The sequence below is a fragment of the Manis javanica genome, chromosome 2 (genome assembly GCF_040802235.1).
Source record: "Manis javanica isolate MJ-LG chromosome 2, MJ_LKY, whole genome shotgun sequence".
Lineage (NCBI taxonomy): Eukaryota > Metazoa > Chordata > Mammalia > Pholidota > Manidae > Manis > Manis javanica.
The window spans coordinates 73,761,402-74,240,484 of NC_133157.1; the positions used below are offsets into that span (position 1 = coordinate 73,761,402).

Below are 479,083 nucleotides of genomic sequence, written 5' to 3' on the forward strand. Positions count from 1 at the left end.
CTGTAAGAGCAAAAAAAAAGGCAACTTGAAAAGGAAAAAAGGAAAATCCTGTCTTTGATGCCCAAGAACTTACCTATGTAATTGAACCTATGTCAAAAGTGAGCTTGTCTATTTGCTCACTTCAACTATATCAGTGTTATAAAGTAATATTTGTGATGCCAAAAAAGAAAGCTGACATTTAAATACTAAGAATATGACAGTTTAACAAAACCCTAAACCATCTAAATGAGATAATGAAAAGGCAAAACACATGAAATTTCTTAGCGATACCAAGTTTAAACTGTAGTTTAAGAAAATTTCCCTGTGGTACATGACAAACCAAGAGTTTTTTTAAATACCCCCAAAATTCTGTTACATGACTGAGAGAGAAAATAAGTTTTGAAGAAAAGGAGGGGCCAGTGATTAGTTTACTTGAGTGAAAACCTCTGCATTTGATTTGTTTCATAGGATATACTACTTAGCTGCTCTCAATAAGTGGGTTTTCAAGAAGGTTGATACCATTTATGACCATTATCTGTCTTAATAGGACTCTCTTGAATCTAACTAATGTAAAGCTATTGTGATAAAATGAAAAATGATATTGTATTTATCAACCAGATGATGGACATGGTAAAATAGTTTTTTTCCAATGCCCAGAAACAAGGAAACTTAAAAAAAAAATCTGATGACAAGAACTGCTAAAAATGTCTAGAAGGAATGGGCAAAGCAAGCATTAAACTCACAAAGAAGCTAGTGGGGGCAATACAGGGAATTATCCTTTGCTGACTAATTCACCTAAGATATGTGAGATTCAGAGGACTCATGAATACGCCCTAATCAGGACTATGCAGACCCATTCTGATCAACGTGTGCTGGTCCCAACATCTAAAGGTAAAGAATATAAAAAAGGCCAAGGTGAATGGAAAGTTTATAAACAAAACAGTACTTAAAAATAAATCTAGCTCATATCATGTATAAGGAATTATTTAGTGATCCAATGATAATATAATTTGCAATTAAAACTACATGAAACATCCATCTTTCTATGAAGGCAATGCTTTGGACTAAAATGTGTTCAAGATGGGAGTGGGAGGAAGGAATCCTTGTGGACACAGTAAAGACATTTAAATGGGCTCCGGTGGCCCCAAGATCTTCTGATCTTCAGCAAGAGAATAAGGTCTGCAGAGGTGACAGTGCATGTCCAGAATGGAATGTCTTGCTCTATGTATAATAACAAGGGATTGCAATTTCCTAGCATTAGATCATCATATTAAAAACCAAGGGAGCTTTTCAGCACCACCTCAATTTGATCAGATTAGGATCCTTAGTGTTGTACAAAACACTGCTCGTTAGCCACCCAAAGTCTGAAAGCATCTCTAAGTGGCATAGAAATGCTAAGTAGTTTCAGACACCTGGACAATGCCTGATGTCTGAGTAAGAACCAAAAACCTCCTCAATTATCAGGATATTTGTTACTGAGAAAAATCTAGATAATAAACTGCTGACTCTGTGGTTGGGAAACATATAAATAAATGCCTGAAACTTTTAACCACATCTTTGGCGTAGTTTTATCGGGGCCTCCCAAAGCACATTAAGTACTATGAAAGCAAATATGACTTTTGTCCTTTGCTCTCTGAGATAAAAGAATAACAGAACAACAAAACTAGAAAAGTATATACTGTCTCAAAATTATTTTCTGCATTATTAAACATCCCAAATCTGAAGCTGCTTCTTTAAACTATTAGAATTCAATTATGTGTAAGTAACATTTGTTCTTGAATAGTGGATCGAATTTTGCATTGCTTTACATGTATGTTCTCTTTCTTAGGCAGTCAGTCTCACAATTCAATGGATTTCATACCCATCATTGCCAACCTTTGGTACTCAGTCAGTCCAAAATGGAAGGTTTAGTATGAGCCACTATTAATGCACCCAGAGTAGGTTTGTGAAAATAGCTCCAAAGTTTCATTTTGGTTTTAAGTTCACTATTGCTGGAATAAAGTCTCAGATTTCTAGTCTCAGAGAAAAGATAAATAATTAGTTAATATATTTTTTTGGTTTATTTCCATATTGTCTGCCAACCAAGGCAACTTACAAAACAAAAAGAAAGAAACAGACTTTCCCAAGTATGCCATTTTTATCTAAAATCTCTTTTTAAAAGCTTCCAATGTAAGCAGAGGTCTGCTAATCAATTATATGTAATTAGGGAGAAAAGAAGGCAGTAGGTCGACTCACCATTTGAGTATAAACAAAGCAGAGGATGTTAACCTAAACTTTCAGTTTTACAGGTTTACAAATTGCTCTGTGCTCTTCATTATTCACTCTCTTTAAGACGGTACCCTGGCCTCAGAGTAACTGGAAGCATCGGTTACAGTATTCCTTAGATCACAGCCATTTCTGCTTCACTTTGACTTCTAGATCAGTCCAAGAGAAGCAAAGTGCTGTTTTGGAGGGGCTGTTGGGGTGAGGGAGGTCCTGAGGGAGTTCATGCTTCCCTTTATCTGTTAACATTGGCCAGATAGTTTTCTGTGTGTGGAGCAAACTGTTGATGAAAACAGGCATCACTAGGTGTAGAACAAAGCTCAGAGATTCTGGCATGAAACACTAGCTAGGGACCCTGTAAGTACAATTCAGTTCCTGTTCATGTAGGTGGCTCACCCATGAGACATCACTGTTTTTTAGAAGGGATCCAGGCACACATACGGAGCATCTACCACGTATTATATCTGAGACCAGCCAGGGATGGCCGGTGAGCCAAATCCAGCAGGCCACCTGTGAATTGAACAACCTACAAGCTAAGAATGATGTTTATAGTCTTAAATAGTTGAAAAGGATCAAAAGAAAAATAATATTCTTGAAACATAAAATGATATGAAATTCTAACTTCTGTGTCCATAAATAAAGTTTTATTGGGACACACTCAATCTTAATCACTTACATATTGTCTATGGCTGCTACTGTGCAATGCCAGAGTAGAGTAGTTGCTATGGACACCATCTGGCCTACAAAGCTTAAAATATTTACTCTCTACCTCTTTACAGAAAGAGGGGCTGAATTCTATGCAGGTGGTGATGTGTATATTATTCCATCTAAACAACTATAGTTCCACAGCATTTTCAAAATTGAATCCATTACTCACCATTGTTTAATCATTTGTATATTTTCATTTCATTAAAGGATGTTTCTTTCTCTCAAGAGAGTATATTGCCAACCTCAAAAATTTTTTTAAATTTGTCATTGCTGTAAGAGCAGTGTGAAGATTTGTGCTTTTATTTTCCCTATTTCTCATCTTTTAAACAGTTTCTCTCTTCTTTCTTTCTATTGCTCTATCTATGTTATAAAATTGACCTCTATAATAGCTGGAAAATTCCACAATCCTCAGAAATGAATAAAAAATACTAGCTTCTTCTCAGGCAGTGCCAAGAGTCCTATAATATATGTACTTTCCCAAACAAGGCCGGCAAACTTGGCCACTGAAGCAGCTGTAAAAATGGAAATGCAATCACAGAAGGAGTTATCAGCCTTATGAATTGAGGCGTCTTGACACTACTTGACATTCATTCTCAATTACCAAGTTCAGGCTTCTTGCCTTCATTGAGCAGCACTACAGACTACCTCACATAAATGAGTGGATTCTGGGCAACCATGATGGTGTAAGTAGCATGCTTCACTTCTTCAAAGGACTTGGGTCAGCCAACAAAGCACGAAGCATTAAATTATTTCTGACAGCAGCCACAGGCTATTAGAATGTAACCCTCCTCTCTGTTTCAGATGTTTATCTTTGAAGAAACCACTCATGTCTCTATTGCAGTCATAAAGTCTGTTGTAATGATAAGAATAAAAAAGACATTTAACCTGTACCTACACACTGGAGCAGAGCTCTGGATGTATTAATTGCCCTCTCTCACACTTTCTTCACTTCTAAGTTATAAGGTAAGGCTTAAGGAGAGTTCAAAGTGAGAAAAGTTGCTATGAGAGTCAGCAGGACAGGAGTCCAGGATGTAGCATATACCTTGTCTTCCCAAGAATATGGATGGAAATTAATAGAGTGTTGTCCAGACATACATGTTTTTATTGCAAACTGTTAATAGTAACTTCATGAATTATAAGAAAGAAATATCTATGGCTTCTTTGAAATTTGACATTTCATAAAGTTGTACAATGTTAGAATCCAAAGGAATTTACATTTGTATATTTAACTCCTTATTGAGTGTCTAATCTGTATAGACATTGTGCTAAAACAAATACACATACAACTACCAATTGTCTTCAATGTAATTAAGGGAAGGAACCTAGTACTTTGAAGGTCTCTCTAATGGGAATGGTCTACGTCAGGCTGGTAGATGGGTGTCAGTCAAGCTTTCTCTGAGAAAAGACCATTTAAACTGGGATGTGAAGGGAGAGAAGATGTCAGGCAGGGAAAACATTCCATGACCAATGGCCAAGTATGGGAAGGCATGTGGTCCTTTCAACTAAGGAAACAGGTCACCAAGGGTGAAAGATGTACTTTGTAAATTTTGATCCCACCAACATGAATGATGATTCCACTTTGTAGGCAGATTTACTGACTGAAATTGAGGTTTTAAGTTTTAGGAAAGAAATGTGTTATGACCTAAATTATTTAATTTAAAATTATGCACAAGTTTACTAAGTCGTATGGTTAGTAGAAAGATGCTTGACATGGAATCAGCAAAATGTGTTCAATATATGAATTTTTTCTGCTTTTTGGCATTATCCTACTCATAACAGGAGATTATAAGATATGGGAATGGAAATCTGCTTCCTTTCTATGTCCTCATTACCATGACGAAGATGCTTAGGCTCTAAAAGCCATTTGCCCAGGAAGGTGCTCAAGAAGACCCAAGAGTTGCAATGTTGCAACCTTGTCCTTATAAAAGCACATGTGACAAGAGATTCATTCCCTTCTTTTATGTTCAGCTCTGACAAATAAATCACTAAGGTAAAGGCCAGCAGTCCAATGGGAAAAAGTGATAAAGGATTTAAACAGGCAGTTTACAAGAAATACAAACAGCCTTGAACATAAAGAGATGTTCAATCCCCATTCTCAATGAAAGGAGGTCAACTTAAAACCACATCAGCTACAGCCAACATTATACTGAACAGCGAAAAGCTGAAAGCTTTTCCTCTGAGATCGGGAACTAGACAGGGATGCCCACTCTCCCCACTGCTATTTAACATAGTACTGGAGGTCCTAGCCACGGCAATCAGACAAAACAAAGAAATACAAGGAATCCAGATTGGTAAAGAAGAAGTTAAACTGTCACTATTTGCAGATGACATGATATTGTACATAAAAAACCCTAACGACTCCACCCAAAAACTACTAGAACTGATATCAGAATACAGCAAAGTTGCAGGATACAAAATTAACACACAGAAATCTGTAGCTTTCCTATACACTAACAATGAACCAATAGAAAGAGAAATCAGGAAAACAATTCCATTCACCATTGCATCAAAAAGAATAAAATACCTAGGAATAAATCTAACCAAAGAAGTGAATGACCTATACTCTGAAAACTACAAGTCACTCTTAAGAGAAATTAAAGGGGACACTAACAAATGGAAACACATCCCATGTTCGTGGCTAGGAAGAATCAATATCATCAAAATGGCCATCCTGCCCAAAGCAATATACAGATTTGATGCACTCCCTATCAAATTACCAGCAACATTCTTCAATGAACTAGAACAAATAATTCAAAAATTCATATGGAAACACCAAAGACCCTGAATAGCCAAAGCAATCCTGAGAAAGAAGAATAAAGTAGGGGGAATCTCACTCCCCAACTTTAAGCTCTACTATAAAGCCATAGTAATCAAGACAATTTGGTACTGGCACAAGAACAGAGCCACAGACCAGTGGAACAGACTAGAGACTCCAGACATTAACCCAAACATATATGGTCAATTAATATTTGATAAAGGAGCCATGGACATACAACAGGGAAATGACATTCTCTTCAACAGATGGTGCTGGCAAAACTGGACAGCTACATGTATGAGAATGAAACTGGACCATTGTCTAACCCCATATACAAAAGTATATTCAAAATGGATCAAAGACCTGAATGTAAGTCAGGAAACCATTAAACTCATGGAAAAAAACCTAGGCAAAAACCTCTTAGACATACCATGAGTGACCTCTTCTTGAACATATCTCCCCGGGCAAGGAAAACAACAGCAAAAATGAACAAGTGGGACTATATTAAGCTGAAAAGCTTCTGTACAGCAAAAGACACCATCAATAGAACAAAAAGGAACCCTACAGTATGGGAGAATATATTTGTAAATGACAGATCTGATAAAGGCTTGACATCCAAAATATATAAGAGCTCACAAGCCTCAACAAACAAAAATCAAATAATCCAATTAAAAAATGGCCAGAGGAACTGAACAGACAGTTCTCCAAAAAAGAAATACAGATGGCCAACAGACACATTAAAAGATGCTCCACATCACTAATTATCAGAGAAAGCAAATTAAAACTACACTGAGGTATCACCTCACAGCAGTAAGGATGGCTGCCATCCAAAAGACAAACAACAACAAATGTTGGCAAGGCTGTGGAGAAAGGGGAACCCTCCTACACTACTGGTGGGAATGTAAATTAGTTCAACCATTGTGGAAAGCAGTATGGAGGTTCATCAAAATGCTTAAAACAGACTTACCATTTGACCCAGGAATTCCACTCCTAGGAATTTACCCTAAGAACGCAGCACTCCAGTTTGAGAAAGACAGATGCACCCCTATGTTTATCGCAGCACTATTTACAATAGCCAAGAATCGGAAGCAACCTAAATGCACATTGGTAGATGAAGGATAAAGAAGATGTGGTACATATACAGAATGGACTACTACTCAGCCATAAGAAGAGGGCAAATCTTACCATTTGCAGCAACATGGATGGACCTGGAGGGTATTATGCGCAGTGAAACAAGCCAAGTGGAGAAAGAGAAATACCAAATGATTTCACTCATCTGTGGAGTATAAGAACAAAGGAAAAACTGAAGAAACAAAACAGCAGCGGAATCACAGAACCCAAGAATGGACTAACAGCAGTTCCTGTGTGGTGACCTCCAATGAGTTCTACACAATGGTATAAAGGGCATATCAAAGTGAGGGCAAAGGGTCTGTTTGTGTTTATACAGAGGATCAAAGCCTAATTTGGCTACCCAGAAAATGAACTAAGGTACAATATGAAGAAGAACTTCCAATATCAGCACTCTCTGGAAGAGTCATACCAGAAGATGATCATCAAAAAACCTCAACAAAGATCCAGGCGATGCTGCAGTTGTAGCTGCATTCATCCCACCAGTTCCTGGACTTGCCATTGGAATGAAGAAGGAGATATCTAAGCTGGCCTGTGCATAGAGTAAAACAACAAATTTGACTGGATCTATACTGTTGGAACTCAACCAAGAATTAGGAGAAGTGCAAGTTGTAGCGCTCCAAAATCTTACAACTACAGACTATCTACTGTTAAAAGAACATATGGGATGTGAACAGTTCCCAGGAATGGGTTGTTTTAATTTGTCTGATTTCTCTCAGACTGTTCAAGTACAGTTGGACAATATCCATTATATCATAGACAAATTTTCACAAATGCCTTGGGTGCCTAACTGGTTTTCTTGGCTTCACTGGAGATGGCTGGTAATTATAGATCTGCTTTGGTTATGTTACTGTATTCCTATTATGTTAATGTGTGTGTGCAATTTAATTAGTAGTTTAAAACCTATACATGCTTAAGTTACTCTACAAGAAGATATGTCAAAGAACTAATCAATCTTCCCATGTTTTCTTCCATCTGCTACCTCTATAGCTTTTCTTCTTCCTTCCTAATTATAACCCTTAAATAGAAGTCGTGCCTCATATCGAATTCACCGAGTATCATAATTCCTCCAAGTGGTAAAGATACCTCAAGATAAAGGCTGGGCATAGAAGCCACAGGGCATAAATCTCCAAAGAAGTAAAAAGCTAACCTCTTCAAACAATATAGCTTCTCTCTCACTTACCAACTTTACATTTCCCTGTATGGCCCTAGAAGATGACTGGTTAGCCAGAGACGGGTAAGATTCCTCAAGGGAGGAACAACCTAAGACAGGCACAGTTGCAGGGGGGGGCATCAGGTGAGAAATTGGGGATCAACAGAGGTGAGGCTTAGAACCTCACCCCCCCTGTTTTGAGAGAAATCTTCTGTATCTGTGGATGTTTTATTGCCCTTGTCTAGCTTGGATTAACACCTAGTCTACAGGCACACACCTGATCATCTACATTTTCTCTCTTACAACACTAAACTATGTTTTCTACCTTTATCTTGCATCTACCTACCACTTCAGCATTTTATTTAAAAAAATAATAACAATAATAATAAAGGGAGAAATGTGGGATTCACATATAAATCAAGTATAAAAATCAAACGAATATTCATATTTGACCTGATTGTTTATAGTTCATAATGAGTGATCAAAACTGAAAGTTTTTGTGATGACTGCCCTTGTACTGTTCACCATGTAAGAACTTATTCACTATGTAAGAATTTGTTCATGTAAGAACTTGTTCGTTATGCTTCAGAAGATTGGAGACTGACGAGAATTAGGCTGGAGGTGGATTAATGATTGTGCATTGAGCATTGACTCCCCTATACAGAATTTTATTGTTGTTAACAACCATTTGATCAATAAATATGAGAGATGCCTTCCCAAAAAAAAAACCAAAACTACATCAGGATATCATGTCCAAAGACTTAATTCACAAAAATGAAAACATATGATAATGTAAAATTATGGCAAGGGGTTGAGGAACTCTCCCATATACTGTTGATCACTGTGGAGCAAATACATATTCAAGTGAAAATTTGCATACCTTTTGAGCAGTCTCCATTCTAAAAATTTACATTACAGCTGTATCTCCACTTGTAAAAGAAAGCTAGTTATGAAGATATTATGGTGGCATTGTTTGTAAAAGAAACAAAAAGTGGAAACACCAAATTTTTCAATAATTGGGTTTGAGATAAGTAAGATACATTGTTTAGCTGGACAATGAAATACTATGCAGTCACCAAAAGAATGAGGTAGACTTAGCCATGTTTGTTGATATGAAAAGGCCATCAACATATAGTTATTAAAAAAGCAAATGACAGTATGCATGGTAAGATTCATTAATGTTTTTCTAGAGGTAAATACACCTTTGTAAAGGTAACATATGTGCTGTGAGCTGAATTGTGTCCCCCAAAACTCATATGAAAGCCCTAAAGTCCATTACCCCCAAATATGACTGTATTTGGAGATGAGGCCTTTAAAGACATAATCATGCTAACATGAGGCCTTTAGGATGGGCCCTAATCCTATCTAACTTTCTTCCTTATAAGAAAAGGAGATCAGAACACCCAAAGACACTGGGGATGCGCAGACACAGAGGGAAAGGCCATGTGACAGCAAGAAAGCAGCCATCTGCAAGGCAAGCAGAGGCTTCAGGAGAGACCAAACCTGCTGAAACATTAATCTTGGGCTTTTAGTCTCCAGAACTGTGAGGAAATAAATCTCTGTGTTTAAGCCCCCCAATCTGTGGTACTTGGTTACAGCATCCCTAGCCGACTACATATAGGCACACAGCCCATTACTGGATGGATACCCAAGCATGAGTTCATACTATTATGTCTTTGGAGAGGGTGACTAGAGGTCTGAGGTGGAAAGGAGACCAACTGTTGTACTACCTTAACTTTAAACATATACATCTGCAATGAGTTTGAGTATTTCAGGGCTGATGGAGAAAAAGCCAGGCCCACAGGATGGTAGTGTTGCATAATATGTATTACTGGGCACTGCTGGGACAGCCTTGCAGGTGTCTGTCCTTCACAGCAGGAGACCCTCTAGAGAGTGGCTCCACTACCCAGAAGGTGTGGCTACTAAACACAAGGGAAAGAGGGCCAGGAAACTCTCTGGGGAGAGGGGAATGGGAAAGGGATTCACTTGTCTAGGCACTGTTGCCCAGCAGGAAGGTGGGAAGTCTCTGGGTCAGAGACTCCAAAAGGTAGCAGTGGTTGGAGGTCTTTCTAACTACCGTGCTTGTGTTATGCATGGCTAGCAGATGTTGGATGCAGTTGCATGGAGTGTGCAAAGCAACATTTGGCTCTAATGGGTTATATAGGGTATGTTTGAAGCAATTAGGTATATAAAAGTTTGAGACTAGCATCAATAGCCTTTGAGCTAATAGTCAGTCCTAGCCTGCTGCAGAAAAAGAAAACTATAGGGGCTGGTATATCGGAGCTATCTTTAACCACATATGTATCATCATCATCATCAACTATTTAGTAGGAAAAAAGAGATCTGTCCGTGTAGAAGTTTCACTCTTTGAAGAGTAAGCTACCAGGAGTTTTCACCTCTACTCTCCTCCACGGGGAGACCTCAAAACAAAGATTCTCAATTCCCAGGAGCCATCCATGAAACATGTTGCCTTCTCCCTTATTCTGAATCCTCTATGCTGTGTCCTTTACCTAAAGGTGACAAGCTGGTGTGTTCTGAATAACAGGGTTTTTATCTCTCCTGGGAATTCATTTTACATTTACTTAAAATGAGTTGATACACATTCATTGGTAATACCCAGGAGCTGATATGTTCAGAGAAGAAAATAATATCTGAGATATTTGAGTTATTTGTGCAAGCGGAATGACTGTTTTCCTAAGTAGCAGAATTCCCCCAACTGAGGCTTGATGAGAATATGGGAAAATGGAATATTACATGGTATAATTTGACTAAATGACCTCTAAGATTACTCAAAAACATGTGGTTTTTTTTTTTCTATAACCTAGTACCAGATGGAACACAGGTGGGTATTATAAGAGTCCAAAATGAGAAAGATCAATGATAGCCGATACAGTAAAGAGAGGGAATTTTTATAGAATCATTAGGACTTGAGCTGAGCCTTCAAGGATAGACAGCATTTCCATAAGAAACAGAAAAACATGTGGACAAGAGAAATACGGAATCATAATGCTAAGTTCGCCCTTCCAGCAGAGTAAACCGGGCAAGGGCATCAGCTTCAAATGCTTCTGCCAAAGGTCCAAGGTCCAAGATGAGTGGCCAAGACTAGGCTCTTCCTCACAGAGGCCACAGCAAAGGACGAGGGTGGGTGAATGATCCCTGGAGGGAAATCAGAGTGAGAGTTGGAGGAGCAGATAAACATTTCAGGTCTGAGAGATGAGGTAAAGCCATAAAAAAAACAAACCCCAAAGTCAGTAGGCAAAGGACTTAACATTAGCATTTGGTAAATGGAATGCAAGTCAGTTTAAGATAAAAAGTACAATGGAAGCTTTGAAAACCTGAGGGGGCAGTAACCCTGTTTTTATATAATGCTCTGAGATAGGCTTCCTAGGGTAAGGGGCTTGTTTGGGTAAAACATAGCTATTCACAGTCAGATGAGGTCTTTTAACAACTGTTTTATAGAAGAGAAGCTGATGTCTGGAGAGTTAGCCCAATATCATATAACTTGTAGCTGACAAGAATATAGAGCAAAAATAAAGAAGATGAAGTGATTTGGCTTTGTGTTTGTTTTGATTTTTGTCTTGAACATTATGGATATTGGTTGAACTACAACTAAGAGTATGTGTAGGAAAATAGTAAGAAATAAAGTGGTTCCTGATTTGGGAACCATGAAAGATGGCAGGGAGCAGCAAAACTGTTATAAGAAAGTATCAATTACTTCAAGCCTAGAAGATGAAAAGATCCATAAGAACAGAGAGGAAGATGTATATATGATGTTGTATTGTATATGTTTATGTGTACATAATTATTTTTGATGTAGGGAGTGTTGATATATTCTGTGACAGAGATCAATGCCTGAAGAAGAAAGGTGGGGAGAGTAGAAAATCATCCCATTTTGTCCATGCAAGCATTTCAATTATTTCTTTGAAAAGATAAATCATTTAAGATTATGTTATATGATTACAATCATATTTCTGTGTTGTATGTGAATGTAAATAAAACGAGTTGGTACTTTTTAAAGAACACATGAAAATATGACCAATATGACCTGGATGAGTAAGATAGGTGGTAGAACAGGAGTCTGTCTGTGATGTCACATTGCTTCAGTGCTCGAAAATGAAATAATTCTTATGAGAAGAGCCCCTGGAGGATATAAAACATTCATTTGTCCTAAATAATAAGTGAGTCTTGGAATTGATTTAAATAATACTCAAGCTGTGGATTTTTTAGTACAATACTGTTTTTTGGTGATAAAATACCTAGGGCAAGATTTGATTTAGCCATTTGGGATTAATAAACACTATCTTGGTCTTTGTCTCTATAGGGTATTCAAAATTGTCTTTACTATTACAACTACAACTACTTCTTCTACACCCAGTATTATTACTAGAAATACATATATAATTTTATCAGTCTAGCCAGATATGACTATCAAGTTGTATAAATGCTGACACTGATAGGTGGTCCATAGAATGAGATGAGAATTATATGAGTTTCTGAGCATTTGCTAAATAAGCTTTCTAAAACTAAGCTCAGCATTTTTATAACATGCAAAGTTTCACAGAATACAAAAAAATCTTTGTGAAGACTGTGCCTGAATTTCTGACGATTTGCTTAAAAAACATAACTTTATGGTGCTTTTTGAGCATTTGCAAAGTAAATCAAAATCTTAAAAGTTTTAGAGGTGTAAAACTGCATTATTTGTGAATACACCCCCTGGGAATCTATAGTTGACATGCCAAAGAAATGTCATAGGTGAGGTCAAATGCACTCAGATGCCAGCCAAAATCCTACTACGACATAATGGGGCAGAGAACACTGAAAAGAGAAAAATGAATGGAAATGAGAAAAAAAGAGCAAAACTCCATAGGATTAATGAAATATCAGCATTATGTTCAGCAAATTATAACCAACCCTGGAAGAGTTTAACCCAAGGAATATGTGTCTTAACTCTGAGCCTTGTGACCATATATGGCACATCTCATTTCACTGAACACAAATATGGCTTTGTAATTAAAAGAAGAGAACTTACTGCACGTCTGTCAGATTCAATCATGTATAATTCACAGGAACAGATTTTTTATTGAATCAGTGTGTATCATCTGAAATCTGCACTATTTAGTTAGAGGTCAGTTACTGGACTCATTAAGTGGTATAAGTAAGAAAAAGAAGATTGCCAATTGTGTCTATAATAAATAAATAAAATATGTTAATAGTCCATTAATCACAGATAAGATCTCCTGGATTCTGTTGTGCTGTAAAATGTATTTTCCTAGATTTATTATCTCATGTTTTCAATAGTTAATTTTTGTACATATAGAAAATAAGACTCAAAGGAGATTTTTGACAAAGTTGGAACTATAACCTGTGCCTTCTCTTTGCAAACCAAATGTGTTCCCTCAAACTATGTTGATTCCAAAAACTCGGGGTCCCCTCTGACCTGTTTCTAGAAGCACACTTTCAGTTCTATACAGCATGGATATTCAGCTCCTACACTCAGATGGCTGTGTCTGTTCTGCTTGTTGACTGTTCTGACTGATATTTTAGTATTTTAAATATTACACTGGTTTCTATCCAAACCTATTCAGGATAAAGTTTCCAAGATTATTAAAAGTGCAGTGCATAAATGCATTCTGAAGATTAATTGCCTAATAGAAACATTAGTCAAGTGTCTATCACTGATTTTTGTTTAATGAAAGATATAACTGCTGAATTGCAATAGACATTGGGCCTTAGCACTGTTTAGATTTATTACACAGGAATTTTTTTATTGAGAAAACAGTAATAGCTGGATGACGAATATTTCATTCCCAAATAGAAGCTAGCTATTTTCATTGGATTCTACATGTAGGCCTATAATTCATATTGTAATATTATGCTTTATCCACTTCACATAGTTATAAATATTTCCTTGTCCCTTCATAGCTTTTTAAATCATGTTTCAGTGGCTGCTTATTATGTTGATGTACATACTTTTGATTTTAAATGTGATGTTATCACTTTAATATTAAATGTAATGGTAATATTTTTGGCAAACCTCATATGTTTGGCCTTATGTAATACAGGCCACTAAAAAATATTTATTTTTGTTTTCAGTTAATTTTCCTTTAATGATTTAGGCTCTTGAAAACATAAACTAACTTAATTCAGCTTAGTAAATGTGAAAATGTACCCTGAAGAAACAAATTACTTTCACAATAAACATGAAGTCCTGTTTAACATAAAGTTTCATTCAGTAGGTTATGTGCTTGTTTGGGAGATATTTCTTATACATTATTTTTGTGGGAAATAAGGAAAAGATATCAACTTTGGTAAAATTAGAATACAGTGAATTCAAAATAAAAAACCAGAACCCTATTCATGGCCATTATGTTATTATAAAATGCCATTTGGATATTTATGCTATCCTGGTTTCTTAAAACTTGGTTGCCATCCATGCTTCGGTCCATACAAGAGCATGATTTCATTGGAAGTCAAATCCCACCCAAGCACAATTCACTGAAGCACATTTTCATTTCTCCAAAGCAGAATACATTTTGCCCAGCCTGTTCAGGCCAGCTTAGATCACTTAGGCTATAACTGGCTGCCACAGGCACCTGCACGAGCTGTGACATTCCCCTTTCAGCCATAGGGTAGTATCTGGAAAGCCAAAGAAACAATTCCATGCTGCAGAAGATAACTTGACCTGAGGAGGAACAGAGAATGGAACAAGCCTGTTCTTTCTTACTTCAAACAGGTAAAGAGGAAACCACAATACTGACCTCCTCTCCTCTCCTCCAAAATGGTAGGTGACAAGTAAAGAGCAAACACTGACTTGAATAATATGGGATGAAATCATTTGGAAACTTCTGTTCAGAGAATGTAAATAAACAGAATATTAATTCTCTTTAGGACTTAGAGACCATCTAATATTAAAGGAGGATATATAATGACATTGCTTCATAAAATATGCAAATGACAGATCAAGGAGAGAGAGAAAACCTCAGAAGGTGAATGGAAGGGAAAGGAATGAAAGGAATGAGGTAAGAGAGGGGAAAAGTCCTTAAAAAGGAAAATAGACCAGGGGCATCTGGGAAAATACAAAGCTAAAAAAAGCTGCGTCATAAACATATTATTTTAAATGCTTTGTTTCTCTAATAAGTAAATAAATACAAATAACAGAGCAATGATGTATCATTTGGCCATTAGCAAAAATTTAAAAGAATATTCATATCCAGTTTGAGTGAGAATGTGGGAAATGTCTCCTACGCTATTGGTCAATTTATTGTATTATTTATTTATAAGCCATATGGAGCTAATTGGTAAAACTTCATTAAAATGTTCATACTCATTGACCCACCAATTCTCTTTATTGGAAGAGACACCTACACAAATATTAAAAGATGTATGTATGTACAAGGAGATTCCCTGCAGGATTGAACATGAAAAGTTAGGGGGAAAAGAACTGTGTGTCATTTGGGAACTGGTTAAATAAAGTATTATACATCCATAGAGTGAAATACTATATATAAATGTAAAAGAATTAGAAAAAATCTTACATTAATAGAATATTCAATGTAAGGTGAAAATGCCTACAGTATTACCAGCTTTAGTAGTAGCAATAATAATAATAATAACCATAATAAAAAGTAAATATTTATTGAGAACTTATTTTTCGTGTTTACTAAGCCTTTTACATTGCCTCATAATTCTCACAAGAACCTTATGATGTGGGAAGCATTTTTACCTGCATTTAATGGAAAAGGACCTGAGCCTCAGAGAGATTAAGTAATTTGCCCAAGGATGCTGGTAAGGGCCAAATAAGCCTGGCTCCCAAGTGCAGGCTTTTAGTATACTCCCAAAGTATAGTATGATCCATTTTTTAAGGAAAAAAGCAACCTAGGAAATGCATAGGAAAAAAACATGGAATATTCACTAAACTATTCATATCCTTTATCTACTGAGGAGGACATTATTATTATTTACTGAGGAGGTTACATGACATTCCCTTTTATTTCTACAATGTTTTCATACTTTTTATAACATTTATTGTTCTATAATAAGGAAAACAGTGCTATTGATAAATTGCTTTCTGAAACTTAGTTGTAAAATAGCACTATAAAATCACTGAAATGTCTTTACTCAATGTTCTCCAAACTTCCTAATCAGGGATTCCCAAATGCCAGTCCCTGAAGTGAACACATCACAATCACCTAAGGAATATTTTATTACACATACCTGTTCCTTGGCCCCAAATGCCCCATCCTACCCAGTTCAGTACATCTGGGATGGGGCTCTGGAATTTACATTCTTTAAAAGCTCCCCAGGTGACTCTGGTACCCAGCCAGGTTTGGGAATCACTGTCTAAGAGAATGTGATTTATGTAGATGAAAAGAGGAAAGAGAGAAAGTGCACCATATGGTATGTTAACTCTTTAATTTCATTTCAGAAGTGGCTTCACAGAAAATGGGTTTCTAAATAATCAGTATACATAATTCATCAGATACCTATACTAAAAATACACCACCAGCTTTGTCCTTCTGAACTAACACAATAACTCATAGTTACCACGGAATGGAGGAAGGGAAGATATTTGGAAGGTTTTATAATTGAGCAATTAAATGGTATGGTGTTAGTGCAGAGATGGACATCTAAATGAACAGAGTATAATACAGAGCACAGAAGCATAGGTGGGGGTGGCTTATGGTAGGGGTGGCCATAGATCAATGGGTTAGGATGCATTGGGCAATGAGCTATCTATATGAGGGAAAATTAAGATTAACAATTAGCAGAATACTTAGAATTTACTGAGCACTCAGATTTTCTTTTGAAAGAGTAATAATTTTTTTTTTAATCCCCCAAATTCTCCTACTTCCCTAACTGCCTACTGCCAACTGCCTTATTAGATCCTCCTTCTCTTCCCACCCTCAGCTTCCTGTAAATGCTAGTTTCCCTGAGATTGCTCCTTGGTTGCCTTTTCTTCATACTCCATGTGCCCTCCTGGACCATCTCATCCATTCTCATGATTGGACTACCAAGGACAAAATCTGTTATTTCCAGTGGGGGCTTCTGTCCCAAATTTCAGAACTTCAGTTCTGTCCCAAATTCCAGTGCTTCAACGATCCCTTGCACTTGACACGCCCACTCACTATCATCCCTCACTGCTCTTTCTATCCTTTCCATCTAAGTTAATGGAATTACCCCCCTACCAGTCTCCAAAGGTAGAAATCTGTGAGTCCTACTTAACCTTGCCTGCTGCCTGTCAACTGGCCACCAAGTCCTATAATTTATGTCTCAAAGATATCTTTTGACAACTCTCCATTCCTATGACCCCTTCCTCATTCAAGTCCTCACCATTCCCACCTCTAAATTGGAAGTCTACTATCTAGTCTCCTTTCCTTCCTCTCTGCCTGGCCCAGCTTACTCATCACCTTCACAGGTAGAGTGTTTTGCCTTAAAATAAAAGTGATCAAATATAAAATAAACTCACGTCTACTACTCTCCTTCTTAAAGGACTGGTAGCTTACAGAAGTCTACACAACTAAGTCCAGATTCCTTATCTGACAAGAGACAATAATAACAGCAATACCATATATTGAGTGCATATTTTATATATGAGCAGAATAAGGCCCCAAGAGGTTAAATATCTTTCCCACAAGTGGCACAGCAGGGGTTTTAATCTAGGCTGAATCTAACTCTACAGCCCATCCTCCATTAGTATGTCACTTCTTGACCTAACCTGTTTATAGATAAATACTAAAATAGGTAAATAAATAAAAAAGTCCCCAAATAAGAAGGTGTGAACTCCCCAAGGACAAAGACACAATACTGTGTCTGGCACAGAGTAGGTGCTTAGTGTATGCTTGTTTAAAAAAAATGTGGATGAACAGACAGAGAGAGGGAGAAAGACAGGTCAGAAGGAACTGAAAAAAATTGGTGAGGTTGTTTTGAAAAGAACATGATGCTGTTTTAAAAGGTCTGAAGAACTGTCATGTAGAAAAGGCTTTAACATCCCTGTAGGAAGGATGCTTTAACTTGAACTCCCTGAGTGAGCTTAGGAATGCGTTCTTCTAGGTGAGGGTCCCTAACTTTCATAAATCTCAGGAAGCTATCTGTGACCCAAAATAAAAATGTTCAGGACTGTTCCTCCAGAGGAGGAGAACCAGGGAGCAGATGTCTCAGGGAGACCAGTTTCAGATCTCTGTAAAAAGGAAATCTATAATCAAAAGCGGGTTTGAAAATAAAATCTTTACAGCAAAATGTCAAAAGCTGTGGATCAGTGGAAACAATTAACAAGAAGCCAGATAAACAGTCCAAAGACTTAGAGAAAGGAATCCATAGAACTTTGGTGGGCTGGAAGTTACACTAGGAAAATTTCCACGCTTTCAACTTCTGTGATTCTGTAATTCTGCAATACAACCTATAACAAATGTGTCTTTTGTTTTCTTTTCTTCTCTCTTCTTCCTTTTTTTTTCTTCACAAATATTTTGATTATTTTAGAATTATCACAGCGTCTTTCTCAGTTTCTCCCCTTTCCACATACTTGCCTTTAAGAATCATCTTTAGGTTTCTTTGCATTTGTTAACAAACTCAAATACCTTATACTTAATTCTGTTGATATCTGCAAGTGCTGGTAATTCCTACTTCTCACTTTGGATCTTCCTCTTGTTATGTTGCCTGATAGCTCATAGATCATATTTCTTGCTTCATAGGTTATTGAGATTTTAGTTTACATTGCATAAAGCTTTGAAGCATTAAGTACAAAAATAATTGCTCTGCAACCTAACCTCTTCTAATGCCTGAACTACTTTACTGAGTGTGGTCTTTTCTCCTCAAAGACATTTATTTAATCCAAAATCACTTTTGCTGACATGAGAAAAACTATTAGAAATATCTACATTGCTACTTTCCAAAAGGTGATATGATAAAAGTTTAATGACATATAGATTTTCCAAGTAACTTTTCCAGACATCTATCTCATTACTTGTATCTCCATGTGATAAAAAGGGTGCAATACATTTTTAAAGGGATGGATATAGGCAAACGTGGGAGTTATTCATGAAACAATAAGAGTAAATTTACCATTTTGTTCATGTCCTGAAGTCATATTCTACTTAGAAATATAAAATATATTTACAGTCCTTTATTAGGAGGAGCCCTCATAGTCAAGATTAAATAACTAATCCTTGTTTGGTGATATACGTTAAATTTTATAACTTTCTGTTATCAAGGAGTCAATTAAGACCTTTGCTTTGCTGTTACATATAGCCAGTCTTTCATGATGCACCCTTCTAAAGAATAAACCAGGTGTAAAATGGATTACCCTCTTGCTTCTCAGTGTGAGAAATAATGAGTGAAGCAAATGTAAATGACTCATTGTTTTTATTGACACAGCTCAAAGAAAATGCATCAAAAAGAACATCAACTCTGAAGGTTAAATTAGTGCCCAAGTGTAGCCAATATTTGCTGCCATCTGCTGTTCAAAACATAAAGCTGCAAAGAACAGACAAATGCAAAGGGGGGATTTGATCAGGTTGGTCACAGAACACCTACATAGGGTACAGAGGAGTTAATTATCCAAAATTGTGCTAGTAAAAATACTGTACACCCTCGCTTCAAAGTCAGCCCCTCCTGGCTGATAGAGGGGACATGAAGGTCAGGTGGCTGATGGGCTGCCTGCCTGAGGGGGTATATTTGTCTGGGTTGGTAATCAAAAAACTACCCAAGAACAAAACTCCTGGACCAGATGGTTTCACTGCTGAATTTTATCAAACGTTTAGCGAAGACCTAATACCCATCCTCCTTAAAGTTTTCCAAAAAGTAGAAGAGGAGGGAATACTCCCAAACTCGTTCTACGAGGCCAATATCACTCTAATACCAAAACCAGGCAAAGACACCACAAAAAAAGAAAATTACAGACCAATATCCCTGGAATTTACCCTAAGAATGCAGCAGCCCAGTTTGAAAAAGACATATACACCCATATGTTTATTGCAGCACTATTTACAATAGCCAAGAAATGGAAACAACCTAAGTGTCCAACAGTAGATGAATGGATAAAGAAGATGTGGTACATATACACAATGGAATATTATTCAGCCATAAGAAGAAAAAAATCCTACCATTTGCAACAACATGGATGGAGCTAGAGGGTATTATGCTCAGGGAAATAAGCCAAGCGGAGAAAGACAAGTACCAAATGATTTCACTCATCTGTAGAATATAAGAACAAAGAAATAAGAATAACAAAGAAAGAATAAGAAAAAAACTGAAGGAACAAAACAGCAGCAGACTCACAGAACCCAAGAATAGACTAACAGTTACCAAGGGGAAAGGGACTGGGGAGGATGGGTGGGAAGGGAGGGATAAGGGGGAAAAAGGGGCATCACAATTAGTATGTATAATGTGCAGGGGGGACACAGGGAAGGCAGTATAACACAGAGAAGACAAGTAGTGATTCTATAGCATCTCACTACACTGATGGGCAGTGACTGCAGTGGGGTATGTGGTGGGGACTTGATAATAGGGAGAGTTTAGTAACCATAATGTTGTTCATGTAATTGTACATTAATGATAGCAAAATGAAAAAAAAATGGTATTTTTCTGGGTCCATGGATCTGGCTACCTGTACCTTCATTTTAAGCTCCTCTTATCTCATTACTACAATACAATGAAGTCCACTTCTTATTGCATGTCACAACCTTTCCTAAAATGTTGCTCCCAAGGAAAACTGGCTTTTGCTGACCAGAGATAGCAAACTGGACATTATATACAGATTACAAAATTTAGACATATAATTTTTTTAATGTGGGTGCTGATTTTAAAATAAGAGAAGTTCATATAAAAATCTGGACTGCCAGTTTCTCTTGGAAAACTGGAACATCAGCCCACACTGGATTCCATTCCCACATGGCAGGGGCAGTCTCTGGGTGTGCCTATTAGAGGAGACCTGTCTTGCTCATCACAGTCCTACTGCTTCCTGTGACCTCCCCACATGGAGCCCATGGGTCAGCTGTCACTCATTATTCTTGCCCTATACAGTAGATATTTTTTAAAGTAGAGATTTTTCCTTTAACCCATATGAGGCAGAGCCTGCTAGTTGCCTGCTCTTGCATTTGCCCCTTTTTTCATTTAGTAACTGATATCTGTATTAGCAGGATGCCATGGACCCAACTAAAAACTATGTTTCCCCTCTTCCCTTGCAAATAGTAGTCACCAATATACATGAAAGTTTATGGGCAGGGCTTCTGGGAACATTCCTTAAAGGTGGCTGACTTGACAAGGAAATCACTCTTTTTGCCTTCCCGCCTTCCTGTTTCAGGATGCACTCAGGATGGCAGGAGCTTCAGCAGCTATCTTGGATCCTGAGCTGACATGAGGATGGATGTCAAGGACTCAACATGGTGAAGAAAAAAGATAAAACAAATTTAAATCTCTGATAACCACAGCTCCCATCCCAGCTCTGGGCTGTCTCCAGTAGCCTTCTTTTACTTGAGAGAGAAATCAAATTTTATCTTGTGAAAGCCACTTATCTGGGTTTTCTGTTAAAAACAGGAAAACCTGATATACCATATCTTTAATAGAACTGGGACAATGAGTGATAGACTTGAGAAGGCTGTGTGTTTCAAGGAAAAAAGGAAATTTCATCAACCAGTGGTATTAAGTCTTTTACCACTTGGTAGCTTAGCTTTCTGATCAGTAGTTTTTCCTATACAATTAACAGAAGGGGTCTGAAAATCAGTTCAATATAATTCTCCTCAACAACTGCTTTGTGCTCCTTTTGGACAGGTGCTGTCTTCAGGCAGTCCTCCAGGAAAACAAGAGTTTGAGGTGGAGATTTGTATGCAGGAAGTTTACAGGGAGCTCTTTTGGGAACAATCCCTGCAAGGGAAGGAAGGAAACGGGATTGGGCCAAGGGAAGCTGGGCCACCAAACAGTGCCAGCAAAGAGCTAGGTAGATCCTGTGACAACTTCTGGAGCTACAAGAGCTTTTCAGACATTGTCCTAATGAAGACTGGGGGCTAAGTCTTCATACCTCTGCATTAACTGGTCACTGGATGTGAGCTGCCCCTGGAGAGGAGGCGTAAGCTTGCAGGAGAGAATGATCTCAGAGCAATCCTCAGAGAGGAACCCAGCTGTGAGCCATCTGCATCTATCGGAAGTGCCAGGAATAAGTCTTGGTCCTGAAGGGAAGAAGGAAGGTGTCCTACAGCACCTTCCTAGTTATATACTTATCAGGGTGCAATTCATGTATTTCAAGTTTTACACAGTACTCATCATAGTTATTTTCATTTCTCAATGAGTCAGGGCTAAAAATATTCCTGGCTTTTTGTTGCATGCTCTTGGGTCAAAGATGGGGCAGGTTTACCCCATTATGGGGATTAGTAGCTGTGAACAGCCAAACTGAGTAATAATTCAGTGTATTCTGCCCTTTTGGGTGAAAAGGATAATGACTATGGAAGTGAATAAGCAAAGATTCTCAGTACTGTATTTGGAGAGCCAGGGGTTCAGGGCAGACAGATGCCAGTGATATAAAGCAACCAGGGACAAAGGAGCAGTTCTTTTCCCAAGGCAGGTGCCTCCCTGCAGTTTTCGTAAGACATTCCTAATCCTTGACACATTCGTCCCTCGCCTCCCATCAGTGGTGACCGCATGACGCCCCTCTGGCTTTCCTTGCATTGCTCTCAGTTGCTCTGTGCTAATGGTTCTGGTATGAAGATAAAAATCACTGTTGACTTTCATTAGTTTTGAGATCAGCACTAACAGAAGTAGCTTGTTTTTTAAGCAAGGTGAGTCTGTGTACCATATGGGTGTTAATTACAGATCTATGTTAGCTCATCGATTTAAAACGAAGGCAACTGAATACATTCATGCTTTCCTCTGATCCCACAGCAGTGCTCTTTAATTGTTTGTGTAGACTCCTTTAATGGTTTCTGGAATGCTGAAAATAAATCGCTAAAGTAGGTCATTTGGGAAAATAGGAATTTAAAGATTGAGGAGGAAATTATGGTTGAGTTCACAGAAATTAAGTACTCAGTTTCTTAAATAGTATTGAAAAGGAACAATTCAAAATTAAAATTATTCATATATTAAAATATGTTTGTACAAACACACTGTACATATGATTTATCATTTTCAAAGATTGGGCTCTAGAGAGACTGAAAAATAAACTTAGTTAAATAGAGTTCCTTTATACCAACTAGTGCAAACCCTTTCTCGAATTCACATGGCGCTGAGTGAAATTCTTGAGGAAGAAAATATCTAGATCGGTTAAGGTGTATTAAGGTCATCATAATTCTGACATGGTGAAGGATGTTCTGACTGCATGTTTTGTCTTTATTTGTTCTTTATAGGTACACATACAGCAATGTATGAAAGTTAAATGTGCAAGGACTATTGATTTCATACTACGTCACTTGCTTGTCCCCTCTGACTAAGCCAAGACAGGATAACACACCTCATAGAACTGAGTGAAAATTCCGAGAACAGGGACTTTGATTTGTATGCTCAGCACCAAGAACAGTTTCTCACACATAGTTGTAGGTAACAATAAATATCTGTTAAGTGAGTAATGGATGGATGGTGAAGTCAGCTACCCAGGGACTGAGGCACTTTGATATGGCTCCCAGGGCTTGAGTCACAGGAGTGTCTGAGAGAGCCTGAGGCCGGATGGCTAATGGGATGGCAGGTTAAAAGCCAGAGAACAAGGGACTGGAGCGAATACCAGGAAGGTGCAAGGCATAGGCAAAGTTTTACTTTTTCAAGGAGGGAAAGCACTGGGCCCAAAGGACAGTCCCTTGAGTATTTCTGAGAGAGAGAGACATCCACCAAGCAAGACTGAAATGTCATTTAACCTAGAGGTACCTGAGCTGGCTTAAATCATCTCAGCCCCTAGATAGAGTTTGCTTTTATTTTTTTTAAAGGCCTGACCTCCAAAATGATTTCTTAACATTGATGGCAGGTTTCTCTGCTGTCTGGGCAGGGCCTTTCACTGCTGGAATCCCAGTGTCATCCTTTCATGCTTCCTTTGGTAGGGATTAAGTCCTTTCCTGCTCTTCTGCCCATTCATGATACATTTTCAGTAACATGGGCTATATATGATCCCTGAAATGTTGAACAATGCCTGACTCTGGCCAACCACCTCATGATAAATGCCATGGCAGACATCCTTATTCATTTCCGTCTTTCCACAATCCGAGGCAGCTCTGCTTCACTTCTTCGGAGCTTCCCTGACTCCCCCAGGTAGTCCTGGATGCTCCTTCTTCCAGGCTTCTGTTCACATTGAACATGAGTCCATCATGGCAGGGGATATACTGTGACACAGTTGTTTGCCTTCCTGCCTATAGAGTCAGTGGTTCTTGAAGGAAGAATGTTACCTTATTATCAATATACAACTTATTGCACTTGGTTTTTGGCAAATGTTGATTAAAGTAGAGATTAGTCTGCTTTACTGGCTCTCTGAAAGATTTAAGGACCTCAATATACCTGCCTGGAGTATGAGAGAAGATTGGACATGTCTAACCTACGCTCAAGGGGATATGTTAACTCACACTGCAATAGAAGACAATAAAACTATTTTCCACTGAAACACTTCACTATTCTTTTCCCGGTCATCTTCCCTCAATATGCCATATAAACCATATTTTATTACTTTAAATTGAACCATATAAAATCACTGATAATCAACTATTTTTTAACCTAGGAAGTCCCACAATATTACATGGCCCAACCTAATAGCCTCAGGATAGGTAAGAAGTGTAAACCTGTCATTGCATCTAATGTCTCCAGAAGTACTATCTAATCTTCTTGTGATCTTCTGGTATCTTCTGACAGATAGGACCTTCCCCTGTGAACTGCAAAGTTGCCATATGACTCCAAGGTCCTCCACATCATCACACAAGAAGATTCTTCATGTCAAGAATATAACTTTGATTTCCTCCTATATGGAAAATATCAGTAGATTTCCAAGATTACAAAGGGGAAAGATGAAGGTAAAATATTCTAAAACAAAGAAAAATGTAGATTATCTCTTGATCGGTTTGTTTGATACCAAAATTGATGATGTTAGAGGGCTATGCCCACTCCTAATCTGGTGAACATAGGTGGGAGAAATACTAATTAATATTGTGACATATTAAAGTAAGAAAACAGAAAGAGTGGGAAAATGTGTGTGTGTATATATGAGTGTGCATATGTTTTAATTTTCCACTTTATAACTTTTGACAATTATAATTTGTTTTACAATGAAGTTTACTGACAAATAAAGAATGAAGGAAGAAAAAGAAGAAAGAATCTCTTTATTTAAACACATTTTTTTCAACCCTATATTGAGGCTTAATGGAATAGCAGCTGCTCGGATCCCTTGAAAGGAAACTGTCAACAGTTCCACTGACCTTCCTGAAGTGAGCAAGTTGACAGTGGGGAAGTAAAGCATGGTAATATCAAGTCCCTGGCTCAGTTATGAACCTCAAAGACACATTCCTGTCACCAGAAACTACTTCCTGCAGACAACAGCAGGCAAGGCAAGGGGCGGAGACAAAAGCTTGATGCCTGGGACTTAGGCAAACAAATTCTTGAGGAGAGATGTTGAGCCCCCCAGAATCCTGCCAGGGGTGGGGAGACACTGACAAACTGGGATATAAGGATTTGGCAGGAAAAGGCTCAAAAGAGACTATTGTCATTTCAGCCCTCATCCTTTGTGCTGTATTTATATTTTACAGAAGAAGAAAATGAAGACCCATGAGATACCTGTGTAAATCTATTAGGGAAATCAGAAACTTCTTGTTTGACTGCTTTCTTGATTTGTAGTCTTCTGAAATATTTTAAACATTTTGAAAACTAAATCATAACTACAAAGAGTTTATTAAAGAGCCTACAAGAAGATCTGATGATCGTCTTCAAAACAGCAGTACTGTATTTAAAAAGATAAGATTTAGGAAGATGGGAGCATAGCACACTCTCCTGGCTCATGTGTGTATCAAAACAACACAAATAAATTCCACTCACTTGTTTCTTAATGCACAAGATTTCTTCACTCTCTCTTTGCTTTTAAGGTATTTTTCTGATTACAAAATAAACACATGCCAACTGAAATAATTCGGTCATTTTGAAAAACTAAACAGAGATGCAAAAATGATCCCTAATTCTACCACCTGGGGACAACCACTGTTACATTCCTGTGTAAATGTTTCCAGACTATTGTCCTTGAAAATGTTTACAGAGTTGAACAAATGTCTGTGGAGTGCCTGTCACATAGCAAGTGTTCCCCAGAAAGTCAGCTAGTATTATGAACACTGTTTTTCTACCAGTTGTTTTAACTTAACAATATATTCAAAATACTTTTCCTTTAAAATGTATATAATCATTTGAATGGATGCAATTTGTACAAAAATTCCCCTATTAATGGATAATGAATGATATTCCCTTCTTTTCTCTGGTATAAACTTGGCAGTAAATACCCTTCTTCTTACAGATGTGCACATATGGCCATTTTTTCTAAACATTTTATGGACTTGTATGTAAGCTCCTATTCCAGCTATTTGACTTCTGGTTTGTCACTAAAACTTTCTGTGCTCTAGTTTGTTTGTCTGTAAATGTTTGTAATAACATCTGCTTACAAAGTTGTTATAAGGATTACATACTTATTTTCATAAAATGCATACTACAGTGCCTGGTTCAGAGGTAGAATTCAATAAATGGTATATTTCATTTAGAATAATTTACTGAGAGTAGACTCTATGGGTCCAAAGTTAAGCACATATTAAAGGTTTTTGAAATGGATGTTCAGAAAGATTACAGCAACTTGCACTATCCCAGAGAAATGAAAATTTATGTTAACAGAAAAAAATGTACATGAATGTTTATAGCAACTTTTACTCATAATAGCCAAAAGTGGGAAACAACCTAGATATACTTCAATGCATGCATGGTTAGCAAACTGTGGAATATCCATACATGGAACACTATTCAGTAATAAAGAGGAATAAAGTATTGATACATGCAACAACATGGATGAATTTCTGGGGAATTATGCTGAGTGAAAAAAGCCAACACCAAAGTTACATCCTGTATTATTCCATTTTTGTATCATTCTTAAAAATGAAAGAATTATAGAAATGGAAGACAAATTAGGGCTCTAAGAAAGTGTGAAGGAGAGAAAGTGGGTGTGGCTATAAAAGGACAACATGAATGATCCCTGTGGGATGGAAATGCTCTGGACCTTGATAGTATCAAGGCCAATATCCTGTGATATTGTACTGTAGGTTGCAAGAAGAAGTTACTATTGAGGAAGTTCCATGAATTATTTCAGGATTCTCTGCATTATATCTTATAACTGCATGTGAACTACAATTACCTAAAAATAAAATGGTTTTTAAAATCATTTAAAAACAAAACATCTTTTGTGGTCATTATTTCACCAACATTTACCAGAGAAGTGCTTCTCAACTGAGAGTGATCTTGCTCCTTGTGGAACACTTAGTAAAGTCTTGAGTCACTGGGCAGAGGCCCGACATGCTGGCAAACATCCTACAATGACAGGAAGTCACTGATAACAAAGAATTTTCCAGTCCAAATGTTAATATTAATGTTAGATTCAAGTCGAAAATACCCTAGCTTAGAGCTAATAATTTTACAACATAAGGCAATACATTTATTTAACTTGGATTAAGGGGTAATAATTCTTAAAATTAGACATTTGATTGGTATTTTATTACATTGTTTAAAAACAGCTTGGGTGACAGTTTGGTAGTACCTGTTTAAAAAAAAACATTTCAGGCTAAAATCATGCTGATATGGGACTTTGTTATATTGCTCACCCCTTCATTTTCACCTTCCAGCCAGCTCAAAATGATCCTTTGGTTGTAAGGTGTACCTTGAGCCACCTCTGTGTGGAGGTGGGATGGCTTTCGCACCTTTGTTGGGCTACATCAACAAGGAAGCCACTTGTAACTCTACTTCTTTAGAGCTGATTATTACAGCGTTTTATTGTGCACTTAAAATAGACTTAAAATAGTTGGTAAAACATACCTTGAACTCACCATTCCTTAATACTTAGGAAAAGCTTGATTGAGAGAAAAAGATAATTTTTGAGAATTGCTTGTTGGATAAATGGTCTACCCACTTCTTTCCAGGTTATCCAGATATAAAGATAGACCATCAGAAAAGTTACTAATTAAGTTGAAACATGCAGCTTGACTATCTCCACTCGGCTCAGTTATTCAGCAAATACTTGCTGGGCACAGTGCCAGGTGCTAGGGATGTAGCAATGAGCAAACCCTATGTTCCCTGCACTTACATTCTGGGAGAAGGTGGTCCGATTAATTATTACTATACAACAAAGTGCCCCAAATGCAGTGGCTTAAAAAACATTCATTATTATTAGAGTTTTCAAAACATAAAGCTGAGAGGCACCTTAAGTAGGCCAGTCAGGCACCTGGGGTGCCTCTGATGACTTGGCACCGCTCCAGGTATTGCTTGTCCCCTAGGATCCCAGTCTGTGTTCTCATTGTATTGGCCACGAGGGAGGGAGCAAACCCAATTGTGCAAGTGCTTTTTGAGCCCTGTGTGGATCACAACTGCTAATATCTCACTGGCCTAAGCAAGTCATACAATTGGAGGTGGAGTCAGTGGGAGAGTCCTGCAGAGTTAAGTGCCAAGCTACAGAGAAGGGTAAAAGAATGCAGCCAATGTTGACTTTATTACCGAAGGAGACAGAAAAGAAACAAATACATGTTATGAAACAAATATATATTATGAGAGGTAGTGATAATCCTATTAAGAAAAAATAAAGGAAAGAGGATATGGGAACAATGTCAAAGAAGGGAGGTGTGGATGGACACTGCTATTTTTGATAGGATGATTAAGGAAAACCTCTTTGATTAGGAGAGATTTGAAAAGAGACCTTAATATGAGATGGCATCATTTAGGGAATATGAAGAGTAGAGACTAAAAGGAACAAAATAGAAATAGAATGAAATATGTGAATAAACAAAAGTGAAAAAGAGAAACTCGGCTGGAAACTATTAATTTATATCCCCATTAATCCATGTGGTTGCATGACCACTTTTGAGCATTTATTTAATGCCTTTCCAGGATTGAAAAGTCACACAAACTTCACTTGCTGCTCACATTATTCACAAGACTTCTAGTCCAATGATGAAATCAGTATTTTAAGCTGAGCAAGTCCCCATGTTTGCCTTTTCATACCAAATTTATTGATTTGAATTTTATGCAACTAGGGAAAAAGTCTAATAGTATTGGGTATAGCCACTAAAAGATAAATTGACATTCTATCCCTAAATTTTTTAAATGTCCTCAAAGACTAGCTCAAATGCTTGACATGGACAGTGAGTAGAATTCAGTCTTCTTTGTTTAGGAACTGATCCACTAACCATCAGTGTTGAGGAAAAACCAAAGCTAAATTTGTATTCAATAACATAAAACTACAATCAATTAAGTCTTTTTTAAAAATGAACTGTATGAAAAGTGGGAACGTCCTTAGTATGTCATAACTGACACTTCAATGGGAGAAAAACCAATTGAGTAGTTAAAATATGTAGTTAAAAATACCATAAATAAATTATTGAGTTTGATTATATAATCTGAAGTTAGTTGAAAATGTTTAGTATTTATTTTAGAAAATATGTAAGAATGGATTTATAATCACTATCATTTAAAAGAAAATTTGTTTGAAAATGAATTACTTCAATTTGAAGAAGAATATGCAGGACTTTATGTCAAAAATTCCACTAGATGGTGCTCCTTTAACTTCCTCTAAGGAAATCAAGTTGAATCAGTAACTGATGCCTGACTCAGCTAATTTCACATTAAGGAAACCAAATTGGTGTTTCTGACTCAGAATTTCCTTGGATATTAAAAGCACAGTACATAATCTAAGAACAGTATAAATGTGACAACTAACTGATGGAGACTACTTTCATTAGCAGTGGAAAAATACCATGATTATTTTCAAGGAAGAGATTCTGAGAATATTATGTTGTGCTCTTTGGGAAATAAGGTATTATAAAATGTGAACATTGGAAAATTTGAGACATAATCAGGTTTTACTCAGTAAGTAACTGTTGAGTTAAATGAAATGTTTTAAATAAAAATACACTGCTGGTATATGTGAGGCTCAAATGTGCCATAGTTTTTTGTTATTAAAAAAATCTATCCTCCATCTGTGACACTGCATGTGAACTATACATACATACATATGTATATACACACACATATATATGTAAATTATGTAATATGCATATATGTGAATTACATATACAATATGTGAACTATATACATAGAAGTGTATATGCTATTTCTACATGACATGGACAATATTATTTATTAAAACGTTGGAGCATATTACAACTTTCCCATCACATTTGTGTGTATGTACTTGCATGCTGACTGAGGAACAAAGGATTTATTTTTCTCATAACCCCTCACACCTGCTTATGGTATTAACAATGGTATACTTGTCAAGATCTACAGAAGTACATAAACTTAGAAAACAGTGTTATATACAGCTTGTCAAATACTTATTTGTAGATTAGCATATTTCCAGGCAAGCAGTTGTTAGGTAAAGAATATGCAGAGACAATCTGTGGTAAGCAACCAGGAATAGGATATGTGGAAGTGACTGTTTGGTTTATTTATGGATCAGTTAAGATTCTTACTGTTAACAGATGTTACATTGTGATGATGAAAGCATACACCAGAACAAGAAGGGTTAAAATACTGCAAAAATACAAAAAATAATGTGATGTTTATTGAGTTAACCTTCACTGATAATGAATCCCTATTATAATATTGAAGGAGCTGTGTACATTCAAGTGCTTGATAAGTGTTGACATGAACTTAATTTTCTAAAAAAAAAAAAAATACTACTGGTAAACTGTAAGTCACACTGGCCAGTAATCTTTTTGTTATTAAAATCTACTCTAATGACTTCGGTTAGACACCTTTTAGGTGAGTCAGAAGATCTTGCAAGTACTCATTAATAGCTAAATTTGGCTGAATTTTCTGTTTTTAATCTTTAACATCTCTAATTTTAACATTGTTGACTATCCCTTCCTCCTGTAAATCCCTCTTGGGCCGCTCTGCCATCCCGCTTCACACTGGCTCGTGTCCTAGGCCTTCTCTCTCATGTCCATTTGACTCTTCCCTGAACGAGAATGTTTCTCCACTGTTCAGTCCTTGGTCTGCTTTTCTTTACATTTTTTTACTCCTAAACATCCTCCCCACTTAGCTGAGTGTGGATATTTGTGTCTGTGTAGGGTGCTCTCAAGGGTTTCTCTGTTGTCCTGACTCCCATTTGGACCTCCTTCCTTAATTTCTAACTATCACTAGGCAAATTATAGCACCCTGGATATTTTCCCCTAGATTTCAAGTCTCTCAGAACCAACCAAAACCTGAACTCTTCATCATCTATAAAACCAATTCCACTTATTATGAATGGCACAGTCTTATAATTATTTTGTTTACATAATCCACTGTAAGTAATCAGTTTCCAAAGTCTACAAATTCTACCTTTCTGACCTTCATTTCGTCTCTGCCTTTTTATTTGTTTAAGTGCCATGACCTAGTTAAGATCCTAATTACCTCCTGCCTGAATCTCAACAATGCCCTAGCTGAGCTCTAACTTGGGACTTAACCCACCCCATTCCTTGCTGGTGAGCGGCTCCTATCTGCGTTTCAGATCACTGGCATTGCCAGAGAGTTTGGGGATGGTAGGCAAGGCAGAGTGACAGGGGTTGGCTTTAGAACAGCACATTGAGTGGTCCATCCTCTGGGGAAAGGCTTCACACCCAGGACCGTGCAGCCTCCGGTTCAGCCAATGGTCACGAAGGAAGGAAAGAGAATAGAAGTAGGAAATTGAGATGGTAGTCAATATTCCAAAATCTGGATATTCGGGAGGTCTTTCAAATCCTGTCTAAATCAAGATTGGCCCAGGAATCGGGAGACTGCCCTGACCAAATGAGGCAGGGCATGCTTACAGAGTATTTAGCTTGTAGCGAGCCCCCTGACCCCACTGCCCCTGTGCCACAGGACAGAGATGAACAGCCCCCCAGCGATTCAATTCCTTTAAGTAGCCTAACTTCTTCACCCTCCATCTTGACCCACTCATAATCACTACCTGACCTGTTCTTAATTATCCAAGCCCTTGCTCCTTGGACTTGTTACCTATTTATAGACTGGCAGTTATCACCAGTCCTGACACTTAATCCTATCTCCGGCCTTGAGTCTGGCTTCTCTCCTCACCCACAACCTGCAGTACCCCTTTGATATGGCTTTCCTCCCTCAACCAATCATCTTCTCTGGCACAGACTGAGCTACAGGTCCCAACTCTGCTCCCCAAAGAAAGAGATGCATACAGACGTGTTAGAAAGGTATAAAATTGTTGAGCAGTGAAAGAGCTTTAAGGTATCATGGAGGTAGTTATTACAGAAGTGGATATAACCCCAAGGGTTGAGTGAGCAAAGGGACAGACTCAGGAACTTGGAAGAGTTGCCCTCCAGCTGAAACCCAGGCTGAGTGCTTGGAGAGAGAGCTGCTTGTCTGGCTGCAAGTTCCGAGAAGCAAACGCAGACGGGGAAACGATGAGGTTGGTTCTATGTCTCTGAGGGGGTAGACAGTGCTGATTCTGCAAGCTGCGGGAATGCAGCTCAGATCCACGTGCTGCTAAGGAAGTGCTGCCTTTGGGGTGGAGAGTTTTGCTGCACGGTGACGCCCACAAGAAAGCAAGTAGACAGGAAGCCCCACTGGGAACAAGCAGAAGGGAGCAAGTCTTCCTCTCCCACCCTACCTAGTGCCCCCTTGACAGAGCCTAAGTGGCCAGCTGGGAGGAGGCAGCTCATAGAGCTGAATGTGGTTTGCAGAGGTGTGTGCCCAGCACCATGGAGCAGAAAACAGAAGAGTGGGTTTGGAGCTGATTGGCAAGCATTCAATACTTGGCAGGTATGCCTTGTCCTGACTTTGCAAATATGTGAGTACCTCTGTGCCTACCCTGTTCCAGGCACAGAGGAGAGAACAGTGAGCAGAACAGTGGAAACAGTTTTTCCTTGGGGAGCTTACATTTTATTATATACAGTACAGTGGGGAGAGGTAGATGGACAAGAAATTAGTAAGTGAAAAACAGCATGTCAGGTGGCAAGTGCTCTGAGGACAGAGTAAGGCAGGGAGGTGATAGGAGTGCCGAGGATTGGGGAGGGCAAGTATCAGTGTTACCCAGGCTGTTCAGGGAAAGGCTGAGAATATGACAAGAGAGCAAAGACAAGAGAGTCATGCAAATATATAGGGAAGAGCATTCTAGATAAGCGTAGGGTGAAGCGGAAGGCCGATTGTGTAGGGCCTTATCTGGCGTTGCAGGGCTGTGGCCGTTGCCATGGTGAATCATTCGAGGCTTTGGAGCAGGAAGTGACATGATCAGACTAATGTCCTCTAAGGATCCTCTGGGTGTGCTTTTGAGCTTAGACCATCCTCCCTGGATTCACCTCAGCCCTGCCAATGGGAACCTAAGTATGGGTCCAGAGTCTTGCCTTCTATGTGCATCATTTTCCTCTCTGCATTCCTGCCTTTCATGGCTCTGCAGTGGGGGTCCAGCCAAGGTTCCTTTGCCTTTTCTCCTGGGGCTGCAACTTCACAATCACAGCCTCTGTTGTTTTCTACCTTATGAATAGTCTTCCTCCCACAGAGTCCATCTGGAATATTCCTTTTCTTCACTGGTGGCATATTCAGGCTTGAGAGTTGGGGGTGGCTTCATTCTATTTGTTCATTCTTTCAACAAATACGTACTAAAAACCTATTATGTGTCAGGCATTCAGGTAGGTACTGGTAATAAAACAGTAAGCTAGACACATTAGCTCCCTGTTCTCGAAGTGGTGGTGAGGTGAGACAGAAATTGTAGAAACCTGTAAGGAAGATGATTTCAGAGAGTGTAACTAACGTGAAGACCACAGGGTGCCTGTGACAGTGTGGCTACTGGCTTCTTGAGGCTGAGAGGTCAGGGAAGACCTCTCTGATGAGGCAATGTGTGTATAGAAAATGTTTGTAGGAAACAATGTTTATAGGAAACCTCTATGACAAGCATCCGCCATATGAAAATCTGGGATCAGCAAACTCTGATGGACATCAGCATTTGGAACCCCTCTTTATCTGGGAAGTGGCCAGTAGTTTTAGACATTACAAGCCAGAGGAAGGCTCTAGAAAGTCCCTTATAATACATTTATCTGTCTATTATTTTACTGGGGACCACAGAGTAATTGACATTTTAATACATTCTGATAAGGCATCACATTTAGATACTTTTCCTTCTTGAATATTTTATCAAGCACCCTGCACAGGATATTAAAGCATAATATAAGAGTCTTTTAACTCTCAGTTCATCTCACAGTCAAGGGCACCTCCTGCTAGACCCCCTAACTAGCAGGCCCTTTTAAAAATTCTTTCAAAATTATTTCACAGAAAATTGCAAAAACATCTACAGGGAGGTCCTGTATACTTTTTGCCCAGTTCCCCCAATGGTAACATCTTGCATAACTGTAGTACAGTATCACAACCAGAAAATAAGGACATGGGTACCATCCATGGAGTTTATTCAGACTTCACCAGTTTTATATGCATTCATTTGTGTGTATGTGTGTATGTGCACACATGCAGTCTTATACAATTTTATGTAACCACTACCATAGTAAAGATCTATGTAGATGTGTTCCATAACACAGGGTTCTTTCCTGCTATCCATTTGTAGCCACACCTATCCCTGCTCCCCATACCTAACCTTTGACAAGTGCTAATCTGTTGTCTGTCTTTATAACTTTATTATTTGAAGAATGTTTTATAAATAGACTCATACAGTTTTCACTTAGCATAATGCCCTGAGATCTCTCCAAGTTGCTGTATGTATGGACAGTTCAGTCTTTTTTATTGCTGAATAGTATACCTTAGTATGGAGGTAGTACATCCAATTTGTTTAACCATTCATCTGTTGAACATCATCTGGGGTGTCTCCAGTTTCTGACTATTATGAATAAACCTGCTATGAGCACTCGTGTACAAGTTTTTTTTGTGAACACAGGTTTTCATTTCTCTGGGATAATTGTCCAGAAGTAACAATTGCTGGTTTGGATGGTAGGTACAGGCTTAGTTTTTTTTTTTAGAACCTGCCAAACTGTTTTCCAGAGTGGTTGTACAATTTTACATTTTCACAAGCAATGCATGAATGACCACATTTCTTTGAATCCTCACCAGCATTTGGTGTTACCACTTTTTAAAAATTTTTAGCCATTCTGATAGGCATGTAGTCACATTTGTGGTTTTACTTTTCATTTCCCCAATGACTAATGACACTGAAAATATTTTTGTGTGCTTATTTGCCATCTGTATATCCTTGCCTCTTCAGGAAATGTCTGTTCATGTCTTTTGGCAGACTTTTGAGAGTTCACATGCAATTCTATATCAATTTCCACCAAGGTTGGGACATTGCTTACAAACTTCAGTTGGCTCTAATTCTAGGGAGAGCAATTCATCCATTTGCACACAGAGTTTCTCCAAAACATCATAAAAGAATATACCATAACATTTCTGATACATCCCTCTTCACTGTTTAGAGGAATAAAGTTTACATATACTTTTTTAATGTTTCAAGTATACTACATATAGTTGAATGTAATAAAACTCAGTTTCATGGTTCCACATTTCCAAAGGTGATTTGCTTTTGACTAAAAGTATTTCAATTAGTATGAATAAGAGGAGTTTTACTATACTTGGTTCATAGTAATATTCTCATTTTATTAAACAGTTTTCTTGTTTGAGGGCAAGAACACATGTTCACTGTAAAAACAAATTAAACTTGAAAGAATAGAGAAAATGCATATTACCAAAAAAATCTCACTGTGTGATCCCACGTCTGATTACATGCCCAAGTGAGTGAGTTGTGATGGGAAAGCCATCGGAAGACCCGAAGGAAAGAACTGGAGACACCATATGAGACATGAAAGTTTACTGGGACTTACGTACAGGAGTGGCCAGCTGGACAAGGTTGTGCACCACTATCATGGATAGGGAAGGAACTGCTTATACTGGGTGAAAGACAAAGACTACATGTGTGTGCCAGGGGTGAGGGGACAGACTACATGCTTTGCAAGAAAAGATCATTCTTGTGTGACCAGGGATCCAAGGAACGAAACCATGGTGAGAGAAGTCTGCCTCCCAACAAGATGCTTTCATAAATAAGGCAGGCCTAGATTTGGCCAGCCCCAGGCCATCACATACTGTACACTTAGCATAGTGCCTGAAGGAGGGGGGCCATGTGGACACATGGTTATTCTGAGACAAAAGGTTACAAGGGGGCAGTGTTTGTCCCAGCACTCACCATCTAGAGATAACCACTGTTAATATTTGGTGAGCACACTTTTACATATTCTCTGGGCACATATATATATTCTCTGCACACTTAAAGCATGTTCACAATTTATATGCTTGATGCACTTTTCTGTACCTTGTATCTCACAAGCATATATTATTGACTTTCTTGCACATTAGTATAGATCTTCAGTATCATTTTTAAAGCCAGCATAATTAACTCATTGTTTGTGTGTTTACTTAACCAATTACCCTGTTATATAGATATTTAGGTTGTTCCCAATTTTTTGCTATTATAAACAATGCTGTAATGAATATTCTTGTGGGGATAGCTTTTTGTATTTTTAGGATTATTTTCTTAGGGTAAAACTCTAGAAGTGTGCTTGCTGACTCAAAAGTCAAACAAATATTTACATATATATCTATGTATCCATATATATACATTTTTGTATATGAGCTTGTAAATGTTTACAAACTCCCTTTGAGAGAGATTGTGCCTATTTAAATTTTTAGCAACATTACTTGAGTAAGGTTCTTGTAAATTTCTCAACCTCTTACTTACATCTACCTTTAACAAATTTCTATTCTTTCTTAAAGAATTGGAACACATAAATTCAGATAATTTTTAATTGCTTATAATTTTTAAATTATTAACTAAGATAGAAGCACAGGGTTTTGTGAGACTAGGTCAGTAAAAGATGTGAAATGGTTATCTTCTAGCACTGTTCATTCAGAGATAGAATGTGTTTGGGAATGTGGTCTGCTTCAGTGGCTCTGTTATCTGGCCATCTAGCCTGTTACCACATGGTGACTTTGCATGAGGAATGTAAAGACAGGCAGCAGCCCATGACTGACATTTACTTGTAGACAGAGGAGTTAAGATCAGGAGAAAAAAGATGTCCAAGATTACTGCCAGCATGCCAGAAATTCAAAGATGGAAAACTGTGGCATATAAACTAAGCTTAAGATAGCAAATGCGGCTCACAAAGTTAGGGATTTATTGTGAAGTTGGATGATACTGCAATTTGTGGGCACTAGAATGCCTTTTTTTTTGATGAAACATTAACATACATCATTTTAATTATGATCTGGAGAAAAAAAAAACACCTTATACTGACATATTCCCAAATTTGAAACTTGAACATTTTTTTGGTGGTCCTTGGGCTTATTTTCAAGGTCCAACAAAAATTTGTTTCAATAGTTTAATGGGTGTACCTTTTACATGATGACACTAAAATATTCTTGTTTGTAAACTTCCTCAGATGGATTATGCAACAGAAAGACTGATGCAAAGTTGGACATTTTAGTAGCTAGGAAACAGGTTTTCATGATACAGCACCTAACATTAGTTAAGAATTCAATTACAACATGCATCTTACGTATTTCTAACCCTTTCTCAGCAGAATTTTTTTTCATTGCTCTCTTTAGCAATGAAATGTTTATACTTCTAAGTTTTCAGCAGCACACTCTTCTTTCACCCAATTTCATAGGATTTTCTTGGATTGTAGGAAGCTAGTATGAAGGGTTTCCAAGATACTTAAGATGTATTTTTGGAGTTCTGGAAGATCTTGTACTTTAAATTTATCTAGACATAACAGTGGAATTTGTAGCTGCTGTCTATCTGGCTTACAATAATAATACCCTTCATGATGGATTTTTGCTTTTCTGGGCATTTTAGTCTCTATCAGTTTCTATGTACAGGTATTCAGAGGCAGATTTCCAAAGTCCTTAGTCAAATGCAAGAAGATCAGGTGCTGCGGTGGAGTGGAGTCAGTCAGGTTCAGGCTGTTTCTGCAAAACATTAGTTGTGTGACCTTGGACAATCCCTAACATCTCACCCTTATTATATTAAAGACTAAGAGATTGAACTGGTGACCTAGTAAAGGTCTTTCAAAATATAAAATTAAATGAAAACAGTTTGTAAACTCATATAAAATAAGATTTAACACAGTTTTTGCAAGGCATTCTACTTGCAAAGGTAAACCTTAGACTTTAAAATTTTAAATTGGATGACTATGCACATAATGCATTAAAACGATACATGAATCAAAAAATCATCAGGACAGAAACGTTTAAAGTACACCCTATATCTTAAATCCTCAAGAGAGTAATTAAATTCTTCCAATTTCACATCCAACGTCTCTGTGACGCTGGGTCTTTGGCCCTATGTCTAGTTAAGGCCAAACGGGATTGGGAGTGGGGCTGAAAGAGCTCTACGTTGTACGTACTTTATAATTTTATTTATTTATTTCAAGGGTTGAGAGTCTAGGTCTTTATTTCTTCGAGGGCGCTGGCAAATTTCTGGACTGGCTGACTCTAATCCCGAATCTGAAGGAACTCTGTGCGATGAAACGCAGCTCCGTGTAAATAACGTGATCACAGAGGAGTGCCACCTCAGATGCAGGGAAAGGGCGGCGGAATTGCAGCCCCGCGTTTACTCTCCGCGTCCCCTCCACGGTTTGCAGGGGGGAAAGTCACCACTCAGTGTTCAGGCGCTGGGAGGGCGGGGCAGTTACACGCGTCCACTGAGTCCTGACGGACCCAGGAAGGTGTAGTAATGCGGGGTGCTCCCTGGGACACCCCTCGTGACGCCTCGCGTCTGACAACGAAGCGGCTGGAATCCGCCCACACCTAATTCTGGGGCAGGAGGTCCCCGCCCGCATGGGGGCGAATCGTCGCCTCCGCAGGGGGAAGGCGTTCCTTACTAGGAGGAACGGCCGCGCCCCCAAGGCTTCGCTCCGCCCCCAGCCAGCAAGTAAGTCAGTCGGTGGGGGCGGGGCCGGAAAAAAATGGATGCTCGGGACACTCGACCCGTGGCCAGGCGATGCGGGAGGGCGGGGCCGAGGAGGAGAAAGCCGGACTCTGCGCGCCGGGGACGCGCGACAGAGCGGCGGCCGCGCAGCCGCCCTGCCTCCCTCGTGGGTTGGCACGCCCAGGTCGGCACCACGCTCCTCCCCCACCATCAAGGCCGAGCTGCGCACGCGTTACACGACTGCCGCCTCTGCCGCCTCTCCCCCTTGCAGGGCTCTAAGGCGGGGCGGCGAGTCCGGCCGGCTTGGCGCCGCAGTCACAGCCTTCTGGGACCCGTTGAACCGAACTGTCTCGAGGGCTGGTCCAGGAGGCAGACGCAGGAAGAAGGAGCTCAGGGGAGTGCCGCCGTTCCACCGCGGCTGAGGAAAATGGTGTTCGAGTCGGTGGTCGTGGATGTCTTGAACCGGTTCTTGGGAGACTATGTGGTGAACGTGGATACGTCCCAGCTCACTCTGGGCATCTGGGGAGGTAACAAGATCGCTTTCGTCCCCAATCTCTTCCCTTCCGACCCCTCGTTGCCGGAGCCTGACCCTGCCTTCTTGGGGCCTCGGGCGCGTCCACCTGTCGCCGCCACCTGCCGCCGCCCTCGTGGGGTCAAATTACGTAAAGCGGCAGTTCCGGGGCGACTGCCCGCCAGTTGTTTATATTTTGGCAGCAGCTGGGTGGGTTCGTGGGTGCGGGAGGAAAAGGCCCCCTTTTCAGAGCCGAGCACCTGAGGCGACCCGCAGTGGACTCCAGCAGTCTGGAGTTCAAATTCCGCAGACGCGCCGCTTTCTGCCCCGGCGGTCGGGCTTCTCTGAGCCGCGCGTGCAGAGGCGGCGACAGGCTCCTGGGCCGGGCCTCCTCCCCGTCCTGTTCTCCCGTGGGTTGTGACGGAGGCCCGGGAGAGTCCGTGGAGTGGCGCACGTTCCCTCGCACGTGAAGGCGACGCGCTGGGACCAAGGACGCTGTCCTTCCCTGCCTGCCCAGCGTCCCCAGCCTCCCCATGTGGCTAAACCGTGCATTTCTCGGCCCCTCCTCCAGACCAGCCCCCTGGACTCCGGGCTCCACGCCTGGGTTGGGCTGATAGCAGAAAGCGAAACTCCTGTGCCATAATTCAAGTGGTTGGTGGTGTGTTTTCAGTTCATACTCTGACCCGCGAGTGTGTCTCGTTTGTAAGGCTTTGGGGTTTTGTGGGTCAGAGAGAAAAATTTTTTTGAGAAACTCGGTTCGCTGTGCAACATTTCAGACCTTCAAACGGCTGGGATGAACATGCTATTATTTTGCTTAGCTTACTTGCCTTAGATGGTGAAAGACCAAAGTTTTACTTTAAATAATACAATAAAACTTGTCAGTTTACTCTGGTGCTCTCCCTTACTTGGAGCCTCATTTTTAGAGCTTCCATTTGTTTTTTGTATTATAGCTTTATTTTAAACACCCTCTAGAAATTAGATCCCTTTTCTTTATTAAATGAGTCTCCTGGAACAAAGTTAGGGTTAATTTTTGTGTCTGACTCTCATCTACAGCTGACCCTTGAACAACAAAATTTGAATTATGCGAGTCCACTTGTACCTGGATTTTTTTCCAGTAAATATAGTGAAAATGTTTTGGCGATTTGCAACAATTTGAAAAACATTTTTTCTGTAACTTTATTGTAAGAATGAAGTATATAATGCATATACAAAATACTTTGCTAACAGCTGTGTAACCTTATTTGCCTTTGAAGTACTTTGTTGTCATTCTAGTTAAATAGATAAGTATTGCTTCATAGCAACCTATAATCCTATTTAAGCAAGTGCCAAAGAAACTTTCCTCTGACAGCTTCCAAAAATCAAATTCAAAAAGGTACTTTTACCTCTAGTTAACTCTGATATTTTCCAGAGGGCCCCTAGAACATGTCAGAGGAACATTTTCTCATTGGAGAAAATATTTAACTAATTTGGCTTATTTATCTGATAAATATTTACCTAAAAAGCACTGTCAAAAAGAATGATGCTAAACTTTGTTACTGAATGTTTGGTATTACAGAAGTATTCAAATTTCCTTATGACAACAACTGTCTTACAGTAAGCTCTCATCAGAACTTTAATCTTTGTCATTTGTAAATCTTTTTTCATCTATACTCACTGTTTATTACTCCTAAACTAGTAAGAAACTAGATTTCAGCAGAACAGGTATTAGTTACGTAAGATTAAGTAAAAACTAAAGAAGATGATTTTGTAACTTTTTGTTTCAAATGTTGATAAAGTGTTTTAAGCTTTTTCTTTTAAGCTGACAACAGTTTAGTGAATGACTGCCTTTATAAGCAGAATTGAAACTTTATCTTTCTCTCTACCTGATCCCTCCAGAATTTAAAAACTCTCAGTGACTATTTTTATATTTCATGGCAATATGTTTATTTGCACAAGTTCAATAAGAATCTCCTTTCCTTGTAAGAAGACTAATTAAAAACACAAGCTATACTACCAAAGCTTTGACTGAAATGTCATACCTGAGAGACATGTGTGTAAACTCAGATATGAACAGACAGCTTTAAGGAACTAAGATTGACTTTATAAAGCCAACAAAGCCCCTTAGAAGAACTGTCCTAGTACCTTGCTTACAGAGTTCCCAGCAGCCTTACCAGGTGAGTAAAGAAGGTCACTTCCTGGCAAGTGCAAGAACCTCAGGAATGTCTTGGGAACCTCAAGAAGAGAGGAATTCACCCAAATGTACAGGTACTGCAGGCACAACCTGATGGCAAGTCTGGCTTGGCTTTCTGGCCTCAAGAAGCCTTTAAAAGTCCAATCTGAAATTCCTTATAAAAAGTTCCAGCAAAGCATATTTAAAAGAGCCTATGTAATCAATTGCTCTTCTTGCTGCACTTATGCAAATAATCAACCGTTAATTATTTTCTTAATCTGGCTGCTTCTAATAAAAATAAGGGTGATTTTAGAGAAAAGTATTGTTTCAATAATGCAGTCTTATCTATACTAAATCCTAATACTAGTCATTGAGATGTAAACTTGATCTAGAATTCCAGTCCCCCATAATGGCCTGGCTAATGCCCCTACTGGGCCCCTTAATAACAGTTTGTAGTTTACTCTTAGTTGACCCTTGTGTCCTCAGGTTCCTCCAACAGCGGCTAACCCAGATGACCCGGGTCGCCACCAACCAGATGTTACTTCACCGTTATGTACCTCTTCCCACTGAACCCCTTTCTTCAGCCCAATACCAGCCTTAAATCCCCACAACACCCCTTGTCAGCCAGAAGTAGCCAGATCGAGTCGTTGCCCATTATGACCAAAAGGCTGGAATGTTAGGCTGGAGGAAGGAAAAACAAGGACATGCACAAAGAACAGAGAGATACCATAAAAGGAGAGCAGACCAGACCCCAAAGTCCATGCCTTATTTGGAAAGGGGACAGCTCTTCCTGAATGCCATCCTTCTGATGTGCCAACTAAGACCCGATGTCAGCCTCCTCCTTTTTGGAAGGAAAAAAGTTTCTAGTCTATTATGTCACCTTTAGCCAATCATACCTCTCCATGCCCCCTAGGATAGCTTGCCCACTCCTCCCCCTCCTAACCCCTTATAAGTCCCCACCTCCCTAACTGGGTGTGACTTCCCCAGCCTGTGATAGCCAGACTGCGGAACATCACCGGGGAGTTGCACTCAAATAAACTACCTGGCTCTTTGTTGCCTCTCTTTGCCTGCTTATTTTGGTTAGAATTTATTGGAATTTATCTTACACATATTCTTTGCTGTTTGTATAATTTGAAGTGTCTGTTGGGATCTTTTGCTTATTTAAAACTCTTTTCTTTCTTTCTATTGAGATTTAATTCACAAACCACTGAATTCACCCTTTTAAAATATACAATTTGGTGTTTTTTAGTATAGTCACAAAATTATGCAAGTATTTTCACTGTCTAATTCCAGAACATTTTCAATACCCCATAAGTAAACCTCATACTAATTAGCAGTCCCTCAAAATTCCCTCCTGTTCTCCCCACCCCACCTCTGGCAACCACTCATCTACTTTCTGCCTGTATTGATCTATCAATTCTTCGACATTTCATTTAAATAGAATCATACAATATAAGTGGCTTTTTGTTTCTTTCTTCCTTCAATTAGAATTACATTTTCAAGATTCATCCATGTTGTGTCAGTATTTTATTCCTTTGACTGTATAATATTTCATTGTATGGATACATCACATTGTCTATCCATTTATTAGTTGATAACTGTGTAAGTTATACTTTCTGGCTTTTATGAGTAATGCTGCTATGAACATTTCCTGTACAGGTTTTTGTGGATACATATTTTAGATTCTCTTGAGTTGTGTGTTACCTAAGGGTGGATTGCTGAGTCATAAGGTAACTAAATCTGACCTTTTTTAAGAACTGCCAAACTTGCAAAGTGTCTGTTTTCTCACTGTTGAGTGTTGAGAATTCTTTAACTATTATGGATCAAGCCCTTTGTTAGATGTGTGATTGAAAATATTTTTTCCCAGTCTTTTTCAAGTCTTTCTCTCACAAAACAAAATTTTAAGTATTGATGAAGTCCAAGTCCAGTGAGTCAATTTTTTTTTTATGGTCGTGGGGAAAATTGGAGTTCCTTTGGCCAGGATCCTCACCTGACCCTAAACTACTTGATGATTTAATTGGCCTACTGCTAGGCTACTGCTTCCACACCCATAGGCAATAAGCTAGTATTGACTGAGTCACTGTATAAAGAGCTCTGCCAAGTGCTCTGGGCAGAGGGAGACCCAAGGATGATTACAACCTGCAGATTGTTGGATGCAGATGTATTTCTAGTGCTTGACCTGTATAAACTCTTTTACTACAAGAATGTTCCATTGTCATTCCGTGGTCTCCCTGAATCAATAGTGCACTTGCTGGGAGCCAAAAACCTCAGACAAGATAATGGGCTATACTTTTTGTTTTATCTATGAAATCTTTGCTTAACTTTAAGTCACAAAGATTTTTCTCCTATATTTTCTTCCAGAAGTTTTATAATTTCATATTTTACATTTAGATTTTTGGTCCATTTTTGTGTAAGGTGCTGTATAGGTTGAAGGTTGAGGTTCGTTTGCATGTGGATGCAAATGTCAATTGCTCCAGCACCATTTGATGAAAAGAATATTCTTTCTCCATTGGATTATTTTTGCACTTTTGTAAAAAATTCAGTAGATTACATTTTTAGGTTAATTTTTGAATTATAATCTGTTTCAGTGATCTGTGTGTCCATCTTTTCACCAACACCACACTTTTCTGTATAACTGTAGCTTTATATAAGTCTTGAAATCAGGTAATAATGATCCTTCTAACTTTAGTGTTTATCATATTTTTAAAATAATGTATCAGTGTTTTGTAGAGTTTGGTTATATCTTGATAAATGAAGTTTAAATTATAGCTGAAACTGTTAAAAAATCTAGAATTTAAAACAGTAATTTTGATAAATTTAGAGGATTAAAACTGAAAATTTCAATAATAGAAACTGGATGCTGCATAGGAAAAATACTAAGATTATAGACTTAATATTTAATGGTCAGATGCCAGAAGGACCTGTTTTTATTGTAAGCTTTTACTAGACTTCTTTGTAATAATATGGCTAATTTCATTATTAGCATATCAGTAGTATTAATTATTATTCAGGAGTTACATGAATGATTTCAAACCTAATAGTGGGTATAGTGCTCTGAAAATTCATTTCCCAGATGGTTTTTAGAAATTAGAATCCATTTTTTCCTTAGACACATTGTTATATATGAATGGAGAGTTTCCAAAACCTAATTACAGTGTAGCACAGTAGTGCTACTATGTTGGGTCCTGTATAGTAAGTGGTCCTAACACCACTTGAGTGCAGAAAGCATCTATTTAGTGGGAGAGGAAAGTGGTGTTGAGCTTCGTTTTAAACTCTTGGCAAATTTTGATGTTGGTAAAATACTTTTTATACACTGCTATTTCCAATTTTCCACCCTTCCTGTATTTCACCTTCTTAGGGAGGTGGTGTTAGTATTCATAGACTCATATGAAATTCATCTCCTAACTTTCCCAGGCAATCTCCATTTTACATTATCTTCAAGAGCTAGGCTGCATCAGAATCAGCCATATGTGTTTGTTATAAACACAGATTTTTGGACTACTACCCAAAGGTTATAATTTATGTGGAGTAGGTCACCAAAATCTTCCTTTTTTTAAGATGATATGGGTTTGTGATATACAACTAGGTGTAATTAAGAGCACTTTGCAGGGCAAAAATATTAGAAATTCTGAGGCTGAAGCAGTAGTAAGGGTGGCTTGTTGAGAGAATTATCATTTATAACACAGGGAGTACTTGTACCTCTCCTTTTTTACATAGTTTTTTTCCTTTTTCTCTCATTTTCTCCAACAATACTTGGACAAATCTGAAATTGTTTTTTTTTATACCTGACATGTTTATGTTACATAGGATGCTCAGATTTCTTGTTATTTTAACTAACTTGCATATTTTGTTTTTGAAATGTTAATCTCCTACTGATCTCTTTATAATGGAGTCTTATGTTCAGTGCCCACTACTGCAAATCCCCAGTATACCAGTGGCTCTGTAGGAAGATGAAGATTCAGTGAGGGCATAGTTCTTAATTGTAAATTCCTCTGTGATAGGAATATACTGGGGAATCAAACAAATGATTGTTATAGTTTAGTGATTACTAAATTTAATTTCTCAAGTATTATTTTTACTTTTATGTTCTGAGATACTTTCATAGGACTTTAAGGTTGAAAGGGAACATTTTATTACGAAAAGTGTTCAGACATACATCAGTGTTATAAAATTTTACAGTCCATATCCATATATTCACTATCTAGAGTCTATCATTAACTATATTTTAACAGCTTTATTGAGTTATAGTTGACATAGTAAAATGCACATATTTAAAGTCTACAATTTGATAAATTTTGACCTATGTATACACCTGGAAGACTGTCATTACAGTCAAGTTAACAAACATATCCTTTGCACCCAAAAGTTTCTTTCCTCCTCACCCAGAGCCATGCAGTATTCTGATTTTTTTCTATCATGCATACCTCTATTTGTGGTTTACTGAGGTTTTTTTTTTTTTCAGAAATGTGTGTTGGGTTTCATAAAATGATTTTTCTCCATCTGTTGATACGGTAGTATTTTTTTCAATCTTTTGATGTAATTGATTACATTAATTGGTTTTTAAATATTAAACCATGCGTTCATAACTGAAATAAATCCCACTTCATCATAGTATGTAATTATTTTTATGCATTGTTGGATTCAATTGCTGATATTTTACTGAGGATTGTTGTTTCTGTGTTCAGGAGAGATATTGCTATTTCTTGTCATTTCTTTACCTAGTTTTAGTAATAGGCTAATGCCGACCTCATGGATGTATTCCCTCTCTTCTTGTTTTCTGGAAGAGTTTATAAGGGATTAATGTCATTTTTGCCTTAAATGTTTGGTAGAACATTAGTAAAACTGGACATTATGCTTTCAGTTTTGAAAGATGATTATTGATTCAGTTTCTAAAATAAATACAGGTCTATTCAGATTATTTTGTCTTGTGAGTTTTGGTAGAATGTATCTTTCAAGGAATTTGTACAATTTGTCTATAAATTTGTGAGCATGTTCATAATTTTCCTTTATTATCCTTTTACTCTCCATGGGTTTGGTAGTGATGGCCCTTCCTTTGATTTCTGATACTATTAATTTGTGTCTTTTCTCATTCTTCCTTAGTTATCCTGGCTAGGGAGTTTTCGATTTTGTCAATCTTTTCAAAGAGCCAACTTTTTTTGGTTTCATTGATTTTTTTCCTCCCGCTCTCTTGGTTTTCTGTATTAAATTTCTTTGATTTCTGCTCTAATTCTTATTATTTCTTTTGTTCTGCTTATTTAGGATTTAATTTGCTTTTCTTTCTCTAGATTCTTGAAGTGGAGGCTTACTTAGATTATTGATTTTAGATCTTCTTTTCTGATATATGCATTTGGTGGTATACACTTTCCTCCAAACCCTATTTTTACTTCATGTCACAGATCTTGATAAGTTGTATTTTCATTTGATTAAAAATATTAAAAAATATATTTTGTGACTTCTTTGACCTATGTGTTATTTAAAATTAATGTTTATTTCATCTTCATATATTTTGATATTTTCTAGCTTTTTCTGTTACCAGTTTCTAGTTTAATTCCATTTGTGGTCTGAAAGCAAACTTTGTATGACTTCTGTTCCTTTGCATTTGTTAAGGTATATTTTTTGGCCCAGAGTGTGATTTATGTTGGTGAATGTTTCATGTGAGCTTCAGAAGAATGTGTACTCTGCTGCTGTTGATGAAATGTGTAAATTTCCAGTTACATGCCTTTAGTTTTAAGTTGTCTGTCTCTTTATATTTAAGGTGGGTTTCTCAGAGATACTTTATAGTTGGGTTTTGTTTTTTTATCTGCTCCATCAAGTTCTGTCTTTTAAATGGTATAATCAGACCATTCACATTTAATTTAAAGTGATTGTTGATGTAGACGGGTTAATGAATTTATATCATATTTCTTCCTCTTTTCTATTTGTTACATATCTTTCTCACTTTTAAAAATCTCCCTCTTTTTCTGCCTTCTCTTCTTTTACTTGAGCATTTTATATGGTTTTCCTAGCATATCAATTTTACTTACTAAAAAAAATTTTTTTAGCCTTAGAATTTCAGTATACATTGAAAACTAATCTAAGTTACTTTCAAATAGCACTGTACTGCTTCAGTGGATAATGGAGGTATCTTACAACAGTATTGCATTCCATCCCTCTGCCCCTATAATATTGCTGTCATTTATTTCACTTATCCATAAGCTGTACTCAACCAGAGCACTGTTGCTATTATTATTATTTGAACAGTTTTCCATTAGATCATTAAGAATAAGGGAAATAAAAGGCTTAATTTTACTTTGACTTATTCCTTATCAAATGCTCTTGGAAAACTGAGTTACTAACCTATATCATTTTCCTTCTCTTTGAAAACTTTTATATTCCTTGCAAGGGAGGTCTGCTGGCAACAAGTTACATCGGTTTTTGTTTGAGGGTTTTTATTTCTCCTCCACCCCACCATCTTCCCCATTTAAAAAAATTGTGGTAAAATATACAGAACTTGAAACATATCATTTAACCCATTTTTAAGTGTATATACTGTTCAGTGGCATTAAGTATATTCACATTGTTGTGAATCCATCTCCAGAATTCTTTTCATCTTGCAAAACTGGAATACTGTACCCTAAGCAATAACTACCCATTCCACTCCCCTCATCCCATGGCACCGTCATTCCTTTTTCTGTCTCTGAATTTTAGATTATTCTGGTACCTCATATAAGTGTTATCATGCAATATTTGTCCTTTTGTGGATGAGTTATTTCACTTAGCATGTTTTCCAGGTTCATCTTTGTTGTCACATAAGTCAGAATTGCATTCATTTTGGGGGCTGAATAATATTCCACTGTTTGCAGTACCATGTTTTATTTCCCCATCTGCCGATAGACATGTGGGTTCCTTGCATCTTTTGGCTATTGTGAATAATGTTGCTACAAATGAGTGTACAATTATGTCCAAGCCCCTGCTTTCATATATTTTGTGTATATACCCACAAGTGCAGTTGCTGGGTCATGTGATTCTGTTTTTGATTTTTGAGGAACTATAATACTACTTTCCAAGGATGCACCTTAATACATTTCTACCAACAGTGCCCAAGGATCCGTTTTTCCACATCCTCATAAAAATGTGTTGTTTTTTGTTTTGTTGTCATAGCCATCCTACTACTGTGTGTTTTCCTTGTTAATTTTCTGGTTCTATCCATTATTGAAGTCATGTATTGAAGTCTCCTGTTATAGAACTATTTCTCTCTTCAGTTCTGTCAATATTTGCTTCATATGCTTTTGAACTCTGATGTTTGATTATAATTGTTACATCTTTTTAGTGAATTGACCTGTTTATCATTATAGAATGTCCTCTTTTTGTCTCTTGTGACAGCTTTTGACTTAGTCCATTTTGTCTAATATATAGCCATCTTTGCTCCCTTTTGGTTATTTGCATTGAAAATCTTTCTATTCTTTTACCTTGAACCTATGTGTATCCATAGAGCTAACATGAGCCTCTTATAGACAGCATATAGTGGGATCCTGGGTTTTGTTTTTAATCCATTCTGACCCCCTCGTGTTTTGACTGGAGATTTTAAACTATTTACATTTAAAGTAATTACTGATAGGGAAGGACTTACTATTGTCATTTTCTGTTAATTTTCTGTTTGTCTTACAACTTTTTGTCTTTATCTTTCTTCATTGCTTTCATTTGTATTGAGTCAATTTTTTTGTGCTGACACATTTTGATTCCTTTTTTTCCTTTTGTGTATATTCTACTAATATTTTCTTTGTGGTTCCACAGGGATTACATATATCTCAATGCTGTAATATATTTCAAACTGATACCAACTTAACTTCAGTCACATACAGTAACTTTACTCCTTTACAGCTCACCTCCCCAACTTTACTATTGCTGTAGCAAATGACATCTTTATATTTATTTATTTATTTATTTGTTTGTTTGTTAGTTTTTTTATGAAGGTATGATTGATATACACTCTTATGAAGGTTGCACATTAAAAAACAATGTGGTTATTACATTTACGCATATTATCAAGTCCCCACCCGTACCCAAATGCAGTCACTGTGTATCCGTGCAGCAAGATGCCACAGATCCACTATGTGCCTTCTCTATGCTACACTGTTCTCCCCGTGATTCCCCACACCATGTGTACTAAACATAATACCCCTCAATCCCCTTCTCTCTCCCTCCCCACCTGCCCTCCCACACCCCTCCCCTTTGGTAACCACTAGTTCATTCTTGGAGTCTCTGAGTCTGCTGCTATTTTGTTCCTTCAGTTTTACTACATTGTTATACTCCACAAATGAGGGAAATCATTTGGCATTTGTCTTTCCCTGCCTCACTTATTTCACTGAGCATAATGCCCTCCAGCTCCATCCATGTTGTTGCAAATGGTAGAAATACTTTCTTTCTTATGGCCAAATACTATTTCATTGTGTCTATGTGCCACATCTTCTTTATCCATTCATTTACTGACGGACACTTAGGTTGCTTCCATATCTTGGCTATTGGAAAAAGTGCTGCGGTATGTCTTTTTGAATCTGAGAACTTGTATTCTTTGGGTAAATTCCAATGAGTGGGATTCCGGGTCAAATGGTATTTCTATTTTTGTTTTTTGAGGAACCTCCATATTGCTTTCCACAATGGTTGAACTAGCTTACATTCCCACCAGCACTGTAGGAGGGTGCCCCTTCCTCTGCATCTTCCCCAGCATTTGTTGTTCTTAGTCTTTTCGATGCTGGCCATCCTTACTGGTGTGAGGTGATATGTCATTGTGGTTTTTATTTGCATTTCCCTGATGATTAGTGATGTGGAGCATCTTTTCATGTGTCTGTTGGCCATCTGAATTTCTTCTTTGAATAACTGTCTCTTCGTATCCTCTGCCCATTTGTTAATCAGGTTATTTGCTTTTTGGGTGTTGAGGTGTGTAAGTTCTTTATATATTTTGAGTGTTAACCCCTTGTCAGATATGTCATTTACAAATATATTCTCCCATACTGTAGGATGCCTTTTAGTTTTGTTGATGGTGTCCTTTGATGTACAGAAACTTTTTAGTTTGATGTAGTCCCATGAGTTCATTTTTGCTTTTGTTTCCCTTGCTCGAGGAGATGCGTTCAGGAAGAAGTTGCTCATGCTTATATTCAAGAGATGTTTGCCTATGTTGTCTTCTAAGAGTTTTATGGTTTCATGACTTACATTCAAGTCTTTAATCCATTTTGAGTTTACTTTTGTGTAGGGTTAAACAATAATCCAGTTTCATTCTCTTGCATGTAGCTGTCCAGTTTTGCCAACAGCAGCTGTTGAAGAGGCTGTCATTTCCCCATTGTATATCCATTGCTCCTTTAATGTATATTAATTGACTATATATGGTTGGGCTTATATCACGACTCTCTAGCCTGTTCCATTGGTCTATGGGTCTGTTTTTGTCCCAGTACCAAATTGTCTTGATTACTGTGGCTTTGTAGCAGAGCTTGAAGTTGGGGAGTGTAATGCCCCCAGCTTTATTCTTCCTTCTCAGAATTGCTTTGGCTATTTGAGGTCTTTTGTGGTTCCATATGAATTTTAGAATGATTTTCTCTTGTTCTTAGTACTGTTGAAGGATGCAGTTGGTATTTTGATAGGAATTGCATTGAATCTATAGAGTGCTTTAGGCAGGATGGCCATTTTGGCAATATTAATTCTTCCTATCCATGAGCACAGGATGTGTTTCCATTTATTGGTATCTTCTTTAATTTCTCTTAAGAGTTTCTTGTAGTTTTCATGGTATAGGTCTTTCACTTCCTTGGTTAGGTTTATTCCTAGGTATTTTATTCTCTTTGATGCAATTGTGAATGGAATTGTTTTCCTGATTTCTCTCTCTGCTAGTTCATCGTTAGTGTATAGGAATGCCACAGGTTTCTGTGTATTAATTTTGTGTCCTGCAACTTTGCTGAATTCAGATATTAGTTCTAATAGTTTTGGAGTGGATTCTTGAGGGTTTTTTTATGTACAATATCATGTCATCTGCAAACAGGGACAGTTTAACTTCTTCCTTGCCAATCTGGATGCCTTTTATTTCTTTGTGTTGTCTGATTGCCATGGCTAGGACCTCCAGTACTATGTGGAATAAAAATGGGGAAAGTGGGCATCCTTGTCTTGTTCTCAATCTTAAAGGAAAAGCTTTCAGCTTCTCACTGTTAAGTATAATGTTGGCCATGGGATTGTCATATATGGCCTTTATTATGTTGAGGTATTACCCTCTCTACCCATTTTGTTGAGAGTTTTTATCATGAATGGATGTTGAATTTTGTCAAATGCTTTTTCAGCATCTATACAGATGATCATGTGGTTTTTGCCCTTCTTTTTGTTGATGTGGTGGATGATGTTGATGTATTTTCGAATGTTGTACCATTCTTGCATCCCTGGAATAAATCCTACTTGATCATGATGGATGATCTTTTTGATGTATTTTTTAATTTGGTTTGCTAATATTTTGTTGAGTATTTTTACATCCATGTTCATCAGGGATATTGGTCTGTAATATTCTTTTTTTGTGGTGTCTTTGCCTGGTTTTGGTATTAGAGTGATGCTGGCCTCATGGAATGAGTTTGGAAGTACTCCCTCTTCTTCTACTTGTTGGAAAACTATAAGGAAGATGGGTATTAGGTCTTCCCTAAATGTTTGATAAAATTCAGCGGTGAAGTGATCTGGTCCAGGGGTTTTGTTCTTGGGTAGTTTTTTGGTTACCTGTTCAATTTCATTGCTGGTAATTGGTCTGTTCAGATTTTCTGTTTCTTCCTTGGTCAGCCTCGGAAGGTTGTATTTTTCTAGAAAGTTGTCCATTTCTTCTAGGTTATCCAGTTTGTTAGCATATAATTTTTCATAGTATTCTCTAATAATTCTTTGTATTTTTGTGGTGTCTGTAGTGATTTTTCCTTTTTCATTTCTGATTCTGTTTATGTGTGTGGACTCTTTTTTTCTTGATAAGTCTGGCTAGGGGTTTATCTGTTTTATTCATTTTCTTGAAGAACCAGCTCTTGCTTTCATTGATTCTTTCCATTGTTTTATTGTTCTTGATTTTATTTATTTCTGCTCTAATCTTTATTACGTCCCTCCTTCTACTGACTTTGGGCCTCATTTGCTGTTCTTTTTCTAGTTTCATTAAGTGTGAGTTTAGACTGCTTATATGGGGTTCTTATTTTCTGAGGTAGGCCTGTATTGCGATATACTTTCCTCTTAGCATGGCCTTTGCTGCGTCCCACAGATTTTTGTGGTGTTGAATTATTGTTGTCATTTGTCTCCATTTATTGCTTGATCTCTTTTTTTATTTGGCCATTGAGACATCTTTGTATATTATGTACCTATTGCAATGGGCTTGTAATTTTTCATTCTTTTGTCTTTTAAATCTATAAAAGAACAATAAGTGGACTTACTAAGGAAAATTACAATAATACTAGTTTTATATTTGCACATGTATTTGCCTTTACTGGAGAAATTTTTATTTTTATATGGCTTTGTTACTTCTAGTGTAATTATTTCCAACTTGAGGGACTCCCTCTAAAATATCTTGTAAGGTAGATCTTCTGATAATGAACTCCCTCAGCTTTTCTTTATCTGAGAATAACCTAATTGTTCCCTTATTTTTGGAGTAGGTATATTTTACTAGGTAAAATGTCCTAGCTTTACTGTTTTTTTTTTTCTTTAAATATTTTAAATATACTTTTCTCTGTTTCTGGTTTGTAAGTTTTCTGCTGAGAAATCTACTGATGATCTTACTGAGGATCCAGTATATATGTCAGGTTGCTTTTCTCTTGCTGCCTTTAATATTCTCTCTCTTTGCTTATCATGCTTCTTGGTTGAGATTCTTGGATTCATATATCCATGTCTTTCCTCAAATTTGAGAACTTTTTGGCCATTATTTCTCAAGATAAACTCTCTGCCCCTTTATCTTTACTCCTTTTGGGATCCCCATCTATGCATATATTGATCCACTTAATGATGTCCTATAAGTCCTTTAGGCTGTGTTCAGTTTTCTTTCCTTTTTCTTTTTGACCCTCACTGTGTGTGTGTGTGTGTGTGTGTGTGTGTGTGTGTGTGTGTGTGTGTGTGTGTGTGTGTGTGTGTGTATGTAGGAGAGCAAGGTACAGGCTTTTATTTAGAAATAAAGTGAGAGGAGAGAGCTCCTGGCTCATGCCAGGAGGGGACAAGAGAGCCCCCCCCTCACTCTGTATTTTTAAGTAACCTGTTGTGGATAAAGTGAAGGTTCCAATGGCCAGGATTTCACCTGTCCCTGGTTGGCTAGCTCACCACATACATGTGGGCAATATGTTCTTACTTACTCTATATAAGGAGCTCTGCCCAGTGCTCTGGGCAACAGGGGGGCGACAGGCTGCAAGGCTGCAGGAGAGGAGAGACTGGAGTGGTGGCAGCGCCGAGGACAGACTGAGATGGCTGTGGCGGTAGAGAGGCCCAGAGGCAGAGGCCAGCCTGCTGCATATAGACTCATTCTGAGTGAACAGGATTCTAGTGATTGACCTGCTACTGTGGAAATAAAGTTGGGTATAAACCCTTTCACCCCAAGAACATTCCACTGTCATTTCTTTGATCTTATTGAATCCATAGTGAACTTGTCCAGAGCTGAAACCCATTGGCGAGACACCTGTCTTCAAGTTTACTGATTTTTTTTTTTTTGCCTGTTTCAGCCTGCTCTTGCTTTTCTCTAGTAAATTTTTCAATTCATTTATTCCTTGTGCTTGTGTTGGTGTATGTTTTTCTCTGCTTTTTTTCAAGAGTTTTTTCTTTGTTGTTGATTTAACTTATGCATAACACTGTATAATTTTAAGGTGTGTAACATGTTGAAATTTGATACATTTATATATTGCAGTATGATTGCCACTTTAGCTTAAATTAACACCTTTATTTAATCACCTAACTAGCTTTCCTTTTTTGTGGTGAGAACATTTAGGCTCTAGTTTCTTAGCAGTTTTGAAGTATACAGTAGAGTATTGTTGACTCTAATCACAGTGTTGGGTGTTAGATCTCTAGAACTTATTCATCTCCTAATTGCAAGTTTGTACCCTTTACCAGTTCCCCAGTTCCCCCACATTCCAGTCCCTTGTAGCCACCATTCTATTCTCTGTTTCCATGAGTTTGGCTTTTTAAAATTCTACATATAAGTGATACCTACATTATTTTTCTTTCTCTCCGGCTGATCTCAGTAAGCATAATGCCCTCAAAGTTGTCCGTGTTGTTGCAAGTAGCAGGATTTCTTTCTTATGGCTGAATAATATTCTAATGTATATGGAGCACATCTTTATCCATTCTTCTGTTCTGGACACTTTCATTTCCATATCTCAGCTATTGGGAATTACATTGCAGTAAACATGGGAGTGCATGTATCTTTTTAGCATTTGTTTTCCTTATCTTTGGATATATACGTAGAAGTGGGATTTTTGTAAGATTTATACAAGATTTCATCTTTGATTTTCTGCAGTTTGGTTATATGTGTAGGTGTAGATTTTTTTGGTACTTTCCTATTTCTTGTTCTCTGAACTTTCTGGATCTGTTTGTTACTTTTATCATTAATTTTGGACATTTGCTGCTATTATTTTTCAAAATCTTTGTTTTTCTTGCTTCTTGATCCTCTTTTCCTTTTAGTATTCTTATTACACATTACAGCTTTTACAGTTGTCCTACAGTTCTTGGACATTCTGTTCCATTATTTTCTTCTTGAAATTTTCTCTCTGCATTTCAGTTTGGGAAATTTATATTTACATATCTTTAAGCTTTCAAGTTTGAGGTTTAAAAATATCCAGTTGTTCTGAAATTGATATGGAACCACAAAAGAGCCCGAATAGCCAAAGCAATTGTGAGAAGGAGAATAAAGCTGGGGACATTATGCTCCCCAACTTCAAGCTCTACTACAAAGCCATAGTAATCAAGACAATATGGTACTGGCACAAGAACAGACCCATAGACCAATGGAACACAATATAGAGAGTCCAGATATAAACCCAAACATATATGGCCACTTAATATATGATAAAGGAGCCATGGATGTACAGTGGAGAAATGACAGCCTCTCAACAATTGGTGTTGTCAAAACTGGACAGCTCAATCTAAGAGAATGAAACTGGATTATTGTCTAACTCCATACACAAAAGTAAACTCGAAATGAATCAAAGACTGAATGTAAGTCATGAAACCATAAAACTTTTAGAAGAAAACATAGGCAAAAATGTCTTGAATACAAACACAAGCAACTTTTTCCTGAACACATCTCCTTGGGCCAGGGAAACAAAGCAAAAATGAACAAGTGGGGACTTCATCAAAGTAAAAAGCTTCTCTGTACAGCAAAGGACACCATCAACAGAACAAAAAGGCATCCTACAGTATGGGAGAATATATTCGTAAATGACATATCTAAAGTGGTTATCATCCAAAATATATAAATAATTCACATGTCTCAACACCCAAAAAGCAAATAACCTGATAAAAAATGGGCAGAGGATCTGAACAGACACTTCTCTAAAGAAGAAATTGAGATGGCCAACAGGCACATGCAAAGATGCTCCACATTGCTAATTATCAGGGAAATGCAAATTAAAACCACAATGAGATATCACCTCACACCAGTTAGGATAGGCAACATCAAAAAGACAAGGAACAGCAAATGCTGGTAAGGATGCAGAGAAAGGGGAACCTCCTACACTGCTGGTGGGAATGTAAATTAGTTCAACCATTGTGGAAAGCAATATGGAGGTTCCCAAAATACTAAAAGTAGAAATGCCCTTTGACCCAGTAATTCCACTCCTAGGAATTTACCTGAAGAAAACAAGATCCCAAATTCAAAAAGACATGTGCACTCCTATGTTTACTGCAGCACTATTTACAATAGCCAAGATATGGAGGCAACCTAAGTGTACATCAGTAGATGAGTGGATAAAGAGGTGGTACATATACACAATGGAATATTATTCAGCCATAAGAAGAAAACAAATCCTACCATTTGCAACAACACGGATGGAGCTAGAGGGTATTATGCTCAGTGAAATAAGCCAGGTGAAGAAAGACAAGTACCAGATGATTTCCCTCATTTGTGGAGTACAAAAACAAAGCAAAACTGAAGGAACAAAACAGTAGTAGACTCACAGACTCCAAGAAGAGACTAGCAGTTACCAATAGGAAGGGTGTGGGAATGGTGGGTGGAGAGGAAGGAAGAAGGGGATTAAATAGCATTTTGATTAATATACATAATGTAGGTGGGTTCATGGGTAAGGCAGTAAAGAACAGAGAAGACAAGTAGTGACTCTATAGCATCTTACTACACTGATGGACAGTGACTGCAGTGGGGTGTGTGTGGGGGACTTGATAATTTGGGTGAATGTAGTAACTTCAGTGTTGTTCATGTGAAGCCTTTGTAAGATTATATATCAATGATACCTTAATAAAAAAATTTCCAGTTAATTGCAAGTATACTTAAATACAATTCATTTTTTTGCATATTCTTTTATCATGCTACCTTTCTAGATTTATATTATGTGTATATTTCTGATTAAAATGTTTGCATATGCTAACATTGAGCTACAGCTGCAGAACTTACAGTAAATGATGTTTTAGTCAAACATACAACTGTAGACTAAGTTGAAGAATGAAGGTGAGCTAATTAGATCATAGTTGGTTTTCTGTTGTGTACATTATAACTCTTTTTCCTTAATATGTTGCTTAGGAATGAGGAATACCTAACTTTTTAAAATCAAAATATTTATTTCAATTTCTTTTTAAAATTATCTTTTTTAGGAGCTGTGACCCTGAAGAATCTTGAAATTAAAGAAAATGCCTTGGTAGGTTTTGACCTGTGTAAAACTAGTAATGTTAGTAAATTTAGATATATGGACTTACTCCTGATTTACTTTGTTACCTTAAATGGTTCAAGTTTGAAGAATGTTGTGAAATTTTTATAAAATGTGAATTTTGAAAAATAGACTTTTAAATCTCTTTAAAAGCACAAACTGACAGTGTAATTTTTCTCCATTTAAAAATATTTTTGATATTTATTGTATGGTTTTATTTTAAGTGGTTAACTTATATCTTTAATCGTCAAGTTTTTTGTTTATACTGTTTTAACCATTTTTTATTGTAGAATTCAGTGGCATTAGTTACATTCACAATACTGTGCAACCATCAGCCAGTACCTATTTTTAAAACTTTTCATTATGCCAGAGGGAATCCTGGAATAATTAAGAAATAACTCCATATTCCCTTTCCCTGTAGGCCCTGCTAACCTCAAATCTACTTTCTATCTTTAAATTTGCCTATTCACATAGTTCATAAAAGTGGAATCCTGCTATGATTGTCATTTTGTGTCTGGCTTACTTAGCATAATTCCTTCAGGGTTCATCCATGTAGCATGTATCAGAACACCATGCCTTTTTATGACTAAATAATACTCCCCTGTATGTGTATGCCACATTTTGTTTATCCATTTATCTGTTGATGGATGGTTGGGTTGTTTGTCTCTTGACTCTTATGAATAATGCTCCTGTGAACATTGGCATACACATGCCTGAGTCCCTGCTTTCAGTTCCTGTGGGTAAATAGCTAGGATTAGAATCGCTAGCATTCATGGTAAATTTTGTCTTTAGCCTTTTCAGGAATTGCCCCACTGTTTTCCATAACAATTGAGCCATTTTATATTCCTGTCAGTAGTGTATGAAGATTCCAATTTCTCCACATACATGCTAACATTTATGTTATTTTAAATAATAGCCATTCTAATGAATATAAAGTAATATCTCATTTTGTTTTTTCTTAGCATTTTTCGAATGACTGAGGAGATTGAACCTCTTCATGTGCTTATTGGCCATTTGTGTATCTTTGGAGAATGTTTATTTGAAAACCATTGCTGATTTTTTATTGAGTTTTTTTTTTGGTTGAGTTGTCATATCTGACATCAAATGAGATGGTATATTTTTTTCCTACATATTGGTATAACAGTAACTATATTATACACAGCAGTAATAGTAGTATAACTTCATTTGGGTACCCAGACCCGATTCCAATGTGTGTAAATATGTGGGAGGGGATCTTCCCATACATATTTATACCAAGCAATTCTAGAACACCAACAGGGTGTTGGAGAACTCAGTTCAATTCTGATGCTATCTGCCTGGAGACAGCACCAGATTCCCAGGTTAAGGGCTGTATCCTACAGGACTGCCCTCCAGCCCCTACTCCAGACACTTGTTCCAAACCCCAGGCAGTTACCTGTGTTTCAGACCTACCGGCTACAGATTGGAAGTTCCTATGACTTCCCCCTTAAGTTCGATTAATTTGCTAGAGTGGCTCACAGAATTCAGGAAAACTTATTGTTTACTAGTTTAATAAAGGTTACCATAAAGGATATGAGTTAACAGCCAGATGAAGAGAGACAAAGGGTAAGGTCCCAAATAAAGAGCTTTTATCCTTGCAGAGGTTGGGGCCTTGACTCCATGGCATGTGGACGCATTCTGATTCTCCAAGCATAGAAGCTCTCTCCAACCAATAACCAAGATCCAACCAAGCAGAGCAGGCAGAGCAGACAGCAAGAGACAAAGAGCAAAAGGCTCTTCTCAGGGGATTTTTTGAGGGCTTCGTTGCATAGTCATGATTGCCTAAATTATTGGCCATTGACTGAGGTGGGCTGAGGGTCCAAAAGTCTTCATTAACATGACAAAACACCTATTTCACCTTTAAGACTCTGCGGTGTTTTCAGTAACTATAGATGAAGACCAAATACACCTGGGAAATATGTATTTCTTATAATTCAGTGTATCACAGTTATGGTTCTTAATATACTCCCAATATTTCCCCTTATCCAGATCTATGATTTGCAAATACTTCCTCCCATAAAGGGTTATCTTATGCTTCTGTTAGTAGTGTCCTTTGATATATAAAAGTTTTTAATTTTGATAAAATTGAATTCATCTTTTTTTTTTCTTTTGTTGCCTGTGCCTTTGATGTGGTATGCAAGACATCACTGCTAAATCTAATATCAAGAAGATTTTACCTTATGTTTTCTTCTAAGGGCTTTCTAGTTTTAGTTCTTAGGTTTAGTTCTTTGATCCGGTTTGAGTTAACTTTTGTATATGATAAAAGTTAAGGGTACAACTTCATTCTTTTGCATGAGGATATCCAGTTTCACAAGCACCATTTATTGGAAAGGTGGTCCTTTCCCCCACTGAATGGGGAGGAATTTTTATGAGGATATTTTTAAAAAATGGCATTTTAATCTCCTTACAAGCACAAATTGACAGTGGAATTTCCCACATTATTACCCCCAAGCAATATAAAAGTAGTCCTGGTATAGGTAACTTACATGGTCAGTATTACTATTAAACCATTTTCTTATTTATTTTAAATCAGTCTCTCAGAATTTTATGAATTAGAGAATACTATTGCAATTGTATATCTATAATTTAAATGAATGTTGAGGAAAAGAGAAGGTATATGTTAACTTAAACCCCTTAAGTAATTTTGGGAAGAACAACGTTGTTATTCTTTTGTTGAACTATGTATGTACTAATATTTTACATATATATTTTTTTAGAGTCAGCTGGATGTCCCATTTAAAATTAAAGTTGGTCATATAGGTAAGCTATTTTTATTTGAATGTCCTTTTTGCTGGACCTGCATAATATGCCTAGTATCTCTTTAATATGGTAACATTTCTGAACATTAATTGAAAATAATCATGTGTTTTCATCTAGTTGGGGCTCTGTTGTATAACTTAAAAATACTGTGTGGTTCATATATTCCTTGTCCAATACCTATGAAGTTATACATCTTATTAGGTGTTAAAAATGAGAGCCAGAGTGTCAAATCTAATAAACAGCATAATCATGTCAGTTTCCTAGGATTCTGACTAGTTGTCATTGCTGTACTCTGATTGCATGGGTATGTGTGGTGTGAAGTGTAGGGTCTGAATCATCTAGTCAGTGTAGCTAGGGATGAACCAGAAACCTAGTTTCTGAGGCTACTTGCCTACTTCTATCATAGTACCTGTCATTCTTTAATATCATCATTATTTATTTATTTCCTCTATTAGGCAATAAGTGTCTTGAGAAGATTTAATTTTAATTGTATCTTCACCACTTAGCACAGTACCTGGCAAATAGTAGGAACAGTCTGTTGAATGAAAGAAGTACACAGCTCCAAATGAGTGGTACAGTAGTATGACCAGTTTTATAGGATCATACTGTCCCCTTGCTGTTACCTGGGTGTTCTTAATCTAATTGATCTTTCAAAGTTTTTCTTATTTAGCATATGGAATTACATATATATAAAATATAAATACATATATTTTAAAAGTAGTTGTCTTCATATGGAAGATTTTTAGAATTACCTTTTTACATTTTTCTGAATTTTCCAAATCTTCTATAAAAAGGCTGCACTTTAATCTTACTACACTGATGGACAGTGACTGCAATGGGGTATGGGGGGAGTCCATAATAAGGGTGAATATAGTAACCACATTGTTTTTCTTGTGAAACCTTCATAAGAGTATATATCAATGATACCTTAATAAAAAAATATGCTGCACTTTATAATGAGAGGAAAAAACTAATTTCTGTGAAGAAAAAAAAGATTTAATGGTGAAAATGCTTCATTTTTATATGTTTATAAAACATATAAATTTTTTTTTATACTAATTTTTATATGTTTATTTGATTACTTAAAGCTATTGTCACAGTTCTGTCCTGTTCATTTACTTTTTTGTCTTACATGTGTAGGCAGTATGCCTAATATATTTCTAAATAAACTGTCAAATTTATCAGTTATTTTTCCCAACCTCATTTCATTTTCATTATATTTTTACTGTACAGAAGTTTGAAATGTAACTATCTACTCTGATTTCAAAACTTAGAAAGTTATCCTTCTTTTAGAAATTGGGTAGTTTGTTTTTCTCTGGATTGACATTGTATGATGAAATCTCTCAATCTGAGGTTTTTAAAATATGGATTTTTGGGGTTATGTAATGGTATGAATCTATGTAGTTTTTTCCCTTCACAAATTACTGTGCAGTTAATGCAACAGTAGTGTATTTAATTACCTTTTCCTTCCCTAGTCACGGCAATTTTTTCTAAACCTAGAGACTCATACTTTCTAAAAATTAAAAAAAATACTTTAAAACTCTTTATTATTGAAATTTCCTGAATACACAAAACTAGAATCAATAGAATAATGAACCCCTTACATAGTATTTTTTAATTCAATAAATCTAATGCTTTTTAAAATACTTTGCTGTTGGATTGTTGTAAAACATTTTTATTACTTTTAGGAATTTTCTTACATTATACATTATTCTTGATTATTACACAGAAATTTGTGTATGCATACACTCTTACATAACATTTACATATGAAAAATACATACTTGCATGAAGTATATAATCTTTTTAAAGTATAAGAAAAATACTTCTTTTAGAGGTTTATAGTAAGAATTGAGGAAATTCAAAATTATAATCTCAAGGATTATGAATAATGGAAGGAGAATGTGGTGCAGATCACCATACATAAAAACTTGTAAATTTTTAGAATATCTTTTTTAGTAGATTTTCCATCAACACTAATTCAAATAGTTTCAAATCATCACAAGAAAGGCTTGCTTTGGGTTGTAAAATATATTTCTATAAAGTGAGCCTGTAAGGTCAAAGGCGACTTTGTCATCTTTTCTAATGTGTGACATTAGAAAATAGGCTTACCTAAATGTAGGCTGAATGAATATTTTTTGTCTTTTTTTTTTAATGTAGGTAATCTCAGTCTTAAGATTCCATGGAAAAACCTTTATACTCAACCAGTCGAAGCTGTCTTAGAAGACATTTATTTACTCATAGTGCCTTCTTCTAGTAAGTCAAATTTTAAACATTATAATTTGATTTATTCTTTTTGTGAATGGAAAAGTCTTTTTATTTGATAATTGTTTAAAATACTTTAGGGGTTTTTCATGATATTTTTATATTTTAATTTGGTACTTGGGAGTAAAAACTTACATTAGTTTTTACTCTAAATTTTTCCAGACTGAATTGGTGATTATTTTCAAGGATATTTTTTGCAATGAGTATATTTAAGTTTGAGGTAATTAAGGTTCTTCCTTTTTATGCTTTCTTTAGTAATAAAATATGATTGTTTAAAAGAAGAAAAACAACTCTTGGAAGCAAAGCAACAGGAACTAAAACGAATAGAAGAAGCAAAACAAAAAGTAGCTAATCAAGGTAAAGAAAACATAAATAAGAATGGTAATAAAAAATGGAAAAGAACTAAATGTTATTTACATTTGAATATTATTTTTCTCTGGAGGCACTGCAATTACTTAACAAATATGAGAGAATCTTATTATATGGGGAATTGTAATATGATTTGTATGTTTCATCATGTTTATAGAAATTTTACCTCACAGAAATTTACCTCAGGGCAAATAGTATATCTAGTTTATAAAGGCAATGTTAGTTTTTTAACTGTAGTAATTAATTTATTCAAGTATATTTTTATTCCCCTTATAGCAATTCATCACATTTTTCAAATACTTAGTCCCTTGATATATTTGTATTTTTCCAAATCTGCTTACTCACCCTCTGGCTTCATAAACTTTCCTCTGTGACTTAGACCAAATGGTCCATTGCTTCAACCCCCTCTTTTCTAAGTGGAAGAGATGTCTTGCAGAAATCCTCTTTGACTTGTGCTGTGGTCACGTCACTATTACTAGCTACTGTTTGTACTCCTAATTCTCTCTCTAGTGAATCTTTCTCCTTAGCATGTAAATATGCTATAGCGTCTCTTCTCTTCAAACATAAAATCTTCTTCCTAACCTACTTACTTGTTCATCTTCTGCTCCTCTGTACTCATTTAATAGTTAAATATCTTAAAAGAAAAATATATGTATACTGCTTCACTATCTTTTCCATGCATAGATTTTTTAAAATAAAAAATACAATAAAAAATAAGCTTTAGATCTATCGACAAACAGGTAAAAAACATTAAAGGAGATTTAACACAATTTCTGACAACCCTTCTTATAATTATTTTTTCTTTTCTGTCACAGTTCTTTCAGACCCTCTATAGTCATTCATCCCTACCCTAATCCTTTTTAAAATATATTTTTATTGTGGTATACATATAACAAATTTATCACCCTCACCACTCTTAGATGTATAGCTCAGTATTATTAAACACATGTATAATGTTGTGCAACCATTACCACCATCTTCTTGTAAAATTGAAACTTTATGCTCATTAAGTAATAACTCACCCATTCCTCTCCTCACCCCACCCCCTGGAAACCTCATTTCTACGTTCTATGTCTATGATTTTGAGTACTTGTGATAAGTGGAATCATATCATATTTGTCTTTTTCTGACTGGCTTATTTAGCATCATGTCTTCAAGGTTCATCCATGTTAACATTTATCAGAATTTTCTTTTTAAGACTTAATAATATTCCATTTTATGTATTTACCACATTTTGCTTAACTATTCTTCAATCAATGGATACTTGGGTTGCTTCTGGGTTTTTGCTGTTTCAAATGTGCTGCTGTGTACATCGGAGTACAAATATCCTTTTGGGACACTACTTTTAATTCTGGAATTGCTGGATCCTCTGATACTTTTACTATGTTTTTAAATTTTTGAAGAATTGCCTTATTGTTCTGCACAAGGACTTGTACCATTTTACATTGAACAAGGATTCCAGTTCCTTCACAGTCTTACAAACAGGTTCTTTTTGGAAAGTAGTATCCTATATGCAGATAAAGTGGTATTTCATATAGTATTGATTTGAATTTCCCTAAAGATTAGTACTTCAGCATCTTTTCAGGTGCTTACTGACTATATCTTCTGTGGAGTAATGTCTGTTCAAGTCTTTCTTCCATCTTTTAACTGGATTGTTTTTCTGTTGTTGAGTGGTACAAGTTCTTTATGTAATCTGGATGTTAATCTGTTACTAGGTATAGGCAAATTTTTTCTCGTTCTCTAGGTAGTTTCTGTACTCTTGAGAGTGTTCTGTGATGCACAGAATTTTAAAATTTTCATGAAGTACAGTTTGTCTACTTTTTTTTTTTCTGTGCCTTTGGTGTCTCATGCAAGAAATTTTTGCCAAATCCATTGTCACACAGCATCTGTCCTACATTTTCTATGAGTGTTATAGTGTTAGGTCTTACACTTAAATCTTTGATCCATTTTTAGTTAATTTTTGTAAATGTTTTTAGATGATGTTGTCCAGCTTCATTCTCTTGCATGTGAATATCCAGATATCCATTTCCCCAGAACCATTTGTTAAAAATACTGTCCTTTCTCCATTGAATAGTCTTGGAACCCATATAAAAATTATTTGGACATATATGCAAGGGTTTATTTCTGGGCTCTCTATTCAGTGTGCCTGACTTTAACCCAATGCCACACTGTTTTGATTACTGTTGTTTCATCATAAATTTTGAAAACAGCAAATATGAGTCTTCCAGCTTTGTTTCTACTTTGCAAGATTGTTTTGGCTATTTGGGAGTCCTTGAGATTCCATGAGTTTGAGGATAGATTTTTCTATTTCTGAAAAATATGTAACTGTGATTTTTGATAGAGATTGCTTTGAATTTGATTGCTTTGGACAGAATTGACATGTTAACAATAAGTCTTCCAATCCATGAACATGACATGTGTTATCATTTACTTATGTCTTTTTAAATATCTTTCAGCAGGGTTTTGTAGTTCAGTTGTTCATTGTACAAGTCTTTTACCTCGTTGGTTATGTTAATTTCTGGGTGTTTTGTCTTTTTGATGCGATTTTGAAGGGCATTGTTTTTTGTAATTTTCTTTTCAGATTGTTCATTGTTAGGGAATAGATTTGCAGCTGTTTTTTTGTGTGTGTGTGTGTGGATTTTGTACCCTGCTACTTTGCTGAGTTGGTTTATTCTAATAGGTATTTTTGTGGAATACTTTGGTCCTATTGTCTGCAAAAGACATAATTTTACTTTTTCCTTTCCAGTTTGGATACCTTTTATTTATTTATTTTTTCTTGCCTAAATACTCTGGCTAGAATTTCCAGTACTGTGTTGAATAAAAGTAGTGAAAGTGGACATCTTTGCCATCTTCCTGATCTTGGAGGAAAAGCTTTCAGACTTTCACTTTTGAATATGTTATTTGATGTAGGTTTTTCATATATGACCTTTACTATGTTAAGGCAGCTTCCTTTACTCCTAGTTTGCTGAGTGTTTTTATTATGAAAGTGTGTTGAATTTTATCAAATGCTTTTTCACCAATTAAGATGATAGTGTTTTATTTCCTTCATTCTGTTATGTGTATTACATTGATTAATTTTCATATAGTGAACCATCCTTCCATTCCAGGAATAAATTGTATTGAGTCATGCTGTATAATCTGTGCTATTGAATTTTGCTTGTATTTTGTTGAGGACTTTTCAGCAATATTGATTGGGGATATTTACCTTTTATTTTCTTGTGGTATCTTTGTCTGGCTTTGGCATCAGATTTAATGCTAATCTCATAGATTGAGTTTAGAAGTATTCTGTTCAATTTGGGGGGCAGTTTGAAGAAAAATCGTGTTTTCTTTTAAGTGTTTGGTAGAATTCACAGTTAAACTATCAGTTCCATGGTTTTTATTTGGAGATTTTTTATTACTGATTCAGTCTCTACTAGTTGCATGTTTATTCAGATTTTCTTTGTGAGTTTTGTTGCGGCAGGTTTTGTGTTTCTGGGAATTTGTCCATTTCTTGTGGTTAATACAATTTGTTGTCATATAATTGTTCATAGTACTCTTTATAGTCCTTTTTATTTCTGTAGTATTGGTAGTAGTGTTCGACTCTCATTTGTGATTTTAGTAATTTGAGTCTTTTTTTTAGTCCATCTAGCTATTTTTTAATTTTGTTGATCTTTTCAAAAAACCAACTTTTGGTTTCATTGATTTTCTTTTGGTTTAGTTTGCCCTTTTTCTAGTTGTTTAAGTTGTAAAGTGATCTTATTTTTTATAGCTGTAAATTTTCACACTAATACTTTTTTGCTGGGTCCTGTAAGTTTTGGTGTGTTATGTTTTAATTCTCATTCATCTCTATATATTTTCTAATTTCCTTTGTGAATTATTGGCTCCAGCAAATTGTGTGCAAGCTGGTTCAGGAATAAGTGCCCAGCTGCCTACCATGGACCTGAGGATGGGGGATGAATAGCTGCTACTGTCCTAAGAGCTGAAATTGATGTAAAGTAGCTGCAATTTACTGTCCAAGTCTTCCTTCAGAAATTGCAAGCCTTCAGTAGACTCCAGAGTTCTAAAATATTTATGTAAGGTAGATTCTATCTGTTTAGTTGTTGTCCAGATGGGAAGACAGATTCCTGGTATTTTCTGCTCTGCTGCTTTCCCCAGCATCCTCCTCTCCTCCAGTTGTCTTTTTCCTTTTAAAAATTATTTTTATTTTACCAAGGGAATTCAAATACATAATTTTAAAAGTTAGACAGTGATATAAGACCCATACTTAAAAAAAATGCATAACCCCATTTTTCCATCTTCCCACTACAGTTCTATCACATTTTGGTTAGATTAACATTCATTGTTTATGTTATCATGGTTACATATAAATGCTTACTAGTAACCCAAAAAGTATACTTTGATTACATGTATTTTCTGGCACAACATTGTTATTTCTTTGGCAATAGTATGTGGATGTGGGTGTGATTGTTTATTATATAGAACTTCTTTACTTAATGTGTCTCTTTTTGGTATGATGAATCTCCCCATACCTTTAGGTACATGGTTTCAGAGTCTGCAGCATGTCAAATTCCTTTTCTCCAGAATAACTGCTTAACTTCTCAGTAGGGTGGGAAAGGAATAGTTGCTTGGCTCTGTGGGCTAGAGGAGGGAAGGTACCTAGAAGTCTAACTGCTCATTATACAGACTTATACAAAATTTATATTATCACCCTTTCCCTCCACCATGTTCCGTCTTTGCCAATTATGTTTTCTGAGGACTCCAGTTTTTTAATCTTTCCAAGACTGTTTTTTGGCTCATCTTTTTTATTGGCATCACCATCTGTGAGTGCTGAGGATTGAAATTCCTCTCTGCTAAATTGGCTAAGGCCATCTGTTTTCCAGCTTCTAAGTTTTTGAAGGTAGGTATCTCTTATCTGTTCTCTTACCTATACTCTTTCTTTTGGCCTTGGGGATTTATCCATTTTTTTTCCTATTTACTTTTTCATTAGTGGAGTTTTACTGAGGAATAGAGAAATAGATGCAGTCCACCATGTTAGTCCTTCCTATTTATACTTAGGTCTAAAACAGAAGTGTTTAATCATGCTTAAAATTTCTCAGTGATACCTTACTATTACTAGGTAGAAGTATAAAGTCTTCAGCAAGATACATAAAAGCTCTTATGATTTAAATCCTGTCTGCCTTTCCAGCCTCATTACTGGCCCCACTTTCTCTTATCTCCCCTATTATTTGTTCCAGCCATACTGACCTATATGTAGTTTACAGAAATATACCAACCTCTGTGACTGTATCTCGCTTTCTGCTTTATCCAACATACATCTAAGAGTTATTAGCATTAGGATGATGGTTGAGGCTATAAGTAGATGAGGTTCCTGCAGCAGCAGTATAGAATGAGAAGAGAAACAATCCTAGGACTAAGCCCTCAGGAAATCCAACATTTATGATGTATGGAGGAGGAAAAGAGAAAAAGAAGATCAAGAAGGAGTGGTCAGATAGGTAGAAGGAAGTTGGGAGAGTATGATTCCATGGGAACAAAGGGTTTTTAGGAAGGAAAGTATATATCAGATCCTGTTGAGGTAGCAGGTAAATTGAGGATTAAGAAATAACCATTTTGTGTATGTTGGGAGGTCATCAGTCACCTTAGAAAAAGCTATTCTGGTTGGTTGATGATTGAAGAGAATATGCTTCTATTTCTTCCAAAAGCATTTGAATTGTTGATGAAATAATACATTATAGAATCTGAGCTGGATAAGGGAGTCAGAAGGCAACTGGTGAATAGGGAAAGGAAGATTTAGCATTTAGTTGAATGATTGAAAAATTTATAGAGTGAAGGACTTTATTAGGTAGTGGTGGGTTCCAAATATTAAAATCAAAAGCTCTGTCTTCAAAAAGCTTATATTCTGTGTACTCAATTTCACAGTCCTTTTATATTCAAGTATATTCACTTAACCTGTCATTCACTAACACTTACATTTGATGTACATATGATATCTCCATCATCTTTCCTTTATCTAAGGCCTCTTGGGTTCCTGTATTAGGAGCCAGTAGGTCATTAGAGGAAAAGATAGATAATGGGTATATAAGGTACAACAGGACTAGAAATAAGAAAGGAGATTGTTTTATTGGCATTTTCAAGTAGGTTTAAAAGAGATAGTAACTAGTGCCTATCAAAAGCATATTAAAAAAATTTAGGAGCCTCAACTCTCTATTCTTTCTGTTCCTCTGAAAAGTATTGAAACATGAAACAAATGATGAACTTCCTTCATCCTTGGTTCAAAAGAAAGAGGGAAAGGATCTTTTATCTTCTAATTTTGTTCTTATCAGGGGGAGGAGCATAATTCAATTATTTCATACATCTTAACCACACACAGCTTATGATGGTATCACCAATTTTAAGTGAGATTCCATTGCTACTGTTTCTGCATTTTCTAATTTAAGCCTGTTATAATTATGACCTAATAATCTTTGTTGTTTTCCGTATCTGTATGTACTCTTAGATACAGTTAAGAGAGAGAAGTTATAAAGTTTAATGCCAGTAATTCTGCATGGTTGACTTTAGTTTCATGGGGCAAGAAACTAACTTTTGAAAACTATACATTTAGTCACCGTTGGAAGTCTTTTGGTGTGAAAGACTTTTGGAAAGCAGTCTTTTAGTATTCTGTTTACAAAGATTTGTTTCCTTAGCAAGATAATGTTTACATTATCTTGATATGTAGGTATTTATAGAGTATATTGAATATTTGCAATTGTAGAAAAACCTCAAGTGGAGAAACAGGACACTTTTACAGAAAAATTGATTACTCAGATCATAAAAAATCTTCAAGTGAAAATTTCTAACATCCATGTTCGTTATGAAGATGATGTAAGTATTGTTAATAAGTTACATTTGTTTTTATATTTATATATGTTTTACTGTTTATTGATACCTGCTCTGTAGTGGCCAGCCTGTTGGATGCTGGGAAGTGGAGGGATACTGAACTGAAGATGACATACTCTTTTTTATCTATAATTGTGGTTGTAATTTGTAGTGTTTCGTGCTTTCATTAAGCTTTCCTAAAATGTTCAAACATCAGATTAGAAGGAAAAGCCTTCCTTATTTTATAATTATATTTGGTGAGAGTTATGGATTTAGCAGTTATGTGTTTTTAAATACTTTAGCTGATACTCTGTTCACCTCCTGGAAAGAGTGCTGGTCTAGGAATCAGTAGAGCTAGACTTAACTTATTGTTTGATCTCAAGTTATCATCTATTCTCTCTAAAACACATAATTATTGGCTGCTCATATTGTTGTAAGGATCAATTGCTTTTTAATAAGCTTTTTTTTTGTAAACTGAAAAACATGTAGATGTATTATTATATAACACTAATACCTTGATACTTAATATTTTAACTAGTATAGGAATAACAGTGGTTCTGCAAAGTATTAAAATGATTTTGAATGTTTGAAATAGCATACTTCCCAGGAAAGTAAACTTTTTCTATAAATTGCATTTTGCCCAGGTACTAAAAATCTGAGTGAAGTTTCCTTTCTCTCCTCTTTAGATCACAAATCGAGACAATCCACTATCATTTGGTATTTCCCTTCAAAATCTCAGCATGCAGGTACTTTGTTTAAAAAGAGCTTTAATCATGCATAATTGTGCAGTATAGTTAAACTGATCACCATTTATGTATGCCAATATCAGAAATAGATGTCTATCTAGAAGGTGCAGAAACTGCATAGACTGGGTTGGAATTGAGGGTAGGTAGTTTCACATTTTAAAAAATGACTGATAATCAAATTTAATTTAAAATATGAGAGCCTATTACTTGCTAGTTATAATATTTGATACTTTTTTCTTAGAAAATCCATTTCTGACTTTTAATAAGTAATAAATGTTCAACCCAGAAATGTTGATAAGTTATGAAAAGCATAAAGAAGCAAATCACCCATTTCCTCACCACCATAATTAATATTGTGGCAAATTTTCTTCCTGTCTAACTTTTCAGATTGAGGAATTTTAAGAGATAGGAGCACATAAGGATTATGAAACATTTACTTGTGTCCAGAATGATCAGTAGTTGAATTTGTCATTTGGTTGAAGTTTTAAATACTTTTAAAGAATAAACTGGTAATGAATAAAATTTAAATCCATATTGTTTTCTACTCTCATTCTTCCCTCCTACCCCATAGATAAACATCCTAAGTTTTTAAACTCTTATATAATATATCCATTAAAATATATATTTGGCAGGTTTTAAAGATTCTTCTATAATTCCCCTTTTCTCTTCCCAGAGTTTTTGATATTTATTTGTGTTGCTGCATGTAATTCAGTTAACTTGGTTTAATTGCTGTATGTGCTTTTATTTGTAAACTGAGAAACATGTAGATGTATTATTGTATAACAGTAATGCCTTGATACTTAATATTTGAACTAGTATAGAAATAACAGTGGAAAGTAATCAGATGTTTTTGGGTGTTTAAAATAGAGTACTTCCCAGAAAAGTAAACTTTTCTATAAAGTGAATTTTGCCCAGCTACTAAAAATCTGAGTAAAGTTTCCTTTATCTCCTCTTTAGATAATTGTGCATTTAGAGCACTGTGCATTTATCCTCTGCAGTGGCACTTACCTGTTTGTAATTACTTACTTGCTTGTTTGCTTCTTCAACCAGCAGTGAGCTTCTTGAAAGCAGCGTCTTTCTTGTGGTTAGTTAATATTCTTTGAATTTCATGTTTCCAAGGACATTTCCATGGGAAACTGGTCTAGAGCATGATGATACAATTTAACACTCTGCCATGTCACATCTAATTAACATTTTCACTGCCTTTTTTTTTCTTTTTAGACAACTGATCAATTCTGGGTTCCATGTTTACATGATGAAACTGAGAAACTATTTCGTAAGGTAAAATGAACAAATACTATATTTTGTCAACCCATGAACTAGACAAAAGAGACTTTTAGAAAGGCAAATGGTAATATATATATAAGGATTTATGTGAATTATGTTTACTTGCTTAACTCTGCTCTATGACTTATTTGCTACTTTTGAGAATAGCATATATGAAAGATCTTCAAAGAAAATCAGACATATAATAAACTTGATTTATTTTCAGTTAATCCGATTGGATAACCTTTTTGCCTATTGGAATGTGAAGTCTCAGATGTTTTATCTTAATAATTATGATGAATCATTGGTAAGTAAATTTTATATCAGTATATGCACATATGTTGGCATCATATTTTGCATAAGGTTTTATTTTAATTTCTATAGCATTCTGTAGTCAATGGTCTTTTTTTTTCCTCCAGAAAAATTTACACAAATAGGTTATATATGTGCCTTTACACAAACATGTATAAACACAAACATACCTTTTTTTCTATAATTAACATACAGCATTATGTTAGTTTCCAGTGTACAACATATAATGATCTGATATTTGTATATGTTGTGAAATGATCACCACAGTGAGCCTAACTAGATCTGTCACCATACATAGTTAACAGATTTTTTTTTTCTTGTGATGAGAACTTTTAAGATTTACACTTAGTAACTTTCAAATATGCAATACAGTCATCATGTCATCTGTAAATAGTGACAGTTTTACTTCTTTCTTTCCAATTGGATGCCTGTTTCTTTATTTTCTTGCCTAATTACTCTGGAGAGGGCTTCACAAACTTGGTGAATAAAAGTGGTCAGAGTGGATATCTTTGTCTTATTTCTGATCTTAGAGGAAAAGTTATCAGCTTATCACCATTTAGTATGTTAGCTGTGGGCTTGTCATATATGGCCTTTATTATCTTGAGGTATGTTACCTCTCTCCCTACCTTGTTGAGAGTTTTTATTGTGAGTGGTTGTTGAATTTTGACAATTTTTATGTATGTGCCCATATACAGATATGTATCAGCACACACGTATATCTTAATAGTTCCTAGAGCATTCTTTTATAATGGTTTAATGAGATATTGTCTGATCACTCTAATATTTTCCATAGATGAGTCCTCCTAAGTTTAATTTTTAAAAAATTGCTTTTAAACATTTTTCTTTTGCATATAATAGGATTTTTCATGATAAAGGTATATTGGCATGAATATAAATAAAAGCAATTCATCTTTTAATAGGACAGCTTGAAGAAGGGCATTGTTGATGAAAATATTGTTCCAGAAAGTTATGATTTTGGTAAGTAAGTACATTTCATAAAATAACAAGTGCAATTAATCAGTATAAATTTTAAGTGAACATTGTTGATATCACTGATTTTTCATGTTAATTTTATAATATTGAATATATATATTTTTAAATGTGTAATATATAAGCAAAAATAAAACTTCTATAGAATCAATTTTAGATGAACTTTAGGCTATTATCAAAATGAAAGGAAATAATGTCAATGAGAGGATATTAAATTGTGATAAATCTCTAGGAATTGTCCAATAACAATTAAGATACTGTTTTAAAGACATTTTGACATGGCAAATACAATTTAATAAGGGTACCTGCTACAGTCTGTAGTGTGATGTTACTGTTTTAAATATGTGTTTTTAAAAATTTTCTGCTTTGTACTTGTTTTTGGTTCTGAATTTTCTAAAATGAACATAAAGTACTTCTATAATCAGAAATGAGTTACTAAAATATACAGAAAAAAGAGTGCTGTTTCTTTTACCACAAAGACACTGAATAAATATTAATAGGTGATGGATAACCTAGTTCTTAGATTTGGCTGCCTGATGTCATTAATCATGATACTTTTCTGTATTTTTCTACCTTCATGATTATTCTTTATTAATTTCCTCTTGTGCTCACTTTTTTTTTTAACCAAGAATAGTTTTGTTTAATAGCACCAATGCTGTTAATCAGAGGGTAATCAAAAGCAGATCAGTTGGTGAATTGTGCTCACTCTTAAAATATTATATTCAGTTTTGAATTGGTTTAATTTCTTGATTTCTCTCCTCAAAGGAAACATTAAGAACAGATGAGATTATCCATCATGTTTGTTGATAGTTCTCAGATCTGTCACTTTAGGTTTAACTTACTTCTCCTTTGCATTACTGTCATTTCTTGCTGTACTCATCAGGTTATAAGTGGAAAGAGAAACAGTAATTTGAGCAGGGAAAATTTAATGTGAAAAATTACCAACTATAACAGGGGATTATAGTAACAAGAGATTGGCTAATAAAAAGTAGAGAGACCCCTAAAGAATATAGGAATAGTAGATAGATAGAACATCCCACTTCTAGAACTATGATGGAGTGCTCAAAGAAGAGGGTCTGTCTCTCTCAGCCCTGAGATCTAGTCTTGTTGGAAAGCACGTGGCCATGGCTTAGTAATTGGCAGGAAAGTCTCTGTGGTGCCATGCCAGCAAAACTTGTCAGAAGGAAATTCACCCTTAGGAACTGTCTGGAAACCACCCTTTAGGGATCATTATCGATAGTTGTCTCGTGGGAGGCACTCCATTATAAACCTGCCTTAGCTGGGTGCTGGGAGAATTTGCTGGCTGTTGCCAGCTGTTGTGCACTGCAGGATGCTGGTGCTGAAGAACTCTGTCATGCTGCAGGAGCTGGGCCCTGCAGAGTTCACCTTCTGTAGGAACCAGTATGTAGGTGCTGGGTGTGGGGAAGCCATGGCCCTGTAGGAGTCTATTGATTGAGCACATAGAACCAGGAAGCATATCTTCTACTTCCTGCATTATCTCACCAGTGTCCTCTATTGATAAAGATTAACATGCTAGCTGGTAAAGAAAAGAATGTTTAAAGGGCCCAAATCTAGTTTCTAGAGAAGACAATGAAGGGTGAATTTGGAGTGCACAGGCAATAAATTGATAAACTGGCACACCTGCTGGAGGGGGAAGGAGGAATGAAGGATTTCTTTCTGGTATTTGGTTTTTTTATTTAAAGGGGTAGAGAATAACTTGTTCATAGGCTAAGATAGAGTGATCCATAGAACACGAAAAAAAGCAAAAAAGGAGGAATAATTTATATGAGTGAAAGGGGATAGAATCTATTGTACAAGCACAGTGCTTTGCTACAGACAGGATGGTAAATCCATTAAGATAGATTTCATTAATGAGAGAGAAGTCATAATATTGGATGGACAGTAGTTATGGTAATAGGAGTTCATGGAATTACTCTTCTGAGCTCTTGTATATTTTTAAAAAAATATCTGAGATGTTGGAGGTTTTTGGAGGAGAGATATGCATAGTTGTTTAGGGAAATGAGTGAATTGAGTACTGCAGTGTTATGAAAGTGTGGTTCAGACTAGCATCATTGGTATCACTTGGAAACTAGTTAGAATATAAATTCTAGGGTCCCCTGAATCAAAACCTCTGAGAGTGAAGCTCAGCAATTTATGTTTTAACAAGCTTTGCTGGTGATTCTGATGAATGCTTAAGTTTTAGGACCACTGGGCTAGAGTAGGGGTTTGCCAATTTTTTTGTAAAGGGTCACATAATAAATTAAATGTTTTACATTTTGAAGGCCATATGCAGTCTCTGTCACATACTTTTCTTTGTTTTTTATAAACTACCTGTTTAATTATAAAAATCATTCCTAGCTTACTGGCTGTATTAGAAACAGGCTGTGGAATGGATTTGGCCTATCCCTGGACTAAAGGAATGTTGTGTGATTGCTCAGCAACATTAAGGACCTGCTTGATGCTTGAGATTTATGACATTGAAGTGAGACCAATCATGTGATTGTTTGTTTTTCTTTTTCTCAACCACCTTCAGCTCCTTAGGTACAGGTGTGAACTAAGTGGAGAGTGTCTTTATCCAGAATTATGGTTTTGCCTAGTTAAATACTGACAAAATGTGTAGGGCAAAGGAGTTGAGAGTGAATGAATGCAAAGGAATAATTAAAATAACTGATAATGGATTTTCAACAGGGTAAGGACAGATCTGAGGACATGAAGCAGAAAGGACAGAGGAAAAGTAGAGGATTAATGGATGGTAGATCCTGTAGGACTTGAGGTTAGGTGTTGGAATAGGTGGTGGTGGTAGGAGAGTTGGATTCCTGAGACCAAATTTATGGAGAGGTCAAGGATCTCAGTACCATGAGTTCTAGTGGTTGAGGTAAGAGTGGAAGAGACCAAGGGACTGAGAGGCCATGATTTCGGAAAGACCACTCTGTATTGAAGACGTTCAGGAATTAGAGTTCCCAGGAGCTAAAATCTGAGAGAGGTTGGAGAGATGATTACAGACAGGAGAGAGGGTAGTGCATAATGTAGTCTTGTGTGTAACAAAAGAATTAAAGCTTTTGTTTTGCATATAGTGATGTTACTGCTGTATGCATATACTTTTAAAACTTTACCTTATTATATTCTTCCATTTATGCATGTATAAATTTTTGCATTTCTTGATGGTATTAGATATACCATAATGTATTTAACTGGCCTGTTGTTGAATATCTTTTTGTTCTATTCAAATTTTTTAATGCTTAATGTGTAAAAAGTTAAGTGCTGTGCCTTGGGGATGAATAAAATAAGAGGAATATATTATCTGTTGTATATAAAAAAGCTTATAATTTAATAGATCTCTGCCTAGATTCTGCTGTTACTGGCCTCCCTCTATATTTATGCTTAGTCTTTTTGTCACTAAATACCTAAAGGGTTGAGCATAATTGTTTCAGATTATAGGTTGAGCCAAGGAGATTATCCTCGGCAAACTCACTTCACTTTCTCTCTTCTTTTACAAGTTAAAAGGGGGAACAAATGGATAAGGAGAAACTGATGAAAAAATTTCAGAAATCATAATTATATAATAAAAGTTAGTGGTTACATATTTTTGCCATTGTGTTCCCAATGTATATGCATTCCTTAAAACTGTATACATTTACTAACTATTTTATTGGACTATTTTGCCTTCTAAAGAGTTTTCATGCTTCTGAGGGTTTATTGGTATTTTGAGGAGGTGTTCAGTTAGCTTTTATTGTACTTGGAGAAGACAATATGAATTATAGGTAGGAAAAAGATAAAAGAATCTTCTCTAATTAAATGACAGTTCCCCTGACCAAATCATTATGATGGGAAATTTGGGAACTGTAGAAAGGGTGTATAAGAAATGAAAATCAGTATTTCCAACTTGATCCCTTTAGTACTTTAAAACTCTTGAACCATAATCTAATTAATTTTTTAAAACTTGTATTATTTTCCAGTATTTCGCCCCATATCTGCTAATGCCAAACTTCAGATGAATCGCCGATCAGATTTTGACTTTTCTGACCCCAAGATAAACCTGGATGTTGAGTTACATGACATAGCAATTGAATTTAATAAACCACAGGTGATTTTTTAAAATACAATTTTAAATTGAGTTATAGTTTAATAAAAGAAAAACTAAGATTCTAAATGTTTTATCAAAAACTCAATGTTATATGGTAACATTTCCTTTAAAAAGTCAATAATTTAAATTTTATCTCTAACAATTGAACAAAAAATCTGAGACATTTAATTTTTTCATCCTTCAGTATTTTAGTGTTATGGAGCTTCTTCAATCAGTTGATATGATGACACAGAATCTGCCATATAGGAAATTCAAACCTGATGTACCACTTCACTACCATGCCAGAGAATGGTAAAATGCCTTAAAATTTTTTTAATTGATGTATAATTGACACATAACATTGTTAGTTTTGGATATACAATATAATGATTTGATATTTGTAAATATTGTGAAATGATTACCACAGTAAGTGTAGAACTACATGTGTCACCATACATAATTACAAAATTTTTTTTCTTGTTGATGAGAATATTTAAGATGTACTCAGTTTGCAGTTTTCAGATATGCAATACAGTATTATTAAGTACAGTCACTATGCTGTACAATATATCCCCATGACTGATTTATTTTATAACTGCCAGTTTGTACCTTTTAACCCCCTTCATGCCTTTAACCCCATCCCCCTGCCACTTCCATCAACTGCCAGTCTGTTCTATACATCTATGAACTTGGGTTTTTGATTTTGTTCTTAAGATTCCGAATATAAGTGAGATCACACAGTATTTATCTTTCTCTCTCTGACTTCATGTAGCATCATTTCTTAAGGTCAATCCAGGTTGTCACAAATGACAAGATTTCTTTCCTTTATAAGGCTGAATAATATTCCTGTGTGTGTGTGTGTGGGAGGTGTGTGTGTATCGGGTGTGTACCACATTTTCTCTGGGCTCTTAAGGTTCTTTCCATATCTTGGCTATTATAAGTAATGCTGCATTATATGTGGGGGTGCATATATATTTTTCAGTTAATGTTCTCATTTTTTTAAGATTAATACACAGAAGTGGAAATGCTTGATCTAATTTTAAGATTTAAAAAATACAGTATAAAAGTGAATTTCTTGGCTTTAAGAAAAATTTTTTAAAATACTCTAATGGGTGATACAAACAATAGTTTGATTTGTGCGTAGAAACATGTAGGTGCTTTTGCTTATTGTGTTAATAAAATAGTTGTAAGGGATTCTTTATAATGGAATTTAAAAGTAGAGATATAAAAATAGTATTCTTAACTATATTTTTGGAATTATTAAAAAACTATATCAGAGTCTGCTGTTTACCAGTGTCTTTTTTGTAAATTTTCAAACTTCCATAGCAGACACATCAAACCTATACCATTAAATGTTATAGGAGTCTGTAAAGTACAACCCTTTTTTAAAATTCAGAAGTCTTGCTATTCCAGTTATTTAATCTCTTGGCTAATTTCTACAAGTTGGAATTACTATTTTGGTTGACTATTTTAAATACCATTCAGGTGACTAAAGTGCCTTTTGCCAATTAATACTTTTGGTAGTATTTCTGTTAGAGCTGAATATTTATTGTAATAAAATTTAATGATTTTTCTTATTTTCACTTAGGAAAGAGATAATAAGGTTCATAATTTATTATTAATACAAACAGGGTTGGAAAAAAGCAAGGACTCAGATAATGTTCCATTTCCATAGTTTCTGTTACAGTTATGTATGTTTTTAGAGTAGAAGTAATATCAATTATATTTTATACTGTTGATTTGAGGGTGTTAAGCATAGAGTTTTTGTTTCTGTTTTTTAACTAGGTGGGCTTATGCTATATATGGTATTCTTGAAGTAAATGTTTGCCCCCGCTTACGGATGTGGTCATGGAAGCATATTAGAGAACATAGGCAAAAAATGAAGCAATATAAAGAACTGTATAAAAAAAAGCTAACAAATAAGAAGCCATCTCCTGAACTTACCATCTCTTTGGAGGTTAGCATTTTTAAAAATTGTTGAATATTTTGTATTGTATAACTCTTCAGTCTTTAATGACTAACACTTCCTGCTTATTCTAATTTTGACTGACCATTCTGTCTCTTTTACTTGGACACTTGGTACTTCTGCTCTTAACTTTAGTCAGGTGATATGAGCTCTAGTGTTATTTTCCTGTGAGCTTTTGGCATTTGAGATAATTTTCAATAGAGATTTGGATTCATTCAAATAATTTCAAGCCTCACATTATTATGACATTTTTAACCTCAAAGACTAAAAACTGTTTGCTACATTGATTCCAATCTTCTGTGTCGATTTTAAAGCCTTATATTAACTGTCACCAATCCATTTCCCTTCTGTCACCATCTACGTGTGTGTTAATCAAATAAATGTCCTGTTTTCTGTGTTATGCATATACTTAAAGCCACTTCTGTGCACGTGTATTCCATCTGCCTTTCCTCATCTGTACCTTTCCCAATTTTACTCATCCCTCAAGTTCTAGTTAAGTCTCATCTCTTGTATGAACTTTCCTGAATTTTCTGCCTATACAGAGTTATTTCTCTCTTAATTCTTGTGGTATGCCTAGTCTTTACCAGCAACTTTACATTTAATTATTTCTCATAAGAGTTCTGTAAAAATTAGTCTTATTTATCATTCCAGTATATTCTAGAAGGGACTATTCTACAGATGGATGCAGTATAGCCTAGGAAGACTTAAGGGGAGTTACCTTTTTGAAATTAATGTAACTATTTTAAATCAAGGCTAATTTCCCACTAGGGGTTCCTTAAAGATTGAGTCTTATTTTTATTTTTTAGGTAGGAAACTTTCTGAAGATCTATACTATAAGGAATGCTCGGGTTTAGAGGCCTTTTGGGGTTGTTACAGATTTCCTTATTTAGTTGTGGATCTTAACATGAAACCTCTAAGTCTACCAGACAGTAGAACTCTGAGTTAATTTTTTCTAGATAAAGTATTACTGTTATACCTGGAAGGTCATGATTGCTGCTCTTTAGGGGGAAAAGTGATTTGAGCATGAAACTCTGAAAAGCAGTCACAGAAATAATGTGAAGATATAAAAGTTTTAGTTTATCTCAGCATGTTTCTCTAAGCCATAAAAACTTTGAAAAGTGCAAAATTTAAAAGTAAGTTTTACGTGTATCTTGATGACACATGAAATATGTATATGATATCAGGGATTTATAGTTGTATTTTTGGCTTGAAGTGACACTAATGTGCCCACCTTTAGTTGAAGTTAAAACCAAAATGAAAACCATTTTAAGCAATGCATATATGGTGTCTTTTAGTATGTGCCTGTAAATCTTGGAGTTGTAACTCTTATGTGCATGACATGTATATTTTCTTTGTTCAGGAAGTTATGAACTAACATAACTAATTTCCCATCATGACTATAATTTCCAAGCTGATAATATATACAAGCATTGCTTCTCAGAATTTAACTAGGAGTATTATGTTGGATGATCTGTTTTCTGCTTCTTGTCATGTCTTTCCTTTAGTGCAGCAATTTGATAGATTATATACTAAAGTTATTTTTAAAGTCATTTATATAAACATTTTCATTTATATTTTTAGGAGTTGGAAAAGAAGTTGGATGTATTTAATATAACTATAGCAAGACAACAGGCAGAAGTTGAGGTAATTCCAGATAATCTTTCAGTTACTAAAAATAAATCTATATTCCTTATAGATTTTACAGATATTGTGGTGTTATTAGTACTGTGCTGTAAATACACTGTTTCCTAAAAGGGGTTCAAATTTGCTTCCTTGCATTATAAGAAAAATTGATATGTTTTGCACCATCAATTTAAATTAGGTTCTGTGGGAAAATATTCTTTCTAAATAATTGCAGTTATCAAACACTCACAGTTCATATGAAGGTGGAAATCTTTTCGGTTTTTTTGGTGATTACCATTGTTTTTAAGACAGTGGGGCTAACTACCTTATGATCCTAATTAAGTTCTTATGTTTGGCTGATACGGTTACTGTGCTCTAATGTCAGTTTGCATATGGTTTACATTTATTCACTCAAGTAGGTAAGTTTTGGAAATATCATGCGTCTATTTCTTTAGATTGCTAAATAAAGGATAATTTGTCATTTATTTGAAAATTTATTCATTTTAGGTAAAGAAATCTGGACTCAAGATCTACAGAGAAGGAGCAAAAGATTCAGAGGATAATAAAGGATGGTTTAGCTGGCTATGGACTTGGTCAGAGCCAAACGTTAAAGAGCAACCAGATGTTAAACCTGGAAGTATGTCCATTTCATTTTATAGTAGTGCAGTTAGTCATCAGGTGTGAGATTCATCTAGAAAGTTTTTCTTTAATTGAAATAGACATTGCAAGTATGTGTGTGTGTGTATATATGTATATACTTTACCCTTACTATTACCAGTAAATTACTATTAGAACATCATAAATTTATGTCAAATAAAAATTAAGTAGTTTTTATCTGTTTATAAAAGAGCTTTATGCCCAGAGGATTTAGTAAATGCATATAGCACAGTAATACATAAATAAAAGTTCCAAAAGAATATACACCATTGTACATGTTTGTCGAAATTGTTTCTTAGAAAAATTTTTGTTTTCTAACCAAATGCTTAAGATCATAGCTTTGGAGGCTTAGGGGCTTACATTTATGTCCTGGATCCAGCACTTATTAGCAGTATGGCACATGAAATTCTGTAAGCTCTCTGAACTTGAATTTTATCATCTGTAAAATGGGGGAAATATAAATATTACCTACTTTATATCCTAAGTATGTTGCCTAAAGCATTGCTATTTAGTGCCTGACACAGTTTTCCATTTTGTGAACTCTTGTTTAATACAAATTTAGAAATTTATATTGCTAAATTTATGTATTTAGCAATTTATATCTTTGAAAAATAATCCTTTAGTGGTTATAATTTCTTAAAAGCATTATAAGAAGGGAGCTAAATTTGTATTTAATTTATTAAAGGAAGATAAATTATGGATTAGTTTTGTCTTGTTACTAGTTATGAACACACAATGCTTATTTATGATTTGTAGGTCTTGAAGAAATGTTGACACCCGAAGAAAAAACTTCACTCTATGAAGCAATTGGCTATAGTGAAACAGCAGTTGATCCAACCTTGCCAAAAACAGTAAGATGTTTTTTGCCTTATACCTCAGAGTTTAATGATAGATAGGCCTATTTTTAATCCTGTTAGAAATATGTTATACTGACTTGTTTTGTGATCTTTCTCTGGGTCTGTCAATATTATATTTATTTTAATTTCCAAGATAGGTATATTTTATCCCCTACTTTTTAGTGATATGTGGTGATTATTTAATACATAAAGAGTTGTTTTTAAAGTATTTTCTGGCTTTTGGAAAGAATAAACTATATGAATAAGAGTATTTACTGTGTTGATATATATGTGTCTGTGTGTGTATGTATGCATATAAATATACATTTACTTCATTTTATTCCCCTGAATATACACTAGTTCGAAGCCATGAAGTTTTTTGTTCACTTGAAAAGTATGTCTATTGTTCTAAGAGAAAAACAACAAAAGCCTGAGCTATTAGATATTGTAGTAGAAGAATTTAGCACTTTGATTGTACGAAGACCAGGAGCACAAGCAATTAAGTGAGTATTAATTTTATTTTACCTATAAGAAAAAATTTCACTGTGAGATTGGAAATTACAGTATTTTGTAGAGTACTATGGTTAAATCTATCCTTCTGTATTTTTAGGAACTTAGATTTTTTTTCAGTAATATGTTTTGGAGTTACTAAAATAATACAAGTTCACTAGAAAACTGCATGCTGAGAAAACATAAAAGGACGCTAAAGAATAATGCAAAAATGTTAGCGATCACATCATATGAAAAGAAATGGCATTAACAATTTGATATTTAACTGGGACTGTATTTTACCTATGTTTTAAAAAATAGCTTTTTAAAGATATAATTCACACAACATACAATTTAAAGTGTATGATTCATTTGTCATACTGTATTGCTTAGCAAATTCACATTGGTGAATTTACAAAGTTATATAACAATTACCACTATCTAATTTCAGAATATTTTAACACTCCAAAAGAAGAAAACCTATGCCCATTAGCAGTCACTCCTCTCTTACCAGTGTCTGGAAACAACTAATTTACTCTCTATTTCTAAGAATTTGTCTCTTGGGCAATTCATGTGATAGGAATTACACAATATATGACTTGCTGGCATCTTTTACTTAGCATAATATTTACAGGGTTCATCATAGCATGAATAAGTGCTTTGTTCTTTTTTATGGCCTAATAATATTCTGTTGTTATGGATATGTCCCATTTTGTGTGCCTGTTCATCAGATGATGGATATTTCATTTGTTTCCACTTTTTGGCTAGTATGAATAATGTTGCTCTGAATATTCACAGACAAAATTTTGTGGGGACAATAAGTTTTAAATATTTTTAGGAATATCCCTAGAAGTGGAATTGTTGCCCCATATAATAACTCTGTATTTAACTTTTTGAGGAATTGCCAAACTGTTTTCCAAAGCAGCTGCACCATTTTACATTCCCACAGACAGTGTATGGAAGTTTCCAGTTTTATCTACATGCTTGTCAACACTTGTCTTTTTTATTACAGCCATCCTGATTGGTATAAAATACTATCTCACTGTGGTACTGATTAGCATTTCTGTGATGGCTAATGATGTCGAGCATCTTTTCGTGTGTTTAATGGCCATTATAGTATATTTTTGGGGAAATGTCTATTAAGTTATTTTGCCCATTTTTGATTTGAGTTGTCTTTCATTATAAGAATTCCTTCCAAATTATTTACATACGTCTCTTATCAGATAAAGTATTTTCATTTATTTCCTTCGACTCATGATGTTTTCATTTTTTTGTTGGTATCCTTTGAGGCAAAAATGTTTTTAATTTGGTGAAGTCCAATTTATTTTTTATTTTGTTACATTGAAGACTCAAGAAATCATTGTCTAACTCAAGACACAAAAATATATTCCTGTATATTCTCATGAGAATTTTATACTTTGACCTCTTAAATTTAGGTTTTAAGATCCATTTTGAGTTAATGCTTGTGCATGGTGTGAGATGGGGTCTAGCTTCATTCTCTTTTTTTATTAACGTATCATTGATATACAACCTTATGAAGGTTTCATATGAGCAACCTTGAGGTTATTACATTCATCCATATTATCAAGTCCCCATCCCACCCCACCCCAATGCAGTCACTGTCCATCAGCATAATAAGATAATAAGAGTCACTACTTGTCTTCTTGTGCTATACTGCCTTCCCTGTGATCTTTCTACATTATGTGTGTGAGTCATAATGCCCCTTAATTCCCTTCACCCTCCTTCCCCAACCCCCCTCACCAACCCTTCCCTTTGGTAAGTGCTAATCTCTTCTTGGAGTCTGTGAGTTTGCTGCTGTTTTGTTCTTTCAGCTTTGCTTTGTTGTTCTACTCCACAAATATGTGGAATCATTTGGTACTTGTCTTTCTCCACCTGGCATATTTCACTGAGCATAATACCCTCTAGCTTCATCCATGTTGTTGCAAATGGTATGATTTTTCTTCTTATGGCTGAATAATATTCCATTGTATATATGCATTACCTCTTCTTTATCCATTCATCTACTGATGGACACTTAGGTTGCTTCCATATCTTGGCTATTGTAAATAGTGCTGCAATAAACATAGGGGTGTACAGGTCTTTTTGAATGTGGGATCTTGTTTTCTTCAGGTAAATTACTAGGAGTGGAATTACTGGGTCAAATAATATTTCTACATTTAGTTTTTTGAGGAACCTCCATATTGCTTTCCACAATGTTTGAACTAATTTACATTCCCACGAACAGTGTAGGAGGGTTCCCCTTTCTCCATATCCTTGCCAGCATTTGTTGTTTCTTGTCGTTTGGAGGTTGGCCATCCTAACTGGTGTGAGGTGATATCTCATTGAGGTATTGTTTTGCATTTCCCTGATAATTAGCAATGTGGAGCATCTTTTCATGTGCCAGTTGGCCATCTCAATTTCTTTGGAGAAGTGTCTGTTCAAATCTTCGGACCATTTTTTAATCTGGTTATTTGCTTTTTGGACGTTGAGGCATGTGAGTTATTTATATATTTTGGATTTTAACCCCTTACCAGGTATGTTGTTTATGAATATTTTTTCTCATACTGTAGGATGCCTTTTTGTTCTACTGATGGTGTCCTTTGCTATATGGAAACTTTTTACTTTGATGTAGTCCTACTTGTTCATTTTTTGCTTGTATTGTCCTTGCCTGAGGATATATGTTTAGGAAAGAGTTACTCATGTTCATATTAAAGAGATATTTGCCTATGTTTTCTTCTAAGAGTTTTATGGTTTCCATGACTTACATTCAGGTCTTTGATCCATTTCTAGTTTACTTTTGTATATGAAGTTAGACAATAATCCAGTTTCATTCTCTTACATGGAGCTGTCCAGTTTGCCAACACCAGTTATTGAAAGGCTGTCATTTTCTCATTATATATCCATGGCTCCTTTATCATATATTAATTGGCCATATATGTTTGGGTTTATGTCAGGGTTCTCTATTCTGTTCCATTAATCTACAGGTCTGTTCTTGTGCCTGTACCAAATTGTCTTGATTACTGTGGCTTTATAGTAGAGCTTGAAGTTGGGGACCATAATCTCTCCAGATTTATTCTTTCTTCTCAGGATTGCTTTGACTATTCGGGGTCTTTTGTGGTTCCATATGAATTTTAAAACTATTTGTTCTAGTTTGTTGAATAATGCTGTTGGCATTTTGATGGAGATTGCATTGAATCTATAGATTGCTTTAGGCAGGATGGCCATTTTGGCAATATTAATTCTTCCTGTCCATGAGCATGGGATAGAGGTCCATTTATTGGTGTTTCTTTAATTTCTTTCATGAGTATCTTGTAGTTTTCAGGGTATAGTCTTTCACCTCCTTGTAAGGTTTATTCCTAGGTATTTTATTCTTTTTGATGTAATTGTAAATGGAATTCTTTTCCTGATTTCTCTTTCTTCTAAGTCACCATTAGTATATAGGAATGCCACAGATTTCTGTGTATTAATTTTGTATCCTGCAACTTTGCTGAATTCAATGATTAGTTCTAGTAGTTTTGGGTGGATTCTTTAGGGTTTTTTATGTACAATAATCACGTCATCTGCAAACAGTGACAGTTTACCTTCTTCCTAACCAATTTGGATACCTTTTATTTCTTTGTGTTTTATAATTGCTGTGACTAGGACCTCTAGTACTATGCTGAATAAAAGTGAGGAGAGTGAGCATCCTTGTCTTGTTCCCAATCTTAGAGGAAATGCTTTCAGCCTTTTGCTGTTAAGTATGATGTTGGCTGTGGGTTTGTCATATATGGCATTTATTATGTTGAGGTACTTGCCCTGTGTACCCATTTTGTTGAGAGTTTTCATCATGAACAGATGTTGAATTTTGTTATATGCTTTTTCAGCATCTATGGAGATAATCATTTGGTTTTTGTCCTTTTTTTTGTTGATGTGGTGTAGGATGTTGATGGGTTTTTGAATATTGTAACATCCTTGAATCCCTGGAATAAATCCCACTTGATCATGATGTATGATCTTTTTCATGTATTTTGAATTCGGTTTGCTAATATTGAGTATTTTTGCATCTATGTTCATCAGGGATATTGGTCTGTAATTTTCTTTTTTTGTGGTGTTTATGCCTGGTTTTGGTATTAGAGTGATGCTGCCCTCACAATGGGTTTGGAAGTATTCCCTCCTCTTCTACTTTTTGGAAAACTTTAAGGAGGATGGGTATTATGTCTTCACTAAATGTTTGATAAAATTCAGCGGTAAAGCCATCTGATCCAGGAATTTGTTCTTAGGTAGTTTTATGATTACCAATTCAATATCATTGCTGGTAATTGGTCTGTCAGATATTCTCTTTCTTTCTGGGTTTGTCTTGGAAGGTTATATTTTTTTAGAAACTTGTCCAATTCTTCTAGGGTATCCAATTTGTTAGATTATAATTTTCCATAGTATTCTCTAGTAATTCTTTGTATTTCTGTGGTGTCTGTAGTGATTTTTCCTTTTTCACTTCTGATTCTGTTTATGTATGTACACTCTTTTTCTTGATAAGTCTGGCTAGGGGTTTATCTATTTTGTTTATTTTCTTGAAGAACCAGCTCCTGGTTTCATTGATTCTGTTTGTTTATTTCTGCTCTAATCTTTATTGTGTTCGTCCTTCTACTTACTTTGGGCCTCATTTGTTCTTCTTCTTCTAGTTTCATTGTTAGTTTAGACTGTTCATTTGGGATTTTCTTCTTTCTTGAGATATGTCTGTATGGGTATCTACTTTCCTCTTAGAATGGCCTTTGCTGCATCCATGTATTGACTGATGTCTGCTTTTATTTGGTCATTGATTCATTGATTATTTAGGAGCATGTTGTTAAACCTCCATGTGTTTGTGGGCCTTTTTGTTTTCTTTGCATAATTTATTTCTAACTTCATACCTTTGTGGTCTGAGAAGCTGGTTGGCAGAATTTCAATCCTTCTGAATTTAGTGAGGCTCTATTTGTGGCCTAGTATATGATCTATTCTTGAAAATGTTCCTTGTATACCTGAGGAGAATGTGTATCCTGCTGCTTTTGGGTGGAGGGTTTGTAGATGTCTGTTAGATCCATCTGTTCTAATGTGTTGTTCAATGCCTCTGTCTCCTTACTTATTTTCTGTCTGGTTGATCTGTCCTTTGAAGTGATTAGTGTGTTGGAGTCTCCTAAAATGAATGCATTGCATTCTATTTTCTCCTCTAATTCTGTTAATATTTGTTTCACATATGTAGGTGCTCCTGAGTTGGGTTCATAGATCTTTATAATGGTTATGTCCTCTTATTGGACTGACCCCTTTATCGTTATGCAATGTCCTTCTTTGTCTCGTTACTTTCTTTGTTTTGAAGTCTATTTTGTCTGATACAAGTACTGCGATTCCTGCTATTTTCTTCCTATTATTTGCATGATCTTTTGCCATCTCTTCACTTTTAGCCTGTGTATGTCTTTTGAGTTTGAAGTGAATCTCTTGTAGGTAGAATATAGATGGTTCTTGTTTTTTTTTAAAATTTATTCTGTAACTCTGTGTCTCTTGATTGATGCGTTCAGTGTATTTACATTAATGGTGATTATTGATAGATATGTACTTATTGCCATTGCAGACTTTAGAGTTATAGTTACCAAAAGTTCAAGGGCAGTTTCTTCATCTTACAAGCTAAGTTAAATAGTCACTTATTACTCTATTTCAAACACAGCCTGAAGGTTCTTTTTTCCCCCCTTCTTTTTATTCCTCCTCCACTCTTTATATATTAGGTATCATATTCTGTACTCTTTGTGTATCCCTTGACTGACTTTGTGGGTACTTGATTTAATTTTTCATTTGCTTAGTAATTAATTAGTATATTTCCTTTACTGTGGTTTTATTTTCTCTGGTGACAGCTGTTTAACCTTAGGAGCACTTCAATCTATAGCAGTCTTTTTAAAATATACTGTACAGATGGTTTGTCAGAAATAAATTCCCTCAACTTTTGCTTATCTGGAAATTGTTTAATCCTGGCTTCCAATTTAAATGATCATCTTGCCAGGTATAGTGTTCTTGGTTCAAGGTCCTTCTGCTTCATTGCATTGAATATATCATGCCACTCCCTCTGGCCTGTAGTATTTTTGCTGAGAAGTCTGATGATAGCCTGATGGGTTTTCCTTTGTATGTAATCTTTTTTCTCTCCGTGGCTTCTTTTAATACTCTGTCCTTGTCCTTAATCTTTGCCATTTTAATTATTGTTTTGGTGTTGTCTTCCTTGGGTCCCTTGTGTTGGGAGATCTGTGCACCTCCATGGCCTGAGAGAGTGTTTCTTTCCCCAGATTGGGGATGTTCTCAGAAATTATTTCCTTAAAGACACTTTCTATCCCTTTTTCTATCTCTTTTTCTTCTGGTACCCCTATAATGCACATATTGTATTGTTTGGATTGGTCACAGAGTTCTCTTAATTTTCTTTCATTCCTAGAGATCCTTTTTTCTCTCTGCCTCTATTTGTATTCCTCTTCTCTAATTTCAGTTTCCTTTACCATCTCCTCTACCTCATCTAATCTGCTTTTAAATCCCTCCATTGCATATTCCATTTCAGATACTTTACTTTTCAAAGTTTCTGTCACTTTCTTGAAGTCCTCCATGAGGTCTTAAATATTTTTCTGTAGCTCTCTGAACATGTTTATTATTTTTATTTTGACATCCTTATCAAGAGGATTGATGATTTTAGTTTTACTTAATCTTCTTTCTGGTGTTTAAGGGCTTTTGGTTTTACCAGATTCTTTTGCCATTTTATATTACTAATGATTACTATGAAATAATAACTTTGTGTAGGTGGCGCTCTGTAGTGCCCAGAAGCTGTACTGTTTGGAGCTGCCCAGCCGCTGGAGTGATGACGGGTATTGCAGGTGTTCAGCACCAGTGCCTGCCAGGAGGAAAGAGCTCTTTCCTACTTCCTGGCTGTAGTGCCTGCCTCCACTTCCAGGGCCAGTGGGCTAAGCATGCAGGGAGGGATCTCTGTGCTATGCCCCTGTAGCTGCCATAGTCAGGGCTTCCCTCCTGCTGGCCTGGTGTGATGCCAGGGCAGCAGTTTTATTAACCATTGCCTGCCAGGAGCAAGGAGCGGTATTCTGCATATTGCAGTGGGTGGCCTTGGTGTTGCATTGCCAACCAGGGGGATGGAGCACATGAAGCTCCTGAAATATCCTTATCTGCTGGGCTGAGTGTTCTGGGAAAATTCCACCTGTTCTCTCTCCTGAGCAGCAAGCTCTGTGTAATCCTTGCTCCTTTAGCATCCCTCTTGCTGTTGGGAAGTCTTTGAACTTGCCCACCTTTCTTTTATCCCAGAGCATCTGGTTGTGGGTACCTGTTCTCCACAAACAGCTGGAATCCCAATCTCCACAAGTATTCTGCCTCTCTTTGCTTTTCAACCCCTCTAATCTTCAGAGCACCATGTGATGTGGGTTCATGCTCCCAGTGCATATCTCCAGGGAGGGGTGGGTGTTTAGCAGTCCTGGGCTTCTACTTCCTCCCTACCCTGTTTCTCTTCTGCCGGTTAGCTGGGTTTGGGAGAGGGCATGGGTCTTGCTGGATTGCGGCTTTGCTACTTTACCCTTTTCCCCAGATGTAGGCTGTCTGTTGCAGTCATCTTTCTGGTCGCTCTTTCAGGATTAGTTGTACTTGTTGTATTTTATGTTATGTGTAGTTTTTGGAGGAGGTTTCTGCCTTACTTCTCATGCTGCCATCTTATTTAATCCAGCTTCCTTCTTTTGCATGACATTTTTCAGTTGTCACAGCACTTGTTTGTTGAGAACTTACTCTGCCATTTTCAGTGATAACATTCCTCCATTAACTTTTTTTTAAGGCTTTATTTATTTATTTTTAGAGCAATTTTAGGTTTACAACAAAATTGAGAGGGAGGTACAGACATTGCCCATATACTTCCTACCCCCACACATGCATAGCCTCCTCTATTATCAACATCATTCATCAGAAGCAGTACAATTTTTAAAAAGAATGGAACCCACATTGACACATCATAATCAGAGTCCGTAGTTTACATTGCAATTCACGCTTGCTTTTGTATATTCTGTGGGTTTGGATATATATGTAATGCTATGTTTGTTATGTGGTATCATACAGACTATTTTCCCTGTTCTAAAGATGCTCTGATTTCCCTATTCATTCTCCTCTGCCCCACCCTGAACTTTTTACTGTATCCATAGTTTTCTGTTTTCTAGAATATCATATAGTTGGAGCCATATAATATGTATCCTTCTCAGATTGGCTTCTTTCACTTAGGAGTACTCACTTTTAAACTTCTTTCTGTTTTTTCATGGCTTTTGAACTCATCTGGTTTTAGTACTAAATAACATTCTGTTGTCTGGATATAACACAGCTTGTTTATCCATTCACCTCCTGAAGGACATCTTGGTTACTTGAAGTTTTAGTTGTTGTGTACAAACCTTCATGTACAAGTTTTTGTGAACATACATTTTTCAGTTTCTTTGGGTAAATACCAAGGAGTATGATTGCTGAATCATATGGTAAGACTATGGTTCAGTTTTATAAGAAACCACCAAAGTGTCTTCCAAACTGACCATACCACTTTACATTCCCATCAGTGATGTAAAACAATTCCTGTTGTTTCACATCTGTGCTATTATTTGGTGGTGTCAGTATTCCTGACTTGGGCCATAATAGGTATATATTGTTATCTTCACTGTTTTAATTAGCATTTCCCTGGTGATGTATGATGTAGAGTATCTTTTTGTATGCTTATTTTACATCTGTATGTCGTCTTTGGTGAGGTGTCTGTTAAGGTCTTTTAGCCCATTTTTTAATTGTGTTGTTGAGTTTTAAGAATTCCTTGTGTATTTTGGATAATAGTCCTTTACAGATGTGTCTTTTGCAGATATTTTCCTGTGGCTTGTCTTCTCATTGTCTTAACATTAATATTGCTGTTTTCTATTTGTTGCGCTTTGTTTTGCCTTCCATGTCTTTTTTGCCTTTTGTGGTAATTGAACATTTTATATGAGTTCATTTTCTCTTCTTTCTTAGCATATGATATAGCTTTTTTTCCCTTACTCTTTTTTTTAGTGATTACCTAGAGCTTTCAGTATACATTTACAACTAACTGATTCAAGGTCACTTTCAAATGACACTATATCACTTTGTAGTTAGTATAAGTATCTTATAATGGCAAAAATATTCTAATTCTTCCTCTAATCCCTTCTGTCATTGCTGTTACTCATTTCACTTATATAGGCATACATAAGCACATATGTGTGTGTGTGTGTGTGTATATATATATATATACACACACACAAATTTTAAGCACACAGTCCAATACATTGTTACTATTATTTTGAACATATCAGCTTAATTAAAAAAAAGCAGAATGAAAATTTTCATTTTACTTTGACTTTTCCTTCTTCAGAGCTTCCTTTCTTTATATAAAATCTGAATTTCTAACTTATGTATTCTCTAAGTAAGTTTTTTTAATATTTCTCAAAAGGCAGGTCAGGTGCAACAATCTCCCTCAATTTTTGTTTGTCCGAGCAAGTCTTTATTTCTCATTCACTTTTGAAGAAAAATTCCACAGGTATGGAATTTTATGTTGGTTGTTTTTTTCTCTTATGCTTTAAAATTTTCACTACACTTTATTCTTGCTTGTATAGTTTCTGAGAAGGCAAATATAACTCTTGTCCTAGCTCCTATATAGGTAATGCATTTTCTCCTCTGGTGTCTCAGGATTTTTCCTTTGTAGATGACTCTCTCCATAGATTGAAGATACACTGAGGTGTAATTTTTTTGGAATTTATTCTGCCTGGTGTTCTCTGAACTTAATGGATATGTGGTTTAGTGTCTGACATTATTAATTTGGGGAAATTACCAGTCGTTCTTTCAGATATTTCTTGTTTTCCTTTCTCTTTCTTCTCCTGGTGTTCTGATTATTCATATGGTAAACCTTGCATAGTTGTCACACTTGTCTTAGGTATTCTCTTCTGTTTTTCTTTTTTGTCTATTCTCTGCTTTCTGTATTTTTATGATTCAACTGTCATATTCTCTAGCTCAGAGATTATTTTCCTCAGTTGTGTCCAGTCTCTTAGCATGCTGCAAAGTCATTTTTGTTACAGTGTTTTTGATCTTTAGCATTTATTTTTTATTCTTACTAGGATTTCTATCCCTCTGCCTACATTGTTCATCTGTTCTTGTGTGCTGCCTAATGGTAGATCCTTTAGCATATTAACTGTTTTAAATTTCTGGCTATAGAATTCTAGCATCCCTGCCATGTCTGATTTTGATGCTTGCTCTGTCCCTTCAAATTGTGTTTTTTGCCTTTTGATATCTCTTGTTATTTTTTTCTTGATTGCCAAACATGATGTACAGAATAAAAGGAACTGCTGTAAATAGGTCTTCAGTAATATGGTTGTAAGATGTGGGGAAAAGAGGAATAGTTCTGTATCCTGTGATTATCTCTCTGTCTTTTAATGAGCCTGTGCTTCTGGACCATGAACTTAAGAATTTCTCAGTTTTTTTCTTCCCCCTCTTAGGTGGGACAGGATGACTAGACTGGGCTGGAGTTGGCTATTTCTCTTGTTCCATATGAAATAGTAGACATACTAAAGTTAGGTGATTCCCTTATCTAGATCATTTTGGCTCTGATAATACTCCATCAGTTTAGGCTATAATTGACTAGTTTCTCCATAAGGCAGACCTCTGGAATATTTTTAAAGGATCCCTTTTCCCCTCTCCATGCCTGAAAAATGAGAAAATTTTTCTCCACTATTTGCTAGAATTGGAAACTGGTCCAGTTCCAGAGGTATAAAATTCAGGGGGCTCCCCTATAACTACGTCTCTCTAGAGTCTTTAACTCAGAGTTGTCCACTGAGTCTCCAGCAGTTCATCATAGTTCAAGTTTTCCAACTTCAGCACTAGTATCCATGGTAGTTTCCTTTTATGAATCTTTGCTATGTTAAGCTGTGATTTGCTCTGGTCACCTGTGTCTGTCCAATATGTGGGCAGCAATTTGCCCTGTGTCTTCCCTTTCTTACATATTCAAGAAGAGTTGTTGGTTTTTCAGTTTGTTCAGCTTTTTCATGTTAATACAGAATGGTAACTTCCAAACTCCTTTCACTAGGAAACAGGATCCCCTAACCATACAGCTTTTTAATATAGAAATCAGTGTGTGAATAAGGTTCTTTGCGAATTAATGTATGTCAATTCAGATTGAATAGTTGTATATTTTCTTTAAGTATAATGGAGCAACAGGAAATGCAAGGTGAAATTGCTTTCATTAATTTTTTTTATTTTCATTTTTTAAAAATACTTTAAAATTGTTTTGATTGCTGATTTTTGTCCTATCTTTCTTCATGCAGATTTGAAACCAAAATAGATTCATTTCATGTTACCGGCTTACCAGATAATTCAACAAAACCCCGCCTCCTGTCTTCACTGGATGATGCTACATCACTCTTCCAAATTGTTTTTGAGATAAATCCATTAGATGAAACTGTTGCTCAAAGGTGTATCATAGAAGCTGAACCTTTAGAAATGATATATGATGCAGTAAGCATTTTTTTTATTCCTAAGTTTTAATATACTTCAAATTGCTTTGAGTTTGTGCCTCATGTTAAATTTATTTTAACAGAAAACAGTGAATAATATAGTGGAATTCTTCAGACCTCCAAAAGAGGTAAATCTAGCACAGCTCACTTCAGTAACTTTGACAAAACTTGAAGAATTTCGTGATAAGACAGCAACAGGTAAATGCCAATATTACCATTGATGTATTAAGTACTACATCTTGTACTAAACTTTTAGTAATGTTAAACTAATTTTAGTAAGTTTGCTTTAAATTTAATTTCTAGATAAGCTACAATTTAATTGAAGCTAATTTGGTAGTTTTATATTTAAATTCAAATATAATGCTAATCATGTCTTACATTCAGGTCAAACCAATTAACCACATTCAAGTTAATTGCAAAATTTTGTTAAGCTATTTAGAATTCTGATCATGACAGAAACTGTTCTGTCATTTTCCTTTCTTGTAATAAGTTCCATATTTTAATATATTGGATTCAAAAAATAAAAATTTGACCCTTTTTTATTCTTTTGGAGAGTTTGTATAAAATTGGGTGTTATTTCTTCCTTCAATATTTGACATAGTTTAACAGTAGAACTATTTGGGCTTAGAGATTTCTTTGTGGTACAATTCACATTACAGATTATGTATTTTTTAAATATATAAAAGACTATAGAGTTGATCTCTGATTTTAAATCTTTGTGATTTCTTGACACTTGCTCCCTGGCTCAATATGGGATAATTTAAAAAATGTTCCACATATGTTTGAAAGGCATATATTTTTCATATCTATACTTATCCTTTAGGTCACATTTGTTTATCTTGCATTTCAGATCTGGTACATCCTTGCTGGATTTTTTTCCCTTCTTATGTCACCAGGTTCTAACAGCTATTTAGAGAAATAAATGAAAAGTACCTAACTGTGAATATAGATTTGTCTATTTCTTGTAGATCTGACATTATACACATACAGCAATAAATTTTTTTCTACTATGAACTAAATCTTTTATCTGAAGTCGACTGTATTTTTAGTAATACTTGTTTCTCTTTATGGTCTTTTCATTTTTTTTCTGATATTAGTGTGGATATTCTAGGTGTCTTTTGGTTAGAATTTACCTGCTATATGTTTTTTCATTCTTTACCCTGTATCTTTATTTTTAGAAATGCCATGTCATCAATATAATAGTGTGATGTTTTTCAATCTATATTTACTGTCTTTTTTTCCTTTCTTGCTTTCCTTTGGGTAAATTTTAGTATTACTTTTCTTCTCCCAATGTAAACATTCTCTCTCTCTTCCTTTACTCTGGTAATTACAATAAACATTTTTCTCAAGATAGAAATTTAATAAAATAATTTTTACCATTTCCCAGTCATTACAAGGATTTTAGAACACTTGAACTCTTTATCATCATCATGAGTAGAATGCTAGTTATTTTTTTGTTCTACTTGTCTTTTGTTTAACTTCATAATTTTTTTTGAATAGTTATGTTAATTTATAATTACCTACATATTAACTATTTTCTTTGCTTTTCATTCCTACTTGCACCTCACAACTTTTATGGAATTATTTCCATTCTGTTGGAAGTTCATGTATAAATTTTTCTTGAGTGAGAGTCTGGCAAACTTTGTTTTTGTTTTTCATTTTGTTTTGGTCTTTGTTTTGTCCTTAGTTTTGACTCTATCTTTATTGGATATAGAATTCAAGGCTGGCAGTTACTTTTCCCTCAACACATTGAAATGACTGTTCTTCTGTCTTTTTAGGTGCCAATGTGTTTGCTGCTTCTTTGTAGATTATCTGTTCTTTTCTTTTAATTTCAAGGACTTTTTATCCTTTTTATTCTAGTTTCAGTGTGATATATCCACCTGTGGACCAATTGGAAAATTAGTAGGTTTAAGGAGTTTTAGAAAGTGCATCTGGAAAATTTGCCATTAACTCTTGATATATCTTTTTCTCTTCTAGAACTCTGGCTAAATATATTTTAACTTTTCAAATTCTGTCAGTCATTCTTCTGTATCCTGCTTTCTTTCCATCTGTTCTTTTTTTTCTGTATTACATGCTGGCTAATTTTTTTTCTTTCTTTTTTAACTGTCAAATTTATTTATTGTATTTTTATTTTTTATTGAAGTATCATTGATATACAATCTTATATTGGTTTCAAATGTACAACACAGTGGTTCAACAGTTACCCATATTATTAAATCTTCACCCCCACTAGTGCAGTCAGTATCTATCAACATAGAAAGATGTTACGGAGACATTGACTATATTCTTTATGCTGTACTACTGTCCCTATGACTAACTTATATTGTGATTACAAATTATTGTGCCTCTTTATCCCCTTCACCCTCTCTCACCCAGCCACCCCGACCTCTCCCCCTTGGTAACTACTAGTCCCTTCTCAGTGTCTGTGAGTCTACTGCTGTTTTGTTCATTACGTTTTGCTTTATTTTTATATTCTAAAATAAATGGAAATCCTATGGTATTTGTCTTTCTCTGCCTGGCTTTTTTTTACAACACCCTCTAGACCCATCCTTTTTGTTGCAAATGGCAAGATTTCTTTTCTTTTTCTTTTTATGGCTGAGTAATATTCCATTGTATAATATGTACCACATCTTTATCCATTCATCTATTGATGGACACTGAGGTTGCTTCCATAACTTAGCTATTACAAACATAGTGTGGTGATAAACGTAGAGGTTCCTATATTTTTTTGAATCAGGGATTCTGTTTTCTTTGGGTAAATTCCTAGAAGTGGAATTACTGAGTTGAATGGTATTTCTATTTTTAGTTTTTTTAAGGAACCTACATACTGCTTTCTACAGCAGTTATAGCAATTTACATTCCCACCACAGTGTAGGAGAGTTCCCGTTCCTCCACATCCTCACCAACATTTATCATTTCTTATGGATAGTGGCCATTCTAACTCGTGTGAGGTAAAAGCTCCTTGTGGTTTTGATTTCCATTTCCCTGATGATTAGCAATGTGGAGTATCTTTTCATGTGCCTGTTGGCCATCTCAATTTCTTCTTTGGAGATGTGTCTGTTCAGATCCTCCACCTATTTTTTAATCCAGTTATTTGCTTTTTGGGTGTTAAGGCATATTTGTTATTTATATATTTTGGACGTTAACCCGTTATCATGTGAGTCATTTACGAATGTATTCTCCCATACTGTAGGATGCCTTTTTATTTTGCTGATGATGTTATTTGCTGTACAGAAGCTTTTTAGTTTGATGTAGGCCCATTTGTTCATTTTTCACTGTGTCTCCCTTGCCCGAGGAGAGGTATCCAGGAAAAAAATGCTAATACTTATGATGCAAGAGATTTTTGCATATGTTTTCTGCTAAGAGTTTTATGGTTTCATGACTTTACATTCAAGACTTTGATCCATTTTGACTCTATTTTTGTGTATGGAGTTAGACAATAATCCAGTTTCATTCTCTTCCATGTAGCTGTCCAGTTTTGCCATCAGTTATTGAAGAGGCTGTCTTTTCCCCACTGCATATTCATGGCTCCTTTATCATGTATTAATTGACCCTATATGCCTGGGTTTATTCTGTTCCATTGATCTTTGGATCTCTTCCTGTGCCAGTACCATACTGTTTCGATTACTGAGGCTTTTGAAGTAAGTCTTGAAGTCAGGATGCATAATCCCACCGGTTTGTACTTTCTCAGGGTTGCTTTGGCTAAACGGGATCTTCTGTGGTTCCATATGAATTTTAGAACTATTTATTCTAATTCATTGAAGAATGCTGTTGGTATTTTGATAGGACTTGCATTCAATCTGTAAATGGCTCTGGGTAGGATGGCCATTTTGACAATATTGATTCTTCCTATCCATGAGCATGGGATAGGTTTCCATTTATTGGTGTCTTCTTTCATTTCATTAGTGTCTTAGAGTTTGTAGAGTACAGGTCTTTTCACTTTTTCTTGGGCTGACACGTTTATCATTATGTAGTATCCTTCTTTGTCTCTTGTTACTTTCTTTGTTTTGAAATCTATTTTGTCTGATAAAAGTACTACTACTTCTGCTTTTTCTCCCTATTGTTTGCATGAAAAATCTTTTTCTATCCCTTCACTTTCAGTCTTTGTATGTCTTTGGGTCTGAAATGAGTCTCTTTTAGGCAGCATATAGATGTGTCTTGTTTCTTTATTCTGCCAGTCTGTCTTGATTGGTGCATTCAGTCAATTTACATTTAGGGTGATTATCAACAGATGTATACTTATTGCCATTTTATCAATTGTTTTCTGGTTGTTTTTATAGCTCCTTTCCGTTTCTTTCTTTCTCTCTTATACTCTTGTTATATGATGGTTTTCTTTAGTGTTGTGATTGGATTTTTCTTTTTAAATTTTTTGCTGTATTTATTATAGGCCTTAGTTTTGTGGTACCAAAGGTTCAAGAATAGCTTCCTTACTATATAACAGCAACTATATCAAGTTGCTGATTGCTCTCTTTCAAATGCAATCTAAAAGTACTTTTTTTCTTCTTCTTCCTTCTCCACACTTTATTAGATGTCATAATTTGCAGTATTTGTGTATCTCTTGACTGATTAGTGTATAGTTGATTTTGCTTCTTTTGTTTTGTTTTAATTTCATACTTGCTTGATAATTAATTGCTTTACTACCTTTACTGTGGGCTTATTTTCATTGGTGAAAGCTGTTTAGCCTTCAGAACATTTCCATCTACAGCAGTCACTTTTACACATCCTGCAAGGCTGGTTTAGTTGTTACAAATTCTTTGAGCCTTTGTTGATCTGTAAATTGTTTAATCCCTGATTTAAATGTAAATGGTAATCTGACTGGGTAGAGGATTCTTTTGAAGGTCCTTCTGTTTCAGTATTTCATGCCACTAGTGCCCTTCTGGCCTATTAAGTTTCTGCTGAGAAATCTACTGATAGCCTGATGGGGTTTCCTTTATAATTCATCTTTTTTCTCTCTCTGACTACATTCAGTACTCTCTCATTAACCTTGATCTTTGAAATTTTAATTATTGTATGTGTTAGTGTTGTCTTCCTGGGGTTCTCTGTACTTCCATGACCTGAATGTCTAATTCCTACCCCATATTGGTTAAGTTTTCAACAATTATTTCCTCAAAGAGACTTTCTATCCCTTTGTTCTCACTTCTCCTTCTGGTACCCCTGTTAGGCAAATATTGTTTCATTTGGATTGGTCACACAGTGTTCTTATCATTTTTTTGTTCCTAGAGATCCTTTTTTCTCTCTGTTCCTTAGCTTTGTGTTGTGTTCCTGTTTTCTAATTTCCGTATCATGAGTGTCTCCTCTACTTGCAGCAATCTGCTATTCTTTTGCTCCTTTGTGAATTTCATTTCAGTTACTGTTTTCTTTAGCTCTGAGTGGCTCTTTTCAGGTCTTCTCTCTCTTTGTTGAAGTCCTTCCTGAGATCTGGAATACTTTTCTGTAAAGCAGTGAGCATGTTATGATTTTTACTTTGAAATCTTTATCAAGAAGATTGGTGATCTCTGTTTCAATTAGCCCTCTTTCTGGTATCTTGTCCTGCAATTTGGTTTGGAACAATTTTTTCACCTCCTCATTTTGTCAGGTTTCTGTGTTTCTTCCTTTGTATTAGATGTTATGCTGTTATGCTTCCTGGCCTAGAGAGTAATAGCTTTTTAAGAGATGTCCTGTGGTACCCAGAAGCTCAAAACTCTTTACTCTTCAGTGCCTGGTTCTACTTTGTCGGAGCCCCAGTTGCTGTTGTTTTTCAATGAGCAGGGCTGCCTTTCTGTGTACCAGTAGTGGTCTGAGTCTATAGTGCCAGTGTGTTGTCTCAGCTGCATTTGTGATCAGAGCAGAGGCCTCTTTTGGGATCTCTGAGGGCAGTGGTGCCCTCTACCTGCACTGCAAAGATGCTGAAGCTTCATGGTTAAATTTGTGGGTGGGGCTGTTGTGCAGCTCTGGGGCTGGACAGTATGTGCACCACTGGGTTTGGACACCCACAGGGAGGAAGGAGCTCTCTGAGCTGACTGCTGCAGGCACCTCCCAAGTTGGGCCAAAACTTGGAGAGTCTCCCTCTGCCTGCCATGTAGTAAAGTCTGATGCTGCTGCTGAGCCAAATGGGTTGGTCTGCTAGTAGTGCATGCATGGAGGTGCCTCTGAACTGAGTTGCCAGCGAGTGGGATGGAGCATCGGGCTCCTGAGAGTTCCTGACCTATTGGGCCAAGGGAGGGCTGGAGAGGTATCTCCCACTTGCCCTTCTAATGAGAGAGCTCCATCCAACCCTCAGCCTGCTGGTACTTCCTCCCCCCAACTGCTGGTAAACTTTCAAAGTTCCACCTCTGCTTTGAATCTCAGGACTGGTGGAGCATACCAATCCTCCATATGCAGCTACAGGTTCAGCCTCCCAGTGTTACTCCTGTCCCTGGTGTCCAGCTCTGCTATTCACCGGGACCCAGTGTAATGTGGACTCGTGCTCCCAGAGCATATTTCCAGGGCCAGGTGTGCAGTGTGCAGAGTTCCTGGGCTCCTATCACCTTCCCACTCTGATCCTCTTACTTGTGGGCTGGGATGGGGGGAAGGGTTTGGGTCCTGCTTGATTGTGGCTCTGCCACTTTACCTTTTTCTGTGTGGCCTTCTCTTCTTCCCCAGATGTAGGTAGCTCTGTCTGCAGTCTTCAGCTTATTTTCAGGTTTAATTGTATCTGCTGTAATTTCTTCCTTTATGTGTTTTTGGGAGGAGGTTTCCGCCTTTCCTTCCTACTCTGTGCTGGCTAATGTCTTTTAATTTATCTTCTGATTTACTGAGTCTCTTTTCAGCTGTGTCTAATATGTTATTAAATCTTTCCTTTGAGTTTAATTTCAGTGATTGTATTTCTCATTTTAGGGATTCTGTAGTTTTATATTAAAATCTGTTTTGTCATTCGTTGTGTTTCTGTTTTTCCCATGGATATCATCTAACCTGTCTTGTATCTTTAAATATCGTAAGTATAGTTATTTCTATATTCTGTCTGACCAGATAATTCTCTCTTCAAGTAGTTCCATTGTGTGAATATAAAACTTTTGTGCTTTTCTCTCACCAATTCTGCTTTTATTGGGACTTGCTTTTTGTACTTGGTGATTTTTTATTGTGAGCTGCTCATTTTTCTGGGAAAATTATTTGGTAGAATTCTCTGGAATGTAGAATAAATGGACTTTCATCCAAGAAAGTTTTATTTTCTTTTGCCAGGTTTTTGGGCATATTGGTGGGACCATTTTAACTAAAATCATTACTTGAGATATTTTAGAATGCCAAGAAAATGCTGGCTGTATATACATTTTTGGATTGTACTGTGGTTATAATTCATAGGGATACAACCCCCTTCTTCCAGGTTTTATCACAGCCTTTCTTTGCATTCCACTGTGGGTAGGTTTTAAGAAGAGGTAGATTTTTTAACTTCCTCATTATTCTTACCTTGAATGTGTACCTATTGAGATCCCACATTTGTGAGAACCCCTGCTAGACTAGTAGTTTTTCTATTTCTTATGCTCTAAGGCTATGAAAAGGAGTTCCCAAGTGCAGTTACCAGGTGCATAAAATGGTCTCAGGATAAAATTTTAGGGGCCCCATTTAAATCTGTTAGCTTACTCCTTCAATTTAATTTTTGACTTGATAAATCCTTACTCAGTGTTTATTAGTAGTTTTCTGTTGATGTTTGTTTTGTTTTATATTCAACATGTTTTGTTGCTTTTAGTAGAAGAGTAAGTCTGTCTACCTACTCATTCATAGTACCAGGGATGGAAATCTAGTTAAATGTTTTAGTTTAAGTTCAAGACTTCATGTTAAAATTCATCTTGCTAGATTGGCCCATTTTCCATCTTTTGTTGTGTGTTTAGTCTTGTCTTTGAAGATTTAGATAAATGGATGTCATTTTCTGGGTATCAGATACCATTCAGTATCAGTGACTGTGCATTGAGAAATCATTCCAATTTTGTTCTCAGTTATATTTAATTAGGAGTGTACATGCAGTGTAACAAGTATTTTTATTTTTTATTGATAATATTTTGCTTAAGGCCACTTAAATACTATTACTAATTTCATATTTTAAGATTGTGCTAACAGTTCATATGTTTAATTATTCTCTCTGAGTAATGTGTGAAAACTATTCATTGTGAAGATTTGAATTTTCTGCAGGTCTGCTGTATATTATCGAGACACAGAAAGTTCTTGACCTCAAAATTAATTTGAAGGCTTCATATGTTATTATTCCACAAAATGGAATTCTTAGCCCTACATCAAATCTACTTCTTTTGGATCTTGGTCACCTAAAGGTATATACTAATAAAATTTGTTTTACAAAATGGCAGGGTGTTTCTTTGTTTAAAATCTATTTTGTTTCTTAGACAGTTTGATTTGGTATATTGATTTTTAGCTTTATGGTAGATTATAGAACTTTAAAAAATCTTCCTTTTTAGTAAATAAAGTGCACTTTCACTTAAATAAGTAGTTTTCCTACATTTCTACTAGCAAAAGGAGCAATTGAATTTTGCACATCGGAGTAAACCTAAGAATTATATTATAGACTTTGAAAGTAATGCTTGAGGAGTTTATTTCTTTTTCAATTTAAGTGGATTACTTGATGAATTAAAATATATTGAATGGGAATACATTTTGGAAATAATCAAATATGTCTTCATGCTTCTGAAATTTTTTGTGTATGTAACTTTACATACTGACATTTTAATATTTCTATTAAACAATCCTAAATTGAGAGTTGGTCTTGCATTTACCTAAGTCATATCCCTTTCAATCTAATTATGTACATTGTTCTTCTTCAGTTTTAAGTAGATAATAGATTTTTTCTATCTTTCTAATCTGCCCTGTTCAATATGGTACCTGTCAGTCACATGTTGTTGAAATTGATTAAAAAAGAAATTCAGTTCCTTAGTCATATTAGCCACATTCAGTTGTTTAATAGTCACGACTCTTCAATTGGTAATTGTGTAGACACCTGTTGGATTTATATTTGTAATAAAATTTATACAGCTAATTATTCCTATTTCATTTTTGTTATAGAAATGGTTCAAGAGGGTAGGGAATCGAGTTCTGTGACCTTGGGCAATTTGCTTAACCTTCTGCCTAAAATTCATTAGCTTTCAAACAGTGTCAAATTTTGACTCACATGAGCTGTATAAAATAGAGGGAAGAATGTTAAAATACTTTAAAATAGACATACACACATGTAAATGTCTATGTATGTGTGTGTGTGTATATATATATATGAATGAATACAACCTTTATATACTGCTGTATTTTGATCTGCAGATTCTTTAAGTGAAAAAGTACTATGCATAATACACCAAGAGAGGGGAGATACGAATATAACTTGCTTGTATCACATAAGTGGAAGAGTTGGTACTAAAATTAAGCTATCTTAATATTTAATTCTGGGTTCTTCTTATTATAAAGCTATCTAAATGTCCTCATGTCATAGAAACTTTGTAAGCTCTATGTCTCTTAATTTTGTTTTTAATAAAAAGACTTATTAGATTTAAGAAAGTATTAGAAGTATTATTCTGGACTGGCTTGGTTCCCTATTTTTAATATAGATAACTGAGAAATATAACTTAATATATATAAGTTCATTTTATACCTGTCTTTCTCATTGTACATTTCAGAAATAAAGACATTTCTAATAGTCCTATAATCCGTATCAGCTTGTGAGTTTATCCTGTCCTATTACACTTTTAAATTATAGTCTGAAAGATAAAAACTTTATATTTTCATTTTGAGGTATTTTGCATAATCTAAACTATTAAAATTAACCTAAAGGTGACGAGCAAAAGTCGTTCAGAACTACCAGATATGAAACAAGGTTGGTCCAAACTTGAAGAGATAATGCATAGAGCGTATGATTCTTTTGATATTCAGCTTACAAGCATACAGCTGCTTTACAGCAGAGTTGGTAAGTACACAGTGAAGTATTTATTGATTTGTTTTGCTGAAGTAATTAACTAGATTTTTAGACAGGTTTTTTTTGAAGACCGTCATCCTAAATATGTTAGAAATTAAAAATTTTTGAATTCGAAGTAATAGATATTTCCTAGGGACAGTTATCTCAACTAGGAGTAATTGTACCCCTCAAGAGACATTGTCAGTGTCTGGAGACATGTCTGATTGTCACAAGTGGGGAGTGGGGGCACTACTAGCATCTAGTGGGTGGAGGCCAGGGATGCTACTGATCGTCATATAATATAGAGGAAAGCTGTTCCACAACCATGTCAATAGTGCTAAGATTGAGAAATCTTGCTCTAGATCAGTGTTTTCCAACCTTCTTCAAAGGCTGGAAAACATTGGCATACACTGAAAATGATATTTGTATTACACAGTGGGATAATCAGAAGAGGTTATCAATGCCAGAGGCAGCCAGCCTAGGAACTCTTGACAGCCAGGGCCATAATCAGCCACATAGGGATGGAGGAAGGTCACTATTTTAGACATACCTTTACCCCATTCACTTTGGTATACTAATCCAAAGTCTCTGGTCCAGATCTAGTTTTTTTAGATTAAGTCAGCAGAGCCAGAAATTCACTTACCAAGAGCTACTAAAGGTAAACAGAGATCCCAGGCTTAGTCAAGCCCTCATTATTTACCCTGTGTCATATTGCTTCTGAATTCCTGGAGTGTTAGTGAACATTCAAACAATTCAACAGAGTTGGATTGGTCGCTCTTTAAGAGCTCCATATGTATGTATATGGTTAAAATTTAATTACCTGAGTTATATAATAAAAGGAGAAATAATGAGAACCCAACATAGTGGTTATTAAAAATGTTAGTTTATATAGGACTGGGATTTTTTTTTCTTTAACTAAATTTGCTTTAGGATATTGAACTTGCCTTCTGTTTTATCATATTCTGGTTAATAGAGAAGAAGCCCAGAAGTGAAGTAGATATACATTTTTATAGAAAATTCTTAGATATTTTTCAGGAAATAAATACTATGTTTGGTATGTTTAATGTATTTTGGTTCACTAGCTTGCCATAAGCCATACTTAATATTTTTTGTGGAAAAAAATGTAAATATTTCATTATCATTGTCTGAAAATTCTTGGAATTTATTGGAATTATTTTTGGTAAGTATTAACTATTAAATATTTAAACTTTTTGATCAGGGTGTTTTTTTGACATTGGGTGTGCTTTATGTAATTGTCATAGACTGTTGATAAATACTGAAACAAATACTTTAAATATCTCATTTTTTTAATCTAAACTGAGAAGTGAAGGAAATATTTCATTTAACTTAGTACTGTTGGAATTTTAAAAATTGTAATAGAGTCCATTTTACTTTTTACTACCTATCTCCACATGTCTAATTTTTCACTAGTTTGGTTTTGTTTGAGGGTTTTATGTGACTCATGGACTTGTTAGGTTCAAATGCAGTAATGTATATGAAAATGCATTATATTATACAGATCCCATTAATCTTGTTAAAAATTTTAAAACTTCTAATTATAAACATGTCTTGTAGAAAGTCTTGACAATACAGAAAAAGAAAAAGATCATCCTTTATCTTACTGCTTGAACATTGTTGGTATTTCAGTATATATCCTTTTGGTGTGTTTTTCAATGTATGAGCCTACGAGTATATAAGATGTGCTTGTGTAGTATTGATGAATGGCAGTATTTGCAAATGCATTTTTTACATAATCTTTGTAGTTTCATATCCTGATTTTCCTTTCATTTACCAGTACTATTTTGGGCACTTGAATTCATGATTTTCATTGGCTCTCTAATGTTCTAAGGCTTGCTGATCATTTCCCTTATTGAACCTGTAGGTTTGTAACACACTACAATAAATGTTGCCAAAGGGTCACATGTTAGCAGACCTGGATATAAATCTCAGCTTTATCATTTACTAGCCTTTGACCATACACAAGTATAAGTTCTTCTGAGTCTTAGTTTTCTAAAATGAGATGATCATACATCTTTGTGAATTAAATGAAAATTCAAACATTGTCTAGAACAGTGCCAGTTATAAATTATGGATAAATGGTAGCTTTTATAAGTTAATATGACAGAACTGTGCTTTTCCCTACCTTTTCATTATTGCCTTAGAGCCATGTTGTTTTTTTGGGTAAGGTATCTTTTTCTTTAGTGATTGTCAATGGATACACAGTAGATTTGATTAAAACAGTGTTTTTGTTTCTTAATAAGCTTTTTCCCTATTAAGACAGAGTTTTGAAGCAGTAGAGTGAAAATAATGAAAAGGAAAATAATTTACTTACTAATTGTTTGTACCTGGGATTGTGGCATTTAGATTTACCTAGATGTGGGAAGATTCCCCCCTTATTATGAAGTGTTTAACAATGAAGTAGTATTAATATTAGCCTTTGGTTTAGTGTTTTTCAAATTTATATGTGTCAAACATACTGTTTTCTATAATTAGGTGATAATTGGAAAGAAGCACGAAAACTCAATGTGTCTACACAGCATATTTTGGTACCTATGCACTTCAACATGGAACTCTCTAAGGCTATGGTTTTCATGGATACAAGGATGCCCAAGTATGTATTGTCTGTTTCATGTGATTGTAGATTTTCTCAGTAATTCTGTATCTAATGAAATACCATATTTCATTGATTCTTTTTTTCCTGTAGTAAAATGTGTATAACGAAATTTGCCATGTACAATTCATTGGCTTTAAGTACATTCATATTATTGTGCTCCTATCACTACCATCCATCTCCAGAACTTTATTTTCCCAAAGTGAAACCCTATACCCATTAAAACTACAATGCCTCACCACTCCCTACTTCCAGCCCATGGAAGTCACCATTTTCTGTTACGTCCAAAGAAATTTGACCATTCTAGGTACCTCATATAAGTGGAATTATATAATATTGCCCTTTTGTGCCTGGATTATTTCACATGTCATAATATCTTTAAGGTTGATCCATGTTGTACAGTATGTCAGAATTTCATTTGTTTTTAAGGCTCAGAAACATTCCAATGTGTGTTTGTTTATTCACCTGCTGATAGACATTTGGGTTATTATAATAATGTTTGCCAGTTATAATAATGCCTTTGTGAACATTGGTATGCAACTGTCTACTTGAGTCTCTGCTTTAAGATTTTTGTTTTGTTTTTGGCATATACCTAGAAGTGGAATTGCTGTGTTGTATTATAAGTCTGTTCTAATTGTTTGAGGAATTACTATTTTCCATAGTAACTGCCCCACTTTATATCCCCACCAGCAATGCCCAAGGGTTCTTATTTCTCTACCTCTTCATGAACACCTGTTATTCTCTTCTATCTTTCTTTAAAATAATAGTTATCCTAATAGATGTGAAGTAGCATCAAATTATAGGTTTGAATTGCATTTCCTTGGTGATTAGTGATGTTGAGCATATTTTCATGTATGTACGGCAGTTTATCTCTTTCTTCAGACAAAAGTCCTTGCAGGTCCTGTGCCAATATTTTAATCAGGTTAGTTTTGTGTTGTTGAGTTGCAAGAGTTTGTTTTGACATATATTCTGGATTTCAGCTACCTCAGATATATGATTTGCAAATATTTTCTCTAATGTTTTGGATTGCCTTATTTATCTTTGGATAGTGTGTTTGCACAAAAGTTTTAAATTTTCATTAAGTCCTGTTGTTGCTTGTGCTTCTGGTGTCATATCAGAGAAATTATTATCAAGTCTAATGGTGTGAAACTTTTCCTCGTATTTTTTTTTTCAGTGTTGTACTTTTAGCTTTTGTGTTTTGCCTTCAATCCATTTTGAGTTAATTTTTAGTTTCAGTGCAAGGAAAGAATCCAGTTCATAATTTTGCATATGGTATCTCATTTTCCCAGAACCATTTGTTGAGAAGACTGTCATTTCCCTATTAAATAAATAGTCTTGGCACCCTTGTCGAAAATCATTTGACTGTATGTATACGGTTTATTTCTGGGTTTTCTGTTATGTTCCGTGGTCTCTGTGTACCATATTGTATTGATTACTATAGCTTTCTAGTAAGTTGCGCAGTTAGGAAGTGTGTCATCAACTTTGTTCTATCTCTAGATTGTTTTGGCTATTTGAGGTCCTTTGAAATGCCACATGAATTTTTCTATTTTTACAGAAGATGTCATTGAGATTTTGATAAGGATTCCATTAAATCTGTAAATGCTTTATATAGTGACATCTTAATATTAAATCTTCTAGTCCATAAACAAGAGAAGCCTTTCCATTTATGTGTGTTTTTTCTAATTTCTTTTAGTAGCATTTTGTAGTATTCAGTGTATGTCTTTTACTTCCTTGGTTAAGTTTATTCTTTTTGAAGAACTGACATCTTGACAATACTGAGTCTTCATATCTATGGATATGGAATAGCTCTTCATTTCTTTAGTTCTTATTTGATTTCACAATCAGAGTTTTGCAGTTTTCCTCATATAGATCTTGTATATATTTTGTTAGATTTATACCTTGGTATTACTTTTTTGAGGTGTTAATATAACTGGTATTGTGTTTCTTATTTCAAATTCCATTTGTCCATTGGTGGTATATAGGAAAGTAATTGAATATTACATATTAACTTCTATAATGCTTTATTAGTTCTTGGAGTCCTTTTTGTTCTTTTGGGTTTTCTGTATATATCAAGTCCTTGGTGAACAAAGACAGTTTTATGTCTTTACCCATCTGTATACCTTTTATTTCCTTCTCTTGCCTTGGTGCATTGGCAAGGACTTCTAATACAATGTTGAAAATAAGTGGTGAGAGGGACATCTTTGCTTTGTACCTAATCTTAGTGGGAATACTGAGTTTCTTACCAGTAAGTATGATGTTAGCTGCAGGTTTTTCACAGATATTCTTCATCAAGTTGAGGAATTTCTCTTTTATTCCAGTTTACTGAGAGTTCTTACCAAGAATGGGTGTTGATTTGTCATTTGCATCTATTTATATAATCCTATAATTTTTATTTTTCATTCAGATCTGATTTTCAAACATGGTTTTAGATATATCATCTCTTGGACAGGTTATTTGAACTTGCTAAGCCTTGGTTTCTGATAGGACTCTTGTATATGTGAGAACTTTTTTTTATTAAGGTATCATTGATATACAGTCTTGTCATGTGGGAACTTTAAAGAAACAGAGAGCAGAAATAGGTTGTCTACTTCATAGGTTGTGAAAACTTAAGCTTATCAAGTGCTTTCCTTAATGACTATCATGTAATAAACAATCAATAAATAGTAATTGTCAACTGTTGTTGGCAAATAGTAGAGGGGTGATAAACTTAATAATGGTAGAAAACAAGCCTTTGTAAAATAATGAGGTTGGTTCATCTAATGAGACTATTTCATAGGATAAAGTGGAAATTTGAGTGGAGACTGGGGGATAAGTTGTCCCATGGACTGTATGGATAATTTTTAATGCTTACAGTCATATTTTTGGATAAGTTAAGGGAAATAGTTGTCTTTGTAATTATGTACTTAAATTAGAATGAAATTTGCTTTATATTGATTCTTACCTTTTGAAACAGATTCAGAATTTTTGGGAAGTTACCACTGGTTTCTTTACGAATATCAGATAAAAAACTGCAAGGGATTTTGGAATTGGTTGAAAGCATTCCAAAACCAAAACCTGCAACTGAAGTATATCCCCCTGCCAAACCATTTCAGGTAATGTTTTTCCAAAATTAATAGAAGTAAAAATTTAAATAGAAACTCCACAAATATTGTTTGTAACAACCACAGAAATTTTGTGTAAAACACTTTAATTCATTTTGAATAAAAAGAGAAAATGATGAATTACTAAAAGGTGCAAATAGTAAAGAAAGGTATAAAGTGATAAGCTTACCTTTCTTCACTCCTCCAGCCTCCAGTTCCTTTCCTCAGTGGTAACACTGTTAACCAGTTTCTGCAGTTTTCTGAAAATGTTCATGGTGTATACTCATACACGCACACGCACACACACAACCATGTGCACCTCTGTGTGTGTGTGTGTGCACAAATATGCTTATGTTCTTAAAATTTACATACATGGGATCATTAAACTTACTATTTTGAATCTGTATTCTTTTCATGATTATCTTATGTTATATACCTTAGTTTTGTGTCTTACCAAGTTTGGGGACATTTCCAGCTATTTTTCCTGAATATTCTTTCTATCCCTTTTTCTGGGACTCTCATAGTATGCATGTTTACTCATTTGATCATGTTCCACGGGTCCCTCAGATTGTGTTCACTTTTCTTTATTCTTTTCTCATGATAAATTTGATGAATCTATCTTCATGTTCACTGATTGTTCTGCTAACTCAAATCTGCTGTTTAAATTCACTAATGAATTTTTCTCAGTTTTTGTACTTTAGGTCTAGAATTGGACTTCTTTTTGTAATTGATATTTTCTATTTGATGTGATATCATTTTTCTGATTTCCTTTAGTTTCTCTGTGGGTTTTTTCTTTAGCTCTCGACCATATTTAAATAGTTTGTTTATTTATTATTAAATAGCTTGTTTAAAGGTTTTTTGCAGTAAGTCCAATGCCTATGCTCCTCTCTGTTTCTGCCAGTTTTGTCTGTGCATGAGCCATACTTTCTCATTTCTTGGCATGCATTATCCTGTTACTATGAGAAGACAAAGGAGTTATAAGAAAACAAAACTACATATGTATATATTCATGAACACAGATGGCAAAAATCCTTAACAAATATTACAACCAAATAATTTATTTAAAAACTGTAATACACTATGATCAAATGCATTTACCCTAGAAAAGCAAAAATGGTTCACTAATCAATGAACCATTTTAAACACATTCATGGAGTAAAGGAGAAAAAGTATATAATCATCACAATAAAAAGGGTAAGAGCATTGTGAAAATCTAACTACTATTCATGACAAAAGCTCTTAAACTTGTAATAAAAAGGAGCCTCTTCAACCTGATGAAAGATAGCTAGGAGAAACCTGAAGCTTATGATACTTAATTTTAAAAATGCTGAATGCTTTCTCCTTAAGATTAAGAATAGTATAAGAATGCCTTTTGTCACCACATCTATTCAAGTTCATATTGAAGGTTCTCGCTTCTGTAATAAACTGAGAAAAATGAAAACGATATAAAAGAAAAAGGAAAACTGTAAAACTATCTTTATTTGCAAATAACATGATCATTGTAGAGAAAGTCCTAAGGGATATAGAAAAATTATGATATGGTTACTACTAGTAATACTAAGTAAATTTAGCAAGACTGCGGGATACCTTATCAGTGTAAATGATTAGTTGTTTCTAAAAATGAAATTAAAAATATACCATTCATAATAGTATTTAAAAGGGTTAAATATTTAAGAAAAATTTAACAGAAGTTTAAGACCTACATATCTAAAACTATGAAACATTTCTGAAAAAATTTAAGGCCTAAATAAGTAGAATAATATACATGGCCAAGGATTGGAGGACGGACTTTATTAAGATGATAGTTCTCTCTAACCTCCATTGATTTCTCAGAGTCCCAATTAAAATACCAGATTTTTTTCCTGAAAATTAATAAGCTTATTATTAAGTATATATGGAAATGCAAAGGACACATATTAGTCAAAGCCGTTTTGATGAGGATAACTTTGGGGGATTTCTAATACTTGATTTCAAGGTTTATTTTGCAGCTACTTTAGTCAAGAAAGTCTTTTATTGGTGTAAGAACATACATAAAAATCAATAAACTAGAATAGAGTCCAGAAGTAAATCCACAATGTAATATATGTTTAATACATATTTGATTTCTTACAAAGGTGGCAACCTAAATAAGTGTATGTGGACAGTATCATAGTCCTTTCAGCAAGTGGTTCTGAAATAAGCATTTGGGGGAATGGTTTTTTCCATGTGGGGGAAAAATTAACATCAACCCTTACCTTATTCCATACATGGAATTTAAATTGAAATGAATTATAGAACTAAATCTAAATTCCCAAAGGTATAAAATTTGCTTCACAAAAATCGTAAGAAAATCTTTGCATCTGTGGCAGGTAAAGATATCTTGGGATAATAAAGCACAAATTTAAAAAAGTGAATTGTGCTTTATGAAAATCAGAATTTTCTGCTTTTTGCAAGACACTGTTAAAAATGAAAAAGGCAAGTTATGCAATTGGGAAAAATATTTGCAACACATATTATTTACAAAAGACTTTATCCAAAATACGTAAGGAAATCAATAGCCCAGTAGGAAATGAGCAAACCAGATACATGAAAAAGTCTTCGATTAATATTTACTCATCAATAATAATCAAAAACAAATAAATAAATATTACTCATCAAAATACTACAAAACAAAACCATTCTACCATGAATGTAGCATTCCAGAACATTAAAAATTGAACTTTGGCTAACATATTTATTACTTTGTGGGGTATGCATAAGGATGTAAGGAGCTTGAGGGGGGTTTCTGAATTGCTGATAATGTTCTATTTAGGGTGCATGGGTATATATTGTTTTTGGAAATGTATTGAACTTAAGAGTTATGTACTCCTATGTAATAGGTTATGTTTTAATAAACATGTTTTTCCAACGTGAACAGGATTCAAAGGACAAACACAACCCATGAACCTATGATATGATTGATGTGTGACTATTGTAGATTTGTAAAATTCTAATTAAAACTAGAGTGACATTTCTAGGGAGATAACAAAATTTAGAATGCCTGAAACACTAAGCGTTTGTGAGAACAGATAGCAATACAAACTTGAGTCTATTGCTGATGTTAGTATGATACATTGCTATCCCTTGTGCAAACAGTTTTATAGTAATCCGTAAGGTGAACATAGGCAATTTCACTCATTTTATACAATTGACCCTTAAATAACACAGAAGTTAGGGGAACTGACTCCTCCACAGTCGAAAATCTGCATATAACTTTTGACTCTCCCAAAACACTTAATAGCCTCCTGTTGACCAGAAGCCTTACTGATAGCATAAACAGTTGATTAACACATAATAGTTTAAATGTTATGTATATTATATAGTATATTCTTGCAATAAAGCTAGAGAAATTTCTTTTCAGTTTTTATCCCAAATCTCCAAAATATTTTCCAATAGATTTATTGAAAAAGATCCACATATAAGTGGACCTGCACAGTTCAAAGCCATATCAGGGGTCATCTATATATACCATGGAAAAACTTGCATATGAGCACTTGGAGGAATGTTTATGGATACTTACAATGGCACTGTGAGTAAAAGCAAAAATCTGGAAAAAAAAACACATGTTTACCAACAGTGTAGTGGACATACAATGTTTCATTCATCAAGGCAATATAGTATAACAATGAGAATGAATAAACTGTCGATACGGATAAAACTTCAAGATTGTTTTGTAGTTTTATGTGATATTATTAACTACAATTAGAAAGAAGCAGAGGTAAACAGTGTTACATTTAGAAAATTACCCATAAGAAGTTTAAGCAAGTAAATAAACACAAGATCACGATCAGTTGTAGGGAATACAACCAAGGAGAAGCACTTAAACTGCTTCTAGGTAGGGATCTGGTACTGTTTTGTTTCTTGGCCTACATGGAATATTCAGGGGTGTCTCTTATTTTTCAAAACTGCATTATATGTTTTGTGTGTGCTGTATTTCCCAGTATAGAAATACAGATTTACTAAAATACCTTTGAAAAATGAAAAATAAAATCACAAGCTCTCCAACTCCAGAGGCTAAAAGTATTGATACTTTTGGCTATTTCTCATGGATGTCCTGGAGGTGGCTTCCTTGTTAAGATATATCTAAGATCTCTTCCTATTTCAAAGCCTGTCAAAGTAGAAGCTATTAACAGTTTTACAGTGTATATTTAGCTTTGAAATTACAAAACCACTTCTTTATGCCTGCATTTTACAATTTACTTTTCTAATACAGACTGAATTTTTTTCTCAGTTAATTCGAATTGACTTTTTTTTCCTTCAAAATTGTCTTATAATTTTGAATAAAAGTCTTTGTGCTGACAGTGAATTACTTTTCTTCCAGATTCAAAGGTCCACTTCCTTGGGAACAGCACAGATTTCACAGAAAATGTTTCCTCTCTTGGAACTTTCATGTATTGAGGATGGTAAAATGAAACTCCTTTAGGGATCTTTCCTTATTACAAGTATATCAGAAAAATAGTTTTCATTTTGAGACTGTGTAAAAGATTTCAGGCAATAGCAGATATTTGTATATTTTTCAGAAATGTTCGCTAAAACTCCTTTAAAACAATGTAATTAGATGTTCCTTAAAGTTTTACAGTGGGACTTTTTGCTGTATAAATGTAGAACACATAGTGGCAAGGACCACTAGTAAATTAATAATCTTTTTCCTCTTATGAGCCGAGAGACCCCATGAAACTTTGTAGATGTCTATAACATGTTACTTAGTTATTTGGAGACTTTTGTTATAGTAAAATTTTTTTTCAATTTTTATACTTTCATTTTTTCCTATTAAAGGAAAAAATTAAACAGCAATACCTACATTTACACATGAAAGCTGGTAAATATTTTTATATCAAGTATCTGCTTTATTTGGCTGCATTAGAAGGAAAAATAAATGTGTTTTTAAGACATTTAAAATTGCTAAATGTTAAATAACGGAAATTTCCATGTTGATCCATGGTTTTCTAGAGAATGTTCTCCTTTGTATATGGTGCTGGGAGGAAGGGAAAGGAGTGGAAGGTGGTGGTTGTGCAATCATCTACCCTTGGTTCAGTCTTAGGGTGATTATGGGTATAACTCAGGATGGTTTTAGTTTCCTTTAAACTTTCTTTTAATGGTTTTAATACTTTTTATATCCTTCTTAATAGCAAATTTATTCAAACTTAAGCTTTTAATATTGCAGAGTTTGTAACAGAGTCCTGTTTTGCTAATCCAAGTAGAATGAGCACATTAGTGGGTTCTTTTTATATTCATGATGTATGTAATCATTGGCATTTGGTATAACTTTTCTGTACCACTTTTTAGATGGACTAATGTTTTTAAGAGGTGTTGCTCATTAAGCTAAAGGTGCGTTTTAAAATTCTCCATACTTTTGTATCAAGAATGTAATTTTTTAGACAAAATCTCTATATTTTTTTCTATTTAGCTTCTCGTCTTTACATTCAGTTTTTGAAATTCAGTATTTGAAGTGTATTAGTGTTCATATTTATAGCAGAAAAGTTACACAAATGTTAAACTAAATCATTTTGATTATTGACTTAAATGATATTCTACAATATATAGATTCAGAGGAAGAATATTACGATGCACCGTGTAGTCCCTTGGACGAGACCTTTCAACCTCCAACTGTATATAAAAGTTATCAACAGAAAAAGCTCCAAAGTCCTGACTGTGCAAAAAATATGACTGAATGTAAAATAAGATTTGAAGTGCCAGAGGTATGTACCATGGTAAAATTAATATTGTTTAAATTGTCACTTCCACTATTCACAGCTTATTTATGTGATCTCATTACCAATAGGCCTTGTTTTCATCCTTTTTAAGCTGAATCTACACATTTCTGTGTGTTTCTCCCTCCCCTTTCTTAGAAGATTAATTTCCTTAACCAAGAATTACATATTTAGATGATATACTATGGTTATTCAACACATATTTATTGAGAATAATAAAATAATTTTTCAAGAACAACTTGCACAACAAAAGTGTGTACTGTGTGTATAAATCCTAAATTTTAAATTCATATTGTTTACATATTACATATATACATATAAGGGTATATATACATAGCTATGTATATCACCACCATACACAATTATCATCCATGAAGAAAGTTTGTTATAGGTAGTAGTAGTTTCTTTTTTCTTTGTTTTCCAGGTTCTGATTCAATTTTATCACCTTGTTGGAGATTGTGAACTACCTGTGGTAGGAATTGATGTCTTAGGATTAGGCACTGAAGTTGAGTTTAGAACATTTGATTTGAAGGCAAATGCTTTTTTGAAAGAATTTTGCTTAAAGTGTCCAGAATACTGTGGTAAGAATCTTTTATTTTTTTAGATAAATATATTTTATTGTTTGGTTACCTACTATAGAGGATTAAATTCTCTAGGCTTTAAATCAGTAATTTGCTAAAACATTCTCAGAGAAATATTAAGAGTTAGTATTCAACCTTTATCTTATACTTGGGAATGTAGGGGAAGTAGACCAGAGAGAAAAATGAAGTTAATTCCACCCTTTTATTTCTTTTTCTTCCCTAATGGCTCTGGCAAGGACTTCCAATACTATATTGAATAAAAGTGGCAAGAGTAGGCATCCTTGTCTTGTTACTGATCTTGAGGAAAAGCTTTCAACTTTCCACCATTGAATATGATCTTAGCTGTGGGCTTGTCGTATATGGACCTTTTTGTGTTGTATTAAGTTCACTCTATACCCACTTTGTTGAGAGTTCTTATCATAATGGATGTTGAATTTTATCAAATACTTTTTCTGCATCTATTGAGATGATCATATGATTTTTATCCTTTTTGTTAATAAGATATATCATGTTGATTGATTACAGATGTTGAACCATCCTTGCTTCCTTGGAATGAATACGACTTGCTCATGGTGTGTGATCCTTCTAATGTATTGTTGAATTAGGTTTGCTTATATTCTGTTGAGGGTTTTTGCATTATGTTCCTCAAGGATATTGCCCTGTAATTTTCTTGTAGCTTCCTTGTCTGGTTTTGGTATCAAGGTAATGCTGGCCTTATAAAATGAGTTTGGAGGCATTTCCTCCTCTTTGATTTTTTAGAAGACTTTCAGGATTGGTATTAATTCTTCACTGAATGAATATTTGGTACTGTTCATCAGTGAAGCTATTTGGTTCTGGATTTTTGTTTGTTTAGAGGTTTTGATTGCTGATTCAGTCTCCTTTCAATTAATTGGTGTATTCATATTTTCTACTTGGTGATTATTAATTCTGGGGAGGTTGTATGTTTCTAGCATATCCATTTCTTCTAGGTTTTCCTATTTGCTAGTATTTAAGGGTTCATAGTAGTCTTTATGATCCTTTGTATTTCTGTTATACCAGTTATAATGTCTCCTCTTTTATTTCTAATTTTATTTATTGGAGCCTTCTATTTTTTCTAGGTCTTGATAATCTAGTTTATCAATTTTATTTGTCTTTTAAGAGAACTATCCCTTGGTTTGAGTGATCTTTTCTAATGTCTTTTAGTCTCTATTTCATTAATTTCTGCTATGGCAATATTTCTTTCCTTCTGCTAACTTTGGGCTACATTTGCTTTTCTGGTTCCTTGAGGTATAATGTTAAGTTGTTTATTTGAGATCTTTCTTATTTTTTTTATATTGGTATCATCAATATACAATTACATGAGCAACATTGTGGTTACTAGATTCCCCCCATTATCAAGTCCCCACCACATACCCAATTACAGTCACTGTCCATCAACTAGTAAGATGCTATAGAATCAATATTTGTCTTCTCTGTGCTATACTGCCTTCCCCTAGCCCCCACCCCCTATATTATGTGTGCCAATTGTAATGCTCCTTTTTTCCATTATCCCTCCCTTCCCACCTATTCAACCAGTCCCTTTCCCTTTGGTAACTGTTAGTCCATTCTTGGGTTCTGTGATTCTGCTGCTGTTTTGTTCCTTCAGTTTTTTCTTTGTTCTTATACTCCACAGATGAGTGAAATCATTTGGTTCTTGTCTTTCTCTGCCTGGCTTATTTCACTGAGCATAATACCCTCTAGCTCCCTCTACGCTGTTGCAAATGGTAGGATTTGTTTTCTTCTTATGGCTGAATAGTATACCATTGTGTATATGTCCCACATCTTCTTTATCTATTCATCTACTGATGGACACTTAGGCTGCTTCCATTTCTTGGCTATTGTAAATAGTGCTGCGATAAACATGGGGTTGCATATGTCTTTTTCAAACTGGGCTCCGGCATTCTTAGGGTAAATTCGTAGGAGTGGAACTCATGGCTCAAATGGTATTTCTATTTTTAGTTTTTTGAGGGACATCCATATTGCTTTCCACAATGGTTGAACTAATTTACATTCCCACCAGCAGTGTAGAGGGTTCCCCTTTCTCCACATCCTCACCAGCATTTGTTGTTGTTTGTCTTTTGGATGGTGGTCATCCTAACTGGTGTGAGATGATATCTCATTGTGGTTTTAATTTGCATTTCTCTGATGATTAGCAATGTGGAGGATCTTTTCATGTGCCTGTTAGCCATCTGAATTTCTTCTTTGGAGAAGTGTCTGTTAAGATCCTGTGCCCATTTTTTAATTGGATTATTTGCTTTTTGTTTGTTGAGGTGCATGAGCTCTTTGTATATTTGGATGTCAACCCCTTATTGGATATGTCATTTATGAATATATTCTCCCATACTGTAGAATGCCTTTTTGTTCTGCTGATGGTGTCCTGTTCTGTACAGAAGCTTTTTAGTTTGATATAGTCCCACTTGTTCATTTTTGCTTTTGTTTCCCTTGCCTGTGGAGATATGTTCATGAAGAAGTTGTTCATGTTTATATTCAAGAGAGTTTTGCCTAAGTTTTTTTTCTAAGAGTTTTATGGTTTCATAACTTATATTCAGGTCTTTGATCCATTTCGAGTTTACTTTTGTGTATGGAGTTAGACAATAATCCAGTTTCATTCTCTTACATGTAGCTCTCCAGTTTTGCCAACACCAGCTGTTGAAGAGACTGTCATTTCCCCATTGTGTATCCATGGCTCCTTTATCATCTATTAATTAACCATATATGCTTGGGTTAATATCTGGACTCTCTGTTCTGTTCCACTGGTATGTGGGTCTGTTCTTGTGCCAATACCAAATTGTATTGATTACTGTCACTTTGTAGTACAGCGTGAAGTTGGGAATTGAGGTCCCCCCTGCTTAATTCTTCCTTCTCAGGATTGCTTTGGCTATTCGGGGTCTTTTGTGGTTCTATATAAAATTTAGAACTATTTGTTCCAGTTCGTTGAAGAATGCTCTCAGTATTTGATAGGGATTGCACTGAATCTGTAGATTGCTTTAGGCAGGTTGGCCATTTTGACAATATTAATTCTTCCTCCCCAAGAGCAATTTCCATTTATTAGTGTCCTCTTTAATTTCTCTTATGAGTGTCTTGTAGTTTTCAGGGTACAGGTCTTTCACTTCCTTTGTTAGGTTTATTCCTAGGTATTTTATTCTTTTTGATGCAATTGTGAATGGAATTGTTTTCCTGATCTCTCTTTCTGCTAGTTCATCATTAGTGTATAGGAATGCAATCGATTTCTGTGTATTAATTTTGTATCCTGCAACTTTGCTGAATTCAGATATTAGTTCTAGTAGATTTGGAGTGTATTCTTTAGGGTTTGTTATGTACAAAATCATGTCACCTGCAAGCAGTTAGAGTTTATGTTCTTCCTTACCAGTCTGGATGCCTTTTAGTTCTTTGTGTTGTCTGATTGCCATGGCTAGAACATCCAGTGTATGTTGAATAAAAGCGGGGAGAGTGGGCATCCTTGTCTTGTTCCTGATCTTAGGGGAAAGGCTTTCAGCTTCTTGCTGTTAAATATGATGTTGGCTGTGGGTTTGTCTCATATGGCCTTTATTTTGTTGAGGTACTTGCCCTCTATACCCATTTTGTTAAGAGTTTCATCATGAATGGATGTTGAATTTTGTCGAATGCTTTTTCAGCATCTATGGGATGGTCATGTGGTTTTTGTCCTTCATTTTGTTGATGTGGTGGATGATGTTTATGGATTTTCAAATGTTGTACCATCCTTGCATCCCTGGGATGAATCCCACTTGATCATGGTGTATGATCCTCTTGATGTATTTCTGAATTAAGTTTGCTAATACTTTGTTGAGTATTTTTGTTTCTATGTTCATCAGGGATATTAGTCTGTAGTTTTCTTTTTTTGTGGTGTCTTTGCCTGGTTTTGGTATTAGAGTGATGCTGGCTTCATAGAATGAGTTTGGAAGTATTCCCTCCTCTTCTGTTTTTTGCAAAACTTTAAGGATAATGGGTATTATGTCTTCTCTAAATGTGTGATAAAATTCAGCCATGAATCCATCTGGTCTGGAAGTTTTGTTCTTGGGTAGTTATTTGGTCACTGATTCAATTTTGTTGCTGTTAATTGTTCTGTTTAGATTTTCTGTTTCTTCCTGGGTCAGTCTTGAAAGGTTGTATTTTTCTAGAAAGTTGTCCATTTCTTCTAGATTATCCAGTTTGTTAGCATATAGATTTTCATAGTATTCTTTAATAATTCTTTGTATTTCTGTGGTGTCCATCGTGATTTTTTCTTTCTCATTTCTGGTTCTGTTAATGTGTGTAGATTCTTTTTTTTTTTAGTAAGTCTGGCCAGGGGTTTATCTATTTTGTTTATTTTCTCAAAGAACCAGCTCTTGGTTTCATTAATTTTTTCTATTGTTTCATTCTTCTCAATTTTATTTATTCTTTGATCATTATTATGACCCTTCTGCTGACTTTGGGCCTCATTTGTTCTTCTTTTTCCAGTTTCAATAATTGTGAATTTAGACTATTCATTTGGGATTGTTCTTCCTCCTTTAAATAGGCCTTTATTGCTATATACTTTCCTTTTAGAACTGCCTTTGTTGCATCCCACAGAATTTGGGGCATTGTGCTGTTGTTTTCATTTGTCTCCATATGTTGCTTGATCTCTATTTTAATTTGGTCTTTGATTCATTGATTATTTAGGAGCATGTTGTTAAGCCTGCATGTGTTTGTCTGCCTTTTTGTTTTCTTTGTACAATTTGTTTCTTGTTTCAGACCTTTGTGATCTGAGAAGTTGGTCAGTACAATTTCAATGTTTTTGAATTTACTGAGGTTCCTTTTGTGGCCTAGTATGTGGTCTATTCTGGAAAATGTTCCATGTGCACTTGAGAAGAATGTGTATCCTGCTGCTTTTAGGTGTAGAGTTCTGTAGATGTCTGTTAGGTCCATCTGTTCTGATTGTTTCAGTGCCTCTGTCTCCTTACTTATTTCCTGTCTGGTTGATATGTCCTTTGGAGTGAGTGGTGTGTTGAAGTTTCCTATAATGAATGTATTGCATTCTGAGAGGTTTCTTACTTCTTGAAATAGGCATTTATTGCTATGTTCATCCTTCTTAGAACTACTTTTGCTCCACTCCCTAAGCTTTGGTATGTTGTATTTCCATTTTTATTTATTTCAGTGAATTTTTTTATTCCCTTTGATTTCTTTGTTGATCCAGTTGTACAACTGTCACTATTTATGGTAATTCTTTGTTGACTCAAAGAGTAAAACTATCACTGTTTGAGGATGGCATTATTATACATAGGAAACCCTAAAGACTCCACCAAAAAACTGTTAGAACTAATCAATGGATTTAGTAATGTAAATTCTATTACTTTTCCATACACTGATAATGTACTATGAGCAAGGGAAAACAATCTCATTTTACTTTCATCAAAAAGAATAAAATACCTATGTATAAATTTAACCTACGAGGTCAAAGACATGTACACTGAAAACTATAGGACACTGATGAAATAAATTGAAGAAGATACAAATAAAGATAGTCTGTGCTTGTGATTTGTAATAATTAATATTGTTAAAATGTCCACAATATCCAAAGCAATCCAAGGATTCAATGCAATCTCTACCAAATTTCCAATTGCATTTTCACAGAAATAGAAAAAACAACCCTAAAATTTGTATGCAACCACACACAGAATTAAAAACCCATAGCCAAAACAATCTTGAGAAAGAAAAAAGCTAGAGGCCTCATGCTCCCTGATTTCAAAGCTATGGTAATCAAAATTGTATGGTGCTGGCATAAAACTAGACCACCATCAGTGGAACAGAATAGGGTCCAGAAATAAATCCATGCATATATGGTCAATTAATTTATGAAAAAGGAGCCAAGAGTATCCAATAAAAAAAGATAGTTTCTTCAATAAATGGTGCTAGGAAGATTGAACAGCCATATGCACAAGAATGTAACTGGGCTACAATCTTACACCACAAACAAAAATTAAAATGGTTTAAAGACTTGAATGGAAAATGACAATATACACATATACTGAATTCTTACTATGTTGTACAGCTGAAATTAATGTTATATGTGAATTCTTTAATTCACATATAACTTAAAAATAGAAAACAGACTATTCAGCAATTTACTTTAATCTACTTTGTAGCATGAAAACATTACATATAAATAGAGATGACATTTTTTAGCAGTTTTTGATTCACAGCACAACTGAACAGATGATATATAGAGATTTCCTGTATAACCCCTGCACCTACACATGCATAGCCTCTCCCATTATGAATATTCCTCACCAAAGTGGTACATTTGTTGCACTTGATGAACCCATGTTGATATATACTCAAAGTCCATACATTAGGGTTCAACTTAGGTGTTGTGCATTCTCTAGATTTTTGGCAAATGTATAATGACATGTATCTAGCATTACAGTGCCAAACACAGTAGTTTTACTGCTCTAAAAATCCTCTGTCCTCTGCTTATCCATCCTTTTCTGTCCTCTGCCAGTCTCTGACAACCCCTGATCTTTTTACTGTGTCCGCAGTTTTGTTAATTCTGGAATGTCATATAATTGGAATCACACAGTACATAGCCTTTTCAGACTGGCTTCTTTCAATTAGTAATATGTATTTAAGTTATTTCCGTATCTTTTCATTATTTGATAGCTCATTTCATTTAAATGCTAGATAATATTCCATTGTGTTCTTGTACCACATTTTATTTGTCCATTCATCTGAAGGACATCTTGGTTGCTTCAAAGTTTTCCCAGTTCTGAACATCTGTGTGCACATTTTTGTGTAGACATAGGTTTTCATTTGCTTTCATAAATAACAAGGAACATGATGTTAGGTCATATGTTAAGACTATGTTTAGTTTTGTAAGAAATCATCAAGCTGTCTTCCAGGATGGCTATACATTTAGCATTTTCATTAGCGATGAATAAGAGTTCCTGATACTCCACAACCTCCCTAATATTTGGTGTTAGTGTCCTGGACTTTGAGTATTCTAATAAGGTGCGTAATGGTATCTTACTGTTTTAATTTGCCTTTCCCTGATGAGATGATGTAGTGCATCTTTTCATGGTTGTTTCTGTGTATCTTCTTTGGTGAAATATTGTTAAGGTCTTTGGCCTCTTTTTAAAATCTTGTTTTTTCTTGTTGAATTTTAAGATTTTTTGTATATTTTGTTAACAGTTCTTTATCAGATGTGTCTTTTGCAAATGTTTCTCCTAGTTTCTGGCTTGTCTTCTCATTCTCTTGACTGTACCCTTTGCAGAGCAGAATTTTTAATTTTAATGAAGTGAAGTTTAGCATTTCTTTATCTCAGGGATCATGCCTTTGGTCTTGTATCTAAAAAGTCATTGCCAAACCACAGGCATCTAGATAATCTGTTATCTTCTTTAAGTTTTTTAGCTTATATTTTACATTTAGATTTGTGGGGTACATTTTGAGTTGATTTTTGTGAGGGCTGTAAGGTCTGTGTGTACATTCTTTTCCTCTTTTCCTTTTTTTTTTTTTTTGCACATGTGGATATCCCTTTTGTTTCATCAACATTTGTTGAAAGACCTGTTTGCTGTATTGTACTGTCTTTGTTTCTTTGTCCAAGATCAGTGTACTGCACTTTTGGAGGTCTGTTCCCGGATTCTCTGTTCTGTTCCATTGATCTATTTATTTATTCTCTTGCCAGTACCAGTGTCTTGCTTACTATGACTTTATAGTAAATCTTGAAGTCAGGTAGTGTCAATCCTTCAATTTATTCTTTAATATTGTGTTAGTTTTTCTGGGTCTTTTGCCTCTGCCTATAGAGTATAGAATCAATTTGTCAATATCCATGAATTAGTTCCTGGTATTTTGATTAGGTTTGCATTGAATCTAAAAATTAGGTTGGGGAGAACTGACATCTTGACAATGTGGAGTATTCCTATTCATGAACATGGAAATCTCTCCATTTATCTAGTTCCTTGATTTCATTCATCAGAGTTTTGTGTTTTTCCTTATATAGGCCTTGTATATATACTATTAAATTTATACCTAAGTATTATATGTATTTTTTGATGCTAATGTAAATGGCTTTATGTTTTTAATTTCAGTTTCCACTTGTCCATATCTGTTAATATAGGAAAGTAGTTGCCTTGTACATTAACCTTGTATCCTGCAACCTTAATGTAATGACTTATGTTCCAGGAGTTCTTTTGTATTTTCTGCATAGATGATCATGTCATCTGTAAACAAAGACCGTTTTGTGTGTTCTTTCCCAATCTGTATCTTCTTTTTTCTTGCTAAGAAATTTAGTTATCTATCTGTCTATCTGAGAATATTTGCTAAGACATATAGTAGAATGTTGGAAATCTGTGTTGAGAGGGGAGGGACATCCTTCACCTTGTTCTTTAGTGTGAAAGCTTCACTTTTCTTGCCATTAAGTATGGATATTATGTAATGGATGTTAGCTATAGGATTTTTGAAGATATTCTTGATCAAGTTGATGTTTTCTTTTATTCCTAGTTTTACTGAGTGAGAACTTTTATCATGAATGGGTATTGATATTGTAAAATACTTTTTCTGCACCTAATTTAATTGATCATGTGATATTTCTTCTGTAGTCTGTACCTGTGAGAGATTATATCATTTGATTTTCATATGTTGAAACAGCCATGCATCCTGGAACAAATCCTACTAGGTTGTGATATATAATTTTTTACCCATGTTGGATTCAGTTTGCTAATATTATGTTAAGGATCTTTGCATCTATATTAATGAGATTACTTGCCTGTAATTTTCCCTTTTTTTTTGTAATACCTTTGTGTGGTTTCAGTATTAGGGTAATTTTGGCTTCATAGAATTAATTAGGAAATGTTCCATCTATTTGTATCCTCTGAAAAGGATTGTAAAAAATTGGTGTATTTTCTTCCTCAGATGTTTGTTAGAATTCACCAGGGAACCTATCTGGGCATGGCACTTTTCTGTTTTTGAAGGTTATTAATTATTAACTTAATTACTTTAATAGATGTAGGCCTACTCAGGTTTAATTATTCTTGCGTGAGTTCGGCAAATTATGCCTTTAAAGGAATTGGTCCATTTCATTCAATTATCACATGTGTGGGCAGAGTTGTTCATAGTATTCTTTTTTTTTATCCTTGTAATTTTCATGATACCTCTCGTTATATCCACTCTTGCATTTCTTTTAGTAGCCATTTGTGTCTTCTTTTTTCTTAGTTACCCTGGCTAGGGGCATACCAATTTTATTGATCTTTTCAAAGAACCACTTGTAGTTTCTTTGATTTTTTTCTAGGGGTTTCTTGCTTTCAATTTCATTTATTTCTTGGATTTATTTTGCTCTTCTTTTTCTAGTTCCTAAGGTGGAAGCTTAGATATTGATTTTATATCTCCTTTTCCAATAATGTATACATTCAGTGTTATATTTCTCTCTAAGTGCTGCTTTCACTGTAGTCTACAAATGTTGATTAGGTGTGCTGTTATTTTCATTTAGTTCTAAATGTTTTTAATCTCTTGAGATTTTTTTTCTTTGACCCATATGTTATGTAGAACTATGTTCATACTCTGAGTATTTTGGAATTTTCCAACTATTTTTATGATGTTACTGATATCTAGTTTAATTCCACTGTGGTCTGAGCACAAACATTTTATGATTTCTGTTTTTAAAATTTTGTTAAGGTGTGTTTTATGGCCCAGAATGTCTTTTGGTATATATTCCCGGTAAGCTTCAGAGAAAGTATATTCATTCTGCTATTGTTGGATGAAGTAGCTATCCATTACATCCAGTTGATTGTTGGCATTGAGTCTATTCCTTACTGATTTTTTGTTGGCTAGCTCTGTCCATTTCTAATAGAGGGATTTTGAAGTCTTCAGCTATAATAGTAGGCTCACCTATTTTGCCCTGCAGTATTTTCAGTTTTGCCTCACATGTTTTATGCTCTGTTGTTAGATGAATACACCTTAAGGATTGTTATGTCTTCGTGGAGATTTGACCCTTTTATTTTTACCTAATGCCTTTCTTTATCCATGTAATAATATTCCATGTTTTGAATTCCACACTGTCTGAAAATTTATTTAGCTGTCCCTGCTTTTTTTTATTAATGTTAGTATATTTTTCTCTATCCATTTACTTTTAATCTATATGTGTGTTTATATTTAAATTGTATTTCATGGGGGCAATGTATAGTTGGATCTTGATTTTTTGATTCACTCTGGCAATCTCTGTCATTTAATTGGTGCATTTAGACCATAGATGTTCAAAGTGATTATTGATGTAATTGGCTTAAAATTTTTTTTAATTTAAAGTTGCTTTACTTTTATTTTTGAGGTCATATAAATGTGTTCTGCTTACGTGTATATAAAAGCATTTTTTGGGGTGTTGCAGAATTTATTTTTCTTTTGGTGGTTGATATTTTCATGTTTATAAGTTATTCAAATTTTAAATTGAAGCTGTCTTGTGAAATACTTTGAACTCATTTAGGAATTTTTTTCCCCAGTAAATTGAGATACTGAAAATAAGGGAGTTACAGAACTAAACTACAAGTGAACATCTAAATCCTAGTTGATGTGGGAATTAAGAAAGGTAGAGAATATGCTTTTATAAATATCAAGGATTTAAGAGGGCCACCTTCTCTGGGAACTCATTCCCAGGTAAAGATATCTGTTAACAAGTATCACAAAAACTTCTTTGTTTATTTTAAACCCCTGGATTAAATGTAATTTCTGTATTTTGGGAAGCAAATTATGTGTTGCAGCCTGGAAACTGAGTCATTGGATATAATTTATACATTTCAGTTCCACAGTCTACATGTGTTCTGTAGCCCTTGAGAACTTGAGTAGGGTGAACTGTGTTATGATTATCTCTTGCTGAGAAAACCATCATACATATCAGATACAGGGTTTTGCTTTATTACGCTTTCTACCTCAGGAAACAGTTTGCTCTGGTAATTGGAAAGAAAAGCGAACCAACTTGATAGTGTTCTTCAGTAATCCAGAGGTATTATAACAAGTTAATTTTTATGTTTATGTTTATGTTTATTTTTTGTTTTCTAAAGAGCAAAGGAAAAGAAAACCCTTGCACACGTATACAATTATTACTATACTTCTTTCTGTATATTTTTGCTTTTGTTTTCTTCGAGGTTGTGGGGAGGAAGTGAATAGCACAGTGTCTTACTATCAGTGTATAGTTGTTCAATGAATGAATAAATATGAACAAAATGGGGACCTTGTTAATGGTTGAAATGTGATGAGCAACTGCAATAGAAGGGTGGCTTATGTGCTGATAAGCATTTAAATCTTGATGATTCCGTGAATATGTTGCATTTTTTCCTCAAGAGTAGTATGGTTGGTTTGTAGTTCTTTCTTCCAGTATCTAGGTAATGGATTTCCAGCAGCCAAAAGTAATCTGGTGATGGTAGGTTTAAGGCTTATCTGCAAAATACTGTTTTACAGTATTTTTTCACTTGTTTTCTTTATTTTTGAGTAGAAAAAGTAACACAAGTGTAAAGACAGATTATATGGTAATAGACCAGTTAATATAATAAACAAATATACAGAGATCTAAACTAATATACAGAAAAACTTAGTTTCCCATTACATACTTGATCTGTCTTCTAAACCGTTGGGTATGTGCGGAGTCAGACAATTTTCTTTGTAGCTATTTCTGTGGCTCAAGGTTAGAATTCTTTTCATGTCCTTTTATTGTTCTTAATACCATTCTGTTCTTTCTTTAAAACTGATTGCTATTTTTTCTCACTCCTATCTGGGTTTAGAAGGGTAAGAGTCTTTAACATTGTGGCATAAGAGAATCGAGGGGGATTGTGAGGACAAATTATGTATTTAGAGTTTAAAATAAAGGGGGAAGGACCTGACTTGGGTAAGACAGAATCTAAGGCTCTGAACTAATACAGGAAATCCTTCTTTTCCAATTCTGTAATTACTAATATGACTTGCACTTGTTTTCCTATGAAAGAGTATTTTTTAAAAATTACTTTTAGATGAAAACAAGAAACCAGTTTATTTGATTACAACACTGGATAACACAATGGAAGATCTCTTAACACTGGAATATGTGAAGGTAAGCAATTCCGTTTATTTGCTTGCTGTGGTAAGGGTACTGCTGAATGTTACAATCACATTTTGTAAGTTAAATAATATTCAGTTTAATCTTTATTCAAATGTCATTTCTTTAACTCCAAAAACTTTAAGATATTTTTGTTTTGTCATCCTCTATTAAATAGTTATTATTTATAAGCATTTCATAGAGAAAAATAATAAGCCTAAGTTTTAAGTAGAAATAACTTGGAGTGTGATATTTTCCCCCATTAAGATATCAAGGAAAACAATATGAGATGAGGCTTTCACTTGATTTCCAACCATTGTTTGCAGTTCCCTGATTTTTCTAGTGTTAATGACTCTATTCCTTTCCTATTGATTTATGGAATCTGTTCCATCATTTATTAAGTTTTTATAGGTACTGTGGTCTACTTATGATATATTCCATGTTTTAATCGACCTGTTTTATGTGACACACTATTTTAATAATTACTTTATAGTAAAAACCATGCTGAAAGAGCATTTTACCCCTTTTAAGACCGTATTTACAATTATTGACATAATACACCTGTTTTATTGATATTGATAAGATACAGATATTTTAGGATTTTTGTTGTCTGTGCATTGAATAGCTCTTATATTACAAAAGTGTTATATATCTTTTAGGAAGGACCATACTGAATTGATAACTGAATGTTTCCCACACTTGATAATATCTAAATTTCCACTCTTGGTAGTAAGAGAGAGAAAGTATATAACAATTATTGTATATTTGCTATATATCAGGTTATCCTCTACTTACTGAATTTCCTTTGTTCTGGGGAAGCAATTGTTTGTTTAGGTAATTATATGTATAAAATTGCTGAAAAAAATGATACAAATGTATATTAGAACCATTATGTCATTATGTGTATGTGTGTATATGTATGTTTTCCTAAGACACTCAGACAAATTTGTTTTTTCTCATTGGATAGGCTGAAAAGAGTATACCCAGCTTGCAAAGTACCTATAACAATGTTGTACAAATGCTGAAGGTATGAGTGAACAATAAATTATTTTTTAATTAGATATTGTAGTTCTAAGTAAATATATTATGAAAAATATTTTATAACTAGAACTGTAAGATCTTGAGGATAAAAATAAATTATGAAAGTTGTATCCTTTTTACCACAATTACCACAAAGCATAGTGCTTTGTACAGAGAAGGCAAACATTTATTGACCTGTTACTAAAATCAGCTTTGTTCTTTAGGTGAATTTTTCCTCTTTGGATATTCATTTACATACTGAAGCACTTCTGAATACAATAAGTTATTTTAATAATATCTTTCCAAAATTGGAGGAAAAATCAGCCCCAGTGTATGTTGCGGAGACTGAAGACAAAGGAGAGGTTATTAAAAAAATATGTATGTTTATTTAAAGTTTACCCTCAAGTTTTTTTATCAAGTACATCAATAAATTTCAGCTCTCACTTTATTATTGACTTACAATATTGGCATCAGAATTCTACTGCCTAGATGAATATCTAGAGAGATTAATTATATACCAGGTTAATTTTAGAAAATAATAGTAAAAAGAAATGATTATTGCTGAAGAAAATATGGCTTTTATCATAACATTCTTCCTGAAGATTAGGTAGTAAAAGCATTTGATTTAGATTAAAATTTCTACATTTAATATCATTAGATTAGAAAAATACTAACAATTTGAATAATATCAGAGGATATTTTTTAATCAATGAAAAGTTACAAGTATGATAATGACAAGGTTTTCCAGTAATCATTGACTCTCAAGAGATTTATGATTTTAGAACTACAATATCTTAGTTTTAAATGTTAGTCTCATCTAGAAACTATTTTTTGTTTTGTCTGTTTGCTTTTGTTTTCACTAGATTTTATTGTTCTTCAGAATTCCTGATTGAGTAGGGAATATCTTGCTGGCTTTCAGCTGAGTTGCAAATCAGATTTTCTGCTAGCATTGTAATTACTGTGATAGTTCAGTTACTTTATAAGAGTAGTGAGATAACTAAAAAGTTCTTATTATGTTGTACAGTATGATTTTTCTTTCAGCTTTAAAACTACCCAGGAATGAAGATATCATTACCTTGCAGATTTTAGCAGAATTAGCATGTTTACGGATTTTTATTCAAGATCAGAAACGTAAAATTTCTGAGATTAAGATTGAAGGTAAGAAAATTTCAAAAAAATAAATTCAAAAGTATTAAATGAAAAAAGTCATTTATTTAATCATCTTTTTATTCCCTTAGGCCTTGATTCTGAGATGATTATGAGGCCTTCAGTAACTGAAATAAATGCAAAGCTAAGGAATATAACTGTTTTGGATTCTGATACAACAGCAGTATACAAAAAGGTATGAATTGTTTCTGTTATCTAATAATACATCATTAAATATGATTGTCCTTTAAGATTGGTCATAGTAAAAATTAGCTGTCAGATTTTAGAAATGTGATTTACTATGTGGGTTTTGTAGTTAGGCATAATTGGGTTCTTATTTTAATTCTGCTCCTTAGTAGTTGTGTGGCTTAATCTCAGATTCTATTTAAGTAAAATGAAGATTCAGTATCTTCTAAATGAGATAGTTTTAAGTAACACTCCTGGATATATTTGTGTCAGGGGTGGGGCTGGAAGTGTTAACTGGTAAATGCCTTTTTCACTGTTTTTATTTTTGCTCTTTAAATCCTGTGAACCTTATATAAGGCACTGTTATATTTCAATAGTAGAGGATATGAAGTAGAAGATTGAATAAATGAGATATTTTTTAAAGTTTATTTTCATGGATTGTTACTATAGCTGTTAAAATGATGAACTGGATTCTACAAGAGTCTCTTGACTTGATGGCTAGAGGTGAAGGTTAGGCATTTTGTTACTGGTTGTAAGGCAGTAATGTTCTGGGATTTAGATACTGTTATAGAGTTGGACAGGTATTTTTTGAACAGTAGAGCATCTAGATAAGATAGTATATTTAATAGAGTAAGGAGAGTATCAAAGAGTAGGATCAGAAAAGTCTGAAATAGTCCCTGAGTCAGGAAGTCAGAGTTTGGAGTGTGACTGGAAAAGAGGAAATAGAAGGATAGGATTAGTCAATAATACTGATAAAATATAGTGATGACCTAATTTTTATGTTAAATAAAAATCCTTATTCCCTATATGTATATTATTTTATTTTTTTTTCTGTTTTATTAAGGGATCATTGATATACAGTCCTATGAAGGTTTCACATGAGCAAAATTGTGGTTAATACATTCACCCATATTATCAAGTTCCCCTACTCCATACCCCATTGCGGTCACTGTCCTTCAGTGTAAAAAGATGCTATAGAATCACTACTTGTCTTCTCTGTGCTATACTGCCTTTCCTGTGACCCCCCCTACATTATGTATGTTAATCATAATGTCCCTTAATCCCCTTCTTCCTCCCTCCCCTCACACCCTCCCCCACCCTCTGCCCTTTAGTATAGTCCTTTCTTAGAGTCCATGAGTCTGCTGCTGTTTTGTTCTTTCAGTTTTGCTTTGCTGTTACACTCCACAAATGAGTGAAATCATTTGCTATTTGTCTTTCTCCATCTGGCTTATTTCACTGAGCATAATACCCTCTAGCTCCATCCATGTTGTTGCAAATGGTAGGATTTGTTTTTTTCTTATGGCTGAATAATATTCTATTCTGTGTATGTACCACATCTTCTTTACCCATTCATCTGCTGATGGACACTTAGGTTGCTTTCATATCTTGGCTATTGTAAATAATGCTGTGATAAACATAGGGGTGCAAATGTCTTTTTGAATCTGGGATCTTTTTTTCTTTAGGTAAATTCCTAGGAGTGGAATTCTTGGGTGGAATGGTATTTCTGTTTTTGTTTTTTTGAGGAGCCTCCATATTGATTTTCACAATGTTTGAACTAATTTACATTACCACCAACAGTGCAGGAGGGTTCCTCTTTCTCTGCATCCTGGCCAGCACTTACTGTTCCTTCTCTTTTTGATGTTGGCCATCCTAACTGGTGTGAGGTGGTACCTCATTGTGATTTTAATTTACATTTCCCTGTTAATTAGTGATGTGGAGCATCTTTTCATGTGCCTGTTAGTCATATGAATTTCTTCTTTGGAGAAGTATCTGTTCAGATGCTCCATCCATTTTTTAATCCAGTTATTTGCTTTTTGGGTGTTATGGCATATGAGTCATTTATAAATTTTGGATGTTAACCCGTTATCAGATGAGTCATTTACAAATATATTCTTCCATACTATAGGATGCCTTTTTGTTTTACTGATGATATTCTTGGCTGTACAGAAGCTTTTTAGTTTGATCTGGTCCCATTTATTCATTTTTGCTTTTGTTCCCCTTGCCCAAGGAGATGTGTTCAGGAAAAAGTTGCTCATGATTATGTTCAAGAGATTTTTGCCTCTGTTTTCTTCTGAGTTTTATGGTTTCATGACTTACATTCAGGTCTTTGATCTATTTTGATGTTTTTTTCTAAGAGTTTTATGGTTTCATGACTTACATTCAGGTCTTTGATTCATTATGAGTTTACTTTTGTGTATGGAGTTAGACAGTAATCCAGTTTCATTCTCTTACATGTAGCTGTCCAGTTTTGCCAACACCAGTTGTTGAAGACACTGTCATTTCCTCATTGTATATCCATGGCTTCTTTATCATGTATTAATTGGCCATATATGTTTGGGTTTATATCAGGGCTCTCTCTCTTCTGTTCCCTTAATCTATGGGTCTATTCTTGTGCCAGTACCAAATTGTTTTGATTACTGTGGCTTTGTAGTAGAGCTTGAAGTTGGAAAGTGTAATCCTCTCCACTTTATTCTCCCTTCTCAGGATTGCTCTGGCTATTCGGAGTCTTTTGTCATTCCATATGAAGTTTAGAGCTATTTGTTCTCGTTTATTGAAGAGTCCTGTTGGTATTTTGATAGGCACTGTACTGAATCTGTAGATTGCTTTAGGCAGGATGGCCATTTTGACAATATTAATTCTTCCTATCCGTGAGCTTGGGATAGAGTTCCATTTTTTGGTTTTTCTTTAATTTCTCTCATGAGTGTCTTATATTTTTTAGAGTATAGGTCTTTCACCTCCTTGGTTAGGTTTATTCCTAGGTATTTTATTCTTTTTGATACAATTGTAAATGGAATTGCTTTTCTGATTTCTCTTTCTCTTAGCTCTTTGTTAGTATATAGGAATGCCGTAGATTTCTGTGTATTAATTTTGTATCCTGCAACTTTGCTGAATTCAGTTATTAGTTTTAGTAGTTTTAGGGTGAATTCTTTAGGGTTTTTTACATTCACCCTTATTATCGAGTCCTCCCCCATACCCCATTCCAGTCAGTGTCCATTGGTGTAGTAAGATCCCACAGAGTCCCTATTTGACTTCTCTAAGCTACACTCTCTTCCCCTGACACCACACATACCATGTACACCAGTCTTGATACGCCACAATCCCCTTCTCCTTCCCTCCCCAACCACTCTCCCCCACCCTTCCCCTTTAGTAACCACTATTCCTTCTTGGTATCTGTCAGTCTGCTGCTATTTTGTTCCTTCAGTTTTGCTTCATTGTAATACTCCACAAATGAGGAAAATCATTTAGTATTTGTCTTTCTCTGCCTGACTTATATCACTGAGCATAATACCCTCTAGCTCCATCCATGTTGTTGCAAATGGTAGGATTTGTTTCTTTCTTATGGCTGAATAGTATTGCATTGTGTATGTGTACCACATCTTCTTTATGCATTCATCTACTGATGGACACTTAGGTTGCTTCCATATCTTGTCTATTGTAAATAATGCTGTGATAAACATAGGGATGCATATGTCTTTTTGAATCTGAGAAGTTGTTTTCTTTGGGTAAATTCCTAGGAGGTGAATTTGCAGGTCAAATGGTATTTCAATTTTTAGTTTTTTGAGAAACCTCCATATTTGCTTTCCATAATGGTTGAACTAGTTTACATTCCCCCCAGCAGTGTAGGAGGGTTCCCCTTTCTCCGCATCCTTGCCAGCATTTGTTGTTCCTAGTCTTTCTATGTTGGCCGTCATAACTGGTGTGAGGTGATATCTCATTGTGGTTTTGATTTACATTTCTTTGATGATTAGTGATGTGGACCATCTTTTCATGTGCCTGTTGGCCATCTGAATTTCTTCTTTGAAGAAGTGTCTGTTCATATCCTCCACCCATTTTTTAATAGTGTCACTTGTTTTTTGGGTGTTGAGACGTGAGTTCTTTCTATATTTTGGATGTTAACCCTCTTTAGGGTGTTTTATGTAAAACATCATGTCATCTTCAAGCAGTGACAGTTTACCGTCTTCCTTACCAATCTGATGCCTTTTATTTCTTTGTGTTTTCTGATTGCCGTCACTAGGACCTTCAGTACTGTTAAATAAAAGTGGGGAGAGTGGACATCCTTGTCTTGTATCTGATCTTAGAGGAGAAGCTTTCGGTTTTTTGCTGTTAAGTATGATGTTGTCTGTGGGTTTGTCATATATGGCCTTTGTTATGTTAAGCTACTTGTCCTCTATACCCATTTTGTTGAGAGTTTTTATCATGAGTGGAAGTTGAATTTTGTCAAATGCTTTTTCTGCATCTATTGAGATGATCATGTCATTTTTGTTCTTTTTGTTGATGTGGTGTTAGATGTTGATGGATTTTGAGATATTGTACTATCTTTCATCCGTGGAATAAATCCCACTTGATCATGACGGATGATCTTTTTGATGTATTTTTGAATAAAGTTTGCTAATACTTTGTTGAGTATTTTTGTTTCTATGTTCATCAGGGATATTGGTCTGTAATTTTCTTTTTTTGTGGTATCTTTGCATGGTTTTCGTATTAGTGTGATGCTAGTCTCATAGAATGAGTTTGGAAGTATTCTCTCCTCTTCTACTTGTTGGGAAACTTTAAGGGGGATGGATTTTTGGTCTTCTATAAATGTTTGATAAAATTCAGCAGTGAAGCCATTTGGTCCAGGGATTTTGTTCTTCAGTATTTTTTTATTAACAGTTCAATTTTATTGCTGGTAATTGTTCACATTTTTCTGTTTCTTTGTGGGTCTGTCTTGGAAAGTTGTATTTTTCTAGAAAGTTGTCCATTTATTTTAGGTTATCCAATTTGTTAGCTTATAATTTTCCATAGTATTCTCTAATAATTCTTTGTATTTCTGTGTTGTCTGTAGTGATTTTTCCTTTCTCATTTCTGATTCTGTTTATGTGTGTACACTCTCTTTTTTTCTTGATAAGCATGGCTGGGGTTCATCTATTTTGTTTATTCTCTTTAAGAACCAACTCCTTGTTTCATTGATACTTTCTATTTATTTATTTATTTTTCTCAACTGTATTTATTTCTGCTCTGATCTTTATTGTGTTCCTCCTACTGACTTTGAGCCTCATTTGTTTTTCTTTTTCTAGTTTCGCTGATTGTGAGTTTAGACTGTTCATTTGGGATTGTTGTTCTTTCTTGATGCAAGTCTGTATTGCAATATACAGCCCTCTTACAACAGCGTTTGCTGCATCCCACAGATTTTGGGGTGTCGAGTTTGTTTTTTTCATTTGTCTCCACATGTTGTTTGATCTTGTTTTTATTTGGCCATTAATCCATTGATTATTTAGGAGCATGTTCTTAATCATCCATGTATTCGTGGGCTCTTTTGTTTTCTTTGCCTAATTTATTCCTAGTTTCATACTTTGTGTTCTGAGAAGCAGTTTGTCAGAATTTCAATCCTTCTGAATTTATTGAGGCTCTATTTTTGGCCTAGTGTATGAGCTATTCTTGAAAATGTTCCATGTGCACTTGAGAAGAATGTGTATCCTGCTGCTTTTGGGTGTAATGTGCTGTAGATGTCTGTTAGGTCCATCTGTTCTAATGTGTCGTTCAGTGCCTCTGTCTCCTTACTTATTTTCTGTTTGGTTGACCTCTCCTTTGGAGTGAGTGGTATGTTTTGAAGTCTACTGAAATGAATGCATTGTGTTCTATTTCCCCATTTAATTTTGTTAGTATTTGTTTCACATATGTAGGTGCTCCTGTGTTAGGTGCATAAATATTTATAATGGTTATATCCTGTTGTTGGACTGACCCCTTTATCATTATGTTATGGCCTTCTCTGTCTCCTTACTTTCTTTATTTTGAAATCTAATTAGTCTGAAACAAATATCACAACTCCTGGTTTTTTCTCCCTAATATTTGCATGAACTATCTTTTTCCATCCCTTTGCTTTTAGTCTGTGTATATCTTTGAGTTTGAAGTGAGTGTATCGTAGGCAGCATATAGATGGGTCTTGTTTTTTAATCTATTCTGTAGCTCTGTGTCTTTTGATTGGTGTATTCAGTCCATTACATTTAGGGTGATTATCAATAGATATGTACTTATTGCCACTGCAGGCTTTAGATTTATGGTTACCAAATATTCAAGGGAAGCTTCTTTACTATCTATCAGTCTAACTTAACTCACTTATTATGCTATTGGGTCCCGCCAGATTGTGGCTTTGCTACTTTACCCTTTTCTGTGAGGTCTTTTCTTCTCTCCAGATGTAAGCAGTCTGTTGCAGTCATCTTTTGGGTTGCTCTTTCAGGATTAGTTGTATTTGCTCTACTTTGGTGTTATGTGTGATTTGGGGAGGAGGTTTCTGCCTCACTTCTCACACTGCCATCTTTCTCTACCTCTTCCTTATATTTTCTTATAACTTGTATTGTGCTACGATAACAAGAGCCCCAAAACATCAGAGGTGCATGGCCCACAGGAATAAGGAATAAGAAACTTTTCAGAAACCATGGTTTGATTTGCTTCTGTGGCTTTTATTTTAAAAAATCATAGTATTACAGCATTTAAATAGCAGATTATTCATTTTATTTGCCCTATCTAAAAAATAAAGCTCACATAAATAAATACATTTATTCAAAGTTCTGCCAAGCAGTTAGTAATGGAGCTTATTTCATATTATATATGATATCATAACCCAATCCATTTACTTTTTTTTCTCTGTAATTTTATTTTTAATACATCTATTAGGTAAAAAACCATTTACAAACGGCTGCAAAATGAAAAGATTCTCACTTCTGGCCTCTAGTTCCACCCCATTTGTCTTCCCTTATTCCCTGAATTTGATTCCAATACACATGATTCTTAAAGTGCCTTGTTCATTAACTTTCTACATGTCAAGGAAACAGAGACACATAGCATTTTGGTCTAGATCAGGTCTTCTTAATTATTTTGCCATAACACACTCTTTTGCCCTGAATGGGTTTTAGGTATAGTATGTTTAGCACCCGCTAGTTTTCTGGCATTGGGGTAAAGGATATCTAGAGTCCTCAGATTAACTCTGTAGTGGAGCATCTTCCTGCATTTACCCTAGTTATGTGTTACACATTATATATATAACTTATTTATGTGCCCCATAAGCTGAAAGGGATTCTAGCTGATGTGACATTCTTATAAAATATAGTATGATTGTAAGTTAGTTTCTTTTATCTTCTTCATAGAAAAGTGTTTTAAAAGTGAATGTTTGAAAAAATTACCTGGTTATTAATACTTGTTAATTCTGGGTGGCAATTCCATATGTCAGGATAATAATGCTGACTTCATAACTGAGTTTGAGAATGTTCTCTTCTCCTCTATTTTATGAAAATTTTATATAGGATTGGTATTATGTCTTCCTTAAGTGTTTGATGGAATTCACCAGTGAAGCTGTTTAGCCTTGGATGTTTTCCCAGGGGAAAGACCTTAGTGATTATTCCATTTCTTTACTTGATACAGGCCTAATCAGATTTTCTAGTTGTTCTTAAACCAACTGCCAATGTGGGTCTTTTTGGAAGTTGTTGCGTATATGTGGTTTCATTTCTATTATTCTTCACATTTGTTACCAAGAATGGAGATAATACAAAATACATAAATATAATATCCTTGTCTATTTTCCTCAACTGTCATTGAAGTTTTTTAAATGCTTACATATCCAACCTTAATATATTGCCCAGTTTTGTGGTGTTTAGAAATATGTTTTATTTTGAAATAGCATATACACAAAAGCATGTAATGTAATTTAAAGAACAACAGTAAAATAGGCACCTTTATATCCAACTTTCAAAGCAGTTGATAGAACATACCTCAGAAGTCACCAGTATGTGTTAACCTGGCATTTTTAATAAATTTTAACAACCATGTGTGAATCCTTTAATAAATTATTTCAGTTCCCCCCATACTCCTTTAAAGAACATCATATTTTGTGTATTTTTGTCAGCCTTGCTTTTTTCATTCCGTGTTATATTTTTGAGATTTATCTATGTTTATGTGTGTATATAGTTCATGCATTTCTATTACTTTGTAGAATTCCATTGTGTGAATATACCATTGGTTATTTGTTCATTATTCTGTTGATGGATATTTGGGTTGTTTCTAATTTTTTGTTTCTACAAACATTGTTGCTCTTACTAATCTTGTACTTATCTTCTGAGTATAGTCTTTTACATATTTCAGGCAGTTCTTTCCAGGGAATCTATTTCTAATGGCATATGTACACCCAGTAGCAGTGGCAGAGAGATTTGGTGTTTGACTTTAATGCTAATGCGTGAAATTGTCAGACATTAAATTTTTTAAAGATCTGGAGTATATAATATGGGTTTCAATTTGTATTTTTTAACCACTAATGAAATTGAGGATCTTTTAATACATTTATGGGCTTGCTATTCTGTGAAAAACCTATTAGTTTAGTTCAGGTGTCAGCAAACTTTTACTGTAAATACCAGATTGTGTAAAAGTTTTAGGTTTGTGGGTGAGGCAGTTTTAATTGAGACAATTCAACTCTGCTGTTGTAGTGTGAAAGCAGCCATAGATAATAAAGAAATGGGTGATTGGGCTGTGTTACAGTAAAATTTTATTTATGGATAATAAATGTAAATTTCTAATAATTTTATTATTGAAATTTTTATGTGCAATTTTATAATTGCATAGGTCACAGAATATTACTCTTTTGATACTTTTCAACTACTTAAAAGTATGAAAACACTTTGACCTATCCTACTCATTACAGTTTGTGACCCCTGGTTTAATTTATCAGTTTTAGGGGAAGGCATGTTTATTTTTTTCTTACTGATTTAATAGGTAATATTTATTTAATATTCTATACATTTGGTCCCTGCTTAGTATATATATGTTTTTTTAATTTTGTTATCATTAATCTACAATTACATGAAGAACATAGTGTTTACTAAGGTCCCCCCTTCACCAAGTCCCCCCAACAAACCCCATTACAGTCACTGTCCATCAGCATAGTAAGATGTTATAGAATCGCTACTTGTCTTCTCTGTATTGCACAGCCCTCCCCATCCACCCCCCACATTATACCTACTAATCATAGTACCCCCTTTCTTCTTCCCTGCCCTTATCCCTCTTTTCCCTCCCATTCCCCCCAGTCCCTTTCCCTTTGGTAACTGTTAGTCCATTCTTGGGTTCTGTGATTCTGCTGCTGTTTTGTTCCTTCAGTTTTTCTTTATTCTTATATTCCACATATGAGTGAAATCATTTGGTATTTGTCTTTCTCTGCTTGGCTTATTTCACTGAGCATAATCATACCCTCTAGCTCCATCCATGTTGTTGCAAATGGTAGGATTTTTTTTCTTCTTATGGCTGAATCATATTCCATTGTGTATATGTCCCACATCTTCTTTATCCATTCATCTGCTGATGGACACTTAGGTTGCTTCCATGTCTTGGCTATTGTAAATAGTGCTGTGATAAACAGAGGGGTACATATGTCTTTTTCAAACTGGGCTGCTGCATTCTTAGGGTAAATTCCTAGAGGTGGAATTCCTGGGCCAAATGGTATGTCTATTTTGAGCATTTTGAGGAACCTCCATATTGCTTTCCACAATGGTTGAACTAATTTACATTCCCACCAGCAGTGTAGGAGGGTTCCCCTTTCTCCACAACCTCGCCAACATTTGTTGTTGTTTGTCTTTTGGATGGTACACCATCATTTGCCGTACTAATGAAGTGATATCTCATTGTGGTTTTGATTTGCATTTCTCTGATAACTAGTGATGTGGAGCATCTTTTCATGTGCCTGTTGGCCATCTGAATTTCTTCTTTGGAGAACTGTCTGTTCAGCTCCTCTGCCCATTTTTTAATTGGATTATTTGCTTTTTGTTTGTTGAGGTGCATGAGCTCTTTATGTATTTTGGATGCCAACCCTTTATCAGACCTGTCATTTATGAATATATTCTCCCATACTGTAGGATGCGGGTATGCTCCTTTTTTTGCTAGACTATTACCATGGGATTTGAGTCACTTTAGTGAAGAGCTGATCTGAGTTTGATTATTTTTTCCTCCGTATTACTGCCTACAACACACCACGGCTTCAGATTCCATTAGTTATACATTCGGTCAGGCAGGGGGTGGTGTTGCTAGAAGTCAGCTATCTGTTCAGCTTCTGATCTTCCCTTGTTCAGCTTCTGATCTTCCCTCTATGCCCGTATCTCAGAAAGTTCTCCTTCTACGCTATTGGCTCTCTCTTTGATGTTAGAGTCCACTGCTGCTTTTTCTCAGTGCTTGCCAGCTTGATGGTGGAAATAGAGGAGGTGTTCTGGGTAGGCTTGTCGGTTGTCTTCGTCCAGCTTCAGTACTAACAAGGTCTGTTTCTCAAGATCTCATAAATGAGGTCCCATCTCTCTTTCCAGTGGTGTCTGATTCATGTCTTTGGTAGCTCCTGTGTGGGAGGGAGAGAGCATTTTTCCCTGCCCCAGCAGACAGTGCCTATAATGGACTGGTCCCAGTAAGGTTTCTTCCCAGAGGTGTAAAAGGAGTTTTATTTTTGCCCCTGAGTTATAGTATTTTAACCTGTGTCCTGAGGGAAAAAGTACTGCCTTTCTCTGAGTTTCTTAAAGCTTTTGTTCTGAGAAGAGAATAATCCTGGTGGACCTTGAGCCTTTTCTGCAGGGGTAGGCTTCTCCTCACTGTACCAAGGAAAGATTTTTCTGGTCTTCCACTCTTTCTCATATGAGCTCCCAGCTGCCAGAGAGCTCCCAGTGAAATACTTGCAACAGAGCATGAACTCCTCTTGTGTCTGTGGCTCTTATGGATTCTGTATCTCACCTTAGTTCATAGTCAGTCTTTACCATTTTAGCTGAGTTCTTCTTACCTGGCTGGCATCTCTTTTTCCTGCCCTTTACCATGGTGAGCTCATGCTTATGGTCTGTCTTTTTTGAAGGTATCTTTTTTCCCTTCAATTTTTGGCTGGTTGGTTGGCTTGTGACCTCAATTTCTAATGGTTTTAAGAAAAGTTACGATTTTGTAGTTTATCTGGTTTTTATTGTTAAAGTTTGGAGTGAGCCCCTCTCCGGCATTGTATATCCTAGGCAGAACCAGAACTCCTATTCTTTTCATCTTGTAACTTAGCTTTCAGAGATCCTTCCTGTCTTTGGTTCCTGAGGGGATTTTTTGTTCCATGTTGGAGTTTGCTTGCCAATGGCTCTTCAGCCCTCTGGTTTGCTTCTAGGATTCAGGAGGGTCAAGAAAGTTGTAAACTAAGTTATTTAGTGCTCTATCTTCCAAAATATTTTTGATGTTTCACGCCTGCTCTATCATTTTTACCTGGTATTGCAGAACCTTAATTTTTAAATAGTAGGTAATTCTTGTTTGGCAGTTTAGATGACTCTTCACAAACTAATAAGGAACAGGAGAATAGTGATGAGAGAATCCTCTGAGGAGCCTGGAAAATCTAGTCACCTACCTCAAAACAAGAGAAGTAGATTTCACTAAGTTTTGGAGGTACAGTCTTTTTCAGACTTTTGACAGTGACCAAAAAATACTTTTATATGGCAACTGCAAGTACAGAAGTATAAACAGTAAATGAAAATGTATGTTCTCTTAATCTTAATAAAATAGTTATTTTACCAGCAAAAAATGGGTTTACTTGGGAACAGCAGAGAATTGCCACCTGGGACATTCAAGCTATAGCAAAAGCATAGGCAAGTCCAAAGAACAAAGGAGGGCACCTCTGTTTTATAGGGGAAGGGGCCAAGTTGAGAGAACCACTCTAAGCCAAAAGCCCATTGGCATAAAACTTGGAGTCCTACGTGTCATGGCTTCTCATTGGCTGAATTGTGACAGTCTCTCATTGGCTGGGCTTTTGCAGTCGGGAGGAAGATGGAAACCTTCCTTCTTACTGCTGGTCTGTAAAGTATCTAAAATAGTCTGAAGACCATCTCTTCTGTCAGGGCCTGTGATTCAGGAAAAGTGGTAGGAAGGAAAGCTTCCCTTAAGGCTTCCCAGTGCTTCTGTCAGTGAGGTTTCTTTTATTAATTTTCACAATTCTGATGATTTTACTTATGTTTGCCCTGATTACAAAAAAATTGGGGCCAGACCCGTTAGATTGATTTCATGGCCTACAAATGGAGCTACCACCACCAATTTGAAAAACCTTGCAGTGTAGGTTCTAATAAAGGAGTTAGAATTGTTACCCTGTTTATACTTGGCTTGAATACTTGGAAGATTTTTCCAAATATGTGTGTATGTTGTTATTTTTTGCTTTATTTTTGTACTGAAGACATACCATTTCAAATTTGGAACTTGACAGTTGAATTTTCTCACATTAAGGCTGTTTATATCACTGGGAAAGAAGTTTTCAGCTTCAAAATTGTATCTTATGTGGATGCAACTGCTGGTTCTGCATACACAGATATGGATGTGGTTGACATTCAAGTTAATTTAACTGTTGGTTGCATCGAAGTAGTTTTTGTCACAAAATTTCTATATTCTATAATGGTAAGTATGTTAACCAATTATTTCCTACTAGTTGGAATTTGTGTCAAACATAGATGAAGAATAATAACTCCTTGCTTGTTTTTTCCTGATTTTTCATTATTTTCTGGGTATTATTTTTCATGACTGAAATGTATAGTACATTATTTATATGGCATCATTTTCATATGGGAAAATTCTAGTTAATTGATATATATGTTAACATATTAAATGTGTACATTATATTTCATATGTAATATGTTTTAAATATTAATTGAATTATTTTATACTTATACATCATGGTTTAAGTCTGTTTTACCTGCCTTCCAACTCTAATATACTGTTTATATAATTGAAGTTATTTTGGTCTTAGGTAATCATTAAGAAAATTTTATTTTTTATTGCATTATAATTCTGTGACTGTCTGGGGCTTTTTACAGGGCTTAGATTTAACCCCTACATGACACTGCCCAAGGTGTTTGAGTTCTGTTCCTGCTTTCGTAGTTTTTTTTTCCTGTGTTTTTCCTGTGTCATACCTGTTTCTGTGACTTCACTTAATTCTTTTAAAATGCTCTAAATTTTGGTGAATAAACTAAATGATCAGTTGGTTCTAAATAAAACTTGTTGCTATTTTTGTGATATTTTTCATTGAGGTTACCATGCAAGTTTTCCTGTAGCCATAAACAAATTGTTTGTACATAAAAAATAGGAATAAACAAATATTCCTTGTCTAGTTTATTTTTTCTAATCTTTTTGTTTTTATAATTCAAATCTGAAAAACTTTTTTCCCTAGATATGAAAATTAAGTATATTTCTAGGTATATTTTATGTCACTGAACTATTTTTTCCAGAATTTTGAAGTTGGAAAGTTTAGAGTTCTTGACAAATATATTTTTTTATGTTTTCATCTTACAAACATAAATAAGCTCTCAGTCCACTGAGGTTGTAGGGACATAAAAATGTGACTGTTTAGCCATTAGGGAAAAATGAGGTGATATGGGAAATAGTTATCAGTTAACTATTGGAATATTCACATGTTGTTTTGTTCTAGGGACTAGATTTTTATTTTATTATGTTCCTGTATCTTTGTGTTTCTCAATTTTTATTGATGAAAATTAAGATTTAATATAGACCACCAGACTGAATAATAAATAATGCTTGGTCGTACCAAGAAAAAACTTATTATTATGGAGGTAAAATCACAAATACCAAAATACATTTAATAATTTTATTCCTTAATGGTGACCTTAAGAATATCATTCTGTTATCTTCATAGGCTTTTATAGATAATTTTCAAGCAGCCAAACAAGCCTTGGCAGAGGCAACAGTTCAAGCAGCAGGAATGGCTGCTACTGGTGTAAAAGAATTGGCACAAAGGAGTTCTAGAATGGCATTGGATGTTAACATCAAAGCCCCAGTTGTGGTCATCCCACAGTCTCCAGTGTCTGAAAATGTTTTTGTTGCTGATTTTGGTCTAATCACAATGACGAATACATTCCATATGATAACAGAGAGCCAGAGCAATCCCCCTCCCATTATTGATTTGATAACGATAAAGCTGAGTGAAATGAGACTATACAGGTAAGCTTTTCACAGGTACATATGTGTAGAATGCAGTCCTTTTCTAACTTTGTATTAAAGGCTTTGTTATTCTGAGTTTATGTTTACAGTAAAATTTTATAATAACTATACTTAATTTTATGATTCTGTCTTCCCCAAGTATTTTTTGGCAAGATCAGTTATAGTCTTCTAGTCTTTAAAAACCTAAAACATATTTGAAAATGACTCGTCATTAGGAATGTTGTAAAATTTATTGTCTGAGGATGTGTATTTGTGTTTCTTTATAAATTATAAGGTTATGGAAATGAGAGAATTTCTAATATGTTTATTCACTTTGCAAATACAGCATTACCCTAACTCCTCTATCAGCCTTATGCTGTAGATCTGATAGTCTAATTAAAGCGTGCACACCCACACAGAGTAGAGTTGTTGATAGATTACAGCAAGAGTAGGTGGTGGTAAAACTGGATGGTATTCTTCATAAAGGAATAAAAGTGAGTTAAGGAGCATCATTGCAAATTAAGAAAAATGATTTGTATTTTTAACCTTGAGATAGGTAGAGTGTTGGAAGAAAAATCAGCTTCTATTTAATAGAAATCCATGGAAAGTTAAGTTTCAGTTAAGGTAAGAAATGACTGATACATTTAGGAGGATATGGAAAATGTAGAATGATTTGTTCAACTCCAGGGGTTTCAGAAATTACAGAGAAATAAATATTGAGGTAAGATACTTCTATTTTGGTAATAGACTGTACATGTAGAGTAATAACTTTAAGCTTTAGGTGGTTCATCAACTTGGAGTTTAAACTGTATAAAAGTCTGAATTTATGAAAAATATAATATTTACATATCTATATTTAATCACATTTTAATTTCACGAAAACAGTAGGTGTACATTAGGTGTGTGTCTATACCACCAAGAGGTTGCTTTTAAGAGTGCACTAAATACGTCTAGAGCACTAAAAATATTGTTATTTTTATGTCCAAAAAAGAATTTATATTTTATTGAAGAAATACATCAAATAGTATTAGGATGAACATAAAAGATTGTTGACAATATAACCACCCAAAGAAAACTACTATTAATAATTTGGTATGTTTCTTCTAGGTCATTGTATCTGCACATATATTTAAATTCAGTAAAATAAGAATTATTTTGTATTTTTGGGTTGTAAATTCCTTTTTTCCCTTAACAATATACTTTAAGTATTTTTCCATGTTATTTTGAATGCATAGTTTTTTCAAATACTTCATTTTATTCTGTAGATTTTAAAAATCCATTTGCTTGTTGTTAGAAACTTTAGTTGATTTTTTTTGCCATTATATATCAACACTGTAATAATGACTCATATCTTTGTTCATCAATACTTACATGATTTTCTACTCATTTCTTTAGTATAACTCATTTCCTTTGGAGGAATTCCTAGAAATAGAATTACTGTTTCAGAATATAACCAATTTTGCATAAAATACTTTAAAAATAATTGGTATTTGAAAATTTAGTTACACCTTCATAGAAAGCACATAAACACAAACAAATACCTCATATCTGTGACTGCCTGTATTTGAAATCATTTTGTTGGCAAAACTGTTAATGAAAATATAAACATTTAAAACATATTTATAATACTTTCTAAAGAAAATTTGTAAAACTTATACAAGGGCGAGAAAGAAACATTGACTAAATGTAGGGAGAAATTTTTCCCATATCTAACATTACAAAGATGTCAATTTCTGTGCAACATGCGTAAAAGCAACCAGAAGTCCAGTAGCTGTGTCGTATATAATAAATATTGAGGATACAAAGACATGCATGCATGGTCAGCTGCTGGGCTTTCTATTCTGCTTCATTATTTTAATTATTTTAGTTTTATAATACATTTTAGTTCTACTTATTGAAATGTATATTGGTAGTACCGCTCTAATATGGAACACTTCATCTCAGAGAAAGTCATCTACATTTCTAGTGGGATGGAACATCTCAGTTTGATGTGAAAAGCCTGATAGATTTAACTTTTCATGCAAAAAAATTTTTATTTCTACTATGTGTATATAAAATTTTTTTCCACTATTTGAGTTTATATGAAATAATTCAAAACAATTTTATTTCTACCTATAGGACTCAATTTATTAATGGTATATACCAAGAAGTACTGGATCTACTACTGCCATTAAATCTTGAGGTGATTGTTGAGCGAAATTTATCCTGGGAGTGGTACCAAGAAGTTCCTTGTTTTAATGTAAATGCTCAGCTAAAGCCCATGGAGGTAACTTTTGGTTCCTTATTGATTTGTTTTGTTACTTAAAAAATATTGCTTGAGAACATAAGACATTTGGGTACAGAAGTTATATATTAATGTCATTGTCAGAATTGAATAGTGATATTAACCTAAACTTCATTGAATATTCTTCATTTCTTCACTCACTCAATAAATAATTGAGTGCCTAGTGTGTGTTAGGCCTTGTGCTAAATTTGGAGATACAGTGGCAAAGAAGCTATGACCTTGTCTCTGGCTTCATGGAACTTACTAGTCTAAAATGCAGGAGTTGGTGCATTAATGTTCAGAGGCATGATTATTTGGCAGTAAAAAGTACACAGGCTCATAATTAAAATACTTACAAAATGTGGTAAATTCTATGAAGGAAACAAATATTAGACATGGTAAGTAGCCAGTTGATTATATTAATACAGAACTTAATGGAAAGGTCTAGACTAGAAATGACAATTTGGAAGTCATCAACATAGGAGATATATGAAATAACCTAGTGAGGGCCCTAGAAAAATGGAGAGTTTGAAGATGAAAATGGCAAATAGGTCAGTACCTTAGGCATAACTTACCTTCCTGTTGGTTGATAATTGCTCCAAACATAACTACCCAGTTTGTATTTTTCCCTCTTGACTGGATGGAAGTCAAAACTATATCACATGCTTTGCTGATGTGACAGCAACATATACTGTGTCTGGAAAATGGGTGTAGTGTATCTGTAACTAAATCTCCTTAGAAAGGATTTTATATGAACATTTGGTCACATGTTAAACAGTTTTTCCCAACTTTTAGAATCTTTTATTTGTGTTGGTCTGGGGAATTGGGGTTGTTTTATTTTGTTTGCCCTGCCAGCCATAGCCCTGGTAGGTTCAACTGGCAATTGAGGAAAAGTTGGCGAGAGGTTTTTTTCCCTAAACTAGGCCTATGGAGAGAAATAAGCCATATTAAACCATCTGCCTTACTGGGTTCCCCAGGGAAGGAAAAAAATAATCCTCCATTCTTATTTCCAAGTGTTTATCTTTAGTTTTGGTTTTGGAAAAATGTTAATTGAAGTAAAAATAAAAACTAATTTCATACTGCAAAAAATTGAAATAAAATTACTAGGTTATTGGTGCATTCAGAACAAAAAGTTGATCACACATAGCTTTTTTGGTATTGGTATCTAATTTACTTCTGTGTTTTCAAGGTACATGGACATTTAGACAACTGAATATTTAGTAGAAATATTTGATCAGTAACAAATTGGTTTTATAGAGGATTGAAATGGGATTATTTTTCTTAATGAGAATTTTTAACTACATGAAGTAGTAATGTTAAAACAAGCAAACTGTTTTTTTAACAGTTCATTCTTAGTCAAGAAGATCTAACAACTATTTTTAAAACATTGTATGGCAATTTATGGTATGAAGAAAGTGACAGTGCTTCACCTTCAGGAATTAAAGACCAGTGTAGTGTTACTAGTGGAGTTACTAATGCTTCACACCACTCAGGAGGTATGTTGTTAACCTTAAATTAGTTCCTTCTCCCATGCCTACTCCCTTCTTTTATCCTTCCTTCCATTTTCTAGTTGTAGATTTGGGTAAAATAAATTTATAAATATTTTCTAACTAGCTAATCCCATTCAGCTGTATCTAAATTGTCTGTTAGTCATTCTGTTAATTTTTTTTCTTTGAATCAAAAATTCTCATCTTGTGACAAAATTACTTAGTATTTATTCATTGCCCCAACTACCTATAGAACCTTATTTTCAGTTTTTATCCTTGTACACCCTCTTCTCCCTTATTTCTAATGCAGCATGTATATCAGGTGGGATATTTTATATTAATATTAGAAGTATCAAAATTAAGGATGTATCAAAAGAGTGATCATTAGAAAATAATGGATTTCAATAAATATGTGGAAGATAGATGGATGGAACAGAATAGAGGGAACCATAACTCAGAAAGAGGATGCATCCAATATTGGATTTAATGTGCTTTGTGGAATTTGATTGGGTTCATAATTTATCACCAGCACATATAGAGAATTTGATCAATTAGGGCTCCTGGGATGATTTTGCTTCATAAGAATAAAGTTCTCCTCATTTTGGCATTTTGGAAGCTCTCCAAACCTACCTACCTCAAAGTGAAACTGACTAGCCTTCAAAACCCACTCTTGCAAAGCCCTGAAACACAACACAGCTTTTTCAGTCAGAGAGAATTCTATCACAGAAACAATCATACTTTTATAACATTACAGGAAACCCCATCCTTAATAACTAGAATAACTGAGTCCTATATTGTTAAATGGTCAGCTATAAAGAAAATCACAAGAACCTAAGCACAAAAGAAACCAAGATAGACATTATTTTTTGAATGAAAGAGAAATAATTGAGGGAACAGAAGAAAATGTAAACAAACCAAACTCTAATTCATAATCAGAAGATTTAAAAAATGTAAGAACTGAATCTTACCATCATTACCCTCTACCCTCCCAAGATAAGAAAAGAGTTCTTGGAAGCCAAAAATATGATTGCTGAAATTTTGAAACAGAACAAGTGCTCTAAGCATGGGGTTAGAATGAAAGTACTGAGTTGGAATATATAGTTGAAGTAATCTCCCGTAACATAGAGAAAAAGCAGCACAGAGATGGAAAATGAGATAAAACTTAAGAGTGACAAAACTTCAGTTCAAAAGGTCCAATTCCAAAATAAGTATTTTAGTAGAAAGAGCTGAGAAAATGGAAGAGAAGAATCTTTGAAAGAAATAATAGAAAACTCACCAGAACTAAGTGAATATCAAAAAAAGCTCTTGAATATAAAGAATCTTGGAAAACCAAGTTTCAAGCAAATTGAATAAAGACACCCATGCAAACCCATTTTCATGAAATGTCAGAGTAACAAAGGTAAGATTTTAGTTTCTGAAAAAAAGAAACAGGCTGCTGATGAAGGTTTGCAAAAAAAGCTAATTGGAATCCGATTTATCATCAACAAAACTGGGTGGGATGGAATGAGATGTATGGATCATAAATGACAATGGTGGAATATAGTCAAAGTTGTAAGAAAAATGATTTTGAAGATAGGATTCAATATATGGCCAAACCATCATCCAAATGTGAAAACACAATAATTCTCATATTTCTAATGGCTCAAAGTTTACTTCCTTCATACCCATTGCTGAAGAAACTATATTCTAGCAAAACAAACAAGGGTTTCAGGAGAGGAAAACATGAGGTGCAGAAACAATGGACCTACCCAGGAGTGCATTGAAGAGGAATCCCCAAATTATCTAGGTTAGATTAAGTTTACTAGACAAGTAAGTTTACTAGGTAAGTAAGCTAGGTAACTTTTACTAGGCCAGAAAGTACTTAGTTTTCATTAAAGAGGAATTCAGAATGCCTTAAAATAAAAAGAATTGAAAGAATGTCTAAAGAAAAATAGCGTAAATTGTATTTGGTATGTAAAATGATGCATTAATTAACTGCATAAATGATATGGAGAGGAAAGCATGTTTTCTGGTCCTGAGAAGGGAGAAATCAGCCATTTATTCTGGTGCAGAAGAGAAGTGGACTAAGTTTTGCATTATTTTGAGCCAGTGTTTGAATGTGAGAAGGGATTCTTTTTTGAAAGAGGTACCAGTTGTGATGTTGAAGCAGCAGAGAAAATATTATAATAAACTCTTAGTCTCTTTATTGAAAATTATTACATAGCCATAGTTAAAAAAAAACACATGAAAAACATAGTTAAGAAACACAGAAAAACTTACTATGTAAATAAGAAAGCAAATGTTATTAACCATGTTAACACAGAAGCAAAGATATAACTGACCAAAACTGGAAAAGAGGAAGGTAGAGAAAATGGACTTAAATAGTGGGAAGTATAAAGATAATTTTAACAATTAGTATCATGTGAATGCTTTTATTACTGCTTTAACTCCTCCTTCTTCCCCCCTATTCCCACTCCACTAGATTATTTTAAAGCAAATCTCAGATGTTATACCTAATTGAAACTTACGTATAAGCAGGACGAATTTTACCTTTTAAATATAGTAACATATAACCCATAAATAATGAGCAATACTTCCATTAAACCATGAAAATAGTCTATTAGCCTTCATATAGCTATCTGATTATCTCATAAATGTCTCTTTATGAGTTTTTTTTTAAATGGTCATAAAGAGATCAATCTATAAAGAAGATAAAATAAATTTCAATGTGTATAACAACAGAGCTTCAAAATATATGCAGCAAAAACAGAACTAAAGGAGGAAATACACCTAATCGAGAATCATAGTTGGGGATTTACCACATCGCTCTTGGTAGAATATAGACAAAAAAATCAAAGATATAGAACATTTGAACACTATGCTGTTAACAAACTTGACATACACTAAACATTTGCAGTGTATACTTTTTCTTAATAGGGCTCCTGGAATATTCACAAAATTAGACCATTTTGGGGGCCGTAAAGTTTCTTGACCACATAGAATTAAATTAGAAATTAATAGCAATAGGGTGGCAAAAAAGCTTGAAATACTTGAACATTAAACAATAAAAATAACCCATGGGCCAAAAAAGAAAAGACAAGGGATATTAGAAAATTGCTTAAACTGAACTATAATGAACATAGTACAGAGTAAAATTTATGGGATGCAACTAAAGTAGTGCTGAAAAGTTTTGTTAGCTGTGAAGGATACTAGGAAACAAGAGTTTAAAATCAAAAATAGTTTCCACCTTAAAAAACTAGAAAAAGAAGAGCACACTAAACCTAAATAAAAGGATCTATAATACATATAAGAGTAGAAATCAATGAATGAGAAACAGATAAACAATAGAGAAAATAAGCAAAATCAAAATTGTGTTCATTGGAAATACTAATGAAATTGCTGACCTCTTAGCCAGACTGATGGGAAAAGAGAAAATAAATTACCAATATCAGAATTAAATAGATGATTACAGATCACTACCAAGATAAAAAGGAATGTTAAAAATAATTTTGTGACAATGAGTTCTACAACTTGTATGGAATGTACAAATTTGGAAAGCACAAGTTGCCAAAATTGACATAAGATGAAATAGGAAATCTGAGTAGTGCAGTATCTATTAAAGGAATTGAATGTTACTAGTGAATTCTATTAAATATTTAAGATCACAGCAGCATGTTACACAAACTTTTTTAAAATGGAGGAGGAACACGTAATTTTTTTTCTAAGTAAAAAAAATAATCATAAAAGAAAAACATTATAAGTAGACTTCAACAGAAATTTTAACTTCTGCTCATCAAAAGATAATATTAGGATTGTGAGAAGTAAGGCCTCAATTTGGGAGACATATTTATGATACACATATCTGACCATATTTTTATATCTAGAGTACATGAGAACACCTTGAAATTAACTTTAAAAAAGCAATGACTAAAAGTTTGGATAGTTGGGAAAGGATAGTATGTTAAATGGACAGTAAGCACAAGAAAAGTATTAATACAGTTGCTTATCAGGGAAACTTCAATTTATCTCTTACTGGTAAAATTTTACAATACTGACAACACCAAATGTTGGAGAGAATTTGAAATAACTGAAACTCTCACATAATGCTGTTAGCAATGTGAAATACTATACTGTGAACAGAAAGTTTGGCAGTTAACATAACTACGCAATGATAAGCAATTCCAGGCCTAAGTATTTCCCCCTTTACCACTCCAAAGGAAGTACATATATATATATATACAAAATGACTTATTTAGGAACATTTATGGTAGATTTATTCAGAAGAGCCCAAATATGGGAAAAGTACCATATATGTGACTCTCTCTATATGGAATTTAGAAGTACAATATGTATTACTCCATTTATATGGAATTTAAGAACATACAAAACTAATCTAAGGTGATGGAAATTCTAATGGGAGGGATGGAGATTGGCTGGAAGGAGTAAAAGGGAACTTTCTGGAGCTATGTAAACTGTCAGTATATTAATTGGAGTGTTGGTGACATGGATGTATACATTTGCCAAATCCCATTGTTTTAGATAAGATTGTATTTTTTGCTGATGTAAATTTTACCTCAATTAAAAATAAATTACCTGGCCTGGTGGTACTTATCCTGAGCTGGGTAGAACAAGAAATAAGAATTGCTGTTATTAGAGCTCATTTAATAGATCCCATATACATATACTTTGCCTCAAAATGTAAAATATAGAGAAGAATGAATTTTGGATTCTTCTGTTTAGTGGAACAGTTTTTTAAATGAAACCTAAAATACCTTGCTTGGTTTTAGTTTTTTTTAAAGTAAAATTTGAATGCTAAACTGTGCCAGGTCCTTTAGTATGCATTTACACAGGGTATTTTACTTAATTCCCGAAACAAATCCAGTGATTAGTTCTGTTACTCCCATTTTGCATTAATATTAATATTCCCAAGTTATAATAGAATCCTAAGCTGGAAGTTACTGAGTTCGGCATCTAAATTTTCTTATCTTTTTTATTTTCTTGAATAACATTTTACTATACCCTTTTGATTAATAATTCCATTAAATCTGTTTAAATGTTCTAATGAGCTCTACTTCCTTTTTCTTTTATCCAATAACTTTAATTTTTCTAAGGGACAACTGTAGTGACAGCTGCTGTGGTTGAAGTATATTCACGTGCCTCACAAGTTAAGACAACACTAAATATGAGTTTCAGAACTGATTATCTCACTATGATACTGTATAGTCCAGATCCTGAACAGGTAAGTTAAGGAAAAAAAGAAAATATATTTTCCATTTGATGAAAACTATAGGTGAATGTTGATTAAAATAACAATTGTTAATATTTTGTGTATTTTTGAAATGCTTGTTCCTTTAAGAAAAGTTCATCGGTCTTTTCACTTTAATAATAAAATAATTTTAACCATTTACCTTCTAAAATTAGTTATTTCAGTAGCCAGTGATGTGAGATATAAATTTTTAAAGATAATATTTTTTGACCTTTCATTAGCAAGCCCATTGGAAATAATGTGATAGTTCATATCTTAAAATATGCTTTAGATTTATGTTTTTGTGTAAAATTTGTATTGATTTCCTCTTCCACAGACTTCTTTTACAGATGTTCGTGATCCTTCTCTGAAACTTGCTGAATTTAAATTGGAGAATATCATAAGTACTTTGAAAATGTATACAGATGACTCAACTACTTCTTCCTTCTCGTTAAAAAACTGTATTTTAGATGACAAAAGGCCTCATGTCGAGAAGGCAACTCCTAGGTAATAATGTTCTCAGTTTTCACTTGAGAAACGGTTGACCTCTTTTATAAAACTTATTTCCAAAGTTGCACGTTCGTTTTATGGGTACACCCTGTGATCTTCAGAGCTTCAATTCAGTGAGTCCTGGTTCTCAGTCTGCATTTAAAATGTCTGGGTTCAGTCATGTGCTATTTTTGCTGGAGGGTTGGTTGATTGGTTAAATAGGAATAATCAGTGCAATTAACTGTTTTTAAAATTAATCTGTATTATCTAAATTATTATTAATCCATGCAAATTGTAATGGGAAATAAATGAAAAATTTGTGAAGAAAAAGTTTGCTGAGATTCCAAATTCTGATAATTTCTTAAAGATACACTTCCTAATTTATGAAACAGTTGAGCTTGAGAAGGTTTGTAAGTATGTTATTTGGAGTACTTTATGATCTTCCCAGGAGAAATGACTTCAGAATGCTGGCTTGTCAGTGAAAGGGATAAAAAGTGTTTGGGTTTTATTGATATACTTGGTTATTTGTAAAATACTTATAAGAATTGTTGTTATTGTGTTTTTTTAGAATGATAGGACTGACAGTTGGGTTTGACAAAAAGGACATGATGGATATAAAGTATAGGAGAGTCAGAGAAGGATGGGTGTCTGATTTAGTCCTTCAAGAAATGTATATTTGTGCAAGTGTGGAATTTCTGCTGACAGTCGCAAATGTCTTTCTTGAGGCTTACACCACAAGCACTGTTGTAGAAACCAGTGTTCAGACATGGACTGCTAAAGAAGAAGGTTAGTTATGGGCTAAAATATTTAATATCTGTAAGATTGAAGTACTACAGTAGCACTTACCTTGATTATTAGCCTTCTAGATGATAAGGTTAAATGAACTAAGCAGTTTAAATCTTTGTTTTTCAGAAGAAATGTGTTTTCTGGTAGGATGTACAGTTTGCATATTTTTCAAGGTGTGAATACGTAGTGTCAAAAATTATGAGACCTCTCTTAGAGTAAGTTGTACTTCTCTCTGCAAGCAGTAATTGAAAGAATTTATTCGAAGGAAAGCAGGGGGAAGAATGAACTGACCACTCCTTTTCATAATTAAAGATAGTATTTTAACTTAAAGTATTTTTTTTTTGTTATTTTTATAGTTTTCTATTGCTTTCACATACTCATTTTGGGATAATAGAAACAGTGTCGAGAGTTGGATTGGTTTCCAGCTCTGCCATTAAATAGTGAAGATTGCTTCTAATATTTTTTAAATTCTTATGGCTATATCTTCTTCAAATCTCATACCAACACAGTTGGAGTAGATTACTGTGGGAGTTAAGATTCTTTAATTTTACTTTTTACTTAGAATGAAAATAACCTTTTCCCATAGATAAATTGTTCATAAATAATATATATATGTATATATATGTTTAAATATAAATATTTAAAACATTTTTATTTCTATTTAGTACCTGTACAGGAATCAGAGAAATGGGAAATTAATATTATTATTAAAAATCCTGAAATTGTGTTTGTGGCTGATATGACAAGAAATGATGCTCCTGCCTTAGTCATGACAACACAATGTGAAATTTGCTGGAAAGGTGACCTTGAAAACAATACAATGACCGCTGCCATTAAAGATCTCCAAGTGAAAGCATGCCCATTTCTTCCAGTCAAGAGAAAAGGCAAAATCACTACTGTGAGTTTACTATGTAATTATCTACTTAAATGTAAAGTGTTTTAGATTTAGTATATAGCCTTTTAGGAAACTACCGGCATGCTTTTTCCAGCCTTTCTCTGTAAAATATCTTTCTTTCTGCTTGGAGAGCCAAATCTAGATGATTATTACACACCAGCTTTGAAACTTTTTCATTTTTTCAGTTGCTTCTCGTATTTGTGGAAATAGTTGTACTAAGTTGCTTTCATCTTCATGCTTCTCAATTAAGACCTTACTGTGGCTTTCTAACCATATCAATTCCACACTGCTCTTAGGCCTTTAAGACTTTTGCTCTGTTTTGGTGTTATTATTTTTAAAATTTTTTTCTCCCATCTGTACTTTTTTGCTGAGGTAAGCACTTTTGCTTTTCTCCATGTGACTGACTTGAGCCTTCAGCCATTTGCTTTAACATACTTGCCATTTGTATTTTACTCTCTAGTAGCCCATTGGCCTTCCTCTTCTTCATAACTGATTAAAGTTAATTTCTTCAAAGATAGTTTTTCTTTCTGACTTCCAGTATTTTATAAGACACTTATAAAAATGTTTAGGTTCCCAGAGGAGTAATTAAAGCATAAATGTTCTAAGTATTATTAACATAGAAATGTAAGCTATAATTGTTTTATAAGTAAATGCATATATGTTAGGATATGAGATAGTCTGTTCTAGTTGGTAAGGCTTGATGGCTCACCACTAAGTAAAAAGAGGAAATAGAAAATTGAGGGTATACTGATTCTCTTTCAGGTTATGATTTAGAAATTTTATATATATTTCTCAAATCCTTTTGGCTTAAATATACTATATGACCACACTGATCTTCAGAAAATGCTGGAGAATGTGTCTTTTTTTCTGAGCTACCTTGTGCCCAGTTAAACCTTTTATTACTGTAGAAGAGAAGAAGATAACCACATGATAGGTAGAGGTCCTTTCCACAGTCCCCTCAAAGATTTCTTCCTTTGTTCATGCAAATAATCCATGCTTGTCTATTCTCACCCATAGACATACCTTCTCCTCAAGGGAAACAATCTCAGCCAAAACCCAGGATCTTTAGGTGATAGTTTTCTTTCTTGGATCTGTGTGTGGCTTCTCTTGGTCTGGAAATCTGTTAACTAATAGACAAACTACTACCTTTCAACAGACACACTCTGCCACCACACACAACCACTATATAATGGTGGTGTAAGGATAGGGTAATTGTGATTTAAAAACCCATTCAGAAAAGAAGGAATGGAAAACACTTGATAGTCACTTATCCATAACAGTTGTCGTGTCTTTAAAAGTGGAATTGGAAAACTTTAAGTTCTGGCAGTAGAGTAAATTCCTTGGGTAGCTCATGTTGGATCTTCCATTTTTGCTCTCCTGACAGGAGCTAACACACAGCAACATTGTAAATATTTTTTCCAAACCTGTCTGGCTAATGTTTTAGGCTTTCTTTTTTTTTTTAATTACATGGTCTGCCTTCCAAGGGTCACCAGATTTACCAGGTATTTTGCTATAGCATCGTTTGCTCATTAGCTTTGTATTTGGAAGTACCCCTTGTCCATTCAATTGCTAAATCAATCACAAATATTTTTTACTTTGTTGCAGTAGTGCCAACTTCTAGGTATGAAATTTTGTATTAGTTAGGATATTAATTAGGCTGCTGTAACAAGAGGTACCTCTCACAATATGTTTGTTCAAAGGTAGTTTACAATATGTCCACCTAACAGTTTGCTGAGGGTGAGTGGTGGTGGTAAGGAGAAAACATGAAGGATTAAAGGAATACCTCTCCTAAGAGCACTACTCAGAAGTTGCACATACCACTTCTGCTAACATCTTTTTGGACAGAATTTACTAATATGTCAGTACCCAATTTTAAGGGAGCCCAACAAAGGCAATATTTCCAAAGAACCAAAATGTCATTTGCTTGATTCTCTTCATATACATTTGTTTTCTGTTTCATTATTACTGTGGTTGTGCTGTTCTTTATATTTTCTTTGGGTTAGATGGCTATTATTTTTCTGACTTCTTGATGGATGCTTAGATAATTGATATTCTTCTTTTTTTTCTGGTGTATAAGGCTATAATTTTTCCTCCAAACATAGCCTTAGCTGCATCTGCTACTACTTGATTATGTTGTATTATTATTCTGTTAAAAGTATTTTCTTATTTTTATTCTTTATGCATGGGTTCTGGCTAATTCCCAAATATTCAGGGATTTTCTGGCTCTCTATTTATTACTGATATATACTTTATTATCATTGTGTTCTTTTAACATACTCTGATCTTAATTCTTTCAGATTTGTTGAGACTTATATTATGGCCCATGATATGGTTAATTTTGTTTTTATGAATATCTAATATGCCCTGGAAGAAAAGTGTGTTTGTTGTTTGAGGAGTAGCATTCTGTTTAGATAGATTTTGTTCATCATATTGTTTAGATCTTCAGTATTAAGAGAGACTTTTTTCTTTTTTAGTCTGTTTTATCAATTATTGTAAGAGGTCTATTAAAATTTATTTTGAATATGAATTTAACTAATTTTACCTTTAGTTCTGTCAATATATTTGCTTTATATATCTTAAAGCTATGTCATTTAGGTGTGTACACATTCTATATTAAATCTTGCTGGTAGATTTGACCCTTTTATTATTATGAATGCTTTCTCTATTTCTGGAAATTATTCTCTTAAAGTCTACTTGGCTGCTATTACATAACTATTTCAGCTTTTTTGTGATACTTGTATATCTTTTCTATACTTTTACTTTCAACCTTTTAGGTTCCTTATTTTTAATCTGTGTTCTTTTGTAAACAGCATAAACTGTTTATGTAATTGACAGTTTTTGTCTTTTAATTGAGGTATTTAGTGCATTTACATTCTGTAGTTAAGAATATGTTTGGATTTAACTACTCTTCATACTATTCTGTGTGCTTTATGTTCTGTTTTTTTCCTCTGTGTTATTGCTTTTTGGGGATTAGTTAGGACTGCTTTATTTTTCTGTTTTTCCCTTTATTAGCTTATTAGTTATGTTTTGTTACTGTTCTTATATTCATTACCCTAGATATTATGACATTCATCCTAGATTTTAGAGTCTAATGGATTTTTTTTACCATAAAGCTTTTTGTAATTAAAGCTTTAAATACTCTTTTAACCTTTTGTAATAACATTGTCATACATTTAAAGCTACATATGTTTAGAATATATAGGATATTTTTGTTTTTGTTGTAGCCAATATTAATTTATATTTACCCACATATCTCTTTCTATTATTTTTCATTTCTTCCTGCATTTCCATGTTTCCATCTGGGATCATTTTCTTTCTGCCTGAAAATCTCCTTTTAGTGTTTGTTCTAATGTGGCCTCTTAGTGACGGATAGTCTCAATTTTGTTTTGTGTGAAAATATCTTTATTTTGCTTTCCCTTTTGAAGGATAATTTTTTGGATTTAGAGTTTTAAATTGGTAGCTATTTACATTCAAGACATGATATATCTGGACATGTTTTATGTTTATTCTTTCTGAGTTTTTAGTACTTCTTAAATCTATAAGCTTAATGTATTTCATAGGTTTAGAAAACTCTTGGTCATTATTGGGTATTGCTTCTGTGCCACATGCTCTCTCTTCTTCCTTCACTGACTTTGTTTCTCATTAGACATTTAAGTAATATTCCATATATCTCTTCAAATCATTTCTTTATTTTCCATCCATATTTTTCCATGCTTCACCCTGGATATTTTCTCCTTAGCTATCTTTGAGTTCACTAATTCTGTCATCTGCTTTGTGTAACTTGCTATTAATCATTTTTATCAAGTTCTTACTTTGTTACTGCATTTATAAGTTTTATAATTTCCCCTTTTTATAGATTTATTCTGTCATCCATTTTCTTTACAAATTTATCATAGTTGTTTTAAAAGCGATTTTAGATAACACCAATAATTGAGTCATCTTTGAGTTTGTTTTGTTTTATTTTTTGTTTTTGTTTCTTCCTGAATCAGATACTTTATTGACTGACAGACAGTATAATAAAATGTTATAGAGGCTTCAATGATACTTCTTCCTCCAAAGAGAATTTCACTTGTTCTTTGGTCAGCAGATAGAATGGGGACAAGTCAACTTAATCCAGTAGGATTGAAAGTAGTGGAAGTTGGGTTGCAGTTTTTGTAAAGCCTGGTTTACTCCTGGCTCATATCCACTAGTAAATAGTATATTTCTGGGGTTCCCATCTGAGAGCCAAGGGTGCTCATGAGGGCCTCTATTTATGGATTCTGAAATGGTATTATCTTCTCAGGTCCATTCTGCTGACCATTCTGAAATTGCTGACCATTCCATTCTATTTATCAATAGGCTTCTCCTTAGTATATAGCTAATAATCTGACAAATAACTAGAGAGTAAATTACTGCTAAGTTTTGAGATAACTTCTCTGCTCTTTTCTTTTTCTTGGGAACTTTGCAAGGTTGCCTTGGCAGCTTGCTTATACTTCCAAGCAGACTGTTTTAACCTGACTTTTCAACTTGCAGGTGATTTATTACTGTGCCACAAATTGCTCTCTTCACGCTCTAGAAAAGGAGATTTTTAGATGACAACCATATGCCAAGGCAAACTTCTGTGATCACAAGGAATTTTGAGAAGGATATTTATGGCCCACTAGCAGTTTAGGCTACATACATTTTGATAAGTTGTAATAAGTGGGACTTTAATTGGTATTGTATTCATTTTATATTAAAAAAAGGTTTCTTAATCTAATATTCATCCAGGAGTCTATGGATATTTTAGAGATTCATGAACTTTTCGAAAATATAAAAAGTATTCTGTATGTACATTTCTTCTATGAGAATTTATTTAATTTTCAAAGGATACATGACCCCAAATTTTCAGAAGTATTAACATACAGTATGTTTTCATCTTTACCACCTATAGAGTATAAACTTATTTATGTCTGACTTTATTTCACTCATTAGGATTTTAAATTTTTAACAAATTTCTAAATCAAGCTAAATCATAATCCAGATAATTTATTTTGTATCTGTTGTAAATAGTTGTCAGCTTTTTTCATGAATTTATCTTCTTCCAAAACATCTATAAACTTTTACCTGTATTAATATTTTTATTGGTGTTAAAGTTTCTAAAAATCACTTGGAATAGTCACATTCTTGTTTCTTCCTTGAATGTCAATAAGGATTCATCTCCATGGTATTCCCATTGTAAAGTGAGGAGATACTACTATAATTGTATTATTTAACTCTGAATTTTTATATAAAACCTTCAGCATGTTGAGAAATCTTTCCATATCTAACTTTGAAAGAATCTTAATCAGGAATAAGTGTGGAATTTTATTGAGTGCTTACTACCATCTTTTGAAAGAACTACAATTGTTTTTACTATTCTAATGATAAATTACATTGATAGTTTTTCCTATGGCATACCAGCCTTACACTTAATACCCAAAATCTGAGGGTATTCTAATTTGTTCTTGTATTCTGTTTGCTAAGAATATCTTAATAGAAGATATTCTTAATATCATTCTATAATAGAAGACTATAGTTTTTCTAGAGGAGGAGGGTGGGGGAGACTTTTCAGTATAAATAACAATAAGGCTGATGCCTGAAGAATGAGTCGGTATTAGCTAGTAAATTGGGACAGGAGAGTCATGGGGTGCGGGGGTGTTTCAGGACAAAGGAATAATGTATGTAGAGAACCTGGGTTTCAGAGAGCACAAGTTTCTATCCCACATCTACTCATGTACCAATATCTATATTCATATTTCTGCCTTTTTTCTTGTTATTCAGTGGTCCTCAACTCAGGGCAGTCCTTCCCACCACCAAGATAGTGTTTGTAAAGTAGGGAATTTATACTAAGCTCTTGAAGGATTCTGTAGATGTTACATAACCTGAGATTCCTCCTTTTAAGGGAAAGCAGTTAGCCATAGGAAAGGAATGCATCATACTGAAAACCGTTAAGACTGGGAGCAGTATTCTGAGAATTGGAGTAGGAAGGAGAAAAAAATAGCACTGAAACCACAATGGATGTAGTTGGAGACAATACAATCATACTAGGAAAACAATTCCATATTAAGAAATATTCTACACATTAAATTGATAATATATGGACTATATTATGGGACAACTTGACTGTAATGTAGTTTTGGCGTGAACATGTTCAGTATTAAGGACCAGCCACATTTTTAATCCTGGATAACTAGACTTGAAGATAAAGGACTTGGGCAAGAATCAAAGCGTACCTTCGTATTTCTTTTGGGGAAGAGCTACAAAAAAGAAAGCCAATTTCCAGGTTATAGGGAAACTTTTATATGCATTTGTAATAGTACTTTTTGTTTTTTGCCTCGCCTGCATGAAGGGAGAACACAGATTTTAATCTATGTTGAAAATCTTGGGTTATGTATTGCTGTAATGTAGTTACAATTTCCTATTCTCGAAGTTCAAAGAAAGTATCACTGACTACTTACGTCATGTACCAGTTGCTGTTACTGGTTCATTAGAAAAATAGTGATATTAATGCAGTTTCTTTGGGTAATGAGTTAGATGTCATATTTTTTTTCTGATTGCTTTTCATTGTGAGTGTAAGCAGAATTCTAAGATGGCCCCCATGATTTCTACCTACTGTTTTATGTGCCCAGTATAGTCTCCTCCCCTTAAGTGTGGACAGGACCAAGGACTACAGTTAGGCCACCAATCATTAACTCACGTTAATCAAGATTCTGGGTGGGCTTAACCTAATTTAAAAACCTAAAACATCAGAGAGATGCTTTCCTGCTGGTCTTAAAGTTGCAAGTTGCCATGTTGTGGAGAAGGCCACATGGCAAGAACCTGTGACCAACTAATAGGAGTAGAAAGTGGTCCCTGGCGAACAGCTGTCAGGCAAATGGGATCTCAGTCTTGGGCCACAAAGAAATGAATTCTTCTAATAACCTGAAGGAGCTTGGGAGATATTTCCTTAGTCAAGCTTCTAGCTGAGGATACAACTCGCTGACACCTGATTTCAGCAAAGTTCCTGAATCATGAAAATGGGGAAGTAATAAGTTTGTATTGTTTTAAGCCACTGTGTTTGTAATGATTTGTTACAGCAATAGAAATGGGTTTTTGTACCAGAAGTAAAAATGCAGAAATTTCAGTTATTCAAAATGCAGGAGCAGCTTTGGAGCTAGGTCTTTTACAGAGGTATACAGAAGCTGGAAGAATTTTGAGGAGAATGATAGAGAAAGCCTAAATGGTGTTGAAAAGACTATTGGTAGAAATATGGTTATCGAGAGTGCTGCCAATGAGGGTTCAGAAGGAAGGTAAATGACATGTTTTTGCAAACTAGGGGGATGGCTTGAGACATAGTGACAGAAAGCTTTGCAGAACTTGCAAGTGACAAACATGGATATGTAGCTAAGGAGATTTCCAAGCTGCCTGATTTAAAGATGCTATCTGGTTTCTTACTGTTTATACTAAAACGCTAGAGCAAAATGAATGAATCAATGAATATATACATACATACATACATACATACATACAAACAATACAATGCTAGAGCAGAGACATAGACTGTGGGAAGAAGGGTTAAATAAAAAGAACCAGGACTTAATGATTTTGATAATTCTCAGCCTTCTGAATGGCATAAGATGCTAAAAGTCAGAAATGAGTGACAAAAGTGTAGTATAGAAAAAAACATGTATAACTGTGTGACTTGTTAAAGCTCAGATCAAAACAAATCATAGTGTGTTCAATCACATAAAAAGCCCTTTCAGGAGATTAGTGTGTGTGTCTTGCATTCTTTGCAATCAAACCAGAGGGCTTCTAGAAATCATAAGGGTATCACCTCTTAACCATCTCAGCAAGGGGCCATGATTATTTCAAAAAGAACTGTGAATCTGGCTTTTGTCTAATGGAGTAAAACTGTGTGAAATCTGCAGAGGCCTTTAAGGTTCTTGAGAAGATTATTTTAGCAGAAACACTACCAACATGGACTAAGAGGGACAGGAAGTACAAAATGAAGAGAAAGACTCTTGGACTCCCAAACTTCTGCTGGCAGGAAGCAGGATGATAATATTATTCATTTGCAATCTTGTGCTACCTTTTATACAAGAGGAAGGATGACTCAGCGTGGAGCTGAGAGCCACAGAGAATTGTTCCTAGGCTTTGAAACCTAATCAAGAAATTAATTTACCCAGATGGATTTCAGAACAGCTTTGGACTAGTGATTCCTTTTTGTCTTCCATTATTTCCATTTAACTGAATATCTGTAGTTGTTACACTGTGTCTGTCCCACTATTCTGTGTTGGTGGGGATGGGATCAGATAATTCATCTTAGTTTTGCATTCCCACAAAGGGAGAGAGGTTGTGCCTCAGCAGCTGTACTTAATAGATTACACCCAGGAACTTCATCAGCACTTGGACTTTGAGCTGATAAGTGTAGGTGAGATATTTGGATTTTTTAATCTATGAAAGATATAGGTGAAATAGATACATGATGAGATACAGATTTAGATGATGAGATTTTGGACTTTGGGCTGTGAAAGGATGAGACTGTTAGAAATCTTAGGAGGAAATGAATAAATTTTGCATTTGAGAGGGATATGAGTCACTGGGTGGCAGAGGGCAGAATTCTAGTTACCACAGTTAGAGAAAACTCAAGTTAATTTATATTAAGAATTACTTAGTCAAATGTATAATTTTTTCCTTTCATCTTCTGTAGCTTTTATTATCGAATTAATTTCAATTTTATCATGGAAAAAATACCATGATAAAGTTTTATGTTAATACATAAAATATCTAATACATATTTTATGGGTTTTCCACATAGGCATGTTAAAGAAATCTTCTGCTTATTGTTATGTTATTATTATTTATACTTTCAATTTATTTTAAAGAATAAGTATAGAGAATAAGTCAATTATTCAGTCACTTGTTTTTTGAAGTTATCTTGACTAACTTGTTTATTATAGTTAGCTATTAACTAGAAAGTCTTTAAATAAAAATATTTTAAGAACAATGTTAACTTGGTAGTATTGATTTTTCTCTCATAGGTTTTACAGCCTTGTGACTTGTTCTATCAAGCCACTCAGATAGGTACAGAACCACAAGTGATTGATATATCAGTAAAATCCCTTACACTAAAGGTAAGTTAAAATGTAGTGTCATTCAGATCTTCAGTGAACTTTTTAAAAATTAATGAAACCTAGCAATAGGCAATTACTATAGCAAGTCTTTTAACTGATGACACAAAATGATGTTTAATATACATTTTATAATGAATGTTACATATTTTATCCTTGGCATTTGACTGCTTTTGTAGTTAACATCTAACATTCATATATATAATTAAATTACACTTCATCAGTTTAGTATCTGTTTACAAGATTGATGTAGATATTTTAACTATTGAAATTAGTTATAATAATCAAAAAACTTTGTAGGCAGTAAATTATATCTATTTCATGGTAGTAATATTAGTTTAATATTAATATTTCATGATCCTTCCCAAATATATTTAATGTTTTTTGAGTATATATTTTTGAAAGTGGTATGTGTAGATTTTTTTTATTAATTAAATTTTTTCCCACTAGGTTTCACCAGTTATCATAAATACTGTAATAATCATAACTTCAGCACTTTATACAACTAAGGAAACCATTCCACAAGAAACTGCTTCTTCCATAGCACATTTATGGGAAAAGAAGGATACAAAGAATTTAAAAATGTGGTTTCTTGAAGAACCAAATGTTGAAAACAAAACTCCCACACCTGAATTGGTACCCAAAGGAGAAATAATGAAAATGAACATTGATTCAATTTTTATAGTTCTTGAGGCTGGAATTGGTCATAGAACAGTACCTATGCTCTTGGCAAAATCACATTTTTCAGGGGAAGGCAAAAACTGGAGTTCCCTAATAAACCTGCATTGTCAGCTTAAGCTAGAGGTAAGCATATGTAGTATTTTCCCAGTTTTATAACAAATATTGCTATACATTAACTTTTTGGGGAATCTTGTTTAAATGTTTAGATTAAACTTATATATAATATTGACTTTAAAAACTTTTGGAAGAAAGTTTACAAATTTATGCCCTTGATAGAGTTTTTTTAATGTATAAATTACTTTTAGAGTATATATCCACATTGTTTGTATTTCAATTGATTTTATCAACGTAAAGGTGATATATAGTTAATGATTAGATTCAAAATTCTTATTTTTAAGATTTAAATTCAATACATTTTTTAAAAAAGAATAATAGATGATTTATGAGTCTTCAAAAGAGTAAATAGAAGAATATGCCTTATATTTTTATGTAATTCAGAATTTTTATACGCTAGTGAGAATCCACTAAGAGCTTTCAGATTTTTGTGACTCCTTTAATTATAAGGGAGATATTTGCTTTGAGCCAAAATGTATTTTGCTTTACAATTTATCTATATAGAATTATGCCCAGAGATATTTTTGTTTAAATTACTGAGTTTGTATCTAGTGGAAATCAATCTGATGTTCTACCTCATATCAATAAATAGGAAAATTTTAAAGCTGCTGTATTATTTATGTTGGTAGAGTTTATACTAATAGAGGTAGAACTGACTAACTAGATTTCAGTTTTTTTAATCCTGGCTAGAATTCTGTATACTTTGCAAAGGATTTGATCTAAGCAATCCAAGAAGTTCAGAGGATTCAAAAAAATAAATTGAATCATATGCTCCTTGCCTTTAAAGGCTTTTGAAAAGTCAGTAGAGATAGACAAACATGTTAAAAAATATCAGTATACATGATAAATGAATACAGTTTTTTATTATGCCAGCCTAGAAGTCAAGGAAAGATGCTTAAAAGGGAGTCTTACCTGGGTATAATTGTGAAAATTAGGCTATGAAGTTAGCCAGGTGAGGAAAGCGCTGAGCTAGTGTGTGTAGAAGACCAATGAATGGCACATAAAATAGTTTTCATATAGAAGAAATAACATAGCCAAAAGGAATAGTAGTGGAAAACAGGATTGAAGATCACTTTAGAAAAAGAATGCCTTACTTAATAACTTAAAAATTCTCCCTATAGGTACATTATTACAATGAAATGTTTGGTGTATGGGAGCCTTTGCTTGAACCCTTAGAAATTGATCAGACTGAGGATTTCAGACCATGGAATCTTGGAATCAAGGTATACTTGAAGTCTGAAAAAAATTTCCAAAAATTGAAGATGTCTATACTGCACAAAACACTTGAATTTTAATCACAAGAGTTCAGGTTTTCTCATTGTGAGCCTTGCCATGCTTGTTTTATATTATACTTTATGCTTCTAATATAACTAATTTTGTAGCATTATGTACTAGACACTGTTCTAAATAATGTACTTTTGCTTTAACCCTTAAAACAACGCTCTAAAGAAGGTAGTTTTTAACCTCATTTTAATGTGTTAGGGGACTGAGACCAGAGAGGTTAAAGGACTTCCCTAACATAATAACTTCAAAGTGGAACTGGTGGGATGCAGTGCTAGCTGTCAGCCCCCCTCATAACCGCCATGTTATATATATATATATATATATATTAGAGTGTATTATTATTATTTGTTTGAAATATATTGTGAATTTACGTAGTCATAAGAATCAGGACCTTTAGATGGATGAAATTGTGCTTCAAAGCAGGAGACTGAAGAATTATTAACATATCTCCTCTTTAATAATGATTCTCAGTCAACCGGTAGACAAATTTTTTTTGGTTAAAGCCAGTTAAAGTAACAACAATGGTGACTCAGTTTGCATGTCCAGCTTTTTGTATTAGATCACTGCATTCAATTTTCCATATATTTCAGGTAAAGGATGAGGATAAAGGAGCTTCTTGGGTGGTTTTGAGGTCAGAATATACATGGGTAGTGGATCTATGAATCCTAAAAAGAGATAAATGGTATTCATTCTCATAAGTCCTAAATTCTAGTGGCATGGGTTCCTAGGTTTCTGTTGTTTACAGCATAACCAATAGACTAAATGACTTCTCTAGCTCTGTATTTCCATATGCTGTGAAGTATGTGCTTTAAATTTTCATTCAAATGCCATACACATTTGGTAATTTTAGAGATTTTTTTTCCTTCTCAATTATGCCTGCCATTTTAATATTTTTGAGGATGAGAAGAATTTTCCTCTAATACTGCCCCTTTTCTATGTGACCTTAGTTGGCTGATACCCAAGTAATCCCAGTAAGGGAGTAGAACTGATAAAATTCATTGCTTTTGCTAGAGCTTTTAGGATTTGTCTAAAGTTTGTTTTTCCTTTACAAAACTAGTTGTTCTCCTAGGAATAAATTTCCCATATATTTCTGTGATTCATATGTCATTTTAGATGAAAAAGAAAGCAAAAAAGGCCATTGTTGAGTCAGATACTGAAGATGAAAATTACAAAGTTCCAGAATATAAAACTGTCATCAGTTTCCATTCAAAAGACCAACTAAACATTACATTATCCAAATGTGGCCTTGTCATGTTAAATAATTTAGTTAAGGTAAGAAAAATAAATTTGAAACTTTAAATGTTGGTGTGTTAGTCTGAGTTAACCCTTTTCTTTTAATGAATATGTTTTTTATTTACTTGTCTTATGTCCTTTAGTGTTATGCTTGTCATGTAGCTTTCCACATTTCATTTTATTTTATTTATAATAACTCTTACTAGGCATTTACAGAAGCTGCCACTGGATCTTCAGCTGTCATCATAAGGGATCTAGCACCATTTATGATTTTAAATTCTCTTGGACTTACCATCTCTGTTTCACCAAGTGATGCTTTCAGCGTACTCAGCATTCCTCTGGCAAAGTCATATGTATTGAAAAATGAAGAGAGTTTCAGTATGGATTATGTCCTAACTAAAGACAATGATCATTTCAATGCAATGACCAGCCTAAGCAGCAAACACTTCTTCATACTTCTTAGTAAGTGATAAATCACCTTCCTTGAACTTTAGTTTCTTTTAAGTTACATTTTATATCCCATTTTACTCATTTATGATATCTTACAGGCTTTTTGTCTCCTTCCTAATAGGTTGGGAATTTTGTTTTTCCCTTTGCTGAGCTGTGATAACTGTATTTTTATATTCCAAATTCCCACTTTCCTTATAATAGTGCTTTATTTAGAGCATCATAACTTATTGCTTTCTGCTTTAGGGAGAAAAATATTAGATCTTGTCTTTAGCTTTTACAAATTATACCTACTGGTGCTTGTTTTAACCACATTTGGTGTAATTCAGTAGTATTCTACCAGTTTTACAGTTGAATGAATTAAAAATAACGTTTGAATTCAAGAAAATGGCACATTATAATGGTTGTTGGGTTTGTAAATGGTTTTTATGTTCTGCCTATTTAGGTGAAAGCTTTTTCCTTTATCCTTTCTACTTCCCAGCTTTTCATTTTCATTAAGGTGAATGTAAATAAATTCTTAAATTAACATAGTATCTGCTCATTGTAAAGTTTATCAGTAAACTTTCCCACACTACTTTCTGATACTCTGACATTTAAATAGTTATGGGTGAGAGCATTTGAAAGATTAATTAGACATGGAGGTAGTTTACTAAAACTGATAGCTAGTGCTTTCTTAGTCAGGAAATGATGTGTTACAATGTCTGTGTTTCAAGTATTGACCCAGCATTGTCAGTGAATTGTTCTCATCAATTTTAGCTCTATTTGTTTTTGAAATAACATTATATATAATTACATATGTATGTATAAGGTAAATGTGTATAAAAATTTTGTATGATCAGGTCCTAGATATCACAAAAATTCACAGGTTGTTGGAAAAATTAAAAACTGAAAAATTGCAGCTACCTTGGTAATTGCCTAAGACCAGTGACTGCCTAAGAATTTATGGTTCTGGTTATTATGACAGGAAGCCAGGGATCAGTGTTCTTATATTTTCTCTGTTATTTTTAAAAGGTTTATATTTTTGTCTTAGGTTGAGCTATTGAATGAGATTTTTTTCATTAAAATTTTTTCTTGGCAAAATGCCTTAAAGGTTTTAGATGAATGCTGTGAAAATGCATTTGGTGTCTTAAAAATATCCCTTTGTATAGATTTTATCTCTACAAAGAAATATCCCTTTGTGTAGTCTTATATCCAAAGACTTCAGTGACTGTTACTCATAATTTTAAGAAATCATCAGATGTTTCTGGTGTTTAACATCTACTTAAAATTAATAAATGATGATTTGTAACAAAAACTTTCAAACATGTATATTCAATTTAGCCCCTGCTAATCACTCTACTACTGATAAAATTCCTTTAACAAAAGTGGGACGACGACTATACACTGTAAGACACAGAGAGTCTGGTGTTGAAAGATCTGTTGTTTGTCAAATTGATGCAGTGGAAGGAAATAAGAAGATAACAGTTCGCTCCCCAGTGCAGGTATGAAATGATCCATTTTTTTTGTGGGATCATATTTTTCATATTTGTGTGCTAAGAAAAAAAATTAAGCAAATTACTACCAAAAGAATACAAACTGTAATAAAAACAGAGCTAATATCAAAAAAGCAGAATCATTCCCAGTAATTGTACTGTTTCAGTATAAACAGTGGTAGGATTTTGAATATATTCTTGTCATTTTTGAAGAACTGTTTTGTAAAACCTTTTAGAAATATTATGTTAAAAAAAACACTCATCACAGTTTCGTTTTAAGGCTTTGTAGTATGTATCCTTTCATTTTAATTAGAGGACATAGTGGGAGACAGTATTTTCAGCTTTATGAGATAAAATTGATATATAATAAACTGCATTTATTTAAAATTGATGAGTTTTGACACAAAAATATTATCAATCAAGGTAATGAACATATTTATCACCCCAAATAGTTTTCTCTCTTCCTACTTCCCCATCCTAAGGTATGTACTGATATTTTCTTTACTGTACATTAGTTACACAATATATAGAATTTAATATAAATGGAATGGAGTACAAAATGTAATCTAGCTTCTTCCAATTGGCATAACTTTATATGTATCAACTTTCATGTTTAATGTTATATACCTGTACATGTTATTGTTGAGTAGTAATCTGTTACATGGATAAACCAAATACCATTTGGAGTGAATCTTTATATATGACATGAGGTAAGGGTTGAGGTTCATTTTTTCCATACAGCTGTTCAGTTCCAACAATATTATCCTTTTTCCATCAAATTGCCTTGACACTTTTGCCAAAAGTAAATTAACTGTATCTGTGGGCGTTTATTTCTGAACTCTCTATTCTGTTTCATTGGCCTGCTTATCTACTTTATCCCAGTACCACACTATCTTGATTAATAATTTATCCTGAGTCTTAATATCAGATAGTACAAATTATCCCACTTTGTTCATGTTCAAAGTTGTTTTGGTTATTCTAAGTCATTTCCATTTAAATTTTAGCCTCAGGTTTTCAACTTTTTATTCAAATATTTAGATAAATTGGCACTTTTTAGATTTCTAATTTTTTATTGCTAGTAGAAATACAGTTTATTCTTATATCAACCTGTATTACATAGCCTTACTAGACACACTTATTAGTTCTAGTCATTTTCTTATACATAGTTATGATATCTACAGATAAAGACATTTTTACTTCTTTTCCAGTCTGGGTTTTATTTTATTTTATTTTTTTCTTACCTGTTGCACTGGCTAGAAATCACAATACAACATGAATAGGAATTTTGAAAGCAGATGTTTTTGCCTTGTTCTCAGTCTTAGGGAGAAAGTATTCAACTCTCACCATTAAGTATGTTTCTAGTTGTAGTTTTTATAGATATCCTTTCTCAGGTTGAAAATGATCCTTCTAGTCCTTCTTTGCTGAGAGTTTTTATCAGAAATGGATTATGGACTTTCTTCAGATGATTTTCTGTTTAGTGACAAGATCATTTTAAAGAAATTTGTTACTGTGAATTACATTGATTTTTAATTATTACATTGAGTAATGACTGATAGGTTTTTAAGTGTTAAATTTGCATTCCTGAGAAAAATCTCATTTGGTCATTAAGTATTATTAACCTTTTAATGTATTGTTGCATTGATTTGGTAAAATAATGTTTAGAATTTTGCTTCTGTGTTCATGAGGGATTTTGGTCTAATTTTCTTGTAATGTTTTTCTTATGTGAAGGTTTTTCATTACAATTTCACTTTATTTAAGAGATAAGGGCTATTCAGGTTACCAGGTACTTCTTGAGTGAGCTTTTCTAATAATTTGCTGTTTTTCATGAAACTTGTCTGTGAATTATTTCTGTTTTTATTTCACTCATAGTTTATTTTCATTGGGTATAAAAATCTAGATTGACAGGTTATGTTTTCCATACTTCTAAGATGTTCCACTGTTGACTGGATTACATTGTTTCTGACTAGAATCTGCTATTACTCTTACCTTTGCTCTTTAAGGAAATGTGTCAGTTTTTTCTTTATATGCTTTTACTTTTATCACTCGATTTAAGCAATTTGGCTGTGATGAATCTTAGTTTACTTCATGTTTCTTGTATTTGGGTTTATTAAGCTTGAATCTGTGGATTTACAGTTTTCATCAACTTTTTGCCATTATTTCTTCAAAATATTTTCCTGTCTTCCCCCTTTCTTCTCTTCTTCATGGACCATAAATTAGGTACATAGGAGTGTAAACTTGCCCCCCAGCTCACTAATTCTCTGTTCATTTTTTCTTTCAGCTTTTTCATTCTGTTTCTATTTTTATAATTTCAATTGTTATATCTTTATGTTCACTATTATTTTTTAGTGTCTAATCTGCTTTTTAATCCCATCCAATGTATTTTTATCTCTAGAAGTTTGCATTTTTATTTATTTTTTCCATGTCTTTTAAAATATACTTAATCTTTCTCATCTCTTTTGGATGTTTTAATATCCTTGTTACATGTTTTAATATCCATGTTATGGTAGAATACTAATACTACCATGTGTATCATTTCTGATTTGTTTGAGTTTTTTAAAAAAAATTCTCATTATGGGTCATGTTTTAATTCTTTTTGTGTGTCAAATAATTATTAGATGCCTAAAATAGTGAATTTTATCTTATTGGGTATTTATATCTATTTGTATTCCGTTATGTATTCTTGAAACTTATTCTCCAACACAATGAAAGTTGGAAAATAATTTTTTTCAGTACTAATTTTTAAATTTTCATGTGTTACTAAAGCATTCTTTAGAGCTAATATTGCCCCACTGTTAAGGCATTGTAACCAATGCCCTTTGTACTAAATACAGTATTACCATTTTTGGCTGATGAGAAAAAGGAACTGTGTGTCAGTACCAGAGATTTTTCTTCTTGTCCCTTTTGGGTGGAACTTTACTGAACTGTAGCTAGTTTTACTTATGTGCCTGTGCCATTCAGTATTAAACTGAAGTTTTGTGAATAGGGAACTCTCTAAAGTCTCAGATTTCCTTTTTCCAACAGTTGCCTCTACATGTAGCTTTCTCCTCTCTAATACAATGTGCTGTGAGTTTAAGCCACATTGGCCTCCCAAATTCTCATATCAATCTCTTCAACTCAGGCAGACTGGACTGTTTGACTTCTCCTTCCCACACAGTAGCCTAGAAACTCTTGAGCAGCAAGCTGGAGCAATATACAAGCAGCAATAAGCAATAACTTATCTTGTTGGGACTGCTTTCTTCCTTTCGTTCTTTTTTTTCTATACAACATGTTGCCCAATATCTGAAAACCATTGTTTAATGTGTATTTTTCTCTCCTGTGTTTTAGTTGTTTAAGTTGGGAAGGCATACCTGGTCCCTATTCCATCATGGTTGAATATAGAATTCTTTCTCTTTTGTTTTTGATTTATAATTAATGGTTTTAAAGGTGACTATTGCACTGTTCTCATTTTGTAAATTTCACTAAACAGTTTAACATTAATTTTTTATAGATACTACTTATAGAAATCAAAATGTATTTCTATTGTTTCAAATAGGCAGAGCAGTTTATCTAGAAATAAAATATGGTGTAAAGATTATCTATTTATCATTTAATTCTCAGCATGTTTTATATTTTGGTATGATTTTTTAAAAATAGATTTAGTAAGTATAGAAAGATTATACAAGAAAGTGTTTTACTAACCACTTTGTTTTTATTTATCCCAAAGGTAAATATAAATGTGTGGAGATTTCTCTGATAATATATTTTAATCAAAATAATGTTAACTTTTACATCACTGTTATATGCTACTCATTGGATGACATAATCTGTGTATACTCTCTCAATGATGAGATATGAGAGAATATATGGAGAGTATCTCACCTAATAAGTATCATAAAACAGTGAGGTAAAAAGGTAAGATGTTTCCAAGCCGGTGGCTAGTTTTTATTTTGTCATAAGACATTTAAAATTCTAATGTAATATTTTTTCCAATAATTTTTCCTAGGTCAAGAAAATAACATCTTATTTCCTTCTAGGATTTTTAAAGTTTCATTTTGAGATTCCTTTTCTATACAACTGTAGAAACTTTCCTTTTATTTTTTAGTATAAATGCATGTTTGTTTCTTTTCTAATTTCTATGAACAAGGTAAATATTGCCTGGTAGTTCCTTTTTATGGATATTTAGATAGAATTTTTGTTAATGTTCTTAGGAATGATACTAAATATTATTTGTTTTTCTTTCTCAGATTAGAAATCATTTTTCAATCCCACTTTCTGTTTATGAAGGGGACACTTTATTGGGAACGGCTTCACCTGGAAATGAATTCAACATACCATTAGCATCTTACCGGTGATTTTTTTTCTTTATTTTTTATTTGCTCTAAAGTTTCTTCTAGAAATTTTAGTTTCTGATTTGGTAGGGATATCTATCTTTAAATTATCAAGCTTTGATCAAATCTATACTGTTAATGGCTCATCTAGTTATAGGGCTCATAGTAGGTTTTCTTGTTAGAAGCATCATTTAGTGTATTTACTATATGCCATGTAAATTATTTATGCTTTTACTAGTAAAAATAATAATTACATGCTTGCAATATAGCCATAATAATTTTTTAAATGTCATACTGAGCATGATTGGTGGCTTCTGGGTTTGCATATGCTATTATTTAGTGATTCTTACTTTTCAAAGGTTTTACAGTAGAATTTTTTGAAATTCCTTTAGAAACCGTAAAGTATTTAATCATTTTATCTACATATTTATTATTTGCTCAATGATAGAATTGTAAATGGAGATAAATATTATATCAATCTTATTTAAAGTAATTAGTTTATATGAAATAAAATCTTATATGTATTAAGAAAGGGTTATTAAAATTATAACAAAATATGAATGATAGGTTAGTCTTATAACTATAGGATTAATGTAATTATCCTAAAAAGCAATTATTGTTCAGGGTATTTAATCTGGAATTGGAAATAATCTCTGTTAGATTGAACTCTAGGACAGATTAAAATTTTCCTCAGAATAAGCATCATAGTTTTTCTAAGTGTCGTTTCAGAGCCCACACTAGACATGGACACTTAGACCTCTAGTGCAGAAGAATATAGGCAAAACTATATGTAGAGCTTAAATACTCCCTGCCTGTATTTGTTCTGACCCCAATGTTTAGAAAACAATCTAGCAGTTTTAGGCATATATTTTCAGGTAGTAGACCCAGCTCACTCTAGTGAATGTTTTATTACTTAGTTCAAACTTACTGAGAGAAAGAATTATATTGTTGTTACTATATTATATTGGTTTCAGATATACAATATAGTGATTGAACAAATTGTTACAAAATGCTCATACAACTGTAGTTACCAACTGTCACCATACAAAGATATTAACAAAATTATTAACAAAAAAATAACTATTCCCTATGCTGTACTTTTCATCCCTGTGACTTTTTATTTTATAATTGGAAGTTTCTATTCTCTTTACACTCATACTCTGTGTTGTTCATCTAACCTCCCACCTCCCTTGTGGCAAACACCAGTTTGTTCATCAGGTTTATGAGTCTATTTCTGTTTTGTTTGTTTTACATTTTAGGTTCCATATACAGCTGAAAACATATGGTATTTGTCTTTCTCCACCTGGTGTATTTCACTTAGCATCATATCCTCTAGGTCCATCCATGTTGTCTCACATGGCAATATTTCACTCTTTTATATGGCTGAATAAATAGTCCATTGTATATATATATACCACATCTTCTTTATCCATTCATCTGTTGATGGACACTTAGATTCCTTCCATATTGTGGCTATTGTAGATAATGCTGCAATAAACAGGAGTACATTTATTTTTTCCAGTTAGTGGTTTCATTTTAAATACCTTGAAGAGGAATTGCTGAATCATATGGTAATTGTATTTTTTAATTTTTGAGGACTCCCATACTTCCTTCCATACCTGTTGCACCAATTTAAACATTCCTATCAACACTGAACAAGGGGTTCCCTTTTCTCCACATCATCACCAGTGCTTGTTGTTTCTTACCTTTTTTTTACTAGCCATTCTCACTGGTGTGAGGTGATAACTTACTGGGGTTTTGATTTGCATTTCTCTGATGATTAGTGACATTGAGCATCTGATGTGTCTGTTGGTCATCTGTATGTTTCTTTGGAAAAATAAGTAGTCAGGTTGTTTGCCATTTTTTAATCAAACTGTTTTTCTGGTGTTGAGCTGCGTAAGTTCTTTATCTGTTTTGGATGTTAGCCTTTTTTCAGATATATAACTTGCAAATATATTCCTTTTTCATTTTGTTGATGATACCTTTGCTGTGCAGAAGCTTTCTAGTTTGATAGAGTCCGACTTGTTTATTTTTGCTCTTCTATCTCTTCCTTACTAATGCCAGTGTTGACGAGTTTACTGAAGTTTTACTTTAGTTTTATGGTTTCAGGTCTTATGTTTAGGTCTTTAAAAAATTCACATTTATTGGTAAAAGACAGTGGTCCAGTGTCATTCTTTTGCATGTAGCTGCCCATTTTTCCCACACTATTTATTGAAGAGACTGCCTTTTGCCTCCTTTATCATATATTAACTGTCTATATAAATGTGGGTTTTTTTTGGACTCTCAATTTTGTTCCATTGATCACTGTGTTTCTTTTTGTGCCAGTAACATACTGCTTTTGATGACTATAGCTTTCTAGTATAGTTTGAAATCAGAGACCGTGATACCCCCAGCTTTGTTTTTCCTTCTCAAATTTGCTTTGGTTATTTTGTATGGAACAAAATATTTGCTCTAATTCTGTGAAAAATGCCGTTAGTATTTCCATATGGATTGCATTGAGTCGGTAGATTGCTTTAGGTAGTATGGACATTTTAATAATATTAATTCTTCCTGTTCGTGAGTGTGGAATACCTTTTCATTTATTTGTTCTTTAGTTTATTTCATCAATGTCTTACAATTTTCAGTGTACAGGTCTTTGTCCTCCTTGGTTAAATTTATTCCTAGGTATTTTATTCGTTTTGTTGAACTTGTAAGTGGGATTGTTTTTTTTTATTTCTCTTTATGATAGTTTGTTATTAGTATATTAAAGTACAGTTTTCTTTATATTGATTTGTATCATGACCTATTGAATTCATTTAATTCTAATAGTCTTTTGGTGGAAAATGAGGGTTTTCCCTGTATAATATCATGTCAACTGCAAATAGTAACAATTTAAATTCTTCCTTACTAATTTGGATGCCTTTTATTTCTTTGTCTTTTTTTCTAATCGTTTTGGGTAGGACTTCTAATACTATGTTGAATAAAAGTGATGAGTGAGCTTGATTATATTGTTCCTGATCTTACCAGAAAAGCTTCAGATTTTCACCACTGAGTATATTAGCTGTGGGTTTGTCATATATGGCTTTCATTATGCTGAGGTAGGTTCTCTCTATACTCACATTGTTGAGAGTTTTTATCATGAATAGATGCTGAATTTTGTCAAATGCTTTTTCTGCATCTGTTGAGTATATGGCTTTCATCCTTCCTTTGGTTAAAGTAGTGTGTCACGTGGAATGATTTGTGGCTATTCAACCATCCTTGCTTCCCTGGAACAAATCCCACTCGGTTATGTTGAATGTTTGTTTTAATGTATTTTTGAATTCTGTATGCTGATATTTTATTGAATATTCTTACATCTGTGTTAATCAGGGAAATTATGTGTAGTTTTCTTCTTTTTATAGTCTTTTTATCTTTTGGTATTAGAGTGATGCTGGCCTTAAAGGATGAATTTGGAAGTTTTCCCTCTTCAGTGTTTCTGAGTAGTTTCAGAAAGATAGGTATTAACTCTTCTTTCATTATTTGGTAGAATTCACCTGTGAATCCATCTTTCTTCAGCATTTGCTTTCTGGGAGTTTTTTCCTTACCTATTCAATTTCTTCTTCATTCAGTCTTGGGAGATTGCATGTTTCTAGGAATTTATCTATTCTGGGTTGTCCAATTTGTTAGCATATAATTTTTCATAGGAATCTCTTATAATCGTTTGTATTGCCATGGTGTCAGTTGTCACTTCTCTTTAATTTCTGATTTTATTTATTTGAGCCCTCTTTTTTTCTTGGTATGTCTAGCTTAAGTTTTTCAACTTTATCTTTTCGAATAACCAGGTATTTGATTGATCTTTGTATTGCTTTTTTAGTCTCTATTTCATTTATTTCCCTGTTTTTATTATTCCTTCCTTCTATTAATTTGGGCTATGTTTGTTCTTCTTTTTCTAGTTCCTTTAAATGTAAAGTTAGGTTGTTTGAGTGTTTCTTATTTCTTGAGATAGGCCTCTATTGCTGTAAACTTCCCTCTGAGAATTACTTTTGCTGCTTCCCAAAGATTTGAGACATTGTGTTTCTGTTTTCATTAGTCTCCAAGTATTTTTTTATTTACTCTTTTATTTCTTCATTGACACTTTGATTGTTTAGTAGCATGCTGTTTAGCCTCCACCTCTTTGTGTTTTTGTTTTTTCCTGTAACTGATGTCCACTCATACAATTGTAGTCAGAAAAGATGCTAAATATGATAACATCTTTTTAAATTTATTAAGAGTTCTGTTTGGCCTAACATGATCTATCATGGAGAATATTCCATGTGCCCTTGAAAAAAAATGTGTTACTATGCTGCTTTTGGAAGGAATACTCTGTATATGTGTTAATTCCATCTGGTCTAATATGTTGTTGAAAGCCACTGTTTCCTTATTGGTACTCGCATGATCTATCCACTAATGTAAGTGGAGTGTTAAAAGTACCCTGCTATTTATTATGTGCAATTTCTGCTTTATGTCTGTTAATATTTGCTTGATATATTTAGATGCTCATGTTTGAGTGCAGATGTTTACAATTATTATATCTTCTTGCTGGATTGAACCCTTTCTTAATATGTAATGCCCTTATTTGTCTCTTACAATATTTGCCTTTTAGTCTAATTACCTATTCATTTTCTAATTACCTATACATTTTCCTGTTACTAGTAATTTGTTCAGATTTTCTATTTCTTGATTTAACATTGCTATGACAGTTTTTTTTTTCATGTCCATTTGCATGAAATTTTTTTCCAACCCTTCACTTCCTGTTTGTGTGTATTTAGGTCTGAAATGAGTCTCTTATAGGCAAGCATATACATGGGCCTTGTTTTTTATCCATTTAATCACCCTGTGTCTTTTGATTGGAACATCTAGTCCTTTTACATTTAGAATATTAACAGGTGTGTACTTACTGCCATTTTGTTAAATGTTTTCTGTCTGTTTTTGTAGTTCCCCTCTGATCCTTTCTTCTTGCTGTCTGTGTAATAACTATCTATTATGTTATGCTGATATTCCTTTCTCTTTATTTTTTGGGTATCATACATTTTTTGTTTGTAGTTACCATGAGTTTCATATATGACCTCTCATATATATAGCAGTCTGTGTTAAGTTGATGGTCACTGAAGTTCATATACATTCTAACAGCACTATATTTTTCACTCCATCTCCTCCATGTTTTAGAATATGATGTCTTATTTTACTCCTTTTAATTTAGTGATTGCCTTAACTTTTACACATGATTAGCAACTTTTGTCTTTTAATCGTCATGCTAACTGAAAGTGACTGATATTACCTTTACTATAAGTTTGCTTTTACCAGTATAGTTTTTTCTCCTTCATAAGTTTCTTGCTTGAAGTTAGGACCTTTTTATCTGAAAGAAGTCCCTTTTAATGTTTAGGGCTGATTTAGCACTGGTGAAGTCCTTTATGTTTATCTGTGAAACTGTCTCTCCTTCAGTTCAGAATGGTAATCTTGCCAGGTGGCGTATTCTTGGTTACAGGTTTTTCTCTTTCAGCACTTTGGATATATCATGCCACTCACTCCATTCTGACCTGTGGAGTTTTTGCTGAATAATCAGCTGAAAGCCTTGCCTGTGACTTGTTGCTTTTGCTACTTTTAAGATTCTCCCTTTATCTTTGATCTTTAACATTTTAACTACTGTGTGTTTTGGTGTCAGTTTCCTTGGGTTCATCTAGTTTGGGTCTCTCTGTCATTCCTCAATCTGCACGTTTTTTCCTTGCCCAGGTTAGGGAAGTCTTCTGCTATTGTTTCATCAGATAAGTTTTTCCATTCCTTTTTCCTTTTTCTTTTTGGACTCCTATAATGCCAATGTTAGTATGTTTGATGTTTTTCCAAATGGTCCTTAACCTTCCTTCATTTCTTTTCATTCTCTTTTCTTCCTGCTAGTCAGCTTAAGTGCTTTCTAGTATTCTGTCTTCTAGATTGCTGCTCTGTTTTTTTCTGCATCCTCTAATCTGTATTGATTACATCTAGCTTATTTTTCATTTCATTTATTGTATTATTCATGTCTGATTGGTTCTCTTTTTCATATATATATTTTCTTTTTCTTTGTTGAAGTCCTCTGTGAGTTCATTCACTCTTCTCCCAAGTCTGTTGAGCACCTTTATAAGCATTACTTTGAAGCTCTTATTGGGTAGATTGTTTAATCTATTTCATTTAGTTCCTTTTTGAAGTTTGTCTTGTTCTTTTGTTTGGAGCATATTCTTTAGTCTACTCATTTTGTTTGATTTTCTGTGTTCATTTCTGTGAATTAGGTGAAGGTACTACCTCTCCTAGTCTTGAAGGAGTGCCCATATGTAGGAACATCCCCTAGGTAGATTGTGAGTGCCTGTTGGCTGGGGGCATGCCAAAGGGGATTTTAGGTAAATGTTGCATGGTGTTCCCTTGGTGGGATTGCTGGATCTTTGGTGGATTCTTTTGTGTGGTGGTGGGAGCAGGTTGGCCACGTCAAAGTGCACCAGGAACTGTTCTGTGCCTCCGGACCTTGCTTTCATCAGCACTGTCAACATGTGGGGGGAGTGTGAACAACAGGACTCCCTACCACCTCCAGCCCTCATTGTTCTGGCAGTTGTCCCACCATTTGGTGAATGCTTTTGCTCTAAAAATTAGCTTCCTTCACTCCTACTCTAGTTGCCCTTTAAACCACTTGTGTGTGTGTGTGTGTGTGTGTGTGTGTACACGTACGTACACACCCTGGGGCAGGAGAATCTACCCACAGGTCCCTCAGTAGTGTCCCTCCCTATTGCAGGTCATAGCATTGAGATGAGATCTATTCTGCCATTACAGTACCTCCCTCTCTCTTATCATTTTTTGTGTGGTCTTTCTATCCCTTGTGCAAAAGCTGTTCATTTAGCCTTCTGTTCTACCTCAGGAGAAATGGCTCTGTATGTAAGTATAAATACATTGTGTTCATGGGAGGAGGTGAGCTCAGGCATTTTATACTCTGCCATCTTGGACCTTCCTTGTAAGATATATTTAGAAATTTCTGTGAAGAACTTTAAAATCCATTTTGTTCTTGGATAATAAAAGTTAATGCCATTCTGCTTATTAATTTTATAATAAATTATTACTATGTATTTTGTGACTGTTCATAGGAGAGAAAACTTAAGTCATTAGAGTATCTTCACACCATTTTGTTCAAGGCTAAATTTTAATTTGTTACATGGAAGTTAATCAGTCTTAATTAGAATTTTCAGTGACTAGTTTTAATCCAATGCTTAGATGTTGGTATACTTAAATTTAAGTTGTGATACCTTGAACTAGCAAATGGCTATCTTTCCCTAAAAAATTTTAAATAAAATGGCTCTTTAACTCATTTAGTAAATATTTATCAAGTGCTTTGTTGTATATAGGCACTACTGAAGGATAACAAGATGGACTGTTCTCCTTGGGAGATAATATTATGTAAATATGGAAGAAGACACTGGGTTATGGAGAGTTACAGAAAGAGTTATAGTTGCAGTAAACTATGGAAACCAAAGAAGGGATTAACAATTGATTCATTGGAGAGGTATAAGAATTACAGGTAAAATATAATGTGTAGTTTAGCAGGTAAGGGCAATCTTCAGTTGAAGGAATTTCATGAACAAAGATAAGGAGGCAAGGGAACACAGCGTTTATATATGTCTGCAAAGAATAGTTGAGGCTCGATTGTGGTGTATGTTGGAAGATGCTTGTTTAAGTTCATGTTGAAATAGTTATTCTCTCACTTTTTTGCCCCCATTATATAAATTTGATCTCCATCTTAAAAATCAGCTGTTTCTTTCTTCCTCCCTCAAGACATTTGGTGTTCTTTTGTTACAAGACCATTCACCCCATCAGTTCTTTTCTTCCAGAACTCTCACCATTGATCTTCTTTCTCTCATGTTTTCTCCTCGTTCATTTCTTAAACTTTCTTTAATCTTGCCTTTTTCCCTAGTACAGGTCTTCTCTTCAGAATGAAGCTTTTGGAGAAAATTGTCACCTCTGCAAAACACTACATCCAGTCTAGAAAGAGTTTACCACACTCTAATGCCCTCAATCTACTGTGTACATGTGTTTTTTTGTATGTATCACAGCTCACTAGTTACTTTCAGCATTACATTTCCCACATGATTGGGATCTCTCTAAGAATGTAAATGACTTACTTGTTCATTTCCAGTTTTACCTTCTTATTAGTAAAAGATGCAACAAATGTTTTGAGTGTATTACATTAGTTTAATTTGGAGAAAATTAAGTTTTTATAATAAGAATGGAAAATAATGAAAATTACAGAGAAAGTATAGAAGCAGAATAGGTTAAATCTGACAGCTGATTTGACAAATAATGTATCTGTGTCATAGGAGAATAAAGAGTCTAATATTTCATAGTTCAGAGTGTCAGTAGCTGGAAGTTCCTGAAAAAGGACACAGAGAAGTGGGTAAGGAGGGTTCAGAGTTCAGTATAGCAAATTCAGGTACTGTCAGACATGATTACTTAAAATGTAGTAAATAATTAAAATTTCCTGACTAGAGTTTAGGAAAATAATCAGGGCTGGAGCGAGTATCAATAGTGTCAATATTGTTGCAATCATATGTGATTGGTTTTACAAGTATAAAAATATTTATAGTTGGACATAGCTTCAGTTTAAGAAACTACAGTTGAAATGTGAACAGAGAATTAGATATTTAAATACAAGAATTAATTATATGTAACTCGTAATAATTTTGTCACTATCTTCTTTCAACCATTTCTGCAACTATGTTCAGTGTTTTAGTAAAGTATTGAAAGCTTTCATTTGATTAACCTTGTAAAGCTTATGATTAATTTGTTTCTATAGAATTTTTTAAATTTCATGCATTCATTTGTGTGATATGTACCTCCTATTAGGACAGCGTATCTAGGAAAGCCAACATCTTTAAGTTAAATATTTAAGTCACAGATAGTTGTATGTGTTTGTTTGCTTTGTATGTATGACCTATATGATTATGAATTTTCTGTAGGGAACCAGTTACTATCTTGTTAACTTATTTTTAAGACAGTAAGTTTGTAAGAAAAGTATTTTCTTCTTAAAAGCCAAATAACTTTATTAATTTCCAAAAAGTTAAGATGAAAACATTTTTCTATCTTACCTATCTCTAAGAAAAATGTGGAAGTATAAAAATGTATTACAGTAGTATAAAGGGGGGTAATTTCATTGTTCCAAATCTATAATCATGTAATTTGATATCTTCTTTTAAAGTGTATTGTTTAATCTTTTATGCAGATCACTACTTTCTCTAAAGCCAGAAGATGAGGACTATGAAATGTGTGAAGGAATTGACTTTGAAGAAATTATAAAAAATGATGGCACTTTTCTAAAGAAAACATGTAGATCTATAAACCCTTCCAAGAAACCATTTATCATTAATGTTGTTCCTGAAAAAGATAATTTGACATCTCTGTCAGTGTATTCAGAAGACAGTTGGGACTTACCATACATAATGCATTTGTGGCCACCTATCCTACTCCGAAATCTTCTTCCTTATAAAATTGCTTATTATATAGAGGTATTCTGAAAAATTTTTAATGCCTTTTAATTTTGTAGCTTTATTTATTTTAAATTATGAACAATAAAACAATGTTTTAAAATTCTAACAAAAAGTATAGGTGGTACAGATATTCTTTAGATGGAAAAGAAATGTTTCAATCATGTATAGAGTATATAAATATATATATATATATATTTTTTCTGCTGACTTATCTTAGAAATCTGGCTAATAAATGGAGTATAATTGTATGCACAAATGTGATATGCCATTTTAAAAATTTTTTATGAAAGTAATACGTATTTCTATTAAAAAATTTAGAAAATAGAAATAATTGTATATAATCACATCACTATAAGGTAGCACTTGAGATGAACATACTGTTTCAGATTTAGAATAGTATATATTTTTTAATCTTTTTCATGCTTGCATATTTCATACATATTTAAAAGATGGATACTAACTTTGAAACAAATATGAGAATGAGTATTAAAATAATATTAGTATTATATAATAGCACATGTTATTATATAGTACTAATTATATAATAATAATAATAATATTAAAATAATAGTCAAGTAGTTAAATGGAAAAAAGTTGCTATATTATTCTCTCGCTAGTTCTCTAAAGTGATTCTATGCCCTATAAAGTTGCTTTTCTTCTTTTAAATACTCTTTATTTTAATAGATTACATGTGATTCCTTCCTGTTATTATAACAGGAATCTCTCTTCTTTAAGATTTTACATGTGTATTCCATTTGCCATGCTTATCAAATATAAGAAATGAGTTTTTCATTGTAGTATATTACTAATTTTATTTTAGTGTATTAAATATTAATTATTTGGATTTACTATATGTTTACATTCATTTTTGGTTGGGGGGAAGTTAGTATATCTATGGTTTACAAATATCTGTTGCTCCCTATGGTTGGCCGATACAGTAGTCAAGGATTTGTGCTTTGCTGTCAGATAGATTTGATATTGAATCTAACTCTATCACTGCTAGCTGCTGTATGACTTTAGGCAAGTCATATTTCTAAATCATTTATACTCCTAGACTATAAAATGGGGACAATAACTAAACCTGCATTACTGGAATATGGGAAAATCAAATTAGAGTATGTATGTAAAAGGACTTCTTAGCATAGTGCCTGACATGATTGCCATTTATTTACCTCTAGTACCACCACCAACCACTACTATTCTGTTTGTGGAATATTAATTAATATGTCAACTATCAATAACTTACATTATTTTTGCTTTAAATAATTTAAAGTCTTAAGATGAAGAGATTCCTATGTTATAACAACAGGAAGGAACCAGGTTAGAGATGCTGGAAAAACTGGTGAGATATCCAGATGTACTGTACTATCTATGTTCCATTCTCATAGAACTTTTCATTTGATGCTTTTAGGATTCACATTCTTTTCACTAGGTTCCAAAGGATATGATATATTTTTCAAAAGACAGTTCAGCTATGGTATGAAAAAAAGAGGATTGTAAGGGACAAGAGGAGTTAGGAGACTCTTAAAGTGAGAGGTCACACTTTATAATGAAAGTGTGGGTGGAGAGAAACAGTTTTGAGACATACATAAGATGCAGTATAAACAATGATTAGAAATGGGTGAAGAGGAACTGTTAAAAATCAAGAAAGAGAGTAGTAGGGATTCCTTATTTTGGATTACCATCAGTTTTCTCAAATTTTGTTCATGATTTTGTGGTTTTTCAAAACTAAAATCAATTAAGATACAAAGGTTTTTTATGTTTTACTTATTATAGTGTTTTATAATGTTTATTAGTTCCAGCAAGTTTCACATTATTTTGTCCTCACAATAGTTCTTTGACCATTTTATAAATATGATAGCAAATTTCAAAAAACTTATGACTTTTACATAGCAGAATTAGAGCTTGAATATAAGTCTTCTAACTTGTTCTGAAAGAGGTATTTCAAAAACAATATGTAAAGCATTTGGAATCACTAAATAGACTTTTTTGGCACATTCTGAAACATTTAAAAATTTACTCTTTTTTTTATTGCAGGGGATTGAACATACAGTTTTTACTCTAAATGAAGGATGTACAGCCCAGATTTGTACTGTACAGTTGGATAAAGCCAGGCTACATTTAAAATTACTTGATTATCTTAATCATGATTGGAAAAGTGAATATCATATAAAACCTAATCAACAAGATATTAGTTTCATCAATTTTACCTGTGATACAGAAATAGAAAAGACTGATTTAGATATTGCTATCCATATGACTTACAATACTGGCCAGACAGTTGTGGCATTTCATAGTCCTTATTGGATGGTCAATAAAACTGGTCGAATGTTACAGTATAAAGCAGATGGAATTCATCGAAAGCATCCACCTAATTATAAAAAGCCAGTTCTCTTCTCTTTTCAGCCAAAGAACTTTTTTAATAATAATAAGGTATGTAAGGATTTTTTTAACTTTCAGTCTTCTTTATTTATCATTCCCTTTTAGTTTTTAGAGCTTTGAAGAATAAAATATTATGAAACAGGTAGAAATAACATTTTGTAAATATTTGAGATTTAAAAGATTAGAATTTCATATTGGGAAAGGTTTAATGCATAACAATATATTTATGAATTAGAAAAATTTTATCTATTTAGGTAGGAATTTTTAAATGTAACTAAATTTTAATATACTTGAAATCTTTTCCCTAGGTTCAGCTTATGGTAACTGATAGTGAATTGTCAGATCAGTTTTCAATTGATACTGTTGGTAGTCATGGAGCTGTTAAATGTAAAGGCCTGCAAATGGAGTATCAAGTGAGTTCCTGCCATGCTTATCAACAGACTTTTGTTTAAACAGTGTCTATGGACTATGTAATTTTTATAAGGGTGTTACAACAATGTAGCACTTTTTTGAAATGTTAATCTGCTTTCCTTAGGTTGGTGTCACTATAGACCTCAGCAGTTTCAACATTACCAGAATTGTGACATTTACCCCCTTTTATATGATTGAAAACAAAAGCAAGTATCATGTATCAGTGGCTGAAGAAGGAAATGATAAATGGCTCTCTCTTGATTTGGAGCAGGTATGTAGATGAATTTCAAAAACATACCTCTTTGGATTTTCATTTTCCTTGAAGTTAGGTACCTGACATCACTATGTAATACTTTAACTCTCCCACCCCAACTTCATTTTATTTCAGTTCCAGGAACATCTAACGAGCATTTATTTGTACGAGGTTCTAGATATTATTAAAAACTGAGCCTTGCCGTCTAGGAATGCATTGCTTGATACGGGAGATAGGCGTTTTAACAGTTATTAACCAAACAGGGTTAAATACAGCAGTAGAAGACTAGATAAGATACACATGCAGCAGAGAGAAGGAAATGTTCCAGGAAGCTGTTAGGAATCCTGTTAACAGAGTAGGTTAAAGCAGTAATTTTAAGATCATACTGATTTAGGAATGAAATCTTGATTTTACTCCATCTTTAGCTATTAGACCTCTGGATAAGAGCTTTGTGAAAGACTGCCTGAGGCTGATAGAATATTTTACTTTTAAAGAAATTTTATTCTTAATATGTTAGGATTATAAGAGAAGCATTTGCTGTTTTTATTCAGTATTCCTTCTTTTAAACCATCCTGCTGGACTCATTCTTCTTGAAGTATATCCTTTAGAATTTTCCTTTGAGCTTATTTTGGAGGTAAATACCATCAATTTGTGTTTATCCATAAAGGTTCTTATCATCATCTAACTTACAATAATATTTCTTGACAGTTCTATTTTTTCTCAACATGTTGTAGATTCTATCCTCTATTTTCTGGCTTCTGTTTTTGTTGAAAATTCTGTGATTCTGTCATCTCTTTGGATGTGTTCTTTCATCTTAGCTACCTTCATGGATTTTCTTCTTTGATGTTCTTTACTCATACTATTTGTCTAAATGTGGGTTCCTTTTATATATCCTGCTTGAGATGCTTTACTCTTCTAGATCTGTGGATTAATGCATTTTATACTTTCTGTAAAGTTTGCAATTCTTGTCTCTTTAAATATTGCCTTTCCTCCATTCTTCATTTCCTCCTGGGCCTTTAATCAGACATACTCTTGACCTTCATATTCTGTCTTTAATGTCTCTTAGTATTTTTTTCATATTTTCCATCTTTAGTGTAATTTTCTTTGCTATATTCAGGATAAATTCTGTGTGTGTGTGTGTGTGTGTATCTTCAGAAATTTCCACTTTTACTTTGTCTAAACTATTTAAGATTTCAGCTGAGTTTTTTAATTTGAATAATTATTTCATTTCTAGAAATTCCACCTTTTTTCAAGTCTGTTCATTCAATCTTTCAACAAGTACTTATTGTGTACTCTTTATGTGCCTTGTGATACATCTGTTAAAACCACAAGTCCCTGTCCTCATATTGTTTACTTTCCAACAGAGGTGTGAGGAAACATTAAATTAATAATACCATAATCAATTAGTAAATATATAGTGTGTTTAAAGGTGACAAGTCTAATGGGAAAGGAAATAAGATAGGCTAAGTAGTGTTAAGAGTCCTAATAAGCAAGAGATAGGTCAAGGATAGGACTCACTGAAGTCTCATTTTGAAGAAACTTGAAGGTAATGTGAGAGAGAGAGCAGTTGTCAAGAGCTCATCTGAACTAGAGCTGAGATGCCAGATGTTTTTAACCTGAAGCTGGACTCCTCAGCAATGCAAATATCTGGAGAAAGACCATTAGAGACAGAAGGATCAGCTAGAGAGTATGTGCCATAAAGTGGGAGAGTATTTGACATGTTTGAGGAATAGCAGAAGATGGCCAGTATTACTGGAAAGGGAAAAGTAAAGAAATCATTACAGCACTGAAGGTTATATTTTGCAGAACTTTTTGTGAACCACTGCAAGGATTTTAGCTTTTGCTCTGAGTGAAATGGAGAGCTGTTGGTGGGTTTCGAATAGTGATTATATATAATAGGCTTTCAATAAATATTTGTTGAATGAATATGTGATTTGTTTTTACAAATGTTCCATGCATACTCATTAAGTCTATGGGTTCTTGGTGTGTTGGATGGAGCTCTCTGTATAGATTTAGATGCTAACGTTACAGTTCCAGCTATGTTTTGCTTTATGTATTTTCCAGGTTTTTCTTTTTCCATACTTTTATTTGCAACATAAAGTCTTGATTTATGTGTCTATTGCAGATAACATTGTTGGGTCTTATCTTTAAAAACCTAATCTGTAGCTTCTCTGAATAGTTTATATTTACTTTAATTGCAAATATACCTGCATAACTTACTCTTTATTTTACTTTCTCTGTTTCTTTTTGTTTTCAGTTTCAGCTTTTCTTAAGATAAATTTTTTTTTGCTAGTTTAAAATTTTTGCATTTTGATTTCAGCTTCCAGTGATCAACCTTGATTAACTAAGATGCATACTCATGATTATTACCTATGTTGATTTGTTAAACTTATCTGTATCTCTATTTCCCTAATTCAAAAGACAAATACTTCAACACTTTCTCTAGTCTAAAGAGATGGAGCACTTAACTCCTTAAACTTATACAGTATATATCCCTAAATATAAAACATACATTTTAAGCCAAGACTACCAGGAAATAGTCTTCGGGAAGTTTAGAAAGCATATCATTTTTAGTATTCTCAGTTCCCTGTCTCTCAGGTAGGTGCCTGCTAGATTGCAAGAAGCCCGGAGTTGGGAACATTCTAAGTTTCTTATAGCCTTAGCCATGGCTCATCTCTAGTTCTATTAATTACCTTTTATGGTTGAATAAAACTGACTTTAATAAGCTAAGGTACATGACTCTAACAACCAGGTTCTGCTGTAATGATGCAGGTCATAAGGTGACCCATATCACCACACATGAACAGCCTCATTGAAATATGTAAAGTCACCGATCTGGTCTGGATCTCTCACTAAGCCAGAGTTTATGTAATAGTTTGCAGACAAGACTGGCCCTCTGTTTCTGTCCTGGAAAGTCTTGTTTCTTTGTTTTCAGCTCCTGTTGGGTCTTCTTTCTGGTGCACTGGCCATCTTCTATTCTTTTAGTTTGATTTCCTGATCACTGATGTCCATGTTAAGATTTTGAGCCTATTTCCTAGTTAAAACTTTAGATATTTCTTTTAATTTTTTACCCTTATTTGACTTCCAGGACTCTATATTTAATACATATCCTGATTCAACATTTGTGCCTACTTTCACTACTGTTTAATTACCAAATATGCCCACGACTTGATTATAATTTTTAGTAATTGAATGTACCCTTGTTTTAAACTGATCACTTGCTTCTCAACTCAGTTCACCTTATTTGGCTATTCTTCAACCCTCTCTAGATCTGGACCACATTAAAGTCTCTTTGCTAGCACTCTGCCTATCATAGTTCTTCAAATGACTTCACATTACTGCTAATATGCACAGTGCCCACAAGTGGCAACCTATCTCAAAGGTGACTAAAGCTGTGGAGCTAGGCAACCCAGTAACCAGAGCAGTGTTAAAAGAGATTAATTTTAAATGTACTCTGATGGACTTACTAAATGATGAAGGTCTTTATAATGAAATCTTACATGTTTTAGTGTATCCCCTTTTGGCCTGAGGATGCTTCTAATAAACTTCTTATTCAAGTTGAAAGAAGTGAAGACCCTCCCAAAAAGATACATTTTAACAAGCAAGAAAATTGTATTTTATTGCGTCTGGATAATGAGGTAAGTGGTGTGTGTGTGTGTGTGTGTGTGTGTGTGTGTAGAAGCTAAAACATACTTACTAGTATTTTATTTTTTTGCACCAAATAATTATCCCTGATGATTTTTTTCTTATCAAAAATGAACAAACATTTCTTTTTCTAAAGGGAAAAAATGCTAAAAGGAAACAGATGTAAAACAATTATTATACAGAAAGTTAGTTGGAGTGCATAGAATTCAAATTCCATATCTGGAGTTTGACTCACCTGTATACAGTGATTGGGATTCACGGTTTCCCAGATATGCAGTAGAAAATACTGAGTTGATTTCTGAATCATCAAAAAATGTATTAAGTTATGAATCATTATTAAATGTTATTCATTAAGACTTGGAAAATTATCACATTAGAGAATATTTTCTTTTCCTTTTTTCTAGCTTGGAGGTATTATAGCAGAGGTTAATTTGGCTGAGCATTCTACAGTTATCACATTTTCAGATTATCATGATGGAGCAGCTACATTCCTGTTAATTAATCACACCAAGAATGACATTGTTCAATATAAACAAAGGTAAGAAGATTATCACAATTACAGTATCACCTGATTTTAGCAGTCTTGGTGATGAGACACTGATTTTATAACTTCTTAAGAATATAAACAGTGGTAATGGCATTGTAGTTATGTAAAACAATGTCCTCATTTTTTTAAAAGGTGTACTGAAGTATGTAGGGTTAAAACTGACTTGATATCTATAATTTATGTTATATATGCAATATAATAGATATAATATGTTATATATATAGATATCTATAATATATGTTATACATATAATATATGTTATATATATGTTATATATGCAATATAATTGACATATATAACATATATTAGTTTCAGGTGTACAACAGTTTTTTATTTGTATTGCGAAATGAGTAAGTCATTAATATACATCACTATACATAGTTACAAATTTTATTGTGATAAGAATGTTTACCCTCTTAGCTACTTTCAAATATACAATTCAGTATTGCTAACTCTATAGTCACCATGCTGTGGATTACATCCCTGTGACTGATTTATTTTATAAGTGGAAATTTGTACCTTTTGACCACCTTCCCCATTTTGTCCACATCCAGTCACTGTCTTTGGCAACCATCAGTCCTTCCTCTATCTATCTACGTGTTTAGGTTTTTTTCTCTTTTGTGTTTCTGCTTTTTTTTTTTAGATGCCACATATAAGTGATGTCATATGGTATTTGTGTTTCTCTTATTTCACTTATAATAGTGCACTTAAGACCCATCCATGTTGTTGCAGATGGCAAGATTACCTTTTTTTTATGGCTGAATGATACACCTTTGTGTGTGTGTGTGTATCACATTTTTTTTATCCATCCATCCATCCATCCATCCATTAGTGGACACTTAGGTTGTTCCCATATCTTGATTATTGTAAGTAATAATGCAGTAAACATGCATCTTTCTTTTTGAGTTAGTGTTTTCATTTCCTTTGGGTAAATATCCAGAAGTTGAATTGCTGGATCATATGGTAGTTGTATTTTTAATTTTACGAGGAACCTTCATATTGTTTTTTGTAGTGGCTGCACCAATTTACATTCCCACCAACAGTGCCACCTATGTTCCCTTTTCTCCACATCCTCATCTACAAGTTATTCTTGTCTTTCTGAAGAGCCATTCTAACAGGTGTGAGGTGATACCTCATTGTGGTTTTAATTTGCATTTCCCTGGTGATTAGTGATATAATTTAGCTTTAAGTGCTTCAAAAAAAGAATAATGGAAGAACTGAAGCAAGTATGGCAAAAGCTTGATGATTGTGGAATCTGATAAGGAAAATATCAGGGTTTATCATAACTCCATTGAAATCTTTCATATTTTTAATGACCATAGTGTAAATAAATATTGAAACTTCAGATTTTTTTCAAACAATTGATGCCTTCTGTTGAGGTATGGGAAAAGGGCTGCTACATTTTTAAGCTTCCCTAAAGACCATCTTTAAACCCTGGTATTTTAAAACTACTCTTAACATCATGTGTTTCAATTTGCTGTGATTCTAATACGTAGCATCCTCCTAGTACCACTACAGCTTATGTAACTTTCTGTTCTTCTTATAGTCCCTAGCTATCTTGAATTTATTTTGTCTTCTTTTTTTGTTTGTTTGAAAGCTTACAGGTATATCCTGTGTGTCACGAGTTTTAAAAATAATTGAGTTCTATTGTTTTTGCTAGAATGAGCAATACTTAGAAAAGGGTGACCAATTTGATTCTTAAATTTAGTATAGATAAGATAATTAGAATAATTTTCTTCCATAATTTGTATTAAAACAAAAGTTGACAAAGTAGTTTCAAAGACCTGAAGATCTTTATTTCCTAAAATAAATAATTCCCTTGAAATATTTTCATTATCTTCTTAGAAAACCTCTTTTTCATTGTATAAAGAAAAAGTTTCAGCCTACTCTTATCAGAACTATCACAAATCTCAGTTAATGGACTCAGAGTTAACAGAGTGTTATTTTGGATTCTTTGTATACTCATTTACTTGCACTTAATTTAATGCATATTTTTACTTTTTCTGTCAGTTCTATGAATGAAATAGAAGATTCCCTCCCTCCTGGAAAAGCAGTATTTTATACATGGGCTGATCCAGTGGGCTCTAGAAAGCTGACGTGGAAATGTGGAAAATGTCATGGTGAAGTAACACAAAAGGATGTATGTATTGGGTGTACTGGGTATTCTCAGCAGCCTTTCTTTTTTTTTAAGGTATTCTCTTTCAGCCTTGCTAGTTTTAAGGCCTGTTTTGTGTTTACACTTCTAAAAAACATTGCCAAAGATTTTAAAAACAGTATTCAAACTTCAGCTTAGCCAAAAATGCTTAAAACCAGAAGTAGTCTTATTTTGTCTACATCATTATTGGCTTCTATTATGTTGTATAGTGTATAGTGTAAATTGTGGTTAGACAGGTGCCTTTAGCATTCATCTCATAAACAAATATATTCTCTGCATTGCCAGTCATCTTAGGTCAATTTAGCTTCTGTGAGGAATATTTAGGGGTCTGCTAATTAAAAAATTCATTTCTGGATTGCAAGCTGCTATTGATTTTTTTTTACAATGATTAAGCTAAATGTAAGCATTTTCCAGTAACATTTTAAATGCCTTTCAGAAATTATTTTATTGAAGTTTTACTAGTCTTTCACAATACATCTTAATTTGAGCCCTATTCCAATGTATTTTATTCTTACCACTAATTATTATTTCTTCCTATCAATAGGCCAGTAGTTCTCACTCCCATTTTGGAGGAGAAACTGAACATGAGTCTTGCATCTGTCTTCATCAAGAATATTGGTCTGTAATTTTCCCTTTTTTGCAGTGTAATTGTCTAGGTTGTTATCAGGGTGATGCTGGCCTCCAGAACGAACTTGGAAGCTTTCCTTCTTCAGTGTTTTGAAATAGTTGGACAAGGATAGATATTAACTCCTCTTTCAGTATTTGGTAGAGTTCTCCATCTCTCCATATGAAACCATCTGGTCCTGGACTTTTCTTTTCTGGGAGTTTTTTTTATGACCTATTCATTTTGTTCTAGTAATTTTTTCAGATTTTCTACTTCTTCCTGGTTCAGTCTCAGCAGATTGCATATTTCTAGGAATTTATCCATTTCTTCTAGGTTGTCCAGTTTGTTAGCATGTAATTTTTCATGGTAATCTCATAATTATTTGTATTTCTGTGGTGTCATTGTCACCTCTCTTTCATTTCTGATTGTATTTGAGTCCTCTCTTTCTTAATGAGTCTAGTTCATGGTTTATCAATTTTATCTTCTCAAAGAACCAGTTCTTAGTTTCATTGATCTTTTGTATTGTTTTTTGAGTCTCTATTTCAATTATTTCCACTCTAATCTTTATTATTTTCTCCCTTCTGCTAACTTGGGCTTTGTTCCTCTTTTCCTAATCCTTTAGGTGTAATGTAATGTTAGATTGAGCTTTTTCTTGTGTCTTGAGGTAGGTCTGTATCACTGTAAACTACCCTCTTACAAGTGCTTTTGCTGCATAACTCAGGTTTTGAACCTGTGTGTTTCTATTTTCATTAGTTTCCAAGTTTTTTTTACTCTTTATTGATACTTTAGTTGTTTTTAGTAGCATGTTGTTTAGCCTCCACTTGTGTGTTTTTCTCCCACTTTTTTCTTGTAATTGATTCCCAATTTCATACTGTTGTGGTCAGAAAAGATTCTCAGTATGATTTCAGTCTTCTTAAATTTATTGAGATTTGTTTTGTGGCCTAAAATGTGATCTATTCTGGAGAATGTTCCTTGTACACTTGAAAAGAATGTGTATTCTGCTGTTTTTGGATGGAATGTTCTGTATGTATGTATCTAAGTCCATCTTGTCTAATGTATTGTTCAGAGCCACTATTGCTGCCGTATTGATTTTTTCTGTTTTGGATAATTTATCCATTGTAACTGGTGCATGAAAGTTCCTTGCTATTATTATTGTCACTTTCTCCCTGTATATCTGTTAATATTGATGTATATATTTGGGGCTCCTCTGTTGAGTGCATAGATATTTGCAATTGTTATTAGCTTCTTGCTAGGTTGAACTCATAATCATTGTGTGATGTCCTTCTTTGTGTTATCTATTTTGTTTGATACAAGTATTAACTTACTCACTTTTTTTTTTTCTTTTCCATTTGCAAGGACTATGTTTCCATCACTTCAGTTTCACTGTTTGTCTTTTGGTCTGAAAGGAGTCTTCTGTAGGCAGCATATAGCTGGTTCTTTTTTTTTTTTTTAATCCATTTGGTCACCCTATGGCTTCTGATTGTTGCTTTTAGTTCTTTAACATTTAGAGTAATTAGGATAGGTATGTACTTATTGCCATTTTTCTGAGTGTTTCCTTGTTTTTGTAATTGTCCTCTGACCTTTCTTCCTTTGCTCTTTTTCCTTAGGTGTGATGCCTTTAGTGTTATGCTGAGATTCCTTTCTCTTTATTTTTTGTGTATCTATTATAGATTTTTGGTTTGTGGTTCCCATGACTCATATATGACATTCTGTGTATTGGTCTATGTCAAATTGATGGTCACTACAGGTTTGAACACATTCTAACAGCACTATATTTTTAACTCCCTCTCCTCCATGTTTTGAGTATGATGTTTTATTATATCTTTTTTACAATAGACATTTTTGACTTAATAAAACCTGCAGTAAATTAGTGCTTGTACTACTCCCAGAAATGTAAGGACTTTAGAACTCTAACTCCATTTACACCCAGTTTATATCACTGTTGTATATTTTATTAATGAATATATCTTAAATCTCATAAGAAATATTATTACTATTTTCTAAAATTAATATTCCACATAAATTTACCAACATATTTCTGCTTTTGCCATTTTTCATTCCTGCCTACACTCCATGTTTCTATTTGGGTTTACTTTTCTTCTCTGTTGTATATTCTAACATGAGTCTACAGCTGATGAGTTCTCTGTCAGTTTTATTTGTCCAGAAATGTCTTTATTTTGCCCTTTTTTTGTGGGGTACTTCCTCTGGATGTTGTTTCAGGTTGGCACTCTTTTTTCTCTTCACCATAGGATGCCACCATTATGTAAATGTTAGATGTTTTCATCATGTCCCTTATGACTTTTATGCAGCCTCATTTTTTTATGAGAGTTCTATATTACTCAATCCTTTTCTTTCCATCCGTCAGTAATCTTATCCCTGTCTTTCATTATGCTTATCTTGCTGTGTCTAATCTGCTCTTAAAATCATCTGTTTAATTCTTAATTTTAGTTATTGAAATTATCAGTTCTAGAATTTCTATTATGGAAATTTTTTATCTAAAACTCTTCATCTTGTCATGTAATTCCTTGAATATATTAGTCATAAGTTAAAAGGTTTAAAACTTCTTGATAATTCCAATAAGAGAAAAAGCTGGATAAAATATAAAAAGGGTATTTCAGGGTAGATATTTTTATATTTTCTCTTCTATAGTTTTCACTCAAATCTATTCTCTGTGCATGTTGATTTTTGACTGTGTGCTGGATATAGTATATAAAAATGTCAAGAGATAATATGAGGCCCTGTATAATGTTTCTTTTCTTTGGAGAAGATACGGTTTTTACCTTTGTCAGGCAGCTGGTTTATTTAGGGAGCATCTACTTTAATCCCAAGTGAGATTGAAATGATTTGAAACCTGGTCTTCAGTCCTTGTGAGGACCAGTAAACTTCCAGTTCACCCTGGTACCTGCAACTTTGGGGACTCAACTAAAAGTCTAAGCTGTTGACGACTCCTTTTTTTGTATGCCCTGTGTTCCAGTTTTGGTCCTTCCATTTCCATGATGCTACTCAATATTTTTATGATTCCCTTAACCTTTCATTATTTGCTTCTACTTTTAGAGTTGGCAGTTGACTTTTGGAGAAAACAACTCTAAACATGAAATTTGCTCTTATCAGCTTTCCTTCTCTGTCAGATCTTGACCCCATTAATTCTCACTGCCTTAGTAGCTTTACTGTCTTTTCAAACTTGTGTTTTCCTTTTTATATTTTGTCCAGCTTTTGTTCTTAGCAAGAGAATTAATTGGTCTGAGACCACCTCGTCATCAACTCCCAGAGCAGAAACTCCTGATATCTTTTTAAAATTAAACTTTTTAGCATATGGGAGTGTAATGTAATGTCATTTTGTGTATTGATTTTGTGTCCAGAAAACTCAGTGAATTATCTTATTAATATTATTTGCTTTTTATTTTTCTGTATGGACAGTCATGGCACTTACAAATAATGAGAGTTTCACTCCTTCTTTTTCAGTCCTTAACATCTTTCATTTATTTTTGCCTCACTGGACTGACTACAATCTCTATATACTTCTGGATAAACATGATGTTTGCAGATGATCTTTGCCTATGTCTGATCTTAAATTATATACCTTCAACATTTCACCTTTAAATGTCATCTTTGCTGAATTTTTTTTTTAATTTTAGAGAGTTTGATAAAAGGCTAAAAAACTTCTCATCTACTCATTGTTTGCCAAAAATTTTGATTATGACTGGATATTGAATTTTACAAAGTGTTTTCTCTCACAGAGGTGCTATTTTATTTGTGTAACATTCCTTTCTTGCTTCAGGAATCCATTTTGGATCACTTTTTACCAGTGGTTTATTTCCTCCTGTAGAATTTCCTTGAGTTAGTCTCTCTTGATGGAGAAATTTAGTAGTTTTTATTTGTCTTAGGGCATCTTTAGTTTTATACTTTTCTTCAATGAAGGATCATTTTTTTTGCTGAGTCATGAATTCTGGATTGAGTTATTTTCTTTTAGCATATTAGTGGTACTTTTTCATTGTCTTCCAGTGTTACTTGTGATGTTCAGTATAGGTTGTTTTTTTTTTAAATGTATTTGATAGGGCTGCCTGTAATTGACCTAACAACTTTCATATTTTTCATTCTTACTAGATTTATCTAGGAAAACAGATTTTATTTTAATATGAAAATCATCTTATTTGGTCTGTTAATTAGTACTTTTGCATATATATATATCATAATGACAGTTGAATTTATAAAGATAAATCTGAAGTCCACTGCAAAGGATTAGGAAAACTTCAGAATTATTTGGAAATTAGTTTCCTTGTTTCTCAATTCTATGTATTTTATTTTAGAAAGTATTATAAGTAGCATGATTATTCCTAGATACTGATTTTATGGTAACAACTCCCAGTTTTTAATTTCAGTGGTTTATATAAATTCTGTGGTTTAATGGCTAATATCCATGCTTTGTAGAAATGCAACTGAGGTATTAGATATTTTTAGCCTATTAAAAAAACTCAGCTCTGTAAGAAAATGAAAATTTCTCAACAACTTTTAACTTACATCACATTGTTTAATATTAGAATAAAACAGAAAAAATACTACTTTCTGTTATTGATTAGCCTACAAAGGAAGACTATTTAATTAGGTTTTATTATGATGATAAAATAAAAGAACAATTGACCTGTCTTCTTTGACTGATAGCTTTATAATAATAGTGGCAGAAGCTAACATCAAATGATTTTAATTACTCAAATTTCCAAATGTTAGACAAATATTAATTCATTTAGTTTTTTTTCACCCTATGAAGGGGCATGCCATTACTATTCTCTCATTTTTCAAATATGGAATCTAGGTTTATGTTGTTTCGGATCAAGCCCTAATTTCTTATTTTTTGGTGTTTTTTTTTTTTAAGGACATGATGACACCTATAAATTTGGGGAAAGAGACCATTTATTTAGTTTCATTCTTTGAAGGCTTACAACGCATTATTTTATTCACGGAAGATCCAAGGGTATTTAAAGTGACATATGAAAGTGAGAAAGTGGAGTTAGCAGAGCAAGAAATTGTGTTGGCATTACAAGATGTTGGAATTTCTCTCGTCAACAATTACACAAAGCAAGAAGTAGCCTATATTGGCATTACAAGGTTAGATGCATTAAAATCTGAGTAAATTTGAATGATCAGTTCTTAATCATTAAGAATGGTGATTGTAAAATCTAAAATACTATAGTCTAAATTTGTCTTGGCTATTCATTGATACTAATGTAATGCTAATTTAAAAGAGTATTTGAGGGTTTTTTTTTGCCTTTTGCAATAAAGATAAAAATAAAATTTATAAATCTCATTATGTTCTTGGTTGCCTAGCTCTCTAAAAATTAGATTTACTCACCTTATCAAAAGTATACTTTATTTATTTAACATCTCATAAGGAAATGTTTAATTGTTCATTACCACTTACCACAGCACAGGACACACTGTAGATTCTCCGTAAATAGTTGTTGGAGGAACAAAAACAACCACTTACTAATTTGACCCTGGAACTTTAAGATCTAATAAGGTAGCACTGTATTTATCATTCCTTATATAAGTCATCATCAGTAAAATTATTTTCTTTCCCTTTTGCTTTTAATATTTCTATTCATAAATACTTAAATTAATTTATATATATTAGTGCCTAATTTGAGAACATTTCTAGTTTCCAGTCCATATAACCAGGATAATGTAGTTTTAATCTTCATACTTAAGTTAAACTCTCAAATAAATAGTATGTTAAAGATATATGATACAGATTTAATTTGTTTTCCTATGTAAATTCATCTAGAAATGCCTTGCCTTCTCGTTGGGAATCCATGCCATTTAAAAAGGAATATTAAGAAGTATTTTCTTTGATATTTTTATTGTTCTCAAAAAATGTGTTAATTATTTAAACAAAAAGGTTAAATGGACCACAGATTTTAAGCCTGCTAAACCTATTATTATTATATGCTATCTCCTATACTAAGTGATGTGATTGCAAAGGGGTACATAGTTCGTACCTTTCTGTTTATTAAGTGAATATAAATGTTAGAAGGAATAAACAAATAGAAGACTTAACTCATATTTTTATTTACTACAGTGAAGTAATTTTAGGATATGGATAGATTTTTTTTATTCTGTATATGTCTTTCAGCAATTTTTCAGCAAATTAGATTTGTTCCGTTCTCTCTCTCTCTCTGTCTCCCAGATTACTGCTTGTCTCTTTAAACCCCCATTCTCTCTCCAGCTCACTGCCTTCCATCCATTTAAGTGAGAAATTTGAAACAAGCAAAAGAACACTACCAGAAACCTACTCCTCAGTAGCAAACCTGGCTACACACCCACATCTCTTATCTACATACTATGCAGACATACTTTCCCAGAGTTATTACAGATATATGTGTTCCTACTTAAACATATTTTTCTACTTTTTCACTAATTCCATTTCCTCTTACTTTCTTGAGATCCAGCAATTTTCTTCTTTTCTCGCCTACGTCAACAATTTTAGCTCTGTTGGATTGTTCCCATCAGTGTTATCTCTTAAATCTCTTAAATCTTAAAAAAATTTCTCTGGAGTCCTTCCCTGCTGCCAATTTCTTTGCTTCCCTTTATAGCCAAACTCCCCAAAAGTAATGTCTATTACAAAATAGTTTAATATATTCACTATCTCCAATTTTTTTTACCCATTTTTTTTCTTTAACCACTCCAAGATGATAAAATAAAAGAACAATTGACCTGTCTTCTTTGACTGACAGGATTTTGCAGTCTACATACCATGAAACTGGTCTTGTCAAGCTCACCAGAGACCTAAGTACCAGGTCCAGTGTACAGTGACCAGTGCTCATGTTTCTTAAGTTGGTAAGATTAAGATCCCTCCTTGACTTGACTTCTAGGATACCTCACCATCTTGCTTTTTCTTTCTGTCCCAACATTTTCAGTCTCATTTTTTGGCTCCTTATCTTCTCATCTCCTTAGTATTGGGTGCCCTGAGGCTCTTAGACCATAGTCCTCTTCTCTTCTCTTTCAGTGTTATGATTTCAAATACCACATGTATGCCAAAAGTCTCTAGAAAAATATCTTTAGGAAGACAACTACTTATACAAAATCTCTACTCAGATATCTAAGAGACTTTTTAAACTTCATATGTGTGAAACCAAACTCCTGATCACCTCCTACCAAACTTGCTTTGCCTTTGGAGTTAATGACAGTACATCCTTCTGGTTGTTCCGGCCAAAAATTTTGGAATTATCTTCATTCTTTTTATCTCACACCCCACATCTAATCCATCTACAAGTTCTATGCTGGCTCTACTTTCAAAATAAGCTAGAACTTGACCACTTTTCACTGCCCTCTTGTTACCAACCTAGGCAGAGACATTACCATTTCTTTCTTGACCTACTGCATTAAACTCCTGAAGTGTTTGCCTGTTTCTAGCCTTCATCCCCTTTTGTCTTTCCCTCATCCCAACACACAGTGTATTCTTAACAAAGCTTAATAAGTTAGATCATGTAGCTAATCTTCTCATAATCTTTCAGTGGTTCCTCACCTCAGAATAAAACTCAAAGTCCTTACAGTATCCTACAAGGCTTTACATTATTTGGCCTACTATTATCTGTCTTTCTTCTTCTTCTACTCTTAATGTGTTCCAGGCATGGCAGCCTGTTCGCACTTCTTCATACACTCCAGGTGTGCTCTGCTTTTGAAGTCTTTGCTCTAGCTGGTCCCACTCCCTGAAACGTTCTTCTGTTGTCTGCTGGATAACCATCACCTCCTTTAAGGTGGCTCAAAATCACCCTTGCAGTGAGGCCCCTGTTGACCACTCTATTTTAATATTGCAACTCCTATCATTTTGCATATCCCAATACTCTAGATCCACTTTACCCTTTCTACTTTTTCTTCTTTTAAAAGCATTTTCACCCCCTATTATATTAAAATATACCAATTTATTATTTATTGTCTGTTACTCAGCTAAAATAAAACTCCAGGATGACAGATGTTCATTAATTTTTCCTACCACCTGAATAGTGCTATTATAAAAGTTTTACATGTTTTGGCTAATTGAATTCATGTTTTAAAACTTGTAATTTGCTTGCTTATAACTGAGATATTCCAGAATTTTACTGGTTTCATAATTTGTGTAATAAACCAGTTACAATGAAAATGTTTGTAAATTAGTACCATGATTTTTGCTTTCATGTGTAAGTTCTGATGTGGTTTGGGAGACAAAACCTAAGAAGAAGGCAAGATGGAAACCCATGAGTGTAAAGCACACTGAGAAGTTAGAGAAAGAATTTAAGGAATATACTGAATCTTCACCTTCAGATGATAAGGTTATTGAGTTGGACCCTGATGTTCCGGTAATACTTTTAAGTATTAATGTGAAGTTTTAATTTTTATCTGTTGTAATTAAATGAATCACCTGTGAATTTTTAAGGAAAGTCTGGTTTCCTTACAAAACAATAAATCCTATTATACATGCTTTATAAGCTATTTTAAAGGGATAGTTATATTAAGAACATAAGACTTTCTCATAAGGTGCTAATGCTGTGTTCCCTTCTTTAACAAGAAGGCAATAAGTTATTTTATTTATATCTTGTTTATTTTTCAAATGATTTTTATCTCTAGTTTTTTAGTGAATTAATGTAAAAAGTGATAAAACCAAGCTATAAGGATTATATGAATATTTTGTGAATTGCACAGATATGGGCTAATAAAGATCTCAAGCTACACCTAATCAAATATTTAGCTCACTTTTTAAATTAATATTTAAAGTTTTTTGGTACAGATTTATCATTTTAATCAATTAGGAATAACGAGTAATTCCATGTTTTTTTTTTTGTTGGGGGGGCACATATTTTTCAGGTTCGCTTCACACCTAATGGTAGTAATATGAAAATTCTGCAACCACATATAATAGCTATTCGGAGAAATTATATTTCAGCATTAAAAGTGGAATATAGTACATCTGCACATCAATCATCATTTAGAATTCAAATTTACAGAATACAGGTGAGTCTGAAAAGATAATCAAATTAAGTTCCAAAGGAAGGTAGTAATAAACCAAACTTATTCCCATGGTCTGTTTAATGTAGTCCTTCAGTTTTAGAGTTGGAATAGACTTTTTGATTCCTTCTACTTCTTAAATCCTGTTCTAGTCAGGTTTGTAAAATTATAATATGCTTACCTGTTTTTTATTTTCTTAGATCCAAAACCAAATACATGGTGCTATATTTCCATTTGTGTTTTATCCCGTTAAACCTCCCAAGTCAGTCACCCTGGATTCAGGTTTGTTTGTATTTTTGGATATCATAAAAATGGTTATATTAGCTATTTTACTTTTTAGGTTTATTTTACTTTAAAAATATGAAATGAAGCCATTCTCAAGTTTAGTTTCTGTAGGATCATTGGCAAATTTAACAGCTTGAAAAAGGACTAACAGATGTTCAACTACAACAAAACCCAGAGTGAATATTTGAAGAATTAACTAAAAACATGTATTTAAAATTTAAGAATATTAATTTAAAAGAATAGATTACTAATTTGTGACCCTTGATATAAAAGCTACTAAGATCTTTGAATGAACTGTGAGGAAGTTCCAATTTAGAGTGTTTTCTAACCACGGAAATTGTTCTGTATTCTCCAGATGAGAATAACTTTTAAGTCCTTTCTTCCATCCTCTTTCTCCCTCTCAGTTTTCTTCTTTCTTTGCTATCTCTTCCCCCTCACTTTCTCTTCCCTCCCCTCTCCTCTTGCTTTCCACCCCCCATCTCCATGCCATTGGTCTGAACTCTAGATCTAAGGGAGTATTCACAATCTTCATGGAAGCTTTTTGATCAGTATACATGCCAAAGCCCCTCCACCTAGAAGTCCAGGGCAAGGCCCTGAAATCTGTTTTTACAAAGTTTCCCTGGTGATTACAAAACATACTTCTAGCTTAAAATCATTAACTTAAAAGGATTAGTTATCCTTAAAGTGAATATAGGTAAAATAAAAAACAATCCTGGAGTATGAAATTAAGATTGTAATGGATCTTGCAAATAGTAATTTTAATTGATACTCATGATTTACTAAATAGTTTGGTTGGCCATTATCATGTATATTAAATTGCAAGAAAATGCTTATCTTTGGCTTAAAACATGGAATTAATCACATTTATTAATTTTTATAGCACCAAAGCCCTTTACAGATGTTAGTATTGTCATGAGATCTGCAGGGCATTCGCAGATATCACGTATTAAGTAAGTGTCTTAGTACTGTTTTGATTTATATGTGTTAATTGTGCTCTAAAAAAGTTAATTTCAGACATTTATATATTAGTAATATGAATAAACTCCAGCTACATACAACAAAATTAATTAATTTTAATTTTTAAGTTTAAATTATTAACTAATTAAAGTCATAGGAAAAATCTGTTAATCATTTTATAGTCTTGGAGAGTCAGAATGCTCTGAATGAAATACACCTTTGTATAAACAATAGTTGTTTCTGAATCATGTGTATGTTATTATTTAATTTTTTCTTTTCTCTCAGGTTGTCTATAATTACTGCATATTGTTTTAGAAACAAGAAAAAAAATATTTTCAAATTGTCACCATCCAGTCTGAGAAATGTAACATTGATAGAAACATCCATCTAGATGTTATTCTCCCTATTTCTTGTTTTCTTTCCCCTCTTGCCAAGATAAACACTGTCCTCATTTCCTTGCTTGTTTAAATATAGTCTTAATTGTACATGTGTGCCTAAACATTATGCTTCCTTAGTTTTCCTTTTTTTCCCCTCTAATTAAAAAATTTTTCTTCAGATTGTACCTATACTCCCAGAACTTGCTCTTTTCATTCAACTTTTTACTAAAATTTATTAGTTTTGTTGTATGTAGCTGGAGTTTATTCATGTTACTAATATATAATATTCTGCTATATGTCTGTATACCACAGTGTACTCAACACTGTCCTCTCTATAGGCATTTCCATATTTTGAGTTTGTTGCTATTATGAACGATGTCACCATGACATTTTTTGTTCATTTCATTTAGAAAATCCTAAGTTTCAACATTCTAATTTATCTAATACTTTTTTCTCATCTAATTTTGTCAGTACAGTTAATTGATGATTTTTAAATGTTTTCTACTTTGTAATTCAGATACTTTAAAGTATTGATCCAAGAGATGGATCTCAGGCTAGATCTTGGGTTTATCTATGCTTTGGCAGAACTTATGACAGAAGCTGAAGTGACTGAAAAAACAGAGGTAAGACTTAAAATAATGGCATTGATGGGAAGGATTAGGGAAAGAGGAGGACTTTAAAAATGATATTACAAATTCTTAAAGGTATTACTGTTTTTCTTTAATAGATGTTTCATTTGCTCATACCCTTAAGACCATTCATGGAGACCAAATGTTTTTTTTAAAATAAATTCAACCAGTTTCCCTGGGTAGCTGGTCTACAGAGTTCCTCACACTGTCATTCCAAAAGTCAATTTTCAAATATATACTTTTAATAAAACTATCCTTTTGATGCTTTTGTTCATAGGTTAAAATATGAACGTTGGGCTATTTCTCAACACACAGAAGTAACTTACATTTTGAGTGGAAGAGTAGTGTTGATAATCAAGAATGAAAGCAATAATCACCTCATGCAAAATTATTTTCAGTGCCTTCCCTTTTTTTGATTGTATTACTGATTTCTGTAGATGTCAATAAGGTATTAAGCTAAAAGCTACAAGTAGACTATGATGTAAAACATTTTTCTAAAAAAGTGCTAATGGATTGGATTAGTGGCTTTTTGAAATAAATTCTGTAGTCACATGAAGAAAAGCTTAGTGTTTTGTAATGGATTGGGTGGAAGCACAGAAGATATATTTATCAACTGGTGAGTGATGGACAGAACTTTCCTAACAGTAAAGATGTTAGACTCACTTATGAAGTCATAACTTTCTAAACATGAGAAATGTTGAGTCTGGATGTTGGAGGAGAGTGTTCTGCGGTGTTTGAGCTGTTGGCTTAAGTATTCATGCATATAGGTGCCTTAAAGTTTTTAACATTTTAACATTCCTTAATAGGTTGAACATTTTCAAAGAGATATAGAAGCTTTCCAAGAAGAATTTAAAACAGTTTCATTAGTAGATTCATCACCAGTCAGTCTCTATGAATACTTTCATATATCTCCTATCAAGGTAAGGGAAAGATAAGTCCTTTTTATTCCCCTTCATAATCTAGGTAATAGTAAATTGACTTGATCTGTTTGGGAAGATGTAGCATTTGTTCTTTAATAGTGCATAAATTCTGTAACTTTACAATTACAAATATAAATGTGATTAAATTAAATTATATAATTAAATATAAATTATAAAAACAAGAGAATAGTCCTTTAAAATTTTTATTTATACTTAAAATAATTTTTCATCACGTGGAAATATTAGTGAAGCCACCTATACCATGTGTTCATATGTTTGTATCTTTGATCTAACAATGTTTCCTCAGTTTTCTGTTACAGTGTTTAATGACAATTTTCAAAATTTTGTGTATGATGTGTGTATTTTTTATTGAGGTACAGTGGACACATAACATTATATTAGTTTCAGGTATACAACACAAGGATTTGATATTTCTTAACCTGAATGAAATGATCACCACATTAAATCTAGTTACCATCTGTCACCACAGAGTGTAACAAATCTTTTTTCCCTATGATGAGAACATTAAAGATCTACTCTCAGTAACTTTCAAATATGCAGTACAGTATTATTAACTATTGTGTTAGCTTTAAACTAATTTATAAAGTGACCTTGATTTAAGAATTAAAGATTGAATAGAACTAAATAAAGTTCTTAGTACAAAGTTTCTATGAATCACTTATTTAATACTTGAAGAAAATTATTGTACAACTATATACATAGTATGTAATATGTATACAATACAAAAGTGCTTTTTAAACTGGCTTCACCATGCTAACTTAATTCTAATAGTTAAAACATTTACTTTGGGGGATATTTGGGTTATTTGCAACAACTTCAACCTTGGATTGTTAATGTTATTAAAAAATACATGGGTTTACCAAAATAATTGGATTGAATTAAATATATCATCTCATATTGCTGCATTAAAATTTTTTGAAAACTGTATTAATTTCTTTTGACTTTACACTCATTAATTTTGGCATGATCCAGATAATTTTGAAATTTATGGTGTGGTGTATTTAAAGTGAGATTAAATTGTAAGAGTTCAAACTGTCATTATGAAAATGGTCCTTTAAATTATCTCTTTATTTCTTTAGCTGCATTTAAGTGTTTCACTGAGTTCGGGTAGAGAAGAAGCTAAAGATTCAGAACAACATGGAGGACAGATAGCAGTTCATTCTTTAAATCTTCTGCTGAAGAGTATTGGTGCCACTCTTACAGATGTACAAGATGTAGTTTTTAAGTATGTTTAATACTCAAATCCAGAAAAGTCTGTTTTATGTTTACCTAAAAATTTTATAAGTGAAAAAGTTGGTAAATCATAGGCAAAATATGGTTTTTGCTGTTTAATACAGTATAACTTAAGTAACTTATTACCTGCTTAACCCTTAACTATTAAGTAACAGAATAATTATTAAATAATTTCCTTAAGAAAGAGGGACAGAGGCCATACAAGTTTGTACATTATAAAATGCCTTTCTGGCCCAGGGAAGGACTTGTAAGAAGCTGTGTATGCTCCAAAGGTGTGGTACTTGAAGGATGTAATTCTTTAAAGTTGTAGCTTTAAGGGCTGTAGCATCAGGATTCTTCAAAAACATATGTGACTAGAACAAAGTGAATGTCATGACATGGGAAATGAAGGCATCAATTTAGATGTTACAGTCAAGAATTTTTATTTTAATGTGAGTCAGAATGGAAGCTATTAGAGTGTCTGACAAGAGGGATTCAAAGAGTCTGAGTGGAGACTTCAGATGAGAATGACCTTTTCAGTTAGGACCTAGAACTGCTACCAAAAACAGTAGTAAGAATCAGTGAATCCAGTACAAAGTAACTCTAAACCTAGTTAACCTTAGATGCAACTGTCAGGTGGAGGAGTTTAGGTTTGAAGATATCTGGGTTAAGATGAGATTTGTAATCTTGCTGTTGGATCTTGTAGCCTGGGACTTCCCAGTCAGTGGGCTGGGTATATGCGTACATAGTTTATAAGTAAACTGATCTTGATTCCTCAGCTGTCAGCTGACCAGGCAGGACCTGCAGCAGTTGAACCCTGGCTCTTTTTAGAAGCCACTACTTCCATTTTTCTCAGTGTGTAAAACATTTCCTGTGTAGGCCATGATAGGACACAGTTGAGAAATACAGTTCATGTGAATGGGACCCAAGAGGCCTCTGAATCCCCTAAATTATGTGGAAAAGAGTGTATGTTGGTGGCCTTTCTGAGTATAAGATCCATAGATTTTATCAGATTGTTAGAGATTTCTTTGACCAGGATGTACAGATGTATGTAAAAGAATAGATTTTCCAGATTGGCATGTATAAATGTACTAAAGGGAAAAAGTTAGAGAAAAATTCTAAAGAAAATGAAACTATTGACTAATATTAAAGCATACTCTCCCTCCCCTCCCTCTCTTCCTTCTCACTCTCTTCCTGTCTTCTATCCATACACATACACACACATTAATACATGTATATGTGTTTTTCAGGCTTGCGTTTTTTGAACTCAACTATCGTTTCCACACAACATCCGAATTACAGTCTGAAGTAATACGACACTATTCAAAACAGGTTTGTCTGAGATTACTTTATAAGGGACAGAGTAATATAAAACAGTGAAACTATTTGTGTCTGTATGTATATAATGTAGATTTGGCAAGGAAGAAAATAGCCATTTTCAAAATTTTAAAACATGGTTTTTTTCCTCATAGTTATAAAAAGAAATTGAGCCCAGCCACTATGTCAACTTTTGTGCTTCTATTTTTTAGCCACTGATAGAAATCTTTTCTGGATCATTGTGGCCTAGACATAAATCTTTACATAATATATTAAATAATTAACCACACTTAAAAAATGGTTCAAGGGAAACTTTATTAGTAACTAACTCTTGAACGCAGAATATTTTTAATGTAATTGAATTGTTGAGTCGGATATATATATTGTTTTAGTGGATTTTTTTCCACTTCTAAAAAGACTCCTGTATATTATGACCTACAGATCATCTGTGACAGCTGTTTTTTACTAGACAGATCTCTGAACAACTCAAGAGGTCTGGGTTTGGATACCAGTTTTGCTATTTACACATAATGTGACCCTGGGCATCATTTGACCTGTATGTTTCTCTATAAAATGACGGTGGTCATAACAACTATCACACACAGTTGTACAAGTGAAAGCACTTTGAATATTCTAAAGCTTTATGTAAATATCACATTATTTCTAACACTCTTAACTCCAGATTGGCTTTTTAGAAAGTAAGGCTAGTGATGAGTAAAGTGGTATGGTTTAGGTGTTGAAATTGGTGGTAAGAGTGCTAGCCTAAAAAAAGAAAAAACTGGATGTATATACTGAATATAAGAAAAAAAAACTGTCTGACTATTTTAATTGATTAATGTTCATATTTTATTTTTAGGCCATTAAACAGATGTATGTACTCATTCTTGGACTTGAAGTTTTGGGAAATCCCTTTGGCTTGATTAGAGAATTTTCTGAAGGTGTAGAAGCATTTTTTTATGAACCTTATCAGGTAAAATAGTTACCCTTGCTTTCTGCAATATATGACACTAGTACTTTTGAATAAGTAATGAATTCTAGTTGTTAACTTGAGTTGTAGGTGTAAGTAGGTTTCGGGAAATGCAACAAAAAGACATTTTGCATCAAACAATGGTAAGAGGTTTTGAGAAATTTGGGGGGAAATTTTTACCTTTTCTCTCAAAATTTAAACTTAAGATTCATTAAGATATACTAAATTTTAAGTGTTCTGTTGCAATATTAAAGGTGGGTAGACTTCACACTATAGGAGAAAGAAGATCACCATTGATAGGCAGGCTTCCTTTGCACAGTAGTGTGGAACAGTAAAAGTAACTATAAGCTGACTCTATACGAAGCAATCTTAATAATAGCAAAAATTATCATTGTTCTATGTCCCTAAAAAATTTGTCAAAACATTCAAAATTCTCCTCTGTTCACTTATGAATATTGAAGGAAATGAAAAATAAAGTAAAATGAACTCATTTTGTACACTGTAATTTAAAACATTAGAAATATTAAGAATTGAAGTTTTAATTTTTTTAAAAACATTATCAAAAGTAGTTTGTGCTTATTTTCTCATCATATAACAACAGTAGAGAGCAAGCATCTTTTTTATTTTTATTTTTATTTTTATTTTTTTTATTTTTATTTTATTTTTTTTTATTTTGGTATCATTAATCTACAATTACATGAAGAACATTATGTTTACTAGGCTCCCTCCTTCACCAAGTCTCCCCCACATACCCCTTCACAGTCACTGTCCATCTGCATAGTAAAATGCTGTAAAATCACTACTGGTCTTCTCTGTGTTGCACAGCCCTCCCTGTGCCCCCACATGCACTATTCATGTTAATCGTAATGCCCTCTTTCTTTTTCCCCGTGCTTATCCCTCCCTTCCCACCCATCCTCCCCAGTCCCTTTCCCTTTGGTAACTGTTAGTCTATTCTTGGGTTCTATGATTCTGCTGCTGTTTTGTTCCTTCAGTTTTCCTTTGTTCTTATACTCCACATATGAGTGAAATCATTTGGTACTTGTCTTTCTCCGCCTGGCTTATTTCACTGAACATAATACCCTCTAGCTCCATCCATGTTGTAAATGGTAGGATCTGTTTTTTTCTTATGGCTGAGTAATATTCCATTGTGTATATGTACCACATCTTCTTTATCCATTCATCTACTGATGGACATTTAGGTTGCTTCCATATCTTGGCTATTGTAAATAGTGCAGCGATAAACATAGGGGTGCATCTGTCTTTTTCAAACTGGAGTGCTGCATTCTTAGGCTAAACTCCTAAAAGTGGAATTCCTGGGTCAAATGGTATTTCTATTTTGAGCATGCTGAGGAACCTCCATACTGCTTTCCACAATGGTTGAACTAATTTACATTCCCACCAGCAGTGTAGGAGGGTTCCCCTTTCTCCACAACCTCGCCAACATTTGTTGTTTGTCTTTTTGATGATGGCGATCCTTACTGGTGTGAGGTGATATCTCATTGTGGTTTTAATTTGCATTTCTCTGATGATTAGCGATGTGGAGCATCTTTTCATGTGCCTGTTGGCCATCTGGATTTCTTCTTTAGAGAACTGTCTATTCAGCTCCTCTGCCCATTTTTTAATTAGATTATTTGCTTTTTGTTTGTTGAGATGTATGAGCTCTTTCTATATTTTGGATGTCAATCCTTTATCGAATCTGTCATTTATGAATATATTCTCCCATACTGTAGTATACCTTTTGTTTTATTGATGGTGTCCTTTGCTGTACAGAAGCTTTTTAGCTTGACATAGTCCCACTTGTTCATTTTTGCCTTTGTTTTCCTTGCCCAGGGAGATATGTTCATGAAGAAGTCACTCACGTTTATGTTCATGAGATTTTTCCCTATGCTTTTTTCTACGAGTTTTATGGTTTCATGACTTAACATTCAGGTCTTTGATCCATTTTGAATTTACTTTTGTGTATGGGGTTAGACAGTGATCCAGTTTCATTCTCTTGCATGTAGCTGTCCAGTTTTGCCAGCACCATCTGTTGAAGAGACTGTCAGTTCCCCATTGTATGTCCATGGCTCCTTTATCATATATTAATTGGCCATATATGTTTGGGTTAATGTCTGGAGTCTCTATTCTGTTCCACTGGTCTGTGGCTCTGTTCTTGTGCCAGTACCAAATTGTCTTGATTGCTGTGGCTTTCTAGTAGAGCTTGAAGTTGGGGAGTGAGATCCCCCCCACTTTATTCTTCCTTCTCAAGATTGCTTTGGCTATTCAGGGTCTTTGGCGGTTCCATATGAATTTTTAAACTATTTGTTCCAGTTCATTGAAGAATGCTGTTGGTAATTTGATAGGGATTGCATCGAATCTTGGCAGGATGGCCATTTTGACGATATTAATTCTTTCTAGCCAGGAGCATGGGATGAGTTTCCATTTGTTAGTGACCTCTTTAATTTCTCTTAAGAGTGTCTTGTAGTTTTCAGGGTATAGGTCTTTTACTTCCTTGGTTAGGTTTATTCCTAGGTATTTTATTCTTTTTGATGCAATTGTGAATGGAATTGTTTTCCTGATTTCTCTTTCTATTAGTTCATTGTTAGTGTATAGGAAAGCTACAGATTTCTGTGTGTTAATTTTGTGTCCTGCAACTTTGCTGAATTCTGATATTAGTTCTCATAGTTTTGTGGTGGAGTCTTTAGGGTTTTTTATGTACAATATCATGTCATCTGTAAATAGTGACAGTTTGACGACTTCTTTACCAATCTGGATTCCTTGTATTTCTTTGTTTTGTCTGATTGCCGTGGCTAGGACCTCCAGTACTATGTTGAATAACAGTGGGGAGAGTGGGCATCCCTGCCTTGTTCCCAATCTCAGAGGAAAAGCTTTCAGCCTCTCGCTGTTCAGTATGATGTTAGCTGTGGGTTTATTGTATATGGCCTTTATTATGTTGAGTTACTTGCCCTCTATGCCCATTTTGTTGAGAGTTTTTATTGTGAATGGATGTTGAATTTTGTCGAATGCTTTTTCAGCATCTATGGAGATGATCATATGGTATTTGTCCTCCTTTTTGTTGATGTGGTGGATGATGTTGATGGATTTTCGAATGTTGTACCATCCTTGCATCCCTGGGATGAATTCCACTTGGTCATGGTGTATGATCCTCTTGATGTATTTTTGAATTCGGTTTGCTAATATTTTGTTGAGTATTTTTGCATCTACGTTCATCAGGGATATTGGTCTGTAGTTTTCTTTTTTGGTGGGGTCTTTGCCTGGTTTTGGTATTAGGAAGATGTTGGCTTCATAGGATGAGTTTAGGAGTATTCCCTCCTCTTCTATTTTTTGGAAAACTATAAGGAGAATGGGTATTACGTCTTCTCTGTATGTCTGATAAAAATCCGAAGTAAATCTATCTGGTCCGGGGGTTTTGTTCTTGGGTAGTTTTTTGATTACCGCTTCAATTTTGTTGCCGGTAATTTGTCTGTTTAGATTTTCTGTTTCTTTCTGGGTCAGTCTTGGAAGGTTACATTTTTCTAGGAAGTTGTCCATTTCTCCAGGAAGTTGTCCATTTCTCCTAAGTTTCCCAGCTTGTTAGCATATAGGTTTTCATAGTATTCTCTAATAATTCTTTGTATTTCTGTGGGGTCCTTCGTGATGTTTCCTTTCTTGTTTCTTATTCTCTTGTTGTGTGTTGACTCTCTTTTTCTCTTATTATCTATTTTGTTTATTTTCTTGAAGAACTTGTTCTTGGTTTCATTGATTTTTTCTATTGTTTTATTCTTCTCAATTTTATTTATTTCTTCTCTGATCTTTATTATGTCCCTCCATCTGCTGACCTTAGGCCTAATTTGTTCTTCTTTTTCCAATTTCGATAATTGTGACATTAGACTATTCATTTGGGATTGTTCTTCCTTCTTTAAATATGCCTGGATTGCTATATACTTTCCTCTTAAGACTGCTTTTGCTGCGTCCCACAGAAGTTGGGGCTTTGTGTTGTTGTTGTCATTTGTTTCCATATATTGCTGAATCTCCATTTTAATTTGGTTGTTGATCCATTGATTATTTAGGAGCATGTTGTTAAGCCTCATGTGTTTGTGGGCCTTTTTGCTTTCTTTGTACAATTTATTTCTAGTTTTATACCTCTGTGGTCTGAAAAGTTGGTTCGTAGGATTTCAATCTTTTGGAATTTACTGAGGCTCTTTTTGTGGCCTAGTATGTGGTCTATTCTGGAGAATGTTCCATGTGCACTTGAGAAGAATGTGTATCCTGTTGCTTTTGGATGTAGAGTTCTGTAGATGTCTATCAGGTCCATCTTTTCTAGTGTGTTGTTCAGTGCCTCTGTGTCCTTACTTATTTTCTGTCTGATGGATCTTTCCTTTGGAGTGAGTGGTGTGTTGAAGTCTCCCAAAATGAATGCATTACATTCTATTTCCTCCTTTAATTCTGTTAGTATTTGTTTCACATGTATTGGTGCTCCTGTATTGGGTGCATATATGTTTATAATGGTTATATCCTCTTGTTGGACTGAGCCCTTTATCATTATGTAATGTCCTTTATCTCTTGTTACTTTCTTTTGAAGTCTATTTTGTCTGATACTAGTATTGCAACACCTGCTTTTTTCTCTCTGTTCTTTGCATGAAATATCTTTTTCCATCTCTTGACTTTTAATCTGCGTATCTTTGGGTTTGAGGTGAGTCTCTTGTAAGCAGCATATAGATGGGTCTTGTTTTTTTATCCATTCTATTACTCTGCATCTTTTGATTGGTGCATTCAGTCCATTTACATTTAGGGTGATTATTGAAAGATATGTACTTATTTCCATTGCAGGCTTTAGATTCATGGTTACCAAAAGTTCAAGGTTAGCTTGTTTAGTACCTTACTGTCTAACTTAACTCGCTTATTGAGCTATTATAAACACTGTCTGATTATTTTTTCTCTCCCTGCTTATTCCCCCTCCTCCATTCTTCATATGTTGGGTGTTTTGTTCTGTGTTTTTTTTAGGAGTGCTCCTGTCTAGAGCAGTCCCTCTAAGATACCCTGTAGAGTTGGTCTGTGGGAGGCAAATTCCCTCAACTTTTGCTTGTCTGGGAATTGTTTAATCCCTCCTTCATATTTAAATGATAATCATGCTGGATACAGTATCCTTGGTTCAAGGCCCTTCTGTTTCATTGCATTAAATATATCATGCCATTCTCTTCTGGCCTGTAAGGTTTCTGTTGAGAAGTCTGATGATAGCCTGATGGGTTTTCCTTTGTAGGTGACCTTTTTTCTCTCTCTGGCTGCCTTTAATACTCTGTCCTTGTCTTTGATCTTTGCCATTTTAATTACTATGTGTCTTGGTGTTGTCCTCTTTGGGTCTCATCTCTCAGGCGTCCTGTGTGCCTCCGTAGTCTAAGCAACTATTTCCTCCCCATTTTGGATAAGTTCTCAGCAATTATTTCTTCAAAGACACTTTCTATCCCTTTTCTCTCTTCTTATGGTATCCCTATAATGCAGATATTGTTCCTTTTGGATTGGTCACAAAATTCTCTTAATATTGTTTCATTCCTGGAGATCCTTTTATCTCTCTCTGAATCAGCTTCTATGCATTCCTGTTCTCTGGTTTCTATTCCATCAATGGCCTCTTGCATCTTATCAGTTCTGCTTATAAATCCTTCCAGAGTTTGTTTCACTTCTGTAATCTCCCTCCAGATATCTGTAATCTCCCTCTGGACCTCATCCCTTAGCTCTTGCATATTTCTCTGCAGCTCTGTCAGCATGTTTATGATTTTTATTTTGAATTCTTTTTCAGGGAGACTGGTTAAGTCTGTCTCTGCAGCTCCTCTCTCAGGTGTTGTCTGAACTATCTTGGACTGGACTAAATTTTTTTGCCTTTTCATGTTGATAGCGGTGGCTGTCAGCTGGGAGAAGAAAGTCCTTTCCTGCTTTCTGGATGCCTTGCCCTTCTCCGCTGCCTGTGTCGGTTACCCGCACTCCTGGAGCAGCCACCGGGTTATTCCCCTAAGCTGCTGTGTGCAGGGCCTCCGTCAGAGCAGCGTGGAGCCCTGCGGGGAGTGGCAGGCATGCCAGGTGCACTCCTCCATGATATCAGCGCCCCTGCCGGGCAGCTGTGTGCCAGCAGCAGCCTTTGGGTCTGGCCCAGGCAGCTGTGCATTGGGCTGGATTCTGGTCGGCTGCTGGGAGTGCACCTGCTTCCTCTGGCTCCACTGCAGGTGTGCGCGGGGCTCTCCCACGTGGGCCTCTACTGGGCTTCTCTGGCTCCACTGCCGCTGGTGCACACGAGCTGCACCCGGGCTGTTTGGTTGCCGCCGCTGCAGGCTCACACAAGCCTCTCCTGGTCCCCTCTGGTGCCGTTGGCACATGCGATCTGCTCCTGGTCCCTTCCAATGCCGCTGCCCCGGCACGCGCCTCCACTCTTCCGCTACTGGGCTGCTGTGTCGGGGTCCACACCAGTTGGAGGAGCAACTGGCAGGCTGCTTAGTGCTGTGAGCAGCTTCAGAGCTGCGCTGCCTCCCTGGGGTTTAGGGCACCTAAGGTTCCCTGGGATTCCCAGCTGCTGGCTAAGTGTGCCAGGATGACTTCATCCAGCTATGGGGTCCCTGTCTCTTTAAGACTTGCAGAAAGCACTCGCTTTTCTTTTGTCTCTGGGGCACCAGTTGTGGGGACCTGCCCACAGGTTTTGCTTTTCCCTTTCTCTAATTTCCAGCACCCTGTGCACCTTGTGTCTGCACTCCGAGTGTGGATTTCTAGAGCTGGTTGTTTAGCAGTCCGGGGCTTTCACTCCCTCCCCATTCCAACTCCTTTCTTCCCACCGGGTTCTGGAGTGGGGGAGCATTTGGGTCCCGCCTGGCCGTGGCTTGTATCTTACCCCCTTTGTGTGATGTTGAGTTCTCACAGATGTAGATGTATCCTGGCTGTTGTACTGCATCCACTGGTGTCTCTTTTAGGAATAGTGATATTTATTTTATTTTCATAAATATATATGTTTTGGGGAGGAGATTTCCTCTGAACTACTCATGCCGCTATCTTCCCGTGATCCCCCGAGAGCAAGCATCTTTTGTATACTTTTTCATACTTCTAAGTATGGATCAGTTTTCAATGTTTTACTCTTTGCACTTTCAATGTCATAAAATATCTCCAAGAATTCTGCTAATGTGAAGGTTTTCACTAGCATTACTTCCTCTGGAAAATCTTTATTCTTTTTGTCACCACTTCTTTCCTTATTTATATCAATAAGTTCAACTCTAAAAGTAAATACAATCTTGTTATTATTCTTTTACCCTTTAGGGAGCCATTCAGGGTCCTGAAGAGTTTGTGGAGGGAATGGCACTGGGACTGAAGGCCCTCGTTGGTGGAGCTGTTGGTAAGAAATGGAGTGCCCACCATGTATGAATAAGCTAGAGAGGAAGGACATGGTTGCCCTTACTAAAGATACTGTATTTCACTAGGTGGATTAGCTGGCGCAGCCTCCAAAATCACCAGTGCTATGGCTAAAGGGGTAGCAGCTATTACTATGGATGAAGACTACCAACAGAAGAGAAGAGAAGCCATGAATAAGCAACCAGCTGGTCTCAGGGAAGGCATCACTCGTGGAGGAAAAGGCTTAGTTTCTGTAAGGAATTTCATAGGATTGTGAACATTTTAGGGAGTTTCTTTTTAAAGCCACATTTTGTGAATGAGGAAAAAGACATATAACTTTTTACTCCTTCAAGTTTTATTTAGATAATGGAGGAGCAGTTGTTTCCTATATAAAATATTTTAGTAACCTCCAAAATCATTCTGCTTAAATAAAATTCTTAGGAAATATGTCAATTCTTAGGATATCGCTCAGAAAGCAGAACTCTTTCCAAACCAGACTTGGTTCTTCAAAATATCATGTGAAAGTATTGTAAATTTCCAATTGTGCTTTCCCTCTAGGGTTTTGTAAGTGGCATAACAGGAATTGTTACAAAACCAATCAAAGGCAAGTATAATAATTCCTTTGGATAATACATATTACTAAGATTTTTGCAAGTTGATTCTCTCTTCATGTTTGATCCAACTGTCTAAAACTTTTTCTTTTTAGGAGCTCAGAAAGAAGGAGCAGCTGGTTTCTTTAAAGGTGTTGGGAAAGGTTTAGTTGGAGCAGTGGCCAGGCCAACTGGAGGCATCATAGACATGGCCAGCAGTACATTTCAGGGAATAAAAAGGTAAATACTCTTTGATATAGGATATGAGTAAAATGCTTAAACCATGAAAAATTAAATCTGCTGCTTGGCTTGAGGCACTTAGTTATAAAGCCTATAATAGGCAAGTTGCATATGATCTTCCTAATTCCTTTTGATATTTTTAAAGTTGTTGCCATTGCATCATTTCAACTTTATAGAGTTCTTCTTTATCTGTTGTTCATTCCTGGCAGCAGTGGCAGGAAGGGTTTGGCAACTTAAGCTTTTCAAGGTAACTAAAAAGCTTGCTTAAGTTAGCAAATACCATTTTCTCTCTTCTTTTTTGTGATCTTATCCTGGTTTTTTTTCTTATTTTTGTCTTTTTATTTTTATCTTATTTTGCTTATTGTTTCCCTCTATTTTTCTTCATTTGTGCAAATTATTTTAAAATGTTCTATTCCTCCAAATTAAATTTGGCATAAGACTAAACTTCAGTATTAATAGTTGTTTTATTATTACCTCTTTTGTAGAATTTGCAACATATCCAAAAATTTATTAAATTTGTACTAATGAGACCTAACGTAGAAATCCCCCTAATCTGTTGCGTTTTGTATTTCCTCTTGCTTCCTGTTCTGTGGGGATACCTGTTGTCATCAGAGGAGCTGCTCCTAAGCTAGTATTTCCTACTGCTCTCCATGATTGGATGTTTCTAGTTCTGTAATTTAGAATTAAGACAGGAAAGAAGGGTTCATTCTCTTCTACCTATAACTTCAGTTTCAGGAATACAATCTATTGAGTCGTTGTCATTGGAAAAGCTCAAAAGTCAATGAAACATAAGGAATTCAAATACACAGAGAGCTCTGCAGGTGTCTGCTTAGAGCTGCTAGCGTAACTTTCTATTCATCTAAAACACTATAATCTGTACCTAGCTACATTACCTTTAAGGACTAAGGGCAAATAAAACATTTTTAGAAAAAATAAAGACTAAGGAATATGAAAGGATGTACTTGTGAAGAAGGCCATTAAAACAAGAAGAGATCGGGTTGCTAGAATCAAAGACAAGAATATAAATATATGGGTAAATCTAATTGAACTGTATATAAACATTGGAACCAAAATATACTAATATTTATAGTGAGTTGAAATTTGACAAGGAAATGATTAGCATTAAGAATTTCAATGTCATATTATTTCTGAATAGGATATACTGTTTATATCCTACATATATACACACACACACACACACACACACACTATATATATAGTGTGTGTGTGTGTGTGTGTGTGTATGCACATATGTACACTATGTTATGTATACAGAAGAAGATAATTATATATTAGATTAACAGACTTTAAGGCAAAAAAAAAAGTACTTCTCATTTTCCCCATTGAATGGTTTTGCCATCCTTTTCCAAAATCAATTGACTGTAAATCTGAGACTTTTCTAGACTTAAGTTTTATTCCATTTATCTATATGTCTATCCTTATGGCAATAACACATTGTTTTGATAATTGTGGCTTTGTGGTAAGTTTTGAAATCAGGAAATGATTTTGTTCTTTCTTTTAAAACATTTTTTAGGTATTCTCTGAGTCATTTGAATTTTCATAGGAATTTTCAGTTTGTCACTTTCTGCAAAAAAAAAAAAAACAGGATTTTTATAGAGATTGTATTGAATCTATATCAATTTGGGGGTTATTACCACCTTAACAATATAAAGTCTCCCAATCTATGAACATGGATGTCTTTCCATTTATTTAGGTCTTTAATTTCTTGAAATGATATTTCATAGTTTTCAGTATGCATGCTTTTCTCAAATTTATTCCCAAGTATTTTATTATTTTTGATGTAATTGTTTTATTTCATTTTTGGGCTATGTGGTGTCAGTGTATAGAAATACAATCATATTTTGTATATTGACCTTGTATTCTGCAATCTAACTATACTCATTTATTATCTCTAATGTTGTTTTATGGATTCTGTGGAGTTTCCTATATATAAGATCAAGTCATCTGAAAATAAAAGTAGTTTTACTTCTTTTTTACTGATCTAGATGCCTCGTTTTCTTTTCTTGCCTAACTGCCTTGGCAAAAAGGTCTGCTATAATATGAATTAGAAGTGCCAAGAGCACTCATGCCTGTCTTGCTCCTGATTTTATGGGGAATGCTTTCAGTCTTAAGTGTGATATAAGCTATGGGTTTTTTTGTAGATGTCCTTTGTTGGGTTGGAGAAGTTCTCCTCTGTTCTGAGTTCGTTGAGTGCCTTTGTTGTGAAAGGATTTTAGATTTTGTCAGATGCTTTCTCTTCATCAATTAAGTTGATAATTTTTTTCCTTTGATTAATATGGTGTACTTACTACATTAATTGATTTCATATGTTGAAGCCACATTGCACACCTAGGATAAATCACACTTGGTCACGATGTATAATCTTTTTTATGTGCTGCTGGATTTATTTTGCTGATATTTTATTAAGGATTGTTGCATATGTGTTCATAAGGGATATTGATCTGTAGTTTTCTTATGTCTTTGCCTGGTTTTGGTATGAGGTAATACTGTTCTCAAAGAGTGAATTAATTCCCTCCTTTTTGTTTCTGGAGAAGAATTTGTAGAGATATTGCATTTATTTTTCTTTAAATATTTGGTAAAATTCACCAGTGAAGCCATCTGGATTTGACTTTTGTTTCAGGTACATGTTTTGATACTAATTCAGTCTCTTTATTTGATACAGATCTGATCAGATTGTTGATTTCTTAAGTCAAGTAAAATCTTCTCTCTTTTTTCTTTGTCGAACTTAACTAGCATTTTTGTTGACTTCTTATCAAAGAACCAGTTTTTGGTTTCATTGATTCCCTCACTGTTTTTCTATTTTATATTTAATTTATCTCTGCTTCTTCTAGGAAACTAGTAGAAATTTCATTTCCTTCCTTCTACTAGCTTTGTTTTGGGTTTAGTTTTCTTTTTCTAGTGTCTCAAGGTATAATGTTACATTATTGATTTGCAGTCTTTCTTTTTTTAATGTTAGATGTTTATAGCTACAAATTTCCCTTTGAGCACTTTCATATATTTTATTTTTGTTTTCATTCTCTCAAAAGTAGTTACTTCATGATTTCTTTTTTCTTAGACCCTTAGATCTAAGATTATTTAGGATTCTGTGGTTTGATTTCCATAAATTTGTAAATTTCCTAAATTTCCTTCTCTTACAGGTTTCTAGTTTTATTCTGTGGGTTCAGATAACATAATTCAGTTCTTTTATATTTATTGAGGCATGTGTTACTGCCTACTGCCTAACATCTATCATAAAGGATAGACCCTGTGTGCATGAGAAGAATATGTAGTTACTGTTGCTGAATTGAATGCTCTGTAGGTGTCTGTGGGGTCTACTTGAATTACAGTGTTGTTCAAGGCTTCTATTTCATTACTGATCTTCTGTCTGCTTGGTACCCACTACCAAAAGTAGGGTGCTAAAATAACCATTATTGGTGAATCTTTCTCTCTTTTCAGTTCTGTCAGTTATCGCTTCATGTATTTGGGGGCTTTGTTGTGAAGTACTTACATGTTGATAGTTTTTATATCTTCTTGATGTACTGGCCCTTTTCTCATTGTAAATGTCTTCCTTTGTATCTAATAAGAATTTTTTGTTTGAAGTCTAATTTTTCTGATCTCAGTATACCTATTCCATCTCTCTTTGGTTACTGTTTATATGGTGTATCTTTTTCATCCTTTTATTTTCAGCTTATTTGTGTCTTTGACTCTAAAGTGAGTCTCTTTGGACAGTGTATAGTTGGATCATACTTTTTTATTCATTATGCCAACCTCTGCTTTTAATTCAAGCATTTATCCATATGTATGTGTCATTACATGTGGATATGCTATGTGTAAGCTCTTAATTAGTATTTATTGAATGTGTGAATATTTGTTGAATGAACAGATATGTTGACTATTCTCATGTATGTCTATATAATCAAAAATATTAAGCAAAATATTACAGTACCAAATTCAGCAATAAATGTATGTTTCAAGCAACATATATCAAACCCAATTAGGAATGTGAGAGTATTTGAATATTAGAAAACCATGTAATCTGGTTGATAGCATTAATAGATGAAAGAAGATAAATGGTATTGTCACAGCAGTGACCAGTAAAAAGAATCCTTATTTAAAATTCATTGCCCATTCAAGGTTTACAGAAACAGTAACAATAATGAAAAAAAGAACCATAAGCAAACCAAGAGTGTAAATGAACTTCCTTAAGTTGACAAAAGATGCTTTTAAAAAACAAAACAAAAATACTAATATCTGTACTTCATGGAGAACTCTTAGAAGCTTTCCCTTTAAAGAATGAGACAAGGATACCTTCAGTTCCCTCTTGCAGTTAGCATTGTGTTGGAGGAACTGGACAGTCTAATAGGAATAGAAAAAAAATTACAGGTCTCAAATCAGAAAAGAAAAAGCAATATTCATCCTTTACTGATTCTCTGAATACTGTTTACAAAGAAAATGTAAGAGATTCTATAAACAAACTTCTTTACATTTCTATATTTTTTTAGAAAACTTTCATAATTTCTTCATGACACAAAAGACAGTTAATGTTACTAGTTAATGAAACTAAACTTTATAAAATAGAGAAGTAATGTAATAGTCTTATTTTATCCCAAAGAAGACTCTTTTTACTAGTTGCATTGTAAAGTGTGTTAATGAGTTTTTGAATAATTTAAAAATAGAGTTACATTTTTTTCCTTCTAGAGCTACAGAGACTTCTGATGAAATTGAGAGTCTGCGACCCCCTCGATTCTTTAATGAAGATGGAGTTATCAGACCTTACAGGTTGAGGGATGGTACTGGAAATCAAATGTTACAGGTGGGTGTAGAAATATCTTATAAATTGAGATTCAGTCAAGTTAGCCTTTTTAACAAGTAGCTATATAATGCTTTAATATGTATTAGATTATTTGGACTTTTATATGTTTTACCTAGTTCCATTTTATAAGTTTCTTGTATTTACTCAGGATTAATGTACATTTATTTACTATAAGATTTTTTTTTCTTTTTTACAGGCCTCAAAAAGTTTGATATGAAAACAGTTAATGCATGACTTTGCAAGTGAAAGCCAACTGTAGATTTTAATCTTAAAATTTACAAATTATGTACAGCTGTATCAGTATTTTGAATACAAAAAAAGCTTTTGTATTGGTAACATTTTTTATAGAACTTCTAGTGAATCTGATTTTTTTATAGGATATTCTTAGTTCTGTACTGGATCTGCTAGATTTATTGAAAGCCACTATGCCTTATGTACACTCATAGTTGGTGGTACTTATTTAGCCAATCACACCATCTCTGTTCAGGGTACTTCTTTCTGTCTATTAAACCACTAATAGCTTTTATACCAAATATAATCCTCATGTCCAATTAGGCATGGATAAGGAGAAAAAAAGTCATACCACTGATATTGCAAATTCTTAGGTTCTTATACTTTTCTTTTGAGTATGCTGAAATGGCCATGACCCTGTTCCTGCTTTACACTGTGTAGTCTGTTTAAAACCTTGTGGAATTTGATAAGCAGTTCACATGAAAGCATCTTTTAGTAAGGAAAATTAAGTTAGCTTTTGGAACCATGAACAGTTTGAAAGTAGAACATCTTCTCTGTTTACACGACTTACTTTGAAAATTGGATCTTTTAAAATCTGGATTGTGATAACATATACTGTAACAGATTATGTCTATGTGAAATCATTTTTGTGGTTTCAATGTAGAATACTAAATTAAACATTTGTTTGAAATTGAAAACAAACAAGGGGTCATTATGTTGTATAAACTGGAAATATGTTCATTCCTTTATGGCCTTGATATTTTAAATATTGTCATATTTAAAGTGATCAGGGTAAAGATTTAAAACTTCAATATTTTACCCACAAGATGCAGAGTATATAATTTTGGATAAAATGTACTTCCATTTAATATAGTAAAACATGTCCATTGAGTTAATATACTATATTTAGTACAGTGATTTTACATTATGTCTAAAGTATTTTTAAAGCATCAAAATAACTGCATATATTGGAATAGAATTGGCAACCTAATGAAAGGTTTTGCCATAAAGGACATTCAGTGTAAGGACATTCAGTGCAGTCTCTACAATGACAGAATATCATTCTTTAGAAGATGGAAGTGTTGCAGAAGTCACCTATGATTAATAGAATTAAAAAGTATGTTTTTACTCAGTTCTTGCCTTCCCTTGTTCGAATACAATTAACATGTTATTAACATTTTATTAGACTGAATAGTTACCAAATCACCTTTTAAAAAACTAAAAATATTTCTTGAGAAAACTGTTCAATAAACTCAGTAGGAAATTAGGATGAGTAGTGAGGTTTAGAAACACATCCCCATTACTAGGGAACAGATTATAATACATAAGAAAGCCATGAGTTACCAAAACTTACTCACAGTTGAAAAATTTGATTTCAGTGACAAATTTATTCTACACCTTCATTAATTGTTAAGTTTTAAACTTTGTGATTTAAAGGTCCTGACTTTTAAGTGTATTTTTAAAGATGCCTGTTATTTTTAGTAGGCTAGTCAGGATTAATTGCTAAAAAAGCTATTAAAATGACTAAAAATTCAAGTCCTTGTCAGTCATTACTTGTTTTTTGATAAGAGCATTAAGCACACACAGTGTTAGCTGGAATATCTGTAGGAATTCACCAGAAGATGCCTTAGGGTGGTTGTGGTTAACTTTTTTTTTGCAATAAGAAGTGGATTGTTTCTTTGGTGTCAGTGGTGCTTCTTTTAATCAAAACTCTATTACTAGCAAACACTGTAAAATATACGAATTATCAGTACTGTGGAAAAGAAGTAGGTGACATAGAAAAAGGATTTAAAATCTCATCTGCCTGAATTTAATCTAAGTGATTTAACAGTGGTGCCCTGAGAAAATGTTTGCTAGTTTGAAATGTTTCTCCTTTTATTTTCTAGCTTTCTAAAAGCGGTGCTCTGTGTTCACTAATTATGTATGCCTATGTGTAATAATTAAACATAAAACACATTGTTCTGTTGTCTAAAAAGGGGCATTTCCTAGTAGTTAGTTAAAGTTGCCTGCTAGAGAAATAACAATTCTATTATATTCACAAAACACCTTGTTGGTATCATCAAACTATTTTATACATTGAGTGTACCAACCAATGAGTTTAGTCAAGTCTTTTAAGTTTTGGAACAGTATGTCCATAATTACTGCCCTATTCAGAGCTGAAAAGTCTGCTTCAAAATTATTCCTACTCCTTGAACATTTTATAATTTTAGATGTTTTACAAGCAGTCTGCCATACTTAACTAACCTTTGTGCTTCTTTTTTCCTTTACCATGCTTGCAGAAAATTCAGGTCTGCAGGGAGTGGATTGTGACTCACAGTAGCAGTAGTGATGATGATGATGATGATGATGATGATAATTAGATCTGAAATGTTAAACTTCATGTGTTCTTTGTCATTTTATTTGGAATGTTTCAATAACATGTTTTGTAACACTGCTACCATAATGCCCATCTGTCCATTTTTAGGGAGTTAAAATACTTTTTCCTTTTAAAATGTTTTTCTACACATTTTCAAAAAGCAAAGTAATACATTACTTAAGCACAGAAAAATGTGTTTTGCATCCAAAGTAGGGCATACTTGAAATAACAAGTGGAATAAAATATTAACCTGTGGTTAATATCTACATGCTATAGCATTTGCCTCTATATATTTTGTAGCTTTGTAATACACAGTTTGTCTTTCAGATTTAGACTTAAATATTATTTTTAATGTTCACCGGTTTTATCTTACATAAATTATCTGCTTATTCGGTAGCTAAATGCCGTTTTTAATGCTCTCTGTAAATGTTCTGGACTGTAATGTAATGTCATTGTAAAAAAAATTATAGTAATACTTAGTCAGTATTTTATATTATTTAGCACTTTCAAAGTGTTTTTGTTGTTTCTTTTAATAATAATAAACTTACAAAACTTGAAGCAGTAAGAATTTGTTGTTCCATTCCAAAATCATATAGGTTGAACTACTACTATAAGGAACATTTGTCATGGATGGTTAGACAGTGAAATAATTTATAGTCTGAAATGATTTCTTTGGTTTATTTTTAATTTCATTAAACACACACACACAAACACACACATGTTGTTTTGTGAAACAATGACCAAAGTTGGTTTTACAATCATTTTATTCACTTACTAACTTAATGTCTATATACAATATCCCTATTATAAAACATTATGAATTAATTCAGGATATTAGAAGAATTTTTATAGTGATCATTATTATGTACATTTTTTCTGGGTAATAATGGAAAAATGTTATCTATATTTATGAAAGATCTATGAGCAAATCTGTTTCATATTTTGTATATTGAAGGGTTTTTTTTTCAACTTAGATGAAACTGTCCTATTTCCCTAGTATATCAGCTGTACTGGAGAAAAAAAACCCTCAAGAAAGTTGAATGACTATTAGTAATAATGATGTTTAATTTAACCCCTATGACTACTGTGCTTTTGGATCAACAAAGGAACATTTAACTTTTCTCATGTTAAACATTTTTCTTATATTGAGCTTAGATTGTAGTAAATAATTGCCTTCATTGTTAACTTCTGATTTAGTTGATTCAGCCCATGATTTCTGAGTCTCTTCAAATTCTTAATTTTATCAAGATTTTATTTCTATAAATCATTTATTTCTTAGAAAATGACTATTTAAAATTTTAAATATTGAGCTTTCAAAAAAAACTAAAAATTATAAGTTCTTTTGAAATTTCTACCTGCCTACCATTCATTTAAATAAAAATCAGAGTTGTGTGTAGTAGGATTAAGAAATATGTGAATGTCAAAGAATTTAATTACTGTTTTCAGAAAATAGTATTCGTATCTTTGCAGAGTAAGCAAACAAATAAAAACATAGACCATTAAAGTAGTCCCTACTGGAATCAGAGACAATTTGTATTTGTCAGTGTACCATCTGCTGTCTTATTCTTGGCCAAAATGACACAAAGCCTGCTGCTTCTACTAGTAGCTAGAAAGAACACTGCCTATTGTTACGTATTGTGTGTGTGTGAGGAAGGGAAGGGTCTGGAAATGTCTTCATTGGCTTCTTGCATTTCAGCTTTGCTAGGCACAAGGCCTTTATAAAAGGGAAAATGCTAAACTGTTTTCTTGCAAGACATTTACTGAGTTTCCTGTATTGCTCTGTGACATTTCTATGGTATAGGTTTCGTAAAGATCCTTAAGAATTTATCTGGAAAAAGTTCTGGATATTTCAGCAGAGACTTACCATTTTAATGAAAAGAAAATTGGGGGTAGGATTACATTTATTTCAGAATCTCTCCAACAGTAAATATTTTAAAACCATATTCTAGTAACTAGTAAACTTAGTTCATGTATTAAGTGTCAACTTTAAGGATTCATCATTTTTAGTTTTTTAGCCTTTACAAGTGAAATATGTTTTTCATGGTATAACTGCCCTTATTCTTTCTGTTTCAATTTTCCTGCCACACTGAAATCATACTCTCAAGCTTCTTTGATACCAGATACTATTTTTCCAGTTAAAAAAAAGTATGTGCTTTTATTATAGAAAAATTTAAGACTGAGGTTTGCTCTAATGTGTTACACCAGTGTATTCTTGTTGGAGGTATAGAGCCTGGACAAAAATACCTTCTTCTTCATTAGATGTATAGAAAATGAGTTCAATTTTCAGACTTCAATGACATGAACAGTTATTTGTTTATTAGAGGCTCTTGATAATTAATTGTATCTTTAAAAATGGAAGTATTCTAATAAGAGAGTCTAGTGAGAAAGCTATGTTTGAAAGATTATGTAATAACACATCTTTTCATATCCATTAACTTGATATTCCATATTTCTACATGGTTATTTACTTATGCATAGGAAAAGGGAAGGAGAGTTTTCTCTTCTCTAAGGAAATAACCCCACATTCTTATTTTCCACTACTTGACACTTGATTGAATAAAATATTGAAAACTGGCAGCAAGAAAAATGTATAAAAATTCTGAAACTGTAGATATCCATCACCATGAATAAATGAAATTAATTACTGCCTACATTGGCTATAAATATAACAAAGATAAATCTAGAATAATATTGCTAACTTTCAATATTCCTTACAGAAAAGGAAAGTCAGACTAAATTTCAATTTGTTTCTATATTTAAAATTAGGAGAATTTTATAAATTTTACCTTTTGACACTGTTCAAAACACCTCTTGTTGATGTAATGGTAAGTTGTGTTAATAAAATGTACAGATGGAACCATTGTAGATCTGTGACTGGGACATCAAAGCTCAATATGAAATATGTGTTGCTGTATTTACCTACTACTAAAGTCACATACACTACAGAATGATGACTGCTTCAGTAGCTACAGTAGTAGCTGATTTAAGCCTTATGGTGAAATGTGGCATTATACTTTCCTATAGTGATGGGTAGAGGACCAAAAATGACCATCTCTACTGTTACTGAGTTCTTTTCTACTGTACTTTCTGTTTTTTTGTTTTATAGATTTCTTTACATATTTATAATTTATTATAATAGTCTAAAAAAGTATTAAAAATCCTATGAGCTCTAAATAAGATACACAGATTATACAGATTACTTGAATCAAGTAATAATTATGATGGTATGTAAAAGAATGTCATTGTTATTTATTATTCTGTCCCTGCACCTTTGGGATAAATGGTGATCAATTAAAAATGTTTAGATCATTAATCTTTAAGGGGATGAATGTTTGAATTTATGAAGTGCAGAGAGTACAATCAGTGCTATACAAAACATTACAGAAAAGTCCTGAATCAATAATAAAACACAGGATTTCAAATAGGCCTGTGTTGGGGAGCTAATTTTCCTCTGTAAGGCGTTATGGTTTGGTTTGCTTTAATATAGTAGGCTGTGTACATGTCCATAATTATCTTTGTCAGTGTTATAAATTTATTAACAGTTATTCTATATTGACCAATATATAGCAACAGTATACCTTCAAAAAAACAACTTGAAAATAAATGTTCTATAATTTTTATAATTCTTTTTTTGATGTGACCTTTTTCATTGCATATACATAGGCTAAGCAGTGAAATTGGTAACTAAGATACCTACTAAATTGCATTATGCTATTCCTCTGGATCTTATAGATGCTCAAGTATTTGAGCACTCAAAATATACTATTGTCATTTTGTGATGTTTAAAAAATCAGGATAGTCAGAGATTTAGCTAAGTATAATTTCTATCAATCTGTTAACTACATGTTAACAAAGGTTTTCTGAATGAATTCAATAAAACCTGGAATTTTTATGAATTAAAAAATTCAGAGCCCCACACTTCTATGGAAAAAAGCTAAATTCCTGTTGTCAGTTAACACTGATTCTCAGTCTACAATTTTACAGGAGATAGGAAATTTTTCAAAAATTAGATTATTTTCTGCATTTTTAAAGTAATATATACTCAGTAAAGAAAAGTAGGGAACTATAGAAAGGAAAACAATTATCCTGTCTCCCCACCACTTAATGGTATATTTCCCTTTAAAAATTTTTATTCATGAGATTATGATCCAAATATATATATTCTGTTACATGTTTTTTATTTCATTGTAAATTTTTATAAACATAATTACCAAGTTCTAAAGATTTAAAAAGTGACCCATTCATAGAATATTCTCCAATGTGGGAAACCCCCTTCATTTCTGGAATACATAAATAACCAGCAGTACCTTGTCTTTATTTTTAAAGCTGATGTAGCTTTTTCTTTTTCATCGAATGTATTTGACATTTATCTTTTTAAAAAAATTTCTACCTCTTAAATAAATTTGCTCTTAAAATGTGCACAGGGGTGTGTGAGAGAGATCCTGTGTCTTTCATTATGTATGAATATTGACAGGTGGATTGTCACAGGGGTAGAACATTCTTAACTATTTCATATATTTAAAAACTTTATGTTGTCTTTGACTCTCTTATATCTCTTAAAAAGATATCACAGTTGCCATTATGTGAGTTGTTGTAGAAGGGAGGCTGCTTTCTTTGTTGTGTACTTCTTTTCTTTCAGAAATTACAGGCTTATAATTAGCTTCAAACACTGCCTAATTGGAAGATAACTGCCTTCAGCCAACATGGTCTTTCCTTTTACTTCGGGAGGATAATTACAACTGATCTGGAAGAAAGGTCTTAACCATAGGCAGTCAGATCACCAGAATAGTGCTGAACACCCATCCTGGCTTCATCTGAAATTTTGAGTAAGTGGACAAGAACTAGGTGATGAAGACTTATTGGATTTCACTCTTCATTTTGTAACTCTTCCTCTCCAGAAGCATACTTCTGAATGGGATGAGAAAACTGAAGAGCCAAATTCTGTTATCCAGGCAAATTAGACTTCTTAGCATCTCAGACAAAGCAGATCCTACCAAAGAGATTACTTATCCAACTTCGATACAATGCTCATACCTCAGTTAATTTAGCAGAAATCTCTTGGGAAGTCTTTGGCACATTTTCAAAGGCCTAAACTTTTAGTATGTAATGTGTAGAAGTCAGTTCCACTGTCTTTGGACCAATACAGTAATTCTTCACCACATTTAGAACTTTCTAGTATTACCTAAAAATACTTTTGAATCAGACTTTTTTTGGAAGTGATGGTTCCACTTAGGGGAACACTTTGTCTCAAGTGTAAAAAGAATTTTTCTTTATTGATCAGTAATTTGAATAAGACTAATTTGATTTCTAAATCTTTTTCAAAAGTTTGTCATCATTACGTTCCTTAAATTTGTAATTATGTTAACAAAGGATAAATACTATTAAAATAGAAAATTTAGTACACTTAACTTTAAAAGAAATCCTCAAATGTTAAGCTCAGGTAGGTGCAACTAAAGTCTTCCTCTCATTCTTACCAAGGATGTGCAAATAGAACTAACACTCTACAGTAGGCATTAGTTTAGAAGATATTTAGCCTTTATTTAGGAAGAGGTGTTAAGTTGCAATCTGAGATTCAACCTATGACTGCTCTACTGGATGTTAGAGTTCTACCTTATAACTTCCCTTATTACTTTGGACAGCACAGAGATTCTCAGCTTAAGTTGAGCTTAGTAAAGCTCATTAAAAAATTTTTTTACTGCGTACTCTTAATGTAATGTCGTTAGAAGACTAGTGTAAATTACAAAAAGTCATTTTTTTTAAACTGGGCAAATGTATTTTGAAAGAAAGGATGTTCTCTTTCCAAACGAAACAATTTGTTTTCATACCAAATTAAAATGGAGACCGCTTTCATTCATCTAAAAAAACAAAATTTATCGTCATCTATCAAAAGAAGCACCATGTATAAGTGTCTATAGTTATAAATTTGAATTAGATTAATATCTTAGTTACTTTGATGATGACTAATGAACTGAACTGTAATGCCAATTTTTCAGTGCAAATTTGGCCCTCTAAAGAACCTATAGGAAGCAATGTGGAGAAATGTGCATTTAGACATTTTGTGGCACCTTGAGCCTACAGTAGTTCTAGTTAGAGATCTCATGAAGTTTGGTGTTGGAATACAAGTATGGGAGACTGCATATTTCATGTAAAGTAACCCTTTCTGGAATAAATTGCCAGGCTATGTTGACTTTTTAAATTGCCAAGAGAGTAAATGTATAATTGTATCAGTATAACTGAATTTTTGCTGGGTGATTTGGTAGTATAGTTTATATTGATACAAAGCAAAAATGTAATGCCCATGCACTTATTCTATATGCAAGTATTTGTTAAAAGTTCTACTAGTTATATATTAGACACTCTTTTAGATCTTAAAGTTACAGCCCTGAAGAGAGTAATCAAGATTCCTGCTCCTCTCTCAAGAGATTATGACTGTAGTGAGCTTGATTATTCTAGTGATTTGGAATAAAACGTATGCCATGTTAGAGGCTAACACTGTAATGTCAGATCTCCACAATCTCTTTCCTGTTTGTTGATCAGCTGTTACATGCAAAGTGCTAAGGAACTGTACAAATCGAAAGACATATAAGATAAACCCAATCTTCAAAAGAGATAATGATCCCTAGGTATTACATGAAATTGAAGTATTATAAGAGACATGATACAGCTTGTGAGATATCCTTATCCATATGCCAGTGAACTGTTAAAATGAAATCCCACTGCATCTACTGGAATATATATAGTTCTTGCTGTGCTAATACATTTTCACAGTAAAAATTACCTGAGTTGTGGCAATACCTATGGCTCAGGGCTTAGATTCTGGAACCAAGTAAATTTGAATTCAGTCTTTTCCTTTTACTAGCTGTATAATCTTTTATTACGTTTGTTTGGCCTCGGTTGCCAGACTGTAAATGGAGATAATTGTGGTACTTAACAGTACTTTAATGTTGTTACTGACATTTAAATAAGTAAGGTAATGTACATGGTTATGAGTCCAATGTTTAACAAGAGCTCAATGTTATATTTTCCTTCCAATAAATACCATTGATTCTAGCTCTTGGTCATGTAAATTCTTTATTCCTTATTTGCTTTTTTTTTTTTTACCAAGATAAAACCATCATTAAATCTCACCCTTTTTTTTCTTTCCAAGGATAATAGAATACTTAGAACACCATGACAATCTCCATTTCCACACACTTAATTGGTAAGCAATAGAAACATAAAACCTCAGTGATTTGGACTACTCCAAATTACACACTATTTTAAAAGAAATGTTATTGTTGCTTTCAAGTATATGTAATATCGAGGGTAAATAAACTTTACTCATTAGAGTTTCTGTTGGATATGCAGATGCTGGGAATTATCCGCTTATATTATTTCTGACCCACCTCTCTGGCCGTTTTTCTGGAGTGTATTTGGTAGATTAATTAATGGTCTACTGTTGCCAATTTACATAATTATGAGCATAATTCTGTCCTTTCTCCAGATTTTTAGTTGAACCAGTTGATGACAATTCAAATTTCTTAAGGTAATCATTTCTTTCATTAGATTTTATGTCACAGGGTTATGCTCAGCTTCCCTGCCCTGAACTGTCAACATAGTTTCTACTTTGGTTAAGAGTCAGAATAGCTCATTAGCATGGGAGGAAGGCAAAGGTATAGAGGATTAAAAATTAGGGGTAATTCCTCTTCAGATTTGCTGACGGTTAAGGAGATTTGATTTTTTAACTAACTTGCCTCATAGAATAAGCTAAATATTATTTCTTTACTCCTGTCTAAATTTATTATGTGTATGAAATCATAGAGTTTGAGGCAGTGAATTTCTGTATTTGATCATGAAGCTTGTTGAATGCTTTGTTTTTCCTGGCTATGGCCCTCAAATCTTTCATCATTGGAGTGAATTAGTGAAACATTTTTTATCCCTAGCCTTTAATCAGGTAACTCTGAGGAAGTTATACTTATTAACTATGTTTTTCTTTAAAAATAAGATTGTTTTAATCAAGTTTTCTATTCATTTGCATCTTAAATAATAGAGAAACAGTAGCATTTGCCATTTTAATTTATGACTACCTGCCTGAATTTCATTGTTTTTATAAGTAAACTTATAATGCATAATCTTTTCATAAGTCTTTCCTTTTTCACCACCATCTCGTGACTACTCCAGTTAACCAGTCCATAAAACCATTTATTTGTTGTCCAGTAGACTTTCTTACTTGATAGCATTCTTACTCTCTAGCCTTCATCTAGCTGAATTTCATTTTCCTTTTATCACCCAAGTTGTCTTCTTGAAAAAAAAAAAAATGATTTCGAGCTCTGTGAGACTGCTCCAAAGGAGTCTGATACTGGTCAGATTGTGTTTTTGTTTTCTTGACGAAGTAAGCTCTTAATCCTTTACTCAAATTTATTAAAGTGTTTCCCATGAATATTGGCACTTTATATTGTTTGGGATTTAAAACTTTTCCTTGTTAGTGATTTTTTTCTAATATGTATCTTCCTATTCTACTGTTTCAGAAATAGTTTTGTTATAGAACTATTCATAGTATTTGAATGATTTGAGAATGTTAGCGATGTCTTTTGCATTTCTGTAGCCTCTAGTTTGTGTTCTTTTTCTAAAGTGTTGGGACTCAGCTGACAGGAAATACGGGTATTAGTATAGGCTAATCCTGATATCACTGTGTTTCAAGTTCCTACTTTCTGTATGTTTCCCAGTTTTAACAAATTTTAACTAAGGCTTACATACTCATCTTTTGTAATGCAAAAGGGGACCCTGTTAGACATACCAAATGCAGTTTCCTTTTGCTAAGAAAGTTCTCAAACAACCGTAGGTATTTCATATATATACTTTTAACAAATAAGGCAAAAATTGTTATCCTTTAACACTAAATGTAGCATGTTAAATGGCACTAACATGTGAAAACTATGACTGTTATACTTGATAATTCAGCCAAATCAAAAGCTCTACATAGTAATTCCTAGCCATGATTTTGCTAGTTCTTAATTTTTTTAAAGGGTATTATTTTAGTAGATTCACTCATACCTAACTTCTCTTTGGAGGAGGATAGGATATTAACACTAAACTATTTGGACCCTGTTAACCAAAAAAACCCAGCCAGCCTGAGCTACTTTAGCAACATCCAGCATTCGGGGCTATTGGGAGACTTTTTTGAGGTAGCATGGGAAGCATGTGACTGACACTTTAAAAAGATTTACCACGGTATAGTGAAAAGTGCTGGAGTTGAAAGTGAAGAAAGCACATTTCTGAGCCCAGTTTTGAAACTAACAGTATGACCCCCAGCAAGTCACTTAACTGTAATCTTACCTAATTATACAGGCTGTTGTCAAGATTAGACAAATAAGATTGACCCTCAGTTTCTTGTGTAGAAGGAAGAGATTGGTTTGGATAAACAATAACATTCCCTCAGGTTTAAAATTCTGTTGTGTTTTTCTAAAATAATATATCATGACATTTTGAAAGATATAAATCCTCATATATGGGGAATTTATAAAGTCAAGTAATTAGGCAGGAAATTGTGACCAAAGGCTTGATATTTGTAAACTCACTACAGCACGATGGAAGATGATGGCTGATAAGCAATCACATTATCTCCTATGCTTCTATGAAATATAGTTTCAAAGTTTTAGCTTTTGCTTGTAGTGGTGTTCTTATTTCATAGTCAGTTTGTAATGGAGACTGACCAGCAAGATTTTGCTGTATAAGGAGTTATCTTTGATGTTTATTTAAATATATATATTATAATAACAAAGAACACAGTTCATTTTATGTTTCAAAGTGAACTGCTATGGTCGTAATATCCATCCATCTTTCACGTGTTACATTTAAGGTTTTTGATGAACTCCAAAAAACATTGCATGAATGACTTTTTTTTAGCGTTTTTTGTATCAGATACTATTGCAACTATTGAAATTGGTTTAATTACTTATGTGTCAGGTTACAATTAAGTTCAGTCTGAGAAGTAGAAAGTGATGAGAGGCATGCTCAACTGCAACGCCCAAACTTAATATTGAAATAGAAAGCTAGGTATACTTCAGAGTTGAACTGTAGCTTTGAAGTAACTTGAAGGTTGTGATGTATAAATGGAGTATGTAGACTCTTCACTAGTAATAGTGATGTTTGCCAGAAGACCAACATATTCTTGATTTTAAAATTTGGATGTAGAGAACAAAAGAAAATAGTTTTAAGCTAATTTCTTTACAAATACCAAAAAACTTAAAAGGATGTTAAAAATGAAACTTCATTTCTAACCCTACTATTACCCTTCCCAGAGATAAGTACCATGAACAGTTTGGTATATTGATGTGTTACCACCAACCCTTCCAGAAATTTCCTGTATGTATATAAATACATATACATGTATGTGTTTCTGCTGCTCCACCCTACTTTCCCCCAGCCATGCATTCCCGGTAATTTAATTTATTATCACTTAATATCTTTCACATCTTTCTGTACCAGGACATGTTACACCTTTTTCATGACCATATAATGTCCCATTGTATAGTTACACTATAATTTGTTTAAACAGTCCCCTGTTAATGAATATTTAGAACTCTTTTAACACAATATTACCATGAAGATTACTATATGTATATGTTGGCATACTTTTGCATAAGATAAGTCTCAGCAATAGAATTGCTGACTCAAAGAATGCATTTAATTTATTTGCCTTTTCTTGATTTTGAATTAAGTTGAACATTTTCTCATACATTTATTGGTCAGATTTTCTTTGTGTTTTGCCAAACTACATATTTTCCTATTGGTTTACTCATTTTTCTTATATTCAGTTATTCATATGCCTAGAATTATCAGTGTTTGAAATTAGTTCCATATCTCTGTATTGATAATTTTTTCCCAATTTATTATTTGATTTTTGTGTTATTTTACTTTATTTCTCTTTATTTGCTTATTGGATTGCTATTCAGTAGTATTTAATTTCCATGTACTTACCAGTTTTTTTACAATAAGTTTTACAGACTTTGTGTTTTATATTTAAGCCTTTCCCACTTTAAAATTATTTAAATGTTACTTTTTCTGGTACTTACAGAGTTTCATTTTGTATATTTAAGTCATTGATCCATGGGGTATTAATTTGGTATAAAGAGACAAGTAGAGATGCAACTTTAGCCAACTAGTTGCCTGAAACACCACTTATTTGACAATACATGCTTTTTCCCAGAATTTTGAAATGCTGTCTTGATTGGGTATATAAGATTTTATAAAGTCCTGCTTGCATTTTGGTGACTTTCTAGGATCTGTATCCTTTCTATTGATACTTCTGTGTAAAACTTCCACCAGCACCAACTGTTTCACTACTGCAGCTTATAAATTAATGTCTGCCAGGGGCATTCTCATTTTCCTTTCATAATTTTTTGGATATTCACTCTTTTCCCTAGATAAAATTTGTATAATTTTGTCAAATCACTTGTCCTGCTCCCCAAAACAAAGTAACAGTACCATCTTGGGATCAGAGAGAGAGAGAATATGTGTATATGTGTGTACATGTGTGTATAAAAGTTGAGGATTGGGATGGGGGGACATCATTAATTTTTTCTGTCCAAGAGTAAGGCTTTACTAGAAAATGGAAAATGGATTTCCATTTTCAAATTTCCTGTCATTCCCCTCAGTAGAGTGTTATAGTTTCTCTCACATAAATGCTGCATGTTATTTGTTAAACTTATGCATGTATTTATTTTTTATCACTTGTAAATAGGATTTTTGTCTTTACATTTTACAAGTTGATAATTGCGTTTATGAAGTGAAGTTACTGGGTTTTATGTACTTAGGTTTTCTAGATATATTGTCAACTGCAAATTAATTTCTACTCTTCCTCTCCAATGTTTGATGCTTCTTTCTCTTAATAATGTATTTTTCTTAAAAAATGAACAGTTTTATCTAGTTTTTCCAAATTTACTTGCATTAATTTGTTATCTAATAATTCTTTCTTCTGAATCCGTGTTTATGTCCCTTTTTCATTTGTAATTCAAGGAATTTGTGTTTACTTGCCCTACCCACTACTTAAATAGTAAAGATACTCTTCCTTGTTATTATCTTTGAAGTTCAAAAATTCTTCCATGCAGTTAATCTTCCATCTTACTGGTTAGTTGTTTTTAACTTCTCTCTGTAATAAAGATGAAGACTATCCTTATCAGCCTTTTCTACCAAAGTTCTTATGCAGTCACTTGTCAGCTTCTAAGCTAATTTTAGTTTTTTGAGATAGCCTCGTGGTACACAATTTTCTAAAATCTTTATATCCTCTTTTGGAATTTCTTCAAGAGATCTAACATTTTTGTTAAACTCTTAACATACCTCTCCTTGATGGATCTTAGTCATAATTACATTGCTTACCTTTAAAAAAATAGCAACATAGCATATATATGTTAAGTAACCCAAGTAACTTCATCCTCAAAGCAAATGGCATTTAGAATGGAATTAAAAAATAAATCTACTTAATTTTTATAATTATCTTAATATTTTATTGGACAAAGAATTATTGACAATATTGTGGATAGACAATGTTTCAACAATCTGAAAAATGAAAGTTAAAGGCTGTCACGTAGACTAAGTAGGTCCTGAGGTTCCCTGTTTGTCTGGAGATACTCTGCCTTTTTTTCTTTTTTTGATGAGTTGTGATATTGGCAAAGAAAAACCTGTCTGTAAGGCAGATTGGGAAATTCCAGGGAAGAGGCAAGGTGGGAACTAATAGTAATTTACATGATATATATGTCTAACTATGTGTTAGCATTTACGTGTGCTTTTGTATAGATGTAATCGAATACTAATATACTTTCTAAGATCAAATGAATATGATAATTTAATAGTAACCTTAATAGGTTTAATTTAAACTTTATAAGATAATATCTTTTAAAAATCAAGCATAAAGATTGGTGTAGCTGCAGTTGAGTAATCTTGAATGAAGCAATTCAAATAGGTGCAATGCTTTTATGAATATTTAGTTTTACAATGATATAATAACTGTATAAGTATGTTAATAATTTTACCCCATTGAGAAATGGTCTTTAGATGATCATGAGGCATTACTGTGTTAGAATAGTAATATTATCTATTTTCTCACTCTCTCTTTTTTAGGTCATGGAAAATGGAAGATTTGCAAAATACAAATATTTTACCCACGTCATGATCAATAAATCAGATATGTTTATGATAACCAAAAGGTAAATTTCTCTAATGTAATTTGATAAGAGGTTAACTGACAGCCACTCATGAAGTGAAGCAGTTGTTATTCACCATTTATTCCAGATAGTTACCCTGATTCCTGCTAACCCTGGTCTTCTTGCTCCACAAGCCTTGTACCTAAAACTTTACATAAATTCATGTTTAGCTTTGTGCATACATACATGTATACATTAACTTTGTAAATGCATAGTCATGCACAAACAAATAAATTAGTACATGTTTCAACCAGTTCAGTCAGATACCAAAATTCCCATAAAACTGCCCTCTCAGGTCCTGGTGAGACCAAAATCAACAATCTTCCTGAAAAAGAATTCAAAATAAAAGTCATAAGCGTGCTTATGGAGCTACAGAGAAATACGCAAGAGCTAAAGGATGAATTCCAGAGGGAAATAACAGAAATGAAACAAACAATGGAAGGACTTAAGAGCAGACTAGATGAGGTGCAAGAAACTGTTAATGAAATAGAAATCAGAGAACAGGAATACAGAGAAGCTGAGGCAGAGAGAGAGAGAAAGGATCACTAGGAATGAAAGAATATCAAGAGAACTGCGTGACCAATCTGAACAGAACAATATTTGCATTATAGGAGTACCAGAAGAAGAGAGAGAAAAAGGGATAGAAAGAGTCTTTGAAGAAATAATTGCTGAAAACTTCCCAAGCTGGGGAAGGAAATAGTCTCTCAGACCATGGAAGTCCACAGACCTCCCTACACAAGGGACCCAAGGAGGACAACACCAAGACATACAATAATTAAAATGGCAAAGATCAAAAACAAGGACACAGTATTAAAAGCAGCCAGAGAGAGAAAAAAGATCATCTACAAAGGAAAAACCCATTAGACTATCATCAGACTTCCCAACAGAAACCTTAGAGACCAGAGGAGAATGGCGTGATATATTCAATGCAATGAAACAGAAGGGCCTTGAACCAAGAATACTGTATCCAGAAAGATTATCATTTAAATTTGAAGGAGGGATTAAACAATTCCCAGATAAGCAAAAGGTGAGGGGATTTACCTCCCACAAACCATCTCTACAGTGAATTTTAAAGGGACTGCTCTAGATGGAAGTACTCCTAATGCTAAACAGATGTCACCAGAGAAAATAAAAGCACAGCAAAGAAAGTAGACCAACCAAATACTAACTAAATGCAAAATAAAATCAGCTACCCACAAAATCAGTCACGGGAAACACAAAAGACTACAGAATAAAAGACCTAACATATAAAGAGTGGAGGAGGAATAAAAAGAAGGGAGAGAAAGAATCATCAGTGAGTTAAATTGTAAAAATTAATCAAAGTGAAGGGATGGAAAAAGACATTTCATGCAAACAACAGGGAGAAAAAAAGCAGGTGTTGCAGTACTTGTATCAGACAAAATAGACTTCCAAACAAAGAAAGTAACAAGAGACAAAGAAGGATATTACATAATAATAAAGGGGTCAGTCCCACAAGAGGATATAACCATTATAAATATCTGTGGACCCAACACAGGAGCACCTACATATGTGAAACAAATACTAACAGAATTAAAGGAGGAAATAGAATGCAATGCATTCATTTTAGGAGACTCCAATACACTAATCACTCCAGAGGACAGATCAACCAGACAGAAAATGAGTAAGGACACAGAGGCACTGAACATCTTAGAACAGATGGATCTAACAGACATCCACAGAACTCTACACCCAAAAGCAGCAGGATACACATTCTTCTCAAGTGCACATGAAACATTTTCCAGAATTGACCACATACTAGGCCACAAAAAGAGCCTCAGTAAATTCAAAAAGATTGAAATTCTACCAACCAACTTCTCAGATTACAAAGGTATAAAACTAGAAATAAATTATACAAAGAAAAAGGCCCACAAACACATGGAGGCTTAACAACACACTCCTAATCAATGGATCAATGACCAAATTAAAACAGATCAAGCAATATATGGAGACAAATGGAAACAGCACCACCTCCCAACTTCTGTGGGATGCAGCAAAGGCAGTTCTAAGAAGAAAGTATATAGCAATCCAGGCATATTTAAAGAAGGAAGAACAATTCCAATTGAATAGTCTAAATTCACAATTATTGAAACTGGAAAAAGAAGAACAAATGAGGCCCAAAGTCAGCAGAAGGAGGGACATAATAAAGACCAGAGAAGAAATCAATAAAATTGAGAAGAATAAAACAACAGAAAAAATGAAACCAAGAGTTGGTTCTTTGAGAAAATAAACAAAACAGATAAACCCTTAGCCAGACTTATTAAGAGAAATAGAGAATCTACACACATAAACAGAATCAGAAATGAGAAAGGAAAAATCACGATGGACACCACAGAAATACAAAGAATTTTTAAAGAATACTATGAAAATCTATATACTGACAAACTGGATAACCTAGAACAAATAGACAACTTTCTAGAAAACTACAACATTCCAAGACTGACCAAGGAAGAAACAGAAAATCTAAACAAACCAATTACCAGCAACGAAATTGAATTGGTAATAAAAAAACACCCAAGAACAAAACCCCCAGACCGATGGATTCACCGCTGAATTTTATCAGACATTTAGAGAAGACATAATACCCATACTCCTTAAAGTTTTTCAAAAAATAGAAGAGGAGGGAATACTCCCAAACTCATTCAATGAAGCCAGCATCACTCTAGTACCAAAATCAGACAAAGACACCACAAAAAAAGAAAATTACAGACCAATATCCCTGATGAACAAAGATGCAAAAATGCTCTATAAAATATTAGCAAACTGAATTCAAAAATACATCAAGAGGATAATACACCATGACCAAGTGGGATTCATCTCAGGAATGCAAGGATGGTACAACATTCGAAAATCCATCAACATCATCCATCACATCAACATAAAGAAGGACAAAAACCATATGATCATCTCCATAGATGCAGAAAAAAGCATTCGACAAAATTCAACATCCATTCATGATAAAAACTCTCAACAAAGTGGGTATAAAGGGCAAGTACCTCAACATAATAATGAAAAACCCACAGCCAACATTATACTTAACAGCAAGAAGCTGAAAGCTTTTCCCCTATGATCGGGAACAAGACAAGGATGCCCACTTTCCCCGCTTTTATTGAACATAGTACTGGAGGTCCTAGCCATGCAGTCAGACAACACAAAGAAATAAAAGGCATCCGGATTGGTAAGGAAGAAGTCAAACTGTCACTGTGTGCAGCAGATATGATATTGTACATAACAAACCCTAAAGAATCCACTCCAAAACTACTAGAACTAATATCTGAATTCAGCAAAGTTGCAGGATACAAAATTAATACACAGAAATCTGTTGCATTCCTATACACTAGTGATGAACTAGCAGAAAGAGAAATCAGGAAAACAATTCCATTCACAATTACATCAAAAAGAATAATATACCTAGGTATAAACCTACCCAAGGAAGTGAAAGACCTGTACCCTAAAATCTACAAGGCACTCTTAAGATAAATTAAAGAGGACACTAATAAATGGCAAGTCATCCCATGCTCTTGGGTAGGAAGAATTAATATTGTCAAAATGGCCATCCTGCCTAAAGCAATCTGCAGATTCAGTGCAATCCCTATGAAAATACCAACAGCATTCTTCAATGAACTGGAAAAAATAGTTCTAAAATTCATATGGCACCACAAAAGACCCTGAATAGCCAAAACAATCCTGAGATGGAAGAGTAAAGCAGGGGCGATCTCGCTTCCCAACTTCAGGCTCTACTACAAAGCCACAGTAATCAATACAAGTTGGTATTGGCACAAGAACAGACCCATAGACCAGTGGAACAGAATAGAGAGTCCAGATATTAACCCAAGCATATATGGTCAATTAATATATGATAAAGGAGTACTGGATATACAATGGGGAAATGACAGCTTCTTCAACAGCTGGTGTTGGCAAAAACAGACAGCTACATGTAAGAGAATGAAACTGGATTATTGTCTAACCCCATATACAAAAGTAAACTCAAAATTGATTAAAGGCCTGAATGTAAGACATGAAACCATAAAACTCTTAGAAAAAAACATACGCAAAAATCTCTCGGACTTAAACATGAACAACTTCTTCATGAATGTATCTCCCTGGGCAAGGGAAACAAAAGCAAAAATGAACAAGTGGGACTATATCAAACTAAAAAGCTTCTGTACAGCAGAGGACACCATCAGTAGAAAACAAAGACATCCTACAGTATGAGAGAATATAGTCATAAATGACATATCTGATAAGGGGTTGACATCCAAAATATATAAAGAGCTTCACGCACCTCAACAAACAAAAAGTAAATAATCCAAATAAAAAATGGGCCGAAGAGTTGAACAGAACTTCTCCAAAGAGGAAATTCAGATGGTGAACAGGCACATGGTAAGATGCTCCACATCATTAATCATCAGAGAAATGCAAATTAAAACTACAATGAGATATCACCTCATACCAGTTAGGATGGCCAACATTGAAAAGACTAGGAACAACAAAAGCTGGTGAGGATGCAGAGAAAGGGGAACCCTCCTACCTGCTGGGGGAAATGCAGTATGGAGGTTCCTCAAAAAACCCAAAATAGAAATACCATCTGTCTCAGGAATTCCACTCCTAGGAATTTACCCTAAGAATGCCGGAGCCCAGTTTCAAAAAGACAGATGCAACCCTATGTTTATCACAGCACTATTTACAATAGCCAAGAAATGGAATCAACCTAAGTGTCCATCAGTAGATGAATGGATAAAGAAGATGTGGGACATATACACAATGGTGTACTATTCAGCCATAAGAAGAAAACAAATCCTACCATTTGCAACAGCATGAATGGAGCTAGAGTGTATTATGCTCAGTGAAATAAGCGAGGTGGAGAAAGACAAGAACCAAATGATTTCACTCATCTGTGGAGTATAAGAACAAAGCAAAAACTTAAGGAACCAAACAGCAGCAGACTCACAGAACCCAAGAATGGACTAACAGATACCAAAGGGAAAAGAACTGGGGAGGATGGGTGGGAAGGGAGGGATAAGAGGGAAAAGGGGCATTATGATTAGCACACATAATGTAGGTGGAGGGGCAAGGGGGAGGGCAGTATAGCACAAAGAAGACAAGTAGTGATTCTATAGCATTTTGCTACACTGATTGACAGTAACTGTAATGGGATATGTTCTGGGGACTTGATAATGAGGGGAGTCTAGTAACCATAATGTTGCTCATGTAATTGTACATTAATGATACAAAAAAAAACTGTCCTCTCAAGGGTAAGTCATTGCCATTCCTTCCCCTCCTATGACAAAGTACACAATTTCAGGTTACCCCAGAAGTCAACAGTCTTCTGGTGGTATGTGTTCATTATAATACATAGAGATTCACTCACATAAGTAGGTATTTCATTGGAGACAGATCAGATTTTATGTAAACGCACCCAGCTACAGCCAAATCCTCAAACAGACATACAGACAGTAGAAGAGTAAATGCAAAAATATGCAGTGGCAAAGCCTCACAGGCAAGTTTTGCAGGTGTCATTATTGTTAAAATGAAGAAAAGAATGAGTAAATACAGTATTAACATGGGGACTTCAGGAGGCAGAGAGTGAATATGTGCCTGAAGGAAAGAGTTTATGGATAAATAGAAAGGAGTGATGTGTCAGTCTTCATTCCGTCCAGATACCAACCAGTCCCTCTGTTCCCCTTCCCACAGGTAACCACCTTGTTTCCTTTGTATCCTTGAAATATTTTATTCCTCTGCAAGCATGCACACATACGTATTTTAAAGGAAATGGGAATCTATTATGCATACCATTCTGTGTTTTGTTTAATTTTTTACATAAGGTCCTTATCTGAAAGATTATTCCATGTCAGGATATGGAGATCTTTATTAATTTGTAAATGACTGCCTAGTATTTATTTAGAGGTATGTACTACATCTAAGTTGTTTCTATACTTTTATAATTACAGGCAATGTTTCAACAGCCATTTTTGTTCACAGCAATTTTCAATCTTTTTTTCCTAACCCTGTTCCCCATTGACTAAAGGAAGGGAGACTCATCAAAGTTAAATAAGAGTCAGTTGCAAAATTTATTAGTTTATGAAACATTTTAAAATTCACCTTCTTGTAGGCATTGTTGACCTCTTTAAATCAAGTCACATAAACCCTGATACAAGGAAAGTGGGTTAGTTTTAGTTGATTGAAAGGTTTATACATAGGATTTCTTTTCTTTCCAAGTTGCAAATTTGAGGATAAAAGATCTTTGAATCAGGAGAGGAGGAAGTACTAGGTACCTGCTTCAAGATTAGCCTGTCTTTGATTTTTCACATGGTTGAAGATGTATTGGAGGATCAGTAGGTTTGTTCCAACAGCCCCTATAAATCGAGGGTTTTTGAAAAGGAATCAGAGACCGAAGATTGTTGTGAGAGATGTAAATCCTGATTAGCTTTCTTTTCCATTCCAGCCAGGATCCATATAGCTCTTTCTTTAACTCAATCCCTTTAATTAAAGGATAGGTTACTGGAAAGAACAAACAAACAAAAAATCTCTGATGTTTCAACTAAAGGGAAGAATTGGGGAAGAAAATCCTTTGAAGGAAGGACTATAATAGAATTCTTAGAGACAAAATGCATTTTCATTTCTTGATTTCTTCCCTCAAAATGGGAGAAAAACAAGAATTAATAATAAAAGCTTCTTTCTGTTATAGGTTGGTAAATACATTACTTGGAGCCTTAGTAATAAAAGCATTTATTCTAAAATGCTAATGACAGCTTCACTTAAGGGCAGGGCTTGTTGAGAACAGAGTGCTCTGGTATGTTTCAAAATGGTTATCTTCCCTTCCTCCTAATGGAAGCGTGAAAGGACTGTTCTCCAATATTTACTGTAGTACCTGGTCGAGCTTGTGAAGGTAAAAACCATGAAAGTGTGCCCCCACCCATCACTTGGATCTCCTGGAGTTTCAACTCTCAGAGTTATCCATACCAAGCCTCCAGTCTCATTTTCAAACTTGCTTTTATGGTTTGTCACACAAAGGACAAGGCAGGGGAAGGACACAGACCTGCCGAGGCACAGAATGTGTGAACAGGCCAGTTGCCTTGCATCAGCTGCCAGGGTTACCCACTGACCATGGAGAAGCAATGCACCCTTGGAGCTTTTCATGCTTTTTATCTTCTCTATAGGATCTTTCCAGCTTTCATAAAGGATATCATTTCCATTTCTCTAATATTTCCATTTCAAAAATCCTGGTTTTACACTGACCTGTATTGTCATTTAATCTAGGTAATGCTCCAAATTTTCCTGCACTCTTTAAGTGTGTCCCAATAAAATCACATAAATTCAGCAAAAAAAAGAAATGCTAATTACATGAAAGCTCCACAAAATATTGGTAGATAAATAGTTCTGTAAATTTTTCCTTTCTTATAAAGTACGTTATATATTTGACTTTATAAGTAATTCACTTTTTCTAATATAAGTGTGTTGTGCTATAAATTTCTCCCTAAGCATCGCCTTGTTTTGCATTCCACAAATTTTTTGTTGTATTTTTATTCTCATTCATCTCTAAATATTTTCTAATTACCTTTGAGATTCTTAGACCCATGGATTACTCAGAAGAATGCGAAATTCCAAGCGCTTAGAAATATTCCTGTTTTCTTTCTGTTACTGGTTTTTGGTTTATAATTTCCTTTGATCTGAGAATATTGCTGATTTTGGTTATTTTAAGTTCACTAAGATTTTTTATGACCCAGAATATAGCCTGTCTTGGTGAATGATCCATATGTGCTTAGAAAGAATGTGTATCCTGCTATTATTATATTATTGGATATAAGTGCCTCAGTTTTTAAAGTGGATTCTTTTTTTCAGTGGTGTATTGTTTGTAACAAAAGGAACATTTGGACAGCTTACATGTGAGTGGCAGTATAGTTTTGATGAATTTACCAAAGCGCCATTCATTGTTCATGGGAGAAGATTGCGCATTGAAGCAAAGGTAAGTTGGATAGGTTTATTTTAAAACTTGGAACTGAAAATAGTGCATTGAAACAGTCCTCTCCTTCTGTAACATTTCCATCTCTTTTACAGATGTTGCTTTGTCTTCATTTGATTTTCCTCTACACCTGCTGTCTTATTCAGTCTTAAGAACAGAAAGCTAGGCCAAGAAAAAACATGCTACTTTATGTGCTATTAAATCAACAACATTTCTGGGCCCTTATATTCAACTACAGAACCCCACCTTTCTACTGCTGCCTTGGACAGTAAAATGAGAGAATCATTTGTATACCTTGAAATCCCTAGCAGTCCCCTACAGAATGTTTTTTTCCTGAAAATCTCACAAATGGACACTTGAAAAGCCCTAATAGCCAGTTGTTGCTAGTTCTTCCTCTCTTTATAGATATTATCTTACCTTCCCAGTTCAATTGTAACCTTCTTGAAGGCAGAGACCATTTTCTCACTCTGCTTTGATTACTAGCAGCTAGCATAGTGCCTGGTACTTGAATGTTGATATGAAATACAGTGAATTGCTATTCATTTGGCAAATCAAGAGAGACTCAATATCCATTGTAAGCTATAATGATTGCTTGTATTATACATGATATGATGTAGGTGAATTACAAATGATAAAAAGAAATATAAGGTAATGTATTTGGCATCAAGGTATTTGACCACATAACCTATGTGTAGTGTCACTTTGGCACTGGCTGTGTTAGTAGGACCTATTTTAAATGACTGAGCCCAAGTAAATTTTGTTTTTGTTGTTTTTGTTTTGATTTGGAGGAATTAGTTGGCTCATGTAACGGTAAAGTCTAAGTCTCTATCTTGTAGTTTAAATGAGCTGAAGTGATATCATTAGCAATTATTCTCCCTCCCTGCCTTTCCTCCTATATTCTCTCCATCTTTGCTGCCCCTTTAAGGTTCTACTTTTCTTCAGTACTGGCTTTGTTCTCAAGCAGACTATCCTTTGATGATACAGTGGCCAGCAGAAGTTCCGGGCTTATATACTATGAGCTCCCCAGAATGAAAGCTTCTCACTGGTTTCTGGGCCAGCTTTGGTTACTTGCATATTCCTGAACTAATCACTTTGGTCAGGGAGCTGGACTGGGCCAATTGGCCAGGTGAGGGTCATAGGATCACATGGTGCTACTAAGAAGGGAGGGTATTTGGAGAAAGTGAGAAATAGTTACCCAAAGGAGATTGAGAAAGTTGTTATTGAAAGAAGGGGTGTTGGACCCAGGCAGGCAGAAACTGTCTTCTGACCCAGCCTCTAGAACAGACTGCCCCTAGCCTCGTGCTTACCCAGTGAAGACCATTTCTCCAATCTTACCACTTATTCTAAAGACATAAAGCAGCTCTGGAATAGACTGGATATTTTAAGGGTCTTAGACTAGCTTACCCATTGGGAATTTCTTTGATTCACTCAGAAAATGAAAGACCCTGTGGCCACTATGAAATAATAGGTAGGAGTCACGAACTTCTGCTCCAGCCCCTGCTCTTCTGGCTGGTCATAGCTTTTCCTCTCTCCAGGATAAACTTCTTATCTCCTTGATTTCTCCCAGTTACCACTTTTCTTGAGACCTTGTATGAGCAATCATCCTTTCTTTAAAATAAAAGAACCTGATTTATTCCAGAATCTATATTTACATGAATATTTGAATTACTTACGGGAATTGTTAGACTAGGAAAACCTCCACATCTCTTCATCTGTGACCCTGTTATAGTCGATAGAGGTAAACTGTAGCTTCTGCCTCAATAATCCCATTCTTTTTATTTGGCCCTCTAATGCCTAACATATACCACTGGACAGTTCTTGCCCACTAACACTGAACAGGATACCAATGGTTTGTCAAAAGTGGAGGACAATGATACGGGATCGGGGAACCATCCTGATTTGACTCTTAAGCTACATTCTTACTGCATGACTGGTTTAGAATGTCAGAAGTTACATATATACACAGTTGTACACACCCCTATATAACATACGTATGTATGTATGTATACACACACATTTGTGTATATTATTTTTAACTGAGCTCATCATGATTGCTAGGCTGATATCAGGAACTATCTCAGAAACTATTTGAAGGAGGAAAAAAATAGTACTGCTCTCAGGCTTATATTCCTTCCATCCTCTGTGTAAGCCCTTTACAGCTTTAGCAATTGAAATATCAACTAAAGTTTTTTAACTTAGATATAGTGATAATGGATGTTTTACAATTTCATCTTTTTTTTTCCCATTTGTGTTTTGATTCTTCTTGGTTCCCCATGCTAGACTTTTTTCAAGTGTGTGATTTATGTAAGATGGATGTTGGATGCTTTAAGCACAGATTTATAAAACTGCAATGGCATTTCTTTATCATATTTCTACAACTAGATTTTCATTTTAATGAAGTTACTCTGTTTATAGGAACGGGTGAAGTCTGTATTCCATGCCAAAGAGTTTGGAAAAATAATTAACTTCAAGACCCCAGAAGATGCAAGGGTAAATATAATGGCTCTCTTTTACTTAAACAGAGAATAGCAGTTCATTTCAATGCCCTATAAGTTACACTGATTTTTAAGGCTGAAAAGTTTTGTTTGGTTTTGATTTTGTTCTTGTGTTTTTATAGTTTTAGTGTATGTAAGTAGATGTTTCCCCAAAATTATTCTTCATTAGGTTGAGTTCAATACACCTACTTGTTTTCCATGTCAAATTGCACTATCTTGTTTTAAATCCTAACTATAATATTTTGTAAAAAAAGGTCAACAAACAGAAGAAATTATTTCATTCTGAAGCTTATCTACAACTCCAGAAGAGAAAGTATAGCACTACATTGTAGATTTCCCTACCATATAGCTATGGTGAATTTTTTCTAATTACCATAGCATGATCCAGGACAAAAGGAGCCAAGCCTATAGTCAGAAAATCTGGGCTCGACTCTTGTTTCTGTTCCTTCTTGACTGTAAGACATTGGGAAAGTCAGTAAACCCTGGTTTCCTCACAATGTGAATGAAGTGCGCTGAAAAACACTGTGCATACTGTAGGGATTATGGCAATTACGGGATGTACACTGTCAAGAAAAGGAAGACTAGACTGATTATCTACCTTAGTAATCAAAGCTAGAACACTGTTCCTAATAGTGAATGGTACTCCCTGTGTCATGACACTTGTGGTAAGAACACATGGCTCCTTTCCTGAATCTCTGGGCCTCCTGCTCTCATACTACTCTCTGCATTGGTCCAGGCTGGGTACAGCCTTTTAACGGTTCACTTGTCACATCTGGACCCCAAACCAGGAACCTTGGACCACTTAGCACGTACTGTGCAATTTTGTATATCCATACTATGCTACAAGGCAACACTGGCATACTAACTGTCAATGGAAAACTGAAAGAGGTGCAAGTCACGAAGGAAGAGGATAAAGTGACCAGAGCCTCAGCACGGATGTTACCTGGAACAGGGAGAGAGAGGAGAGCATAATAGCATCGCTTTTAGGCCATCGTCTTTCATGCTGCTGAAGGACATTACCACTTACTTCAGTTTCTCCTTAATAATTTTTCCACATAATCTCTGTCACCATGTTATTTTATCCCAGTAGGTTTGTTTTTAATCCTCCTGTTCTACCAGAAACATCCAGAGAAGGCTACTGATCTCAGTTCTCTTTCTCTAAGAACTGTTCCCACTAGATTCTTCTTAAGTTAAAAGAAGCACAGATACCTCTGCCAAAGTTTCTCTAATGGGATAACCCCGCTGTCCTCTCCAAGGCTTTATCTGTAATACAGGCCCAATGATAATAAACAGTACTGGTAGAAAGGTTTGCATTACATTTGCATTTTATTTTCATGATTTCAAATTCTTTCAAAATAGAAAATATATCATGAGATCATGTAAAATGCTCAAGAATGTTGCTATGCTACTACCCACTGTAGAATTACATGTGATTATTCCTAGATTACAATCAGTAGAAACTTACATATGGAATCATGAAGGTTTGTGATAAGGAATTGGCATAGATAATTTTTGGAATTAATTGTAAGGAATTTTGCATAGATAAATTTTATACTTTGGCACAGTTACTCAGTCCAGTTGTCAAATTGCCCTTTTGTCTCTGGGTGGTTCATTTTGTTTTTCTTATTCTGAAAATGAACATCCAAGTCCAGAGACCTTATAAAAACATTCTTCCTACTAAATCAAATCCAGTACCATTGTCTCTGAGCCATCTGGTCCATATACGTGAGTCCATCTCTTATGCAAGATGAATTTAATTACTGGCTATAAGTATACAGTTAATTAAACTGGAAGCCAAGCATCTAGATATCCATTCATTATGTTTTGAATTTCATTGCAAGTTCATTGAAGTAAGCAACTCATGGTTTATTTCCCCACAACAGTGGATCCTCACAAAGCTAGAAGAAGCAAGAGAACCTTCCCCAAGCCTCTGATGAAGAACACTGCCTGAGGACACGCAACAATAAATCATTACAGTTTCCACCTTGTACCTTCCAAAACTTGTTGGGGAAGTATGTAGTACAGAAGGAAACCAAGTACTGAAAAAAAAAAAAAAACATCAGTCAGACTCTGGTAAAACAGCTATGTGATTAAAATATTTTTGGCTCTTTGGGAATCCATTTGGTTTTCTAACTTGAATCATGCATCTGGTTAAAATTCTGATTCCTTTATGAAATAGACATTTATGAATCTTAAATATTTGCTCCAGGTGATTCTCTGCACTAGCAGAGAAGTTGCTTATATTTAGCCTCCATGTGGAGCTAAGTTTTATGTTCCTAGTTCACATTTTAAACTTCTGTCATGCTTACTTCACACTCCCTGAAAGAGTGATGGGTAAGTGACCAAATCAAACATTGCCTCAGTGGTATCAAGAGAATTTTAGTGGTGGCTTCTTCAGAAACATGAGGTTCTTTTTACAGATAAATATTTTGGTATTATTTTCCTTATTTTTTTAATAAAGGATAGATTTGCACATCAAATGCATAGCATGACTATGAAAAACAACCTTTTTTATATAACAGATTGAATAATACCCCTTCAAGCCTGATCTTAGGAAAGGCTTGAAGAAATGAGCATCATACCCAAAAAAGGGAAAGCCCCTCTCAGAACTTTTAAGCCTTAGAATATATTTGCTCAAGCCAACTCCATGGGAACTACTTGGTTTACTTTGGTCCTGTATTTTAATAGATTGCTGACTTGAAAGGAAAATTCCTAAAGCCTTAACAATACCAACTTTCCTACTGGTAATATGTAGTAAACAATATCCCCACCCTCTTAGATATGAGTTATGCCTCGGAAGAGACAGCCCCTCTTACAAGTAATGTATAGACCCTCGAGTCTTACCCAGTAACCTGGCCTGTTGGCAATAGGTTGAGAATTTCTAGTTTGCTCTCTCTACAGTTATTCAAGTGAGAATCACTAATCACTCTTTTAAATGGTATAGTTCATCAGAACAGAAATCATGGGCTGCACATTAGTGAAAATAAGATCATGGGTTTTTTTCCTTGGTTTTTGTCCAAGAACCTTGTAACTTAACATAATGGACTTTTTGAAGTGAAAGGGGATGAAACCTTGTAACTTAACATAATGGACTTTTTGAAGTGAAAGGGGATGAATATATAATTGTGAACCATGATGAGAATGATGTAGTGTTTTACTTAGTTATTGAATAATACAGAGTATTTGATGCATGTTTTACGTGCCACGAAACTGTAAACTGTTTTTGAATTGGAGACTGTATAGTTAATGGTCGTGAAATTCTCCTCAGGCTCCTCAAACCCTTGCTTTGTTGTAAAAGCTAAAATAAACAGCATGCCATACTGTATTTGTATTTCTTCCTGACCAAATCCTGCTACTAAATATTATTGATATTCTCTGATTATAAATACACATTGTTTATTTTCAATAGCTTGCCCGAGAATGTTGTTTTCTTGGCTGTACTAAGTTGAATGAAAAGGTGGCAAATTTCAAAACCCATGATAGTACGTGCTTCCATGATGACTTTTGTTCAAAATAACATACGTATTTTCTCTGTTGCTGAGCTCCTCCAATTTTACATACATTAGAACTAAACCTAAGGGTAGAGGTAGTTAAAAAGCTTTCATCAGATTGTCCTCATCCAAAATGTTGCTTTATAGGAGTTCCAGTCAATGCCATCAGCCAAGTACCTCATTACTTACTCCAGTTTGATTATTTCATTCTCAGAAAAAATAAGACTCCCATAATTTCTTTTCCCCATATAAAGGGGAAAAGCCTAAAAGAGTAGGCATAAAAATTCTAGTATCCTCTGGAGGTCAGCAGGAGTGGGTCTTGTTACTAGTACACATGTAAAGCCAATGTACTGTCCACCTCTTGTTCCCTTACCAGTAAGAACCTAGAAATATATATTTTTATTCTTTCTGCACCAGTCATCTACCCATCAACATCTCCTATCACTTTCTATTTCTAAAGTAGAAAGACCCACCATTTCAAGAGCAGTAATTTATCAATTATCTTAGAAGATTGCTTTCATCTAAACAAAAAACATCAGTAGATCACTAGAGAATGGGTCAGTCTTTTTAGCATAACGTTTTATAATTTACAATTATGTGTTTGAGTCTATATTCCTTCTTTCTAGAATATTAGAGAGTCCATAATCTTCCCTGGATTGAATTTAACATTTAATGGCTCTCTACTTGAGAACTTTAAGCTTGTCTTAGTTGTATGGTAGTTGCTCTGGAACGAGGTCCTGAGTATTGTGTCCTTTCTTTGTATTATTTGTGTGTTAGCTATAGCCCAAGGCCCTTAATTTTAGGGCAGCATATATTCTAGTCCTTGATAATTGTGTGAAGCCCAAGGCAAAAGTGTCTGCTCCCAACCAGCTCTTCTTTAGAACACTATGATCATTAGAAATAGCATCTTTGATTTCTGGTACAAAAACTTGTGGTTTCTTCAAATTAACAAAATCCTTTCTGACCCCAAGAGCATGTACTCCTCTTCAGTGGCTTCACTATCTAATGTATGTATTGGCTGCTGATTCCTTCGTTGTAGCAAGACCCTGGGATTTCTCCCAGACTTACTTTCATACAGCTGAGTCATTTTCTGGTCCCTAAATAGTCATTACCAGTTGTAGGCAGCCCTTCCCTGGCCCTTTCCTCACCATAATCCAACCCATTCCAAAACTGTCCTATGGTATCTAAATAAATAAGAAAGTTTTCTTAAATGTATATTATCTTCTATTATAATTATTTCATTTTTTATGATTATAAGAGCAGTAATATTTTCCCAGTGAACATAAATACCTAAATCTTAGATATTCTAAGATTATTTCTTAGAAATATCCTGTAAAATAGTATTCATTTCCTGTCTGATAAGAAATGAAAATTCTACTTGGTGCTGAATTTTCTGCACTTTAGTTATTTAGTCATCAATTGTCAGTATTAGTTGATCCTTCAGGCCAAGCCAAGGCCCTGTATTAAAAAGATTGAGAGAAAGGTACTGGGTTAGTTTGGCCACAGGAGCTGAAAGTGTATACTGAATATACTAAAGGTGGAAATAGCCATTTGGACTGGGTGATAATTTTTGTTTTAATTGAAGTACTTTATATGCAATATTGTATTGGCTTCAGATGAACAACTTAGCAATTCAACAGTTATATACATTACTAAATGCTCACCGTGATAAGTATGGTTACCATTTGTCACCATACAAAGATATTGCAGTATTATGAGTTATATTCCCTACTTCTATCCCTGTGATGAAGTTATTTTATAATTTGAAATTTATACCTCTTTATGCCCTTCGCTTGTTTCACCCATCCTCCCACCCCCTGGTAACCAACCATCAGTTCTCTGTGTTTATGAGTCTTTTCCTGTTTTGTTTGTTCATTTATTTTGTTTTTCACATTCCACATATAAGTGAGACCATGTGGTATTCATCTTTCTCTGGTTTGTTTCATTTAGCATAATACCCTCTAGGTCTATCCATGTCTTTGCAAGATTGCATTGTGTATGTGTACCACATCTTTATTTATTCATCTATTGATGGACACTTTGGCTGTTTCCATATCTTGGCTTGTAAATAATGCTGCAGTAAACCTAGGATTGCATATATCTTTTCGTATTAATGACTTTGTTTTCTTCAGGTAGATTCCCAGAAGTGGAATTGCTGGGTCATACAGTATTTCTATTTTTAGTTACTTGAGAAACCTACATTTTGCTTTCCTCAGTGGCTGCACCAGTTTGCAAACACACCAGCAGTGTATGAGGGTTCCCTTTATTCCACATCCTTGCCAACATTTGTTATTTATTGTCTTGCTGATAGTAGCCATTCTGACTTATGTGAAGTTTTACTGTAGTTTTGATTTGCACTTCCCTGATGGTTAGTGATTTTGAGCATCTTTTCAAGTGTTACCTGTATGTCTTTTTTGTAAAAATTTCTGTTGAAGTCCTCTGCCCATGTTTAAATCTGATACTTATTTTTTTGGTGTTGAGGTGTATGAGTTCTTTATATGTTTCGGATACTAGCACTCTGTCAGCTATATTGTTTGCAGATATATTCTCCAGTACAGTAGGTTGCTTTTTCATTTTGTTGATGGTTTCCTTTGCTTTACAGAAGCTTTTAAGTTTGATGTACTCCCACTTGTTTATTTTTGCTTTTGTTTCCCTTGTCTGGAAGACATATCCAGAAAAAAATTTCTAATGATGATGTCCAAGAGTTCACTGCCTATGTTTTCCTCCAGTAGTTTTATGGTCTCAGGTCTTATATTTAGGTCTTTAATCCATTTGAGTTTGCTTTTGTATATGGTGTAAGACAGTGACTCAGTTTCATTCTTGCTTGTAGCTGTCCAGTTTTCCCACAACCATTTATTAAAGAGACTGTCTTTTCCCCATTGTATATATACTTGCCTCCTTTGTCAGATATTAATTGACCATATAGGCATGGGTTTATTTCTGGGCTCTCTGTTCTGTTCCCTTTGTCTGTGTATATGTTCTTGTGTCAGTACCATACTATTTTAATTACTATAACTTTTTTGTAAAGTTTGAAATCAGGGAATATGATACCCCCAGGTTTGTTCGTCTTTCTCAAGATTGCTTTGGTTATTCAGGACCAGAACTGGGTGTTTACATGTGCCACCTAGACAATGCAGGAAATTTGTTTGGATGCCAAGACATTACTTTTTACCTTTTTTCAAGATAAACCAGTATCTCTGTGGGCAGTGTTTTTCAAAATGTAGGTCTTAACCCATTAGTGGGCCATGGAATCCAGCTCAAGACCATCATGTTTTTAAAGTGGAATAAAAAAAGAAGAGCATTGCACATAATGAGGTTAAATATTGTTTTAGTTGAATATTCTACACACTGTGTGTTCTGGGTCAAAATATAAAATGTTATTTCCTGTTGTGATTTGCAGTTTAAAAAAAAAATCAAAAACTTGCAAAGCCACTGCTGTAGAAGGCATGGGCCAACCAGTGATGGAACAGTCTGGGTGGTGTAGAGCCTGAACTTAGATACAGAGTAGCAGTTCTACAAGTCAGGGAGTCTTCAGATTGTGAGCAGTATCTTTTACTTTAGAGTGAGAAGATTGGATAACTCATTTTGGTTTATAGAATGCTTTCCTTTGGGACCAGAGAAAGCATAGAAAGGTTAGATCCACAAACAGCAACCCAAAAAGGGTATAAGCTGTCATTTAACTAGATGTATTTCATCCTCTCTCCCACTAAGCATTTTGCTAGGATTGGGGATAGAAGTTCTCCTTTAAGTAAATAGAATTTGCTTCATTTACCTTCTGTTTGATTCACTGTATAGGTGACAAAGAACCTAAACACTAAAAATGGGGAGTTTATATCGGGCTTATATACATTCTTGTAGGGCCAAAATACTCATTCTCTGGAGAGTGTGATAATTGGATGTCCTCATTTCTGTAGTATTCAAGTAGAAATGTAGGTAACCTGCATTCCTTAAGTAAGATTGAATACAAAGATTATTCAATCTGGTTTTCTTTGGTGCTACCAAGTATCACAGCCCTACTCTAGAAAGTGACCATTCACCCTCCTGCTCAACTCTTTGAAACATACTTTGGAAATCACACTTTACTGCTGATGCTGACTTAATCAAGTTAGCATTCATCAGCTGAAATTTTTATGGTTCTTGTAATCTATATTTGCAATCATTTGCCAATACAGCTGCAGGTACAGACTTCTTCTCCTGCTTTTCTTTCTGCCACAACTGGTATAAAGTAGTTCTCTCAGGGCCACCCTAAAAGCAGGCCAGCAGAAGGACTGAGGGGATGCCGGATCCTACTCTGTTACAAAATACCTCCTTCATATTTCTTTTAACTGAAACCTTTTTTTCCTTTATTTCCTCTTTTGTAAAATAGTTTCATGTCACCACAAAAAAAAGAGTTCTGTAGAGTTATAGGTTCTTTTTAAAAAGCATTTTGGCATTTTCAAAAAAGAAAAAAGAAAACCCCCGGTAATTTTGGTTACCCAAAGAGCTGCATAAGAAATATAACATCAGATTTTGTAGGTTGGTATGAGTGCATTTTTAAAGTTTTTTATTACTTCGTCCAAATACAAATGAATTTGTATTAGAGTTTAACATGTGCTGTGATAGATAGTTGTCAACCGGCAAATCCCTGTCACTGAAGAGCATTCATTTAGTATTGCTCAGGTACCTTAATAGGTTCCTTCTAATGTAGCATGTATAAGTCTAATCATCAGAAGTGCTCTTAAAATAAAACATGTTGGAAAACCCCAGCATGCCATCATACCACCAGTATTCCATGTTGCTACCCAAAAGTTGCCGATTTGGAGGCTGAAAAACATGCAAGCAGAAGTAGATAACATTGAAATGTTACCAATGTCAACAGTTTTATGTCCAAATTCACAGCTGTAGCTGGAGCTTGTTGCAGGTCAGATAGACTGTTAAAGACTTTTTTGATCATCTCTATATGTGAATGTGTATTACAGAGAAAAATGAAATTTTTAGGGAATGTGCATTTCAAAAATACTTCCTTATTAACTTTTTTATGGACCAGATAGTCTGTGCTTCTTTGGAATGCTTATTCTTTGGTAAAAATATGGTCATTGATAATGTTAATTGTTAAAATACCAATTTCTGCATCAATGCACTACTGCCTTCACTCGCGTTCCTTATACATCTTAAAGTGGGCCCCTCGTCCACTTGTATGTTATAATCTCTGCCTTAGTTTTGTGTATTCTGATGAGATAACGTATAAACACAAAGGATTACAGTGAAATTCTTCCTTTGGAAATTGACTTTAGTCTTCTTTTTCTCCTGAAAATTGATTGGCCATGCTCACTAATGAACTTTTTTCTAAGCAATAATTTAATCTTGCTATTCATAGAATTAGATTGCTTGACTGCCCAGTTTAACTGTGTATATATTTTCAAATGAGTCACAACTTTCTGGTCTTCAGTGGGCCTCTGTTATTAGTTACTGGATAGAACCAGAAACATTACCAATAAGCCTTCTCTTGCCTATCTAAACTCTGCCGCTTTTGGGTCTAATAAATGGATAAATATCACATTACCCTAGGTCCTGATTTTTCTATCAAAGCTGACAGCATTCCAGCACAGCATGATCATTGATTCACTAAAAACTTGAGTGGTAATACTTAGTAAATTCTTTAGCACCAAGACCATGCCTCTCTCAACCTCAGAAAACTTAAAATGATTCATTTCCACAGGAGTAATAAATATATTTTGAAAGAAGAGCTAGAAGAGAATTTTCTACTTGCAGAATTAGTATTGGCAGAGATACTTACCTCTGATATGGACAGTTCAGCCTTTCCATGACTTAAGAAAATACTTTATCATGACTACCTATGGTTAATGATTTCTTTAATAGCCATCTGGCAACTAGAAGTGATTGAAAGCCATCACTTTCTTGTATGCTTTGTCGGCCAAAGATAAATTAAAAATAACTCAATGCTAGCAAGTGCTTAAACTAAAAAAATTCCACATTGCTTAATTACTAATTACTGATTCTCTTAAACCCTCTTCCTATGTCAATTGGATGAAGAGAAGTTCATGATGTTGAGTGCATGGCATCCCATCCAGTTCTGTTCCCTACGGACCCGCCTTGCTTTTTGTTTGGTTCTAGATACACTTAAGAGCTACTCCCCCATCTCTGTGTTGTCTTGCACAAAATTGTCTTGGCTGTTTATTCCTGAACCTGTACTGTCAGTTTATCAGGTTTGACAAAAACTGTTGCTTTTGCATTCATTTCTGGAGTGAAAGTTACTGTTTGAAACTTAATAGGTGCTACATTGGCTACGGTGGAATCACTCACTTAAAGAGTAATTCCCCTTTTCAAGCATTGGTGCTCCTCTTCTCTTTAATAGCTTGACACTCAGAAGGAAGTGCTCCAACAGAATTAAGAATCTACCATTTTAACTGGCCAGTAGGAAGGCTTTGTGCAGTTGCAGGAATGCTAACACATTGTTCCATAACATAGATAGTCTGGGTACATTTTGGTGACTGGAGATAAGACATACTTTAAATCCCTAAGTGATATGCTTGTGTGTGTGTATACACATTCAAATAGAAAGCAGAAACAAGGGCATATTGGGCCTTTTGTCTGAAGCACTCTGCACTTCCCAGGAGCTTCTGCTTCTGCTTTACGGGGCCAGCTCTAAAGGGAACCCAACATAATATGATGCTGAATGCAGACTTGCCTCAAAAAGGTGGATGAAGAATGTGGAAGCAGAAGAAAAGATGAGCAGAATATGCCACTCCAAAATATGCCTCTTTGGCACAAGGATTGTCTTTAAGAAACAGCAGACACAGGAAGAGTTCTGAACACCTAGTAGAAGCTACCATTTTGTAAGGGATTTACATTTATAAGAGAAATCTTCATTTGCAAGAGTGTCTTCCTCTCTGTACGAGGAAGGGAAAGATGACTCTAGATCACAAATTTGTCAGAGGAGAAGGTGTCCAACTCAAATCTGCATAACAACCTTTACCCTTGTTTACTGTGCTTTTCCTCATCACCTCCCATAACTGGCTTTCCTTACCCCACCCCCACAACATGTTTCTTGAGGCATTATCTGAAGAAGGTATTTAAAGTGGGTTGGGCCATTTCAGAGAGTCATTCAGCTTCTCCTGGTATCTCCCATGTTACAAGATATATACATATTAAAGTTGTGTTTGTTTTCCTCCTGTTAATCTGTCTTTTATTACAGAGTGGAGGGTACTCTCAGCCAAAAACCTAGTGGAAAGGTAGGAGGGACGATTTTCTCCCCTACAGTCTGGCAATCCATGATGGGACCTGCTAAGACACCTTACTTGCTCTGGGGCCTGCAGATAGGATCCTGGAAAACTGGCAGAAGCCGGCAAAAGGTGAGAATTCTTAACCAAATCAGCTCTCCTTGATCTCTGTAGTTCCCAGTCAAAAGAGGAAGAGAAAAATTTACCTTGTCCTTTCTTCTCCATATTTAGATTAGCAGGAGAAAATATTTGTGTGAACCATTTCCTTAGGTATAGAAAATCTTGTAAAGATGTTCGTTATGAGTACTCTTGTTTTCTACTGATCCTTTTCCTCCCAGAGATGGCTCTTGTTTTCTGTTGTCTATGTCTTTTGTGTCATTTGCCATATGGAGGAGAACCGTAAGGCCTTTTGTTTTATGTCTTGAGAGATTGGCTTTTGATCAGTGAGAATACAAGTTTCAGCTTGAAAGATGCAAGTATCAGCTGGTATGTGGTAGCCAGCCAAATAGGCAGGGGATCTAAGACACGAAGTGACAGCAGAATTCTCTTTATCCCACTGTGCCAGCATTCAAGAGAGTTTGTGCTAAGGGTTTCAGTCTCAAAGGGAGCTTTGTCATCTCAAAACTCACTGTCTTGTTAGTGCTGGAAAAGTCCCAATTCAGTAGCACCTGTCCAGTGTCAGACATTAGCAGGTCTGTGCACAGTAGACACCTCAGGTTTTCATAGGAAATCAGAGAAACCATTTTGACTACAATGTTATTACTGCCTGTGATAACTCAGTCTTTGCCTTTTTTTTTTTATTAAAGTGTCATTGATATACACTCTTCTGAAGGCTTCACATGAAAAACATTGTGGTTATTTGATAATACCCATATTATCAGGTCCCCCCCATAGCCCATTGAAGTCACTGTTCATCATAGTAAGATGGCACAGAGTCACTACTTCTCTGTGCTACACTGTCTTCCCCGTGACCCCACACACACCATGGGTACCAATCATAATACCCCTCAATCCCCTTCTCCCTCCCTCCCTCCCCCACCCTCACCTTTGGTAACCATTAGTCCCTTCTTGGAGTCTGTTAGTCTGCTGCTGTTTTTTTCCTTCAGTTTTGCTTTGTTATTATACTCCACAAGTGATTGAAATCATTTGGCACTTGTCTTTTCCACCTGACTTATTTCACTGAGCATAATACCCTTTAGCTCCATCCATGTTGTTGCAAATGGTAGGATTTGTTTTCTTCTCATGGCTGAATAGTATTCCACCATGTATATATACCACCTTTTCTTTATCCATTCATCTACTGATGGACACTTAGGTTGCTTCCATATCTTGGCTATTTAAATAGTGCTGCAGTAAACATAGGGGTGCATATGTCTTTTTGAAGCTGAGATCTTGCTTTCTTTGGTAAATTCCTAGGAGTGGAATTCCTGGGTCAAATTGTATTTCAATTTTTAGTTTTTTTGAGGAAACTCCATATTGCTTTCCACAATGGTTGAACTGATTTACATTCCCACCAGCAGTGTAGAAGGGTTCTCCTATCTCTGCATCCTCATCAGCTTTTGTTGTTCCTAGTCTTTTGGATGTTGGCCATCCTAACTGGTGTGAGGTGATATCTCCTTGTGTGGTGCATCTTTTCATGTGCCGGCTGGCCATCAGAATTTCTTCTTTGGAAAAGTGTCTTCATATCCTCCTCGCATTGTTTAATAGGGTTATTTGATTTTTGGGTGTTGAGGTGTGTGAGTTCTTTATGTATTTTGGATGTTAACCCCTTGTCAGATATGTTGTTTACAAATATATTCTCCCACACTGTAAGATGCCTTTCGTTCTACTGATGGTGTCCTTTGCTGTACAGAAGCTTTTTAGTTGGATGTAGTCCCATTTGTTGCCATTTTTGCTTTTGTTGCCGAGGAGATGCGTTCAGGAAAAAATTGCTCATGTTTATATTCAAGAGATTTTTGCCTATGTTTTCTTCTATGAGTTTTATGGTTTCATGACTTTCATTCAGGTCTTTGATCCATTTTGAGTTTAATTTTGTGTATGGGGTTAGACAGTAATCCAGTTGGATTCTCTTACATGTAGCTGTCCAGTTTTGCCAGCACCAGCTGTTGAAGAGGCTGTCATTTCCCCATTGTATATACATGGCTCCTTTATCATATATTAATTGACCATATATGTGGGTTTATATTTGGGTTCTCTATTCTGTTCCATTTATCTAAGGGCCTCTTCTTGTGCCAGTACCAAATTGTCTTGTTTACTGTGGCTTTATAGTAGACCTTCAAGTTGAGGAGCACAATCCCCCCAGCTTTATTCTTCCTTCTGAGGATTGCTTTGGCTATTTGGGATTTTTTGTGATTCCCTATGAATTTTAGAACTATTTACTCTAGTTCATTTAAGAATACCATTGGTATTTAGATAAAGATTGCATTGAATCTGTAGATTGCTTTAGGCAGGATGGCAATTTGACAATATTAATTCTTCCTATCCATGAGCGTGTGATATATTTCCATTTATTGGTATCTTCTTTAATTTCTCTCATGAGTGTCTTGTAGTTTTCAGGGTATAGGTCTTTCACTTCCTTGGTTAAGTTTATTCCTAGGTATTTTATTCTTTTTGATGCAATTGTGGATGGAATTGTTTTCCTGATTTCTCTTTCTATTGGCTCATTGTTAGTGTATAGGAATGCAACAGATTTCTGTGTATTCATTTTGTATCCTGCAACTTTGCTGAACTCAGTTATTAGTTCTAGTAGTTTTGGAGTGGATTCGTTAGGATTTTTTATGTACGATATCATGTCATCTGCAAATAGTGACAGTTTGACTTCTTCCTTACCAATCTGGATGCCTTTTATTTCTTTGTGTTGTCTGATTGCCGTGGCTAGGATCTCCACAACTATGATGAATAAAAGTGGGGAGAGTGGGCATCTTTGTCTTGTTCCCGATCTTAGGGGAAAAGCTTTCAGCTTTTTAATGTTAGGTATCATGTTGGCTGTGGGTTTGGCATATACAGCCTTTATTATGTTGAGGTCCTTGCCTTCTATACCCATTTTGTTGAGATTTTTTATCATGAATAGATAGTGAATTTTGTCAAATGCTTTTTCAGCATCTATGGAGAAGATCATGTGTTATTGTCCTCCCTTTTGTTGATGTGATGGATGATGTTGATGGATTTTTGAATGTTGTACCATCCTTGCATCCCTGAAATAAATCCTGCTTGATCATGATGGATGATATTTTTTATGTATTTTTTAATTTGATTTGCTAACATTTTGTTGAGTAGTTTTGCATCTTTGTTCATCAGGGATATTGTTCTGTATTTTCTTTTTTTGTGTTGTCTATCTGGTTTTGGTTTTAGAGTGATGCTGGCCTCATAGAATGAGTTTGGAAGTATTCCCTCTTCTTCTACTCTTTGGAAAACTTTAAGGAGGATGGGTATTAGGTCTTCACTAAATGTTTGATAAAATTCAGCAGTGAAGCCATCTGGTCCAGGAGTTTTGTTTTATAGGTAGTTTTTTGATTACCAGTTCAATTTCGTTGCTGGTTATTGGTCTGTTCAGATTTTCTGTATCTTCCTTGGTCAGCATTGGACCAAGCGTTTCTATTTTTTCTAGAAAGTTGTCCTTTTCTTCAGGTTACCAACTTGTTAGCATATAATTTTTCATAGTATTTTCTAATTCTTGTATTTCTGTGGCATCCATATTGATTTTTCCTTTCTCATTTCTGATTCTGTTTATGTATGTACACTTTTTTTTAATAAGTATGGCTAGGCATTTATCTGTTTTATTTATTTTTCTCAAAAGACCAGCTCCCAGTTCCATTGATTCTTTCTGTTGTTTTATTCTTCTCAATTTTATTTATTTCTGCTCTAATCTTTATTATGTCCCTCCTTCTACTGACTTTGGGCCTCATTTGTTCTTCTTTTTCTAGTTTCATTAATTATGGATTTATACTGTTCCTATGGGATTGTTCTTCTTTCCTGAGGTAAGCCTGTATTGCAATAAACTTCCCTCTTTAGCACAGCCTTCATTGCATCCCACAGATTTTGCGGTGTTGAATTATTGTTGTCATTTGTCTCCATATATTGCCTGATCTCTGTTTTTATTTGGTCATTGATCCATTGATTATTTAGGAGCATGTTGTTAAGCCTCAATGGGTTTGTGGGCTTTTTTGTTTTCTTTGCATAATTTATTTCTACTTGCATACCTTTGTGGTCCGAGATGCTGGTTGGTACAATTTCAATCCTTCTGAATTTATTGAGGCTCTTTTTGTGGCCCAGTATATATGATCTATTCTTGAAAATGTTCCATGTGCACTTGAGAAGAATATGTATCCTGCTGCTTTTGGGTGGTATGTTCTGTAGATGTCTGTTAGGTCTATCTGATCTAATGTCTTGTTCAGTGCCTCTGTCTCCTTACTTTCTGTCTGGTTGATCTGTCCTTTGGAGTGAGTGGAGTGTTGATGTCTCCTAGAATGAATGCATTGCATTCTATTTCCCACTTTAATTCTCTTGGTATTTGATTCACATATTTAAGTGTTCCTATGTTGGGTCCATAGATATTTAAATGGTTATATCCTCTTGTTGGACTGACCCCTTTATCATTATGTAATGCCCTTCTATGCCTCTTGTGACTTTCTTTGTTTTGAAATCTATTTAGTCTGATACAAGTAATGCAACTTCTGCTTTTTTCTCCCTATTAGTTGCATGAAATATCTTTTACCATCCCTTCACTTTTATGTCTGTGTATATCTTTGGGTTTAAAGTGAGTCTCTTGTAGGCAGGATATAGACAGGTCTTGTTTTTATATCCATTCAGTGACTCTGTCTTTTGGTTGGTGCATTCAGACCATTTACATTTAGGGTGATTATTGATAGGTATGTACTTACTGCCATTGCAGGCTTTAGATTTGTGGTTAACAAAGGTTCAAGGATTACTTCCTTATTATCTAATAGTCTAACTTTAACACTTATTATGTTACTACAAACACAATCTAAAGGGTTTTTTTTTCCCTCCTTTTTCTTCCTCCTCCATTCTTTATGTATTACGTATCATATTCTGTACTCTTTTTCTATCCCTTGGCTGACTTTGGGGGTTGTTGATTTGATTTTGCATCTGTGTAGTAATTAATGGGTCTAATTTTTTTACTGTGATATTATTTCCTCTGGTGACAGCTATTTAGCCTTAGGAACACTTCCATCTATAGCAGTCCCTCCAAAATACACTGGTTTTGGGGAGGTATATTCGCTCAGCTTTTGCTTATCTGGAAATTGTTTAATCCCTCCTTCAAATTTAAATGATAATCTTGCCAAGTAGAGATTTCTTGGTTCAAGGCCCTTCTGCTTCATTGCATTAAATACATCATGCCACTCCCTTCTCGCTTGTAAGATTTCTGCTGAGAAGTCTGATGATAGCCTGATTGGTTTTCCTTTGTATGTGATCTTATTTCTTTCTCTGGCTGCTTTTAATACTCTTTCCTTATCCTTGATCTTTGCCATTTTAATTATTATATGTCTTGGTGTTATCCTCCTTGATTTCCTTGTTTTGGGACATCTTTGCACCTCCATGGCCTGAAAGACTATCTCCTTCCCCAGATTGGGGAAGTTCTCAGTAATTACCTCCTCAAAGACACTTTATATTCCTTTTTCTCTCTCTGTTTCTTCTGGTACCCCTATAATGTGAATATTGTTCTATTTGGATTGGTTACACAGTTCTCTCAATATGCTTTCATTCCTAGAGATCCTTTTATCTCTCTGTGCCTCGCTTCTTTGTTTTCCTGTTCTCTAATTTCTATTTCATTTGCCATCTCCTGTACTTCATCTATGCTGCTTTTAAATCCCTCCATTGTATGTTTCATTTCAGATACTGTATTCTTCAGCATTTGTATCTCATTCTTGAATTCCTCCCTGGGGTGTTAAATATTTTTCTGTACCTCTATGAGCATGTTTATGATTTTTATTTTGAATTCTCTTTCAGGAAGATTGATGAGTTCAGCTTCACTTAATCCTCTTTCTGGTTTTTGTGGGGTTATTGTTTGAACCAGGTTCCTTTGACATTTCATATTTGTATGTAGTGCCCTCTAGTGCCCACAAGCTCTAGTCTGGAGCTGCTCAGCCCCTGGAGTGATGGAGGGGGTCACAGGTGAGTGGCGCTGGTGCCTATCAGGAGAAAAGAGCTCATTCCTCCTCCCCAGCTGCAGTGCCTGCGTCCACTGCTAGGGCCAGTGGGCCAAGCATGCAGGAAAAAGCCTCTGTGCTTTGCACTTGTAGCTGCCATAGGTGTGGCCGCCCTCTGGCTGGCCTGGCATGATGGTAGGGGCAGCAGGTTGTGGCTTGGAGGAAGGCACATATCACAGCTGGGGGCAGCCTCATAGCTGCATAGACAGCCAGGGGGATGGACTGTCTGAAGCTCCTGCAAGTTCCCAACCTGCTGGGCAGAGTGCATCCAGACAATTTTTTTTTGGTATCATGAATCTACAATTACATGAGGAACATTATGTTTACTAGGCTCCCCCCTTCACCAAGTCCCCCCCACATACCCCTTCACAGTCACTGTCCATCAGCATAGTAAGATGCTGTAAAATCACTACTTGTCTTCTCTGTGTTGTAGAGCCCACCCCATACCCCCCACCAACATTAACACCCAGACAATTTTGTCCACCTGTCCTTTCTCCTGAGCAGCAAGCTCTGTCCAATCCTTGCCCCTTAGCAATCCTCTCTCTGTTAGGAAGTCTCTCAGACTGCTTGCCTGTCTTTTGTCCCAGAGCATCCAGTTATGGATACATGTTTTCCACAAGTGGCTGGAATCTCAGTCTCTCCAAGTATTTCAACTGTCTTAGCTTCCCAACCCCACTAATCTCCAGAGCACCATGTAATGTAGGTTAGTGCTCCCAGAGCAGATCTCCAGGGCTGGGTGTTCAGCATCCTAGGCCTCCACCCGCTCCCCGCTCCATTTCTCTTCCTCCCTCCAGTGAGCTGGGGTGGGGGAAGGGCTTGGGTCCCTCTGGATCACGGCTTTAGTACTTTACCCTATTCCTTAAGGTCTGCCATTTTCCCCAGGTGTAGGCAGTCTGCTACATCCTTCTTCCCTGTTGCTCTTTCAGGATTAGATGAATTTGCTATATTTTCATATTATATGTGGTTTTGGGAGGAGGATTCTGTTTCACCTCTCACCATCTTTAAGCCTCCAGAAGTTTGAGGTTTTGCTTTCTTAGGGCTACCTTTGGGAGTGAACTTCTTGAATCATGTGAGGGCTGCATCTTTTGCAACCTCTTTGGGGATGCCTCTGGCATCCATGGTTAAGTCATAGTTGAGATTTAATATAAGGTCCTATTTGTCAATGACCATATGATGGATCATTTGAATTAGAAAAACTTAGATGTTTGAAAAAAATTTTAAAGAGCTCTCTCTACATAATTGTCTTTATTGGTACATACAGAATGATCAAATTGAAAAGAGGATATGATGGAGCATGGCATCTAGTCTTAGGGATTCTCTTAACAATATTACAGTGACCTTTATACCATCACTTTCAGAAGATCTTACCAAATTTAGAGAAGAGTTAGATCAGTGGCCATTTACAGCCTCACTCACAGGGACCTAGATTGGCTGCTCAGAGGGTATTCTTCCCCATGACTATATTGCAGTTACCAAACAAGCCAGACCCTCTAGGGGAAAACCCCTCACAGAGGAAACAGAGTACTAGAATTTTTCCCAGGCCCTCCTGCACATGATCAGGTAATGGATCAGCTGAGGCCAATGGTAAGGGGTTTCAAAACTATAGTAAAGGCTTTTACCCCTATAGTGAATGGGGCCAGGGTTGAGTTGTATTCTCAAAAAGGAGAGCATTTGAGGGCCTTTGTTGAATGCTTTACACAGACTTTATAAAGGCATACTGCATTAAACCCTGAAGCTCCAGGATACAAGAATCTCTTGATTTCCATCTTAGTTGGGATGGAAATATTTTCCCTAATATAAAGATGCAAATTGAAGATAATGTAGTTGGATGGACAGATCAACCCGATGATATTCAGGCTCACTCAATCTTTGAAGAATTAGATAATCGTCTGACTTACAAGTCTTTATAAAATAAGAAATGCAGTTTTAGAAGCAATATAATTTCTACTTATCCTTACTAATCCCCAGATCTCCCCTTTTCATCTCAAAATGGTTGCAGATATTATGTAAGATTGGGAAATTGGAAACAGAATTGTCCTGCACCTAAGAAAAGGAAAAATTCCAATAGTAAATATCCTAAACCTCTGGTAATAGGCACATTTATCCCAAAACTCCTTGGAGAAAACTTGGATACTTTCTCTGTGCCTTTGAGATACAAATTTTCTACCCCCATCTTCTCTAAGACCTGAGAGCCATCTCTTTGAGATGAAGACTTTAGGGAGATGATTCTCAATAGAAGGAGAAAGTTATTTGGAAATTGGACAAAAAAAAAAAAACAACTTGTGTCTTCTCCCCAAATAATGATAAAAAAGCTTTAGCCATCTGAGTGGGTAAACTTATTCCATCTGCTCAAAACATAATTTGGACCCAACTGTTCTTTTACAAACCAGTGAGTTTGGTATTGTACTTGATTCATGGCTAAAATTTTATAACAATAGCTATAAGGTCTCTCTTTGTGTCTATATGTTTATGTATATATGTATGTATGTATGTTGTAGATGTGAGATATTTTTTTTCTATCTCCAAATGGTATTGCCAAAAGTAATTTGTAAAACAACTCTACTTAATTGGCTTTAAAAAAAAGCTTATAAGAATTAAGTATTTCTAAACTCTCAGAAATGTAGACACTAACCCAAATGTTTCCCAATCCTGCATGATCTGGGAACATACTCAGTAAATAAAAGCTAGTTAAGTCTTAAAGTAGGCATGTTTGTTCAGAGTTCGCAGCATTGGCTATAATACAGACATACAACTTTTATTGTACTTAGGTTTATTAGTCAAATAAGTTCATGTTATCTCTGTTCCAAAATTTGTCAGCAAGAAAAATAATTTAGGATTATGTCTAACTTTGTTCAATGTCTCATGAAAATTTCAGGAGTAATCTGATTGTTAAAAACAAGTGAATTAAATAAATGTAATTGGAATAAAAGTTTGTAAATGAACTTTTCCACAATGATGAGGTTTTATAATATACGTCTTCCTTGAAATGGCTTCCACAATCTTTTTGGTAACTTGAAACCTTAAAATGTTGTTAAGTTAGACAATGGAAATTCACTATGCATATCATGTCCAAATAGATGAAACCCTGAATAGGTCTGTCTGCTTTTGGCTTCTTGTTACAGAGAAACTAAACATATTTGGGCCTGTTAGTAAACATCTTGTGCTACATTGAAAAATTATAAAGAAGCATATGCTTCTAGAAATTATGAAATCTTTAAATATGCCAATCAATAGCATATTGGCATGTAACAGCTCATAATTGCTTACTTCTTGGTTTTCACTACAAATTAAGGTTTCAAAGGTTGGGAATTCTAGTTAACATATGGAATTAAAACTACTAGAAATAGGGAAACATCTCTGTATGCAATGAAAGTAAGATATATTTTTGGTTAAGAAAAGGTACAGGTACAGAGATGCTTTTTTGTTAAAGAGAATAATTTTGTCCTAAAGTAGACTTGGTTGTTTCAGAATGGGAAAGAAAATAAGGACAAATTAATTGGATGCAGAAAGTTGGGAATTGAGAGACAGCGAGAATCTTGTATAATTAAGCTGGCTAAAATACAATGAGTTTATTTTAAGTGTTTAAGGATAAGTGTTAATATCAATGGTGGATGTATATAAAACTAAAAATATATTTTCATCTATTAGAGGACAACATTTTCTTGGACTTTTGGTCTCTACCTGATAAAGGATTGTGAAAGGCTTTCTTTTTACCTTTTAAGTAACCTGCCTAGAAAGCAAAAGAGTTTATGGTTTACTAAAATAATGTCCTAAGAAAACTCGCCTTCAAAATCCTTTATTGTCACTTTGGTTAAATAGGCAATTAAGTATTGTTTCATAATGATCTGTGATCCTATTTAGTCAAGTGTTCAAAATTGTTGATACTTTTGACAGACTTCCAAAAATCAAATTCTAAATGAAGACTTTGACCTTGACTAATTTGGGATATTTCAGGAGGCCTGTGGAATATCTCAAAATTTGTTCTCTCATCTTGTAAAAAAAAATAATAAATTAATTAGGCTTTTGTTAAATTACATGGGAAGCATTGGTAAATAGGAAATGAGACTAAGCTTTGTTAGATTTGTATGGACAAATGCTTTAAGGGTTCTGGAATTTTTGTGAATTTACTAGAAATCTGATATGCCTTGGCATAATGTTATAACCTATAATTCTAGTTATTATTTTTAAATATGTTATAGAGATAACCGTATCTCCTTTTCAATTGCATTATATGAACTAATCAGATCTTTAGCCGTGGCCATTTGTAAGTGTCATTTACAGATGTTATGGTTTCGCTTTTGCAAAAGTGCTTTCATTTTCAAGGAGAATCATGGAGAGGACTCCAACTAGTACAGGTTTCTGGTAACGTTTATATCATACCATTGAATTGGGTAAGAATTTATAGAAATCTAAGTAAAAACTGGATTCTAAAACTGCTAACAAGAAGAGTAAGATCAACAATAATTTATTTCCTGTGATTGAATGAACTGATGAAGATAACATTTATGACTGTTTGAAACATTGCTTATTTTTTTAATGCTTTGTTTTTCCAGATTTAAGGAAACCTTTTTGATGCCTCTTAAGCTGTCTATGACTTACAGCAATTTGGTAGGATATACCTTTGTGGGCAAGGTGAAACAATTATTTTTTCTCCCTACTTGATCCTTCCAGAATTTGGAAACTCTAGTATTCTTACTTTCATGTCGATTTGCATAAGTTCAATAAGAACCTGTTCTTGTAACAGGATACAATTGTATATTATATTACCAAGCCTTTGACTAGAATGTTGTATTTGAGAACGTCCATAGAATCAGGTATGATCAGTTTTAAGCGACTTAGATTGACTTTATGGAGGTTCTGGAATCCTTGCTTACAGGATTCCTCACAGCCTTACCGGGAAGTTTATTTCCTGGCAGGTAAGAACCTCAGGATATTTAGGGGAGCTTGAGAAGAGAGGAATTAACCCAAATGTATAGGTTTTGCACCTTGGCTTCCTAGCCTTTGGAAGCTTTTAAAAAGTCCACCCTGAGAATTCTTATGAGAAGTTCCAGCCAAACAGATACAGGAGTCTGTATGGCCAACCGCTATTCTTGTTGCCCTTATGTAAAAAATTCCGGCCAAGATTGTTGAGGCTAGATTTATTTTGCAAACATAACAGGGTTTTACTATAATTACCTTTGGTAAAAATGGAGTTGATTGTAGAGAAAAATGATGCTTCAGTAGAAACTGTAATATACTCTTGTGGATATCAGATTGTACTCATGTTAATTGTCTGAGGTTTCATTATTTACCTGTAAACTGGACTAGTTCTGAATACTTTGTTTCTTCATATCTGGTTACTACTTGTCCAACTAATGTTTCCAATTTTCTTCTACTCTTTTGACTTGGAATCACTAAGAACAAATCAAAATTCCTAGAAATCTGATATATCCTGGTATAATATCACTTGTAAGTCTAGTTATTTTCTTAAAATGTATGTAACAGAAATAACTACATTTCCTGGACAATTACATTGTAATGAACTCAAGTCTTTTGTCATTTGCAAAAGTATTTCCCAAAGCACTGCAAGCATTCATGTTTAGACAGTCTTCATGCCTGTTGTTATATAGGCCACTCAGAAAGTTGACCTAAACACCAATGACATCAAACTGCAAAAGATGCTTTAACCCAACCCAGCATCTAGAAATCTTCTGACTGGCTGTCTCCACAGGACTCAGACTAAGTATATAGTTTGCTTCAATCACTAACCTTGTTTTTTTGTTTCCATAGAAATGCCTCTTACTAAATACCTGCTTTCTTGTACCACATAGGCCTAACTTCGGGAGCCTGCCTGCAGTACCACCTCCTGAAGGAGATACAACTGTTTGAACTGACCTGTTTGTTATTCTCAAGACTAAGAGACTTGTTCAGTGAAATAATAGTGGACTCTCTTAATGGAAAAGGTACCCAACTTAAATCTGCAGGACAACCTTACCCTTATTTACTGTGCTTTTCCTGGTAATTGCCTGTAAATGACAAAGGCCTGGGCTGTTTCAAGGGGCTACTCATACACATTAATAAACTTGTGTTTGTTTTTCTCCTGTTAATCTATTATAGGGGTGGGCTCTCAGCCAAGCCCCTAGAAGGGAAAATTATTTTTCCTGGGCCCAAAAATATTTAGAAAGTATCTGAGTTAATTATTAAAGTCATAGCATTTTTCCTTTTTAAGAGCAGAACCATAGATCACCCATGAGCTCAAAGAAAAACAATTATAATCCAGTGCTAATGGCAGAATGGTATATTCTTAGCCTCTTCAGAAAGGCATAGCATACATGGTTCAAACAGCAAATCTGTGTTGGCCATCAAAACTTTGGCAGGGGTTACATTATATTTGTCAGACAATTTCAGCTATTTCATAAGTTTCAAAGACTTGGTCATATACACTGGAATATATACGCACATTTTCCACCAATACAACAATATGCATTTGAGAGCCTGTTTACCTGATGTCAACTTTGATCGAATTGTGGCAAAACTAAATGAGTTGTACTGATATAGGCTTTAATTTGACTTAGTTAATACAAAAAACACCAACTGTTTAAAAATCTTTGGTGGCATGTCAGAAGCATCATACTTCAACATGAAGAGAGAAAAAAACAGTCAATTAAAAATGTCTGTAAATTATAGGCAATTTAAAAAATGTCACCCAAAATAATTAGAGGTCTCATGGCATGATCTATAAATTAACAGACCCCTCTGTTGTGATATTTTTTTAAAGTAAATCAGAGTGACTTTTAAAAATTTTATGAAATATCAAATTCAAAAATTATATAAATCTTATAGCCAAAAGTCAAGAAAAAGAAAAACAATTTGGGAATAAAGACTAAAGAAAGATTTGCTAAACTCAAATATTTTAGAAGTGCCCACACCCATCTCTGTCCTTGTGGCCAGCAGTAATGGGCTTGGTGTACCGCCCAGGGTGTGGGGTGATGGCAGCAGCTTTTAAACTAGGTTGAATTCCCTCAGGTTGAGTTGTAGAATTGTGTCTTTCACAGCAGCAAACACAAATCGGATATTCTCTGTGTCTGTGGCACATGTGAAGTGGGAATAGATGACTTTCTCTTTGTCAGGATTCTGGTCTTGATAAAGCTTCAGGATAAAGTCTCTGGCAGCTTTGACATCCTGCTTTGGTCCTAGTCAAGGGTACAGTTAGCAGAAGAAAGAAAAAGTTACTTACCACTAGATCCTCCCCAAAATCATTTTCCATGTACTCCTGTTCTTAGTGAGGATCCTTTGAGCTGTTTTATTTCTAGAGAAGAACTTACCTGGAGCATTATTAACCTGTAAGAGTACTTAAAGTCAATTTCTGATTTGGACCACTTTTGAAGAGAGATGGTGCTTAACTCATAAGTTGGCTAGGAGAGTGCAGGAACATTATTAAGCACCTGAGTCTGATTTTGCAGCTTGAGGACTCTCTCCTGTGTGACCAATGCAGTTAAAAAAAAGAGATGCTAAGATACAATCCCTCTAAACATCACTGTCCAACTCAGAATTTGAGACCTCCTGTAGCAGAAGAGTAGTAGCAATAGAGCATAAACTCCTTGCCTTGGCAAGGTCTTGCACATAAAGAACTTTGGGGACTGCAGCACTTCAACCTAAACATAAGAAGTGCCCCGTGCTCTGACTGGCACTGGGATGCAGAGATAAGCCAGGCGTGGTCCCTGCCCTGAGGAGCCGGCAGGAGACAGACTGACAGCGGCCAAGGGAAGCACACCAACTGCAGGTTGCGTGTGGGTTAGCAGGATTTCCCAAAGGAGGGGTGCCGGGGTTGGCAAGTGTATTCCAGGCCCATGTGGAGGTGCTGAGGCACACATACATGGTGATGTACCTGGAGGTGCCCTTCAGAGGTTGCAGGAGGCTGGAAGGGCTGTCAGGCAGGTCAGGGAGGCCCCTGTGAGCCACGTTAAGAATTCTGGACTGACGCCAGGGCCGTCAACCAGCTGGCCACTTGTGCTTACCTGTGTATTCTGGAAAATAGCTGATTAGATGAGAGTACATGATTTTCTCTTCCAAAAGATCCTTCTTATTTAAGAACAAAATCACAGATGAGTTCAGAAACCAGGGGTAGGTGATAATGGTTTTAAATAAGGCTTTGCTCTCTTCCATGCGGTTCTAAGTGAGAAACAAGGGACTCAGGGTTACTAACAAGAAAAGCAATACCTTGGAAACACGCTGTACTTCTGTCCTGTCACCCAGCTGCTGTCTCTGCGCTGAAGCTGGTAAGCACGGCAGGGCTCCAGGCCTCATGTTCTCCTCCTACCCACCTCTTCCCTGGCCCCACACTAAAGTAAGAATGTGAGAAAGGCTTTTGTGCAACTTAGGAAAAGAAGATTCATTCCATGTCATTATTGGGATTGCCAAGTCGGGGGAGCTCATTAGGTGTGGGCTCCGCCAGGGGACAAGGAAGGCTCCTGCAGCAGGGCCACTGCCCTCAGGAATGCTGGGCGCTGGCAGAGAGGGAAGCTAACACCACCGGGCAGCTAGCCTGTGTCTCCCTTTATGTGTGTGTGATACAGGCGACTTGACTCAGAAAACAGGGCCCCCGCCTTATGGATGAGCATACTGTTGCTCACAAAATGAAATGTTTCTACCAGATCCTACTTATATAATTGCTAGACATCGGCAAGAAAATATTAAATGTTCCTAATTTATGGAGAGTAGACAGAGCATATACTAATCTTATCTGGTGACAGTAATTGTTCTCTGTTGCATTCTGCTCTCTCTCGAATATCCTAAGAGGGCAGAAAACAAGAGCTCCCCTTTAGGGAGGGAAGTGGTTAGACTGAAAAACATCAAAGCCCTGCATTCCTGCTCCAGAGTGACGTGCCCCTGACCTCCACCTCCCTACAGCTCCCTACACCTGGGCTTACTCTCCTGCTAACTACCTGTTTGGGGATCAAGATCTGGAGTTTATTACTAGAGAAGTTAACCCTTCACTTGTAAAACTTCTCTAAAATTTACTGTGGTCTTAACAATAATGATCTCCAGGGAAATACAACGTATGAAAAAAGTCATGCAGAGCATGGTGACTGGATGCAGCACATGCTTACAGCCAGGAGGGGGAAGTCTGGATAAGCAACAGTGTAGAATCTTTTTCTAAATACTTTGTGATTTTTAGGAGAGGAGAAAATGTTTAATTTCTAAGCACATCAGGCTGAGGTTTTAGTCCTATGTGCACCTTATTTTTTGAGTTTCCTGAAAAACATCAGAAGTGATTCCTGAGACAAATTTGGACCTAGTGTTTCATACTGATAGCTTGATGCCTTTGCTTTTTTAAAAATTTCTCCACTAGGAGAGTTGGGCAGCAGCCAAGATTTCTATTCTTTTTTGCACAATGACACTAGTAAATGTGTTAATCCTCTACTAATTAGCTAATGTAACTGTGCTCCTCAGGGAAAAGTCTCCTCTATCCTGGGCAGAGTTCTTTGTTTGAAAGAGACATTTCTCTAAAAGGTCAAGAGGTCTTGTGCAAGGGTGGTGAAAAGAATGAGGAGAGGACAGTGGATGGATCCCCACAGGAAATACCCCCAGCCTCACAAAGAAGCCATTGTGAGGTTCTCTTCACTCTCCAGGTGGCTGCGGCTAATAACTGCTCTGCAGAGGACACTGAATGCCTCCATATTGGGGTGGGTCAGTCCCAAGACACTGCTCTGAGCAAGCCTCTTTCATGGAAAGCGAACAGCAGATAGCATCCCAGAGAGCCCCAGAACAGCTCCAAGTAACTGGCTCCCCAGGCCAGCTCAGGATTTGGGGGTGCCTTGGACATGGAGGTTAGGAAGCCTGTTCCCAGATGTTATTGGAAATAGCGTCACTCAACTTCAGCTGTACATTAACATCTCAGGTGGGGGGGGAGGTTAGAAAAGATACCCCCAACTCAAACCCAGGAACTATTATATTAATCTACTGTGGGGTCCAAATTGTATTTTTAAAAGAACTCCCCAGGGGATCCCAATATGCAGCCAAGACTGAGAACCAATGCTTTTAAATGGCTCCATGCATGGCAGTATATTAGGTCCCATGCTCAGGCCACACCCACTGCCAGGTAAATCAGATCTCCGGTTGGACCCAGGCACCAGGTATTTCTATAAGGTCCTGGAGAATTCCAGCGTACATCCAAGTTTGAGAACCAATTTCAGGCCAGTGATTCTCAAACTTTTGTATTTGAATCACCTGGGATTTTGTTAAAATGCAGATTCTGGTTTACTTGGTCTTGTTGACTCAGTAGGTTTGCATTTGCAGCAAGCACCCAGGTGCTTCCTTTTTGTCCACAGACCACTTCAAGTAGCGAAACGATTTAACCTAACAAACAGAATCTAATGCCAGCTGGCTTACAAACTACAGAAACAGGTCTCTGTCTTCCACAGCTAACCTAACTCCCCACCCAGCATACCTCATTGTCACACTCAGCCAGGACCTGGTCATATTCACTTAAAGCAACCAGAAAAATAATGGAGGTGACACTCTCGAAACAGTGAATCCATTTCCGTCTTTCAGATCTCTGCCCACCAACATCCACCATCCTGTTCAATAGAAACAAAGATCACTCAAAGGTTGGCCTCTTTAGAGAAAAAGGACATGAATCATTATACCATGGAAATCAGCATTCTTTGGGGTCCTAAAATATTTGAAGCACAAAATGTAAGTTACTAAAGACCCAGAGGTCACTCAGGTGGAGGCTGCGTGGAGACATCAGCTCGGAAGCTGCTGCTCTAGTCCAGACAGAACGCATAAGCATGCACCTGAGTGTTGCTCTGACCACTATGGAAATCCAAAGCCTCTCGAAAAGACTTCAGGGAATCACAGCCCAAGGTGGATCCCAAGCTCCATGCCCCAGGGAGAGGTGAGGTGGTTTACGGAAATGAGACGAGGGGCCTCTCTCATTTCCAAAGTAGAAGAGCATGCACCTCGAGAGTGATGGGGCTCTGCCTAAAGGGGTGACAGCAACTCCACGGCAGCTGACCGCAGCTGGGCAGAAACGCAGGCTCACCGTGACCAGATCCTCCAACTACACTGGGTAGCAAGTGTTTTAAGTGAAATAGCCCAATTTCTAAATGTTGACCAAAAGTTTTTAAAAACACTCAGTGGGTCAAAGAGAATACATCTTGACCAGATACAGGTTTTGGAAGTAGCAAGCAGTATAGATTCTGAAAAGGTTTAGGTAAGTTCATGGGCACATAGAACATGGAATGTGTGCACAAAAGGCATATTTTCAAGGCGCTTAATTAGAGGGCTCCCCCAGTGTGACAAAGCTCCAGAAGCACTGAGGTGTAGTGGGGGTTATGGCAGGACCAGACTTGAGTCATGTCAACTAGAAAAGCATGTGTGATAACTATTAGGAGGAATAACTGAACTAAGGGATGTAAAAGTGCTGTGAAATTCATTTTTTTGCTATTATCAAATGCAATAAAGAGCCCCCTAAGGCATCCTGAAAGTATTTCTTACATCTGTATGTGGAAATTCATACATTTTTATACAGCTGTAGTTTATAAACATTATCTTATATAATGTTTAATACATAATACAATTTTGTATTTTCTCTTTTTAAAGGATAAATCTTGGAGACAGGAATAAAAGGAAAGGAGTATTACTCAACTTTAGACAGTGTGTGGGTTACAAATATATATATATATGGGTGTGTGTTTTACATATGAGAATCTTGCAGGCATCAGTAAGGAGACTGTTCTAAGGTGAATAAAAATGTGACTTCTTTGCACAGTTCTAAATGCCCCACGATGAAGAGGGCCGTGCCACCCTGAGAGATGCGACCCCTTTTAGGAATAACACACTCAAGAATCCATTTGGGACTTCCAAGCCTGGACCATGTCAGGACACACTCACCGAAAGATGATGTTTTCCAAGTCAAATGGATACTCGATGATGCCAGTTGTGGGCACACGAACGCGGAGCACATCTTGCTGCGTTGGCACAAAGGATGGCATGGCGATCCGGTCGATGTCCGTCAGGTAACTGTGAGAGGAGAGCAAGGCGCTGAGACGCGGAGAAGGAAAAAGGGTCCCCCCCACTCAGGAACGTTGCCGCAGCCCTCAGGGAACCCCGCTAAGGCTCACGATCCCACCGGTGGCCTCCTGAGAGCCAGTGCTGGGGGCAGGCCCCTTCCCCCCAGCTGTGACTATGGAGAGAACACGGGTCAGAGCCTTCTGTGAAATCTGCAGATCTCGCCGTCTCTCCTCTGGGTTCTAGGCTCAGTCACCACCCGGCTGCCGAGGGAGCCACTGAGGCCAGAAGGATGGGCCCCCCCGGCTGCTCAGCTGTCCTCTCCCTCCAGAGCCTCCCCGCATGCTCACCCCCATCCAACAACATGATAGAGTGTAGAACCTGCTCGCAGATGCTTTGCTCAAAGAACTAGAGTTTCTAAGAAAATGTAAAGGCATAAAACAGAACAATGAGAAGTTCTTTCAAAATAACAGAAAGTTTCCTGTTACACTGGAAAATTTAACATCTCCTAAAATAACCCAAACCTTGTCCTGAGTTATTTTTGGACATGTATTAAAGCCCTTAACTTAAAACACAAGAGACACTTTTTAAAAATTAAGGCCTTTTTAAAAGGCATTTTTGAGTAAAAGAGCTGTACCTCGGGCCCTGGCCAGGAGGAAGTTGGTGATTCCGAGCCCCCCGCCTTCCACCTGCGCAGACAGCCCACCCTGGCCACACAGCAGGTGTGAAGGGGCCCAGAGGTCAGAGGGAGCTCCACCGTGCAGCCCTCGTGCAGGAAGCACACCACTGGGGCAGCTTTTGTGACCCCCCGACCCCACAACCATGCCTCCTGTGTGACCCCAAGACTTATCCCCACAGACTTCTGTGTGTGGTTATTTGATTGATACCTATCTCACTCCACTGGACTGTGTGTTCCTTGAGGGCAGAGATCATTTTTGGGACCTGCAGCTCTTTTCATAGTGCCTGGCCCTTAGTTGGCATGCATCATGTTTTTGTGAAGTAAATGCCCATGTGAATAAGCAGACAGTACTAGCATAGCGGATGACAGCCAGGTCCCTGGGCCAGGGACACACACACATGCCTCCACACTCGGCAGTTCCAATGACAGGGCAACTGCCCGGGTTTGTGAGAGCCACCCTCCCTGTCGCAGGGATGTGTTGCCACTCCCCACATCTCTCTCAGGGGCCCTTTCCCAGGTGTACCTACATCAGGAGCCCCAGCCTCCCCCAGGCCCTTCCTAGAAGCACGTGACACCAGGCTGTCTCAGGGAAGGACCACACATGCCCTGGTGAACTTGGCGCTGTCCCTGCTCCACAGCTGCCAAAGGCAGTCCACCCCCCTCCTCAGGACCCTGCGTGCCTGCCTGCCTTCCAGCTTGCTCTCCTGCTGACCCAGCACCTTAAAGGGGCTTCTGTCATTTCCTGCATGTCACACCTGCATGTTCCTGTACTCCTATAGATTAGTTGTGTCGACTGGGTTAATGGCATGGGACAAACACCAAAGGGAGGGCCATGGACACCACAGGAGGAGAGACTCCAGGCTTCCTTGTGTGCACGGCCTTGTCGGGATGAAGGGAGTGAACCACCACCCATGCCAGCTCAGGGCGATCAATGGCAGCCCCTGAAGGGAAGGAGACAGGCCTAGGTGAAGGACTGCCAGGCCCTCAGAGGACAGAAAGTGACATGTGGCATGAGGGTAAGAGCTGAGCTGTAGAAGCAGGCACCATCACCGAGGACCGTAATCAATTTATCTGCCTGGTGACCTGGCTTGATGAGACATTGCCTTGGGAAATTCTCAAAAAAAAGAAATCCTGTAACCTACATGGGATAGCTTGCATGCAAACCGTCTATTTTGTTTTGCCTTAGGGTTTAATGATTTAAAGCTAGAGCTTTATGGATCCAAAATATAGTGTGTAGGCCTTCGCAGGGGCGTCAGTAAGCAAAAAGCGCAGGTGGCCAAGCTACCTTGAGCTGGGCCTGCAGAGCCTATCTCACCCACGAGAGGGCAGCACCTGATCAGCCACTGCTAGGCCCTTGCATTATTGTTCTACATTCCGATTTTAGATTTTAGGGCACTTGGACCAGCCGTCTACTGATCAGGAAACCAGAAAGAGGGATATTAAGAGGAGGAGAGTGGAAGCCAGAAGCAGGTGTTATCCTTGTTTAAACCAGATAATTTCAGTACCCCACATGAAATCAGTCCCACCAGGGGAACCCCCCATTTGAGCCTCTCATTGAAAAGGAAAGAGGCTTAGAGCAGCACAGTTAGGAAAGGTGGGTGTGGGCAAGGACCGAGGTCAGGGATGCACAGGGTGACTGAGGGTCTTAGGAGGTGGTGAGAGACACACCAAGAAATACGGAGGATACAGACAAGCAGGAGGGGAGAGATGTTGCTGTTAGGTGCCCGCTTTGAGTGAGCAGCTCACTTCTCTGCCGTGGGAAGCGTCTCTGAAGTGTGGCTGTGCTTGCCTGAAGGACCCTGGGAGCCACGCCCAGGGCTGTGTACTCACTATTTAGCAGAGTCCGACAGCTGGTACTCCCTCCTCCTGTCGTAACACTCCTGGATCCCGGGGTCCTGCCAGAGCTGCTTGATGGCCTCCACCTGGTCCCTGGAGAGCGCAGAGACCTTGTCTACTTCCACTTCTCTGATTAGCTGGGCAGTCTCCTACTCCACGGAGAGAGAGCCTTCCATTAGGCAAAAGAAAGGAAGCCAATCCATCGGTGCTGGGTGCCCTCCAGGGGGGCTGCTTAGCTGCAGCCATGCTAGGTGAAGAGCCACAGAGAACCAAGACCTGTGGCCTTCAGTCCCAGCAGTGCCCTGAGGCCAATTTCACCAACATGCAGTTGTGAACAAACAGTACTAACAGACTTACTCCCTCATTAAGGTGCTGCTCATTGGAATATCTACACAGCCAGTAGAGCAATTTAAAGATGACCTTTATCACTGCCAGTGTGAAAGCAGGTCCACCCTGGCACAGGTACTAATGGAGTGCAGGTCTGCAGAGAACTGAAAAACAATACCACTGCCAACTAATCACCAATCTGCTTGCTTTTCGCTTTTTGCTTTTTAAGGCAGTTTGAGGTCCACAGCAAAACTGAGAGTTTTGTGAGTGTGTTGTGAGTGTTCTCATGTGGTCTTTCTATTATCATGCATCACCAATAAAACTTTCCCACTGGGAGAACCACTCCCATTGCAAACCACCCCACTGCCTTGCCAATGATTGCTGTAGTATTATATCATTACAATTATTGCTCTGATACTACTGATCTATTTATTAGCAGTAATTGGTAAGATCATTATTCTTGTAATTATTACTATTATAGCAGTTACCATTTTATTGTCCACTTACTATGTGCCAAGGGCTGTATATACATTATCTTATGTAATCAATGGAAAGCTAGCATGAGGCCAGAAATCTTTCCAGGCCTTTGCAAGTGAAAATGATGAGGTTGGCCTGCATTCACAATACATCCATGTCCAGCCCTGGAGACTTAGCATCCTATCCTTGGCCGCAAGATGCAGCAAACAAGAATCCTACCAAGAGAGACAGGAGCCTGGCCTCTCCTTCAGTCTCCCATCTTGACACATCTCGTGGCAATTACATAATGCAGAACTGGCTGTTCACTGGCTGCTGTGAGACTGCAAAGCATCCATTTGGCATCTGTGATCTACTTGAGTATATGTGGCATCCCCTGAAAAACTGCTGTTACCTTGCTATGTTCATCCCCATTAACAGTCCAATGGGAAGCCAGAGAAGATCTTAGCAATCACTTGGCTCAGGGCAACACCGTCAAGGTTGGGATGAAACCAGCATGACTTTACCCTACATCCAGCAAGGGTGGACATAAACCCTTCCCCTGGATTGTGGGATCCTGGGCAGGCAGAGGATCCCGTTTGTGGAGTCCCAAACAATGTCTGGGCAGGATTTTATGGGTTAGTGGGCTAGGCTCTGGATGGGGAATCAGGACCCTGAGTTCTAAGTAATGCAGCTGGGACTTTTAGGGATTCAACAAGTTACCTGCCTTAGTGTCCTCATGTGAAACGAGCCAGTGATTTTCAGGAGAAGCTGATTATGAAGTATCACCCAAATGTAAGTAGAATTAGCTTTATTATTATAGCAGATGCCTAACAAATAGGACACAGTGCTAGCCCTTAAACCCTTCTAATCCCACCCCTGGCCCTTTTGCATCATCTGCCCTATTGTCATCCCAAGGGAACGATGGACAGAGAACCTGGACAGGGTTCGTACAGAGCCAGAGGCTGCCTCCCACCTCCTCCCCTCCTCGAGCCACACACCCGTCACCCAAGTAGGATCAGGTGGGTGCTTTTCACCCTGTGCTTGGCTCCACCCTCTTAAACTTAAAGTATCTATTTTCCTGTCTTCATGACAAGTCAGGAAATGCCACAAGGGCAGAGCCGGTGTTTACTTGTCCCCAGGTCCTCAAACCAAGTGCAGGGCCTGGAAAGTAACAGGTGCCCTTTACTGATGCAGATGCCCAGTAACATTTGTGGTGCACATAAAAATACATCTAACAGGAAATCACAAGAACGAACACTAGGGCAGGATGACAGAAGCCTGGGCCAGTGATAGCGAGAACACAGAAGAGCTGAGGACGAGAAAGTCTCTCTGGAGGAAATGCTCTGCTGATTCTTGGCCAGTTTGTCTCTCACTCTACCCCCGGTAGCAGTCAACATCTTTGCTTTCAGAGTGCCTGCCTCTAATATTGTAATCGAATCTTCAGATCTTATCTACACTTTGCCAGTTGTCCTGTTAGTGTCCTTTATTTGCCCAACCTACAATCATGTAACGCATTTAGTTGTCATGTAGTCTCTGCTTTAGGAAAAGTTCAGCATTCACTCTGATCAGGAATGGCCTGACGACAGGTACTGTAATCACAAGTCTTCAACAAGGTGGCTGATAAGCAGAATGACAGCAAGGCCCAGAGAATGTTCCAGGGCAGGAAGAAACCAAGGTAGAGAGTGACCTGTTTCTTAAAAATAAGTTTTATTGAAATATGAGATGAATGATTTGTACACTACTATTAATGTCTGTGTCTTACAAGAAGAATTTTGTGCATATTTTCCCCTGGCTTCGCTAGTTTAGTGCACAGGACATAGGCATTTTGATGGGCCCGTGCAGACTGCCTCTACAGTGCACACCCTCAAAGAGCAGGAGGCCCCTTCTGCAATGTGGGCATAGTTCTGTGTCGTTCAAATCTGGCTTCTTCCTCTCATGGGAAGAGGAGAAGAAACTTCAGTAGGGTCAGGTTTAGGGAAATGTTTTGACTTGAGGAGGGGACATCCTAAGTTCTGCAGTGGCTGACATCTAAGCAGAAATGTCCAGGAAGCAGGGGAATAAAATGGGTCTGTAGTTCATGGGAGAGTCCTAGGCTACAGGAGCTATTGCACTGAAACGGCCTAACCCGATCATTTCACTGAAAAGAGAGAAATCGCAAAGGAGTAAATATTATAGGAGCCAATTCAGTAGGTATAGAAACTTGCCTAGTTTCTCAAACACTGAGCTCTTATCTGCCTTTTCCCCTTCTCCTTTCTCAAATAAAACCAACATTTTCACTGCTTTGAAGGAGGAACACAGAAAACAGATGTCCTACATGTGTGTTTCGCTCAGAAATTCCCAGGGTAGCCATGAAAGAAGCGCTCATGAAGCGGCGCCCTGCTGGCTTCCCACATGGGTCCAGGCGGGCCCTGTGGAGCCCAGCAAGCCCGTCCAGCTGGAACCCGGAGCCCAGTGGGATAGCCCTGTTCTCTCTCAGACCCTCACCAGGAGCACCCCCCCTATGCCATTCACCACCCAGGACCACAGGCCTGGGATTTTCCAAGACTGACTCTTTCACTGACTAGGAGAGATTCTTCCCTTAGTCAGGAAGCCAGAGTTCTTGCTCTTCCTTCAGATACTCAAGCATTTTCATTAAAATCTATATTCATTAACATGCTGGAAGATAAAAACCTTATTTAATTCATGCATTGTCATATGTCATACCTAGGACCCTAACTTTGTGAAAATATATGAGATTAACATAAAATATATGATCAAAAATAAAAGTTTCCTGTAACATAGTCTTCCTGGCTTCTGTGAAGTCTGCATCCAGATCCAGAATTACACTACATATCCCATTAAACAAAATTATGAAGCAAAATTTCAGTACTCCAGAACCATCGGATTTCAAAGCACATCAAACATTACAACAGAAGAAAAATGCCAGTCAACTATTCTGTCATATGGAAAAGGAGATTTTTCTACAGAAAATAAATAAGTAACCTCTACTTCTAGTAAAGGAATACTAGGAAATTTGGATCAACTCTTCCACTAAGGACAGGTAGAAGTGATGGACAAAATGTTTTCAAAAATATGCTCAAAAATATCAGAAAGCCAGTGAATTAGTAAACAATTTACCGGGCTAAATGTACAGAAGGATGGTGTCCTAGGAGTTGGACCAGCATTTCAGAAGCCTTTCTCCCTGGGGCTTCTGCTTATTCTGGAAGGGGCAATTTCAAGATTGAGCAGCTCCTTTTTCAATATCACAGGGCTAGGGGAAAAGAAATTGAAGTTTAAGGGTTAACAAGAGCAAAAGGCCCTTACAAGCTCTTTGGCTCTGAGTTGGGATTCCAAAGGGTACCCCTTATGGGGTTCCAACTCAGCTCAGAACCATCATAATCTCAGAATTAAATATCCCTCAACATCTGGCAGAAGAAAAGGAAATTCCTTTTTGGACTTTGGAAGGTAACATCTGCCTCACCCTCAAATTATTTTTTCACATGTGTCCAGCATACTAACAAAAATAACCAAGCATAAGAAAATAAAGACAACTCCAAAAAAAAGGTGGGAAGTAAAAAGATGGAAAAAGATACATTATGCAAATACTAAGCCAAAGGAAGTTGGAGTCTCTATTAAATAAAAGTAGTAATAATACCTCAATAAAGCTGAAGAAAAACTAACTTTAAGGTTAAAAGCATAACTAGAGAGAGAGGGATATTTCAAGTGACCAAAAGGTTCAGAAAGACATAACAGTTCTAAAGTTCTGTGCAGCATAACAGGCTCAGTACATGGAGCAAAATTTCTTAGCAAAATAGATAAAACAAAATTCCTTCACCTTACAGGAAACTTTAATATACCTTTCTCAGTAACTGACACAATAAGCAAAAAGTAAAGATACAGACAATTCACACATCATGGTCAGCAAATTTGACCTATGAACACATGTAGAGCCCTATATTCAAAATATCAGTAGACTATATACTTTATTTCAAGCATACCTAGAATATTTACAAAAATGACCATTTACTTATTAAGATTTCACATAGAAATTGGTTTTCAGCTTCTTTTGGCCAAATTCCAGCTTTGTTAACAATTCCTGGCCCCAGCAGGAACACAGTTTCCACTGGCCATAGGTCACATCCACTCACTGTGCAGATACTTGAAAGATTCTTCCGCTGGTAGCTAATTTCTTTTCGTAGAAAGCCGATCTTCCACCATACTCAGAATGGGAAATAAGCTTTTCTAATCCAGTTTGAAATTCAGAAGAAACCTTTATTTACCCTCAGTATTTTCCCTGTTTTCCCTCATGTTTTCTCCAACCAAAATAAATAACAGAATTTACCATCCACTAAGTGTTGGCATGGAAGTTACTTTATCTTTTCCTGTCAGTCAGAATTTCAGTGGGTTACACTGAAAAGGCTCTTCCAAAGGTTCCTGGGATAAATGACTTTGCCACCAACATCCACAGCAATGAGTGTTAATAATGCAATTGAGAGATGAACTCTGTGGCCTTATACTACACCAACTTGGATTAACTGTAACAATGTTTCCCAGAAATCCCTTCCCCTCTGGCCCTGGGTTAGAGTTGGCCAGAAGAGAAATTTGAGGGAGATTTGTGAACCAGAGGGAAAACTAGCAGCCTTCACACACTGAAAGTCAGAGCTCTGCCTCAGTAAGCTCTGCGACTGATCATCTGGTCGACCTCACTGGCGCCAGGCAGCAGCTGGGACCTCCATTCCTCTAAGTCCTGCTGGGATCTTCTTCAGATACCATGGCCACTTCTCCATGTCCTGGAGCAGACACATGTGCAGGCCATGGCAAAGGATGCCAGCTTCTTCCACAAGTCACCTGCACTGTCGACGCAGAGGTGGTGAGAGACATACGCCAGTTCCGGGTTGCCTCTATGGGACCCATTCTGCCTTTGTGGGCTCTGGTTTGTCTTCACAGGTTCCAGTTTGTTTTTGCTCTTCCTGCTTCACATCCAGTTTTTCTCTTCAACTGCCTGCCCTGCTGACCAACCACCAGTACGCAGAGGCCACAGCCATCCAGTGCCTTCTTCCCAGCTCCACCAATTATATACAGTACAATCCGGAAAGTAAATCCATTATTCCCCATCACTCTGAGTGACTCCAATTTCCTGATCAAACCCAAATTGTTGCACAGAATCTTCCATTTCCATCCATTCAGTTCTGAATTATTTAGGGTCAAAATCTTCTATAACTAGGTCTAGATGGCAGTAGCAGCTTAAAACTCAGCTTGAGTGACCCCAAATTCAGCTGAACACAGGCAGCCAGATTCAGCTGCCCTTCAGTGCGGCATCACACACCTGCTCCAGGCTAAATCCAGGACTTGCCTCAGACTGCAGCCCTTCACTGAGGATTGTAGAATTAGAGCTATGCCTTAGGGGGCAACTACATCAGATTTACACACAAATGCTGGGAGATCAGAAAAAAAGGGGAGATATTTCAATTGGGGCTAATGATGGGCTAGGATTTCCAACAGTAGGTGGCCTGATGTTTGTCAGGAGAAGGGGGCTGCATCCCCTTCTTCCATAGCCCCAAAGATGGAGCTATGAAAAGTCAGGCATCAGATCAGTCCTTTGCTATATCGCTTCTCACATAACATGCCTTCCTTTGGATGCTTTGGAAAGCACCTGAACCCCCTCAGGTCCCAGGGTAGCTGAACATAATGTATAATTACCAATAGCATCTGGTAGCCACCTCCAATCTAAATCTACCAAAAAGGAATGAGTATATTTGTCCAAAGGAAGCTGCCTACAGAAAATCATTTGCTTTGGGCCATTTAACTGCATGTGTCCAGAGACCACGGAAAAGGGTTATGTTATGTAGCAAAATGGGATCTTCTGCCCCTGTCACAGTCTTGTTCCTCCCCCATCCTTCCCTAATTGAAGAAATTTTTTAGCACCTCAAAATTGTGAGACACAGTTCAAATTAGCAAGAGAATTTGCAGAATCTGTCAGGTGGGCTGGCAGGGTCTATGCCAGGACCCACCCAGGACCTCCCCAGATAAAGCAGGAATGACTGGTCAGGGCCCTGATATTGGGAAGGCCAGGACCTGCAGGGAAGGGCAAAGGGGCAGAAAAGGAGAGAAAGCAAAAGGGCTGGAGGAGGGCTGCTTCTGGACCAAAAGATATACCCCCCAACATCTCACCGCCCCCCCAGCATACACGGAGGTCAAGTAAGAAGTGCTTTGCTCCCCCTGCTGGCTTCCTGTGGCGTCACAGTCAACTGTGGGAAATCTGTACTGTTTCTTTGGTATTGGCTGGGTCTGTGGCCCTAGCAGGCAGGAAGGTGTAACTACAGGCTTAACGGTTATGAAAAGCAAGGCAATGGCTCAATTCAAGAGCACGTTGGTTGCACATATTTATTTTAAAGTTGGTTGTTTCCTGTTAAGACAGGAACTGCTATGGGTCCACCAAATCCGGTTCTGTTTTCCTAGTGGGCCCACAAGTTGTGCTGCGATTCCTGGGCTCCTTTGCCACCTGGGGTAACCCCATATCCAAGCTTTGAGCCGCTGAAGTGATGCATGCTACTACTTGGCTTGGCCTTAAAAACCTCGCATGCAACCCTCCTCCACTTTGTCCTTTCCCATTTCATAGCTAAAAGGAGAGGAGGGCAAGGGCCAAGAGGAGGGGGAGCCTCCAGGTGAAGGGAACCTGGATCTCTGAAGGGCTGTGTGGAGCACGCCCACCACCCACCAACTCACACTGGGTTGAGAAGGATGTGACTGAGCAACAAACACTTATTTTGCTAATCCACTGACCCTATGGTATCACTGACTTCAGAGACCATCAAATTTTACTTTTTACACGCAGAGAGAGAAGCTATGTTAGGTCGTGGGCTACCTCAAAGAAGCACAGAGATGAACTGTTGTGCTGATAGCAGTAGGTAAAGGGTTAGTGTGGTTCACATGCAATTGTTTAAAAAGCCACTTGACTCCGGTCTCCTCATTTCTGCTCTCCCACATCCTACCTGTCTCTCTCGAAGTCCCAGATTCTTAGACCTGCAGTACCACTTCTGTACACACACTTTCCAAAAGCATGAAAATCTCCTCATTCTCCCTCTCCCCAGTTAAAAAACACAGGTTTGCCAGACAGGAAACTGTTAGCCCTGGAAAGAATAGCTCTGAGCTCTTATTTTTCAATTTCTTTCCTTTGGTACTAATAGGGAGGGCTACTAGTAGAGAGGCTAATGACCCCCAAATTCCCATGCCTCAATGACACACAGGTTCAATTTTATACCCGTCCCCAGACCAATATGCACTGAGGGTGGGGGTGGGGAGCACTCTGCTCCATGCAGTCATCCAGGGACCCAGGCCCCCTCCATCATGTGGCTCACCTGCTCCCAGGGACCTCAACTCCTGGTCCTTATTTGCACCCAGTCAGCAGGTGAGGGAAGTGAGAATGGAGCCGTGGGCAGGATCCTTTATGGGTCAGGCCTGAACACGTGGCCTTCACCTCTGGACACATAGTTTATTGGCCAGAACTAGTCACGAAGCACCACCTGACTGCAAAGGAGGCTGGGAAATGTGGCTTCCTGTGCCCAGAGGAAACTGAGATGGGATTTGGTAAATGCCTAGCTTCACCTCTGCCACTCACAGACTCCTAAAGTCTCCTCTCTTACCAGTGATCTCCAGGTCTATAGGGCATCTATTCGATCTTCTGTATTTGTATAGATGAGGGTAAACTATGACTGGAGACTCAAATCTAGGCCACTACCTGTTTTTGTAACCGAAGTTCCATTGGAACATAGCCGCGTCCTTCACACTGGATGATTCCACAACTATGATGGCAGGTCGAGCTGTTGCCTCGGAGCCCATGTGAGCCACAAAGCCTAAAATATTTACTCTCTGACCCTTTGCAGAAAATGTTTGCTGAGCCCTGGTATAGACGGACAATTTCTAATCAAACATGTCCAAGCAGAACACACTGTGTCATTAACTCCTCAAACACTGAATTAAGGGCATGGGCTCATAAGCCACCCACTCCGCCAGGCGCTAGCTAGGTGCAAGTCTATGACTATGAAACAAGCCTTGTCTTTATACTCAACTTACTTGTCTTTATGGGAATGATGGTAACAGACACACAGAAGTGCAAAAAGAATCCTCTAAACCACGTACCCAGTTAGTGTAAAAAGCAAGTGAATCTCAACAAAGTAAATGTCCCCAGGTCTTCAGGATTTTCAAGAACAATGAATGCCCAGGACTAATGTGGACTGGGGACCTGCTCTGATATTGGAAGCATATTGTAAAATTAAAAACAGCACCCAGTGGAAAAAGCTGGAATTGTTTCTGATGCAGACTTCTTTTCACAAAATTTAGAGAAAGTTTCCACTTCCTTTTTTTCCCTTCCTTCCTCCCTTCAGCAGACCATTTTATCATGAGCTAGCTTCCTGAGATGGAATGTTACACTGTTCACTTTTGCAAAGTCTGTACTGTATCAGCCAGCCTGGAACCACCAACCAGACATTCCAGAGACCCTGAAATCCACGGCGAGCAGGCTGTCTGTAGAGGAGGTGGGCGGTCCCCACAGTCTCCCTGGGAAACTGTTGATGTTCAAGAGAGGCCAGTTGGGGCGGAGAGGGGGGCTTCTTTAAGGCAACTCCAAAAAAAATCCTTCTCTCCTGTAAAACAGGCTTTCTATTCAAATAAATGCAAGGGGAAAGAAATGCTAGATTCAAGAATTAGTTCAGTAGCACCAGCCAGGCAAGTCCATCCGAGGCTGAGCTGAAGGACACTTACTAAGAAACAGAGTTCTCCTGATGGCACTCAGCCAGAGCCTTATCTGGACATCTCTCTTTAAAGGCCACCTTAGGCACACGCATAATTCTACAAATACCATGTGTGGGCTTCACAGTGATTCAGACAGCTCCCTCCTCCCTGCCAGGACATGAACATGAGACACAGCCAAAAACACAGGAAAGGAGTGGGATTCAGTGGTCCCCAAGAGACTGGAAGCTGTGCCGGGCAGAAGGACATCCAGTGTCCCATGGCCCTTCCCATCCCCAGGGCATCTGGCCCAAGGATGGCAGGATGCTGGGACTTCGGAATTCTTGTTCCTGGCTGGTCAGACTAAATGAACTGCCCTTTTCTGTCTTCACCCTAGATTCTTCATGCTCATGGGCTTAAGATGTGATTTACAAAACAGAATACACCCAGACAAGGTAGAGGTTCTTCTTGTATCTAGAAATTTCTGTTCAATGGGCTTTCGGTCAACGCAGCAACAGAAGGAGCTCAGCACAGTGCCCCGCACCCAGCAAACTCCCAAGAGATGTAGTGGCGGTGACCTGGCCCTCATCCACTTCCCCATCCTTCCTAAATGCCCGGGCTTCTGTGCCACCTGGAAATAAGGGACAGAGTCTGTCCTCTGTATTCAAGGATTCCGTATTTGCTCATTTACTCACTAAAATTTACTTATAATCCCCAAACCACTGTGCTCTCACAGCTGTTCATGGGCATGCAGGCAGCTGCAAAAGTCTGTGCCACCCAATCCCCATGTACCCTCTGAGGTGTAGCAGGGCCAGGCTACCTCTGTAAACAAGTGTCTCTCTGCAGTCTATTTAGTGCCGTGGTTTTCATTTTTGTGCTTTTTCTTAGCAATTTGCCTTACAATGGTCCCCCCAGGACAGTGCTGAAGAACTGCCCAGGATTCCTAAGGGCAAAAAGGCTGGAGTGAGCATTACAGAGCAAACGTGTGTCAGAGAATCTTCATTCAGGCAGGAGGGGCCTCACGATGTAATTACAGCTCACCCACCAATACGGAAGGAGCGTCTGATCAATTCCTCTGACCCCAGGGCCTCAGTTTCCTCCCTGGTAAAAGGAGGCAAGGAGGTAGAGGGTTATCTTTTCACCATTAGCACTCTATGGTGCTAAATAATGTATCCTTTCATTATAAGGCTTCATAAACATTTGGTCTTCTAGATGTTTGTCTTTCAAAGTATGAAGGAAAACAAACCACCATAACTTCTCTCTAGAGAGCCCAAAACAATCCCTGTAATTGTAAAGGGAGGGAGTGGGCATCACACACTGCTGAGGCTGCAAGGCACTGCCTCCATATCGGAGCAAGGGACCCACGGCACAGAGCCACACAGGACAGGGCAGTTTCCACGCCCAGGACCCAGGATCAAGGCTGTTCTGGTTCAACCCTAAAAATCATCAGCATGACCAGATGTCGGCCCATCTCTCTCCTGTGTCTTATCTATCCTCAAAACTGAGAGAGAGATAGCATCACAGGCAGTCACCCCCAGAAGATGATGTCTCCCCCAAACTGCTGCCCTCTCATCATGCATTCAGCAGTACAGCTGAGGGCCCTGGGTCTCAGAAAGTGCCAGTATGCTGCCATTACTCAGCCACTCTCCCATGTGGTAATACAGTACCTGGGTGAGTAAGGAACCCCACTGGCATCAGTACGGAGTTGTCTCTCTTCTCAAGCACCTCAGCATTGTGCAGACATTTAACCAAATTTCATACTCGCTGTCAAAAAATCCCAACCAAGCAGTTGACTGAGCATGTGGGGTGTGGGGTACTAGAAGAGGGTACCAGTTGCGTGAAGAATTGGACATGGCCTCGTAAAGTCCCCAGAGGCCAACAGAGTGGACTGCATGCTCACTATGTGCCTGGAGTCACACTGGGCCCCTGGGGCTGCAGATATAAAATCACAGAGGCTGACTTAAGAGAGTCACAACTGAGTAAGAGACAGAGACCAGTGCCACCCGACTGTGACATGGTGTGACCCGGAGTCCCTTAGGAACATCCTGGCTCTGTCAGCAGATGGAGGATCAACATCTAGTCAGTGGTCTCAGGTGAGGCTCACTGACTACCAAAGTCACCATTCACAGGACATGTGAAGCCTGTGAAGGGATGGCTGCACTCTGACCTCGTGGAGAATTACCAGGAATCTCTCTGTCTGACTCATCAAATGTTGTAACAGATGATAATTATAGATGTTTTTTCTGAAGTACACACAGTCCAGCCCAGCCTTTGCCAGCACTTCCCAGAGAGGTGCATGATATTGGGCACTGCTCTACAAAATGTTGTAAATAGGGTGAAAAAAAGTTCGTTTCCAAATAAGTTTATGAGAAGGTCACCAGGCTTTCTTTAAATGTCAAGACTTCTCAGAAGGTTGTGTGTGTGTGTGTGTGTGCATGCATGTGCATGTGCGTGTGTGTGTGTGCATGTGCACACACACGCACCTGGGATTGGGTTTCACACCCCTCTGGGAGGTAGAGATCTCAGTCTCTGCATCATTGATATACTCCAAGTACCTAGAATGGTAGCTTAGCACATCAATATTGTTTGAATGAATAAATGAACGTTACATGAAATCTTCACATTTAGTCAATACCGATAAAATATCTTAAATCAGGGAACAGCGTGCATTAACAGGACACAACAGCTCATGAAAAGGTGTAACTGTGTGCACCAAATTCTTAAGGATCTGATCACTTAAGTATGAGAATGCACATATGTATGATAGAAAAAAAAAGTCCCTGAAACTACAACAGGACCCCATCAGCAGATGCCACATTTAGTGATAACTCACAGAATTGAGCAACATCAGTAGTCATAAGCCTATAGCAACCACAGTTAGCACAACACTGAGCCCACACAGAGCATAGAACCTTTAATAGGCTCATTTTATGATTAGTTTCCAGAGAAGGGATTTAGGATACACTACTTGCCAAACTGATGTACCTTAAGTGGAGCGGGATCCCCATTTTCTCATAAGGACTAACTGGCTCAGACCCAAGCCAACTCCATGGCTTGTAAAAATCAGAAGCGCTTCCATAATTTCTGCTGATTCCCAGGAGTTAAACCCTCATGGTCCAGTATCTATTCTCATTTGCTTAGCCTCTTCACTACCTACACAGAGCACCCAATCTGTTCAGAAAGTTGTGCTCCATAAGAAGCTGTCTTGTACGTGCAGCCTGACACTTTGGAGTTTAGGGTCTCCAAATTCTTCACTGTTTCTTTTCAGAGTGATTTCCTGTTTCCTCCACCATTCAGACAAAATGGAGAAAGCTGAGATTCTACTCCAAACTAACATGCCTATCCTACTTATGAAGACCCCTTGACTTTTTGGGTGGTCCACCAGCCATTCTCTCTCCATCCCATTGCAATCATCCTTGGGAGACCTATCGTGTGGATCTTGACAGGTCTATTGATTGAGGTGTCCTGCTCTCCCTATGGCTAAATGCCAGGCTGCTTATACTTCCCTGAAACTGAGGGCCAAGCAGAGTTATGTAATCATCGTGGGGACAGGAAAAAAGAACAGATGAAATTCTCTTATTTTAGCAGCAATTCTTTTATTCTGGTGGCCATTAACATTTTTCTTGGAGTCAGATCCTAGGAATTTCCAGGTTCCTGTCCATTCTGTTTCTTCAGGCTTTTCCTTGATTCCATGACCTCTGCTATAGCCTTTCCATAAACTCTCTTCTCCATTTGTTAGCCAACTAATTTCTGTTGCTTACAACCAGAGAATTGACTCTGTCCACCAGGAGAACAAAGATCTCTTTAATATGAATAGTCAGGGTCTGCAATAAGGTTTCATTTTTTCATGGCACATCTGTTAACATCTCCATCTATTCATGTTGTATTAAATTTAGTTTGGGAAATGCCCTGATTATTCTGGGCTTTCTTTCTGAATCTATCTAAAGACTGGACTTCAGCCATATTATCTGTATTCATTTTCTATTGCTGAGAAGAAATTGCCACAGATTCAGCCGCTTAAAACAGCCTCCTTTTATCACCTCACATTTCTGTAGGTCAGAAGTCCAGGCAACTGAGTGCTCAGGGGCTCACAAGACCCAGATCAAGGTGTTTGCTGGCTGAGCTGTCATCTCATAGTCAAGACTTGCTTCCAAGTTCATCTAGGTTGTTGGCAGAATCCAGTTCCTCATGACTGTGGGACTAAGGTCCTAGTTTTCTTAGTGACTATCACCTGAAAGTCACTCTCAGCTCCTAGACACTGCCCTCCAGTCCCAGCCACAGCGGTCTTCATGACACGGCAGCTACTTCTGCAAGACCAGCAAGAGAATCTTCCTACCTCTAGATTTTCTTCCAGTGGACTGATTAGGTCAGGCCACCCAGGATAATTAACTTAAAGTGAACCTAATAGGGACTTGAGCCACAGCTAGGAAAATCCCTTCACCTTTACCTTACATAATCCAATCATGGGGGAGACATTCATCAAGGAGATTCATTTCTGAAGGGGAGGGATTATCCAGGACTTGTACACTACAAGGGGGATGGGGCATGAATCTTGGGGAGCCATCTTGGAATTCTGCCTAGCACGTGGTCTTATTCACACTTCTTGGAAGCATCACTGCCTTTACTTTCCTTGGCTTTTAATAGGGGAGTGCCTGGGATCCCTCATACAGGGCTGCTGTGGTGTTACTTCAGTTAGTAACATTCATTTGTTGTATGAGGCCCCACATAAGAAATACATATACTTTTGGAATTAAGAACCAAGGACAATTGTGCTTCCTTGAGGGAGTGGTAGGTTCTGCCATGTGGTCCATAGGAATCATATAGGTGAGTCTGATTCTCCTTTCACTTTAGCTACTGGAGAACTCAAAACAATTATTTGGCTAGGTCTAAATAGTCCAGTAGAAGTTGAAATATCCGTGACCTATAATACCTGTGTTCTATATTCTTTCTCTAAAGCCTCACTCTTTCAATTCAAAATTTTTCTGGCACTGATTTTCTTTCTAAGGCAGATATTCTTATAAGTAGCTTCCAAGAAAGAAGTCACAAATACAAATGAACTAACGAAATAACACTAATATCTAGTATAAACTGAGCCATTATTATGTGACCACTTTGGATGAACATTATCTCCTTTGAACATTTTGACAACACTATGAAATTAGATACTTGGAATACCCTGATTTAATAGATGAGGAAACAGGCTTAGAGAGAAGAGGTAGTGCTAGTGGAACATCCATTCAATCCCAGGTGTACCTGACCTCAGAGTCTATGCAGTTAACTACCGTGCTTGACGCATTTAAAAACATTTACATTTTTACAAAGAAAACCCTGAAGACACCACCAAAACTACTGGAATTAATAAGTGAATTCAATAAAGTTGCAGGATATAAAATCAACATACAGAAATCCTTTGTGTTTGTATGAACAAATAATAAATCAAGAGAAAGAGAAATTGGGAAAGGGAAATGTAGCAAATTTGGAAAAAGGGAAATCAGTCCCATTTACAATTATATCAAAAAGAATGAAATACTTAGAAATAAATTTAACCAAGGAGGTGAAAGGCCTGTACTCTGAAAACTATAAGACATTGATGAAAGAAACCAAAGATAACACAAATAAATGGGAAGATATATAGTGCTAATGGATTGGAAGAATTAATATTGTTAAAATGTCCATCCTGCCCAAAGCAATGTACAGATTCAATGCAATCTCTATCAAATAGTAATGGCATTTTTCAATGAATTAGAGCAAATAATCCCAATACTTGTATGGAACCACCAAATAGCTGAAGCAATCTTGAAGAAGAAGAGCAAAGCTGGGGATATCACACTTCCTTATTTCAAACTTCATTACAAAGCTACAGTAATCAAAACAGTAGGTGCTGACCTAAGGACAGATACATAGATGAATGGATCAGAATAGAGAACCCACAAATAAACCCACAACTATTTGGTCAATTAATATCTGACAAAGGAGACAAGCATATGCAATGGGGAAAAGACAATCTCTTCAATAAATGGTGCTGGGAAAACTGGACAGCTACATGCAAGAGAATGAAACTGGATCATTGTCTAACACTATATGCAAAAATAAACTTTAAGTGTATTAAAGACCTATATATAAGACCTGAAACCATAAAACTCCTAGAAGAAAACATAGGCAATATAGTCTTGAACATCAGCATGAGTACTTTTTTTCTGGATATGTCTCTCCAGACAAGGGAAACAAAAGCAAAATAAACATGTGGGACTACAACAAACTAAAAAGCTTCTGCACAGCAAAGGACACCATCAACAAAATAAAAAGGCAACCTATGAAATGAGAGAATATTTACAGATTATATAAACAGTAAGGGTTAATATCCAAAATGTATAAAGAATTCATTTAACACCAAAAAGACAAATAGACCAATTAAAAAATGGGCAGAGGATCTGAAGACACATTTTTCCAAAGACATACAGATGGCCAACATACACATGAAAAGATGCTTAACATCACTAATCATCAGGGAAACACAAATCAAAACCACAATGAGATATTACCTTACACCAGTTGGAAGAGCCACTATCCAAAAGGCAAGAAATAACAAGTGTTGGCAAAGATGTGGAGAAAAGAGAACCCTTGTGTACTATTCGTAGGATTGCAAATTGGTACAGCTGCTATGAAAAGCAGTATGGAGATGTCTCAAAAAATTAAAAATAGAAGTACTACATAACCCAGCAATTCTACTTCTAGTAATTTATCCAAAGAAAAAGAAATCCCTGATTCAAAAATATTATATGCATCCTTATGTTTATCGCAGTATTATTTACAATAGCCAAGATATGGAAGCAATCTAAGTGTCCATTAGTAGATGAATGGATAAAGAAGATGTGGTACATATATACACAATGGAGTATTACTCAGCTATAAAAAGAATGAAATCTCACCATTCAACAACAGGACAGACCTAAAGGGTGTTTGCTCAGTGAAATAAGTCAGAGAAAGAAGAATGCAGTATGATTTCATTTATATGTGGAATCTAAAAAACAAAACAAATGAATAAACAAAACTGAAATAGACTTATAAACAGAGAACAGACTGGGAGGATGGATGGGAGGATGGGTGAAATAAGTGAAAGGAAAAAAATTAGAACACAGAAAAAAAAATGTACATTTTTAAAGGGAGGAAGGAGTGAGGCTAGTGGTTGCCCCTGAAGCTCTCCAGATGAAAAAGACCATCTCCCCGTGGGCCGGAAGAACTGTTTTCTGCATACCTCGCCTGTCAACTGCTCTTCCACAACCTCAAGCAAAGTTCTTTGGAATACAGAATTTAATACCAGGCCCTTCTCAAGAAAAAAGAAGGAACAGGGCCTTTCAAGATTAAAGAAAGCCTTAGAAGCAAGCTTTTTCCATGGCAAATTACAAACAGGTATAAGAAAGCATCTGACAGCAAGCCCATTACAACATGACTCTTTCCCCACAGTAGAATTTCAGGTATATCCCATGCAACTAAGGAATAAAATGGGTTCTTCTTAAAGCCAGTTAGAAATGCACATTCTGAAAGCACACTGTTGATGCCAGCCCGGGTATTCCTCGACTCTTACTCTACAGGGTATCATTTACACAATAAACAGTCCTTAAAAATCAGCTGATAACTGTTGTTGTTGGTTTATATAAATATCAGTAGCAATGTTATGTTTATAGAAATATAAGCACCATTGATTAGTTTACCTATTTACTTGGCCCATAAATCCCCATGACTGGAGAGAGCCTGGCTGCTATGACTCACGGCGCCACCTAGTGACAAGTTCTCTGATTGCATATCCCTGGTGGGAGCAAGACTAGCCAGGGTACTTCTAACCCGGGCCTGTAAAGGTTCAGCCAAGATCACATGGTCTGAACTTTATCTTGGAGTCCACCTCAGAGTTCATGATATCTGGGTAAAGATCCAGACATTCTCACTCTTTAAGAGAGAGATTGAAAGAGAAAGAGATTGAGAGAGTTTAGCAGAAGGCACATCTTCATGCTTATTTTAAGGCTAGTGGAGAGCATATGAACCACCTGGAGGAAAGTGCTCTATAAATTCAGATTTATTGGTATGTCCTTTGGAGTATATAAAAATTGACCAGGGAAGCTAAGTTGCTTCCACAGCCATAAGCAAACAGTAAAGGGACTGAGTCCAGCTGCTCACGTCCCGAAGCTGTCACATCACTTCCTTGAGCCCTGACCGCCAGATCTGAGGGCGGACAGGCAAGACCCCCGCAGTGTGTGAAACAGCGCCCAGGTGGGGACTGGTTTCCTGCACACAAGGGGCTGCGTGAGGCCGTCCCATTCTTTGCACTGAATTTAACTGCACGTGTGAAGTGCTCATATTTCCCACTGGTGTGCCTTTCACACACCCATCTGAGCTACAGGCACCCTACCCCACCCCGCCACCCTTTAAACTCTCAAAATGACTCCCGAGTGACGCTTCCTGACTAGCTCCGCAGTAAGTCTCCCTCCGCACTGAACCTTGTATTTCTGGAAATAAAAATTGTCACGCAATTCCCAGAGAATCATCTAACAACACTCCTTGCTCTGGCTGGTTGTTTTTCCTTTCTCTCTCCCTCTCTCTTTCTTTTTGCTGGTGTTTCACTTTTTCCATTCTTTTCAATAGCTTGAAAAACTCTTAAGCACACTTTAACAAATATTTGGGTCACAGCTTGATTTAATGATGTGCTTTTGAAATGGCAGTTTTAATCCTGGCTGCATTTTTGGTTGTTGTTTTCCTTTTGCAGTGAGAGCTCACAGGCATTCCTGCCTGTGAACGGCATTAGGAGAGTGGGGCACCCCAGATTTTCCAACAGCATCCTTATCCTTGGCTCTGCAGGAGGCCATTCTAGCTTCCCGCCCTGGAATCCTCAGAGTGTGGGTCCTGGGCTCTCTCTACGTGGGCCTGCGGAGGACAGGCGACTGCCTGCAGAGGGCACCAGGTTGGCCTATACTGTCCTCTATTAGCCATTGCCCCTTCCCTGTAGGTGAAGTCAGGTTCGAGTGCATAGCTTGGAAGAGGGGAAAAAAGGGCCTCCCAGGAAGTCCATGTGACAGGAGGGCTATGTGGGAACTGTGGGTGCTTTGTCTTGTCAGCACTTGTGGGGGCAGAGTGAGGGCAAGGAGTGAGCTGAACCCGTGCGCATGAGCCTGCAGCGTTTCTGATGGGTGCTGGGTTGGTGGAAAGACATCCCACCACAACTGAGCGGTTAGCCTAAGTTTGAGATTTAATTAGCCCAGATAGCAGTGTTTCTGCAGAATATCATTGCCAGATAAAAATGGAGGATACCCAATTAAGTTTGACTTTCAGATACACAACAGATACTCTCTTAGTATAAGGATGCTCCATGCATTTGAAAACAACATGTGCTAACGTGCTTTTCTATTTTCTGTTGTATTTTGCAATAATAAAGACACTAAAGAAGTCTGGGTTCTTCTGTATCAGGGATGTTTCATCAATATCAGGAGGATTTCCCTGGCTTTCTAAGTAAATTTGGGATTAGCAAAGCTACCTCCCAAAGGGGAGAAAGCAGAAATGCGTGCCCATTTGTTTCTGAATGACATCCCTGCTCTGCTTCCCAGTGTTTTAGAAAGTCCATTTATCTGCAGAACCAAAGCTCTTTTTACCATAAGTTGGAAGGATCAGCTTTTTCTCACCTTCACCCAAGACTCCAGGCCCATCTCCTCATGGCACTCTGTCTGTCACCAACGTTAAGTATCCCTCACACACCATCACCCTCCAGCCCTCACACATGATAAGAAGGAGCATGCATGACAATGTGAATGCACTTAATGCCACTGAACTCTGCACTTAAAAACAGTAATAGACATTTTAGCAAAGAAGACATACAGATGGCCAACAGACACATGGAAAGATGGTCTCATCACTGCAAGCTCATGCACTGATGTTTCATCCGGGGAATGCAAATCAAAAGCACAATGAGATACACCTCACACCTGTCAGACTGGCTAGTATCAACAAGCCAAGAAATAACAAGTGTCAGTGAGGCTGTGAAGAAAAGGGAACCCTCCTACACTGTTGGTGGGAATGTAAATTTGTGCAACCACTGTGGAAAGCAGTATGGAGGTTTCTCAAAAAATTAAAAATAGAAATACCATACAACCCAGCAATTCTATTCCTGGGGATTTACCAAAAGAAAATAAAATCACTAATTTGAAAAGATATATACACCCTTATGTGTGTTGCTGCATTATTTACAATAACCAAGATATAGAAGCAACCTCAGTGTCCATCAACAGAGGCATGGATAAAGATGTGGTACATATACACAGTGGAATATTATTCAACCATAAAAAAGAATGAAATCCTGCCATTTGTGACAATATGGATGGACCTAGAGGGGATGTTAAGTAATAAGTCAGACAGAGAAAGACAAATAGCACATGATTTCACTTGCATGTGTAATCTACAAAATAAAACCAAAGAACAAACAAAACAGAACGGATGGACTGGTGGTTGCTGTAGGGGAGCGGGATTGGGAGATGATCCAAACAGATGAAAGGGATAAAGATACAAATTTCCAATTGTAAAATAAATAAGTCACAAGGACGGTAAGTATCACAAGTTGGAAGGATCAGCTTTTTCTCACCTTCACCCAAGACTCCAGGCCCATCTCCTGTATAGGGAATATAGCCCATAATGCTGTAATAACTTTGTGTGGTGACAAATGGTAATTACATTTATTGTGGTGACCATTCTGATACATGTAAATGTTGACACAGCATGTTATACACCTGAAACTAATATGTCAACTATACTACATTTTTAAAAATTTCAGTGGTTATAATGATAAACGTCATGTTACTTATGTTACCACAATTCTAGACATGAAACAGTAAGGGAGAGAGAGGTTGTCTCCTAGGGGATGGCCTACAGCCCAGCACAGGCTGTCATGCCCTACCCCCACCTGCCCACAGGATCTAGTCAACATGATATCTGGCCCCACCTCCTACTGTTTGCCTCCATGTGCTCTTTACTCCACCAGAGCGCAAAGCCATGGCCTTTCCAGCCTCCATAACCTGCTCTTGTACAGCTCTGTCCCCACAGATGGCCCTGCCCCCATCTGCTTGGAAACCTTGCCCCTCTCAGCTCCTTGTCGCCAAGACCCCACCTGAGCCATCCCCTGTCAATACAACTTGTGGGCCCATGGTTTTTTCCCTGCTATTTATGAAATATTATATAGCAATGCCTGATCCCTCAACAATTTCCATTTATTTATTTTCCAATCAGCTTCTTGGTTGCCAACCATAATAGTATGTTCTCATTCAACCCCAAACGCCCCCAGCTTACAGGTACAAAGCTTTCTCCCAACCTGTGGGGCCCGCAAAATGCCTTTTTATCCTTCTGGCCTCTCACGCCACCTAGCGCCAAGCATTTCCATGCTCTGCCCCATCCCTCTACCTCTTCAGGGACCTGCCCAGAGTCACTTGTGGTCCTGGGAGGCCGCCACACGAGTCCCACAGGGAACGCGGCTAGCTCCCATACCTCTGAGCCAGGGGCGCTCCCTGCACCTCTCCTGAGCTTGTTTCCTTCTCTGCTTTGGGTTCCCTGCTATGGTTCCCCACCTTGCCAACTCTTCAGAAAGCTCTTCCAAGCTCTAGTGAGTTGAATAGTGTCCCCACCAAACTTATGTCCTCCGAATGTAACCTTATCTGGAAATAGCATCTTTGCAAAGCTCAGTAAGGTAAGGTTCAATATCATTCCAGCTTAACACAGCCCTAAATCCAAGGAGAAATCCTTCTAAGAGACAGAAAAGGATACACAGAGGCACAGAGAAGAAGGCCATGTGAAGATGGAAGCAGAGATTTGGATGATGCGTCTGTAAGCCAAGAAAAGACAAGGGTTGCCAGCTACCAGCAGCAGCTAGGAGAGAGGCATGGACAGAGTCCAATGCTAACGCTTGCATTTCCAAGTGGTGGCTCTCTTTCCCAAAGCATGTACTCAGCCAGGTTGACCAGGCAGCTGTGCCTCTTAGAGGGATGGTTCTTCAGCTCATAAGCTCACCTGGGTTTGAGTCTGGTCCCTGGAATACCAGATATTGAGGGGTTCTCCTGCATGAAAGGGGCAGCAGCTCTTGCTGTCAGCCCCTCCTTAAACAACTGGATGAAATCTCTCTAGAGGTCCCTGGCCTTCCCACATTCTTCTAACTTCAGTCAAGAAAAACAGCTCCCCATTCCTGCAGGCTCTTGGTCTTTGGGGGTTCAGGGAGAACAGACTGCCTCAGGTCAGACAACCCCAGGGTCCACAGATCCCCAAACACCAACTTCCCCCAGCAGATCTGCTGTCCTTGGGCCTCACTACTGGGTCCCAAGGACCTCTCCAGTAGATGGCTCCTCTCATGGCGTGGGAACCCACTTGAATTCTCTCCTAGATAACTCAATCATAACCTGGGCTTCAACCCCCACCATGGCCCCTAGTGGGGGCAGCTCAAAGATACCTAGCCAGCCTGGAGCCAGCACAGGGCCTAGCACAGGGTAAGAGACTGGGGTCCAGAAGTCTAACCCCTCATCTTGATCCTCTGCTGATAACACAAAGCCGCTATTTCAGGACCCACAGTGCTGTCATATTGGTTCCCTTTAGGTCCGAGCAAAGGACAGCAGGATGTGGGAACCGTAAATCTCTCCCACCAACCCAGACTCAATTTTTCCCTGGATGAGAAGATGGTATGGATCCCCATCATAATCAGACACAGCAACACTGCCACCGTTATTATTGGTAAATCCAACAATAACTCCCACTCAAGACACCCAAGACCCAGGGCTGCTTGTGAAAACAGTTTGAAATCAATCGATGTCACTTATCAGGGAAGCAAAAGGCTGCAGCACAGGTGGACTGGTCAGTTCTAAGACAGATGCTGACCTTTGCTTTAGGAAATCTCCCTGTGAGGCACAGGACCGTGGCCACGGGGATTAAATCTGAGAAAAAGGACCTTTATCCTTAACCTTTAGTTTTTAACTCTAGCCAAACATTTCTGTCATTTAGAAAGTATGATTTGCTTTTAGATAATTTTTTTTCCTTCAGCAGAGAACATTTATAGTTTCTTAACCAATATCAAAAGCAGTTATAAATGCCTCAAAAAGGATTGTTTAGTTTCCATTTCACGAGTGGGTGGTGTTAGAATAATGCCAAATGCAACAGGCCAATATTCCACAAGTCCTGGACAAGGCCTGGAAATCTCAGGATCAGGGAGAATCTTGGCAGCCAGACAGAACCAATACAAGTGAGTGGCTGCAAATCAGGAGGAGCGCTGGGGTCCTTCCGGCTTCCCGTGGGTGAAGGCGGATTCCTCTCTTTTGTACACTTGCTTTTATTTTACATCAGCAAAGAGAAGAAAGAAAAATATATAATTTTAGCTCTTATCAGTATGCACATTACCTTTACTGGAAACCTGTCTTCTTGTGTGGCTTGGAATTACTGAATGGTGTCCCTACCTTTCCTCCTGAATGGCTTCCTTTAGTATTATCTTTTAAGGAAATTGACCATAAATTCTCTCCTTTTTTTTCTTTTTAAATATGGGAATGTATTTCTCTTTCATTCTTTTAAACCAACTTTATTTAGATGTAATTCACATACAATTCACCCACTGAAAATGTACCATTCAGTGTCTTTTAGAATAGTCGTGGAGTTGTGCAACCATCACCATACTCAGTTTTAGAACATTTTTATCACACCCCCAGAAAACCACCCTGTACCTATACCCAGTAGCAGTCTGTTATGAGTTGAACTGTGTCCCCCAAAAAGAAACAAAGAATTAACCCTTGGAACCTGTGAATGTAACCTTATTTGGAAAAAATATCTCTGCAGATGTAATTGAGTTAGGAGGAGGCCATAAGGGCGGGCCCTGGTACATATAACCAGCACCCTTACATGGAGAAGGACATGTGGACACAGATACACATAGGGAGGGGATGGCCATGGGAAGCCAGATGCAGACATGGGGAAGATGGAGGCAGAAGCTGAAGTCATGCAGCCACAGTAAAAGAACATCTGGGGCCAGCAGAAGCTGGAAGGTGTAAGGAAGCATCCTCACCTAGAGGCCTTGGAGGGAGCATGGCCCTACCAGCACCTTGACTTTGGACTTCTGGCCTCCAAACTGTGACAATACATCTCTGCTGTTGTAAGCCACCCCATTTGTTGTCCTTCATTGTGGCGGCTGGCGGCCCTGGGAAATGAATACACAGTCACTTCCACTCTTTCCCAGGTCCAGGAAACCAACAATATACTCTTGGTCTTTAGGATTTGCCTATTCTAGAAATAGTATATAAATGAACCCACTCAGTAGGCACCCTTATGTGAGAGGCTTCTTTCACTCAGCACATTTTCAAGGTTTATCATGTTGTACTGTGCATCAGTATTTCATTTATTTTTATTGCCTGATAATATTCTATTGTATGAACATACTACATTCAGCTATTCATCAGTTGATGGACATTTGGATTTTTTTTATACTTTTTTGGCTATTATAAATAATGCTTTTATGAGCATTCATGTACACATTTTTGTGTGGGCACGTGTTTTCATCTCTCACACATTTAACTTTTTGAGAAATTGTCAAATTGTTTTCCAAAGCAGCTGCTCCATTTTTTTAATTGAAGTACATAATTGGCGTAATATGTTGCATTCCTTTTTTAATTCCCACCAGCAATGTATGAAGGCTGCCTTCATATTTGAAAGATAGCTCTGCTGGATATAGGATTTTTGGTTAAGAGATTTTTTTCCTTGCAGCACTTTGCATGCATACAGTCTCCTGACCCCTAGGGGTGAGTGTGATGTTGGACTCTTTGCAATCTGCCATTTTGTTTTCCGCTACGACTATCATCAAGGTGCCAGCATCCCCTTAATTGCTCACCATGAAGATTGCTACTGTTTTGACAATGACTGTGGGCACAAACTCTTCCATGCTGTATTCCAAGTAAAGTCAGTCCTCTTTGGTGAAAATGCCATTTTTACATTCTGTTTCTTCCTCAGGATAGAGCCCTGTGCCAGAGCTGGGGAAGGGGTGATAGGCCCACTTCTCCTGGAGTGAAACTTCTGCTCTACTAGCACCACTGTGTATGGGGGAGAGGAGTTGATAATCCTTGGTCTTCTTTTCTTGGCCCTGCTGACCTAGAACCTCTACCCTACAAGCAGGTTTAGGTGGGGGCAATGAGGATCACAGGCCTTTCATGTCTGACACAGAGCCCCTGCCCCATGGGGAAGAGCTGAGTGGGGAAAGGGATCCCAGACCTGTCCACCACACTTGCCTGAGACAGCACATCCACACACAAGGCTGGAGAGGATGACACACTGGCAGCCAGCCTCTCCTGTAGTGAAGTGATAGCCCTGGACTGGGAACTGGGGAAGGAGACTAGGAGCTGTGGCCCCATCTCTGCAGCCACACCCTCCTGGAATAGAGCTTCTATCACAAGACACTGGGGGACGAGGCATGAGAACAGGGCATGGCTCAAATGCTATGTGGGATAGACATTTCCAGGATTCAGAAATATTTCAGATTCTTCTCTCTCTCTCCGGGAATGTGGAAAGATTAGCTTTTCCTACCCTCCTGGAAGCTGAGTATGACTCTGCAGTCTTCTTTGGCCAATGAAGTCTTCATTGCTGCTGTGCACTTCTCTATTTTCTCTCTTGTTGTAACAACCCCTGGAGCCTTGTGATGCAATGACAGTGCCAGAAACTGGGGGTGGGGGCTTCCAGTATCCTGGGTCTTGAGTGACAGTTGTGTGGATCAGAGCCTTCACTCCTGGTTGTATATGTAGCAGGAGCAAGAAATAAATCTTGGATGTCCTAAGCCACTGAGATTTGGAGATGGTTTATTTCTGCAGCATATCCTAACATCACCTGACTGGTAACAATGCTACTCTTTTTAAAATGCCTATCACATGCAGTACATTTTTCTGAATTGCAGAAGATCCTGGTTACGGTCAGTTTCATCCCTCGGTATATGTATGAAATCGAGTTCCTTAGCAAGTCCCCGAAGTATTTGATTTCTGCCCTGCCAACCTGTTGGTCTGGACTCCTCCAAGGATGCTCTACCTCCTCCTCCTCTCTTGTATATAACCACAGGAGGCTCCCACCCCCTTACATACCGTCTGTTCCCTCCCTTCCTTCACCTGATACCGCAATCCATCCTTCCAGCCTTAGTATGTCCCTTCTTCTAGGGACAGGGAGGGCTGGGAGGGGAAGGTGGAGTGGAGAAAGTGAATGAATGAATGAGATACAGCATTGGCATGTAAGTTGTGAAAGTAGGAAGGCTGAGAAATAGTCTTAAGATGAACTGTATTTTAAAAAAACTTTCCAGATAAATTGTTTACAAGCACACCAAAGTTTTGTTTCAAGCTCTCTGCAAGGGAAGCTGACAAGAAAAAAAAGTTAAAAAGTCTGGCTAAAGATTATTAGGTTAGTCAGTCAATTGGGTGGACCACCCGAACTTCCCAGAAGTTCTTAATCACTTAGGAGTATTAGAGAATTGTTCAAGCATTTCATCAGGAATGTGAGTTACTTCCCAGAAGGAGTTTGAAAATTACATCGTGCAGAAGGTTCTGTTGCAGACCTGGTTTGGACAATTTTTCTTTTCAGGAGGCTACAAAGAGACAGTCTTGGCTTGATTGGTTATGGTTCACTCATCAGTTTCCTCTTTAGAATTAAAAAACATCCTGGATTTTGTTTTCATGTATTCAAGCATTTATTGAGTATCTGCCAGATGACTAGATGTTCATGTTATAAAGATGAAAAGAAAATCTCTGTGCATCAGGGAGCTCATAGCTTTGGGGTAGGCAGACATGTCCACAGATAACTGTGTGAACAAACAAAACTGTGCCTCAGTATGTTCAGGGGGCTGGGCCAATGATGCAGAGGAAATGGGTTTATTTGGCCTTGTAGTGAAGTCAGGGAAAGGAAGAGTATGGAATGGGCTTAAAGATGAAATATGTATATTTTGGAGGATGGCAAGGAGTTACCAGGGCATCCAGACATTGAGACGTAGAGAATGCTCAGGGGTACAGAACATAGCATGTTCAGGGTGTCCAAGGAGCCTGTGTGTGTGCGAGGATGGGGAGACAGAGGCTGGTAGTGCCAAGGAGCCTGGAGTGAGTCCTGAGGACATATAGTGGCATCGGATCACACTAGAAAGGGGGGTGCCTGATCAGATAACTCCGGACAGCATCTTCCATGAGAATAAACTGGAAAAAGAATGGGAGGTTGGGACATAAATACAGGTGTTTATAAAGCACATGTGACAAATGACCAGGATCTAATCCCACTGAGTAGCAATGTCAACCATGTCGGCTGCAGAATTCTCTGCTGTGGACTCCATCACTGTCCATTTTCTAGCAAAGAGTTTGTAGGAGATTAAGTTTTACACATCTACAAACATAACTAACTAGTAAGATAGAAAGAGGCAAGAGCCTTAGAAAGCTACAGCTAACGTGCTACAGGGATTCACAAGCACAAGAGATTACCACCAACTGAAGAGATCAGGAAAGGTTTCAATGAGAAGGTAGCATTTGAGACATGTTAAAGCAGTGCAATAAGATAAATGCTGAGATGGGGAAAGTGTTCAAGGCTGAAGAGACAAAGCAAGCAAAGGTCTGGGAGTAAGAAAGCAAAGGGACAAAAAACTGAAAGATGTTGAAGTTTAGCACCAACAGGAGATTAGATGGAAAATAAATGCTGGGGCCAATTCATTGAAGATGTTGCATGTTACGGAATCTGGGCTGAATTTTACAAGAAATGGGGAGCCCCAGAGGCTGTATGAGAAGGAAAGAGAGATGATCAGAACAATGGTTGAAGACTAGTCTTACAACCAATTGTCACTGACTGAAGGCAACTCTACCAGTCTGAGCCACTACATGTGGATGAAGAGCCCTGAGAGTGCAGGGGGAGAAAAAAACAGGTAAAAACCAAGCAGATACTCAGCATGACCCATGGAAGACCAGACACAGGAGGCAAGGGAGGAAGGTGTTAACACCAAATGAAAGTGGGAGATGGAGAAGAAGTATAACAGCACCACCACGAGAACTTGGAAATCTGAGGGAAAGAGCAGTCTGAGCAGGGGCAGTTGGGGATCCAGTTTGCTAGACCTCGAGATGCTGAGGAATCATTTTAGGGGAAATGTTCTGAAGGGAAGATGAGAGCACAGGAGAAACATTAGGGCTGGTCCTAAGATCGGCAAATCAGTCACTGGAGACACTCACTTCAGTCCTGCCCCGGGAAGGATGAACCCCACACACAGGCTGTGCACGGCATGCACTAAACCAGGCTTTTAAGGTCTGGTAAAGGTCTAAAAAGGTCCAAGTATAATGGGAGGAGAAAGTACATTCCCAAAAAATTATTATGAGCAAGTATAAACAAATACATAAAAGGTAAAGAATGTGCCCACTGCATCGGTAAGACACAGTCTATGAGAACTATTTGTAGTTCTGCTTCCCCATATGATCACCCCATTAATGGATTAATGAAGTTTATTACTGGATGATGCTCATGCAGTCAGATTTGTCTTCTGGCATTTGACAGAATGCTGACTCTGGCAATGGTTCACCAAGTGAGTTCAGCTCCCTGTGGCTTCACATTAGCACTACTGTACAGCGCCCCCAAATTACTTACAGATAAAACACCCTCGCAAATCTGTGCACTGGAACTTCCATTGATAACTTACAAAATGAATGACAACATATCAGTGTTTTTCTGTTGTCAGATGCTAGATGTGTTAGGTGGAACCATGTAACTAACAGCTTCACAAAGCATGTCTGCTCCCCAAATCTCCCATGGCATGGCTTCAATCAGTGACTGAGGACTGCATTTCTGGGCCCTTGCCTTCCAATAAGGAACACTGTACTGGAGGTTCTGGCAAGGAAAACTAGGCAATAAAAATAAATAAAAGGCATCCAGATTAAAAGAGAAGAAGAAAAATTATCTCTAATTGTAGGTGACATGATTTTGCATGTAGCAAATTCAAAAGAACACATTAAAAATTATTAGAACTAGTAAGTTCAGCAAGGATGGATACAAGAGCAATACAAAAATCAAATTGTATTTTTATACACTAGTAATCAACTTTTCAAAAATGAAATCAAGAAAATTCCATTTGCAACAGCATCTTAAAGAATTAAACATTTAAGAATAAATCTAATGAAAGAAGTGCAAGATTTGTATGCCTAAAGCTACAAAAGATTGTTGGAAGAAATTAAAGAAGATCTAAGTGAATGGGATAAAATCTCACCTTCATGAATCTGAAGACTTAATATTTTTAAGATGACAATACTCTTCAAACTGATGTACTTGATACAATCCCTCCCAAAGTCCCAGCTGGCTTTTTTTGGAGAAATTGACAAGCTAATCCTAAAATTCATGTGGAAGTGCAAAACACCCAAAATCACCAAAATAATCTCTAAAAAAGAAGAAAAAAGTTGGAGAACTCACAGTTCACGATTTTAAAACTTACTAAATAGCTAAGTAATCAAGACAGCGTGGCACTGGCACAGGGATAGACATACAGACGGAGTGGACTGATAGTCCAGATATAAATCCTTATACTTACTGTCAATTGTTTCTTTTACAAGGATGTCAAGACAATTCAATGGGGAAAGAGTAGTCTATTCAACAGATTGTGTTGGGACAACTGGATATTCGCATGCAGGAGAATGAACCTGGATCCTGGTCTCACCAAGTATACAAAATTAACTCAAAATAAATCACTGACCTAAATGTGAGAACTAAAACCACAAAACATTTAGAAAAAAATCACAGGAGTAAATCTTTCTGAACTTTGATTAGGCAATGGATTTTGAGATATGTCACCAAAAGCAAAACAACAAAAAGAAAAATTAGTAAATTATTGAATTACTTAAAAATTTACAACTTCTGTGTGTCAAAGGATATTATCAGGAAAGTGAAAAAACAAGCCATGTAATGGGACAAAATTTCTGTAAATCAATTGATAAGAGACTTTTATTCAGAATAAAGAACCCTTAATTAGCAAAAAAAAATGAATAACTCAATTAACAATGAACAAAATGATTTGAATAAACATTTCTGCAAAGAAGATATAGAAAAAAATGATTAATATATGAACAGATGTTTAACATCATTAGCATTAGGGAAATACAAATCAAAAGCACAGAGGTAGTACTTATGCCCACTTAAAGTGCTATATTCACTGGAAGTACTATATTCAAAAAGACAGACAATCACAAGTGTTGGTAAGGATGGAGGGAAATAGCAACCCTCATATGTAGGTGGTGGGATTGGAAAATCATGGAGCCCCTATGAAAAACAGCATATTTGCTCACCTACTTCAATAACAGAGTTGCTCTATGACCCAGCAATTCTACCCCTGGGTATATATACAAGTAAATACAAGACATATGTCCACATAATCAAGTAAATACAAGTAAATCAAATAAATACTAGTAAATACAATATATATGTCCACATATATGCCCATATATGTCCATATATGTTCACAAACATATATGGCAGCATTATTCATAATAGTTAAGGTACAAACAACCCAAACATAAAAAGTCATGAGGTACTGATACATGCTATAAGATGGATAAATCTTGAAAATGTTATACTAATTGAAAGAAGATAGTCACGAAAGCCATATGCCATAATGATTCCATTTATATGAAATGTCCAAATAGGTAAAGCTATAGGGATAGAAAGTTTATTAGTGGCTGCCTAGGACTGGGAGGTGGTGAGGGGAATGGGATTGGTAACCGTTTAAATAGGTACAGAGTTTATTTTATGGAGGACAAGAAATTTTCTAAAGAACATTTCATACTTTAGAAAGGGGTGAATGACCTGGTCTGTGAATTATATCTTAATAAAGGTGTAAAATTTTAAATGGTAGTTTAGAAAGAAAACCAAGAGGAAAGAGAAGATACAGAGATCTGGAATTCTGGCCACAGGAAAGACAGTTGAAGCGTAACTACAACTGCTTAATGGGAACAACATCCCAGCTCTGTCACCCCTCTTCCTCTCAGGTGTCCAGGCCTGAATCCCAGGCCAGGGTCAGAGTCACTACTCTTCTCCGGTAGTTCCCAAGGTGTGCACCTCACCGGCAGCATCTACATCATCTGGGAATTTGTGAGAAAATCAAATTATCCTGCCTCACAAACATCCGGTTATAAAGTGAATTAGTCCTGGGATCAAAGTGCAGCCTAGGAAATACAGTCAATGGTACTGTAATATCTTTTTATGTTGACAGCAACTACTCTAGTTATGGTAAACATTCAGTAATGTGTATAATTCAGTAATGTGTATGTTGTCAAATTACTATGTTTACACCTGAAATCAATGTGTGTCAACTACATTTCAATCAAAACTTTTTTAATTAAAACACATTCTCCTACCTCACCCCAATCTCTAGAGCAAGAACCTCTGATGGTTGGATCCAGCAATCTGTGTTATAGGTCCTCCGGGTGATTCTGAAGCACATGCAAGTTTGAGGACTGCAGCTGTGCTCTGAAAAGGTAGGAGTGACACTTACCCGGCAGCGATTAGTTAATACCAGCCCAGAGGCACAGGAGAGACAACACACCTGCATTGTTCACCATTACTGAGCAATGGAAAGTCACATTATAATAATGGGAAAACAACATAAGACTAGGGTCTGATCTGGAAAATCAGCTATTGATACAAACCCTCTTCTCTGGCATGGTATGCAACAGAATTTTCTCCCCCAGTAATAACCCACACTTGTAGTCAGGTTTGGTTTTTATAAAAACAACCAGAAATATGTTGCTCTTGTTAAGAACATTTTGGTCACCCGGTCACTAGGACTTGAACTTGAAAAAGCTGAGGTGGATGATAGTTGCAATATTGAGGCCAAATGGCAATACCTGTACTTAAGTATTTGTTGTGGATCACCTAAAATGCAACCTGGGGCTCTGAGGCTCAGGTCCTAGGAAAACGGCTCAGACCCTTCAGTAAAAGAGTGGAGGGAACCTGGCCTTGGGGCATAGTGAGTGGTCTGGCTCCAGGGGGAGGGCTTAGAATTGAACCTGCTCCTCATTCTTTCCCTAGTGTCCTCCCAGGATAAGGCTGAAACAAGTGGAACATCAAGGGCACACAGTTAAAAGGGACAGGACTTACTCTCAGAGGTCTCTTTATAAACCCTGCTTCCCTCATTTACTAAAGGCTCTAGAGAAGAGACCCACAGGGGCCCTGGAAACAGCTCAGCACCGTAGGAAGGGGATTCTGGGTTCCCAGAGACAGTCTAGAAGCAGGGAGTAAGCTCCAGATGGACGTGTTCTCTAAACCCCTTAAATCCTCACAGCAGCAGGCCCAAGTGGCACCTTCTAGGTTGAATATTTTGAGAACTAAATTGGCTTGGCAGAAATACATGTGACTAAGAACTGCAAAAAAAGAGGTGCTTCATCTTACAAGTAATTTGGGAAATGGGAATTCATACAATAATTTAACTCAGAATGGCATAAGCAGGCAAGGGATTATCAGAATGCTTTAAAAATGAAAGAATCTGTTTCTTAATGTGGCATCCAACTTCCTGGGGAAATGATTCAGATTTGAGATTTTTGAAAATACTGAAATGGCAAAATTACACCACTAAAAATACCTGTTTGGGTACTTTAGCAGAGAATATCAGGATTCTAAAAACTGGCGTTGCCATCTCTAATAAATGAGGAGAAGACTCTAAGAGCAGGAAGTAACATCTTGTTCCTCTCTGGGTAAGCACAGAGCATAGCAGCCAGCTCACTGTTGTCTTTTGAATGAAAAACCATAATAATAGTTCCCACACAGAATAATAAAGTTCACACACAGGAGTATAGAGGATTTCCACACTTGGAGAGGAATCATTAGCTGTTTATTTGTTTCAAAGAGACAGTGTGGGAAAAAATGTGAGGTATATTGCCTCTTAAGCATGGTGTATCAGTCAGCTTGAGCTGCATAACAAAATATCACAGACAAGGGAGCTTAAATAATAGATATTTACTTTCTCACAGTTTTGGCTGAAAATCCAAGATCAAGGTGTTGGTCTTCCCAGAAGCCTCTCTTCTTAGCTTGCAGACGGCTGCCCCCTCACTGTGTCCTCACATGGTCTTTCCTCTGTGCACACTCCTGCTGTCTCCTCCTCTTCTACTAAGGACACAAGTTCTACTGGATTAGGGCTCCACCCTTAGGACCTCATTTAACTTCAGGTACCTCTTTAAAGGCCCAACTCCAAATACAGTAACACTGGGGGTTAGGGTATCCACATATGAATATGGCGGGAATTCAAGTATGAATGTATTCAATTATGAATTCAGTTCAGAATACACAGTGAACTCCACACATATGTCCTCCCCTAAAATCTCACTACAGTGATAAGCATAGTAATTTGAAAACAAAAACAAAACCCCTATCAACCCAAAAGAACAAAATGTATTGGAGATAGTGTAGAGAGGTAATAAGAAAAATTGGGGAAATGGAAATTGCACACTTAACTGACTACTACACTAGTAGAAGGTAAATATAACTTCTTTGGTCAGAAACCAAAATATTCTATTTGGCTCACTTTATTGCAATATTCCCTTTATTGTGGTGGTCTGGAACCAAACCTGCACTATCTCTGAGGTCTGCCTGTACTGACAGACACACCAAAAGAAGCTGGAAGATTCATACCTCAGACCACCTCAGAGGCTCCTAAGTTAAGAGGTCCACCATTTAGAAAGGAGGTGCCCCTGAAGGCAGTGAGTTAGCCAGTGGAAAGTCTAGATGAGTAACACCTGGGTTTCCCATCTACCACAATCATCTACCCCATTAGAAATCTATAGTTTGCTCCCTTAACCAGAGGGCGTTGGGGCACCAAGCAGAGTTTGAGGAGTGGGTGCATTTTGAAACTGAATATGTTAAGTAAATGTCTATGTGTTGAATAGTGAGCTCTCTCCAGCCCCATTCCCTTGCTCAGAATATGGAAGCCAGACATGAGAGCAGAACATTCCTCTCTGGGAGTACAGACATGCCCAGGAGAGAAGACCTATAATTACAGGCATTTGATGTGCCATAAAAAAATTGTCAGTCTGCCATCTAATCATCCATCCATAACACAAAACTGTATTTCATCTTTTATACTGCAGTATTCTGAAGTAGAAAAGAACAGCCAACAGTTAAAGACAACCTCCAACATAAAACAAAGAGAATGAAACAACTTGGGGGAAACAGAGACAATGCAGATGCCAGAAGAACAATTTTATAAAACCTTATAATATCTATAGGAGTACGAGAAAAATCTTTGAAGCAAAACAGGGTGCTGTAAAAAAAAAAAAGGAACACTTGGAGAACAGAATATTTAAAAAATTCAATAGGCAAGTGGGGAAAAATTTAAGAAATTCCCCTAAATATAGATTAAAAAGATAAAGATGTAGAAACTAGGAATAAAATAAGAAAATCAGAGAATCATTCACACAGTCTAATAGAAGCGTGGAAAGAAAGGACAGAAAGGGGAAACTTTATAAAACATTCCCATAACTAAAACATATAATTCTTCAGACTGCAAGGACTCCGGAGGACCCAGCACATTGCATGGGAAATATCACAGTAAGAGAATCTTATAAGTCTATCTGAAAGTTTACAAATGAACTAATGAGAGGTACATAAAATGATCTTGAAAAAAATTAAAATATGTTCAAAAAACAAATGTAATCATTGTAAAAAAAATGGCTCAACTGTGAAAAACATTTACATCATAAAAGTGATAAATGATGATCAGATAAATGCTTTTATCCCAAACTGTTATGTCACAAAATAAGGATAAGAGTGTGTGTGTGCACATGTATGTGCATATGTGGTGGGAAGAGATATAAAATTGTTTCTATAACAGGAAATAAATTAAAGTATAAGTTAAAGCTTCAAAATATGGAGATTATTAACAAAATAAATAGCTGAAACTTTGAAAGTGATCATTTATGGGTAGTGTGAATCAGGTAAGAGGCATTTTAAATCTTATTAATATTTAAGAAAGTATGTATCTGCATTACTTTGAGTTTAAAAACATGTACTAAATAATAAAAATACTAAGTACTTGAGGGAGCTTGAACTAGGCTGTTCTGGTTAATTAAAAATTGTGGTGAATAAGCAGTCATATTCATGATAAATATTAGTCATTTATGAATTATGAATTTTAAAATAGTTACAGGCATATAATACTGAAGTCCTCCTGAGTATGACCTATTCTTTCCTTAGAGTTTCAGAAGGCACTTCCAGTCTCATCATCTCCCAGAATCATAACTACGACCATCAATGTCCTAAACATACCAAGCTGGGCACTAGAGCCAATTAACTACAAAGCTGAACAACCTAGCTGGCATCACATTGACACCAGGACCACTATCAAAAAGGGCCATGGATAACTTGCAAGATTCAGAGAAAAAAGAAAAAGACTTACAGCACTGGATCCTAAAATGTAATCTCCCTATCCCTCTACCAGTCTTGCTTTTCTAAAGGAAAATGTCATGATCAAAAATATGTGGGAAGCACTACACAATGTATTTCCAGAAACTCAAGATGCAAATTAGTATATTAGGGATGCAGAGATGCCCTCAGAAAAGAGACCAGTTTTCCCTTTACTAACAGTATTTCTCAAAAACATGGGGCCATTCTGGACTTAACCTTTAAATCCCATTTGAGGAACACACTTTAATAATTCTTACTTAAGAGTGAGAAATACCTGTGTACAAGGAAATACTGAACTGGAAGTATTTAACTTTACAGGTGAAACCCAAAGAAAGAAGAAAGGGCCTTCACATTTGCAGAGCTGTTTTTATAAACATTGGTAGCTCTTGCATCTTTGGAAGACAAAACACAAGGATATGGGGCTCAGACTCAGCAGAGACTTAGGTTAGACTAATGGAAGAACTATGAAAGAGCTCAGGGTGCTCCACAGAGAGTAGGCTTCCTTAGAGGAGTGAATACCCTCCTTTTCCAAAACAAAACAAAACAAAGACACTGAAATGTGGCTGTAGTTGTAATCAAGAACAAATTCTTCTCACCCACCATGTATAGAGTTGTTTCAGGGAAATTGCTCCTCAGTTAATTAGGCCTCTGTTCCACAGTGTCTTGGCGATAACATGCTGAAGATGGGAGTAGCACAATGTGAAATGCAGCCTGGATCCCTGAGTCACCACTTGGCAGAAAGTTGCCTGACTAGGTATGTGCATAGTATATGAACAAGAAGTAGATTTCTATTCTGTTGAGGTACTGAGATCTGAGGGCTTTTTGTTTTAACAGCTAATATTGCTTCCACAGCTACGTAATAAATATGGCTAATGGGTTTTGATGAAGTGGACACAAAGGCATTATATTCTCTACAGTTTGTGACATGCTTAGAATATGTCATAATAAGTAAGAAACCAGGATGCTCCATGGCTTTAGGCATTCTGAGAAATCCACTACAGATCATAGTTCAAGAAAAGGAAGCAAATGGGAAGGAGAAAGTACACACAGGGACTTTAACTGTATTTTAGTGCTCTATCTCTTTACAAGCAAGTTGTTCTGAGTAACTAGCCAAACACAAAAGAAAGGCTACCTGCTCTATTGAACAATTAAAAATCATATTCCTTAACTAGTCAGCTTTCTCCCCAGAAAGAATAATGTTTCTTGAAAGGAATGGAGAATGTTCATGACACCAGGGAGACCTTGGACTTCTCTGCAAGGACTAGATCCCAAGGCAAGCCAGAGTGATGCCCATGACACCTTCTACACCAGGAAGTACTCTGGGGGAGGTAGCACAACTTCATTGTTCTTGGAATCTTTTATTGAATCCTCTATGTAGTAAATAGGGAAGGAATGTACTGTTTTTTCCTTCCTTTGGCAAATAATGACATTTCAAATCATGATAGTGGAAAAGTACTGTTTTTGAAACAGTTGACTTTTAGGAAACGTTATGTAATCTGCCTGCATGGTCAAAGTATGAACACTGGCTGGTTACTCTCCCCTTAATTAGTTCATCTAAAGCCACAGGTCTGTGAGTCAAGTTCTCACTGGATATGACATAGGGGTTCTTTATTACTTGTTACTCTGGACCTTCAAGAAGAGCTTTGCCCTAGAATGCCCTGAAAATTCAGAGCTCAGATCCATAGAATTTTAAGGCCAGTTGAAACTCTTGCAGTGTTCCTAAGTATCCTCCATGACCCGGGAATAAGAATGGCAGTGACACAAGGTGAGGGACTCTCCCATTTGGAGGTACATCAACCCCTTTGACTGCATCAATTCCTTTAACCTTACTGTTGGTGCTTGGATGGTGTTCTTAATACATTTTCTTTCCCTACATGATGTCACATTTCATATTGACAACACTCAACCTCAGTGACCCACCCAAGGAAGTAAAATTTGAAACTCACGAGCTGAAACTACTGAACAGCTGGCTCCTGCCTCTGACATCAGAGTCTTGTTCTTCCGTTTAGAAAACTGACAGAAAGCTCTCCAAGCACAGAATTAAACAAGACAATGCAGTAGGAAGGATGTGACCTGGATCTGCCTGCAGAGAGGTACTAATCTGTGTGTCAGAAATTCACAGGCACATTCTTTCAGGCGCAGTGAGGAATCAGAGATGTTTTCATGGAGGAAGTGACATTTGAACCAGACCTTAGAGGAACAACAAGCCTGTTTAGGAAAGGCAAGGTTATTGAAAATCAGTAAAGGGCTTACTGGGATATGGGATTAATTCACATTTTATGCCCCACTCATGGTATGCTTTGTGTTTTTAATGGAATATTTTGAGCAAACAAAAAGGTATAAAGAATAATATAACAAAAATTTTGTACCCACTATCCTGCTTTGTCAAATTGTAACACTGAGTGGCATTTGCCCTACTTGAATGTAGAAGCTTCCTAGTTAGCCTTCCATTTCACATCCTTCTCTTTTTCTCCAGAGGTAACCTCCTCGTTTATCTAACTTGCATTTATGTTCTATGCCTATTTCCCCTGCATGGCAGATGCTGCCAACAGACTATTCATTCTTTCCCATGACAATGAGAAGAGTTCTCCACCCAGGACTCCACTGAGTAAAGTTGGCATGAATGATAAAGCCTACTGCCTTTCTTCCAGAAGGCTGAGAACCTAAGAGGTGGAGGAAAGAAGAAACTGGTTCTGATCTACCCTTTGATTCCTCATTTGTCCAGAAGCTAATCTAGGCTTAAAGTAGACATTCCAGAAATCACACAACCATAGAGACAATGACCACACTAGACCAAGAGTCAGAAATCCTGTTTTCAAACCATAGCTCCTGCAGCGCCTAGCAATGTGACGCTGGGTAGGACTTTTAACCTCTCTGAGCCCGTTTATTTACCTATAAAAGAATGACACCACGTACCTGAGCTGCACGCCCACCAGGGCTGGTATTGTGTGCCTGTTATATGCCTCCTGGGCACCTTGAACTTAACCTTTTTAGAGCATTTTGCAACTACATTATAATTATTGACTTACTTGCTTTATCTACTGACATGTGAACTTCTTGCGAGTAGGGACTGTATGTCTGACATGTAATAGGTGCTCAATAAATAATGGATGGATTAAACTGACTAAGCTAATATATTTACAGTTCAAGATATTTACACATATATATTTTTGACCTATAAAGTATACAAGTAACTAGTAGGCATCATTCTCATTTGGCAACACAAATGAGCATACATGACATGGACAGTGAGCACCACCCCATCAGAGCATTGATACTTGGATTGTGTACCTAGAAATGCCCCTGCCATCCCTTAGTCTCTGAAGCCATCTAAGGTCAATCCAGGCACCGACACTTATTTGTCATAGCAAATTACTTAACTTCTTTTGGTCTGTGCCTACTGTGTTGCCAAGTTACTGATATCTGCAGCCTCAAGTCTGGAATGCACACAGCAATATGGAAACCCAGGGAACTCCCCACTGTGTTCTTCCTGTGTTTCAAGATCCTGCTGATCTCCCTTCCCCTCTCTGCCTTCTGGATGGAGTCCCCTTATGTTTCTATTATATATGATATCCAGGGCTTTCAATTGTATTTAGCAGAAGAAATAGCTAAAGGTATGTCTACTCTATTCTCTGGAAGCAGAAGTCCCCATTTCTCTTAAATACACACAAATATGACAGGCCTGTTCTGAATGCCAGCCCTCATGGGTTGACCAACTGTGCCTATTTGGGTGTGATGAATGCCAGCCCCCATGGGTTGATCCTCAAGGTGTTTTAGGGAAAAATAAAGATATAAAAGGCAAGAAGCCTAGATGGGAATAAATGCTTTCATACTAAATTAACTATTTCTATACAAGTGTCCATGATTTCAAAAGCTTTAACAGAGCTTCCCACAGAAAAGAAACTTGCACAGTCGAAGATGACTTTAGGAAATACATGATGTTAATGTCCCTCCCCATTTCCCCATTCCTCTGGGCATGAGCTATGTGCTTGCACTGATTTCCAAAACATTCTATGGAAATATAACAAATACCTAACTTGACTAAGTACACAAACATATTTACCACCCTCATTGGCCAGAAAACCAGGAACCCAAGGCAGAAGGCAACAGAGGAGACATGTATGTAAAGAAGTCCACAAAGTTGCCGCCAGTGAAAACCTACTTCTTCTGGCCCCAAGTTACCCATTCCAATGGGCTTCATCACCCGTTTTTGTTAAGTTTCCGTCTGAGAAGTGAGAATTTAAACAACTCCCACTGCTGCAGACTTAAGCTATGAGTAATGGAAACAATCTTTTTCACCACCTTCCGTCAGTAATTCTTTTCATATAAACACTGTCATATTTTTAAAGCCTTAAATATTTGATCACTTGCTTGAGACTATACAAACCAGATCTTCATTTCATGAGGCTTGCTGTCACAGGGAACCTGCTGCCCTGTAAGCCTTCAGCCTACAGGGCAACCTTGTTAAGACCACACAGAGTTCTCTTCTGAAGGCCAAAAGCCAGAAATGTTTAAAGAGGAAAAAGCTCCTCAGAAGACTCATTACCATGACCAAGTTACAGTCTGTTCCTAACCAAAAGAAACAGCCTGCAAAAGTATGATCTCTCTTTTTTTAAAGTGAGAAACAAGCACACATTCAGTTCCACTGACTGCATCCTCTGTTGGCAAGGCCATGACTCTGTGGGGTTGTAGAGTCCTGGCCATCTGGTCTACTTAAAATTCGAATTCACTGGATCTTCTCAAGTTAAAAGCCCTTGATCACTGTGCTCACCCTTGCCTGAGAGAATATAGAATTAGAGGTCTGGATCCAAACAGGGAAATCTCAAGAGTAATCTGTCCCTGATAATAGGGTAGGCTTCTAATAAATTGGTCAATAAATAACTCATGTCTGCTTTTACAGAAAGTCTGGCCAATGATATAGTTTAATGGACTGACCACATTTGACAGCATAAATAGATGGATAAGCCCAGTGAACAAAGAATATATAATTATAATAAGGATCTTATTGGAAGTGCAGGCAAAATAAGAAACTCTTTCCAAGTTTTTATTTGTTATCTTTCATTATTAAACTTGGCAAAGCCTCTTAGAACAACAGCATGAATAATCAAATTTGAATGACTCCAAAGCCAAGCCAAGTGGTAGTCACTTTTCTCTCTTCCTGGTTATATTTTGCACAGAGCTCCAGGTAGGCACTTGGTGTTTTGTATTGTCTGTTACTAGTCTACATGGCTGACTCTCTGTCCTCCTCTTCTGTCTCCCTGAATTCTGGGAATTCTTAAAGGCAGAGCTAAGTCATGATTCATCCTTGTACTTCAAGGATGTATAATATAGTGTCTGAATGAAACTCATGGAGTGAATAAATGAATGCATGAATGAATGAATGAACCAATGAGGAATAAATTAGCAGATTTTGAATCATATGCTATCTGCTCGCCAGAAATTTCCATATAAAACAAAGAGGGACATGAACTGAGACACAATTTTCCAGTAGGGAGGAAGGATTATAGTTGTAACAAGGCACTACTGCTTTTGCCTTATTTTTATATAAAACTTTGAAGTCCACAGTTCTATATGAATGCGTGGCATGTTGACAAAATAGCAGCTTTTCCCCTGCCTCCCACTTTTTTTTTTTTGGCCTTGGATAAAAATAGGCTAAACCAGTACTAGGAGAAATATAATGAGATGTTTAGAAAATATGTGATGTTACCATCTCATATGAAATTAAATATTTTATAGAAGTCACTTAAAATATAAAAGAAACAAGAGAATTTTAATAAAATGTTTTTAAATCATTATATCCAAAACACCATTTCAACATATAATCAATGTAAAAAATTATTGGGGTATTTTAATTTCTTTTATTCATACTAGGTCTTTGAAATCCAGTGTACATTTCATACTTACAGTACATCCTGATTCAGTCTACCCACAATTTTAGGACTCAACAGCCATACAGGGCTAGTGGCCACCACACTGGACAGCAAATAGTTAGAAACAAATTTCATGCTTATCTGCCACAATTTCACTTTGTTTGGGCTTCTGGTGTTGTTAAATTCCTACACCCATCCCCTGATTCTTAATCATTTAATCTGACATTATCAGAGAGGCTAGAGATGGGTCATTTCTTACAAGTTACCTGAAATCTTTTTTGGAAGTGTGTAGGGCATAGATTATAAGTGAAAAGCAAAACAAAGCAGGTTTATCTGCATTTCACAGATGGAGAGTTGAAGTTCAAAGTCATGAGGTATTTGTACTCACACAACCGTTATGTCTCAGGACACAACTAAAAACTAGGTCTTGGGAAACTTGCTCCAGAGTGCTTTTCCTTCCATTTCCCCCTCTCTCTTAGAAATCAGAATACTTCAGAGCAGGGAAAAACAGCTTGTGTGAGAGTTCAGTAACGAAAAAGAGTCTCTTGTTTCACTACGGCTTACTCAACTCCTACACAAAAAGCCAAGTGGCTCGCTGGGGTGAGAAAGAGGTTAGGTCTCAAAAGGAAGTCATTCCCCCAACTTGAAAGAGATATTTGGTTCTCTTCCAAAGGCAGGAGAACCTTTTAAAAATAAATCAATTCCTCATTTTAAGAACAACCATGTAGAGCATGTATGCCAGATCAAATGCCACGTCTGAGAAAATGTCACCATCAAAGTCAAATACAGCAGCTAAACCCCACAAACAAGATAAAATCTTATCTGAATTCATAAAACACAGCTGTCTTTCCTTCTAGTTTCATTGACTCTAACCTTATGCATTAATTCTTGCTTAAATAAGCATACAAAGCATTTAACAGTCAGAAAACCAGATTTTTCTTTTAAAATTCTTTCGACTCTGCTCTTCCGGATTCTTTCCTCCTCCTGACTCACTCCTGTCTGGAGGGTTTGGTCATGTGCACATTCTAAGGGTTGCAAAGCTCTCTCTCATCCTCTTGTTCTCTGCTGTCCCCACCTCTCCTCCTTCCTCTTTTAATCTGCACTGCCACCATTACCAACACCATCGCAACCTGAGTTCCATCCTCCCCACCAAGAAGGCAAACAGGTCCTGGTAATACATTTAGCACTGCTAAGAACCAGGAGATGTGAAGTCTATTCCTTTGGTTTTTAAAATGATTTGTGGTATTGGTATGATAAATATGAAATAATTTTTTTTTTACCGAAGGATAGAGCAGATGAGTCAATATGTTGGTATTGCTGAATGGTCACTATGGGAGAAGAGAGAGAAATGTGGGTTGAGGTCATGGGGTGTTGGATTTACATTGGAGATGAATGATTAGCACATTTGTGTGTATGTGTGTACGTATATGTACATTTGTTTTCCCAGCACCACCCACTGAAAGGACAAGAAACACATGATGAAGTAGTCATAAGCTCACCTCACATCCAGATCTTGGTTTCTGACTGCAGTCTCCCTTGAAATGGAACCAGGTCTGCTTGGAGAAACGGCTGTGCTCAAGACTAAGCCGGAGAAGTAAAAGTGGGCCTGGAACCCCTGGTGCCCGGGAGCAAGGAACCACTCAGAGAATAATGAGGGACAGAAGAGCAGCTTCACTGGGCTCCCGACAGCCGATTGCCAGCATCAAAAAGAGTAATTATATACGAGCAAAGAAATTGAAACGGTAATCAAAAAACTACCCAAGAACAAAACCCCAGGGCCAGACGGATTTACCTTGGAATTTTATCAGACACACAGAGAAGAAATAATACCCATTCTCCTTAAAGTTTTCCAAAAAAATAGAAGAAGAGGGAATACTCCCAAACTCATTCTATGAAGCCAACATCACCCTAATACCAAAACCAGGCAAAGACCCCACCAAAAAAGAAAATTACAGACAAATATCCCTGATGAATGTAGATGCAAAAATACTCAATAAAATGTTAGCAAACAGAATTCAACAGCATATCAAAAGGATCATACAACATGAGCAAGTGGGATTCATCCCAGGGATGCAAGGATGGTACAACATTCGAAAATCCATCAACATCATCCACCACATCAACAAAAAGAAAGACAAAAACCACATGATCATCTCCATAGATGCTGAAAAAGCATTTGACAAAATTCAACATCCATTCATGATAAAAACTCTCAGCAAAATGGGAATAGAGGGCAAGTACCTCAACATAATAAAGGCCATATATGATAAACCCACAGCCAGCATTATACTGAACAGTGAGAAGAAGAAAGCATTTCCTCTGAGATCGGGAACTAGACAGGGATGCCCACTCTCCCCACTGTTATTTAACATAGTACTAGAGGTCCTAGCCACGGCAATCAGACAAAACAAAGAAATACAAGGAATCCAGATTGGTAAAGAAGAAATTAAACTGTCACTATTTGCAGATGATATGATATTGTACATAAAAAACCCTAAAGACTCCACTCCAAAACTACTAGAACTGATATTGGAATACAGCAAAGTTGCAGGATACAAAATTAACACACAGAAATCTGTAGCTTTCCTATACACTAACAATGAACCAATAGAAAGAGAAATCAGGAAAACAATTCCATTCACAATTGCATCAAAAAGAATAAAATACCTAGGAATAAACCTAACCAAAGAAGTGAAAGACCTATACCCTGAAAACTACAAGTCACTCTTAAGAGAAATTAAAGGGGACACTAACAAATGGAAACTCATTCCATGCTCATGGCTAGGAAAAATTAATATATCAAAATGGCCATCCTGCCCAAAGCAATATACAGATTTGATGCAATCCCTCTCAAATTACCAGCAACATTCTTCAATGAACTGGAACAAATAATTCAAAAATTCATATGGAAACACCAAAGACCCCGAATAGCCAAAGCAATCCTGAGAAAGAAAAATAAAGTAGGGGGGATCTCACTCCCCAACTTCAAGCTCTACTACAAAGCCATAGTAATCAAGAAAATTTGGTACTGGCACAAGAACAGAGCCACAGACTAGTGGAACAGATTAGAGACTCCAGACATGAACCCAAACATATATGGTCAATTAATATTTGATAAAGGAGCCATGAACATACAATGGGGAATTGACAGTCTCTTCAACAGATGGTGCTGGCAAAACTGGACAGCTACATGTAGGAGAATGAAACTGGATCACTGTCTAACCCCATACACAAAAGTAAATTCAAAATGGATCAAAGAACTGAATGTAAGTCATGAAACCATAAAACTCTTAGAAAAAAACATAGGCAAAAACCTTTTAGACATAAACATGAGTGACCTCTTCTTGAACATATCTCCCCGGGCAAGGAAAACAACAGCAAAAATGAACAAGTGGGACTATATTAAGCTGAAAAGCTTCTGTACAGCAAAAGACACCATCAATAGAACAAAAAGGAACCCTACAGTAGGGGAGAACATATTTGAAAATGACAGATCCAATAAAGGCTTGACGTCCAGAATATATAAAGAGCTCACACGCCTCAACAAACAAAAAACAAAAAACCCAATTAAAAAATGGGCAGAGAAACTGAACAGACAGTTCTCTAAAAAAGAAATACAGATGGCCAACAGACACATGAAAAGATGCTCCACATCGCTAATTATCAAAGAAATGCAAATTAAAACTACAATGAGGTATCACCTCACACCAGTAAGGATGGCTGCCATCCAAAAGACAAACAAACAACAAATGTTGGTGAGGCTGTGGAGAAAGGGGAACCCTCCTACACTGCTGGTGGGAATGTAAATTAGTTCAACCATTGTGGAAAGCAGTATGGAGGTACATCAAAATGCTCAAAAAAGACTTACCATTTGACCCAGGAATTCCACACCTAGGAATTTACCCTAAGAACGTAACAATCAAGTTTGAGAAAGACAGATGCACCCCTATGTTTATCGCAGCACTATTTACAATAGCCAAGAATTGGAAGCAACCTAAATGTCCATCGATAGATGAATGGATAAAGAAGATGTGGTACATATACAAAATGGAATACTACTCAGCCATAAGAAAAGGGCAAATCCTACCATTTGCAGCAACATGGATGGAGCTGGAGGGTATTATGCTCAGCGAAATAAGCCAAGCGGAGAAAGAGAAATACCAAATGATTTCACTCATCTGTGGAGTATAAGAACAATGGAAAAACTGAAGGAACAAAACAGCAGCAGAATCACAGAACTCAAGAATGGACTAACAGGTACCAAAAGGAAAGGGACTGGGGAGGATGGGTGGGTAGGGAGGAATAAGGTGGGGGAAGAAGAAGTGGGGTATTAAGATTAGCATGCATGGGGTGGGGTGGGAGAAAGGGGAGGGCTGTACAACACAGAGAAGACAAGTAGTGATTCTACAACATTTTGCTATGCTGATTGACAGTGACTGTAAAGGGGTTTCTGGGGGACCTGGTATAGGGGAGAGCCTAGTAAACATAATATTCGTCATGGAAGTGTAGATTAATGATAACAAAAAAAAAAAGCAGTTCTTGTGTGGTGACCTCCAATGAGTTCTACACAATGGTATAAAGGGCTTATCAAAGTGAGGGCAAAGGGTCTGTTTGTGTTTATACAGAGGATCAAAGCCTAATTTGGCTACCCAGAAAATGAACTAAGATACTATATGAAGAAGAACTTCCAACATCAGCACTCTCTGGAAGAGTCATACCAGAAGATGATCATCAATAAACCTCAACAAAGATCCAGGCGATGCTGCAGTTGTAGCTGCATCCATCCCACCGGTTCCTGGACTTGCCATTGGAATGAAGAAGGAGATATCTAAGCTGGCCTGTGCTTTCATTAAAGCAACAAATTTGACTGGAACTATACTGTTGGAACTCAACCAAGAATTAGGAGAAGTGCAAGTTGTAGCACTCCAAAATCTTACAACTACAGACTATCTACTGTTAAAAGAACATATGGGATGTGAACAGTTCCCAGGAATAGGTTGTTTTAATTTGTCTGATTTCTCTCAGACTGTTCAAGTGCAGTTGGACAACATCCATCATATCATAGACAAATTTTCACAAATGCCTAGGATGCCTAACTGGTTTTCTTGGCTTCACTGGAGATGGCTGGTAATTATAGATCTGCTTTGGTTATGTAACTGTATTCCTATTATGTTAATGTGTGTGCACAATTTAATTAGTAGTTAAAACCTATACATGCTTAAGTTACTCTACAAGAAGATATGTCAAAGAAATAATCAATCCTCCCATGTTTTCTTCCGTCTGCTACCTCTATAGCTTTTCTTCTTACTTCCTAATTATAACCCTTAAATAGAATTCATGCCTCATATCAAATTTACCAAGTATCATAATTCCTCCAAGTGGTAAAGATACCTTAAGACAAATGCTGGGCATAGAAGCCACAGGGCATAATTCTGCGAAGAAGTAAAAAGCTAACTTTTTCAAACAATATGGTTTCTCTCTCACTTACCAACTTTACATCTCCCTGTATGGCCCCGGAAGATGACTGGTTAGCCAGAGACGGGTAAGATTCCTCAAGGGAGGAACAACCTAAGACAGGCACAGTCGCAGGGGGGCCATCAGGTGAGAAATTGGGGATCAACAGTGGTGAGGCTTAGAACTTCACCTCCCCTGTTTTGAGAGAAATCTTCTGCATCCGTGGATGTTTTAATGCCCTTGTCTAGCTTGGATTAACACATAGTCTACAGGCACACACCTGATCATCTACAATTGCTCTCTTACAATACTAAACTATGTTTTCTACCTTTATCTTGCATCTATCTACCACTTCAGCATTTTATTAAAAATAAAAATAATGATAATAATAAAGGGAGAAATGTGGGATCCACATATAAATCAAGTATAAAAATCAAACGATTATTCATATTTGACCTGATTGTTTATAGTTCATAATGCGTGATCAAAACTGAAAGTTTCTGTGATGACTGTCCTTGTACTGTTCACCATGTAAGAACTTATTCACTATGTAAGAATTTGTTCACCATGTAAGAACTTGTTTGTTATGCTTCAGAAGATTGGAGACTGACGAGAATTAGGCTTGAGATGGATTAATGATTGTGCATTGAGCATTGACTCCCCTATACAGAATTTTATTGTTGTTAACAACCATTTGATCAATAAATATGAGAGATGCCCTCTCAAAAAAAAAAAAGAGTTATTATGATGGTACATTGAAATAAAAAGGAATAAGTGAGAACCTAATGAAGGGTTTTTTGGGTGATAAAATATATATCATAAAATTTACCATCTTAACCATTTTTAAGTATACAGTTCAGTGGCATTAAGTACACTGACATTGTACAACCACCACCACCTACTATTCCAGAACTTTTCTAATATGCACACTGAACCTCTACCTATAGAACAATAACTCCCCACTGCTCCCTCCTCCCAGCAGCCATCAGTCTATTTTCTGTCTCTTTGAATTTGACCTTGTAGGTACCTCATCTAAGGGGAATCATACAACATGTGTCCTTTTGTGTCTAGCTTATTTCATTCAGCATAAGATCAAGTTTTGTCCATGTTGAAGCATGTGTCAGAATTTCATTGCTTTTTAAGGCTGAAAAATATTTCATTGCATGTATGTACCACATTTTGCTTATCCATCATCTGTCAATGGACACATGGGCTATTCCTACTTTTGGCTGTTGTGACTAATGCTATGAACATAGATGTACAAGTACCGGTTTGGTCCCTCCTTCGAATTCTTTTGGGAACACACCCGGAAGTAGAATTGCTGATCAGAAGGTTAGTCTATGTTTAATTTTCTGAGGCCTAGTGAGTTTTTAAAAGGAGGGAGAAGGAATACTTTCTCTACAGAAAATTACCAGCTGCCTCATAACCTTGTTTTAAGACTCATGTAAAGACCCAAGTAGACTGACATGAATCAGAACCCTACCGAGGCTCTCTTCAGTCCTTCTAACTTGCCTTGAGCACCATTTAACATTTTGAGACTTCAGGTATCAGAACCATGAAAAGATATGGGTAAACCTAGAAGGCAGATTTAGATTTGAGAATCCCTTCAAGTTCTGAAATCTATGACTACATAATCGTACTTCTTGAGTGTGATTTAGGATGAACCTCCCTTTGAATATATTCCTATTGGGGGAATGCTTTAGGGCTTTTCTTCATAGGACTCTAGATGGAATGAATGCTTTATTTCAATATTAACCAAGAATCTTTAATCACATTTAAACGATCAGCCGGAACATGGTGGGAACATCCCATGGCTCATTATGCCAAAGCACACTGCCATCGGGTGGGTCCTACCGCACATTTAGGTCTGGTTCCCAGTAAATGGCCTCTGGGCAGCTCACCAAGGAGAAAGCTTCCATGCATGACCCAAGATGCCCCTGGGACAGCCAGGGAGAGATGGAATGTTCCCTTTGGCCCTTTCTATATCAGGCAACTAGGATATAATTAGAAGGCAGCTCCCAGAACAGATGTATAGGGAACTAAGTTAGAAAGTGCCTAACTTAGAAGGGGGAGAGGAGTAAGGAGGCATATTATCTGGAGATGTTCTAGGATTCTAAGATTATTTGATAAGTCATGAAGCAGTCCAACCCTTGGGGAGGAAGGGAGATTCTCTCAGAACTAGCCAAAGTCAGTGAAAGGTCAAATTGTCTCTATATTAGAATTACCCAGTAGATTTGAATCTAAGGCCCCAAGTATATGGGGCGCAGGCATTTTCTCATCTCATTAAAAAATAAAATTAAAAAGAAAGTTTATTTATTAAAGCAGGAAGGAATAGAGGTTAAAAGGACACTCTTCCCAAGGTGGCCGTAATGTTGGGAAATCCCAGGATGTCCTAATTTTATTATTCTCCAATTCCAAGATGGGTCCTCCATCCCTGTGAGGTTCTAAAATCAAAGATTATTTAGTTATTTCACTTTACAAACAAGGAAGCAGTTCACAGAGGGCCAGAAACTTGTCCAAGTTACCCAGCTAACCAGCCACAAAAGCACAATTCCAATTCCTACTTTGCTCTCCAGAACAGACCTTACTTACTCTTAAGCCCAAGAGTGTCAATCAAAACGTTCCTAAAGTTGCTAAGAAAACAGAAGTCACAACATTCTAAATATGGGGCCCATGAGCCAGCTCTGAAAGGTGCTGGATTTCAGGGCCCATTTCTCCCCAAGACAGAGAACTTGGAAGTACAACCTGTATGCATGCCTTTTTGGGGAGACGGGAGAGATTATGTTCACAACCCTCTTCTTTCTTTTGCTGTGATTTTTCCAACTGGATAAATCAAACTCATGGGCAGGACAGGGAGTCTGAAGGGATTGGCAATGGAGCCAGTTGATACTTATACTTGCACCTGAGACAATCCAAGCAGAACCCAAAGCTGAAGTGAGTCCCTTCACACCATGATCAGAATATACTCTTCAGGTTCTATTTGCTCTTTCTGGCATGGGTTCAAAGGTCATTGCCGCATTCTGATTGTTTCAATTTGCAAAATAAATTTGACATCATCTCTGGCTTTACTTCTCTCTTGTAGGGAAATAAAAGTTACAAATATTCTCCCTGCAACTGTTTCATATCTACTTAACAGAAAGTTGTTTAATCCTCAAACTTCATCCAATGGATACCCTAATCCTAATATATTTTTTTAATTGCATGACCCCTTCATGTAAATATTGATTAACACTGACAGTTGTGTGAGCTAGGTGGATCCCAGCCAGGGAGAACAGTGACCAGGAATACAGATTTTGAGATAGAGAATCCTCCATTCATATCATGTACTGCTTTTATAATCTTTCCTGTCAATACTAACCCAAGACCTCCCTTGCACATGGCTTTATACTACCCAAAAAGAGGCTCTGCCTGGGAAGTCAGACCACCTAGGTTCAGTTTCCAGCTCTGGCATGTAATACCTGTGCAATTTGGCAACATTATTTAACTTCCATAAACCTCAGTTTCTTATCGCTAAGTTGGGGGCAAGTGATAGTAGCCACACTGAAGAATTATTTAGGATAAAATGATATATTTTCAATAAAGCCTGGTAGAGGCACATGTTATAGTGCCCAGAAATATACACAATAAATACCCAGCCCCCACCATTAGGGAGCTCCCTAAGCTTGGGAAGAGGTGGCCTATGATAAGTTCTATGACACAGGTGACACACTCAATACTCTCTATGCAGAAGCATGTCAGTCGGGTCAGTCTCCTGGCCCCTGCCCTTTCCTCTCTTCTATGTTGTTAGAGGCCTGCCCTGAGGGTGAGGCCCAGGGTCTTCCAGAGTTAGTGAAGACCTATGGGTAAGTCTATCACATTCTGGGTTCAATATTAGAAATGTCACATGACTCAGTTATGAGCCACATTCTCAGCTTTAGCCCTAGCAAACATGACTTTTTGGTCACCACATGCCTTACTCCTTCATCTTCCTTCTCAATTACTTTAGAACTCGGTTGGTGAAGAGGATATTCTTTATTGAGTCTCTCCTCCAGCTCATCAGCAAGCAGTTCTCCCCTACCACACCACTTTGCTGGCCCTGTGAGATTCCAAACTGCCACCTGGTGATTCAGCTTGAAAGCTGTGGCCCAACTCTCAGAGCAGGGTACATCTGCAGTTCACCAACCACATCCCAAGACCGGAACATAACCAGTCCTAACCGTCTTATGCTAGATTTTGAACCCCATGACTGTGTAACGCTTCTCAATTATCCTGCAATGCAAAAACAATCTTTCCAAGTACCAAATATTCCTTTGGAAAAAGAAAACCATGGCCATGTAGACTCCCTGTTCCTTTTTGTCCAGTGTCACAATCCCAAAGGTAAAGAAGTAAAATAGATCATAGGAAAAAGAGCTCAGTCATCCTTTGAGACTGTAGACATTGCCCTTGGACAAAGCCCTCACACAGCTTTGATTTATACTATCTTTACACGAGGTTTTAATGTCATTTCACAAACAATTACTGAGCCCAAAGGGATTCAGAGATAAATAGGACAAGTTCTAGAGGAACTCCTAGTCAGAAGTGGGAGAGATGCATAATTGAAGAATTCTCATGTAATACGGGAAACACAGGGTATACACTGAAAAGACTACAACCTCCCTCTTCCTAACCCAAGAGTGGAAGAGGGAGGTTGTCCAAGAAAGTTTACTACAGTATTGGATGCCTTATTCAAGATGAATAAATGAAGTCACTATTTATGAGTGCAGAGGGAATGGGTGTCAGGATGTTCTGACCAATGGAGAACATGAGCAAATACAGGCATGGGATAGGCAGGAAATCACAACCCATTAGGGAGTGCTGATGAGGCTGGGCAATGCCAGAGCCAAGTTCAGGAAAGGCCAGAATATGTCCCTAAGATCACCTATGTGGGCTCACTAACAAATTCAGATTCCTTTGCCCTAGAAGTCAGTGGATAGGCTTTCAGCAAACTGGCCTGCATCCATGTCAGGCACTGGGGCTACAAAGGTGCATAAAGGCACATATGGTCCTTGGCCTTCATGGAGCTTCCATCCTAGAAGAGGGCAGGACAGACTTGGCTGAGCAAAGAGAGAAGGGAGGAGCGGAGGGAACACTGTGCGCCAAGCTGGGGACTTGAAAGAGCATCGGAAGAGATGAGGTTACTAGGGCTGTGGGGATGCTGCTGCCAGCAGTCAGAATGCTTGTAGGAAAAACAAACCCAATCTGGTCTGTATTATTGGGTGGGTTTTGGTTTTTTAAAATACCAAAACTAGGATGTAACAAAACTAGAGATTTCTTAAGTTTTCCACCAAAAAAAGCAGTACTTTCTTTGGGCACCACTTTTGTCTAAGACATGAAGTGACATGGGGGAGACAGCCAGGTGACAGCTTCACACCGCAGGGGAGCCAAGCACTAATCAGGGCACATGGCAGCGCTAGGGCACTGGAAGGGGGTCACTGAGGACTTCACGGGCCACTTCCCTAAGGGAAACAGAGAGACCAGTAAATCTTTGAAGCCGTAGGGGTCTAGACTAGTTGTCCACTACATCTTCTCTTGGGCCAACGTTTCACTCGGAGAGCATTTTTAGCTTGTGCCATCCATGTAATTCATAAAAATACAAATATGTGTCAAGTACGTACTATTGCTATGGGTTGGATGCATCTCTAAGTGTCCTGGGTGGGAAGGGCTATAAGGCATTATCTGCCATTCATATTAACATCTAGTGACAGAAATACCTGCCATCTAGAAGCAGGGAAGCACAACTATCGTAAGTAGGTTCTCATAACTAAATTAAGGGAGGACTTGACCTTGCATGGGGGTTAGGAAGGACATCAAGTCACGTCTTTGCTGACGATGTCATCTCTGGACAAATACGAAAAATAAAAACAACCAACTTAAACCACACCGATAGTGACTTGTCCTTCATAGATAGGAAAGTGGTATACATGATTCAAAAAGAAAAAACGCTTGGTTTCCCCTTAAAACAAAGCCCATTGCCTGGGTAGACACAGACATGTGGACAGCCAGAGCCCACCACTTGCCTGTCCAGCCTGGATCTTTCTCTCTGAATGAGTGAAGAAATGACCAGAATTAGCATTGTTTGTTAGGGAAAATTCTTTCTCCAATTCTTTAACCTCTTGTCATTAAAAACAAAACAGAATAGTATTCAAGAAATTTAAAAGACATTACACAAATTCTGCTTCATCTCTCTGCCACTCTGACCTAAGATCTCTGTGAGGGATGTTCCTGTCTTGTGAGGGGTGATGTGTGAGAACAGGAGACATGGAAGGAGGCACAGGAAGGGGACCACTCATTCATTTGAAAAGAGATACTGAAAACCTAAAAATGGGTATTCTTTCCAGAAAGAGGATGAGGACACATCTGCAAACCATACACATTCTGGAAAGTGGGTTTTCTCATTGCAAGTCTGATATATGTGTCTTTCTGGTTGTTATCCTGGTCCTTTTAGTGTATTTGAAAACAACTCCTGGTTCATATGAAATACAGCCTATATGGATATAGCATATATAACACTGTACTTGATATAGTGTCTTGTTAATTAGGAAGTTAATAATAAAACAAATTTAAAAAATGTTTAAATTTTGGTGAAAAAAGTAACCTGTTCAGGACACAGCAGAATATGATTTCTGCCTCTGAAGGTAGGTTACCCATATGTTTAAATTTTGTGATCTCACCAGGAGCCAGCACAGCCCTCATTTGAGGAAGGAAATAAAAACACGGAGACCTTTGGTGATTTGCCCAAGGCTTTGGTGATCTGTCCAAGGCTGTTGAGGATGTATAAATGACAGGAAGGGCAGGAATTCAATCTTACGTCAGCTAATGTCTCATTCTAACTGCACCAAGAGAGCTAACTTGACCTTGGAAAGAAAGACTTTCTTGTTTGGGGTAATTAACTAACCTGGTTAGAGCTCTGCACATCAATGATTCAAATCATGATGATGATGGTGGTGGTGATAAAACCCAAAATGAAGCTGCCACACAACTCCCCAGGAAAGATATTCTATGTCAATGCAAAGCAGAGGTTCATGGAGAGGGCACAACTCAGGGCCTCAGGGAGAATTGGTGGCCGCTGGTCAACTACAATGGTCTCCCACAATTGCCATCTTTCAACCACTTCCCCTGCTCTCAGTATAAAAGGAAGGCAAAGAACCTACAGGCACCTAATATACAACATACTTCTTATTATCCTCAACCTTTTGGCAACTAACTCAACCTTAAATATTTAAGTGATTAAAAGACTGGGGTTTTTCAATGAGAATCTAGAAAAACCAGTCATCTTCCTACATTTAATAAATTATGCCCTCACGCACAAAAGCAAACAATTTCCTAACCAGATCCTCTAAATGGCCAGCTTCAACAAATACACCCACATCTTCATTTTAATTACAGATAAAAAGTGCCAAAATATTTAAACATTTTATTTAGGTAAAGTACAAAGCAATAGTAACAATGCAAAAGCTATTTTACATTACTTTGGATAATTCTTAATTAAACCTGACAGTTTTAGGTGTCAGAGGTCAAGATGAACTGCATGAGATACAATGTCCTAAGGCTCCCTGAAACATTTGAGCTTCCAAAAAGTAGAGTCAATGAAAAAATAAAGCCAATTGTTCTGGCTTCTAATAGATATGGCTAAAGGTACATTTACCGGTAAACACACTCACCCACTTGCACATACACATACACACACACACACAAAAAAAAAACCTTTTTAGCAATTTGTTTCTGTTGGATTAGTCACCGTTTGGGCACTGTGGCTCCAGGAGGAGAGGATTCCCCACTCTGGGCAAGTTCCCTGTGAATTTGATAAGGCCAAATAATGACAACAGAACGTTGGTGGTAAAAAGGGACTCATACCAAGCTTTATTTACATGGCAGAAAGTCGAGCACTAGACTCCTGTCAGCCTGTCTCAGTCTCTGCCCCAGGCACTGCTTCCACTGGTGGCTTGGTCTCCACTTCCTCCTGCTCCCCAGCACCAGACTCTGTGCCTTCTCTCTCCTCTTCTTAGCATGGGGCTCCTCAGCTTCTGCTTCCAGCTCACCTCTGCCCTTCCCGCTGGCTGATTCAGTGACTGACAGTTCACTCCAGGCAGCTCTTCTTAAAGCAATATCAGTCATAAATAGTTATTGCCAAGGGATAATGCAAACAGGACCCTGTGCAGTTTGCTAAGTATTACCTCATCACATGTAAACAATGGGCAATATTTAAAATCAGCTGAGAATCCTAGCCATAAAATTTTCATTTGCCCTGCAAGCACCAACCCCCGCAAAAGCTTTTAATACAGAGAGAATGCTTTCTAGAATGTTTTGCCTAGGATAATATTGCAGAGCCTATTAGTATTGACCAATTAATAAGAAAATGTACCTCTCAAATCAACAATAGTAGCCAAACACATGATTCCCTTGGCAGGACTCCAACACAAACCCAGGGGTTAATTTATATCTTGGCACATGTTTACAGCATTCATTCACTGGTGAAGTAACTAGGTTTTCAGAGAAGGTGGGTCTAAAAGGACAGCAGCACTGACACACCTGTTACCTCTCTACCATCAGAAACTGTGAGCACAGCTCTGCCACAAGGAGAAAGCAAATTGTGAAGGATTTTAGATCTCACAAGAATTTTACTCATATCACTGATAATGATTCTAGCTTTTATAAAGAGTTTTGAATCATGAGAATGTTTTACATATTCCCTTTATATTTTAGGGTAGCAAAAAAGTTAGAAGCAAAGTAAAAGACTCAAGGCAAATATTTCACATATATTGGATGGATGGATAGGTGTTCAAATAGACAGATGATCCCACTAGTTTCTGGATTATTTGTAACTTTGTGGGATGTTCCCCTTTTCACCTGATTTTTTAATGTATTTCTTTGGATATGGTAGCTTCATAGCTAGCTTTGAGGTAGGGAAAGAAATGAACATTTCAATGATCAAATAAATTTCATTACTCACAGTTGGCCTAAAAAATTACTCATCTCCCAAGCTAGACTTAATGGGCAGTGGGTGGTCAGATTTCCTTGTGATGGTGATTAAGAAGAAAATCACTTCTCTCCTCATCCTATTCTTTCCCATTTTCCAAACTCCTGTATTTCAAGCTCTGATTATAGCAATTTTCCACACTAATGTAGAAATTGATTAATCAGAGAACTATATGGAAACACTCCAGCCTAGGATTCTGGTAGAGAATTTGTTGTTGTGACACCATCCAGAACTCCGGGTTCTTAGTAAGGAGAAATGAACTATGCAATTTTTAACATCACTAGGACATGGGAGGAAAGAGCCCGAGTTTAACATTTGCCAGAAAAACCAGCAACTCTGGGCCACAGCCAAAGTCTGAACATCGGCCTCCCTGTTCCCAGAGGCTCCTGCAGAATCTGACTTTTCAAATTGAATGAGGAAGTGGGACTAAAAAATATATTTTAACAGATGTTTTAAAAATTAGAAAATAAGAGGGTCTTAAAATACTTCAAGGCTTGAGAAACTCTTCTATAAAGAGTGATATAAATTGACCATTTTTACTTAACTATGCCTGCTTTCTTTGCATGAGTCTTTAATAGACTCTTCTAGAGCTTTAGCCTCTTGCTTTCTGAGAATGAAAAGTTAAGCTGGAATAGTTACAAAAACCCAAGTATGAGACATCATCAAAGCCCTTTTTGGTATTAAAAAATGTAATCTCCTGTGATCCTGCCCATAAATACTAGACTTCATCGCTTAAATGTGAAGTTGGATATTTAATGTTTATGTTTTATATCTGGTGAATTACCATCTCAATAAATAAAAATATCTACTCATGATGAGTAAAAATACACAGCTACTTAATTTCCTAATGTAATATCTCTACTCACAATATAAAACTGTAAGGCATTTTTTATTACAAACAAAATCCATTCCTTGGGAGTGAGTGTATCAACATCACCAGCATTGCTGATTCTTTACCAGTCAAAAAGAAATTATAATTTCCATGTGACTAGAGCAGGAAAAGGAGGGCAAGAAAGCATTATGAAATTGACTTCCCGAGGAGGAGATGCAGCTTCTTTTTCTCCCCTGACCCCTATCCAACCCCAAGAAGCTCTCAGCGTGATGCTGTGCTAGGTCCCTGCAAGACTCAAAGGAAACAAAGAACCTGCCCTGAAATAAAAAATGTCACCTGGCGGTGCTGTCAAGGCTACCATCACCTCATCTTATCAAGGCAGCCTTGCTGGGCACAACACAACAAACATCCTCAGTGACAGCCACTCGGTTTGCTTCTGGGTGAAGGTTAATTAGGTCATCCCATGGAAAAGATTATCAGAAGTCTCCCTCTCGCTATGGAAAGGTTGATGGGAAAGTGGAATCCAAACTGAAAACCCTGAAATAACGTTACGTTAGATATAAGCAAGAGCTCTCAACCTTGGCTGCCTAATTAGAATCACCTGGGAAGCTTCTTCGAGTCGCTCCAAAAGCTCAGGCTGCATTCCAAGAATAATACTTCGCTCCGAGTCTGGGGGCGGTACTCTGGGCAACAGCAAAGCTCCGTAGGTGATCCCAATGTGCAGCTAAGACTGAGAGCCATGGTTGAACTGTCCTATTGTCCTATGTAAACACAGCAATCAGGAGAGGGTGGGTCTCAGAGGGTCAGAGACTCAAGCCGCAAGACAAAGGCATCCATTTACCCAGAGGTAGGGCCTGCAAAACTTCAAAGAGAATTAGCAGAGGCCTTGTGAATCAATTCAACTTACAAAAGTTAGCCATCTGAGGGGCTCCAGTGGGCCACCTGGCCTGTAACTTGGAATTCAGCAAAAGTTTCCAACAGAAAAGTACGATGCTCTCTCTCTGAAGGGCACTGCAGACCTCACACTCCTCAAAACATTGACTTTCGAATTAAGTACTTGGAGGAATGGCAGGCAAAAATACTCCTCTTACTGTTTAATTATTAACTTTCCTTTTGCAAAATGTTGTTTTTGTTTCTGTGATGAGCCTTTGCAATGAAGTGTCTGAAGTCATATGCAAATATGATGTGACCCCAGTACAGTTAAGAGCTACTATAAGCAGAGGGCAGGCAAGAAGTTGAGGTCAGCTGTAAAAAAGCTTGTAGAACTTACTCTTTTTTTCTAAGGATCACTGAATATAAAACTAAAAGGCTTTTCAGAAGTTAGGCAGGGCTGCCCTTTGTCCTTAGGAAATTCTGTATCTAAATCATCCATGCAGATTCTGCAGAACCTTTAAGAAGATCAGAAATACTTCCTTTACTGCAGGACAGGCCTAGAATGAGAATTTCTGAAGTTGGAGACACTACAAACAGCAAAAAATATGAGGCTCTTCAGGCTTCAGTGAAATCATCACTAGTAAACATGAGTTATAAGCTAACTCAGGGTTAAGAGTCCTGCCACTGAGCAAATGCCTTTGTAATATTTATTCAAGAAGTCATAAATTCTAATATATGTTCATACGATACTCGAGAGGCATTCTGATAATTAAGGCTTATCAACAGAGTGGGCAAATGCATATGAATCATTTCTTTAAAAAAAAAGTAGGCAAGGTAAAGGAAATAATTTTCAAGGCTATATCTTAATTGAAAAAACATGTTGGTTAAAAACCAAGTGCTGAACTACATTTCTAATAAATTTCCTTTCCTAAGCAGCCCATCAAGTAAAGGGGAAGATTTTCAGTAACCTAGCTGAGCAATAATCTCCCTAACACTTAAAATAAAACCTCCTAAAATGACTTTTAATTCCCTTCTACATACTTTCAAGAAAGTGTTCCCAGCTCTGAATAAATCAGATAATGGCAATAAATACTCAGCAGTAAGAGGTGGGGGAAGATTGTGCATCCCTGTGCAGGTGAGAGCTAACTAAGGTCTTGTGCATCCCTGCCTGAACTAATCCATTGTTTCAAGTGATACAATACTATGTAAAGAAAACATGTATGGTGGTTCTTCAGCTATTTACTTAATACTACTGGCACCCCTGTCCTTTTGTCATTTTATGACCTAAACGTGGTACTTTGTTACAAGCTGCAGTTTGGAATCAGGACTAGCCCACAGAGAAAATTATTCAGAAACAATAGAAAAGGAATGGGCGACAATGACCTCACCAAGTAATAGAGGAAACAATGAGTCCATTTTTAAGTTTTAAATTTGCCCCAATAATAATAATCTCCTGCTTCTCAAGTGCCATTTAGTTGTAAAGTCCTTCCTTTTGCTCATGTTGGCTTCTGAAGTAGAGCATGTGTTGTCTGCATTTAAGAGATGGGGAAATGCAAGACCACAGAGGTTACATGACGTCTCCTAGGACTAGGGTGGGCAACCCGTAGACTAAATCCACTCATGGCCTGTATTGCATGACCCATGAGTTAAGAATAGCTTTTACAAATGGAGTTTACAAGCTTGTTCATTTACACATTGCCTCTGGCTGCTTTGGCACTACAACAGCAGAGCTGAATAGTTGCGACAGAGACTCTATAGCCCTGAAAGCCCAAAATATTTATTCTCTGGCCCTTTACAGAACAAGTTTGCTGATGCCTGTCCAAAATCCACAGGGGAGCCGTGAGCAGAGCCCAGATTTTTGGGACCTAATCCAGTGTTCTTTCCATTCAAACTTCTGCCTCTCCTCAAGCCACCGCAGCATGGAGTTTATTCCAGGCATCTGTTTTAGGAATAAGAGGAAGTTTATGAAACAATGAAGTAGGTACATGAAGTAGAAAGAAAGAGGCATTGAGGATGAAGCCAGATACAGCGAATGAGGAGGAGCCGGGAGGTACGATTGCTTCCTAGTTTCCCAGGTCTGCAGGATGGACAGGAATTCTGTTCCAGGATGGGCCATATCCAGAGTCTCACCCAGGCCTTAGATGGCTTAAATGATGAGATCTGAGGCCTTTTGAGTTGACATTTAGATAGATTTGAGACTCGGAGCTGACACTGGAATGGGTTAAGACTTTGGGGATACTGAAAGGGTGTGAACATATTTTGCACACAGGATAAACATGAATTTTGAGGGAAGCAAAGAGCCCAGATTCACTGTACTGGGTTGAGTAGTGATCCCTTGAAGTTCATGCTAACCTGAAAATTCAAGAAGCAACTTTATTTGGAAATAGGGGTTTTGTATATGTAATCATGTTATGAAGAGGTCCCACTGGCTATAGAGTGGGCCCTAATCCAATGACTGGGAACCTTAAAAGAAGAGAGAAATTTGGACACAGAGAGGAGAACCCTGTGTGGACACAGAGACACTGCTGGGAGAACTCCGTGTGAAGACAGAGGCAGGGACTGGAGGGACATGTCCATAATCCAAAGGACGAAGGACCGCCAGCCACCAGCAGAAGGCAGGAGAGAACCAGTAGGAACTGATCAGCCTTGACTTCATACTTGCAGCTTTCGGGATGTGAAAGGATGCATTTCTGTTTAAGCCATCCAGTTGGAGGTACTTTGTCACAGCAGCCGCAGGAAACTAATGCAGGTAGTGGGCAAGTGGGCATGGCCTTATGAAAAAGAATTAGAAGCAAGAGAAAAGGGGAAAGTGGTGGACTGTCAAACCCCATAAAACATTTTATTTAAAATATTAACTCAGGGTACCTCTAGAAGATCTTGAGGGAAAGTAAAACAGAAACCCAGAGACCTAGATTACTCAATCTGATTGGTAACACATGTTCCAAGGTAAGCGGTACTGTCCTGCACTCGAGCCTTACATCCCAATAGGTCTGCTTACAAGTCCATCCCCGAATTCCCAGCTTTCTCCCATCACCCAATATGACCAGTAAGCAAAACGCATCCTACAACAGAGGAAAGTAGATTAACTAAAAATTAGAAGGACGTTCCTGACATACCTCTTCTCTGAAATAAACCTAAATGTCCAACAATGGCCTAATTTTGGAAATACCTTGTGTAAGTGATTAAAAAGGAATTGCACACTTTAAAAAAGACAGAATACATGCACTGAAAACTGTGTAAAGAATCACCACACTCCCTGCTGGAATCTCCCAGTGGCTCGGGAGGCACCTCCCACATGACCCAACACCAGAACCACTAAGAGCTAATCCCCTTGCACACCTGCTTTTCAGCATATCAAGAAGGCTGAAGCAGGACACACTCAGTCATTCCTTCAAGAAGGCCAGGAAATGGTAGTGAAGACATGAGGCTGCACACACAATGTAAAGGTAAGCCTCAAATTTGGTGCATGCTGTATTTTCCTAGGCAATCCAAGGACCAAGTAATAAAAAATGTAGATTAATTGCTTTAAAACTGTTAGTATATCAGATAAAGGTAATATATATGAATACAGGTGCCACAGGTTCATGACAAAGTTGTCCTTGGGGCCCATCCAAAACCCCAAGCAATTCTGGCATTTCAACAGTTATATTCTTCTTAACAGATCCACAAGAAATTTATCTTAGTGTTTTTCTCCTTATTATCAGGTCATGTTGTACCTCAGTATCAATGATTTAAAATGAACTCTATTTTTAATCCAGACTTTTTAATGAATGCACAGCTTTTTTCTATGCATTTGCATTCTAACATGCTATATAAAATTTTATTTGCCTCCTCCTCCCATAATTTTCCTAAGGTCTTAAACAGTGGTGATAGGAAAGCAAATGCCACCTTGATACCATAACTTTATGAGAGCCCATTGCCAGATGGGACATAAGCAGCATTCTCATAAACCATCCCTTAGGTCCTAAGAGGTACTAGCTCTCAAGGTAAACAAACAAACAAAACCCACTGATTTTGCTGAGTAGTCTGCAGGCCATTTATGAAAATATTTCCTAAGACTAGAAATTTTAGAAAAGTTGGCCACTTTTGTCTAGTGAAGAAATTAACTGCCTTATCTTAGCTGAAAAAAAATGTCTTCCTTTTCTCAGCATCTGGAAAAAGCAACCTACATCACTGCCCCCATTTCTGAATCCCTGCACCCTGGGAAGCACCACACTACTCCCACGATCAAACTCCTGCAGAAATAAGACCACAGCACTGACTAAATTCATCACACTCCACTGGAGTTAGAGCTTAAGAGCTTCTCTGGGCCACTGACCAAAGCACTCAGTAAATCTTTTTGTTCAAAGACATATGTTAACCTGAGTAGGAAAGCGTGCATTCATAAATGGGGTGCCAGTGCTTTACCTTATTCTGCTCACACACATACGGTATCCTTAGAGTGTCCATGGCTTTGATCATGGCTTGCATGGCGGTGAATATGTTTTGGTAAACCAACTTCGTGAACCCCTTTCTGTCTTCATCACTGTAACCAGATCCATGGATGATTCTCATTTGCTTGATAAAGGTGCTTTTGCCACTCTCACCAGTTCCTAAGAAGATGAAACAAGTGATAAATGCAATCAGCAACATTCAAAAGGAACACACTGAGAAAGAAGCGCCTCCTGCAAGTGCTGGTCTGTATCCCCATTAGTAGGTTGATGGGGTGGACTTGGAAAGGGCTGGCGCAAGGCTGCTGCAGTTTCAGGCTACAGGCCAGTACTGCCCTAAACCGTCCTAAACCCTGGGCAGAGGGGCCCTTACCCTGTGCCCTGCATTTTAAAAGGGTCTCAGTCTTCTCTCTCTCTCTCTCTCTCTCTCTTTCTCTCTCTCTCTCTCTCTCTCTCTCACACACACACACACACACACACACACACACACACACACACACAATTTATTAAGGACACATGAGTGTCTGTCACTCAGAGGAATCCTAAACATCAGCTCTGTGACTAAGTCTGTTTAGACACCAAGGAACTGCTCCCCCACATTCCTTGCCCCAAGTACTTCTAACAGTGGGCAACAGGGTCTGAAAGGTTTTTTCGGAACCTTTCAACTGAAGGGTTTTGCCATTGCTAATCCCACAGGGCAGCAATAGACTCTGCCTCCAAGTGCAGGGAGGAGCTGAGCAGAAGGAACACCTGGGCAGGAGGAAAGTCTCCTGAACTTGTCAATTCCTTCCTTTTGGATACATTAATACAATTGTTCTCTGAACAATGAACCACCAGCCCCACTGTGCTATGTGTACATTCTTGCACCTGCTCACATTCCAATTTCTAGTTGAGGAGGTCCTCCAACTGGTAACACTTGCACATGGTGGCCATGGAACATTTTCTAAAATCAAATCATCCCTACTACTCTTAGATTTGTATAGATATCCAGACATAACATGTATGAAATATGATACCAGGGCTTTACCTTAACGTCAGATTAGGATATTGCTTGAAAAGACAGTTTACAAGTTGCAGAAGTGATAGAGACCTATATGATGGAATTAAAACATTTTCTAATATTTTATGTGATAAGGATAATTTATTGCATCTGAATCTAATATACTACATGTCAATTATGTCTCAATAAAATAAATAATTTATTGTATGAGATCCATTACCATGTTGGTAACATATATACCATATATTATATTTATGGTTTGTTTTCAAATCTAAATATTGCTTTAAGAATTTGTTAATTCAAACTGACATGCCCTCAGCAGGGAAAACTTTCTTCAAATCGAAATTACTGAGAAACTATCTCAGAACTAAAACCACTCAAGAAAATTTAGGCATTCCAAATGGGTGAATTGTATGGTGTGCAAATTATATTTCGATAAAGCTGTTGTAAAAAAGGAAAAGTGGTCTAACAGTATTTCTGTCAAAAGAACACAAATAACATGAAAATCTTAATTAGACATTACTACATGGTGCTTTTGCTCTGAAGGCAAAAAATTACGGAACAGGAAATGATTTCGTTATAAAATCTTTATTATTCATCCACATCTCATTGACCCTAAAGAACATGCAGACAGTGCAATTACAAAGCCAATCATCTCTGATACTTTGCCGCCTCTTAGTCATATAAAAACCACAGCTGTACACATCTTTTTGACGTTTTAGTTATAGAGACATGTTTGTGATAGGAAGAGGATAGAATGTGTTGATACTGGTTTGTTAGCTTGATTATAACCTGTAACTCTTTGGGTTTATGGGATGTGAGACTACAAACATCAAAGCGGGGCCTGTTGTAAGGACTCTGAAAACCACTCAAGGGACTTAACTCAATTTTTCCTTGTCAACAATTTAGATAGTGTTAGTATTTGACATAACTTTTCCTTGTAAGAAAAAAACGTTCCTTCAGATTGATCTTTCCAAGACACAAACCTGCTTTCCTGTCTGCCTCCCCATCCTTGGCTCCAAAACTCCCATCAGGAGGAAAGACGGAACTCCTCGCTGTGGTCACCACGGCAGCACACTCCCCCGGCCTCTGGGCTCCAGCCACGCTGCCTGCCTTCTTGGCAGCCTTTGCTCATGCTTGTTCGCAGATAACGTGTTTCACTAACCACTTAGCCCAGTAAGTGTAGGGCTTAGGAGTCACTCACCTGAGTACCGTGAACACTGTGCCTGCTACAGTCACCTCTCAGAATGGTGCAATGCCGGAGTGAATGGAACAAATGTGAGAACTTTTCTTCTGTTGGTCTTATATCATGGACAACTGCATAAACATATGATAGGAATTGTCTAAAGAGGGTTGCCATGAGGCCAGGTGCCCCGAGGCTGCTGTTCCACCATCTGGCTGCCTAGATCCTACATGATGATGTGAGGGCTTGTGCGAGGACCCTGTACTGTCTGAGCCTGGCACAAAGTGCCAGATGAGATTAGAGCTCGGCTCTTGCAGAACCTTCGGGTCCCTGCACCTCCTCCCATCCAGGACGCTGCCATGCTTTCCTCCATGCCACCCCAGCAGAGCTGACCTCTGGTCCAGTGCTACCTTACCCCAAGCAAATATTAATACTTCCACATTCAATGCACCACAAAACTGATGTGAACAGAGAGGTTATACAACTACCTCAAGGCAAAGTGGGATTTTGGCCCTGAAGCCAGAAAAATCACTGAAGGCTCAGCCAAACTTTTACTAAAGCAGAGAACCTTCTCAACTATAAAGGCCATTCACTTACAAGCCAACCCCACCACCAGCCCCAAACGCACATTTTTATAAAGTCAGTGAACTTTGCTTTTGAACATGGAGTATTTCAAAAAGAAAATGTTAAAAGTGTTTTTAAAGAACAACACAAAAGAAGATATGAATATATTTGATCAACACCAATATTTAAAAATATTCTTCAGTTCTAGGTTGTGCTTATTTGGAGAAAAACTACAAATATGGAGTCAAAAAGCACAGGTTAAAGGCAAAGAGAAGAGACTGAAAGAGACACACACCCCCAGGGTTGGGGAGAGAGTGTGGGCGAGTCTCATTTAAGCCTCAACACAGCCCAGTTAGTATCCTTTTCCAGAAGAGAAGCTGAAAACCAGAAAGATTACATAGTTTATTTAATCTTCATCCAAAGTCAAAGTTTGTCCAAGGTCACTCAGCTTGAAAGTGTTGGGTCTGCACTGGTATGTGCACTTCCATGATAACACCATGCGCTAGTTTTACACTGAGTGTTTCCCCAAATAAATGGCCAAGTCACACTGTGCTATCGGCTTCAGCATGGTCTTCATCTGGTATGGAGATGGCAACACTTGCAACTTTATCTCAATCCTTCAGAGCTCTGCTCTAAACGAGATGGTTCCAGCAGCAGATGGGGGCAGGTGTCAGGGGGAGGTGAGGGTCTCTGCAGTGACAGCTGTGACCAAGACCATAGGCACCAGGAAACTCAAGCTAAGGGTCGGAGCTGAGTCTCCTCATGTGTTCTAAGCAGAAACTCAACACTCAGACATTAAGGACAATTATTCATTTACTCTACACAAGTAAAAGAAAAACCTAAGGCATGTGATTTTTAAGATGACAATAATTGGTGATTGGAGAATTAGGGGACTCTGCTTTTACACCCCACATAACGGGACCCGTGCTTACCCAAAGGTGTGGTTTGGGTAAGCACAGGTCCACTGTGCTGTGTTTCTTATGTTTCTGTGGCTCTCTGACCAGCTCCCCAACAAAATCACTATGCTGGTGGGGGCATGTGTAACTACAAGAATGAAGGACAACATGAGCCTCTCCCAGGAGCAGCTTCTTGTTCCCAGGGGATGCCTTGGCTTGGAAGGCGAACTTTGGTGTCCTGTTACCAAGGGATTCAATCAGAGGTTACGGTTGGGGGGGAGGGGCGCCTGGGACCACAGCCCAGAGAGCTTTCACTCCTGGACCCAATGCTAGTAAAACAGATGAGGAAAGGAATAAAATGGCAATCCCACATCTAGACTCTGTTCCAAATATAAAAAAGGGAAATAACTTTTCTTCCCCATTTAATTTTTGCTTTACCATGTTCATATTTGGAAAATAAAACCAACAATGGTTATAAGTACTTTTGAAATTTCATCAAGAGCCTGCTCTGTTTGAGGTTCTTGCTTATCATCATCCTTTTGCAACTGTTGCCTGTAATAAAATCAGTAGGTAAGGCGATCTGGCCAGTAACAGAGATCCCCCAGAGGGCCTGGGGCCCGCTGTCTGACTCCTTGCCCTCTGACCTCCGGGCAGGAGACCAAACTTCACTGCAAAGCTCTGCCTGTGATCCTCTGTCTCCCTCCGCCCCTTAAATGTGAGTTAGTTCCCTTTCTTGGGTAGACACCCTCAGTAAGTGGTTAAACTGAACATGCTTATCTTTTTGGCATATATTCTGGCTCTGGCACAGTCAGCAGACACAGAAAATTGGTTTTCTATTTTAAGCGAAGGCTCACCTCCACCAGCTTCCTGCTTTCTGTGGGTGGGCTGTGCGCACCTTTGACCTTTCAAGGCTGGAGGCTTTCCCACAAGACGCTTGCTCCTGGCAGTCACTTAACCACTATTTCTCAAAACTCCATCATTTGTATACCTACCTTGTGATTTTTTTTCATATCCATATACCACCTGTATGATGATCTAATATTCAAAAATATTTTTATTTATATAAGCTCATTTTGAAAGCTTGAAATGTGAATGTCATAAATGAAAAACTAGTACCATTTTCCAATTAAGCATATTACAATAAAATTAGATTCCAAGAATATTCCAACTAAAAACATCGTCTATCACCAGTGATCTGAGTATCACACTGAGAAACAGTACAAATTATTGTCTTTTTGTGAAATTTACCCTTTTATTTTTCATTTTTAAAGGAGCTTTCCCCTCTTTTTCTCTAGAGGTTTCTGGAATTCTACCCATGAACCTCATCCAGATACAAAAAAATGGAGGCTTAAAACTCACAAAACTGAAAAGGGGCCAACAAAATGTCTTCATTCTAAAATTCTAACCTCAGTCTGAGATTTGAGAAGGCAATATGAGATTCAAGTTTCAGCTTAATTTTGAATCCACAGAAAGGCTCATAGAAGAAGAAAAAAAAAGTTGCTTTTTTAGGAGCCAGGAGGGAAGAGAGGCCAAAGCAAAATAAATCCTTTCCAAGTGATAGACCAAGGACATCTAAACAGAGAGCCAATTGTTTTAAGTTTTCCTGCAGTCTTTAGTACAGGCCGCTCCCTGAGAGCCGAAGCAAGGAGCTGATAAAGCATCTCAGATCGGCAGGGCCATCTCCTACAGTCTGCGAGGTTTTCTGAAACCACCTGTGAGAAGTCACTGTTTCTTCAGCTCAGTTTTATAGAAGATGATGCAAACAGCTCAAAATGTAAGTCAGAACAAAAATGCGGACACGTACCTGCCCACTGGTATAAATGATCCATGAGGCCGACGCAGGTTGACTATATGGACAGGGCCTTGTTTCTCAAAAATCAGAGCACACAGTCAGAGCCTAATAACTATTCTTGAGTGGGAATTGACCGGCAAAGCAACCAGAGGATCCCAGTTTTGGAATGCAAGAGGAAGGGGGGCTGCTTGACCAAGGGAAGACTCGAGGCTGATTGGATGGGTCTCTGAGTACACAAGGCCACCTCACAGAGGACTGGGAGCCCTGCCGCTTGTCTTTCTGGGGAGGACACGCAGGACCCATGCCAGCCACATAGGGAGGCTCAGGCTCTGCCTCATGCTTTCTGGTAGTGGGGCAGATGAGTCATGAAGATCCTTTTTGAGCCGTTCTCAGCAGCAAGGAGGGCTGCCCGGAAGAGAGCACCTGACTTGGGGGGACTCTACATGGGCCCTGCCCACTCACGGCCGACCTTGAGCAGTAGCCACCTCAGGTGGTGAAAGTTTCCGCATGTGTGTACTCCAATTCTGGGGCATCTTAGCTAAAGATACTGAGATTTTTGAGAGAATCTGGCTAAGGCTGGGGAAAATTCCACATGATGTCTGATTGTTATGATCAGAATGCTTGTTCCCCCCCAGAATTCATATATTGGAAATCTAATGCCCTAGGTAATGGTATGAGGAGGGCCTCTGGGAAGTTATCAGGGCATGAGGGGTGGAGCCTCATGAATGGGATCAGGGCCCTAACAAGAGGGCCCCGGGGAGCCCCCTTGCCCATTCCGCCAAGTGAGAACACGGAAGTCTGCAGCCCTCCAGAGAGCTCTGACCAGGGCCAGGCCGTGCTGGCCCCCTGATCTCTGCCAGCCAGCCTGTGGAATGGTGAGAAATAAACTTCTGCTGTTCATAAACTCCCCAGTCTGTGGTATTTTGTTATAGCAGCCCAAACGAGAACTAAAGACACTACCCAAGCACAGAGCAGAAGGCAATGGTCAGGGGTTGAGGGCAACAATTTTAAAATGCAGGTCCTTAGGCCCCCTCAGTTCAACTGACTAGCCCTTGCAGGACCCTGGGAATACGCATCTTGAATAAGCACTCTGTTGTCTGTGTCCGGGAGTGATAGGGGGTGGGTACTGATGCACCTAGTCCATCCTCTGGCTGGGAATCCCTGCTCCAGGGCTCTCACCAGGGGAACCTCTGCTAATGGAATTCCCTGGGACTGGAATGCTCAAGTTTCCAGGCTGTGTTCACTTTAGCTGATGGGTTGTCAGGCCAAGTACCAATTTCATTTCTGCATGAATAGACTATCTCTGCAGGAGCTATGTTTTTCAATTTCCAGAGGGAAAACATTTTTAAAGCATCATCAAGATTCATTATTCAAGTCAGGCTTGCCTGCTTCTGCCCAGCCCCCATGGCACCATCACAACCATGTCACCTTCCCCAGCTTCTGCGCTTGCAGAGAGGACCTGAAAAGGAAAAGCAGCAATCCTCTGCCTCAGAACTGGACACCACTGGAGACAGGGGTTATGGTTGTCCTCTGGACAACAGAGGTGGATATAAGGCTCCTGATACCAAAATGGAAAGCTGAAAGAAATTCAATGATGAGGCTCAATAGACAGTTTGAGATTTAAGGGGGAGAAGAAGAAAACCAATAAAACAATACAGCAGAATTCAAAAGATGCTATTTTATATTTTATAATCTTTGTTTCAGTAATCTGTAAAATCACCCTTAGGGACTAGCCAAGAAGAGCAGCAATTCCAAGTATATTCTGCCACTTTCTGTCACTGTTGGGCCTCATTTTGATCAAGGAGGTATTTTCAAGTCCAAATTTGATTTCTAAGTAGTTCTTATGTCAGGCAAAGCCAAATGATCATGCTAACAATTTTTAATCACGAAGAATTTTTGCATAATTATTCCCCTAGTTTAAAGTATCAAAAATAATGTACTCACATATTTGCCATAAGTACATTTAAAATTTCAAATGCAATGGGATGACAAGGCTATGTTTTACTCTAAACTAATTTGAGCTATTTACCTATACAACCAAATTCCTATAATTTGTTATAAATGTGAAATTCTTTAAAAATTCAACACAAATGTTTAGCTTATTATTAACAGCTTATGTCAAGAAATAGTTGTCTCATCTTCCTATGGTAATGCATTAGAGGGGGTGAGGATTTAATAATGTGAGTAACTGTTGAACCACTGTGTTGTATACTTGAAGCCAATGTAAGATTGTGTATCTTCAATAAAAAAAAGAAATAGTTGTCCATGATTGATATGCGTCACTTATATGTAGTCACATGATCCACATATCTTTGTCGCTTGCCAGACACTACACCCAACTCTTCCAAAAGGAGTTACACAATTTTGTTCATTCTGTGCCTAGCTCATCTTTGTAAGATTCTGGAAAAGGAAGAAAATATACAGAATCTTAATAATCAAATATTTGTTAGTGACGAAACAGTTAGGGAAAATGTCCTGGGTATCAAATTTCCCTAAAAATGAATAAATCACAAAAAGGATAGGGAAGAAACTTCAAATAAGTTCTGTGGCTTACAGCTCAGATATTACTGATTCCATTAGAAGTACAACTCGTTTCACTTGTAAGGAGAATCATGAGATCACTTTCTGCTGCATGACACTGAGTCATAATTGTTTTGCTTTCCAAAAAAACAAATTGGAAGAATTTTCATAGATGGTTTCAAAAATTTCCATAGTTTACTGCTCCTCCTAAAAAGTGACATCTCCCCCATTCTTGCAGAAATGTTTGCCAAGCAATCTTTACACCAGATCACCAGTAAAACTTTCGGCCTTTGAGTCTTTGAAAGGATATGAGAAGTAATATAACACTAGAACAAGAATGAGTTAACAAGAATGAGTCTAAAGTCAGAACTTGTTCTTGTACAAGTTACAGTTGTTCAAAAGTTTGATTTTGCTCATGCCGTAAAAGAAGAGAAGAAAGAGTAGAGCAAAGACAAAAATTACTCAAAGGAAAATAAAGAAGCTCCAAAAAGAGACAACGGATTTGGAATGCTTAAGTCTCAAAAACGGCAGACAAGACTAGAAGATCACCATTTTGAAACACTGAAAATTTTGCTGATACACCAGCAACTACAGAACACCTCATTCACTCTTCTGTCCTTCAGCTCCAAACCCAAAGATAAATTTAAATAAAAATAAATTAAAAGTTAACCAACAAAAAAACAAAGTAGCGATGAGTGCAGTTTTAAATAGAGGATCAGATTAAGAATGGAAACACAGGAATTCTGAAACTGCAGGGCTTTAAAGGTGTGATGCACCATCACCCATGTTGGATGGGGAAGTTTAGAAACTGTTCTCTTCAAGTCCTTCTCACCATGTAGGCAGAATATGAAATTCATTTTCTTCAGATTTAGGTAGATATACAAATAGGTATATGACATTATTCAGCCCATTATTATGATCAAAATATGTGAATTTACCCTTGAAAGGTCCAGTTTAAGAACAAATGGGTAAAGTAATAGCAAGATATTGGCAAGGTTACATCAGCCACTTAAAACTCAGGCCATGTCATTTTTGCCCTTCCAGTGGGTCTGCTGATTCCCATGCCAACGTGGTCAACTCCCCGCCGCACTGCTTCAGCATCAGTTTTCCCATCAATTTCAGGTAGACAGATTCATTTCTTCTTGTTACTACTGTTTCTTTACATAGCTTTATTGTGTTTGTCATGATTCTACCTTTCAACCCCAGCATCTCGGACACCTGCCATGGAGTAAGTACTCAATAAATGTCTGAATATTTGAAGAATTACCTGACACCACCTTTTTTCAGCATTCCTCTTCTCATCACAGCCTTGGAATACTTCCTACCATTTAATTCAGCGGGGCCTTTCCCAACGTAAATGAAATACGCTCTCTCACTTTAATTCACCTGTCATCCCCCAAATCAACAAACAAGTCTGTGCCTACTCAACTCTAGGGCCTCCATCCAATGTCTTCATTATGGTTTCACTCTCTGAAAGAAATTTCTGGTTTACAGCTGTGAAGCAGGTAACATCACAATCCAATTTAGGATGTGCTTGGAATAGTCCAATCATTATTTACTGAGCATATGTTCAGTGCCTAGGCTGCGCATTAATTCTTGGGCCCGAGTCCCCATCCAAGTGGAGAAGGCCAACTTTCTGGTTCTCCTTTCCTCCAGGCCAAGACCTTTTTGAGCCTCAGTCTCCCCAAAATCATAACCTCCAGAATGACCAAGACCAAAACATTTGAATAAGAAATTTTCAAGGTATTTCTTAACATCCAAAAAACTTACTTAAATACACATATTTAATTTTCAAGGGGCAATCTGACTCATAAGAAAAAATAATCCCCAGCCCCACTCATCAAGCTCTTTGTTTATGGGAAGATGTTTTCAGAGGCTGGACTCCTCTCTCCAGGGTGGATGGAAATGACCCAAATGACCATATCTTCCAGTTGCCCAGGACCAGCCCTACTTTACATCTGTTGTCCTGAGGTAATTATGGATAGCATCCTTCTTCTTTCTCAAAAGCATCCTCGTTTGGACAATAAAGTATATGGTCATCCTTAGCATAACTCTGCCATATTGGGGTTGGGAGAGTTTATAGCCTCCTCTGGCATTACAAACTCCAATTCCCTGCTTAAACATATAGCCCAAGATAAGAAAATCCATAGCCAACCATCTTTTCTTTTTCATAAACCTCAACCTTAAGGGAAAAAAAAAGTTTTTCAGTAAGACAACTCTGGGAGTTGAGAACATATTTCTTTTAGTGGAAGGATGTACTTTATGACTTTGCTATAAAACCAGCTGAACGATATAACCCAACTAGCTGCCTTGTTACAGACAATGAAAAAATGTATGCATTTCAACTAAATCTTCACATGAGATAGCTATTATCTGTATTAATTATGTCTCCAGTGACTTATGAAAATAAAAAACTTTCCAGTAAAAACCAACTTGATGTCTCTTCTAAGGCTATAATTAAACATATAAAATAAATTCTGTTGTTATAAGAAAAGAGTCAGATAAGCTCTCTCTTTTCTGTCAACACTGGGATGACTTTGCTGTGGTAATAACAAAGGTAAGTCCCCCAAGGTATAGAGAAGCAAAGGAGAATGATTTGAAGATTATTCTCATTTTTACCCAAATGACAGAGACAAGTTCTGTGGTCTTTCTTTAGAATAATGGAGAAGGCAATATGGCAAAATAATTATAGCAAGATGCTCCTTTAGGGTTGAGTGTTTTTTCTTGGAGCTAAAGGGCTTCTCCTTGCTGGAGATGACCTTAAATTATTAAAACTCTCTGAACTTCCATTTCCTCATCAATTAAGTGGGCAGGATAACACCGTTCCCACTGTCATCTGTTGGAGAATTAAAATCACTTTAACTCTGTAAAGTAGTATTCAAACATGTACTGTGGTAATTATGGTAAGTGATAAGAGTGATAACTCTCTGAATGGAGAGGAAGAAGGGAATATAAGGGTTCAGAAGACTGAATGCATTTGTTTGACAAGGTGAGAAAAAAGAATTATAACCTTTCAGACCAGGAAATTGGTCACATGTCTAATAATGTGGAAGTGAGGAAGAATGCATCATTTTCTAGGCTGCTGTAACAAAGTAACACAGCTGGGTGGCTTAAAACAAGAGAAGTTTACTCTCTCCCAGAGGCTCTGAGGGAGAACCTGCCCCTTGCCTGTCTCCTAGCTTCTGGCGGTTGCTTACAATCCTTGATGCTTCTTCTGTGGCAGCATAGTTCCAACCTGCACCTCTGTCTTCACGTAGCCATCATTCCTCTGTGTCCAAATTTCAGTCATCTTCTAAGCACACTGGTCATACTGGATTCAGGGCTCACCCTGATGTATGACTATATCTTAATTTGATTTACATTTACATCAAATTACATCTGCAAATACCCTATTTCCAAATGAGCTCATACAAACGCTCAGCCCATCACAAATTGGGAGGCACTCTTGTCAATCCAGACAGGGACTTTTGGGAAAGATGATCACAGCCTCAACACTCAGACAAACTTGATATAATAATTCTGGGTACGATTTTAAAGAAATGGGAAGAATAGGGGATTCCTCCACATGGTCTAAATGTAGCAAACTTTTTACACTTCCAACATGAAAGGGACAAGGGCACCTCATGTCTTTACCACCACTAGACTGTTTCTAGGACATTGCAGAATTCTCTCTTTGCAGGCTTTCCCCTCACACTTGTTTTTTATGGGAAGCACTTCCTTAACTAAAGTCACTTTATTAGGAGTAAATGTGAGTGAGCAAGTATGTGTCTGCATCATTGTGGCCACATCACTCTAATTTCATCAGCAACCATCCCATAATCTTAGATTCAAGGATCCCATTCCCATTTTATGTGGTCAGTACATTGTTCAACTTTTTCACTTTTACTTTGAACTTCTTTTGAGGGTGTATACATTGTTAGTTCCACACAAACTCTTCCACATTCTATCTCCAGCCCAGGTCGCTTATACCAGTTGTGCACATTCACGTCTTCTGCTCTTCTAATGTTTATGGCATCCGCTGGAGGTCTGGAAGCATGGTCTGCCAGCCCTGAGCTGCAGGATAATACCCGGGACCTGAGCAACCGCTGCCCCTCAACCCCCTCCTCCAGCCAGGACCATCACTTTACTCCATTTCACCCAAAATTCAACTCACTCAACAATTATGAGCTAACCATTTCCCTTGTTAGTCAGTTGTTCTGTAATTATTCTCAGTTCGGCTTTTGTCTCCTCCATGACTAGATTAAAATCAGCTTTGTATTTTATACCTCCCACAACACCTAGCCTAACAGCCTGCAAAGAACAGACATTCAAATGTGTGCTGACAAAAAACAAAAGGGCCAGAGAGACACATCCTCCAGTTATCCCCCTCTTCTAGGCTCCTTAAGAGTTGGGCAAAGGCACTTCAAACTATCACGTGCCTCATTCTGGCACTCTTTCATCTTGCTCCACCCAAGGGAACAATAAGACCACAGGGCTGAGGCACATGCCCACTTGTGGTCCATGTCTTCCCCCAGCTTCAAGACCATGTTCTGGGCACTTGAGACCCTGACATTTACTTCAGTGCCCATTCAGCCCCAAACCCACTTCCAGCCTTTTAACAGGGAACATGTCACCTGAGATTGAAGGGGGAACATGTCACATCCCTGGGATTGAAGGGTAACCAAGGGACAGATAGATGTTTGTAAGCAGGTAAGGACAAAGCTAGGAGGTGATGGCCTGAGCACATGCAGAATGCCAGATTGAGGTCCCACATGTACTCTTGCCTGGATCCTGCAAATGTTAAGGGCCTCCTGGCTTGACATGCACTCAGAGTTGAAGAGGCAAACATCAACGGCAAAATTCTCTTATTTATCACTTTTATCCAGGACATACTCTCCCAGCCTCTGCATATTTTGGTACACATCTACCCACCAGAGAAACATCTGATTTTTCATTATTTGCTGAAAGGATGATAGACTAAAACAAACAGTACTGGTATTCACCCAGGGTTTTTAAGAGCTGAAGGAAATTCAAAAGCATCTAAGAATGGTACATATTATTGGCTACATATGCTAGATTCTCTTTAGTTAGCCAGTGTTTCTAGATGAGCCGTATTACCCAGAGTAATCGGGAGTGATGTCATGTGATCATGTTCGAATCAATATCTGCCTGAAATAACCATCATCACAGTGCACATCTAGGTTCCAAACACACGTTATCATAAGATACATTCAAGGTAGGCCCCCAACACTGTGAAATCAATTTGACAATGCTAATTAAAAGTACATTTAAAAATATTTTGCAAGTAGCCATTAGATCATACTTTATATGTTCTCCTTTCATGTTCCATTACCTATCCTGTGAAATCCAAACAGAATCTAATGGGGGGCAGAAATGAGATGGCCTTGGCAGGATTTTGCCAAAGTCAGGTTGTCCACAGGAGAAAGAAGATTCATTTGAGGCTACAGTGAGCATATTAAAATGATCATTTCCATACTGACTCTCATGCACTGGAAATTTGGTTACATTAGATTTTCCCTTATTGATTATGATACTATGCCTATTTCCTGCTTTAAAACCTCCATGGAAATGAAAATTCAGTTGGGATTTTCCTGATGAGGAGTATTTCCAAGCAGTCTGCTGAGTCTTCCCCTGCCCTAAACCCACACCCCAACATACATGGAGGAATTCTTTTCCATTGTAGGCTTGAGAGAAAAAATGTCAACCTCTTTGGCAGATCAGCAAAGAATTTTCATTTTACTTTATGCAGGACTTACATGCCTGCAAATCAACAACAGCCCAAATCCACAATAATTGTTGGCTAATGTTCTTGGACACAGTCTAATGTACATCCTCTAACTGCTCTTTTCTTTCTCTCCCTTTTTCAAATTCTTATTCAAATTCTAAATCTCCTTGGCTTCCTAGAGAACACAATTTCCATTCATCTACTAATTTTTTATAATTCAAACTCTACTTGCAGATAAGCAGGGTCTTTAGTCATCTGGATTGTGACATCTGGTCAACCACCAGCTGATCTGAGCTCACCCTCTGTCCATCCCATGCAGCCCTTTTCCCCCTTGAAGTACATCTGTAGCAGACACAAGACTAGCCAGGTGACTAGAACAATTGGAATCTCATCATAGACTCATACTCACCCAACCACCCTTTCAAGTGACCCCAGATCACCAGGCCATCAGGTTCTGAAGCTGCTTCCAAACTGAAGCTAAAGCTCTTCTTCACAGTACCTTCCCTCCCCTGCTCCTAAAGTCTGGTCAATTCCATCCCCACAGGAAGAAATACAGTAAAAAAAAACAAAATGCATGGAAAGGATTATTTTCCTACCATATCTGAGTGGCATCTTTGGGAAACAAGAAGAAAAGGGGTTGGTGGTGTGTTCTTTGTTTCTTCAAGGATGATCAATTTCATTCTCCTTGACTTACTTGGAAGCAAATATCTGCAGTGATTTTAGAATGGCAATATTTGCATATAGCATTAATATAAAAAAAGTCAACACAAGCAGTCAGTTATTTCTAAAAAGTTCTAACATAAAATATTCAAGAGTCTATAATATCCAGATTCTAGGGTATTATTTAACCATTTTCCTTTTTTGGCTTGTTTTGCTAGGAAATTGGTGGGGAACAGTGGAGGAAATGTGCAGTTTCTAAGAGATGAGCAAATCTAAGAAGAAGACTTAGACTTGAAAATACTGGAAGAAAAGATGCTCAGAGCATTTTTAGGTTTTTAAAGCCTTGGTTTTAGGCACAGAACAGAGGATTCATTGATGAACTTTCCTAATGAGAACTGAGAACTGACAGACCCTTCTTAGTCCCATACTCTGAGGTAGATATAAGTTATACCAGCTACTAAATTTGGTTATCTTTTCTGTTATGGTATATTATTTATGATCATTACTTTCTACACCATTAAAAATTCCAAGATCCAGCAGAACAAAATGGCATCCTACAGTATGCGAGAATATATTCATAAATGATTCACCTAATAAGAGTTAACATACAAAATATAGAAAGAACTCATACACCTCAACATCCAAAAAACAAATAACCTGATAAAAAAAAATGGGTGGAAGACCTGAACAGACATTTCTTCAAAGAGGAAATACAGCTGGCCAACAGACACATGAAAAGATACTCCACATCACTAATCATCAGGGAAATGTAAATCAAAACCACAATGAGATATTACTTCACGCCAGTCAGAATGGCTACTAGCCAACAGATAAGAACAACTGCTGGTGAAGATGTGGAGAAATAGGAACCCCCCTCATTGTTGGTGGGAATGTAAATACTGGTACAGCCAATGTGGTAAGCAGTATGGAGGTTCCTCAAAAAACTAAAATTAGAAATAGTATTTAACCCAATAATTCCACTTCTAGGAATTTACCCAAAGAAAACAAAATCTCTGATTTGAGAAGGTATATGCACCCCAATGTTTATTGTTGCATTATTTACAATAGCCAAGATATGGAAGCAATCAAAGCATCCATAAATAGATGAATGGACAAAGGAAATGTGGTACATATAAACAATGGAATATTATCCAACCATTAAAAAAAGAAATTCTGCCATTTGCAACAACATGGATGGATCTCGAGAGTATTATGCTCAGTGAAATAAGCCAGGCGGAAAAAGACAAATGCCATATGATTTCATTTATTTGTAGAATATAAAAACAAAGCAAAACAGAATGAATGAAACAATAGTAGACTTATAGACACTGAGAAGTGACTAGTGGTTACAATGGGGGAGGGGCTGGGTTGGTGGGGGAGAGGGGGAGAGGGATAAAAGAGGTACAAAAATTCTCAATCATAATTTAAGTTTGTCACAGTGATAGTACAGCATGGAGGATAAAGCCAATGATTCTGTAACATCTTTCTGCTGACAGACAGTAACCTCACTAGGGGTGAGGATTTAATGATATGAGTAACTGTTGAACCAGAGTTGTATATTTGAAACCAATATAAGATTGTATATCAACAATACTTGAATTTGAAAAAGAATTGTAAGATCTCCTTACAAAAATATATATATTCTGATATAATAAGGAATAAAACAGTACAAAAGACCCAGTTCATGGGTGAGTGGACAGGGTCAGTCTCTTCCACAATGATCTACTATTATAGCTCTATTTAGCCTCGATACATCAAAGAAACAAAAGTTAATTTAAGCAACATTATTATTTTATCTTAGATTTTTTCATTTATCTCAGACATATGGGGTTCTTGTAACCAAATATAATTATTCCTGTGAAGCACAACAATTAAAATGTTTTTAACAATCAGATTTTGATTTATTTTCCAACTGGCATCAAGCAAGGGAAACCTTGCCAGACAATGGAATACTGTAAAGTAGGATGACAGAAGGAAAGCAAGGGTAACTCAAGTCAGAGCTTTCTAAAGATTGCTGCATGTTGTGCCATCATGAGAACCCAGATAGGGACCCTCCCATTTACCTGTTGATGGTATGACCTGCTGGAAAAGCACATCCCAAGAAAAAAGGCCTATCAAAATCCCAAACCAGCTTCATGGAAGCGAAACATTCTCACACATCATTCAGAGGAAGTTCACAAATACTTATCATTAATGAAATGATGGAATCTCTATTATTAGTCTGCTCTTCATTTCTCCTTCTCCAACCCAACCCTTGGATATAGAAGGCTCCTATGCTCCTTTCTTTTTATCTCTGCCTAAAGCAATGCAAGAGACAGACAAGGAATGAGAAGGAAAGGACTGTTTACTGACTAGCTGTGTGCTAGGCACCATACCTGCCATTTTCATAAGTGGTAATTCACATAAATAGTGTTGGATTACATAAATCATAATCAGATCTATATGGCACATCAAAATAAATCCCCATCAACAGAGGTGAGGCTCAGAACCTCACGCCCCCTGCTTTGAGAGAAATCTTCTGCATCCGTGGATGTCTTGCTGCCCTTGTCTAGCCTGGATTAATACTTAGTCCATAGGCACACACCTGATCATCTACATTTGCCCTCTTACAGCACTAAAGTATGTTTTCTACCTTTATCTTGCATCTACCTACCACTTCAGCATTTTATTAAAAATAAAACTAATAATAATAATAGAGGGAGAAATGTGGGATCAACATATAAATGAAGTACAAAAATCAAATGAATATTCATATTTGACCTGATTGTTTATAGGTCATAATGCGTGATCAAAACGGAAAGTTTCTGTGATGAATGCCCTTGTACTGTTCACCATGTAAGAATTTATTCACTATGTAAGAATTCGTTCACCATGTAAGAACTTGTTCATTATGCTTCAGAAGATTGGAGACTGACGAGAATTAGGCTTGAGATGGATTAATGATTGTACATTGAGCATTGACCCCCCTATACTGAATTTTATTGTTGTTAACAACCATTTGATCAATAAATATGAGAGATGCCCTCTCAATAAATAAATAAATAAATAAATAAATAAATAAATAAATAAATAAATAAATCCCCAATGAGTTAAAGACCTAAATGCAAAAAAATTAAACCATCAATATATACCTAGAAAGTAAAGGCAAATATTTGTCCAATATTGTATTAGGGAAATTCAGATCATCTTAATATAAACAAAATGTAAAATACACTATTAAAAAAAACATGAAAAAACAAAGGCCTTGCCAGGGAAAAGCCATTCTAACAAAACAAAGAATTTATATTCATTTAAAGAGCTATGGCAAATCAATTTTGAAAAGAAAACATGGAAAGTACGAAAAGGCAATTTCACAAAAGAGAAAATACAAGTAGACATATGAAAAATATTTGGTTTCACTATAATAAAAGTACAAATTAAAACCATGGGCACATTTGTCTACCAGAGGGGTAAAACTGACAAAAATGCCAGTGTTAGTGGGAATATTGAAAAACACAAATGGGTAACCATTCCAATTTATCCTGAAGCACCTATACATGGCAATATGAAGGCTATTGCCATGCCCAACAGTGGACATCATCATCCAAGATGTGACATATATCATCCAGAAGTCCCATTCTAGGATATGTAACCTAAGAAGTTGTTGGGCAAGTGGCCAAAGACATATGTAATAGGACAATGATCACAGTGTTAAATATGAGAGCAAAAAATAAAAAGTTTGGTGATGCTACACAATGGAGATACTATACAGCCAAGAAAATAGGTGCAGCTGAATATTTACTGACATGGAGTGATGCTTCTAGTACAGTAAATGAGAAAGTAATATCCCAGATCTGCCTGGCAGGGAAAGAGTACACTAAGTAAAGAGGGCTCTGTGCTCAAATTCTAGGTCTGCTACTTACCTGAACCTCAGTGGCCTCCTCTGGAAAATGGGAATGATTCTAGACCAGGCTTATCCCATAGTAAACACAAAGTGCTACTGTTATTTCAAGGCAAAAGTATCTGGATTAGTTTTATGCTTGAATGAGCATGTGTGCACACACATGCATGAGTACACACACACACACACATTTTTAAGTTGGAATTATAGTCACCAAAATGTTAATAGTGCTAATCACTAGCTAGCAGGGAGATGGTGCTTGTTTTTATTACTTATGCATAAATAAGTAAACAAAATCTTATTCCCTTTTGCTTATGAGCGTATCATATCTATCAGTTGTCAAAGTTTAAACTTAAGAGTTTTTGCTAAAAATTAAAAATGTTTAGTACTGGTTTTATTATCATGAAGAGTGGGCATACAGTCTGTTCCATTTCCTCCCTCTTCTTAGTGTGAGGGCTTCATATCCTGTAGGCTATTCTAAAACTAAAGTTATCTATTTTACATTAATTTAAAAATATTAGCTACTAATAAAAATTTCAGATCCCCAAGATAATTGAATCAAAACATTCTTCGACAAGACTTTTGGCTGGAAGGTCCACATTTATAAAACGAAGAATTGAGCTGTATCACATTTCCTCCCTAAATCTTCAGTAAAATATGAGCATCCTACTCTGAATTGCTAAGAGCTTATTACCCTGTACTGGGAGCCAAATTGGGATCTTATTTCTACTTTGAAAATTAAAGATAAAATCTTGTACATGAACTATATGTTTCTGTGGCTGATTTTTCTTTTTTTAAATGTAAATGCAAATATAAAAGTGATACTTTTTATCCATCTGAGACAAAAATTAAAGTCAAATAATAAAATGTTGGTAAATGTGAGGGGAAGTTGAAATTTTCATGTATTGCTGCTAAGAACAATGAATTAGTACAGATGTTTGGAGAGACTTTGGCAGTATTTTTTTAAATAAAAATATGCATATTCTAGATTGGTATTATAGGATTCTACGAACTTATTTAATTTTCTTAGGTGTGATCATTGTATTGTGGTTATATAAGAGAATAATCTTGTTACTAGAAGATCAGTGATGGAATATATAGGAGTGAGGTCTAAAACTTTAAAAGATTCAGTTAAAAAAACTAAAAAACACATATATATGTATGTAGATGCATGTGTATGTGTATACATACAAATATTTGTATCTATCTATTGAGAGTAACTGAGAATGCTATAGACTGAATATTTATGTTCCCCCAAAATTTATAGGTTGAAATCTAATTCCCAAGGTGATCATTTTGGGAGATGGGCCTTTGGAAGGTGCTTAGTTCATGACTGCAGTGGTGGAATCAGTGCCCTTAAAAAAGAGAGTAAAGAACTCAGTTCTCCTTTTGGTCCTGTGAGGACACAGTGAAAAGACAGCTTGTCTGTGAACCAGGAAGTTGGCCTTCAGCAGGCAAAGAATATGCTGGCACCTTGATCTTGGACTTCTTGGCCTCCAGAGCTGTGAGAAATAAATTTCTTTGTTCATGAGCTACCCAATCTATAGTATTGTGTAATAGCAGCCTGGAGAGACAGAGAGACAGAGAGACAAACAGAGACAGAATACATGTGAAATTAAATAATTGAATAATCTAGGTAAAAGGCAAGCAGGTGATTATTACATGCTCTTTCTATTTTCCTCCAGGTTTGAACATTTTCAAAATGAAAGAGTTGGGGGGGAAAGTACCCTACCTTCCTCTACACAAGGCAGCCTGCGCCACTGCACCGCCATCTGTGACTGAGAAGAACTGAAAACTATCCAAATGTCCAAACAAATGTGTATTTGTTGGATGAAATATTTTACAGCAATGAAAAGGAATGCAGTGAATCTAGAGCACAGATTCTATCCACATGGATGGATGTTATAAAGCAGTGCTGAATGAGAGAGATAAATAACAGCAGGTTGCCAAATGAGCCTTCCATACCACTTACGTACACATTCACACTTCAGCACGCAGAAAATGTCATTTCATAGTTGCCTAGCTAAGAAAGTTATGGAGAATGGATTCAAAAGTCCTGGTAGATACACTAAGGTGATGCCAATGGTGGGAGGTGGGGTGGGGGGGTCACACGATAGAAGGAGGGTCATGACAGGGCCTACAGAGAATGACGACAGCAATCCAGTTCTGAGACCACATCTGGGAAAGGCTTTGTTTTTTAACTTCATGGGTCAAATGTTTTAGAAAGGAAATAAAATGGACTCATCATAAAACTGAATCATTCCAGGCCACCACCAAGGCATCACAATGCATTTCTCTCCGTGTGTCAGCAAATCCCAGAAAAACTGAGCCCTCTTCTTTGCAACCCAGTCAGACTGTGTGCTCTCAGCACTCCCCCTTTCCTCTCCTAACCAACACCAGGTTTCCTAAATCAGAAGTTCGCTTTGAAATCACTTTAAGAGTAACTAATATGCCACACACATCCCAAGGGCCCTTTTTCTTTTCCATTATGGTAATTACGTAAGCTCTCCAAGGCAAAGGCTCTCTTGAAGTCCTTCCTTTTGACATGTGCTATGGCCAGTGCGGAAATAAACCAGTATGGTAGGGACGCCCCTCCACAGCAGTCCCCTCCTGTGCCCGATGGCAAGGAGGCATGCAATCCAGGTATTCACTGAATAAGCCAATGAATGAATAAGGTAGTGAGAAAGGAAGGACAAGGGTGAAAGCAAAAAAGGACACAAGAGAGAGAAAAATAGAAGAAGAAGCAACTGGTTCATGGGCTCCTGGTGAGTTGGCAGACAGACACACCTCCCAGATTATATCCAAGCGATGGTGGCCTGCTGGGAGAATAACCAGAACACAGCGTGTATCAACAAATCACAGAGAAGTCGGAGAAGACCACCTTGCTCTTCCAGTGTTTTTATGGTCTAGGGAAAGTATACAGGCATTTTGCTGAGCACTCTCCTTCCATAATTACTCACACAATATTTCATTAAGAACAAAATATTGGTTAGCAGGGAATACGAATGGCCCACAATAGGGGACCTTCTTGGCAGGGGATGAAACCGTCTTTTCAAAGACTAAACATAATGGAAAAACAAGAGTAGGCCTGCATATAAGGTATAAAAAAGTAAGCAAAGATCAAAACTGTTTTTCCTTTAGTGGAACAAGAGGTACAGTAGTTAAAAGATGATTGTTTCATGGGAGAATATGGCACCGTAGACGGGTAAATTATCATTGGCTTTCATCATTAAACTGCAGTCCCTAATCAAGAATGAAGAGGAAAAAGAAAAAAAGCACACTTTCTCAAAAAACCAGGGTATCCTTTGTAAGATATTTTTATATTACCAATTTATACTCATATTTTTAAGAAGGGAATCAGAAAGGACCTTAGGGTTTAATTTACCCAACTCCCTCAGTTTGTCCATGAACTCAGAAAGCTGAATGTATTCCCTACGGCCTCATAACAATTTAGAACAGCCACCCGGGACTCCGGCTCCATGTCTCCTGCTTTCTGCATGGTGCCGCTTCATTCTTTCCTTCGCATCCTCCACCCCCTGCAATCTGCCTCCAGTGTGGATTCCCAGATTCTTCTTCTGAGGCTTCAGATTTCCAGTCTTCTGAGGCTTCTTTTAGGAAATTAATTTTTGAAAATTATTCTTCAAACAACTTAAATATAAGTTGGATATTCTAGAATATAGAGATATCAATCATTCCTAGATGGGATAATGGTATTTTCTTTATGTAGAAGAATGTTTTAACTAAGAAGCATGAGAGTAGCCATGACACAAAGCCTGCAACTAACTTTCAAATGGTTCAGCAAAACAGACTAAACAGATAAAAATGGATAAGCAAGTGTGGTGAAATGTGTACAATTATGGAGTTGAGATAGAAGAGGAGAGTTCATTATACTGTGGCTTTATTTTCTAAATGTTGCATGATAACATTGAGGAAATGTCGGTATATTTTTAAAAATTGTTCTCTTAAAGAATTTCAAGTTTCTAGGAATGGACTTAAGACTCCCTACAACTATGGGCCCTACAAGTCCTGGGTGCCTAGCACATATGCTGTAAGCCAGGAGGCGGCTCATTGCGGGGTCACTGGTGGGTTTCAGACAGAGGGATTCTCTCTCTGGCCATGGAGGAGAGATGAGGGCTCAGTGTGGGAAGACTCGGTGGTGTTTGATCATCATTCTGTCTAGGAAGCCACTGGGTATGGGAGAAAAATGAGATTGGAAAGCTCTGGGACACTGTCTTATTCTAGACCATGGGGCCAGATTGAGGAATGAACAGAGTCCAGAGACAAGATGGTGAGGCCCCCAAAGCAGGGCCCATTTTCCTTTTTCTTAACACAACTTTCAACCCAAGGAGTACCTTTCTTATTTAAGTGTGACACTAACAGGCAGATCTTGCAGTCTGAATACAAAACATCAAGGATCAAGGGGCAGCCACCGTATTGGAATGTTCCACGGGCTTTTTGTGTCTGAGAGCGGGGATTTTTGTATTTCAAACACAGTTATAATTTTCTAGTATTAGATTAATCATTAACTGCTGATAAGAGGTCACTGTGATTCTCTGACCACAGTCCTGTCTAAACCACGTCTTAGTGCTGCCATCTGCCCCGTCCCTCACCTTTGCAGGAAATGGATGTGCTCCAGATCACCCAGGGGGCTATTACAGAACTATTATAGATACCTGCAGCCTCCTTTCATCTTGGATGGCAACACACACAAACCCTCTTACTTTCATTTTCTTTGTATACAAGTCTTAGTGAGAGGTAAAAAAAAAAAAAAAAAAAAAACTCTTTAAAGAATCTAGATACAACGTTAGTATACTATATATGGCAGTATTTGAAAAGAAGGGATTTTCTTCAAGCATACAAGATTGGCTCAGCATTAGAAAATACAATGAATCATAATGACCCATTATCGGATTAACTTTCCAATTTAAGCACCATTTAATAAAAGTCAACACCTGTGCCTGATTTTAGTAAACCAGAAATAAAAATTAGCTTTATAAGCCTGCATCAGATATTATTCCTAATGGAAATATATTAAAAGCATTCCCACTAAAACCAGGAGTAAAACAAGAATGTTTGCCATACCTACTATTATTTTATGTTGTAATAGAAGTCCTAGCCAAAGACATAAGAAGAAATACACAGTATAAATACTGGATAGTAAGGGCTAAAACTTCTATTTGACTGCCTAGAAAATCCTGGAGAAAGACTTCCAGCAAAATGGTAGATGTATTTATATGAATGGGCCCTCTCCAAGCACAAGCATAGAAAATTCTGGACAAAATGTAACAAGCAAAATTTTAAGTCCACAGTCAAGCTTGAAAGGCAGAGAAATCATTCAGGACTAGAAAAAAAACAGACTCTGTTCCCAGCTGCTCAGAGACCTCATGTGACCCAGCTAACCAGGATTTCCAGAGGAGAGTTCTTAGGGTTTCCCAGTAGTATGTCTAAACCTAATGACAGCAAAATCATACCTAAAAAATGTATCTGGGGAGCAGCAGAAACCAGGCAAAGTTGTCTGCTGGGAGTAGATGAGGACACATTGCACCCAGATGTCATCACCAGTCCTCCCATAAAAGATGAGGGTCGGGGTGGAGACTGGGGCTGCCTTCTATGGAAAGTCACAAATAGCCTATAAAAAACCAGAGTGCAGATAAAATAATAGTGATTTTCCAAGAAAGACACTGCCTTTGGATGCTGCTATACTCTAAAGAAACAACTTCCAAGTATCTAACCCAGTGTTGTATCTCCTCTAGGAAGAACCATTAGTGAAAACAGAAAAACCTCCCCTGAGCACCTGAGCAGAGGGGGCTGAATATCTGAATTTCCTCCAGCTTTACCTAACTCTGTCCTTTCTTTCCTCTTTGAGCCTGTTTTAAAGTCTGCTCCTCTTACCACTTTGACATGAACCAAAAACTCCTCTGAGCCTAAACTCTTATTCCGAATCAGAAATGCCCTTACTTCTTCAGCCACATCAGTTAAAGCCCAATCACTCAGAAGGGAGTCCATCTTTCCAGAGGCAGTCTCCATGGAGCTCGGTCCTAAGCTCCATCTGCTACCAATGAGCACAACTCCTGAGAGGGCTCTGTTTGTGCCCACCACACAAAAAAGGTGCAATTGATGACCTCTGCTGTCAAGAAGCTTATTGTGAATCAAAGACAGGTCACCAGAATCGCAACATGGGGTTCAATGCAGTGACCACCAGGAGAGTGAGACACAGGCCTGGGCACCCCTTCTGGGCCAGAGGGCAGAGTGAGGAACAGCCAAGGGTCTGCGTCCTGACAATGGGTAGCACTTTGATGGGTGAAGTTAGAAGGAGTCCTTTCCGAGGAAGGGCATGACTTTCAAAAGCACGTAGGAAGGAAAGTGTGTGTAATAGGGTGATGGAAGGCATGCTTGAGTTGAAGGAAGAAACTCCTTTAGCAAGTGCTGACCTTGCTAAAGTGAGTAAAGTAATTGATTTAACAGAAAATTTCCTTGGCCACCTCTCCCCATCAGATGTATACAAATGAAAGTGATAATAAAGAAACAACCTCATATATACAAACTGTCCCTCACGTTTCTGAATATCATACTACAGCATAAATGGTCCTTCCCTCCCCTTTCTCTGGGGCACAGTCATGTTTTTGGTAGGTGTACATTTTCAGTCTCAGCTTTTAATTGTTAGCCTAAATTTGCAAATATAAAATGCTTCAACCAGGTGGTGGTATGTGTACTTTTGTTATGAGATATACACTACTTGGTTTAGACCAGAAGATGACTCTCAAAATGTATTAGATCAGTGATCCTCACCCATGATTACCCATGAAAATTATCTGGAGAGCTTTGAAAAATTGTACGGTGCCAGGGCTCACCCTAGAAATTCCTATGGTGATTCTGCTATGTCATTACAGTTGAGAATTACTGGGCTAGGGGTACAAATTTCTTACATTTTAGTTTTGTAAAACTCTCTGAAAATAAGCAACAATAAATCAAATTATATTTGAGTAACATACATGTAAATCAAAACAGATAAACTATTTAGATAAAATAAGTAGCTTGATAATTTTTTCATTATTTTCCTGGCCAGTTTTAAAGAGAGTATGTTTTAACTTTTCTCACTGACTTGATTCAAGGTCTTAGCACACAATGGTTCTACTCGGTCCTTCCCTATGTGGAATAGTTTAAGCACAAAGACTTACAGAATGACAATGCCTCTCTCTTAAATGAGGAACTACTATGTTCCTATTTTCCCCAAGGTCTGAATGATTGAAAAAGAGTCTACTGGTGAGTGGCCAAAGTCCCATGTGCAGGAAAAAGCACCTATTAAATTCTGCTGGGAAGTTTACAACAAAAAATGTAATATCTGTGTCACCCTTGATTCAACTATTCTTGATATTATAAGCTAAAATTTTTTTCAATGTATGATCAATTAACTTTATGTTTATAATGTTTTATTTTTCAAAGTGAAATTCCAATTAAGCCATCCACACCCCTAATATTTCCTATGAAATAATGTTGGACTCCATTCTAATTGGGCTCAATTTAAGTAGCCTTTTCCCTGACTTGATCATCTAGGTGCAAATCTTGGGGCCTCCGGTAGGTCTTAACTAATTGATTCCAGCCCCAGCCAGAATTAGATCCCAGTATCAGATTTCTAGGCTTCTCAGAGCAAACATGAGTACCTTTTATCAAATACCCAGCAATCTCAGAGTCTGCACAAAACTAATCCAGCATTTGGGTTGTTCACACAAATGGAGTAATTCAATGGCAAGGGATTAAAATATCAAACCTCTCACCATATACTATTGCCCAGCAAATGTAAACCAGGGGCCTAAGATCCAGTGAAGGGGAAACTCATGGGGGTAGAGAACACCATCATCTCAACAATGGAACCTAACACAGATCCCTTTATCTCTTCAGAGCTAATGCTTTATATTATCATTAGGAGGGAAGTACTGAATCAGTTTCCTTCGAATATGAGTCTGTTTCCATGGTGATAATAGTGTGTGCCTTTAAACTGCAGGACAAATGAATGGAGCATTCAGTAAATCAGGCAATTTCTGGGAATTTTCAAAGCCTGGGAAAAGACAGATAATGGCTGTACATCTTGCCAAACACTGATTTGTTTCACTTCTAAGTGCAGAGGAGGCCAATGACGGAGAAATAGAAGAGAACAGCATCCCAGCATTGACCCTGGATCAAGTGTAAAATATGCCTGATTCTTAGAGGGGCTTATCTCATCAAATGAAATAATGCTGGCTTCACCCCGGATGGCACTGACACTGTAATTGGCATGCATTCAGGTGGAACAGTAGGAAAACTGTTATTTCAACAAATTTTTTTCCTATCCGTCCAATTGAAGTCGTGCTTTCTAAATACCAAGTATGTTTAATCTCATATTTTCAAGTGGTGACAATGAGGTCTTGAATCTAAGTGAACAGCTTAAGTCTATAACCCTGTCTTTTGTGAACCACCTATTAGACAATTTTCTATGTAGTACAACTTTGTGGTCTTGCTGCCATATATGTTCCTTTGTTAGAGTTTATCTAGAATTGCTTTAAAGACAGACCAACATTACCTTGACTCCTGGCCAAATTTACATGAAGTTGGATGGCCATGGATCAGGAAACGTCCTGTCCAGCACTTCAATTCACAAAATTGAATTTGACATCGTTAAATGTCTAACCCTGAGTCCCTCAGCTTATTTGATCTATTTTTACCTTTAAAACATGGATCTGCCTTTATTCAACAACAGAACACCCTCGCCAGACAATATGCCACAAAGTACCTTTCATCAGATCTTTACCACATTCTGTTTTCAAGAAATGTCCACAGATAATGGCTGTACATCTTGCCAAACACTTGTCTCACTTCTAAGTACAGAGGAAGCCAATGACGGAGAAATAGAAGAGAACAGCATCCCAGCATTGACCCTGGATCAAGTGTAAAACAAGTGACTGTGTTTAAAGGACACACAGTCTGCCTTTTCTCCATATTTGTGGTTCTCAATCCTGGCCACGCTATGAAGTCATGTGAAGAGTTTCAGATAGAAGTCCCAAATCCAGAAATTTCGATTCAACTGGTCTAAGGTATGGTCCGCGAGGATATTTTTAGAAAGCTCCCCTGGTGATTCTAAGGACAGCCCAGGGTCAAAACCATCAGAACCCAGTGGCTGTCAGGATGGTTAGACTGAATGAGCTCACTTTTTAAAGTGCTTATTATTGCACAAATTATGCATGAATACATTTCTCCTTATTTAAAAACTTAAAATATGACAGTTAAATCCTGCCTTGGCCATCCCCACTGCTCCCCTCTATCCTCTCTCCTCTGTCAATGCTGGACACTCTTCCAGAACTTTTTCTATTTATTTACATACATCTACCTTCTCGCTGATACACCAATACATATACATGTATATGAAAATACATATACACTTCATTTTACAAGATAATTTTTACCATGTGTCACACCATGCCTATTGTTCTGCTGCTCTGTTTTCACTTAACAATATGCCTTTGAGGTCTTTCCATGCAGTACTTCTCTGCCTCATTACTTTCAACTGCTGCATAGTATGAACTTGCCACAGTTATTTTTAAAGCCACTCCTCTAAATTTATGCCATCAGATATGGTAACTACTAGTTACAAGTGGCTATAGTATATGCCACTGAGGCTGGCATGGACTGAGATGCGGTACATGTGTAAAATACCCATCAGATTTTAAATACTTACTACTAGAAAAAAAGAACATAAAGTGTCCCTCATTAATCATTTTTTATATTGGCTACATATTGAAATGATACATTGGGTATTTTGGATCAAATAAAATGTAACATTAAAATCAATATCACCTGTTCCTTTTTACTTTCATACAATGTTTAGAAAATATAAAATTACTTAGGTGGATCACATCATATTTCTATTGAATTGCTCTGTTCTTCATGCTGGGCATTCAGGATATTTGCAGTTCACTTGACATTACAAAAGAAGTACCCTAGGGGACATCCTTATACTCCAGGGGTTCTCAGCAGAGGGAGATTTTGCACCCCCTCCCTGGGGGACATTTTGCAATGTCTGGACACATGTAGTTATCACAGCTGGGAGGTGCTATTGGCTTCCCCAGAGCAGCTCACACAACAAAGGACCGTCTGGCTCCAAACAGCAAAGGGCTAAGGCTGAGAACCCCAGGTATGTATGAATCGTTGTGCTCCTGTGGGAGTGCTTCTCAGGCAGACCTGAAGTCATGAAACTGCCTGTGCTTTGGAAATGTTTGTGGACACCACCAAAATGCCCTCCAGAGTGAACAAGGCCAGTTTCCTCTCCCATCAGCAGTATATGAGAATAGTCAGATGCATTGTTAAAGAGCAAATAAATCCAGCCTGGAAAAGTTCAAAAGGCTTCAAAATGTCCACTAAATATTCTGTGTACTGACTATCCTGTCATCAGCAGAATGACAACACAAGTCTGAGTCCCAGAGTTTTAGGTAAAATTTTTAAAGTTGTTTTCTTTGATCTTAGAACATTATTCATTTGGTGCCTCAGCATTATTCGTTTATAAGTAATTAACTAGCACATCTCTCTACTTCTTAACTGTGACCAAAAATGGAACCTTGGGAGAGTGAGTTTCAAGTCTCAAGTACTGTGTCAATTTTTTTTTAAATTACTTGTATTTATCTCATGCCCAGGTCCCTAAACTACTGTCTGTTTTCCCAGCAATGCCGTCCTTGGAATGACCTTCAAGTGTAGTAACCGATATCTATAAGTCATGTGCCAGGGCCAGGTGTCAGTTCTCAAACATACTCTATACTTATTAGAGATGACTCTGCCACACAAATCTGTAAGTAGAAATACATTCTAGATCTAAATTTGTTATGCAAATCCAGAGGTAAAATTTATAGGCAATACATTGCTCCACATTTGCATTTCACTTACTCTTTTCTAGGAAGTAAAATTATATACCTTCTCCAATTTTCAATTTCCATATTTACAAAAATGTAAATTGCAGTGAGCATGGTTCATCTTCTGAGTTCTTTGCACAAGTCAAATGTAAGGTAGTCTATAGCCTCAGAAAGCTTTTTAGGAAAATTGTGACTCTTCTAAGCTTCCTCTGCACAAACTTCTGATAAAGAACTAACTTTAACTTTCTTCCTGGAATGAATTTGGATCACAAATTCATTCTTATTTTGAGAGCATGCAAACAAGATGAGCACTAGAAACAATTACAATTAGTTCTGACTAGTCACCCTTTCCTCCCAACAAATTTTAAAAAATATGTTTTGCCGAGTTGTTTCTGGAGTAACAGCAGTCAAACTATGGCCAACCAGAGCTGTAGTGACCGTTACCAGGTCTTGGTCTTAACCGGTACTTATTGACTTTCATATTTGGGGCCTAAAAGATTCTAGATAATAAAGAAAGAGGAGGACAGGGAGGGGAGGAGAGAGGGACGCCTGGACTGACACTTGCTGAGGGAAGAGAATTGTCTCTCTTGTTTGACCTTCTATCCACAGCTTCTGGATCACGTCCTAGCACATCCAGTGTAACTCAAACACTTGATGAAAGAATGTGATATGGAGAAAAATAGGTACCCAGGTAAAAACGCAGACAATTTCGACTGAAATTTTGGCTCAGAAGTAAAAACGAGGACCTGGCAAAGTTTTGTTGTTGTTTACCTATTTGGACGAAGCTGTTCAGCTTTAAGGGAGATGAATATATATGTCTTAACTCTAGACCAATTTCTTCCCAAAGTTTTAAGAGGTTGGTTGAGATATAATCTATGTACGAAGTTTACCTAGATAATGTATATAATTTAATGGTTTTTAGTATATTTCCTGAGTTGTACGATCATCACCATAATCTCATTTTAGAATGTTTTCATCACTCCACAAAGAAACCTGTACCCGTTAGCGATAATTCCCCATCCCCACCACTCCAGCCCAGACAACCAGTAATCTACTTCCTGTCTCTGCAGATTTGCCTATTCTGGACATTTCAGTGTGAGATCATGTAACATGTGGTCTTTCGTGACTGGCTTCTTTTACTTAGCATAACGCTTTTGAGGTTCATCCAAGCTGTAACATGCCTCAGGACTTCATTCCTTTTTATTGCAAAATAATATTCTGTTGTATGGCTATACCACATTTTATCATTTGTCAGCTGATAGAAATTTGGGTCATTTCCACTTTTTCACTATTATGAATAATACCGCTATGAACATTCATGTACAAGTCTTGTGCAGACATGTGTTTCAATTCTCTTAAATAAGTAGCTAGGAGTTGACCTGCTCCATGCTTAACCTTTCATAGAACTGCCTAAGTGTTTACTAAAGTCACTGCATTGTTTTACAGTCCCTCTAGCAATAAGACTTCAAATTTTAATATTTCTGAGAGAAGAGCACAATTTATGATCCATGTGCTTATTTAACATAGATCTCCCTCTTATATTTTTTAACAGCTATTTGTTATTAAATTAATGGTGTGCCTTAAACTAGTGGCATCCTAGAGTAACACAATAACAACAAATTATTTACTGAGTCCCAACTAAGTACTAGACACACCTTGTTTAATGCTCATTGACTCTGTGATAGAAGTGTTACCTTAATTTATAGACGAGGAAACGAAGGTTCAAAAACTAAGCCATAATTATATAGCCAACACTACTGCAAAGTGGTAGTATTAGCATTTGAACTTAGATCAGTTTTCTGCCAACGTCCAATTTTCTTCCACATTTTTCATGCTATTTTTCAAAGATGAGCAAGGTAATTTGTAACTTTCTATGAGTTCACAATCTTAAAAAGTACTCTGTGGGGGGCAAAGATTAATTCTGACAGAGGGAATCTTAAACAGAATCATGGGTAAGTGGGGTTTAGGTAGGCCTGTTTGCAGGTATGAGCAGAACATCTTACATTAGTGTGCTAAGATTGTGCCACCCGTCGTGCTCAGATGATAGCCACTCAGCCACAGGTGGTTATGGAGCACTTGAAATGTGTCTGGTTTTAACTGGCAAGTGCTATACATACTGGATTTCAAAGAGTACAAAAGAACATAAAATGCTTCATTAATAATGTTTATATTAAGTGTATGTTGAAATGATAATATTTTGGAATAAAATATATAATTAAAATGAAAAATCAAGAACAACTCTCCCTCTAAAAGTCTCCAAACTCATAAAGATGCGGGGTCATGCTATAATATGCTAGGTTCTAGGGGATAATATGGAGAATGTGAAAGAGAAAGAAAACATAGAATGCACATTCTAATTAACCTGAAACATTTTAATTTATCCTGAAAATTCAAATTATATAAGATTGAGATTTCTGGTTATAAACAAACAAAGAAAATAATCATTGGTCCTGTCCTTCAGGGCCTGGATGGAAGGTCATGGACGGACTGAAGAAAGTTAGGAGTCCTTGATTTTTATGCTTTAAGAGACTCTCTTTTCACTTTGAGCATATTCACACTCTGGAAATGTTTGTATTCTAGGACACTGAGGAGCAATCAAAAGGGTGGTGCTCCCCAGGGCCTAGGGGGAAGCCCTGAGCAGAGTGACCTGGACAGCTCAGAAAAACATCCAGTTAAGCATAGAAAAGAGGTCATTCAGAAAAACTACAGTTGGCCTTCACTGGCAGTGGGTGATTTTTTGGCTAGTGAGTGATAAGGAATTGAAAAAGGGACAGTCATAGTGACAAGAAGAATGTTTCACAAGAAAAAAATACCAGGAAGAAACAGACCCAAACTGGAGGGAGGGAAGATCATAAAATGTGTCTGTGTATTTAGCCTGAGAAATAATATCCCCCAAAATATCCAGACAAATCTTACATCTTCCACCTATCTCAGATCAGTCCTACCTTTTGACAGTTCTCTTTCCACCTTTGTTTCATTCAAAAAATGAAAGCAAGTATTACATCTCTTAATTCTACTAATGTGTAATGAGACACCCCAAAAGATAGCTCAGAAGAGGCAGTTTTATTTCAGTATGTAATAAACTGATCTATGACCTGTGATCCACCTTCTTAAAAAGTATTCATATCAGGATCACTATATGTAATGAGAAACTGAAATCAACTAGCTACAAATAAAAAATCAAATTAGTTTGAATTAGCCAAGGTAATGGAGTTTATCAAATAAATTAAATATTTTAAGCAATAATTAGCCTAGAAGTCATCCAATGCCTTGACAGTCTTGCAGAGAACCTGCTGTGCATCTCCTGGGGACTCTGCACATTTTAAAACAAGGTCAGGCCAGATCCAATTAGAATGGTGCACATACCATGCTTCTAAATGCTTTGGGGCCAAAATATAATGAGCTATAGCAATCATTTGTTAAATGTTCCTTTGGTGGCTTCATGGAGATAATATTACAGGTGAACCAGCACAGAATATAGAACTACATGATTAGTAACTGCAGGTATAAGCCATGAACAATAAGCCTACCACATACTGTTAGTGCTAATACTTAGTGATGTTATGTCAGCCAAAATTAGATTATAGGTTACTATAATACCCATCCTGAAAATTACTTTTCTCAAACCTTGAACACTTGCAGAGAATAATCTAAGTTCAAGTTTTCTGTATAAAGGATGCTGGGTTGCTGGAGAGGGGAGTATTAATAGTGAAGATCTAAGTTTGAGCTTCCACTGGGATATAATTGCCCTCTGCTAAAGGTATTCAATGTTAATAAACTGGTTCTATTTCTTGGCACATCTGCAGGCTCTATGATGGAATGATGTACTGATGGAGGAAAGAGAAAAGGCAAAGGATGAGCATAATGAAGAAGGTCTTCCATCAAAACCTCTAAGAGACTAGCACACTTGATGTCATGTCAAGAACTATCCCACTTCAAAGACAGTCAGTGGCCAAAGACTAGATTGCTTGTACCATCTAGGTACCACTGTTTGCTTGCTTGTTTGTTTTAACCCATGTCTGCTTCACTTGGGTTATCAGGCCAGAGGCTGGGGGAATCTTGGGGGTTGCCATACTACTAGCTCCACCTCAGCCAAGAAGGGAACCAGGAGGGAATGCAGCAACCGGTTTAGTAGAAGAGAGGACCTACAGGAGACAGGGGAGCAAGTGGCCACTGAATATCAACAACGGCCTGAGGTCAAAACTAGCCTCAGCAACATATCCATCAAGCATCACTTAAGGGTATATTCAAGGTGTGAAGTTTCAAAAAGGCAAGATAAAACCAAGAGAAATCACAGCTTTCAGTGTCTTATGTAGGATTAAATAAATCGTTTGGTAATTTCAGATGAAATGAAAGTTTTTGGGTTTTTTTTTCAGGTTGCTGCAGATCTGGAAAGGCATTAAAATATATGCAGTAGTAGTACAGTTAAAAATGATTACTGTAAGAAAGAACATTTATACAATCTGGAGTCATATATTGTATATATTGTATCTCCTCTTAATTTGAATAAGTAGGAACATAAGGATTAATGTATATACATTTTTTTCCTCTCACTTTTTAATGGGGTGGGAACATAAGAATTCTCATTAGCTGACAGTCTCAGGAATACTTAATAATTTGAGCATCTCATATTACTGCTCCAGTGTAACTCCAAGGGAGGTGGGAAAACAGAGGAACCTGCCGAATATTTGGTGAATACTAACTGATGTCTGTCACACTCTCCCAACTTACTAAAGAAGAGTGAATCAGCCAGAGATATGCTCCATTGCAGGTAAGGTAAATGAGGTTGCTAAGGAAACCTTTAACTTCTCTAGAGTATAGTTCAAAATCTTCAGTGTTAGCTGGAGACAAAAGATTATGTTTGTGGACAAATTGGGAGGAAGTTGTGACTTTATACTTCATTCTCATACTCAACATTTAGGGCTGGAGTTGGGCCCAGGCAAGTAGCAAAGGTAGCTGCTGGCGTCCCAATTGATTTTAAATCTGGCTAGAACCTAAGTTTCTCAACAAGTCCAATGTCATGAAAACTAGACATTGCTTCCTTCTAGAATGTAGGGCTCCTACTGAGATATCAAAGTTGCCTAAACTTACCACATGAAAAAAAAGTCCAAGTCTTACTTTAGAATACTGTTTAATCAAGTCTTGTAAATTAGACTCACCTGGAGATGTTTTTAAGACTACTGATGCTTGCAGCCCATCTCAGGCCAACTGAGCTACAATGTCTAGAGAGGAGCACGGGTAATAATTTTGCTTTTAAGCTACCTCAGTAATTCTAAGAGGCAATTCAGTTTTAGAATCTCTATTTGAGAAGTAAGCTCACTTCATGTCCTAAAAATTACCACTTTCTATTGGTTTTTCAAGCTGGGAAGCTTTAAGAAATTAATGCCTAGGACCCACCCATATATTCTGATTTAATTGGTCAGGACTTTGGGATATTTAAAGTTCTTCAGGTGATTTTAATGTGAAGTCGAGTGTAAGAACTACTGTTTTATGGTAACACAGGCATCCCTAACCTCTTTGATCAGAACAGGGGTGACATGACTAAAATTGGGGAAGGGGAAGCAACCTGGGTAGTGCTGTCCATGGTGCTGAAATGTCATTGCAATGATTTTTTTTTTTTATTGGTAGGGGGGTAACTATTCACTGTTAAGATGATGAAACATAAAATCCTCCACTGTTGCATATTTTTAAATTGAGAGATATGAAATGTCTGGCACATACAGAGCTACTGTCCTGTGAATTTTCAGTTCTATATTACGGCTTGTTAAGGGAAGGGAGATTGAGGCATATAGTGAGATCTAGATGGGGAGAAGAGAAATATGTTGAAAGAGAGAGGAGCTTTGCTGTTTTTCCAGAGATCATATCTGTAAAAGATTAAAATAATTATAGCTGGTGCTCTTGGTAAATCTACTTATTTTTATTTTTTTCCAATAGTGTCTTAAATATTATTTTTAAAGTTGAAATTATCAGAATTTTTAAAAACACAAGATACTTTATTTTCCATCTAATTTGAAATCATAAATGTTTATAGTTTTTATTTGTCTGCTTACGAACATATAAGTAACACTTTGAGAAGAACCTACTTTCACAGAGTAGTATCTTCATCCTATACTATGTAATACTGCTCTCACTGAAGGTTTCCACTTGATGCATTTGTATAACTTATAAAACACTGAGCTTACGTAGTATTATAACCCTAATAACTGGATCTACCCTAGAGTTTAGTGTTTCCCATCTTCCCCTCCACATTCTTTATGTCATTATCACAACTGAGTTGTCCAGTCAGTAGTTTTTTTATATTCTACACGGTCTAAAAACCTTTGCTCATTCCCTCAAACTTTTATGGAGATGCTATATGTTCCATGACTACATCCACTAACAAGTCAATAAGAAAAAGGTTGGATAAATGCCTCAAACCTTCCCCAACTGATGACTGCTCTCAGAAACAAAGAACATATTTTCCAAAGTAAGTAACATTATGAAAATATGAGCCTGATCTGCTAATCTAAAAAATGTCAATCCCCTGAACCCCACCTTACCAGCAAATAGCTCAGAAACGTATGCCTCTTCCTTGCTATATTCTAGCCTTTCCCTTAAGGTAGTGGTAAATCAAGCAGAAGTATCCTTGGGAATAGATATGTTCCCAGTCCTCTGCAAAAGAAAGGGCTTTAGGCTAGACACTGAAGCACTTGCTAAGATGGAGACCCATAAGCTGTTTGAAGACTTAATAGGAGAAAAACTCCTGTAAGTTAAAAGCACTCAAGAATTCATTTTATTTGTTACCAAGCTATATGACCTTGGATACCTGAATGTACTGTTTTGAGGAAAGGAAAGCATCTGTTCCATACTTTCTTAAATATGCCACACTAAAATAATTTCAGATAAATTCTATTTTCCTTCATTTATTCAGACATTTACTTGAGTGGGTCTGGTAGTAGCCACTTTTAGTGGATTCAGGTCAAGGTACCATAAAACACACACACACAAGTCCAATCATCTTCCAATGGTGGGGAAACCTTCCCCCTCTCAAGCTCTCATCAGTCAGGTGAGACTTCTCTCTGCCAAAAGGACTCTTCAGGAGAGAGCTAGTTCAACATGGGAACCTGCTATTTATTGACCACTTTCAAAGAGGGCTCTGTAGAAACTAGAAGCAGAAAGACAGAAAAAGATTTTGAAAGAGGTACTTTGGAATTGCTAGTCATCCTATAGGGCCCCAGGGAGTTGCTCTGATGGTGAACTCGTAATTTCCTCAGGCTCTGATAGATCCCAGGACCCTCGTGTCTGGCTCTGCTGCTTATGCAGCTCTGCAGAAAACTTGTTTTTCCCGTCAAATGATCTCAAAACTCTTGTTCTCCAGGGAGTCATGTTTTTCCTGGAAGTAAACAAAGGAATCATAAATACTCCTCTCTCACCATATGAGTTCATATCAGTGCAGTGTGAGAACAGTCCTCAAACAGTGGGCCACATGTGATGGAGTGAAATAATGAATGACCCTGACAACGGGATTAATCTTGCCTCACCTTTATCTGAAGACCTTTGGGACTGTCCTACATCAGTGGCTGTAGGGTTTCAGTTACTTAATAATTCTAGAAAACTCTATCATGTCTAGGGCCAAAAAAAGTTTTATATCACTTGAAAAACTTGTTTAAAATTTGTTCTGCATTCTGCCTCCAATATGACTCAACTGTGGGAATAGGTACAAAGGTGAAAAATATCAACCTATTTCGGGAAAAGAACAAATTTGGTCACATGTTGCTACAATCTTGAGAGTAACAGAGGCTGCTTTAAAACACAGAATTTTAAAAATTGAATGAGGGTGGAAAAAATATTTTCCTGAAAGTATAACCAGATCCTCAGTTTCAACCATGATAAATGCTCTTTCAACATTGATCTCACTTAAACCCTTACATTTATAATGCTTCCCATATTGTAGTTTAGTCGAAACCCTAAAATACCTAATTTCTGCACAAGCTTTGTCCTTAGAAAGAAACAGACTTCAAACCCATGAAGACACAAAGGGGATTTATTACCAGGCAAGGGAATGGATCAGTGAGGTGAGAGGGGCGAAGACAGTACTGGTGCATCTAAACTACTCCAGGAAAGCCAGCACTCCATAGCTTTTTAAATGATAAATCCTTCCAAACTGATTCTCAACCAAAGCACAGCCTCACAAGCCTCCAGGGTGCTGCAGTTCTCACTGCTGACCATAAGATATCAGGGCCAGTTGCTGAGCCAGAGCCAGCCTCTGCTCTAGTCTCTGGGCTGTCCACCCCTGGGAAGCTGGAGGGCGATGTGGGAGATAGGATGGGGATGCCTACCCCAGGGTCTTGGAGGCATTTGTCCCACCCGAGGCCACTCCTATAAAGGTGGGATGCCACACCATGTGGCTGGCCCTTGGGCATCCTGAACAAATCAGGGGTCTTCACTCCAAGGCTGGGTACAACCGAAGGCAAAGGAGCAGAGCAGGTGAGGCTGACAATTGTCTTCATGGGAGGGTACTCTGTGCCAGCACGAACTTTCTCTCTCTCTCTCTCTCTCTCTCTCTCTCTCTCTCTCTCTCTCTCTCTCTCTCTCTCACACATACCTCAACTGTGCCTCAAAGCCAAAGGCTCCTGGGATGAAGTTGAGGAAGGGGGGCACCCCAAGTCCTGCCCTCCCCAAACAACAAAGACAAAAATTAGGAACCAGAGACCAGCTGCCTGTCCAAGCTGGTACTGGTTCTGCTTTCAAGACCTCTCCATGACCTTAAGGCACATTCTTTCTATTTCCCAAGAATCAAGTTTCTCCAGTTTTGTAAAGTGGTGTTAGCTTTGCAAACTCAAAGGAGATCTTGATGCCTGCAGTCCCTCCTCTTGGGATTTTCAAAGACCTATTATTCCCCCTTAAACTATTGAAGGTTGCTTTCCATTGCAGGAAATGGTAAGCAGACCCCAAGTTCTCCCCTAGATATAGACATTTAAAAGACGGACTGTTTATGAGATGCAAAAATGGGTTGGAGTTTAAGTTTCCTTTGGGTCTGCTGACTCATTTCTTTAAGTCTATGGCAAGTACCAACGTGTTCTGCTGTGACGTGCTTGGAGAAATGACATTGCTATGAGTGGGCTTTTTGCACTATCTATACACCTTCCTTGTTCCTAGCAATTCATGTCTTTCCTTCTCCAAATACCTCTTTGAGACACACTGAAACCCAGCCATTTATTCATTCAAAATCTATTAGGCACCTATTATCAACCAAGCCTTTAGGAATTTCGGATTTGGTATTTTTGCCTCCCTCCAACAAGTTGGAAATATGATGGGGTCAACACGTGGGGCTTCTTTCAAATCCCAATATAGAACATTTAACCAAGGTGACCATATGGGCTGCTTTGCCCTGGACACATCTAGCTCGTGCCTTTTGTGTTGGCATAGCTATTCATAGTGCCTTTCCCTCTCAGACTGTCCCAGTTTGAATGACAAATTATATTGTCACCTTACGGATAACTAACTCCACCTGCAGTTCTTTGTGTGGCATGTGGGGGGTGTGGGAGGAGAGGGACCCCCATTTACAGGGACCACACGAAACCTTAGTGATTGCTAGTCTGTGACAGGCCATGGGAGGCAACCATGAAGCCTGCTGCCACCTTTTAAGAAACATATTTGGAATCATTTCTTTTCAGAGGCAGCCAAAAAGAGAAGTTGAGAGCATAAACTCTACAGCCAGACTTGACATTGCCTTTTTCCTAGCTCCTACACACGGGCAGGTCGTTCAACCCCTCTCTGCTTCAGTTTCCTCTTATGCAAAATGAGGATCACAGTACCTGCGTCAGGAGGCTGTTGTGAAGAAAACACGCCTTTGCCGGCTCACGGCTGTGAGGTGTTTTCTACCACAAATGGCTGCCCTGGCCCCAGATCCTGGCCCCGCACAGCTACACAATGGCCAAGGGCAAAACGAGTGCACTTTTGGAGGTCATTTGGTACAAAAAATGTTGTTTTGAGTATTGACAAAATCAACTCAATCAGAATCCCTCTTTTAGGAAATAAATGCTTGAGAAACAAGGCAGGTCACAGAAGCTGAAACTCAAGTGATGGGGAAGCTCCTGTTTCCCACAGTTTGGCCCAAAAAGCTCTGAGACTCCTAGCTCCTGAACCCCTAAAAGAAGTGGCCTTGATCCCACATTCCTGTGGACCCTTGTCGTTACCGCCCAGCTTCACCTGTCAGTGGCTCTCCCCAGCCACCTTAAATAAATGCAAGGGGATGGAACAAGTTCAACTCACAAAAGAGGTGCAGGGGAAATCTGGGACCCACACCTTGACATCAGCTGGAACTTTTCACTTGGAAGATATTAAGTTGTAACCTTTTATTCTCTGATGCAACTTCAGATCAACTCAGGTCCCTGGAGCTTATAAATACCTTGGGTTCCCTGAAGCCCCCATTGTTTCTCAAAGTACTTGCTCTCTGGCCTTATTTTCTTTTCTACACAGCCAAGATCATGTGTTCTATCACTTTAATACTATTTCACCTTCCAAAAGCTTCCAATACTGCATGGATCCTACTCTGCACTCGAAAGCCCCCCCAAAATGCATAATATTTGAGATGTGTGTGGCTATTCAATTGCAGTTTGCCATTTCAGTAGGCTCTCGATACCGTGTTTTCCCTCAGCTCTGGTCAGTTCCCACCTCAACACTCCCTCTGCAAGTTTACCAGACTCTCCCCTTCTCCTCCGTTCCCCGAATGCTTTGTACCCTGGTAAGGATACCTAGGTTTAAGAGACACTCTCCCCCAGGATAAAATCCAGTCTCCTTAGTCACTGTCCATCTGCTTCTCCTAAGATTCTGCCTATCACCTTGGCCTTGCAGTTGGCCAACACTCAATGCCAACCTACATAGCCATTTTGCATAAGCATATGAAGGACACCCTGACTACTGTGTCTAGCATCTACAAGGTTATGAGGAGATCCCACCATCTCATCCCACATTCCTCATCATCTCAGCTGTCACAAAGTTTGATAATTTACTCCACTCTTATCACTTGACACCTCCTACATATTGCAGTTGTTATACAATGTATTTGTGGTTGCCAAAATATCTGTCCACATATCTGTATTTGCCACAAGACATTGGGCCCCATAAGGTCAGAGGCCTGGTCTTGCTCACCTTTGGATTCTCAACGCACTAACCAGTCTCCATGAGGTGTCTAAAACCATTGGTTGTATTGGTAGGAACCCCAGTCTGGCTGGCAGGGCTGGCTTTTCACACCTACGCAGCCATGTGAAGTCAGGTTCCTCACTGATTACTGCAATGCTAGCATCTAAAATGTGTTTGGGCATACAAAGGATGGGCAGACACTTCCCAGCAGCACTTACTGGAGCAAGGCGAGGTGTCTTGGGATAATGAAGAGCCTCACCCCATCTCTAACTGGCCTAACTCACAAAGCAATTAAGAGACAGCAAAGTCTTGCTTAAGTTTTGTGAATCTGCTCAGGAAATAGAGGCGATGCTTTAACAACTGAGTCCAGGTTTGAAGGCATGGGAAGAAAGAAAAGAGTGGAGACAAGAAAGCCTTAAATCTGTGCCTAAAATCATTAGCACTTCAGCTAAAAAGGCAGGTCAACTGCAGGCAGATGGGAAATGGGAAATGTCAAGAAGTTCTGGCAAAAAAGAAAAAAGAAAACCCATTGAAGAAATATGGACTCCTGTGATTCTAGATTTTTAAAACAAATGCTTTCTCTGTAAGTTTATGAAATTCCAGTAAACTTTTGTTTAGGATTTTCATTATTTTTGCTTTATCTTCTTGTTGACTAAGGCACTGGGGAATATTTTTTAAAACATTTTCAGATGAGTTCCAGTTAGCTCCAACTGACCCACTTCTAAGTGTGGGTCTGGCAGATGCTAAACTTTCTAACTACTGTGTCTAGAAGCTACCAGCATTCCTTGACTTGTGGCCTCCTTCCAGCAGTGGCATCCTTCTGCTTCTGTCATCAAATCCCCTTCTCTCTCTCTGACCCTCCTGCCTTCATCTTATAAGGACCCTGTGATACCACTGTACATACCTGGATAATCCAGGGCACTCTTCCCATAATAAGATCCTTAGTCTATCCACAAGTCTGTTTTGCCATGTAAGGTAACATAGTCACAGGTTTTGGGGATCAGAAGGTGGACATCTTTGGGAGGCCATTATTCTGTCTACCACAACCCTCATCCCTTCAATGATTTCCTTTCTTGCTTAACTTGGTGAGCTTCCATAGCTTGTAACCACAGTACCTCACTTTCTTGGTTCCACAAATAGGTAGTGAGTGCTTAACTGTGTTGCTCTGAATTGTTACAGTCACAGCTAAGTTCTCCAAAGAAGGGAACACGATTCAGTCACCTCTCTGCCACTGCCTAAAAGTGACTGGGAACATGGTGGCAGGTTCACATGTTAACCACATTAAGAAAAGCAAAGTGCTAGCAAAGCCAAAAAGGAGAACTATTTTAGACAGCATTCAAAGACATCTTCATTTTTACTCCATTTTCATACAGACTCTACAATACATTTGAGAAATCAAGCCTGGGATCACAGAACCTTCAGATGCCCTACGAATCTATTTAGTTCATGAACAGTTAGGACCGGCTTACCAAAAGCTGGTTTGGTTTTCGCAAGTGCTTTTCTTGCAAGCAAGCAAGCCCTGCTGGCCTGGTTGAGAAAATAATCTATAGTCTAACTTTCTTATAGGACAAGCCACCTCATTTCCCTGAGCCTTTTAATGGCCAGGCTATTTGACTGTCTCTGCCTTAAACAAACTTTAGTATTGCCAATCATTTGACTTTGACCTAGAAATTTTAATCATGTGAAACAGAGCAAGCTAGATTTTTTTCGGAAGTCAATGTTCCTGGAAGAGCAAAGAACATTCTTTGTTCCAAGGATCATCTTGGAGTTCAGGTATCACTTTATTTCGTTCTTAAAAGTCATGGCATGAGTCAGCTCCACCTTTATAGTTATGAGTTTGTCGCAAGGGGAGGTGGGTGTTTGTTTATCCAGGGTGGAGAAAGCACTGAGGGTGGCTAGATATTGCCTTTCCCTCTTCCCTTTTGGTTATAACCTTTAGTCGGTAAACACTTGGAAAACTCTGGGTTACCTGAAGCAACAATGATAGTTGGCATTGCCTGCGAAGGCGCAGACTCAAGGATTTTAATTAAGTGTGACAATCAGTTATTGCCTTCAGTACCAAGAGCTTAGTTCCCTAAAATGAGGCTCTGCAACTTACATCCTTTACAGTCAGCAAAGCATTAAGAATAATATCATGCTCCTTCTCCCCAGAAAGGATAAGGAAACCTGCACATCAGTTTTAAACTCAGCCAACCTCCCCATCATTTTCCTAACCCTATATGGTCCATTTCCTAAGTGACTTTTCCTGTAAAATAAAGTTTCTGGACTGGGGCTTTGCGCTGAAGGAACCCGGTATGTCCACACCTTTGAGGGGGCTTGGGTAGGGTGCACAACAAAAACCATGTGACCCGAACACAGAGGTGGTAAGCACACTTCACATTTCCTGTAAGCCACCCTGCATGCCTCCTCTTGGCTTCTTTATCAGGGAAATGTCACAGCATAGTGACCAGATATCCCACATTTTCCATGACAGCCCTGATTTCACATATTCTGTCCTACTGTCCCACAAGTCTGAGAGTTGTCTGAACATATGCATCAGTTTCTGCATCAGAATGAGTGGCAGATGAAGCAGAGCCCAGGGCGAGAAAAGTTACCTAAAGACCCGTTCACCCCTGGGGACAGGAAAAGGTATCTCCTGGGCCTCATGAGTAGTGATGATGCACCAAGTCATTAAGAAGATACTGTTACTCATCAATACAAATATCCCTCATGATCAACTCATTTTTCAGAAATAAGATATTCCAGAAGTTGAGTGGATTTTAGACCTTATCTTATTCACTTTTCTAATTAGAAAACCACAAGGCTGAGCATCCAAATAAGAAAGAATCACGTGTTGCACACATTAAACATATTTTTAAACGTTTGGAATCTCTACTGACACAGGTCAGGAGAACAATATGCCAGTGCTGGCTTTGGGGTGAGAGATTTCACATTTTTCCTGAAGAATAGAAAAATGTGGGTCATGACCTTGAAAGAAACAGTAAACTTAGTCATCTAATGTTTAGTGACAGACAATGAATGACAATGTTGCCACGCTCTGAGAGATGAGCCTTGCCCTCCAGAAAGGCAGACGTCATACTGATATACTGCATCTTCAGGACAATTACACACTATTTCATACCCTTCCCACAGTGAGCACTCTATCTCCTACATCAAATTGTTTCCTATCATTAACCCTCCTGGTAAAACTGAATGCTCCATCCTTGCTCTGGGACCTTTAAATATCTGGTGAAGTTACAGAAGACAGAGCTACTAGATTAAAAGAAATAATATTCTCTCTTTAAAAAAAAAAATCTGTGTACACCAGAGACACTAACTATCCAAAATGTAGAATCAAATCCTGGCTTTTCCCACCCAAGCTATTATGTTCTTCAGGGACTCCAGAAGCCTCTATTCCTCATGTGTTAAATGAACATAATTAACAATCCTTACCTGTACCTTAGTTTCTTAGGGCGAGATGCTGCAATTTGTAGAGAACAGGTGGCACGTCATAGAGTGGCACAGTGCATCACACACTTTGATATAATGTCTCTCCTGGCATGGATCAGATGATTCTTTCATCTGGTAAGCCCATTCTCTTGCTCAAAAACCTTCGTTGGCCCCCCATTCTGAGATAATAAGGTTCACACTTCCTATTTGACATTCAAGTTTCTCTAACCTGCTTTCCAAATAGATTTCCCACAAAGCCCTTCATGTGCTCCCTGTTTAGGCTCTATGTGAATCACTGAGTTTTTGTTCAAATCTGACACTTTTCTCTCTGTACCTGAGATGCTTGAATCCATCCCCTAGCATTTAACTCAGAAGTTGTAACCTAATAACTGTCTGTGGGTGAGTGCATGCTTGTGTTTACTGTCACGGGATCTTAGCTTGTTTTTTATTGTCAAAAATTGAGACATTTCATCCAAAAGAGTAAATTTCTTACATTTTCATGAAATATGAGATCTGGCCACTTTTGGCTACATTCTCAAGTGGCAACCATTGGCTTGGCCTAAGTAGTGGCTCCTCCTCCCTTAAAGAGAAACAAACTTTCTTCAGTTTGCCACAGTCACCACCACTCCCTATAGTATCACACCAAATCACACCAGCCTGATGTACTCATTAGGTTACCTGCTTGGCCCTCTGAAGGTATTTGAGTTTGCTACCTTTGATCTACAGCTTACCCATTCTAAGCCCTTCATAAGTTCTTCCTTGATACTTCTGTATCTGAAATAATTTTTCCCCTCTTCTTCAGCTCTCAGAGTTGGATTTGTTAAGGCTGTGTCACTACAGTAGCACTAACACCATAATACATCATAGCACAATACTTTATACTCTTTCCTACTTCTCTTCCTGAAGTACAAGCTCCTCAAGACAGAACCCATGACAGGACTGTGCCTGGCATAGCACCAGATACAAGCAAGTATTTGATTCATAGTTTTAACGGAACAAAAACCAGGTAAATTCAACCCTGAGAAAGTCACATCTCACAAGGCACACAGACTTTTCTCCCTGGGCTGGGCTAAGTTTTAATCATCAATGATTCCTCCTAGGAACAATTATTAGAGAGCTGGGGGTGGAGGGAGAGATGGCAGGAAGGAGAGGGAGTCACACTTATAGGCCTAATGCACAATTTCCAATTTTGTGCTCAGTCCATTTGCAGGAAAAAATTCCTTAAACTCTTTAATGACAGATGTGTTATAATTCTGTATCTGGCTAGCACTTTTTTCTTGTTCTTCATATTGTCAAAGCTATTATTCCTTTAGAATCACACAAAAACCATGAGGTATTGGGGCAATGTTATCAGCCCCAATTAGAGAGACAGAAGCTGAAGCTGTACATGCAGGCACAAAACACCCTAACAGTTCCTCCAGGCTGAAATGGTGCCAAGACCTGCTCAGGATAGAGCAGCAAGTGCTCTGATGTCCATGCTGATAGTAATACGCCCGTCTGCACTGTCTACCCTCTGATCAGGGCTTTCACAACATATCCTGCACCATCACACTTTCTACAGATGCTCCTTTTCGACTCTGCTTTCAACTACAAAATATTGGCAAAGCAGAGAAAGGGTGAAAGAAAAACAAATCCAGGTCAAATATGGACAGACTTTAAAAAGCTTGCTTTCGAGTTTTCTTTGTTTTTTTTTTTTTGTTCTTCCCTCCCAGTGAGCAATTGAGAATGTCTGATAATGCGGACACCACCTTATATTGTACGTTGCTTGCTCTTTAGAAAGTACTTGCAGAACTGCTTCCCTTGGCCTGATATATCAGAATCTAAAAAGCTTTGTTCACAAGCGGGACCTCACAGGCTGGAGTCTTCTTATGAGGGGGTGGAGGTGAGAGATTACCTCACGGCAGGGACTGAATACATTGGAAACACAAGGATAAAGAAACAATTCATCAGCAACAGGCTGAAACAACAGACTCAAGAAGGCTCAGCGTACAGAAACTCTGAGTTTAGAGACTGGGACAGGCCCACGCCTTGAATCTAGACTTATGTTTTCCCATATACTCCGTTCCTCTAGTCCAAGACAGAGATTGTGTCTGCTCTGCCTAAAAAGGATCAGAGCTTCAGCAGTACCCAACTCTCTCAACATCAGCTCAGAATGGTGAACAGAAAAGTAAGGTAAGTTTCCATGGATTGGCCTACTGCTCTGGACTCCAGCTGGCCCCAAATAGGGTAACAACTAAAAACAGATCACAACATGTGTTACACCCAAACTTACAGGTATTCCTGGCTGGGCTGTTGGGTTCTGAAGAACCTATGCTTGGCTGGCACCAAAGCCACACAGCTAGTCCTTCTTGGTAAAATGGCCTTTTCCTCCCTTGGCTCACAATATTGAAGAGGGTCCAGGCATGTTTTGAAAATGTAATGCTTTGGCTGGTGTCTATAAAAGCTGAAACAAACATGTCAACTGTCATGAGGAAGCCCCTGCTCTGAGTTATAACTGAGGTTGTAACCAGCAATTCTTTCCTAGACTGGAAGACACTGGACTTGAACTTGGACTGTGGAGTTTGCTCAGGTTTCAAAGACAGTGCATTTCCCTCCTGTGTGGGGGAGTGCAGGATGTACTGAGCAAATCCACGCCCACTGCAAAGAACTCTGTTTTAGTTTAAAGCAAAGAGATACTATGTTATAAAAAGTAAAGAATATTGTAGGACTTTGGAAACAAAAAAATCAGTGACCAGCATTTTGTGTGTATGCAGGGTATTAGTTAAACTAAGCCTTTCCTGGTGCCTCTCTGTCTGAAATGCCGACCTCTAGAATTTGTATCACATTTCAATGCCCAGCCCAAATGCCACCTTTTTCAAGAAATCTTCTCTACTTTCCAACTTCCACAACACTTTACACACTTTGCTTGGCACTAGTCATGCCCCAGGATGCTGCTATAATATAGCTGCTTGCCATGTTGCAAGCCCTGCTGGTCTGTTACCACATCTTTTATATTTGCATTCTCCATACCACTTAGCTTGATCCACCAGTACACAGCTGACACTGGATGAGTATTTGTTCAATTAATGTCTGGATTTATTCCTTGGCTTAGCTCACCAAGAGAACTGGAGGAGCTAAATGAATGAATTACAGATGGGAATGTGCCTTCTCTATCCCAAATGGGCTGTATCACAGCTTTGTGAGCACAGAGGATGATTTATAGCGACAAATGCCTTCAATGTTTCTTCCTTTCATAGACGGTTTTCCCTGTACACCGTGCTCAGTGCAATACACACCCACACCCCACCTTGCAGAAGATGAAACTAGCAGCTATTTAAGTCCTCTGAGCCTAAGATCACTCAGGAAGGGGCAGCAATGTGATTCAGCTTCAAAGTCTCTGCTTTTATCCAGCCCATCAATATACTCCCTTCCGAACCGTTGTTCCCAAAGCGCAAGGCTGATTGTGTGATTATAAAACACTGTGCTTCTCATTTCCTTTCTTCTTCCTGCTGCTCTCAGCTAACCCACGCTAGCACTTGACAGGCATGTGAGTGTGATAAAGTAAATCTGGACAGTACCACAGACAGGAAATGAATTTTACTGTGGCAAAATTCAACTTGCAACCATTTGGACAAGAGGAAGATCGGAAAGAAGCACTCAAGGCTTTTAGGGATGTTTTCAAAAGACAAGCGCCTCTTCATGGACTAGGCTGATTTTTTTTTTTAAACAAAGACAAGATATGAGTCTTTTGGAAGATTGCCTAAGTACTGGGCTATGCATATCTCTCAGGACAGGGAGAATGGAAATGGCATTCTGGGGCTCCCTCAGTCCTGCGGGGAGGAGGCTGTTATCGCGGAAAGCCCATGAACACCTCACGAAGTACTCTGCATGAAAATGTGTGACACCGCCATGCTTCTGAATGGAAAAATACAAACCCACTTCATGTGCTTTTGCACTATAACATACTTCTCTCTGGATGCCAGCAATACCTAAGCTCACTGTCTATAGACAGTGTCACTAAACAAATATCATTCACTACATGGAGAATAAGCAAAAATGTTGAGATTGATAAAAAGATATAATCTTTTTGATTGAAATTTAAGCCATGTTCATTAAGCTGATTGTAAAAACCTTGGACGGACAATAATGTTTTACATTAATTTCTTTGCTTCTGGCTAAAGAGATTTGTTGTCTAACCACCCCCCCTCCATATCCCATAATGAGTGCTTCTGATGTCCTGTGATATACTATAGATTAAACGCTCCTTGGGATATATGCTTCACATGGTAACATCCTGGGAAAGGAATAGGAATGAGAGATTAACTCATCCCTAAATATTCCAAGAGAGAGAAATAAGGAATTTGGCCATTTTACTATCTTATTTCAAGTTTTGAGTTTCAAGCCTGGTTGAATTTATTGAAAGACAATTTTATAGCTATTGGCAGCACTTCAAACAAACAACACTACTCAGAACCTAATTTGACCCATCAGAAGTGCCCTGACAAACCAAACATCTTGCCCACATTTAGGTTCCCTCCAAATATGTTGCATGTGTACCCTGGAAAGCCCTTTGGTGTCATAGCCTGAACTTCTCTGGAGAGCTGATGAACAAATGTAGCTGAAATGGCTGTAGCTAATTCATCTTGAATGGGCACAGGATAACGTTAAAGACAAAACTGAGCCTTGCAAACAAAACCCACAGCATCGTGCCCAAGCATGGTGAAGAACTTGACGAACAGCCTCTGCCTCAGTTCAAGATTCTCTCTCTGACCTATCTTCTTCAGCAAGTTTTTAAAATACTGGTATTGCCTGGTGTTCCATCCTTGAAGCTCTTCTTGATGGGATCTTTTCCAAGAACACAGAAAAATAAGATAGTTGACAAATTTTTCCCTTTCAGCTTTCTCTAACAAAATCTTTTATTAAAAAACTTTTTTTTGAACAGACAGAATCCCTTTCATTTGTACTGGAACAGGGTTGATATATTACTTAGCTCATTTAGTTGTTTTGTGTTAATTTGCCAACATTTCATGGGGTTGAACAAAGCACTTTTTTTTTTTTTTTTGAGAGGGCATCTCTCATATTTATTGATCAAATGGTTGTTAACAACAATAAAATTCAGTATAGGGGGGTCAACGCTCAATGTACAATCATTAATCCATCTCAAGCCTAATTCTCGTCAGTCTCCAATCTTCTGAAGCATAACGAACAAGTTCTTACATGGTGAATGAATTCTTACATAGTGAATAAATTCTTACATGGTGAACAGTACAAGGGCATTCATCACAGAAACTTTCGGTTTTGATCATGCATTATGACCTATAAACAATCAGGTCAAATATGAATATTCGTTTGATTTTTGTACTTGATTTATATGTTGATCCCACATTTCTCCTATTATTATTATTATTTTTATTTTTAATAAAATGCTGAAGTGGTAGGTAGATGCAAGATAAAGGTAGAAAACATAGTTTAGTGCTGTAAGAAGGCAAATGTAGATGATCAGATGATCAGGTGTGTGCCTATGGACTAAGTATTAATCCAGGCTAGACAAGGGCAGCAAGACATCCACAGATGCAGAAGATTTCTCTCAAAGCAGGGGGGGTGAGGTTCTGAGCCTCACCTCTGTTGATCCCCAAATTCTCACCTGATGGCCCCCCTGCGACTGTGCCTGTCTTAGGTTGTTCCTCCCTTGAGGAATCTTACCCGTCTCTGGCTAACAAGTCATCTTCCGGGGCCATACAGGGAAATGTAAAGTTAGTAAGTGAGAGAGAAGCCATATTGTTTGCAAAGGTTAGCTTTTTACTTCTTTGCAGATTTATGCCCTGTGGCTTCTATGCCCAGCACTTGTCTCGAGGTATCTTTACCACCTGGAGGAATTATGATACTCGGTAAATTCGATATGAGGCACGAATTCTATTTAAGGGTTGTAATTAGGAAGGAAGAAGAAAAGCTATAGATGTAGCATATGAAGGAAACATGGGAGGATTGATTATTTCTTTGACTTATCTTCTTGTAGAGTACCTTAAGTATGTATAGGTTTTAAACTACTAATTTGCACACACATATTAACATAATAGGAATACGGTGACATAAACAAAGCAAATCTATAATTACCATCCATCTCCAGTGAAGCCAAGAAATCCATTTAGGCACCCTAGGCATTTGTGAAAATTTATCTATGATATGATGGATATTGTCCAACTGTACTTGAACCATCAGACAAATTAAAGCAGCCCATTTCTGGGATCTGTTCACATCCCATATGTTCTTTTAACCATAGATAGTCTACAGTCATGAGATTTTGGAGTGCTACAACTTGCACCCCTCCCAACTCCTGGTTGAGTTCCAACAGTACAGATCCGGTCAAATTCGTTGTCTCACTGTATGCACATGCCAGCCTAGACATCTCCCTCCTCATTCCTATGGCAAGTCCAGGAGACGGTGGGCTGGATGCAGCCACAACCGCAGCATCGTCCGGATCCCTGTGGAGGCTTTTTGATGATCATCCTCCTGCACAAGTCCTCCAGAGAGTGCTGATGCCGGAAGCTCCTCCTCATATCGTATCTTAGTTCATTTTCTGGGTATCCAAGCTAGGCCTTGATCTTCTGCATAGAAACAAACAGACCCTTTGCCCACACTTTGACATGCCCTCTATACCACTGTGCAGAACTCATTGGAGGTCAGCACACAGTAACTGCTTTTTCTTTTTATTTTTTTTAATTAAGAGAAAGGAATATTATCAGAAAAGAGTACCTCCATAGCTGATCATCTGACACCCTTTAAGTGATCAACATTAAGGATATTTAAAGCATGCGTTGATCTTTGATTTACCAATAGTTTTATCCTGTTAAGGAGTAATCCCCCTTTTCTTTCTTTCTTTTTTTTTTTTTTTTTTAATTTTTAATCTACACTTACATGAAGAATACTATGTTTACTATGCTCTCCCCTATATCAGGTTCTCCCTAACAACCACATTACGGTTACTGTCCATCAGCTTAGCAAAATGTTGTAGAGTCACTACTTGTCCTCTCTGTGTTGTGCAGCCCACCCTCCCCTTTCTCCCTCCCCCCCATGCATGCTAATCTTAATACCCCCCTTCTTCTTCCCCCCCCCTTATCCCTCTCTGCCCACCCATCCTCCCCAGTTCCTTTCCCTTTGGTACCTGTTAGTCCATTCTTGGGTTCTGTAATTCCACTGCTGTTTTGTTCCTTCAGTTTTTCCGTTGTTCCTATACTCCTCAGATGAGTGAAATCATTTGGTATTTCTCTTTCTCTGCTTGGCTTATTTCACTGAGCATAATACTCTCCAGCTCCATCCATGTTGCTGCAAATGGTTGGATTTTTCCACTTCTTATGGCTGAGTAGTATTCCATTGTGTATATGTACCACATCTTCTTTGTCCATTCATCTACCGATGGACATTTAGGTTGCTTCCAATTCTTGGCTATTGTAAATAGTGCTGCGATAAACATAGGAGTGCATCTGTCTTTCTCAAACTTGATTACTGCGTTCTTAGGGTAAATTCCTAGGAGTGGAATTCCTGGGTCAAATGGTAGGTCTGTTTTGAGCATTTTGATGCACCTCCATACTGCTTTCCACAATGGTTGAACTAATTTACATTCCCACCAGCAGTGTAGGAGGGTTCCCCTTTCTCCACAGCCTCGCCAACATTTGTTGTTGTTTGTCTTTTGGATGGCAGCTATCCTTACTGGTGTGAGGTGATTAAAACTACCTCATTGTAGTTTTAATTTGCATTTCTCTGATAATTAGCGATGTGGAGCATCTTTTCATGTGTCTCTTGGCCATCTGTATTTCTTTTTTGGAGAACTGTCTGTTCAGTTCCTCTGCCCATTTTTTAATTGGGTTATTTGTTTTTTGTTTGTTGAGGCATGTGAGCTCTTTATATATTCTGGACATCAAGCCTTTATCGGATCTGTCATTTTCAAATATATTCTCCCATACTGTAGGGTTCCTTTTTGTTCTATTGATGGTGTCTTTCGCTGTACAGAAGCTTTTCAGCTTAATGTAGTCCCACTTGCTCATTTTTGCTGTTGTTTTCCTTGCCCGGGGAGATATGTTCAAGAAGAGGTCACTCATGTTTATGTCTAAGAGGTTTTTGCCTATGTTTTTTTCCAAGAGTTTAATGGTTTCATGCCTTACATTCAGGTCTTTGATCCATTTTGAGTTTACCTTTGTATATGGGGTTAGACAATGGTCCAGTTTCATTCTCCTACATGTAGCTGTCCAGTTTTGCCAGCACCATCTGTTGAAGAGACTGTCATTTTGCCATTGTATGTCCATGGCTCCTTTATCAAATATTAATTGACCATATATGTTTGGGTTAATTTCTGGGGTCTCTAATCTGTTCCACTGGTCTGTGGCTCTGTTCTTGTGCCAGTACCAAATTGTCTTGATTACTATGGCTTTGTAGTAGAGCTTGAAGTTGGGGAGTGAGATCCCCCCTACTTTATTCTTCTTTTTCAGGATTGCTTTGGCTATTCAGGGTCTTTGGTGTTTCCATATGAATTTTTGAATTATTTGTTCCAATTCATTGAAGAATGTTGCTGGTAATTTGAGAGGGATTGCATCAAATCTGTATATTGCTTTGGGCAGGATGGCCATTTTGACGATATTAATTCTTCCTAGCCATGAGCATGGGATGAGTTTCCATTTATTAGTGTCCCCTTTAATTTCTCTTAAGAGTGACTTGTAGTTTTCAGAGTATAAGTCTTTCACTTCTTTGGTTAGGTTTATTCCTAGGTATTTTATTCTTTTTGATGCAATGGTGAATGGAATTGTTTTCCTGATTTCTCTTTCTATTGATTCGTTGTTAGTGTATAGGAAAGCTACAGATTTCTGTGTGTTAATTTTGTATCCTGCAACTTTGCTGTATTCCGATATCAGTTCTAGTAGTTTTGGAGTGGAGTCTTTAGGGATTTTTATGTACAGTATCATATCATCTGCAAATACTGACAGTTTAACTTCTTCTTTACCAATCTGGATTCCTTGTATTTCTTTGTTTTGTCTGATTGCCGTGGCTAGGACCTCCAGTACTATGTTATATAACAGTGGGGAGAGTGGGCATCCCTGTCTGGTTCCCGATCTTAGAGGAAATGCTTTCAGCTTCTCGCTGTTCAGTATAATGCTGGCTGTGGGTTTATAATATATGGCCTTTATTATGTTGAGGTACTTGCCCTCTATTCCCATTTTGCTGAGAGTTTTTATCATGAATGGATGTTGAATTTTGTCAAATGCTTTTTCAGCATCTATGGAGATGATCATGTGGTTTTTGTCTTTCTTTTTGTTGATGTGGTGGATGATGTTGATGGATTTTCGAATGTTGTACCATCCTTGCATCCCTGGGATGAACCCCACTTGGTCATGGTGTATGATCCTTTTGATATACTGTTGAATTCTGTTTGCTAATATTTTATTGAGTATTTTTGCATCTACATTCATCAGGGATATTGGTCTGTAATTTTCTTTTTTGGTGGGGTCTTTGCCTGGTTTGGGTATTAGGGTGATGTTGGCCTCATAGAATGAGTTTGGGAGTATTCCCTCTTCTTCTATTTTGTGGAACACTTTAAGGAGAATGGGTATTATGTCTTCTCTGTGTGTCTGATAAAATTCCGAGGTAAATCCGTCCAGCCCCGGGGTTTTGTTCTTGGGTAGTTTTTTGATTACTGTTTCAATTTCTTTGCTTGTAATTGGTTTGTTTAACTTTGAACAAAGCACTTTTTAACTCTCTTACTTTCAGGGGCTCTACCACCTCAGAAGTTTTGAACTGATAGAAGTACACTCCTGACGGAGCCATCTTTGTATCTCATATCCTAGGACAGGATGGAGCACATCAGATAATATTTCTCAGTTGAATGAACAAATTGAAATCCTATTCATCATTTAAGATCCAGCTCGAAATCCACTCCCATGAAGACTTCTGTAGCACCAAAGGCTGTGGTAATTTCCGACCTCTTGTATTAGTTTATCACTATATACTTTTATCTCCCCAACTAGAGTGTATGTTACCTCAGAGACAGCAGTTCCTGCTGAATAACACTGCTGAGTAAACCAAAGCTGTAAATTTGCCCCAAATCCAGAAACCAAAGGATTTCCTGGAAAATATTTGGAGGTTCTCTGTGTTCCTGAGACTCAGGTAAAAAGCAAGGAACAAGGATACAACCACTCTTTATAGAGTTCTTACTAAATCCCAATCTGACAACGAATGGAATGCAAGATACCAACTGGGCTCTGGGCAGAGAGCCCAGAAGGCTGTGTCCTTCAGGTTGTCTATGCTTGGAATAGCTGCTTTAACAACTAAGTCTCACTTACCAGTTCATTCACCACCATGATTCATTCTTTATTTGTTGAGCACCTATTCATGTCTAAGTAATAAACCATGAGTCAGGTTATAAAAAAGTGTAACACTGATTCAGATCTCAAGGGGATCTCCCATTAGGGGAGCATGACATACAAATACTTATTAAGCAATGTGACAAATATGAAAACAGATGAATATACCAAGTACCATAAGCAATCAAAGAAGGAAATACCACAATTGAGAGCATCAGGAATTTTTTCATGGAGCAATTGATACTAGAGTTAAGATTTGCAAAATGAATAGGATTTTTACCACCTGTAAAGTCGGGAAAACAGTGTTTTGGACAAGGAAAACAGCGCTGGCAATAGAACAACGTGTCTGGAGTAACCACTGCTGTTAACATCTCAGTTTGAATTTATTCATTGTCTAATGAAGTCATTCAAGTGAAATGAAGGACCTCCGGAAGAAAAAACCCACACAATGGAGTTTTGAGTGGGGAAGAGAAAGGCTAGAGCCCTCTAGTGTGATACTGAGTACCCTTGTAAGTGACTACAGGCAGTTCACATCCCACACAGAGGGTGGTAAATGAGACCCAGTAGATTGGCTCTGGGAGTAATCTTTTTCTATTTTCCACAAAGGCACTATATAGGCTAACTACAATTCTGTTGGTAAACAAAGTTTGATCACTATGCAGAAAACAGGAGTAAGTAGAGACAAATATCAGCAGTTTTGTAATTTAGATAAGCCCAGCCCTGAGGGCACAGCATTGGCTAAGCCCCAGGGAAGCCTGATGTGGTCTATTTCCAGTAAAAGTCAAGGACAGATGTATTGGTCAAGTGTGTACCCGACCCTGTGAGCTAAGAGCTGCCCTCAGGCCTCCTTCAATCTAAGGCATTTCTCCTGGTGATACATCCCTTCCATCTACCATCACACCAAGTAACATCAAGGTTTAAGATTACAAGTGTCCCTTTCCCAGGACATAGTGGCTAGTGACAGAAATGAAGACAATTAAATTTTAAAAACTAGTGTAACAAAAACACTGTAATTGTAGAGTATGCATTTGCACTATGAACTATCTCACTTTTAAAAGTGAGGAAACAACACTTCTTTCCCTGTTTGATTAAGATCCCATTATAACTAGCCACGAATATCCTTGTTTGGGGCCTTTTCACAGCCAACCAGATTAAAAAGAGTATTACAGGTCCAGTTTTTATTATAATGCCTGAAATCTACCTAATACAAAAAAAGAGAGGAAAGTTGAAGCACATTCCTTTTCATCCTTGCAATTCAAACAAGTGAAAATTTATGATGGTCAAGTCCCTGTCTGGAAAACATTCAAGGATTCTTATTAAGAAGGGGCTTTTTTCACTCAAGTTGGGTTTCTTTAATCTTTTTTTTTCCTTAGGAGAGTTTGAGAGCAGTTGACCTCTCCTGTAACTACTGCCCGCAGTACACAGGTATGTGTGAAGGTTCTCCTTAACACAGCTGGGAAGCTTGTGGCTTCCAAGTTCCTGTTCCTGTACCCAAAATATGCCAACTCTCTAATGCTTGAGACATAGCACCCAGAGTTACTAAAACATATGCACGTAGCTTCCCTTGAGAGACAGGAGAGTGCAGAGAGCAAGGGGAGGAACCAGAAAAGGGAGACAGTAGGAGTGAGGAAGAGATCTAGGGATCTTTTTGAAAAAAGTCAAAGGAAGAATTGGTCAAGCTAACTTCAGCGTCAGCAGACAGAACCCTGATTGAGCCTGATGGAAGGAACATTATTTGAGTAAAATTCTCTGGCCCTACAAACACTATGTTTGAGGACCTAAGATCTCCAATATTTTCAAGTGGGGAAGACAACACATATTCATGAAACAACATGGCTTTCTTCACACAGAAAAATAAGTAATTCTTAGGAGTAGGTAGCTTTGCAGAAAGTGGAAACAGGATGAAAATGGAGTTTACCCAGAGCAATTAAAGAACTTCCTTATTAGTAATTAACTACCAGGTCACGAAAGTATCCTATGGGATGTCTACTGACTAAAGAATGTGAAAGCCACAGTGTGGACATAGGACAACACAGGTGCTGAGCAGCTGAAGGCAGGTGTTGGCCAACCTGATGGCGACCAAGGTGCTGCCTCCTGGTCGGAAGGCTGATGTTGATCGGATGACACTGATTAGCTCTCAAGCTCTCCACTCTTGGTAACAAGGTTTCCCCTCAATAGCCTTCAAGGCCACTGATGGGTTTTTTTCCCAGTGACTCAGCCATCGGAGGTTGTAAACTGATGGCCAGGAGAATAAACATAACCTGTGGAAGGATTTTGTTCTGTGTTTTCCAATTACTTGATTCTGAGCATCTTGCAATAGGCCTGGTGCTCTCTGGTTTACCTCCGTCACCATTGCTTACTGGCCTCACACATACACCGTCACTGCCTGTTCTCTTTACGGTCAAGTTTGGCCTTTCACCCCCATTACCATTAATGACATTGCCTGAACAGTAAGTGAACCCTCCATTTGATTGCTGTCTACCATAAAGCTTGAACCAGGTCCACAGCCCCTAGAGTTCATGGATATTCAACTTGCCATCTTTTTAAAAGACACTGAAATCGCCATCCATGCCAGTTCCCTGCATCTCTTCACACTAAAGACTAAATCTTTTTCCAAGGTGGACAAAATAAATAGTAGTAGCTCATTCACAATTCTGACCTCATAGCAAATGCCATTAACTGCCAATGAGTTTCAATGAACAATGTGAAAGAGAATCTTATAATTAATTAACCAATCAGTCCTGCGTTTTGTGCAGGTGCTCCTCTGTCCACTAGGATATTACCCATGAGCCCTTACAGCCAACCCCTGGGAAAGACCTGGTTTATAACACTGGTGTTGGATCTGTTTTCATTCCGACCAGCCTGCAACAGTCTGCTTTCCTTTCCAGCACAGACCCCAGCCTTTGGGGTTCTACCTACAAGAAAACTGTTCTTCATGTCATTCTCCTTTCCCTTTTCCTCTTGTAACTTCTTTTTATTTATGGTATCCTCCTTCACACTCTAGCTACACCCAGCAGTTTCCCAATTTAAGAAACCTTATCATTGCCAAGCACATTATTTTGTCTGTCACCCAACTTGTAAGTACCCTACATGTCCTGGATCATATTTCCTCATTGCCAGCTCTTTATTGCTTGCTTTAAAGTGCAGCAAACATCTGGTCACACCAGGCTCCCGACAAATCAGTGGTTGTCAAAGTTTGGTCCGCGAAGCGCTTTGTGCAGTTAGCAGGCTCATACTAATATGTGTAATGTGGGGGTGCATATATTCTTCTACTGAGAACAATTACATTTGTATTAAAACCAGACATCACCTCCTGCTCTTGCAAAAGCAATGCCCTTCCTCCTCACTACACCACTGTGATGGTTTTGAATATGTAGAGAATGGAGAAAGGATGCAGTGTGAAATTTGGTCTGGTGATTGTGAATGCCTAAGAGCCACTGATGCAGACCTCAAGCCATACCTACATGGTTACCAGGAATGACCCCAGGTTCCTACGGTCCTGGGGCAACAGGAGGAACTGGAGCACTAGCCTGGGCCTGGGCTTCTTAAAATGGAAAAGAGAAACCTAAGCTGGCAGTGTGCTGTGTACATAAAAACCACAGAGGAAATGTCTAAGAAGTCAATAGCACTCATTGTAATTAATCTGGAACATTATCTTTAATATGGGAATAAATATTTCAGAGCATAATGTAAAATCCCCATTAATTTTTATAAATACAAGACTTCAGAGATACCTCCCTCTGAGATACCATTGCTTGAGCTTGTGGCCAAGCTCCAGGGTTCCTTCTTCATCCTCCTCTGCTATTAATGATACTTGGATAAAAAAGTTTAAGATACTCTGTTATATGTCAGAAACAACAAATATGACAAGGTCCCCTAGGATGACAGCCCTGTGGTTTGTTTTAGAGGAAAGCAAGTATCTGGTGGAAATAGATGTTCCCAAAACTGATAAAAATGTCAGAACTTCAAAGGTTGAGGCTGAACCTCTCTCATTTTGATAAAGCCCCCCAGGGAGGTCCAAAGTCAGCAGGGCAGGGCCAGATTCAAGGCTGATGCTATTTCTTACACACGCTATCACTAAGGGGACTTTGGCCACAGGGGGAACAGGACCAGCTGATCACTCAAGTCCACATTTCCATGGATATCATCTGCAAACATGGCAAGATAAGTCCCCTCCGGCCTCTCTCTCATCCCTAATCACCTGGCAGCCCTGCTGGGTCTAGAATGACGTGTAGCCAAAACACACAATCCAGAGCCCAAAAGTTCAGGATCAAGTCATGGTTCCACCACTGGTTAAATGTGTCTGAGTTTCTGCAAAGATAAAATTGAAACAATATACCTGACTACCTATGAAGTCATTATAAGGATAAAATTAGAAGAAAGTATTATGTGAACTATACAGTGTAACAATTACTGTATCATCATTCTTTCTACCCCTCTCACTGATTTCAGCATTACCCAACAGTCCAACTTAAGCCTATAAGAACTGGTACTTAACCCTATAAAAATTTCCTATCTCAACATTAATTTTTTAATTAAAATATTTAAATATGAAAATCCAACTGAGTCATAGTGACTAATGGAACCAGTGCTCTTTTATTGTCCATGAACCTGTCAAAATTTTTCTAGGAAGGAGCCTGCCTTGCCAATGGGTATCAGCCCCAGGCAAGTTCGCTATGGATTCAGTGTGACCAAAGAAAATGACAGCAAAACATTCTTGGGCTGAAAGGGTTATACGCAACTTTATTTCCAGGTGGCAGGTCAGTCACTAGAACTCCGTTCACTCAGAGCAAGCCTGCATGCAACAAGCCAGTCTCTGCCTCTGGGCCCCTCTGTCCACATAGCCATCCCACACAGCCATCCTCTGGACCTCTCTGCAGTTGTCCCATACAGCCGTCCTCTGGGCCTCTGTCCTCAGCACTGCCACCACTCTAGCCTCTGCTCTGCTCTCCTGCAGCCTTAAAGCCCTGTCACCATGTCATGCCCAGAGCACTGGGCGGAGCTCTTTTTATAGAGTCAACAGCCATGTATTGCCCACAGGTGTGCAGTGAGCTAGTCAACCAGGGCCAGGTGAGAATCCTGACCACAGGAACTCTCACTTTATCCACAGAGCCCATCCTGCATCTCGGCTCTCTAGACTGGCAAAATTATTGATCCTTGTATGGAAAGATGAACACAGGGGACTCCATGCCTCAACCTGTAACTACTTGAAATAAGTTGTCGATAAAGATATGACATCCCAGACACTCCAGATTTTTAGAGAACCTCCATTAAAAAATCCTTTTGTTCTACAACTTCTAGAGGTAAGACTTAAAAAATACATAGCTCTGGTAAAGAAGAATGATTGGCTTAAATTCACCCTAAGTTGCAAATGCACAGCAATGGAGCCTTCCCTAAAGGCAAGTGTGGGAAAGCCCATGAGAGAGAGCAAACTCCAGGACCCTGGCAAAGAGAAGAACAGGTGGAAGGTGAACAGGGGATGGATGAGGAGAGCTGGGAACCCCAGGGAAACTCCCCCTGGGCTAACTCAGAGGAAGGTCAATCCAACAAGTCATTTAAGGCTCATTTGTGTTTTTCTCCTTTCGGCTCTGCATTTTGAGACTGTCAGTCACTATCATTTCCCCATTAGACTAGCAGAGCCCTTCTTAGACTAGAGTCACTGTCAGAATTTCCTTCTCTTTTACTCCCCAAGAAGAGTCTAGGCAAGAACATTCACATCACATGGTAGTCCCTGACCGCTGTGTGAATGCCAGTTTGACCATGGGACCTACACTGTGTCTGGCACAAAGAAATGCTCAATAGTGTGTGGAACTTCTCAAGAGGCCAACAGCCCTATGTTCTGGTAACACATCTCCTATATCTTTGAGTCATAGGGAAGGCTCAAAGAAGAGAGCTTGCCTGAATGTTGCCATGAGATTTGCTCATTGTTTTTCTGTTGTTTACCACGGATAAGGATGAAATATGGCCAATAAAGACCCAGTGTCATGGTCAGACACCACACTGAGCTGGAAGCTAAGGAGCCTTGGTACCAGTTTTGATTCTTTACTAAGAAGCAATTTCTCCTCTTTGTCCCAGTTACCTCAGCTTGAAATAATAAAGTTGAACTATATGATTTCTGAATTCCTTCCATGTTATAAGATCTTATTATAAGCAGCATTATTTTCCCATTCCAAAACAAAACTAGATAAAAGACTATCCATTGGCAAAGAGCAATCCTTGATAAGTTTAATATATTCTGTTGAGAGGCATCTCCCTCTCCCGTTAATGGGGAGGGAAAAAGCCATTCAAACAATGAAGTAATTCAGGAAATGTTTGCCAGAGCAAGATGAACTAGATTCTTAGGTGGGTAGCTGTGAAATGAAACAGAAACATTGTAAGTGCTTTATTATTCTCCTGAAAGGAAGAAAACTATTCTCTCATTTCAAAGCCTTGACCCACGAGAAGGCAATCTAATTGATCTGAAAAAATTACTAGCAATTAAAAGTTATTATTTTCTAAAAAGGAAAAAAAAAAAGCTATGTCCTAACAAAAAAATTAATTCTGAGAAGGTAATTTTCCAGTTACTAGGATAAAAAAACTTCATTCTTACTAAAGCTTTCTAATGCACATAGGTACAAATCTCTTTGAAGTCAAGCAACATTTCTCCCTACAAAACCATTAAGTTGGTTGTTATTTCTGGAACTAGTTAATAACTATTACCCTGTGATTATACCAAACCAGAATCCCAACCTCTGGATTCTTTCTTCATTAGTATGCATAGACCCCTTCTTTTCAGGGGGTGATGGCCATTGTCATCAACACAAGTATAATGACTATCAACAGGGAAATGCCAGTTTTCAGATGCTCTATCGCCTGCACATGGGTACCCCCACTGTATCCTAGCAAAGGCTCAAAAGAGAATTGTTGCATGGATGCTGCCATCAAATGAGCTACAAAGGGCTTCATTAACTGGAGTTCATGCAGGAGTTGTTTTCTGGGTAGATGTGAAAGGAAAATGGCTCAAAAGCTTCAACGTCCCCAAGCCTTCTGTTCTGGTGGAATGTCAGTGTCCCTGCAAAATTCCTGTTGAATGTCTTAGCCCCAGTATGCTATTAGGGGGTGGGGCCCTTCAGGAGGTAATTAGGTTGAGATGAGGTCATGAGGATGGAGCTGCCATGATGGGATTAGTGCCCTTCTAAGAAGGGAAGAGACACCAGAGCTTCCTCTCTCCCCCACATGAGACTATATCAAGGTCACTGTCTGTAAGCCAGAAGATGGCCTGCACCAGAAGTCAGCCATGCTGGCACTAACTGCTCCTTGCCAAAGCAGCATGAAGAACTTTAGCCCTGTTGGAAAACATGACGGAGATGAGAGGAACATATTCATTAAGGATCAGCAGCTGTTTCTCCCCTTGGTGGAAGAAAAGAAACAGCAGCTGGCAGTGTAGTTAGTGAGAGTAGCAAAGAGGCTACTGTTGTACTTGTTCGGAAATAGAGTGTATCACTCAGAGCAAGACAGACTCTGTTGCAGTAATCCCAAATTCTCAATGACTTAACACAATGAAAACTTATTTTTCACTCACATATATAAAATCCAACACACCTGTTCATGGCTGGGCAGTTTTCCTCCAAATGGTGATTCAAACCATGGGGCACTGTCTATCTTGCAGCTCTGCCCCCTCTAGCTAATGGCCTCAATGAAGACTACAGAAGATGAAGAGAATTGTGAATGGAAGTTTCATTATGGGCCAGATTTATGATTGCCAAATAGGTGGTACTTACCTAAGTAGAAAAAGAGAGAAGACTCTAAATAAATGCCCCTTAACATTGATTTTCCTTTAATGACCCAGAAAACACTCTGCTGATCTCCCAGTTAATAAACGGAAATGGCACACATCACTTCCACCCACAACTAGATGATGTCCCATCGATCTCACTGTCTGTCACACAGGATCAGGCAAACCACCCTGTCATCTGGGTCAGAGCCCATATCTTAGTGTTTCCAGTATATTTCCTCAATAAATTGTGGAGCCTCATGTAGCTCAATTTTGACATTGTGTCACATTAAAATAAACACATTGCAGCAACTAACACATATTTAATTCTCCAATTCTTTATCAATCTTTACAAAATGCCAAAAGGGGAGTGAATTGTTAATTTTCAGAATGTATTCTCAAAATGTTCTCTGCTTATCATTCTCTCTCTTAATATCTTCCACACAGAGACCAAACATTCCCTGAAACTCTCCTAGTCTCAATAATCTGTCCATAAAAGCCCCCTGCCATGGAGGCCCAGTGCTTTTGTGGCTTGCCTCTTCCCCAGTTCTGTTCTGTATTATATAGATCATCTCGCCCTCCTGGTTTCTTTAGCATTCTCGCCGCCTCATCCACTGCCCAGATTCTCCCCATGGACGGCCTTCTAGCTGACCCAGTGAAAATGAATCTTGTCCTCAAAAGAAATAGCTGGGAGTGGCAGACAGCAAATACTCCCATAATCATAATTCCCTGTAAATGCCAAAAGCATTTAAAGAAGAAGTCGGCTTGCCTCCTAAAGGGTTATGAACTTGGAAAACCAGGGGGTTTAAAAGTCTAATTTAACCAAAAGTCTACTTATAATTGTCAGTCTTACTCTTTCTTCTCTGTGCTCACAGCTCTTGGCACAGAGGAAGTTCTCAATTGCCTGTGCCGTAAAGGAAAATGGTTCCATGGCTGAAACAAATGAGACAGGAGCACCAGCACAGAACCTTTGCATAATAAGAAATGTGACCAGCTTTTTGATTCCATCAGTCTCCATATTCGCCTTCAACTTTTAAGACGATAAACTCTCCCAGTGCAGCTCAGAAATTTTCTCCTATTAACTGGGAGATTGGGAGAGAATGCTTTTTAAGCCATTAAAAGGAAATTAATCTTAAATAACATTTCTGCATAATCTAGAATATCAGAAGTGCCTTCTCGCCTTTTCTACTTAGGCAAGTGCCATCCATTTGGCAAGATCCTAATCGGTCCTCCCCACCCCCAGGAAAAAACACATTCCACTCTGCCCTCACTAGGCACTTGGCATGTATTTCACCCTGCTGGAGATCACTGCTTTATATTTGTGTCCCTTTCTAAGAAGAGGGGGCCCTCCATGAGAGAAGGATAACCAAACAGGAACTGGGTCCACGCTCTTCACTCCCCCCACATCCCAAGACTTTTTACCCCTTCACCCAACTGTTTATTATCCTACACAGTGTGTCCTTAGAACATCCCAAATCAATGTTAGTGGTTGCACATGAAGTATATAGCATTACATGTTACTGCATATTACATATATGTTTTGCATGTTATATATGTAATATATTTGTATAAATAATGAGTGAAGAATTTTACCATACCCAAAACTCTGTGCATGCAAGCCTTCAAAAAACTACAGAATCACCAGTACGTTTGGTTTTCTTTTTCTTATCAGAGGGAGCCCAAAGCACCCAAGGTAACATGAAGTCAAAGAGAGCCAAGCAAGATCTTTGTTTCATTTTAAGCAACTCAAGCATTTATCTTGGTCTTGGAGCCACAGTTTATGGTATAAATGCAGAGTATGGGATTAAAGGACCTGTCTGAAATATCGTAGATTTTAGTAACAGCGGAAGAGGTGGAGTGTTCTGTCCAGTGGTATTTATGTCAGTGTATAAGTAAAGCACTTAAGGCCTTGTCAACCCAGCCAGCAGCTGTGGCAAACCGGGCCGAGCAGGGCTCACAGGATGGAAACAAAATTCATGGAAGAGACGAAGGATGTCAACATTCTGGATTATTTGTAAGTGACTGGACTGTGAAGGCGACTCTCCCTAGCTCCACATGGCTCGTTCATGGCCTACTTGGAGGTAGAACCACCGGTGGTTAATTCAAAAGATTAAAGAGTGCAGACCGTGTGGCAGGGACACTGACCAGACACAGCAAAGGCTGCGCCCCTCCATGGCTGGAACCGAGCCAAGGAGGCTAACGGCAGCGTGAGGCATGCCCCCCTAGCTGCTAAGGAGAGGGAGCCCTGGAGTATTCTCGAGGTGAGGCCCTGATGGCTAGGTGGGTGGCAGCAGGCAGAGAGGGCACTCAGGCTAATGGCTCTTTACCAATTGGCATAGGAATATTTCAACATTTGCCACCTAGTACAGGCAATCTGGTGCCCACCAGCTGATTACCAGCTCTAGTTAGAGCTCTTTCCTAAGCACAGAACCAAGACCTTGCAGCACTAGAGGGGAAAATGCTTCTTTATCTAAATCAGGATTCCTGGCCTGGCCCTTACAGCATCATCCAAAGCTAGGGGTTCGTAAAGGTTTCATCCTTATCCTGGGAACAAAATTGGAGTTAGCGCCCAGGTGGCACCATGACTCTACTTTCAGCTCTACTTCCAGCAAAGTCTCCTCTCCAATATTTAAGATGAAGATGATAAACCTCCCTAGCCCAGTTTCAATCCTGATGTCCAGGCCTATCAGTTCGAAAACATCCAAAGACAGAACTATTGATTTCCTGTCCCCCTACCTCTCACTGCCACCAAACCCATTTTCCCCTTGCTCTCCCCCATCTCAGTAATGCACTTCTACTGACCCATTTGCTCAAGCCAAAAGCCCAGGGATCATCCTGATTCTGTCCTCACATACCTCCAGGGCCAACTATCAATATATCCAATCAACCCTACTTTCAACACATACACAAAATCTAATTCAGCCTCCATAATTCTTATGCTAGTCCAAGTCACCATGACAGGCACCTAGACAATTCCACAGCATCTTCATTGGTTTTCTGGCTTCCACTCTTACCAAGTACAGTCTATTCTCTGTCCAACAGTCAGTTTTCTCTATAAAAAGACCATCAAATCACCTCCCTCTGCCAATCTTTGCTCTCACTTGGCCTACCGTCGCAATCACAAATCCGACACCTACTTTCCCAGCTGGGCTTCTGCCATCCTGCTCTTGCTCAAAGCAATGCCTTTAGCTCTTTCTCAAACCCACTGAGCACATGTCCACCTCAAGCTGTCTCCATCCCCACCCCAAACACCCGCCCCCACCCAGAACACTGCTTCACTCCCTGGTATGCTATTCCCTGGCTCTGCAGGTAGCTTGTCCCATCTCTCAGCCCAAACTCCCTTCAAGGGTCACCTCCTCAGAGAAGTCTTCCTATTGAAATTAGATCCACCAATTCCCCATACCTCCATTCTCTACTCTCTAACCTCTTACTCTGCCTTATTTATATTTTTTCTGTGGTACTTACCTAACCTGAAGTCATCCTACACATCTGTTTACTGACACACAATAATGTAAGCACCACAAGGGAGGAGACTTTGAATTGTTCTCTTCTGAATACCAGAGGTCTAAGACAGGACCTTGCCCACAGTAAACTCTTGGATGTTCGTGGAAGGAACAATTGTTTTTGATTTTGCATTTTTTGATGCACTAAAGCATGGTTAGTTTCTGAAAACCTTTCTTTGGTATGCACACATTATCTTGATGGTACATTGCCTTTGTGAGTCTTAAAGAGTCATTTCATTGTTGAATTATCTCAAAGTGCATTCTCCATGCTACTTAAGAAGGGAAGATACAAATTATCTGAAAGGAAGACACTTGAGTACAGGTGCTTCTCATCATAGATTTCTGGAACTTCAGAGCTGAGGTTTTAGTGAACATCCATCACCATGGTCTCATTTTACAGTATGAGTAAAGGGTTCAGAGCCATCCAGCATGGTAGCTACCAGCCATTCAATGGGGCCATTGAATACTTAAAGCATGGGTAATCTGAACTGAGATGTGCTGCACATATAAAATATACACCAGATTTCAAAGACAATGTTGAAAAAGAATAAGATATCTCCCCTATATATTTTATGTTGAATGATTCTACTTGAAAATGTTGGGTTAAATAAAATACATTATTAAAATTATTTTCACCTGTTTAAGTTTTTTTTTTAATGTGACTATTTGAAAATTTAAAATTTCATGTGTAGCTTACTATTATGGCTTGCATTCTGTTTCCACTGGACAGCATGGATTCAGTGAGATTAAATGACCTTCCCAAAGGCACTGTGTACAATGGAAGACACAGGAGCACATGCCAGACCCCTGCCTCCACTCAGACTTCTTTCCATGGCCCAACCCAGCCACAGATGCCGTACAGTGAGCCCTTTACCAGGGGTAGAAGAGAAGAGAGGAAAGAGTGAGGAATTCCTGGAACCAAAGTACCTGGTCAATCAACCCCAGCTCTACATTTAGTAGTGGATGACTTTGGACAGCTCATATACCCTGTCTTTACTTCAGTTTCCTCTCAGTTAAATGGAAAAAGTGTTATTACATACCTCAATGACTTAGAAGGATGAATTCATAGATATAAACCCCTTACGATCATATCTGACATATAGTCAGTGTCATAAGTTTACTGCTCGTATGATTATCATTAAATATTCACACACCTTAAAGTAAATTGAAGACTAGAAGGTTTTTAGCTAATGACAAACAGTATTAGCTCAAGAATCATTTTTATGTCAATAGCTATTTCTACAATCAGTTCCAGTCAGATTACTAGTTCAATATATTTTTGTCCCTGACAAACCTGTTCTGATACACTGAGATTATTGAACATGTAAAGTCTTATGTTACATGAAAATTCAAACCCGTTTAGAGGACAAAGGACTATGAAGCAGTTTATTTCTGCCATTGGTCACCAAGGCAAACAGCAACCAGGTACTATTTCCAAAGTTACGCTGGATGCATGCACTAAATACACACACACACACACACACACACACACACACACACAGAGTCAGTTTCTGTCCTGAGTGGTCGAGGGAACTAAAGGAATACTTCCACTATGGTGAAACAGTACCCATAGAAACCCTGAGCTGGGAGAATTTAAAGATTGCTTGATCCAGCCTCCTCTTTATGGAGAAGCCTTTGTGATTTGGTGACTTGACCAAGGTCACACTGCAAATTAGAAACCACACTGGGACTCATACCAAAGATTTCTGGCAATTCAACCACAAGACCTCCGACAACATCCAGCTTTTCCAGGGAGTTGAAAGTTCAAAAGTATCAAAGGGAAAAGTAATTCATTAAACAGCTGATGCAGCAAGTATAATTAGGAATGTTTATGATTCTGGAAAAATAGCAAATTAGAAATATTTCTAATTACAACTTTAGCAAATATTATACTATTAAGAGACTGAGTTTTCATAGTTAAAATAAACTAAAACCCTTTGTTCTAGCCAAAATGATTCTCCTTAAAGAGAAAGATGACTTTGAACAGAAGTTTCAGATGCTTAAGATGAACATTTTAACTAAACAAATGAATATATTTTTCTTGGATAACAAGTTTTCTGGCCATTTTCAGGTTTGCATCAAGATATAATTACATGGTTGTTATAATTGGTTTAAATCTAACAGCAAATTCAAATAGCCCTCTCAAGTGCTGATTGCAAATTATCAGGTGTGTATGTACAAGTAGGTACACACACAAATAGAATAACTAGTTTCACTGAGGCTATGCCTAACTGGTAGACACTAGCTTTAGTGTCCAATCTTATCCTGATGAGCTTAGGTTAAATCAACTGAAGCCTCTTGCTCATTTCCTCCACAGGGCCATCCCTAATGCAGACACAAATTAAATTATTAGGCAAGGAGAAGAAAGACTTTCTCATTACTCTAAATGATGGTAATCTGAAAATGGTCAGGGAAAGTTCAAGCAGTTTTCTGACTCATGAGCTACCTAGAGACAGCCTGCAGTTCTACAGCAGAGAGATGATATTAAAGAAAGTAGTTCGTTCAACTTCGAAACATTTTGGAACAAAGAAGAAGCATTTAAACCCAAATACATACTTTGAAGGCTTGCAACTGGTGGAGATTTTGGCAGGCTTATGGTCTGTGATTAGGGTTTTAATTCACTTATTTCATCTTGTTCTTTAACTCCTTAGATAGATACCTGTTTACCATTGAAAGGGAAGAAATGTGTAAACAATATCAGACTGGTAAGATGTGTTCAAATACAGCATATCAAAGCAAAATACAGACAAGCATTAAGAAACCTCATCTGTGTCACCTTCTGATGCTAAGATCTATGGTTTTCTTATTTATAGATCACCAACAATAAAATAATCAGAAATGATGGTCATGAAATGAAGAGCTTTGACAGTGTAGAATCTCTTTCCACAAATTAGACAGTGAAGAAACTAGTTACCATCACAGGTGAGAGTGGATACAAAATTCAATCAGTTTAAATAAGGTGATTGAAAAGATTTTTAATAGTAGATATTACAATAAATAAATAAGTGATACTCTGGATTGCAAGAGAACGTATGGGCTAGAAAAATCACTTTAATTCTCAGGTCGAGACTGTAAATCTCTTCTTAATGGGGTTGAACTTTGCAAGCCCCATCAGGTGAAGGACTAAGTAAATCAAACATATAAGTAATAACAATACTCTTAAGTTAAATTTAAGAATAAGTGTAGTAATCATGAGTCAGCATTGAGTACCTTTTGATGCTAGGTTATTTAATTTAATCTGATATTAAATAATCGATTAGAATTATGATAAATTTATAAGAGTTAATAGTATAAAGGTGATTATTTGATTTAACTACATTTAGAAATGGTATTTTATTATATTTAAAGTCATTATTTGAATGTTTAAAAGAATAAGATTAATCCCTAACTTTAGGTTTATGAGAGCTACTGGAGTCTCCGAACTGCTTTTGCTCACCAGCTGTGTCAGGGGGTTGATTGTATTTGAGGATACTCAGGTTTTTTAAATGTGTAAATATGTTTTTTAAATGTTTACAGGAAACTGAATTATTTAATTCACTGATTTCATAAGTGGTATTAACTTGGTAATAAATTAAAAACTGATCAAAGAATTAAGTGAAATGCAGTTATTTTTACATACATAAGACTAGATTTTTAAAAATCAAATAAATAGTAAAGACTTAAGAAAACTAGCTTCCAAATGCTTCAGCTTTAAGAAACTGAATATCAATTATGCAGCTTTTACTCACAGAAAAGCCTCTACCAAATATCTGAAAACTCAGAGACAGAAAATATAGGCAAGTATGTCATCTTGCACTAGAATGTTGATCACAGGGTGAATGGAAGACCCAGATACAGCTTTGGCCACCAGCTGGCCAATGACATCACAGTACATGTCCCCTTGTATTACATTCTGATTTTTCTGTCTCAGAATTGGACATGATTGATAAAGGACTCCCTGACATATTGTTGAGTATTAAAAAGCTAAATGAAAAACAACATGTATAGTATCTTATTAGCTAGGATAACAGTTCAGCTGCTATTAAAAAAGGTATCAGGGCCACAGGTCTTTTCTACCTCCTTGCTTTTTCTTTATCAACACCAGACTTTCATCTCATGATAAAAGATGCTTGCGCTAGCTCCTGCCACGTGTCAGCATCCTTCTGTAGAAGGGAAGCAAGTCTCCTCTTCTTCTAAAGTTACAACGCAGAAACTGCCTATATGACTACAATTTGCATCCTGTGGGTTATTATTCAGTTAAACAGCCACAGTTGGCAGTGAGCAAGCTGAGAAATATAGTCTTTAGCTGGGCATCCAGGTGCCCAAATAAAACCTCCACTATGCTAGCAATCTCTGCTACAAATATGCTACAGAAGTAAAAAAAATTTTTTAAGTGAGTGTTCACTTTTGTGCATAAGAAAACAAAAAAGAGGCATACAATAAATCACTTGTTCCAGAACATCAGCCCATAGTCCAATATAAATAAGTAATGAAGTTTTCATTAGCCCAGAAGTGTAAGTTTAAAAAGAACCAATAATGAGATAGTCATAAATGTGTTTATTCATATATGTTAAATGCATGTTAAAATGTTATTCTCTATTGCGAATAAGCCCTTTCCACTTTTGAAATCAAAATATGCTTTCATTTATGCAACTATGTCGATACTAAATGGCAGTGTATCATTTCTGGAACACACAGGCACTATATAAGATGCTGAGGACTTAGTGATTCTAATAGTCCCTATACTCAGCAAGTTTAGGTCCAGAGGAGAAGATGAATAATAAATACAATACCAGAAATAGAGTTTCAGACTAGAATAAGAACTATTTTGAACAAGAAATGTAGAATGGGCTATGGGAAAACATTTTGGGTGGGCTTCATTTGGACCAGTAGTCGGTCAGTGAAGGCTTCCAGAAGGAAGGCAGGTTTAGCATGTGTTCTGAAAATAAGCAGCAGGTAGCTAGAAGACTAGTAAGAATGCGTGTTAGAGGCAGAAGGATGGGCATGTGCAGAGAAGGGAGAGTTTGGCCCCCTGAAAGTTCCACAAAAAGGCCCTGTGGACAGAAGTGATCACAGGCAGAGGGGTAGCAGGAGACAGAGAGAGGGTCTCAGGCCGTGCATATGTTAAATTTGCACCCAAGGGCAATGAGAAGAGAAACGTTTGGAGCAATCCAAACGTTTGGGAAAACAACCCAATTTACATGATAGAAGATAAATCTGGTTGCAGTGTGGAGAATGGAGTCAGGGCTGGGGAGTGGGAGATGAAACCATCCAGAGAAGGGATGGAGCACGGAGCATGCAAGGTGGGCGTAGTACAGACTGGGCCTCCGGGGGTAGGTTTTGGTGAGATGTTGGCTCTGGGAGATGGAAGCTGGACTGTGATTAAGGACCAGGGCTCTGGAGTCAGACCACTGCCAGCGTTCAAACCCTGGCTCTACCCTGGCCGGTGAACCTTGCTTTGGAGCTTCAATTTCCTCATCTGTAGAATGGAGAGGAAAATACCAACTGCACCTCAACACATGGTGAGGACTAAATAAGATCCCTCACTCCAAGTGATCATTTTCAATCCCTTGAAGTGACTCAAGTCACTCATTTTCAAGCCTAGAATGAGGACTGGATGCATAAATGTTACTATTTCAATATCATCATTTCTATTTATAGCATAAATATAGTAGAAGAAAAATTAAGAAAGACTCCCTGGATTCTGGTTTGAGCACCTGAGGGGTCAGTAGTACCATTTAGTGAGATAAGAAACAGGTGGAAATTTATGAATGAGGGAGAGGAGAGAAGACCCTTCTATTTTGTTCCATGTGTTGTATTTTGGCTATGTTAAGAAAGGAGTTAACTGTGTCTAACTGTCACTTTTTAAATTCCTTTTTAGATGAATATACTCTTTTCTACATTCTTACTTGGCAAAGTTTTTTGGTTGGATACTCCGTTTGTTTCGTCTCCCCAGTGTTTTTAAAACAAGGTCAAAATCCCCAATCTGGAAGCCACTGTTTTAAATGATAACATCAGTGACAAAGAGATGTATCAACAAATGTACTCTGTATGTACATGGAGCACATAAGGTCTTGCCACTTCAAATATCCTCATGTGGTACAAAAGAAGAGGATTATTTCTGCTAGCTGAACAGAAAGAGATCAATTTCCTAAGAAATTAGCTCAGGCTATGGCATAAGCACACACCAAACTACGTCTTAACCCTCAAACTATGTCTTAAGCTTCAGAGGATTTAAGTCCTTGTAATGATTGACTCTCTTTCCAGAGCTTCCAAGGTTTTTATTCATAAAATTTTAAGTGTGAGGTGGGCCTCCAAAATCATGACAACTAACATCTTCATTTTATAGACATACCTACTATATATTTAGGAAAGTTACATAAAACCAGGATGAGTTATGCTTTCTTTCTCCCAAGTTATTTCAAAATAAGAAATAGAGAAGACAAACTAATTGGCTTTAAAGCAAAGTTATTTCAAAATAAGAAACAGAGAAGACTAAAATTTTCAACTGTAGTTCCAGTTACATATCAAAATCTTATCATGTATAGTTTCTAGGAAAAGTCTTTATGGAGATATAATAAATATATTTTCCAAACATCATTTCATTTCCAGGATCCAGGCTCCATCTCCATATTTTGACACCACTAATCTAAGTATAAATATTCAAATTGAGTCATAAGTGAAGATATTGGACATATTTTGAAAAATCAGTTCTGGATTTTTCTAATTTGCCTTTCTTAAAGACCCAACCTAGGCCCATCCTCCTTTCATGATCGTTTCTAGAGCACCCCAAACAACATGGACCTCCAGCTCCTGTAAGGAATACTTTATACTACTTATCTGGTATTTCATGTAAACCACTATAGAGTGAGTGAGGCATACATATTCATTCAACCAGTATGTAAGATAAGTGCTGTACTCAGCTCTGTGGGTTCAGTGATGAACAAAGCCCTCAAGGAGTTTAAGGTCTCATATGAAACTCTTCCTAGACTCAACCAGTTGCCTGGATATGGCTCATGCACAGTTATCCAGATATTGGAGCAAACAGTAGCATACAAGGATGCTCTCACAACATTTGGTTGCTCTTATATTTTCATAATCTTCTTTATATATAACATCCTCACTAATCCAGGAAGCAACTCTTTTCAAAGTTTTATCTTTTCAAAGGATAAAAGTACTTGAAATAGAACCCAGTGAGTTGACGGCAATACACAGAGAGGTTTCTTTTCTAATCTAATTTCAGCACTTAAATTAGTTTCATGAAATTAAGTTCTATGCCAATAACTGAAACAGTTTTGCTTTAAATTTGTACTATCTGATTAGGGAAAAAAGAAAAATATATAACATACATCCTTGATTCCAAGACTTAACTGCCACACAAATTGACATTTTTAAGGTCAAGATGCCTTTGCACTGATATATACATTTATTACAATGGTGTTTGCTTTCCTGAAAAGCTGTTTCCAAACCAAGAACATGTCTTACAATCAGTGCTGCCTTAGAAACAAAAATATTCACACGAAGACTGAGACTGACTTAAAGAGTGGGTTGGCAACTAAGAGTTTGCACTTCTAGCCTTGGCTTAATGCAAGTTAGCCACTGACCCCTTAGCCCTGTGCCATCTGCTGAGTTCCATCACTCCTCTGGACTTTTTCCACCCCACCTATAAAAAGTTTGTGTTTCTCAAACTTTCTCTAGTAAGGGACTATTTTTTAAATTTTCCAATCAATTGCAGACTGATATATTTATGAAATACAATAAAAATACTTTTCAATGCCATGGCACTGTTAAATTGCTACAGAAGATTCTAGATACTCCTGATTTCTGTACTTGTCTTGTGTGCACAGATTGGCCCAGGCCCACAGTTGCATTTTGATCATCACTAACTTAGACTACTAGGAGTTAGACTATTATGTAGATAAGATGATGATTCTGCAAGTGATTTATTACTTTCATTTATTTGATTTTGTTTAGTAATCCAATTAGCTTTCATTTCCCAATTACATAGTAGCTAAGCAACAGAAATAAATTCTGGGGATGAGTTATTCAAAATGAAGGTGTTATTCATGGCAGACTCAAGAGAGCAGTGGCATAGTTAATCCATCTTTGGGTTGCTGACAACAGACTAACAGAAGATGCCTTTCAAATGAGAGAATAAAAGATAAATGTTCTCTTTTCCTCTCATTCATTACAAAAAGAACAAAACATGAACATTTATCAGTTACTTTAAAAAACCTTGACAACCAGGAATATTATCCTTTGAATAAAAATACCAGCCTATGTTCCATAGACAGTGAATTTTCAGAGCTGGCTGATATACAGTGGTTTTTACTAGAGTATGCTTCCTCCACACCACTTAGTCCATGATAGAAAGATAGCTACTTAATGGTTATTAGCCATAAAGCCATTGCAGTGTATAGAAGCATAGCTTTTTAAGCAGTCCATCAAAGTGCAAGGGTGCATGCAAATGGGAACACATTTGCAAAAGGTAAATCATACACATGTGCTTAGCCCATCATCCTGACATCTAGGGACAGGTGCTAAAACACCCCTACAAGCGACCCAGCTCAGACTCTCAAGACCCATCATCCAGTTGGTGAGAGATTTATTTAACTTCAAGAAACAAAGCATCCTATAAGCAGGTCAGTCCCAGAGGCCTCCTGAATATCTACTGGAAGATAAAAACATCTATCTGCCTTCAAGCCTAAAGTGACAATCAAAGGCTGGCCAGTCCTGACCCCTAGGCCAGTTCTATAAGACAGAGGTTCTAAAACCTTAGCATGCATTAGTATCACCAGGAGGGCTTATTAATATAGAGATCTCTGGCTCCACCACCGAATTTCTGATTCTCAGTCATGATGGAGACTGAGAGCTCCTGTATCTAACAAGTTCCCCAGAGGTGCCGATATGCATACTCCTGGTCCTGGGAACAGACTTTGAGAACCACTGGAAAAAAACATCTGACAACAGAATTCTAAAGACCTCAGAGGTCACCTGATCCAAATCTTTCATTTTATAGTTCAGAGGCAATGGTCTTGCTCAGTCAGGGTCAGATCCAGTACTCAGAGCCTACACCCACCGAAAAAAGAAACTCAGTTTTGTAGAGCCTTAACTCACTGCTCATGTCATGATGCTCAGTTATGGCCACACAACAGGACCCTGCTCTCTGAGAAGCAGAGGCTTCCTGCTGTTAACCTCCTTATCCCCATGTCCTTCTGGGAACTACAGGCTAAATCTTCAGTGATCTCATCACAGTAGGCAACTGACCTGAGCCCAGGCAGGGGGGCAGGCCACACAATGGAACTACCTCTTGCCTAGATTTTACACTCAGGAAGACCGACTCCAGAGAACATTCTCTTAGCACTATGCCATGCTACCTCTCCCTCAGCTTCCTAATTGGGCACAATCAGATGGCCTGAGGTTTTGAAAAGTGTCCCAAGGATGCAGGAAGCTGTCGCAGACCCTTTGCACTACTGCAATGGAGGGAAGCATCCAGTACAGCCTCAATGACTGCCAGGGTGGCGGAGTCCCTGGCTGTGTGCTTAGCAGTCTGGTCTGATGCCAGTGTCCAGACTCTCTTGGATCCTGCCCTTTGCCTGAGCCTATGCTCCAGTTCTATGAGCTTCCCTCTAATAAATTAGTCTTCTGTTAAAATGGTCTGCAACCAAGAACCCTGGCCAACGTGATAACCCATTAATTCACCCATCAGCAGAGAGTCAGTTGCTCCTAATGAAAGTTAGGGCTCCCACAGAGCCTTCCTTCTACCTTTAGAGCCCTTGGATTTCTGCTGGTACACTTTGATTCCTTTGACAGTGTTTGTGGGCAGCTGCTTGACCAACAGGAGGCCCTGCCCAGGCCATTTGTACTCATGACAGCTGGACCTGATGTGCGTGTCCCTTGGCCAGACTGACTGACCCAGGAGGGCACCCGAATGCCACACCATGCCCTAGGCTCCCACAGGGGCCAGAAAGGCCCGGAGAACCCTCAAGCCTGGGAGGGAGCGGTGCCAAGTAACTCAGATAGCTGTGCCCTGGAAATGCCCTGGCACTTGCTCTTTCCCAGTCTATTATTCAGCTCTTTCAATTTCAGGAGATGCCCTGGTGAGAGTGCTTCTGACAAAATCTCCTTTCTGTGTGAATTTCAACCTCTGTTCTTAGTAACACAATAGCTTTGCTATACTGACTCACTGAAAACTCCCCTTTCTGCCTCCTCAGTTGAGCTCCCTCCCTCTCTGCAACCCCACCCATAGGGGTTCTTACAAGGAAACTTCTCTCTTGTGATTAGGGTATGGGAAAAGAGATTTTTTTTTTGAACTGGTGATATAGACCAGAAGGCATCTTTAAAGAAAAAAAAAAAGTACCCGTTGAGGGTTAAGGCTCTTTTTTTTTTTTTTAACATTGCTTTTTGTCTGGCTCCACTGTCAGATTTCCCCATTGTATACTGGCTCACAGATTACAGCCTCAAGACTTTCACACTCTAACTCTGTGCTTTAGAATGTGGTTCTTCCAGTACTTAGATGCTGGTGATTGATTTGAACTGGTGGATTTGTATCTTTGTTTCAAGTAGCTTCCAATTTCTGAAAAGATGCAATTCTCCACCAAATATAACCAAGGCCCTGCAGAAAAAGAGCTGATTCCCAGACTGGGAAAGGTGGGAAAAGATGCCCAGAGTATCTAGTTATGCCAGAAAGTAAGGAGGTGCTCCAAGGAATGATGGGGACATGTCACAGCGACACAGGAACCAGCCCAAGGGGGATCTCAATAAACAAATCGGGTTTGAGTACCACATTGATTAAGTACAGTAATAAAGTAGAAACCATAAGCTAAAAAAAAAAAAGAGGGATTCATGGATACATACAGATAATAAATAAATAGGGCCAAAGGGGAGGCTCTTAACAGTAGAATGTCCACTGCCATCTGTTACATATGTAAAAAATGCAGGTGTTGGAAAATCATTATGTAGCCATCATGTTCTAGACTGCATCAGGAGTCATCAGTGAGGGTTGAAAGACACTTCAGTGAGGAGTAGGATATTTGTATGGTCTCAAAAAGTTCCTCACCACACAATTGCTAGACAGTGGTGAGAACAAGTAACATATTGACCAGGTGATCAAGTTTAACATCGCCAATGAGGGACAGACAGATATGGTATAGTTCCAGCAGTGACTCCCTGACGAGGACATAAAGATCACCTATCCAGAGGTCCGGCCAAGAACATATAGTTGGAATTTCTAAAAGAAAATCAGATAAGCCCCAGATGAGGAATATTCTCTCCGAAAAAAAGGGAGAGGGGACTTTATTCTCCAAAATCTCAGTGTCACAAAAGTAGTCAGAGTCTATGGAAATGTTCCAGATTTAAGGAAACTGAAAAAAATAGGAGAACTAAATGTAATAGCTGAGCATACCTTGTCCTGGAGGTGCAGGCAATGCCACTAAGGACATTATTGGGCCAAATGATGAAAATGGGATACAGGTGATAGATTGGACACAAGTAGTGTATCAAAGTTTACAGAAGCTTTGTAAATTGACTGTGCTTATATAAGAGATTATCCAGTTTTAGGAAAAAACACACTGAATTAGAGGTAAAGGCCTTGATGGCTGTATCTTACCCTGAAACATTTCAGAAGAACTGAAGAGAACACGCAAATAAGAAAATAGGGCAAGATTTCAATAGGTCCCTTGGGTAAAGGGTGTATACCTGCATGCTTTTTGTACATTTTTATTTGTTTCCAATTAGAATGATTTTGTCAATGATTTGAAGGGAGTAGATTGACTGCAGAGTGACACAGGAAACTTTTTGGGAGGATGGTATATCATGACTCTGCTAATGCTTACACAACTGTTCACATTTGTCAAAACACACTGAATTGTACAATTAAAACTGGTGGCTTTATTGAATGTAAATTATACCTCATTAAGCTTGTTTGAGAAAACATAAAGGACAAAAGTCCATTTTTTAGTAGAGGTTCTGTATTTGCTTATGGGAAGAAAGTACAGGGACTCCTTGCATTTGCCTCTTGAGAGGCCTCCAGGGACTGCATCATGGATGGAAGCAGGCTATCTGGCAAGGTCAGTTTATTCCAGCCAGGATGGACATAAGCCATGGAAAGTCAGTCTCCCATTCTGAAGGGGTACTATGGCCCAAAAATGAAGCATGTGTACATTAACATCTGTTTATGTTTAACATAAATGGTTAAAGCACAAAAACTCAATGAAATCTTGCCACTGAGAGCTCCTTTATTTTATCCCTGAGCTTAAGACCACCTCTTACTGTCCTCAGAAGTTTCTGTTGGTCTGTGGGGAGAAGTTGGTGTGTGTCCTGCGCAAACCTCTCACGTGGATGGCGTTAGAGTCCCACCCTCCCCACTTTTCAAGGCCCAACTCAGACAATCCCTCCTTCAGAAGCTCCCCCTTCCTGCTCCCCTGTGCTACTTTTTAGTCTCTATTAAGCATTTATGACCCTCTTCCTGGTAACAGCTGCTTGTGCACAAGCACCTCCAGTTTGGCACTTGGAAATGATCCCTGGCACTTCAGAAAGGTCTGTTCGACTGAACTAAGCAAAGAGGAAAGAACATGGGCTTACTTATGACCATTTCACCCTTTTTCCCTTCAGAGAGTCAGAAAATTCTGTGGCTTCTGAGACCTATACCTGCACCATGTCTTCTAACAGACTTCCAGCCCAGGACTGTGATAGATAGTCCTAAACTGGGATTTTGTTATAGGCAATGCAATAAAACTTTGCAGTACTCAGATTTTCAACTCTGGTATAAGTAGGCAGAGAGACTTTGAAATCAGTTTATGACTCAGAAAACAATAAGGGAACTTCAAAGCAAAACATGTCTGATGAAGTGCAACCAGGACAATTTAGATAAACTGCTGTGCAGCCTATAATACATCCACTAATGGCAAGTGATGCCTCACTGGAGGCTTTTTAAAAAGCTCAAATCACGTGATGATAGCTGACATTTACTACTGCCAGACAAAGCTGAGAGAAGTTAGTCCACAGCTAAGAAAGGGTAGGGTCAAGGTTTGAATCCAGGCAGTCTGGCCCAGAACCTCCATTTCTAACCCCTATGCCAGAATAAGTTAGATACCAATTCCCCACTAAACATTTCTTCCAGAAAGTTCCAACATGAGGTCTGCATCCAAAATCAAGCCATCAGAGTTGCTGGAGACACAGCCCAATCAACAAGTAACACTTCACCAAGCCTCATTTAATACTTAGAAAAAGAAAAATATCAATAAAAGATCACATTTTTTGTCATTTAATTGCTATTGTCCAAATACTTTCTTCCTACACGGAATACTCACCAGGGTTATCACAACTCCTTTTTGTCCTACTTTTATCTGATAAGTTATTTCTTTTACTAAATTCAACCATCTGCCTTATCTCCCTCATCTCCTTCCGCTGAGAAAGCATCAAGCTGACATCTTGTAATTGCTAGCCCTAACCAGACAACAGCTTTTACCTTTCCTTATGGACCCATACTTTTATTAAGTGCAAACAGCGTACTGCCCCATTGAATACACTTTGGAAACATCCTCAAATCATTTTATTACAAAAGGGTATTTCCTTGTGAAAGACTTGGTAGCTTTTCAGGCCATTCCACTTCCACGCAGGATCATAAATACCCATTTGCAGAGCAGTTATTTTTACCTAAGGCATCTGAGCAGTGCATCATTTAATCCACCCATTCTAGAGACTCAGATGAATTTTTCATCCAAACCGCATTACTTCAAAAACAGTATATACAGTCCTGTACCTTTTAAGTCATTGCCTTCTCCTTTATCTTAAGAAATGGAAGTGTACGCTGCTCTCTTTGAGAGAGACAAAGACAGAGAGAGGTTTTAATGTCCATCCTTGGGGTTCTAGACAGCTCCATGTAGTTTGGAAACTATTTCTAGTAGTTTCTAAGTGACTAGCTCTTAGACTTTCTGCTAGTCTCAGGTAGGTACAATGAAAATGGGGATCCTGGGAGGTCTAGCAGTGCATTGAGGGTACAGAAAGAGGGTTGGGGCAACAGCCCAGAGGTGATGAAGAATTCTAGTCACCAGTATTAAATATGACTTACAGGGCAAATAATTCACCTGCAAACATTCCTCCCCTAGTTGGAGTGTAAATGCAAGCATCTGACTCCAAACAAACAGGCTTATTACCATTACAATATGGTCTGACTTACTGCTTAATTTTTCCTACAAAGAGTCAACATTTGTCAGGTTCCTGGTATATTCCAGACACTGTACTTTATACACTGATACAAATCAAAATATTTCAAAATGAAAGAGGGTTCAGCCTGACCTTGAAAGCAAGAAGAATGCAACTAAAGCCAGGCGCACCCCTATCATTGAGGCAAGAGGACAAATGGAGGCCCACATCATTGAAGTGTTCATCAAGGTAGCAAACTGCCATATAATCCTCCTACACCTTGACAAATGTAGATTTAAAACAACCTGAGGACCAGGTACAATACAGAATTCTCACACCCCTCAGAGTTCTGGGCCAGACGTGAAAGAGCAGACCTGGCCAGTGGACAGAATCCCTTTCTCTCCCCACCCCAAGCTCTATCTCTCCCCAGGGTGGCCTCCTGGGCACACCTTGTAGACCCTCAGCCCACATTTCCACAACCCCAGCCAGCTGCTTCTTTGGGCACTCCTCAGGGATGGGGTCTGCCCCTACTATATCCACAGGCCCTGGAAGCAGGTTTGAGCCTTTGGGCTGGGAATTCAATCGGTGTCTGGAGTTGGGGGCGTGGGGGGGGCAGCTGGCTCCACCTGAAGACAGACACCCTGCCCAGTGGGGAGGAGCACAGCCTGGAAGGCCAGAACCTGCCCTCTAATCTCTGGGAGTAAGCGCTCTGGGGTTCCCTTGCCCAGGTCTGAAGGCAATACCGACTAAAAGTATTCTCTATTTTAATCTAACTAGATCAACTTTTCTTTCCTCGAAGCTGTCTGGGAGGGTGACTCCTTATGTAAAGATGAATCTAGTAGTATGAGAGGATTCCTGCCTGGAGGGGATGAAAGAACAAAGTTGAAATACTTGGAGCTATCTAAAAAGATTTGACTGCATCTGACATCTTGGTCTCCAAGAAGGTAAAATACTCCATAAACAGTAAATGAATTGAACAGGAGTCCAGCAAGTGAGAAGCAAAAAAATGTCCAGTAAGTCAGTAAGCAAGAATTGGGCCAACATTAATGTTTTCTTTGTTTTTGTAAGTGGGTCTCCTACATAGACTGGTGCAGAGACCAAAAGGGCTGGATGAGAACTAGGCAAGGAAGATGCGGCTGCCAAGTCCCCACTCTTAGAGCGCACTCACGTTGAGTCACCTGAGCAAGGCACATTCGGGCCACTCACCAAAGGGGCGCCGGAGGCAGGCGGCGCAGTCACAGTGGGTCGGGTGACTAGGGCTTGGATTCCCCCCCACGACTTGCCTTTTCTCAGTCAAAGCAAGTTTGACGATTTCCCAATCTTCCGCTTTCAATCCTTTAAAATGGGGAGGTTACCTGCCCGCATCACAGAGCTGTTCATGCCCGTAAGAACTTAACACAGTCTCACACTTGGTAAGCACTCAGCCAAGGGTACTTACTCAGAACTGGGAGCACAGGGGCTGAACCCAAGATGTGGACTGGCCTGCTCCCCAACCCACAACATCCAAAGTGGGGTCCGGCATAAGCTGTGCACGCGAAGGGTGAAGGTGAAGGGGTGGTGCAGGTGTAGCTTTAGGGGACAGGCGGATCACAGCACATGGGGAATAGCAAAGATCGAATGTTTCGTCTAAACCCTGTTTTGGGGATGGGAATGGGGTGCCTTCAAAAGTCACAAGATATTGGTGCAAAGGACAAGCGCCTAAGGCCCCAAGTTTCCGGCACCGGCCAGCCCCCCGGGGTAGAAGGGGAAAAGCCGCGCTGCACCCGGCTAGGCTACAGGCCCGGAGGGAATCCGGGTAAGGGAAGCGGCCGGGAGAAAAGCCCGGCGCGCAGGACTCGAGCAGACGCAGCCACTCACCCAGCAGCAGCAGCTTGAACTCGCGGCGGGCGTCCTTCTTGTCCCGGCGAAGCTGCCGCTCGATCTCGGCGCTGATGCGCTGGGACTCCTTCTCCTCCGCGGACAGGCAGCAGCAGCCGGCCATGGCACCCGACGGGGCGACAGGTCCCCAAGCGCCGCGATCCTCCGCCCGCCGCCCGCCTGGCCGACCCGCGACCCGCACCGGGTTCAGGGAGAAAAGACTGGAGCTGACTTGAGTTTGGGAGTAAGAGGCCTGCACGTCCGGGACTTAGTCCCTCCTCGAGGGTCGGTTCCGAGGCGGGGGCGAATTCGGAGCGCTGGGAACGCTCAAGTGATCCGGGCTCAGCCAGCCCCACACTCGCTGCGGGGAGGAGGAGTGTTGAGCTGAGAGGTTGGGAGCGTTGCCGGACCCCAGAAGACGCGCGCGCCCCTTGGCGCAGGAACGGGACACCGGGCAGCGAGCAGAGACCGCGCGTGAAAAGTTGGGGCGTCCGTTCTATCGGGAAAGAACGGATCGCCCGGCCCCGGGGATGTCCCAGGCAAGCGGTTGGAGGCAGAGGACCTGACTAGCCAGCAAAGTTCCGAAAGTGACTGCAGACTAGGAATGAGTGGAAAGGTTCCTGCTGGCGCTAGCGGCTGCAAGTGGCAGAAGGAGGCGGAGCGTCTCGAACCTGCAGCCCTGGCGTCTGCCCAAGTTGGCCTTCGAGGCACGCCAAGTTGATGGCGCTTGGGGGCGAAAGGCACAAGCAGAGAACTGGGGAGTGGAGCCCGGAGGCCTAGAGTTTCCGGGAGCAGCCCCGACACTTGCTTCCCTGCTGGTGGCAACCCGACATGGCACCGGGAGGGCTGCCTGCAGAGGCTGCGTTAGCTAGAGTGCTCTGGCCGCCGGGCCCTCCTCCCTGCCCAGATTCGGGTTCCTACAGGTGAATGAGTTCCACCAACAAGCAGCCGCAACTCCTCCGCTGAAAGAGTTCAAGCGAGCCAAGCGTCGGTTGCCGGCGCTGAGCTCGCCACCCCGATTTGAAGTGGATGCTCACACACCAGACTCACCACCACACACACTCCCGGTTTCCTAGACCGGCTTCTTCAGCTTCCGGGGCGCTCCAGCCCAGCCTGGGCTTGGCCACAGCTCTTGGTCAGCTCGGCAGTCAGCCTGAGGGGTGCGGCTGGGCCGGAGCCCACGGGGGCTGTGCTCAGAGAAGCAGCTGCCACAGGGTTCAGTTAAATGCAAAGGCCAGACCAGAGGGTAAATATTCTCCTGGACCCCTCCCACACCACCTGACCAGGAGGGCTGGGGATGGGGGTAATGCAAAACGGCTGGCTACTTTGCATTTTATGACGGGAAAGGTTCCTGGTTTGTAGAGAGGACAGACGCGTCCAGCAGCGCCTGCCTGTTCCCAGTCCCAGACCTGAAGCTTTGACAGCCGCCTTGCAAAGGGGTGTCTGCACAGCCACATCGTCCTGTTTCTGGAGGTTGAGATCACATTTGAGCTGCGTTAATAAAAACTTAAAAATTAAAAAGCATCTCTTGGTACTCAAGTGGCGCTATAGATTGAGTATTACAGGGTCTGGTTTTGTCTTTGTAGATTTTGAGGCAGAGCGCAGAGGTCCACAGAAATGGCAGGAAAGGGAAGGTGGAGGGAGGGCCTCCTACTATCCACAGCAATGAACGTGTTTTCTCCTTCAATTCAGCATATGCCATGTAAACACTTTATGACGTTAGGCAATTAGCTAACGTAATACATCCTCTGTTAAGAGCCGGCATAAGTGCCTTTCATACAAGTAGCATATACTTAGTCAATTCAAACTAAGAAGCACATTGAGTGGAGAGAGTGATATGTATCATTATATAAAGAACTTGGCATTATGATGCTATCTGGCTGAAAGGTCTCATTATTTATTTTACCACATAGGGAATGTAAATGAATCAGGTATTAAAAATGAAAGTGCATACAGTTTTAAATGCATGACTATTAGTTTTCTTGAAGGCATAAATTGACAGTAACAGTGACCCCTACAGGAAAACTCCTGGACATTTCTCATTTGATCCTTGACTATTTCATCACATGCTTATTTTTCCCTTAGCTCTTACAAATTCATTTACAAGTTGAGGATAAGACCCTTTGACTTCTTAAACTGGTGGTTGCATCATAATTAGTAGTATTCTTTAAATGATTAAAATTAGGGCAAATGTGAACTCCAAGTTAACTGGAATAACTGACTCATTAGGTGCACGTTTGCTAAGATGCCAGAAAATATATGAAACATTTTGCTTATGGCAAATTGACACAACTTTTCTGGCCTGGTCAGCTTGGCAGTATGTATCAGAAACCTTAACTGTGTCCATCCCCTTTGGCCAAACTAGTAGTTCTCCCCCTTAGAAACAGAGAGAAACTATGATTTATATGCAAAGGTTTTCAATTATAATAATGACAACTCAAAACAACCAGGAAAGAGATCAAATTGTAGTATATCCTTCCAATGAGATATTACAATATTATGTAATATTATAATAGTTATTAAATATTTGAATATTTAAGTAATAAATATATGGAGGAAACCTCAAAATACACTGAGTGAAAAAGGCAAGGTACAAAAATATAAACAGTATGATACAAATTTTATTATGGGAATATACATACACACTTGGGATGCATACCAAGCCAGGTAAGTCACTCTGAGTAATAGCTTTTTGGCTGATTTCAATTCTCTGGTTGATTTCTATTTATATCTTTGGTTGATATAAAATTGTTTGGGGTAACTCACATAAAGTTATCTAGGCTCTACTTTCTTCAACTCTACAATGAGAGGGATGAACCAGAATAAGCTCAAAGAAATCTCCCTTTATATTTCAATTTACTTGTATTATTTCTTTGATAATTTTCACACTTATAAGATAGTATTAAAAATACTCATAAGCCTAAATGTCTTACTGAGCAGTGGTAGCTAGTGAGACAATTATTTTTATACTTCTGTTTTTTATTCATGTTTCTCTCTTCCTTATCTTTAGGATCTGGGGGGAGGATGAGAATAATTTGAAGTCATTAATTCATTTGCAATATCTTTCTGGGAAGAGAGAGTTTTGAACAACAGTCTTAATAAAAGAGAGTATTTGGTTTCAGTCATTCCCAACATGCCGCGATTCCTTTCCATTCCTCTTGAAGATCAGAGCACAGCCTGGACATGAGTTTCAGCTGCCTGGCAAGTGCTGGGCTACACAGCTGAACTAATAGTCTGGTAGTCCTCTGAATGTCCACTGAGTCCATGCCAGGCCCTGTACCAGGCACTGGGGATTAAGATAATAAGACAATCCCAAACTTTAGGTAGGCTATGGTCTAGCAGAAAGAAGACTGGGACCCTGAAATCTAAACCTACCCCTGATTGCTGCCTCCCAGAGAGTGCAGGAGAGAAGGGAGTCACATGGGTGGCTTTCTATAATCTATGTGTGCAGAGTGGGCCCAATTCTCCAGCCAGTTCTCCCTTCAGCTCATTCATTTCCCGTCACTCTCCTAGAACTGCAGCCAGATGTAAAGACGTGTTCTCCCCACCTCCATGTCTTGGTGCATGCTGCTCCGCCTTCCAGGAATGCTCTCTCTCACCCCAGGCAAAGTTAGGTATTTTGTTTCCCAAATACACCACTTCTGAGAAACCATCTCCACCCCTTGTCAGTTAGACCCACCTTTCTCTGCTGCCTGAGTACCTTCTATGTTCCTCTTCAGCATCTCGTTCTAGTACACCTGTTCGTTTCTTCTCCGAACACATTAGTTGCTTCTGGGTAGAAAAGGTTTTTCTTTGTTCTTTCTGGTATCTCTAATTTTATATCATTTAGTTGACTGAATAAAATTGAATTAGCCTGAGATAAGAGAAAGATACTAGAAGAGAGAAAAGAAGGTTTTGTGGTAGTTAAAGACCAATCAGCAAGTCCACAACAAATTAATGCATAAGTTGGGAAACACTCGTGTGTTCAAGCTTGCCCCCTTAGAGGGAATGACTGCCCTTTTTCTAATTCCAAACTCCAAGGAAATGTGCAGGTAGACGGCTGGAAAGATGATGTCCTCTTAGACAGATGTAGCACATTAGACAGACGTAGCATCTTAGAATTTTAACAAGTAACAAAGGGTAAAAATATGATTTAGAAGTTCACAAAGCTAAAATAGGTCTAACAACAATGCACTGATGTGGTGCTGGGACAGTGTTTTTCAAACTGCAGTTGTGATCCATCAGTGGGTTATGACCAGCACTTTTTTGATAGAATATAGTTAATGTCAAACTATGCTACAAGCATCGTTGTTTCATGAAACCTTTGCTTCAGTTATATCCATGAGTGTCAGCTGATAAGCAGACCAGTCATCAATGAGGGTTTGCTTGTCAGTATCCCAGATGGGTTGGGCTAAATCATTCCCAATTTTCAAATTCATTTTTGGAGACCAACATGTTTCCGATTTTGTATTCAATTGCCTGAGCCCATTGTGTTCTTTATAATGTTTTGAGTCCATTTCTCCCACACACACACCCCAATCCCCACTCAATTATCTACAATTTGGGATGATCAAGGTAAGTGGTAATTGATGGAATAGTGACAGATATTTGAATGAATAGGTACGTTTATCTGGTGACTGGGTGTAAACATATATTTTCTAAGGTAATCAACATGTCAACATGTTGTTCCAAAATATTCTCTGCCTGAAGACCAGAAACTATTTATTATCTAGCTTCTATTGAAAAGGCTGGAATTACAGACAATGAAGCGTGCCTTCAAACACACATGATTATGAGGGGGCAGGAATCACTATTGCTTTTGAATCTGACTCTTCATGGGGGCTGGACTTCTCAAGAATAAGGAGTAATAATTTTTAAAGTGAGAAGATTGGAGATTTTTTATTTTGCTTGTTTTATTTCACTTGTTTGCATAGGTCTCCCCTCCATTTATATCACTCTCCTCCTGAATGAACCAATGTTAACCTAGTATTTTTCTTCTAACCTAGTATTTCTTCTCTAATTTTTATGCTCTTAAAATCAGACATAAGCATAAAAACACTCAAAGACATATAAAACATACACAGAAATAGTTTGCCATCATTAGTTTAGAAATGACACCATATTACAGGAGCTCTATATTTTGTCTTTCTCATCAATACCTTGTGGGAATCAAAGTAAACTGGTTACCTCTGATTCAGTCTTTCATACATTTTATTCCATTGTATGAAGGGAGCACATTTTACTCAGCCTTTTCCCTTTGAAGGGCATTCATTTTTATTTCCAGCTTTTGGCCACTAAAAACAGGCTGTAATAGCATCTTTATATATAAATCATCATGCACTAGTTCTTTTATTTCTATGGGATAGATTCCCAGGAAAAAGAGCGCTGCATTGAAGGATATATACATTTTTCATTTTAATAGATGTGGCCAGATTCCTTCCAAAAATGACTAAAATAATTCATATTTCTGCCAAAAATAAGTCCCTACCAGCAATAAGTATTATCACTCATTAACTTTTTGCAATCTAAAGGGATTCAGATAATACGAAAGTGTTGCTTTACTTTGTGTATCCCTGACTACTCACCGATTTGTACATTTCTTCATAGCTTCTTAGCCTGTGCATTTGCCACCCTGTGAATTGTATTTTTTTATCCTTTGCTCATTTAAAAAAATTGGGTCATTTCTTTGTCATCTGATTATAAATTTTCAAAAACATTGTTTGTCCTTTATAATTTTAAATGGAATCTTTGCCATAGAAAAGATTTTATTTTTACATATTCAAATATTTCTTTCTTGCATAGCTTCTGGAGTTCTAGTCTTTCTAAGGTCTCCCCATTTCTAAATTGTATACACAGCACCTTAGACTTTATTGCAAGAACTTTCATTATTTCTTTTTCAACATTTAAATATTTAATCCATCTGGTGTTTATTTTTGTGAAATGTGTAAGATAGGAGACTAATTTTATTTTCTTCCAGCTGGATAGCCAGTCACACCAACATAATTTATGGAACATTCCATTCTTTTCCCAATGAGTTTAACTTCAATATTTGGCATTTATTACATTTTCATATTGATTGAAATACACTTATTTGAATATACACTTTTCCACTGAGTGATTATCTCTTCCTACAGCAATGCCATCTTGATTTGATTTCAGGGGCTATACGGAATATTTCAATGTATCATAAAGCATATCACCCTTCAGTATTATAAGAATCATCTTAGAGTGCATTGTATTCAGACATTTATTCTTCCATATGAACTGTAATATCATTTAATCAATGACTTCTCCCCTGAACTTCAAAGCTAAACCTTAACCCTAACTTCTTCTGCCTTCTTGACATATTGGCTAAGACAGCTAACAGGCATCTCAGTTTAGCAAGTCCAAAACAAAACTCTGAATTTGCTTCTTCCTGCTATCTTTTCCATCTCAGCACCACCAAAAACCCAACTGATTGCCTCTATGTCTTTCTTCCCACAACTAATCTTAGCAACTTTGGATACCTCCTTTAAATTACATCTTGAGTTTGTTTTAGAACCGCTGTATGCAGCCACCAGCTTTTGCACTGAGCAGCTCCCAGGATGCCACACACATTTAATCTTTGTGAATGAGGCTCCCTGAATTGTCCTCTGCTATGTCATATGTGGCATCCATGATGCGTTCATTTCTATTTTTGCTGCCACCACTTTTGACTAACCCACTGGACTTCTGACCTGGACTAGAATAGCTTTGTCATTGATCTTCATGCTTCCACTTTTGACCCTCTAAAGTCCACTCACCACAGAACAAGACAGCCAGAACCAGCTTTTAGAATCCCAAAACAGATACCTTCCTTCTCTCAATTAAAATCCTCCAATGGGCTCCCATCAGAGCATAAAATAAAATCTCCTTGTTCTAGACCAGAAGGCCCTACATGGTAGGGCCATTGCCTACCTCTCTAACTTCATATCCTAACAGTCTCCCTCTATTCAAATACACTCCAGTCACACTTGTACCTGTTTCCTTTAAACATACCTCAGGGCCTTTGCACTACCTGCTCTGCTGCCTGAAGCCTGCTCCTTCAGATCTTGACATGTTTGGTTTCTACTTGTCACTTCGGTCTCAACTCTAATATGACTTCCTTAGTAGTACAGGCTCCCCTGACCACTTGGCCTAATGTGGCCCCTCCTCCCTGCCCCATCCACTTAATATCATTGTACTCTTATATTTTCACTGTAGCATTTGTCACTACTTGATTTCTGCTCTTTCCTTCCTTCTTCATTTGCTTATCTTCTTCTACTAGTAAAAGAAGATAAGCTCCATGCAAGGAAGGATCATGACTATCTCATTCACCAGTCTGTCGCTAGAGCTTAGATCAGGAAAAGCCACATCATCTTCAAATTGTACCACAACTCTGTTCAGATCCCATTCTCAACAATAAGGTTGTTGAGTCCTTGGAAAAATCAGCAATATGGGATTTCTGATTTCATATTTACCTGTTTTGTACACATTATGTAATATCAAGGAAAACTAAGCATCTCTGAGGACCTTTGATTTGTGGAGCTAGGACCCTGCCAGTGTTTGACAGGACGTGTTCATTCTAAGCAATAGAGACCTGATGTGAACAGACTTAAATTAAAATGGAATGTATTGCTCTTACAACTGAAAAGTTCAGGAATGGTCTTGGTTTTAAGCTTTGTTGGATCCAGGTGCTAAAGTGATGTCACAGGAAATCATGTAGTGCTTAATAGGTATTTGTTGGATTAATGGATGAATAACACCCACCTCACTGGATTGTTGTGAAGATTAGAAGAGAGACAACCTTTGGCAGCTCACCTGAAATTAATAAACACTTCTTAGTAGTAGATAGTATTTTTTTTTGTTAATAGCATCATCGTCAAAAACCTCATATTCAATACAACAGATACATGTGTAATTATTCTTATACCATGGGGAGAAGGAAGAGGTTGCATTTTGCACAGTCATTTGGAATAATTCTGATGTCTCGGAGCAACAGTTGAGGGGAATCATGTTGCAAGGCTTCCCAGCAGAGGCAGAGAAGTGGACAAACAATTAGCATGGCCTGTCTGATCCTGATAGGAATTTAGCAATTGAGTCCTCATGAAAATAAATGTTGAGTTTAAATACCTGAATCAAATATGCAGATTTTTAAAGGTCATCATAAATGGAGCAAAGATTAGAAGATACTTCAAGTTCTCCCCTCCCAAAAATTGTACACATTTAGCATTTTTCTTCACCATTTAAAAGTCTATACATTCATTTAATACCTGTTAGAAATGTAGGGGTGAAAAGAAAATATGTAGTTGCCTTCTATCTTGTTAAACACCTGAGTCACTCTTTGATGCCTTTAAGTACATGGAAATCCACTCATCCCCCTTTGAACTTCATTGTGGTAGATTAAACATGGCCAGACATCCTGGGAAACACCTTCCTTCAAGAGGTGAGGCATGTGTTGTCTCCTTTTAAAGCTAGGTCAGCTATTCTGACTGATGGACTATAGTGGAAATTATACTATGTCAGTTTCCAAGTCCAGGCCTTAAGAGACTAGCTACCCCCATTTCCTGTCTCTTGTGTCATGCAGTCTTGGAGCCCTAAACTGCATCATGAAGAATCTGGAGCCATCACCTAGAGAGACCCTGAGACTACATGGCTGAGCTCATCCTTCCAGCCATACCCCAGCAAGTGCTAGGGATATGAGTCAAGCCATCCAGGCCCTCCAGCCCAGCTCTAACAATTCATTGTGGTATAAGAGGAATGGAATGGAAAAGGAAAAATGAAAGAAAAATATAATAGGATAGGAAAAAAAAGGCAACCTGGAATATAGAGAAGAAAAGCTGTGTCCTGTGGCTCTGGAGCCCAGTGGAGAAACATCTGAAAGTTAGCTTGTCTTCCTCAAGGTGAGTACAGAGGTAGGCAACAGAGAGCAAAGGCCTGGAGGTAGGCTGTGGGGACTCAGAATTTCTTACCCAATGATTGGGAAACACAGTACTTAGAATGAGGGAAGGGAATCAGGGCATGTCAATGGGTGCCACAGATAAGAGATGCCTTGACTTGGGCTTGAGTGAGAGGAGGACTCGATGGTAGAAGCTAGCATGAACAGATGACAACCTCAGTGGAAACCCAGCCCTGACCTCCACCTTCTGCTTTCCTTTGGAACTTAGGGAGAAGGAAAGACATCAGACGGTAAACCGACGGAAAGAGCTGATTTGACCGAGCTTAACCTGCATCGACTATTTTGTGGAGGGAGTCTCAAGAAAGAAATCAAGCTTGGATATAAAAAATAAAGTTATATACATGGCATATCTACGATGACTGGCCTGAATGTATCATTTCCCAAACAGTCCCCAACACCCCATGCACTTGGCAGCTAGAGCCACGCTGCTGCCCCAAGCAGGCAGGAAGTTTGGCGGCCATTCTCCACTCGCCAGGGGCAAACCGCAGACCTGGGTGTCCCACCCTGGGAGGAGCGGGCTGTGATGAGTGGAGGCCAGGCATGGGGCAAACATGCAGCGCACAGGACAGCCCCACGGGAGAGGATCGTCTGGCCTCAAATGCCAGTAGTGTGGGAGGCGGAATGACCCTGGGCCATCCCAGCTTGGGATTCTTGAGAAGCCTGTAGAGAGAAGAAAAGCAACGTTTTCTCTGTGTGTTGGAATAAGCCTGCCATAAAAGGGAGCCAGGCCCTGGGGCTGTACACCATGTCCTTTCTGGTGCTTAGTAACTGGGTCTTGCTGCAGAGCAGCAAGTCCGAGGAGAAAGAGTGGGTTGAGCCAAGTCTCTGGGCTGAGGCCCTGCACGGCCTGCTTCCTCCTCTCGTCCCTGCCCTTCTCGCTGTCTCCCGGCCTTCCTCTGAGCGCGGCCGAGGCAGCCTCCTCTGCAAGGCCCGCATCTCTAGTTCCAGGTCCCCAGAGCAGCAGACTCCCAGGAGGCAGCTGTGGACACTGTGGCATCGGTCTGGACAGTTTAACAAGCCTCTTCTCACTCTGAGCCTCTGCACACACTTCGCTCTCCTCTAGAACAGGGCCTCTGCATTGCTGTTTAAGAACCACCCAGAGAGCTGGTTAAAGTACAGATTACCAGGCTGGTCTCCGGGGAGTCTGAATTGGCAGTATGCTCGGGGCAGGGGTACGGTCTGCCTGGGATTTTACCAGTTTTAGCACTGGAAGCCCTGCCACCCTGGCAAACACGGATGGCCGGTTGCCCTAGGCAGGGCAGAGAGACTGCGTTTCTAGCAGCCTCCCTGCTGATGCCAACGTGGCTGTCAATGCACTCCACTGTACAAGTCCTGTGAACCTCACCTGTGCTCCCAGGGCTGTCCCTAATTAAACTGTTTCGGCAAAGGTTTCTGATAATCCCCGCTCTGCCCTTTCTACCAACCCTGCAGTAATCAGGGTAACATCTCACACTGCAAGGTGATGGGATGTATTTGGGGTTCTTTCTGTTGACATACTTCAAGTTTTCCTCACGAAATTCCCTAGGAATCATATTTTCACGACCTTCTCATTGCCTTGGGAATCCATGGCATCAAAAGACGCTAAATAGATTTATTGAATGAACACAGCTAACATTTACTGAGTGCTTACCAGGCACCAGGAACTAGACTAAGCATTTTAAAGAGCTTGACTCATACCATCCTCACACTAGCACTCTATGGCAGGTTCCTGTGGCCAGGATTCTCACCTGGCCCTGGTTGGCTAGCTCACTACATATGTGTGGGCAATGCGTCATTATTGACTCCATATAAAGAGCCCTGCCCAGTGCTCTGGGAGACACGGTGGCACAGCTGCAAGACTGCAGGAGAGCAGAGTAGAAGCTGGAGTGGTGGCAGCACTGAGGGCCAGAGGACAGCTGTGCAGGCAGAGAGGCCCAGAGGCAGAAACCGGCTTGCTGCATGCAGACTTGCTCTAAGTGAACGGGATTTTAGTGACTGACCTGCCACCGTGGGAATAAAGTTGGGTATAATCCTTTCACCCCAAGAACATTCTACTGTCATTTCTTTGGTCACACTGAATCCACAGTGAACTTGTCTGGGGCCAAAACCCATTGACAAGGCAGTTCTATTTCCCCCATTTTACCAATGGGGAAACTAAGATCCAGAAATGTTACGTGACATGTTTACAGAATAGGAAGGTGACAGAACTTGGATTCTCACTGTGATATCAGAGCTCACACTCTTAACCATGACGCCATGCTACCTACAATGAACAAATGAGTATTCAGTGGATCTGGTACAAGAATCATTGCTATTTATTTAGAATATATTTCACTATTTCACTGGAGTCCATGTGCCTGAATTATGTTTCTATGTTCAAAATAGAGTCACATTGTCTTTCTGGGAAACATACTGGGCTGTTTAATTTTAACTTTGAATCTGCACTGAGCATTGACTCAGCATTGTTCACAGCAATTTTTCAGTCTGAGAAAAAGTGATCCTCTGAGTGGAAGACATATTTGCTCATCATCCCTTTGAGAGATGCCCATCCAACTTTCTATGAAAATTGTCCCATCCTTGTGGACTACAAAGGACTTATATTGCTTCTGGCTCCATGGATGAGCACATGACTGATGCCGGGCCTATCAGAGCACTCCATCTCCTTAATCACAGAAATTGGTTCAGGGTATACTAAACCAAATCCTTCCAGGAACTTCCCTGAACCATCTGAAAGTCTGTGTTCCCCAATTTCTAGGATAAGAAAAATTTGAAAATATGAAATAACTTGGGGCTGCTGGTGGCCATCTTTGCAAGGATATCAAACATCTCTACCTGAGTACAACACCAGCATAGACAGAATGGAGCCAAGAGATGGAGAGAGAGAAAGAGAATCCTCCCATGATTTCAACCCCAGAATCCAGATTCCCAGTTACCTGAGCCATTAAATTTCCTGTTTGGCTAAGCTGGTGTAGACTGGATTTCAATCATTTGCAGCCAAAAGATTTATGGCTAATGTACCTGACCCATGAGAAATAGGAGTTAGGTGTTAGTAGGTGGGAAAACTCAATACCTTGGTGTCCATTAAAGATTATTTTACAATACCCTAATTTTTCAATACCTACTTTATTACCTTTTATGAGAAAGACGAATGGCCATGAAAGTCATCCTACTTTGTCACAAGAATGAGCTGAAGAGGAACCAGGAAGTAATCAATATGAATGAGCTATTAGGTCTTTTTAGAGTTGACATGGGACTGTGTTTTGGTTTGACTTTCTGCCAAGCTTTCTTTCTTGTGTCTTTACTTATGACTTACAGACTTTTGGTCACATAGGTTATTTTAAAAATGTGTGTGTTAGAGAACTTTTTAGGTACAGCAAATTTATAAAATTTTCTGAATATGTAGAAGAATCTCTACCTGTTAAACCTCTCCTGGTCAAGTTTTTTCAAAGAGCTTTTCTCTTTAACATGGTGTCTGTTGATTAAAAGCAAACTTGTCAGAAAGACCTGACTCTATGTCAAGATTATGTATTTGAATCTGAAGATATAAAAGAAATAAGGGTATTGCCAATAAGGCTGATCATTCTAGCACTAGCACTGTAGAATTTCAAGAGCATAGGAATCCTGGTAAATGATTACATAATCAAACTGAAGGACTTCTCTTCAGCCTGAGTGTTTTTGTTTCTGTTTGGATGATTATCTAAGAGCGACCTGGTTTCCCTCTGGCCATTGTCTCTGTTTTCTTTGGCTCATTATTCACTGTGTCTGCTATGTTCTGCCTAGAACCCTGAAGTTGCTAAGTGCCTTATAAGGAATCGGCTCCAAATGACCTGCTTGCCAGTGCAAACACGTCTGACAGGTTTAGTGACCCCTTAGTGCATGTAAAGAGCTGAACCAGTGAGGCCCAGGCTTTTCCCAGTGGTATGCAATCCAGTCCAGAGTTATTTTTTATTTCAAACCTTGAATTTGGCTTCAAGCTATCTTTCAAACTACCCTGGCAAAGGCCAGAGTGAATTCATACCTTCTTTTCTTCTTTCACAAAAGGGGTCTATAGCTGCGGTCATGGATATGAGTAAGATTCAGTCTTTTTCTTGGTGGACCTTCTGGTCCTTTCAGAGGGACCAATCTATCAGTACATTGATGGTATACCTAAAAGTGCTAACCCATGGGCCTTCTTCATCCCCCAAAAGGAGATGAGGTCATCTGAATGATGAGACCCTCCACTTTCCCTGCAAGGGAGGTGTCCTGACTTGAAGCAATTCCTTCCTTTCTTTTGCTAATAACTTCTTTCTCTACCCTCCTTCCTATAAAAACCTTCCATACTGCTTTTGGAGCATCTCTCTACTTGCTAGATGGAGTGCTGCCCAATTCATGAATCGCTTAATAAAGCCAAACTAGATCTTCAAATTTGCTTGACCAAATTCTGTTTTTTAACAACTGTGTTACAAATATCTTTTTGATGAGTGTGCTTGTGTGTAATTCCTTTCCTTGGAAATGGTCTTTTCTCAGCATACTTCCCAGTAAAAGAAAAAAATCAATTCCTAGCTCTATGTGCTATGTAGTTCTAATAAGACTAAAAATTTCTCTACTATTTATTTGGAAAATTTTCAAACATACAGAAGATTTAGAAGTGAGATAAGGCAGAGACAGGAGACAGCATCATGATTAAGTTTCCAAAAATATAAACAGTATAGTAAGAACAGGAGGCATTCCATCTGAAGGCTAAGATTCCATTTTAAAAACCAGGAAGTTAGGAGGTAAGATTCTTAACATATTCTTCAGTAAACAGACAATAACACAACCTAGGACAGTCAGTCTTTTCTGATATGTTCCAGGAGGGAAGTTGCTATCCTGGAGAGGAACTGATCGATTTCTTGTGTCAAGTTAATTTTGCAGGATTACCTGGAGAGCTGATAACAGAGGAGAGGAAACATAATGTTTCTCACCAGAGATAAGCATCTTGAGACCGCTTTACAAGTCTATACCCATAGCCCTTTGTCACATTCCCAAAAATCCTTCAAAGACAGAATCCCTAGCCTTTTACTGAACCTCCTCTCTGAGGTCGCCCACACCTTTCTTCAAGTGAGTACTTTTAAATAAAGCTTTCTCATTGCTCAACTTAACTGCATTTTGTCTCTGCACTCTTCCAGTGGTATCTTTGTCTCTTTATTATTTCACTTTATTTCCAAGTCTTCACTCTGTCTCTGCTTTACTCTTGCTAAATAGGGAGGGGCTGCTGGGAGCTCTGATTTGGGCCTACAAGTTCTCCTCACTTGGGTGATCCAGACAGAACTGCAGTTGTGTGATTCGCTCTTTAATAGTCTGCCTGAAAATCTTTCTCTGGGGAGCTCTCAGAACATAATCTCACACCGTCCTGTGTTCTGCAGCTCCCCCAAACACTGGGGTGGTAAGGGCTAGTCCCCATGCCGTGTAGATCCAAGCAGACATGGGAGGCCTGGTGACCCTGTCTCTAGGAGTTGGCAAGGGAATATGCTCTATGCTAAGCAGGAGTTCAGTGAACTTCCCCCAACCCCCTTGACTTTCTTGCTTTCAGGCAGCTGCCATTCCCTGCTACTCTCACTTTAACGAATTCCTTCCTTACCTACACTCTCCCAACCTACTTAAGAATTCTTTCTCACTCAGAGTCAAGAACCCTCCCCCATTCAGGTTGAGGTTTCACCTGGTGCCAGGGAGAGACCTCCCCAGACGCAGCTGCCAAGCAACAGAAGAACGATACAATGAACACGCATAAACTCTTGGCCTAGTTCATTGTTGACATTTTCCCCTATATTTGTTTTACCTTCTCTCTTACTCTCTTAAAATGTGTATTTGCTGAACTGTTATGGCACTTCTCCCCTAAATAATTCAACCAATGTTACCTAAGAATAAATATATTCTCTTACAAAAGCCCAATGTGATTGTCAAACATAAGGGAATTAACAACTCCCTAATATAACATACAATCCATATTCAAATTTATCCTGTTGTCTCAAAAGTACATTTGGTAGCTTTTTCTATCCAGTATATAATTATGCACTGAATTTGGTTTTTATCTTCATCGCTAACCTAGAACAATCCTCCTTTTTGTTGTTTATCATGCTATTGATTTTTTCACAAGTTCAGCCAACTTGTAGAATATCCCATAAATGGAATTTACTTAATGGTTTCCTCATTATTTGATTCTAGTTTTAAAATATTGGTAAGAAAAATATATGTCATTTGGGTAGTTCTTACTTCATCAGATAGTGGGCATGGAAAGATTTAAATCATTAATTAATAATAAATTAGAACCTCAGATATTAAAATATACCAAAAATGAGAAAACAGTTGATTTCTAATTGATGAGAAATTCCAGTGACTTAAACATTTCCTATTCAAATTGTGGCTAATTTACCTTTTGAGAAATTCAAAATTGCAGACTCCAGATCTATTAATCACAATATTTCCAGGTGATTCATATGCACATTAAAGTTTGAGAAGTACCTGTTTAAGATACTAACTAGATGATGGGCATAGACATACTGGATTTTCCAAATAAGAGGTATTTGTGGCAGACACTCTTCAGACATAATATCCATTTCTTCTTTTTTCCAACTAATAGGAAAAATTTGTACCTAGCTAAAGAGCTACATTTTCGATCTCTCTTGAAGTTTGAAGTTGCCATGTGCCACAATTCTGGGCAATAAGAAGGAAATGAAAGTCACAGGGGAAAGATTCTAGAAGAGAGTACAGATTCACCCTGCACACACAATTTGCCCTTTCCATTCTCCCTTCCTGGTACATGAATACAAAGGTGGAGGTGGGGATGCTGACCCTAAGGTATCAAACCACATGCTGAGGATGGCTACATGGAAAGAGCCCCAAAGAGCCCTGGACTGCTTTCCTCGGCTCCTCTTTTATGTAAGTAAAATGAATCCTCTGTTTTGAGTCACTGTTTGAGATTCCTGCTACTCACAGTCAAACTCAACCCCTAACTGTACACTGTTCAAAGGTTTTCTTGATGGATGATTTTAGGGGAACTGCTGGTATAGAGCCCTAAAGATGAAGGGAAGCAGATACTTTGTTTTTTTGCTTCCTTTATGATTGTGTCCATTAAGACTGAAATATATAATGTATTCCTTTCCCACTTGTGAACAGGGACAACTGGACCTCCTCCAGAGGATTGTAATAAAGGAGACAGATTCCTATGGTAAAAGCATATTCATTTAAATTCTTGGATCCACAGACAGGCACTACCTCATGCCTTGAACTGCATATGAAGCCTATTCTATTAATGAAAAAGGGTAAGCAAAGTCTCACCCTATGTTGCAGATATTTTGTCCTTCTCATAGGACAGCAATTCTAGTCTCTTTTGGCAGCTCACTATCTCTGCTAATTTCTTTAGATTTTACCAAAGAAAAGGAATTGTGCATGTGTGTATGTGTGTGTGTGCAACATGCACATAATGACATATAAATTTCCAAATTATTATGCATCTTGTTCTAAAAACAATTTGAGATAGTTCTAACATCTATGCTTTCATCACATTCATGACTGACCTTTGCAAGGAAGAATTTTTAATCTCCACTACTTGATTTCTTGTCAGCTAGGTGTAACTAATTCTTGCATGGGTGTAATGAGTTCTCATCCATCTTTGAAACCCCTTCCCCACCCTATAGTGTTTTGGTAAATGCCTTGTACTCAGAAGAGTTAAATACCTATTGAATGAATCTATGTTAAACATTTATTAAGCACTCTTTGCAAGGACTGCCACAGGCCACAGGGGTTGCTGAACTTCTCTGTTAAGAACTAGATAGTAAATATTTTAGGTTTTATGAGTCAAGAGACAAAAACAAGTATATTATGTAGGCACTTATTTAACCCTTTAAAATGTAACCACTTTTTTCCCTGTATGGCCCCGGAAGATGACTGGTTAGCCAGAGACGGGTAAGATTCCTCAAGGGAGGAAGAACCTAAGACAGGCACAGTCGCAGGCGGGCCATCAGGTGAGAAATTGGGGATCAACAGAGGTGAGGCTTAGAACCTCACCCCCCCTGTTTTGAGAGAAATCTTCTGCATCCATGGATGTTTTATTGCCCTTGTCTAGCTTGGATTAACACATAGACTACAGGCACACACCTGATCATCTACATTTGCTCTCTTACAACACTAAACTATGTTTTCTACCTTTATCTTGCATCTACCTACCATCTCAGCATTGTATTAAAAATAATAATAATAATAATAATAATAAAGGGAGAAATGTGGGATCCACATATAAATCAAGTATAAAAATCAAACGAATATTCATATTTGACCTGATTGTTTATAGTTCATAATGCGTGATCAAAACCGAAAGTTTCTGTGATGACTGCCCTTGTACTGTTCACCATGTAAGAACTTATTCACTATGTAAGAATTCGTTCACCATGTAAGAACTTGTTCATTATGCTTCAGAAGATTGGAGACTGACGAAAATTAAGCTTGGGGTGGATTAATGATTGTGCATTGAGCATTGACTCCCCTATACAGAATTTTATTGTTGTTAACAACCATTTGATCAATAAATATGAGAGATGCCCTCTCAAAAAAAAAAGTCATGTTTGTAAAGATGACCTTGAATTATCAAGAAATTAGTGAAATTATGTTCAGTGCATTTTGTTTAATGCTCCATAGAAAAATATATAAAAGTGGGTCAAACATCTGGACAATTTTGCCATCCACATAATTCATTCTTCAGTCTTTCTAGATAGACAAAATGTCACTATTTTCCTACCCAAAGAATGTTCCAACATTCATTCACTGACACTTCTACATAAATAAACCAGTTTTTGCTATTCCATAAAAAAAAATGTAACCACTTTTAAACCTTAATGTTATCTGTCCTTACTTCAGACTATATGCAAGAATTAACTCAAAATGAAGCAAAGGCTTAAATGTAAGAGCTAAACCTATAAAGCTCAAAGAAGAAAAACATAAATGGACCTCTTCATGACCTTGGATTAGGCAATGGTCTTTTAAATACAATATAAAAAGCAAGAGCAACAAAGAAAAAAATAGATAATTGAATTTCACCAAAATTGAAAACTTTTATGCATCAAAGGAAACTATTAAGAAAGCTAAAAGGCAACCTACAGAATGGGAGAAAATATTTGCAAATCATGTATCTGATAAGGGTTAATATCAAGAACTCCTGCAGGCCAGGAACAAAAAGACAAATAACCCAATTAGAATTTTTAAATGGGCAAAGGATCTGAGTAGACATTGCTCCAAAGAAGATGCACAAATGGCCAATAAGCATATAAAAAAATAGTCAACATTTTAGTCATTAGGGAAATGCAAATCAAAGCCACAATGAGATACCACTTCGTATCTACTAAGATAGGTATGAACTTTTTAAAAAGAAAATTAAGTGTTGGTAGGTTTTTGGAGAAATTGGAACACTGGGGCATTGCTGGTGGGAATGTAAAATGGTGCAACCGATATGGAAGACAGGTTGGCAGCTGCTCAGGCAGTTAAACATAGAATTGCCTTATAACACAGCAATTCCACTTCTACAACCCAAGAGTCCTAACTGATACATGAACAGTTTTCAAAACACTTTCATGTTCATTATCTCCTTTGATTCTCTCAACACTTCAGGCTGGTGGTGAAGTGAGGGCTAGAACCGTATCACCTGAACCTCTACTCAGTGTCCTTTGGTCGCATTGCGCAGCCTCACGGAGAGCCCTGCGTGGTTCAGCTGTGGGCTTTGCTGTAGGAACAAATGTGTCAGGCCTTGGCCAAAGCAAAGGACACACTCGATACTGGAAGGAGAGTTTCTTCATGATGCAGCCAGATGCTGAGGACTGGATCCAGAGAAAATAGATGAACAAGGAAAAGCTGTTATGCATTATTGTGATCAAACTGCATGATTTATTTGTTTAATGGTTGCAGAAAAAAACGATGGCATTTAACCATTCCCTTCTCAAATCTTGTGTAGATCCTTTTAAATTCATCCTATGAGATAATCTGACTGAGAATCCTTTTGATTTATATTTACAACTCTTCAAATAAAAATAAATCAAGAACAAGCTGTAACAGTAGTCACAAAATCGCATACTGTATGATCCCCTTTGTGTGAAAGGTCCAGAATAGGCAAATCTTGAGACAGAAGCTAGTTTAGGGCTTGCCTGGAGCCAGGGAAAGGAGTGGGGAAGGACAGCGAATAGATATGGTTTCTTCCAGAGGTTTTAAAATGTTCTAAAATGAGATTATGGTGACGATGACACAGCTCTGTAAATATCTTAAAAACCATTGAGTTATGTACTTTAAACAGTGAATTTTATGCCTTGTAAATTATATCTCAATAAAGCTGTTAAGAAAAAGAACTACTTGTAGAACCCATTACTGCTGTCATAACTCTTACTAATGTTAAAAGAATACACAAATAACTTACGTAATATCATTCAATGTGCCTATCATTCATATTATTTAATTATCCCAACAATGCTATTAAGTAAACATTATAACCCCATTGTATAGATAAAGAAACTGAGGCTCTAAGAGTTTATATCATTTGTTACAATGTTACATAGCTACCTAGGAGGTTGTATAACTGGGAATCAAATCCAGATCTATTGTTCAAAGCTTTGGACTTAAAATTGTGGTTTATTCTTTGATTATTTGCATTGTTACTGTTACAGTATGCATGGTAAAAATTGCTTATTGAAAATGGGCAGACACTTCCTGGTTTCTGAAATATCTGGAATACATGTCTCGATGAAGCAATTATTCATCACATCCGCTATACCTAGTTTATCAAAGCCTTTCTTTGTGGGTAGCAAAATGTCTTAATCATTTCACTAGAGACCAGACTAAGGGGATACATTTATACAACCTTCCCTAAACCCCCCAGTTTCTTAAAACAGTTCAGTCATCTAGGATTTTCACCTGAAATCCAGCCTGTAGACTTGTGTGTCTGCCTGAGTTCATGGCTCTGGGCACCCAGTTTAGAAAAAATTGTGTTCTCAAGGTTTTTTGAGTGGGACACTTTGTCCAGCCTCTGCCTGCATTGAAAACCCTCAAAATTTCCCTGTGGTTAAAATATTAGCTGCTTTGGAAATCAGCTAAAGAGGCTCCTCTTTTGTGTACATTTAAATGTGCTGGTCCTCTTTTTCTTCATGCAAATACAGCCTTGAATTTGCACAATGTAAGAGGTACTATTTGGCAGAAAGTAAAATCTGTCTTAAATCTCCCCATATTTGGCAATGCAGTGCTCTCTCTCCTTTAAATTTCCAATTGCACTTCATAGATGGATTTCAGCTGGTCCTTTTTCCCTGTTATATAAACTGAAGACTGATTATTTGGACTATGTTTCAAACCATTCTCCCATGAACTTCAACCACTAAATACTGCTAAAATGCACCAGAAAATCTGACAGTAACTCTTTGCCAGAGTTTAAAACACCACTTGACACTTTTCAACGCCAGCATTTCCATTCCTCTGTCTTTTAGACATTTAGAAGCTCCTTTCTTCCTAGACATGCCTTGAAGCTCTTTCATTACCCATAGTCATCCAGCCTCCTTCTCCTTGAGAGAGGGGGTGTCTTGTCTGAGTATTTCAGCCGTTGGAAAGTTCACTATGGATTCAGTGAGACCAAGAAATGGCAACAGAATGTTCTTAGGGTAAAAGGGTTTATACCTGGTTTTATTCTCCTGGAAGTAGGTTGAGTACTAGAATCAGGTCTGCATCCAGCAGTCTGCAGGTCTATAATCTACCTCCATCTCTACCTTCCTGGCGCTAGGCAGAGGTCTTTATATAGTGCCTCAGTCAATAATGGTTTATTGCCAACAGGTGTGGAAGCAGTAGCCTAGCAGTAGGCCAGTTACATCAAGTAGTATAGGGTCAGGTGAGGATCCTGGCCATAGGAACTTTCATTTTCCCCACAGTGGGGAAAGAGGGAAAGAAAGACAGAGGTGAGCTAAAGAGAAAAAAAAAAAAAAAAAAAGAGTTTGAACCCAGAAACTCAGGAGCATGTTCAAAAAAAAAAAAGTTTGAGTTCACACTAGTGACCAGGACTGGAGGAGAGAAGCAGCCAGTGTTCACCAATGGAGAAATTTTCAAATGCAAGCAACCCAGTAGCTGCTGAATAAAGATGCTCATTTCGACACCAATTCCTAAGCAAATTTTTGAGGAGTGGGGTGTGTGTGTGTGTATGTGTGGTTAGGGGCTCTATTTGCTATAATTAGAGTGGCCCCTGCTCCCACTTACTGATAAACACCATCTACTTTACCTAAAAATCTTTCCAGAGAAACAATTCGTGCTTACACTTTTATCCCTTACTGCCTAGCATGTTTCTGTGTGAGCATGACTTATTGAAAGCACTGTAGACAGATTTCAAAGGCACCATATTGCTTATCCCCTGGGATTACATGTTTTGATGAGTTAAATGAAAGCTGTTTTTGATGTACATAAACAGGTATTAGTATATAGACTCCTTGCATTTCATGGGGGTGAAAGCAATTTGCAAATGACAGTGAAGAGATTCTGAGAACAGAATATTTCAGACTTCCCACACAATTGCTTTTCCATATATCTTCTACTGGCACTGAGCAAACATTTTAAATTACCAGTTGTTCACTGAGGTTGACAATGAATTCAAGCAGAACATATTCAATATCCCTATAGAATTTTGATGAAAGTCACTTTGGTTCTCTGTTATTCCTATAAAGCCAAATAAACTTGGTATTTTAATGTTATTTCCTTTCCTACCATAGTAACCAAAGCAATTGTCAAATAAAAAAGACCAGGGGATAAATATAGAAACTAATGAGAGTACTTAAGGGTATCACACTTTTACTTTAGAGGAAACTGAAGTCGGGAAAGGGAGTGACTTGCTTAAGGTCACAAAAATGAAGTGTGTTCATGGAGGGGACATCAGATTAATTTTGTTATGTAATCTTCAGATTTCCAGATGGCAACTTGGTTTTTCATGCCATCTGAAGGGAATCAACATTCAAACCAATGGATATGCACATCCCCACAGGGGCCTTGAATAATGAAGGGAGGAAGGTGTGTTGAATATTCACAGCAAGAATCAAGAAGAAGAAAGAAGGCTTGGCAGAGAGGGAAGGAGTAGGGCAAGTGAATGGTCTCCTGGGTTCCAGTCCATAAATCACCCATCCCTTGGTCCCTCAAAATATGGTATGATAGAAAATAAGATCAAAGGAGCCTGTGGGTCAATGGCTCTCAACCTTGACTATACTTTAGAATCACCTGGGGAGCTTTAAAAACTGAATATCCAGCCTGCATCTCCACCAATTTCATCAGCATTTTCAATGTGGTTCTAATGTATTTGCAAGATTCAGAACAGCCGTTCTATATAAATCTCACATAAGCCCATTAAAGGAATGATAGATATAGCTTGTCACTAAATTCTTTAGACTAAAACTCTGCTTTCTAAAGTTCTTAAGGGCTGCTGTTAAAAAATGAGGTGTTCTCCCTCTGACACTGTTGGTTCTCTCTGTTAGAGGTAATCCAGTGACATACTGGACATGTCCTGAGTTTGGGCCACCCAGGTACTGACCACCTTTACTTTTGTTCCAGTTAACTACTGCTATTTAAGATATCACCCCCCAAATTTAAACCAAATTTAGTGGTTTAAAAAGGCAGTGACTAACATTTCTCAAGACTCTGGGGGCTGGTTGGGTGATTCTCTGTTGGCTTTGCTTGGGTCCACTCACAAAGTTGCATTCAGCTCAGAGTTGGCTGGGCTGACAGACATGAGACAGCCTCACTCACGTGTACAGCTGGTGTTGGCTGTTGACTGTAGCACCTCAATTCCTTGCATCATGTTCCAGGTCAGCATTCTAAGGAAATTAAGGTGGAGCTACAAGATTTCTTCAGGGCAAGACTTGGAAATCACATCACTTCACTTTCGCTGCATTTTACTGGGTAAAGCACATATGGCGGTCAAGAGAATGTATCTTGCCACCCTCCCAGTATAGGAAATGTCCTTGACATCAAAGCATAGTAGCTGAGGCCCTGAGTCCTTTGCTGAGTCTGTGAAGAGGCCACTGACTGGATGTCTTGCCAATGGGTTTCAGCCCCAGGCAAGTTTGCTATAGATTCAATGTGACCAAAGAAATTGGCAGCAAAACATTCTTGGGGTGAAAGGGTTATACCCAACTTCATTTCCAGTTAGCAGGACAGTCACTAAAATCTCATTCATTCAGAGCGAGTCTGCATGCAGCAAGCCAGTCTCTACCTCTAGGTCCCTCTGTCCTCACAGCCATTCTCTGAGCCTCTGTGCTTGCACAGCTGTCCCATACAGCCATCCTCTGGGCCTCTGTCCTCGGTGCTGCCACCACTCCAGCTTCTGCTCAGCTCTCCTCCAGCCTTGCAGCTGTGTCACCATGTCACGCCCAGAGCACTGGGTGGAGCTCTTTATATAGAGTCAATAGGAATGTATTGCCCACAGGTGTGCAGTGAGCTAGTCAACCAGGGCCAGGTGAGAATCCTGGCCACAGGAACTCTCATTTTATCTACACTCCACCCCTTCAGGATTCTCTTCTTTCAATCTACGTGACCTTAGTCCTCTGCAGTAGTCCCTGTGCAAGGAAGCTTGAACATTTTTCTCCAGCCTCTCCAGCAAAAAATCTTGCAGACACACAGGCCAGACTAGTGGCTCTGTCTCTCACTTCTGCCTCTTTGGTCTTAATGGCTGGAACTGCTGCACTGGTTTCAGTTGTTGCCATAGCTCCAGTAAGATCTTATTTGGCTTCCCATCCAATTTCCATCCATCTAGTCCTGCCTGTATTAAATCAATCCACATCTGGGTTCATATAACCTTCATGGGGCCCCTTAAATTCTTCTTGTGAGTCATCTCACATTTTGTAATCATTGCCTCAAGGCGGGCTGCACTGTCAGGGAAGACAGCTTTCCCATCTATGATCCAGACAGAACAATTCCATCCATCCCTAAGTCCCACAGCCACCAGCTCAGTCTGAGTATAGGGGCGGACCATAGAATGCTCCACGACCTGGGGAGGGGGCTGCTCCTCTCCTTGGGGAACTTTCAGCTGCTGGGTTATTTTCTTTACAACCACTAGGCATGCTTTCAATACAGGAGGGGCCAGTGCCTCCGGTACCACCCCTTCGTCCTTCCCCAGCTCCTCCAGTTCTGGGGCTGATGGTACCTTTCTCTACACTCCCCCAAGTGCCTCCTCTGCTACAGTGCCTCCCAACAGTGCCAGCTCAGTCTTCAGAAGGTCTCTTACCTTCACCTTAGTGCTTTGTAGCTGACGTTCTCATGCCACCTCTGCCTGTGCTTCCCTCAGGAGTTCGTCTTTTTCTTTGATGGCCTCTTCCTCCTTTCAGAACACCTGGCAGTGCTGCCTTCTCATTCTGTAAAGAACTGTTTACCTCTCTAATGGCACCTTGCTGCTGGCATTCTTGTGCTGCCTCCTCTCGCATCAATGCCATTTCCTTCTTCAGGGAATCCACAGAAGTCTGCAAGTCGCATTCTCATGCCACCATTTCTTGGGTCTCTTCTGTAGACCTTTTTAAGACTGTGAGAAGCAGCAAACCCACAGTCCCCACTGCCTCACGAGCACTCTGTTTCTCAAAGAGAATATACCAAGAGCCACCCCTACTGCCTCAGGTGTCACCTCCACTTGCCTCCAGTCCTGGGGTGGGACCCAGTCCTCTACAAGACAAACCACCTCAGACCACATACCCACTGGGGGACAATCCACTCTCTCCTCATTCACAGGGGCAGCCCGCCAAAGCAGCCCTCCCATAAGGGCAGCCTGTCTTTTTCCTTGGTTAACAATGAATTCTGCCAACTATGCCAATTGTCTTGCCAATGGGTTTCAGCCCCAGGCATGTTTGCTATGGATTCAATGTGACCAAAGAAATTGACAGCAAAACATTCTTGGGGTGAAAGGGTTATACCCAACTTTATTTCCAGGTGGCAGGTCAGTCACTAGAATTCCATTCACTCAGAGCGAGTCTGCATGCAGCAAGCCGGTCTCTGCCTCTGGGTCCCTCTGTCCACACAGCCATCCTCTGGGCCTCTCTGCTTGCACAGCCGTCCCACACAGCCATCCTCTGGGCCTCTTTGCACAGTCATCCCACATAGCTCTCCTCTGGGCCTCTCTGCACAGTTGTCCCACACAGACATCCTCTGGACCTCCGTCCTCAGCACTGCCACCACTCCAGCCTCTACTCTGCTCTCCTGCAGCCTTGCAGCCGTGCCACCATGTGGAACCCAGAGTACTGGGTGGAGCTCTTTATATAGAGTCAACAGCAATGTATTGCTCACAGGTGTGCAGTGAGCTAATCACTCAGGGCCAGGTGAGAATCCTGGCCTCAGGAACTCCCATTTTATTCACACTGGATTTTATTAAGTCAGACCTGTTCCTGGGAAACATAGGACCCCTTTTTCGACCAACTTTGGCTTAAGGATTCACCCATGGCTTTGCCAAATCTTTCTTAGGCACTTCTGCCCAACCTTCTGTCCCTCTCTCCTTTACTCAGGATCAGGCTTGCATCAAAGTCTGACTCTCTAAGCTTTCTCATGCTAATTTGTTTCACACAGGTGCTTCCCCTAATATAATCCTTGCATGTTTAGTGTTGCCTTGGCTTCTGCTTCTCAGAGGACCTGGATTAACCCAACAACTTCCACACCAGCCCAGATGCAAGGGGAGGGGAGACAGACTCCAGCTGTCAGTGGAAGGAGCCACATCACACTGTAGAGGAGCATGAGAGGAATTGTTTCCGTCATCCTTGGAAACAATCCACCAATTTTCGTGGATTTTCCCCATGGGGAATCCCTCCTCCCTCACTCTCAGCACAAGTACTTTGGGTGAAGTTGATTCGATTCCAGCTCCATCTGGACATGTGATACCAATGGGATGAAATGAGGAGGTGAGGCCTTTGGCAGGTAATTAAGTTCAGATGAAGTCACGACAGTCGGCCCTTCATGATGGGATTGTGCCCTTATGAGAAGAAAAAGAGACTACCGCTAACTCTTCCCACCATGTGAAGACACAGTGAGGAGAAACCAGACCCCTGCAAACTAGGAAGCAGGCTCTCCCCAGACACCAAATCTGCCAGCACCTTGATCTTGGACCTACCAGCCTCCAGATTTGTACGTTTGCTGTTTAACACTCCCAGTGGGTGGTATTTTTGCTATTTTGCCTGAGCTGAGACAAAAGGTAAAATATCTCACTAATAATTTATATATTGATTACCTGTTGTGATTTTTTGGATATATTGGCTAAAGGACCTATTTATAAATTTCACCTTTTGTAGTCTACTTTGGTAACTAGAAAAAGCTCACACTTGCGACTTGCTTGCCATTTGTATTGGATAGCACTGCCTTTCAACAGCAGAAGTTTCCAAGAAATTAAATCAGATTTTAATAAAAATATTTATTTTGAAATAATTGTAGGTTCGTGTGAAGTTGTAGGAAATAAAACAAAGAGAACCTTTGTACCCTGTACTCGGTTTTCCCCAATGATAACTTCTTATAAATTCAGAGTATAACACAAACCAGGATATTGACATTACAAAACATTTCCATCACCACAAGGGTCCCTCATGTTGCTCTTCACACCCTCTACCCTGCACCCTCACTCTCCTGGTGTTGCCTGGCAATCACAACACTGTTCGTCATTTCTATAAATTCATCATTTCAAGAATGTTATATAAATGGAATCACACTGTAGGTAACCTTTTGGGGTTGGCTTTTTTCATTCAACATAATTCCCCAGGGATTTATCCAGTTTATGTATCAACAGTTGATTCCTTTTTTGTAGCTGAGTAGCATTTCCTGCTATGGATGTACCACAGTCGGTTTATTAATACACCCATGAGAATAGACATCTAGGTTGTTTCCAGTTTGGGACTATTACAAATCTGCTATAAACATTCATGTACAGGTTTTTGTGTGAATCTAAGTTTTTATTTCTCTGGGATAAATGCCCAGGGGCATAATTTCTGGGGTATATTGTAGTTGCATATTTTATTTCAAAGAAACTACCAAATTCTTCCAGGGTGGAAGTACCATTTTACATTTCTATCAGCAATGAAAGGAGTGATTCATTTCCTGCACATCTCCCCCATTATTTGGTGGTGTCACTGTTATTTATTTTGCCCATTTTCTAACGTGGATTGTTTGCTTCTTTATTGCTGAATTTTTAATTCTATTTTAGATACTAGTCTTATGTCAGATATGTCAATAATTTTGATCAAGTCTAATTTATCAGCCTTTCTGCTATGGATCTTGCTTTTTGTGTCAATCCTAACCCTAGATCCCAAAGATTTTTCTGATATGTCTTTTTCTAAAGATTTTGTAGTTTTACATTTTACATTTAAGTCTATGATCCACTTTGAGTTAATTTTTATATAATATGTGAGACTTCCAAATGGAGGTTCATATTTTTGCCTATAGATATCCAATTGCTTCCGCATCATTTGTTAAAAAGGCTATTCTCCTTTGAATTGCTGTTGCACCTCTGTCAAAATCCAGCTGGGAATATTTGTGGGTCTATTTCTGGGTTCTCTATTCCGTTCCATTGAATAGATATCCCCAGTATCACATCATCTTGATTATGTGACATCTTGAAATCTTTTAGAAGGATTCTTCCTACTTTTTTTCCAAAACTTTTAAAGCTATACTGTTTTCCTTGCTGGTCTATCATTCTATAACGGTTAATCTTGTCTATATCTAAAAAGAAATCTCTCTTGGATTTTGACAGAAAATGTGTTAAACCTGTATATCAATTTGGGGAGAATTGACATCTTTACTAGGATGAATTTTCCAACTTCCAAACACAGTATGTCTCTCCATTTAGTCTATCTTTTTGATTTATCAGCATTTTGTAGTTTTCATCATATAAGTCCTATATGTATTTTGTCAGATATGCACCTAAATATTTTTTAAGCAAATTTAAATGGTAATATAGTTTTAATTTTGGTGTCCATTGCTAGTGTATAGAAATATAATTGATTTTTGTGTACCTATTGTGTATCCTGTGTCTTTGTTATTAGATTTAGGAGCTTTTTTGTAGATTTCTTGAGATTTGCAAATAAACGATCATGTCATTTGCCAGTAGGAACGGTTTTATTTCTTTTCTATGCATATAGCTTTTTTTCTTTTTGTATTGCATTACTAGAATTTCCAGGATTATGTTCAAGAACATGGTGAAAATGGGCATCCTTGACTTTTTTCCAGTCTTAGAAGGAAAGTATATCAGCTATAGGTCTTTGTAGATAGTCTTTATCAAGTTGAGGAAGTTCTCCCTATTCCTATTATTTTTTTAGAGCTTTTATCATGAATGAACATGGAATTTGTCAAATACTTTTTCTGCATTCGTTGATATAACTGTGTCACTTTTCCTTAACCTGTAATATGGTGAATTAGATATTTTCCCCCAAATATTAACCTAGTTTTGTATTCTTGGAGTAAACCCCAGTGGATCATGGTGCATGATTCTTTTTATATATTGGAAAATTTGAATCTATTTTGTTAAGGAGGTTTGCATCTATATTTTTATGGATTGTCAGTGTCCCCCCTCAATTTCACATGTTGGAGCCCTAACTTCCAAAGCGATGGTATTTGGAAACAGGGACCTTTGGGAAGTAATCAGAGTTAGATTGGGTCAGGAGGGTGGACACTTCCTGATGGCATCAGTGGCCTTAAAAGAAGAGGAAGAGATTTTGTTTCCTCTCTCTCCACATGGACACACTGAGAAAAAGTCACTGAAAGAAATATTGAAAAGGCAGCTGTATGCAAGTCAGGAAGACAGCTCTCAACAGGAATCAAATTGGTTGGCACCTTGATCTTGGACTTCCAGCCTTCAGACTGTGAGAAATATGTTTGTTGTTTAAGCCAACATGGTATGGTGGTACGATCAGGCTTAGACATGTATTCATGAGGGACAGTGGTCTATGGTTTTATGTGTGCTTTGATTTTAGCATCAAGGCAATACTAGCTTTATGAAATGAATTGGGAAGTGTTCCTCTTCTATTTTCTTGAACAGATTGTATAGAATTGAGACGATTCTTCTTTGAACATGTAGTAGAATTGTCCAGTTAAATAATCTGGACCTGGAGATTTCTTTCAGGGAATTTAAGTTATGAGTTCAATTTCCTTAACAGTTATAGTGTATTCAAATGATCTACTTCTTATTGGGTGAGTTGTGGTAGTTTACGTTTTTTTTGAAGAAGTGATACCTTTTATCTAGGGTGTCAATTTTTTTTGTGTAGCATTGTTCACAGTATTCCTTTATTATATTCTGATGTCTAAGGTGATACCCCTTATCTCATTCCTGATATTGGTAATCTGTATCTTCTCTCTCTCTCTCTCTCTCTCTTTTACCTTTTTCAGTCTTGCTAGAGATTTGTCAATGTGACCGGTATTTTCAAAAGACCAGCTCTTTTTTTTTGTTTGTTTGTTTTCCTCTATTTTTCTGTTTTTAGTTTAATTTATTTCTGATATTATTTCCTTCCTTCTGCTTGTTTTGGGTTTATTTTGCCCTTCTTTCCCCTTGGTTCCTGAGGTGCAGGTTAAATGATAGATTTAAGACTTGTCCTGTTTCCTAATGGATACATTTAGTGTTATGAATTTTACTCTCAGAACCCATACAGTTTGACAGGTAAATTTTCATTTTTGTTCAGTTTAATGTATTTTGAAATTTTGTTTGAGATTTCGTCTTTGACCTATGGTTTATTTAGAAGAGTGCTGATTAAATTCTAAGTGTTTGGAAATTTTCCTGTTAGCTTTTTATTAATTATCTAGCTTGATTCCATTTATGGTCAGAGAATGTACTCTGTATGATTTCAATTCTTTTAAACTTGTTGAGATTAGTTTTATGGCCCATGATATGATCTGCCTTGATGTGTGTGTTTCTTTTGGGGGTTACTTGACAATATGTATTCTGCTATTGTTGGGGGCTCTATAAATGTTAAGATCCTATTGGTTGAAGGTGTTGCCAAATTCTTCTCTACCCTTGGTGATTTTTTGTCTATTTTTTCCAACAATTGTTGAAAGAAGGACGTTGATGTCTCCAACTATACTTGTGGATTTGCTCATTTCTACTTTTTGTCCTGTTTTTGCCTCAAATATCTGGTACATAAGCATTTAGGACTGCTAAGTCTTCTTGGTGGACTGACCCTTTTATCATTATTTAATGACTCTGGTAATTGTCTTTGCTCTGAAGCCTACCTAACATTAAAATAATTAATATAGTTACTTCTGCTTTTTTTGGTTAAAGTTTGCATGATATATTGTTTCCCATCATTTTACTTTCAGCCTACCTGTATTGTTATGTCACAAGGGTGCTTCTTGTAGAGCCAATAGTCAGGTCATACTTTTAATCTACTATGCCAATCTCTGTATTTTAATTGGTATATTCAGACCATTTTAAAAATATAACTATTGATATATTAGGGTTTAAGTGTGCCATGTAATTCTTTGTTTTCTGTTCTCTCTAGGTCTTCCTCCTCACCCCCGTCTGGGTTTTATTTCCCTCTGCATTCTTGTGGGTTACTTGAACATGTTTTAAAATTACATTTTGATTTATCTATAATGGTTTTGGACTATCTCTTTGAATAGATTTTTTAGTGGTTGCTCTAGATGGACATTATATGAGCATATAATATATATATATATATATATATATATATATATGTCTCCCAGTCTACTGATATTATCATTAACCAATTTGAGGTATAGCAACCTTATCTTCCTTAAAACCCTTTAGTGTCTCCCATTTAAATTATGAATTGTCTTTAAATATTTGCTCTTGATCTCTTTAGGACCATTTAAGACAGGGTTAATATTTTGTTTCAGTATCGAGCATACTTCCAAAAATTTAAGTGTGAAGCAAAACCTACTGTATTTATTCATACTTTAGATTACCATGTTCTTTTTTTCCTTCCCAATTTTCTGAGGTTCCCTCTTTTAAACTTTGTTTAACCTCCTTTCTGTTCAGAGAACTTCTTTTATAATTTCTTTTAGGGTTGATCTGCTGGTGACAAATTTTCTTTGTTTTCCTTCATCTGACAATGTCTTGATTTCACCTTTTATTTTTAATTGAAGTATAGTTGACATATTAGCTCAGGTGTACAACATAGTGATTTAACATTTATATACATTACAAAATGCTCACCACATAAAGTGTAGTTACTATCTATTGCCATACAAAGTTTTTACAATATTATTGACTATATTCCCATGCTGTACCTCTCATTCCCTGACTTCTTTATTTTATAATAGAAAGCTTGTACCTGTTTATTCCCTTTACCGATTATATCCATCTCCCCTCCCTATAGCAACCACAGGTTTTTTCCCCATCTTTGATTTCATTTTGTTTCTTCATTCTTGGATTTTATTTTTTAACTTCTACAAGCAAGTGAAATCATATGGTATTTGTCTTTCTCTGCCTGACTTATTTCACTTAGCATAATACCCTCTAGGTCCATCTATGTTGTTGCAAGTGGCAAGATTTCATTCTTTCATATGGCTGTGTAAGAGTCCATCAAACACACACACACACACCATATCCTCTTTAACCATTCATCTCTTGACAGACTCTCAGGTTGCTTCTATATATTAGCCATTGCAACTAATGTTGCCATGAACATAGGGGTGCAAATATCTTTTTGAATTAGTGTTTTTGTTTTCTTCAGATAAATGTTCAGAAATGGAATTACTAATTGTATAGTATCTATTTTTTATTTTTTGAGGAACCTCCATATTGTTTTCCATAGTGGATGCACCAATTTGCATTTCAGTCAACTGCATTAGGGTTCCCTTTTCTCCACATTCTCCCCAGTACTTGTTATTTTTTTGTCTTTTTTTGATAATAGCTATTCTAAATAGGTGGGAGGTAATATCTCATTTAATTTACATTTCCCTGATGATTAATAATTGTGCACCTCATCATCTATATATCTTCCTTGGAAAAATGTCCACTCAGTTCCTCTGCCCATTTTTAACCAGATTTGTTTTTTCTTGTATTGAGTTATATGAGTTCTTTATATGTTTTGGTATATTAACCCCTTATTGGATATATCATTTGCCAATATATTTTCTCATTCAGTAAATTGTCTTTTGGGTTTATTAATGGCTTCCTTCACTATGTAGAGACTTTTTAGTTTGATGTAGTCCCACTTGTTTTTTATTTCACCTTCATTCTTAAAGGATATTTTTACTGTCTACAGCATTCTGGATGGACATGTACTTCAGCAATTGAAAATTACTGTGACAAAAAGAAATAATAAATATTGGCAAGGATATGGAGAAATGGGACCCCTCCTACACTGTTGGTGGGAATGTCAAGTGGTGCACCCATAGTGGAAAGCAGTATGGAGGTTCCTCAAAAAATTAAAATTAGTAATACTGTTCAATACAGTAATTCCACTTCTAGAAATTGACCTAAAGAAGACAAAATCCCTGATCCAAAAGATACATACACCCCTATGTTTATTGATGCATTATTTACAATAGCCAAGATATGGAAGCAACCTAAGTGTCCATTAATAGATGAATGGATAAAGAAGATGTGGTACATATATACAATGGAATATTATTCAGCCATAAAACAAAAAGAAATCCTACCATTTGCAACAACATGGATGGATCAAGAGGGTATTATGCTGAGTGAAATGAGCCAGGCAGAGAATGACAAACACTGTATGATTTCACTTACTTGTGAAATATAAGTACAAATCAAAACAGACTGAACAAAACAGAAGTAGACTCACAGACACTGAGAAGGACTGGTGGTTACCATGGGGGATGGGCTGGAAGGGGTGGATGGGGAGAGTGAGGGGGATAAAGGGGCACAAAAATTCTCAATCATAATGTAGGTTGGTCACGGCGATGGTAGTACAGCATGAAGAATATAGCCATTGATTCTGTAACATCTTCCTGTGTTGACAGATAGTAACTGCTCTACTGGGGGTGAGGATTTAATAATGTGGGAAACTGGTGAACCACTGTGTTGTGTACTTGAAACTAATGTAAGACTGTAGATCAATAAAAATAAATAAATAAATAAATGATTTTTTTAAAAAGAAAAAAATACTATTGTGCCCAATATTTCTTTCCTCCACGGTTTCTGATGAGAACCCCAGTGTCAATTTGTTTGTCCTCTATAGGTAAGGTGTCATTTTTCTTGGGCTGCTTTGAAGATATTGTCTGTCTTAGTTTTCAGAAGTCTAATTATATGTCTTGGCTAGCATTTCTTTGGGTTCATCATGTCGTAGTTGCTGAACTTCTTGAATTGTGTGATCATGTCTCTTTCCAAATTTGGGAATTTTTAATCCATATTTCCTTGAGTAATTTTTCAGCTCTGCCCTTTCTCTCCTCTCTTTCTGGGATTTCAGTGACATGAATGGAGGGTCTTTTGTTACATTCCTGCAGACCCTTGAGTTTCTGGGATTTGTTTTTTGCTTTTTATTCCTATCTATTTTCTCTCTGTTCAGATGTTTTAGATTGAAAGGTAGGACAATAGTTATAACCATCTCATTCCTTCCTGTGTTCTCTCCACTCTACAGTTGAGCCCATCTATTGACATTTTATTTTAGGTCAGTTCTCATAGTTTCTGATGGTAAATTTTTATCTGTTCTATTTGTCATATTTACTGTGGCTTTCTATTTCTTTGCTGAGACTTTATTTTTTCATTTTTTTCCCCAAGAAAGTTCATAATTACTCATAGGAGCATTTTTAATATAGCTGCTTTAGCATTTTTGTCAGGTCATCCTAATATTTCTGCCATCTTGATGTTAGTATCTATTGATTGTCATCTTATATTCATTTCATAATCTTCCTAGTTCTTAGCATGATGGGCAATTTTCAAGCCAAACCTGTACATCTTCATGTTATGTTATGAGACTTTGAATCTTATTTAAGCCTATTTTAGTTGGGTCTGCCACCACTCCTCAATGGTAAAGGGACCACCTGTCCTTGCCAGGTGCATGCAGAAGTCCAAGTCCCCTGGTTCTATTGATGCCAAAAGATGGAGGCTCCTCATTGTTGGGCAAAGGTGGGACTTCTGGCTCTGCAGATGGTTGCCACTGACACCTTAGTGGTTATAGCCTCATTACTGTTGGACAATAATGAAAATTTGGACTCTCCAGCATGCTTCTTCTAACACCACCCCAGCAGGAAGTGGGAGAGGTATTTTGTACTGCTGAATGGGGTTGGAAGCCCAGCTCCCCACATGTTCTCCACTAGAACCCTGGGGGCTGGAGAAAGTTTATTAGCAGCCAGTGGGGTTGAGAGTCCCTGGCCCCTAGTAGGCCTCTCTGATACCACCTTAGCGGTGTCAGGGTGTCTCATCACAGCCTTGTGAGGATGGAAAGTCTGGCTCCTCTCATGGCATTCACTAGCATGTAGGAGCAGGCCTACAATTTGTCTGGGATGTTCGGCTGTGTAGAGTGATTACTGTCTTAAAGTTTTCTGTCTTGCTAGGCTGACCCTTTCCTGGGCTTTTGGCTAGAAAGAGCAGATGTTTAGGGTGAGGGAGGTATTTTTTTGTCTGTATCCTTTGGTGTTTCTGGGTAGCCAGCTCCTTTAGCTCCAAACCTGGAATATATAGAGCAAAAAGAAAGCTAAGGAACTCACCAATGTGCCATTCACCAGGTCCTGAAGCCTAGCCAGCTTGCTTTCTTCTCTCTACCTTTCAGATTCTTGTATTTATATGTAATATCCAGAGTTTTCAGCTGTACTTGGTGAGAGGAATAGGGGAAAGGATGTGTGTTCCATCTACCCGTAAGCAAATGCCCAATTAACTCAATTTTGGTCAAATTTCAAGTCTGTTTTTTTTTTCTAGGTTGATTTTTTTATGATGATAAAAATAATATACTGAAGAAAATTCCTAACTTTTCTACCATCTTAAAACTTTATCTTGAAGATCATCTAACTTCTTGATGACTTCTGATTCTCCTGATTGCTTATTTTGATTATAAACCAATTACTGTCTTTTGCTCCAGTGCATCAATTGTAATTGACATTATAGAGCTCTTACTTACAATGTAATTAGCTCTTTTAGCATTGTATCTAACAAGTGAATAGGACTGAGAACCTTAAGAGTTCAAGCTCTATTACATTTCCTTTGTGATTTTTCTTTTGGTTTCAGAGATGTCTTTTTCTTTCAAAGTTTAAAGTGAATTCTGTATAGCTGATTCTACCAAAAATGTGACTTCCCTGTACATTACTGGATTCAAACTACTTGGATGGTAGAAAAGAGTGATACATGCCACATGATCCATTCCCAGCACCCGAAAGAATGCCTGATTTAGCCCATCTATTTTTCTATGTGTGGACTGAAGGTATCACAATGCCCCCTGAAGTTCTCTAAAGGCAGCAGGATTGCTTATGAGAAGGAATTTTAACCACAGTTCATTTGATCTCCTTAGAATTTGCATTGACAAGAAGAGAGACTTATAGCGCTGAAGATAAAAGAGAGAGGATTTGTTTGGACAGGGAAGAAATTTACATCTACAACCAGTTTCTAGATCTCCATCAGTCTTTGTGCTATAAGCCCTAAAAATCCCCAATGCTGTGGGGTCCTCTGTCCATGGTGGCTGAATTACATTAGAAAAGAGAGGAGTTAGGATGAAGAATGACCCCTTGCCATCATCATAAATATATTCCTGAGCTCCTTCTCTGATTTGGAAAGTTGATATTTGAGTTATATGTGTTGAGCACATGGTCAGTTGCAAAACTTACAGTAATCAAAGTCCAACTTTCTGATCAGTAGGAGACTAAGAATAATTGGAAAAAAGTTGGTTGATGAAGCTAGGATTTCCCTTTCAAAGAGTAAGATTGTTGACTATTTCATCTAGGGCAATGATCTAGGAAGAAAATCTTTAATACTTCTTATTCAAGAGGACTGATTTTAGAAGGATAGAATAGAAACAATATGCCCAAAGGGAAAAAAGTATTAATTGTGCTATCCCCTTGAGTTTTTTTAAATAAACTGACTAAAATCAGGAAGGACAGAGTTATAAAAGCAGATTATAGATTTAGCTAAGAGCAAGGCCCGTGTCACAGTGGGGCAATGAGCCAATAAGAAAATATCCATGTGCACTTAGTCTAATTACTATTTCATCATTGCTCCAATGCACTCATGCTTAAAGAATGTGCTTCACATAGTTTTCTTTCCGCATCATTTTTATTTTCCCCAAACACATCTATCTCTTGAAGAATTCATGGCTTCCAGCTTTTAAATTTGGAAAGTCTTGAGCCATTTATCAACCATGAGTTTATACATGGCAGATTCAGGGCAAGGCACAATTCCTGCTCTCAAAAGTTCTAACCAACCCTATGTCAAGTGACCTTGAGGAGTGATCAACTCTCAGGCCAGCCACTGAGTTGCACGCTGGTCTAGCTGAACTATGAAAAAGAGTGGGGGATTCTCAGCACCTGGGAGAAGCCCTCTCTGCTTAGGAGCCTGCTTGAAACGACATCTGACTGAAAGAATATCCAGGTTGGGGCCTAGTAGAAGGCAAGGAAAGTTGAGAAGTGCGTGTTAATTTCTCCGAATCTGGAGATTTCCCTAATGAGACAGTTAATTCCTAAAGTAAAAGTTCTGGAAGCTTATAAACAGTACTTAACATGTGACACACTCTTTGACTAATTAGTGCCATTTCTGTTCTGAAAGGGTTCCTGTCAGTTGATATTGTCATGCTGTAGCCAAACATGCTAATTGGAAAAGGCTTTTTGATCTTGTATTAATTTCCTATTGCTGCTGTAACAAAATAGTATAGCACAAATTTAGTGGCACAGTTCAATGCAAACCTATTATCTTACAGTTCTGGAGGTCAGAAGTCTGATGCATGTCTCACTGGGCTAAAATCAAGGTATGAGTAGGGCTCTATTCCTTTCTAGAAGCTCTAGGTGAAAACGTTTCCTTGCCTTTTTGGCTTCTAGAAGCTGCCTGCATTCCTTGGTTTATGGTCCCCTCTTACCTTCAAAGCCAGCAATGGCCTGTTGAGTTCTTCTTGCATCACTTCAATGCTGACTCTGCCTCTGCCTCCCACTTTTCCTTCTAAGGGTGCTTGTGATTACATTGGGACCATTCAGGTCATGATAATTAATCTCCCTATTTTAAGGTCAGCAGATTAGCAGCCTTAATTTCTTCTATACACTCAATTTCCCATTGCATATAATAAAACATTCACAGTTTCTGGAGATTAGGATGTAGATATCTTTGGGGGCCATTATAACACCCACAAGAAACCCCCATTGCTATTGGAGGTCCTTGTCATCAAAATTTAGTAGTTTGTAGTTGTATTTTTAGCTGTTGTCATGGAGACTCTGAGAAACCTTCCTTGAGGCACTCCTAATGGTGTAGTTTGAACCCCAAAGTACCTCTTTAACACCACCTGGACTTCTTGTTGTACTTGCAACTTTGGAAAGAATTCTTATGAGATACACAGTTTTATCTCTGAAGCTTGATAAACTAGGCATGAAGAGTCACACAAGGGCTATTCCACCTCAGAAAAGAAAGTAGCACTAATAAGAGAGAAGGGAATAAGAAAATAAGAACTGAGTATCTGTTTATGAAGGCTTTCCATTCATCTAAATGTGTGCATTTATTTGGTCAATAAATATTTACTGAGTGCCTGCCATATGCCCAGAAATGTGCTATTAACTGGGAATGCACTGGTGGGTAAAAAGAGCCCAGTGTTCAAAATACATCTTTCACTGCCCTGCAAGGAATTGGTCCTAGGACTATTTCGTTATCTGTAAGACTTGTGTTTAGCTAATGCCTCAGTAGAGAAGGACAGGGCACCACAGAAGAACATAGTAAGGAAATTGGAGCTACACAGAGAAGCCAAGAAAGTCTTCCTGAGACTAGGAAAATAAATCTGAGACTTGAGCTCGAAGTGAGAGGAATTAATTTGATGATGTGAGAACAATATTTGGGGACAAGGGACTAGCATATGCAAAGGTCCTATAGCTGGAGAACATGGTGAGGATGAAGGATGTATGGAAAGTCGATAACACAGATGAGCCTGGCAAGGTAGGCTAGATGAAAGGCTTTGGTTTATCCTAAGAAGCTGTTTAAGAGTTTTGAGTTGGTGGGAAGGGGGAGATTATGTGCTGTGTGTGTTGAAAATTGCTCCAGCTGTTTTGAAGAAAATAGATTTTAGGGGGCTACAAATGGATGTTACATCAACACAGTCAAGAAAGGAGGTTATTGCCATAGCTCAGATGGTAAATATTGGTATCTTGAACCAGGGTAGTAATGACAGAGACAGATGTGCATTAAGGAAATATTTAGCAGGTGAAATTGTGATGATATGCGGATGTGTTAGCTTTGCTTAGTGTGGAGAGGTCTGATACAAGGAACACCGGGCAGAAGAATGAGTAGCCTTTGTACCTGTTGACTCAGCTGTCTTTCACCCAGGAGCATGTCATGTAGGCAATTGAATATATCAGTCTGAAGTCAGACTATAGATACTAATTTAGGAACCACTGGCACAGAACTAGTAACTGAACTCTCCTCAGAGAATGGAAAGACCAGGAAAGGGCAAGGAGTAAGTCCCAGAGATCTCCAGTATCTAATAGCTTAGAAGAAAACAGTTAAGGAAATAAGCAGCGGGAGTTTTATAACAGAGGTAAAAAAAGAAAAAAAAAGTTTATGTCAACAAGCAAAATACAGTCTTGGTATTAATACTTCTGAAATGTGAAGTATGTTAAGGTCTGAAAATTATATTCAGAGTTTAATGATACAGCGATCACAGCTGAGCTCAGTGAGAATGTTTCAGTGTGCTGACAGGTTGAGAAGCCACCGTGGAGGGGGCTGAGGAGTAAGGAAAAGCAGGGAATAAAACAGAATGTTGATCACTTTTTTGGAGCAATGGTTGTGAAGATAAAAAGAGATAGGGTGGTGACTGGAAAAGAATGAAGGGTTAAATGTGAATTAGGTTAAGTTGGTGATGGTGTTGTGTGCAGTCTTCTACATCCTTGACTTATTTTCTGTTTATTTGTTCTACCCCTTACTGAGAGAGGAGTGTTAATTTTCAAAAACAAATTTTTGTTGTTGAAGATTATTTTTACTTCAATTCTGTCAAGTTTCCCTCCTGTATTCTGAAGCTCTGTTATCAGGTGCGTATATATTTAGGATAATGTCTTCTGGATGAATGAAGTTTGTCATTATAAAATGTTCTTATTTATATGTGGTGTTACTTATGAAATCTACTTTCTCAACCATTAATGTAGGCAGCTTTAAAAATGTGTTTGCATGGTATGGTTCCCATCTCTTTACTGTGGTTTAAAAATAGACTTTATTTTTTAGGGTAGTTTTTAGGTTCACAGAAAATTGAGCAGAAGACAGATTTCTCATCTATCTTCTGCCCTCACACATGCACAACCTTCCCCACTATCAACATTCTCCCACCAGAGGGGACATTTATTTCAATCAATGAACCTACATTGACACCTTATCATTCAAAGCCCACAGTTCACCTTAAGGTTCACTTTTTCTGTTGTACATGCTATGGTTTTTGATAAAAATATAATGACACATATCCTCTGCTACAGTACCATACAAAATGGTTTCACTGTCCTAAAAATCCTCTGTGCGCTGGCTATTCATCCCTCCCTAGTTCTTAACCCTTGGCAGCCCCTGATCTTTTTACTGTCCTCATATTATTTCCTTTTCCAGAATGTCATATAGTTGGAATCACACAGTATGTAGCCTTTTCAGATGGTCTTCTTTCAATTACTTACATGAATTGAAGATTCTTCCATGTTTTTTCATGACTTGATCACTTATTTCTTTTTAGTGCTTAATAATATTCCATTGCCTGGATGTATCACCATTATTCATTCACCCACTGAAGAACATCTTGGCTCCTTCCAAATTTCAGCATTTATGAAAAAAAGCTTCTATAGACATCTATGTGTAGGCTTTTGTGTACGCATAAATTTTCAGTTCCTTTGTGTAGGTAACAAGAAGTGCAACTACTGGATCTTGTATAACAGTATGTTAAATTTTATAAGAAACTGTCAAACTGTCTTACAAAATGGCTGTACCATTTTGCATTTCCACCAGCAATGAATGTCAAATGCTGCTGCTGCACATCCTCACTAGCAGTCAGGGTTCTCAATCTGAGCCATTCTAATAGGTGTGTAGTAGTATCTCCTGCTGTTTTAATTTGCATTTCCCTGATGATATATGACGTGGAGCATCTTTTACTGTTTATTTGCCCTCTGTTTATCATCTTTGGTGAGGTGTCTGTTCAGATCTTTGGCTCTTTTTAAAATCAGATCATTTATCTTACTGTTGAATTATAAGAATTCTTTACATATTTGGGTAACAGTTTCTTTTTATCAGGTATATCTTCTATAAATATTTTCTCCCAATCTGTGGCTTGTCTTCTCATTCTCTTGGCAGTAATTTTTTTTGCAGAGTAGAAATTTTAATTTTAATAAAATTTAGTTTTTCCATTATTTCTTTCATGGCCCCTATCCATGAAAACACCTTTGGTATTTTATCTAAAAAACCCTTGCCATGCTCAAGGTCATCTGAATATTTTCCTATGTTATCTTCTAGGAATTTTATAATTTTTCATTTTACACTTAGGTCTGTAACCCATTTTAAGTTCACTTTTGTTGAAGGGTGTAAGGTCTGTATCTAGATTCAGTTTTTGCATGTGGATGTCCAGTTGTTCCAGTACCATTTGTTGAAAAGACTCTTTCTTCCACTGTTTGCCTTTGCTCCTTTGTCCAGATCTATTGACTGTACTTATGTGGGTCTATTTCTGGGCCCTCTGTTCTGCTCCATTGATCTATTTGTCTATCTTTTCTCCAATAGCACACTGTCTTGATTATTGTACCTTTATAGTGAGTCTTAAAATCAGGTAGTGTTGGACCTCCAACTTTGTTCTTCCCTTTCAATATTGTGATGGCTATTCCGAGTCTTTTGTCTCTCCAAATAAACTTTAGAATCATATTGTAAGTAGCCACACAGTAACTTGCTATGGTCTTGATTGGGATCTCATTGAATCTATAGATCAAGTCAGGAAAGAATTGATATCTTGGCAGTATTGAGTCTTCCTATCCATAAACATGAAATACATCTGCATTAATTATTTAGTTCCTTATAATAACAAAATATTCTTAATTCCTCCCTCCCATTCCTTATGTCAGTGCTGTCATTAATTTCACTTATACATCAAAATACATAAGCTTATATGTGTGTGCATACATGATTTAATACATTTTACCATTATTTTGAACAAACTGTTATCTATTAGGTCAGTTAAGAATAAGAAAAATCAATATTTTTATTTACCTTCCTTAGTCCTCTCATGCTTTTCCACTCTTTATCTACCTGAGTTTTGAAGCTATATAATTTTCTTTCTTTCTGAAGAGTTTCCTTTAACATCTCTTACAAGTCAGATCCACTGGCAACAAATTCCTGCAGTGATTATTTGTCTAAGAAAGTCTTTATTTCTCTTTAATTTTTGAAGGATAGTTTTACAGGATACAGAATTCTACAGGGGCCATTTTTTTCCTCTCTCCACACTTTAAATATTTCACTGCACTCTCTTCTTCCTTGAACAGTTTCTGAGAATAGCTGATATAATTCCTACCTTTGATCTTCTATAGGTAAGGTGTTTTTTCCTCTGGCTTCTTTTGAGATTTTTTTCTTTATCTTTGATTTCCTGAAGTTAAATATAGGTATGGTTTTATGGGCATTTATTCTGTTTACTGTTCAGAGTTTCTCAGATAGTGGTTCTGTGTCTGACATTCATTTAAGAAAATCCTTGGTCATTATTTTGTCAAATATTTCTTCTATTCCTTTCTCTTCTTCTGATATTCCCATTAATTGTATGTTATAGCTGTTGTCCCACAATTCTTATACTCCATTCCATTTTTTGCCCCATGTTTTTCTCTTTGCTTTTCAATTTTGAAGTTTATATTGAGATATTAAACTTAGGAGTTCCTTCATCAGGTATGTCCATTCTACTAATCAAAGGCATTCTTCATTTCTGTTGCAGTATATATGTATATATATATTTTTTATATCTGGCATCTTTTTGGTCTTTCTTAGAATTTCTATCTCTACTTACATTACCCATCTGCTTTTGCATATACTGTCTACTTATCCATTAGATCCTTTAGCATATTAATCATGTTTGTTTTACATTTTCATTCTGGAAATTCCAATATCCCTGCCATTTCTAAGTCTGGTTCTGATGTTTGCTATGTTTCTTCAAACTCTGTTTTTTTGTTTCTTATTTTTGTTGTTGTTTTTGTTTTATCTTGTAAGTGTTGAAAGCCAGGCATGATTTACTGGGTGAAAGGAACTTTAGTAAATAGGCTTTCAGTAATGTGGGAGGGGAAGTACTCTATAGTCCTATGATTAAGTCTTGGTCTTTGGTGAGCCTTTGCTGCAGTCCCTGAGCTATGAACTTTACAAGTGTCTCTCAGTTTTTTCCTTGCCTTTAGTACATCTAACTGGCTGGATGGGACTGGAGTTTGATATTCCCTTCCCCTTAGATCAGTCAGGTTCTCACAAAACCTCCATAGTTTAGGCCCTAGTAAAATAGTTTCTCTTGAGGGCAGGACTTGTACAAAATATTCCATTGCATTTTCCCTTCCCCTTGCCTGAAGCCGGAAGGGATTTTTCTCTTATCTTCACTGTGAGAATCTGGTAGAACTCCAGGAAGTAAAACTCACAATAGTGTGGGGCTTCCCACTGGAATTTTTAACTCAGTTTCATCACACTGAGCATCAAGCAATTTACTGATTACAGTTCAGGTTTTCCTGCCCTGTACTGGACCCCACAGAGGACTGTACTCACAGATATCTACTCCAGTTAGCTGTGATTTTTTGCCTCTACAATTCTGGGGTGCAGCAGTTTTCCCTGTGACCTAACTTTTCTGATGGATCCAAGACAGGTTGTTGATACTTAAATCTGTTCAGCTTTCTACTTGTTTTTATGATGGAGTGGCAAGAAATGGGAAGTCTCCTTTTACTTTTACCATACCCATGTATTTATATTTATGGTGTGTTTTTTGTAAGCAGCATTTACTTACTGTTGCTTTTTTTATTAAGTCTAATAATCTCTGCCTTTTATTTTTAGTGTTAATGTCTTTTACATTAATGTAATTATTGATATGGTTAGGTTTAAATCTATCATCTGCTATGTTCTTTATATTGGACCTTTCTGTTGTTTATTTCCCCTCTTTTTCTGTCTTCTTTTGGATTAATGGAGTATTTATTTTTATGATTTCATTTTGTCTTTTCTGGTGGCTTTTTAGGTATATCTGCTTGATTTAGAGTGATTGCTCTAGGTTTACAATAAGTATCTTTAATTTATCACTGTCTACTTTCAAACAACATAAACTACTTTACTTATAAGAACCTTGAAAGAATATATTTCCATTTCCCTCTCCTATTCTTTTGCTATTGCTATCATATATTTTACTTCTGCATAGATTTATAAACTCCATAATATATTATGATTTTGCTTTCAATAGTTAATTATCTCCTAAAGAAACAAACAATAGAGAAAAAAATTTATGTTTATTCACATATTCACCACTTCCAGTTGTCTTTGAATCCTTGGTGTGAGAGAGAGTTCCAAGTGGTCATCTGGTATATTCCTTCATTCTGAAGAAATTCTTTTAACATTTATTAAAATGTAGGTCTTTGTGTAGCAAATTCTCTCAACAGATTTTTTTCTCAAAAAATGTATGTATCTTTAATTTTTGAAGGATGTCTCATCCTACTGGATACGGATATCTGGGCTCCCTTTTTTCTTTTCAAGTACTTTAAACACAACATTCCATTGTCATAAGAGTTTCAGATAAGAAGTCTGTTAATTTTTATCTTGGTTCCCTCTGTATATAATATGTCTTATTTCTTGGATGCTTTTAAGCCTTTTTCCTCCTGTTATCACTGGTTTCCAGTAATTTGATTATGATGGATCTTAGTGTGGTTTTGTGTTTATTATTCTTGGGATTTCTGAATTTTTGGATCTGTGGGTTCATAGTGTTCACTAAAATTATAATTTTTTGCAATTATTTGTTTATTTTTATCCTCCCATCTCCCACTTTCCTTTGTACCCACCCCAATTCTGAGAATCCATTTATATTCATTTGCTCTCAATGTTGTCAGTTAATATTTAATTTATATGTTTATCATTTCTAGTACTTTGATCTATTCCTTTTCATGTCTTTCATTTTCTCTTCAAGTTTTTTTGTGAGGTGTAATTGACATACATTATATTAGTTTCTGTTGTACAACATAATGATTTGATATTTGAATATATTGTGAAATGTTAACACAGTAAATTAACAACTGTCAGCATACATACTGATGGAATTTACAGAAATTAACAGAGTGTTTTTCTCTGATGAGAACTTTTAAGATCTAGTCTTTTAGCAATTTTCAAATACACAACAGTACAATTAACTATAGTCATCAAGTTGTACATTCATCCCCTTCACTTATTTATTTTATAACTGGAACTTTGGACATTTTGACTCCCTTCACCCATTTTTCCCACCCTCCCACCCTACCTCTTATAACTATCAATCTAGTTCTCTGTATCTATGAGTTTGGCTTTCTTTTTCCTCATAGATTCCACATGTAAGTGAGATCATATGGTATTTTGTCTTTCTCTGTCTGCCTTATTTCACTTAGTAAAATTCCCTCAAGATCTATCCATGTAATCCCAGAGGGCAAGATTTCATTCTTTTTATGGCTGAGTAGCATGCCATTTGTATATATGTACTGCATCTTCTTTACCCATTCATCTATTGATGGATACTTAGGTTGTGTCCATATCTTGGCTATTGTAAATAATGCTGCAACGAACATAAGGGTGCATATATCTTTTTGAATTAGTGTTTTGATTGCTTCAGACAAATACCCAAAAGTGGAATTGCTGGACCGCAAGGTAGTTGTATTTTTAATGTACTGTTTTCCATAGTAGCCACACCAATTTGCATTCCCACCAACAGTGCACTAGGGTTTCCTTATCTCCACATCCTTGCCAACACTTGTCAGTTCTTGTCTTTTGGATATTAGCCAGTCTATCTGGTGTGAGGTGATACCTCATTGTGATTTTGATTTGCATTTCCCTGACAATTAGTGATCTTGAGCATCTTTTCACGTGTCTGTTGGCCATCTGTATGTCTTCTTCAGGAGAATATCCAGTTTCTCTGTCCATTTTTTCAACTGTATTTTTTTGTGTGTTTTGCTGTTGAGGTGTATGAATTCTTTATATATATATATGATTGGCAAATGTTTCCTCTCATTCAGTAGGTTGCCTTTTTATTTTGTTTATGATTTTGTTTGCTCTGCAGAAGCTTTTTTAGTATGGTGTAGTTCCATTTCTTTTGGCTATTGTTGCCTTTGCTTTTGACGTCAGTTATAAAAAAATAAACAAGACCAATGTCAAGGACCTTACCACCTATTTTCCTCTAGGTGTTTGATGGTTCAGACCTTACATTCAAGTCTTTAATCTTTTGATTATGTTGTAAGACAGTGTTCCAGTTTCATTCTTTTGCATGTGTTATCCTGTTTTCCCATCACCATTTATTGAAGAGACTGTGCTTTCCCCATTGTATATTCTTGTTTCCCTTGTCATAAACTAATTGACCATATAGGCATGGATTTATATCTATTCTGTTCCATTGATCTATGGGTCTGTTTTTACAACAATACCATACTGTTTTGATTTTATAGCTTCATAGTATAGTTTGAAATCAACAAGCATGATGCCTCCAGCTTTGTTCTTTCTCAAGATTGCTTTGGCTGTTGGGGGTCTTTTGTGGTTCCATACAAATTTTAGGATTATTTTCTCTAGTTCAGGAGAAATGCCATTGTTATTTATAGGGATTACATTGATCTGTAGATTGCTTTAGTCAGTATGACCATTTAAACAATATTAATTCTTCCTATTGATGAGCATGGAATAGCTTCCCATTTATTTGTGTCTTCTTCAATTTCTTTCATTAATGTCTTATAGTTTTTAGAGTGCAGGTCTTTCACCTCCTTGGTTAAATTCATTCTTAGATACTTTATTCTTTTTGATGTAATTATAAATGGTATTGATTTCTTAATTTCTTTTTCTGTTAGCTCATTATTTATATATAGAAATGCAACAGATTTCTGCATATTGATTTTGTATCTTGCAACTTTACTAAATTCATTTGTTTGTTCTAACAGATTTTTGGTGGAGTCTTTAGGGTTTTATATATATAGTATTGTGTAATTTGCAAATAGTGACCATTTTACTTCTTCCTTTCTGATATGGATGCATTTTATTTCTTGCACAATTTCTCAGGACTTTGAATACTATGTTGAACAAAGTGGTGAGAGTGGGCATCCTTATCTTGTTCCTTATCTTACAGGAAAAGCTTTCAGCTTTTCACCATTGAGTATGATGTTAACTGTGGGCTTGTCATATATGACCTTTATTATATTGAGATGTATTTCCTCTACACTTGCTTTGTTGAGAGGTTTTTTTTCTTAATTATAAATAGATGTTGAATTTTGTCAAGTGCTTTTTCTGCACCTATTGAGATGATGATATTATTTTTATCCTTCATTTGGTTAGTGTGGTGTATCACATTGACTGATTTTGCAGAGGTTGAACTATTCTTGCATTCCAGTTAGTTGTTGTGAATGATCCTTTTAATGTATTCCTGAATCTGACTTGCTAACATTTTGTTGAGGATTTTTTGCATCTATGTTCATTACAGATATTGGTCCATAATTTTCTTTTCTTTGGTGTCCTTTCCTGGCTTTGGTATAAGGGTAATGCTGTCTCCTAAAATGAGTTTGGGTGTATTCTCTCTTCTTGTATTTTCTGGAAGAGTCTGAGAAGGATTAGTATTTAATTTTTCTTTAAATATTTGGTATAAATTGCCACTAAAGCCAGGTAGTCCTGGATTTTTTTGGAGGGGGGAGGTTTTTGATTACTGATTCAATCTTGACTATTTACTAATAATCAGTCTGTTCAGATTTTCTATTTCTTCATGAGTCAGTCTTGGAAGGTTGCATTTGGAGGTGAAATGTATCGATTTCTTCTGGGCTGTCCAATTTGTTATAATATAGTTTCTTGTAGTATTGATCCTTTGTATTTCTAGGGTATCAGTTGTAATTTCTCCTTTTTCATTTTTATTTATGATTCTATTTATTTCATTCTTCTCCCTTTCTTCTTTGTGAACCTAGCTAAAGGTTTGTTAGTTTTGTTTATCTTTTCAAAGAACCAGCTCTTGGTTTCATCTTTTCTATTGGCTTTTTAGTCTCTTATTTATTGCTGTTAGGATATTTGTTCTTTCCTTCTACTAACCTTGGGTTTTGTTTTTGTTTTGTTTCTGTTTCATTTTAATTATTATGTGTCTTGGTGCAGATCTCTTTGGGTTCATCTTATTTGGAGTTCTGATTCCTGGATCTGGACATCTGTTTCCTTCCATAGGTTAGGGAAGTTTTCAGCTGTTTCTTTAAATAAAATTTCTATCCCCTTTTCTCTCTTCTCCTTCTGGGATTCCTATAATGCAAATATTAGGAAGTTTGATGTGTTCCCAGAGCTCTCTTAACCTTTCCTTATTTCTTTTCCAGTTTCCTTTCTGCTGTTCAGCTTGAGTGATTTTCATTACTCTGTCTTCCAAGGTGCAGATCCATTCCTTTGCATCCTCTAGTCTGCTGTTGATTCCCTTTAGTGCACTTTTTATTCCGTTCATTGTATTTTTTATATTAGGTTGGCTCTTTTTTAGATTTTCTCTTTGATGAAGTCCTACCAGAGCTCATTCTTCTCTTCCAATGAGCATCTTTACAACCATTGCTTTGAGCTCTTAATCAGGTAGATTTGTTAACTCCATTTCATTGTTTTTATTTTCTTTTTCTGAAGCTTTGTCTTGTTCTGTTATTTGAATATGTCTTGTTCAGCATAGTCCTGTGTCTCCTCATTTTGTTTGACTTTCTTTGCTTTATTCTAGGAATTAGTTGGATGGGCTACCTCAGTCTTGAAAGATTGGCCTTATGTAGGAAAGCCCCCTGGGTAGATTGCTTGTGTCTAGTGATTTTGTTTGGTTTGAAGCTGAGTGATCAGGAGAGGGGCATGTCCTGGTCTTGGGGCTCCCAGGGTGTGTGTGGGCTAGGGGCTCCTGTGTAGTTGCTAGACAGAGCCACGCTGATGGGGTAGCCTGTGTGAAAGGCATATGGTTCATGGATCTTCCAGGTGGGCACCAGCAAGTATAAGGAAAGCTGGGGGTGGATGGGTGCAATCTTGGAGTCTTCTGGATTGGCACCTGCCTGGGGTCATGCAGAGTGACTGGAGATAGAAGGGGTGGTCATCATGAATCTGTGTGAGTGTTGTACTAGTAACACCTTGGTGGGACTGCTGTATCTCTGGAAGGTGTGTTTGAGTGTGGCAGGGACCAGGAGGCTGCTTCTGTTATACCTAGAGCTGGTGTGCTCTCTCTGACCCTACTCTTGTCCTCACTGTCAATGTGCATGGAGAACAAAGACAATGGCACTTGCCCTGCTCCCATCCATTCTAGGAATGTCAGGGGAGGGAGTGCAAATAACAGTGTTCACCCTGTTCCTGTTCATGCTAGCAGTGTCTGGGAGACCACTAACAACAGTGCTCACCAGTTCCTCTGGTCTGGAAGAGAGTTCAGCAGTACCCTGGCTATTTGGTGGTCAGGTTTAAACCTTCCAAGTCTGAGGGTTTTTTTCTGTGTCCAGTAGCTATATCCTTTCCTACTTCAGCACTGCACTGGGGATAGGGCTCCCTCCATTACCATGTCTCCATTTCTCTTGCTGTTTTTCATGTAGTTTTTTTATCTTATTGTGCAGGTGTTCTCTGTGGCCTCTGTTCTTCCTCAGAATGTATTGTTCTGCATACAGGTGTAGATTTGGTGTGTACATGGGAGGAGGTGGGCTCAGGTGTTTGTATATTGCCATCTTGAACCTGCCTCTTGTCAAGGTATTATCTGATTTCTCAGATCTTCATTGATTGTTCAGTAACATGTCTAATTTCCAGAATTTGTGATTTTTCAAGTTTTCTTTCTTGTAATTGATTTATAGTTTTATACCATATGTGGTCTGAAAAGATGCTTGATATGATTTCAGTCTTCTTAAATTTGTTAAGATGTTTTTTGTGGCCTAACAGGTGATCTATCTTGAAGAATATTCTATGTGCACTTGAGAAGACTGTGAACAAGTTTTTATTTAAATCCTTTAGCCTAATTTATAATAGCTATTTTAAAGTTCCTCTCTGCTAATCCAATTATCTGTCATTTTCACGTATCTTTCCAATGAGTAATTTTCTTTTTCCTGGTTATGGTTTACAATTCTTGTTTGTTCACGTGTCTACTCATTTTTCATTGAATATTAGACATCATGTATTTTGTTGTGAATTTATACTTCTTTCAAGAGTTTTGGACTTTGCTCTAGCAGTCAGTTAAATCATTTGTGGATCAGCTTAATATTTTCAAGGTTTATTTTTTATCATTTGCTATGGTGGGTTTAAAGTAGCTCTTACTTTAGGTTTACTTTATTTAACCTTATTTCTAAGGTATGTTTAGTGAAAATACTATACTCTGGTTGGTTGGAACTCAAGCATCTACTGAATCTGTGAGCTCTGGGAATTAGTTCAGAGTACTCCTAGCCTGACATCATGTACTTTCACTCTACTCATGCATGCTTTTAAGTAATAGACCCATGGTCTGGAAAATTTATGCACATTTCCACAGCTCTTTGTGCCACTCCCTTCACTCTGCTGGTATGCCCCATGAATATGAACTATGCCAGCCTTTCTGAACTCTGATCTTTGTAGATTCCCATTCCTTCACTATAATTCAGAAAGCATTTCTAGGAAGAAATCCAACATGACTTTAGGGCTCATCTCATTTGTTTTCTTTCTGTCAGGGATTACAATTCTACACTATGTTTAATATTAGAAAAATTTTTTTTTCAGGTTTCCAGCTGCTTACATTGGGAAGGTAGTCTGGTCCTTTCTTTATCACAGCTGAAATCACCTTCACATACAGTCATCTAGGCTGCTCGTTACTTTCTTCCTGCAGTTCAAAGATATCATTCCATTTTCTCCTGGATTTGATTGTTTCTGTTGAGGAGTCAACTGTAAATCTAACTGTTGAACTTTTAAAGGTAATTCTATTTTGATTGTTCTCACAAGATGCTTTCATTATTTTTCATTTATTTTTCAGTATGTTTACTATGGTATGTCTAGGTATATACTTTTTACTTATCCTTCTTAGGGCTCATTGGACATCTTGAATGTGTGGCTTGATGTATTTCATCAGTTTGGAGAAGTTCTATCCATTATATCTTTTAAAAATTGCTTTTTTTACCATTCTCTATCTCTTCTCCTGATGGAATTCCAAATACATATACTTTCTCACTGAAACCTGTATGTACTTTGTCCTCATTATGTTCTAATGGTCTGTTTTCAACTTCTTTCTTCTTGAGCTATTTATATAAATGTGTAAATAAACATCTTAAGCTTTTGAGTTGATTTTTTTCTATAATGTTCATTAATTTGTAAACAGTCCTTTTCCAAAATTCACCATTTTATTCTCTTTTATCATTTCAATACAAATCCATTTTGAAGCTGAACTTCAGGCCGCATGCATTTCTTGTTCATCATTACTCATAGGTTGTAGTCCTTTTTATTCCCATCCCAAGGTGAGTTGGTTCACCTGGCCCACATTGCCTACTCAGTACTGCAGTTCAATCCCTATCCTTCTAACTGTAAAAGGCTAACAAAAATGTCACAGTGCTTCTGAGCTTCTGCTCTGCCCTTTCTGGGACTGATAAATGCTGTCAGAGGAAGAGTGGACCCAAATGCTTGACTCATTCTCTTGGACTTTTGTCTTCCTCTTTATGCTGGTCCAGTAATTATTCACTGTCTTGTTAGCTTGTCCATGCTCTTGAGGCTGTTTTTAATATTTTATCCAGCTTTTGTAGATGACCTTGTTGGGGATGGTTAATCTGAATGATCTACTCTGCTATTACAAGAAATAAGTGTCTCCAGGGGCAAGCTGAGGTTAAATTTATAGTGGAAAAAACCTGCTCTACGTGGTCATTCTCTCCAGCTTCCTTCACCTTTTTAAATGTAGGCATGGAGAAATCAATTATTTGGCTTTATGTATGCAACCAATAGAAAAGTTTGGATAGATTAAGTGTAGGTAAGAAGCTAGGAGAGGTCTCAAATGATCATCTGAATAATTGAGATGGGGTAGATTTTTAAATCGTATAAGTAGAGAAAAAGGATAAGAAATTGTAGGTGGCTAATTGGAATGGGAGCCGTCAACCTTGTTTGAGATTTTCCTGAGTCACTCAGAAGAACCATTAGTGTTGGTGTCTAATTCCACAAAAATGTCAATTTCTCCTTAATTTTTCCCCAAGTTTACCTGAATTTTACCCCAAGTTTCAGACACACTGGTACATACATTTTTATATGGATGTCTTTAAATAATTTTTCTGGTAAACATATAAAGCCACCACTGGATTGTGTTGTTCATTATTTCTGGAAATATCTTCTCACTTTCCTAGAATTATGCCCAGCAAAAGTGTTGGGGTAATAGAAATCCAGTCTTACATAATTTGGAGTCCTGATAATGCCTTCTAAAAAGATAATAGCATTTGATTTTTGAATACAATTTTATTTCTCTTTGGACCATCTCAAAATATACAGGCATGTAACCCCTACTCAGAAACTCATTCCTTCACAATCTAGTCCAAGGACTTAGTGAATAACGTAGTTAGATAGTGAAATACAATGTAAGTACATTCCAACATATTTTAGAACAATATATTCAAACATTAGTACTAACAAGATTGTGGCATAATAGTTCTTGCATTGGCAGAGAGCCTCTCATTCTAAAGTCCTCTGTTACCACAATTTGAAACATAGCTTCCTTCATTTATTTTTTTCTAGGGACATACCTTTACCGTCATAAATGTATCATTATTCATGTATGGTCTCCTACTGTGGGGCCTATATAGTAAATGTGTTTCATACTAGGGTTCATACTTATTTATTTTTAAAGAAGGCAGGTACTTTTTCAGGACATGGCCTAGGTAATATTTCTTTACTTCTGTAATAGTTTTCAATATATGTTCCCTCTTCTCTGATTTTTCTCCCAACAATTAAATGTCACCATATGCACCAGTTCTCTGGTGGAATTTTCTTGCCTCATTCCTCTCTTCCTCTCATTGTGTCAGCACCATCCACTGGCTGGAGGAGCAAGACAAAAGTCTATGTGTGTCTCCAAGGAGGCAGCAGGCCTGATGGATCTGGAGTAGATTAGTCAGGGCTGGTGTGGGGCTCATCTTGGAGCCATTGGCCAGGGCTGGACAGGTGGAGGAGGGGAATAAAGCAGCCTTCTAAACAGGGTGACAAAGTTGAAATGCCTGCATCACTTTTCTCCAACAATTGAAAATGATAATCTTTAAGCATGTCCTAGTAGAACTTTTTCATAAATGTATCATTATTCATGTATGGTCTCCTACTGTGGGGCCTATATAGTAAATGCCTTTCATACTAGGGTTCAAGGTGTTAACCTGAAACCGCAGTCATCCGCTGCAGTTGGGGGTCCACTGAAGGGCAGGTGTTTGTTAGCCTCAGTTGTGACCCATTCCTGACAAGTCCCTCCCACACATGAAAGCCATTCCTTGGTGGTCTTAGTGTCTAAACTGGGGCTTCCCCCAGGGCAGGCCCATGCTGGATGTGAGTTGAGAGGTGACTCATTAAGCATAGCAAGAGTTTGGAAACTAGGCAAGGGAAGGAAAAAAGCCAATAAAGGGTGTGGTAATGAGTGAGTTCTAGAGACAGCAAGAGAACATTTCTCAAAGAGCACGGGATCCCCTGAGACAGTGTGCTCAACAAGCCTTGGTTTTGACCACCAAAGGCCAAGGCTGCAGGTGAACCCACCGACCACAAAGGGCCAGGGCTGCAGATGAATCCACCGACCCCTGCTCCTCTCTGGCTGAGTATCACCTCTGAGATACTGACTTTTGATTTCTGGTCTCCGGCCAGAGAACGTCAGAAGGATGCAGGCAGCTCTTGACCTGAGTAAGAACTGCTGGCCATAACCTTTGTATGGACCAGGGACATGGAAGGCAGCCACCCTCAGCTGGTCTAAGAATAGTGACCCAAGAGCACAGCCCCAAGCCCCATGATTCTGAGTCTGTGGTTCCTTATAGGCATCTGTGTGGCATGGGCCTGGGGTTCTGGGAATTCATTCATCATCCTTGGAGGGAAGGGAGCATCTGCACAGAGAGGACCTAACTCAAGAATGGAAGTAACATCAGCGGTGATGATGCGCCTGAATTGTACAGGCCTGGCTTTTGTAATTAGGTAAGATTTCATCCAGCTTCCACACATTCTCAGAGACCCTTCTTCCCTGTCTCTGTGGGAACACAGCTTCATCACTCAGACATGGAAGCCCCAGCCTAGGTTCACTTGCCCTTTCGAAGAAACATAATTAGATGTTCTTTCCTAAATAGGTCAGAGCTCTTTTAGGATGGCACCTGGTAAGACTGGGAAGGGAAAAATTTTTGAAAAAAAGAAAATGTTAGCCATGGATTTTATGATCTTTTCTGTCTTGGTCATGTTAATATGAAAAATTATTTTCTGTGTCTTAAACTAGTTCTAATAACCAAAAGATAAGTAAGTCTGACTGTGCATATGTATGTGTATTTGTATATGTATGCAACTTCAAGATTCAACCATTTTTAGATTCTACATGTATATACACATATGTATACAGGTTAGTTTTTATAGGATTAATCTCATCACCCAATTGACATGAATGTATTTACAGGCTTTTTCTTTTTGTTCAGCAATGCCTGAGCTGCTTGCAGACACAGACATTTCACACGTGCACACACACACACAATCACAGTGTTAGGTAAATCTGATGCCTGAATTGAGTTTTGCAGCCTCATTCCCTATCTTCTTATCCACTACTGCCATTCCTTTTGGAGTTTAAGATAATTGGTGTTTCTGGCCAAACTACCACTGCTCAGAGCCCATCATGAGCACAGTGCTCTGTGGTAATTAGCTCTAGGTCTCCAGGTGAGGAACGCACATGCTCTGAGAGCAATAAGCCAGGGAGGCTTATCCTGCTGCTGTTTTCCCAGGTTTACACAAAGGTGCTTTCTTAAGGGACTGAGGGTGGCATGCAGGGGAAACTTGAGAGAGACCATTGTTAGCAAGCATCCCTTCCCCAATCAGTAGTCTAAAATCGGACATGGTGAGAGTTACAACATGGAAATCAGTGCACACTACCAATCGGGGGTACGCCAATCCTGTACCACCAGTTAAACCATTTACCAGGATCCTACAGGGGTGGGCCCTTTTGTACTCCCCGAAAACAGATTCCTTTTGCTAATGGTACCTGAGCCCACCTGCTACAACCTCTGTGTGGCCCCGCACCTCAGATGGGCCCTGGCTGATGCCTTGACTGGAGAGAATGCAGCAGGCAGCCGGGATTCCCAAAGGGCTTGGTGTCCTAGCTGAGGCACACCCCAGAGCAGATGCAAACATGGCCTCTTCAGCTGCTATGTGAGCTTGCAGGAAGCAGGGTTCACAGTGTCAAGTTCCCATTTGCAGGCTTCTAGGGCTTGCCAAGCTTCATCTGCCAATCTTTCCCTGGTCCTATCATTTCTAAAGATATTTAAATAAATATCTACCATCAAGTCACTGGGAACAGAAGGAAGTCCCAGGGGGCCCTTTATGCCATCCCTCTAGCTGGGACAGGCCTGTAGTCCTCTGGGCTGCAAAAACATCTCCAGGGCTACAGAGGGCTGAAACAGGGCTGCGGAAGACCCGTACCAAGGGATTCCCACCACCGGCTCTTTGTAATTATGGTTCGGTTCCCTCTTAATTAATGAGGGTCAGTTGCCTTATTGTACCCACAGGCTTAGGGGATAGAAAAAGACTCTGGCCTTTGCATTCTTGAAAAAAACAGGAAGGGAGAAAATCAGCACAGATCAGACTTCAAGTCTTGAGGTGTAAGAATTCAAAGAAAGAATCTTTTCAGAACTTCCTGTATATATCTTAGATTTCAGAGACCCATTTTTTCTGACCAGGGCCCTGTTTTGCAGGGACCTAGGAAGCTCCCTTAGAATAGACCGAGTTCAGTAATAGCTGGACTCACATTTGAATTAGCCACTGCAATGAAACAAAGGAAAAATGGTAATGCATAGATAACTTAAAACAAAAGAAAACCAACCAACCAGAAACCTACCCTTTACCACTGCCTTCTACTTTCCAGCCCTGATCAAAATTTCAGTAAGGGTTTTAAGTATGGGGTAACTAATGAGCATCGTAATGACTCCAAATTAAACAACAAAGAGAAAAGCTAGACGCTGGCTAATTTGCCACCAGAAATTACTCTTACACATCATCAAACAGACAGACCATTGTTGCCGCTTATGATCAAGTTCCACCCCCACCCTTTCTGCTATGGTTTAATTAATTGGTTCTCAAGAGGTAGTACTGGGGCATCACAACCTAAGAGAAAAAGGGAGGAGGGAGGAGGCAGAGCAAAGCAGAGAAGCTTTCAGACCAACTACTTTCCTTATTGCTTCCAGAAGATCAGGACAAATAAAAAATCTGACTAGGCAGGCTTACTCTATGAATCAAAAGGTTAAACTAAAATAGTTGGTTCAAATAATGTTCCGCAAGTCCCTGTTTTTTCTGTGGACTGAAGGTCTTAAAAAAGAGGATGATTAGATAGACCTGAGTGGTTAAGCCCTGGTCTAAAGCCCCCCCGGGTGGGGAGCGCTAAGGGGCTGCCTAACACCCACCATTCCTCAGCAGAGAGGCTGTGGAGCTGGTCATTCCAAGCCAGTACCAAATGAGTTGCCAGAACACCGTTCCCTTAATCGTTAAGATCCAGAAAGAGGGGACACCAGGGACCTGCAATGGTCTCTAAAACAGGAAAAATCAGGAGAGCCTTAAACCAAAGGCTTTTATGTAAAAATGACACTTTCTTCTCGAAAGCATTTGGGCAGAACAGTATAATACAAAATACCATAAGTGAGGGCTGGGCTGCCAGCTGGAAAGATCTGATCCTCAGTAGCAGGAACAGGTCTTGCTTTTGTTAAGGTTTTAAATCCCTACATAAGCACCAATTTTCAAGAAGAACACTTGCCACCATCCCCCAACTTCACAAAATTGCTGGGAAAAAAAAAGTTAGTTTTTTTTTAGCTGATCTCTCAAAAGCCTGAATGTGTTTTTAAAAGTCACAGACATAAAGGACACCTACTTACCCCAGGCCCTTTTTCCCAGGTGGAAAGGACCCATTCACTACCACCTTTGAAAAGAAAGACTCTAAGCCAAGCATTTACCTCTTTAGGCCAGAGCTCTTTTTCCTAGTTGGAAGACTGCCTCAGTTTGAAGACAGGCGGCTCTTTGTAAGTCTTTATTGAGCAGTATTCAAATATGTTTTTACAGTTGCTTACAATCTAAATTAGGGCAAGTTTTAAAAAAAGCGAATTTGATAAATCTTCTATCAATATGAATATTTCTGCTAAAGGACACTGAAATTTC

General features: G+C 37.2%; 2 protein-coding genes across 5 annotated transcripts; one reads left to right on the forward strand and one right to left on the reverse strand.

The window, feature by feature from the left end:
• Positions 1 to 38,573: 38,573 nt before the first annotated feature.
• VPS13A (vacuolar protein sorting 13 homolog A) lies at positions 38,574 to 271,619 on the forward strand. 3 transcript variants are annotated; one of them, XM_017674000.3, is made up of 72 exons: positions 38,576 to 39,602; positions 57,507 to 57,550; positions 60,295 to 60,337; positions 62,497 to 62,592; positions 62,857 to 62,958; positions 69,698 to 69,807; positions 70,488 to 70,547; positions 71,769 to 71,828; positions 72,040 to 72,120; positions 73,046 to 73,103; positions 77,072 to 77,199; positions 77,384 to 77,490; positions 78,964 to 79,135; positions 80,726 to 80,788; positions 81,275 to 81,404; positions 82,181 to 82,275; positions 82,621 to 82,763; positions 94,077 to 94,266; positions 94,349 to 94,463; positions 102,408 to 102,544; positions 104,046 to 104,178; positions 106,660 to 106,777; positions 109,731 to 109,869; positions 114,197 to 114,278; positions 115,420 to 115,574; positions 116,011 to 116,167; positions 128,146 to 128,225; positions 129,178 to 129,237; positions 129,455 to 129,608; positions 130,272 to 130,388; positions 130,469 to 130,572; positions 142,794 to 142,961; positions 144,214 to 144,518; positions 146,616 to 146,763; positions 148,106 to 148,256; positions 153,338 to 153,465; positions 153,809 to 153,978; positions 154,529 to 154,746; positions 155,412 to 155,644; positions 164,662 to 164,754; positions 165,202 to 165,555; positions 166,668 to 166,769; positions 167,944 to 168,102; positions 168,270 to 168,525; positions 169,831 to 169,991; positions 174,206 to 174,309; positions 183,516 to 183,798; positions 185,818 to 186,213; positions 186,471 to 186,575; positions 186,698 to 186,844; positions 190,336 to 190,464; positions 190,876 to 191,009; positions 193,029 to 193,158; positions 198,648 to 198,880; positions 201,954 to 202,107; positions 202,613 to 202,759; positions 202,954 to 203,035; positions 203,919 to 203,988; positions 204,890 to 204,995; positions 205,808 to 205,921; positions 207,022 to 207,167; positions 208,405 to 208,486; positions 209,328 to 209,441; positions 216,708 to 216,783; positions 216,869 to 217,032; positions 217,338 to 217,383; positions 217,486 to 217,609; positions 222,308 to 222,422; positions 238,108 to 238,193; positions 246,051 to 246,174; positions 248,587 to 248,661; positions 250,550 to 271,619. In XM_017674000.3, the coding sequence occupies exons 1-72, from the start codon at positions 39,113 to 39,115 to the stop codon at positions 250,598 to 250,600; spliced, it is 9,906 nt and encodes a 3,301-aa protein (XP_017529489.3). In that variant the 5' UTR covers positions 38,576 to 39,112; the 3' UTR covers positions 250,601 to 271,619. The 3 variants fall into 3 exon arrangements, with proteins under 3 accessions (XP_017529491.2, XP_017529490.2, XP_017529489.3); XM_017674002.3 differs by lacking the exons at positions 238,108 to 238,193; positions 246,051 to 246,174; positions 248,587 to 248,661; positions 250,550 to 271,619 and adding an exon at positions 222,619 to 225,567 and having other exon boundaries at positions 38,574 to 39,602; XM_017674001.3 differs by lacking the exons at positions 238,108 to 238,193; positions 246,051 to 246,174; positions 248,587 to 248,661; positions 250,550 to 271,619 and adding an exon at positions 224,933 to 225,567 and having other exon boundaries at positions 38,574 to 39,602.
• A 187-nt stretch (positions 271,620 to 271,806) lies between these two features.
• On the reverse strand, positions 271,807 to 424,014 carry GNA14 (G protein subunit alpha 14). Of its 2 annotated transcripts, none has more exons than XM_036991348.2 (7): positions 422,631 to 424,014; positions 341,396 to 341,580; positions 280,048 to 280,202; positions 277,422 to 277,550; positions 275,974 to 276,103; positions 273,542 to 273,695; positions 271,807 to 272,716 (listed from the first exon to the last, which is right to left on the reverse strand). In XM_036991348.2, exons 1-7 carry the CDS (start codon positions 422,752 to 422,754, stop codon positions 272,526 to 272,528), a joined length of 1,068 nt encoding a protein of 355 aa, XP_036847243.1. In that variant the 5' UTR covers positions 422,755 to 424,014; the 3' UTR covers positions 271,807 to 272,525. The 2 variants fall into 2 exon arrangements, with proteins under 2 accessions (XP_036847243.1, XP_073084785.1); XM_073228684.1 differs by lacking the exon at positions 422,631 to 424,014 and adding an exon at positions 346,866 to 346,999.
• Between the last annotated feature and the right edge of the window lie 55,069 nt (positions 424,015 to 479,083).

Excerpts from the sequence above, each read along its gene's own strand:
- GNA14 (XM_036991348.2), bottom strand. The coding sequence starts at position 422,754 with ATGGCCGGCTGCTGCTGCCTGTCCGCGGAGGAGAAGGAGTCCCAGCGC. Across the intron at positions 280,203-341,395 it reads ATGTGTGTGAGCAGAATAAG|GAGACTGCCCAGCTAATCAG; the intron begins GTAAAGCACTGG and ends TCCGTGGAGTAG. Across the intron at positions 272,717-273,541 it reads CTATTTTCCAGAATACACAG|GACCAAAGCAGGATGTCAAA; the intron begins GTAAGCACAAGT and ends ACCCTTGACTAG.
- VPS13A (XM_017674000.3), top strand. The coding sequence starts at position 39,113 with ATGGATGCTCGGGACACTCGACCCGTGGCCAGGCGATGCGGGAGGGCG. Across the intron at positions 77,200-77,383 it reads TTGAATTTAATAAACCACAG|TATTTTAGTGTTATGGAGCT; the intron begins GTGATTTTTTAA and ends TTCATCCTTCAG. Across the intron at positions 222,423-238,107 it reads CTGGAAATCAAATGTTACAG|GTCATGGAAAATGGAAGATT; the intron begins GTGGGTGTAGAA and ends TCTCTTTTTTAG.